General features: G+C 29.5%; 13 protein-coding genes across 23 annotated transcripts; 6 read left to right on the forward strand and 7 right to left on the reverse strand.

Moving 5' to 3' along the window:
* The first annotated feature begins 15,388 nt into the window (after positions 1–15,388).
* LOC107452438 (nose resistant to fluoxetine protein 6-like) lies at positions 15,389–86,748 on the forward strand. The gene is made up of 16 exons (XM_016068913.4): positions 15,389–16,221; positions 44,152–44,475; positions 50,753–50,970; positions 55,565–55,679; positions 64,298–64,385; positions 66,293–66,393; positions 68,835–69,005; positions 72,765–72,858; positions 73,169–73,261; positions 75,516–75,681; positions 76,873–76,952; positions 78,973–79,095; positions 79,191–79,311; positions 82,244–82,430; positions 84,992–85,134; positions 85,210–86,748. Exons 2-16 carry the CDS (start codon positions 44,166–44,168, stop codon positions 85,429–85,431), a joined length of 2,232 nt encoding a protein of 743 aa, XP_015924399.3. The 5' UTR covers positions 15,389–16,221; positions 44,152–44,165; the 3' UTR covers positions 85,432–86,748.
* Positions 86,749–91,769: 5,021 nt separating this feature from the next.
* On the reverse strand, positions 91,770–166,151 carry LanB2 (laminin subunit gamma-1). The gene is made up of 26 exons (XM_087163671.1): positions 165,599–166,151; positions 152,323–152,624; positions 136,414–136,544; positions 136,143–136,330; positions 133,943–134,128; positions 131,775–131,892; positions 130,652–130,759; positions 129,485–129,621; positions 122,943–123,065; positions 121,568–121,870; positions 119,083–119,307; positions 117,913–118,098; positions 115,275–115,389; positions 114,789–114,901; positions 113,899–114,210; positions 110,528–110,665; positions 108,507–108,698; positions 106,618–106,927; positions 103,586–103,723; positions 102,528–102,705; positions 101,690–101,812; positions 101,321–101,435; positions 100,204–100,403; positions 97,290–97,448; positions 97,039–97,138; positions 91,770–94,980 (listed from the first exon to the last, which is right to left on the reverse strand). The coding sequence occupies exons 1-26, from the start codon at positions 166,044–166,046 to the stop codon at positions 94,721–94,723; spliced, it is 4,908 nt and encodes a 1,635-aa protein (XP_087019797.1). The 5' UTR covers positions 166,047–166,151; the 3' UTR covers positions 91,770–94,720.
* A 13,822-nt stretch (positions 166,152–179,973) lies between these two features.
* On the forward strand, positions 179,974–227,551 carry Rbcn-3B (WD repeat-containing protein Rbcn-3B). Of its 5 annotated transcripts, none has more exons than XM_087163672.1 (29): positions 179,974–180,119; positions 182,885–183,068; positions 184,594–184,700; positions 186,414–186,492; positions 190,549–190,717; positions 190,800–190,870; positions 192,577–192,693; positions 195,361–195,506; positions 195,583–195,606; positions 196,263–196,353; positions 198,044–198,209; positions 199,210–199,292; positions 201,447–201,606; positions 202,459–202,679; positions 205,410–205,605; positions 206,354–206,686; positions 207,104–207,235; positions 207,575–207,687; positions 212,285–212,568; positions 214,594–214,812; positions 215,315–215,621; positions 216,502–216,793; positions 218,777–218,974; positions 219,055–219,241; positions 221,562–221,832; positions 223,963–224,045; positions 224,650–224,749; positions 224,970–225,074; positions 226,283–227,551. In XM_087163672.1, exons 1-29 carry the CDS (start codon positions 180,076–180,078, stop codon positions 226,466–226,468), a joined length of 4,668 nt encoding a protein of 1,555 aa, XP_087019798.1. In that variant the 5' UTR covers positions 179,974–180,075; the 3' UTR covers positions 226,469–227,551. The 5 variants fall into 5 exon arrangements, with proteins under 5 accessions (XP_087019798.1, XP_015924419.3, XP_042906902.2 ...); XM_071185343.2 differs by lacking the exon at positions 179,974–180,119 and adding an exon at positions 180,369–180,649; XM_016068933.4 differs by lacking the exon at positions 195,583–195,606 and having other exon boundaries at positions 180,078–180,414.
* A 5,916-nt stretch (positions 227,552–233,467) lies between these two features.
* mRpL32 (mitochondrial ribosomal protein L32) lies at positions 233,468–238,100 on the reverse strand. Its single transcript, XM_016068929.4, has 3 exons — positions 237,863–238,100; positions 235,834–236,067; positions 233,468–233,797 (listed from the first exon to the last, which is right to left on the reverse strand). Exons 1-3 carry the CDS (start codon positions 237,951–237,953, stop codon positions 233,520–233,522), a joined length of 603 nt encoding a protein of 200 aa, XP_015924415.1. The 5' UTR covers positions 237,954–238,100; the 3' UTR covers positions 233,468–233,519.
* Positions 237,665–262,181, forward strand: AspRS (aspartyl-tRNA synthetase). 2 transcript variants are annotated; one of them, XM_016068927.4, is made up of 15 exons: positions 237,665–238,364; positions 240,139–240,229; positions 242,810–242,984; positions 243,348–243,450; positions 247,956–248,058; positions 250,489–250,563; positions 251,263–251,443; positions 253,496–253,630; positions 254,843–254,990; positions 255,767–255,835; positions 256,188–256,308; positions 258,462–258,542; positions 259,574–259,685; positions 260,871–260,942; positions 262,037–262,181. In XM_016068927.4, the coding sequence occupies exons 1-15, from the start codon at positions 238,327–238,329 to the stop codon at positions 262,126–262,128; spliced, it is 1,596 nt and encodes a 531-aa protein (XP_015924413.3). In that variant the 5' UTR covers positions 237,665–238,326; the 3' UTR covers positions 262,129–262,181. The 2 variants fall into 2 exon arrangements, with proteins under 2 accessions (XP_015924413.3, XP_015924414.3); XM_016068928.5 differs by lacking the exon at positions 237,665–238,364 and adding an exon at positions 238,580–238,833.
* A 3,768-nt stretch (positions 262,182–265,949) lies between these two features.
* LOC107452431 (protein ced-11) lies at positions 265,950–342,660 on the reverse strand. 2 transcript variants are annotated; one of them, XM_043050967.3, is made up of 29 exons: positions 342,490–342,660; positions 342,007–342,183; positions 340,629–340,832; positions 334,417–334,603; positions 329,932–330,106; positions 325,971–326,118; positions 325,279–325,369; positions 324,582–324,703; positions 321,733–321,924; positions 320,900–321,240; positions 319,300–319,552; positions 317,176–317,263; positions 308,581–308,638; positions 304,993–305,107; positions 303,068–303,211; positions 300,979–301,200; positions 299,246–299,420; positions 296,779–296,847; positions 291,991–292,102; positions 291,332–291,524; positions 285,808–285,944; positions 282,899–283,041; positions 282,597–282,795; positions 280,578–280,739; positions 277,447–277,533; positions 276,046–276,157; positions 271,985–272,086; positions 269,515–269,694; positions 265,950–266,144 (listed from the first exon to the last, which is right to left on the reverse strand). In XM_043050967.3, the coding sequence occupies exons 1-29, from the start codon at positions 342,556–342,558 to the stop codon at positions 266,031–266,033; spliced, it is 4,371 nt and encodes a 1,456-aa protein (XP_042906901.3). In that variant the 5' UTR covers positions 342,559–342,660; the 3' UTR covers positions 265,950–266,030. The 2 variants fall into 2 exon arrangements, with proteins under 2 accessions (XP_042906901.3, XP_071041740.2); XM_071185639.2 differs by lacking the exon at positions 300,979–301,200 and having other exon boundaries at positions 265,960–266,144; positions 342,490–342,659.
* An 18,109-nt stretch (positions 342,661–360,769) lies between these two features.
* On the forward strand, positions 360,770–370,465 carry PIG-F (phosphatidylinositol glycan anchor biosynthesis class F). The gene is made up of 4 exons (XM_071185640.2): positions 360,770–360,793; positions 363,545–363,636; positions 365,809–365,931; positions 368,432–370,465. The coding sequence occupies exons 1-4, from the start codon at positions 360,791–360,793 to the stop codon at positions 368,667–368,669; spliced, it is 456 nt and encodes a 151-aa protein (XP_071041741.1). The 5' UTR covers positions 360,770–360,790; the 3' UTR covers positions 368,670–370,465.
* A 1,506-nt stretch (positions 370,466–371,971) lies between these two features.
* LOC122271079 (uncharacterized) lies at positions 371,972–377,619 on the reverse strand. 2 transcript variants are annotated; one of them, XM_087163677.1, is made up of 2 exons: positions 377,491–377,619; positions 371,972–374,684 (listed from the first exon to the last, which is right to left on the reverse strand). In XM_087163677.1, the coding sequence occupies exon 2, from the start codon at positions 374,223–374,225 to the stop codon at positions 373,194–373,196; it is 1,032 nt and encodes a 343-aa protein (XP_087019803.1). In that variant the 5' UTR covers positions 374,226–374,684; positions 377,491–377,619; the 3' UTR covers positions 371,972–373,193. The 2 variants fall into 2 exon arrangements, with proteins under 2 accessions (XP_087019803.1, XP_087019802.1); XM_087163676.1 differs by having other exon boundaries at positions 377,300–377,576.
* Positions 377,620–377,789: 170 nt separating this feature from the next.
* LOC107452429 (protein zer-1 homolog) lies at positions 377,790–414,206 on the forward strand. 3 transcript variants are annotated; one of them, XM_087163673.1, is made up of 16 exons: positions 377,790–378,180; positions 387,081–388,138; positions 388,640–388,804; positions 390,355–390,499; positions 392,719–392,921; positions 393,471–393,533; positions 396,925–396,979; positions 398,759–398,812; positions 399,994–400,155; positions 402,222–402,312; positions 403,887–403,957; positions 405,826–405,873; positions 406,355–406,422; positions 408,306–408,503; positions 410,097–410,315; positions 413,598–414,206. In XM_087163673.1, exons 2-16 carry the CDS (start codon positions 387,156–387,158, stop codon positions 413,653–413,655), a joined length of 2,583 nt encoding a protein of 860 aa, XP_087019799.1. In that variant the 5' UTR covers positions 377,790–378,180; positions 387,081–387,155; the 3' UTR covers positions 413,656–414,206. The 3 variants fall into 3 exon arrangements, with proteins under 3 accessions (XP_087019799.1, XP_087019800.1, XP_087019801.1); XM_087163674.1 differs by having other exon boundaries at positions 377,915–378,205; XM_087163675.1 differs by having other exon boundaries at positions 377,948–378,420.
* A 12,844-nt stretch (positions 414,207–427,050) lies between these two features.
* On the reverse strand, positions 427,051–441,812 carry LOC107452439 (protein lifeguard 2). The gene is made up of 11 exons (XM_043050961.3): positions 441,434–441,812; positions 439,155–439,393; positions 438,119–438,183; positions 435,903–435,956; positions 435,776–435,826; positions 434,226–434,265; positions 432,423–432,460; positions 432,252–432,339; positions 429,832–429,921; positions 428,342–428,389; positions 427,051–427,221 (listed from the first exon to the last, which is right to left on the reverse strand). Exons 1-11 carry the CDS (start codon positions 441,810–441,812, stop codon positions 427,069–427,071), a joined length of 1,245 nt encoding a protein of 414 aa, XP_042906895.3. The 3' UTR covers positions 427,051–427,068.
* A 6,303-nt stretch (positions 441,813–448,115) lies between these two features.
* Positions 448,116–461,176, reverse strand: Cmpk (cytidine/uridine monophosphate kinase Dak1). Of its 2 annotated transcripts, none has more exons than XM_016068924.4 (7): positions 461,077–461,176; positions 460,460–460,584; positions 460,230–460,376; positions 457,105–457,242; positions 455,851–455,930; positions 454,811–454,907; positions 448,116–451,569 (listed from the first exon to the last, which is right to left on the reverse strand). In XM_016068924.4, exons 2-7 carry the CDS (start codon positions 460,568–460,570, stop codon positions 451,528–451,530), a joined length of 615 nt encoding a protein of 204 aa, XP_015924410.1. In that variant the 5' UTR covers positions 460,571–460,584; positions 461,077–461,176; the 3' UTR covers positions 448,116–451,527. The 2 variants fall into 2 exon arrangements, with proteins under 2 accessions (XP_015924410.1, XP_071041716.1); XM_071185615.2 differs by having other exon boundaries at positions 460,960–461,096.
* A 17,619-nt stretch (positions 461,177–478,795) lies between these two features.
* On the reverse strand, positions 478,796–479,945 carry LOC107452428 (cyclin N-terminal domain-containing protein 1-like). Its single transcript, XM_016068903.4, has one exon. It carries the CDS (start codon positions 479,855–479,857, stop codon positions 478,946–478,948), a length of 912 nt encoding a protein of 303 aa, XP_015924389.4. The 5' UTR covers positions 479,858–479,945; the 3' UTR covers positions 478,796–478,945.
* A 6,366-nt stretch (positions 479,946–486,311) lies between these two features.
* On the forward strand, positions 486,312–563,653 carry LOC107452426 (macrophage mannose receptor 1). Its single transcript, XM_087163678.1, has 24 exons — positions 486,312–486,802; positions 487,342–487,512; positions 490,154–490,308; positions 493,221–493,328; positions 497,743–497,864; positions 499,505–499,650; positions 499,909–500,126; positions 501,189–501,304; positions 506,531–506,595; positions 510,011–510,178; positions 511,431–511,472; positions 512,612–512,781; positions 514,909–515,083; positions 518,469–518,606; positions 521,953–522,075; positions 524,423–524,574; positions 527,705–527,804; positions 530,159–530,406; positions 532,967–533,138; positions 534,645–534,788; positions 537,386–537,493; positions 541,028–541,195; positions 559,043–559,090; positions 563,363–563,653. Exons 1-24 carry the CDS (start codon positions 486,739–486,741, stop codon positions 563,575–563,577), a joined length of 3,336 nt encoding a protein of 1,111 aa, XP_087019804.1. The 5' UTR covers positions 486,312–486,738; the 3' UTR covers positions 563,578–563,653.
* The last annotated feature ends 13,063 nt before the right edge of the window (positions 563,654–576,716 follow it).

Consider the following 576,716-nt stretch of genomic DNA (forward strand, 5'->3'; position numbering starts at 1 on the left):
CTTAAAAAAATATCACACGTCGATAGGTTGATATTATTCTACATGCCGTGCGCAGGACAAATAACGAAGCACTCTGAAAAACTTTTGAACTAATGCGCGCTTTGCCGCTCTATCTCGCGGACTTCGAATGATCGGTAACCTCAAGTATGCTAATTAGTTAGAGCAGGCGATGTTTCAAGTTACAAATTCAAAACGCAAAAGCATGCTTTCTTTACATAAACGTACTTTTCTTTTTTAGTTGACAGATTTGGATTTCCCACCCTCAAATTATAGGGGATCAATAATTTTTAGTCCGACGGAATTTAATCGGAGTTCCACTAAATCTAAAAGTTATCAGAGTTAAATCTATAGTTTAAATTTCGTTACTTACTCAAATTGTTAACGAGAAGATATATATCTGGCTTTACCAGCACTCTTTTTTTTTTTTTTTTTTTCCTGTGTTGTCCTTCACGGGCGATAACTGTCTTTGCCCAGATTTGTTAGAGAAAAACGTTATCTTCGGAAAAATTTCGAGTACGCGAGACGGGGGGAAAAACATCCATAATAATTTCGAGGGGCCGGGATAGCCTGGTCGGTAGGGCGCTGGGCCCATATCCAAGAGGTCGTGGGTTCGATCCTCGCCGGCCGAAGACTGGTGTAATCTGACTAGTAAATGGTGACTGATGCACGTTAAATCTGTCGAGTCTGAAAGTCCTCCATGTTCCCACAACAAATCAATACCTCTGGGGGTACTGATCCAGGAGTTTCCTTGTCTTCTGGATTGGTTCAAAATTACAAGGCTCCGGAGTTGAACGTTAGTAGTCGTAAACTCATGAAATTGGGTCGGCTGTTCAACGACGGTTATAAAATAAAATAAAATAATAATTTCGGCTATACCTCGGGGGATAGAACTTTCGCCTTCCAATGAGCTGAACCGGGTTCGAATCCCATCGATGGCTAGTCGACGATACGAATCCGCATCCGGCTTGCGCCCACCACTGTGCTGACGTTAAATATCCTCAGTGGTAAACGGATAATGGGTTAGAGTCCCTTTGCCGTTAGGCTAACCGTGGGAGGTTCTCGTGGTCCTCCACTCCATGTAACGCAAATGAAGGTTAGTTCCACCAAAAACTCTTCTACGAAGGCACTTTTCTCCCAATACTTGATCCAAGAGTTTCCTTTTCTTCTAGATTGGGTTCAAAATTACAGGGCTACGGAGTTGAACATTAGTAGTCGTAAACCCAAAAATTGGGGCGGCTGTTCAACGACGGTTATAAAAAAGTAATTTCGGCTAGATTTAATGAACTACTGAGCCAAGCACAAAAGTAAAAAAATTAAGAATCTCAAAAATAGTTTCGAAATGGCAATTAGCTAAAAGTTCATTGCTAGAAAAAATAGTGCTTTTACCCTTCTTTTTTTTTTTAACTGATATTTTAATGAGTAGCAATTTCGTTGCAAATTCCGATTCGTAACGAAAGAATTATTTAATCAATGTGATATATTTTCCACCTTTCTCATTTGCTACAATTGGAAAAAATTAATTTTTAAGATGATATTACGACACAGAAATTTCAAATCGCGCTTTAGCGCACACAATACCATCGTAAATCCGTGTTTCGATCTTTTTTATTTTGTATAACGCATTTGAGTTATCATTTTTGGATTCGCACGATTTGTCTCGTTCGTTTTATCGGCTACGAATTTTTCACGTTTTGCTACGAATATAATAAAAAAAAATTTTCACGCAAAATTCAATGCGTGCATTTATTAGTCACTTTTTGAAGCGGCGATATTTTTCTTGATCGACGTATTCATAATTATTTGGTTAGGTATCCATATCCAGGTGTTTTTTTTTAAAAACCCCGTTATTTTTGCAAGCGAGAAACTCGAATCCTCTGAGTAATTTTTGACGCTCTGGATTTGCGCTAAATCCATGCTTCGTTTCCATCAGAGATTTTTGACATTTATTGTCGTCGATTTTCACATGATTTTTTTAAAATCCCGTTATTTTTGTAACTTATTCAGAAGCGAGAAACTCGAATCCTCTTAGTAATTTTCGACGCTCTGGATTTGCGCTAAATCCATGCTTCGTTTCCATCAGAGATTTTTGACATTTATTGTCGTCGATTTTCACATGATTTTTTTAAAATCCCTATATTAGATACTGGATATCCAAATCACGCGCCTGAGTATTCGATATCTGACGCGATAATTCTATCGTTTTTCCTATATATTTTTCGGCAGTTATTACAAATTTTCGCACTTTTTTTTGTTGAAATCTCGATTATTTTTAATATGATATTATTTATTACAACACATGAATCTCGAAATGTACATTCAGTTAACCCCTTTTTGACCAGTCCGATTCGTGTGTTTTCGTCGAATATAGACATGCTTTTATCAACAAACTTTTTTTTTAGTTATTGCTGCAGTTTTTTCAAAAATCTTTTTTTTTCCCTGATGCAATGATGACTCGTAAGAAGTGAGGAATACATAATTTTTTTTTTAAATAAATTCTTTATGTGTTGATTAAAAAGTAATTTACTGGATTAAAAAAAAAATCTCTCTTTTAATTTTATATTAAATGTTATTTTTGTGCTTAATAATGACATCCTCTCCTTTATCTTTTATATGCAAAAAGAAAAATTAAGTAATAAAAAAATACACGAAAAAAAGGATCAGATAATTTCTCCTTTCAATCTGAGGGGGTAGACTCATTCTGAGAAGTAGGATCCCAATAGTTTGACTAAAGTTTAAGCCCCTTAATGTTAACTTTACTTTTTGCATATTTTGTAATATCTTCGGAAATTTCAAAGCGAGTCGAATTTACCCATAGATATTACCATGCAAAAAATTTTATTTATTTTATTTTATTTTACTTTAATCGAAAAAAGCTTGAAAAGTAAAGTATACAAAGTTTTACATCATTTTAAAGAATTGGTATTTTTAATTTTTTTTTCTTATAATAAGTCCAGTCGGACCTCTATTTAACGAAGTCGCTAAATCCCGAAAAAAGGTTCGTTAAATAGAAAATTACCATTTGAAATACTTACACAACACAAAACAGGTATTAAATTCATAAACACTAGAAATAATTAAAATTGCAATTGATACACTTTTATCTTGTAAATTATTATCTATTATTTATTTTATAAATCTTAACCATAAAAGAAATCTGCAAAGAAAGTAAGAATAGAACAAAACATTATCCATTGTTAAACTATCATGCTACATATATTTTCCACTGAATAAAAAAGCTAAATTTTTATATATTAAAATTATTGCTGTATTTATTATAAAAGTAATTTTAAACATACATTATCACATGCGTTCTTAATTTTAATTGCTATTGATAAAGTACGTTAATTTTGTCTGAGTTTTTCGTTTGAAAAAGTTCCACGTACTTATAAACGTTCCCCCATAAAATGCGTTAAAAAGTGTATATTTTATTCAAATATTTTGGGAAATAGGGAAAGTTGATCTCAAAAAAAAATTCGTTAAGGAAAAAGTTTACAAAGTTTTGTTACGATAAGTTATTTTACGAAGAAATTTCCATAATGTTCTTGGTTCCACAAAAAAATTCGCAAAATAGAGAAATTCGTAAAATGGAAGTTCGTTAAATAGAAGTCCGACTGTATTTGATATTTTTTCTATAACTGTAGGTCAAAATGAACCTATAGGTCAGATAGATTTACTTTTTTCTTAGAGAAAATGAATCGACAATAAGAAATGGGGGTTATTATTTCAGATTTCTAAGTTCGTACCCCAAGGGGCTGACATTGAAAGATCCAGTTTAGTATCATTGGATAGCTTTAAAAAAATATTGAATACGACCATTTTTACTTTTTCTATATGATGTATATTTTCGAAATATTTGACCTTTGTAAGATTTTCTTTACACTCAGAATATAAAAAATAGATTCAAAGTTTCTTCTTTTGTTATCACATTCCGAAATTAGAAAGAGTGTAAAATGTTCGTGCCGTATGTTTGATATTGTCTTGTATAACTTTTTAAAATTGAAGTGGTAGTCAATGGCAGAGAAATATTTTTCCAAATTTAATTAGAACTTAGTTCGGAAGTTAGATTGGAATTTATTAATAACACTATATAAATAATTTTAAATTCGTTTTTTTTAAACTAAATAAAAGAAATTTTTAGTAACAGGTACTATTAATACTGTCAGGCATTAATATCAAAATTATAATCGATTTTAAGTAGATTAATTTCTGTTTAACAACAAAACCAGTTAATTTGCTTTGCAACCCCAAACATTTTCCCTCTGTTTATTTCATAAACAACTTCACCTTTTAGATGACATAATAATTGAGTAATACAACTACGAAAAAGAAATATTGAATTATAAAAATAAATCCGATTATCGGATTAATTTTCTTTTTTTGCTAACAATATAATTGAGACATCGCGTTTAAACAAAGAATCACATTAGGATTAATTGAAATTTCAAAAGGGGTTTTTATCTTATTGTAAAACACAATCTAAACCGATTGTTTCTGGCGTTACATTTACATCTGACGTAACTTGCATAACAAATATATTAAACCAACCGTCTATTTCTTAATTTGAATGCATTTAGTATTTTCAGACATGAAAAAGAAACGATTTTTGCCAAATGGATCTAGAAAAACAACCATCAAACAATCAAAATAATTGGCAACACAACAAAGCGCGAGAAGCTGTTTTCCACTGAATTAAATATGAAAATATAATTCAAAATTGTGGCACATTTTCAACTTTCATTTGCAACACGCTATTACACAATTTGAAAATGAGACGAAGTGAATAAAAACCCTTGTTATTTCGGCGGAAGATATTGATAAGGTCAGAAACACTTTTTCTTTGTTCTAAAGAGTAATCTCAAATTATTCTTATTAAATTTCTTTATTCACGCAAACAGCAACTGGAGCGTATAGTTTTTATATCTGACAGGCATATCTTTAAAACAACGTTCTCAAAAAACAAAATCCTCTTGATTTTTGTCAATGTCGCAATACTCCTATACCTAAGGGTTTGTGGTTTTACCACCTAAAGAATTATTATGACTCAGGAGGAAGTACCACTATGATATATCTTGAGGAGTTCCGTCATTAATGGCATAGTTGGCAACTCTTACTGTTTCTGAGGGTGTATGTAGTAAAATGACAATTGAATTATAACTGTTGACTTTTATTTATTTGTTTATTTTTGCTTTACCAGAGCATTAATCGTATTATAACAGGCATTAATCTATATGCGTTTTTTTTTCTTCTTTGCAAGCATTTTGGCGGTATAAATCATTTTTAAATTAAATTTAAAAATCCCAGAATTAAAAAATAAAAACTTTAATTTCAGTACAACTTTAACTGTAAAGCCAAAATTTTATGAAAAATCTGTAAAAATGCGACAAGCTGAAAAGGGCATTTTTTGTTAATTAACTTGATTAGAATTTGCTCGTAAGTTGTTATTATTTTTACTATGGCGTGTAATTTATTCTATGTGTGTAATTTATCTAATGAATTCTATGTGGATAATTTATTTGTAAGCATTTGGGGTTCTAATTATTTTAAATTAAATTTTTTTTAAAAAATCCCAGAATAAAAAAGTTAAAACCTAAATGCTGCTACAGTTTTAAGTGTAAAGGCCTCTTACGATAAATCTATGAAAACTAGTAAATACGATTTACTCTTTTCAATCGGATAGTCCCTGAGCCACAAAGTTTGCAAGACAGAACTTATTGTTTGTACACTTAATATAGAATACTTAGAAATTACTTTGGAAAATGACCACTAAGTATTAAGAAGTAAAAATTTTAACGTTTAGAGTGGTAGGTAACTGACAGCTAACTGTGGTGTCTCGGTGGCCATCTTTTGAATGCTAAAAGTTAATAACTTTGACGAAAAATTTAAAAAATTTTCGTTCCTTGTTAAGTATCTGCTTTTACACCAGTATTTACGTTCAAATTAAGTTTACATACATTAAAATCAGAGTAATTGTGAAATTTAAATTCTAATGGTAATAAACAAAAACATTTTTTTTAAACTAATGAACATGACCATTTGCTAATGACTTTTTATAAATCTATTTAAATTATTCATATGTTGTGATGAAAATAAATATTCTAATTCCAATTTATTAAATTATTAAAAAAGTTTTGCAAAATAATTTCCGAATCTACCGAAGTTCTGTAGGATTTAGAGCAGGGGTTTCCAACTTACTTTGGTATAGTTACCAAATGGAGTATCACTTTATAACCATTCAATTATTAATTTTAAATTAGTTTTTTAAACACTTTTTTATCAATCAAGTGGTATGGAAAATTAGATTTGGGTATAAAAAAATCTGAAGATGTAAAAGATTTTTTTACGTTACAATTCTATTTTTTTTAATCTTTAACAAAGTAATAAAAAAAATATTCATTTTATCGAAATTTCCCATTAAAATACATACTTGTATTTGGATTGAAGGCTTATATCTTTTTATGAAATAATTGTCTTTCGAATTCCATATCATATAATATCAAAGATAATATCATTCACAATATCATTCAAAAGTTACGATAACGAATGTGACACATTAAAATAACAAAATTTCGAACCGTTATATCATTTAAACTATAAAAGTCAGCTTTTAAAAACTTCATCTTCCCCCCATTTCAGATGTAATAAATTCGAATTTGATGAGAAAAATGTCTGTTTCTGCAGAAAAAGTGCGTTTTTGGTCAAAAGAAGCATATTCCACCACGGTTCCAGTTAACTGTTATACATATTTTAATACATTTCTTTAAGATATTGCCAAAGTGCTTAAGAGAACGAATCCGATCAACCATTCAAAAGTTATAAGATTGATCTGGGTTTTTTTCCGACTGTTCAATATGTATTTATCTATTTTTAATATTATTTAATGTATGTAAATTGTACAATATTTATTTATGTATACTTATTGTTTAACGTATGTACATTGTATAAACATTATTACTTTGTAATTACAATGAAAATTTACCTTCACAATGATAGAAATGGCAAAGAGACAGGAGACAGAAAAGATATTTCATATTTTGGAATCGAAATGTAAATCAGAAAATTAATGATGTAATAAATTTAATGCTTTTAGAAAGTTTTATTAGTAGGTTTTATTTATTTATTTATTTGTTTATTTATTTATTTGCTTATTTATTATTTTTTTAAAGAAGGAAAGATATCTTACAAACATATGTTTGTAAGAGAATTATTAAATTGAATAATGGTTCGGAACACAAATATTTCACTTTCTGGAAAAGGACACAAAAAAATTTTAAATAAACTAATTTAAACATCTTGAAAAATTTTGTTGAAATCGTCAAACCACAAGAAGTTTACTCAAGTTTCAGCTCATCTTCCGCTGGTCAAGAAATAAAAACTTTTCATGTGAATTTAATGCAATCAAAAAGGCAACTTCCACAACACTCATCCCTAAAATATTTACAAAATAATTTCTTTTGTTATTTTGTTATGAATGTAAGAAAACGACATTTCGCGTAAATTTCAACGGGTTTGAAGAGAATTAACTGTCGGAAAAGTAAAATCTTTATGTTACCTTACTGTCGTAACTAATTATAAAAACTACAGCAGATAGAATTTGATATTTATTTTCACCCTCCTTAAACAATACAGTGAAACCTTTCGGGAGCGACCTCATGGCCATCCTTAATGGAGGTTGGTCGTTCTTAGGGTTACCTCCATCATTGACATTGTGGTGATGGGTTCGCCGCTCATCGTAAAATCAAGTTTATTTCATATTATCTGTTTGTCTTTAATCAATTGTGTTTTTACTTATTTTTGAAGTGAACTGAAATAAGAGTTCTGGCGTCATATTCTTAGAATTGTATAAATACCAGCGCGCACATGACAGCCTGTCAGTATTTCTCTCATCACCTGCTGTGATGATGCTTCTTGTAAATCAAACCAACTTGTATATAAATGTAAATATGTTTAGTAAAATATTAGTATCTCGAAGGAGCTATCTTCGCTTACCTCAACATCATTAGTTACCTCAGTCATTGACTTCAAAATGTTATCGAAGGTACATAATTTTTAGCAAACGATTTTAATTTTAGACTGAGTCATTTTCTTGGTTTGTTTTGTTATTTGTTTTGTTAATATATTTTTTTTAAATATTTATTCATGTTTTCTTATATGACCTATTCCGCATTTGGTGCAGAGGTTAGCCCTGTCTCTGGGAGAGATTTTGATGGTCTTTCTTAAAGGTTTTCTTCAACACGAAATCTATGGAAAAAATCCCGTGCCTCCCAAAAGTGGTCAGAGGAGGTCACCACATAGAGGAGGTCTTTCCTCGTGATTTCACTGTATCAATAATATCATTTGTCAAATCTCTTCCTCCTTTAAATGATTGTGACATAAAAAAGTCCTTTATCCCCTTTAAATTTTACTTGCGTGAAACGAGTCACTGACACACGCATTCCTAATATCATTAGCGTACCCCAATAAAACTTTCTCTAATAATGTCAATGTTAAATGAGAGGGGGAAAAAAACAACCATGTTTCCTCTATTCCAAAACAATCAGCTATTAATGCATTAAAACTTGTTATTACATTGAATATAAAAGCAAAATCCTCCAAAAAATTCGGGAAAGTTGATAAGTATACAAGTATATCCATAAAATATATTAGTAGTTGCTTAAGCTTTTTTGCAAAGAACTATCTAAAAGGTACCAAAAGCTATACTAAAGTGAAATTCAATTTGATAATGAAAGCAATTCGAAATTGTTTTACTTTGATGTGTGCCAAGCCTCCTTCCTCTTTAAGATGATAATGATATTGACATATATCCCTTGTCCCCCTTGAGATTATACTTGCGTGAAACGAGTCCCCTTAATTGCGTCACACGAAGCCCTTAATTGCATTATCGTGTAATAATACAAAATCTCAGCAGGAAGTCTTATAGTGTCAGCGTTAAATTCGAGAATATAAAAAAAATTCATATTTCCTCTATTCTCAAATAATCAAGTATAAGCATATTGAAACGTGTTACCATATTAAATATAAAAACAAAATCCTCCTAAAAATCCAGAAAGATTGATAAATATGCAAATATTATACAATTCTACACAACATTTTAGTAGTCGTTTTTTTATCTACAGTGGAAAGAAAAATATTAAAAGTACCGAGAGGTACTAAAATTTGGTTCAATTTTGATATTTAAAATAATTTGAAATTGCGCCATTCTCCCCTTCTTGCATCGATATCATTGATATCGCATATGTGCCAAACCTCTTTCCTCCTTAAAATGATAACTCCTATGTCCCCTTGAAATTTTGCTTGCGTGAAACGAGTCACTGTCACACGAAGCCCTTAATTACATTATCGTGTAATGATACTAAATCTCACCAAGAAGGCTAACTCTAATAGTGTCAGCGTTAAATTCGAGAATATAAAAAATTCCACATTTCCTCTATTCTCAAATAATCAAGTATAAGCATATTGAAACGTGTTACCATATTAAATATAAAAACAAAATCCTCCAAAAAATCCAGAAAGATTGATAAATATGCAAATATTCTACAAATTCAAGTAACATTTTAGTAGTTTTTTTTATCTGCAGTGCTAACCCAAGACAAAAAATCAAGATGGTTTTCCATTGATGGACCAACTTAAATATGATGGTAACCAACTTGAATTCCCAACAAAAACCATCATACAGCCTGATGTGACCATCAAACTTTCCCAACATCCCAAGGTAGGAATTGGCCGCTTTTCAAGTTGGACCAACATAGCATTCCCATCATGGCATGATGGATTTTTATAATGGGCCAACATAGCATTCCCATCATAGTGCAATGGTTTTTTATGTTGGGCCAACATAGCATACCCATCATGGCATGATGGATTTACATAATGGGCCAACATAGCATTTCTATCATGACATGATGGATTTTTATAATGGGGCAGCATAGCATTCCCATCAAGGCTTGATGGATTTTTATAATGGGCCAACATAGCATTCTCATCATAGTGCAATGGTTTTTTTATGTTTGGCCAACATAGCATACCCATTATAGTATGCTGGATGTTTATACTGGGCCCACATAGCATGCCCATCATAGTATAATGGATTTTTAGAGGAACATAAAAAAACCTAATAACAAAAATAGGTGTACACTTGTTTATTGAAATTTACTACTCTCTTGGTGATATTTTATAATGATCTTAGTCGGCAAACATATTAAACAACACAAATTATCTAATTTTTTAAGTTACATACAATTTAAATCTCAGTGAAAGGAATTACATTGTTTGTTTGTTTTAAACTTTTGCTTAATATTATCATAATTTTTTCTAAAAAAGCAATAATTTCATATATTAAGGACCTTTAGATTTCTTTAAAAAAATATCAATTAAAAAAGCCTCATTTAAATAAATTTAAAATAGGGTGCATAGCCAAATTTTTCAACAAAAAATAAACACTTTTCACAAGCACTCAAAAAATATTTGTAAGCACTTCGAAAAATATTATAATTAGGCAGGGTTGGCAAGTTTTTGACAGTTGATCGTATAATCCGGTTTTATTTACAATGACGAAGACGAGTGCGCGTCACAAACGATGAAATTAACAAGAGAAATGAAATTTTCTATAGCTAATAGAGAAAAAAAAAGTGACAATGTTCAGTTGGTCTCCGTAATCAGCAAAAGTTCGTGAGATTTTTCGATTACATTACAGAGAGCAGAAAATGAAGTCTGAAATTGAGAATCTCTTGCAAAATGCAGCAGGGTTTCACACGAGAATCAAAAATCCTTACCTCTGAATCCACTTCAGTATACGCAAGTGCGGACCCGCAAGTATTTCATCAAACATGTAAAACAAATGGTGTTTTCATACACTACACAGACCGGCGGTACGCCAAATAGATAGGGGTTGAATTAATTGTGAAAACGCTGAGTAGGACAATGTCTTTTTGCATAATTTGTGGCGAAAATCAACATGGTGAAGAAAAATATCACATTTCGGAAAAGGGAAAATTAAGCACTTTTTGAAAACACCCAATGTAAAAAGGACATTTAAGAGCTTTTAAAAAACAAAATCGAAAATAAGCACCTTTAAGCAATTTTTAAAAACGCTACGCAGCCTGTAAAATAATCTGTACAATTTCCATACCTAACAGCAGCTAGGTTCAGAAAAAGGTGCTTATTGGCAAATTAGCATTAAGATGAAAAATATGTTACCTAAAAGTTTAAGATTCCTCCGTCTCTTTTTACGGAATAATTAAGAAATCATAAAGTAGAATAGAATACCTACATTTTAAACGCAGATGTTAAATCAATTTACAAAACACAATTTATTTTTTGCAATAAATCGACAAGAAAAAAAATTCAAAATAATTTATTAACAAAATAATTTATAAAGTTTCTTCAATACGTTTAGGTTTATTAAAGTCGCATATCTTTTCTGACAGAAATCTGCTTCTTTCAATAAGGCTCATGCATTTTGATTCCATGTATAGTCTCATTTGAGCTGTAATAAAAATAAAACAAAATTAGTATTTAAAATTTATTATGTATATGTCGACAAATCATTGTTTTTGTTTATTTTTTTAATATTACACATTGGTAAATGTATTAAATAGTGCAAAGTGCAAAGCTATATATATATGTGTGTGCATGGATACATGAATGCACACACACCACCATCAGCAAGTCTGAACTAAAATAAAGTTTTTGATAATTCATAATAATTTAGTCAACAGCTTTGACATTCTATCTGCTATAGACAAAAACAATAGTTTGTACGAATTGAATTTGCAGCCTGTTTCTAAAGAATCAATATTTACAGTAATCTCAAAATGTTTCTAAACATTAGCTAAATTTCATAATTAAAGGAAAAAATATGCTTTTTTTTTACTATATTTTCACTTTGTCTTATGGACCTACTTTTATCTCCTTTACTTGTAATAAAATATATTTTAAAATTGCAAAGCTAATAGTAACTTCAAGAAGCAAATCAATAATATACTTGAAAACTGTATTACTGTAAAACTATAATGAGTACTGAAAATAACTGTAATAACTGCTAAAAATGCATTAAAAACTAAGAATAGCTAAATAACTATGGAGAAAATGGGCTATAAAATGGAGTAAATTGAGGATAAGGTGATAACTAAATTCGAACATCGAGTGTTGCACTATTATCAGAATTCAACAAAAATAATTTGAAAAATCATACCGTGATAACAAAAAAATAAATGGTAATAAGTTACTATTGAACAATTATTGGCAAAAAATAATACTTAAAGATGGAATTGTCAATAATCGAGGGCCACTAATTCTAAATTTCCCGATTGTAACACATTAAAAATATTCAAACTGAAAAAAAAAATTCGTTGAAAACTATATTTACCACCTTTATTACTTTCATATCATTATGAAAATGAATTGATCAATAGCATTGTCGTTTTATGTTCAATGAAAGAATGATATTCCAAAACCTTAAAATAATTTAAATTATTGCATATAAAACGCCACTACTAAAAGTGAAATCCATTTTCAATCTTGTGGAGCATAATTTCAAGCCATTAGAGTGTAATATCGATAGTAACTTAGTTACTACTATATTAACTAATTTTTTTTAACATATAGCTGGGTACACTTATTATAAATACATTGGTTACATATATTATAAAAATAAATATTTGTTAGACCAAAATTAGAAGTAAGTTGAAAAATACCAGATAGTTGACATTCCTTTCTGGAACTCATAGAAAACCAATTAGAAATATGAATATAAGGAAATACTTACATGGGTTTTGTTCCCTTAATTTCTCTTTTTTTCCTTTTATTCTTCAGTTGAGGATGAAGATCCGTTTTTATTAGTGACTTGAAAGGGTTTAAGAGGGATCGATGGCCTTTTTTGGCTTACACTACTTATCAAGTCTTCAAGAGTAGCTAAAAAAAAATATTAAAAAATTTAAACAGGAAGAGATCATTTGGCATTTCTTAAAATAACAAGGTTAATTATTACTATGCAAGGTTAATTATTTATTACACCTCTTGCTCCTGCACAATGATAGAATTTTTTATTGGTTACAAATTACATTAAAATGACAATATAATTAAGATGTAAATAATGTAGGATGCAAAATGTGGAGTTACAATTTATTTTGAGACTAACCACATTTTTAGGCACCTGTTGCGCTTACATAGAAATATTTCAATAAATAATTTGAAATGATTTTATTTCAATTAGAATAAATGTAGCTAAAAACATGAATCGAATTACAGGTTGAAAATAGAAACTTACATTAAAGTAGAACTTAGATAAATTTCAATTCATCAATAGTAAATTTTTAAATATTTAAGTATCGTTATTATTTCTGTAGGGCTACTAGCAAATTGCTAATTTTGCTATAAAAAAATGGGCATAGAAAATAAATTTTTATTCGAAAAAATATCTCGTATTCTCATAATTTGATTTCGATTTAATTCACTGACAATTTAATAATAAGAAGAAAGACTAACTCACCTTCTAGGCGCAATACATCAGCACTGTAGTAGGATGTTCCTTTAAGTCTGTCCCATGAGTCTTTAGGCGGCACTACCATTTTCTTAAGATTTTCAACTTCCTCTTGATTAACAAGAAGATCCGGACACCAAAAAACCTTTTGGTCTTCTTGAAATCTTTTGTCGATTTGGGGAATAGGTTTTTTATAAAGTTAATGGGGACGTAGTACCTTTTCCCTCACTGATCATGATAATTCACGTAAGCGAACATTTCAAAAAATTATCCACAAAGTATCAACAAAATAGTTAATGTATGGAAGAGCGAATTAATTAAGAAACAAAATTTCCCACATGCAAGAATTCTACATTTCTCTCGAGACAGTTGTGAAATATTATGTGCTTATGCGCACCGAATTTTTTGTTAAATAATTTACTTATTATATATCAGTTTATAGAAGATAACGAGAAGATTTTTGCGGTTGCCATGGTAATAGCTTGGAATGTAAATAGTTTTTGAGTGAGTGTAAGATTTTAAGATTGTAGTAGTTTGCAACCGATTTCCTAAATGATCTAAGCAATTTTTTAGGCGTGCTACTTCGAATTTTCTTTTGCTATTTAAATTTTAGGAAAAAAAAGTTATTTTCAGAACTACACCTTTGTTATTTACTCCTTTTTGTGTTTTTATTTTGTTTTATTAAGCTAAATATTCTGTTTTTTCATTATTTTGTTTTGTTTAGTTAATTATTTATTTACTTATTTGTTATTTTTTTCGTTGTTTTATTCCGTTAAATTTGATTAACCAGAGCATTTAGATAATAGAAAAAAAAAGAATAGCTGGATACAAACGATATTTAGATAAAACTTCTGATTCTTCCTGGAGTTACCTTGTCTTCTGGATTGGGTTCAAAATTACAAGGTACGGAGATGAGCATTAATAATCGTAAACTCAGAATTGTGTCGGTTGTTCAAAGTCCGTTTTAAAATATAAAACGCAATGAGTCTGTGATATATATCGATAGGTTACCTATGTGAATCGGTTAATAGTAATCGGTTACTAATACTTAATAGGTTATCAGTAATGATAAATCAATACGTCCGTGTTGGTTTACTAAAAATAAAAATTTTTTGATGGTTGAAAGTCATTAAAACAGAATTTTTCATCATGAGATGATGAAGTTTGTTGGCCCAAGAATTTTAAAAATAGCAAGTTGGTCCACCAACATATAATAAAATATATCATCTTCCAACATGACATGTTGGAACTTGTCGGCCCAAGAATTTCAAACATAACAAGTTGGTTCACCAGCATATAGTAAAATATATCATCTTCCAACATGACATGTTGGAACTTGTTTGCCCAAGAATTTCAAACATAACAAGTTGGTCCACCAACATATAATAAAATATATCATCTTCCAACATGACATGTTGGAACTTGTTTGCCCAAGAATTTCAAACATAACAAGTTGGTCCACCAACATATAATAAAATATATCATCTTCCAACATGACATGTTGGAAGTGGTTGGCCCAAGAATTTCAAACATAACAAGTTGGTCCACCAACATATAGTAAAATATATCATCTTCCAACATGACATGTTGGAAGTTGTTGGCCCAAGAATTTCAAACTTAACAAGTTGGTTCACCAACATATAGTAAAATATCATCTTCCAACATGACATGTTGGAAGTTAGTTGGCCCATCAAAATCCATTATCGCATAATGGGAATTATTGGATGTTGGTTCCCATCAAGTAGTGTTGGGCCAACAAGAAACCAACATAAACCATCAAAATATTTTGATGGTCCCATCAAGAATTTTGTCTTGGGAAGAAAAATATTAAAAGTACCGAAAGGTACTAAAATTTGATTTGATTTTGATATTTAAAGTAATTCGAAATTGGGCCATTCTCCCCTTCTTGCATCGGTATCATTGATATCGCATATGTGCCAAACCTCTTTCCTCCTTAAAATGATAACTCCTACGTCCCCTTGAAATTTTGCTTGCGTGAAACGAGTCACTGACATACGCAGTCCTAATTCCATTATCGTGCAATAATTTGGTATAATCCCTCCAGGAAGGCTGGTTCTAATAGTGTCAGTGTTAAATTCGAGGAAATTAAAGAACCATCTTTCCTCCATTCCCAAATAACAAGCCATCATATAAGGGGCATCTAGGTGAATTTCCCAATATTTAACCTTGACAGACGAGAAAGTGGAAACTCATGATATATAGTTCAAAACGGAAGAAAAGAACAATTAGAAGAAAAGAAAAAAAAATATTTGTGAAAGTGTTTTTTCCTTAAACTTTCCCCCGCAATGAGGAATCGGACGATCATTAGAACATAGTCAACGTGGTTCCGCTCATTTGAACACACACGCAATTGCTGCCAGTAACAAAAAAGAAATAATTTAACAACCCACTGACCTGTAAGAAAATAAAATATTCATTGCAGATCACTTTTGATAAGGAACTTCTTGTGGTGAAGAAAGAAAAAAAAAGAGAGTTTGAATCTCATTTTTCCATCAGTTATGTTTTGACAATTTATCGAAAAACATTTTGCGAACGGATTTGTTTAACTCAAAATGAACTTCCTCTTTTTCGCGAAAGTATCGTTTGCGAATTTTATCACGAATCGAAATTCCCCGTTATGAATTCCTTGACTATGTTTTTTAGCGTGCATTGAATTTACAGAAATAGTGTCCGTCATGGTTTAAAATAATTTCAAGTTCTAGTCATCTTGTGTCTTTCAAAAGGTAAGATTTTCTTTATTCTTTACTTTGGTATAAAATAAACAATATATCTTTCTACAAATAATATAATCTTTTTATATTGTGATTGTGTCTACAATTTAAATTATTTAGTTAGTTCTAAAAAATATTTGTTGCTGTATAATTTTTTCTTTCAGACCGTTTTCTGTATCATTAATTTATTCTAGCATAGTTTTTTTTTTCCATTACTTTTTCACTATCGTTTTCTGTATTGTTTTCCAGCATTGTTTTCTTTTTTTCCTTTTCGTTTGGTTTGATTTTTATGTCTTATAATATAACATTCATTTAAAAAAAAAAAAAAACAATATACAGTCTAAATAATATTATTTTAAATTGCTTTTTAAATACATGCGATATTTTCTTTAATTAAGCATTTATATGATAGTAAAATTTAAATAAACTAATTTAAAAACCATTATCAACTCAAATCAGAAAATGCTCTCAACATAAAAGAAAAATAAACCTTTTTAATTTTTAAATTTCATTGCTTTTAAATGAAAATTCCCAGTGTCTTCCTCTAACGTTATAGTCATGTTATACCGGTTTATTTGAAATGCCGGTCGAAAAAGAATAAAAAAGAACTTCCGGTATTGTGTGTTTTCCTCCTTTAGGACTAAATTGTGTTAAAATACAACCGATCTCTTTTCATTTTTTTAAACTTCTTGTTAAAACTAAGTTTTTATTAAAATCATTAAGCAGTATTGAATTAAGTTAATAATTCTATAAAGTCATTTGCTGGTTATTGACTGAAAAGTTATTATTTGACTAAAAAGTTGATTTCTTCTAACTGCTCTTCTCGTAAAGATCTTGCTTAATAATATTAATTTAATGTATGGGATATCTCAGTATTTATATTCAATGTAAATATAATATATTTAATTAATTTTAATAATGCACTGATTAAGCTTCAAACAAATAATTTAGTATGATTAGCTGTGATTTTATTGTGATAATTTAAAAATGTTATATAAATATTTTGAAAAGGAAAAAAACAATTTTCTTATTTAACTTACCAACTTTTAAAAAAAGGATAATATGATAAATTACTTTAAATTTCTTTATTCAGCTTGGTATTTTGAAATTTCATGCTGCGAAAGTTTTTTTTTTTTTTTTTTTAATGTGTTTTTATACAGTAAATGTTTGAAATTGAAAAATAACTTTTTTCGAAATCTCCAACTTTTTAGAACTGTCTTCTGAAAAAAAAAATGTTTTTCATCTTACTTTAAAAACATTTTTTGTCATCATTTAGTATAGATAAAAATATTCATATACAGATCTTAATTTCAAAATTGGTTTAAAATGATCGGCAAAATATATAATTAAAACACTGTGCTTTAATAAAACTTTTTATTTAGAACTAAATTCAATCATAACTTTTTCTTTTTAATGGATAAAGTAAAGATGAAATTAATGTTATAGCTGAAGCAAATGTTTATAAAATACCCTGATAACTTTTTCCATGAAATGATAGCAGAAAGTGTATTAATCTTTGACTAACACATAGCTAAGTAATTTTTTAATGGATAACGTGCAATTAATGTTTTAGCTAAAACGAACGTTTATAAGAAAAACCATTACGAAAAAGTTAAAATATCACGTCACTAACGCTTGAAAATTATAATATCCTAGGTTGCATGAATAGTTTTGCCCATGGCAATAAATAAAAGTTTGTACCGTGTAAAATCTCCCAGTAAACATCAAGCATTCCCTTGTAACAAATTTGATAAAAAAATACACGAAAAACAGCAGCAATAATTAATAATGGTAATTTAAAAAATTATGTATAGTATACATAAACAGTTTTAAAAATAAAAAACGGACCACCCTGTAAAACTTTTGATCTAATAATCGGCTTTTCACGTTCGAGGACTCAATCTTAACGGTTCAAGGGAGTGATTTCATATATGCCAATTAATTAGTGCAGACGTTATTTTAAGTTACGAAATAAGAGACAAAAACGTACTTTTTCTGAATGAACTTGCCTTTTTTTGTGACGGATTTGGATTTCTGACCCCCAAGATATAAGTGGAGGCCTCAATCTGGGAAATATGATCCCCATAGTTTGATCAGAAGTTATAGGATAAAATTAGTATTAAGGGGTCAAAAGCTTGGACCCCTAAATGCTAAATTAATTTTTTTGCTTATTTCTCCATATCTCGAACACTTTTCAAGCTAATTGAAAAGTTTTCGCACACAATTATAAATTTCGTTTATCCAAATATAATTCCATGTAACATATAATTTGTAGTAAATATTTATTAATTCTTATTATTTTATTTAATAATGGTCGAAAAAATTTTAGATTGTAAAGTATACAAATTTTTACATCAATTTAAAGATGTAATTTTAAATGGCGAAATACAAAAATCGATAGCTAAATCGATCGAATGGTTCCAGAGAAAGCAAAGTCTCAGGAACTAGTCGATTGATTACGCTCAAATTTTGTATTTTGCTTTGTAAAATTGCATTCTTTAAAATAATGTTAAAAAAAATTTAAAAATTTTGTACCTTACTATTCAAAATCTCTTCGACTACTATAAAATAAAATAATAAAAAATAATGAATATTTTACTTTAAGTTATATTTTACATGGAATTATCTTTGGATAAACGAGTTGTATAATTGCACGCAAAAAAATTTCGATTCGCTTAAAAATTTCTCGAGATATGGAGAAATATACAAGAAGTAAAATTAACATTTATGGGTACAAATTTTGGACCTCTCTCTTGACCACACTATGGGAACCATATTTCCCAAATTGCGGCTACCCTTTATATTTTTAGGGGATTAGAAATCCGAATCCGTTAAAAAAAAATTATGTTTATTCAAAGAAATTACGTTTTTGTATCTGATTTTGTAACTTAAAATATCATCTGTACTAATTATTTAGCATATTTGAAGTCACCCCCCCCCCTTGAAACATTAAGATTGAGTTCTATAATAGAACGTGAAGATCCGGTCATTAGATCAAAAGTTCTGCAGGATAGTCCGTCTTTTTTTTTTTTTTTTTTTTTTTTTTTTTTGCGCAGTTCAACAAAATCTTTTTGAAGATAAAGTATATATCCATGATTGATTCCGAGAAATAAGACGCAAAAAAAAATAACTTTTCATAGGAATAAATGTGAAATATTAGATATTTTTTCCTCCTCTTCAGTAAATGCCCGAGAAACTAAACTAATTTAAACTGTGCGTAATTATTGGGCTAATATCTTGTACTTTACTTTTGAAATTACTTTTAAAGAATTGGAGAAGAGTGGATTACACAACTAAATTTTAAAGAATTGAAGAAGAGTTGGATTACGCCACTAAATTTTAAAGAATTGAAGAAGAGTGGATTACGCCACTAAATTTTAAGGAATTGAAGAAGAGTGGATTACGCCACTAGATTTTAAAGAATTGAAGAAGAGTGGATTACGCCACTAAATTTTAAAGAATTGAAGAAGAGTGGATTACGCCACTAAATTTTAAAGAATTGCAGAAGAGTGGATTACGCCACTAAATTTTAAAGAATTGCAGAAGAGTGGATTACGCCACTAAATTTTAAAGAATTGCAGAAGAGTGGATTACGCCACTAAATTTTAAATAATTGAAGAAGAGTGGATTAAGCCACTAAATTTTAAATAATTGAAGAAGAGTGGATTACGCCACTAAATTTTAAAGAATCGAAGAAGAGTGGATTACGCCACTCTTACGGTTAAACATTTCGAATTTCTGTTATTTTAAAGTTAAGTCATAACAATCTTAACAGTAATAATTATTTCTTCACGGTTAACTGATTTTTTGCTGATGCAACTAGATCTATGAAAAAAGTTATTTTAAAATCACATTTTTGAATAGGACTAGAAGGAAGAAAATAATTTTATTCTTGGTTCATCTACACCAGCTTGCTTTCTTTGGGGGGAAATTTCTTCTATTTGTTGCAAAATTTGTGTTTTAATGTAGGAATGTTGATTTAATAAATCCGTTCTGACGTTGTTTTGCCCACTACTCCATATAAACAATTCGGATGGTCATATATTGCACCACTGTGATTCATTTACCTATCCATTAAATGATTATTCCAACTCACGTTTTTATCGCCTATCATTGTTACCATAGCAGCAGATGAATCGATGTGAGCCTATTTGGGCTGGTAGTGAGCAACAAGACAATATCCAATGTTCATTTATCTCCTAGTGAGTTCTTCAAAATATTAACAAAACTTAGATTAAAGTCTGTACATTTTCAGTTTTAATTCTCTACTTAAAATGTTTTACAGAAAACCGAGCATCTGACATCGCTGCACCCACAGAAGGAATATAAAGAGGAATTTTAGATTTTAATCGCAATTTATTGCAGAAGTGTCGCACCCACGTGTTTTGTTTAGGTGTGACTAAAGTTAAATTGTTTCCGCCTTTTGATTTCGTTTAAAAAACGCGGTTTTAATTTTTTTTTTTAATTTTACCATTATTTTTATTTTAGTTTTTTATCTATTATAACGGAATTGATTAAAATTTAAATCGGCGACATATTTTCCTTTTAACAGCCAGGAATAACAATACCCTTTTCTAGGAATTCCACATTCCTTACATTATTTAATAAGAAGAGTTTAAATTTAAAAATCAGAAAAAAAATAAAATACAATTAAAAAAATATAAATTTTTTCATTTAAAAGAATTTTTTAAACTAATTTTAATATTATAGCATTTAATACTTTTTATACCTTTTATATATATAAATAACTATTTCTACTTAAAAAATTTTATTGACAAATGCCAGACTATTGACTTACTATTATGTCATTTGGCAACGGGTTTTCAATGCTTTTTGTTTAGATTTAATAATATTTTTTAACAATAATTTAACAATGTAATTCGATATTATCTGTTCGGATTACTACAAAAAATGTGTGTGAATAGAGAAGAATTTGAAAACTGTTCTTAACATATTCCATAAAAATTAATATTAATTCATAATCTTCCTATAATCATCATGAAAAAATAATCCTAAACTACATGGTAGACCTTATTATTCCATGAAAGTGTTTCATCACATATTTGTGTAAAAAATATGGTTTAAATATTGTAAATTCATGCTCTAAATAGTGGATCGAAACTTTTCGAAACAAAAGTGCTCATATATTTAACTTTTATACAATTTGTTATTATGAAGAGCAGCAACAAAATAAAGTTGAATGTGTGAGAATATTAAGTGATTTAAAATAGCATAAAATATAAATAAAAAAGAAAATAATTGAAAAATCCTAAAGAAACAAAAACTGAAAAATTTAAAAGTTACTAACTAGATTAATTAGCAAAATATAAATAGTTATTTATCATTTGGTCAGCGCAAGTAAATTCATCAATTTTGCTTATTTATCTTTTTATTTGAATAAATAAAATAAAACAAATATATTTATTTACTATATTTATTTTATTTATGTATATACAGTGCACTCCCGATTATCCGGGTTAATCACCGGGACAGGTCGCACGGACAATCGAAAAACACGGATAATCCGAAAACTCCTTTCATTAAAGAAAAATTCAATATCAGTACAAAAAATATAAAAATTACTGACATTTGCATGCATAACATCAAACTAGGAATTTTCCTTATTAAAAAATGTGTAATGCGTCTTCGCCATGTATCGATGCACATATTTTACGAACCGCATTAATGTCACCGTAATCAAATCCTCCCATATAATCTAATAAAGTTTCCACAGAGCAGCAGAATGAGAAATTGTATTTCATTTATTTACTACATCTTCTGCATCAGTTACTATCATCACTATTTGATTAAACAATAACGATGTCTTCATCAGTCAAATACTGGAAGCTAGACTCACATGCATCACTTTGAAACCAATCTTCTAAATTTTCTTCATCAAGAATTTCGAAACCTTAGATTTCTTTTGATTGTTCGAGAATAATGTTATCATATTTTTCTTGAACATCTGAAGAAGATTGTTCATCAAGCGGTATGATCTTTCTCCAAGATCGTGATAACGTAGACGATTTTAATTTTGACCAGGCTGCTGATATTCCATATACTTCAATCCAATAACGAATATTGCTTCCAAAAATTTGGTAGTGTTATAACTTCATGAATCAAATTTTTTTAATCTTGAAAATGTTTCTCTTTATATTTTTTGTGTGACTCTGGAATGAGCACGGACAATCCGCAAACCGGATAATCCGCGCACGGATAATCGAGAGTGTACTGTATCAATTTGTCTATTTTTATTTCTTATTTAGTCAAACAAAAAAAAATAATAATAAATTAACTGGTGAATTTATTGCTTTTTCACTGGCATCTTTATCACCTACACGTCGAAATGTATAAATATCTATAAGTACTCGAAACTATTTGTGCTACAAATAATTCGGAACATTTTATTAAGTTTTCCTGATTTTAAAGGTTTAAAGTTATTTTTTTTATAAAGGAATAAATTAATTAAAATAGGAACTAATTCTAATTGTATAGGAATTAATATAGTATTAATTGAATAGGAATAATTTTCAATATGTTAGGATAACTATAAATATGTAAAATTATTCATTTATTAATAACTATTAAATAATGTAAAAATAATTGTTTACCGAATCTTAATACAATAAAAAATATGCAGAAATTAAATTATAACAAAATGTAAATATAAAAGAATGAAAGAACAAAACAAATAGTTATTTTTATTTTGTAGAGAACTATCATTGTTATGATTTGTATTCTGCATCAAAATTTGACATTAAAAGAGAGAACCTTAATTTTTTTCCCCACATAACTTTCTCTAATGATTCTGACACACAGATTTGTGACTCGAGCCACGCTATACTAAGTGGTTCAATCCAATCATTAATCAATTTAATGACAGCCCGCCGCAAGGGAATGGAATAATTAATTTTATTCGACTCATTTGTAAATTATTGTTCTCCTTTTCTTACTCCTTGACTTTTTTTTTTATTATTTTTTATTACACGAACAATACATTTAAGTAACGTAAGAAGAACTTTTGTAAAGAACTGGAATTTCTAATTTAATTTTTAAAATGTATAAGTAGAGGCAATTTTTTTTAAAAAAAAATCTTATTCTGAGTTTAGTCATTTTTTATCCTATTTTATTTTTTATCTTTGATCAGACAGAACACTGAAAGTTTAGTCTTGAAAGAATATATTAAAGTCCGTTCCTTTGAGGATCCCATAAGATTTATGAAAATATGCACCAACTTGTTCTAGGCAGAACAATCAAAGTCTAGTTTTATATGAATAGGTTGAAGTCTGTTTCATTGAGAATAATCCATGAAATTAGTTAAAATTGTGTCCAACTTTTATAAAAGAGAGCAATTAAAATATAGTTTCAAAGGAATAAGTTAAAGTCTGTTCAATTGAGAAAAATTCACGAAACTTGTAAAACTGGGATCCAGCTTTTGTCAGTGAGAATAATCAAAAACTAAATTTAAAGGAATGTCCTCTTCAAAGAAAGTCTAACCACATACATAAAATATATTATTTCCCAAAATTATATCCTATGTTTCTTTTTTAGATCAGTTAAGTAAATTTAATGGAATTTTGATTTATTATTTAAATCGATGATTTGCATCACAAGTACCTTTTTTATAATAATTTTTATTAAACTCTCATTTTAATAAGTAGTTTATATGTGTTTAATTCATAATTGAAAATGACACACACTGAAAAAAATAATAAAAATTTAATTACGTTTTTTATCAATGAATAAAAACAATCTTGCTTTTTTTATATTTTAGAACAATAATTCACTAATAATAATTTAAAAAACGTAAAGAATAAATTATTTATAAGAATTTTGAATGCACGCTAAAGTTTTCCAATGGCGGTCAATGGTAGTTCAAATAGTATCAAATTTCTTGATATTATGCCAATGTTGAGAAGCTTAAAATGGACTCGTATTTCAGTTAAAACAAATTGCGGAAGAAACTGCATCTGAATGTAAACAGAAACTTTTTACAGCTAGATACTTATTTAAAGCAACTTTTTTCACAAGAGATCTTAAAAAAGAATAGAATATGTCTCAAAAGCAGGACATTTGTCTTTAAATTCATCAAAATTAAATTGATTTCAGTTCGCATAGTAGCTTTCAAATCAAAATTACTATATACCGAAGTGACGAAATTATGTACATTGCTGATGATTCTGGCAATTATAGCTCATATCAGTTGGAAAAACTAAAGCCATAGATGCGTAAGACCAGAGCTTCAGAGGAATCTCAATACATTTAAACAAAGATTTTTTGTAAGGAAGCTTAATGGTTTATTACATCACAATGCAAACATTGTACCTAATTCCAATGGAATAAAATCTTTCCTACGACTATTATTGATCTCAAAAGGATCTAGGATTTACATAATTTCATAAATTCCTGAAAAACTGATACTTTTTTAGTCGAAAAAGAATATATTTAAAAGCATTGTCAATCGTGTGTCAAGAATTTCGTGTCAAGAATTTACGACTTTTATTCATCTTTTTAATTTACAGCCATTGAAAAAATTAATTAAAAAGAAATTAAATCTAGATCAAGGACAAATTGTTAGATCTAAGGTATTAAGTTCTGAAGGAATGCTAATGAAAGTATTTAATTTATTTAAAATAAAATAAAATTTAGCTGAGTCTATAATTTCGTGATACATTTTACGCATTGCTCTAATTTCATACAGAACTCAATATTGTTTTTTCTTGAATCACAAAAATAATTAGTTACGTTAATAATAATGAAATTCTTTTTGCTGCTTTTATTTTTGTTTTGTTTTTACAAAGAAGAAGGAAACATTTTTTTTTATTTAGTTGGAAACGTTTATTATGAAGAAGCGATTGATATTGTGAAAAATGTATATATCCAATAATTAAGGCTAAAAATGTATGAGGCAGTTAGAAGGTTCGGGACACTAGTCTAAAAAGTTATGAGTATTTTTTTAAACAGCTTAAAAATAATGCAATTAGTTATCTATAAACGGAGAAAATAATTATTTTTTATCTCAATTCGTGAGCGAGAAAAAACTATTTTTCTCTCTTATTAAACGTGAAGCTCCAAATTTAATAGGACATTTTTCCAGGATAACTATTTTTATATTTTAATTCATCATTTTTAAATTTTATCCATTTTATTAAAAAATTTATTGAAGGCATTCACAAAGAAGGTTTTTATTCTTTTATATTCATTTTTAGACATTTATTTGCAATTTATATGCTAGTACGAAAGGTTATAGAATGTATTTAATTGGTTCTTAACTTGTAAATTAACTATTTTTTATATGTTTATTTAAATTGATAGATTATAATGCAGTTAACACACATGATTATTTTCATTACAATTAAATTTTATATTTATACAAAATTTCGGATATTTTTGCTGCTTTTTCGATGAAGCACGTGCATGGGATTTAGCGTATTATTTTCACGTCTATATTTTGTAAGCAAATCGCTTTTTATTTTCGTTCTGAAATTTACATTGATGTTTTGAAATTAATTTTTCTAATAATTTCAAGCGGATTTAATTAGACATTTTAATTTGTACTTTAATATAAATGAATAAATTTTCGGGAAAAAAATAAAATCATCTTTTAATAAATTTCGTCATTAAATAAAATTTATAAGTAGAAAAATATTTATTTTTTCATTTCTTAGAAAATTATTTTATTGTATAGAAATAATTGTTTGGATATTCATATTTATTTAGGAAATTTTATATTTACATTTATTACTGTACAATAATTATTTAGGAAAATATTAACTGACTAAAACTAAATTTACATGACTGAGTTTTTAAAAAATAGGTTATATATATATATATATATATATATATATATATATATATATATATATATATATATATATATATACACTGGTTATCATAAATTAAGGAAAAATCACAAAAATAGCGATAACTCTTTCAAAAGTAAGCCAAACCGTGCAAAATTTGCATATGTTGTCCACTAAGAGTAGCTGAGTAAAATTGCAATATGCAAATTAGTGGCGCTGCACTCGGCTTACGTCATCTGCCTGGAGCATAAAAGTCCAAGTTTGAGAGAAAGCACACAAATTTTACTGTGATTGCGACATTGAAAATCTGAGATAGCCAATTCGTAATAATGACCTCTAGGCATCATTTGCCTGAAGAACTACGATGGAGAGCCATCGGGAGACTAGAGGCAGGGCAGAGTCAATCAGAAGTGGCCAGATGGCTAAATGTGAGTCCATCTGTGGTTCATAGACTTTGGAGGCAATTTCAAACCACAGATTCGGTATCTAGGAGGTTCAGTCAAGGACGGCCAACTGTTACGACCAGTGCCGATGACCGATATTTGACATTAAGTGCACGCAGGAATAGAACCGCTACTCCGACACATCTTAGATCCTCTCTTGCTGCAGCCACCGGAAGGTTGGTGTCAACGTCAACTGTGCGCAGAAGGCTCCACGAAGGTGGTCTGTATGCGAGACGACCAGCCATTTGCGTGCCGCTCACATCACGCCATAGGAGAGACCGTTTGCAGTGGGCCCGACAACATGTCCACTGGACGTCAGATCAATGGAGGCCTGTTCTCTTTACGGATGAGTCCAGGTTTAGTCTAGAAAGTGACAGTAGACGTTATTTGATATGGAGAGAACCTGGGACCCGTTATCATCCATCAAACATCCGTGAAAGAGATGCATACGGAAGAGGCAGTGTCTGTGTTTGGGGAGGCATATCCTTAGGAGGGCGCACATACCTCCATGTCTTTCCAAGGGGAACCGTGAATGCTCAGGTTTATCGAGACAACATCCTTGATGCTTATGTGCGCCCATATGCCGGGGCAATTGGTGATTGCTTCCTGTTACAGGACGATAATGCAAGACCACACAGAGCTCGCATTGTTGATGATTATCTTCAACAGGAAACAATTACTTGCATGGAGTGGCCAGCTCGATCCCCGGACTTGAATCCTATCGAGCACGTTTGGGATGCTCTAGGGAGGCGTGTATCTGCCATCAATCCGCCCCCTCAGACCCTTGCCACGCTTGCAACTGCTTTACAAGAGCAATGGCTCTCACTTCCTATTGAACTGATAGACCGCATAATTGAAAGCATCACACATCGCTGTTTGTGCTGTATTGCTTCTAGAGGCAATCATATTCCATATTAAAGGTACTTTTTCTATTGCAAACCGATACTTCCAATTTGTTTATTTTATACATGTGCTAATTTCTATACTACTATTAATGTCTGATAATTTCTTTTTATGTTGTTTAATACCTTACTATGTGTTGTATATTGTGGGTAAGTTTCATAAAATTCCATGTGTAATTTCTTGAGTTATCGCGATTTTTGTGAATTTTCCTTAATTTATGATAACCAGTGTATATATATATATATATATATATATATATATATATTTTGTTTCCATTTTTGAACATAAAAATTAAATATTTCTCTTTTTGATTATGAATAATTTTTTACGTTAAATGTTAATTAACTCGAGAACTATCAATATGTCAAACAGCAGCTACATACTCTATTCGTATTTGGAATTTTATAATTCAAATTGAAATAAAGAGGCAAATTACGAAATTAAAATTTCTTATATTAGTTTAAATACTTTAATCATTTTATGGTAACTCACTAAAATATCAAAGAATACTATTAGATAAACCAGGCCTAGCGGTATCGTCCGCTAAACGCTGTGGATGGAGTTAATGCTTAAAGTAAGTTGTTGATTGATAGCATATCACCCTAAAAATCTTTTAGTGTTCAAAAAGAATCATAAAATAATCCGTGCAAAAGTATTCAGAAGTAGTAATTCATTTGGAATTAGTATTTCTGCTTCAGTTCTCTACCAATCGAAAAAATGTTTCATACAAGCCTCAAATGTTAAAGAAGTTATAAATTATCAGGGATGCCAGGGGCGATTATATATGTAAGAAGTGGGAGAGACTATCGATTCATTTATATTTATTTAATCTAATTCATAATTCAATCAAAACTACCACCGTGGCTTACATTTCAAAATACTCATATTTACCGCCAACCGGGGAGAAAGCGAGGGTGTGACAATTAATGTAAATATCTCTGTTAAAGTTGTAATTTTTTCTAATCAAGGTTATATTTCCTGTACATATTTTCATGGCAATTACTGTAAATATCTCTGTTCAAGTTTGTATTTTCTCTAATCATGGTAATATTATTGTAAAGCTACCACAACGACTGCTTATATTCAAAATGTTTTTAACTCATTGTTGTAATTTTATGATGAATGGGATAGGGGCCGCTGCGCGGCCCATGTGCCCAGTTGTTTTTTAAATAAAGTAAAGTAAAGTAAAGAAAGCGAGGGAGTGCCCAGAGCGTCTTCCCCTATTTTTTGTATGTTTCTGAATATTGTAATTTATTTTTCCTTTTCCCTTGTATATATATTTTTCTATTAATACTCATTTTCCTTTGTTAATTCATACACTGAATGGTAAAATTATTATGACTACCTGACAGTTTTATGCAAAATGGGCCATTGCGTCGCAGTGTAGTCGCAAGGAGCGAGAAAGCTTAAAAAAGGGAATGCAAGGCAGGTGAACCATCAAATGCACTGTGTAAAGCGGAGATATGTGCAAAAAACGTGACTTAACTGAGTTTGAATGCGGGATGATTGCAGGTGCTCGAAACGTCGGAACCAGTATCAGGAAAACAGCTGCTCTTGTGAAGTGTTCAAGAGCAACAGTTATTAATGTGTACAGAGTGTGGATTACCAAACAAAAAACCGGATCTTAACTTCATGCTTGTGGTCATCACAGGCTACTGAATGCTCGAGCTGAATGGATACTTGCCTGAGTTGTCCAGTCCAACAGAACAGTAACAATACGTCAAATAGCAGGGAATCTTAATGAAAGTGCAACTGCGAACATCTCTGAACGAACTGTGCGCATGTCACACCGTGTAGGCTATGGGAGCCGACGACCTGTTGGAAAGTCTCTGTAGCCCTCCTTGAAAAAGAGCAGACGTCTCCAGTTTTCAAAGGAGCATAAGGATTGGACAGTAGATGACTGAAAAAGGATCGTGTGGTTTGATGAATCGCATTTTCAATTACACCATGCTGATAGCAGGGTTCGGATATGGTGAAAACAGCACGAAAATATGGCCCCCAACTGCATTGCCACAACACTTCAAGCTGGTGGAAGCAATGTTATGGTTTGGGGGATGTTTTCCTGGTATTGCATGGGTTCTTTGAATCCTGTGGAACAACGTATGAATGTCCAAGGGTTTTTAAGTGTTGTCGCAGATCAAGCACATCCTGTTATGTTACCGGCGTATCCTGCTGGGGATGGATGCTTTTAGCGAGATAATACTCCTTGTCATACAGCTCGTATTGTCGTCAGATGGTTCGATGAACATGACGGTGACTTTACCTTGCTTTATTGACCCACACAGTCACTAGATCTCAATTTAATTGAGAATTGGTGGGATGAGATCGAACGGGGCATCAGACAATGTCATCCAATCTGACGGAACTGAAAAGTGCAGTTTATCAGATAAGGGTTCAAATTCCTCCTAACATCTCATAGAATCTATCCCAAGAAGAATTCGAACAGTATTACGGTGTAAAGGGGGTCCAACAGTGTATTGAGAAGGTGGTCATAATAATTCGACCACTCATCAGTGTATATTTCTCACTTCGTACTTACACGGAATAAATTTTTTCACCCAATTCAGATCTGGCTTTTAGCTATAATTTCTTCCCCCTTCCTACTCTTAATTATTATCACATTAAATGTAGAAGAAAGCAACCCTCTGTGTTATGTACTTAAGTTTAAATGTATCAGTCAGTCAGTTCTTTGCACTTTCTTTCTATATTAAACTGAAAAATATATGCTAAAAAAGTAGTTAATTTTATTTTTTATAGCTTTTTGCTGTTATCGTACTAGGTTCTATGAAGGTGGTAGAGTTCACCGTGAGCTTATAAGTTATTGTCACATCTCTAATAAATTATAATCTATAATAAATTATAGTCACAGTGTAATTAATTACAGTCACAGTCTAGTCTAATCTTACAATCTATTTGGGCTCCGAAGGCCGTCCACATTTATTTATATCTAATTATTGTTACCGACGAGTAAAATAGTTTGCCTGAAATATTTAATCGTATACAACGGTCGTAAAAATGATTTAAAATCTCAATTGTTAAACCGTGCAAGTTGAAAATGTTTAAGCATAAACATTTCTACGATTGAAAATAAATCTTATGTAGCTGCAGCGGAAATTCCGTAATTGGGTATAATATGAAAAAAACACAACTACTTCGATTTAGTAGGAACAACATATGACGCAATGCTAAACGAATGGAATTTAGTTGTTGTTTATTTAGTTATTGTTATTAGTAGTTGTTGTTATTTGTTTTAGTTGTTGTTGTTTATTTAGTTGTATTTAGTTTCAATAACTTTTCTTTATAATGCAATAAAATCTGGCGAGCAGCTATTTAAACGATCGAACACTTCGTTTGTTTATTTGTGGCTTGAAGTTAGGCTCGCAGAAAATGCCGTTCAAGGGTTAAATTTAGTAGGAACAACACAACCTGTGACGTAGGCTATATTATACCCAATTGCAAAATAAATCTTATATAGCTGCAACGGAAATTCCGTAGCCGTTGAAGTGTATGATTTTATTCCATTTTCTCCACTTATGACACACACATTTAAAATTTAATTCATGGTTCCGTTTGTCCCCTATTTAAAGTTGGTTGTACAGATATTTCAGAAAACAATTCTAGATTACTTTGTCATCTTTCCGGGTGTACCTTTCCAATGCTCTATACACCTCGTTTTACTCTTACTTCCTCTCATTATATTACAAACACGTTTTTGATCCCGGAACTAGAAAAGCGAATTTCTTGTCAAGATGTCCTCGGGCAAAAGCATGAAACTTGATCTTCATTTATTCAGTTCTTGTTTCTTTTCTACAATCACTTTCGATTTTTTTTTCTCTTTTCAAAATCATGTTTCCAAAGAAAATACGATTATTTTTTATTTTTTACTGTTCTTTTTTACACGTTAAATGCGTTAGGTATGATCTGTAGCGAGAATTGAGTTGAATTAAAATTGGATTTGTGTCCGTTTCCGATGTAATTGAAAAATGTTTTAAAAACAAAAACTTCCTCAATATTTTTTTCATGCTTAAAAATGACGCAAATTCTTTGTGTGTTGCTGTAATAAATCTCATTCTGTTTTGGATATTTTCCTCTTAGTTTCGTTTTTAGGGTAATTAACGTTTTTTCTAACGTTTTATTAACTCTTCTCCATACCTATATAATCTTTTCATGCCTATCTGGTCTTGTACACTTGTATAATTTTAAATGTATGCTTCTTGACTATACTGTAAAATATACAATCGGCAAAAAAAAAAAAAAAGAACGGATTACTCTTATAATTTTTAAATGATTGGTCCGTTTTTCACTTTGTAAAGTGCAATGAGTGTGACAATGTCTATTTAAAAAAAGTCTTAAATTATTTAAAATAGTTAGCTTATATTCAGCTAAACGTTCTTTGAGCAAACAAAGTTTTGAAAACCATGCATTTACAATCCCATCTACGAAGTCGAAAGTTTAGTTACTATAATGTTAATTTAACACGTTCACTCCGGGTGTTGCGACTGAAAGCGGGACGGAAAAGGGAAAATACTGGTAGAAGAACTATTTCAATATTAGGTAATATTCGGGAGGAGTTAATCTAATCTCAACAATAACAATTCACTGTAAGGAAATTAATCACGAAGGAGCAAGTCAATATAAAAATTGCATCCGTTAAAAACAATTGGTAGTTATGGATTTTTATTATTCCCGGAAAAAACTAAAAAATTAAATTTATTTGTTACCAGTTTTTACTCCGGTGCGCCGCCCGATGAGGCAATGTAGCGTGACCCCCCGGTGGGTCACCCCGGCGTGAACGTGTTAACAGGGATGCCAATTACTCCACTTCCTACAAATGATTTTATGAAGTGGTAGAGAATTGTAAGCTAAAACTCTAAGAAATGTAATGAACTTCGATAGTAATTCAAAGGGCTCCCCACAAAAATACTATTAAATTAAATTAAATAATTAATTTTATCTGAATTTATTTTATTACCTAAGTGTCATGCATCTAAGTGTAGTCTGTTTCAAAATTTTGTTATACCCTTTTGTTGCAGTTGCTTCAAACTTTAATCGTGTTAAAAAAATAATCACGAGAATTAAAATATCGCATTTTTATGTCGTTTTAAACAGAATTTGTAAGCAACCTATATCACAAGTGTGCTCTTTCGCAATTAAAAATCACCTCCGGAATATTAAAATTTTCGCTTCTTTGCCGCTTGAACCCAAAATAACCGATACTCATTGAGGATAACTGTCAACTTAAACGTTTTAGTTTTCCATATTTTTTTAAAGTGGTGGTGAAGAAGTATATCGGGAAAACATAAACTGATTAATTTTTCCAAGACTTAACCTTTATTTCTCTAAAGGGGCTTCACAAGCACCACTGTCACCTTTAATTTACCTACCATCTAAAATTTTTACATCTTAATATCTAGTTATTTTATTTAATGTTTTCCAGGTATTGTATATTGAGTGCAAACTGCTTTTGTGCTTAAGAGGTCATGCTTTTATGATTATTACTTTTCTTCCCACTCAGCGGATTACTGCGAGATTCAAGATATTACTCACCCTGCTTACTAATATCTATTAACGTTTATTCCTCGTATTCTTAATTTAAAAAGAATAAGTAAAAAATAAGTAACATATATTTTTTGCTTATAATTTAACCACTCTTTCCATGTATTAATCAAACCGGTATCTTTCTTTGTTTGTGCCGTCTCTATGTTTGTCTTGTCCATTCTTTCTCTCCTTTTCATTTCCCTTTTCTTTAATTAACAATTAACTACTAATTTGACTAACTACTTCCGTTTAAATTAAACCTATTGAGTTTTAGTAGACCTATTGAGTTTATTAGAACTACGACGTAATTAGTGAGTTGGCCTCATTGACCGGGTAGTCGTAGGTATTATTTCTTAGTTTCTGCAGTTTCCACTTTAGTGGTTGCAATCGTTTTTTTACGCAGTCGAAAGAAATTTACCATGCAATTTTTAGGTTTGCGTTTATCTTAGTTTAAATTGAGTATTTATATTAAACCTTTCGTTATTGAAATCCACTCTACTGTAGTGGTGCCACTAAACGATGCACCAACTCGCGAAGCGAGCACTTCGCAAGTTAAGATTTATTACTATACGTACTTTATTTTTAAAGGAAGAAAATATTTCATCTCTAAACATAACACACAGTAGAATCTTTTTTTGTAAAACATATTAAGCGCATTCAAAATATACTTTTTAATCAAATATAGAGAAAAATGTAATGTTGGTTTCGAGGTAAGTAATTGAATTTCCCCTCCTTCAGGAATTAGGATATTCGGGTCAAATCAGATTTGTGTGGCCCGAGGGTTTCCCTCGTGAGAGTCAGCACAGGCCTGCACCAGCACATGCTAGTCGAGGGACCCGACCAAGCCCCTTCCTCCCGTGGCATTTATTAAATCTTTAAAAGTTTTACAAAATTTTGAAAAGACTGAAATGGCAACAGCTGCCTAATACAAAAACTAAAAACAATAACTTACAAGGTATGGTCTTTAGGTCAAATGACCCTTACAACAAGATCATATGATGACTCTAATCACATAATTGGTTCATACATATTTTTGCTTCATCTGGTTATTTACAATAATTTAACTAATTCAGACAATTATATCCAAACGAGTACATCCTTTGGAGCCTCGACCATAACCTAAGTACATTCTACCATGTTGGCTTACAGGTAAGGGTCAAGAGTTTATGGAAAGCTCGAACCCCCTAATTATAAGGGTATAAGGAAAAGTCATGATGAATTCATTACCTTGGCAACCCCTCCCCCCAGGAGAGGAGAGGCAGGTTCTAACCAGCACAAGTGCCTGTCGAGTGGCTTGCGGAAGCCCTTCCGTGACATTTATTTAAAAACCCATTAAAAAATTGTGAAAATGGCGACATTGTTGAATGTATTCTCTCTTCACAGACTTGACATTCAAATTGATTGGAACATTTATGTGAAAATGGTTACACAGTTCAATTTTGAATAACATGCCAAAAGGCCCTTATAACATTTATAAAAACCTAATTTATTGAATCATGAAGAGAGATTAAAATTGGAAAAGGTTAGAGGACTTTTATACAATAAATTGGCTGAGAAAATAATCCAAATGGGAATGAGATAAAACATCAAAAGTACAAAGATAAATAAAGACTAAAATATAAAAAAGTTGAAATTGGTAAAATGGTGAAGAAACAAATTGTAGAAAAGCAAAAGGTTAAGAAGTAGGTGTAAAAGCTAAAATTTAAAACATTTACATAGAAGGTCAGAAAACCTGTTTAACGGCATGGGAGCTAAAAATAAAAGAGTTTAAAAATTATAATATAAGGTATAAAAAAAAGCTCAAAAATCATTCAGTCCTAAAAGCATCAAAGCTAAAAGTAAAGAGAAAATAAGAATCAAAAGCTAAAGGTGCAAACAGTAAAAGATATAAACAGTAAAACAGGATGTACAAGATATACAAGAAACACAGCAGAGAAGCAAAAAGATTTTGTTGGTGAAAAGGTCAGTGGAAATATTAAGAAATTATGTTCTCCGGGATCAACATTTCTTCTAGTGTTGTCATTATGAAATTCTTGGTGATATTTATGCAGGCCAATGTAGAATAGATTTGATGCTCAGAGTGAATGTCATCAAAATGTCTGCCATGGAGTGTTCGGAATCTTTGGCAGTCTTTAACAAGATGTAAAATGTCTTGATTAACTTTACAATATTGGCAATCGATAGTCGTGGGAAACATTTATTTTGATACTCTCCAAACACCCCATGGCGTAGTTGATTTATTTGGGGGGTCTGCAAGGGCATAAAGTGATGAGATCGAATCTGTAAAAATTGTATCCGTTGGTTTAAGATTGGCTTGCAGCCAAAGAAGTGCAGATTTGATCGCCAACAGCTTGGCCTAGAAGATGTTGCAACTGCATACCCTCCAACTTATGAGGATTTTGAAAATAATTCTTTCTAGTGGTAGCGAACCAAAGTAGAAATTTTTAAAGCAAATGGATCTCTCATAAAACTTTTATCAGAACTTAAGAATCTAGCCATATGGCCTGCACTCTTATAAGTAATAGTGGACAAGTTACGCTAAAATTAATTTGCTACCGTCTGAAAAGAAGATTTCTGAAACTACGGAAATTCCGTAGCAGTTGGAGGGTATGCAACTGTCTGAGACGTTTATAAAAAAAAGTATATATTTACTACCACTTTAAAAATGAAAATAAAATTTTACGCCAAATACGTAGAAGTTGGCACGTATGACTATAAACTAGAAAATTTCCTGTAGACAATAGTGAAAACTGACTGAGTGGAGGTGAGTACATTGGGATTCCATTGTTTATAAACAATAAAATCAAATCCCGTCCTGTACTCTTTTCTTATAGAATCAACCTCTACCCTCGAGCCATCGGTAAAAATTTCAATTTCTGTATTTGCTGAGTTATCATATCTCCAGAGCACAGATATTAGTTGGACCGGATGTTTAGGGGTTGGGTATCGAAATCAACATCTTCTCTTAAGTCTTGTTGGAATAAGGTAATCATCAATATCATCTGTCCTCCAATCTCATTAGGCCAATTTAAAAATGATATCCTCAATAAGTTTACATTGTATAGGCTTTACGCCTGCCAGTATCTGGAGTGCCTGTGTTCTAGTTGTTACATATGATTTTGTGATAGATAGTAAAGAAATTCACTGTAATGTGTTAAGTGTCTCGATGATTTTAACAATAATCTTGTACCAGACACTGGCGGCGTAGAAGATATTACAACCACTGTACTGGAGATAAATTTTTTAAAAATCTTTGGTCTGAGGCACCAAGTGGCTCTATCCACCTTCTTAATAGGTTGAATAAAATTGTATATCCTCTCTTTGGCATCATTCAAAGGTGGAATCCAAGTCAATCCCGGTTCGAGAACGACTCCCAGGTATTTTATTGTCTTGATATTGGTTACGTTATTATGTTGCATCTTAATACATGGAAGCTTATCAATACGCTTGTTATTTTTGGGAAAGGTTAGTAGTATCATTTGCTGAAATTTGTGGTTTTTGGCCCAGGCTGACAGTTCAGAAAGGATGTGGGTAGCCCGCGAGTCAAATCGATAAATAATAGAGTGTTTGATAAGAATAAAAATGTCATTTGCAAAAGATATGAGTCTAAAATCAGTATAGTTAAAATCTTTGAAGATACTAAAATCGATTTTTATCACATGATCAAATATGGTATTGATGAAAATCAGTCAGAGGATCAGACCTAGGGACGAACCCTAAAGAACCCCAATATTAGTTTATCTTCTACAAACGGTATTTCGATTTCCATCAACATGCGTGACTTCCTTCTAATTTAAGAGATCATAAATAATAATCAAGTGATTTTGAGAAACTTGAAGTCTGTTGAGTAAAATTTTGAAAATTGACCAGTTAGCGTAATTAAAGCAAAAGTAAAGTAAGTCTGTCAAATTAGCAACATTCAAGTTACCGTTTTTTATTTATTTACATTCTGATTTTGTACGAATGCTTTTATGAATCACCCGTCCCCAAGGGTTTAAGATTGTGTTCTCTAGTCTATCAAGGCTACGGAGTTGAACATTAGTTGTCGGCGAAAAATTGGGTCGGCTGTTCAACAACGGTTGTAAATATATATATATATATATATATATATATATATATATATATATATATATATATATATATATATATATATATATATATATATATATATATATATATATATATATATTTGATTGAAAATTATTTTCCTCGCCATTACATAAAAATGATTCAAAAGTACATATAGCAAAATTACCAAGCATTCTGTAATCTTTTTTTTTCCATTATCGACACCACGCTATAAAATTTATTGCAAAAAGCGTAGTAGTCTGCAAGTCTGTAAATCCATGGTTTTAAAATGGTTTGAAATATCAAAAACCTACTTCCTTTGAGACCGCTTTCTGTTTTACAACAATATAACACTAAAACTGCCACAGTTTTAGCAAATAAACCTTTTTTTTTTAAAAAAAAATTGACCTTTTGAAACTGAGATAAATGAAAGGTTAAAAATGTTGTCTGTTGAAAAACGGAACTGCCTAGTTTTTTAAGTAGCTGGTTAAAAAATACAGGAAATTATTCATCCCACCTTTAAAATTCAAGCTCGCCTCTCACCTCGTTCTGATTATTCATCAGATGGGCACATTAGGATTCAAATAAAATTATATTTTTTTATCTAATAATGTGGCCTCAATTGAATAAGGTATGATAGTACATTTTTTTCAACATATCATATAAAGGAACTTAGTTATTGTTGTCTGCTTTTAATTGGAAATTAATTACTCTAAACCTTTATTTGCATGCATTTTATCCCTCGATTTTTATCTATTTATACTATAACTATTTTTATCTATTATATTTATACTAATTTTATATTTATGCTTTCACTCCTTTATAATAATAAGCAAACGTTTAAGATATGTTAAGATTTCAGACATTTTCTCGTTTAAAATGTATTAACTTAATCGAAACGTTTTTGCGTTTCAAAACATTTAGGTTATAATTCATCACTTTTTAAAGTATTACATGTTAACAAACGTTCTTAAATGTGTTAAAATTATTTTCAATAAATGGTTACTGTTATTTTGAATTAACTTTTTTATGTTTTCTAGTTTCTTAGCAACTTTTTTTATGTAAATTCATCGTAATAAGAATTTGATTTCTATCTTATGAAAAAATCTTTCTATATTATGTAATTTCTATATTATGCAAAACTAAATTCAACTTTATTATGAGAGAAGGTTGCCTTGTTTGCATTATAACTTTTTTCAAACACTACTTATATAATAATATAAATTTTTCTATATACCGTTACATGCCGTAAACTCATACTTTTTCCTAAATTACATAATATAAATTTTTTACCACTTTAAATATAAAAATAAAATTGTAGGTCAAATACGTAAAACTAACATTTTACTTTAATTAATATCTATTCGTTGTTAAATATTTTATCTGATCTTTTGCAAGTCATTGTTTGTTGATACTGAAATTATTTACATGTTTCATTCTCTTGGTGGAAAAGTTTAGCATCAGAAGAACATAGTTTTAAACAAAATTAGTTTTTTTTCTTCTTTTGTGTCTCTATTTACGTTTACAAACAGGTTCTTAAAAATATTGTAGTTTAATTATTATCTAATCGTTGTTAAATATTTTATCTGTATCTTTTGCAAGTCATTGCTTGTTGTTACTGAAATTATTTACATCTTTCATTTTCTTGGTGGCAAAGTTTAGCATCAGAAGAACATAGTTTAAAACAAAATTAGGTTTTTTTCTTCTTTTGTGTCTCTATTTACGTTTACAAACAGGTTCATAAAAATATTGTAGTTTAATTATTATCTAATCGTTGGTAAATATTTTATCTGTATCTTTTGCAAGCCATTGCTTGTTGTTACTGAAATTATTTACATCTTTCATTCTCTTGGTGGAAAAGTTTAGCATCAGAAGAACATAGTTTAAAACAAAATTAGGTTTTTTTCTTCTTTTGTGTCTCTATTTAAGTTTACAAACAGGTTCTTAAAAATATTGTAGTTTAATTATTATCTAATCGTTGTTAAATATTTTATCTGTATCTTTTGCAAGTCATTGCTTGTTGTTACTGAAATTATATACATCTTTCATTTTCTTGGTGGCAAAGTTTAGCATCAGAAGAACATAGTTTAAAACAAAATTAGGTTTTTTTCTTCTCTTGTTTTCTTCTCTATTTACGTTTGCAAACAAGTTTTTAAAAATATTATAACATTAACATTGCGCTACCATTTTTAATATAAAATTAGATTATACTTTTTTTTAAATTTTATTTACGAAAGTCTTTAAAAATTAATCTATTGATTTACATGGCGAATATATTTAACCCCTTGGGGACGGGTGATTCAGAAAAGCATTCGTACAAAATCAGAATCAAGTTGCAATTAAATAAAAAACGGTAACTTAAATGTAGTCGTTACTAATTTCACAGACTTACTTTGCTTTTATTTTAATTATTGTTAGTTTAATCATATATATAATCAATGTTAATTCAAAGTGTAACTAAATAGTTTTATTTTGAACAAAGTAATGGTGAATTAAATAAATCAAAAAATTATAACTCCGCCTACAAATAAACTGCTAAAGAAATACTTTGATTACCAGTTTTATCTTCTTACCCTGATTGATACGGTTTTTTGCTGTCACGTATTTGTGACAGTCGGCGCGAAAGGGTTAACAGTGCGTATCTCATAATCATTTGTTTACTCGAGGCCTTTAGGCCCAGGGGGTGGCTGTTACCTATCCATGCTGGGATACTCTGTCTTGTTGTAGTTTTAATTATGAATTAAAAGAAAAGATTGGCTGACAGAATCATAAAATGCATGCTAGAAAATAATTGGTTATTGCAGAGATGCCAACTGCTCCGGGCACACCAAAATAATTAAAAAGCGGTTAATAACTACAAAGTAAATTTTGCAAATATTTGACTATTTTTGCTTGCTTTTTAGAAGGCATAGCATTGCATTATTACTGTAAAGTGGTGAATTATATAAGCAAACGAATTATTTCGAAATAGTGGTAGAAAAAAATCGACTAAATTGAATTTATCAAACCAAGAATCACGATTGATAAACTACTACTGTAAAATATATATTTGCTGTCCGGAGCAAGTTGGCATCTCTGTTATTGTGCTACAATTGCAGCACCAAAATGCTGCGGCTGCAGTGCCACCAATTATTAGGGTGTGATGATTAAAATCGACCACAGTGCCAATGAGCGTGATTGCAGCGTATAATACTATCAATTAAAATCAATCACAGCGCCATGGGTATGTACTGATAAAATAATGAAGTTATTTGACTCTGAGGCAAGCCTTTTTTTTAAAAATCAATTAGAGCAAAATTTATTTGAGAGAATTGCATCACTTGTACAAAAGTGAACAATGCGGTTTAGTGTTTGAGCATTTTAGCATCAAATATTTTGTTGTAATTTTTAAAAGCCAATGTGCCATTTTCGGAACAGGTCTGTTTTTTTAAAAGATATTAAAGACTGGAAAACTTTATACTTTCATTCTTAGCATTTGTATTGGAGATTTTGAACATTCCTATCAATCAAAATACATTAATTATATAATAAAATCTATATTTGTTTCTAAACTCAAGCGGATTTGTTATGCTTTGAAACCAATTCGATTGTTAACTGAAGAACATTTTTATTTGATTCATGTGTGCCAACTTGCTACCTCTCTTTATATAAAGGCACATTTCCCATTACTGCGAAATGGAGTCCGGCAAGTAAACGGCTTAACAAAGTAAGATTTTAATCAAGTTAAAAGCTAACGAAATATTTAATCTTTAGATTTCACTGTTATTCAATCGGGTCACGTAAAAATACGTTTTTGAAATTTCTGTGATTCATGCAAGAGATTTATAGATAGCAAAACTACTTCGTTTCCGCTCTGTTTTTTGAAAAAATTATCTTTTCGTGATTACCACAAACATAAATGATTCAGTTATATTTGCAATCAGCACTACAATTTAAATTATTACAGGTTTAAATTGAAGTTATATCTATAATGACAAATTTGCTCCAACTTTTAAGAAATCTTATCTATCATTTTTTTTAAAATTATAATCTTTAATAGTTGTAATACAATTTTTGGAAAATTGGCAGAAAATATTCATAGTTCTCCTACTACTATTTTATCGGAAATTGCGATCACTGATCGATATGTCACAGTAGCTGACTCAAAAGGCTTATCTTCCCACTGTTTGAAATGGTAGCTAAATAGCAATTAAAATAATATTAATTGTTTAATTTGCAAAAAACGAAGAAACTATATTACCTGTTTCGCAGAACACTGCAAAATCAAACTTTTAAATTAAAACTGTTAATGTTTAAATTTACAACTTTATATTAGAAAAACTTCCTGTTGACACGAGTGAAAATGAAACAGATCTACTACTTAGTCAAAAAATGTAAACACAAGTATGAAATTTTTCTTTTATTCGAGATTTCAACATTTCTTTCACATGAAGTGAATTTTATAACTATTATTATACTACAATTAATTTCATATGTAAATATGTATTTTAAAATGAAGGAAAAGAAGTGATAGTCAAGGATAATCATGTTTTCTCTATCCCATTTTTATCTTTTCCGGATAAGTAGCAGTCCTGATCGTAAGCTTATTACAATATCCAGTGATTGATATGTAAATGCCAATATCGCGACATTTTGCTATCCGTTAGACTAATTGATAGATGGTTCATTGGAACTTTAATGTTTTGTAATTTAATATTTTCAGGCTGTTGCAATTAACCAGGGACCCCATCGGGAGGCGACTTACTTTTTTTTTTCGGAATAAATTTAGCTTTTCCATACGACGCATTCGAAATCTTAATTCTCAACATATTGAAAGTAGCTACAATCAGAAAAAAATAAAGTTTCAAGAGTTTTTTTTCCCTCAGTAGAACGGTCTAAAGTTTACGTTCCTTGGTAGTATTTTTGAATTTTATGTTTTCATGTGTTGTAGGTGTCAGTGATAAATCATATTTAAAGAAAAGTATTGACAAAGTTATTTCCTGTTTTTTCTGCTGTTGAAGGAACTATTATAATTTGTTGTTGTTGTTGTAGTAGGCCATTTAAGGCAAGGGATGTGATTGTTATTGTTTTCCAGTGGCGCCATCTATGGCCAAGAATCTGACTGCTACCACGCCCATTCGTCACTTCCGTTTATACGGCAGACCAACTCATTCCTCCACACTTCGTAATTTTGACCTGAACCAGGGAACGATCAATCCCTAATTCTGTATCCCCAGAGGTATAATTTGTTATGGGAACATGGAAGACTTTGTGACCCGACAGATTTAACATGCATCAGTCAACATTTACTGCACAGGGAGTCTTCTGCCGGCTGGATTCGAATACTCTTTCTCACTATCGTGAGTCTAGCACCCTGTCAGTCAAGCTATCCCAGACACTATTATAATTTACCCCAATCAAATAAAACTTAATGAGCATGTACAGGTAATGGACAATGAAAACGATTCTGTACTAACTCTATCTAAACAATCTTTCTTTCAGCAGAAAGTGTTTTCAGGCGATTTTACATGGCAAAACTGTTGTCACAATTTGAAAGACCATGCGCAAAGCTTTTAGAAATGGTGTTTTGTTTTACCAATGCAGAATTTACGTCAAACAAAATAAATTTCTCGTTACTTCGACCCCAAATGTTTAAGAAGAAAAGAACTGCAGTATTTTGTTTCTGTTTTATATATTTTTTTATCTTTAATGAGACTAACATTCTGAATTATTAATATATAGAATTTAAGAAAAATCTTTTGAAAGTACATTAACTGCATGGACTTCACAGAAGAACTTGTCGTCGCTTTGAAACTAAACCGTTGTAACTCAAAAAAGTCGAAAAATGAGATTTTTGGGTCATTTTGTGTAAAAAAAGTCACCCTTTTAGAAAAACAACCTGTTATCTTTATAGTTCCATAAAGTTAATGTAGAGAGCAGATAAATCGTCATCGCATTGCCGCGATTAGCATTATAGCATAAAGTTTGAAATCGCTCTCTTGAAAAACTTGCTTTTTTGAGTTACCATGGTTTAGTTTCAAAACGACGTTATCACAACAAACTACGCTAATTTACATAACATATATTTTTCAAAAGTCAATCAGTGTTATGAAAAAAAAAGTCAAAATATATTTTTAAATTTTTTTTGAACTTGAAAAAATGTTAATCGTTAACAGATCAAATTATTAAAAAATGATTTACTTTATAAAAACAAAAGCATAAAGAGTGTTTTGACCCCTATTGCAATTTTAACGTTTCACAAGACTGAGATAGTTATACACCTTTCAATCGTCTGAACTGGAATTTCCTGTCATTACAAAGCCATTTCATCGAAAATTCGATAAGCTTTATGATACATATTTAGCAACCATTTTGATTACATGTATTGTGGGGAAAAACATGGGTGATGAAAGAGTCATCTTTATTAACCAAAAACTCTTTACAATTTGTTCAGAGACCTTAGATAAGACAACCACGAGCCATCAAGGTTAAGAAGCGTATGGACCTCAGTTGTTACAATCCTCAGGCAAAAATCTACGGCATGCCATCTAGCACGAAAATATTTGAATTAACTAGTGAAAAGATATAAAAAGTTCCAAATTTTCTTCCAGATTTCGGTAAGTTACTTTTTAATCAGTAAAGCATTTGAGAAGTTTTACATTTACTTTCACGGAATACGCACTTTTGGGCCTAGTATAATAATTATAACATATTTGCTATCCGTTAGGTTTTTTTTATAATTAAAGAGTATCTTCATTAACTTTATTATTTTTTTAAAAATAATTTGATTAAGATAATTTGTATAAATGTTATTCCATTGCTATTTCTTCTGCAACCGCGTTTGTATCATTTTTCAGTTTTTTTTAAATACAAAATGATTTTATTTATGGTCAGGGCAGCAATTAAAAAAAAAAGAACTTCTACCCTTCTAATTTTAGTATAAATATAAAAAAAAAAAAAAAAAACAGTTTTCTACATATGTTATGACTGTAAAGAAAATCTTGGTAGTCATGTATACTTTAATCTTCCGGAAAACAAGCTATAATGATAAGATTTTCGTACCAGTTATTGTTCTATTTCTGTGTTGATCGATGTACGTAAACTTAGAACACGATTTATGGTTTAAACAGTTTAGTTAATTTCATTGCAGTCGATATTTCCTTTATGAGCATTTAAAATACCTTATTAAATTTTTTCTTATTTTTCAGGTGCACGACCAAAAATGGACACCCGATTTGTATTCCTGTTTTTGTGCTGTGGATATTTTGCTAGTGTGCAAAGTTTAGTTCAGTCTAGTCCCTTTAGTACCACATCAACAGCAAGCTATGTTCAAACTACAACACATGATCCAGTTAGACCAGATTTTCCACTGTATGAAATGTTGTTGAAAAATGCTACTAACAATTTAGTGAAAAGGACATTGCCTGCTTTTTACAAACTTTTAGAAAATATACATTTATCATCAAGTTGTTTATCGAGTCTTATGAAATACGCGATAGCTCTGAAGCAGCTAAAAGTATGGGCCATAACAAGTAAGCTTGTATTTTTTTATCCATCTTACATTCAAATCATTTACATATCATACAACCAATTTGGACAAATTTTGATACTTTTCATCATCATAATTTGTTTGTTACCTTTCTTCAATGTTTTTTTTTTTTTTTTGATGCCTTGCCTATTATGTTTGAACACTAAACTCCTAAATTCTATTTTCTGAAGTATCTACTATTGTTAATTTTAAGATTTCACTAAATTCTTTGAGGCCTTCTGGTGTTTCCAGGAATCGCCACCAAGACTACCTTTTTGAATCCTCTTTTTTTAATGAGAGGTCACGTGCGTGCACTTAGAGTCTACAGTATTCTCCGGAGTCCCCTGACCGGGGCGGGACGGGATTAAGCTTTGGGGTCATACAACCAATGCATAATGTTTAGGATTATATTATCAATGATTATAGTTTGATTATATTACCAGAAGAAAACGAGACGAAGCACATTTGCGGAATGCTTTCGGATTAAAGAATGAGAATGAAAATATTGTATTTCATATTTGAATGGAATGGTACACAATTGAAAATAGAAAATACCAAATTTAAAGTACAATTCAAGGAGAAACAACTGCCTTTAGGAATGTAGAATATTTATTTTAAGAAAATCTGGAATTACACAGCTTTGACAACTGGTGGGAAAGACAAAATAGGAGCAATTCAAGGAGAAACAACTGCCTTTAGGAATGTAGAATATTTATTTTAAGAAAATCTGGAATTTCACAGCTTTGACAACTGCTGGGAAAGACAAAATAGGAGCAGGAATGATTTTTAAAAAAATATAGTTACTTTATTGATAAATTTTCTTAAAATCTTTGCAACACAAGTTTTGTTGCGTTGAAAAACTTAATAATGGAAAGGTTCTGAGTAATATATAAATATTAAAATAAATGGTAATTAAGATAGCAAATTTATTTAATGAGATTTGAAGATTAAGAATCACAAAAAAAGTTCAATCTTATTTGTCTGTATTACTTACAGGCTACGAGGTTTTATTCACAATTATTATGGTGATGCGCAAAAAAAAAAAAAAAAAAAAAGAACACCCTTTGAAATTATGATTGGATTTTGAAATACCAGGTTTCCAATCTTAATAGTTCGAGCACCTTACCTTAAATATGTTAATAAATGTGTGCAGACGATAGTTTAAGTTACAAAATCAGACACAAAAACGAGCTCCCTCTGAAAGAAACACAAATTTTTTTATGAATTTAGGTTTCACAGCCACTGACAATTATTCCATTTACCTATAGACCAATACTCCATACACTTTTTGACCCATATTCCATTTACCTATATTGGATTAATAATTCTAAAAGTATATTTGGAATGTGCTTACTATATTTTGTGAGTCGAAAAATCCTTCTAGAGAGCTTCTTTAGAATATCTTCTGTGAATTCAAAAGTGAAGAATTTTCTGGAAACGAAAGTAAAAGAAAAGATATTTCCTCTGTCCAAAATTAGTTTCTGCGTTTGAATACTTTTGTACCAATTAATGATGATTTTTAGATTTTATTTGAACATTTTTCAGAGATTTTAGGGTGATATGCTATCAAGCAACAAAATTCCCTTGACGAGCATTCCCTCCTTAAATCATAACTTTACTCTGTTGCAAGTTAAGAAAAAGCCATTATCCCTATGGAGAGAGCCTGTTTGCATCTAAGTGAACGTTGAATGGATTCAAAGCTCACAGCGCTAACGAATATCAACATAGCCAACTTTTGAAACGACGTTGCACGGCCTTCTTTTTGCTTACAAAAAATAGCATGAATTAAATTTCTGTCCGACGAGTTTAACTTTTAAAAGTTTTTATATTGTTTTCAAAGCGTAATTATATAATTCGATATCTACATAAAACGGAACTCTATGCAGTTGTGGATAATTACTTAAATCCTTTACCGCGAAGGTTTTTTTCTTAACTTACAACGGAGTGAAACTTTTTAAAAAAATCCAGGGTTTGCACGCTCATCTGCCACGCCCCCCATTTAATAAGTAGTCTTCCATCAGTAATCGCTTAGGAATATTTTTAGTTATCGTGAATACTCTAGAACAGTGATTCTCAACCACTGTGCCGCGGCACTTTAGTGTGCCGCCAAATTCTTAAAATGTGCCGCCAAATATTGGAAATGATACAATAAAAATTATAATGCTTTTTTTATTACGAGTAAAGCTTAAATTATAGAAAAGTGTACATATATATAATATTATAAATATACTTTTTATAATTTTTCCACGCTTTGACCGCACGAACATCTTTGTCGGCGATTGTCTTGTCTCTGACAATTTTAAAATAAGTTAAAATAAGAATCAAGTGTTTAAATTGTCTTTGACACACAATTTTAAAAAATGTTAAAATAAGTAAGAAATTTAATGACTCTTAAAATAATTAACAAAGGCTAAAACAAGCTAAATATTAACTTTCCGAAGGAAATAAAAGCTAATCATTAAAGTAAGCTATGCAGTTAATAGTTATGAAAAAAACTAATTAATAAGAAATCACAAAAAATAATAATTAATATAAGAAAAACTAACAGTTAATAACTGTAGGAAACAAGCTAACAATTAATAACTAGTAAAAAAAAAATAACTGTTACTAATAAAAAATTAGTCAAAAGAAATAATTAATCCCTTAATAAACGTGCTTTTGTAGTACATAATCTTTTATTTCATATTCAAAGTTATTATCACAGACTATTTAACACAGTGTATTATAGGTAAGTAAACAACTTTTAAACTATTTTTTTTCATTGTGTGCCGTCAAATTTCGAAATCGTTAAAAAAGTGCCGCCACAAATAAAAGGTTGAGAATCACTGCTCTAGAAGTATAATTCTCCTGAAACTGGAAAAATTACAACTGAAGTTATTTATGATAACTTATTATGATTTTTACGACAGATTTCTTTTTTCCTGTAATGATCTTCTGCCAGTATGAAAATCTTTTTGTTTCTCTTACTAACGCAGTTAACCAAGTCGCTGTCTTCGATGTCAGTTATTTCTCCAGAATATCGTTTATTAACGCACTTAACCAAGTCGCTGTCATCGTTATTTCTCCAGAATATCGTTTATTAATGCAGTTAACCAAGTTGCCGTCTTCAATGTCAGTTATTTCTTCAGAATACCGTTTATTAATGCAGTTAATTAAGTCGCTGTCTTCGATGTCAGTTATTTCACCAGAATATCGCATATTATTCAATAAAATGGCAATAAGTGATACTGTTATCACTTTCATAGTTGAAATAAGGTCTCATATTTTCGCAAACATTGAATTCTGCTTCTGTAGTCTATAGAAAAAAAACTCTCCTCGCCATTCATCTGAAGCAATGGTAGTGATTATGGTTGCGAGGTTTGACTATTTCAAGGTCAATATTTAAGGCAGGTTTTGACTCTAGTCGGCGAGAGGAAGGGAATCGGAGAAGAGAAAAGCTCCCCTCTCTGAAATGCACTAGTTCTTGTTTCCATAGCAGCAGACGGTCTTAAATTTTGTGACGAAAGGAGTTCATTCTATAGACTTCTGTTTACTATTACTTTGCCTTTAAAAATGCACTGAATATCTTCTGGTTACCTCTCACCAGCCCTGGTAGGCTTTCACTGATGCATCGAATCTGACATCACTCAAAGAGGAATTTTTTTAATAGCATGGCTAGGCTTATAGTCTAGCACAGGGATGTCAACTGCTACAAAATTTTTAATAAATCGGTAGCAACTTTAGAAGTAAAACTTGTAGAATAAGGATAATTACTGCAACTCTTTAAAAATGTCACTACGAGACAACTGTAGTCCTAGTAGTGGTTGTTTGTGCCACTAAACCCTACATTCAATCCAATCCAATCCTAGTAGTGGTTGCAATTTGCGGCCCTTATCCATCATGTACTTATCAGAAAATCACGTAACACATTTTGGTCAGCTGTTCTTTAGTTACTGATTTTGAGAGATAACTGTATTGGTTTATTGGAACTACATATATTTGCAGGCTTGTGTGCTCAATTTAGACTTATAAGCCTTTGTCAAATAGAAGGACAGATAGCACAATAAGAAGGATGCTAAGACACATCCACGCTCGGTCAGAGAGGCCCCCGAGACATGCTGTATTGAAATTACATTCATTTGCAGGCTAGTTTGCTCAGTTTAGTCTTATAAACCCTTGTCAGGTAGAAGAACAATTTAGAGAAGGATATCACAAAGAATACATCCATGGTTACGACGGGATTCGAACCCGCCACCTCTACTCTTCACACTGCGTTTGACGGGCGATACCGCTCGGCCAGGGAGGCCCCGAGACTACTGTAATAAAGTCGCATTTAATAAGATACTTTGAATTATTATTACGTAGTGATGGAAAAGTACTTAAAACGAAAAATATTTAACTGGAAATAACTATCGGTACCACTACAAAATATTTTTTCACGAAATGGAGCATGTTGGTATCATTGCTACGAGAATGTAGACGTGCTTCGTCTGGATCAGACAAGCCAGAGGTGACCAAAAAATGAAAAATGTGATTGTTGTTGTCATCGGCCATTAGGTCAGAGGGGGTGCAATTGTTTTTGCTTTCCAGCGGTGTAATCTATGTCCAAGAATTCTACTTCTTCCACACCCGTTTATAGGGCGGACCCATTCATGCATGCATTCATTCATCCACAGACCGTAATTTTGACCTACCAGAAGAGAACCAGAGGACGAACAATCTCCGATTCAGTACCCTCAGAGGTATAATTTCCCGACAGATTTAACGTTCTCCAGTCACCATTCACTGCACGGGGAGTCTTCGGCCGACTGAATTCGAACTCCCACTCGCGCGAACATGAGTCCAATGCCCTGCCAACACCGAAGGAAGTGGTAAAAAATCAATGAAATTTTTATTTATTTAATTTAAATAATTATTCAATCGTAACAACCACAAGGACCTGCAATGTAAATTTTAGTCACCTGTGGCATCCCTGGTCTGGATTTCAAATCTAAATATAAATGAACCAACTAGTTTCTTCAAAATATATCATAATCATACCTGCCAACTTTTACGCATTTGACGTAAAATTTTATTTCTATATTTAAAGTGGTAGTAAAATGTATGCTTTCTATATATTACTTGCATTTATAAACTTAATTTATAATATTTTTGATGCACCAGTATTTTTAAAAAAAATTAATCATATATATAAATATGAAATACAGCTTATTTTTCTGCTTCTGCCACCACAATGTAGCAAAATTTCAAAATGTTTTTAAACACAATGTATATATGTCACGATGTATGGGATAGGGGCCGCTGCGCGGCCCAGGTGCCCAGTTCTTTTTAAATAAAGCAAGCAAGCTTATTTTTCTGCCTATAATTGCAATTTATGTACCATTTGACTACCACTGGCGAAAATCATCATTGAAAGGATTAAAAGTTGGCAGGTAGGCATAATATTAAATCACTTAAACCACTACTTATTTCATTTTTGAAGAAAAAAAAGACGAACTTTTGAAAGGACGTGTGGGTTAAAGTAGGTTCTTGTTTATAAAAGCGGAACTAAAGCATGAGCATTTTATGCTTTTTTTTTGTGCTTTATTCTCATTGCTTTACTTCATTCATAAGAAAAAGTCATGTTTCCCACGGTCCTTGAAAGGTTTTAGTAATGCTAGCAAATTTAAGTTAATGCTATAAGATATTTCTTATTTTAATAGACTACTTCATTACTAAGTAGTTTGGAAGCTGGAATTTACACGCATATACATACCTGCCAACTTTTGCCCATTTGGCATAAAATTTCATTTTTATATTTAAAGTGGTAGTAAATATATGCTATTTTTTCTTCTATAAACTCAATTTTTAAATGGTTCTGATCACCACTATTCTTAAAAAAATTAAGCATGTATATTAATGTGTGTTTCTATCGTGATTGTCAGCTTAAGTTTTTTCAAATACAACGTATTTTTTCTGCTTAAAATTGAAATTTTAATTCCATTTTAATATCACTGGGAAAAATGATAATGGAAGGGATTAAAAGTTGGCAGGTATGACTTTCTTTGGAAAACAATTTTTATTGGTGGTTACTCAGAAATTAAAATAACGACATTTGCTTTATTTACGTTACCGAAAATTTTAATTTTCAGGGCCTCGGGGACTCTGAAGGAATGCCCACATTTAGGCATTCTTACTTATTTTGAAATTAATACCATAATAATAAAACAATGTTATTTCGAACTGAGAATATTAGGGTTAATTCCAAATAACTATTTTGTTAAAGTGTCTCATTTTATTAATAAGTGCTCCTCTTCTTACAGTGTTTGATTGTACAGCGAAAATTCCGTCAGGTGCATTGGCTGGGACTCTTACAGAGTTTGGCGCTTTTGATGAGTGTCTGAATATCATAGTGCACGACAAGCGAGGATTTGAAACATTTAAAGGACAATATTGCACTGTGGAGGCTACGCCAAGGTTAGGTCCTCGTCCTAAATATATCAACTTGACTCAAAGTCACCGAACACCTTACAATGAATCGGTAACCTTTTCTCGTTTTTTTCTTTATATGCATGAAATTTATATCATTGTAGTAAACTCTCCTTTCTATTTAATGTATAAGATCTATTACATAGGAAGATATGCGTTTAATTGTTGGCTATATATGAGTTTATTTGTATCTGGACCCGCCCTATTTAAGGGCATACGAGAGTAGATACATACATACATAAAACTCTAAATATTATATCAACAACAAATTTAAAAATCAGAATATCTAAAATAATGATCAATACAAAAGTATTAAAACAAAACAAGTGTAAACCCATTAAAATAGTAAAGTAGTAAAAGGGTTAAAAAAAAAAACCCAAAATCCAATAAATGTTAAAAACTTACAGAAGCATGTAAAACAGTAATAAAATATTCGAAGTTAAAATTCGGTATAAGAGTTAAAAAGCAGAACAAGTTAAGAATCAAAACATTCAGTTAAAAATTGATTGAAACAATGCAAGTTAAATCCTAGAAAAGTTTAAAATGATGGTAGATAAAAACACAAGATACCAGCAATAGTGTTCGCAGGCTCCGAGAACAGTTAATGTGGTTCAAAATGTCCTCCAACGCTGCCTTTATAATCTCTTTAACAATGTTTCCACAGACCAACTTAGCAAAGCATTGATGCAAAGTTTGTCCTGCAATATGGTTTCCACGGAGTGTCTGAAAGTGGGGACAGTCAACGCCTCCTATAACTGAAAGCCTCCACACGATTTTTTATAGGTAGTCCGATCAGACCACTGTGAAGGATATTCACTTTCCGAACGAGTCACATAATACAAAATCTAGTTAAAATAAGAAAGTGGTAGCAAATATATGACTAAAAATTTGTTTTGTTTATGAATATTATTGGTTTGCCTTATTCACTTGTCAACCACTACAGATTCAATTCTCAAATATGTGAGATAAATTTCTCTGAATTATTTTTATAAAAGGTTTTGGGTTCATGCTCACAACTGGTTCACTTTTTAAATAATCTGCGTAGACTACTTATAAAAGACCGTGTGGAGGCCTTTTGATGTAGGAGGTGATGGGACAGTTCATGATCAATTGTTTGATTGTCCCCACAGTAAGTACAGTTTGGATTTTTATTGAAAAGTCTATTTTAGTAGTTTCCAAACAACCCGTGTCGAGTAAGTAATTGGTTTAGGTAAAAGTTGGCCTGTAGTCTTTTGGGGGAAGGGTCTTTAAAAAATATATAGGTTTGTCTACCTCTAACGGAGCTGTGCCACTCTGATTTTCATCGATTTAAGTTGTTGGATTTAATGATTGTTTTGATCTTGGCCTTGGAACTTGAGACCTCTAAATTGATTTGGCTGAGACTGAGGGCTTCCTTGGCTGCCTGATCCGCCTACCGTTGCCTAGGATACCAATGTGTGCCCTGACCCAGTGTTGGCTATATGTATCTGAATTTTAAGAAAAGTTTTATGCTTCAATTTGTATTTTGTTACCACTTGGTATATTCTTTCCTAACTACCATGCAAGTTGGCAAACATGTAATAAACGCATTTTACCCCTTCTTAGTTTTCCTAACAATCAAACTGATTTTGATAAATTAACCTTTTGCACTCCGAGTACTTTTAAACACTTGTTTGAACTAATATAAGCAATAAATCATTTAAAATACATAATACAGTATTTATGAATATTTCTTTAAATATTAGAAATAATGTGGTTATTAATCATTATGGTATAAGTATTTTTTTAATTTTAGAGTGGTGACTGTTAATGGCACCTCAAAGGCGATATTGGAGTGCAAAGGGTTAAATTTCACTTCTTCGGTAATGATTTGTCAGAGTTTGTAATGTTTATCTTTTTTCTCCTTATAAAGTTGCCATTAAAACATAGCTCAAATCTCAGCCCGCTGCGAGGCGTTAACTGATTCGTTGGTGGGTTTTTGAGACAAATAATGGGGGAATGTGTGAAATGGGAGTAGAATAGGGAAAGAAGAGGAACCAAGCACCAAATAGTAAAGTCATGAGCGGGAAACCAATCGGTGGAACATATGATGAAATAGATAAGAAATTTAAACATAATTGAGATTAAACTAAATTAGAATATAGTAATATTTACAGGGGTCAGAATAACAATATTTACGCAGGTGTAATAAGATAGAAAATTATAAAGAAAATATATGCAACTATCTACATATTTACTCGAGATTTTAATCTTATTTTATAACCATCGTTGAATAGCCGACCCAATTTTGGGTTTACAACTATGTTTAACTCCCCAGCCTTAAAATTTTGAACCCAATCCAGAAGACAAAGAAACTCCTGGATCAAGTATTGGGAGAAATTGAACTTTTTGATGAAACTAACCCGCATTTATGTTACATGGTGAGGAAAACCATCAAAAACCTCCCACTGTTAGCCTGACGGCAACGGGACTCTAACCCATGATCCGTCTACCACTGGAGATATTAGGATATTTTACGTCTGCTCTGTGCGAGCCGGTGTGCAGAATTCGTATCGATCAGTCATCGCTGGGATTGGAACCCGGTTCGCCGCATTGGAGGTTCAACTCGAGATCGATAAAAAAAAATCTGTCCAACACGGAGAAAAGGTCTTACAAGCGGTAGATTGATAAATACTTTGCCTGCGTTTAATTAAATCCCCGGATTTTCTAGTAGCTTTTATTTTTATATTTAAAATTGTAGCAAAATTTATGTTTGTCCATTTAATTATTGACTTCATAAAATTAATTTACTATATTTTGACCACCACTTTATAAAAATTAATTATGTATATATCTACAGAGATGCCACCTTGCTCCGAACAGCAAATATATATTTTAAAGTGATAGTTTATCAATTGTGATTCTTGGTTTAATAAATTTAATTTAGTAGATTTTTATCCACCACTATTTCTAAATGATTCGTAGGCTTATATAATTCACCACTCTATAGTACTTACGTCATGCTATACCTTTTAAAAAGCAAGCAAAAATAGTCAATTATTTGCAGAATTTACTTTGTAGTTTTTTACCGGTTTTTTTTAAAATTATTTTTGCTTATCTGGAGCAGTTGGCATCTCTGAAGTATATTATAAGTATAATTTCCCACTTTATTTTTGGCGAGTATTTTAAAAATTAATATTGATGGTGTTACCTGAACACCTTGTATAGTCATCTTTTATAACCCATCGGACAATGACCGGGTAATAATAGCGAGCGATTCTTCAGGACTTTCAGAAAGATTTTTATATTTAAGTAAGGTGCAGAGATGGCAATTTGCTCCACTTCGTAGAAAAATAATAGCAAAACTTACGTTTAAATGAATAATTTCTGTTTGTGCTAAGTTGTTTCCCTCTCCTACTACATGTTAAAAATTACTTTCAATAATTCGAAACTTAGTCTCACGATAAGTTGCTTAAAGTTAAAAGCTGAGTTAAACAAATTTTTATGTAATTTTAAATTTTTAATTAGCCACCAGTTTAATAAAGATGCAGCAAAAGTTATAAGTTTCGTTTCAATCTTGAATCAAAATATTTTACTCATAAAGTGTATCAACTACAGTCTAGAGCAGATGGAAACAGCATAAACAAAATTATAAGATCTGAATTTTCATACGAACTCTTAATATTTATTTTATTAATTATATAAAAACTTTTCAATAGATTTGTTAATTGATTTAAAATACTCATATTAATTTTGCAACTTCAACCCTCAACTTTTAATTTACTAAGCAAAGTATTTGACGCCCAGGTGCCCAGTTTTAATAAATAAAGGAAGGTAAAGGAATCAGCAAATTTTATTGAAAATTAACCGCTACCATAAAATAAACCAAACATGCATTTTAATGCATTAAGAATTTTAGAAAAAAAGTATTTTTAACTGTAATTGATTTTGCAATTCTATTCTAGAAAAACCAAAGAAACAGTTGGTAGGAATTCTATGGTATAACAGGGCTAAGAATAACACGAAATTACACTGGAAACTTTTTTTTCAATTTTTTATTTTTTTTTTTTAATTTGCATGAGATTTTTCGCTCATTTCAAATTTGTAATCAGTTTCTCTCTACAAGTTACAATTTTAATGCAATCTAATAATTTATTACTGACCAGGATATTTAAAATTCTAGCGAATACTAAGTGTTCACTCTAGCGAATACTAAGTGTCCCCACTTCTCTGCTACGATGGGAGTGATGGGAAGGTGATAATACATTTCAGTTGTGAAACGATACGATAAGATCAAAGGACCAGACAAGTGCATACTCGTACATGTATATAAACCAATACGACCTTTATAAACCTTACATTGCGACAAAAATTAGTAACTGAAAATATCAGTTTGAAAAAGTTATTTAGCTTCCCGAAAGAAACTAATTTCAGATTTTTAAATTCCCGAATTCGGTGTAAATGCAATAGGTATAAATGCAACAAAAAATTATATTTGTTGCAATTTTTTTTCTCCGCACAAAATTTGCAACAACAAAAATTCCCTTAAAATTTTAAAAAATAAAGTGGAAATTTTATAAACTTATAACCTTTTCTTTGTATCGTAAAAAAAAATTGAAAAAATTCATTTGTTTTATTTTAATACGCTAAAATTAGCCCTATGTGATAAAACTGAAATTGTTTTTTAGATTATGGAAGAACTGCGATCTGTGATTCTTGCTTTTTACCAACTAACCGTGAGATCTGGTGTTTGTGTACCATCTAGTTGCAGCAAAGCAGATATACATGCAGTTGTATCAGAAGGTAAGATTTCTTGTTTCTCTTTTTCATCTTTTGCTCATTTCAATCAATCGCAGTCGTCAAATATTTATTTTTGATCATTTTTTTTTCTAAATTTCGTTTTTAATTCAAATTATTTACGCGATCAATTTAATATTCCCGTATTCAGTCACAATTAAATTCTTAGTTGTGCTTACGGCACCTAATTTTCGATATTTACATGCGAACTTAATTTAAATATTTTTTTTTTAAGAGCAATCGAGATTTTGTCTCATTCGTTTTCTCCTGTTTTTGGTCTCGTAGTGCAGTGTTCCCCAACCTTTTTATCACCGCGAACCTGTCAACGTTTGATAATTTTACTGCTGCCCGCTGGGGGGACGGACGCTGATTGCTGATATTTCATATTATTTTTATTTATTAACTTTAATTTAATTGTAGTTAAACAAGCCTTCAAAATAAAATACAGTTACACCAAAAAATAAATGTAGAGTGCTTTAACATTTTAACTTTCTAGAACGTTAAATCAATGAGAACTTGTTTCTTTGCAATGAGACGGTTCCATCTGGGGGTAATCGGAGAAAATGATACATTACAAACATTAAGAAATTTATGTCACTACCTTCGGAGCCCCCTTTTTTTAAAATAAATAAAATCTTAATGTAACATAGATATTTTAAATTAGGGGTATAAACCTAGGAATTTAAGTTCAGTTTCAATGAAATGGGTACACCCAACGCCTCCTATAACTGAAAGCCTCCACACGGTTTTTTATAGGTAGTCCGTTCAGACCACTGTTAAGGATATCCACTTACCGAACGAGTCATTTAATACAGAATATAGTTAAAATAAGAAAGTGGTAGTAAATATATGACTAAAAATTTATTTATTTATGAATATTACTGGTTTGCCTTATTCACTTGTCAACCACTACAGATTCAATTCTCAAATATATAAGATAAATTTCTCTCAATTACCTTTATAAAAGGTTTTGGGTTCATGCGCACAACTGGTTCACTTTTTAAACAGTCTGCGCGGACTACTTATAAAAGACCGTGTGGAGGCTTCTTGATGTAGGAGGTGATGGTACACCCCGGTCCGAGGACCGGGGGTTGGGGAACACTGCCGTAGTGGACTGATCGTAAAGACACGGTTTTCAGTCGAACACCGAAGTCAAGCATCACTGGCTGCGGTCAATTAGTGGGTGGATGACCACTTTGATCAGCCTGCGAGTTAAAAAAAAAAGTAAATTATCTAGTGTGAATATGGTTACCAAAAAAAAAAAAATTCAATAATAAGATTTTGAAATTAATTTAGAAACATGGAATATGAAGAATGAAATTCTTTCATTGTTTAATCAATAACAGTTTTAAAATTACGTTATATGATAAGCAGTTGAATTCGCATGCCTGCAGCTTTTAGTTTATTACTTTTTAAAAACTGCTTTAAAATCAAATTGAATAAAATAACTGAATTATGGTTTTTAAAAAAGAATCGTTATAAAATGTGAGAATGGTTTTTGAAGAAAAATAACTAATAAATCTTGAATTTGGTTATTTTAGTTGGACTTTTAAAGTTCAATGAAATCAGCATTTGTATTGTTTACAATCATTTGTAAATGCATATCATTTTAATAATTTTTTCAATTGAAAAAAAATATAATCGGAAAATTATTATATAAAAATATATATATATATTTCAAAATTGCTATTTCGTTTTTATTGGCATAAATCATTTAATAACAACCAAATTATTAAAAAATAATTGATTATTGGTTAAATACAAACCTATTACAGGTTTCAAAAATTATTACTGGTTAAAAATAAGTACCTAACTTAACCCTTTCGCGCCGACTGTCACAAATACGTGACAGCAAAAAACCGTATCAATTAGGGTGAAAAGATAAAACTGGTAATCAAAGTAATTCTTTAGCAGTTTATTTGTGGGCGGAGTTATAATTGTTTGATTTATTTAATTCACCATTACTTTGTTCAAAATAAAACTATTTAGTTATACTTTGAATTAACATTGATTATATATATTATTACACTAACAATAATTGAAATAAAAGCAAAGTAAGTCTGTCAAATTAGTAACGACTACATTTAATTTACCGTTTTTTATTTAATTGCAACTTGATTCTGATTTTGTACGAATGCTTTTCTGAATCACCCGTCCCCAAGGGGTTAAAGAATCCCTGTGACATTTCCATGGAACCCTAGCACTCCATGGAACGCCTTTTGGGAACCGCCAGTCTTATCCCTTCCCGAATACTGCTTTCAAAATCTGTGCTTTATGTAGAATAAAAAGTACTTTAATGGAAAAAGATACAGATTATTTATGCTAAAAATATTTGTCATTCCATAGTGCTATCTACTATTTGAATTTTGAAATTGGAGTTCGTTCGCACCTAGTAATATTAATAATTAGTATTAATTTTGTTATAGAGAAGCTGAACAAGCCTTTGCAATCGAATTCAAAAATCAACGCCTCCTATAACTGAAAGCCTCCACACGATTTTTTATAGGTAGTCCGGTCAGGCCACTGTGATGAATATACCATACCTGCCAACTCTTCCGGAAGATTTTATTTTCATATTTGAAGTGGTAGCAATACTCAAATTATTCCAATTAACTTTTTGAATTATAATGATAATTATAAATGAGTTTGACCACCACTACATATAAAGAATTACAATAAATATATGAAAGAATAATAGTCCTTGCGCAAGCGAATTTTAACGGGTTCAAAATAAAAAAATATTTTTGAGTCAGATTGTTTTTCGGTTATTGTTTTACAACCACTCTGAAAATCCATTCTCGGAAAGAGTGATAGTTGGCAGATATGATATCCACTTACAGTATAACGAGTCATTTAATATAGAATATAGTTAAAATAAGAGAGTGGTAGCAAATATATGACTAAAATTTTATTTTACTTATGAATATTATTGGTTTGCCTCATTCACTTGTCAACCACTACAGATTCAATTCTCAAGTATATAAAATAAACTTCTCTCAATTACTTTTATAAAAGATTTTGGGTTCATGTGCACAACTGGTTCACTTTTTAAATAGTCTGGGCGGACTACTTATAAAAGACAGTGTGGATGCTTTTTGATGTAGGAAGTGATGGTCTAGCTGGGCTCCTGAGGCCAATAATGGCCCTTTTTCCATTTATCCTATAATGAGAACATAAGCAAAAACAATAGACAGATGACATAAAATGCAACAAATAATGGCACACGTCAAAGTAGAGAAAAAAGATTAATTCACTTTGCCATGGTAATAAGTAACAAATAATTGAATATCTAGAAAAATACAAGACTTATTTACAAGTTGGGAAACAAAAATTACAAGAAGAAAAAATATTTACAAAAAATGATTCCTCTACCGTCGCATTTAAATATATAAAAATATTAATTTGAGGAAATAAAATATTCTGGTAGCTACAAACAGTAATACAAAAAAAAATTATATTAATAATACTACCACTTTTTTCCAGACGCATATGAACCCTGTAAAATATTGCAATGGTATAGGTATTCATATTTTTTAATATATAAGTGTGAACAAAAAATGATTAATTATTTTAGAAATAAATAATTGAATAATCAGTCTTTTCTTTAAAATAGTTATGTAAATTTCTGAAAATAGGTAGCTACATTTTTTAAAGCAATCTTACTGATATAACTTTAAGGGAAAAAAGAAATATTTACAATACTCAAAAAGTACTCAAAACTTAATAATATTACATGAATTTGTATACTGATTTTTTCATAACATTTGGCATTCAAATTATTTATTCAAAACTATTATATTAGTTTATTTCAAGTTGTTTTACGTACATGCTTGCTGCAAAATTCGTTTTTCACTTAAAAATTTTTGCAATTTAAAGTCGAAAAATTCTCTCCCAGATGCGTTTCATACGAAAAATAATACGTTGTGGTTTTTACAAATATTATAGTTAAGTAAATTATTCCTACAGCAACCCGTTATTGATCGAGAGGTTGTCACGGTGCTGAAGAAGACGCTATACTACGAGAGAAACTTTTCATTGCAAATTCTGTTTCTCATCCATGTGTATTTTAAAGTTTGGAGAAAAATGTATTCAGGTTAGTCTAGTTAGTCTAGAGTAAATCGCGAAGTTTCAAATATTGAAAGAATATTTTCAAAATATCACAATGCAAACAAATTATAGCATGATTACTTTCCCACTTTGTAATCGTAAGTAATCCTCTCACAATTTGTTTACATTTTGTTATTTTGAAATTTTCCCAGCATTCGACACTTTTTAGTTAAACTATTTGTCCGAAATTTGAACGCATCTTACACGTATCTAATTTCAAATCTACAATCTTTTCCTTACTACAAGCTTTAGTTTTTATGCAATTCAATAATATATTCCTAACCAGGATTTTTTTTTTTCGTAATTCATTTTTGTGAATGCTAAGTGTCTCCACTTCTCTGCTACGTGGGAAGTGGTAGGAAAAAGGCTATAATTTTTATCAGATTATGATGCAATACGTTAAGATCATATGCTTTTTTTTTTCCTTAAGTGTTATTTTTAAAGGAATATACAAGTGTATATGTATGTATTTAAAACTATACGTTGTTTATAAACTAGTTCATTCACACAAAATACAAACTAAACTGAAAACAACATTTTGAAAACTCTGCAGTTTACGAAACAAAACCAATTTCAGATATGAAACCCCCACTCACGGATTAGATAAGATCAAGTGCTTGTATAAATGCAACGAAAAATTTGATCCTCAGTGTAATCAATGAAAATGAATTGGTGAACTGTTTATAATTTCCTTGGGCTTTGATCTTTTAAATTCGGCGTACAGTCTGCAAAATATTAAATAAAACGCTTAAACACCAAGATTCCCTGCTAGGGGCATCTTTTTTTATTATTATTACTAATGGAAAATGTGCTTATACGAAAAAAGATGTTAAACGCTTTATCTAATTGTATATTTTCATTGTTAGCAATCGCTTTAGTTTTTAAAGAAATTTGCATTTTTATAATTTCAAATAAAAAATAAGAATATGACGGAACTAAGTTTCTTAATTCTCCAAAAATAAAATCCGTTGATTGAAAATGGAGTTTATTTTTTATCTCTTTCAAAATAAAGTATGTTCCCAAAATGGGAAACTTTGGTCCTTACTGTGGACTTAACTTTTGTTCTAATTAATCGATTTCGTTCAAATCTTGTATTTTGTCATTTATAATTATATAGTTTAACTATTAAAGCACTGGGATGTCGCCTCTGATGTGACAACAAAAGTCACCACTCTAAAATTAAAAACTTTATATGTTAATTATTAGTAACCACGTTATTTAATGAATTTTAAAAATTATGAAAAATACTAAATTATGTACTTTACATGATTCAATGCTTTCATTTGTTCAAATAGCATTTTAACCCTTTCGAAGGCCGTGGCAAGTATACTTACCACCACTTTTTAAAGTCCATGGTAAACTTTTTTACCACTTTTAATTTAGGTTTCCATTTGTTAATAACTTCAGCTTTCTTGAAGTCGGTTTGAATAAATTTGGTAACCATTTGCTAGTTTAAGAAAACGTATAAAATTTATAAAATACATAATTCCTTTTGAAGTTTGTAGCAGTTATAAAATTTATTTTATAAATAACGAAAAATAAAAGTCAATAAGTTCCTAATACGTCGTGGTAAATATACGTACCACCAAAAAAAAAAATGGTATTAAAATTTAGATTAATTTTTTTAAGCTAAATTAGTTTTATTTCCTTATATCAATTACGAATCTTATATCAATTTCAATTCCAAAAATTCTTTTATTTACCTTTAGTAGAAATAAATGGCCCATTAAAGGGTTAAAGTACTTGGAGTGCTAAGGGTTAAAATTACGCATTGCATGCCTTAAAAACAGTAAAATTAAAATTAAAATTTTATACCATTATTCTAAAGCAATGAAAAAAATTAGTATTTATAATTAATTATTAAGGACTTATCATTGGATGAATGAGTTTTACATTTGCTACGAATTTCTGATTCGTTAAAATGGTTTCAGAAATGTCATGAAGTTACAAAAAATTTAATTAACATTAAGAGGTGCAAACTTTTGACTGTTAAACTGGTTAAGCTATTGTGACCATAACATCCAAACTCTGATAACCCTTTACCCCGCTATTTTGTATTCCAATAATCCAAATTTGTGAAGAAGAAGAAAAAAGGTTTGTTTATTCAGATATAGTTTGTCTTTGTCACTGACTCCGTAACTCATAATATCAACTACGCAAGCTAATAGGCATGTATAAAGGGAAACCCGCGTACCATTAAAATCACATCTGAGTACGCCATTATTCGATCATTAATTGAAAAGTTATTAAGGTCTTCTATTCTTTATTTTGAGCACTGAACAGTTTTCATAAATGCATGACGCTTTCCTTTTACCTATTCAGTTATGATAAAGGTTATGCCAAATGGCATAACTAATGGTAAACGTAATTATATTAATAGTAACTTTAAATTGGAAACGCGCTGTCATTTGCTTTGATTCTAATAAGAGGTCATGCATGGAATTTTTGAATAGCTGTCATTCAAAATCATTAAAGTAAGTACTTAAAAGATATTGTTTGTATTCGTTCAGTCAATTATTTGAAGACTTAGCTCTTTTTTTTTCTGTGTTAGATACAAGAACAGACTTCGGAAATAATTTCCTTTCATTTTTTTTATACTAATTGCACAACTGCATAGTTCAGTTTTTTCAAACTTAAATAAGTACCTATGCTAAGATACGATCGATGCCATGCAAGCTTAAATTAACGTCTTTCAATTTTTACAAAATAAAACAACATTAAATTTCCAACAGACTGATGAAACATTTGTCAATGCAAATTTTTTCAGATCGTGTCCCACCTTATTAGATAATCGGTTATTTGTAACATTCATTATTCTCTTCACTACTTCTATAAAAGGAATATAGCAAAAAAAAGTATTTTACAGTTTCGAATTTCTATTTTACTGCCATAAATAATAATGAGATAAAGAAAATACGAATTATATTGCCAGCGGGACTAATAATTTTAAGTACACATTCGTGGACCTGAAGTCTTAAGTAATTAAAATATGTACATTTCAAACATTATATTGCACCTAAAGTATGAACAAACATGCATATTGTTATAATATGGTCTATTTAAATACAATGATGAAGAGATTTAATAATAACATAGAAAAAAAAATATTAAAATACGAAAATTTTTCAAAGCACATTGCAGTAATGCTTTAAATCTAAGTTTCAAAACAAGTTCAATTATGCATGCCAAGCAAAATAAAAAATTATTTAAATGAATCTAGCATTAGTTCTAAAAGAATATTTAGTTCTTGGAGGTACAATTTCAAAATTATGGAAAAATATACAAGTTATTAAATATATGTACGCACCTTAACGTACAACAATTAATTAAAATGCACATAAAAATATTACTAGTTCGATATAATCTCTCTAATTAGTAATAGATATATCTTATATAGATTTCATAATGCTATGAGATTTCTCTTGACTACTACGCTGTCATAAATTTTGCAAAGGAACACAAGCGTGGAACTGCATGTTCTTGACTGTACTATTTTTAAATATTAAGTAAATATAAACTTAAAAGCTTCATACAAATTGCAGAACTATTAAGTCAAAAGAAAAATGATTAATTTCAGAATGGCTAAACTATATAATAATTGAAATTACTATCGTTTTCGGAAAAAAAGATTCTGTGTCATTTTTCGAAAATCACGTCTGCTTATATGGAATTCTACCCAAATAATAAGCATTTTTGGCATATTTTGGAATCTCCAGAATGTTTCAGTAACGTGTATAAATTTTCTTATGGTGTGTTCTTAGAAGCTAAGAAGTGATGGTCCACATCTGTGGACCAGGGTAATGAATGGTCCGCATCTGTGGACCAAGGTAATGAAAGATCCACATATGAATTGGAATCCCCAGAAAGCTTAAACGTTCACGAATGTTTCAGTAACATGTATAAATTTTCTTATAGCGTGTTCTTAGAAGCTATGAAGCGATGGTCTACATATGTGGACCGAGGTCCATAATGAGTGCCCCCCAAAAAACGGACCACTCTGAATAACTTTTGATCTAATGATCAGATTTTAACGTTCTAGGTCTCAATCTTCATGGTTTGACGGGGTGACCTCAAACATGCTAACTAATTAGTGCATGCCCCCCCAATGGAATACCTTAAGTTACAAAATCAGACACAAAAATGTACTTTCTCTGAATGAACATACCAACCATACTTTTTTTGGCGGATTCAGATTTCTGACCCTTTATTACCATAATTTATAATTTGGCCATAATTTGGGAAATATGGACCCCTTACTTTGGTCAGGAGAGCGATCCAAAGTGTGGACCCCTTAATGTTATTTTAAATTTTTGCGTATTTTGTCATATCTCGAGAAATATTAAACGAGTTGAAAAATTTTTGCACGCAATTATAAAATTCATTTGTCCAAAGACAATTCCATGCAAAAAATATATTTCAGTAAGTATTTATTATCTTCTATAAGTTACTTAATTTGATACTTTTATTATTTGCAATGCATATGATATTATTCTAAAATATTTTTTTTTCTTTTATAGCTCTGAAGCCTCTGAATTTTAAAGTTCGTGTACCTCAATGTCAAGTCAAAGGGCCGATTGAAGTAGAACCAATTCATATTATTGTTTTGTAAGTGAATATTTCTTTTTGAAATTTATTAATTTCTAAAATCCCTGGGAAATTATTAATCTATAATTTTTTTAAAAAGAAGTACGAAGGCTGGTACCTCGGTAATTTTATCCCAGAAATTTATCATGGCAGGATTCACACGGGCAACTAAAAACAGAAACTGTAGTGATTAATAAGATTCAATACTTAGTTAAAAGAGATCAAAATGAGCAACTTTTCCTAGCGTATATTTATTTGTTTACTATAGTATTATACGAAAGGCAAATAATGTTTTTTTGCTTTAAATATAAATAATTTGAATTGCAAGCCATAGCTTTTTACCACCACTTTTTACATTTTTAATCACCTGTGGCATCCCTGTAATCAAGTATACGCATAATAATAGTATACGCATAATAATAGTAATTATTATGCGCAAGTAACGCATAATAATTAGTCCACATTTCGAAAAATTCTACTCCCTCCGTCCCAAATTAATTGGGATAAAGTTTTAACATTCGGGTCAAAAATCTTGTCCCGAATTAGTTGCTAAATTTCAAGAAGGTGGAGTCTTAAATATCTTCAGCTGCCAGTAAATTTAATACACCACGATAGATCGACACCAGAAAGTTTAAGAGTCAAAGTGGGGCGCGGAACACTCGTAGAAACTGCCGAAACATGATTATCTCCATGCAAGATGGTAGTATGGAAGGCCTTTAAAAGGACATCCATACTATCATCAATTTAAAATTACCACCATCAATTTAAAATTTGATTAAAAGTAGGACAATATCCAGAAACATATCTGGAAAAAGGTGTAGCCTCATCGAGATTCATCATTCGTCAGAGATAGGAACGAAGTCTTGACCTAGTGTGTTCAAAAACATTATTTTCCATTTGTAATTTATTCCCGGTCCCCCAAACCTCTAAAAACTTCAAACTTCATTGATAAGTATGAGACTTCAGAGCTAGCGTCAAAAAAATACCCAATGGTAGACAGATCATGGCTTAAAATCCTCTTGCCGTTGGGATAACCGTCAAAGATTTCAGTAGTTTTCCATTCCATGTAACTCAAATTCGTCTTAGTACCATCAAAAAGTCTTCCACGAAGGCAAACTTTCCCCAATACTTGATCTAGGAGTTCTTTGCTTCTGGATTAAACTCAAAATACTGTGAAGTTGAACATTGTTGTAGTTGTAGTTCATTTACGTCCCTCTAGAGCTGCACAATGGGCTATTGGCGACGGTCTGGGAAACTTCCCTGAGGATGATTCGAAGACATGCCATCACAATTTTGATCCTCTGCAGACGGACGGGCACCCCCGCTTCGGTAGCGCGACGACCTACACGCGAAGTCGGGCACTTTACGGTAATACAGTTTAACGAGGACCAATACCGCACACCCTCTGTCCCTACGCAGACTGATCCAAGTGATCACCCACCCGCACACTGACCACAGTCAGTGATGCTTGACTTCGTGATCTGCTGGGAACCGTGTCTTAACGATTAGTCCACTGGGGGTTCAACGCCAGTTATGAAATAAAATCCACCAATTTGTGAATCATAAATTTAAAATCAAATTTTCCCCTATTCTTGATCCAGGAGTTCCTCGCTTCTTGATTGGACTCAGAATACTGTGAAGTTGAACATTGACAACCGTAAAGTTAAAAATGGGCTGGCTGCTCAACGCCAGTTATGAAATAAAATCTAACAATTTGAGAATTAAACATTTAAAACCTTAACTTTGCTACCACTAGAATCATCTGAGCATGTTGGCAGTTATGTATAGGTAATTTTGGATACTTTATAAACATTATAGTATTGACATAGTATATTGATAAGTTTACATGGGATTAAAAGTATTTACTAGTAAAATTTAACTATGTATAGTTAAAAAAATAAATAAGTGTATGTTTCTTATCTTTTCAGATTCATCATCCTTCTGCTTGTAATTCTAATATGCTCCGGATCTTGGCTGGATTGGTACCTCTCAAAAATGGAATTGGAAGACAAAAAGTTTTATGATCCTAGTAAGAAATCAATCAGGGTTTGTTTTAATGAATATTTTAAACTTTTTTTTAATCATATTTGAAAACAATATTAGAATATTAAGGCTTTCTATAGTTAAATGTAATTTTACTTTAAATTGTTAAGAATAAATTTTCAAATCGAATATTTACCATATAGATTACTTAATTGAAATTACATATATTTGCAAGCTTGTTTGCTCAATTTAGGCTTATAAACCTTTGTCACCTAGAAGAACCGATAGAACAAGTTACAGAAGAACCTAACAAAGAATATGTCCAGGATTACGGCGGGATTTGAACCCGCCACTTTCACACAGCTTTTGGCGGGTTATACCGCTCAGCCCAGAAGGCCCCACTAAGTTTATTCGTTCGTTCGTTGTAGTGGAACTGGGAGTCTGAGGCCTTACGGCAAAATAAAGTTTGGGGAGCAAAATGGAGTTCCTGAGAGAGAAAAAAATGGCACTTTGCCATTATTAGGTAATAACAAAATTACAAGTAATAAAAAAGTACATGAAAAAAGGTACAATTAAAGTACAATGAGAAAATAAACTTTACAGTATTTACAGTTTGGGAATGTACACAATGGGGGGGGCGAGTTAAAGGAATGTGAGGATGTGTGTATATGTGTTAGTTAGTGTGGCTCTGTTAAAGTAGAGGCCCGGCCGTCCTGGTAATTACCACCCGCCACTAAGTTTATTAAGTTTCATTTTTTACCATAACTGTTTGAAATTCTAAAATATAGTGATACTTTATAAGTTTTTTTATATTATTTATATATTTAATTAGTTGATTTATTTATTTACTGATAATTTAAATTTTGTTCTCATATTCTTAGAAACATAACTTAATTATATATTCCTATAATTTTCGGTGAATGTAAAAGAATAATAAAAACATTCTCTGACAGAAATAAAAATTTAGTTCAAGACTTCCACAATCGGGAAAATTCGGAATCTGATATTACTCCACAAATTTAGTACCAGCAAAAACAAAATATATTAATGGGATGCCTTAACCATCAATCTAAAGTGCAATAAATTAGTACTTGTATAAAAACAACAAAAAATTTAATCCCCAATGTCATAAAAAAAAATCAATAATAAATTTCAAGCGGCATTTCATACTAACACATTTTCTTCAATTATTTTGTTTTCAATTCAGTATTATAAATGCTATTAAAATATAATAAAATAAATAAATCTGGTGTCAAAAACATGAAAAATAATTTCCTAAAACACATCATGAAAACGCGTTTCGAAAGAAAAAGAGCATCCTTATATCAGACATTTAATTCAACAATTAAATGACTCATTGTTTTCCAACGAAATTGGATTCAAACATTTTTGCTCCTCAATTTTAGAACAAAGAAAATAAAAACATCAATAAAATTCCGTAACCATCAGTCATAAGTGTAATAAATTTAAAAAAGCTAGACATTTCTGGACCTTTGCTTATTGTAAGGTCAACACTTTGAAGCTGTTTCATTAATAGGAGAGCTGATTGTTGACTGATTGTAAGGAAAGCTTCTTACGAAATTCTTAAAATTTAATGAATAAATCAGTACATATTACACCCCATTTTCCTTTTGTCATATTTTTCTCAGTGGTGATTTATTTGAATAATTACACATCATTTAATTCTTGTTTGGCATCATTTGCATAATTTAATTCTTGTACTTAATGTTGTAATAACTGAGTAGTTACAAAAGCAAACAATAAAGATTAAAACATTATTGTTTATTTTATTAACCAAATTCATTTTGACACAATTCATTCTTTTCGCATTGTTCTGAAATCTTTTATAGTTAAGCTTGTTTACAAACGAATACTTTCGTAATAATTTATCATTACTTTTTCGTTAATTCATTATTTATTATTTAAACTATATTAAAAAAGGACACAAACTCATAGTGTTTTTTATTTTTTTTATTTTCATTTATTTATTTATTTACTTATTAGCAGTTTCTATTATAATTAAACAAGCGTAAAAGGGTGTTTATTTATAATTAAAATTTGATTCTATACAGAAAGTTTTTTATAACCCGAAATTAATTTATAAAAATAAATTATGTTTGATAATTTTTAGACGAAAAAAAGCTATCTTAAGTAAAAATGCGTAAGTGTTATGCTCAAATCCTACTAAATTCTGAAGTTCTATTAACTAAAATTAGTCTTAAAAATATCTTTCTTTAGCTAATAAATATTATAATATTTCGAGAATATTATACATTTGTCTAAATGTGAAAACTGTAAAATTGAATTCCTAATATTAAATGGAACAAAATCTATAAAATTTCAGTGAGTATCATGATACATTTGTCGCTATTGTTTTTATTTTTTCAGTACGTATGAGCGCTTGCATGCAAGTTTTAGTTCTCTTTACAATTTAGAATCACATAAAAGTAACTAGTTCAGATTTGTTCTTTTATTATATATTTCTAGGTTTTGGACAAAAAGCTCTCCTAGCATTTTCTATACAAGCCAATTCTCAAAAACTATTATCTTCAGAGAGTCGTACCGGAGGGATGAAATGTCTTCATGGGATCCGTGCCTTGAGCATGACATGGGTCATTCTTGGACACACTTACATTTGGATCATATTTCAGTCACTTAGTAAGTTAAAAAATTTTATTATTGTTGTTGTCTTGTCCAGTAGTGCAAGGAAAATTAAATTTGTCCAAAAGTATCTGAAACAGCTTTGGCCACATCAATAATCTCTATGGAATAGAGGAGTTGCTGCGGGGAATCCGGATGGATCCTGAAGAGCTTCATCAATATGGCTGGGAAATCAAAGACATATTTGGGAGAGAGTTCGGTGTTCGGCTTCTGTAGCTTCGATGGCCATCTGGAAATATTTTCATTCCCTTGAAGTGCTTAGTCCTCAATCTAGCTATGGTTGTGAAATTGGCTCTATCACAGTTTAGGTCAGGGATGGAGCGCTTCTGAGAGGTAGCAGAAAGTAGTCTGCGACTGGCTATCACATCAGCATCAGTTAGGGTCATGCTATTGGGAAGTTGGGAGTTATCTCGGGCCTCCTTGGCCAGGATATCATCTTTCTCATTACCATCGATATCGACGTGTGCTGGTATCCATTGAAGGATACAAGTTCTTTGGGCAGTGGTTATTACGTTTAAGAGCAGGATGATATCTTGGGTGTGTTGGGAGTCTCCTCCTAAAATGACCTGGAGGGCAGAGCGAGAGTCCGAGAATAACAGAAATCCATTAGAATTTTGGATTGCCTAAATAAAATTTACACAACGAATAATAAAATTTTTACTTGTTTCGTGAAAGGAAATGTTTCCCTAATCAAATATCTTGCTGAAAATTTTCGAAATGTTAGAAAAAATTTACAAATCTTTAAGATTGACTTATGATCTGAGTAAAGAAATTAGCAGAATAATGTTGAAAGTTTCAATTGAGGTGATTAAAAAGTCTAATGTTAGCATTAAGCATCATATTGAGCTCTCGGAAAAAATCGGTTCCATGTTGAACCATAATATAGGCCCTTTAAAACCATAATACGTCAAAAATTTGCGGCAGCCTTTTATAAAGTTTTAATATTGAAAATTTTTCCATTCAAGTGGAGCCGTAGAATCATGTAATCAAGTTTAAGAAATATGATAAAGTAGTTCGAGATTTATGGGCATTTAACAACCTTCTTAATGGTACGGAAATTTGAAAAATGTTTTAATCTTCATATAATGAAGTTTTGAACAGTTTAAGTTACACAAAACATCCTGATCACAAGATACGATTTGTCATGTTGACTCGTTTTTAAAACCAATAAGCCTTTACAAGTCGAGACTGAAGAAACAGTAAAAAAAAAATTTAAGTATATTTTATTTTTAAAAAATGGGAAAAAAACATCCTGATTTCAAAAAAACGTTTTGCCATGCAGATCCGTTTGTAAGCTCGTTATAAGGGACTTAAAAACTCGCGACTGATGAATTAAATACATTTTTAAGCATACTTATATCAAACATCCTGATTTCAAAAAGCGTTTTGTCATGCAGATCCGTTTGTAAGCTCGTTATAAGGGACTTGAAAACTCGCGACTGAAAAATTAAATGCATTTTTATGCATACTTAGATCAAACATCCTGATTTTAAAAAGAAAAAAACGTTTTGCAATGCAGATCCGTTTTTAAGCTCGTTTTAAGGGATTTGAAAAGTCGCGACTGAAGAATTAAATACATTTTTAAGCATACTTATATCAAACATCCTGACGTCAAAAAACATTTTGCCGTGCAGATCCGTTTTTAAGCTCGCTATAAGGGACTTGAAAAGTCGAGACTGAAGAATTAAATACATTTTTAAGCATACTTATATCGAACATCCTGACGTCAAAAAACATTTGACCATACAGATCCGTCTTTAAGCTCGCTATAAGGGACTTGAAAAGTCGCGACTGAAGAATTAAATACATTTTTATACATACTTAGATCAAACATCCTGATTTAAAAAAAACGTTTTGCAATGCAGATCCGTTTTTAAGCTCGTTATAAGCGATTTGAAAAGTCGAGACTGAAGAATTAAATACATTTTTAAGCATACTTATATCAAACATCCTGATTTTAAAAAAAAACGTTTTGCAATGCAGATCCGTTTTTTAGCTCGCTATAAGGGACTTGAAAAGTCGAGACTGAAGAATTAAATACATTTTTAAGCATACTTATATCAAACATCCTGACGTCAAAAAACATTTTACCATACAGATCCGTTTTTAAGCTCGTTATAACGGACTTGAAAAGTCGCGACTGAAAAATTAAATGCATTTTTTGCATACTTAGATCAAACATCCTGATTTTAGAAAAAACGTTTTGCAATGCAGATCCGTTTTTAAGCTCGTTATAAGCGATTTGAAAAGTCGAGACTGAAGAATTAAATACATTTTTAAGCATACTTATATCAAACATCCTGATTTAAAAAAAAAACGTTTTGCAATGCAGATCCGTTTTTTAGCTCGCTATAAGGGACTTGAAAAGTCGAGACTGAAGAATTAAATTCATTTTTAAGCATACTTATATCAAACATCCTGACGTCAAAAAACATTTTGCCGTGCAGATCTGTTTTTAAGCTCGTTATAAGGGACTTGAAAAGTATAGACTGAAGAATTAAATACATTTTTAAGCATACTTATATCGAACATCCTGACGTCAAAAAACATTTGACCATACAGATCCGTCTTTAAGCTCGCTATAAGGGACTTGAAAAGTCGCGACTGAAGAATTAAATACATTTTTATGCATACTTAGATCAAACATCCTGATTTTAAAAAAAACGTTTTGCAATGCAGATCCGTTTTTAAGCTCGTTATAAGCGATTTGAAAAGTCGAGACTGAAGAATTAAATACATTTTTAAGCATACTTATATCAAACATCCTGATTTTAAAAAAAACGTTTTGCAATGCAGATCCGTTTTTTAGCTCGCTATAAGGGACTTGAAAAGTCGAGACTGAAGAATTAAATGCATTTTTAAGCATACTTATATCTAACATCCTGATTTCAAAAAACGTTTTGCCATGCAGATCCGTTTTTAAGCTCGATATTAGTAACTTGAAATGTTGAGATTGAAGAATTAAAAACATTTTTAAGCAAATTTATAACAAATATCCTGACTACAAAAACCACTTTGCCTTTCAAATTCGTTTGTAAGTTTGATATTAGGATGTTGAAAAGTCAAAGCTGAGGAGTTAAAAGCATTTGAAAAGCGTTGGCAAATAAGAACGCATTTGGTGTTGAAAAGGTTAACTATTATTTAACCCTTTAATGGGGCCTTTATTTCCAGTAAAGGTAAATTAAAGTATTTTTGGAATTGAAATTGTTTTAAGAACAGTAATTGATATTTAAAAGAACTCATTTAGTTTATAAAAATGCAATTTTTTTGGTGGTGAATATATTTAATATGAACTATTAGGAACTTACTGACTTTTATTTTTCTTTATTTATAAAATAAATTCCTTAAATGCTACAAACTTCGAAAGGAATTATGTATTTTATAACTTTTATACGTTTTTTAAAAGTGACAAATGGTTACCAATTTTATTCAAACTCACTTCAAGAAAGCTGAAGTTATTGAAAAATGGAAACCTAAATTAAAAGTGGTAAAACGTGGTGGTAAGTATACTTACCACGGCCTTCAAAATGGTTAATACTTACAGCTTTTCTTAAGTAGAAGTTTAGCAGTTTAATTAGTTTAAGTATTTTTTTCGCGTGCTAATATTGTGAACCATCAACTAAAATCTGTAAGCATTCTAAGAAAAAGTTATTGTTACCTGGGTCTTGCTAGAACTAGTTAATATGATCGCATTTACACACCTTATCTTTGTAATTAGCTTAATATAAGTTCTAATGCAACAAATATATCTTGCAGGCCAACCCATCAAAGCTAGATATTGGCTTCGTAACATTGAGTTTGAAGCTGTTCTCAACGGATGGCTATCTGTATCCTCTTTCATCTTCCTCAGGTAAGAAGATAATTTAAAATTTATTTAAGAAGCTTGAGACAGTGTAATGATAAGCCACATTTTCTAATTACTCATGGCGTTTCTGATGGAAAGTTAATTGTGCTGAAATCTAGTGGAAAATCTGATGAAATACCTGGATACAATACTAAGAAACAATTTGACATTAAAAATATCTTTTTGAGCAATGGTGCTTATCATTACATTGATCCAAGTTTTTCATTTTACACTAGATTTAGACTTTTTCTGTGATGAAAAGTTTATAGCTGCATTTAATATTAGATGAAAAAAATATTCTTTTTGTTATTTATAGTGGACTGCTAACCACTTTCAGCACTTTGAAATTCATGAATGCTTCCAGGGGACGTCTTAATGTTTTTTTATATATTTTACGTCGATTTCTAAGGTGAGCTACAGTTTTTATTTTAACATTCGAATTTTTTATCTTTGCCTGTGGAACTAAAAATGCGTGTTTCAATCTATACATATATTTAATAAACAAACTTAAACAATTTTTATAAACAGTAGCAACTTAATGTTTTTAAGTTGTTCAAGTTTGTAGAATCTGTTATTGGTGTATGAAGTAAGCAGAGATGCCAACTGCTCCGGACACGCCAAAATAATTTTAAAAACTGTAAATAACTACAGAGTAAATTTTGCAAATATTTGACTACTTTTGCTTGCTTTTTAAAAGGTATAGCATTACATTAGGTGATATGAAGTGGTGAATTATATAATCCTGCGAATTATTTAGAAATAGTGGTGGATGAAATCTACTAAATTGCATTTATTAAACCAAGAATCATAAGTGATAAACTACCACTTTAAAATATATATTTACTGTCCGGAGCAAGTTGGCATCTCTGAATAAGTGCTATCCTTTTGCCACCACAATGTAGCAAAATTTCAAAATGTTTTTAAACACAATGTATATATGTCACGATGTATGGGATAGGGGACGCTGCGCGGCCCAGGTGCCCAGTTCTTTTTAAATAAAGCGAAAGCGAATAAGTGCTATCCTTTTTCCTATCCGACGGAGTTTTGTCCCGTAAATTTTGTAAATAGCTGTAAATACTTGTAAATAATTTTGCGCATTTATTATGTATTTCCCCTTTTCCCTGGGGCTATGTGGCTACTGTGCACCTGTGAAGCTCGGGGTAATACCTCGAAGGGAGGCGAGGCAGTCTGCCACAAAACCTCTTCTCTCTCTCTCTCAAACTTGTTTGTTCAATCTCACTACTTCATTTTAATTTTCTCTCAGTAAAAGATACTGAACCCCAACTTTCACCTTTCAGTTGCGCTTCGGCGATTTATTATTTATTTCCACTCAGATGAATTAGTTAGAGCCCCTAGCGGGACTGATGCTAAGATAACCAACACATATGAGTATATGAGAATAAGTGCTATACAAAATAAGGTAGAATTTTCTAAACATGAGGATTCCTTGACAACGCTTAACAGTATTACCGTTCAATAATAGAATCTTATGTAAATATGAATGTTTATTGCACCATCATGATTATAACATAATTTTTAAATAATTAATTTTAAAATATAATAGTGTTACCTCTAGGAAACATTTTTCAAAGCAAACATATAAGTTGGTAGCTATATTATACAACCTTTCATGACCAAACCTGTGTTAAATATAATCAAAAAGTAAAAAGTGAGAGCAAAATAATTTCATTAACCCTTTTCAAGGCCGTGGTAAGTATACGTACCACCTCGTTTTACCACTTTTAATTTAGGTTTCCATTTTTCAATAACTTCAGCTTTCTTGAAGTGAGTTTGAATAAAATTGGTAACCATTTGTCACTTTTAAAAAACGTATAAAAGTTATAAATACATAATTCCTTTTGAAGTTTGTAACATTTAAGGAATTTATTTTATAAATAAAGAAAAATAAAGGTCAGTAAGTTCCTAATAGGTCATGTTAAATGTATTTACCACCAAAAAAATGGCATTTTTATAAACTAAATGAGTTTTTTTTTAATATATCAATTACTGTTCTTAAAACAGTTTCAATTCCAAAAATACTTTAATTTACCTTTACTAGAAATTAAAGAAAAAGGGTTAATGGCTTTTTCCTAAAAAATTTAATGTAGTAATGTTATATGACAATCATTATATGTCATTTATATATTATACACCATATTAGTCATATATATACACTATTGACAATTTCGATATCAATGTTTGGAACAAAAATTAACCTGCTGTAGTTCAATTAAAGTGACACAATTGTCCTAGAGAACTATTTAATTTAAGTCAAGCTAGGTTGAACAACAAATAAATTTTTATACAAGACGGTTTTTTTGCATTATTTTTCAAACACTTAAAACCATTACCAATTGATAAACTGACTTTTTATGTGTACGTTTAATATTAATATATTGAGGTGACCGAAATTCTTTTAAATCAAATTTATTACTTTAAAGATCAAATCTGAATGGGATCAATCAAATCTTTTCTACGATCAGAGAAAAATTAGAAGCTACCTAAAATTTAAAGCAGGTGGATTTTAAGCAATTATTAGATTTATGGAAGCACAAATAACTTTATAATTGCATAGATAAACAAGTAATGGAAATAACTTTTTAAAAATATTGCCAATGTAAATTTTTAAATTTTTTTGATATAAATTTTTCACTTAATATCAGATTGTATCCTTCATTGTTGATTGTCCTGGCATCTATGTTCTTCTTGCCGTGGATATCCACTGGACCTTTCTGGGCTGATCTTCCTGGTAAAGAGGTTGAACAATGCCGGCGTTACTGGTGGGGAAATCTTCTCTTCATCAACAACTTAATATCCGTAGATAAGATGGTAAGTACCTTTAAAGATATCCATATGTTAGAGAGCTTGAACACTTTCAAGTACCATCCCACACTTTCACCTACGGTGGTTTTGCGTAGCGCAGAATTAAGACCGATTCATCTCGGTTCTTTACGGAGCTTGTGCGCATTGAACGCGCGTCATTGACGTGCAGGATGCTATGCGAAATTGTTAAATGGAATCTTTCTAACTCAGTGCTATGTATTTTAACATTGTTGATCCATTTAACTCTTCAAAAGTGCATAAACTCTCGTATTCAATTAACTCTTCTCTGAACATTTAAACATTTGCGCAGACTATTTAAAAAACAAATTACAAGCAGTTTATCAAAATTAGGACTCCCGGTGGCTGAGCGGTAGCGCTTCGCGCTATCATGCCACAGATCCCTGGTTCGATCCTCGGGCCTGGCAAGGTTGACTCGCCTTCCATTTCTTCAGTGGGTCGATAAATGAGTACCAAGCATGCTTGGGAACTAAACACTGGGGGTTCCGCGTTCGGTTGACCACCTGACCGGAACATCTGCTCCTGCACCCCAGAGCCCAAGGTCAAGAAAACTGACCTTGGCCCTCTATGGGCTGTCGCGCCGGTGAGTTTAGTTTTAATTTTTATCAAAATTAATATGAAAAATAGTTTGAATCTCTTAAAAAGTTTATTAGTTTATTTATTTATTTAGCTTTAAATTTAGATTATTTCAATAAAATCTCAATATCATCCGAATTTCTTTAACCCGAACACCACTATTAACCGAAATCAATTCCAGAAAGTTTGTTCCTTTTTTTTCTTTTTGCTTTAAATTTAAATTATAGTAACTTAATAAAATCTATATTATCCGGATCACATTTGACTCGAATACCAATTTTAATCGAAATCGATTCTAAAAACCCTTTTTGCACCTATGCACTAAATTTTGCTTTAGTTTTTCTAAAGAAATGTGAAATTTGTAAACTTCGTAGTTCCTTTATCTTGTTATCAACGTAGTTTAGATTGACCATAACGGCCTATCGTATTATGTTATTCGTTCAAAATAATTTTAATTACAAAATAATTTTACCTAATCATCCGAATATTTAGATGATTGAAAGTAGGAACTGTCCCCATTCCTTTGAATAATTGAAGTCCTTTTGTGTCTTAATTATCTACATTTCGGAGTTAAACTTTTGTACACCAATTTTCTTATTATAGTGCATGCAACACTCATGGTACATATCTACAGATATGCAGCTTCATGTATTTGCTCTCATCATACTTCTTCCATTGTACAGGTAATATAAAAAAATATTTTCTACTACTACTCTTTGCTAATTTAATAACACATTTCCTTAATGTTATTTACATATTATAGAGCTGTAAATTCTCCCCAAAAGAAAAAAAAACTGGTAGTAAAACTATTTCAAAAGCACGCTAGTTTTGAGAAGAGAAAACTGTGCGTTACAACAGCTTATTTTATTTATTTATTTTTTATAACAAAAAGTGTAATTTAAACTGAAATTATATTTTAAATAATCGAAATTAAGTTTTTTTTTAAAACTAAAATGGTAATCATTTTAATGAAAATTTCTAACTCTCTACCACTTTTCTTAAAAAGCACTGATACAAAGTGTAGCATTAACACAACGTCAGAGGAGCGAGGGTCTTATTTTTTTTTTAATAGTTGTGAAAAAAAGTCTTGCACTTGTAACTGACAATACTAACAGGGATGCCACAGGTGGCTTCCCTGTTATAGAAAAAGTGGTAGAAAATCATTTCGCTTTTATTTATTTATTATCTCTTCAATTATTCAATCATAATTACTACTGTGGCTTACATTTCAAATCATTAATATTTCAAACAAAAATATTCTTTGAATTCACTTTCAATAATAAACTGAAAATAATGTGCTTATAAAAAGTTGATAATTTTAATTTCTTTTCATGAAATTTTGAATTTTAAATATCAGCACTTATTTCATTTTTAATCACCGGTGGCAACTTTGTACTACATATTCTATTTTCAAAGTATTATGCATATAAATCTACCACAACCATTAAAATACTTGGCCAGGTAGAAGCTAATCGACAAGATAATATACCTGATTATTACGAATTGCACCCTCACTTATCAAAGAAAGAAATCCTAGACTTAAAGCTCTATCTACTAAAAGCAAAATTCGCGGACCTGATTATCGCCTTGGCTCAATAGGCAAGGGCCTAGGGCCCACAATTTCTGAGAGGCCTAAAAAATTAGTAAAAAGTTTAATGAAAGGTGGGCTAGCTTTGTGTTGCCTTAAGTATTAAGTAAAAAACAGTGTTACAACAAACAGTATTAAATAAAAATCAGTGACTTGTAGCAAATATCACTGATTTCAATTGTTTGTGGTCACCAAACTATTTTTATATAACATTGTTTTGTTGTTTTATATTTTGCTTTAATTTATAGACACGTAAAATTTATCTAAAAAAATAATCTTTAATTGTCTGCTTTCAAAATTTCTCAGAATGTTTCTCTTGAATCATGCAGTTCAATAGATTCTTTTTCATTATTAGGACTACTCTTCAGTAATTTAATTTCAAAATATCTTGTAAGGGGCCCGGAAAATTTGGTGGGCCTTGGGCCTGAATTTCTCTTGATCGATCCCTGACAATTCGCATCATATGTTAGGAATGGGATTATAACTGAAGAAACTACTAATCGCTCTATACCACTGCCCGCGGAAGAAAAAAAAGCTTTATTATATATACTATATATCTTTTTAACGGCAAGCACTTGGGGTTTGTCCCATTGGCCACAGAAATGCCAGAACTGATACTCTCTTCTCGTTACCCAGTGGGCACCTGTGGCGAAGCCACGGCGGTGGAGCAGCGTCGCCCACGTCACACAACCACAAACCCGTTTATAGGGCCGGTCACATTCACAAAGAGGAAAGGACATAGAACACAGAGAGAGAAAGAAACATCCATGCCCTGAGCAGGATTCGAACCCGCGGCCAGACACGCTAACCACTCAGCCACCTAGTCGGCAGCTTTACTATATTAAGCAGCAGAGTTTAGCTATCCCACGAATTTCATGTGCCAAAGCAGCAGGCCGAAGCTATCTTATTTATTTGGTCGCCTTTGCATATTATTTATTACATGACTTGGCTATCTTATTTATCTTATGGGCAACTGCAGTTAGCTATCTGATTTTAATTATCTCCAATTGCATGTCAAAGGTTAAAATAATAATTCTAATTAAACATGTATTTTTCTGCTTTCTTTTCCTTGTTAACCTGACTCTTTTCTGTTTATCCAAATTATAAATCTATAGGAGTTCATCAGTTGGGTTAATAATTGCCTTAGGACTCACTTTGGGAAGTTCATTAGCAGTAGGAATCATTACCTATGTAAATAGCTACGATCCAACCATACTTATTTCGACAGCCAACCTGCCGTAAGTGATAAAAAAAAATTTCTATACTGTTTTTTTTTTTTTTTTTTTTTAATTATCCGTCATAAATATGTCTTTTCATGTTCTTGTGTTTATAGATTAATGAAAAAAATAGTTGAAGACGTACACGTAAAGGCATATACTTACCTAGGACCTTATTGTGTTGGTGTTGTGACGGCATATCTTCTTCTTAAGTTCCCGAAAGTCAATATGAGAAATGTGAGTACAAATTAAAAATGGTAAAATTAATTTCATATTTAATTATCATACTGGGTAAATATAAAAGAAAATATTCGATTAATCAGTACTGAACAGCACTATGAAATCATACACGATAGACTAAAATGTACAAACCGACACAATAAATAAAGCTAAAATATTTCCATTTATTTATTTACTATTATTTGTTGCCCCTCCCTGAAGCTTATAGTAAGCAGAACACGTTTTTAGTAGTTCAATCCCACTAAAATAACGATTAACTGCATTCAGTACCTTTTAAGAATGAGGCTATAGCTCAAGGTCTAATCGTGATGGTTAAAATTTACCATAATTACGTGATTTCTTCTGGTTCCACTTTTCCATTAATTCGGTTTTTCAGTACGTAACTATTTTGTTTTTTCATTTCTATTGGAGATTTGCAAGCTCCGTCACGCGTGGGTAAGTCAATCAATTTCAACACACATGCGTGACGTCGCTTGCGAAGTATCCAATTGACTCGTATCTGAAAATTGATTCAGCATGATAATAAATCCAAGCCTTAAAGTTGTAACACAACTACATGATAAGACACAATCATGTGATTAGTTGCAAGTACATTATTACCGTTGATTTTAAATTATTTATTTTCATAGAAACAAGTTTTAAGTGTGAAACAAGTGCCGTCATCGTTGGTAAATCGTGGCATTTGTCGATTCAAAAGCCAATCTGGTTAGACATACACGCGCGACGTCGCTTACATATATTCAATTAAATCTAATTTAAATCACATGGTAAAGCATAATCACTTCACTTCTTCTCAAATTACAAATACCCAATAACTGTAAATAAAATAAACATGTGGTTTCAGATAACATTAGGAATCAGATAACATTAGGAATACTAATTTGGCGATGTAGTCTGCCCATTTTACCACATTAACGTTGATCATTTTATTTTTATTTTATAACTGTCGTTGAACAGCCGTCCCAATTTTGGGTTTACGAGTACCAGTGTTCGACTCTATAGCCTTATAATTTTGAACCCAATCCAGAAGACTAGGGAGCTCCTGGATCAAGTATTGGGAGAAATTTGGTTTCAAGGAGAACTTTATCATGAAATGCACCCGCATTTGCGCTACATAAAAAGGAAAACCTCGAAAACCTTCCCCGGTTAGCTTGAAGGCAGGGGAACTCTTATCCTAGATCCATCTACCTCTGAGGATATTTTACGTCAGAATCGTTTTCGGTGCGAGCTGGGTGCGGAATTCGCATGGACTAGTATTCGCTGAGATTCGAACCCAGTTCACCTCATTGGGAGGCGCACGCTTTATCATCTGAGCCATCGCGGCTTAACATTGATCATTGAATCTTTCTGACTTAAGGGGTATAAAATAATTAAATATTAAAGTAAATGCAATAAAATCTCTTTTTTATGAAATAAAGTTGTAAACTAGCAAACAACACTGATGTCTTCAAAATATTTGAAGAAATAGAAAAGTCTATGATTTGATTTAAAACAATAGTTAACATATAACCAATGAGAAAATTCCAACCGTGTTGTTTCGAACGAATTTTAGCCGCTGTCCAAATTTCATGACGATAGAACAAACAGTCCTGGAGACACCCGCAAACACAAAAAATCCTTCATTCTATTATCACATATTATTTACAATATCGAAAAAAGTTCAAGAAAATTATGGTGACTAAATAAAATGTTAGCTACAGTTACAGTTTTATAGCCTCGAAACAACTTTAAAACTTAATGCAGCATCATTTCTAGATACGGGTAATTAATGTTTGAAAAATTATTGAACTTTGGAAAAAAAAGCCTAATGTGGTGAAATTTCAGCGCCATCTTTGAAATAAATATATTGACAATAAAAGCATAATGGTTAAGGCGTTTTCCTTTGAGTTGTCATTGTGAAGCACATTGGTTTGATTACCGGTGGCGGTTTCTCGCCCACCAAGCTTCAGATCGGTGGGTATTAGCTTGTCCGGGAAGTAAATGTTGTTAGTACAAATGCGGCTGATCACAGCTGGTCACGGAAGCGTGTTGGCTTAACCTCCATAACCCATTTGGCTCACGTTACTTTTGGAACGTGAGCACTTTAACGAACGAACTTTAAATTTACTACAAATATTTTCAATTCTTTCATATTTTTACAAGCTTAAACAATGCAACGTTGTATTAACTTTTCAAAGATTAAAAAAAAAAAAGAATTAGATCACAAACGCTTTCCATTTTCACGAAACTGTGGCTTTTTTTTATGTCGACATTCTGCTCCATTTTCGTGATTGGGTACTTGCAACTGGAGAAGAAGTGAAATAATTATGCCTGACTATGTGATTTGAATCAGATTTAATTGGATAGCGACGTCACGCATGTGTTTCAAACCTGGTTGACATCAAAATCGACTAAGGCTACGATTTACCTACGATGACGTCACATGCAGGTATCCAATTAGCATAGAGAGCGCTGACTAAAAATGGTGAAAACTTAACATTACAGTAGAGTGAAAAACTGTTTCTTAGACGTGCATAATGATATATTCTTTTTTATTGTAATCGCATTTTTTTTAATTGAAAAGAGTTACTTTGGTAGAGCTTTCAGCATCATGCAAAATGAGAGTAGGAAGCTAAAAGCCTTTTTTTTCCCTTCTTTTTTCAATGCCATTATAATGTCCAAAGCATTTTTAAACAAATATTAAAATGCATTGGAATTATTTCGAAATTGCTGGTATTAAAGCTAAAAAGAAGTTATGAACTTCCTCTTCTCATTTTGGTCAATTCGAATTTTGCATCAGTAAAAATGGAATAGAAGAGAAAGTTTGTTTACATAAAGTTGATATCGAAGTATTTCCCAATTTTTGTCCAACCCCTGTATAAATGCATTTCTTTTTACTGCTTGTACTTGTTTGTTTTCATAAGTTAGTTTAAATAATGCAATTTTTTAGCGCTTCAAACTCATTGGTTGGTGCCTGGCAGTAATTCTTGGACTGTCTTCTGTATATGGAACTCATACGTGGAACACAGGCAACTTTCCTCCAGCGGAAGTAACAGCTACCTACGCAGCGCTCCACCGGACAGCCTTTGCTGTTGCTTTGGCTTGGCTGTCCTATGTGTGCATCAGCGGAAACTCCAGTAAGCATATTACTTCATTGAACTCATCATGAATATTACTGCTTGTAATTTAAAACATTGGCAGAACATTTTTTTTTTTTTTGATTCATTGACTTTTTCACAACGAACGTTTTATGTATGTACATTGTAAATACCGTTTCTTTTCAAATTAAGGTAGTTTATTTTATGCTTATGAAATTAAAACAACGGAAAGAAAGAAAAATCGAAGCACGAAAAGAACATACTGTAATTTTGATTCTATAATGTGTACATTTCTGCTTCTTTATTTGTGCTTCATCCACGTTGTTTTGCTTCATTTCCCGTTTCTTTCTATTCACTACCTTTATCAGTCTTTCCTAAGAAGAGAAAAAGCCAGCACTTGAAAACAATACATGATAATCATGTTTAATACACGTGTGTTAAAATACTATTTATATACTAAGCTGCCGACTTGCTCCGCTTTTTGGGGGTGGGGGGAGGGATTAGAGGTGGATAAGTTTATGCTGTAAACATGATTTATAATTTAAAATATTTAATTTAAAATCATTTTTCCCACTACTATATGTGAATAATAAAATACATTCAAAACTATTACCATGAATTGGCCAGAAAACTGAATTTGAGCTAGGTAATAATATATGTTACTGGATAATTCAAGGTTTATAATTAATAAAAGCTCAAATTTTATAAATACATTTTAATTCAATGATTTTCCTAGAAATCATTAATACTTATTGAATATTGGAGGAGAATGTTAGTTATAAAAATTTTATCAACGGATTTGCCCGCATTGGATTTGCACAACGAACCTTGTAGCCGAGCGAAAACGTGAGGTCGTTGTATCGTGAGCGTACAAAAATACTGTTAATATTAACTCCTGGCTAAAAAACAAATACTTAGACATAAAAGTATCCTTTAAAGTAGTAGTTCATGGGTGAAAAAAAACATTTCAAATAATATGCTGGTTTGGGATTGCCATTTACGTTAAATAACATAGGTCAAGATAACTGCGAAGACCTCTTGTTTTAACTTGAAGATAAACCATGCACATTTCATAAAATTAGTGAATGCAATTTTCATATACGAAAGGCATGATAGAAAACTTATTGCATCCTTTGACAAGAAACTTATTCATACACACATTATGAATGAAAATGATCATAAATTGCGAACACCCAGATTTGAGATAAGAATTTTGAGGGTTATATCACTCTTCCCTCATTCAAAAGGGATTCAAGATGTTTCACTTTTATTATGTAGTGACAGCGAAGGAGATATGGCTTAAATGATTTTTTTTTTAAATTTTTCTAATCAAATGATTACATTTAGGCCGCTATATTGGAATGAATGGCTCAATACGGAAGTTCGAATGGACATTAAAATAACATTGCATCTATAGACTTACTGTATTTTAACAAACGGGAATTTAAACATCGGTCGTTATAATGGAATGGTCAGAGCCGTTGTGGCTAAGGGGATAGAGCGTTCACTTTCAAATAGTTGGAACCGGGCTCGAATCCCAGCGATGGCGGGTCGATACGAATTCCGCACCCGGGTCGTCCTGACCACAATAAAAACCTAACTAACTCCCTGGCATTACAGTCCATGTTGGACCATGGCCTCACTAACAATTTTTCTCCAAAGTCGCCTGTCTCTAGCTCTTTGTTTCCAGTTTCGCACCTTTAGAATCTTAAGGTCTTTCATCTCGTCTCCATCCTCGTCTTACCATCTCTTGGCCGGCATTCCTCTTTTCCTTTGGCCCTGGCACTGCCCCTTGAATATCTCCTTAGTTTCCTCTGTTTTCCTCCATTCTTTCAAGTTGGTCTAGCCATTGAATTCTCTTTGCTGTTACATAATTTATTACATCTTTTTTTTTTTAAATAGTCTTGAAATTTCGAAATTGTATCGCCTTCTCCTGAGCTTAAACTCTTTGACAGGTTCAAAAATAGTTCAGACAGATTTTTTATCAATCTCGAGTTGAACCTTGGTGGCACAGGGGATAGAGCGTTCGAAATTCAGCGATGGCTGGTCGATGCGAATCCGCATCCGGCTTGCACCGACCACATTGATGACATAAAATATCCTCAGTGGTAGACGGATCATATGTTAGAGTCCCCTTGCCGTCAGGCTAACCGTAGGAGATTTTCGTAGTTTTCCTCTCCCTGTAACGCAAATGCTAGTTAGTCCCATCTAAAAGTCCTCCACAAAGGAAAATTTCTCCCAATACTTGATCTAGGAGTTCCCTTGTCTTCTAAATTGGGTTCAAAATTAAAAGACTACGGAGATGAATACTAGTAGTAGTAAACCCAAAATACGATGGCTGTTCCACAACCGTTATAAAATATGAAGTTATAGAATGGAATGGTCATTTTAATGGGGATCATAGACTGTATATACTTTGCATCCTTAACTATTGAGTGCAAGGACCTTATTTCTGCACAAATTATTGGTAAAATAACTTCCCATCGACATTTAAAGATCACGGGAGTTGGTTGTATGTATATTTCCCACGGCCTTATGTTCAAGTTCACATTTCTGCTTGTGTAAAACTTTAATAATAGTTGTATTTTGTACTCTTACAGGTTCTGTTTCAGCGTTTCTAAAATTTCGCCCATTTGTCTTCATGAGTCGTTTGACTTTCATGACCTATTTGGTGCAAGGACCTGTCATATGGATCAGATATGGGTCTGTAAAGGAACGCATGTACTTCAGTCATTATAATATGGTGAGTCATATTACATCAAATGAAATAAAAGTGTTCAAAATCATGAAATTACTAATCCGATTTCTCATATTTCAGCTATACGAATACTTGGGGAACATTATATTGTCTCTAACTGTGGCTTTTGTCGGTCATATTCTCGTGGAAGCACCATTTTCAAATTTGGAAAGACTTCTTCTGTCCAGAGCAGTGAAAATACCAGCTGAAAAACCTAGTGACCTGTGTCAAGTACGGACACATGTTGATGTGATTCCTAATAATATAGCGCCAGATCTAAAAGAGAAGATACAGAACACGTGATACTGAAATTATTTTGACTAAAGCATCAGAAAAGGTTGAAAACAGATTATTTCTGCCAACTTAGTGTTGCTGTGTATTTACGCATTCACTTCTTTAAGAGAACTATTTGAAAGAACTTAATAATTTTATCAAAGTTATTTTTGCGAGTATTTATAGAAAGTAAACTGTTTTTCTTTTTGGAGGTTGTGAAGTGCTTTATAATTGAATTTCTGGACGTTTTCTTTTATAAAAGAATCATAAATTCGATTACGATGTGTAACAACACTTAAAGATGTTTTCTGTGACATAAGAAAATGAATATCTTTGTGATATCTACAAATATGTTTGCGAAATCTGCAACAATTTATTGAAGAGCTTAAAAATGAACCAGGTAAGTGACATTTTTAGAGTGGCTATAAGCAAAGTAAAAAGAAGAAAAAAGTATCCGAACTATTTTATTATAGATATATTAGAAGACGGGGCTAATAATAATTTGTCGAACTTAATTTTTCCCTACCTATTTTGAAATAAGAATCATGCAAGCATATTAAAGACTTGCATAGTTATATTCCTGGGCGTCACTGGCTGGAATATTGAGTAATGTCTTCCCCTCAACAGTTAGAAAACTCCTAAAGTCTCCCTCAATACTTTCAGACATGCAAAGAAAATTTTCGTGAACTATTATCGATAAAGATTCTTTAAAGTTTAAAATAATAAAAAGATAAAAATATTTAATATTTTTGACGGTATTTAGCACATTTAAGAATTTTTTTACCCTTCTTCTGTGCGAAATTTAGAGCTATTGTCACTGTGTAATTTAATTCACTGGGTAAATAATGTCACTGTGTAATTTACTGTCATTGTGTAGTTTAAAAATTGGATCCTGAAACGCCCATGGTTATATCAAAATTAAAGTGAAAGCAAAATCAATTCGGTTACATTAAACTTACTCATATCGATACAGTCACTTTTTGTCATTTTTAGTGACAGATAATCTCTGAAAAATGTCACTTACCTGCTGCATCTACAAAGCTCTCAATTTCCCGATTTTATGACAATTTTCTTAGAAAGACTTAACAATGATTATATATATATATATATGTACATACATACATACAGGATGTGGACCAAATAACGGAATAATCAAATATCTTTCTCAAACAAAAAAAAATACTTGGAGAATTATTTTATAAATTTACAAGTGTTTAGATCATGCGATTTCTCACACTTCTCAATGAAGTTTAAAGCTTTTGGAGGGGTATGTTAAGAACGACAATAAAATACGAACAGAAAACAGTGTTTTTGAACACCCTATGCCAAAAAATATAGTACTAAATTTGTAATTTATAAAAATTATTTTGGAAATATACGATAAATGCAAAAAATTTCATAAACTTAGCTTAAATATTTATGGAAATAAGGACATTTTTATAAAAAAAAAAATTAAAAAAAAATTTATAAAAAAAATTCTTAGATTTTTTTGCTATAACTTTAAAAATATTTAATAAAATTAAACAAAATTTTTAGAGCAATTTTAAATTAATTGCAAAATTATTGCTTTAAAATTTGAATAAATTCGTTTAAAACTGCGCAAGGTATGGGTAATTCAAGTAGTTTTTATTACACTGACCATGCGAGGGTAAAAATTTAAAAAAAAATTTCTTAATTTTGTAGAGAATCGTATTTGGCAACTAATAAGAAAAGTTCGATTTGAATATCTTAAAAATTTAAATTTTCCAACAATTTTCTAAATAATTTTCGTACTTTTTAAAAGAAAGGTCAAAATGATTAGGAGTTATCCACAAATTTCATTTTGTACTATTAAAAAAACTATTATTATTAAAAATTACACCAGCAATGCTCAGAATCATTACCATAAAAGTATCTTTGCTTTCGCCTGCATTCTTTCCTTATGCAATCATATTTCGGTGTAAGAACTTTCATTGTAAGGTATTTTTATTTGTTATTCCATTTTGTCTTACGATACAAAATAATAGTTGGAGAAAACTTATTATTTTGAGTTTCTTTTGAAAAGTGAAAAAAATTGCTTTAAATATTTTAAATTTTTTAGATATTCAAATCGGACTTTTCTCATTAGTTGCCAAATACGATTCTCTACAAAATTATTGAGAAAAATTCACTTTTTCCAGAGCTTGGGTGATATAAAAAGATCTAGTGGAATTAGTCATATCTTGCACAATTTTAAACAAATTTTTCCCAAATTTTACAGCAATAATTTTATAACTAATTTTAAATTACTCTAAAAATTTTGTTTACTTTTATAGAATATTTTTAAAGTTTTAATAAAAAACTGTAAGACGAAAAAATAAACTTTTTTTTAATAAAAATGTCTATAACTCCATTAATATTTAAGCAAGGCTTACGAAATTTCGCGTAATTATTACATATTATAACCAAAATAATTATTACAAGTTACAAATTTATTGCTTCATTCTTTGGTATAGGTTCAAAATCACTATTTTCCGTTTGTAATTTATTGTCGGTCTCTCAAATCTCTAAAAGCTTTAAATTGCATGATTTCAATACTTCTGAAGTTATAAAATGATGCTTTAAGTATTCTTGAGGAATATAAATAGGAAATATAATATAGAACATGGATGTATAGTATAGAAATGTTCCCATTATTTGGTCCACCCATATATATATATATATATATATATATATATATATATATATATATATATATATATATATATATATATATATATATATATATATATATATATATATATATATATATATATATATATATATATATATATATATATATATATATATATATATATATATATATATATATATATATATATATATATATATATATATATATAGTTTAGTCAGCAGCATCTGTTTCTGTTATGTGTGCTATTGTGCTTTGCATGTAACATATTTAATTTATCAATAATATGCCTATTTCAGTCATTAAATGGCTATACAAAGTTAGCTTCATTAATTTAAGATATTAAATATTGTTTTCTGTCACAATTGTTAATTTAATGTAAATTGCTGTATTGGTAATGAGATAATGACTTACATGATTCTAAATTATTAAATATATTTTTATCTTGTATATACTAATAAATATTTTTTATACTATATACTCAGCCTATTTGTTAAAAATTCATATCTACTATAAGACAGGTGATGGCTTGCGAGAAGCTTAAAAAGTTAATAAGTATCGCAAAAGGTAACTAACTTGAAATATAAAACTCATTATTATTGATCTGATTACCAGTAATGATCACCACTTGAAATATTATACTCAATATTTTTGATTAGCGCTTAGAGCCTCCATTCAAAGCGCTAAAATATCAGAGGAATTTTTGGCAAATGAATTACATTAGTGATCCCAAAAACTTTTGCGATATTTCATTAAAGAATCCGGAAAGTAGTGTTTGTTTTAGAATAAATTCTGACAATTTTTTATTTTTAATCAATGATGTAATGATCATCATTGTAATCACTCTCATTATCATCAACCTACTGCCATTTAGTGAGCAAGTTTTCAAAGTCAGATATCACCTCACTTGACATCAAAATTTTCTATCACTTAGAGGTCATAAAATTATTATCTTAACACATAACCAACCGGGCCGAGGTAGCTCAGGGGATGAAGAATACCAATGAAGTGCCCAGGTTCGAATTCCAGTGGTGGCTTCTTGATAAAAATTTCTGCTCCCGCCTCGCACCAACCACAATGCAGGCGTGAAATACCCAAAGTGGTAGACGAGTGTGAATACCTTTGCCGTCAGGCTAAAGGTGGGAGGTTGGCTTGGTTTTCCTCTCATGTAATGCAAATGCGGATTAGTTCTATCAAAAAGCCCTCTATGAAAGCAAATTTGTCCCAGTGCTTGATCCAGGATTTTCCTTGTCTTCTGGGTTTGGTTCAAAATTGCAGGGCTACGAAGTTGAGCATCAATAGTCGAAAACTCAGTCAAAACTTTAGGTTGTTCAACACTGGTTGCAAAAATAAGCACCTAGTCAAATGGACGAGATTTGTGATTTAATTATTTTTGATGACAAAGAGGTAAGGGTATGAGGGTTAAGATTAAATTAATTATTTAAAATTTTTTTTAAATGTAATATACTCACAAAAAATTGGAAAAGTTTCAAATTTGGAATTGACTTTTAAGGAAAGAGAGAGTTGAAAGTTTCTTCAAAGAGTTTTGACCAGTGGAGAAAAAATACAGAAAAATTTTTAAAGAATATTCTACTCAGAATATTATTGTAAATGAATGAAACGTAACATTTTGTTTCATACAAAGTTGTATTTTTATTTGAATTTAATCATCTTAAAATTACATTACTATGATATATTGTTGTTGTTGTTCATTTACGCCGCACTAGAGCTGCACAATGGGCTATTGGCGACGGTCTGATCACAATTTTGATCCTCTGCAGAGGGGGTGGCAACCCCGCTTCGGTAGCCCGACGACCTGCACGCGAAGTCGAGCACTTTACGGTAGAACAATTTAACGAGGACCAATACCGCACGCCCTCGGTCCCTACGCAGGCTGATCCAAGTGATCACCCACCCGCACACTGACCGTAGCCAGTGCTGCTTGAATTCGGTGATCTGCTGGGAACTGAGTCTTAACGATCAGTTCACTGCGGGACTACTATGATATAAGTTAAAGCAAAATACAAAAAAAAAAAAGTGCGTGGAGTCCCTTCGCGCGGAAGAATTTAAACTTCGTAACCTGCGACATTAATTGTAGAAGAATCAGCAGTCGTAGAAGGATCACTAGTTCTATTCAGCGACTCTTTTTCCTGCTCCGCTCACTTCCGTGCTTTGTAATAACAGCAATATTGTGCATTTTTCCCTCGTGGACCTCTTGAACCAGTGGAAGTGCTTGTGGTTGCCTCATCGTTTCGCCATGGAAAATGTATTTGTATTATTAATGTATGTGAATGCGACATAATGTAATTTCAGAAGAGAAAACCTAACAATCTATTGATATTCACAAGAGACCTACCTTGACATAACCTTAAATTCGTCGCATTGTCCGTGGGGTTGTTTTCACTTATTTTTTACAATTGTTATCCACTAAATTTGAAAATAAAAAATACTATCCTATTAAATATATGTGTATCAAAACAAGCTAAAAAATATTTATAGAAAAACAATACTTTTATTATTTTTATGCTAGTGAGAACCAAACGATATGGAAATGAATGAGGGAAAACTGGATCCTACCACGTGATTTCCCGGAATAAAAATGTAGCGTTTAACGTTTAACGCAACCTTGTTGGAAGTCGCATAAGAAGAATAACTTCTAAAAGGAATTACTCTAACTTTCTAGGGTAATCATAGAGGAGTTGTAATTTGCTTCTTTTTGCTGGGAAGGAGACTAAAATTGCCCAAAATTGGCTTACATAATATTTGATAAGCCCCTAAGAAAATATTGTATTGCGCTCGAAATAAATGGAAATCTGATGACGAAATACCAGGTGAGTAAGGGAGAGTAAGAAGAGTGAGGGTCTACCCTAATTCATTAACTATTCTCTAAAATCCTGATTGTTACAAGTTCAAAATTACAGGATTTAAGAAACTGTATTGTTTTTAGAGGTAGCTCGAAAGAAGCCAAATGTGCTTTTGGGTTGCCAAAAATCAACAATGTCACCTTTTTTTTTTTTAACATATCTATGAAAAAAAAACTAAAACAAATTTTCACTTCAAACTCACTAGAGTTACTTAATATCATTAATAACTTACGAAATGCAGCAGCTTTGAGCTCAGAAATTATATAATTTATTTTGTTAATAGGAAACAAAATTATCTGTTTGAAAATATTGCCTTGCACAATAAAATGTAGTAAACAGCTGTAAACTTTATAACGGGAAGTCGTGAAATTAAGGAGCTTGAGGATTGTTTCGGCTTACATTTGTATTTAAAACACTATCCATAATAGAGAATTGAAAAAACGTATGTGCAAGAAGAAAAAAAAGAGAAGAAAAACACACACAGAGAACAATTTATACAAATTCATTTTTATTATTTTAATTTAAAAACAAAAAGTAGCAGTGTTGAAAGGAAACTGATATATTTCAATATAGAATATTGCACAATATTTTGTTAAAAAAATAAAACATTTAAATGCAAAAATTAACATGAAATTTAATCCATACTTAAACAAATGGGAGGCAGAGGGGAAAAAACATATTATGTTTCAATATCAAATTACTACAAATGTTATTGGTGCTTCATTTAAAATATTTTGTTTCTTAATGAATATAATGAAGAAGAAGAAAAAAATGATAAATTATGCTTCACCTTATATAAAAAATAATTTATAATTTTCTAAATTTTATTCACTACAAATAAAAAGTGCATTGAGAAAAAAAAAAGTTTTCAAAAAAGATATTCTTCACAGAATTTTAAAAAATTAAGGACAAAAATGAAGTGACTAGTAAACTGCATAAAAACTGAAAATTTTTCTTTGAACTGAAAACATTAACAAGTTACAAAACAAAGAGTAATAGCTAAAATTATTTAAACTATAGGAATTTTAATTCAAAAATTTTATGGAAATGAAAATAAAAAAATTAAGACATAAAAAATTATTTTAATTAAAAAACTCTAAATCTGAAAAAATACATGTGTTTTTCATGAATAGTACGAAGGACAGATGGCGACCTTTGGCAATGTGTATATTTCAGAAAAACAATATTTTTTTTTAAAAATTTAAATTTCTAAAAGTACAAATTATTTTAAATTTCTTCAGTTTAAAAACTGTAAAGGATTTAAAACTGTATAATAAATGCATAAAAATAGAACACCTTTCTGAAATGGTGACTTGTAAACATGGCAGTGTAGATAAAGATAGTATCAAAAGATAAAAGCATTTGGCAAAATAGAAAAGAAATCTTTGGCAATGATAAGTTAGAGTAAAAATAAAAGGAACTACAGCACATTCAGTTGTTAATTCAATATGATTCTGTTACTAAAAATGTTCATTTTAAAGTAGGAGTCAGCAATGTAAACAACAGACAGATTCGATTGATAAGATGATAGTAAAAATAATTGGTTGAATGATAAAATTTCAAAATAATTATTTATTTTTATTAAATATACAGAGATGCCAACTACTCTAGAGAAGACAAAATGTTTTAAAACCCGGTAGAGAACAACAAACTGAAATTTGCAGATTTTAGTTCAATTTTCCAACTTTTTGAAACTCTAGACACGGCTTGAATGCCGGAAAGCCTTTGAATTATTTAGAAGCAGTGATGAGTAAAAATCCTCTAAATCGACTCAAAGAATATACATCAAAAACTACCACGCGAAAATATTTATTCGCTGTCTGGAGCAAGTTGGCATCACTGGTGACCGAAAACTGATTACTATGAATCAACAAAAAATAATAATAATATTTTTCTTTTTTAAACAGTAAAAGAAAAAAACTTTTTTAAATATTACCAATCAAATAAGTAATAATAATAATGAAACTGAAATTAATTCAGAATCAAAAATTTGAGCTTTTTCAAAATTATTACATAATGACTACAATTTAACCAAAATTAATTTTGGGTGATGTTAAAAACACAAAAGTCATTTTTAATTAATTAAAATTTTTTGGGTCTAATATACATTCATTAAAATTTAAACGAAAATGTGTACAAAATATCTGTTTTGATGAATATCGAAGAATTTTTTATTTTAATTAAAATCAAAATAAATCTTAACTTAGAGTTCATTTTGTTATTCAGCATTGATTTGGCATCAGAACTGTGTTAGAAACAAAAAAGAAATTTAAAAAAAAACATATTGCACAAATATTCTGGTAAAGAAACTAAATATCATTAATTTTTTTTAAGAAATTGCTTCTTGATATCATATGTAATACTGGTCATTCTTTGGTCAACAGTATTCTTGCAAATAAATGAATAATTTAATGCATTAATCATGCAAAAAAAAAGTATTTTAAACAATAGACAATGAGATTCTAGATTTTTAAAAAATTGTACAAAACATGAATAATACACTTTTTTTGTGATTGAAACCTTAATTTAACTCATTTCATCATTTGGCACAACACATTTTAATTTATAAAAAAAAGAAATAAACTTTTTTATCAAAAACTAATGTATGGAAACATATAAATGATACAGTTTGACACACAAATTCTACCCGCATGCAAAGTTGCTTTGACAATTGAGATACTTTTGAAAACACCAAACAAACCATCTCAAAAATATAATATTGATACGTACAAATAAAATTTAAAAATAAAGAAAAATCAACGTACAAGTCAGAAGCATAAAAAAATATGAAAATGTACAGGAATGCCGAAATTAAAAATACATTTGGCAAAATGAGACCAAAAATTTGTTGCATGCAAACAAGAATTTCTGTCAACTTTTTAAATAACTAATTCATTCATTCAATAACTTACTGTCTATTATAAGACTTCTTTTAACATTTTATAAACTATTATAATTTTAATAATTCAGTTTTTAACACATGTGTATATTAAATGATATGAAATCACTAGAATAGGATTGCAAAACTATTTCAGGAAGATGGCTGCAGAGAACAAAAATTTTGCTTTCAAGATACACCATGAACTGAGTCTTCACACCAATTGATGATAACTTAATTGCTTCTTAAACAAGATGCAAATTAGTTATGAATTTAAAAGCAGTTGTTGTTATATTTAAAATGTTTATTCCTTTGATAAAATAAAACAAGAGCACAGTTTCAATTTCCTTAGTGATAAAGCTATTTCTTTCTTCTTTTATATAGTAAAAATTATTTATAAGTTTATTTTTTAGATAAATCCTTAAACTACCTTTTCTGAAAATGTCTTTGTTAGCGAAATTTTTCTTTAAAAAAAATCAAAGATGCCTTGAATTCTTGAAAAGAACTGATTTTCAAACTAGTTTATAAAAATTAGTTTTAAAATCTGTTATAACATTTCTTATACTGCTTATATAATTTTATTAAAATTTTTTGTTGGAAGTCAGAAGCAGCATATTAGCCATTCAAGAATCATATTTGTTCCCATACAGAAGGTTGCAACCCCTATTCTAGTATTTGCATTTTTTTTTCTGTATAAATTTTATATAAAAGAAAAAACATTTTAAATCAAAAACTCGTTACCCATCATAATTTAGATAGAAAAGTTAAACTCTCATATAAATAACCTTAAACATTTAGTTTTGAAAATTTGAAATGATCATTAAAACTAAAATACATATTTTTTTCAAGATCTAAAAATTGTAATTAATGATTGTTCCCAGTGTCAGAAACATAAATTTAAAAAGTTCAACAAGCTCTTATGTCAAATTAATTTTCAGGCTCAAGAATTACCCGACGATAACACTTATTGGGCAGTGCATTCCGTATGTCAGCAATATTTGCAACGTCTTTCTTTGCTTTTTCGATTTCTTCTGTATACACCTTCATCCACTGATGCTGCAAATCTCTCTCCTGCCGTAGTTCTTGCAGGCGACTCTCAAAATTAGCTTCCTTGTGCTCTTTCTCTGCTGCTTCTAAACGATTCTCTAATTCATCCAGTAAAGACTCATCAATGTCATCAAGACCCTCTAACAAAAAATTTCAAAACATTAACATATGAAAAACCTTAAGAGAAATTATAATAAACTACAAGACTCTGTAACAAGGACGGCCCTACCTTCTCTGGCACACCTAGACAGAAGGATTTTTTCCACCCTATATTTTTAAAATATGTCAGAGCTCGTATATATACATACCAAAATATACTAGCAATTTTTTGAACAAAACTTAATAAATAAATGAGTCCACGGTGTCTCAGGGGATAAAACATTTGCCTCCCAATGAGGTGAACCTGGTTCAAATCCCAGTGATGGCTGAATGCTACGAATTCTGCACCTGGCTTGCACCAACCATAGATCTGACGTAAAATATCCTCAGTGGCAGGCGGATCATGGGTTAAAGTCCCTTTGCCGTCAGGCTAACCGTGAGAGGTGGTTCACGTGGTCTTCCACTCCAAGTAACGCAAATAAAGTTTAGTTCCCTCAAAAAGTCCTCCCCCCAGAAGGAAAAATCATCTCAATACTAAATCCAAAAGTTCCCTTGTCTTCTGGATTGGGTTCAAAATTAGAAGGTTACAGAGTTAAACATTAGTAGTCATAAACCCAGAACTGGGTCAGCTGTTCAATGATGGTTATAAAAATTTTTTTTAAAAAAACTTAATGAATCTCCCCAAATGAATGAATTGCACTAAAGTTTTAGAATTAAATCAAGAAATTTTTTATTTGCTATTGTTATTTTCTGATTAATTCTAAGAAATTATTATTTTATTTTCCAATTGAATGCAAATTTTCTTTTTCACAGGAAAAAGTATTAATTCAAAATAAGATGTTCAAAAAGAAAATAAATTTAAATCATATTCAAGCAAATCAAAATTGAATTATGCGTTATTTTTTATGGCTTTTAATGGTTTTGAACCTGCTGGCTTGCTCACTAACCTCAAAGATTACTGTGCATACTTAAACTAGAAAACAAACAGATTGATGCATTAAAATGAAAAATTATTCAATGAAAAGAACAAAAAAAAATTTATTGTATCAACATAAATTTAGTTTCAGAGCATTAGCTCCCAGATTTATTGGTTTAAAATTTAAACGTTATCATTTCACAAGTTATCAACGTATCAACAATTTTGATTTTAGAATTCTTAATTAATTTTAAGTTACTATAAAAACTTCTAAGATGTTTTTTGCCAAAGAGTAATAGTGCAAATACTTAGTTTTTAATAGTGTTTTAAAATGTTGCATTCATTAATTTAACTGCATATGCTGACTGGACATAGTTTTACTTAAAACTTATCATAAGAATAAATAAAATTTAATGTTTAATAATTCTAAATTTATGTTTTGCGAAAGGTGGTCAAATTTTTTAAATGCCATAGCAACCATGTCCCTTTTTCGATTTTCACTAAAATTGGCTCTTTTATTCAATATTATTTGGCAAATCATGATAGAAATACAGTGTATAAAATATTGTAAAAAAAAATATTGTTAATATACTTTTGTTGCAAAATTCATGAAAATGAATATAAATTTAAGGGTCAATAATTGTATTTAGGTAATAAGGTTAAAAACTTTTTAAAAACTTTTACCTTAAAATGTTGCATAATAAGGTAATATCATAGGATTATGTACTTTATAATAAAGGAACATTGCTTCTAGTTTCAAGATTTTAAATAGATGAATAACAGTAATAAAATCAAGAAAAAAAAGAAAGACATACTTTACAGGTGAAAGATGTCTATATGAATTTTGCAACAACAGTCTTATCCTTAAATTGGCAATTTAGCTTATATTTACCAAATCATTTAATCATAATTAGCATAGAACATATTCAAATAGATTAATTATTTTTGTAATAAATGTTTAACAATATTTTATACACTGTGTTTCTTTCCATCATGATTTTCTAAATAATAATGAATAAAAATACATGGTTTGGTGAAGAAACATGGTTGCTATGACATTTAAAAAATACAGAGTATACACAGAGTATACCTTCACAAAATATTAATTATTTTAGTTCATATAAATAGCAATTTGCTTAGATCCTAAAATTTGATACAACAGAATAATTCAGTGCAGAATTACCTAGAGCCCGCAAAATATCATCAACGGTATCTAGGGCATTTTTCACTTTAACAGAGGCATCAGTGGCACTTTGTTTGGCTCTATTTGCTTGTTCCAAAGCCTGAAATGAAATATTTTTAAAAAAAAATTAATAATTGTGAAAAAAAATCATACAAAGTGAAAATATACCATATGTAGAAAATTTTTTTAGAATTCATAGTTTCAAAAACAACTATTATAATGGCATGTGCTTCAAAAATAAAAAAATTCACCTGTTTGACTAGATCAGCATCATCATCTGCTTGTTTTTCATACTCTTTCAATGTATCATCTGTTTTCTGAACCCCATCAGCTAGATCATCAGCTTTATCCCTTAATTCTCCTGCTTCTTTCTTTGTCTCTTCAGCACTTTCCAAAACAGCTTGAGCATGCTTCAAATAAAAACATTAGTAAACATTGAATGTCATTCACAAAGAAAATTTTCAGACAAACAAAATACCAATTAGAAAATATAGAATGTCATTCACAAAAAAACAAATTTTAGAAAACTCAGAATACTGTAAATTGCCAAATAACAGAATATAAATATCTTAATTTCATAGGTATCATTAAAATATTATAATTATAACCGTCCTTTAACAGTCGATTCAATGATTGGGCTTACGACTACTAATGTTCAACGCCACAGCTGTATAATTTTGAACCCAATTCAAAAGACAAGGTAACTCCTGAATCAAGTACAGAGAGAAATTGGCCATTGTAGAGGACTTATTGATGGAACTAACCCGCATTTGCTTTACATGGAGAGGAAACCCACGAAAACCTCCCACGGTTAGCTAGAAGGCAAAGGGACTCTCACACATGATCTATCTACCACTTAGGCTATTTTACAGCAGACTGTGGTCAGTGCAAGCTGGATGCAGAATTTGTATCCACCAGCCATCGCTGGGATTCGAACTTGGTACACCTCATTGGAAGCCGAACGCTCTATCCCCTGAGCCATCGTGGCTCCCATAGCTATCATTGTAAAAATATTTTTATTTGATCTTGACCTAACATGAGAGTATATTTTATTTTTAAAAGAAAAAATAATTAAGTTATATAAATTCACCATACTGTAAAGCAGTGTCCCTCAACCTATTTATGGCCTTGGACTGGTCATCTTTTTATAATTTTACCTTGGCGATGTGAAAGGGGGGCGTGGACGTTGATTATTTAAGATGATTTTGCTTTTATAATTTTAATTTAATTTTATTTAAACATGCCTTCAAAACAAAATACAATTACAAGGGTAATTGTGAGCCCAAGTCAAAATTCCGGAAAATTTCCTGAATTTGAAAAAAAAAAAAACAAAAAAAAAAGCAGTTTAAATTGAAAAATTAGAAAAAAAATTAAACAAGGTTTTTTTCCCCTTTTTCTCAGTATTTCTTAGTTTACTAAAAATATATTTAAAATTTTACACATACCTATACCATTTACACATACCTATGATGACCTGGAGAAGTAATTAAAATTTACAAATATGTCATTTTTTTTTTTTTTTTTTTTGAGTTTATGATTATAACAACTATTTAGTGATAAAAAAATGAATATTAATCATGAATATAAGCTTATAAAGTATTTCTGTGGCTCTCCCTTACAAACAAATTAAATAAACTGTGTTTTTAAGTTCCACCTTTAAAAATTTGATTTCCGGAAACTTAAGTGATCAATGATTTTTTGAAACGTCTGGACTTTCGATCTCCGGAAACTTCCGGATCACTGTTAGCGAAAAATCCGGAAATCAGGATTTTTTCCGGAGCACAATCAGCCCTGCAATTACATGCACAGTATGGGTGCAGCTTTAGGTGAAGAATCTTAGTTTTAGGTTTATCTCAGAGTAAGTTTTATCTCAACTGCCAGTTAACCTCTCATCCATAAAAAGTCGCATAAACCCAAAAGCAAAACACGACAATAAAGAAAATTGAAAAAATTTAATGTTTCTACCATTTGATCTATGGATCGGAAGTAATTAGGGGCCCGGGGGTTGGGGACCACTGCTGTAAAGTACCAATGGCAGAATATAACATCTTAATTTTATAGGTATCATTATATAAATATTATAATGTAATCTTCACCCAAAATGAGTCTTGCTGATGTTCAATTTTTGTGCAGATCCAAATTAAAACATACTGTCAAACAAAGTCTAACTTTCACACGTAATAAAAAAAAATTCTTAAATCGGCTGAGCATCTAAAATCAGATTAATCTCTCTCGATTTCACTTTATAAAAGTTTAAATTGATGATTCATGAAAATTTTTCTTATTTGTTAGAAACAATGAGGGGAACTTTTAAAGTGTTTTAATTAATGAGAAGAACAAATACTCACGGCCACCCCCTGGCAAATGACACCAACGCCAAAATAAGAACATATTTCCTTTTAAGAGAAAAAATAATAAAATTGAAAACTAAACCCTCTTCTTCACGTGTGCGCAATTTTTTAAACTATATTTAAATTAAAAGAAAACCAATAGCAGCTAGAAAAATTATCTTTAAAACCGCTTTTAGCCAATGGCATGCAGATGTGTAGAGATACTCATGGGCAACTCCTCAATTAGTTGCTTTTAAAATGAGTAGCCTAATCACTGAAATAGCCTATTTCAGTTTTAAACAAAAAATTGAAAAAAATACATAATTTATGAAAATGTAAACACACATTTTCTGTATATATAAGCAGATATTAATAATGTGATAAAAATGAATAATTTTCAACCAAACATTATTTTTCAAACATAAAAAAAATTAAACTTTTATTGATGGTATTTCTCCTTATATAACTTTACCACAGATATAGATCGCAAAAAGTGATCTATTTTTGATAAACATTAATATGGAGAAAGTGGTACGTTGATTTTTTCAAGTGGTTTATTTTTTTCATTTACCTTATACTACTATAGCTTTTAAAAAGCACTGTGCTTTGACTTCATATTCAAATATAAATACTATTGATATCAATACATTACAGTACTATCTTGCTAACAACAGAACAATAGTTCAATCACTTTTTTCCCTTGTTTAAAAAAATGGAAACTTCCTCTTTTAAAAGGGCACTAGGCACAAATAGGCAAGATTATTCATAAATATAATCCTCCATTCTATTTAATAAAAACTCTGAATCCACAATAAAGTAAAAATGTATATATTACATCAGATGCATTCTTAGCCGTGCCTTCCGCACGTTGAGCTTCATCCCTGGAGTCAATGGCAACCATCTTAGCCCCACTTAAAGCACTTTCAGCTGATGCAGTTTTATCTTCTGCTTCAGTAATAATTCTTTCTATTTCTGGAATTCTAGTCATTGCTTCATCAGCTCTACCTTTGCTCTCTTGTATAAGCTGATCAAAACCTAGAAGAAAAAAATAATTAAAGCTTTAAAAACCAATAAAGTGCTTACAGTTTAAAGCAACTCATAATTAAAATATATATGTATATTTTTAAATTTATGGCTTTATTTTTTTCCATCTTATTTACTTATTTATTGATTTTAATACTTGTTACAGTAGTAAAAGTCATTGTAAAATTCAATTAAAATCAGGTACTTTTCCATTTCGCCAGTACAAATGATAAAGTCAAAAAAAAAAGAGAAAAAAAAAGAAAGAAAGAAAGAAAACTAATAAATTTACTTGTGCTAAAGAAATGGAAAAGTTTTCCTACATTCAAATAATAGCTATGTTTCAATCTGTTTTGAATGAAATTTACAAAGATTTATTGCAAATAATAATAATAATAATAAAATTTAAGTTTAAATCGAAGAATCCTTTTAATTTTCAATGTAAAAATTTATATTTCAATATTAATTTATATTCAAAATTTATATTTTTCAATACAAAAATTATTTATAGATTTTTATATAGAAAATTAAAAAAATTCTTTAATTTAAACTTAAATTTTATTATTATTATTATTTGCAATATATCATTGTAAATTTCATTCAAAACAGATTTAAACATACTAACTATTTTATGAATATATGAAAACTTTTCCATTTCTTTAGCACAAGTAAACTTATTAATTTCCTTTCTTTCTTTTTTTTCTTCACTTTATCACATGTACAATGGAAAAGTACCTGATTTTAATTGAATTTTACAATGACTTTTACTACTGTAACAAATATTAAAATTAATAAACATCAAGTATTAATTCAAAATTCAAGTATTCTATGTCAAATATTAATTCAAAATGTAATTAGTACAAAATGCTTATGCAAAATACAAGAACAGCAACTACGAATTTTCAACAGCATATATTTGATTAAAATCATACCTCTCAATGTTTCAAGTGTTTCCTTAGCATCTTTTAATGTTTTTTCACCAGATTCAACTGCATCCTTAGCTTTAGCAAGAGCAGCATCAACAGTAGCCATCATCTCATCAATTATCTGAAAATATAAAAGAAAAAATATTCGTTAAAAATTGTTACATAACTATTCCTCTAACTTTTTTTCTACTTTAATTCTTGACAACTTGAAAGATAATCAATCCAACTATTAAACTTATGGTAAGTCATATTCTTTTTTTGCAGCATCCTATGACAGTTGTATTACAAATTCAATGTACTATTAATAAAATCAAGAAGCAAATAATTTAACAATTAAACTCATGCTAAAAAAATAAGAAAGTATTTATAAGTTACTTGTTGTTGTTTCTCTCCAGCTTTAAGTAAATCTTCAGCATCATCAACTTGTTGCTTTATCTTTCCCAAAAGTTCTTCATTTTCTTTAGCAAGATTATCAGCCCTTTCTTGTAATTCCTTAGCCTAGGAAATCATAAATTAATACAACATTTCACAATAGCCAATATTTGAAGAATGTCAAAAAAATTCACAAAAAGCAAAACGAGTTGATAGCTCGATTAAATATTTTTATCAACAAATACAAAAAGCCTCTAATTACTTAAACTTAAAAAATATAGACAAGTATGAATACATAAACAAATATTCAATATACAGATATATATTATAAATAATACAATATACATGCATCTTCTTATATGAATCTAATTATGAATGCCTTCTTTGTAATATTTCCAAGTTTCAGAACTGTTTTAAAATTGATTTTGCAGATGATTTACTTCTTATTGCCCAGTGTAAAATTTTTCAGGAAGCCGGTATTTTTTCACAGAATATTCTTGACTATATATATTCTTGACTATAATTTACAACTTTAAAATTAGTTCCTGTTATAAAATCAACCGAACAGAGTCATAGCTGTATTTAGGATTTTAATAATCGAAAGAAGAAAGTACTACATACTGTTTACTAAACAAAAATTTTAATTAATCAAAAAAAGTGTAGCCAGATACATAATTCTAATACTAAACAAATGAATAATACTAAAATAATACTATATGAACGAAGCTGCTTATCATGAAGCTGTACATAGTGTTAATTGGCAGCTCGATTTTCAACAATTCATAAAAAAATAATTCATTAATTACAATGATAGTATAAAAATAAAATCATTTTCAAATACCTGCTTGATAAGAGCAGCAGCATTCTCTTTCATTTCATCCACATCAATATCCGGTAAGTTAATCGAATTGGCTTTTGTGAACAAATCAAGTGCTGCCTCATATGTTTTATTAGCTTCATCATAAGCAGCTGTGGCTAATCTTTTCACTTCTTCTATTTTATGGTCCACATCTATAAGCCTTAATAAAAAATAACAAGGGTAAGAAAAATAAATTGGTATTTATAGCCAGATTGCAACTGTTATTCTTGCAAAGAAATCTATAAAACTTTAAAAATTTTTGCGTATACCCAAAATATTAGTTGCATCATCTTTCTCAAAAAATGGAGTGCTGTGGCAAAGGAACTAAAAGCTTTTTTAAGGGGTATAAAGTTAAGGGAAGTTTTTTAAAGAATTAGCTAAATTCATTATTTAAGTTAACAGTCAAAATTTCAACTCACGATGTAGTGAATACAAGAAGTTTCATCTTTTCGTTTTTCTTCTATTAAAAAAAAAAATGTTGAATCACATCTTTTTAAAGTACAAAACCATTGTTTCTGGATATATTAAAGTCTTAAGACAACCCAATTTCAATTTAATATTATTATTATTATTGTATTTTATATTTTGAGTTTCTCGATCACCAAAACTTTCTTCATATCACACTTGTTATCATCTTTAACATTGTTCATATTTTTCATGAATGTGAAATAGTGGTGAACGAAAATTACATTCTGGCTTATATTTCAGGAAATGAAATTCCATGCATGCCTGAGTCAAATACTGTGCAAAAAAAGGTGATACCCTGAATAACTATTTATTTAATGAGTTGTATGAACTTTGTACTAAGAAATAATACTCTTTACGGTATGAGTAAACCTCAAATATGCTAATTGACCTGTTTATAAAACTCTTTTAATGAAAGATATTGTAATGCAAAAAAATCTTTTTAAGATAAAAAATTAAAATTGGTTGCATAAAGGGTATGCAAGCTTATTTAGAGAAAGTTCATTTTTGCATCTGGTTTTGTAATTTTTAATTCAATCAGCTTATGTTAACTTTTTTGTTTCTTTCTAACTTACTTTCTTTCTAACCGATTGATGTTGTCTGCTGTTTCACCAGGAGTTTCTAATGCATGTCTCACTTTGTCATAGGCCTCTTTGGAAATATTCCTGGCATCTAAGGATTTTTTCATAATCTCTTCAGCTTCTTTTTCATGCCTAGGTAAAAATAAATTTAAAGATAGAGCTAAAAGTTCTTATGTTTAATGCAGTTTTGAGAGTTACCACATAAGAAATATTCTGTGATCTGCTGAGAATCAAAATTTACAAAAATTTAACAAAATAAAGATTTAACCATAGACATAATATGGAGTACTTTAAAAAAACACTTTTATTTAGGGGAATCTCAAATTTACTGGTATTTATTTTTTTTCTTTAAAAAAATACTTAATAACTCAAAGTAACTAAACTAGAGTTAAATATCCAAATACTTTCTGAAATTACCAGCTTTGAAAACTTATTAAAAATGAAGTTATCTTTTCATGTCTCAATTATTTTATAGTTTAATTATTTACATAACTTTGAGGTAAAACAGGTCCTTTGGATGAAAAAAATTAAAGCAGGGCATAATACAGTTAATATGATTTTAAAAAGATGATACAGTTAGTATGATATTTAATATTATAAGCATTAATATTACATTCTAAAGTATACTAAGTATACTTTAGTATACTTAGTATACTAAGTAGAACTTAATACTCCTGTGTACCCTTGATAAATTTTTTTTGTTTCTGCAAACTCCTTTTTGCCTAAATCTTCTATATCCATGAAAAATATTTGCCATTACTGATGAATGGCTACTAGCTCTTATAATAGTAAATTGATAAGGTGTCTCAAACTATTGAAACTTAAAAGTCTTTTAATTTAAATTTTACATTTAAAACTAAACCTTGGTTTGAATTATAATAATTTTACTTTAAAAAAAGTCCTTCAAACATAGTGTAATCCAATCCATGAGCTTCCTCTAGTGACATGAGCATCTTTTAGTTAAGTAGATTTGAACCAAAATATACTCTTAAACTGCAGTAGCAAGCTTGTTCTGATAAAAGTATACAAGTATAAGACTCATTCAACCAACTCTAGTTTTTGGAAGAATAATAAGTATTTAACAGCTTTCATATTCAGCTCTTAATGCTTCTCGGTCTTAATTTTTGCCAGAAATTTATATGATTTCTATATTTGAAATTGGATTTCAGATTCAGTCGAATAACATCTCTTTTCCCCGAAACTGACAACTTGATGATCAAAGAACAATTTGTTGAAGAGATCTGACATTTATTTATTACCTACAGCATTATGATTTAGAAAATATTATTGAAAAGACACCGTGAGCTCTTTTATATATAATAAATATTAATATTTTCTAATAACCCCAAGCCATCATTTCCTTACCCTCCAACTGCTACAGAATTTCCGTAGTTTCAGAAATCTTCTTTTCAGACAGTAGCAAAATTAATGTCTTAATACGAACTAAGATAGACAACGTTAAAGAGCACAAAGATATTATTAAAAGCAGACAGCTGTTTCGGATGCTCAAAGGGCAACCTTCATCAGTGCAACAGAAAACAATAAGAGAACAGAGTAAATATATATAGAAAGATGACGTCACAAGGAAAATAATTGTAATTTAGATCAAATCCTTAAGTTATGAACAGCATTGATTCTTGCATTCAGTTCACCTTTGAATTAGAGTCTGATCAAAAACTTCCTTTCTTAGATGTGCTTGTGACTCGGAATGATAATTCATTCCATACTACTGTCTTTCGTAAACCTTTTGCTGTTTCTCTTCCCCCTCATTACAGATCCGCCCACCCTCCCAACCAAAAACTTGCCTCTTTTCGGTCTTTTGTCCACCGTGCTGTTAATATTTGTTCCAATATTGATCTTCTTGATGCAGAATTAAACTACATCAAAGCCATTGCTCATGACAGAGGTTATTCCCCTAGCATTATTGATAATATTCATAAAAACGTAACTAAACAATCGCCTACCGATAAACCTTCCAAAGAATTTTCTAACAATTTGGTAATTTTACCCTATTTTCCTAAAATAAGTCGGCAAGTTGCTAATATCCTAATGAAGTTTGATTTCAATATTATTTTCAGTCCCATTAATAAGATAAAATTTTCTAATCTCAAACAGCCCATTGACAGTCAAAATAACTGGGGTATATACCAAATTAATTGCCAATGCGGCCTTTCATATATTGGCCAAACTAAGCGTGCCTTAAAGTGCCGTGTCAAGGAACATGAAGCTTATGTCAAAAAACAAGAATTTAAACGCTCATCTATTGCCCAACATTGTTGGGACTCTAATCATAATTTTAATTTTTCCTCTTCTAAAGTCATTCAAAATTGTTCCTCAATATATGATTTAGATTTTTATGAGTCTTATCATATTTTCAAAAATTCCAAACTGTTGGTCAATGACCTATCGAGTGCTCCTTATATTTCTCCTGTTTGGAAATCTATGATAAAAACTAACTACCCCCCCTTTTTTTTGTTCCTTGCTTCCTATTTGTCGTCTTCCATTCACCCTTCCCTCCTATTGGCCGTTGGTCTAAACCCTCTTGTGACGTCATCTTTCTATATATATTTACTCTGTTCTCTTATTGTTTTCTGTTGCACTGATGAAGGTTGCCCTTTGAGCATCCGAAACAGCTGTCTGCTTTTAATAATATTTTTGTGCTCTTTAACGTTGTCTACCTTAGTTCGTATTTTAGCACAAAGGTCGCCCACTCGTGTATTTAATGTCTTAATATTTAAAAAAAAATTATTTTAGCGTAACTTGTCCACTATTACTTATAAAAGTGCAGGCCATATGGCTAGATTCTTAAGTTCTGATAAAAGTTTTATGAGAGATCCATTTGCTTTAAAAATTTCTACTTTGGTTCGCTACCACTAGAAAGAATTATTTTCAAAATCCTCATAAGTTGGAGCGTATGCATTTCCCAAAACCCCAGGAGTGTACTCGTATTACAGATTAGGAGCCTCTGATCTAGAAGAGTGCTGAATAAAAGGTTACAATAACGATAAGAAAAAGGAAATAATTACTCGTCAGCAAGGTGCCTGGCTTCTCTTGCAATTTCAGACATTCTTTCAGACTGCTGACCAAATTTTTCAGATCTTTCAATGGCTTTTTCTAATGCGGATATTCCTTCAGTTTCCAGGTATTTTCTGGCACTGATGAGGGCATCATGTGCACTTTTGATGATGTCTTCAGCCATCGATATATTTCTTTCACCAGAACCTCCAATTTCTTTGGCATCGATTATCTTATTAGCAATCACACCAGCTGTTTTATTCACATCTTCCAATCTATTGCGAAGGTCTTTCAGTTTATTTCCAACCTGGCCATCCAGCTCTAGAGAATAAAATTGTCGACAGACTCCCTCAATTAAAAGAACAGCAAGCCAATTTAATATTAAGTTTAAATACACAATATAATTTCACTTCTTTTTTTAAATTGTCAGAAATAAACGAATATTATTAAGTTATTGGAAAATTAAATTAAAGTTAAGTTTTGTTGTAAGGTGTTGCAAAGAGTCAGTGATTAAGGTAATGTGAAAGTGGGACTCACCTGATATTATTAAATACATAAAAATAAATAGAATGAATTGCATCGCCCACGTTATTCGAATGAGTGATGATAATACAATAAAAAAGAAACTGCTTTTTAGACTCAGTTAAACAAGAAAGCGGGGAATTCCACAGTTGAGATGGGCTGACTCAGTGGAGTCTGATTTTCTCACAATTAATGAAAAGAATAGAAGATCAAAGATAAATTGGAAGTCGTCTAGGAGAAATCTTCAGAGGAAGGCATTGGCTCACATTGGGCTGTCTGGCAAACTATGATGATGATGCTGAAAGTGGGAATTGATCCCCAGTGGTGGCCAAAAGCGCACTCTGTTTGGGAAGTAAAGGTGGCAAGTATGCACTGCTGACTTCCCTGCCTTCATCAGCTTGTTTCTCACAAAATTTAAGGACTTAATCTCCATGACTCCACTGGCCCACAATGGGCTGTTGAAGGAATGCTTTACCATACTTTTCTGTATGTATAAGATCTGTCAGCTAGCTTTGATAGGTAGCTTAATTATTTGAAATTTTTTTCTACTCTAATTATTAGTATACCACTGCTCTGTGAAATATTTCTCAACAATTATACAAGTTAGCAGCTAGGATAACTTCCAGATCCCGGTTCATTTATACATCACATGCTTACAAAGCAATGAAATAAAAATAATGGCTGAATATATATCAAACAGATATTTCATAACATAATATCTAAATCTTAAAGAAGAAAAAACATTATTTAAGTTGCACAATAGTTTAAAATAGCATACTATATTTTAAGCTTGCTCAACACTCCTATTTCTGGTTCATATATACTTATATCTAGTATACATATGTCATACATTTATCTAGTATTTCATCATATGTAATTGTAAAATATATATAAATTGAAGATAGATAAATATAGACAAATAGAGAGGTAAATATGGAGAACAAAAATGTCCATAATTGTTTATACCTTTATTTTTTATACCAACGGGAATTAAAGATAAAAATTATTGGCCTTTTTATTTTGATCTAAGAATTTTCTTAATGGTTAGATTTTTGTTATGTTATGTTTATTTTGTTATGTTATGCAATGTTACCCAAAGTAATTTTTTTGTTGTGAGACTATAAGAGATAGATATATTTTTTTGTATATAACTGTTTGAAATCATTGACTCTAAGGAAAAACTCCCTAGAGATACTATTTATAAGCTAGTATAAGAAAATATGTTTCAATTTATCTTCAAAGAAATAATACATTTAATCTTATTTCAATAATTATCAAATGATGATTTAACAAAAATTATGTGTAACTAAGAAATTATTTATACGATATGAATACCAAAATAAATTTAGGTAAAGAAAAATCAAGAGCTAATACAAACCAGTAGAGCCTAAAGCTTCTTCTAATAAATTATTAACTTTTTCTTGCACTTTTGCCAATTTCATGACAAATTCTTCATCATTCAGCAATTGGGGATTATCTCGTAATGCCTGCAGCAATTCTTGAAGTTCAGCCAGTTTTCCACGATGAGCATCAGCAGCATCTTTAACAAGATTGTAGCAAGGTGGGCAGTCTGAAAGATTTATTTAATGAATTAAAAATATGGTATTAAACCTTAAAACATTGAGCCCTTAGGAAAAATTGTATTGAAATTTCCCTCTATACACTACACTTCTATTAAATAACATAGGTTAAACTGTATTTTTTGCTTTAAAAAAAAAAGGCAGGAAAGTTCGCAAAAAACAGGACAAACACACAAAGAATTTTTAAAAAATTCAATTTGAGGCTCAAAATTTCAGTGGTCCAAGACCATTAAAATTTGACTTTAACTACCATCAAATATTTATGTCCTCAGACATGCAATTCATATGTGAAGGGAAAGTATTATTTTTTTTTCTTATGGACAGAGCCGGATTATACCATTCGTAGGCCCTAGGCAATTAAAGATAAACTTGTGAATACTTTTGTATTAAGAATCACATTGTATCACATTGTATTAAGAATATATTTGTCGATTCTTGGATCAAATGCAGAAGGAGAAAGATCTTTCTCCAGATTAAAATTGATAAAAAATTATTTGCGTTCAACAATGAATCAAGATCGTTTGGCATCGCTCGAACTTATGTCTATTGAATACGACATTCTGCGTAGTTTGGTTGGAATTCGACAGCATAATACAAGATTTCGTTGAATCCAAAAATCGCAAAAAAGTAATATATTAGATCATAAGATTCTGCAAAATAATTTATTACCGAAAAATATTATATTTTTATTTGTATGTATCTTCATAATTTTGTGCAAAATACACTTGTTGTTTTTAAAGCTAAATTATTTTTGTCAAAAAATTTTTTTCTTCCAAGTTTTTCGTAGGCCCCTGAATTTTGTAGACCCTAGGCGCGTGCCTAGTATGCCTATAGGTTAATCCGGCCCTGATTATGGATCTTATCTTTCATAATAATTGTGACATATATCATAATTTTTAATTTAAATTCACTTTATTAACTTCTAATTATTAAAAAATGTCTAATAGAGGCATGTAAAAGGACCAGTGAAAATGTGCAAGGATTAGTTGTAATATGTTTTAGTTACTGGTCCTTTGAACCAATGAATAAATTTTATTTCTATCCTTTTAAATGAATGTTTGAATGACTACTGTTAGGATTATTTTAATTAAAATTTATTTTAAAAACAGGAATATACAGAAAATATTTCATCAAAATAGTATATTTCATCATAATTGTAACATATATCATAATTTTTAATTTAAATTCCCTTTATTAACTTCGAATTAATAAAAAATATCTAATAGAGACATGCAAATGGACCAGTGAAAATGTGCAAGGATTAGTAATATGTTTTAGTTACTAGTCCTTTGAACCTCTGAATAAATTTTATTTCTATCCTTGTAAATGAATGTTTGAATGATTGCTGTTAAGATTATTTTAATTAAAATTTATTTTAAAAACATGAATATACAGAAAATATTTTTCTTAACGTATATTTATGAATATAATTCACTGATTTTGATTAAGTTTAGTTACTGTATTTTTAATCTTTTAATTTCGTCACTTAAAAATTTGTTTAATTAATTTTCTATAATGAATATTAAAAAAATCCTTCTCGACACAGCTGATTAAAAATGCTTACAATGAGTTGGCATATTTATCCGTGTAACTAAAAGTTTTTAAATTCAATCACAGTTGCTGGAGGTTTCTCATGCATTATATCCACATAAAAAATATTTATTTATTGTTTTAAATATTCATTTTATCAGGTAAAATATCTTATCTATTGTTCTAAGTATATATATATATATATATATATATATATATATATATATATATATATATATATATTCTAAAATAAAGATAAGAAGAAATATAAATACAAATTATATCTCACCAACACATCCAGCAGCTTTGTTATGAGTATTTTCTTTACAACGTTCACATTTACGTCCTTCAACATTTGGTTTACAAGGACACTGTCCAGATGGGTCACACTGGGGTGATGTTGAACCAATTGGATCACACTCACATTCTAAAAATAAAATTGCTCAATAATCACATTTAAATTTCAGAAAAGGTTTTTATTAAAAGCAGGGTTGGCAGTTTTAGCCATAGACAAAGCCATCACTTCTAAAAAACCTAAAAAACTGCATTTATGTACAAGAAAAATTTAATTCATCTCTTAAATATCACATTGCAATATTTATAGTTAATTATAAAATTTCTACTTTTCTTATGGAATTTAACATATGAGGAAAGGAAACTACCTTGAAATATTTATTAACCTACATAACTTTCCAAGCATTGAGTAGCAGTAGTAATTTATTTACTTTGCTCTAGGGCAGTGGTCGGCAAAGTGCGGCTCCAGGGCCGCATGTGGCTCTTTGGCTCCTTAAGTGGGGCTCTGGCTCAATTATCCACGGAAGGCACAATAATATTTTCATTTTAAAAAAAACTTGGTAAGAAAGAAATTACATCTTATTTTGATAAATTAATCCGAAGAGCTATTTCGGGACTTTAAGAACAAAGCAGATATTCTGAAAAGAATTAAAGAGGTACTATTGTCTGCCAAAACCATTAAAGATAGAACAATTAAAATGTGTTCGACTATAACCACCCAGCATATCGAAGATCTGAAATTGGTTTCAGCTTTATCAATAGCAGTTGACGAGTCTTGTGACATAAATGATACAGCACAAGTGTCACTTTTTGTAAGATTTATGTCTTATTCAGGCCCTAAAGAAGAACTTTTAGGGTTATTGCCACTGAAAGGTCAGACGCGTGGAGAAGATATCGCAAATGCTGTAATTGAGTGTATGGATAAACATCATATTCCCCTCGATAAAATTGTGTCGATTTCAACAGATGGGGCCAAAAGTATGACCGGCGTAAGAAAGGGTTTGTTTCTATCTTGAAAGAAAAAATTAATCACGAGATACTTGTTTACCATTGTATCATTCACCAAGAAGTGCTTTGTGTGCAAACATTTCCAGATGAAATTTGCAAAGTTATGGAATTAGTGATTACCATTATTAACTCCATTTTAGCTAAAGCTCTTAATCATCGCCAATTCAAAGAATTTTTATTTGAAATGGAGAGTGAGTACGCTGATCTTTTGCTTCATAACAAGGTACATTGGTTATCAGGAGGGAACGTTTTAAAACGTTTCGCGTCCCTTTTCCGGAAATAAAAGCATTTCTCCTTGAGAAGGGCGTTCACTATCCAGAACTAACAGACGATCAGTGAATCCAAAACTTTTATTTCATGATAGACGTTATGTCTCATCTAAATCAGCTTAATCGTAAACTACAAGAGAAAGGAAACTTAATTTTCTCGATGTTAGAAGAAGTAATAACATTCAAAAACAAATTATCCATTTTTGCTCCGGATTTTGAAAGGGAAACATTGTTTCACTTTCCAGGCCTGCTGAAGCATCACCAAGAAAATTATTCCTCTATTGATAAACACCATTTTAAAACAATAATTTTAAACATTCGGGAAGCATTTCTCAGCAGGTTTCAGGAATTTGAAAACAGCAGAGCAACTTTAGCATTTGTCAAAAATCTTCATCCTCTTAATGCTACGATAACCGAGTTGAAACTTTCTCCTTTTGAAGTTGATATTGGTAGTTTTGGAATACAATTGCTGGATTTAAATATTATATATTATCATTTTCTATATCTAAATTCGAACGTCTTTGTGTTGAATTGGGAATATTGGAGAAGAAAAATTTCATCTTAGTTCAAAACACAAGTGGTCTGCTTTGAATGACCTGGAGAAGGAAGACATGATCATTTTCAACGCTTAGAATAGTATTCCTGATTCTTACGATCAGCTGAAAAAGGTCACGTTTGCTGTTCTTTCCCTTTTTGGTTCTACATATATATGCGAACAATCTTTTTCAAGCATGAACATTATCAAGAGAAAACTGAGAAGTCGTCTTATTGATGAGAACTAGAAACAACAACATTCAAACCTGACTTACTCAAACTTTCCAAGGAGATGCAAGCACATTGTTCGCATTAATAAATATTTATTAAGTAGGAAATTTAGTTTTATTTAGAGTACTACTTGTTTAGTGTAATAAAAGTTTACTAAACAAGCAGATTTGGCTCCCAATTTTTCTTAAAATTTTTGCAATGTTCATATTTGGCTCTTTGGCTAATAAGTTTGTCGACCACTGCTCTAGGACTTCTCAATGGGCTATTGGCGACGGTTTGGAAACATCCCTAAGGATGTTCCGAGGACATGCCATCACACAATTGAATTTCTTTGCATAGGAGGTGGCCCACCCCGTTCAGTAGCCTAATGACTTGCACATGAAGTCGATCACTGTACAGTAGCACAGTTTATGGAGGACCGATACTGTACACCTTCCGTCCCTTCACAGGCTGATCCAAGTGGTCACTCACCCAGTCACTGACTGCTACCAGTGATTCTTGACTTGGTTACTTGAACTTCCATGCTTATAAATAGTGGAATTTATAAATTCCGCGTTTACAACAACAAATAAACTTGATACGAAATAATCAAATGAACAAAACTCTAAAAAGTGCAAGAGAAGTCAGTTTCCCACTGTTGGCCTCATTTCACAGGGTGCTTAGCCAAATTACTCAACAAAAAATAAGCACTTTTCAAGCACTCAAAAAATATTTTCAAGCACTTTAAAAAAATATAATTAGGCAGGGTTGGAAAGTTTTCGACAATAACGGTTTTATCTTGTTTTAACCGTTATGTCAAGAAAAAAACCTTTTGGCATTGTTTTTGACAAAAATCATGAAATTTTGAATCATGTAAAACGAATAGAGTTTTCATACGGTAGGAACTGACAATACGCCAAAATAGATTGGGGTTGAAGAAATTATAAAAACGATGAATAGAACTATGTGAACTGTGACTTTTTGCATAATTCGAAGCAAAAATCAACATAGTAAAGGAAAAATCTCATTTTGAAAAAGAGAAACTTAAGCACTTTTTAAAAACATCCAATGAAAAAAGTACCTTTAAGGGCTTTTAAAAAACGAAAATAAGCACCTTTAAGACTTTTTTAAAACCGCTACGCACCCTGTTTCATGACATCACACCAGTTTGCCAAAAGCCCCTTAGAATTTTTTTTCCTGGTTATTTCTGAAGTTATAAGCAGAAGGCCACACAAATCACAGTTTAGAAAATAGTTTCTAATAAAAATTAATGAAATTGGTGTGAAGTACAATTATAAAGTTTTATAAAGGACTTAAAAAAAAAAAGTATATTTAATTTTTGTACCTTTACACCCTTCGATTGAAAATCCATACTGAAGGGGCATGCACTGATCACATTTTTGGCCAGTAACTCCCAGACGGCAATGACACTGACCAGAGGATATATCACAGCTACCATCTAAGGAACCTATGGGATCACAGTTGCAGTGCTCACAGCCATTACCACTGGCTAAGTTCCAATAACCTTCAGAACAGACGTCGCAATGCTTTCCTTCTACATGAGATTTACAGGGGCATTGCCCAGTTGCATAATTACAGACTAATACGTTTAGTTCAGGTTCTCTCAAAACAGTTCCAACAGGCTTGCAATTACAAGCTGAAACATAAATTCAAAAATGAACTTGTAAAGCATCTCATAATAACATAGTAATTAAAAATAAGTATTAATATCAGAAAGCAATATATTAATATGCCTAAACATTAGCTTTGCAGTCACCATTGAACTTATAGAGTATCTTTCTATAATATACTAAGAATAGTATTGAAATAAAAAAACAATGACTTTGCAGTCTTCTTTGAAATTATACAGTATTCGATAATACAAGGAAGATTTTAAATTATTATTCGTCCTGCTGATATTTTGTACATTCAGAAGGAAAAAAATTTCTTATGTGTGAAATTTAGTGAGCTATTATGACTGATTAATTTAATTTTGTCCATCTCTAAAATTGGACCCCAGCAGTACCCATGGCTTATAGAGTATCTTTCATTAATATAATAATTAAAAATAGTATTAATATCAGAAAACAATATATTTGTAAGCCTGAGCATTAGTTTTATAGTCTCCTTCAAACTTATAGAACATCTTTAAGTTTATAGAGTGTCATTCTATGGTACAGCAATTAAGAATAGTATTAATATCAGAAACAATACATTTGTAATTCTAAACATTACCTTTGCAGTCTCCTTTTGGCAATGCTAGAGCATTACCATAAAATCCAGGCAAACATGATTCACAGTGACGTCCTCCAGTGTTATAGACACATTTTAAACATTCACCAGTTACCCTAGAAGTTTTACGAAATGATTAATTATTAAATTATTAGAATAAATTGGAATGAATTATAAATTATATGAGAATAAATTATTAAATTATTGATTAAAACCACTTACTATATCAAGAAAAATAAGACAGATTAACTGAGTTTTAATGAGTAAAAGTTAACTAGAGTGATAAGTTAAAATGATTTTATCTATAGTACAGGAAAATTTGAAAATCTAGTAATCTATACAATGGTGAAAATCTATCAGCTAAGTATGAGATAATAAAACATCTTTTACATTCTCTGAGTATTATATACAATGCTGGGAGACTATACAACTATTCATATTTTGAAATATAATGATGTTATGTTTAAAATGAATGATTTTATACCATACCTATCACAGTTACCTATTGCATTAAAATCAACATTTTCATTGCATTCACATTTTCTGCATTCTCCTCGTGAAGGTTCTCCAAAATATCCATCAATACAAAGATCACAGCGGCGACCTAAAAAAAATTCAATCAGAAATCACTAAATGCTTTAAGTCATAAATCTGAATATTTAGAAGCATTAGAGTGAATAAACTTGAATGTTTGCTTGAAATTTTTGTACAGGTTACATTCAATTAAGTAAAATTATTAACATAGTACAATTTAAAAGAAGCATATATCATTTGTAGAAAAAGGAAGACAAATTCTTAAATTTACTCTATATTTAAGACTCCTCAGAGTACGAAGAACTTAAAAATATTCTTAAAATGAAATAATGTCAAAATTTTGACTGAAGTTAAACTATAAATATGACAATACAATTCGAAATACAGAAAAAGTCCCCTGTAACGATAATTCACAATAGCAAATATAAGTGTTGTTCTAACGAACTTGTTGCTATAACCAAATACACATATTTAATCTTAATATAACAGCATAAAAACTAAATAATCAAGTAAAGTGAAATAGCAATTTTTAAAATTATTAATAGCATTAAATGTTGATCTCAATAGCAAGCTGTCAAGAAGAGAAATAAGAGAGAAATATGGTAGATATTTGGTACAGTACATAAAAAGTGCATTTTTGAAGTGTTCATCAGGTTTCTTAAGAATAGCAGAATTGTTCTTAACTAAGGAAGAACATAACTTGGCCAGTAGTCACCCACATATTTGTTTAATATAATTATGCATGTTAATTAAAAAAAAAATGACTTATACATTTATGTAATCTGGCAAATAGGTCAGTGCTACTTCAACTTCTGGAATGAAGCCCGTTCTCTGTCTATTTTTTTATATGCTTATCATTCTATTTTGTTTCTTTCATACTATGCAGAATAAACAGTTAATTGAACTTAAGATGTTATATTCAGTCCCTGTGGCAGAATTTTTTCGAGCTATCAGCGACAAAACTCTCTATCAATAATATCTTTCCGCAAGGTACTTTTAATAATAATAAATATCTATGTTACAAATTTAAAATAATAAAAGTGCTGTGTTTACAAAAAAAACTTTATTGGTATATACATATTTTAATAAAACATGTAATAATTTTTTATTCTAACATAATGGGTCATATTCTGGCATTTTGCGGGGGGGGGGGACACAAATTATTTTCTTCATATTTTGTAAATAATTATCACAATAAAAAATTTAATGAAAAAAATCATGAAATCCGTAGTAGTAATTGCCAATAAAAAGATCGAAGACGAAATCACGCGACTCGGGCTCCTAAAATGCGTGTTTCCTTTTGAAATTACTTTGTCGTAATAAATAATATCGCATAAAAAATATCGGATTTGAAAACTATGGAGAAATCAATAGCAATAAATAACTGCCGAAAATTCGATAGAATTATTGCCTTAAAAAGTAAATTCTCAAATGCACGATTTGAATTTTCCGTATTGCTTGAAATATATAACGGGATATTTAAATTCCTTGTGAAAATCAATATTAATAACTGCCGAAAATACGATCGAAACGTTACATCGATTAACGATTCTATCGTCATAAATTAAGCGAGCCAAAAAGTGATTATCTAAATGCATGATTCAAATATTACGTATAAATTTTGTAAAGAAAAGAAAAGTAATTTTTTTTTAAAAAAACTTTTCGAAAGAAAAATCTTTCTGCAAGAACTCTGTAACGTTCTGCGACAATGTCACCGTGTCGCTGCGATTCTGCCACAGGGTATTCACCACTTGTATAACTCAATATTTCTACAAGTTTGTTTTATAAACATGAAAAGTTACGATTTGAAAGAAGAAAATAAGGCGAAATGACAATCCTTTTTATTTTTCTTTATTTTTACTAGAAATATATATTTATGTCTTCCATTTTGCACTCTTCATTATAACATAACATACTTAAACAGCAGGGGGAAAAAAAATTTCTCTACAAAAAAGTTTATTCTAATAGTTTGTAATTTTTAAGTGGTTATAAATGTACAATTTTTTTAATATTAATGTTAGCATTTTGATGATGACTAAGAAAATTGTCATAATGAACTTCTCGTAATATGCCATACACGTTATACCGAGTTTTACCTGCATTTAGACTTTTTTTAAATGTACTCTCCATATAACTAAATCTTAACCTTTTGTAATAATAATTTTTTTAAACCCATACCTAAATTTTTATAAATATCTACAATGCATCTTACATTAATGAATTGTAACTGTGAATAATAATTTAATAAAAGTTAATAAAAAGAGAATTTTAGAGAAGCAAAGAAAAACACCCATCAATCTATACTTCTCGTAATATGCCATACACGTTATACCGAGTTTTACCTGTATTTAGACTTTTTTTAAATGTACTCTCCATATAACTAAATCTTAACCTTTTGTAATAATAATTTTTTTAAACCCATACCTAAATTTTTATAAATATCTACAATGCATCTTACATTAATGAATTGTAACTGTGAATAATAATTTAATAAAAGTTAATAAAAAGAGAATTTTAGAGAAGCAAAGAAAAACACCCATCAGTCTTATTCGAGGAGGAAAACATATTTTTTAAAAATTGTATTGTTACAAACCAGCATATCCTTCTGGGCATTCTAAACAGGCAACTTCATTATCGGGTAAAATGACACAAGCACCATTTCCAGGGCAAGGGCAAGGTTGGCAATCATCTGAAGTCCCCAATACAGCATTGCCGTAATATCCAGATGCACAATGTTCACAATTGTCCCCTGCAGTGTTGTGTTGGCAAATGCAACGTCCTGAAATAATTTATATTCAGTTTCATAAAGAAAAAACTTCAATAACATACAATGAAAATAAATAAAAAAAAACTATAAAATAAAGGGCAATTACGTGAAAATGTGATTTTAGTTTAGTACTTTTAAAATAATACAACTATTTGTTATAAATAGAAGTATTTATTTAAAATATTCAAATGAAAACTAAGTTGAAGCTAAGTTTTACTAACACTTAATTCTCATCTTACATAGTATCTAAGAAATTAGTAATAAAACTTGAAACATTGAAAAACTTTTTAGAAATTTTAATTCATTCTCTAAACAAGTCACTCAGATTAGGCACATTGAAATTAAAACCTATAACAGTATGGAAAATCTAATACACAAATTACCAATATATACACATCTTTGTAGTAAGATTGAAAATTAGAAATAAAAATAATTAATTATTTACAGTTAGATTAACTAGAAATATAAATAATTATTAGTTAACTCTTTGACTACTAATGGGACTCATTTGTCCCAACAAATGTTTAAAAATGGACATCCGTATCCCACCATTAAGTACGGCCGGGACATATATGTCCCAGCCTCTAAATTGATAACCGCTTGTCAGAAAAATCGCAAATACTAAATTTGCCTTATATGTGATCTATTTTGTCCTTTTGAATAATAAACGGGACAAAAAAAATCATTTTTTTAAATTCGTAGTCAAAGGGTTAATGACAGGTCTCAATTTATGCCTAGACACACTAGGCCTACTTTTAAAAATCACCATTTTTATATCAAAGCTTATGAAACATCTAAATTTTTATAAATTTCAATCAATATTTTATCTTTTAGATCAACTAAATTAAAATAAACCAAATTTTCTATTTTACTCTTTGTTTGAATAAGCAAAAAAATTAAATTTTAAAATCACATTATCAAATTAAAAATAAATGTGAACATAGAAAGAGTTCAAAACAAGACACGAAAAACAATCTTCTAAAAAATTGTAATTACCAGTTTCAGGATCACAATATTCAGCATGTCCATTACAATTGCATGGAACACAACGAGCAAATTTTCCACCATTGGGTGGATCATGCCTATAGCCTGGACCACAAGATTCACAAAATTGTCCAACATAACCTTCAGGACAGGTACACATTTCCACCCAAGTAGCCTCAACACCAAGAGGAGATCGGTGAGCAGAATCCAGGTGAACATTGTCAAGGTATCCAGTTCCTATAATATGCAAAATTATCACAGTTACCAACAAGAAAAAGAAAAATCTAGTGGATTATATGAAACAGAGATGCCAACTGCTCCGGATACCCCAAAATAATTAAAAAACAAAGTAAATTTTGCAAATATTTTACTATTTTTACTTACTTTTTGAAAGGTATAGCATGACTTAAGTCCTAGAAAATGGTGAATTATATAAGCCTACGAATTATTTAGAAATAGTGGTGGATGAAAATCTACTAAATTGAATTTATTAAACCAAGAATCACATTTGATACACTACCACTTTATAGTTACCACTTAAAAATATATATTTGCTGTCTGGAGCAAGTTGGCATCTCTGATGAAATCTAATAAATTTTATGCTGCTATAGTGTAAGATCTAAAGTATTTTAGACATAGAACTTTAAGGATTTTCATAGTCAATAAAATAAAATACTATATAGCACTAGTAATTATAAACTTAAATTGGCTGTAGTATTTTACATTTATAACTAAACTGACATTAAACGGAATTGAATAGTCTTCTTCAACAAAGAAAAGGATAATACTTTGAGCCATGTAGGCTGAAGCAAAAAACAATGAAAATAAAGTGCAAATACACTCTATAACACAAAAATCGACGCACCAAGGAGTTGTCCGATTGAAACGAAAATTGGTGGATAGGAAGACAATGTATAGAATAGTAAATGATTAAAATTTCAAAACAATTGAATAATTTATTTCAGAGTTACAGTAACAAGTTCAATAAGGTGTTGACCCGCCTCTAGCCTGGATACAAGCTGCCACACGGCGTGGCATAGACCGATAAAGCTCCCGGATGATCTCTTGCGGTATTTCCTGCCAAATTCGATCCAATTGTCGAACGAGGTCATCAACATTCCGTGCCAGATGCAATCGCCTTCCCATCATATCTCAGACATGCTCGATGGGAGAGAAATCTGGTGATCTGGTAGGCCAAGGAAGAGTTTGACAAGCTTGCAGACAGTTCATAGGAACATGTGCCATATGTGGTCTGGCATTGTCCAGCTGAAAAACCAGCCCAGGGCGCTGCAAAAGGAACGGTAGCAAAACAGGTCTTAGGGTGTCATCAACGTACCGCTGTGCAGTGAGTGTACCTCTAATGACGACCAAAGGGGTCCGGCTGTCAAAGGAAATGGCACCCCAGACCATAATGCCTTGTTGAGGGCCGGTGTGGTGTGCAATAGTGAAGGCAGGATCCCCCCTCTGCCCTGTGCATCTCCAAGCACGTCTTCTATGATCGTCAGGACACAGATGGAAGCTGGATTCGTCGCTAAAGACTATGCGTCCCCAGTCGGCATCATTCCAGCCATATCTGTTCAAAACATTCATGCATACGAAATTTCAAAGCAATCGGATGATTGCTTCTTTGTGCATCGATTTTTTTGTTGTAGTATACTCTCATTTATAATAGAGTGTATACTCTCATTTATGCTTTATTCACATTTTTTTCCTTGCTTTAATAGTCTTTTTATTTTTTTCTATATTTATGAAATTAAAAACTTAATTAATGATATATATTTATAATTCCTTTTTGATTGCTATAGCCTATTCCTTAATTAATTTAAAAAAATAAAGATACCTGAAAAAATGTAACATTGTAGAATATTTAAAATAGAAAAACTTTAGATTGATTACTATAAATTAGACTTACTCTAGTATTTAGTATTAATACTTATTTGAACACTCAAGCAAGCAATAAAAGGAGGAAAAAATGGCAAAATCTAGTAGATTTGGAAGCTAAGAATTATTATTGTTATTCTTTAATAAAATTAATATCACCAATATTATCACTTTTGAATTAAAGTAGCTACCTTCAGGAATATAAAGTATATAAATATACAAAAAACAGGAGAAATAGGCAAAATCCAGTAGATATGGTTAATATGAAGTCTAATTATTTAATAAATTTTATATCAACAAAACTATCACCTTTAAATTTAAGTAGCTACCTTCAAGAGCATAGGTTGCTTTAACTTTTACAGCAGTTAAATTGGCTAAAATGCTGATGAAATCGTAAGCCAGAAATAAAATGAGTATGAAATCTGCTCTGATAACAATTTTCTTACAGAAACTTTTCCATTTTAGGAAACTTTGTAAAATACTCAAAAATCAAGAGTTCAAGAGAAACATACAAAATTCAGTAAATATAGCAGCTATGAATTATCATTATTATTAAATTATCATTATTATTGAATTAATAACAACAAAATTATCACAGTTAAATTTAAGTAGCTACCTTCAGGAGTATAAGTGGCTTTCATTTTTATAGTAGTTAAATTGGATAAAATGCTGATGAAATCGTGAGCTGTAAGCCTTGGATTCCAACCATATGCTGAATGTTCATGAAGCCTGAATTTGTAATTTTGATTGGTGGTCCCAGGAAGTGGATTGCCTTGACCGAAAATCGGTAGAGATATTGATAAGCCAGCACCTTCCAAAACTATGTCTTCGAGGGTAGCTTGAGGTCCTTCTTCTCCGATTCTCAGAGTAAAACTTAAGAACTGATTATAGGCAGTACGTTGATCCCCTAGATATCTGTCTGAGAAAATAGAAATACAAGAAATAAAAAATTCACATTAACAATGATTTGTTGCAGTAAGGTTCCGAAGAAAACATAGAAATAGTTAGGTATTATTTGACAATAATTTCTAGGAAAGCAGGAAAAGGATTGCCTCAATTATTATCAAGTTATAAATAAATATGAACTAAAAGCAAATAGATATATAAACGTTCATCAATATAATGTAATTATTTATAATTTTAAGAATGTAAACCTGTAATAAACTTAAAACCATAGTAACATCATAAATGAAAAAAATTAAAAGCAAAAAAACGGAAATGTTTTCAATAAAAAAGAAATTTTTCTAAAAAGTTTACAAAAGTTAAACATTCTTGCAAATTAATCACAAAATAATATTTTCATACCATAAAACATAATTTTTCACAAAGAATAGTGAGCAAAGCTTAAGCAATTGTGTCCAACTAAGTTAGAAATGCAGGATCTGACATATGGGGCCCAAATAAGACTTAAAATAGTCAATGAATGGCCTTCTGCTTTTCAACAAAATAAATGGAAGGAACTAGATAAGTAGAATATGCAATTTTATAATTTTTTTCAAGCGCAGCTGATTTTAATAAACTTTACAAATAAACGAAACTTAAAATTGCACAATGTAGGGGAACTCAATTGAAGGAAAAAAAATCATAGAGGTTCAGTTCAGAGGGCGAGAAAATATTTCAAGCACTAATTAATTATTTAATTAAAGATTAAATTTAATTAGATTACTTGTAATGTTTCTATAGATAGTCAGCTTATTTTAAATTTTGTTCAGCTTATTAACACTTATCGTGCATGTATATTTGTGATCAACCCAAAAATCAAAAATGAATAAATCTACTGTACAGACATTTATTTTTATAAAATTTTCTTGAATAAGAAATAGGCACTTATATGACCATTTTCTTTAAAATTATGCGACCATTAAGAGGTTAAACAAAAGATCACTTAGGAAATAAGTGATTCTAAAAATATGTAGGGAATAATTGTTCTTCTAATGTTATATTATATTTTAAAGCTGATCAGTACAGTAAAAAGAAAATACTTAACTCACCAGGGGCAAGAAAATAAACAGGATCTCTTCCTATAGCATTAACTTCAATACTTTGAGTAGAAGGATTGTACTTAAATGGAATATCTCTCCTACCATAATCCACAGCATTCCATCTTTCTTTATCTAAAACAATAACATATCGAATTAATAAATAAAGAGAAAAAATTACTTTGAAAATTGTTCAAAGAAAATTTCAGGAATAATAATAATAAATAAATAAAAAAAAACAGATCAATATCTCTTAATATACAGCCTTACTCTACTTTGTACATCATTAGACATACAAATTTTTAAACCTACTCGTGGGGAAAGTAGACATCGACAATGTCAAGCTTCATCTATGAAGAGGTACCCCACCATAGAATCAAGTTAACGTGTTTCATAGACTAGTGAATTGGAATTACATATTTGTAGTGGTAGATACACTACAGTACTCCCCCACCAGAATTATATCGGTGATAGAATTCGCTGAACGGATACCACTAGTTCAGGGGTGGCGAACCTTTATACACCAACGTGCCATTTTTACTAAAATATTGCTTAATGATATCGTAGACGTGCCGTCAAATAGTTTTAAGTTCGTGATTATTGGTAAAATAATAATACTAAATACTATCAACTTAAAACTCTTTATTTACATTGGAAGAAAAATACATATTGCAATGTTTCAGTTATAAATACATTTACATTTTGCAATGTCTCAGGTATAATTCAACTTAAAGTAACATCAGTGTGACTTCTGTTGCTGCAGATTAGACGACAAATAACTTATATTAGGTTGTAAGATGTTAGTTTTAGCAAGACTGCTAATTTTTTTTGCTAGTTTCTTATTGTTAACTTGTTTTTTATGGTTATTAATTGTTTTTTAGCATTAATTGTTAATTTTTTTATTAATAATTATTAATTATTTTGTTTGTTTTTGTTAATTTTAATTTAATTGTTACATATGCTTCTTAGTGTAATAACATTTGTGTAATAACAATTCATAGTTCAATAACAATTGCGATCGGTTGCGTGCCCAAAATATTGTGTCACGTGCCATAAATGGCACGCGTGCCATTGGTTCGCCATCCCTGCACTAGTTGATTCATTGCTGTTTTGTGAGAAGTCGGGAGAGCTGTATTAAGTTCACGGTCATGGTCGCTCCTGTGTTGCCATTAGTAGTCGGTTGAATATGTTGTATGTTATGTGTGATTGAAACTGAGTAACAAAAGCAGGAGGAGGTAGATGATGTCGCTGTCACAAGTAACAGGTCAACTGTGGTTCACTGTGGACCATCACTGTGTTCATTGTGGACCATCATCGAAGTAGGCGTGTTCAAATCATAATGGGTGTTTCTGCCACACCCAAAGTTCACCAATGTGGGGAGTGAGTATTCAACAGTGTCAACCTTCATCTATGAAAACGTACCCCCACATAGAATCATGTTAACATGCCTTATAAACTAGTGAATTGAAATTACATTTTTGTAGTGGTAGAAACACTACACTACTGTTTATTAAGCAAAATATAGACGAAAGTGAAATATTTTACAATAATCTTCATTGTTAAAAATTGGCTAAATGTAGTTAACGAAAAGTTAATAAACTGTTTAACAAAATCCAGTTTTTAAGTTAAGTTTATTTTTTTCTGTCACGAGGTCTTAGTCTTAAGAAATTAACTAAAAGTATGTAAAAGAATGTTATTGATAAAATAAATGAAAAAAAGCATATATATATATATATATATATATATATATATATATATATATATGAAAGGGTAGCAGTCATGGTGAGTGATGTTAGGCCACGCAGATAGCAGTTGGAAGGCAAAAAATATTTTATTAGCTTCACATAGTATATTTAAGACATTTTCTAGCAAAGGCGGAGCTCCAATTTGCACTCAAAAACTGTGTGCTTTAGTTTTTATCTTAGGGAAAGTAGCAAAGGAATTTCCCTCTATTTTGTTATATTTCAGGGGAAAAGGGAAGTGATAAGGATTACTATTGGTTTATGAAAGAAATCTAGCGTTTCCCACACAGAGCATAGGGAGATATGTCCTGCTCTTAATTAAATGCATAGTTGAGCCAAAAATAGATTTAAGAACAGGATGTGGCTTTTAAAAGTGTGAGAAAGAATTTGGAATAGAATAATTAATTAGTAATAAAGTAGGAGTTGTTTTATAGCAAAGAAACTAACGTAAAAAGATTAATAGAAGCTTTTTATGTTACATCCCCCCTCGCCGAAAAATTTTAACTAACATCAAAAAAATTTTTAGAATTATCCCTTTGCAAAACTTTCCTTATGATGACACAATTAAAATAATAATAATAATAATAATAATAATATTTGTAATATCAACAAGATATAAAGTAACATGAATTATAAAAAAAACACATTTGCACACTATGCAAAAAAAAGTTTCATACAGAGTTAGAGGAAGAAAAAAAATTTGAAGTAGCGCTACTATCGAAATGAAGTGTTAGATCTCCATTTTCAAAAATTTTTTGTGATTAAGTTTTTTCAGTCCTTCTTTATAATCACAGTAAATAAAGTTATTCCTCATACTAACACAATTAAAATAAACTTTTCACTTAAGACAAGAAAATCTATAAAAATTTCCTAAAAGATGTAAATATTCATATTCAATAACAAGAAAGATACAAAAATATGAAAATGCAAGTGATATGAGATATAAAAATACAAATTGACACTTTTTATCAAAAAAAATTTTCAATATAAAATGTAAAAAAGTTTGACACAATGGTCTTTAATCTGAAGTTTAAGACTTCAGTATTTTTATTTCAATGAGAGAATAAAAAGTTTGACACTGGTAAACTTGATGGTTATTTTACCCTTTGAGGTTAAATTTTTATTGTCTCTATATACTATTTATTTTTAGCAAAAATATCTGAAAAATTTTTTAAAATTCCTGAAGCTGGAAATTTTTTTCATTATCTTGAATTTGCATAATTCCGTCAACATGATTATGACAATGTTGTACACCATTACCACATTCAGTCTCGTGAACACTTGAAAATTCAAGATTATTTTCAGTTTTGCTATTTAAATCTTTATTTTTAAGTCTACTTTTTGTTTTATTTTTCTTAGAATTCTCTTTGCTTACATTTTTATTTTTGTTTATTTTCACGTCCAAAATTTTATTTTCTTTAACTATTTCATTTTGTTTATTATTATTTGATTTAACATTCTTTCTTTTATTTCTACTTTCCTTTTTACCTTTATTCTCATTATTGGTATTTTTATTGCAATCATTAACCTGGTTTTCAGGAGAAATGTGTAAAGACAAGTTGCTTTTATAATCCGAAAAAGTGATCAGTTTTCTCTGATTTTGCATTACAACTCGTTCAACAAATCTATCACAAATTTAAACCCATTACATTCCTTTAAACCCAATATGGCATAAGGTAGATCAGTATTTAAAATATAAAATTCCACTGACCTAGCTATTTTTCCAATTTTTAAATTTAAAGTACAAGTGTGGTTAAGTTGCAAAATACCTTTTGTTTGTTTTACATTAACAAAGTTTTTTCTTTCTTTTTGGACATTAAGTTTTTCAAAAAGCGTAGCCGGGATGATATTTAAAGTACTACCTGTATCAATGTTTAACAGGATAGTTTTATTTGTCAAAATCGGGTATTTGTCACTTTTATAGTTTTCATCTTTATTTTGTATGTATCCGGATACTATTAATTGTCAATTTCGTGGTTGGTCACTTTCTTGTTTATGCTGAGTTTGATTCTCAGTCATAAAAGAATTAGGTTTGTTTATACAGTTTTGGCCCCAATGATAAGCATTGGTTATACCAAGCTTATCACAGTATTTACATGGCTTAGGAGGCAACTCCTGGGAAGCCTGGGCGAAATGACTAGTTTGTTGTTTACTTTTATGAAACTTTTCATTTTGAATTTTAGGTCTAAATTGGGATTGTTGGTTATAACTTTGACTTGGCCGGGAAAAATTTTGATTTTGTCGAGGATTATAATTTGGATTACCCGAGTTGTTAAAGAATGGCCGCCTTGGTATCCAGCCTTGATATTGTGGCCTATACCCATTAAATTTGGATTCTGGTAATTTTTTAATTTCAGTTTAGGGTAAGACCGTGGGTACATCATGTATTATTTTTGAAACAATTGTGAGCCATTCAATTGGGGTTTTGGGTTCTTTTAAAACCAAAAGTGTTTTAATTTGGGGAGGCAAACCTATAGATAGACCCTCAATTATATGATCATTACTTAAATTTATTTTTCGACCTAACTCTACCTTTTCAGTAAAATATGAATTTAGGTCTTTAGCTTGCCCAGAAAATTTTAAATTTTGAAAATCGTTGAAGCCAAAGGGAGGTGAAAAATAATGTTCTTGAAAAATTTCAACTATTTCTTGATATGTCTTACAATTAAGGCAGTTATTAATATACAATTTCAAAGCTGAACCTTTAATGAATTTTTGAAAATTTTTAAATTTCCAATCGTCATTTAATTTAGCATCGATAGTTAGTTTTTCGAAATGTTTGAGCCAGGCTGTGAATTGAACACCAATGTCAGGCTCAAAGATTAGATTTATCCTGTACATTTTGATCTATACTTAATTTTTGTAAATTATCATTTACTTCATTTACAGAATTTTCTGCATTGCTTTTAGAGTTTTCATCCATGTTAAATTTGTAGTTTTTGCCACTCCGTAAGGGCATTCAAATAACCAAAATAAATTTCATTAACTAAATATAACATTTAGAAGGAAAAAAAATTTAAATATATGAATAACACATATTTTGCTTTTTTAAACACCATAATTAAATAAAAATTTAAATTTTACTTCTACAATCAATATATTATACACTGTGATATATAATGCAATATAAAAAGTGATTCCTTAAATAATAATTAAAACTATAATCATACTGAATCAAAGTGAAAAAAAAAATATGTGATAGCACTAAAATTTAATATCATTATTTAATTTAAACAAATAATATGATAAACCGTTGAATAGTGGCATCAATAAATGGAACTATTATCAAAATATAAATATCAATAGATAAATATAATATTACCGGAATAAATATTTGGAACAATAAACATAAAATTATATGTTCCTATTTCAAGATATGAGCGTAAATGATTCAAAAGTATTCACGTTTAAAAACTTAAACTGGTATAGAAAATTTTGAGTAAATACCAATCACATCTGTATTTAATCACCAATAAATCACTTCTAATATTTGATGAATCGCGCGCACACGCGAGCGGAATCATATCCACCACTTGAGATCACATTTTTGGTCATCTTCCATTCAAGGAAACACAGAAGAACACTCGAGAAAATCGCCGAAAAACGAAATCAATTCGATCATATGCTGAACCTTTATCAACCCTCAATGAGACCGACAAGCAGCAAGCAAGTAGGGCAACACAGCAAGCACTTGCTGTAAATCCGCAAGAAGCTAATTGTTGATGGTAACACACGGTAGGCGAAAACGAAACCAAAACAGCGAAGACATCAATTCTTTAACGGCGATTCCGGTACAACGGTGGAGGCAACATCTGGACCCATTATGAAGGAAAGTCCCGAAATTCTCATTCTTTTAGTCAGGATATCTGTTTCACGAGCAACGCCGGCATCTCCTAAAACTTCATTCGATTATTTTCTTTCCTTTTATATTTATATATTTTTTACTTATTTGAAAAAAGCAATTTTTTTTTTTTTTAATGGAGCCAGTGACAAAAAAAAGTGCCAAACCAACTGCAAAATTTATCCTGCAAGGCTTGAAAGGGTAGCAGTCATGGTGAGTGATGTTAGGCCACGCAGATAGCAGTTGGAAGGCAAAAAATATTTTATTAGCTTCACATAGTATATTTAAGACATTTTCTAGCAAAGGCGGAGCTCCAATTCGCACTCAAAAACTGTGTGCTTAAGTTTTTATCTTAGGGAAAGTAGCAAAGGAATTTCCCTCGATTTTGTTATATTTGAGGGGAAAAGGGAAGTGATAAGGATTACTATTGGTTTATGAAAGAAATCTAGCGTTTCCCACACAGAGCATAGGGAGATATGTCCTGCTCTTAATTAAATGCATAGTTGAGCCAAAAATAGATTTAAGAACAGGATGTGGCTTTTAAAAGTGTGAGAAAGAATTTGGAATAGAATAATTAATTAGTAATAAAGTAGGAGTTGTTTTATAGCAAAGAAACTAACGTAAAAAGATCAATAGAAGCTTTTTATGTTATATATATATATATATATATATATATATATATATATCCAAGCATGCTTGGGAACTAAACACTGGGGGTTCCGCGTTCGGCAGACCACCTGACCGGAACATCTGCTCCTGCACCCCAGAGCCCAAGGTCAAGAAAACTGAGATGGGCACAGTAGGCCTTGGCCCTCTATGGGCTGTCGCGCCACTGAGTTTAGTTATATATATATATATATATATATATATATATATATATATATATATATATATATATATATATATATATATATATAATAAATCTAAAATAAAATTTTATTCACAAAATAAAATGAAACTATCAAACAAACCTCTCGCAAAAGTACTATCAACAGAATAAGCAGAATAACCAGGAGCACTTCTACACACAGAGGAATGTCCAAAACAGAAGCAGGGTAAGCAACCAAACTCATTGCTGTCTTGAAGATCAAAGTAGCCAGGCTTGCACCTAATAAACAATGAAAAGATGCATTACTCAGAAATAAAAATGTTTTTTCAAGCTAAAACTCATTCATACGTAATCATATAGAGGGTGCTTTATAATTACCACCTTTCCTAAATATTTCTAGAATCCTTGTTAAGAATTAAAAAAATCACGTTACGGTCAATAAAACCTATATTTAAGCGAGGAATAGATCTGGGCGATATATTGTGAAACATCGATATTTCCTAATTATCACATTAACCAAGACCAAAATACATTATCACTATTTATCATAAATATGATAAATATTAGGAAATATTGACAAACAATAAATACCATCAACACGATAAAACCCCAAAAATATCAAAACTTGATAAACATCCTAACTCAATGAATACTAAAAAATACCGATGTTTAATGAATACTGACTATATCGCGACCCAATAAGTGAAACTCACTACCGTGAACTTTTTTCTTCACATGGTGTTTCACAATTCAAGAACATTGTCGACAGAACTGTCTTCTCTTTGAAGCGCTATTCTTCTCTTTGCTTAGTGCTATTTCCTTTGTTAATAGTGGCAAGAAAACATTGCCCGATGTAAAAAAATATGTAAATTAGTTATATTGAAAATATCTCAATATATTGTAAAATATCAATATTTTCTAATGATTCTGATATCGCTTAGCATTAGTGCAGAAAAAGCAAAAATACTGTCAAAATCTTAATCAAATCTACTGTCAAACAGTAAGGAAAATGAGATGAAAGACGTCAAAAAAAATTTGACTGTCTGATAAAACTTGAAATTCAAATCCTTTTCTTCCTGCAATAAAACAAATTTTGATGTTCTCAGCCCCATCTTCTTCAGTTGTAATTCATTAGATTTCAAGAGCGTTTTAGCTTTTATTTAGCCTAATATACTTTTTTTTTTCTTTATCTTCGACAAGGTTGTTAAGAATGTAGATAAAGGGCTGTACAAATTACAAAATACCTAATAAATTATAAAAATGTGACATCCCACAATAATAATTTTAAATATATAAAATTTAATATTACTGATCACAACGTTGCCCTTCAACATAGTCTTTGCATCGGCAAACACCAGTAATGTGATCACAGGTAGGAGTGTTATCGATACTTCCAGCAACATGGCAACCACAGGCTCTGAAACAAATTTATCAAGAAAAAAATAAATTATTTACATATGCAACTGCATTGATAATTTCAAAGAAATAAAAAAAAAGCTTAAAAAAATTAGCAAAATTCAGAAAAATAAGTCAAAAAATTTAACAAGATCAAATAAAATTCCTTATATCTCTATACATCAAATATTTATGAATCTTTATACATCAAATATTTATGTGCACCTTCTATTAGAACTTAATGACAATACTAATCAACTGTCTGAACATTTTTATGTCTGTTAAAATTATTCATAAGTGGTGGAAACAATTCTTTTAGTTTTCATTTATTAAAATATTAATTATTATAATCAAAATATTAATTATCTTTGTTACAACCAGGAAAAATATTTTTTGAAACTGCAGAAATTATGCTGTAGTAGTAGAATATATGTATCTTGCAGGCTATAGAGCTTGGAGTGCTATAGAGCTATAGAGTGTCTAGGCTTGCTTTTGGAGATCCCAGTCCAAAAAATTTTAATCTGAGCTCGAGATACATAGGATTATTTAGAGCTTAAGTTCACCCAAGCTCTAAATATATGTTGGATAAAGGCTAAATTTTGTGGTCATAAAACAAGAGCATCGAACAGAAGTAGCAGATAGCTATAATATTTTAAACCTTAAAAATGTCAAATTTTTTTATATTCAATAACTGAACCAAAAATTTGCTCAAAAGTAGCAAAAAAGGTTCACGAAAATTTTATCAAAATTGTGAATCCGCCCGCCCAAGCCTGAAACTTTTTTTTTGTGAACTAGTTCAAGTGAGTTAGTCCAAGTCTGCATCTTGCAGGGCTCTGGCTGAGCCCATTCCTCTCTATCGGGCTCATTGGAAAAGCCAGCTTTTTGCAAACTGCTGCAAACATTTTTCAAACGATTCATTATTTTAATGAATCGTTTAGGCGCATAGCTAAGTTTTCAAAACGCCAGAGTCCCGAACTAACTTATAACAAATACATTGTTAAAAAAATTGGAAAGAAATGAAAGAATTTTAGACTAACCTGCAACCTAAATCTGAAAAATCATAGAAATTAGCAGCACATTTAGTACAACGCAAACCATCCACACCTGGTTTGCATGAACATTGTCCTTTATTATTGCACTGCAAGCTTCTCGATCCTGAAAATGTAAGAAATTGCTTTTAACATTTTTGCACTTCAGTAGAAATATCTTAAACTGATGAAATTTTTTAAACAATATTAAAAATAAATTTTAAAAAATTAGTATAGTTTTTGATCAATTATTATGTTTTAGAAAAACTGCTGTTATAATGTGATTGCTGATAGCAAAATTATAAGAATTTATTTTTCCTCAGTGTTGATTTTTGTGTGTGTTTTTTAGTACTTAAACTTGTTTTACATATTTTTGTACAAGGAAGATAGATAGAGACTGTTATTTTTATGCATACATATACATATATATATAATGTCATCCTGGCATGTAGAAATAAATAAAATGAACTTAAATAAAGATTTTAAAAACTGTGAAATCCACAGCAATAACTGAAAAAAAGATTACTGATAATACCACATTTTTTTAGTGGTGCTATTTTGGGGAGGTTCTGGGGGACAAAACCCCCTCCGAAATTAATTATTACTTGATTAATATACCATTGTAGAGTAAGTAGAATGTAGATATAAAAAAGTTTCATCATTCAGTTTTTGAAATTTAAACGTTTAGAATATATATATATATATATATATGTATATTAGAAGGAGATAACAGATAATCCCTCAAACATACTTTAAAACTAGGTCACTGAGAGTATTTACAATGAAATCGAACAAGTCAAAAGGGGTTAATTAAATGCATTTTTCAAGATTCACGTGTTAGAATAAATAATATCGTCTTAAGAGTATTGAGATTTTAAAAAGTATGTGAAAATTAATAACTGATAACTGCGAAATAATCGAATGAAACAATTATCGAGTATTATCGAATAAATGTCTTGTTAACGAGATTTTACGTAAGTAACGAAATTCAAATTTCAGATTAATGGAACTCTGAAAAATTCTGGCGGATTATAAATTACTGATTCGCGGTATTCCACAAATCAGAGGAAGAATCACATGCCTGTGTGATTATATTAGCTGAACAACTTATCAGAATAAAATTCCTATAAACACTGCATTTTTATTAGAAAAAGATATTTTTTTGTTTTTCTCAAATAAAACATTTTACTCTTGACGTTGTAGCTATAATAAACTATAAACTCAAATAATATTTACGAAATAAAACTAAACTGTAATCAAGGCTAAAAACTCAGGGCACCTGATCCTAATGAATGCCATTTGGGCAAGCCAGATACAAAATCTGTATATAAGTTAATTGAAAGTTGAGATTATCACTTAAAAAATAAATTATACATATAAAATTTGGCATAATTTAACAACGATGTATCAAAATAAAGATATAAATGAATAGCACTTATACAAATGTAGTGATATTTATTGGTAATTTTTAATTATTCAGATTTTGATCATTTTGCAATCATTAAGAACAAATTTTGTAGCTCATACAGTACATTAAATGGAGAGATGTAACAATCAAGATAGTAGTGTTTTATGGCTAAAACTGTTCTAAATAATGCTCTACTCAAAACACATTTCCATGAAAATAATTTCAAATATTTAGAAATATGTAACAAAGTTTCACTAAATTGACCAGTGTCCCAGGAAAACTGAAAAACTACTTTCTAAAAAGTAATTCGAAAAACCAATGCTTCACATTTTCCAATTTAATATTCTGAAAACAAAAATCCCTAGCTTCTTCTTAGGCAGTACAGCCCGTCACTGGCCAAGGCCATCTCAGTCAGTTTTTCCCATCTAGATCTATTTGATGAAATATTTATCTATTAACTTCCAAGTCATTTGACCATTACTCTATCTAACCAGCTTCTTCCAGGTCTTAAACTTTTTCTTTCTCACTCTGGTTTTTTCCTATATATTTATCAGCGATAAATAATTGGAAATGGGATAAAATTATCAGAAACTACAAATAAAATAATCTAAATAATTGAAAAGGTAAAACGGTGAATTTTTTAATGTTCTTTTATAAATTTTACAACCAGGTTTTTAGATTTTTTAGGATGCTGGTCAGCTTACATAATTAGGATAGTACAATTAGACAAAACATTGGGCTCAATATGTAAATTAATCGAGTACCATACCTACGGGATCACAATTGCATGGAACACATCTTTCATCTTCCCTCAAATAAAAGTTTTCTTTGCATCTTTCACAGCTCACTCCATCAGTGTTATCTCTACAATCAGAGCAGTGACCCCCATGTCCAGTCTGCAGCCACAACTCAACATCAAAGTAACAAGAATTAGATCTACCATTGCAGTTACATGCTAAAAATAGATTTGAGGATTTAAGATAAGTAAATTAAGATAAAAAATAATGCGTAAAGTGATTTATTTATTTATTTATTTTTTATGTATATGAAAGTCAAATGAGGATTAATTATCAACCCTTTTTTGGTCCCTAAAATTTCAATCAAAAAATTTAGGCAAGAAAAGCCAAGAGAATTGTGGTCAGCATGTGCATGTCCACAATTAAGTAATTTTTTTAGCATTACATTTTTCTAGATAAAATGTCGTTGGACAAAAAACTTATTCTTTAAAACTTAAAAACTATTCAAATTTTAGTGGTTTATATTATGGACAAATCAATATTGAACAGTTTTTATACCACCACACTTTAGATGGTTAAATATGAAATGAAATAAAATGATTACAAAAGGTATCTTCAAAATTTGAATCACTTTATGTTATTAGTTATTACAAAGGTTCAATAGAAAATATGTGACATAATTTTCAGAAAATTTGGCCAATGTTTTTAAATAATTTTAATACTTTAAGACAATTTTGTGCCCCTTACTTAAATTTACTACTACAAGCTTGATTTTAGACTAGTTAATATCCATTCTTTTCAATAATGATTTTCATTTACTTATAAATAAATTAATAATCCTTAAAACATTAAATCTAAGTTAATAATAATCTCCCAAAATGAATGACGATTTGATAAATTAATTATTAAAAAGAAATGGGGGAAATAGTAGTGTATATTTTTCTATGTTCTGCATAGAAAAGTAGTTTTTTTCTCCAAAAAAAAACTTTAAAATTAGTTAAAAGTTTTGTTAAGAGATGGCGCTGATAACTGAGAAAAACTAGTAAAGGAATTTTTAAGAATAACCAACAATTGCTGAAATAATGTAGTACAGTCTATTGACAAAATTAAGAAAAGTATCATTATACATTTTTTGTAATTTGAACTTTTATATATATACAACCCCCCCCCCCTCAAACATACATTAAAACTACGCTACAGGTCAAACATTCAGTAGAAAGTAAAGTTTCATAGCTATTTTAATCAGCACTTTACTTATTAACCAACTGCCTAATTAACTACAAAATTTGGTTGAAAGAAATATCTAGTTTTCTGGACAGAATTGAGCAAACCGAACAATTATACCTCCTTCCTTTTTCTCTTTAATTAATTTTATAAATAGTCAGTCATTGTTGAGACATCCTGCAGTATAGTATTGCAGAGATGTCAACTTGCTGCGGACAGCAAATATATATTTTAAAGTGGTAGTTTATCAATTGCGATTCTTGGTTTAATAAATTCAATTTAGTAGATTTTTATCCATCACTATCCTTAAATATGTCGTTGCTTCATATAATTCACCACTTTATAGTATTTATGTCATGCTATACCTTTCAAAAAGAAAGCAAAAATAGTCCTATATTTGCAAAATTTCTTTTGTAGTTATGTACCGATTTTTTAATTATTTTGGTTACATACCTGCCAACTTTCAATCCTTTCAAGATCGATTTTCCTCAGTGTAGTAAGATGTAATTTAAATTACAATTTTAAACAGAAACATACGTTGCATTATTAACAAGCACATATAGATTACCAATCTAATATCGCGTATTTCTATATATGCTTATTTTTTAAAAAAATAGTGGTAGATAAAAAAAATTATAAATTAAGTTAATAAATGCAAGGAATATACAGAAAGCATACATTTTACTACCACTTTAAATATAGAAATAAAATTTTACGCCAAATGCGTAAAAGTTGGCAGGTATGCAGCTGGCATCTCTGGTATTGTGGCCTCATTTTATTACTTTCTTTTTTGCGACATTTGTTAATTTCTATTAAATCAAGCTAGAAAATTACGAATTTAAGTTTAAACATTCCTATAACCATTAATTTGCAAAGCATAAAAATAAGCATATTCTTAAAAAGCTTGAATGTAAAGTTAAAATTTCATTTCAAATTATAAATTTAGTAGTTAATGAAAATATTACATAAAATAATGCATAATTATTAAACAAAAACAAAAGATTATACCTTTACACTCATGAGCATCTGTAGCAGTAGCTCTAGACCAAGGTTGGTCATTATAAAATGGTAAACATCTTTCACAATCAGGACCGGCAGTATTATGTTCACAACGACACACAAGTTGAGTCTCCCAAGGAGCATCTGGATTTTGGTTAACACGAATGCATTCCCCTGCGTGTCCATTGCACTTACATCTGAAAAACAATTTTAAACATTTCACAATGCTGACTTACTTTAAGTTATGAAAGTTGATTGAATTTCATACAGTTAGACTTACCTTCCACCAACAGCAAAATCGGAAATTGCATAATAATATGATTTCAAGACTTTTTCATCGCCGAAAATTTCATCACCAAAAGAATTGACTCTATCTAAAGTAATGCGGATGTCAGATGCTGTTACCCATTCCTAAAAAAAAAAAAACGAAAAATTTAAATAAATGCTAAACTCATAACATTTTTTTATTAAAAAAATAATAATAAAGAAAGAAATGATAGAAAAACACTAGAAATGTTCCATCCATGGAAGAAAAACAACAGAAAAGAAGGACATAATTGAAGATATTCAGCATAAAGGAGCGATGTATTCGAAATGTAAGTTTTTTCGACTCCACTCTGCCAAATTAGTCTACAAGAACCATTTTAACGATGATTAGTTAAATTATTCCTTTTTCAGCTTTACATCATGATTTACATTTTCACCATTTCTATTCACATTTGTATTCACACGTTTTACGAATAGCTCTTCGTATTCTAAATTCACAAGACTCAGAGACACCAATTGCTGCGGACACGCCAAAATAATAAAATAAAGAAAAACGGTAAATAACTACATAGTAAATTTTGCAAATATTTGACTATTTTTGCTTACTTTTTAAAAGGTATAGCAAGACATAAGTAGACTTCTTCATGTGAATTAGGCTAAATGGCGACTGGGACTATTGGCATGACATAGGTACTATGAAGTGGTGAATAATATAAGCCTACGATTTTTTTAGAAATAGTGGAGGATAAAAATCTACTAAATTGAATTTATTAAACCAAGAATCACAATTGATAAATTACCACTTCACAATATATTTTGCTGTCCGGAGCAAGTTGGCATCTCTGAAGACTTACAAATCATTAGATCGCGATTCGTAATAACGCGACTTACAAATCACGGAAGCTTCGACTTATTGCCGATTGTAAGGAATCGCCATAAACCACATAGTAAACAAGGTTAAACACAGGTTTTACCCGATTCATGGCAAAATTTATTACCGTACCATTCCTAACAAGTCTTCTTTTCGTATTTCTTTAATTTTTGAGACTCCCCCCAAAATTGTAAATTTTATTTCGATACAAAGAATTTTTTGGCATTTTTCTTTAAAATAAACTAGTTAAAAAAATAAACACTGCAATTTTTGTAAGAAATTTTCACCGGCCCTTAGCAGTACCGGCCCCAGAGACAATAGTCCCCCACCTCCGCACTGAGTACGGTCCAGTGGCTAAAAAAATTTAACAAAATCGATACAGAAAGGTGTTAATAAAGAAATAAAGAAAGGTGTTTTGTTGAATAGCCAGACAAATGTGCTGTATAACAGGGGTTGGATCATTAGTCTTGTGACGTAACTACCACTATAAATATTAAATAACAATTTACTAGTATATAACACAAGCTTAATTAATGAATTCTTGAGGTTGATTTTAATAAATGAAGGATAACTGACATAGTCCAAAATATATTCTTCCCAGTCTTACTTCAGGATGTTTAGTTAGTAGAATCTAAAAACTGGATCACTTTACCTTTATTGTTGTTTTTAATAAGACCGTGTTTTCGGGGTCGAAGAAAATTTTAAGTATGCAGACACAAAATATTACTCGAATAAACAGTAATTATTTAAATTATAACTCATTACATACTTAAACTATCATAATTGAACGTTTTCGAGCATGGTTAAACTTTAGAATGACCAGGAAAATACTTAAACCTATTGAAAAATCAATATCATAAAGTTATCTTTTGATAAAAAATAATTCCAAAACCAGTTTTATTTAGCTACATTGCAGATATGTAAAAGTGGTAACAATAAATTTCATTTTTTAGTTTTTTTTCCGGGAATAATAAAAATCCATAACTGCCAATTGTTTTTAACGGATGCAATTTTTATATTGAATTGCTTCTTCGCCGTGATAAATATCCTTACAGCGAATTGTTATTGCTGAGAATAGATTAACTCCTTCCGAATATTATCTAATATTGAAATAGTTCTTCTACCAGTATTTTCTCTTTTCCTGTACCAGTATTTTCACTTTTCCCGGCGTGAACGCGTTAAACTATCTACTCGGTAGCTTTGATTTAACGATCTTTGAATACTCCAGACACAAAACGTAGTAAACAACAAAAAAATCAATTCAAAACGACATGGAAAAAGAAAAAAACACGATTAACAACAAATAAAAATATACCTCGGATCGTTTAAGTACTACATAATGAAGCACACCGAAATAATCGTCTTTTTTTAATGCTACATAATTTGTGCTTTTTTTCAACTTTATTTTATTTATTTATGCATATCATAAAGTTAACCCTGCATTGTTTATATAAATTAGTCTTAAATTTTTTTAGTCAATTACACTTTATAGCCCATTAATCATTTATTAAAAATGTATATTGAGCACAATAAATATATATATTAAACAACATAAAATGCTCAAAGCATATTATTTATTACGCGTGTTTATTTTATTTATTTATGCATAACATAAAGTTAAACCTGCGTTATTTGGATAAATTAGCCTTAATTTATTTTTAATCAATTACGCTTTTTAGACCTTTAATCATTGATTAATGGTCTAAATAATATATATTTATTGAGCACAATAAATATATAATTAAACTACATAAGATGCTCAACTCATGCAAAGTGTTTATTTTATTTATTTATGCATAACATAAAGTTAAACCTGCATTACTTGAATAAATTAGCCTTACAAAACTTTTTAATCAATTACACTTTTTAGACCATTAATCATTGATTAAAAATATATATTTATCACAATAAATATATATTAAACTACACAAAATGCTCAACGCATATTATTTATTACGCGTTGTTTATTTTATTTATTTATGCATTTCATAAAGTTAAACCTGCGTTATTTGGATTAATTAGCCTTAATTTTTTTTAATCAATTACACTTTTTAGACCATTAATCATTGATTAATGATCAAATAATATATATTTATTGAGCACAATAAATATATATTAAACTACATAAGATGCTCAATGCATACAAAGTGAGGGTATTGTATGAGTCTCTCTTTCGATGAGCTAATTTCTCTTCATTATTATTATTCGAATACAATTCGGGTTTCAAGACACAATTCGCCCTCCATTAATTGGATCAACAGAGAGCTGCTTGTTGCGGATTTGTTTATCTTTTCTACCAACCACGTGTATCGAGCGGAAATGTTTCAGGATAACTTTCAAGCGAGCCCCATCGAACCACTTTATTTGGCGATTAATCGCCATTTCAAAAGGATAGCACTCCACATTTTGTTGGTTATCTTCTTGCTCGTGAAATTATTTGTAGTATTTTAAAGATTTAATTTTATGCTTCAATAAGATTTCAAAAAAAATGAACGATCTTTTAAGCAGTGTTTTTTTTTTTTATATATATAAATAGATTAAATGAAATTTTAACAAAAAAAATTATAAACTATTTTTACTCTTAAGTAGAAAATGTCTTGGGTTATTTTGATAATTATTATTATGGAAAACAAATTGATATTCTTCAAAAAAAAATTTTTTTTTTTAACTATTTTTTTTAAAAAAAGAAAACCAAAATCTTCTCAGACAAAATCCAACGATTCGAATTTCATAGGTTTTAAGCTTTTTCACTGTGTTTTGTCTATATTTATAATATATGATTCAGATTAATTTATAGTGAAAAGCATAATAAAAATATAATATTATTAAAGTTACAAGAAAACTAAAAACGTTCTACTAACTTGCAGTCACTAATTTTTTTGGTTTATGATTTTCTTAGGTATTTGATGTTTAGAAGTTTAAACCTGTGAAAACTTTTCATGCAAAAAAAAAAAAAAAAAATTACCGAATATTAATAAAACTTGTAAAATAGTTTGCCCTTCCTTATTTAATATTCGTTACACAATTTTAAAATATTTATTCTGAACAATTTTAAAACTATTTAAATAAAAATGAAAAAAAAAGAATTGCCACAGCAGAAAAGTTAATAAATATGCCTAGTTTTGTTGATATATAGCTCAAAATTTATTGTTTTCTTTTTGAATAAAATAATTTTTTCTTGCTAAGTTTTAAAAAAATGTAAATATCTTTTTTAAGAAAAAAAAAGTTTAGTTGAAATAAGTTAAACTCAAAAGTTTACCCTGTCTTGATTACTAACAAGGTGTTGTGGTTGTGTTTTACCTATTTCTTAAATGAAATAATTAAAAATATTTACAATCCGATTATAACACTGTATTTTTTTATCACACTTAAAATAAAACTTTAAAAAGTGCAAAACTTTAAACTTTTTTATTGTGCAAAATTTTACCTACGTTAGTACTTACAGGGATGCAGACGACTATTTATTTAAAAAATGGTAGAATCTTCCATTCTCTTTTATTTATTTATTATCTCTTTAATTATTCAATCGTATCGTTCTACGTAATCGTTAGAGTCCCCTTATCGTCAGACTAACCGTGGGAGGACTTCGTGATTTTTCCTTGCAGATTGGTTCCATCAAAAAGCCCCCCAAGAAGGCAAATTTCTCCCAATACTTGATCCAGATGTTCTTTTGTCTTCTAGATTGGGTTCAAAATTACAAGGCTGCGGAGTTGAACATTTAATAAAATATTTTTGTGAATTACATTTATTATTAGCTTTTTATTATTATATTTATTTTATGTGAATTACATTTATTATTAACTTTTTATTATTATATTTATTTTATGTGAATAACATTGTGATTATTTTAGTTTAAGCAAGGCTAAATGAAAATGAGTTCTAGTTGCATGAATATCCAAATTCAATATAGTAACAAGTTTGAAAGAAAAATAACTCAAAATGAGTTTTACCAGGGTAGTAGCATCCAGCAGTCCAAGGTATATCATGTTGTACATTGAATCAATTTTTCATACTTAAAATGTGGAATGAGCATTTGTTTATAAAAAATGCACAAAATTACCATAAAAATCCAAAACACTCAACGGAATTCCTATATTATTATTTGAACTATCACTTTTAGCATAAAAAATAGAAATTAAGATTGGTCTTTACAACTCTCACCCAGTCACTCAAAATTGTTCTGAATTCAGTTCGTTTCAGAAAAATGAATTCGTTTAATCTTTGAAAGAAAATTATAAAAAATACATAGTTTAAAACTTTTGTTTTAATATTTTAAAAACATTACGAAATATTGCAGTTTTGAAGGCTATTTCAGATTCTACAAAAAAGAAGAAGAAAAAAAAGAAGGATTCCATATTAAAAACAAAAGCAAGATGACTTTCAAGTAATGAATTCACTCATATTCCAACTATAACTTTTTACGTAGAAATTATTTTTTTTCTTCCAATTATTTTAAATTAATTTTTTCTTGTTCCAATTACTTTCATTCAAGTTAAGTACGTCGAGTAACCTTAATACACATCATCAAGAAAATCTCGCAAATCTGATAAAAAATTTCAACAACATCGATAAGTACATGTTTTTATTTTAAAAAAAAACGTGAATAACTAAAATTATATAATAATAGAATCTATTACGAAATATTAACTGTATTAGAAATGATAAGCTGCAAGCAACTAATTTGGTCATTTCAAGAACAAAATATTCCCCACAAATCTGGATTTAAAGAGCGACAACGTCTGTATTTTACTGTTTTTCTTTCGATCTGAGAGAACTAAGCAACTTGAAATGATAAGGACTCCTCTATGGAGGGAGTCAGCAGGTCAAAGGTCTAGGAACAAAAAGTTACAAATTGTCCTTCGTGAAGTAGTGTGCTGTGTACTCTATTCGTTAACATTCAGAAGGGAAAAAAGAATGCGGATTAAAGATAGCAAATTTTAAATCGGATAGAGTTTTTTATTATTATTTTTGAAAGCAACTAATGATTAAACACCACATTTAATGCTGATTTATGTTTGAACCAAAGGCACATTTAATAATATGATTATTAATTACGACAGCCTGGGCCTCCACACGGTCTTTTATAGGTAGTCCGATCAGACCACTGTGAAGGATATCCACTTTCCGAACGAGTCACTTAATACAAAATCTAGTTAAAATAAGAAAGTGGTAGCAAATATATGTCTAAAAATTTGTTTAATTTATGAATATTATTGGTTTGCCTTATTCACTTGTCAACCACTACAGATTCAATTCTTAAATATATATGATGAATTTCTCTCAATTACTTTTATAAAAGGTTTTGGGTTCATGCGCTTGACTTGACTTGATTGGAAAATTCTTAGAGTACCTGCCCGCTTCTCACTCCTTCATCTAATTTTGTTAGTAAAATAAATGTGACTAATGGCATAGGTAGGGTGCACACAACTTGTTCACTTTTTAAATAGTCTGCGCGGACTACTTATAAAAGACCGTGAGGAGGCTTTTTGATGTAGGAGGTGATGGCCTGGGTCAACTGACGGTCTGGTTGAAATTCTTTACGAAAAATATTATGTTTGTTAATTTTATATTTTATCTATAATAAAAAATAAAAAAAAACTTGCAAAGTTTTTTTTTTTTTTTAAATATATTTGAAAAATTCCACTTTTTTTTCTTTCTCAATTTAGCATATTAGAACTCAAATAATTATAAAAGCCAATGAACATTAAAATCTCATTAAAAAATAAGTACTAATTAGACATATCTTAGTTATAAATTTAGTATGTTTATGAAAATTTATATCACGAGTGAGAATCGAAAGATTAACTACTGTTCAGAAACGGCATTTGCAAATATCTTGTAAAATATGAACATTCCACTTTTTGTGTTTTAACACGTTCACGCCGGGAAAAGTGAAAATACTGGTACGGGAAAAGAGAAAATACTAATCGAAGAACTATTTCAATATTAGATAATATTCGGGAGGAGTTAATCTATTCTCAACAATTCACTGTAAGGAAATTTATCACGGCGAAGAAGCAATTCAATATAGAAATTGCATCCGTTAAAAACAATTGGTAGTTATGAATTTTTATTATTCCCGGAAAAAACTAAAAAATGAAATTTATTGTTACCAGTTTTTACTCTGGTGCGCTGCCAAGATGAGACAATCTAGCCTGACCCACCGGTGGTTCACCCCGGCGTGAACGTGTTGAAAAAAGGATCTCACGATGAATTTTAGCTCGGGGCCCGTAAAACCTATAGCTGTAGTTAATATTTGCTTAATTTTTAAGATGTTTAAGAAGTTTTTCAAAATGGGACGAATGTAAAAACTGCGTTTTGATCACTCAAGATACTTTTAGGAGTTTGAATTTGGGCCATAATATAGCATTTAATTATTTTGGTTTACTTTCAATTTACTTCGTTTCGATAAATTTAAAAAAGTTTCTTAAACACCCATAAAAATAATTTAAACTTTTGAAAACCTAAGCAAGTTCAAACTTTTTTCTTAAAATGAAATTTATTTTACTGATCAATTATTTTGTTTTTGTCCATTACTCATATTTTTTCACAAATCACTAATAAAAAGGACTTCAAATTATCAAATAATTCTTCATTGCCCGGTGGTCTAACAGAACACACGCATACATCAATTGCATAATATCCTGCCTATCATCAAAATGGTTCCGCCTAATATAACTTGACTTCACATGAATAAAAAGGAAGAAAAAAAATGACTCGGCATCTAATGAAACAATTATATCAGCAGTCGGAAACGGAACGCATAAGCGACGAGACATAACTGTCAACAAGAGTCAGTGTGGGTGGTTGATAACAAAGAAAAATAGACTTAGACCGAGTTTCTTTTAGACTGCATGACATGCTCGGTCATAGGGTTTGTTTTGATGGTAGTTCATTAAGTTAATAGGTATTAAAATTAAAAACATTGATAAAAATTGATTCAGATTGGCTAGGCAAAATATATTGGCTATATTTTGGCAACTTTTTTCTCGTCAAAAGTGACGTCAAATGCACTGCTTTCTGCAAAAGAATTCAAAACGAAACTTTTAGAACTTTAGGGTTAACTTAGTTATCATTTAAATCAGAGTTCATAAAGTAAAGCATTCTCGTAACATCCAAGTTATAGAACTTAAGGGTTTACAATTTCGAGACGAACAGTATGATTGTGGAAATGTGGTCCGCACAGCGCACAGGTCGCCTTTACTTCCCAGACAAGCTAGTACCCATTGATCTGAAGCGGTATCTCTGATATTAAAAGTGTTTTCTTTTCTTTGTTTTCTTTTTTTTTTTGTTTTGTTAAATGCTGACAAAGTTTTAAAGTACTTTATGTAACATTATTTCACTATTGCTTGAAGTATAATGGAGATCTAAAATGTCCAGGAACACGGCCATAAATTATACAAGTCCAAGACGCTATTCGTATGAAGATAAAAAATTAAGAAAGGCGAATCCAAAGCATTTCTTTTCGAAGTGGCAACAACCATTCCTCCGGGAAGCATCACCCATCTTAATTCAATGGATGAGCGTTTAAATAAAAAGGGGGCATAAATTTTTGAAAAAAAGGGGATCTCGCTGATTGACAAATGCATATGTTTCAAAACTAGACCAGGAGCAAGAGAGAAAATATAGCGTTTCCATTTTATGATTTTTATTATTTATTATTTTTTTAAAAAAATTGTATCTTACAAATACTTTTCTTAAATTGTTATCATTTAAAAAGGTTCGATTGAGAGAAAAATGAAGTTTTCTGAGATCTTCCCAATCATTTTTATTTCCTCAAATTGTAACATTCAAGTTAATTATTAATATTAAAGATCCAAATTATTTTATCTAAATAAAAAATCATTGCCCTTGCACGATATCAAATGTTCTAAAGTTTAATTTCATTCCATTCAATATAAATAAATTTATTGGAGTTTATTCAGAATGTTTTACTTTACTTCCATATTCAATTACAAAATAGTATACTGTGACATGAGTAAAATTGCCTCTCACCAATGTGTTTATACAGGATTGGTATCACAAGTTTCGTTTTCGATTATATTTGGATAAAATTTAGATATAATAATTTTGGAAGATTACAAGATTACCATCGCATCTTCATCCAAAAAAAAAAAAAAAAAACTTTTTTTTAAACTTCTTATTTAATTATTGGCTTACTATAAAAACTTGTTACATGTGTTTAGCCAAGGAGGTTAATGGTTAATTTTAGAAATAGTGTGAAAAATTAAATCTTAATACTGCCTTAGAATTTTAAATAGTAATTAAGTGTTTATTACTTTAATTGCATACGTAATAAAATAAAGATGTTTCAATAAACCAAAGCAAGTTTGCTAATATGTAATTTGCAACAATTTATATAATATTTCAAATTAATGAAAAATTGAATCTACCACTTTTACATTTAAATGCCAGTTTATTAAGTATTTTATTTTGATTATAATTACTTGAACTCCGTGAAGACATTGGTTAATAATAAAATGCTAATTCCAGTTAGCATGGTATGCTACAAAATCCAGTACTCTTGTTAAAGGAGGTAGATTCTCTTTTCTAAACTATATATTGTGGCATTGTAATTGTTACAGTATTATCATTGGTCTCGGATAAATAAAACATTCTCACGCACCATAATTTATGAAAGATTTATGTTATCCATGATTAGATCTAAGAAATAGCGACTGATAGTGGAATGCAGTCACCTAAATTTAAACTTTAGCACTTTAAAATGTTATTTAAATTAATGTAAGCACTAATTACTAATTAATTAACACTATTCCAATAATTGTCTACATCTCGGCACCAGCCAATCCATAGACGGATATTCGATTAATATCTAAATGGTCACATCTAATGTATAGTTATTTAAAATATAAGTCACTATACAACTAATAATGAACTGTTATTAAGATGCAATAACTTTAAATTTCAAAGTCATGGCTTTTGGTGTCACCATATAGGTAACAGAGGAGCAGAGATGCGAACTGCTCCGGACACGCCACAATAATTTTAAAAAACTGTAAATAACTACAAATTAAATTTTGCAAATATTTGACTATTTTTGCTTGCTTTTTAAAAGGTATAGCATGACATAAGTACTATAAAGTGGTGAATAATATAAGCCTACGAATTATTTAGAAATAGCAGTAGATTAAAATCTAAAGAATTGAATTTATTCAACCAAGAATCGCAATTAATAAACAACCACTTAAAAATATTTATTCGCTGTCCAGAGCATGTTGGCATCTCTGGTATTGTACTTAAGACCAGCGTCCTTCATAAAAGTTTATAATAAAAAAAAAAAAAAAAAAATTTAAAAACTGGAAGTGAAATTTTTATACGGATATTTTAAAAAGCTCACAGCATTACCTTTCCATTTTAACATTCTTGGAACTAAAATCCCCAAAGATTCTCTAACAGAAATAATTTCTAAAAAAATAAATAAACGATTGGAAAGAAAAAGAGGTGAGTTTTCGAATGTTCATTAAAAAATTTTAAGAGCAGTTTTTTTATTTTTTTGAGGACGCAGGTAAGCTGCTTAATTTTATCACTCTTTGTAGAACTTCAATATAAAAAGTCGGAACAAAACAGGTTGATAAGCCTGGCACGATTCGAAATTTAGCAAAATACTTTTTTTTTCAGCGATAGTGAAATAAAACAGAAGTGCTTAAATTAAATAGAATTTTTACTAGAACTAAAATATATGACCATTTGAAATTATATGTATGCAGTGAGGAACAAAGTCCCTTTACTTCAAATTTATTAAAGTATTAATACATTACCTTTGCTAACACTAACACTATTTTTTTTAAACTACGGAAATTCTGCTAATGTTGGAAATAATATGCGAATATTAAATTAAACACTTCCAATCCGTTACAGAAGAGAAAGGTAAATGAGATACCTAATCTTACAAATTAAAATAAAACTAAAATTTTGAAAATTAATCCTGAACTATTAAATGACATATTCGTAGAAAATAATAAACTAGAGGAGGTAAGCAGTTTTACGTATCTTGGTAGTATTATTAACAACGAAAGAGGAACTGATAGACTAAATAGATTAAGCAACGCCTCCTATATCTGAAAGCCTCCACACGGTTTTTCATAGGTAGTCCGATCAGACCATTGTGAAGGATATCCACTTACTGAACGAGTCACTTAATACAGAATATAGTTAAAATAAGAAAGTGGTAGCAAATATATGACTAAAAATTAATTTTATTTATGATTATTACTGGTTTGCCTTATCCACTTGTCAACCACTACAGATTCAATTCTCAAATATATAAGATAAATTTCTCTCAATTTCAATTACATTTATGAAAGGTTTTGGGTTCATGCGCACAACTGGTACACTTTTTAAACAGTCTGCTCGGACTACTTATAAAAGACCGTGTGGAGGCTTCTTGATGTAGGAGGTGATGGCTATTCTCAATAAATTCTGAAAAAAAAAAAAAAAAAAAACACACACACACACACAACAATTCAGCAAAAATTAGAATTTTCAAAACTAATGTTAAATCTGTTCTACGATATAGATCAGAGACATGGCACTCCATTAAAAATAACATGAAAAAACTTCAAGTATTTATTATCAACTGTTAAACCAACTGAACGGCAGTTATCGTACAAAAAAATAAAAAATAAAGATTCTATGATTAACAAAAAAATAGCACCAAATGTAGCAGGAGTTATGGCCAAAATAAGTGCGGTCATGAAACATTTAAAGTGTATATAAGTTTATATAGTTAACTTATTTCAGTGATAAATTATATTTTCCAAGCTACTTTTAGTTTCCCCATCATAATATCAAACAATGCATTTTTAAAAAAAAATTTAACGAGCCAATATTAAATATATCGTTCCTATTGAGGCCAATGACGATGATTCATAAATTCGTTTGTTCGTTCGTTGTTGTGGATCTGGGCGTCTGAGGCCTTACGGCCCTTATGACTTTTAAGTTCCTAGTCCTAGTGTTTTGATTTTATTGGGCACCTGGGAACTCTTAAGTAATAATCAGCTGGAGGGTTTGTATCCCGAAAAAGCAAAAAGAAACTCTGGTAGCAAAACCTTTTCATATCCAGCTTTTAATCGCAGGAATAAAATAAAAAAGTATCCCATTTACCAAAAGTTAATACAAAGGTTAATAAAAATTAAATAAAAGGTTAATAAAAGTTAAATATAAAGAAATGCCCCGCTTAAGGGAAAAATTAGACAGCGGTGTTAATTTGAAAATTAAAAAAGATAGAACTGATACCAAAACATTTGGAAACATTAAAAAATTATGATAATTGGAGTTCTCCGTTAGTTTTTAAAAGGTATCTGTAATTTCTCAAATGGAACCTCAAATCAACAGAAATTGTGTAAAATTCAAAGTACAGTTAGCATAGGATCATTGCCTTGTAATACGATGATATGTACAGGAGTTATAACATATATACATGATTGTTTCTTTTAAGGGAAGAAATAGTGGAGATCATTTGCAAATTAAAAGGCCAAAACTAACATAAAAAAATTTGGGAGCATTAAAGAAATATCATAATCGGAATTTTCCGAAATTTTTATAAGATATCTGTAATTTCTTAAATGGAATCTAAAATCAACTGGACTTGTGGAAAATCCAAATCATAGTTAGCATAGGATCATTGCCTTGTAATACGAAGATATGTACAGGAGTTATAACATATATACATGTTTGTTTCTTTTAAGGGAAGAAATATTAGTGGAGATCATTTGCAAATTAAAAAGATAAAATTTGGGAGCATTAAAGAAATATCATAATCGGAATTTTCCGAAATTTTCATAAGATATCTGTAATTTCTTAAATGGAATCTAAAATCAACTGGAATTGTGTAAAATCCAAATCACAATTAGCATAGGATCATTGCCTTGCAATACGAAGATATGTACTACAGGAGTTATAACATATATACATGATTGTTTTTTTTTTAAGAGAAGAAATGTTAGTGGAGATCATTTGCAAATTAAAAGGACAAAACTGACACCAAGAAATTTGGGAGCATTAAAGAAATATCATAATTGGAATTTTCCGTTTATAAGATATCAGTAATTTCTTAAATGGAACCTAATATAAGCTGAAATTATTAAAAAAAAATTCGAGGAAGTTAGTACAACATCACTGCCTTTTATAACGAAAACATTTTTCCACAAAGCAGAAGAATCTCCTTTAAAAGCACTACATGAGTCATACAAAATCTCTTCATCTGTAACACAAAGTAGAAAAAGAAGGAGAAAAAATTGTAAAAGAAAATATTAAAATAAGTTAAGAAAAAGTAAAACCAGGGAGGTGGAAGGTTAAGCTTGACCTTATCAATCAACTCATGATCCATGGACCAAATTTACGTAACGAAGTATCACAGCTTTTATCTCTGGGAGAATCACATTTTTATCTTTCATTCAGGGCTGATCACGTGACGTCATGTCCGTAAGAAATAGTAACGTGAGTCTCAAAATGACTTAGGTTTGAACTCGAAGAGAAAGAAGAAAAAAAATCGCTTTCCTTTTTTATAAAAATTGTAAATGGAAATTGCAATTCTAAGGTACTTGTTTTGAACATTTGCCCTCGCTTTAAAACATTCCAGACAATTTCAGAACTCCAAAATACAAGAATTATTCCATAAATAACAACAACATTATTTCACGTAAAAATTAACCGATGAGCATTAAAAAAAAAAGAATTAAAATAAAATATGCATAGTCGAATTATAAGTGTCAGAAATCTCTTATAGGCGTCAAGACTTACAAAACGTAACAAAAGAGTCGCTATTATTCCATTTTTTCTGGTGAATTTGGAACCTAGTAAGGCTTAAAAATTAACCCTTGTTCTTAAAACGTAATAGAAGTTGTAAAAAATAAATATTACTGTAGGACTCAAACATTCATTAAATAAAATAAAAATCATAATTTATTACGTTGAGGTTATTTTTTTCAATTTCGGCTATCACTTTTAATTTTAAAGCTTCGCATCAGAAAAGTTTTTTAAATAAAAGTAGTAAAATATTATTACATTAACTATCGCAGACTACTTATAAAAAACCGTGAGGAGGCTTCTGATATAGGGCTGATGTTGATGGCATAGGGCTGATTTTGAATATGGGCACCTAGAGAATCGCACAGATACTGAAATGAGAGCTCAAAGCTGGAATTAGCAAAAGATGAGGTTTCAGATCATTATTATTCAGCAGATTATTATGTTTTATTTATATTTTTAAGATGATTTTCTTCCTCAAGATTTTTTAATTGCTGCCCATTTATGACAACTTTTACACAAAGCGGACCACTTGGCCACCCTTAATAGAGGGCTAAATCATAGAATTTACTCCCGTCCTAAATATTCAAATGAAAATGTTTTGATAAATCAGAACAAGCTAGCAAGTATGTAAACATGTCGTTCAACTGCCAACTACAATAAGTTTTTATGACTGATAGTATCAGAAAAAATTTTTATTACAAACATATAGATTAACATTGTTTAATGGAATTCTAATCTAATTTAACTACCTTTCCTTTCCTCCAAGCCCTGGGCATGTACCTAGGTCATAAAAAACCCTTAACCATATAGCAATTTAACTACCACTATTTTTAAATATAAGAAATAAATTGTAATGAAGAATAATAATGGTATCTCTCTCTTCTTAGCATGAGATTTCAGATAGTCGCCAATTTCTAGTCTGATAGCGGTCTACCTAACAAATCACAGAATGTTTCCAATTCGGTGTTGCCTAGGGAGTGGTAGAAAGAAAGCAATAGTTCGTTTCAGTTCATGATGTGAAACGTTTAGAGCAAATGCTTTCTGTCTTAATTTTCTTTTTTCAAAGGGGCAGACAATGCATGTTTATAAACCTATGTTTCTTATTAACTGTACATTTAGACAAAATATAAAATAAACAAAAAAGATATAATTAAAAAAAATCTGAAGCTTTCCGAATCAAACTAATTTCAGTTTTGAAATCACCACATCCCAATCAGGTAAGATCAAATACTTACACAAATGCGACAAAAAAAAATTTGGTGTTATTTTTTGAAGAGACATAGAAAATTTTCTGACGGTAATCCAAAAAAGGTTGAGAAAGGCTATACTAAGTGGTTTATACTTCTCTTTCTAAACCACTTCAGTTTTTTTAAAAAAAAAAAAAAAAAAAAAAAAAAACGGACACTAAAAGCTTGCTACAGAACCAAAAATATACATATTTATATAATCAACAAATTATGGTAGACTAAACTACTAACAATGGAAACACTTGAACCGCCACTTTATTCCTTTCAGAAAATAAGAGCCGTCTTTCTTAAAAATAGGCAATGCATAAATAGCAAATATGTAAAAGTAATAGAAATTAAATAGCAGCTGGGGTCTGTCCAGAAATTTTGTGAAAGGTCCTGTTTTTGTAAAATTGTGAAAAAATTACTCGTAATTTGTGAATATAAAATAAACGTTAAGTCATTCTTTCAACCAGGGTCCTGCTTTTGAGAATTTGTGCAAATAGGGTCCTGCTGTTACTATTGTGCAAATAGGGTCCAGTTATTATAAAACTTTTTCAAAGAGTTTTTAAATTGGAAATAGATACAAGATTATGCTCAACACTGTAAAAAAAATTTATAGAGATGCAACATACAAATATTTGGTATTTAGCCTATACTGCTGATCGAAACTTAGACAAAACTTAGTTCGTTTATTTCCGTCTTTCTTTTTTTTTCCCTGTGAAGGTTTTTTTTTTTCGATTACCTAACAAAACAATAACGAAGATAAACAATTTTGTGAAGGGTCCGATTAAAAGATAAATTATTTTGTGAAGGGTCCGTTTTTAAGTTAAAATATTTTGTGAAAGGTCCGTTTTTATGATAAGAAATTTTGTGAAGGGTCCGTTAACGGACCCAAATTTCTTCTAAACAGACCCCTGAGTAGTATATAAAGAATAAAATAAAATATAATTGATGTTTCTAAATAGCAATCAAAATTAATGTATAATTTTTGTTATTCCTGCAGTGCTAAATAAAATATCAAATGGCACTTAAAAAAACAAAAGTAACATACCTGTAAAACTGGACTGTTTTCGAAATTGTAAGCAGATGGACGACCTTCCAAAGTACTGAATGCAACGTTGCCACCGGTTAAAGGAGAAATATCACTAAATTCAGACGTGCAAAGGGCTCTAGTTTCATCGCTGTACGTAACATATGACGTGTCGTTCAACCCATAAGTACTTTGACACGTGGCACTGTAAAACTGATACGGCACCCAATCACCATCGGGTATAGTTCTTTTATAAATACCAAAACTTTCTGGACGACTTGTATAAAATTTTAGACGAACATAGGTAATATCAAAAGTTTTGCCTGAAATTAAATAAGAACAATGAGATCATACTAAACACTCTGAGAATGCTTAAACATAAAATTTTGAGCAAAAAATAATCAGCAAGCAATGGGACTCAAAATGTGTAACAGCAAGCTTAATATAATAATAAAGTGTTATAAAATCCCACTCCGCGCTGCGCTCACCAGCCTACGGAATTCCAGAGACTATTCAACTACTACGGATTCTCCGTAGTTTTAGAAAATATATTTCCTTTTGGAAGAGAAAGCAACGTAATAATATTTTAATAAATTATGTTTAAAAGAATTTTGTTCACCACTAAACGCAAGTAGTTAGATACATTAAGGTCATATATTCGAATTTTAAAATTCTAATAAATTTTTTTAAAAAATCTGTTCGTACTTTCAGTACCAAAAAATAATTCGCAACAGCTTCAAATAGTTAGGAGTCTCTAGAGTTGTTTGCAGTACCAGCCACCCCATAGACTGCTGAACTCAAACTGTTTTTTATTATAATTTTTCTGTTACATTACATGATGTATGGGATATGGGCCTTCTGCGCTGCCCAGGTGCCCAATTTTTGTAAATAAAGTAAGTAAAAGAATTGCTTGAATACTTGCCAGCTTTCGCGTTTTTCAAATTAGTTTTTCTCCGATGGCAATAAAATGCCAATTTACAAGACATTGTAAGCATTCATTTCATTGACATTAAGACAACATTTAAAACACAACCAAATAAATAGCCCTTGTATGTTTAAACTTACTTTTTTACTTTTATTTACAAAAATTGGGCACCTGGGCCTCTTAGTGGCCCCTATCCCATACATCTAGAAATTTACGGAAAATTTATAGTAATAACATTTTGAATTTAGCAGTCGATGTGGTAGCTAATAGAAAAACAAGCACTTTGCTTGAGTAAATATAACATTTCAATATCTGATTCATCGAATCTAAGTTGATATATATAAATATAAACATAATTTGACATATATATACATAAGTTGACATAAATAAATATTAACATAAATTGATACATATTTCACTAATTAAATTTCTATATTTTAACTAGCACATATTTAATTATGACATACATTGAAGTTCATTCGAATACATTGTGGTAGCCATAAAAAAAATCAAGCCGTTTGCTTGTGAAATAATAAAACAATGAAAAAAATTTATATGACAAATTGACGTTTTTACTTAACACTAGAAATATTGATTGTAGACTTAAATTAAAAATAAAGATAAAACATGATTTGATATGTACAATAATCGATTTTTGAAAAATGAAGAACATAATTGATGAATATAGATAAATTATCCTGATTCATGATAAAATAACATATTTGGAGAAAATGCAGTAAATATATTTTATTAGAGAAATATTGTTCCTTAAATACAATTTTATTTTGCAAAAGAATTTAACGTGCATAAGTTGATAAATACATATGCATTAATTGGCTATATTTTCAGAAAATAAAATTTGACGTAATTTAATTTAACATAAGTAAAAGTCTACTGTGAAAAGTTCAGTGAATTTAACTTGAGAGTCTTGGAAATAAAAATGGAACTCACTGTGATTGAAATGTTTCCCCGATGATATCCCGCAGAAGACGTAGCACTTCTTCATTTTTGAGCAATTCCTGTAATTCTTTGATTAATGACACTAATCGGTGAGCAAGTTTAGGCGTTGAATTTGATGTTGCTCGAGGGCTCCTTCTGCTGGGGCGGGGCTCGCACCCAGTATAGTTGGCTGTGTGGTTTTTGTAACAATTACAACATTTTGGAGGTGTTGTTCTGTCTTTGTTGCATTCATGAGACCTGTGGTTTTCAGCGCATTTTACACACCTTGCAGGCGCATTGCAGTGGCTTTGCGTATGTCCATAATTTTGACAGTTGTAACATTGTGTAAGTCCTCGACCTCCTCGAAATCTTTCGATTTTGATCGGAATCTGCTGTATGTTGTTGACTTCGAAAATTCTTTGGTGATTCGCCGTTGATGTTAGGATTATGAGATAGAGTGGAAGGAGCCGATAGGCCTCTCCCATTCTCTTCTTAAACTGCACAATTTTAAAGGATTCAACGTTGTTTTTCTGTAATTCTGTATTGATGGCATCTGTATCGAAGTCCACAGGCAGACCACGGACCAAAATCTTAATAAATCTACCTTGCGGTGTTATTTCAGGTTTGCTGGGCGGATCCCGTACTTTGTCGATATCCTCCTTAGGTTTTGCTGTCGGCAAGATAGTGACGTCATGTGTTGAGTTATGTTGGCTAGAAGAAGGACAGCTGTTTGTAGACATGAGTGTAGAGTTATCTACAATTGTTTTGACTGCATTTTGCTTTTTCTTCTTTTTTCTTTTCTTTGCTGGTGGTTCTGTATTATTGTTGATATTGATGTCCGTGTCAGTTTCTGTATTTGGTGTTGTATTCAGGTTTTCATCTTTATTTTCCATGGTTATGTCGCCAGTGCTTGGATTAGTTTCAGTCATTATTGATTCGACTTGCATGGATTTTTTATTCATCTCCTTGTTTTCTTCTGCTTGAATTTTCCTCTTCCATCTGACGTGATAAGCTGCATTTGTCAGTTTTAGGAAGTAATTGTATTCGTACTCTCCAGGGTAACTTGATCTTATTTGAATGAGCAGTTTGCTAAATAATTTATCTAAACGAATCAGCTCTTCTGTATCAAACTGAGTGTAAAACTCTACGAGATCGTCAATATGTTCATGTTCAACTGGTGGAAAGTATTTTTTCGATATCCCACAGATAGCAATGATTTCTTCTAATGACGTGGATTCTTTGCAATGCGACGGTGAATTACGACCAGAGAATGAGACCTTTCCACCACGAGCTGTTTTATGATACGGCATGACTTGAAAAAACAAAATGGCGGGCTCAAAATCCAGACATCAAAATAGCTAGTTGACAGTATTATCTCTCCCTACTCCAGAATCTGACGAGATCAAAATCTGTATCACTCACCTTGTAAAGTTCAGGATAATCAGCATCAATTCAACATAACCGGCATCACAAGGGAGAAGAGGACATCAGTAGAGCATCACCTTTTTCGACCGAAATTTGACCTCTGGTAATTTCTAGTACTTCATTTTCCTTGTAGGCATCTAGCTCTGTTTAAACTGTATGCATGTTAAACTGATGCATGTTTAAACTTTTTAAATGTAATAGGTAGTCAATTTTCAATTTAAATATATTAAAATAAAAATCAAGTAGATGAGAGCTGGCCATATTTGTACCACTTATCACATTCTAACTTTTATCTCTAAAAATTACCTTTGTAATATTTTAACAATAAAATACATATATTCAGCTACTTACATTATTTTTTGGTAATAATATTTCTGTAGTGAGTAATAAAAATTTATTATTTTTGCAAGGTATGCAAGTGGTACGAATTAGGAAACCAGTCCGCCTTAATTCATACCACCAGCTCCCTAAACCGTACCCACCAGAAAAACAAACAGACAATAATAATCCAAAAGTAATGTTTAGTGTAATAATGTAAAATATAGTTTAACGTTTTCATAATTGTTATGAAGATCCACAGATAAACAAACAAGCATGAGTAATCAAAATAAGTAATCAAAGTGCTATATGATCTCATGAATTACAATCAAGTACATGTGGTTAGTCTTTCTTTTATTTCTAGTTAAATTGTTGGAAAAATTTAAACTAATATTTAAAAGAGTGTAGACTTATGTGGCAGATGTGTACTCTAGAATAGGCACCTAAAACGTACCTGTGAATCTAAAATGCCACTTAACACGTTGAATGCCATGGGGGTCACCGGTGAACGGGGCTGAGTTTGTTCATAGAGCAATGGGGGTCACCGGCGAAGCCAAGACTATTAGAAGCTCATAACTCGAGTAAATTTTTAATATTTTTATCTTATTATCGTTACTAAAATGGTTTGAAGAAATTAATGCTATATAGGACACACAAAAATAGTTTTATTTATGTACGCAGAGATGCCAACTTACTCCCGACTGCAAATATATATTTTAAAGTGGTAGTTTATCAATTGTGATTCTTGGTTTAATAAATTCAATTAAGTATATTTTTATCCACCACTATTTCTACCTATATAATTCACCACTTAATATGTCATACTAAACCTCTTAATAAACTAGCAAAATCTGTCTAATCTTTGCAAATATAGTTTGTAGTTATTTACCGTTGTGACCGGACGGGCTAAAACCCCTGAATTAGACAGGCCGACTTATCATTTATTGTTGGAGCAAAGAGCTAACATAAGCACATCGAATAAATATTTTCAAGTGGTAGTTTATTAATTGTATTTCTTGGTTCCTTAAGTTCGATTTAGTAGATTTTAATCCTCCACTATTTCTTAACAATGCGTAGGCTCAAATAATTCACCACTTTACAGTACTTATAACATGCTTTACATTTTTAAAAGCAAGCAAATATTGTCAACTATTTGCAAAATTTACTTTGTAGTTATTTACCATTTTTTAAATTATTTTGGCTTGTCCGCAGCAGTTGGCATCTCTGTAATAACATAACGAATACTAAAATAACGTTAACTTGCGAACTTGTTTGCTCCAATATTGCTTGATAGGTCAGCTCTGATAGTATAGGAGCCTTAGGACGGGCAGGTCATGTAAAATTAACGTAGCATTCAACGTGTTAATTCTAATTTATTATCTAATAGTGAGGCTTTTATCCATATCAACGCCTGTTCAAATTTCGGAATATATCCGCTTTCTAAAAGATAAAGACTGGTAAATTAAGTATTTCAAGTTTAACATTTATTTGGGGTAAACATGGCAATCGCATCTACCAAATGCATTAATACTGTCCAAGTCTGTATAGTGCCGTGAAATCATGTTGTTTTTATACTTTAATACCAATTAGTAGCTAAAGTAAACACAAAGACGCTTTTCTAATTATTACAAAATGTAAATTCATCAGGTCAACAAAGTATTCTCAGAATTAACCAAGACTTGAAAATGCTGGAAGAAAGCGAAACATTGGCATTATTGAATCTTCTTATTTTGAACACACTAACAGCAATGCTCTACATATGGAAAACACCTCATATGAAAAAAGTGGTGGCATACATTTGTTTATACCAAATGGATATTAATTTTGTTTATCTACCACTTTAAAAAAAAGTAATAAGCGTAAACCACATTAGTACAAAAGTAATAAGCGTAAACCATGCAATTAATATATCAAATACTTGCCACATTCTACCATTTTCGGAGATTTTTCTACAATATTCAAAATTGTAATGAATTTGGTGCGTTAATATTTTATTCTTGACCAATTAAATTTCATTTGCTTTGATGGCATTTTTATTATCCCACTATATAATGAATTAAAGCAATTGTGTAAACGTGATAAAAGCAATGGATTCTACAAAATATTTTCAAAGGGCAGGAATAGCCTGGTTGGTAGAGCACTGGGCCCATGTCCAAGAGGTCGTGGGTTTGATCCTTGCCGGCCGAAGACTCCCCGTGGACTGATACACGTTAAATCTGTCGAGTCTCAAAGTCCTTCATGTTCCCATAACAAATCATATCTCTGGGGGGTACTGATCCAGGAGTTTCCTTGTCTGCTGGATTGGTTTAAAATTACGAGGCTACGGAGTTGAACATTAGTAGTCGTAAACCCAAGATTGGGTCGGCTGTTCAACAACGGTTATATAATAAAAATAAAATAAAATATTTTCAAAACGTTCGTGGTGGCTCAGGTGATATTGCCTTCCAATGAGGTGAATCGGGATAGAATTAAAACAATGGCAGGTAGATACAAATTCCGTATCTGTCTTTCACCGACCACAGTGCTGACTTATATTATCTTCAGTGGTAGATGGATCATGGGTTGGTCCCCTTGCCGGCAGGCTAACCGTGGGAGGTTTTCCTTTCCATGTAACGCAAATGTAGGCTAATTCCATCAAAAAGTCCTCCACGAAGGTAAATTTGTCCCAATGCTTGATCCAGGAGTTTCCTTGTCTTCTGGATAGGGGAATAAATTACAAAGCAACGGAGTTGAAGAACATTAGAAGTAAATCCGAAATTGGTTCGGCTGTTCAACGACGGTCGTAAAATAAAATAATATATATTAAAAAACGGTAGAGAGTTATACAAACTAAAATTTGCAGACTTTCGGTTAATTTTGCCAACTTTTTACAAGGCTCAACACGACTTAACAAACGTGTACGTAACAAAGTGGCGTATCACGTAAGTTTTTGAATTATTTAGTAGTGGTGAGTAAAAACCTAATAAATCGAATATACTAAACCAAGAATCATACATTAAAAGAACTACCACTCGATAATATTTATCCCCTGTCCGGTGCAAAGTGGTAACTCTGCCTGATAATCTTGCTCCGAAATTTATAACTATAAACAAAATAAAGCACATTAGGTGTAATTGTTAATTCATTAACTTTTCATGTATTTTTAGGAGTTAGGACTCCTGGGTTGGCAACTATGATATCCTGATCAATGCAAAAGCTTATATACACAAAAATGAGAAAGAGCAAAATCTGGTAAAATAATAATAATATAGCTCGTTTTAAGGAAGAAGTTCGTTTTAAAGAAGATAAAACATTCATGATTACCAAGATTTTCTTAACAGTTAAAATATGCATAATGTGTCTATGTAAAGAACTCCTCTCGCCATTCGCCTGGAGCAGTGGCGCTGACTATGGTTAGGCGGTTTTACTATTTCAAGTAAGAGTGTTGGGTTTATATTTTAGACAGGTTTTAACTTGAGGGACAGGTATCAATGAAATCAGGGGAGAGATAAACTCCCCTGTTTGAAATGTGCTATTTCTCGTTTCCAAGGCAACAGACAGCCTTAGACTTTGTGACGAGGAGAGTTCTTTCTATAGGACTGTATAGATAACCCGAGTGAAAGTAAGTAATGATGAATAATTTATAATTTAAAAAAAAAAGGTCTTTAGATTTGAAGTAATAGAAAAATTAATTAAAATAAAAATACTAAACTAAAAATAACAAAAAATTTTTTACCACTAGAAAATACTTTTTTTACAAAGCGGAGCAAGATGGCATCGCTGTAGTAGTTAAGTTTATATATTAATATTCCACTTTTTGTTTATTACGATGCATTCATAACAATTTTGACCGGCATTACCTATAATTGATTTAAATATTAAAGCGAAATGGACAAATAATCATACATCGTGATCTCTAACAAGTTAACTACGGATTTTTCTTGAATATTTAAAATAGCTACTATTTCACCACAAATATAAACTCAAAATTTAAAGAAAAAAATGAAATCAGTATATACCACTTCTCTTTTTGAAATTAAATTTTTATTATATTACAAATGCATTTCTCTCAGTGTGCCTCGATTTCTAATTTAAAATTAAATAAGTAGCTGCCACGTAGATGGTGGGCTACAGTTTTACATTATTATAACTTTACTTGCATTTCGTTATAGCTAGATATAAGTTGCTTGCAGAGCGGAGCAAGTTTACATCGTTGCCCTGTTTATGATACCAATTCTCTATTTCTGTAAATTAAACTTTTTATTAAAACACCTGTGCAATTTTTTTTTTTTTTTTTAAGAACTCTGTTTTAAAAGGAAGCGATGCAGGGTTCATTAAACACAGGTTATGAAAAGTAAACATTTAAAAAAAAGTACATTAAATGTTAATGTACTTTTATGATGCTATTTACAAACATGTAAAAAGGCTTTTTAGTATAACTATTATTCCGTCAGTGGGTCGATAATTGAGTACCAAGCATGCTTGGGAACTTAACACTGGGGGTTTCGCTTTCGGCTGACCACCTAACCGGAACATCTACAGGGATGGGTATAATTATAATAAGGTGGTATCAAATTCAGAGATGCCAACTGCTCCGGTCACGCCTAAATAATTTAAAAAACGGTAAATAACAACAACTAAAATTTGCAAATATTTGACTAATTTTGCTTGCTTTTTAAAAGGTTTAGTATAGCTTGACTATAACAAAGTGGTGAATAATATAAGCCTTCGATTTATTTAGAAATAGTGGTGGACAAAAACCTAATAAATTGAATTTATTAAACCAAGAATCACAATTAATAAACTACCACTCGAAAATATTTATTCTTTGTCCGGAGCAAGTTGGCATCTCTGCAAATTATATAGTAAAATTCGTTAAAGAAGAATAGTTACGCTTACTTTTTAATAGAGTAACCAGTAGATGAATACATTAACGTTGCATTTTAGATGATACTTATAATTTTTGATATTTAGTGGTGGGAAAATTACTTAAATTGAAAAATACTAAACTAAAAATAACTTAAATTTCACTATCACTAGAAAATACTATTTTACAAAGCGGAGCAAGTTGGCGTTTATCTGCTCCTGCACCCCAGAGCCCAAGGTCTAGAAAACTGAAATGGGCACAGTAGGCCTTGGCCCTCTATGGACTGTCGCGCCACTGAGTTTAGTTTCGTATAACTATTAAATTACCTTTATTAATGAACTGATATTATTAATTTTAAAAAAAATATTTGAATTTTTCTATTGAAGTAGTTAAATTTTAAAATCGAAAAACACGATATTTAAAAAAAAAAAAAAATCAAAGTACGAATAAATGCCGCAATTTGAAATAGAAACCATTTTCTTACGTGACGATTTTATTAAGGAAATGCTCGAATTCTACTAGAAACAATAAAGAGGTTAAAGAGCAAAGAAAAGAGATGCCGAGCGTATTTGGAAGAAGAAGAAAAAAAAATCGTACGCTTGGTCACTTCGATGACACGTTAATTAACAGTGAAAAAAATAAATCCGAAATGAAACGATAATGGAAGAAATGTTCAGTGTGAATTGGACGCCAACGTTATTAAACTAAAAACAAGCTTATCGAAAATCCGGCGATATCTAAGTAGAGCAACCACCGGAAACTTTTCGCAAAGGGAAATTGCCGGGATCGGCAGCAAATTAAACCGTTGATAAATATGAAAGAAATACGATTGGAAATCAAACTATCTTCTTAATTTTTTTTTCCTGATCTCCAACAAAGAAATTTCTGTATAGCTGTGCAGTTATTTTTAATGTGAAACACTGTTGAATTTAATTATTGATAAATGTATAGTGCGCCAAAAAATAAATAGACGACCCTGAATAACTTTTGATACATTTATTGGACTTTCATGTTCTAGGATTCCATCGCAGACGATATTTTTCGCCCCCAAAATATCCGCAATCAGGGAAATATGATCCAAATAGATTGTTTAAGAGAACGCTATTTTATTTTTTTATTTTTCCTGCGCATTTTGAAAGCCTTTGCACACAATTATAAAATTTGTTTATCCAAAGATAACTCCATGCAAAAAAAAACTTTTGGTAAATATTTGTTATTATTTTATTTAATAATAGTACAAAATTTTTTTGAAATGTGAAGCATATAGTTTCTTACATCATTTTAAAGTATGCAATTGTACGTGACTGAATGCAGAATTTGAGCCAAATCGATCGAATAGTTCCTGAGAAATCAAATGTTTAAGAACACGACTATTTTAAAATTCGATTTCTTATGATCCGATTTAAATTTTGCCGTGTAAAATTACGTTTTTTAAAATGATGTAAAAAATTTTATGACTTACAATCCAAAATTTTTTCGGTTATATTATTAAATAAAATAAGAAATATTCACAAAACCTATTTTTTCCACGGAATTATTATCGGATAAACGAATTTTATAATTGAGTGCTAAATTTTTTAAATTCACTTAAAAATATCTCAAGATACGACTTAAATATGCAAAAATTAACATTAAAAGGTCCTAAGTTTGTATCACTCTCCTAAACAAACTATTTGAACCAGATTTTGGGGGTCAGAAATCATAATTAATCAAAAAGAAAGGCCATGTTTATTCAGGCAAAATAGGTTTTCGTGTCTGATTTCGTAACTTAAAATATCGTTTGCACGATTTATATAGCATATTTGTAGTCACCATCTCAAACCATTAGGATTGAATCCTAGATCATGAAAGTTCGATCAATTGATCGAAAGTTATTCAGTGTGATCCGTTCTTTTTTTTTCCACACTGTACAATAGGAACTTTAAAATTAATAAAACTTTCAAATAAAATTAGTTATTTGAGAAATTCTGAAAAAGGTAATCACATGCTTAGAAACCCGAAAGCTTTAACTTTTCACTATATTTCAAAGGTAGTGAAATAAAAATTCAGTAATACATAATTTTTAAAAGTTTTATGGACTTGAAAATATGTTAAAATAATTCGAAAGTCTTTTAAGTAACTTTCAGCCCTGAGCGATAATATATTTCTACTTATGATGTGATACACCAAGGTCATATGTTTTTTATTTTAAGCATAATTTCCAAAGGAGAAGGTAAGGTCCTGTCTATAAGCCTATACGTTTTTTATGAAGTTGTACATTCAGACAAAAAATAAATTAACCAAAAAATATAATTTTTAAAAAATTTGATAGTTTTTCACACAAAGCTAATTTCTAAATTGAAATCCCCACACCCCAATTTCAGAAGGTCAAATACTTGCATAAAAAGAGGAAGAAAAAAATTCTTCCCCTAAGTCAGTGTTTCCCAAAGTGTGGTACGGGAACAGTTTAGTGGGGGTACGCGTTCTTTTGCGAAATATCTTGTAACAAATGAAAATTTCAAAAAGTTTTATTTAAAAACAAAGCTAGCCATGAAAATTTACGATTATGTATTTTTCTAGTGGCTATTTTTTGCAGAGTTAACAGTTAATAATGAGTGGTGTCATTAGCCAGTTGTGATTTTTAACTTTTGTGCAATTTTTTTATAATGAAGGTTTGTAATAAATTTGATTTATTTTGATTATTTTTATAAAATATAATTTTTATCTCTAACATAGAATATGGATCGCTGGTTAGTATTAATAAAAACGTTGTACCAAAAAAGAAAAATAAACATATTTTTGGAAAAATACATTCATTTTTTTATTAGTGGTACACAGCGTCATACGAAAAATTTAGAAAGGGTACGAAAAAGTCATTAGTTTGGGAAACACTGCCCTAAGTTATCCTCCAAAAAATTATAATATATGAAGGTATGAGTTTCACTCTAGGTTCTAATTTTTTAATTATTATTATAACTTACAAATAATAATAAATAGTAGCAAAATCAATGGCTTTCATATAAAAGAATCAGAAAATTAGCAGATCATTAAATTTTAATTATCCATACAATTTTAATTCCAACATATTTTTTAATTAATTTATTTTTTAAAGGTTTCCTTACAGTAGACCTTTCAGTTAAAAATGAATGGGTACTAACAGAAGAAACAAGTTTGGATGATTTTGTTGTAAAAAAAGTGTTTACAGTTTTTTTTAAAAGCTTATAATTCCTCATTAAAAAAAAAAAACAATTATTATTAAAAGGCATTTCTACAAATCTTCATAAACATTTAATAAAAATAAATTGGGTTAAACACAAATGAGAATTATTATTTTACCAACAAATAACTCTAAGAAATTATAATTTTAAATAGAATATAAATTGTTTAAGTTATGAATTGTAAACAAAGAAAGTATCACTATAAAAATCACTGTTAATGATAATTATAGTTAAATTTTGTAAACCCACTGCATGAGAGAAATATCATAAAACAAAGCAAATGAGAAATCTGGTATTATTCAACAAAAATATGCATCTTTTTTATACATATATAAATTCGAGAACTATTAAATGGTTTTAAGAAGAAAAAAATAATTATAAATAGATACAAAGAGAAGTTTTAAACAAATTACTACAATGTATTTTGGTTTACAATATATTTTGGTTTAGTACTTGGTTCAATATGCAACAAATGTTTTTTGTTCCAAAAAATTGATAAAAATTTGAAATAACGTAATATTTTTCAAGCTTGGAAAAATTATCACTAATTTTACCTAAGAATATGTAAGGACTTAAAAATGTATTATAATAAATATTATTATGAATTGATAATTAAAATTAATAATTTAATTTTAAACTTTAAATAATTATTATAAATATTATTATTATTTACTGTTATTAATAACGATAATGTATAGTAAATTTGAGGCAGCATTGTAAAACGCATTTTGAAATTTATTGGACAAGCATAAAAATTTTTAACAGAAAAACTGATTGACAGGAAAAAAATAATTGGAATTATGAAAAATAAGTAGAAATCTTTAATAAGAAGTTTTAAACAAATCACTACAATAAATTTTATAGTTTAAGAAATACATGCAACAAATGGTTTTTGTTCCAAAAAATTTATAAAAATTTGAAATAACGTAATTTTTTTCAAGCTAGGAAAAGTTATCACTAATTTTACCTAAGAATATTTAAGGACTTAAAAATATATTATAATAAATACTATTATGAATTAATAATTAATAACTTAATTTCAAACTTTAAATAATTATCATAACTATTATTATTATTATTTACTGTTATTAATAACGATAATGGATAGTAAATTTTAGGCAGCATTCTAAAATGCATTTTGAAATTTATTGGACAAGCATAAAAATATTTAACAGAAAAACTGATTGATACGAAAAAAAATAATTGAAATTATGAAAAATAAGTAGAAATCTTTAATAAGAAGTTTTAAACAAATCACTACAATAAATTTCATAATTTAAGAAATATATGCAACAAACGTTTTTGTTCCAAAAAATTTGAAATAACGTAATTTTTTTCAAGCTAGGAAAAATTATGACTAATTTTACCTAAGAATAATTAAAGGCTTAAAAATATATTATAATAAATACTATTATGAATTAATAATTAATAACTTAATTTCAAACTTTAAATAATTATCATAACTATTATTATTATTATTTACTGTTATGTATTAATAACGATAATGGATAATAAATTTTAGGCAGCATTGTAAAATGCATTTTGAAATTTATTGGACAAGCATAAAAATGTTTAACAGAAAAACTAATTGACAGGAAAAAAAATTTTTTAATTATGAAAAATAAGTTGAAATCTTTAATAACTCACCTAAACCTAGGGTAAGATTCACCCGATTAGGGTATTGTATTCCTTCGTACATAGTTTCACTCTGCCACCACGTTTGGTTATCATTATTATTAAAATCTGTCAAATAATCCGGAGGATGCGCTAACTGGGGGAAGGATGCATCGCAGATCTCACATGACTTTTGCGCCCCAGTTACCCCTGTCTGAAGACAGTACTCCGTAGGGCCCCTCGTCCCGCACGTGTTTGTCGCTTCCACCCGCACATTGAAGGCAGCATTCACAAATTCAGGAATGCAACGCTGGGGTCGACGGAATTCGTCATAACATCGACTTTGAGTGTCTCTGGGGCTATGCAGATCTGTAAATATCAGTTCTTTTTGTTGACAGCGGGAATAAGGTAGCAAGGACAACGCCCACAAAATTAACCCCGACCGAAAAAGAGTGATTTTCATTATACTAATGGTCGCCATCTTCCAAGTTCGGACCACACTTCCAAACTGGCCCTTCGCGGCGTAAAAGAAAAATCGCCGTAGTGAGCAAAGTTACTTATCGCCGTATGACTGTTGAATGTCTTTAGGGTTGCTGGTTTGTTTGTGATTGGGAGAAAAAAAGTTTTTTTTTTGGCGAAGTCGAAATAGTTTCGAATGGCAAAAAATGGAAAATAACTTTTTATTTCTATCAGTATCGGTGCACGCAAGGGGTCACGAAAAAGCACCGCCTTCCTCCAGTCAATCAAATAAATTAGAAATCGTATTTTGCATTTATCTTGTAACTATTTTTTTTTTATTCTAAATAATTGAAATTAATACTTGTCATGCATCAAATTAAATATACTGATAACAGAGCTGAAATTCAATATACATCAAGACGGAAAAGAGTAAAAACTGGTATCAAATAAATGTCGTTTTTAGCTTTTTTTCGGGAATAATGAAGTAGCCCAGTGATTCTCAACCTTTTTTTCGGGGCGGCACACTTTTAACGATTTCGAAATTTGACGGCGTACAATGAAAAATATTTGTTTAAAAGTTGTTTACTTACCAATAATACAGTGTGTTAAATAGTTTATGATAATAATTTTGAATGTGAAATAATATACTACAAAGGCATGTTTATTAAAGGGATTAATTATTTCTTTCGATTAGTTTTTTATTAGTTAAAAACATTTTTTTTTTTGCTAGTTATTAATTGTTAGCTTGTTTTCTATAGCTATTAACTGTTATTATTTTGTGATTTCTTGTTAACTAGTTTTTTTGCTGATTATTAATTGTTAGCTTATTTTTTGTTAGTTATCCTTTGTTAATTTGTTTTTATAACTATTAATTGCATAGCTTACTTTGATGATTATCTTTTATTTCCGTTTGAAAGTTAGTATTTAGCTTGCTTTCCTTTGTTAATTAATAATCATTTAATTTCCTACTTATTTCAACATTTTTTAAAATTGTCAAAGACAATTTAAACACTTCCTTCTTATTTTAAGATAGTCAGAGACAAGACAATCGCCAACAAAGATGTTCGCGCTGCTAAAGCGTGGAAAAATTATAAAATGCATTATACATATATATACTTTTCTTTAATTTAAACTTTACTCGTAATAAAAAAAAGCATTATAATTTTTATTGTATCATTTCTAATATTTGTCGACACACAAAAGTGCCGCGGCACAGTGGTTGAGAATCACTGAAGTAGCCATAGCTACTATATATTCTTTTTTCTTTTTTTTAGCGGATACATTTTATATATTGAATTCCTTCTTCACCGAAAAATAAATTAATATCAGTGAATTGTTTATTGTTCAGAATAGATTTACTCCTCCCGAAAATTATCTACTACTGAAAAAGTTCTAGTACCAGTTTTTTCTCTTTTCCGTCTCGCTTTCACGCCTGACTGTAATTAAATATGTATACTGTACGCTGTAAATTCTTATTCTAAATAATTATTAATATTTTTTTATTCTAAATAATTGTAATTATTACTTATGTGTCATATTGAATCATCAATTGTAATCATATATCTATATTATACCTTGTAATTTCTTAATCTATAATTATTAATATTTTTTTCAATCTAAATAATTGTAATTATCACTTATTATGTGTCGTATTGAATTATCTACTGTAATCAAAAATCTATATTATACCCTGTCAATCAAATAAATTAGGAATTATATTTTGCTTTTATGTATAATACTTTTTTAGTTTAAATAAATATTAATATTTTTTTTATTTTATATAATTGTAATTAATATTTGTTATATGTCACATGTAATCTACTCCGCTTCATACACTGAAAACAAAAATTGCAATTTTATATTTAATACAATAGTTAATATTTATTTATAGCAACAAAAAAAAAGGTATAACAAAAAGAAATATTTAACAGAAAATTAAAAATTGCATAACACTAGAATCCATTGTTAAAAAATTCTTTTATGATCATTTCATAATTAATTGCAAAAAAATTAAACTAAAGCAAGATATTTATTAATCTTTTAATGTTAGAATTTGGTATAACGGCCCCAATCTGCTTTAAGCTGTCTCAGTCTAATACTCCATTTGCTTATAAATGAATATTCCATTTAGAAAATTAGATTAAAACCACCAAAAGTATATTTTTAATGCGTTTAATATGATTTCTAAGTCGAATAAGGATCAAGACAAAGTCCGGCCCAAGGCCCACCAAATTTCTCGGATCCCTTACTGAATTAAATTACTCAAAAGTAGACCAAACAATAAAAAAAAATGTATTGAACTGGATGATTCAAGAGAAACATTCTAAGAATTTTTGAAAGCAGGCGATTGAAGATTATTTTTCTAAGATAAAGTTTACTCATCTATATATTTAAGCAAAATATAAAACAATGTTATATCAAAATAAAAATAGTTTGTTAACCACAAACAATTGATAGTTGTGATTTTCGCTAGAAGTCACTGATTAGCTGAATTATTTTCTTACTGCAAGGTGTAATTATTTTTTATTTAATACTTAAATCAACACAAAGCTAGCCCATTTTTCATTATATTTAACGATAACTTTATGTATTCTAAGATATTAAGGTTATTAATTATAATTTTTATTAGAAAATGCATTTCAACACACAAAAATTATTCAAAAGAGCCAAAATTATATCTTAGAAAATTAAAAACACATTTAAATAATATTTTATTTAAGAATAGCACATTTAAAAAAATTTAAATTCATGTTCAATGAAAAAATTATACCCAAAATATTGATACATTTAAAAGTATTCAATACAACAGATTTTTTAAAAACTTTTTTTAACGTATTTTCAGCAAATAATTTTATGCGAATTTTAAAATCCTGTTCTGTAGTAATATCTGTTTCTACTTATTATATAATAGGCTTTTCCAGCATTAACGTTTGCTCTTAAATATTGCTAAATGTATATGAAAGCAGAAAAAAAAGTTATGTTCAAATAAAAATAGTTAAAGACATTTGGTGACCATAAACAAGAACTATCATGAACTTTTGCTGTGTCATTTAAGCTGTAATAATTCATTAGTTAAGCGAGCACAAAGCTAGCCCACCTTACATTCTAATTTGATTAGTGCAATGGTTAAGTAAGTTTGGTTGTATCACGATATAAAGAAAAATTTTAAAAAAAATTCATTTTTTGAGAAAAACTGTTTCTTTCAGTATTTAAAAGAAATAGTAATATTGAGGACTTTTTACTAATTTCTGTAGCCCCTCAGAAACTGTGAGCCCTAGGCCCATACCTATTGGGCCTAGACGATAATCAGGCCCTGTAATCTAGCACGTATGAGTAATAAGTTACAGGTTACTTCTGTGTGTTATATTTGAGCGGGAATTATAATAAGAAATCTTAACAAGCAATGTGCATACTTGTACTTCTACTTGCATACTTGTACCGCTCAGTGACGTCAACTTCAGCGGAGTTTACTGTAGTAACGATGGGGATAATAGAAATGTCTCGTATTAAAATTAACAACACATTTCGTAACTATAAAATATTTGAGATAGTTCAAATTTTAAAATGGTCTTTCGACTTCAATACTTGTACGGTTGCTGAGAAATATTTTAGAGAGTGGTAGTCTTATAATAATACTAACGGTATTAAATGAACTGAACTGCATTAATCATCTGAGCACCTGAGGTAACGCCTCCTATAACTGAACGGTTTTTTATTGGTAGTCCGATCAGACCATTGTGAAGGATGCCCACTTTCAGAATAAGTCACTTAATGCAAAATCTAGTTAAAATAAGAAAGTGGTAGCAAATATATGACTAAAAATTTGTTTTATTTATGAATATTATTGGTTTGCCTTATTCATTTGTCAACCACTACAGATTCAATTCTCAAATATGTAAGATACATTTCTCTCAATTACTTTTATAAAAGATTTTGGGTTCATGCGCAAAACTGGTTCACTTTTTAAACAGTTTGCGCGGACTACTTATAAAAGACCGTGTGGAGGCTTCTTGATGTAGGAGGTGATGCCTGAGGCCGCTTGCGGCCCTTTTCCCCTTCATCTTTAACTTGAACTTTCTGGTGTTTCAATGAGGTGGGGGAATTTAAATAAAGTAAGGTATATTATCCTATCTAATATATGTTATATAAATAATTTAGACTTATTTATTTGTCGTGATAGATTAAATGATAAGATAAAGATTTTTACGTTGACCTATAAATATTACTACCACAACGAAAAAAAAATTCTGAATGGCCGCAGAAGTTGGTATCGATCTAAATTGTAGTGATGAACACGAACGCTTAAATTTTCTAAAATAAATGTAAAAATTTCATTTCCACTTTATCTGTTTAATGAAAAAGTGAGATCATATATAACCTCTTCAGACCTGATTAGGCACGACCTAGAAATTCTTTCAAAGTGGTAGCTAAATTTTTGTAAAAATATACATACTTTGAAGCATTCATATCTACTAAAAACATTTTCATTTCGTTTTTCGTGGTATGAAAACTTCAAAACTGATTGTATAAAAAATCGAATCCCAGCGATGACTGATAAATGCGAATTCCGCATCCAGCTCGCACCGACTACAGTGGTGATGTAAAATATCCTCAGTGGTAGACGGATCATGGGTTAGAGACCCCTTGCCATCAGACTGACCCTGGGAGGTTTTCGTAGTTTTCCTCTCCATGTAACGCAAATACGAGCTTGTTCCCTCAAAAAGTCTTCCACGAAGGCAAAATTTCTTCTAATACTTGATCCTGGAGTTCCCTTGTCTTCTAGATTGGGTACAAAATTTCAAGGCTACCGAGTTGAACACTTCAAGACTTAAACTCAAAATTAGGTCGGCTGTTCAACGGCGATTATAAAATATAAAAAATAATAAAAGGTGTAACATTGCATAAAACAAAATTTACAATTTGACTTAATTTGTGAAATTTTGATTTGAATTTCCCTTACGAACCATTTGGGGTCAAAACTTTTGATCTCTGAAACTACTAGAAGGAATTTTTTTCCTTTTTATCCCAAATTAAATTTTTATTTCAAATTTGAAATTCGAAATTTTTTGTTACCTTTTTCATACATTTAGAAAAAAATGAAACAGAGGGGATTTTAGTGTCTTGCGTTAACATTGCTCAAACCCCTTCATCCTTCAGCTAAGAGAGCAATTCATAAATCCCCTCCTACCTTACGTGCAAGTTATTTCTGTAAGCGACGTCATTGTATATAAATCGTTACCTTTATTTATGTAACGATTCAGAAGTCCAGCAGGTACGACACGCTTGTGTGATATGGTTTACAGGTATAGGTATCCAAATAAATTTTGTTTTATATTTCATAACCGTCGTTAAACAGCAGACCCAATTTTGGGTTAACGACTATTAATGTTCAACTCCGTAGCATTGCAATTTTGAGCCCAATTCGGATGACAATGGAACTTCTGGATCAAGTATAGGGAGAAATTTGCCTTCTTGGAGTACTTTTTGATGGAACTAACACGCATTTGTGTTACAGGGAGAGGAAAACAACGAAAACCTCCCACGGTTAGCTTGACGGCAAAGGGACTGTTCCGTCTACCACTCATGGCTGAAAGCCCTTATATAACAAGACGGAAAAGAACAACAACTGGTACGAAGGACATTTAATTCTAAAAAAAAAATTTCGAGAGAAATAAAATGCCTATTACTATCAAGATATTTCTTTTATTATTGTAGCATATATGTATAAAACTGCTTCTTTTCCAAGATAAAGTTGATATTGTTGAATAGTTTATAAAAAAAAAAAAAGAAGAAGAAGTAAACTCCTCACGAAAACTAGCTATAACAGAAATGGTTTTACTAGCAGCCTTTTCTCTTTTCCGACTCGCTTTCACCCCGGTTACCACAGAGGATATTTTATATCAACCTTGTGGTCGGGACGAACCACAGTTAGGTGCGGAATTCGTATTGGCCAGCCATTGCTGGGATTTAAACCAGGTTCACCACATTGGAAGGCGAACGTTCTATCCCCTGAGCCACCATGGCTCATCCAATTAAATTACAGGTATCCAAAAATTGATTCTGCGTGATAATAAACTAAGCCCAAATGGTGTCACTTTAACCAGTCAAGCACAACCACGTGATTAGACCCAATCAAATGATTCATATAACGTATTCTTCTTCTCGAGTTACAAATACCCAATTAAGGATTTTTGACCTATCGTACACCGATGTCGCCTTTGAGTAAACATCGAAAGTCTCCAAGCTAAAACTTAAAATATGTATGTCTTATAATTAATAGCTACATTTTTTTTATGAATTTTAGAATTTAGTGTGTAGAAATATGGTACTACGTATAATGTACTTTAAATGAATCAGTGTTTATTTTACAGCATATTAAAGAGCATATTAATTTAAAAAGCATATTAAAGTACTCGGAGTGCAAAGGGCTAAAATGTCATTTCAAAAGTGCTATCATCTATACATCATACTTTGTTGATCATACATCAAGTACTAATCTAAGTTTGTTTATTGAAACTTAGAAAGGGAACAGTAACAATCAATTTATTTAAAACTATGGAAAGAAATATAAAAAAATCTCATATTAAAAATCTCTTTGCATTTTTTAAAATGGTGGTTTTTTATCAAAATAATTTTATTTAAATTAATAATTTTTTTAAAAAGCAATTCATGATTTAAATGAACCTATTTTAAATCAATAAACCTAGTGATAAATAAATATGATTTAGCTTTTTTAGTACGTGACAATAATCTGAACCAACAAAAAATATATGTTTGAAGTTAAAAATAAATTTTCAATGTTAAAAATAATTAAATTTTTTTAAATTAGTATGGAGAAATATTATAAGAAGCAAGATAAGCAGGCTTTTAAAATAATATTTTTTTACCACAAAACTAACATCCAAGAGGTTTAAGAATAAATTTGAAGTGACATGCAAGTAAGAGTCAAAGGTGTAATTCCCCCCCCCCCAAAAAAATTGTAATTTAACTATTGATTTCGATAGAAGTGAAATACCCGAGGCAAATACAACGTGGGAAAATTTAAAAAGTCGTGACAAATGCTTTAAACGGTTAGAGTAAATTTTATAGGATTTAATTTCATTACAATTTTAAGGTTTCAGATGGCCAGTTGTATCACAAATATTCAAATTACAAAAATTGTCGGTCGATGGCAATTAGCTAAACATTTTGTTCCATCTATTTTCTACCAGTGTTTAAACTTTTCTGGAAAGTGGCTATTTTGTAATTACGCAACTTGTTAACAGTTATGAGTTTTTTATCAGTAAAAAAAGTAAGCAGTTCTGTATAACAATCTAAGGATGTAACATCCCTGCCAACTTTTAATCCTTTCCATTATAATTTTTCCCAGTGGTATTAAAATGGAATTAAAACTTCAATTTTAAGCAAACAAATACGTTGTATTTGAGAAAACTTAAGTTAACAACCATAAGATAGTAACGCATATTAATATATGTGATTAATTTTTGTAAGAATAGTGGTGATCAAAACCATCCAAAAATTAAGTTTATAAAAGAAAAAATAGTATATACTTACTACCACTTTAAATATGAAAATAATCCGGAAGAGTTGGCAGGTATGATGAAAACGTTTTGGTACCACTTTTTTTTTTCAAAAGAAATTTACTTTTTTGATGTGAATCTTGATCAGAGTAGTTTTGGCTTCTAAGTATGCTTTTAACCCGTCACCAGCCACTTCGTTCCCTTGGGAATACTTCTTAGATTAGTAGTTAAGTTTGTATTTCAATATATTTTTCTTTGCTCTTTAAATTTGATTTAAAGTTATTTTCCCACCACAACATGTAACTGATTCAAAAACTTATATGAAACGCCACTTTCTTTCAGCTCTGCCGAAGCGAGGCTTTCTGAAATGTTGGAAAATTTATCAAAATACTGAAGACTTTAGTCTTGAATTGCCTACCAGTCTATTAACCCTTTTGAAGGCCGTGTTAAGTACACTTACCACCACGTTTTACCACTTTTAATTTAGGTTTCTATTTTTCAATAACTTCAGCTTTCTTGAAGTGAGTTTGAATAAAATTGGTAACCATTTGTCACTTTTAAAAAACGTATAAAAGTTATAAAATACATAATTCCTTTTGAAGTTTGTAGCATTTAAGGAATTTATTTTATAAATAAAGAAAAATAAAAGTCAGTAAGTTCCTAATAGGTCATGTTACATATATTTACTACCAAAAAAATGGCATTTTTATTAACTAAATGAGTTTTTTTTTTATATATCAATTACTGTCCTTAAAACAATTTCAATTCCAAAATATTTTAATTTACCTTTACTAGAAATAAAGGGCCCATTAAAGGGTTAAATATTTCGCAAAAAATTGTTGTAGTTGGCAGTCCTGCAATCCTATTTTCCTAAAGCCAAAAGTCTTAGTCGCTCAAGGGCAAACATTACTAGATGAAGTCAGTTGCCCGCTTTGCGGGCAGGCACTTCGAACTACTCTATATCTAGTCTAGTAAATAAGCAATCCTATTTTCAGTTAATTTACCTATAATGTTATTATTTTATTTTATAACCGTCGGTGAACAGCTGACCCAATTTTATGGCTTTACGACTACTAATGTTCAACTCCATAGCCTTGTAATTTTGAACCCAATCCAGAAGACAAGGGAACTCCTGGATCGAGTATTGGGAGAAATTTTTGATGGAGCTAACCCGCATTTGCGTTACATGGAGAGGAAGACCACGATAACCTCCTACGGTTAGCCTGACGGCAAGATAGGTCTAATCCATGATCCGTCTACCACTGAGGATATTTCACGTCAGCACTGTGGTCGGTGCAAGCTGGATGCGGAATTCGTATCGACTTGGATTCGAACCCTGAGGCGAACGCTCTATCCCCTGAGCCATCGCGGCTCATGATATTATTATTAAGTAAATCAATCCTGTTAATATTCATTTAATCAAACCCATTATAATTCAACATTTTATTTTATATTATAAACGGCGTTGAGCAGCCTACCTAATTCAAATTTTGTGATTATCAGTGTTCAACTCCTTAACTTTTTAATTTTGAACCCAACCAAGAAGACAAGGGAGCAACCAAATCAAGCATTGGAGTAAACTAGCCTTCGTTGGGTCTTTCTGATGGATCTAAGCCACAGTTGCGTCACATGGAAAAATACGGATGGACATGGAAAAATACGGATTACATGGAAAATATTTTCGGAAAATATGATGCCCATAAATTATTTGTAGATGAAGGTTTTTAATTAATATATTTTTATAAGCGGTTTCGGAAAATAGCAAACCAGTTTCAAGTGAATCCCGCGTTGTCAAACTTTTTAAAAAATTCAAATTTTGTCTATCCTTACATTAGAGCTATATATGTTCTTTATGTTTTCTGCCTCTGTGTGCTTTATACTAGATAAGATTCTTAAAAAAAAAAAGAAAAAAAAATCAAAAAAAAAAAAAAAAGATTCCTTAAAAAAAATTTAAAAAAATAAAAATTATATGTGCTTTAGACTTATTTAAAAAATTTTGGAAAATATTACACCCAAATTTTAAAATGGAACAAGTTTTAAATAAATCCAGTGTTGTAAGACGTTATTTAAAAAAAATTGCAAAACTTAAAACCTAAATTTAGCTCTGTATAAGCTTATTAGCTATAGGACTAAACGAATGCAAAACTAAGTAAGATTTTTTTTTTCAAAACAAATTTTAATAAATATGATCCAAATATTTCAATATTAAAGCAGATTTAATGAATACTGTGTTTTCAAATGAATCACAAAATAAAGGATGTGCTCTTATTTTAGCGCTATACAGGGTGTCTTAAAAGTAAGGAAATGATTAAATATTTCAAAGAATATGAATCGAATCTAAAAATAATCGCATAAATGATGAATTCAATAAATCCAAACTTAACCTCCAAACTCACTCCCTCGGAATATGTAAGGGTATGTAACTCCTCTGAGCATATTGAATTAACAGAATAAAGTTTCGATTGTGTGTTGGCAACAGGTATATTATCCTTCACAGGCATCGTAAGTGACGTCATTCTGTGTACATGTTATAACTGAATTTGTACACCGAAGAGCCATTACATTAGGACCACCCTGCTAATAACATGTAGGACCACATTTAGCCCTCAAAACTTCTAGCACCCGCCGTGGCATTGATTCCACAAGGTGCTGATAGGTAGTCTGAAGTATCTGGTACCAAGCGCTCTCCAACTGGTCCTGCAATTCCCTCACATTGCGAGGGGGTAGCGTGGCAGCACGAATTTGGTTTTCCAAGTAGGACCACAAATGCTCTATTGGATTAAGGTCAGGTGAATTTTGGGGCCATGACGTGACTTGAAAGTCACTGGAATGTTCCTCGAACCAATCCATGACGATTCGACCCTTATGACATGGTGCATTATCCTGTTGGTAAACACCATCCCCCGCAGGAAAAACTGTTGCCATGAATGGGTGAACCTGGTCTGCAACTATGTTCAAGTAGCTTACAGACGTCAGGGATTGTTCTATGAGGATTATGGGTCCTAATGTGCTCCATGAAAACATTGTTCCTGGGCGAGCTCATTGTTATAGATGGAGGGTGGTCATAATGTAATGGCTCTTCGGTGTATAAAAGGCATGTTGTCGAAAGTAGTTTTTCACCTTGTCTCTTCATTATAATTTACGTTAGTTACTATGCCGTTGCATCCGGGTGATGTATAATGTTTCCCTTATATGTTTAAGCTGCATAATATGTAATTATTTTTTAGTTGTTTGCTGTATCAATCTGGTACTGCTTTTAATAAAACATATTTAAATCAGCAGGTTTAATAGTATGTGCTACTATAATCACTCACCATCAACTGTGCCTACAGCAGTGATGGGCATCATTCGCGTAAATTTTATTCAAGACTAAATTTATTCAGAATAAATTTATTCTGAATGATTATTCATATGCAAATTTAGTCATTATTCATCATTCATTATGCAAATTTTTGAATAATGATTGATGAATAAATTCATTAGTCATGATTAATTTTTATGAATAAAATTTTGAATAACCAGCGAAATATCCAAGTATTATGTCATTACCATTGCAAGTTGCGAGTCAATTACAGTAATCGATTACAAATATAATTAATTTTAGATAAATCAACTACTTGCAATGATCATGATTACAAACAATCACGAAAATAAATAATTATTATTTCCCATTACAAGCGGTTATGATTATTTATAATCACAACAAAACGTGATTTCAGATAATCAGAATTATAAATAATTGGCCCTGGGATTTCAAGCCATCGTGATTACTTGTAATCATAAAGTTAGATTACAAGAAATCATAACTACAAGTTATCATAATCTAACAATTACAGGTAATCTTAAATTCAAGTAATTATGATATATACTATTACAACAGGAGTAGATGTAATCATAATTTCAAGTGGGCTTGATTACATCGTAATAGAGATTGTAGGTAATTGAATACTTTTAAAACAATGCATAAATTGTATATGTAAATGAATTTTTTAGTTTACTATTGTTTGGTTTATTACATGAAAACTTTTAAACATAGAATTACATTCGGAAATACACGAATAAGATGATATTGTGTTCATTTGTAATCACTGTAAAAAACGATTACGAGTGATTAGATTGAGTAATCAAAATGTATGATTACATGACGTTATTACAAGTAATCATGATTGCGAGTAATTGTGAGTACATGTAATTATAACATACTATTATAAGTAATTACGATTGCATACTATATGCTTATTATTATAATGTATGTATGTTTGTGTGTGTTAACGTATTTTTCTGTACGTAGAATGAACGTACGTTTATAAATACAATTTATTAATGAACGAGCAATGCATGTAAGTTCTTATATATGAAGACGTGCATATATATATGTAGCATACGTACAATCACTCATACATAGATATATTTTAAGATAATTTTAACTTAAAAAATTAACGCTTTTTTGTCATGCAAACATTTCTCTGAACTATGCATTATATTACGTAAAAGTAAATATCCTCAAATATTTTATAAAAATACTTGAAAAGGATTTTTTATTCAAATATTTTTAAAATGATATGGAGCAATTAAAATTTAGGTACATGTGTACAATGTATGCATGTCGGATGTATGTACAATATATTTATATATACCGAGTGCATGTATAATTGTATATGCATAGATTGTGCTTACTTGAATACATACATTGAAAATAGCAATCACGATTGCAATTAATTGATTACATAGCTGTAATTGCCTGTAATTGATTCCTGTAATCGACACCCAACTATTTTATGCACGTCTGTATATATATGGGGGTACGTTGTATGTATATATTTACATACATACATATACATTTTATGTGTATATGTACATTATGTACATACGTACACTATGTGCATCTGTGAACACATACGCACGTTTGCTTACATACTTTGTGTGCATACATGCATATATACTAACATACATTGGGTGCCTTACTTACGTATGCATGTACACTTGAACATACAATGTACGTAAGTACAGATATACTATATACGGATATACAATGTATGTAAGCATTCAACTTTTTTTACTTATTCATGCAAGTATTTATATACAGTGCTCGCTCGTGTATATGCACGCATAAACATACAGCGTAGTTAAGTGCTCATATGTGCAATATATTTATGTATTCGCGCAGTAACTATTTTTACAATTATTCGTGACATTATGATTGCTGGTAAAAATGACTACTTATAATCAAACATATTGATTACATTGTTTGTTCAAAATAAAAGATTTTAGTCACTTGTATCCATGTACCAGTTATAGAATCTTGTTGTGATTACAGGTAATCATAATCACTTTTTATCTGAAATCGTTACTTGTAACTTATAAAATTAATTACAAGTCGTTTATTACCATGTACGTTTCATTTGTAGTTGTCACAATCGTAGTCAATTAGAGTATCCCGTGCCCATTTTCGTTGAGCAGTGAAATTATTTAGTTATTCTTGACTAATGAATAAAGAATAATGATTGAAAATAATGAATGATTTATTCTTTATTCAAAATATTTCTGACTAATGAATAAATCTTTATTAATTATTCAGGAGGATTTTGAATTCAGCATTCCTTAATTCAATATTCTGAATGACAAATGCCCATCTCTGGCCTACAAGGTATCATCTTTTAATTCTTAAATGGGACTCCCCTTTCTGTTGCAGATGATTGTCCAGAAGAAAAACACTCCATTTTAAGTTGCAGGCCTTTGCACTTTAGTTTACACTTGGAGATGTAATTACAAACTGAAAATGAGATAAATATCGTATAAAATGGTGAGGTCAATTGGATACCTGAAAGTAATGTCATCGTAGTTAAATCGTGGCATTTGTCGATTCAGAAGCCAATCAGGTTCAACACACACGCGTGACGTCGCTTTCAGGTATCTAATTAAATCTGATTTCACATGGTTAATCATAATCACTTCACTTTTTTTTAGTTTCAGGTACCCAATTATATAAAATTCATGTCAGATCGCAAAAATTATGCCAAACTTGACTCCCACCCGCTTCCTGCTGACTTCCAGGGAGTGGGCAGGTTGATACTAAAGGGTATTGGTAATTAAATATTCTTCTAAGTTTTACTTTAAAACTATATACACGCTTTTAATTATAATTTTAAACCATTATCAAACGATCAGGGATATTTTCGCCATTGTTCGATATTTCGGACGAAATCAAGCTCGATTATTGGCGATCGAAATGGGCAGGTGACTTAAGCAGCAGAACTTTCTACCAATTGCAACACTTTGCATTCTTTCACCATTAGAGGGTGGAGAGACATAGGAGAAGCAAGTACGTTAGTTTCTGTCTTTAGAAACACTCTATTTGAATCTATTTGAAAAAATGAATGAAAAACTTTTAAGTTTGAAAACTATATGGAAATGAAACCTACATTGAACACGTCTAGAAGAAAACGTCGTAGAAGTTTTTAAACAAAAATATTTTTGACAAGTAAATACGAAAAATATTAAAATATCATAGTACATTCCTATAAAGCTGAGATGAGAAAGAGAGTGGTAAAACATGGATCCGATCTTCTCCCTAGGTGCGTATTCGAACGTTACCATCGCGAATTAAAATTTTGAGTGCACCAGGAGTATAAATTGTTAGCTATATTTCTAGTTTTCTAAATATTAACTTCATCAGGAGTATAGTTTGCGATGTTTCTAATTACTTGTAATTTCGCTCCATTATTCTTTAGTCGTAAAAGTGATTTTTCAGCTCAAAAACGATTTTAACCAACCAATATTACCATTTTACTTCTTGAAGAAATCATGATTAACATCAGCGTGATGCGATTTCAAGACCACTACACCGCCAATTTAACGTGCAGTCTGTAGGTGAGATTTCGTAGGAAATTTATTGTAGTTTTTGTTTAATATTTACGTGCATAACTGAACATTTAGATGTAAATAAATCTCTCAAACTACCGTCTGTGGAATTTCGGGCGTGTTTATTAAAAATGTTTGACTTAATATTCTAACAGGAGAGACTAGCTCAATGATTATTAAGTCTATTTATATACGTTCTCAGATCAAAAATAATGTTGACTTAATATTAAAACCTTTTCATTAGGTAAAAATGTTAATAAGTTAAAATATAAATTTGTTTAATTTTTGTTTTCTTTTATGAAATGTGTATTGGTTGAAATTTTTTTATACAATATTTTTTATAGATTACATAATATTATTTAACTTATCATACTATATCCCCCTCATAAAATAATGTTTCACTTTTCTATGCTGTCAAATATTAGGAAGTTTTTATAAATTTTTTACAATTGTGCTGTTTTTTAAATTTACGTTAACTGTTTTTTTAATTGTATTTTTGTTTAAATTTAATAAATTTTTATTCGTTATCTATCGTTGGTTCGAAGTTAACCTGGATTTAGCAGCCTAGCTTGTCAATAGTTACTGCAGTGTTTTGTTTCTTATCTCATTGCCGAGTTTTGTGCAATGTATCCATATGGTATAAATACAGTATTAGTTGGATGGACTGTAACGCGATTTTTAAAGTCTAAAACTGTTAGTGTATGAAATATATAATTGTGTAAAAAAAGATTTTTATTGCTTTCTCATTATATTTAATATTTTTTACATTTCATTCATTATCCTCATTGCAATAATTAGTGTAGGTTAAGCTTAAGCTTTAATCAAAAATTGAAATTGAGAAAGGAAATTAAACTCATAATAAAAATGTTAAGGGAATCTTTCGGTTCCTCTTTCTCAGTATAATCTGAGAAATTTACATTTTATCCATTTTTCTTCCCCCAATAGATTGAGTAAGTTAAAAGTTAACCTCTGGAGAATATTTTAATTGGGTTAGAAGCGAAACTGATGTCACTTAGGTAAAAATATTAAGAGAATCTTTCTGTTAACACGATCGAAATAAAATTAAAAATATTTTGACTATTTGATAACAGTAAAAACTTTGTTTTGTTCATAAAAGAAAGAATTTAGTCGCACCTATTGTTTCTTGTATTGCGAAGATTTCCTTTGGTACTTCTGTCAAGATGGCCACAAAGTTCTATCCCAATTAAAAGTTTTTTTTATATGTATGTACTTAATTTAGACATATGTATTACCAGGTTTTATATGTACTAAATCTAGGATTTTAGTACCTTGATAATTATAGTTGGTATGAATAGGTACTGTTGTGGAATAATGCTCCTTTGTATTTTTTTTGTGTTTACAGATGATTTTTTTTTTCTTTTGAAAAATTTTAGATGTGACTGTATTCAATCAATCTGTGTCCCTATTAAGCTTTTTATGAATTCTTTGCAAACATACTCTTTTAGGGATTTATGTAAATTTATTCATTTCCACTATTTTTATAGTATTGATTATATTCAAGGTTAATCAAAACGCCTACACTAAATTCAATCATTTATAATTTATCATCATAGTTAGTTGATAGTTTCGTTTCTTGTCTCATTACCTACAAACGCAATGTATCCATTTCTTATAAATGTGGTATTGTTTAATTGGTGGAGTGGATTTAAACCTAATGATTTTTAAAACCTGAAACTACAGATTAGTTTATAAAAAATAAAACATTATCGTTTTTCCCATTGTATTTAAAACTATATATTTTAATTTTGGTATTTTATTTTTCAACACGAATTCAGGAGGCTGAGTAAAATTTTGCGGATTAATCTTTGTTTTAAAAAAAAAAATCACTTGTCAAGAAGTGAAACTGAACTTATGTAATAATACTGTAAGAATTTTTTGTTTCATTCTCTTTTACTTTTATAATACATAATAGATATAAAATATAATATTTGAGCCGCGATGGCATTCGCCTTCCAATCAGGTGAACCGGGGTTCAATCCCGGCGATGGCTGGTCGATACGAATTCCGCATCTGGCTTGCAAAGACCACAGTCCTGACGTAAAATATCCTCAGTGGTAGGAGGATCATGGGTTAGAGTTCCCTTGCTGTCAGGCTAATCGTGGGAGGTTCTCATGATCTTCCTCTCCATATAACGCAAATGCGGATTAGTTCCATCAAAAAGTCCTCCACGAAGGCAAATTTCTCCCAATACTTGATCCAGGAGTTCCTTTGTCTTCTGGATTGGGTTCAAAATTACAAGGCTACGGAGATGAACATTAGTAGTCGTAAACCCAGAAATTGGGTCGGCTGTTCAACAATGCTTATAAAATAGAATAAAATATAATATTTATTCATTTTTAATTTGACTTCTTGTTGTAATAAAAGAGCTGTTATATATTTATAAAAGAAAGACATTTTTTGAAATTTGTTGCTTGTTTTTATATCTTTAGATCAGTTTTTTTTTCTGAATATTTTATAGGTTCAATTCCACCATGACTATATCAAATCAACTTGTAGTCCCTATTGTATTATGGGGTAATAAAGCCCCAACACACTGTGTATCTGCTATTCATTTAACTCATGATCAAAGAACTTTAGTTACTGGGTGTAATGATGGTCGTATTTGTGTTTGGGATGTATCAACATCAGATAAAGGTTTGCAGGTAGGTGTAATATAGCAATATTTCAGGCTACAAGCTTGCATTTAATATTTCATATTTGCATAAAAAATAGTATTCAATTTTAGAAAAAAATTATTCAATAAACTTATTGTATTTACTTTTATTGTTTAAAAATTGAGGCAGTATTAATTTAATTTGCAGATTCTTCTTTTCTTACATTTTCTTTTTTTGCATTATTGTTTTAGATGCAAGTAAATATAAAATTTTTTTGTAGTGTTTATTTTTATTTAATGTTTCTTCCTTTCAGATTTTATTTTTTAGAAGTATAAACAGTTATGTAATTTATTTTTTAATATTTTTGTGATTGAGCAAAATTATGTGATGATATCTTTTCAGTTTAGAACAAATATGTCGGTTTTATTTGTTTTTATGTTTAAACTTATCGTATATATATATAAAAAAAAATTTTCTTATTTGATTATTATCTTGTTTATGAGAAACAAATTTAATTTTTTTTGCACATTTAAGATCTTACTTTTAATAGATTACTTGTTATTCTGCTACAATTCTACTAAAACAATAATTACAATAACAGTACTGATTTGATTTATAATGAAAGTACTAAACAAAGAGAAAGGTTTTTATTGTTCTGTATATTAAATCAGTTATGGAGTTACGAAGAAAAAATTTTATTGTTTAGTTTCTCAGACTATCGTATGTACTATTTTTGGCTTACAAAAATTTATTTGTATCATTACGAAACTTTTTTGTTTTTTTTTAGAGATAATTAAAAATAATGATTAAAATTTAAAATGTATTCAGTTTAATAGGTAGTTTCAGTTTAACAGATGTAAACGAACTAAGTTTTGTTTTCTGCAGACGCTTCTTTCTTTATTCGTCCTAAATGAATATTCTGCATTCAGTAGTTTAGGCTAAATACCTAATATTTGCATGTTGCATCTCTAATTTAGTAGCAGCAATTGCTGTTTGTTTTTGAAAATTTAATTTTTTTTATTATAATTTTACAGTGTTGAGCATAATCTTATATCTATTTACAATTTAAAAACTCCTTGAAAAAGTCTTGCAATAATCCCTTTTTGCACAAATTCACAAAAGCAGGACCCTGGTTGAAAGAATGCGATTTAACGTTTATTTTATATTCACAAATTACGAGTAATGTTTCCACAATTTTACAAAAACAGGACCTTTCACAAAATGACTGGACAGACTCCTGACCGATCACATATTTCTTTTCAATTGGATAAATATAAAAGAAAAGCATGTACATGTATCAAATTTCATCTATTTCTTTTTTTGTATCGTAATAATTATGATTTTATTAAGTTTAAATAAATATCAATATAAATACTTACAAACGGTTTTATTATTTCTACATTTTCATAATTATTCTAAAAACAGTATATTTTGTTAGCCTTCATTTTTAGTGTGCCCTTCTCGTAAAAAAAACTGTTTTTTTCCATCCCAAGAGTGTCCATTGAACCGAATTTTCACTGTATATTGTATTTATGATTTTTTTTGTCTTTGTAATGTTAGTTTTTCTCTATAGATTACTCCCCGTTGCTTGTTGTTTGGCCATTCGGCTGCTGTTCTTTGTCTCACACATGGAAGCTTGTCTTCAGACAGTACACTCTTAGTTAGCTCTTCTGAAGCTGGGTAAGATAAATAATATTTAATTTATTTTGAATCTGAAAATTTTTATTTTTTCCCATACTTTTTGTAAAAAATATATTCACGATAAACCTCTACATATTTTTATGATGGCTTATATAATCAAAAAAAAAATCTTTTTCAGAAACTTATTATTTTATCATGATCGTGTAGTCTTGTTAAAGTATAAAGTACTTAAAAATATTTTTTGAGTGCTTGAAAAGTACTTGAAAGGGGCAAATTTTTGTTGAAAGATTTGGCTACGCACCCTGTGTATAGAGTAGTTATGAACTGGAAAATTTTTTGTTTTTCTTTCACTACTTTATAATTTTTAATATATTTCATGAAGTCTCACTTATTATTTATTAAAACATGACGAGGAATCTTTATAAAGTTAGTGCCATTTGACTTAAATGTGCTAAGATGTCACAGATTACCTTCTTCTTGCAATTAAAAAGTACCGTAACCTCCTATTTCTTTTTTAAAAACATAATCACCTTATCAATTCAAGATATTTTTTAAAATCTTCATCAGCAATAAATCTTTTCAGCATGATTGAGGTTTATAAGTGATTAAGATATCTTTCTGGCTGACAGATAAAACTCTTCTTGGATTTTTTAGAAAAGTAGTATGATCCATTTACATGAGGCCATCAATATATGTCTATAACCTTTTTTCAAAATTATGTAATTTTTTTTAATGCAATAAGAAAAAGTTACAGCTGCTCAGCCCGTCTCACAGCTGGCAATAGAATAACAGACTTGAAAGCTGTGACCCACTGTGAGCCAACTACATAAGCCAATGGGTTAAATTATTACTATAGGCTTACTGTGTTTGCAATCAGGGTAAAATAAGAATTGCAACCACTTAGCTTTTCCAACACAAGAAATTTTAGATGATGATTGACTATATTGGCAACTGTCACTATATACAGTAGATGGATTTATTAGAGGTTTATGTTATTTAAAGAATAGTTGTTGTTAAATATTGTAGACCATTAGTTTTAGTTAGTTTCTAGTTGTTATTTTTATACATAGTTTTAAATTTCTAGAGGTTAATAATATGCATTTTTTTCTGACACCGACTGGGCACTCTGCATCCAAAAGGGTTTAAAAAAAAAATCAATTTCTACACACGTCATATAATAACATATACTACTGTAAAAATTTATATATATCTTGTTAAAATTACTATTTTTTGCTCTTGTAAAAATAGCCTAAGAGTTTTATTATGGTCATTCATTGTATCACGTAGGAAACAAAATATGATATATTGTTAGTACCATACCAAAAGTATGAACCTGTTTATTGCCAAAGTTAAAGATTCATGGTTTAGGCGTGGTGCCGAGGAAGGCTAAAGATTCTTATGTTTCTTCATTTTATTGCTTTTGTAACCTTGATATATTTTTTATTTATTTATTCATTGTACTATTGCAAATATTTTTAAAATATCTTGATATTTTTTAATCAAACATACTTTAAATTGAATTTTTTAGTTCTTTTGTTTAGACATTATAAGCTATTTATGAATTCTATTTATGAATTCTAATTACAAAGATTATTAGAATTTATTTATCATCAACTCATGTTTTTAAATTTTGATTCAAGGATGGAAAAAAAAATCATTGTAAAATTATTTATAATTCCATATATTTGATTTTGTATCATATATTTAATATCTCTATTATCTTAATTTAATATCTCTATTTTGACTGTTTAGAGAGATGTCTTTATGGGATGTAACTGATGGACGTTGTCTTGAGAGTGTTAAGTTGCAGTACATTCACACAGCCATTCATGTATGACTCCTCTTTCTATTATTGTTTTAAAAATTTTCGTGTATTTTATAATGTATTTTTAATAAGATATTGTTTTCCAATCATATCTCATATTTCGCAAAACTAAAATGTTGGGAAACTCTTCATTGGGAGTATATGCTAATTTGCTTTTTTTGCTTTTTTTGGGGGTCGAAAATTGGAAAAAAATCTCACTAAAAAAGGGTTAAAAAAGAGTGAAAAATACTTTTAAATGTTAATGAATCATGTGTTGCACTACATGCCTGAAGAATGAACATGAACTCAGAGCTAGACTAACAATGCAACTTATGTTCATGTGGCTCATTTTATTAGAAAAAAATTAAAAACATTTTAATTTAAAATCCTAAAGCATTGATTTTATTCACCAGTTAGTGTCAAAAGAAATTACCAAAAAAAATATCAGCATTAAAGAAACAAGATACATTTGTTATTTATCTTGTTTTATCCTTGTTTATTTGCTGCCTTTATTCTAAATTATTCTTTTCCACTCAGTAGTATATGGATTCTAGGGTTATTCCTAAATATTATTAAAATAGTTGAATTTTAACTAGCTAATGTAAAAACTAAAATAATAAATTAATTTACTTGCATATACTGTACTGTTATTTATTTGAAAATGCTAATATATTTATAATATATATTAGTAAATATGTTTATCCATTTCTTTTTGATACAATTATCATTTAGTTTAATTTTATTATGATATTAGAGCATTTTATATTCTTAGTTTCATTTATTGTTAACTCAAAGTGTTGGGTGTTTGATATGAAATTTCTTTTTAAGAAGCTTATCTGCTAATATTATCATTTGAAAAAATCTTTATAGAGAAAAGTCTTAAAAATTTATTTTTAAATTTTTAATTCTCTTGCATTTAAAAGATTCAGTTTTATCACTATTCTCAACCAGCTGTTTTTTTTATATATCTTTGTTTAGCTTTCTCCTTACTATCAAAGCATTTGTAAACTTATTTAGACTACATATAAGGGGAGTAATTTTAATTGTTAGCAAATTTTATCAAAGAATTAAAAGGTTTGTATAAACTAAAAAATAATGTGATTTATATGTTATTCTGAGAGCTATTTTTTATAAAAATATATGGCATAATATGTAAACTCGATAAGATTTTTACAACTAGTCATTTAGCTGAGATTTGTTATGCATCTGCATCTGTTTTAAAAAAACAATTATTACCAAGTAAGGCGATAGCTTATAATAATTTGGTTTTAGTTATCATGGAAATTTAAATAGAATGCTGACATAGGCGAGATTATATTAGGATGGATATTTGGTGTTTCCGTCATGCCTATGACAATTTTGTATTTATGCGTATCATGAAAATGAGGAGATTGTATTGGAGATGGATATTTGCAGTTGGGATTATTGACGATTGAATGTTTTATTTGAGTTTTATCTTTCTACACAAAATTTTCTGGGAAAATTAAATTATTAATTTGTGATTTTAGGATTGAATTTTATGGGACTTTTTTTTCTGCGGGATGAATGTTATGGTGACTATATATTGGAACTATATATGGAAACTATATATTAGATTTTGTAATCTATTGCTATGTTGAGTGTGTATTAAGAAGTAAATTTATTGTATGTAAAAAAAACTTAGCATGGCTATCATGTCACGTTTTTATTGCTGTGCAATTGCTAAAATGATGATATTTTCAAAGAATAATATATAAGAAAAGAAGTAGGATACACGTTTTATAAGTGACTAACTTTAATGTGTTTTTTTTTATGTCTTCTTTTATATGTCTGTTTAGGGTCATTAAGTAACAGTTATGTGTTTACATATTGCTATATTTTTATGAAACTTTATTAGAGATATAATAAAACATTTCTAGCCTTGTAAAATAGTAGTTTAATATTTTCTGTATTTTTTCAATTTTCCTATGCTTTTATTTTTTTATAATAGTTTAGTTTTAATTTTGCTTTTTAGTGCCACTGCCTGTTATACCTACACTAATGTTTTTTCAAAGGATAAATGTCACTGTCCTGTATACCCTTCACTGTTTTTATTTTATTTTCTTTTTTAGTTATAATTGTTATTGTTCTGCACTATTGCTTAAAACTGATTCAGGCATGTGATTCTTCTGCTAATTTTGCAGAATTTTGCAAATATCAAGACTGTTGATCAATAATTTATTTTCCAACAAGATTTTCTCGTCAATATCTACTACAAAATTTTTTGTTTATCTAAAGTTTCAATTTCATTACTTATGCAAAATCTCATAATTGAGACATTTGTTTCACCCTTACCATCAATCTCTTTTTTTCGTTCTCATTCATATGTGATAACAACTTTTCTTTTACGCAGATTAGCTACAGTGAAACATTACAAGCATGTTAAAAGATAGTTTGCTGGAGAAAAAAAATTTTTGTTCGCCTTTTTCTAACATTTATAATATTTTAAAGAGTAGCAATTTAGTTAGAGAATCCGATTTGTAACAGAAGTATTTTTTAATCGAAGTAAAATAATTGCCCTAATTTTTATTTGGTTTCAATTATATCGAACAAATTTGTAATATGATATTAGAACATGGAAATCTTGAATCATCCATTTCAGTAATCATTTTTCAATGTTTCAATAATTTTTTTCAATTATTTTTTTTTTTGCAGTTGATGCAACTGATTTTCTCATTTCTCATAGTTTTTAAAATTTTGATATTATTACGGTACGCAAAATTTGATTTGTGCTTTTGAGTAACTTGTTTATACTATCGTAAATCCATGAGGTGTTTAGATCCTTATATAGGTTACGAGTTTTCTCAATGTTTTTTTTAAATCGCTCTATTTTTTATGCATTATTATTACGACATGCAAAATTCAGTTCATACATTTATTAGTCACTTTTTTACACAACGATAATACTGTTTTTTTGATAAATTTTTTCTGAGTAATTGCTATTGATATCTGTGTGGGTTTCTTAAATCCTGATTTTTTCATACAATATTATTAAGAAACAAGAAATTTAAATTTGCACATTTGAGTAATAACTTTTTCATGCGCTCAATTTTGGCAAAATCCATGCAGCATTTCATTTTTTATTGCAATTATTGCTGTTGATTTTCACATGATTTTTTTTCAAATCTCCATAATATTATGATACAGGAAATTTAAATTGCTTGCCTGAATGTTCACTATTTGATGTGGTCATTCTATTTTTTTAAAGCATTTTTTCAGCAGTTATCACTGTTAATTTTCACATATTTTTTAAAATCTTTATACTTTTAATAAGGTATTTTTCAATAGAAGACCTGAATCTTGAAAGTTATAATTTAATTTATCCTTTTTGACACATACGATTCACGTGATTTGATGTAAAAATACATGCTGTTTTATTATCAACCTCTTTTTATTTGTTGCTGTGGATTTCATGGTTAAATTTTTTTTGATGTGATGACGACCTGCTAATTGCGAAAAAGGAGGAATATGCAATTTTTTTATTTATATTCTCTTACTTGTTGATGAGGAAAAAATTTATTTGATAAAAAAGAAATTTCTCTTTAAATTTTATGAGTTTTACTTTTATGCGTAAAAATTATAGTTTTTTGTTAATCTTCTATGTACTTAGAAAACACACACACACACTTTGAGAAAAACATTTCAGATAATATCTTCTAACAATCACATGTCTGTTGACTGTTATGTAAGTGAACTTCAAATTCCATAGAGTTGCAATCTGTGATTCCGTTTTTGGCTTGGAGTGCAGATGCATAATAAAACAGTTGCATGTGTGATAACATTTTATAGAGATCTGCAGTTATTTATGAAATGCATTTTTTTGTTAAAAAACTGCTGTAATGCAAGTGAATTTAGAGTTTAATAAGGTTGCGATATTTGACTAAGTGATTTAAGCAGCCACAAAAATGCACCTGAAGTGGTTGGCGATAAAAAAATCACCAAGCATTGTATGCAGATGGTCAACAAATCAGTTCCAATCATTTTTATAAAAATAAATTTTATTCAACCTGTTTTTAAAGACTTTTTATTGTGCTATGCTAAACTAATTATAATTTTTTGTTACAGTCTTATCATGTGTCTAAATCAAATGATGTGCGGTTGTTTTGTAATGGTTATTATGCAGAGATTCTAGTAATGGATGTTCTCACGTTAGATATTCTATTCACTTTATCGTCACGTGTTAATCCTGATTGGATGAGTGCAATACACGTTCTTCGTCCTGTGAAAAGTCATGGTAAATCTGCCACTTCAACTTAATACAGAAGATAAAAACTTAATTGTCCAGTTTTAAATTTAATTTCTATTCCTTATTCTAGATGACATTGTTGTTGGTTTGTCTGCTTCAGGTTATATCAAAGTATGGACAATTACTGGAAATGAAGCTAAAGTAATTATATCTTTTTTTTTTTCATCAATAAAATAGTTCTATGTAGCTAGTTTGTGGGAGTATTTTCTGATTTTAAATGTTTTGTTCTATAATCTTGCACAGTTTGTCAAATAAGTTGAAGTATAGAGAGAAAAAAATTGCCAAGATGCTGGATACATTAAAAAAAGTACTCAAATACTTTTTGTTAGCATACTGAATTGTGAAGCTTTTTTATGGAATTTGGAAGTTTTTAAACTTTTTAGCATTTTAAATATATCTCTATCCAAAGAAGTCTTTTAAATTTTTTCTATTGCTTTGCAAGGACTATTTTCAAATATCATTTTTAAAATATAGTGTTAATTTTCGCTTCAAGACGTCCGACTGGGTTTGACACAATTTTTTGAAATAGTTTAAAAAGTTCATAAAATATTTTTTTAAAATAATTTTTTCAAATTTAAGCATAAAAACTACAAATTTTTCATGTCAGGCAAAGAACTCTAAAACAAATTGCGGAACCTAAATATCAAAATTAATTTTTTACTAGATCAATAATATTGTTACCCGTGTTTTGAGCTAAAATTTTTTAAAAATTTCAACTATACAATGAAATGGAACTAAATATATTGTTTATTATTGATTTTTCAATTGAAAAGTTTCTAAACATTCTTACTTAAAGATTGATAAAAATTGTAAATTCTCACTTAGACCTAGCTTTTAGTTCAAATCATAGCTAACTTTATACAACATCTGTATACAAAGTTTCAAAAAATTCTAAAATAAACTTTTTTGTATTGCATGTTAGTGAATTTAAATTTTCTCAAATGTAACTTTTTTTTCAGACGATGCATTTAAAATGCTAGAAACTTCTGTCAGCAAAAAAATTAGTTATTCAAGAATTAATGTCCGAAAATTATATTTGTCTGGAACATAAAATTTATTCTAATGAAAAAGATTAAAATACTTAAAGCATAACAAAAAACATTATAGTTTCACTTTAAGGAGTTTACTTCCTTTTCTGTTTTGTCTGTCGACATATGATAAAACAACTATAGCTTCATTTCTAAAAATTGGAGAACAAATATTTAAAGAGTTTTGGAAAGCTAATAAACAAAAGTATAAATATTAATAATAAAATTTTTGCCGAAACAGCTAATTTTTACCCAGACAGATATCTTAAGTGTTAAAATAATGGTCAGATGATTTTTCCAGTTTTATTGTCTGATTTCTTATTTAATAATGTGAAGAACATATGTGAAGATTTGTACAGAAACCACAGATTAATCTCTTATTCCAAACGCTATTGAAAATTGGGATTGGACTTACAATTTCAACTTACCTTAACTGACTTGTTGTCAACTATAGTTTTTTTGCTGTTATTAATAGATTAGTTGAAGTACATCAAATCTAAATTAGGTGAACATATAACAATATTTAATTTTTTTAATATTTTATTTAATTTATATTTTGTTTAATTTATATTGAGAACTTTATATTGCTACTTATATTTTGTTAGCTAAAGTTTTTTAACTTATTAATTTTATGTTTAATTTTAATACACAAAGAATGCTAAATATATCCAAATTATAAGGATGAGGTATTTTTGGAAGCTTAAGAATTATACTAATTAATGATTTGTAGTACTTTAATTTATTTTGCAATTTATATGAAATATTGTTTGAATTTTTGTCTTAATTTAAGTGTTTTTTTAAAAAATTCCATTTTAATAGAATGAACCTGTTTATGAAGATGAGTCAAAACCAATTCGATGCCTGAATGCCCTGAAATTGACCTGTTGTGCTTTTAATCAAAGGACACTTCTTATTGTTTGTACCAAATATTGGCAGGTAAATATAACTATAATAAGCTCTGTTGTGTTGTTGTTTTTAATGCCACTTGCCAAGCCAGGAAGCCTGCTTGGTTATACCAAGCATATTTAAGACATATTGTGCATTTCTTGTTTTTCAGCTGCGCCATCTATGGCCAAAAATATGACATCAGCCATACACACGTCACAACCCGTTTATAAACAATCAGCTGTAATACATATTAATTTATTAATTTGAAATTTTTTCATATCTTTAATTATAATTTATTTTGTTGTTGAATGCCATAAAATATTGCTTCCAGTTCATCAATGTATGTAAAAGAGATAAAGTGAAATTCAAAAGCAATTTCTTAAATATTATGCCATAGTGAGAAAGATAATATATGTATACCTTACATGTGTACATTATGTGTATATATCTGAGAACAATGAAATAGTGTAATATGCAAATTCTTTAAATGATACTAATAAGATCAAGATACAAGGGCTATTTGGGAAAAAGTTTCCCTCAGCTCATTAAAAGAGAAATTTTATTACCTGAAAAGATATATTGCAAAATATATTCCAATATTTCAGTTATTTGACAACTTAAATGTCACTAGAATTGTGATATTTAAAGGGAATGGGGGGTAACAATGGTCCGTAGCATTTTCAAAAAGTGCTTAAAGGTGCTTATTTTCGTGCCCTTAAAGGTGCTTTTTTTCATTGGGTGTTTTTAAAAAGTGCTTGATTCTCCCTTTTCGAAAATGAGATTTTTTTGATGTTTCTGGATATGATACAATTGTCCTAAAATAAATGTTATGAGGCATCATTAACCCTAGATGACTGAACTTAAATCAGTGTTAATCTGTAACTAATCATTCGACTAATAAACTACGAACTAAAAACAACTACTTTATTTATTTCAAGGTAATTGGTGTAACATAAAAAAAGTATTATATTATTTCAATTAAAAATAGAAATGTTATAAAAATTATCATTTGCACTCATGGCAAATGTTAAAAGTGTGCTCTCCTCTAATAGCCTTCTCTCAGTATTTGCTTACATATTTTGTCATTCTGCATTTCTTAGATGGAATGAAAAACATAAATTCTGGGTTTGTTTGCAGTACTTTTAGTTGTGTAGTCTGTGGGCTTTTTGGTATTCAAAATATCTTCAATGTTGATTTTGATGGAACTAAACATTTGACTGTTTGTTGATAGAGCTAAACATCTGACATGATTATTGTAAATTTCAAAAATTAGCAAATGTACAGCTGTTTTTATCACCTTTGGCTAACTTTTTTTTCTATTTATGAAGGTACAGTACAGAATCCGTCATCCGGAAATCAGAAAACCAAAAAACCGGAACGAAATTCGATACATTTTCCCGCCATTTTATTAAAAAAAAATTTCTCTTTCCTCATAAGATTTTTGGATTTTTCTTTCTTTTTTGAACGATGTTTACCTTACCATCATTTTATAAATAATCATTAGCGTATTACTTCATCGTTTTTTCTTCTTTTTAAGATTATTTCCAAATACTTTTTTTTTAGTTAATATGTTTAACAATAAAAAAAACGTCTTTTTGTAGCGATTCAGAAAACCGGAGAAATCAGTTATCCGGAATAGCGATGGTCCCGATCGTTCCGGATAATCGGTTCCCTATTGTACTATGAGTGAACTAGGGTAAACGCAACATCAACAGGAATTCTCAAAATTGACATGAGTCGATAGTCTATTAGACTTATGTTTAGTTATATAAGGTTAAATATACCTTTCAAGGGTATTATTCAATCAACTTGAAATAAATGATTAATGAAAGGAAAATAAATCCTTTCAAAAACAGGAAATATTCGCACTGTTCCCATAGATATGCTGTGTCAAATGTTCTAGATGCTGAGGAAAATGGGAATTCAAATGTTATTGTAAAACGTTTTAAAAAAAGTGCATAATTTCTAATTATTTGGATGAACATAGCAGATGAAGTAGAATTCATCACTGAGGGAAATCCGTACAACAATACTGTTAACGTTACTGAATCTGACTCGTGGCGTTCTGGAATATTTAAATTTGTAGCTTTATGATAAGTTTTAAAAATTTTCATTGTGTTCAATATTTTGAACTATTTTTGATTAAATTAAATTTTTCTGAACGTAATTTATAGTATTGTTTCTAATAAAACCTTAATATTTAAATTAAATATGATGAGAAAAAATACAAAATTAATTTATATAACATATTAATAGTTTTTGAAAGGGTTAAATTGATACAGAGTTATTCATATCTGTCTCATTGTTTATAATGCATCGCTATTTCACTATCGACGAATGTCTAACTTTATTAATGGTGTATTAGTCAACTCCTAGATTTTTGTAAAATTTTTGGGGTTTAAATAGTCTGCTTATACGCCAGGATATACAGTATTATTATAGCTTTTTATATTCCGTGAGAAATTTACTTTCCAGATGACTATCATACATTTAGGTAGTATATATTTAAACATTATGTTAGAGAGCAATAATCAGATTTGTTTTTTTTCTGTTCATGTAATTATTTAATGATACTGAACCATTTGTCAATTATGTTTTTGGCTGTAAATTATTAATGGCAATAAATTTTTATAAAATTTAATAGTTATTTATTGCCAAATGTTTTTGTTGTATAAATTTAAAATATTAAATCACAAATAATATTTGTTTTCCAAGGTTTATGATGCTGGGGATTTTTCGCTGTTGTGCTCTGCAGATAATCCCCGAGATGAACGTTGGATGGGTGGTGATTTCTTAGCTACTGACAGAGTTTTAATTTTCAGTGATAGTGGAAAAGGATATATGTATAGATTACCTTCTAAGTAAATCATTTAATATATTTTTATTAATTTTTGCTTTTTGCTTGTTTTATTGTTCTAAACAATATTTATTTATTAGCAAGCTGCGAGGAAAGAGCATTGGGTTAGTGTATTTTTCGTCTCAATTTCAATATCTCAATTTTGTTCTGCTGAATGTTTTAGTTTCATTAGATAAGTATTTAAAGTAGATAATTTTCTTACTATGAGTTTTTGTTCTTTTATATACTAATCTGTCATAATATATAAAATTGTGAAGAAATCTACCATCAGACATGGTTCAAATTTAGTTTGGGATTTTTTCATTTGAGTCAAGTTAAGCTTAATTTTTCTTAAACTTTCACAATTTAATTTCTACATTCTTGTTGCAGAACTATAAAAGTTTTTTTTAAAGACTTATCAAATTTAAAATCCTGAGTAGTAATTATATGTTGGTAAGAATATTATTTTTCAGATTTTTGTCAGAAAAATGTGCTGAAAAATGTAAAATTTTGAAAACAAGGTTTTATGTGATAAATCATAATAAAAAAGTGCAGTTAACTAATATTTGTATCTTCTCAATAAGTTATACTATCTAACAATTACTTTTATGTAACTAAAACTTTTTTAAATTTGTACATGTATGAACTTTTATGAAATACTCTGTTTCTTGTAACAGTTAAATACTATCTCAGAATATGTATAAGAGCTGAAGAATATTAAAATTTAAATGTGAAACTAATTATGTTAAACTAATAATTACTGAATATTTTAATTTTTCAGTTGCGATGGAAGCAGTGAAGATTTTCATTCAAAATCGAAAGCAATGGATCAGCCACTTCTGTATGGAACTTTAGCCTTACCAAATGAAAAAGTAATTATTTAAAATTTTTTTTTATGTGTTGCATTTTTTATTGCATTATAAACTTGTATTCATCTTAGTCTACTTTTTCATCTATATATATTATAAGCTCGTATTCATCTTATTATATAATTTTTTCTGTTTTATATTCTAAGTTATTATATTTGACAAGATACAATCATTACTTACATTTTATCTAAACACATTATACTATTGTTACATATATAATATGTAGTGTATATAAAAAATTTTTTACATGCAAGATCATTACTAAGTTACAAGTTATAAAATTTTTGCTTACACCAATTTGCATATACCAATTGATAATGAGCAAATTTATATAAAAATTTTGTTGCTAGATGCATTTACTACATGACTGTTGTTGAAGCATGAAATGTTTAAATATTCTTTATTTCATTATTTTTAAAATTTAAAGCAGACTACAACACAGACTAAAGTTGAGAATTTATAAATGATTTTACTAAAAATATTAAGTTGTATAATAATATGTCAGAAACTAAGATTCACTTGATTGTCCTGGAACCTCATTTAAAGTCAAACTGGTGGTTAATTTTTTGTAAAGTGATTAAAAATGTAAGTTTTAACTTAGTTAAGATTATTTTTTTATAATTTTGGCTAAATATTTATAACAAAAAATTATTATTTATTTATTTTGGCTCTATTTTGAATGAAAAGCTCAAAATTTCAAATGTAAGTTTTACTTTTTTTCCCCATATATATCTGTACTAAAAGGAACAATTGTTGTGATAAAAAACAGCACTTAAGAATCTAGGGCATGTTATGAAATCAGAAAGAAATGGCTGGCTGACTGAATGCTTTCAATGTAGTTGAAAAAATCTGCAATGCAAAGTTTTAAATAATTGATGCTTTTTAAGTTAGTTTTTATGTCATAGCCACTTTTGAAAGACTGATAAAAATGTTCATAAGATCTGCTGGACTTTAGAAACTCATTCCACTTAAGCACTATAGTGCTTCAAATATGCCAAAAAAATTTTAGAGGCTGGAAAAAATTAGTTATAATATATCCCTTAGGACATGTATTTCTCCAAAGTGAAACAAGTATACTGCACGAGCAGATTTCTTCAAGCAAAATTATAACTAAAGTTAAACTTTAAAGGTATGTACATAAAAATAATCTCTTTTTTTTCTTAACAGTTCTGCGGGATAAAATTAGAATAATTTGGAGTATCAAACTATATTATTGCTTTTCCTTGATGCTTTTCTTTTAAAAGAAGACTTGAAAATATTGATTCATTCCTACTAGTTGAACGTTTCCAAAGAGTTTTCTACAGAGTTTACTCAATTTAACATGGCAATACTGTCAGGGAGTTAATTTGAGATTAAAGGAAAAATTTATTGTATTGATATATATCATTATATTTTATTATAAAGAAAATGAATGAAGTCTATAAGAATTACGAGATAAATTTTAATGAACTTTCTGCATCATTTTATGAAAAAGTGCATTTATAAAGAAAATCTTTGGTTTTCATAACATTAATAGATAATTGCACCCGAACAAGATAATGATTGAATGACATTTTTCCTTTTTTAAGAAAACTATTTTTTAAGTATTTCATTTATAATATTTTGAGTGACATGTTCTATCATTTTTCAAAGCATAGTGTTATCCATCAATTTTTAAATATCAATCTTTAAAATTATTTAATGTTTAATTTAGAGATTGCTCTGCCCTCCTGTAATGAGTTTCACTTCTGCCCGTGGACACTCTGAAAAGATTTTGCTTCGTGGAGATTCGAATGGTCGAGTATCATTTTGGAACTTACCCACTATTGCAGATGCTGATGTTAAAAAAATAATTTCTGACAAAGTTGCACCATGTCCTGGTAAGTATCTATTCTTTGGATTATAATAGATATATGTAATTTTTTTCATAGATTGTAAAACCAATTTATAAATTGTGTGATAGATATGATAAACCAATTGAAAGCTATTTAAATATCACAATATGTTTTGAAACTTTAGAGAGATTCAATTTTCTCTAAATGTTTGAACTTCATGCAAAATATTTTAAATTAATGCAGTATATTAAACAAGAATACATAATAATGTAAGTTCACTATCAGTTAATGATACAAGTATCATTAAGTTTAAACGAATTAATCTTTTAATCATTTAAACTAATTATATGAAGTTTTGTTAATATAAAATGTTTTTTAAAGAAAAACTAAGAAATAGTCTTTATTTTTTTTAAAAATACCTGATTTGGTATTTTTATTATTTTTTTTGGTGTTTTTTATAAACATTAAAAATAAACGCGATTTTCTTCACACAAAAAATTTCTTATAATTTATACCCTCCAATCAAATGGAAAAAGCAGGCAAAAATGACAAATAATTCATTTTCTTGATAGTTTGTGTATACTATCTCAAATGAATTATAAAAATAACATTTTATGACTTTACATTATGATTTTATAATGACTATAAATATGACTTTACATTTGAGAAATTTTTAGTTATTGTATTAATATATTAATGAAATCTTGATTGGTTTCAATTTAATCTAATATTAAATTTTTAAATCTTATAAAATATTCTTCCACTTTGATTATATATATTTTAATTATTTTTTATCGAATTCATTTGTGAGTTAAAATATTAGTGCCAGAATATGATATATATGAATATGAATGCCAGAACCAGCTGTATGATTCTGAAAAATAGTGTTTATTGTTGCAAAAAGGTAATTTCTGTTATTCATTAAATGTCCTTTCTTAGGTAAGCAAGTAAAGAAAGTACCAAATATTTATAAGAAATTTATTTAAAATAATTAAATAAACAGTCAAAATTTTTTTTAGCTTAATGACTTTTGTTTCGTTCATAGAACATCATCCTAAATCTACTATCAGTTTACAAGAAGCATGGGATTCAATGTCACCTACCCCTGCTGGAATACTAGACCAAATGGTAAATAAATATTTTATTATTTAGGCTGTATAAATTTAAGATGAATCAGGTTTTACCTAAACATCAATTATATAATAATTTAATACAAATAATTATGTGTGGAAGAGACACTTTCAGTTTTTGATATTTTTTTGAATTTCTCACTGAGAGGACTGTTTAACTTTAGAAGTGTTTAGTTCATGTGATTTTTCAAACTTTTTATACTTTAAAGCTTTCAGAAACTGACACTAAATTTCGAAAGAAAACAAGTATTTTTGAACACCCTATGCCAGAAAATCAAGCAATAAGCTTGTAACTTGTATCAATTTCTTATATGATTACTCTAAAAGTAGTTCTTTTGTACTACGTATGCATAGAAAAAATTTAAAATTATTTTTTCATAATTTTGTTGTGAATCACATTTGGCAACCAAAGAAAAAAATCTAATTTAAACATCTTAAAAAGGCAAAAAAGTTTCAAGCGATTTTTGAAGTAGTTTTTGTACTTTTTAAAAGAAAGCTCAAAACAACCAGGGGGTTTCTACAAATTTTATAATGTAGCATTGCAAATTATACTACCTTATAATAATTGGACTGCAAGAATGAAATTAAATATGTGTAAAACCTTTTATCATTTTGAGCTTTCTTTTAAAGAGTGCAGAAACTTCTTAGAAAATTGCTTGAAACTTTTTACTTTTATAGATCTTGAACCCAAATTTTTTCTATTAGTTTCTAAATATGACTCACTATGAAATTATGAAAATAGTTTTAAATTTTTTCTGTGTATGCACAGTACAAAAAAAAAACTACTTTAAATACTCATATTTGGTGCATTTTTTAACAATTTTTTTAAAAATTTTAAACAGTTTTGTAATTAATTTTAAATTGCTCAAAAATTTTGTTTAATTTTGCGGAATATGTTTAAAGTAATAGCAAATAAGACAAAAATAATCTTATAAAAATTTTCTCTCTCCAGAAATATTTAAGCTAGAATTACAAAATTTTATGCAGTTATTGAAAGTAATAACTAAAGTAATCAATACAAGTTACAAGCTTATTGCTTGATTTTCTGGCATAGGGTGTTCAAAATCGCTTTCTTTCATAATTTATTGCCGGTCTCATGAATCTCTGAAAGCTTTAAACTTTATATGCAAAGTATGAAAAATTGCATGAACTAAAATGTATTAAAATTACAAAGTAGAAAAAAAAGTCAAACAAAAAAAAAAACAAAAGTCACAAATATATTAAAATCTCAAGTGTATCTTCCATTATTATAGGGTAGATATATATATATCCATATATATAAACATTATTATATATATTTATAACAGTATTATATTCACAACAGTATCATATGTTTTGTATATGAGCTTCAATTTAATATGTTTTAAATATTATAATCCAGGACTTTCAAAAATCTTGTTCAATTTAATATTCTTAATATTTTATTGTTTTTACATTTAAGAAACAGCCATTTCATCACAAACTTATAGTTATGTCTATAAGACAAAAGCTTGCATTGTCTCAAAATCCTTAATATATTTTTAAATAAATGCAAAAAAAAAAAAAAAAAAAAAACTGTAAGAGATGCTAAAAACAAATTCTGCTGTCTGTGTGTTTTTGTGTAGAGAAATTTACTGTAGCTTTTTTTTCTATTCTTAATTAAAATCGTGGTTTATTAAATGTTTTAAGTGTTTCATTTTAATAGTTATAATAAATTTACCTGATTAGAGACAGTAGCATGAATAAAATCTGTTACCGAGTTCAAGATAAAAAAAAATTTGCTGAAAATAGGGAATATTTTGAAGTATCTTTGTCCTTACAAGTAAAAATAGGTATGGTTAACAATTATTTCCCAACATTAATATGATTAATATAAATAATAGAAACATTAATATGAATATAATTAATATAAACATTATTATTATTAACATTAATTTAATGTGCACATTTGCTATTAGAAAGTTACAAAGCTAAACACATTAAAAACAATACAATTTTAGATCAGAGCTATTGGATTTAGAAACAAATTTGTTGTAAAAATATTATGATTACACATTAGATAATTGTCTCTAAATTCAGCATTGTCACATGTGATGACAGCAAATTGTGTCATTTTACTTAATGCAGATGCAGTGTATGAATATTATTGTAAGTTTGAATTTTTTTTTTAAAGCTCACCCCTGATTACCCTAACTTCAAATTAACCGCAAGTGTTTACCTTCCACTACAAGGTCGTCTAGTTCTGGGTCGTGAAGATGGTTCCATCATCATTATATCTGCCACTCAAACTGTTCTTTTACAGTTATTGTATGGAAAACATCAAACTTATGAAGGTTGTGTAAATATTTAATCTTTTTTTATTTTTTGAATTTTATAATAAATAATTTTAGATTTTATAATAAATTTTATTATAAAATTTATTCATTTTTTAATTTATAATAATTAATTTTAAAAAACTTCGAAAAAAATTTTTTCCCTCTAAAATTTATCATTTGTTTATCTGCTTAAAAATATAGTCATGCCAGGGTTGTAAATTAAATGTAAAAGCTAGAATTAAAAACTTCTTCTATCTTGTTTGCAATTGTAAGATCTGAGTTAAAAAGAAAAAAAAAGCAGATAATATAGAGTAGGAGAATTAAAAAACTTAGAAACTACGTATGAATTGAAGAGCTTGAGTGATAAGTTAGTTTATAGTGATAAGCCAGTTGTTTTATCAAAGGTTACCATTTTAAATCAAATGGTTCATTAACATCGTTTCTAGATAGGTATTGAATAAGTTTCTGAAATTTCCTCTATATAGCAGCATAATATACAGAAACATCTTATTATCAACACAGAAATCATCATGTCTTTTTTTGAAAACTTTCTCCTTGATAATTTAAAAATGTGATTGATTTGAATAATAAAAAAAAATCCCTTCTACTAAATGATCCACCCTCCTTTGTTATCAATGAGATATGTTATTGTTCTGAAGAGCATCCTTTTTCTAAATTTTTTTAAAAGGTAAAAAAAAATTTGAATAAATCGTAACTTATAAACATTTATATTCATCTTTTCATTAGACTTATTTTTAAGTGCTACTTTTATTTCTGTAAGAGAAATAGTAATGAAAACTGATGTTGAATGTTTATATGTGTAATATTTTTTTTTCTAATTTCTTTTAATATTTTTGTCTTCATTTGTAGATTGGCCACCTCACCAGCTATTACATGGCCATAATGGACGAGTAAATTGTTTACTCTACCCACATCTTATCCATAATCGATATGACATTGCACACTTGTTGTCAGGTGGGGTTGATTTTTCAGTGTGCTTGTGGGACATCTACACTGGAACTCTTCTACATCGTTTCTGTGTGCATGCCGGTGAAATAACACAGCTTATTGTTCCTCCTGTCAATTGCAATGTAAGTGTCTAGGTGTATACAAAGGATTATTGTATTGTGTATAAATTTTGTTCTGATAGTGTTGCCTTTTTTTTATGTGGTCAGATTTGTCTTTAAAATTTGTGACAATACTTTGAAAATAATGACAAAATTGCTTTATAATTTTTCTATTACATTAAGTATATACCTATGACTATCACAACTGCTAAAAGGCAAACATCTATCCAATGTACTTATTTTTAAGGAAAAATTATCAGGAGTCTGTTTAGAAGAAAACGAACCCTTCACAAAATATTTTTACATAAAAACGGACCCTTCACAAAATATTTTAACTTAAAAACGGACCCTTCACAAAATAATTTATCTTTTAATCGAACCCTTTACAAATTTGTTTATCTTCATTATTGTTTTGTTAATCGAATAAACCCTTACCAGGAAGGGGGTGGTGGAAAGAAAGACAGATGTAAACGAACTAAATTTTGTCTTCGGCAGACGCTTCTTCCTTTATTCGTCCGAAATGAATATTCTGCCTTCAGCAATATAGACTAAATACCAAATATGTATATGTTGCATTGCTAACTTAGTAGCTGCAATTGCTGTTTATTTCTTTAAATTTAATTTTTTTAATTATAATTTTACAGTGTTGAGCATAATCTTGTATGTCTTTACAATTTAAAAACTCCCTGAAAAAGTTTTTTTGCAATAACCGACCCTATTTGCACAAATTTACAACAGCGAACCCTGGTTGAAAGAAATTGACTTAACGTTTATTTTATATTCACAAATTACGAGTAATTTCTTCACAATTTTACAAAAACGGACCTTTCACAAAATGTCTGGACAGACCCCTGATTATATGAAACTCTTAGAATTATCTTTTTTAATACCAATTTTTACTTTATATTTCAAAAACATTATTATTAGTTCTTAGGACGAACCTACTTACCTTTAACCGTACTTTCAATAAAGCAATGAATTGTCTGCATATGCCTTATGAGGGTTTCTGTAATCCATGAAAAAAATGAAAAATATTGTTAAAATTAAGTTAATAAAAATTAAGTTAAAAAATATTTTTTATTGTTCTGAAATATATTGTTTTAATAAATTTATTATTATTGTTTTATTTTTTTTAGTTTTTAAATGTTATCAAAAGCTAGACACTTTCTAATTTATTTTTAATTAAATTTCTGCATCTTTTCAATTTTTCCATAGAATGTGTGTCGATCTAATTATAACTTATTTTATATTCCATAAATTATATCTACACTGGTGGACAAAATTAAGAGATGGAAGACATTTTCCTAAATATCTCAAAAAATACTGAATATAAATAAATGAAATTTGGTATGGATATAGCTTATTCCATGATAATAAAGTATGCAAAACAAAAATGAAAGTGCCATTCACTGGCAAGACCTATTGCAAACAAATCCAATGTAGTCTGAACTTAAGGATAAAAGATGACAATAGAAGTGAGGCTTGTACAGTGTGTGTTGCCTCTAGTATGGTGTATGGTCACCCCTGACAGACAGACAGACAGCATGCACAATGAGTGTGCATGCTGTTAATAAGGTTGTTAAGGAGGACTTGTGGAAGACCCTCCCATTCTTCCACCAGAGCAATTTTTAACTCCAGAATGGTTCTGGGGGGAGGTTGGCGCATCGCAATAGCTCTCCCAGGAGCATCCCAAGCATGTTCAATAGGATTCAGGTCGGGGGATTTGGCTGGCCAATCCATTCGTTGAATATCCTCGCTTTCCAGATGCTCATCAACCATGAGAGCCCTATGTGGTCGCGCATTGTCATCCATAAAAATGAACTCAGGGCCAACAGCGCCCCTGAAAAGACGCTCTAGGACCTCCTGCCTGTACCTCTGGGTATTCACGGAACCATTGTCAAACACATGGAGCGGTGTGCAGGTATCTTACATGTGCGAAAATGTTTTCCATCTCCTAATTTTGTCCACTAGTGTATTTTCATTTAAAATAAGCAAGTAATTTTCTGAACTAAAAAGCTTTATATTAATATTATCTTAAAAATAATATATTTCTTGTGTATTTAAATTATTTGCATTATTTTTAAAGGGTAGTAATATGCATTTTCAGTTTAGTAATAAGCATTTTTTCTGGTTTCAGCTATAAATTTAACAATTGAAGCTTGACCTTAATTTATCCTTGGATTTGAAGGATTAAAAAAGTGCATAGATTTCAGTTTTCAATCAACAACTGAATTCAAAATTTAATAATAAAAAAAAAACAATTATGGTTTCAACTATGATACAGATAGAGCATGTAAAAGAAACTTTCTATACTTGATTTCAAGTTTATTGTCTTAGTAATCATCTTAATTTATAAATAATGCATGTTTTTTGGGGACAAAATGTAACTGTCTATTTTTCTTTTGATTTCAGTAAAAAGAAAAAAAAATTATACTGTTATTAATGTTAAATGTTCCTGATCAAATGCCCTTGTTAAGAGTCATTTCTGGTTAAAAAATTATGAAGCATGAAATCATGTATAAAAATAAAACAGGAATATGTAATAATTTTAAGCATATGATTTTACAGAAAGTCATCAAAACATGAATTAATAATTTATTGTTATTTATTTACTATTTTAAAGCCTTTTTTTTAAATAAAAATTTTCATTCATTAATATTTTAATTTTGCTGACTAATTTAATAATTTTAGAAATATATCTATTTACTCTTAACCATAAGTTTGAAGTTTGTTATTTTGAATATTATTTCACAGAATCGAGTTCTACACTCTATTTGCTCTGTAGCAAGTGACCATTCTGTTTCTCTGCTGGCACTGAAAGACAAGAAATGCATCATGTTAGCCAGTAGGCATCTTTTTCCGATCCAAGTGATTAAATTCCGACCATTAGATGATTTCATGATCGTTGGTTGTGCAGATGGATCAGTTTATGTTTGGCAAATGGAAACAGGTATTTTTTTTTAAATGTTTACTTTTTGTTTTTTAATATTCTTTGTGGTTTCTCAAAGTCCACCTTGCTTTAGACGTATAGGTACTAACTTGTCAGAGAAATAAAAGAGGTCTACACAGAATGCTGACCACATTGTCAAGAGCATACCGTTGATCTAAAAATAGTGGAACATTAACCACATGACCGTCTTGCCTGCAAACTAGCTGTTGTAAGAATGATTTGTTATTACATAATATTATAATTATCTAATTTATTATTTTCAAAGTGAAGGCAAGCAATCCTGCTGTAATCCCTTTGAGGGCTAGGGGTCACAGATGTTAAGGCTCAACAGTTCCATGACCAATGTCATGGCTATGTGGTCAGCACTGCACACAAGCTCTTTTTACAACAACAAGCTGGTACTCATCGATCTGAAACTAAGTGGGTATCAAGCAACCACTGGGGATCAAACCCTTGTCTATCACAATGACAGTTCAGTGCCTTAACCGAGCAATAAAGGCTATTTATGATGTAGTACTTCCTCATTTAATCTAATCTGTCAGAGACAAGAAAGAATGTAATAAATTCAAACTAAAAGCTCCCTTAAATTCTTTATCATAGTGTATTTTAATCTAATTGTTTGATCATGCTCCAAGATTCATCCCACCTATAAAACTGCTTTTTTTTTCACCTCAGCATTCTTACTAATAATATTTTTTATTCCCTTTTTAATTTTTTGTCTTCATAAACTCTTTAAACACTGTTGCAGGTCACCTGGACAGATATGTACAAGGTCTTCCTGCAGAAGAAATCTTAAGTGCTTGTGATGAAAATATTGTCAGCTCTGGCGATCGAATGACTAATCCAGCTATTCATTTCCTACGTGGTTTAAGGCATCGAAATTTAGCAGCGATACGCCATGCCACTCAAAGAGGATTGAATCAACTCCATCACCCACAAGCTCATCCTTCCCCCCAAAGTGCAATCGATGGAACCGAAATGCAGCGTTCTAGAGCCCAGCCTCTCATGATTCAAGGCCTAAAGACCAATCCTAAAGACCAAGATAGTCATGTCCTGTTTTTTGATATTGAAGCTTTAGTTGGTATGTACTGAGTTATATGGAACATACCAAAAATGATTGATGATTTGAAAAATATGTGAAAGAAAAGGAAAGTGATAGAAATGCATGTTTTGCCTCTTTCTGCTGAAGTAACCAGTTATTTATTCTCACAAAAAAAACATTTTTTAAAGTTTAACAATCTCAGTGTTGTCGAAGTAATGATTATTTTTAAAGTATTGTTTTTAAACTTTTCTTAATTAGCTCTGCAATCATTAAAAAAATAATTCTGAAGCTTGGAAAAAGGAAATTTTCTGCAGAATCTAGCAAACTATATTTACCTATCTTTTTTCCCTTTTCTTTAATTGATTTTTCAAGTCATTGGTCATTTTCAAGACGTTTGACACTATATTCAATATATATTTTTTTAAAAATTGAAATGCATATTTCTTTTTTCAATAGTTCAGCTTCTAAGTGAAGAGTATGCATCCCTTTCACCTGGGCAATTAGAAGTCCAAGGTCTAATTAACCCTTCTGAACAGCAAAAATATTTAGCTCTTTCAACGTCTCCAGAGACTCAGAAAAAATTTTCTGGTAAAGTATTTAATTGTTGAAGTTTATTCAGTTAGTATTGTAAAAATTTTGATTTTGTGTAAGATATATGATTGCTATATATTCTTCAACTGTATTATTTTAAACCTGAACCCAATGTTAAAAGCTAAGAACCTGAGTCTTTTGTGAAAATGTTTTTAAATTAACTCTCATTAGCAGTATTTTAGAGAAAAAGTATGAGATTCTACCATGGTTGGCTTAGTGGCTAATTAAATGCAATTTATGTATTTTTGATTATGTTACCTGCAATTTATTTATGGTGGGGTTTAGGTTTACTCAAAATGTAAAAGCATTGGTTTTATCTATGATTTTTCTTTACAGGGCTTTTAGCAAAAGTAAAAGATACAGCTGAAAATGCTGCCCAAAAAATTCAAGCCAAAGCTGAAAGTGTTGGATTCAAAACCACTTCAGGCGAAATTACTATTCGCAGAAAGGTATTTTTCTTTCTGTTTTAATTTCTTTATTTTCTTCCATTTTAGCTATATATATATATATATATATATATATATATATATATATATATATATAACGTCGTTGCCGAGTGGAAGGATTAAAACAGGTCATAGGTCGGGAAGGAGGGTACAAAATTTATTTATTAATTATTTAGACAAGAGCAGTCATGAGAGTGAGTCAAAAGTGCACACGAAAAGTTGCGCTCCTTGGTTATATGTTAGGGAAAATCTTGCAAAGTAAAATCCGTAAAATGTCTTAATTTAGGGAAAGAGGGAAATCTTAGTAGTTGCTATTGGTTTATGAGATAGATCGAACGTTTCCCACACAAGAGCAAAGGGAAAAATGTCCTGCTCTTAATTAAATGCATACTTGAGCCAAAAATAGATTTAAGAACAGGATGTGGCTTTTAAAAGTGTGAGAAAGTATTTCATTTAGAATAATTAATTAGGAAGAAGTTTTATAGCAGAGAAACTAACATAAAAAGATTAATTGAAGCTTTTTATGTTACATCCCCCCTCGCCAATAATGTTTAATTACAATCCAAAAATTTTGAAATTATCCATTTGCAAAATCTTCCCTATGGTAGAAGTACAAATAATATAACCAAATTTGTAATGGTAGCAATATATAAAAGTAATTTGAATTATAAAACATTTTCATATGTTTTCATGGTAAAAATTTTAACACAATCAAAAACCTGTAGTAGCATTATCAGCAAATTTAAAAATTTTCATTTTCAACAGTTTTTTTTTTTTCTGAATTAACAGCTTTTTCAGTTTCAAAATCACAACACAGCTTTTGCACTATAAGAAGTATTCTTCATAAAAACACTATTTACGTTAACTCTTCAATCATGATAAAAAAATTTATAAACATTTTAAAAAATGTGCAAGTTAAAATGTAAAACACCAAATGCAAAAAACAGTTTTACAGGAAAAATTTCAATCTGGAATTAGACTTGAGTATTGTTTACCTTGTTTGAAAACAAAATAAAAAAATGACACAGTGGTTGATATTGTCAAGTCCAAGATTTCAGTATTGTCTTTATTTCACTTAATTTATTATTTACCTTTAATATTTATCACTTTAATAGCAAAATATTTGGAAATTTTTTTTTTTCAAAATCAACTGAAGTTAGGAATTAATTAATTTTCTTGGATTTGCACAATTCTGTCAACATAATTTTGACAATGTTACGCACCATTATCATATTTAGTCTCAAGAATATTAGAAAACACAAGATCATTTTCAATTCTGCTATTTGAAATTGTTTTTTTTCTTCTTTTTTTTTTTTAATGCCCAAAATTTGCCTTCTGTAAAATTTTTTTCTTTTCCTTTTCTCTCTTATTTTTCTTTCTACTTTCTTTTCTTTCTACTTTCTTTATATTTATTTATTTGTACTTTTATTTTCTTTCTTGGTATTTTGATTGCAATTATTAACCGGGATTTCAGGAAATATGTAAAGACAAATTGCTTTTATAATCAGAAAAGATGATCAGTCTTCTCAGATTTTGCATTACAACCTGTTTAACACAATCGCTAATTGAAATCCAAAACAAAGCTTTCAAATTTAATATGGTATTAAGGTAAATCAGTTTTTTATTTTTGACTGATCTAGCTATTTTCCTTATTTTTAATCTGAAGTGCAAGTTTGGTTATTTTGCAAATTACCTTTTTTTTTTTTTCATTTCTATCTTTCTTTCTTTCTTTTTTCTTGGACATAAATATTTTTTTTTTCTTTTCAAAATTTTAGTTTGGTTATTTTTTTAAAGTAATTTTTCGTGCAGAGATCTTAATTGATAATTTAATTTGTCACTATTGTTAGGGGATTCAAATATTTTCATTTCTATTTTAAACGTGTTTTTGAAGTGTATTTGGTTACTAAATTTTTCAATTTGTGTTTGATCATTTTCCTTTCTGTATGCTGGAATTAAAGTTCAGAAATAAAGAAACTTTGTTTATTTATGGACATATCTGAGCTAGAGCTGAGCTATGAACTAATTACCATCGTTGAACTAAAGCATTAATGTCTGGTTGTACTTCAATTTAAATTCTAACAACAAGTATTTTATTCATTTTTCCAAACTATTTGTATTAGTTTTAACATTTCTTGATTTAATTTTTGCTACACCGTAATTGCATTCATATATTAAAAGTGAATCTCAATAATTATTACAGTTGCATTACGAAAAGAAAAAAAATTTAAATGGCATTTTCATTTAAACCCTAATCACTGTAAAACAAAAATATAATTTCTACTACTCAAAAAATCATAGAAGCTGTAACACATAAAACAATATGAAAATAATTTCTCGAAACACTTTTCAATCAAATAAATCAATTAACTGAAAATAAAAATTTAAAGAAATAAAAATTTCAACAGTAAATACTATCAATATATAAAAAGTAGTTTCACTTTGAAACATCAAATATGGGAAAAAATTAAAATCATAATCATTTAAGAAATTGATTTATGAGAAATGTAAAAAACTTTAACTCAAAGGATACCTGAAAAAGTTCGAATTAGTCCGAGATATTTTGAAAACCACAACAGAGATGGGAAATGCGTTGAAATTCCGTAAACACAATTCCAAAACCAAAGACGTGAGCTGCTAGGGAAAAAATTTGTTTCTTCGTTAAGATGAATCGTAAATTAACACCAATAGTGACGGAGAAATTGAAGCTTATTTTTCTTTTGAATGTCGAATATTTAAGTAGACCATCGTGGGTGTGAGAACAATTATTCATCGACGATAAGATCCAGCTCAGCACTTAAGAGTGGCAAAATCAACGCTTTCTCAAAGGGATAGTTTCAATAAAACATTTTAATTAACAGGAATTCGATGCAGTTTTTCTTTTTAGTCCAAGGAAGGAATTGAAGCTCAGCTTTCTAGTATTCTCAGGAACGTAGACAAAATATGCAGCATAGACATGGAAAACGGATGATCGTTTTGTTCCACTGTGCGTTGGTATCATTTATAATAAACTAAACGTTTGATGATTGAAGAGATTATTTTTTTTTTTGATGAAGATACAGGATGAATTAATTATTGCCATAAGTTGAAGAAGAATTTGACTGCTTATTTACCAAATGTCCATTTGAATAAATGATTTGAAGTTATTCCATATTTTTGAAGTACCCTCTTCCGAAGTTGATTTATTTAATTTTAAATGAGATATTTAATATCTTTAATGTACCGTACGAACTGTACCCCTTCCCGACCGTTCAATCCTGGCGACTTACAACGTCGTTGCCGAGTGGAAGGATTAAAACAGGTCAAAGGTCGGGAAGGAGGGTACAAAATTTATTTATTAATTATTTAGACAAGAGCAGTCATGAGAGTGAGTCAAAAGTGCACACGAAAAGTTGCGCTCCTTGGTTATATGTTAGGGAAAATCTTGCAAAGTAAAATCCGTAAAATGTCTTAATTTAGGGAAAGAGGGAAATCTTAGTAGTTGCTATTGGTTTATGAGATAGATCGAACGTTTCCCACACAAGAGCAAAGGGAAAAATGTCCTGCTCTTAATTAAATGCATACTTGAGCCAAAAATAGATTTAAGAACAGGATGTGGCTTTTAAAAGTGTGAGAAAGTATTTCATTTAGAATAATTAATTAGGAAGAAGTTTTATAGCAGAGAAACTAACATAAAAAGATTAATTGAAGCTTTTTATGTTACATATATATATATATATATAGCATAAGAAAAATAAATAAATAAAAAATAAATGAAGAAAGTTAAGATAAACAATAAGTTTTATTTACTGCGCATAAGCTGCAAGTAAATAGAACTCATAAAATAAGTTCAAAATGTAGAGAAAAAAATTACAGAACAGTGAAGAAAGGGAAAAAGAAAAATAATAATAATAAAAGTTTAAAAAATTCAAAAAAAACTCAGAAAAAAGGAAGAAAAAAATTATAAAAGGCCAGAAAATAAAAGATATAATCTTTTAATCAGTTCATACAATTATATCCGCAAAAAGGGGTGCTTTCTAATATTGTATCAATATAGCCAAAGCAAAATATATCAATAGAGAATTATAAAAAAGTTTTATTTATGTCTATAGCATTAGTAGGGATGCAATTACTAGTTCGTTTTTAATGACATGTTAATAAATTTAAATAACTGAGATTGATTCAAGATTATATTAAAATTATACATTTATTTTATTTATTAAGATTATATTGTCTTAAAAAACAATATGAGTGCAACATTTTATTTTAATCTTTAAAAATTAAGAGTCTTAGCATAAATTTCATTAAGTGTTAAAACATATTTTTGATTTTGTATGAAACAACAAGAAAAAAAGTCTGTTTATAATGTTAGTTAGAAAAACTATCAAAAATTTTATACAATGTAGAAAAAAATTATAATTAAATTTTATTTTAGAGCTTCAAAATATTATTATATAAATTTGGTCAGCACTAATTTTTGTATATTTTATTGCAGTTTTTATATTAGTATGCTTCAAGCATTTTTCAATATTTTTTGTGTGAACTAATTTTAGTTAATTGTTTTAACTATACTGCTAATATATTCAAAAGCAATTTGCTAAGTGTTTAGTTTTTGCTCTTTCAGGATTCTGGTGAAAGCAACGGCAGTGATGGAAAGAAAACACGTCAAATGAATCTAGCGGAAACAAACCTAACTATGGAAATTGCTCAACTGTTGTTGTCTCTTCTTCATGCTTGGGGATTAGATTCTGAACTGGATAGAGTCTGTGAGAACAAGCTAGGATTGTTGAGACCAATGAGGCCTGTTTGTTTCGGTCTGTTGTCTCGTGGCGGCCATATGGCTTTAATTTTGCCAACTTACCTTCACACTTTACAAAGTGGAGTTCAAAAGAAACCTCCACCACCAATGTAAGTTCGAAAAACATTATCAGTTTTATTATACAGTCTTCTGATTTTTATTTTATTCTATAACCATTGTTGATCAGCCAACAGAATTTTGAGTTTATGATTACCAATGTTCAAATCTATAGCTTTGTAATTTGTAATCCAATCCAGAAGACAAGGGAACTCCTGGATCAAGTATTGGAAGAAGTTTGCCTTTGTGTAGGACTTTTTGAGGAAACTAACCCGCATTTGCATTTCATAGAGAGAAAAACCACAAAAATCTCCCATGATTGGCCTGATGGGACTCTAACCCATGATTCATCTACCACTAAAGATATCGCTCTATTCCCTGAGCCACCGCAGCTCACAAAACATTCTTCTGACTAAAAATGTCATTGGAAAGTGGGTTTTATGTATCATATTTTCTTTTTAAAAATCTGTTATAGCTATTAATTACTGTACTCATGACCCATTGAAATCTATTTCATTCTGATTATTTTTATTTTAAAAGCAGCTTGTATTTGCTAACTATGTATTATATGAAATATTTAAAAATTTCAATTTAACCTCATGAATTCGTGTGCACAATGAGTTACGTATTATGATCATTTCTTATTGTACCTGTTTTAATCTTCCTTTGCCAGTATTCTTCAAATGAGATGTATACTGAATTCCTATAAAATCTTGAAAATTAGTCATTCTAGTTTGCGAAGCAGAATTTATCATTAAAACTTTAACGTTAGTTTATGAAATTTATTTATTTGTATGATCTCCCTCTTTTTCTTCCCATGTTAAAATTGCTAATAATATAAGTAAAAATTAAAGCTCAGTGCCTGCCATTCGAAAATAAAAAATGATAAGTAAAATCTTGAGTCTCGTGGTCTATCTTTCTAAATAAGAGAATAGCAGAATAGAGTAATGTTCTTTTCTTACTGCTGACCATAGAATGTTTTTAAACCTAGAGTGTTTTTAAAGTAACATAAATGGAAAAACATACAATCAACACTCACTCTAATAGCTTACTCTTGACATTATATTATTAGCAGACATTATAATATTATATTGTGTGTGCACAAAAAATCTTAAATATTAAATCACAAAAAATACTTGTCTAATTTTTTAACAAAGCAATGTTTTACTTTAATAAGAGTTTGGTAACTCACAGAAAAGGCAACTTTTGTTCTAACTTAATATACATATAAAAGTATCTTTTAGAACAAAACTTAATTGGTGAAAAATGCATTAAAAATAATATGCTGTTTTAAGGCTACTATTTTTGATAAACATCATACATGAAGATAACTGCAGAAACCACATGTTTTAACTCTAAAACAGGAAACTGACATCTCACAATAAGTGAATACAATTTACAAACAAGAAAAGTATGAGCGGTTTATTTATTATATCCTTTGAAAGGAAGTTTCACTGATTATGAATGACCATTAATTAGTACCACTTAGGATTTAGGATAGGAATTTAGGAGATCATGTCCTTAGTCCTTCACACGAAGGGGATTCAAATTGTTTTACATTTATTGGGTACATAAAAAATAATAAGGGTTTAAATAATTTCTTTACATTTTTTTCGAAATCAAATGACTTAATTTCGGCCATTATATTGGATTGAATGGCTCAATGTAAAGATTCTAATATATATTAAAATAACATTTTGCCTGTGGAATAGCAAACAGGACCTTATGTATCAGTCGTTATAATGGAAAGAACATGGCAATGGAATTCAAACTAAAGAGTGTAGGCTGTATGTATAAAATTTATTATAAATAGTTCTGTGTTGTGTTAGTTTTACAGTGCCTTAAGCATCTTTTCAATATAATTAAATTTAAATTATATATTGATCGTTGCTATTATATTTTAAGTGTTAATGTTCAATTTATTTTTTATTAAAGATAAAAACAAAATATAATTTCTGAAAATATATGAGTGATATTTTTTTGTTGTATAAATATAATATTGTTCTTATAAGGGGCAAGACATAGAAATGTGAAACAAAGGCGTTTGGGTAACATATTTAAAAATAAATTTTTTTTAGGGAAGGGAAGCATGTCAGATTAGTGGCCCCAGCTATACCACCAGAGTTGCTTTTAGAAGAAGAAAGAGCACGGGTGTTTTCCTCTCGAGGACACTGGGAGCTGTCGACAGCCATGACCACCACTCATTTGTTAGCCATTATTGCTTTGGCAAACACTCTAATGTCTATGAATAGTGCCACATTCATTCCTGAACAAGAAAGAAGAAGAAAGCTTCACAGGTGAACTGATACCATTTCTAAAATTTTTAATTTCCTTTTTGTGACTCTTAAGATGATCAATAAATATTTCTGAGTAAAGTTATATGAAATATTATAACCATTCATTTAAAATTTCTGCAGTCTTCTACCAGATGGCTTTGTAAATGGTCTGAAGTCAGAATGCCTAACCTCTTTATTATATCCAGACAACAGTTTAAAAAGTATGACTGCCGCCGTTTCTATAGTTAAGAAGGTGGATATGGGTTTTAGTAAGCACTCTGTATAGAACTGCATTCAACCTCAGAGTTCTGTGGGCAGACTTATACGCTTACAAGATAAACAAATCATCTGTATAAATAAAAGCAAATTATTTTAATAAATTTAATCTTATTTGAATTCCACTGTCAACCATTATATATGTTTTTTGGAAAACTTTATTTTGCTATGAAAATGTAAGTTTTGTATTAGACTAACATAAACAAAATATAGGTAATATTATTCTAAATTTCTATTTTTTACGCAGGAGACTCAGTCGTGCTGATAGTAAAGCTGTGAATTCCCAACCAACGTCACCAGGTACATTTTCAGCTCATTCTCAACCTGGTACACCCAGTTCACTTCCTGATACCAATAGAAAGGAAGATGTTGTGCAAGCAATGATGGCAGCTGAAGCAGGTGCATTTAGCAGTCAGCAGGCTGCAATTAAACAGGGTTGGAGTTTGCTGGCTGCTCTTCACTGCGTTCTCTTGCCAGATTTAGTGAAATCAGAGAAATACAAAACCCCTCAAGTGGAGATGCTTGCTAGGAGATGGCAAGATAGGTGTCTAGAGGTAAAACTTTTTTGAATTGCAAACAATTGTTTGCAATAAATTCTAAATTGTTTATATATTTTCTGTCCTTGACAACTTTTCATTTTTACTAGCCCCTTAAAAATGATTATAGAACCATGAAATTTTGTTTTTTTTACCGAAACATTTGTAAATTTTTTTTTAAGAAAATACAAGCAATGAAAGCAGTCAATGTTGGTCAAAAATTGGATAAATATGACAACCAAAGCTGACGTCTTCAGGGGGTACCAGCATAATATATTATGTAATATATTCTTTTCCGTGGACTTTGGCAAAACCTTTGGAGTACAGAGAGAGCAATTGTAGGCTTTTGTCGTGCTCTCTCGATAGAAAAGGTTTTGCTTTTATGACTTCCGGAGCTGGTACCCCTCAAAGACATCAGCTTTGGTTATCATACTTATTAAATTTGTTTTTCAATGTTTCTCTTGTTTCGATTCCTTTCGGATTCACTTCTGCTTTGCGCGTTATTATTTTTAATAGCTTTTAAAATTGTGAATTCTTTTCTTAATTTGTTTACTGAACTTCTTTATGTAGTAAAAAGTACAATAAGGAATAAAGAGAAATATAATTTTTGGGGATTTAATTTCTTCTGTAACTGCTTTTTAAAATTACAATTTCGCCATTTACAATTCTTCCATAAAAAGAAGTAAAATTTTGGTACAAAACTAGCCACAGTAAAAGAAGGCATGAGAAACTTTTATTTTGAATTATACTAATTTTTTCTTTTAATTTTGTCTTCTATACTCTATTTTTTTCCTTTTTAAAGTAACAAATTATTTCAGTATTTATCTACTGAATTCTTTTATTATTATTCTCTGTTTTGCTTTTCAGTGTTCAATTATGTAATATTTTTCTTCTTAAGGTGAGAGAGGCTGCTCAAGCATTGTTGCTGGCGGAATTAAGACGCATATCACCAAAAGGTCGTAAAAAGTTGGTTGAAGAATGGGCACCATATTTACCTAATTATGGTGAGCCTTATCCAAAGAATGCTAATACTCCACAACAACACCCTCATGGTGTTGATAATGCAAATTCTGTTGCTCCTGCAACAAATGTATCCACAAACAATGCAAACAATAATGAACATGCAGATCATACTAAAGATGAGGAACATTTCTCTGAAGACGAAGAAACAGAAGAACATAGCTTAGAAGGTACTTATACATTATGCCTGATAATTAAATATTTATTTGTAATTTTCAAAATGCTTTTTTAGTGTGGTATACAGTAGTGATTCTACTAGACTTTGAAAACTACAGGTCCTAAGGGCCAAGGACTTCTGGATCCTTTGGATCCCTATTTATAATAATATAAATAATTTAAAGCATTCTAAATTTTAAAAAATTGCTAAAGTCTATGTGATTTAAAATAAATTTACATATCAAGTGATGCCTCAAAATAAATAAATAAATTAGAGGAAAGAGGGGAAAAGGTGGAGAAAAATATGATCTGTGATATGGATTGTTTCTCTACTTCTTGAGAGCTGTGATAGCTCAGTGATTAGAGAATCGGATTTCGGTCTGAAGGAGTCTGGGTTTGATCTTCGACCCCTCTAAGACCGAGTGCATACGATATACATGCTCATAAAATCTGTTGAATCAAAAGTCTTGTGGTCAATCACTAAGCAGTACCATGGGTACAGGGATCTGGAAAAAAAATTCCTTCCACTTCGGATCTATGTCTAAATTGAGGAAGTGGACTCACAAATTGTGATGACATGTCTTCGGATCATCTTAAGAGATGTTTCTCAGACAGTCACCAATAGCCGATTGTGCAGCTCTTGTGCGATGTAAAAAAAGTACCTACTTCTTTGTCCCTCTGTTAATATGTGGATTTATAAAAATTCCATTTATTTAAAGACAAAACAAATAATTCCAAAATAATAGAAGATTTATATTTGAAATTAAGATTTTTAATTAAAACTAAACTAACTCTTGCCTTAAGAAAAAGCAGCTGTGTAATCTGATACTCAGAATTATTTTCGTTTCCTCCTTCTAAACAAATATTTCACTTGATAGAGAATTATGCATCCTAGAGCATTCATCAATTTTTTTTTTCATTCCGATTCCATGCATAATGTTTAAGTAGAATTGTTATTTGCAATAGTTATCAAACTATTTTAATTGCTCGGTTTTTCCTATAATTAAACAATATGATTCAAAAACAAGATTTTATTAATTTTAAACAATTTAATATTTCTCATATATGGCCATGTAGATCCTTTTGTTACCTGTTGTAAGGTTTTGATTTGATTCAGAATAAATGCAATATATTTTATTCAGTCTTTATTTTATATTTTTTTTTAAAAATAATTAATTCAAATGAAAGTTTTTTTCCAGAAAGCTTAAAAAACCTTTTTAAGTACAGTGATGATACAACCATAAATTTTGTCTAAATATTACTTTGTAGAAACACTGTAGTGAAATTCTGGTTCTTTTATGGAATTATAATAATATTCTCTAAAAAAGTGAATAATACTTAAATGGTTTAATAATAATCATTCAAGTCATCTAAAAATATTACTTTAGCTCATTGCAGATTTAAAATAAGAGGAAAAATTTTATTATAGTAATTTGGTCAATATTATAACTTTATGTGGTCTTATTTAAATTAAGAGTCCAGTCTTGCATATTTTAAAATTAAAACAAAAATAATTTTTTTTTTCTTAATAATAAATGTTACACATAATTAAGGTAAACTATGTATAATGATACATAAAAAAAAACTGTGTGTATTTTGAAAACTCACTATAAACAGAAATTTAATGTGATTTTTTTATTGTAAGGAAAATTTATCGGCTAATTGAAAATTTTTGAAATTAAATACGTTTTTAAAATTTTTATCTTAAATATTATTCATTATTTTTTTTTAGCGTTTAGAAAATTTAAGTGGGAACTATTTAGTTGTTTTTTATATTTTATTTTATTATTATAATGAAAGAGGTGGTTCTGGAAACATTATTTAAAACAAAAATATAAATTAATAAAGTCTTTCCCTCAAAGGAAAAAACTTTTTCCTGTACATATATTTGTAAAACATACTTAAATTTCTGTATAATAAATATATATCTGTTTGATATCTATTTGTATTTTTTATGACAAGTAATCGTCATTATTTCACTGATATCTATTATTTAGATACAAGCCATAGAAGGCCTTCTAGTGCCACAGAAGGTAAAAGGAAGCAAACAACTGCTATTGTTTTACTGGGTGTTATCGGTGCAGAATATGGTCATGAAATTGAAACTAGTAAAAAGAGCACACCAGATGATCAGAAAAGACGCAGTGTTGTCGAAGGGTTTGGACTCACAAATTACTCACTTGCTCGATATACTAGTACGTACACATGTGGTTTTTAATATTGGCAAAAGAACATGCATCAATTTTTAATAATTATTTGCTTTTGTCATTTTCAGGTCAGGCATTAGCATTTCTCTTGTTAGTTCCACCTTCTGCTGCCTTTCCTCAACATACTGCTTTAAGACGAGCAGCTATTGATTTGATTGGGCGAGGATTTACTGTATGGCAACCTTATTTAGATGTCTCCAAAATTCTACTTGGCCTGTTAGAGTTATGTTGCGACTCTGATAAGCTAGTTCCCAGGTATAGTTATTTTTTATAATTCTGAAAGTAAGTTAAATGAATTTATACTTAAGTTATTAACATGTATGTAACATATAAATTTTTTATATAAAATAAAAATTTGTAATTTTTTTGTTTCTGAAGAGATTAAAACAGTAAAAAATTTATATAGCACAATTCTATAAATTGAAATATTGCGTATGCCGCCTTAACTTTACCACCTCTAAAATAAACCAAAACCGATAAATTTGTTGGATTTTATTTCTAATGCTCTTAGTAATTAAATTTTTTTTCTGCAAAAAAATAATTACTTTCTGGCGCATTTTTTGTATTTTAAAGTATTATTTATATTTAGAAATTTCTTCACTATTCATCTGTTCTAAAGATACATTGCTAAATACATCGTTGGTAAATTTAATGATATGTGAAATGATCTATGTAACACAAAATTCTATATAATACAAAGCCTCATATTTGGTTATAAATATCTTTTGATGTGTTAAGTTTTACCAATTTATTGAAATCATGAATAAAATCCCTATTTGTGCTAAAAATTTCTAGTAATACATTTGATCATTAATGCTTTTTAATCTAGTTTTAAAGCTATAAGTATTAAAGAGTAAGTTGAAATTTGCATATAATTGATTATTAAGAAAATGAACATTTTCTTAATTTATGGCATAACTTATTTAAACTTCATTAACCAAAATCTCTTATTCTAAACTAAGTTTATATTAAGTAAATTTAAGTACATTTTTTTACATCTTGAGTAACTTTCTTCATTGTTTGAAACACAATTTTGTGTTTTGAATGAGTTTAAGAGTTGAACTTAATAAAGTTGTAAATACAGGTTTTGAGTTTGTTTTAAATTACTGCACATATCAATATTTTAAAAGATAAAAATGTTTTGATAGTTTTATAAATATTTGTCATTCTAATTTGCAACTTAAAACAAATGTATCTTTGCATATCTTTTTTACCACTTCTCACAACTTCAACATTTTATAGAATTGAACTTTTGTGTCCAGCTGTGATAGATGTACAGCTTGCGAAAGAAAAAAAACCGGACAACCTTGAATAACTTTTGATTTAATGATGGAATCTTCACAATCTAGGACTCTATCAGAATGGCTCAAGATTGTGACCTCAAATATGCTAATTAATAAGTGCAGACGATATTTTAAGTTACGAAATCAGACATAAAAACATCATTTCTTTGAAAAAACATACTTTTTTTCAGAGATTGGGATTTCTGATCTCCAAAATATAAGGAGTAGCTACAATCTGGGAAATATGGTCCCAATAGTTTGATCAGGAGAGCTTCTCAAAGTTTGTTAATTTTACTTTTTTGCGTATTTCACTATATATCGAGAACTTTTTAAGTGGTAAACATTAAATATTTATTAGTAAATATTTATTTTAACTAATAAATATTAACTATTTATTATAATAAATATTTATTTAATATTTATTTTATTTAATAATAGTTGACAAAATTTTGAATTGTAATGTATAAAATTTTTTGCTGTATATATATGATTATAATTTTGCTGAATATAATTTTAAATACCAAAATATGAAATTTGACTAAAATCGGTTTAAAAAGTTCCTTAGAAATTGAATTTCAAAAAGTCAGATATTTAAAATTCGATTTATTTTTTGTTTAACTGATTTTGCTCAAAATTTGTATTTTGTCATGGAAATATGTGTTCCTTAAAATAATGCAAAAAATTTTAAATCTTAAAATTCAAAGTGTTTTCAACTATTATTCAAAAAATTAATAAAAAGATTATAAATATTTACCAAAATTTATTTTTTTGCATGGTTATTACCTTTGGGCAAAAAAATTTTATAATTGCATGCAAAAAATTTTCAATTCGCTTAAATACTTCTCGACATATAGCGAGATGCGCAAGAAGTAAAATTAACATTCAGGGGTCCAAATTTTGGAGTGCTTTCATGACTAAACTATTGGGACCATATTTCCCAGATTGAAGCTACCCCCTATATTTTATGGGTCAGAAATCCAAATCTATCAAAAAATAGGCGTGTCTGATTTTGTAACTTAAAATATCGTCTGCACTTATTTACTAGCATATTTGAGGTGACCCCCTCAATCCCTTAAGACAGAGTCCTAGAACGTTAGGTTCATCAAATGTTATTCAGGGTACTCCGTTTTTTTGTTTCATTTTTTTTTAAATTTTATTTTGTGCACTGTTCTTTAGATTATTTAAAAAAAAAACTTAATTACTTGTTAATGTTATTAAACTATGAAGAAAATACAGTTGCAACTGAAATGTGTTAATTAAAGGTTATATGTACCTATTTTTGTTTGTCACAGTATGTCTTATGGGTTGCCTCTAACCCCAGCTGCTGATTCCTGCAGAACAGCTCGCCATGCTCTTTCATTGATTGCTCTTGCTCGACCTGCAACATTTATCACCACACTTGTAAAAGAGGTGGCTCGCTACAATACTCTAGCTCAAAATGCTCAAACACTGAACATTTCTATGCACATGACTGTTCTAAATCGATCGAAGCCAGAGATATTACGTGTTATTGAAATATTGATGGACAAAAAGCAAACCGATGTTTCTGATCTTCTTGTAGAGGTGAATAATTTTATAAACTTTCAAGTTGTAAACATTTACACTCTATTTCTGTTGCCTATAATTTAGATTATGGCTCTTGTTTTAATTATGATTTTGCTGTAGGAATATGTTGAGTTGAATATAATAAACTCTTTCACCAATACATGAAGACTTGTGGGCATGAAAGTAATAACCTTCATATTTTTTTTTTTTTTTTTGGTAGTTGCAGATATGTGGCCTATTATGAGATGTGTGGCCTATTATCAAAGTTAATCAGTATTGTGTTGCGATCTCTAGACAGAAACTTCTGCTATTTAAGCAGAATCAAATATCTTTTTTGATATTATTCGATAGATCCATTACTTATAGTAGAGAAGTGAAATTATTATAAAATATGAGTTATCACTTTTTACCCCTGAGATCGTCATATTATTTTCACTGAGAAAAATTTTTTCATAATGAATGGGTTCTTAAGTTTCAACAGTTTTTATTCAGTAAAATTTACAACAGAATAAGAATATGAAATAACACTTAAAGCAAAATCGTAATTAGCAGTGTTTTAAATGTTTTTATCTAGTTGTATCTGATTCCACAGTTTTCATGTAGTAATGAGGGACAAGCAAGTATGTATATAAATTTAATTGTGATCTTGCTGTTATAATCAGGAATATTATTTTTTTTAAATTAATAACTATACCTAAAGCTTTGTTCACAACAGTAAAAGGCTATTCTTTGTGTACGCTAAGCCTTTTTTTTAAATTGAGATTTTAGTTGGTATTTTAAAGTGTTTAAACTTTTCTTAAAACTCACACTTGTTGGTATTTCAAATGTTGTTTTCAAATGTTGTAGGAAGAAAAAAAAATTAAATTGAATAAATTTATGTGTTTGAAATTTTCTTATGCAAAAAACATTGTTTCTGAACATAATTTTGATTTTATTTACTTCTCAAATAAATAATAATGGTTTCTGCTTGGGCGCAGGAGGAGAATTTTAGGTCATCGGTGTAAACACAGAATAGAATTCGGATAAAGGATATTGTTTGTAATTTATTGGTGTAATTAATAAATTGCTAGGTGAAAACAATATGAATGTGGAACTGGCTCTTACAAGATAAAGGAATATGTTAGGGAGGGCTGAAAAAGTAGGAATATCGTAAATCTTTTAGCTCTAGTGTAGAAAAATTTTCAACTATCACTATTAAGAGATATGCAAAATCTTACAACTTTGAACTGATTTCTTCTACTCCTATGACCAAAAGTTTGAAAATTTGACACAAAATGCTTAACTTAAAAATGAAAAAAGATTTTGTTGATATTTTTGCAGTAGAACTTAAAGGCTTTAACTCTTTGACAAGTTTATCGTTGCAAACTTTTTGGATTTTAACATATCTTCTGCTGTTTCTACAGAACTGAAGTTTATATTGATCTATTGAGGCGGCAAAATTAAAACTTCTGAATCGATATCTTCATCTTTCTAAAATTAACCAATCTAACCTTTGACTTTATGATTCAGCAGAAAACACCAATTTAGAGTTTTAAGATTTTGCATGCCTCATAGAGTTCATAGCTGACAGCTTTACCATGCTACCACTAATAGATTTAAGATACAACCTTGAATATATAATGAAGTTCAATGTATGATAAAATTGAATGTATAATGAAATTCAATATGAACCATTTGAAGAATTGAATATGGATCTATTTTTATAATTGAATGTGGAGCCATTTTAAGAATTGAATGTGGTGCTATTTTAATAATTGAATGTGGAGCTATCTATGGAATTGAAGGCACAAGTTAGGACTGACTTTTGATTGGATACACGTCACTCTGAACATGAGGTATAAGGAAAAACCCAACTGTTACTCAAAAAAAATGGGCTTCAGCGCACTTTTTTTGGGGATATCATAGTTAACATGGTTTAGTAACATAGCTCAGTATTCTTTGGTTTGTAACAAGATGGATTGCGATCCATTTTGTTACTAGCATTGCATCAAAATTTTGCAAGCAGCTGTTGTTTAATGTTGGGACTGAAGTGAATTTCCTGTTTCACTATTATAATTTAAGGGTTGAAAATCAGTTAGATAGCATTAGATTTCCTTATAATTAAATCTCAATGCTTGTATTCTTAATTATTTTTATTTTTTAATTTAGGTAATGGACATTGTTATTCACTGCCTTGATCATACTCAGTTAAAAGCAAGAGGGTTAAAGGAAACATTTCCAGCTATATGCAGGTAATTTGTTAAGCATATTGTTTTATATATTAAAAAAGAATGTTGAAAATTAAATTGTTTATTTTACAACTAAAAGTAAGTTTCCTATTATGTATCAATTTTATATTACAGTATACAGTTGTGGAAAGAACTTGCCCTTGTAACAATTTTACATTGGTCTCAGTTGGACTCAAAATTGGCTAATATGGGGTCTATAAGAACATGCATCGAGGGACCAATATTGGGATGTCTAGATTTAAATATTGGTCCTAGAATGACTTTCAATATTGGTGGAACAAGATTCTTTCCTATCTAGGACCATTATTATAAAATATAGACACCCCAATATTTACCCTACATTATGAGCCTATAAGGGACCTAGATAGAAAACAATATTGATCCATTATTGAAAGCTATTTTGAGACCAATATTAGAACTCTAGACATCCCAATAATTACCCAACATTATAAGTCTATAAACGTCCTACATAGAAAATGATATTGGTCCATTATTGATTGTCCTATTTCTGTTATTGATTGAAATTATTTCATTATTAATGTTAAAACACAAACAACTTGATACTTTCTACATTATTCAGAAAATATTTGCTTTTTATTCTTTCTAGATTTTACAATGTTACATATTGTAGTTCAACAAGACGTATTGCTGTGGGTGCAAAAAGTGGATCGTTAGCAATATACGAATTAAGAGCTTCCAAGTGTCAAGTAAAGTGTATTTTGTGTTAAACCTTGTTTTTCATAATTGTGTTTTTTAAATTCACTAACCTTAACAAAATCATGTAACAAGTAAACTTAATTATATTATTTATTGAGCTTATATTATTTATAATACTTATATTATTTATTTTACTTATTGTAAACTTATTATTTCGGTCATCAATTTTCTTTGTTCATGCTATAGTTAAACATTGATAAATTCTTTCAGAATATTTCTGCTCATGCAGCAGCTATCAATGCCTGTTCATTTTCACCAGATGGAAAGTATCTTGCATCTTACTCTAATCAAGAAAATAAATTATGCTTTTGGCAGGTAAGACACACATCACTCTGATTGCTTTTAAATTAAAATTATTAAATTAATTACTTTTTCTAAATTTTTATGTATAATAATTTTTTAATAAAGAAAAGCAAAATTTTCCATACTTTGGGGGAAAATATTATACATCCAAATTACAATTTATGTAAATATTATTTGTTCATTTACACTTTTGTCTTCTTTTCCAATATCATTCAATAAATACAAATTTGATTTTTTTTCATTTTTTAATAATTTAATATAAACTGATTTTTTTGTATTCTTATTAAATGAGTAGGTTACAAATTGTTTATTCTTTTTTTTCTGTAGATAAATTAAATTCTTGATGAAAAAATTTTTTAGTTCTCTATGCAGTACATAAAATATTTTTGTTTGTTAAGTTAGTTTGTGTTAAAAACAGAGATATAATTTTGTTTTTAATATGTATTTACTATCTTATGCTATCAGAATAGATTTTATTTAAAATCGGAAAATCCATTTTTTGTTTAATAGTTAGATTATAAAGTAGCTTGCCTATTCAAAATTGTTAAAGTAATATTATACTAAACTTGCTACTTGAGACATTATGATTCATAATCTAATCTATATTACATCTTTGTTTTGATTCTAGCAATAAAAATGTTGTTTGTTTGTATAAACTTTCTGTAGTAAATCAAAATGATTGTGCCTTAAGATTTATATTTTGCATTAATTTTATGTTTTGCAATCAACAGATAAATATTTCAACTATACAAACATTTAGTTCTATGTTTATTTAAATCCTAGTACTTTTAAAAAATTTCAAATATGTACTAAATGTATTTAATTGATAAAGACATGTTCTACTAAAAGTAAATTTATTGATTCTTTATTTGATATTTAACTGAAAAATTGGCTTCCCAGTTTTTTAATTCATGAGAGTGTTTAGCTTGAATAAAAAAACTATGATTTTATTTATTCCATGATTAATTTGTTATAGTTAAACAATAATATTAACTATTATCTAACTAACAAATAAGCTTCCTGGTTTAACAATTCATTTAGATGTTGAGGTTGAATAAAATGATATTAAGCATTATTGAATACATTTAATCAGAGCTTTGATTGGTAAATATATAAAAATAAACCTGGTTTATTAAAATAAAATCATTATTTTTACCAACCTTGTCACCTACTGCATCTGTGAATTATTGTTTCACTATGTTTTTATTCCCTATTTTTAGACTGCAACTGGCTTGTTTGGACTTGGAAACGCTCAGACACGTTGCATCCGCACGTACAACACCCCTCTCTTGAATGAAGCTGCCAAAAACAACCCCTTAAGGATGGCTAGGTTGCAATGGGGTGCTAATAAAATAGTCAGCTTAATTACAGAAGATCACCTCGAATACAAATTCAGTGTAACTTGAAAATTTAAATGGACAATATCCTTCTCCTGTTTGACATTCCAGATTTAACTTATCGGATTAATTCATGAATGTGCTCTTTAAATGTTGTATTTTAGTAGATGTAGAGTCGTCTTTTCAAATCTTTCCTTTTATAAAGAATGGACTAAATTAAACAAAAAAAAATTATAGCTTATTATAAATGTGTGATACAGCAGTACATAAGAATAATGATTAAGTGTCCTTGAGCTTGTTTTGTTTTTGTGAAATCTTCCAAAAAAGGAAATCTTGTTAATTTGTCTTTGTGTAATTTATTAATATAGCTGTAAATGAAGGAGTCTCAATTTCTTTGTTTTCTATATTTGTATATTTACTAGTGCGTTAGATGTATTTATTTACCAGTAGTCCTTTCTCATTGTGATATTGCAAGAATTATCATAATTTTTTGTGTATAAATTTATTGTATTTTGAAAGAAGCTTTATTTGTACTATGTAAGTTAGAAGCATTATGCATCTATCCCTGCCAAGTCCACAAAAATATGATTTACCAATAGCGAGTATAACCATAAGTCTCCTCTGTACCTACAACACTGTTTTTTAACATAAAATTTTTTTTTTATAACTTTAAAACTCAATTTAATATATTTTGCAAACATTATTTACATGTTATCTTAAAGGTACTAGTTTCAAGGCCAAAATATCAATAATTTTCCAGAACTTTTTCTAACAGTCGGGTAATCTAATAATAATAATAATAATAAAAGGTGCTTCATGTATAGATTCTTGCCATAAATCACCTGGGAGAAAAAGTACCTTCAAGTCTGTCCCTTGTGTAAATGTCATGTGGATTTTAGAATATCAAGGATGATTTTTCACGTACGGTAAATGGAATAAATGTCACAAAATAGCAGGTCGCTTAAAAATGAAAACATTTTTAAGAATTTATTTTGAAGACTTGGCAGGATTTGATATGCATTGCATCAAGTTTTAATTTAATTAATCAGAAATACAGTTTTGAAATGTCTCTCTTTTAAATCACTAAATATATTAATTATTTGTAATGTATAAGAATGATAACAACGAAAAAATAAGACATGAAATGGATATGATTACACCTGAAATGGATATAAAAAGAAGAAAAATGGACATTATGATTGAATTTTTTATTAATGTAATTTTTTGTGTGTGTCCTGGTAATAAAATATTGTGGGCAGATTTATTTTATAAATGCAATTTGAAATAAAAAGTTGTCTAACCTTTTAAGTTTTTTTTTTAAAAGAAAGCAGCTTAAATCTTTTGTTTTATTACCTTATTATGAAGAAATAAAGGGGCACTTATATTTCTTTGAAATTTTACAGTCATCTTTGCAAAATTTTAAATGAAAAATATTATTTAAATTTCTAATTAAAAAAAATAATACATAAAAAAAAACTGAAATTTGAGAATTAGATATATCTATATGGGTGAAAAAAATTTGAAGAACTGTTACATTGATTAATAAATAGGAAACTTAGATCAATAATTTTCAAAGTTCATTAATAAAATATCAAAATATTTAATAGTAAAATTAAATCTCTGTGTCTTTGAAGCATACCTTTTAGTATTAAAATGGAGAAGTGAGATCTGCCAATCTATTGTTATGTTTTTTTTAATTATTATTATTAATTCTATTTATTTATAGTTATTGAGTAAATGTTTTTTTTTTAACCTTTTCTGGTTAAAAATATCTTTAATGGTTTTGATTTAGAAGTCGTTTCTCATTACAATGTTTAACTGGAACTATATGCCTTAACTTTTAAAATTGGTTGAATTTCAAAAGAAAAGCATTTTGATATTTTTAAATTTTATAATGTGTTTGAAAATAAGATATTTATCACATGTTAGCTTATTGCACTTAAAATTTATTTTAGAAAAATGTTGCTAGCTTTTAAATCTATAAAAAGGTCTCGATTTTTTCCCCAGATAATTCAGCAATAATTAAATAAAACTGCTAAGAAGGAAGTGAGATATAATTCAGTTTTATAACTTTCCTTTTCATTTAAAAATTATGTGTAAATTAAACTTAACGATTTAGCACAACTTAATTTTTTTTTCTTGCAGTCTCCCTGCATTTTTATGGCTAATTTTATGTACATAATTTTGAAATAATATTTATAAAATGGTGTAATTAGGGATATATATATGTTTGAAACTAAGATTTTTTAAAGAATTGCTTGAATAATATAAATGCTCTATTTCTTAAAAATAATTTAAACGTTGCTTTTACACTTTAAAAATGTATGTCAAAACAGAAAAAGAATTATCAATAACTTTTTTTATATCTGTAATACAATTGCATATCGGTAGAATAAATATATAATTTGGAAAAAATTCAAATAAAGTCTAACAATTTAAAATGACTTTAAATATGGTAATTAAATCACAATTTAAATAGAATCGTATCACAATTTAAAATGAATTGTACTAATTTAAATACTGTTAAATACTTTGTGAATATTTTTAATTCTTCAAAAGATGCTTGTCTCTAATAAAATTATAATTTTATTAAACACTTAAGTGTTTGTAGTGTCTCGATGACTTGTTTTTTCTGATGATAGCTCGTTTTTCCTGTTAATATATATATATAACAGAACAGTTTTCTCTCTTGTTATTGCATAATAAAGATAAGCATTGAAAAAGAAATTCTATACAAACATGCCCAAATGTTTATTTATAGATTATAATCTTAGAAAAAAATATATAATAATTTTTACAAATTCAGAATTTTTTAAACAATGTTATCGCAGTGACTAAATAATAAAAGCTGCAGTTACATGAGTATTTTTAAAAGAATTCTCCACTCCAATATAATACACTATTTAATAAAAATATTTAGGCTATAAGTTTTTAACTTAATTTAAATTGTTATAAAGATATATTTTATTATAAATATAAATAAGCACCAAATCTAATTCATTAATAAATATTATTGTCATTAATTCAATTTTAAAATGTCTGAAATATATATATATATATATATATATATATATATATATATATAGATGCTAAAGTTCTTTTTATTTAAATTCGAAAGTTATTGCATTTTTATAAAATAAAAAAATTCCTATTCTTTTTTCAAAATAGAATTACTCATCTGTTGGGTTTTTACTAGACAAGATTATCACTTTTATCTAATGTATTGTTCCATTAATAAGTTTATATAAGTCTTTAAAAACTTATTTATGATTTTTAACATATAAACTAAGATATTCTTTTAAAATGTTTTTTTTTTTCTTTGTATCATTTAATAAGCCGCGTTATATTGATTTGTACCTGAAAATTTTCTTAATATAATATTGCACATATTTGAAAAGTTTTTCTTTCATTGTGTTTACTTATGTTTTTAATTCTAGTCGAAAAACTTGACTGAGGTAATATGTTGACAGTCATTTGTTTCCATAAACGTTTGTACATACTTATAGTGTATAAAAATAAATTGTTTGTCAAAGTATTTCACTTTTAATTTCTTCAGATGGCAATTCAAAATCTTGTGATGCAATATATTAAAATATTTTATGATATATCTTTGTATGTATTAATCATATGACATTCTTTTCATTATTTTTAAACAGAGTCATATTGTTATAATCAAGCCATTCCATAAACTAGATTTATTTGTAAATATTTTGTGTATTAATAATGAATATTACTTGATTTCATTTATTTATGAGATTTTATTATCAATAAAAAGATGAAATTCGATGTCATTAATTATTGTGATGAGTGTGAATGCATGCTATCTCATCCTTTGCAGTAAATTGTTTAAAACAAAATCAATTTAACAAAAGTAAAAACAGTTTAACAAAAGTGATTTCTCCTATTTTATTATTTTTTTTTACTAAACTTTAAATGTTTTTGTTGATACTTTCATGAAAAAAAATTGTCCTTATATTCATATTTTGTCTATTCTACAGTAAGGCACATAACTATTTTCGCAATAGTTTAATTAGAGAATTCTTAATATTACGGTTAACCATTTTTTTCTTTAGTTATTATTATTTTATTTTTATTCTGAATAATTTCTGAAATATAAGTCTATAAGTCAAGGGCACTGGGTAAAAAATGTAGTTTACATTAAAATTAGTGAAACATATATAATGCTCAAATTATATGAAAAATGTGAACTTGCTTGGCAAAAAAATTGAAAGGAAAAAGAAATTAATGCACGGTTCACCATTCCTGAATTAGGTTAATACAATTGTTCAGTGCAAAGCTAAAAAAATGTAAACTTATAAAGTTTTGCATTTTCAATGATTCTTGTCACCATTTTATTTTGTAAATAAAAGATGTTACTAGTAACCTAACTAAGAGTCGGGTTCGAATCCCAGTCGATACGAATTCCGCATCCGGCTTGCCCCGACCACAGTGCTGACATGAAATATCCTCAGTGGTAGACAGATCATGGGTTAGAGTCCCCTTGCCGTCAGGCTAACTGTGGGGGATTCTCGTGGCCTTCTTCACCATGTAACGCAAATACGGGTTAGCCCCATCAAAAAAAGTCGTCCACGAAAGCATATTTCTCCCAATACTTGATCCAGGAGTTCCCTTGTCTACTGGATAGGGTTCAAAATTACAAGGTTACAGAGTTGAACATTAGTAGTTGCAAAACTGGGTCGGATGTTCAACGACGGTTATAAAAAAAGAAACTTAACTACTGAACGCAATTGCTCAATAGATATCAACATTTTCTTGTTTAAAAATATATTTCATTTTAAAAATCTCATATAGTGAAAAATTATGGCAGAGATAAAATTTTTCCTATAAATAAATAAATTAAACATCAAAAAAGTAAAAATAAATAAATAAAAATTAATAGTTTTGTCTAAAATAAAATGAAAGGGCTTAAAAAAAAACAGGATCGGAAGGACTTCTCATTTTGTAAGCGTAGAGTATCGATTTCAACGCAAAAAATTATCATTAGAGCTCTGAACAATTAGCAAAAGTTTCTTCTCACTATTGAAACACTTTAACCATATGGTAGAAACTAGTAACTGTTTCATCAAAACAATGCTAGTCCTTCCACTTCAAGACAAATCACAAAATGGCTTGATGATAATGAAATAAATATTTCAAAAGTGGCCTGCTTCATCCTATGATCTCAATCTCACAGAGAATTTATTGGGAGTAATGAAAAAATAGGAAAGCAGACAGTTAAAGATTTGTTAAAAGTATGGCACAAAACAACTTGTGGCACTCTCAGTTTTTTGTTGAATCTGTGCCCAAACAGTTTCAAATGGTTATTAATGCTTAAGGAGAAAGTACTTACTACTGAGTTATCTGTTGTATAAAGTTAAGATATCTTAAAATACATTTTAAAATCTGATTCTATCTTTATTTATTTAAAGTATTTTGAAAGTTTCTAATTTTTTTTTTGCTCCCTACTGCATTGTAGCATCTTAATGTTTATCTTACTAATTGAAATAACCAATATATTACAACTATTTAATCAAGTGATGTGAAAAAATTGACATACTGAAAAAGTAAGGGTTGGAACCATAAATTTGAGTTCCAGTTAGTTTTTATGCTTAAAAAGGTATCCTATTACAAGTACAATATCAGTTTAATATGTATTAGTTTCAGTATCTAAAACAAAGAGATAAAAATCAAAAAAGTAAACTAGTAACTGAAATTATATTGAAAATTACCTGCCTTGTAAGTGCAAAATTTTTATTTTATAGCAGAACACTTGAGTTTCTGTCAGTTCTCATTGCTAAAAAGGTAAACTATTACAGGCGCAGTAATAGTTTAGTACATTTTTAGTATTTGAAATCAAGAGCCAAGAGATAAAAAATGAAAAGTAAACTATTAACTGAAATTATATTGGAAATTTCCTGCTTTGTAAGTTGGACAAATTCCATTAATGTTCTCACTCACATAATGATATCATCAAAACACATATTGATAAACAGTCTAAATCATTACAAACGGAGAGGGGTTTATAAAATTACATAAATAATTACAAAATAAAACTTTATAAAATTTTAAATTTTTTAGTGGATAGCAAGAAAACAGGCTTCATTATTCAAGCAAATTATGATAATGGTTTTTAATATCAAATTACTAGAGAAATAAAATTTATACAAAGTACCCCTCCTCTCATTTTACAGATATAACATTACAATATCTATTCTAAATGCACTCAGAAATTTTTTTTTTTAAAAGGATACGTTTTGTTTGACATTTTAAATTTTATTTCTTCTAAAGTCAGTAGACCTTTTAATTTTTTTTAACTAAAACATGTGTAATAATGTTAACACAAATGAATTTTAATGTCTGAAATTATTCCTGGAAGCAATTTATTTTGCTTAAAATAACACAGTTCATCATTATCTTAGTCTTTTATTTTAAAAATTATTTCCTCATGACAGGGTGTGTAGCGTTTTTAAAAAAGTGCTTATTTTATTTTACGTTTTTTAAAAGCCCCTAAAGGTGCTTTTTTTTATTCAGGGTTTGTAAAAAGCACTTAATTTTCTATCTTTTTAATAAGAGATTTTTTCTCTACTGTGTCGATTGTCGTTTTAAATGCATGATTTTCACAATTTTCTTTGCAATATTTATCAGAAATTAGTTATTTTATCATGATTTTGTAAAGCTTTTGAAAATGTTTTTGAATTTTATTGATTTTATGTTTATAAATTAGGAACTTTGAACCATAAGAAAAAAAAAAAAAAACAATTTTTATTACTGCACAGATCCTAATGATTTTTTTTTCCTTGGAAATTGGTTAAAAATATTTTTTGAGTGCTTAAAAAGTTTTTTGTTGAAAAATCTGGTTATGTACTCTGCATGATTATTATATTCATTATGATCTATTAATATTATTACTATGCTAATTTGAAAATCATACCAGTTTATAATTATATGGAAAGTGTTTATATTAAATTTAGAAGAAAATAACCAACCTGTAAATATCGGTAAAACTGAAATGAGATTTTTTTTTAAAGATAATTATTTACCTTGTATATAGTCAATAATTGCTGACACTTTTCAGAAAATTATTTATTTTCTACAAAGTTTAAATAAACATTAAAAATTATTAAACATCTTCTATTTTTGGTGTAATAACAGTTTCATTTATACTAGTAGTTTTCTTTCTAGGTATTTCACTGTCTTTCATTAAAAGATTATTACAAAACCATTGTGGTCGTTCTTTAGGTAATTCAATGATTCTCTTGCCTTCAAAAGTCCTCTCATTTTTTGAATCATTTTCATACACCAGTTTAACTTCTTGCTCAATAGGATCTAATTTCAGTTCATTTATCACAGCATTTTGCAAGTATTCGGTTTCTTCTCTTACCTTAGAATAACAATTACCTAAAAACATAAAAAATGTTTTAGTATTTTAAAATTGAAAAGAAATACATAATTTCGTAGTAAGAAATAGAAAGTTGTTAATGTCGTTCTTCTACAGATTACAAGAAAAAGTGAACCTCTACTTAAAACTAGGACAAAAGACCATTTGCAATATTTGTCTTCAGGGAAAAAGTTAAAGAGGCATGCCATAATATCTCCATTTCTGTTTAGTTAATATAGTTCTGGACGATTCCATTGTAACAGATGTAGCATAAACTTTAATAAATACATAGTTCCATTATAGGGGTCTGTCCAGACATTTTGTGAAAAAACTATTCATAATTTGTGAATATAAAACAAGCATTAAGTCACATTCTTTCAACCAGGGTCCTGCTTTTGTGAATTTGTGCAAATAGGGTCCTGTCATTGCAAAAATTGCTAAAAACCTTTTCAGTAAGTTTCTTAATTGTAAATAGATACAAGATTCTGGTTAACAATTGCTGCTACTAAATTAGAAATGAAACATACAAATATTTGGTATTTAGCCTTTACTGCTCAACACAGAATATTCATTTCGGACGAATAATGGAAACAAAATCACCCTCATTTTCAATAATTTCAATTGACATATTTTAAATAACACAACTTAGAAATGTATCACTTTGAATGTGTTACGCATTAAGTAATCTTAAACAATTCTTAAATTTATAATATTTTATTGAAAAAATTGCCAAAAATTACTTTTTATTTACATAATATTCTATTAATTAATTTTATAAATAAATATAAATCGATCAATTATTTATTTACAAAAAAAAAAAAAATATGATTTAATATTAATAAGAATGTGCACACAATGTTTGTAAAAGTAGAAATATTTTGTAGAATACTACATTTGGAATTTAAACTTAGGGAAACTTAGTTTGTCTGGAACAGCCTTTCTCTATCTCTATCTCTCCCCCCCCCCCACCTCCAGGAAGGGTCTATTCGATTAACAAAACAATAATGATAAACAAATTTGAGAAGGGTTCGATGAAAAGATAAAATATTTTGTGAAGGGTCCTATTTATGAAAAGATATTTTGTGAAGGATCCGTTAACAGATCCAGATTTCTTCTAAACAGACCCCTGCATTATCATACGATAATTGGCGACTTCTCACAGACAATTTTTACTTAATTTATACTTAAAGAAGAATAAAATAATTCAAAATAGTTAGCAACTATAATGAAGTTCAACAAAAAATACTTTTATTTAATTTTTCTATCGTTAATAACAATACAATATTAAAAAGAAGAAAATAATTAACACATTTTTGTTTTCTAACAGCCAGATTTCAAATTTGTCATTAGAACATGAATTAAATTGAATTTTGAGTTTAGGGGTACAAGGCCCATAAAATCAATGGCAATATCAGCTTAAAATAGTAATGGAACAGGCTCTTTTTAATCATTTTAATTTTTTTTTATGAATCTTTTTTTCTCCTTTTTAACCAGAACTGGTTTTGAGCAAATTAATTTAGTTAAAAGAATTATTTAAAAATGAAAGATACAAGTAATTATAATGCAGTAAAAATTTGAATATTAATTTTCCTACAAAAAGTTTTAAAACCTACTGTAATTAATTTATTTTTAATAAGGCAAAGTGCAATATTCTGTATAATTTGCTGTACTTTACTTTTTAATTAAGAGAAAGTGATTATTTTTTCATTAAGAAAAAATTTATTTCTAATCAATTGGTCTAAAACTGAATACATTGTGGCTCCGTAGCCAATTTTTTTCTTGCAGCTCTGTTTTGAAAAAGGTTATGCACACTTATCTTTGTTTTTTTTTTAAAGTTAAGCATTTCTAACATTTTTTGTTAAAATAGTTCAGGGTGACTCCAATTTCTATTTACTTTTATCAAATTAAAAACTAGCTGTTACAGATGTAACATTTTATGTTTTTAATTTCATAAAGTATACAGTTTATTGGACACAATTAAAAGAAACGTTTAAAATAAAAAGGATTTCACATTAACTTTGCAAATACTAGCAATATTTAGCATTTCCATACTTACCACATATAGTGTGAACTGGATGAAAATGCCCACATGCTTCACACACAATAAGATTGTTCTTGGGTATTATAGGCTTTCCTAATCCCATTCTTCTTGTCATCCTCCTCTCTAATGAACGTCGGTGTTTTGGAACGGCCCATAAAAATCCATCTTGAAGTATGTCCCTTAGAGTAGATTGTGTTTTATTCTCGGGCAACACGCTTGGAAGGTTGAAGTTTCCAGCGATCGAGAGTTCTAAAACAGTTTAAAGAGTAGAAATTAATATAATTTTGATTACTTAGCTATAATTGGATAGATTTTGGTAAATAGAACAGGTTTAATGAAGAAATGATCATACATACAAAAGCAGTGTACTGAAAAACTACATTATTTTTGTAGTTCACTACAACTAGTTTGTTACAATTGTAGTTAATTACAACTAACTTTTTTTAAATGTAGGGATTACAAACTACTTTGGAATTGTAGTAACTACTTCACTACGTTAAGGAGATGAACTTATATCAGTGTTCCCTCTAAAGTGTTTTTTTAAGGGGAGGGGGCTGCCCTGTTTGCCCTTTGATTCCAATAAATGTGCCCTATTTGTACAAATATGCCACCATCATTTAAAAACAGTGCCTTTTTATTCTCATTCCATTTTGAGAACATTTAATTTACAGTTCAAATAATAATTGCACATAAGTAAAATTATCTGTGGCACTTATAAGTTTAATTCTGATTACTATTACAAATATATACTTTGTTATGATTATTTTCAACTGGTTAAATTTCTTTTTTTTCTTTTCCTTTTTTAAGTATCTTTTTTTAAAGCAGGGGGATTTTAAAAAAATTTTTGAAGTGATTTTAAAAAAAATTTTAAAATAAATACCTTTTTAAAAAAAAAAAAAATACACCCTTAAATGTTTATTTTCTCATACTTTTCAGTTTAAATTATAGAGAAAAAGACTTTCAAGCTATTTATCAATTAATCATTTTCTGTAAGTTTACTTTTTTTTTGTAAAAAAGAAAGAAAAATCACAGAGATTGCCTTTTTTTTTATTAACTACACATTTTTCTCATATTTTGATAATGAAAGAGAATTGCTTTTTGAAATACATTCATAAAACGGCATAAGAAGGTAATTTAAAAATTGTTGAGGATAAAATTCAGTTATTAGATTATATTACACATTTTGATAAATATGTACGATGTTAAGTAAGTACCCTTACAAAACTCAAAAAGCCTTTTTCAGAGAGAAATAATAAAGGAATTAATTAAATTATTAAATAAGGAAATAATTAAGAAATTTTTATTCATATTTACATGAGCAAGAATGTTATTCCAAATTTGTTCATTCGATCTTCAACTTTTTATGCCCCTATCGACAGCGAATATAATTAGAAATGCAAAATTATTAAATACTTGAAGTTTTTTATTTGTTTAATGCTCCTTTATTTCCTCTAAGAAATTAAGTACATCAAAACTGCATTCCCTTCCTTTTAAACAATATGAATGTTTCACAAGTGTACATTCATGCGTGAAAGTGTGGCCAAAGCGATTAATTATCAATTTTTCTTAATGGCTAGTTTAAATATATTAGTTACACGTTATTCTAAATAAGTAATTCCTGTTAACGCTCAACTGCAGCCACATAGTAATTTGAATTGCATCCTTTGCGAAAATTTTTAACCATAAAATTCAAAAACTTAGTTACGTTGGAGCTGTGTTTCTTTACTAAACTAGCGTTAAAAGTAGTTTCCAGGAATCGCTACAAACTACTGTTTTCTGTAACGCACCACTCAGTACACTATGTTTTTTTAAAAGTAGCTCACTACACTACAAACTACGAAAAAACAGTAGTGACTACAGTAGTTCCACTAATTGTAGTGCACTTCTTCCTACCACTAAGCAAAAGCAAGTTGTTAATTCAACTAAACAATACAGAATACTGATTTAATAATTTATAGCATGTAATACGCCACATTGAATGTTGGTTAATTTTTCTTTGCCATTAAGAGTTCAATAACATACATACAATAGATTTTTTTCTAACCTGGTGAAAAAGGATCTTGATATCGAATTGCTTCAGATATACGAATGATGCACATTCGAATATTTCTAGTTATTCTTAGAATAGAATTCATTACAACTTAATTAGTGTTTGTTGGAGAAATTATTCCCGTAGATTCTTGAGTTTAATATTTAGGAAAATGATTTTCAAGATGTTTCCGATTTTGTTTGTTGTTCGATTGCATTCAGAAATATGCAATAAGTATTGGGCAAAGTAAAATATTAAGCTTATGGCTTTGTGCTCATATGAAGTAGATATTCTGTCTTGCAATTAAGGAATTGTAACTTTAACTGTACTTGTTAAAATTTTATTTGTTTATTTATTTCTGGCAGCCGTGTGGGTTTTCTTGGAACAGTTTTAAATAACTTTTCTTGTTGAAAAAAAATAAAAAAAAGATTAATTAATAAAGTACTAATTTCTTTGCTTATTTACATAAAATTTTCATTATGGGTGTCACAGGTGATGCGGCTGCTAATGAAACTGAGTAAGTTAAATTGGACTCCTCAAGCAAATTTTCATTTGAATTTTTCTAATGATTATTTTAATCCATTATGTTAGTAATTACTTAAACTCTCTGCAAAATTTACTCAATCCTTATGCAATATAAAGTATTATTTATTGGTTGTAATTTGTTTGCTGCTCTTTGATGTCTTGTTTTATCTCTTTTACATCTTGAGAATTCTCACGGTTTGTTGCCGCAGTTTCACAACAGTGTCATCACTATTTCCCCCTCTCTTTTTGAAAAATTGAATCTGATGAAATTTTGCCGCAACACTTTCTTCCCTCTTTCTTTACAATGTCATAATTTTTTTCTCGTTTATTTAAAATCGGAAATACTTTTCGTTGTAGGAAAAATTAATTTTATTGCTGTATGATTTGATTGAAATTTTGGTTAAGCCCTTGTTCTTGAAGAAATTTTTTTTTTTATTTTTAAGAAAGGAACTACGACACATGTAAGAATTTTAAAACTGATTAAAATCTTTACCTTATATAAAATATTTTATATGTGTAATATATCAAATTTTATTTTAAGTTTGTTATGCATTTTAATCCCCATAAATGGGAAATATTATCATATAGCAAATGGTTTTTAAAGGTGTAAACGATTGGGTTATCTTCTAGAAACTTATAGTTTATTAAGTTTTTTACTATTTTATTTATATTTTTGTATTATACTCATATGGTATGGGAGAGGAAGATTTATTAAACTTTTATTATTTGTCTGTTAAATTTCGCTTCATTCAATTAAAAGTCTATTCACCAAGCCAACTATCAAAGGAATACTCAAATGTGCGAGGCTTTTCATTGATAGACTATTTTGCCTTTTGTGGTTACATATTTTTCTGAGATAATAGGGATAATAGTTTTACAAAAATTTTATTTTTTTAAAAATTTAAGAAACTGTATTTTGATCTGTAAAGAAAAATCATTAAGTTTTGGCAATTTGAAGGAGCTAGCCATCCCTCAGCAAGCCTCTATTTTTTTTTTTTTTTCTGAAATTGCAAGTTTAAAATCCATGTGGCGTCTTGACAATTCTAGTAGGTGCAACAGATCACAATATGAAAATATCTCAAAAAAAGGTGACTGTAATAATTATTTTATAATTAAAAGTAATAAATATTTCATTAATGGCTCTAGTAAAATTTTTTTGTGTTGCTGAAATTTTATATTTATTCAGACTTATTTTAATTTTATGAAGACTGTATAAATGATTTTCAGTTTTACATTTACTAACAGCTTTGTTGGTTTTTCTCTTAAAAATGTAATTTTTTTCTGCTAAAAAAGTTATATGTAAAAAATAATTTTTCTCTCTTTGTATTTTTAAACAGATTTAAATCTTACAGAAGCTAATTGTATAATTTATAAACTGGTGCACACTTTGTGTTAATTAGACCTGCTTGCATTAATTTGTGTTTTCAAGTAAAGATATTCATATCTGAAATCGAATTATATTAACACAGATGTTTGTTTAATATTAATATAATTTTTATTTTCTAATATTTTTGTATGCTTCAAAAAGTTTCTATGCAATTTTGCATTTCTAATATTTTACTTACTAAGTTATATAATGCCAAAAAATTTAGATCTCTGCCAACTTTTTTTTCTTCTTTTTTTTAAACTATTTTATTTATTTATTTATTTTAAATACTGAAAAATACTTTTTAGTACTCTAAATACATGTTCCCCCCGTGGCTGTTATCAATTTTTATAAATTTTTTCATTTAAAAAAACATTTAATATTTAATAATTGGTTATAGGGCCAAAACAACACTGTCTAAGAAAGCTTTAAAGAAATTGGCTAAAGATGAAGAGAAAGCCTCGAAAAAGAAAGCAAGGCAAGCTGATACTGTAAGAATTTCTTTAGTATATTTTAAATATGTTTAACCAATAAAATATTATTTACTCAGAATACTTATTAAGGTAAATTTACTGACCTTTTGTTGTATGTATTTAAATATCAATTTATGCAATTCTTATGTGAAATTTGAAGAAGAAAAAAAATTGGTCATAAATGAATACTTTTTTTTTATAAAGCTTGTTTGTAACCGTAAACTTAAAATTATACCTTGAATCAGGGTTGGCAAGATTTTGCCGCAAGTGGAAAAAACCATGGTAAATACCGGTAAAAACCGTCCTGGCAAAGACAGGTTTTTGCCAAGCAAATTGACAAAAAGTGGCAAAAACCTATATTTTCCAAGATGAGAGGACAAAAACACATTTTTGGTACAAAATTATTCCTAAGATTAAAATATATACTATAAATATAAATAATTACAAAAAAATTAACAAAATTATTATTCCATAATTAAATCATAATGTAATAATATATCATTTTAGTAGTTTAAAACATTATTGATTGGAAAATTTGCGATTATTCTCTTTTTTCCAGTGAAATGAACTTATTTTAAATTAATATAACTATAATTTAAAGCATAAAATATCTATCAAGATATGTAGTTAATTATTGTACAAATAATAATTTTTTCTAATATAGTAATAATAATATTTATTTATTTGTAAAAAAACATTTTTTTAAGGATTCTAAAATGAAAAGAGGTCAAAAACTTTCAATGTTTTAAAAATTATTGCTTTTATATTAATTATTAATATGTAAAAAAAAAAAATTTTCATGTAATGTATCAAAATTATTATTCCTTATGATTGATTTAAATTTGTTTCAAGTATTTTATAATAATATTTAATCAGCAATTTAGATAATTTGGTTTTTGCCGGTTTTTACCAGGTTTTTGCCACTGTCCTGGCAAAAGCCCCTTTTTGCCGGCAAAAACTCCAACCCTGCCTTGAATTATAATCACAAATATACTGGTTAAAACTTTTTCTTCATGTGTAAATTTAAGTTGTGTCATCTTATTTTTTATTTAATTACTAGGGGTAAGCTCCCTGTTCACTGACGCTCACCAACCACGATGATTGCTTTGCAATAATTGTTATTTCTTGACATAAAGCAGTTGAAATTATTCAACTAAAATTATATGTACCTAAAAAGAACACTTGTGTCATCACTTCCCACTACCAAATATTTTCCTTATGATACTATTTTAAGATCTATTTGTGGGTATTAATCATTTTTTGAAGTAACATTTATAATTATAAGCATATTGTTGTAACAAATTTGATAAGTTCACAACTGTAATTTAATATTTTTGCCTACTAAACAGATGGATATATTTTAAATACAATTTTTGCATTCATCACTTGGTTTATGAAGCTAAGAGTTCTAAATCATTTAATGAAGCTCCTTAACCATAATTCATAAAAGCATATTAATGTAATTTGCACCAAAAAATAATAATCTTAAAATGGTTAAGAAGATCAGGCACTGATTTAAATAACTTCATCTAAAAATGTAACGTTGAATTATGTTACATTTTATGCTGATGACAGCCAAACTAATATGAAAATTAATGTTGGAAAACTGGAAAATACCATGTGATTTTCCGGCCAATAAAAATGCACTAACAACAATGGAAAATTGCGACACCATCATTAGATTTTTATATCAGGGGTCTGTCTAGGTTTTTCTGAGAGGTACCTATTTTGTGAAAATTTAGACATAATTTGTGAAAAATGTAAAATTATATTTAAAAATCCAGCACAAAAATATGGCAAGGATATGGATTTATCATTTCTTGAGAAAATAAAAAAATAAAATTCACAAAAATAAAATTTTAAGAAAAAGTATTTTGTGAAACTACCGTTTTTCCTAAAATTAAATTTGTGAAACTACCGTTTTTCCTAAAGTGGAATTTGTGAAGGTACCACTAAACGGTAGTAAATTCGGTCTGGACAGACCCCTGTATATATAGTTAGAAAAGTAGCAATGTTGCAAAATTTGCTCAAAAAATAAAAATTCCCATTGTTAACACTGATTGCAGAATTTTAATCTATGAATGTGGTAAAAAAAAAAAAAAAATCCTAGAAGAGTATCTAAAAATCTCTAATGTTAGTTATCCAGGAAAATGTTAACTATTCCTTTAATGAAAGTTTTTAAAAGTTTAAATATTTGCGTTATTTAACGTGCATCATAAACAGTTAGATTCAACAGAAGCTGCAGTTTAATAGTTTTCGGCATAAGGCATTTAACCTTTGAAGATATGTAAGTTGCCTTTATTTTTTTAAATCTAAAAAATTTGTTTATACATAGTTATAGCCATGAAAAGTGTTTAATTACTTTTGTGTTAATCTTTTTGCATTGTTTATGTATGGGATGTTATAAGAGTCATATATATGTTTGTACTTGTCTTGCTATTTACATAAGTTTTAACATTCCATTTGGGATGTCTTCATAATATGAAAAAAAATGTTAAGTTGTAGCTTAAGTCTTTATAAATATTATTGATAAGTTTTTACTTCATTCGTGATTTTCTGTTGCAATATGGATTTCAATTTGATTTTATATGTTTTTAGGAATCAAAACAAGAGGAAGAAAATGATTATTCTAAAGATTTGTATGGTAAACTGCCCATGATCCAGTCTAAGGAAAAACTCCAGCGGAAACTCTTTTCCATTAATTCATTAGATAAAGATTTTGGAGAGGAGCTGATATGGGTCAGAGGTCGTTTGCACACTAGCCGTGTTAAAGGTTTGTGTGCTTATTTTACATCTATAAAAAAATTCATCTATGATTTTTTTTCTTTCGATTTTTGATGTTATATGTTTTTATTTTATTGCAACTGAATTTTTTTTTAGATGACATTATGAATTTTTTTCTGAAGACCTATATTAGAAAAAGTGTTATTATAAAATGTGTAATACGAACCTCAGCATGTTAACTTTTATAATGAAAATATATCAATGTAAACTTTTTCTAAAAAAGTAATTGCCTATCTAAGCTAAGTAAGTTTAGTTTATCTTAGTTAAACCATTGTTACTTTTTGGCTGAAGATTATAAATTATTCATTATTTAAATCGAGGAATAGGTGTATTGATTTTTTCTTTTTTTCAGGAAAACAATGTTTTTTTGTTCTTCGCCAAACACAGTATACCATCCAGTGCCTTCTTTCTGTTTCGGAAAAAACTAGCAAACAGATGGTGAAATTTGTTGGAGGGTTAGTACCTAATTTGATAATCATATTACATTTAAAAATGATGCTATAACTTTCATGCGAAAACTTTAAAGAGCAGACAATGAATAAGACAAGGATGTTGTTAGCAGTAAAGGGTGAGAAGGGAGAAATATTTAAAAGGGGAAAATGTTATATGAAAAAGATGATTTTTAAAACAATGTAATTTACTCAACAGGGATTTTATTCAAATTTTTAAATTGACAGAGCTGATTGTGCTCCGGAAAAATTCCGGATTTTTCGTTAACAGTGACCCGGAAGTTTCTGGAAATCAAAGGTCCAGACGTTTCAAAAAATCATTGATCACAGAAGTTTCTGGAAATAAAATTTTCAAAGGTGGAACTTAAAAGCACAGTTTATTTTATTTGTTTGTAAGGGAGAACCAGATACTTTATAAGCTTATATTCATGATTAATTTTAATTTTTTATCAGTAAATAGTTATTATAATCATAAACTTAAGAAAGAAAGACATATTTGTAAACTTTAATTACTTCCCCAGATCATCATAGGTATGTGTAAATGGTATAGATATGAGTAAAATTTTAAATGTATTTTAAGTAAACTAAGAAATATTGAGAAAAAAGAAAAAAAACTTGTTTAAATTTCTTTCTAATTTTTCAATTTTAAACTGTTTTTTTTTTTTTTTTTTTTTCAACTCAAGAAATTTTCCGGAATTTTGACTTGGGCTCACAATCACCCCTGAATTGAATAAAATCCCCTCAGTTTAGAAAAGACCCCAATTTTGTTGTTTGAAAAAGTAATAAAAAAAGCTTATCCCATTTCTGCCCCACAAAATATTTTAGCAATTTAAATTAAGAAAGTATATCTGTACTATACTTCTGTTCGTTCTTAAGTGAATGTTTGAAAGAAAAAAAAAGGTAATGTGGTCAACAAAAAAAGAAGGAAAGTTGAAATATTTACTTTCTAGTTTAAAAAAAAAATATAACCCCTGATAGAAAATAAAGATAAGAGGGAAAAAGCATTAGTGATAAACTACACTATAAATTTTAAACAAATTATTTATGGCCTATGTTTATGTATCAAAAATAAAGCAAATATTTGCATGCTTATAGTTTTTAAAATTTTTTATAGTTTTTTAAAAATTGGGAAAATGCAATTCATAACTACTCGGTGATTAAAAAGTACGAGAGAGACAATTTTGAAGAGTATCCTCATTCCCAGAAGCAGAATATTTTCAAATGTTCTGCAACAGGACTTATTAATATATACAAATGTTCTGCAAGGATTTCACAGCGAAAAAAAGTTAGCTTTACATTAAAATACCGTATTTTTCGGCGAAAGCGCCGCTTCGTCAGAAGCGCCGCACCTCGATAAAAATGAATTTTTTTTAAAAAAAGTTATAGTAAGCGCCGCAATGGCGCTGAACCGCGTATATCAGCATCCTTTCAGAAGAGACCTTTAAATTACCATTTAGAATATCTGTATAATAAAAAATTACATTTTTTTATGCATTTCACAAAATAAAGTTTTAATTTCTAAATTATAATAAAAAATTTCTTTTTCAGCAAAAAAAAGCAACAAAAAAAGTTTTCTCTTTCAGCAAAAAAAAAGAAAAAAAAACAACAAAACTATATAAAATAAAGTTGTTCTTACTAGTTGGCACCACGCCAAAAAACAGAAGAACAGCAAAAAAATATTTATATGTTCAGTAGCTGAATTAAGGCTGAACTGATTACAGGATTCCGTAAAACAATGCAATGAGAAAAATAAAATAAAAATTTATTAAAAGAAAGATTTTAAAATAAAAAGATTTTAAAATTTATTACCGTTAACAATTTGAGGAAAAACTAATACATAATAACGAAACAGCTAATAATAACGAAATAACTAATAATAACAAGAATAAGAAATAACTAAATAGGCTCCAAAAAAATTCTGAAGAAATTAGCGAACGGGAAATAAGTTTCACTTTCACAATCTTTGAGGGTGGAATTTTAGTGGGTAGAATGCCCTCTCCTTCAATGGAAATAACCCAATGTGACTCAATATTTAAAAGGGGTTGGGGAAAAGAACAGGGTATGGGACCCCTAATCCAGCATTCCAAAATTTGGCACTTAATCTGATCTAATCTTTTTTTTTTTAATTTTTTTTTTTTTAAGAAATTTATATTGATAAGACAAAAAAAATCAGCTATATTCTTTTTATTTGGAATTTTATTCTGTTGAAGTAACTTACTTTATTTTATCTTTTAAAAATAAAAAAGCTTGAAAAAAAATTATAAATCTGTGTCAAAAGAAACATCTGTTTCTTAAGCAGTTTAAAATAAAGTGAGAAGTAAAAACACTTGCATTTCCAATGAACAAAATAAAGAAATGGAAGTTGGAAAAAACTGATCAATCAATCTTGACAGCTGTGCTTGTGCTTTACCCCCAAATTTCCCTCTTCTGTTTGACCATAAATTGGCCACACCCAGTTGACATTGAAACTACCATGTGGACAACAAAATGAATTCTATCCCTTTTGCGGTTTTTTATTCGATTCATAATTTTTTTTTTATTTTGCCGCTTTTTATTTTTTCTTGTTAATTGTTGCTTGCTTGTTTTTTTTATCGTTATTAGTTTTTAGCTTGTTTTTAGTTGTTATTCATTGTTAGTTTCTTAGCATTAATTGTTAAAAAAAAAATTTTTTTTTGTAGTTCCCTGTTAGCTTTTTTTTTTCTTCTTGCGAGGTAAGCGTCTTTTGTTAAAACAAAATGTTATCTAAAAGAAAAAACGAGAACTATGATCTCGCTCCAAAGAAGAAACGATTATTTCTTCTTCATAGGATTCTGATTATTTCTTCTTGATTATATTATATAGATTATTATTTTGATTAGTAAAATTTCTCTTAAGATGGGCCAGTTTTAAATTCACCCCATCATAATCTACGATCGAAACTTGACTAAATTTATTGGTTTTTCTGAAATTAACAGTGGAATTGAATTATAGTAAAATTTGGGGGCCATATTGGAATTTCCGAAAGAGATCCGAAGTTCGGCATTTTGTCAGTCCCGTGAGTGTTGGATTTAGGGTCCTATACTTCCTTTTCTGTTCGCTCAAATTACAATTGCCAAGGCGCTAAATAGATTTCTAGCTTGCGATTTTTCCTTAAGCTGGGGGTGGATACAAGATGCATACCTTTTAAATTTTCTCCTTATGCGATGTTTTTTTAAAATTATTATTTCGTTTATTTATTTTCTTACAGGCTGCTGCCAAAAAGTTTGCTAAGAATTGGCGATGTTCTGCAGCAGATCGCGATATGGGCGAATATTTCGTCGACTTCGTTATTAATTTTTTTAAATAGTCTTTCTCTCAGAAAATTATTCCATCTTAAATAACTTTCCTTGACAAATTTTTTTGCTACTAAAAAATATTTCGTCGGAAGCGCCGCTGCATCGGAAGCGCCGCATGTAGGAAAAAAAACAACTTTTTTTTCGATAGCGCCGCGGCTCTTCCGCCGAAAAATACATATTTTCATTTATTAAAATACAGGATCATACACAGATACTCTACATTATTTTTAAACCAAGGCAAACATTCTTGATTTGTTACTTTTTCAATCACTTTTGAGGTGAAAAATTTTGTTAATGACGATGAATTATTAATAAATTATTATCGCAGGAATATGCTGTCACTTATTCAAGATACAAATTGTTCTGCAGGACCTCGTTTGTTCTGCGACGTACGTCGCAGTTTTAGGCACTTTCTGCTTCTGGGTCCTCATTCTTCCTTGTTCCGGTTTCCTTCAATAGAAGAAAACTATACATAAAAAACAAATTTATTTATTTTCACAAATAAATTTGCTATTGTTGTTTGATGTATCTGGCGACTGACATAACATCATTCAATCAGGTTCACAAAACATCTAAGAGCTCCCACGTGACGATACCATGATTGCAAGTCTGTATCAATAACAAAGTTACATTTCCTTGTATCTACTGACTTGCAATGCCTTGTCATCAACATCACTCGTGTGCCAAGTTAATACCTAAATCAAAATTTTAAGATGTGCTCAATTGAAAATAATCTTCTTACTCAACTTAAATCTCTTCTCTGAAATCTCCTTTGTGTGGCTAAAGAAACAAAAGTCTTGACACAGTATGCATAAAAAACGTGACATGCATAGAAGAATAAAAATCTTTACTACCCTTAAAGATTTAAAAAGAGCAGACACTTAATGAATAAAGACAGAAAGGCAAAGAGAAAAAAAAGACACACAGAATATTTTTTTTTAAAAAAGTAAAAAAGATAGTGTGAACTAACTATTCATAAATTTATATGAAAATCAACTCAGTTGATTTGCTTAATCAACTGATTTTCGCAATCATATTCATTGAAAAATAAACATTAGCTTAAATTGTATACCGACAAAATAGAAATTTTTTTCCAAATTAATGTCAACAATATAAATTTGTACAAAATTTTATTTTATTATTCTGCTATCATTTCTACCACATTGTATCTTTAAATAATTTTTAATTTTTTTATAGTGTAACAAAAGAATCAATAATTGATGTTGAAGGTTACATCAAAGCATCTCCTATAAAAATTGAGAGTTGTTCTCAACAGAATGTTGAAATGCATGTTTCAAAAGTAAGAGGAAACAAAATTTATCTAATTTATAAGATTTCTACTACTTGTGTTTTATTGACTTTTAACTATAGATTTTGACTTCTGTTGGGCTTTTTTTTTTTCCCTTAAAAAAAGAAAAATAGTAAGTAAGAAACAGAGATAATTGTGTGTAATATTGATATTTTTATTCTATTTTTTGAATATTGGCATTTGATATATATGGTATGAGTATTTTGATTATAAAAAGAGTAACACTTTTATATTAATGGTGTATAATATCTGATTTAATAATTCAACAAATTTGAAAATAAACTTAATGTATTTTTTGTTCAAAATTAATTCTCTTTTAATTTTTTTAAGTTAATTGTTCGTAAATTTATTTTTTATGCCTAAGATGTTATTCTGTGTGATATTTTCACCTTTTTTTTAATGTTAAGTTTTTATTTTAAGAAATTTTTTTGTTAAATATTTTAAAACAAAGTGTATGAAAAGAAAATATTTTTTTGATAGTGGTGCTTGTCTAATTTTGCATAAAATATGCAAGGAAAGGAAACATTATAGTTAGAAATTTTTGTTCTGATATTCTTAAAAAAATATACAGTAGAGCGCCGATTATTCGAACCCTTATTATCCGACCTGTGTCTGAATTCTTCTTCTTTTTTTTTAAGTTTAGAATACTTTTTAACCTATTGACAATTTTTCTAAATTGAGAAGAATAAATAATACACCCTACATCTGAAGACCATATTTAATTTACAACCTTTTTAGCAGTTTTCTTTTAGTTGCCATACATGCATGTACAATTGTGATACAGTTAAACCTACATACCCCTTTAGCCCTTTACAATAGAAAATTGTCTTCCAAGAATGCAAGCTTCATTTTGATAGTCTACAATGGTTGGAATGCAGAAGGAGTTTATGAACTGATAAGTTCTGAAGTTCTATAATTGGGGAATGGGTAGTTGTAACTTATGGTTAATAATTGGTGATTACAGTGCTTGGAATCTTAAATCTTGGAATAAAATTCTTAACAGAAAAACAAACGAAACTGAAGTTTCTGAAGCAGTAGATCTTTCGGATGAAAATGATGAAATTTTGAATGAAAATCGGAACTCTACAGAAGAAGTGAAAGAAAGTGGTGATCAAGTCCAAGATAATGGATCTTCTCATATAGAAGCATGCAATCCATTAGATTTTGCAATGAATTGTCTACAACGTCAAAATGATGTTGATCCAGTTCAGTTGATTTATTTAAAAAGAATAAGGGATAAATGGCTGCTAATAAAATGCGTCTTCTTTGAAACGAGATCTTTGCTGGATTTCTTTTGCAATGGAAAATAATAAAAAATGTTTTAAAATCAGTAATTGACAAAAAAATTATAAAAAACTGAAATATGATAAAAATAATTCAAAATGAAAAAAAAAATTTTAAAAAAAATTTCATTAAAAATATTTAAAAATTTTAAAAGGAAAAAAGTTTAGACACGCCAGAGCTATTTTAGATAGTACTGCCAGTCCTAAGCCTACAAAAGGTGCAAAGGGAAGTTAATGCATAAATAATTATCATTTACATTAGATTTTAAACAACTTTCCCATTATCCGAACCATGTTCGGTCTCGAGCAGTTCGGATAATCGGCGCTCTACTGTGTGTATATATATATTTAAGTTAGTATTTATTATATTGACGCCCGGTGGCTGAGTGGTAGCTCTTCGCACTCCCATACCACAGGTCTTGGGTTTGATCCTCGGGCCGGGCAAGATTGACTCAGCCTTTCATCCCTTCAGTAGGTTAATAAATGAGTACCAAGCAGGCTAGGGAACTAAACACTGGGAGTTCTGCGTTTGGCTGACCACCTGACCGGAACATCTGCACCCCAGAGCCCAAGGTCAAGAAAACTGATATGGGCACAAGTTGGCCTTGGCCTTCTATGGGCTGTCGCGCCACTGAGTTTATTTATTATATTACATGTAAATAATATAAGGTATATTTACCATGATAATTTCAAACGAAACACATAAATAGTATATTTCTTATATTCTACAATATTTTTTTAAAATTTTAAAAAAAAAAAAATTGTAAATTAATTGTGACTTTGTGTTAAATAGCTATAACTTCTTGCATTTAGGAAGAAAAAAAATCAATGTTTTTTTAAGTTTACAAATAAATATTGAAAATTGGAACTACACTGCACTTTTATACGAATATTAGAAATATTTTTTTTTAAACTACTAATATTACATTTGACCTAATTTCAGTTACTGTGTCCTTTTATAACAACAACAGTTATAATGTATTTTAAGCAGAACATGTTTAGTGAGATTTTTTTTAAAAATTTATTTAGAATACATGTGTTTTGTTCTTGTATGTATGATATCTGTTTTGCCATACTGACAAAAAAACATTGTCTTTTTTATTTCTGTATTCAAATTTTTCCTTACTCCTCATTACAGGTATTTGTTGTTAGTGCTTCCGAAGCTAGATTACCACTGCAAATTGAAGATGCATCTCGACCTGAAATTGAAAATGTACAATATTCTCTGTAATTTCTTTTTGTTGAGAAATATTTTATCTTTGATAATTTTTGGGCAGTATTAATCATGATGTTTTCTAATATCATTATATTAAGGTTTAAATATAAATATTACTTTAAAAGATTATTTTATGAATTAAATATTTAATTTAAATTATAAAGGAAAGGATAAAATTCTTGATCTTATTTTTATAAATTTTTCAAATGAGGTTTTTGGGAATTTAGTTTTATTTATTTATTTATATATTTTTAATTAAGATTGAATAAGATAGGATATAAAAAGTATTAATTAATGAAAAATGTCAATTTGAATTTTTTTCTTTTCAACAAACTTGGGATGTGTTAGCTTTTTACATAAAAAATTTCAGTCTAAGATTTTTTTTAAAGTTTTCTTTGCTTTGAATTTAAAAAAAAAAATTGTTTTGGAGTTACAAAAAATACCCCATGTAGTTCAAATTTGGGGTACAGATTATTCCACATAATTTATTAATAATTTGCTTTAGAATTTTCTTTTTGACAGTTTAGTGTAAGATGAGGAGATCTATTAAAATTAGAATATAAATTATCAATTTTCCATAGTTACATAATAAATTCATTCTAGATATTAAAACTAGAGATAAATTTTGAAAATATGTGAATATTACAACTGTGCATATTAGAATTTCTTTGTTTAAGAATGTTGCTGTGATTATAGGATCCTGATGGTTTAAACATTCATGTTAATCAAGATACCAGATTAGATAATAGAGTTTTAGATTTAAGAACTGCTGCCAACAATGCAATTTACACTGTTGAGGGTGGAATATGTGAATTATTTAGGTCATTCTTACATGGAAAAGGATTCAAAGAAATTCATACTCCAAAAATAATATCGGGTAAAAATTTTCTATATTTGTATTTTTTTTTTAAATGTTTTAACTTTTTATCTAATTTATGCATCTGTTTACAAATTCTGGAATAATGCTTGCGGCATTTGTATATTGGCCTTTGTTAAATCAAAATTTACTTCAAAGAAGACACTTCATTGTTAAATGAATTTGTTAGAGATTGCCTCCAATAGCAATCATAAAGTGCACCAACTAGCAATAATTAAATAAACTCAATTTGAAATACATGAATAATATTCAAGAGCACACATTCTACAAACCATTTAAGTGAGAAAACAAGTCATGAGATTTTTGTGCAGATTGTGAAGTTTTTCCAATTAACTTTTGGTTGGAAAGCAAGCAGTTGCCTATTAATCATTCAAGGATCTCATTTGGTTCATGTGTCTTAGGTTGTGCATATCTGTCTGAATTCTACTATCATGTTTTTAATCTAATACCCTAAAATCATAAAGAAGATGCAAATTGGTTTGATATCATTAGAAAAGTAGCCCAAGCGAAATTTGTAAATTTTGTTATTGTAAATTTATTATGATTTTACATATTTGAATATCACAATAAATAGAAATTGGAGTGCTCACTCATTTTCATTTATATTCTCGGGAAGAAAATAATTTTTTCTTTTTATGAAATTTTTTTTTTATTGTTATTTTATTTACAGAACTTCCAACTTTAACCCATCATAACATATGATTAATTTTACATTTCCAAAAGCATGAATTTGACAATAACCATTTTCAAGTTAAGAAGCTAGAGAAGTTTAAAAATTTCTCAACAGAAAGTACTTACTCCAATTGAATTACTAATATTTTATTGATTCTTCCTTACTAATATATTATTAATAGTGATAGTAATATAGATATTTTAATATTAATTTTAATTTTTTATTAATAGTACAGTGAAACCTCCAGGATCCAGACCATCTCTCTGTAGCGACCTCCTCTATTTATGATCACTTTTGTGAGGCACAGAATTTTGTTTATAGACTTTACGTTGAAGAAAACCTTTAGGAGAGACCTACAAAACCTGTTCCAGCGTCCGGGCAAACCTCTGCACCAAATGCGGAATAGCTCAAATAAGAAAACATAAATAAATATCAAAACAAAAAATATTAGCAAAACAAATAAGTAGATTCAAATTATTTGTGAGTTGCTCTTATTTAGAGAGCTCTTTTTGACGATCTTTAAAAGAGATAAAAAAATCTTGTGTTGCTGTCAGAGTGCAACGAACAAACCTGTATTCATTCTTTAAAGCAAACTAATTTTTATGATATAAAAATTAATTGTAGGCTTAAGCAAAAGCATAATTGTTTATTTATTTAAAATATTTCTATCATTCATAATTGGTAAATTTGTTTTTACACATAATTTTATCAGTAGGGTTAGTTTTTATTGACGCTAACTTTTATTAACTGGGCCGCGTATTATTAATCCAGTTATCATGATGACAAGACATAAGTGACTTTTCCACACCAAGAAATTTATAGTGAGTAAATTTAATATTACTTGCAACAAATCATGTACTTTGGATAAAATTTTGAAATCAATGAAAGTAACCCCTAAAAATAACCAACCTCCATTAACAAGCATTTTACTGTGAAACAAAAAATGGTCACTCCTAAGAGGTTTCACTGTATTAGTAATATAGATATCTTTCACTAATTTTATTTTTCTGCTCTCTGGACATTAACAGAAAAATAAAATTAGTGAAAAATATGCATGACAGTTTTAATAAAAAAAATACTTATTGAGCTTATGTAAAACTTAATTACCTTATTAAAAATTTTTTTTGTAACTTTGGCCAAAAGTGGGTTAAAATTCAATTTTTTAGATGACTTCAATGTTGAGCCTTAAGATATAAATAACCACTACATTTAAATATAAGAAAACTGTTAAATTCAGAGTATAATATAGATTATAAAGAGTTTAGTTGTAATTTTATTTGGTAATGCCATAAAATACTCTTATTATGGTATTTGTGAACATGATAAAAATTTTCATCATACTTTGAAGCAGTAATATTATCTTTTTTTGTAATTTTTAGCTGCATCTGAAGGTGGGGCTAATGTGTTTGAAGTGAAGTATTGTGAAGGCTTAGCATATTTAGCTCAATCTCCCCAGCTTTATAAACAGATGGCCATAACTGCTGATTTTGACAGAGTGTATACAATCGGATCAGGTATTCTTTTCCTCTAGTGCTAACACATTTTGAATATAAATTTAATGTACAAAATAATTTTGAGTTGAAACAGAATTTGTTGTAGCTTTGATTATATACAATCAGTATTCCCAGAAAAATTAATTTACTTTTCAGTTTTTAAAAGTTGTGGTGCTGGTAAAATAAGCAATAAAATTTGTTAAATTAACCCTTTCGTATCAGGTTGCTGTAAATAGTAAACATTTCCCTTCTTGTCTTGAAAATTGTGGCATTTTATTATTGCACAATAAAGATTCTTGCTGATCAAATTAGATGAATATATATTTCTGTGAGAATTGGCAAATTTTGACAAATATAAATGAGGTGTCCTTGTTCTTTAACTTGTTATTTCAAATATATATATATTTATTAAATATTGAGATTTTTTTTTTCTTTTAAAGACACACGTTTATGATTTCTAATAATTAAGATTTCAATTCTAATAATAAATTGGTATTTAAAACTTATATGGGTTGTGTGCTGTTGTTAATGCTACATACTTAATATATTAAAGATCTAATAACTATATAAGTTTAAGTATATGTTGTTATTAGAGTAATATTTCTGTTTTAGTACTTTTATTTGTGTGTGATTTAAAAATAATAGCATAATCGGTGGTTTTCTGAAATTAGTACTTAATTTTATAAATTTGATCTGTTTTATATTCTGTTTGTCATTCTTCTTAATAAAATTTCAGAGTGGACTGATCGTAAGACGTGATCCCTAAATAATATCCAAGGTTAAGCTTCACTGGCAGCAGTCAGTTATCAGGTAGATGACCACTTTGATCAGCCTGTGAAGGGGCCGAGAGTACACCATATCGGTTCTCGTTAAACTTTTCTACTGTAAAATACTTGACTTAGTGTGTTGGCCTTCAAGATACCAAAGTTGGGGGGATCCTTTACCTCTGCAGAGGTTTGAAATTGAGGTGGCATGTCTTTGAATCATTCTCAGGGATGTTTACCAGACTGTCTCAAATAGCCCATTGTGCAACTTTAGTGTGACGTTAATTGAATACTACTGCTATTCTTAATAAATAAGCTGACATGACCTAATCTATTGAATTTTAGCAAATATTTATGCTAGGATAGCTATTTTTTTTTTGATGAAATTATTTCCCTTAAAAATGAAATAATTTAAGAAAAATAGTTTTTTTTAATTATCAGATTTAAAAAATATATTTATCTGCTTTAGTTTTCCGAGCTGAGAATTCAAACACCCATCGACATCTGTGTGAGTTTATTGGACTGGATTTGGAAATGGCATTCAACTATCATTACCATGAAGTGGTTGATCTCATTGGAGAAATGTTTGTTGAAATATTCAAAGGACTACGAGACAGGTTAGATGATTTATTATTTAATAAATAAAACAGGGTGTGTCGCGTTTTTAAAAAGTGCTTAAAGGTGCTTAGTTTCGATTTTCATTTTTTTAAAAGCTCTTAAAGGTGCTTTTTTAAAAAGTGCTTAATTTTCCCTTTTCCAAATTGAGATTTTTCCTTTACCATGTTGATTTTCGCTACGAATTATGCAGAGAGACACAGTTCACATTTTTCTGTTCAACATTTTCACAATTAATTCAACCCCAATCTATTTCGGCGCATTGTCAGACCGTAGCTTATGAAAACGCCATTCGATTTGCATGATTTAAACATTTTGACGATTGTTAAAAACAATCCCAAAAGAATTTCTTTTGACATGACTGTTAAAACCAGATAAAAACATCAATTGTCAATAACTTTCTAACCCTGCCTAATTATGATATTCTTTTAAAGTGCTTAAAAATATTATTAGAGTGCATAAAAGGTGCTTATTTTTTGTTGAATAATTTGGCTACGCACTCTGTAAAGCATTAAAAAAAAATGCATCAAACAGGTTCATGTTAAGAAATCTTTCATAAGTTATTGGTAAAATATTTCTTAGAAAATTTTCTATACTATTCTGTCATCTAACATTTGTAACTGATATAACTTTTTTTAAACAATTTTTCTCTTCTTCAGATTTATCTTAATTCATGTGTTTTAATAATAATAACAGTTTTGAATAAAACAGCATGTTTATTTTTACTGTCTGTTTTGAAATGATGTTTTTTTTAAAGAATGGTTTTTTGTTTTTACAGATTTTCTAAAGAAATTGAAACTATTCATAAACAATTTCCTGCTGAACCTTTTAAGTTTCTGGAGCCAAGGTTTGTTTTTAATTTGTAATATTTATCATTGAATGTTATTTTTTATTTATTTATTTTTTTGTATAGCTAGCATGTTAAACCATGCCATATTTTTTTACAGCTTATAAATTTAAATCACTGGAGCATTTAACTCCTGAAATATTACTCTAGAAATAAGTTCGTGATAGAGTAAAAATTGAACACATTTTAATATATCAAATTTACGATTTTGAATATTTTGTAAACAGCATCTTGAATATAAACTATTTTTGTCTGTTTTTCAATTTCTTTTGCTCTAATGTATTAAAATGTTTTTGCCTTTTTTTTTAAAGTTATTTTTGAAATAATTGCAATTAATTTTAAATAATTATAGTTTAAGATTGGACTATTCCCAAGGATTAGCCCTGCTGAGAGAAGCTGGTGTTGAAATTGGTGATGAAGATGATCTTAGTACACCTGATGAAAAGTTACTTGGAAAAATTGTCAAGGCAAAGGTAAAAAAATAATGTTGATGGTTTGATTAGGTAAAGTGTATAGAAATTAGTGTGCAAAATGAAAATTTTGGACTACTATTCTTTTAAAATTTGTGTAGATTTATTTACTTTATCAAAGGCAATTTGATATTATATAAGAAAATATTAATATTTTTTTTTCTAATTTATTAAACAGACCTCTTTACCTGAATCCATAGATTTAAAAAAATTTAAATTTTCTTTGTTGAGTAATAGATAGTAACACAGTACTCTTGAGTATTTTTCATTGTGTTCCTTAAAAGTATGAAGTAAATTTTATATTTTGTGCTTTAGATGACAAAAAAAAAAGAAAAAACTGCTGGAAAGAGGATTTTTTTTTAAATAAACACTCGCAAGATATAAGTTTTAAAAGAGGAATGAAATTGTATTTATTTTTATTAAGAAAAAGTGATTGGTAATTCCATGGTTTTGTCCCTCACTTAAAGCCTGAATTTCATTGATATATTTGACAAAAAAAAAAAACTATATATATATATTATTGACACACAAATTTATTTTGTGAACGCATATATATGTGGGTGTCAGCCTTCAGCCCTAAGGACTGAAATCAGTTTTTTTCTTTTAAAAATTAGTGGATTGAATTCTGTCTTTCTGTTTAAAACTATTTCCAATTTGTTTTTTTAATTGAATTTTCAAAAGAATCATATTTTCCATATTTTTTTATTTAAAAAATAGTACAAATATTTTCTGCTGAAATAAAACTATAAAATTACTTTTTAATGAAAACATTGTTACTTTTCTTAGTTGTCGCAAAATGAACAAGTGAGGATATCACACTGAAATAAACGAATGGGTTTGACTGAACTATATTTTCTGCTTGTACTTGTGAATCTGCTTGAGATATTATTTTTTCCTTTATTTTTTTTAAATGCTGGACCAAATTACATTATAATTATTTTTAAAAAGGGAAATTTATGGAGCTAGGACAAAGCACTAGTAATGAAGTGAAAAATACAGATATGACTGATTCATAGAAAAAGTTGCTCGTGTATTAATAAATGATCAGTGTTAAAAGATATACAAGGTCAGCTCTTATTTGTGTTTTGCTTGCTGAAAAAAATACGTTAAGGAAATTATGAATTAAAAAAATAACAATCAAATCTAATATAATATGTAGGCTATTCTCATAAAAAGATATATTTAGCAGCCCATGAGCTATAAGCTTATGTTAATTTTAGTAAGCACTAGGCAGTTTTAATCGGCCCAAAGATAAGTGCAGTCTTGAAATTTATTAAAGTGTCACCCACGATGAAAATAATTTTATTCACATTCATAAAAAATAAAAACAAGTGAAAAATTTCGATTTCCAGTTGTCCCTCTATCATGGAATTACCCTGGAACAGAATAAACTTTAGCTATATAGTAAATATGCTGAAACAAAATTAAAATTGTTAAAAAACTCCCTAAAGAATAAATTTTCCTTTTAATTAGGGACGAAAAAGAATTATTTTTACTAAATTAATTACACTACTTATTCTAAATTAAAGTTTTTCGTATCATTAAAAAAAAAATAAGTTGAGAATATTTTTATAATAATTTTAAAGATGTGTTTTTTTTATTATATCTTAACATGTTATAATAAGTTAATACTAGAGGAATTTTGATATAATATATATATATATATATATATAATATTATGACAAATATTATATTATAGATTATATTTTCTTTTGAAATCTAGTAGTTAGCCCAAGAGGGAAAAATTGTCAACCAGCCAAATATTTTTATAGTGGTATGAGAAAAGATTCTGTTGTGCATTTCCTTTTTATAAAAAAAAGCTTTATTTAAATCAGGCTTTTTCTCATCAAAGTGTTTTTATTAAATTTACAAAGCTAAATTTGAAAGTTTTAATGTATTGTTCAATATAGCTAGGTAGTTTTTAGTTTTATCAAATTAAAGCATTTCAACAAATACCTTTATTTTATAAACATATTCATTTATTTTATAGATAAGAAAAAGTAAACGAACTAAGAATAAATATGTAGTAGTGTTGTATGTAATGTTTAAGGATATAAAATCTTATACTATGGAAATTGCAATAAAAATTTCTCTATATTTTAACTTTAACTTTGTTAATTTCTCAAAGCCAATAAGATATTTATTTTTTATTTTAGTATGACACAGACTTTTATATTTTGGATAAATTTCCTCTTGCAATTCGTCCTTTCTACACTATGCCTGATGCAGTCAATCCTGTAAGTATATTTGTGCATTTTATATACAAATTAAAGTGTTAGTTTGAAACAGTTCTTTTAAAAAACATGTTTTTACGATATTGCTTTGTAAATGTTACGCCATTAAAGTTCAACATGAACACAAAGCTTTATTTTTTTTATCAAATGTAAGATAAATGTTGTGTTCAATTTTTCTTCTCAAGAGTTATAAAAACTAATTAACTGTACTAATATTACCCAAATCTCTTGCTTGTTCATCCTTTTAAAAGATGTTGATAAAAATATTTTTTGTGTTATATAGTTGCATACAGTTGCATGCTCATTTACAGGAATAGAAAGTATGTTCTTCGCACTTAGTTTTGTAACTTAGCCTGTTAAAAATTTGTGTTGCTAATGCAAATAAATTTGTAACAATATTCCGGCTCTTTAGAAAATAGTTTTTTTTTAAATATATTTTGCAAAATAAATATATTTTTAAACAAGTTTTTTCTCTCTAAAAATAATTAAAAATATATATTTATAAGGGGAAAAATAAATGAATAAATTTTGTATTTTTTAAAGAAATTTTTAAGTAAAACAAAAGTATGTTTTGCAGGAAAGACCTATTTTCCCCGAATACTGATTATAGTTATTAATTTTAAGGAATTTTATTTATTTATTTGCTTTTTGACAATTGAAAAGCTTTTAAATAATATTTGGTATGCTTATGATAGAAAATAGTAAACCTCTTAGTGAAACTTTCGACTCAAATCTTTCATCAGAAATAATGTTTAAAGAAGTTGAAAATAATTGTCATTTTAATTGTAAAAGTTTCTCAAAATATTTCGCATAATGAAGTGCTTCCACATATATTTTAAAATTTTTGTTTTAAACTATAACCTTTCTAAACATTTTTGTTTAATTTTCATTCTCGCTTTGTCTGTTACATATATATTCTAATGCTGATTTTCCTTATAATTTAATTTGGATGACAGCAACTTAACATTTTCCACTTATAAGCTTTTTTTAAAATTTATAATAGAAAATGATAAAGGATCTAATTTTTTTTTCAGAAACTATCTAATTCATATGATATGTTTATGAGAGGTGAAGAGATTATATCTGGTGCTCAACGTATTCATGACCCTGATTTTCTCTCAGAAAGAGCTGCTTCACTAGGAGTTGGTGAGTATGCAGTTTAAAACAATTATTAATGTATATGCAGAATTTTTCTGAAAAGTAATGTGTTTATTTTATTGTGAAATGAATTCGCATCCTAAGACATTTGAGCATGCTTGAACTGAGGGACACTGATAATTATTTTATAATGGTCCAAGTCGAATTTCAATGGCCTTAACCAAATGTCCACTGTTAAGGCCTGGTTTCTTAGGACAAGCGCCTTATATGGGCCTCAATGTTAAGTTGACATTACCCTGACGCCAACGAAATACTAGTTTGTTAGCCCAAGGCCTGGTTTCTTAGGACAAGCGCCTTATCTGGTGCTTCAGCGGGAAGTTGACGTGCCGCTGACCCCAACAAAATACTGTTTTATTAGCTCAGTGTGTGAGCAGTCACTCCAATGCAGACATTATCTCGCATTGTGCATGCGTTAATGACGTAAACAAATATTTATTTTGAATTTGTATTGATTTTGTTATTGTCAATTAGTGCTTTAGAGGACAAATAATGACTTTGTCCAAGAAAAAAACACATTATATCTGATTATAATGAAGAGGAAGAAGAAGCTATGTTTAATGTTAAAATCAAAATCTTGGCTGATTTCCATGTTCTGTTGGATGTTCTCTGCCATTGCTTCTGTCGTTAACATTACGTTGTAATCCAACTGCAGTTGATTCAGACGTCAGACATTGCTCAATCTGAGCGTTGATGATGTATGCTGTTTAACTCACAAATTGACCAATCAGGGGTTAGCGCTAGCTTCAAGCTGATGTTTTGTAACGCCGATGGATACATTGATGGATAGATAGATAAAATTGTCTAATGCTTATGTAAGCTATATTTTTGTCCAGTGTCCTAGATTCATAAAGCTATAGTTAAGCAGTGATCTAGACGAAGAAATGAAGTAAAATTTATGAAAACTAAAAGAGAACAGTGACTTCTTGCATTGTTTGAATTGACTGAGAATACACTTGTAATCACCCAAACCACCCTATTTGCAGCATTGTTTATTTATTCATTTATTGAAGCATTATTTAATATAAATGTTATTTTATTAAATGTGATAACAGAAAGAGTTAAGAGTTATGAATATAACTATTTCATATATGTAGTATTTTGAAGTATAAAAATATTTATATTCTCTTGATTTTTTACAATTTTGTTGATTAATCTTACTTAAATATTTTCCAGATTTAGAGAAAATTAAAAGCTATATTGATTCATTCCGATATGGAGCACCACCTCATGCGGGCGGAGGTATTGGTAAGTTTCAAATTCCTTTTAAATTATTAATTGTACATTAAAAACTTTTATGTTCTTTAAGTTATTATCTTGAAAATAAATATGAACATTTATATTTTTATTTCATATTTCGATTGATATAATTATTAGGGGTAGATATCTCTGAAGATTAGAACATGACGCAATTAATTTACTTTATAATCCGAATTTGTGATTTTAAGTAAACAAACTATTAATGTTAAATGCTTCAAGTGGTATACAAAACATGAAATGTCATTATTTTTGTATTTTTCTTGGAGAATTTTTATAATTTCTACTTTTGACATAAATGAGCACTTGCTGTATGCAAAAAGACGGTCCTTAGTCAATTTCCTTGAACTTTTTTGGATGATTTTGGAGTTTCCTAATTTTATTTATTTATTTATTTTCAAATTGTGATATTAAGTTAGAACATAAAAAGCCAATGTGTGATATAACTGATAGTCAGTTTTTAATAAGTAACTGCAAAAACAAATTATTTTCTACTTTACAAATTATTGTTATTTTCTACTGATAGTTTAAAATTATTTTTAAGTATTATAAACTATGCTTGAAATACAAATCACTACACATTGCATAAAAGTATATAAAGCATTCCATAAATAGCGCTTGTCATTACATATATATTTCTATTAGACTGCAGAATATTGAGTTTTTATGTAAATATTACTGCGTTTTTATCGTTCCCTATTATATTTTTTTTATTATCTTTTTTACAGTATTTCCTAAAATGTTTATCCTAGTAGTAGTATTTTCTCTAAAATTTGAACAACATCTTGATGAACTTATTTGTTTACAAATACCTATAAAAAAAAAATAAAAAAAAGAATGAAAAAAATCTTAAATAGGTTTAGCAAAAAGAAGAAAAAAATCTTCACTCAAAGGTATGCCAGTATTATATCTTGTGTTGTAAATTGATTAGCATTGTTTTTGGATAAATTTTTTTTAGTATCTATTTGTTTAATGTGAATGCATTAATTTTAATCTTCTTTATAAATAAGCATTAAATGCCATATTTGAATAATTTTATAATAATTTTTATAACTAATGTGCAAAACATGTTTCTCAAATATTAGGTTTGGAACGTGTGTGTATGCTTTATCTGGGGCTAAATAATATTAGGAAGACATCTATGTTCCCAAGAGACCCAAAACGCCTCACACCTTAACTAAATAAATAGTGCAATTATTTAATGTTTTAAATAAATTTTATTGCCTTAAACTGATTTGTTTAATTATTTCAAATGTACACACAATTTCAACAGAAATAAATGTATTAATATTTCTTATGAGTTTTATAGGTTTATTGGTTTCTAATAATCATTTCTGTCTAATTTATACTACACTAGCAGGTAAACACAGCTTTTACTTATGATAAAAAACACAATAATGATGACAATTTTTAGAACAGTTTTAAACAAGAACAAATATTTTTAACACTACTGTTATAAGTAACAATTATCTGCATTCCAAGACTATTAAAAAAATCTTGGTATAAAAATAGTATAGTACTAAAGATTACTGTGAGAGTTTTAAAAAAATCTTTTGTCTTTTCTTTAAAGAATTTTTAGTCAATGATTGAAGACAGCCAATGTCTCAATTGGAATTAAACAAAATTACCTGAAAGAAATGGCTGATAGATCCTGGCCACAAATAGTTCAAAATTGTCAACGGAAATGTTTCCTGAAAAAATTATCTATAAAGAGATATTAATTATATTATTTTCAAGCGCGGAATTTAATTTTAGTACAATAAATTAAAATAATATTTTTATTTTTGAAATTATTAATCATAATTAAAGTGAGTTTTTAATTATTATGATTATATAAGGAAAATATGTATAAAGTAATGTATTTAGTTGTCATATTTTTTATTAAAAAAAATCCTATATTTTTCTAAATTCTAACTTTTATCTCTGAATTTTGTACTTGCATTTTGCAATGTTGTACAGACAATTGAGGTAATGTTTCATGCTTATTTTTTTCTCTCATTTAACTGAATGTGACCTAACAGCAATCAAAAGAACTAATATTTCAAAAGTTGATTTTTTATTTTTATATATATATATATATATATATATATATATATAATAAGTACTATTTTCACTTATTGGGAAGAAAACTCTTATTAATTATTATTTTGATTGTGTCAGGATAGATCTCATTTAATTCAGCTTGAAAAATTATATCAGAAAGTATGCCTAACATGTTCAGATAGTTCAATGATAATTTTATCTCTGTGACCTGACCTAACAGCAATCAAAACTAATATTTCAAAAGTAGTTTTTTTTTTGTATAATAAGTACTATTTTCAAAATTGCACTCATTGGGAAGAAAACTCTTATTAATTATTATTTTGATTGTGTCAGGACAGATCTCATTTAATTCAGCATGAAAAATTATATCAGAAAGTATACCTTACATGTTCATATAGTTCAGTGATAATTTTATCTCTGTGACCTTACCTAACAGCAACCAAAACTAATATTTCAAAAGATTTTTTTTTTGTATAATAAGTACTATTTTCAAAATTGCACTCGTTGGGAAGAAAACTCTTATTAATTATTATTTTGATTGTGTCAGGATAGATCTCATTTAATTCAGCATGAAAAATTATATCAGAAAGTATACCTTACATGTTCATATAGTTCAGTGATAATTTTATCTCTGTGACCTGACCTAACAGCAACCAAAACTAATATTTCAAAAATAGATTTTTTTTTTTGTATAATAAGTACAGTAGGGAACCGATTATCCGGAATGATCGGGACCATCGCTATTCCGGATAACTGATTTTTCCGGTTTTCTGAATCGCTACAAAAAGCCGTTTTTTTATTGTTAAACCCAACTAAAAATAGAAAAATATTTAGAAATAATATTAAAAAGAAGAAAAAACGATGAAGTAATACACTAATGATTATTTCTAAAATGATGGTAAGGTAAACATCTTTCAAAAAAGAAAGAAAAATCCTAAAATCTTATAAAAAAATTTTTTTAAATAGCGTGAAAATTTATCGAATTTCGTTCCGGTTTTTTGGTTTTCCGGTTTTGTGATTTCCGGATAACGGGTTCTGTACTGTACTATTTTAAAAATTGCACTCGTTGGGAAGAAAACTCTTATTAATTATTATTTTGATTGTGTCAGGATAGATCTCATTTAATTCAGCATGAAAAATTATATCAGAAAGTATACCTTACATGTTCATATAGTTCAGTGATAATTTTATCTCTGTGACCTGACCTAACAGCAACCAAAGCTAATATTTCAAAAGTAGATTTTTTTTTTGTATAATAAGTACTATTTTCAAAATTGCACTCGTTGGGAAGAAAACTCATATTAATTATTATTTTGATTGTGTCAGGATAGATCTCATTTAATTCAGCATGAAAAATTATATCAGAAAGTATACCTTACATGTTCATATAGTTCAGTGATAATTTTATCTCTGTGACCTGACCTAACAGCAACCAAAACTAATATTTCAAAAGTAGATTTTTTTTTGTATAATAAGTACTATTTTCAAAATTGCACTCGTTGGGAAGAAAACTCTTATTAATTATTATTTTGATTGTGTCAGGATAGATCTCATTTAATTCAGCCTGAAAAATTATATCAGAAAGTATACCTTACATGTTCATATAGTTCAGTGATAATTTTATCTCTGTGACCTGACCTAACTGCAATCAAAACTAATATTTCAAAAGTAGATTTTTTTTTTTTTGTATAATAAGTACTATTTTCAAAATTGCACTTATTGGGAAGAAAACTCTTATTTGATTGTGTCAGGATAGATCTTTTATTTAATTCAGCATGAAAAATTACATCAGAAAGTATACCTTACATGTTCAGATAGTTAAAGGATAGCAAGATATAACTTTTTGTTCATGAAAATTCTTGCAACCTATGAACTATTTCTTCTGTTGACTTGTGTGCAGTCTCATTCGATTAAATCAAACAAAAAATACACAGAAACAATGTCTCTCTTGTTTATGTAGCAATATCAGATGTGTAATTAGGTACAAATACTAATTTTTACATAAATAATAACTTCTAAATTATTAGTCCAATCGTCTTGTGATTAGTCTCATTCAATTTGACATGTAAAATATTTTTCTCTTACTAGTTTAGAAGAAATTCAAATCATCCCCATTTCCCTCAAAAAAGGGGGAAGTGTACAAAGGGAAGTTTTCATTATCTTTAACATAAAGCTATTTGTCACAAAATATCTTGGATGTTAATTTTTCTGCAGAAACACTTTTTTTTTTTTGGTTACTGTATATTATAATGGATATTTAAGAAATTTTTTGTATCAATTTATAACTGAATTTATCAGTTCTTTTAAGAGAAAGTTTATGTATCCCTGGTCAAAAAATTAAATATCAACAAGAAAAAAACATTAAAGAAGTATATTTTTAGATGTTTAATTTTAAGTTAGGTGTTTTTATATAAAAAGCCATACAATTTTGTGATTGTTTTCTTCATTTATTTTTTTAATGAAATTAAAAAGAAAATTGAGAAAATGCGGTTTTACAAATATTTAAAAGGGAATAGAAAAACTAAGCTTGTGAGAATAACATAGACTATTTCTTTTCTTTTTTTTATAACTCTTTGTGAAATTTTAAGTTAATATTTTTAAAGATGCTTTTCTAAAAACTAAATAAAATATTTGTTTAAATCTAAAGAGGACCTAAGTTTATTTCCAAACTAACAAGATTAAAAGCTTGATTCTAATCCTTTTAGCGAACCTAACTGCCTGTTTTAGATATTCACTAGTTTAGATATAATAATAAGTAAATAAAATTTAATTTATCAACTAAAGTTTGTTAAACTTTTTAAACTTATGCTATGTTTTAAACAAAATTTATGAAGTAAATAAATAATAAAACGCTGAATATTTTGTTCTAAATTTAAAAATAGTAGTAAATTTTAGGTGACAAAAATCTTTCTAACATTCAATATTTTTAAGAATGACACTGATTAATGAATCACATTTTTGTTTTGAATTCAGTCTCTTTTATTAAACATGTGCAAGTAATATGCTCAAAGTATTTAAAGTTCAGTTAATTTTGATTTATAAATCAATATTAGTTGCCAGAGATCGAACTGCATTCTGTAAAAGAGTGGTTTGTCCATCTTTTAGTCGAATGAAAACATCTTCTGTCAAAACTGCCCACTTAACATCTGGCTAAAAGAGATAGAAATCTGTTAGAAAAGTTAAAATAAAAATATGTGTTGTGATTTATTAATGGTTATTTTTCAAAAATCTAAACAAATATATAGGGCTTGGACAAAATTATGAAAAACATTACTATAATAACTCTATGTAAGCAATATTTTTTTTAGCAGCAAATGTTTTTGAGGATTTCACATGGCAAAACTGTTGGCACAATTTGGAAGATTATGTTTGAAGCTTTTTGAAATAGTAGTTTTTTTTTTTAACCATGTAAAATTTGCATTGACTAAAGTGAGAATAGGAAGTTAAAAGCTTCTTTTCAATAACATAATTTAAAACTAAAAAAAACATTCTAAGATAACTTGCAGTAATTAAGAATGATATCAGAATTGCTGGAAGGAAAGCTAGAAAGAAGTAATTAACTTCTTCTCCTCATTTTGGTAAAGTTGAATTTTGCATTGGTAAAAATAACATTTCTGAAAACTGCAAGCATGATCTTTCAAATGGTACCAACAAATTCGCCATGTTAAATCTTCCAAAATATTTGCTGCTAAAAGATAAATTGTTTACATAGAGTTTAGTGTAGAAGTGCTTCTATAATTTTATCCAACCCCTAGTATATTTAAAATTCTAGTACTCAGTAATAAAATGAAATAGGGGGAGATTGGGCCCAGGTGCACATTGGACCAAGCTCAATTATTTTAATGCTATTAAATATTTTTGTTTGTTTTTTTCATTAACATCTTTGCACGGCTAGTACTAATAATCCTACAAAAGAATTACGTGACCAAGGTTCGTATGCACCAGGAACTGTCAGGGAAAACAAGAATTTTACCCTGAAACCTGGAATTTGACACCCTATTAAATTGCGGGATTTCACTCTTCCGGTTTTCAACCATAATTTGCGCTGCACAATAGAGGATTCTTATAAAAAATAAAAAAATTCGGGACCGATGGTTATTAAGTGCATCCTTTCTTAAGCGTTTCTGGAATGTTGGATATTCGAGTTAGGAACTTGAAATTTCTACTTCGAAAGTATTTACGTTTTTTTTTTTTTAATCCTCTTTAGTTACTTAATTTTGGTTATTCTTAATTTATAATTTCGGATGAGACATTAATTATTAAGAACAAAAAGTTTTTTACCCTCTGCTACGTTTATTTATTTAATATATTTAGGAAAGAAATAATATTTTTTAATTGAATGAATTCTGATTCCTAAGAGGTGTGGTATCATTTGCAAGTTTTGTCTGATGGGGAATCACACCTGCTTTCCTTAAAAATCGTCTGCTTTCATAAATAAATTATTCCTTGCTAAAAGCAGATGATTATTTTATGAAGCAGAGTGCTCTTTTTACAACTGATACATTTTTAAATCCACTTCGTTTTGAGTTTTTGTCATTTTTTCTGTTCCCAATAAATTTCGTACTCAATATATTAGTTCGTCTTATTCCTGAGTTTTAAGATTAAGATTTTTTTTAAATTCATTTGATCTTCTATCCTGTCTTGTCCAGGGTTTTAATATTTATGCTAGCTCTTCTTTTAATTACCGCTTCCGTTTGGTAATTTTAAGGGGGTGTTTTCATTTAATTTTATTAACAAGTTTTCCTTGTATTTTATCATTTTCTTTTTTTTCCTTCTTGTTTCTATAAGAAATGAAATCATCATCTATAAATTTGTTTCTATAAGAGATGAAATCATCAATGAATTATTTTACAAAATTAGATCCTCATTTTAATAATTACTTGCAGCTATTTAAATTTTTATGATGGAAGGGAAGTTTTTGTAAAACAAAGAACATGGGTACATTGTGCAATGCAATATTTCACAATGTACTGCAATATGGGTGGCAATATTCATTCGTTTCCTGTCGGCTACAAGCAAATCTTTTATTACAAAATACCATTCAACATCTATCGAAATTTGATCTATTATTTGACATCAATCAAAATTTTGATCATTTAACGACAGTATAAAAAGCTTACAAATCTCAAGTAGAACTCTTTGCCCTATCCTGATGCAATTTACAATTATTTCTTAACTGCTACTAGCAAATCTTATCACCCATTCAAATTACGCTCACTTCCTGTCATAAACTAACAAACACAAAGCTAAAAAAAATGAAAGAAAGAGTAAAATAGCTAGTAAGCGATTGAGCAAAATTAAATAACTTGTGAACAGTAACAACGAAATTGTTTTATTTTATTTTCAAAGAAAAAAAATTTCTGCAGCTACTCTGGGATTAAAACAAATCTAACACAAACGTCCTATAATTGAAGAGCTCAGTGGAAGAAGCAAGTATACTATTTGAATTTTTTCGGGAGGAAAAACAAGTTGAGTGAAATTTTTTTTAATAAGATTTCCCGAAGAAAGTTCTTATAGTCTTATTTATATATGTAACATTCATTTATAATGCTAAATCTCTAAACTTCGATGATTCTCTGGGTAAGAAGGAGGTAAGTGACACCATTTGAGTATTTTTCTGGTGGAAGAACAAGGTAAGTAAGCTTCAGAACAAATAGTCTACAAACATTCCAAGAAAATCGCTTGCTTGGCGTTGAACGCTAATAGGCGAAATGGAGCAAGAGCATTCCAGACATTAAGACCGAGTTAAGATTCTTTTGGGAATTATTAATTAAAAAATAGAAAAATAAAAATAGACTTTAAATGGCTTCAACTTATAATTTTTTTTCTTTCTGTTTAGCAATACTTAGTGTTTCAGATACAATTCCCGACTAATGAATATAATTTTTTTCCCCGAGCAAAGTCTCGTAGGGAAAAAAATATTTTGTGCTTATTAAATTTTTTTAGTATATTATTATAGCTTCGAACGGATTGAAAAAAAAACCTAAATAATCAATAAATCGGTTATGACCAACACTACGAAATCATGTACAAAACTGAAAGAGAGATATTGATACTATTACGTTAAATCAATTTCAGTTTTTTTTATTTATTAATATTTGTTGTTCATCTCAGTGGTTTTATTTTATTAGATTAAGCAAAACATGTTTTTAATGACTCGGATTTGAATCCCAGCAATGACTGGTTGATTCTAATTCCTCACCCGCCTAGTACCGACCACAATGCTGACGTAAAATATTCTTAGTGGCAGACAGATGACGGGTTAGTGTACTGTTGTCGTCAGGTTAACCGCGGGAGGTTTTCGTGATTTTCCTCCCCATGTAACGCAAATGCCGGTTAGTACCATCATAAAATCTTCCAAGCCGGCAAACTTCCTCCTATAATTGATCCGTGAATTCCCTTGACTTCTGGATTGGGTTTAGAATAACATGGCTACGGAGTCGAACATGAGTAATCATTAACTAAAGATTGGATCGGCTGTTCTACGATATTTATAAAAAAAAAATAAACTATTACTTACTTTGAACATTCGTGATAAGCTAGTTGTGATTTTGTAGTGCACATGCCATAATTCTACTTCTTTCCAAGCCTGATCTGTGTTAAGTTGATCGTCCATATAACCACAGTAATTTTTTTCGCACTTTACATGCTCCTCATTTACTTCAACTTCATCTGAGTCTGTTGCATAACGTTGAAAAAACTACAAACAAGGAAGACACTCATGTCCAAAAGTTTCGAACAAACCACATTTTTTCAGAAAAATTGAGGAATTAATGAACCGAATCCAGTGAAATTTATGAATATGAAAATACACCATAGTATAATGTGGTGTTAATAGATTGAAAAATGGCATGAACTCGGCATCAAGAGTTTCTGGGCATGACAGTAAAATAATCCAAAAATGATGCTGAAAAAAAAGACATGGAGCTTTAAGTATGACGTATGGTATTCCCTGACGGCAATGCAGATATAACGCACTCTCTTGATTTTTGAGAAGGACAAACTTTTTGGAGACTAATCTAAAATCTTTGGATAATATTCTTACCCCTCAATTTAGTCAGTCTTTAGCCTCGGAAGGTTTCTGAGACAGAATGGCTATATGAAATATTTCGCTCAAGAGCTTCTCAGACTTGTTCTATGGGATTCAGGTCCAGAGATTCTGGTCACTCCATCATCTGAATATACTCGGCTTTAATGTATTCCTCGACTTTCATAGCTCTTATGTTATGTGCAAAATTACAAATAAAAATAAGCTGGTGACTGACAATGTCTGTGAAAAATATTACACAGGGCAACAAAATCTGATCATAAACTTAGATTCAAGAGAAGACAGGGTGCCTCGCTTAAAAACGTGCATGCCTGTGGATCCGTTCAATATCACGTCGGCCCACTTTCATGACGTTGAAGGGATGGTTTTCTTTAAGTCAAGTCGAGAATCATTGTTCAGACCAAATCGGTGCTTATAAGTAAAGAGAACATAGGCTCTCTGCGACTATGTCACAGGTCCTTCTAGCTTTCACCAGTTAAAGTAGGCTCTTTTGTGATCCGTCAGGACTTGTGTAAGATATAGGGCTGAGATCGTAGAGCTCGACGTAATATTGTTTTGGAGCTTTATCGGTTTCCAGTGCATTTATAGATTTCACACAAGGCTAGACCTGTCGTGAACTGCCTGAAAGGAATATATTCAGAGGTTGACGTGATCAATCAGATCACCAAAATTGAATTCCATGAAGCATATCTGGCAGGTAAAGCAATTGGATCTCTTCCAGGTAAAAAATCTATTATCGGGGCTAAAAAGTGCCTTAATGGAGAAATGGTATTTATTTTTCCAAAGCCTAATTTACAATTAATACCTTAAATTTACAGTCCAGGCATATGATTTTCTGTATTTTTACTGAATTCAGTACTTTTATGTCCAAATTATCAAGATCTCAAATAATATGTTGGCAATTTGACATTATGCTATTTCATTATTTTTTTTAAATTCTTATTTTGTCATATGTCTGGTCCCAAATCATTTTTCAATCTCGTAAACAGCATGGAAATTCGTCAGTGGAGCCGATACTCCATATTAAAACTTCACAAATGCCTTACTTTACTTAATTTTTTACTATCTTAATTTAAGACCTCAATTTTAATTTTTGACCCCCCCCCCCAGGAAAAATTTCTGGATCCGCCCATTCGCTCTTGAACTCATGATGATTTCACTTACCGTTACTTTTTCATTATCATTGTTTTTGCCATACTTAGATATATTTTTTTTATTTAAAATTTCTCTTGATTTGGTTCATTAACTTTTGGGTAATCCACAAAAAAGTATTTGTTACTTAAATTTTGGATAAGAGTGTAGCTCCGGACGCGGGAATTTATTTAATTAAGTTATCTTTTCTTTTAAGATTTTATTTTAGTAAGTAAAGACAATACAATGACTAGATCAAAGATTACTAAGGTGTTCCGTGTTTTTTTACGCGCATTATGCAATTTTAGGCTTCAAAATGAATATTTTTTTAACATTTGGAAAAGCATATGAACAAATTAAAACAGTAATAATATTAATAACTGAAAATAGAGCTCAGGGAATAAGGCGTTTGCTTTCCAATGACGTGAACCGGGCTCGAATCCTAGTAAAGGCTGGTAGATTCGAATTACGTTTTCTTTCAGCTCGCACCAACTACAGTGCTGTCGTAAAATATTCTCAGTGGTAGACGGATCATGGGTTAAAGTCCCCTGGCCGTGAGGCTAACCGTGGGAGGTTTTCCTCACCATGTAACGCAAATACGGGATAGTTCCATTAAAAATTCCTTCACGAAAGCGAATTTCTCCCAATACTTGGAGTTCTCTTGTCTTCTGGATTGGGTTCAAAATTATGAGGCTACGGAGTTGAATATTGGTAGTCGTAAAGCCAAAAAACTGTGTCGGCTCTTTAACGATGGTTATGAAATAAAACAAAATGACTAAAAATAAGTTAAATAATTTGAAATAAAAATTACTCGAATCATATCAGTGCTTGATTCCCAAGTTTCAGGATCATTTTCATCTTCTTTAAATAACGTTTGTATCCTCGCATATCGACTTTCAGACCCTGCAAACCCCTAAGGAGAAAAATTATATATGTATATAGTGATTGATATGTAATTACAACAATAATAAGAGTCACTTGTCGGTTCCATCACGGAGCTCCACAATTTCGAGACCAAGGGCATGATTTCTTTTCTTTCTAAACCAGATGGTATCCATTGATCTGATGCTTAGTAGGGTTCAAATCGCCACCATGGATTGGAACTTTGTCCTACCCAAGCGATAGCTCAATACCACTGTGCAATCGCAGATATAATAGGGTTCCTACATGTCTTAGAATGTGCATGAAAGGAGATAAATCTTATCATTTAGTGCATTTTTGAGGAAACTACCTACATGCTATTTTTTTTTATATATATAGAAAATGGTATCCATATAAAAACTCTATCTTACCAGACTACAAAACTTAAAATTGTCTCAAAAGAAAATTCCTGCAAGCACTAACGTTAATTTACTAATTCTATAAAAAAAATTTTAAAACCCTGTATAACAGGCATAATTATTGAAGAGCGGAGTCGATAAAGCGGGTAATGACATTTTTAAAAAAAAAATAAGATTTCTCGGGGATAGTTCTTATTTTAGTCATATTTAAATAGATAAAAATCATTTATGTTGCTGAATCTATTAATGCCGAAGATATTCAGTGCAAGAAACAGGTAAGTGACATTATTTGAGTATTTTTCATTAAATATATTAGTAATACTTATTACAAATACAGTTTTATTTTCTTCGGATTGTTATTTCTAAATTGAAAATAACAAGAGGCTCATCAGCAATCTTTAAGCTGTGCGTGCACACTTAAAATATTAAGATTTAAATCAGAAATGTTATGCGGGCATCTTATATATTTGGCAACTTTTACATAAAAATCGACATGATTGAGCGGAGTCATATTATGTCTATACATATGAACGAATCTCATAGAGAGATAATTAATTTTTTTTTTCGCTCTTTGCTCTCAAAGATTACATTGTAGATGCAAATTATACTTTGATAGAGGCAGATCAACGTCCCAGTAGCATCGGGCTATCCATGTGAAGTTTCGTGGTTTTTATCTCCATTTTGTGCAAATGCTACTGAGTGGATTGTTCTTAGTGTTGTTTAACGCCAGAAATTTGCGAAGTGGTGATCTAAATTCTGAAGAAAATGAGAGTTGCGTAATTAATCATGATCCTAGTAGATAAAATATTCAAAACAGTTTTATAATCATTTTTAAAGATTAAAAAATATATATAATTTTGCTTGAAACTGCTAATTTTTAGTGAAAAAAAAATTGAAAATGATTAATGTTCTACAACAGCTATAGATAATTTTGTGTATTAAAACTAATTAAAATACTTTTATATAGCCTACACGCTTTACTATAACATACCTACACATGCCTTTGTATTTAACGAAATAGCATTAATGTTTGACCATAACTAGCGCTATTTAAAATAATTATTTTTAAATCAATAATTACCCGAAACAATTTTTCTTTTCAAGTCATATTCAGATGGCTTCATAACTATTTATACAGGTCACACCTGTAAATGTAATAGTTGTGATTCGCACATTGATAATTTTTTAAACGATTGTAATCTCAAAAAGTTGTGTACAAGACTTTCAAGTGACTTGTCTGTATAGAGTGTTATCGTTTTTTTTTTTTTTTTTTTGAGACAAGTTCATTAAAGCATACACGTGACTTTAACTAAACAAATTCGCTAAAAAGTAAATATAAGAACAGAATGGGACAAGTCGGAAAAAATACCCTTGTAACATTAGTGAAACAAGTTGTGAAATGTTACACATATGACTTTCAAGGGATCAAAGTTGCAGCAGTTTCTCAGAGACTTTAGTCCCAGTAGTGACTAACTTGTGACTACCGAGTGTCTGAAGTCTCAATAAATAGTCAGTGAAACTTTCATGTGACATCACAAAATAAAATAAGGTCAGTCGCGTTATGACCTCTTTGGGACAATTTGAAACGGTCGCACCAGCGACTGTTTATTACTTTATTTGACGTCACTATAAAGTAATACGATTTTAATAAAATAAAAACAAGGCTATCTTATGTTTTTGTTCGATAGTAGAATAATTCTATTAATTAGAAAATAAAAATTTTGCCATTCTCCTTTTTCTACTCATCCCTTTCACTGATAGCCTGAAAATATTGGGTCTTTTGCAATGGGTCTTTGTTTTAAAGATGACAAACAAGCAATTTACTTTCTCGTTTTTAATTCGATTGAAAAAAGTTGTTTCAGTTAAATTCAGATGAGAAAAGAAAAACTTTTTATTTTATTTTATTAATTAACTTGTTTTGTTTATGTGATCCATTGATATTGTATCAATGTAAACTTAAATCCCTAGATTATATAATTTAAGTAGCGTCACTCTTTTCCTTTCTATTATTGTGCCGCTTTCGATTTTGATTATCTGTCGCCGATCACATGGGTAAATAATCGCCATTTTGTTGACTAGTTTAAACGGTGAAATATCATTGCACTCAATCTTTGATTTCTATTTTCGCTTTTCTTTTTACTTTATTTGTTTCATACTTTTGAATTATGGTTAAAAAACCGATTGTTTGTTGCGCATTTGAGTGTTCTTATAAATCAAAATTAGGCTTAAGTTATATTGCTTAGTTGTTCGAGATCGCAATAAAAGAGCGACGGAACTTATGGCTGCATGGAATTGGCAGAGATTAATGGATTCCAAACGATACTAAGTACAATAAAATTTTATATTAAAAAATGCTAAAAAAAATAACTGTCCCATTAGAATTTAAATTGCTCATTTTGCTTGCATATGTAGAATGTTGCCTTTTTAATTTTAAAGAAACGTCTTTAGAAATGTCTATATTGAAAATTTGAATTACTTTATTTTGTTTTATAAAAGAACAGTGTATCTATTTCAATAAACTAACAGTTATGGCAAGTATTTTCCTCTTTAAAGATGTTATTAACATTATTACTCATTAATAAAATATAAAATTATTAAACAATCAAATTGAATACAATATAAATACCTTTGTACTAATTCAGTAAAATATGTATTTATTTTTTTCATTTTATATACCTCAAAGTTTGCTTTTTTTACTTTATACAACTGATGAATTAAAATTTTATTTTTTGAAATATTGAAAGTTGTTAATTAAATTGAAATATTTGCCTTGCATTATTATAAATACTCAGATAATGTCTCTTAATCAGAGTGAATCTACGAAAATTAAATGCCTTTAACTCTTATTTTTGTTATACCGATAAGATGATAAGATAATACAATTAAAGACAAGATTATTGTGTTTGGAAAAAATGAAATTTTTCAGAAAATTTTAACGCTGTTCAAGTGAATTTATTGGTTTAATATTTATAACATGTTTTATATTTTAATTGACAAACACGATTTTATTTTATTTATCATTTTAAAAATAAAACAGCAATTGTAAAATATTTTCTGATTTTGTAATTATTTGCATATAAAATTTTAGCTAAGATTTCACTTTAAATTTAATTAATTGTACTTAAAGTATTAGAAATTATTTATTATAAAAGACCAAATAATAATTGGTACTGATGAAGAAGAAAAAGACATGAACTATTGGCGAAAAAACTTCTTATTTGAAAACTGATAATAGTGTCCTCAAAAAAACCTCTGCTGAATCTCAAATCATACAACCCTTTGAACCTCATAAGAAACCGTGCAAAAAATTTCAGAGTTTAGAAAAAAAAGTTACAGCAGATTAGGAAAAACAAAATGAGAAAGTTTTAACTTATAAATATTATTTTCACTGAATAGAATAAATATAAAACAATGTCAGAGAAAAAAAAGGAATTAAAAGAATAAATTTTAAACATTTAAGAAATCTTCAAGAATATGAAAATATTGATCAATGGAAAGTGTCATTTGAGAATAGAAACTGCGTAGGTCTACATTGAGAGTTGGAGTCACCAAAATGGCTGCGTGTCGCTACTTAATCTATCTGTAAACTAACCCCAGGTAGTGAAATATCCTTCTTGTTCATGTACCATGTTTCAACAAATTCTAAAAGGTCAGGTGTTCCTAAAATAGATTGCTCTGAAACTTTTGACGTTCTTTTTTGCCATCTGAAAAAAAATTGTTAGCATGAATTTTTAAAAGAAAAATAGTTTTAAGTAGAGAGAAATAATATAATGTAATATTAATTAATGTTTTGGCAGAAAGATAAAAATATCAATTACAAATGGTTGGATGAATCGAGGTGTTCCTGAGGGCTTTTTTCACCTAAGTAATCCAGCCTTATTTTTAATGAATTTATTTACTTCTTTGGTACTATTCTCAGCATTTCATTAATACTTTTACTTATTTATTTGCTGAAATTTGTAGTGCTAAGTCGAGAGAAATAATACAATACAACATAAATTAATGTTTTGATACTTTTTTTTACTTCATGCTTTTATTAATAACAAATTTGGTTGTGTGAATAGGAATTAAAGTGTTTTTTTCTCCACAATAAACCAATTTTATTGTAAATAAATTTACTTCTTGTTTAATACTTTTCTTTGTATTTTATTAATAAATTTTAAATAATCTTCATTTACTTATTTTCTAAAATTTATGCTTGCTTTTAAATTTAATGGATTTTAATACGGATATTAATGTGTTTCAAAACTAAATGACCCAATTTATATTTTGATTTTTGTTAGCATTGTATTTTCAGTTATTCACTTCGAATGCAATTAAAAATATGTTCATTTTTAATTTTGCTTTACTCCTTTTTTCGTTTTCTAATAATTGTCTGGAAGGACAAGGCTCTGCGCCCGAAAAAGTTCCGTGAAAGAATGGATAGTACAAAAGCAACATATGTTGAAAATGAGGTTTCGTGCATGCTTAGAAAAAGTCATGAAGAGACGGTTTTAGCAAGGGTCACATTAACTAAATTGATGTCGATTTATAATTTGTCTACGGTAAGAACTCTCCCTGCCACAAAGTCTGAGGCCGCCTCCTGCCATGGAAACAAGAATATTGCATTTCAGGGAGGGTAACTTATCTTCACTCTAGAGCAAACACTATAGACCGAAGAAAAATATTCTCTCGCTGAGCCGAGCCAAAACCTGTCCTAAACAATAACCCCACATCTCTACTTGAAATAGTAATACCTCGTTATCATAGTCACCACCATGGGTCCAGACGAATGACTAGAGGAGTTCTTACTTTAGACAAACTATAGCTGCTACGATCATTCAATGGCGTGCGTGTGAAACTCGCGTCAAATTGAAATGGAACAAACTTATAAATGTTACCACTATAGCATGAAAGCCGTTAGCATACATAGTATCTAGCTAATCTGCAGAATACAGAACTGAGGTTTCCAAAGTTATGTTTTTTAATTCGCTCCAAACTAGCAAAAATTTACCTCGTAATAACAATGAATATGTTATGATTGGGACCCCAGCGTGGTAGAGCTCCTTTTCCTCGTAATCCGGTTCTTCCCATTGGATTTCTAAAAAAAAAAAAATTATAGGTACATAGAGAGTTTTATTCTGCTGTCTGTTGTACGAAGGTTGTATCGTCTTATGTAATAACGTTTTTCAGTGATTAATATGTTATAATTGTAACATTTTTCGTGTCTGTAAGGTTTCGTTCATCTTTAGCCAGTGTCTAACTACGAAATTGACGCAAAATGTCAATATAAAAATAAGCCACAGTTTTGTGAAAATGAAAAGCATTTGGGTTCGAATTTATAATATATTTGTAAAGTTTCTCTCAGGGTATTACCTTCAGTAAAGCCTTTGGGTAACTTTACAAATGTGTCTATTTCGCAGAGGTATATTCAGGGGGGTGAAACCATGAAAAAAAATTTATTAAAATATTTTAAAAAAAACAGTGTTTTTTTAATTTATTTTTCTGAAAAATATTTTTACATGAACGCATCAGAAATTTTCATAAATAATGTCAAGAGTTTAGTCCAAACTACTAAGTCAACAATTTTTGACAAAAATTTTCATTTTTAACAAAATTTTCATTTTCATTTATTCGTTTTTTTTTTTTAATAAAGCTTTATTTAAATTAAATTTAGTAAAAAAACGAGTTTTAATGATTTAGGATTTTTTTGTTAAATTAACTAAAATCAATATTGCTAATTTAAATTTTTCGTCCTAACGAGCAATAAAAAAGTTTGCTATAATGTTACATTTCTAAGTGCAATTTTTGTGCTCAATTTATTAATCACGTTAGAATCTATATGAGGGGTCAGATATAGCCTGGTTAGGGTGTTGGGCCCATGTCCAAGAGGTCGCGAGTTCGATCCCCGAAGGCCGAAGTGGCTCCGTGCAGTAAATGGTTACTGGTGCAAGCTAAATCTGCCAGGTCACAAAGTCCTCCATGTTCCCAAAACAAATTACACATCTGGGGGTAATGAATTGGAGATTGATCGTTCTCTGGTTCAGGTCAAAAATTTCGATCTGTAGATGAATGAATGGATATATGAATGGGTCCGCCCGATAAACGGGTTGCGACGTGTGTGCGGCTGAAGTCATATTCTTGGCTAAAGATGGTGCCACTGAAAAACATGAGACGCACCATCTGCCTTAAATTCGCTTGGTTTCACCAAGCAGGCTTGCTGATATTGGCAAGAGGCATTGGTAGCAACAACAACAGAATCTATATGAAATTTGAAGAGCATTGTTTGTAATAATTTTTAATAAAAAATTAATTACAGTAGAATCCCGATTATCCGAGCCCCAATTATCCGAGTTTCTGATTTAACCGAGCCATCAAATATTTCAAGGATTATTTTTGCTCAAGTTTATTTTTTATTTTTAAAACTACCGCCGAAAAAAAATTCTGAATTTTATCTTCCAAACACACAGGAAAACTAAATACAACTTGATCCGATGAAGTGATTATCGTCAATAAGGAAAATGAACTAGAAAAGATGATGTAGACAATGACGATTAAAATTAACATATAAAAATCTCTCATACAGAGGGACTGAAGTGCTATTGAATACATAGAACAGGGGTTTCCAACTGGCGGCCCGGGGGCCGCATCCGGCCCGCGAGGCCTTTTTTTGTGGCCCGCGAACATATATTAGTTGCCATTTTTTTACGGACAATTTTCGTAAAAAATCTATATAGGTTTAAAATACTTTTCTCGTTAATAAAAACCTAATTTCTTCGTTTCCGTGAAATTTAACATACCAACAGTGCAAAGAAATTTATTTTTCAGGTTTTGCATTCAAGAAACTATTTATTCAAATACAAAAATAATCGTGTATGTTGCTCTTTCTTATTTAATTTTTTTTCTGTATTTTGTTAATATAACTTAACATGTGCGCATCAGAAATTTTCTCGAAGAAATTCTCATATTTAACTTTTTGAAACCACTCATTTTGGACGAAAATATTCACACACATTTCTAAATTTTAAATTTAAATATCTATTCTCCGGTGGTTGCAGCAGACAAACCTCAATTTTCTCATTAAATATTTTGTGTGCTATTTTGTAAGTTTTAATACCTTAACAATTAGATATCTGTTGCACATTAATTGTTTAATACATAAGTGCCCATTAAGTTATTGTAGCCCGAATTTTTATTATTTATTTAATATTTTTAAAAATATTATTAATAACAGATACATATTTTTAAAAATCCACTTCTTATTTTAATTTGTAATTCAATACTTTTGTTTCGTACAACTTGGTAAAACTCTGACAGTAATATTTAATGTTCCTTCAAACATAAAAGAGACCTACAAAAAATTTTGATAAAGTTACGGCCCGCCATTTGACTTGTGTTTTTAATTGTGGCCCCCCGCCTCATGCAAGTTGGAAACCCCTGATATAGAACAACAAGAAGAGGCGAAACCAGCCTTCTTGTTACCTCTAGAAAAATGGGGAAACATTGCTGCAGAAAAGATCCAAAGTAATCTAAAACAAAGACGATTAGGGACTTTTTTAAGTAAAAACTCTTTCACTCTCGCAAAGTATGCTCTTTAAGTGTTTTTAAGTAAGCGTTTTAATTATAACATCAATTGTATGCTGCGTTTTCGTATAAATTTTGTGTTTGTTAAATATATTTCATTTTTACTTACTCTTTTGCTTTCCTTTTTTATACTCTTCGTTTTAACCGAGTTTTTCGGTTATCCGAGTTTGTCGTGGTCCACATTAACTTGGATAATCGGGACTTTACTGTATATTCAAAAGATAAATATAATTCTAGATTTTCAGGGACTTAACAATGGCACACACTAGCAGGTGCCAATGTTACTTATATGTTGCATTGATTTTAATAATTTTATTCAAAACTGAAAAAAAAACTACGTTAAAGTTTTAAATCCTGCACAATTCTTTTCAACTCGATCGTATTTATACAGCATAAAATGAATGATTTACTGTTTCCAACTCAGTTTTACGAAAAAGAGTGTTAGTTATATCATGTTTTTTTCTTAACCCCTTAGACTTAACAATTGCACTAACGAAAAAATAAGTACATATTTTATGATCAGGAAATGAAATTGCAAATGTTTTGAAAATCTATTCCTACCTTGGCAAACCATATATATCTAATTTGTAAGTCAGCGGTTTTCCTTTTCTATCAGTAATCCATGATTTTCTATTTCTGTATACACCTGATGAATCCACAGATTCCATGTTCCACAAATAATTTGGCAAATTACTTTGATCATTTTCTTCTTCGTTTATCGAACTTAAAGGGAAAAGTTAATTTATTATTTTAAAATATTTCTTATACATTACATATTATAATTTCCATATTGCCAGTTTATGTAACAATCTAATATACATAATTCTCTTACGTGACTCCCAAATTTTGGCCGTATTTCTTTTCCGCCGGTGGCAACGTTTGCTTTACGTTACTATTTCTCTTACACGGCGAATCGACCAATGATTGCCGCTAAAAATGTCACATGCCAAATCTAGCTGAGGTGGCTCAACACATAGCGCTTTTAAAAACGGAAACTGAAATAACCAGAGAGAATCAGCTGCGGCAATCTCATACTATTAAGCTAGGCAGAAGTGAGTAGTCTTTGTCTATAAATCTCTATTTTAGTATTTTGTCGAAAGCGATTTTTTTCACGAATTTATATATTACGAATTTATTTGACGATTTTTGATTTATATCACGAATTATACTATAGCACATTTCTAATAGGTTTAACGAATTACATGTCATTTATTTGAATTCAAATTTATATTATTGACTTAGTATTTACTAAAAAGATGTAATTTTTTTTAAAAAAAAAAGCTTTTAGATGGATTTGAATGATTGTTTTGAATTCTTAGAATTTTGTGCATTTGCAATGTACCTAAGTTAGTAGCGAGCTTTGTTTGCGAAGCAAACCTTATAAGATTGCGTAGCAATTTTCGGGGGTTGGCAAGCCTTAGCCAGCAGGGGGTGCTGCCCAATAGTATAGCATAATTTACAATTGTTATTGCTTTTTAAGAGACAACGGGGATTCAACATCTGCTCAATTCCCTAATTATTCTTCATTCCTCATTGTTGTTTTTTTTCTTCTAAAAGTAAATATTTTCCACAAAAACAAAGAACATTTTGTTAACAAACTATACAAGTTGACGTAAGAAGTGCAATATGATATAAGAACATTTTGTTAACCCAATGTTGACCTAGCTTGAGTAATATACGTCACGCAAATTACGAAAATTCTACTTATCCGAAACAGGACTGTTTTCACATGAAGCAAATGTTTTTTATTCTTTTCAAAAATCAAATTGAGATGACAGAAAAAATATTCATTTAGCTAGAACAAATAACCACATATATATTAGAAGATTTTTTTGCTTCACGGCATATAAAAATTCAGCCATTTTAATGTGTCAAACATAGGGAAATGAATGACTGCCTGGATTTAAAAAATAACCAAGCAGTCGGTAAATTTTTTATTCTGAACATACATCAAGAAAATAGACTCGTGTTTAAGAAAATAGACAGTGCTCAAAATGCACGGAATTTTTCAATAAATTTAAGTTATAAGAGGGGATTTTTAGCCCGGTGCATGGCAGCCCTGTTTATTCCCACCATTTTCTTAGATTCATAAAGGATTCCCTTTTGTGTTCTTATCATAGTTTTGAAGTTAAAAACTGAAGTATGTAACATTTATTGCTGTCATTCTTCCATACACTTCTATTACATCTACAGGGTTATTCATTCTTCCCTCCGCCTGTAAACGCCATTTTTCTTTACTACAACTGGTTTCAGTGGTGCATGTTACTGCCATCTACCGGCAACTGCTTAAATTTAAACTTGAATACTTTCGGAATAATTTCATATGTTCTTTTTTGCCATATTTGTCTTCGTTTTTTTACTATAACGCTTCGAAACCCCAGAGGGAGTTATGAATAACCCTGTATAACCAATCAGACAAAATATATAATTGTCCTTTGTTCTATTAAATCACTTCGATCTTTCAAAGCATTCGCAACTATTTTAGAAGGAGATTATTGACAGTTTAAGGAATAGGATAAATGTAACAATTAGTTCAAACGATCTAACCTACAACAATTTGATGTGAGATCTAATACTTACCAGGAAATATCGTCATCCACATAAGGTTGCAGAGAGTTAGGGAATTCGCTTTTGGGCTGAGTGTATATAGCCGGCTCATAATGCAGCCACATAACTTCCCAGGGAACATATTTGTCGGGAACAGGAAAGCGTTGAACCTTAGTTTTGGGATAGGGGGAATCACGTGATAAAGAATGCAATGTAAATGGCCTATTTAACTCTGAAAATAAAAATTGAATCAGTATTAACGATACATATCAGTTAAGATAATTTGATAATAATTATTTTTACTCTAATGAATGTAGTAAATGTGATAGTATTACCGTCTTCTTTTTTCTCGCGATATTTCAGAGTCTCGAGATGAGCATGAGTGTAGTTTATGTCTGCTTCTAATTGAGCTATTTGACTTCGTATACGATAGATGATTTCTTCATTTCCATTAACATCATCTACAAGACTACTTATTCTGAGGAGAAAAAGTAGCAAGCATAATTAAATCAAGATAATTTCTTCATTTCGATTATTATAAATAGAAAGATTATTTATTCTGAGGCGGAAAGAAGTAAGCACGATTATATCAAGATAATTTCTTCATTTCGATTATTATAAATAGAAAGATTGTTTATTCTGAGGCGGAAAGAAGTAAGCACGATTACATCAAGATAATTTCTTCATTTCGATTATTATAAATAGAAAGATTATTTATTCTGAGGCCGAAAGAAGTAAGCACGATTAAATCAAGATAATTTCTTCATTTCGATTATTATAAATAGAAAGATTATTTATTCGGAGGCCGAAAGAAGTAAGCACGATTACATCAAGATAATTTCTTCATTTCGATTATTATAAATAGAAAGATTATTTATTCTGAGGCGGAAAGAAGTAAGCACGATTACATCAAGATAATTTCTTCATTTCGATTATTATAAATAGAAAGAGCGTTCGCCTCCTGATGAGGTGACCTAAGTTCGAATCCCAGAGGTGGTTGATTGATACGAATTCTGCTCCCGGCTCGCACCGACCACAGATCTGACGTAAAATATATCCTTAGTGGTAAACGGATAATAGGTTAAAATCCCCTTGCCGTCGAGCTAACCATGTGAGGTTTTCATGATTTTCCTCGCCATGTAAGGCAAATGCGGGTTCGCCACAAAGGCTAGTTTGTCCCCTATGCTTAATCCAGCAGTTTCCTTGTCTTCTGGTTGGGTTCAAAATTACATGGCTGCGGAGTTGAACATTGATAGTCGTAAACTCAGAATTGGATCAGCTGTTCAACATCAGTTATAAAATAAAATAAACCATATTAAATAGATCGTTCATAATGCATCATAATGAAATATTTCATGTATTTTCAGAAATAATATAAGCTGTATAGAACACTTGCATTTTTATCATATTCAGAACTATTTAAGTTTTATTAAAAGAAAAAAATTACTATTTAAAAATATTTTATAAAAATTGATCAAGTTTCAAAATCGGATTAGTAGAATCAAAAAAATATATTCATTTTAAAATTTAACCCATTTGTTCCCAGCAACAAGAAAAAATTATTTTAACTACTTTTTTTTTTTCAAACAAGAAAAAAAAAGTAGCACAAATATATTTTAAATTTTGAAAAAACAAGATAGTTTTGTCTACCATAATCTATTATGATAAAATGAAAAGTTTGTTATTTGTTCCTAGCTACGTTTCAAAACGCATTCCTAGAAACAAACATATGCAAAATCAACAGTACTGAATGAAAAAAAAAACTTTTAAATATTAATTCATTGGAAACATTGCTTAATCATGTTAAACATAGAGAAACTTGTTAATAGTTTTGATTCAAACGTAAATAAGGAAACCTTTAGTAATTTCACGAACTGAACAATTTTAAGGTTATTAAAAATAGCTTTGACAATTTCTTCATATATTAACTTCTATTATTATTTATACAGAGTTGCCAACTAGCTCTGCTTTGAGAAAAAAAATTTCTAGATGTTTACGTTTTAATATTTGCACCTTAAAATTTTTGCCAATAGTTCCATTGAGTGATTCTTGTTATTATTATACTAATTATATGGTTCTAATGAGTTTTTTTTAAGACTATTGCATATTGAACTGAAAGATAGCCAAATCTAACCGATGGAACGCTGAACCAAACCGAAATATTCCAAGTCATAGGAGATAATTTTGATCTGAAAATTGAAAATTTCAAATCGTGAGGGGTTATTTTAAACGATATAAAGAATAAATATGTTGACCAACATATCGCAAATTAAATGTCAGCTTTTGTAAGGAAGCCATCATGTGCACAAATGTGACTACAATCAAATATTTAACTTCCAATTCATTTACAAAAATACCAAGTTTATCTCAGCGATTATATTTTCACTCGCTAAGAAGATGTTCACAACATATTTTGATAGGGAAAAAACATTTCCTTTTTAATTTTTATTTCCAATATAATTTGACAAGTTCCATCACCGTTCCTTCACCCCTTGGCGAACAAAGAGCACATATTCTTTGTTACGTGTTGTCTCACGTATTCTTTGGCCAAGCTTCACCCAATATAATTTGACAAGTTTCATCACCCTTCCTTCACCCAACATAATTTGACAAGTTTCATCACCGCTCCTTCATCCAATATAATTTGACAAGTTCCATCACCGTTCCTTCACCCAATATCATTTGACAAGTTTCATCACCGTTCCTTCACCCAATATAATTTGACAAGTTTCACCACCGTTCCTTCATCCAATATAATTTGACAAGTTCCATCACCTTTCCTTCACCTAATATAATTTGACAAGTTCCATCATGGCGAAGCTGACGTATAAAGAGACGAGATATCTTTATTTTTTTTCAAGTTCCAATGCTTGATTTTAGCTCGTTTTTGCCTTAATTATTTGAGATTTGCTATCGTGCTCATCCCTGTTCCATTCTTCAAAATTTATTCAATAATTTAGATGAATGAGTTGAGTGAATATCTCTGAGGGGCAGATTTATTTTAATTAAATAATTTACGCAGGTCTCATAATAAATTCTACAATTTGACCCTTATTATTTTGATAGAAATTTTGGTATCTAAAAATGTACTATTGATAACATTTTAGCAAGAGAAAATAGAAGTCCAATATTGCAACTTCCTCATGAAACTTTACTCTAATATTTTGTGGCCATTTAATCCCACATGATGTAATCTAAACTTGAACTGCTACTTTTGAAAAGTATATTTAAAAAAATTTCTTACATTTCCATTTCTTTTTCGCCGTATTCTTTTACATGGTTTTCATATTCTTGCTTTTCCCAATATTCTTTAGCAAATTGTCTCCAGTAGCTGGATTCATAGGATGGAAAAGATTCTTGATGACATCTTGATTTCTCTTTCTTTCAAATTCAAATAAAAAAAAAGAATTAGTTATCATGCATCAAGAAAGAAAAAAATACGTAGACCACATTTTTGTGTGTTTAAAAATTCATACATTGTATAAATTTGTTATTACTTTTTTCTTTCGAAGCATCAGATTTTGGGATTTTTTGATTTAAAGTCTTCTTAATTCATTGATAACAAAAAGCCTGCCGGTCAGATTCGGGAAAGTTTAAAAACTGGTTACTAATGTTTCAGGTGGCTGTTGGAAATTTTAAAGAATTAAATTGCATTTAAATTTTAAAATATAATTTGGACAGTTTTAACATCCAGATACGTTTCCTTTAGTTTACAAATGTATCTTTGTAACTAAAAATCAATTTGTTTCTTCATTGTACATTTCATCTACATTTTTCTGAATCCTGGCCATCCTGAAAACGTTATTTAAGTTTCTAAAAAAAATGAAAGCATATAAAATTAGATGTGTGAAGGCTGCTGCATGCCATGAAAAACTCTAAAATCTAGGATCAACGCGCATTACCGAGTTTACAGGAAGTTTAAGTTAAGTCAGCGGTTCTCAACCTTTCAGTATTCACGGCCCAGTTTTCAATCATAATTTTCATCGCGCCCCCCACTTACAGTAAAATGTATACAACAATAATGTATATTGAGTATTTTGAATTCTGTCTTTAAAATATTTTTAACTAACTGCCAAAACAAAAGTAAAGCAAAAGCCAGCAGCAATTGAGATTGCAGAAACTATGTTTGGAGTTAATTTTTCAAAAGAATTACCGTCCTCTTTCAAACGATACTGTTGCTCCTCGAATTGGTGATACAGCTGAAAATGTAGTGTCAGCTTTTCTCGATGTTGCGTGACAAAATGTTTTCAATACAGTTTGATGAAGCATAATAAAGATGCTCATTTAATTGTCTATGTTTGATTTTGTGATAATATGTCAGTAGTAAAACTACTTTTCTGCAAATCAATAGAACTCAAAACAACAGCGCTAGCATTATTTGCTATTTCAAATGAAGTTATGAATGAGGCAAACATAGAATGCAAAAATTGCATCGGAATATGCACCGATGGTGCTCGTTCAATATCCAGAGGGTTCGAAAGTATACAAGCACTTGTAAACTTGTAAAAAATCGCCTCCATGCGTCTGGACACATTGCATGATCCACAGAGAAGCTTTGGCTTCAAAAGAAATGCGTACCTGGTTTTAATATTGTGTTAACTACGGTTGTAACGATTGCAAATTATATAAAAATGAGAACCCTGCCTGAGATAAAGAATCTTTTCCGCTCTTTGGGCCCAAGGAAGTCACTAAAAATTATTAATTTCTTTTTTAAATTTAGTATGCTTTGATTAAGTAAGGTGGGTAAGCCAAAGGTGGTCAGTGCTCCTAGCGTAGCCCACCCCCCAAAGTAAAATTAAATTTATTGTGAATCATAAGACGTCCCTGCTGCATTATAAATCTTGTATCTGAGGTGCATGAGGCTGAATTGGAAGATATTTCCTTGAATGGCCTCCACTCTATGAAGTGATTTAATTTTTTGCAGTTGTTCTAATTTCCGGGTGAGAAGATATTGTAATTTATATGTGTTCAAATTCTTAGAACTTTGAAAGTTTATTTCTTTTTCTTTAACCACATTACTTTAATTCTAATTAATCTATCAGATTAATAGTTTTAAGTCGTGCAAATGGTGACCATATGCATGTTCCCGAGGTGGCCCGACACCGGTGCCATCTTGGGGACACAGGGGCCACCTTCGGAAACAAACGTGAAATCTATAAAAGAGTTCATTATAAATCATTACGTAGCATATTATTTCTCAAAGAGGAATGATTGAATTGAATGCCAATTGATTTATTTCATTTTAGGCAAATATGGAACTTTGGTATTTTTTAAACTTTTATAATATTTTGATATAATAAATAATATTTTTTGTATTGTTTGCATTTTAAAGTAATTTTTCAGGTATTTTTTTATTTTTCTGGGAATTATGAGTGTTTTTGTGGTCGATTCTGGTATTTTCTTGTAAATATGGGTATTTTTATACTAGTTATGGGTTAGGTTAGTTAACTCTAGTATGGTTATTTAACTCTTGTTAGTTAATCCTTTTGAAAAAATTAACTCAGTAATAAAGATTAAAAGAATCGCTAGTGACTTCACACAAGAACTATCAATGTAAAATCAATAAACAAATTATACACTCTGAAAAATCAAATATCTTTTTCAAAATCGGGAAACTTGTTCCTACAACAAGACACTTAAAGTGCCTTTTTAAAAGACGTTTGCCAGTCTAAATGTTTTTTCTAAGGATAATTTGAGTAAGTGAAAAAGTGATTTCAATATATGGCTCACCTTTGGAACCTGTAGGAAACCTTAGGCGCAAAAGCTACAATTTTGAAATTGTACTATAAAATAAATGAAATTTTATTTTACAATTAAAAGTATACGTGATATATTAGAGATAGGTGTAAGATGTTACAAAAAAATTTTCAGACACACAGACTTAACCAGAAAATTAGGAAAAATCCTCAAAGCAAAGCCATCTTTAGCTCATAACCTTAAGTTTTGATTCAATAAGTTGTTTCAATTTAATCAGTTATTAAATATGTCCAATTTTTTTCCTTTCTATGTGTTAGTGCGCTTTCCTTTCATACAGTTAATCATTTTTTTAAAAATAATATTTTCTCTTGAATATTCTCGCGCCACCCCTCTAGTGTGCTCGCGCCCCCCTAGGGGGGCGCGCCCCACAGGTTGAGAATCACTGAGTTAAGTGCAAAATATAAAGATAGGTTTTACTTTTCCATCATTACATTTGAAGGGCTTGGGGCAATGTACTGATTAGTCTTACTTTTTATTTCTATTTTTTAGCCGCACATCTTAAATACTGAATAGCATTGAACAAATAGAAAATATAAATATATATATGCATGTTTTTATTTAAAATACAATAAGCAAAGTTTAGAAAAATATATATTGATACAATCATATAGAGATGATTCTTAAACAATTCTTTATCAATTAGGCGCGTTTGACGTCGAACTAAATCTCTATTGCGGTGAGTATGACGAGTATACTCCTAATACAAAATAAAAAATTCCCATTGGCTATCGAAATTTCAATAAACTACAACAAGAATGGTGGAGTGTTTCTTTTATATTACCTATAAAATTGCTAATGTTTTATATTGAGGTGGCGAAGGCGGCTCGTGAGCTGAAACTAATTACATACATAGGCCATAACTTAGATGGTGAGCATTCATTTGAGTAAACAAATGCTTAAAAATTGCGCAAACGATTAGCAAAGTCAATACTGCATGGCTCTTTGCTCTACAAGGCAAAGCATTTTTCAGATTGAATACAAAAATCTGAAGCATTCATTCCAAAAGCTCTCTTTACCTCGCTTTTGAAGAGAGGAGAAACTGTCATTTCATTTATGACTAGTTTTTGGGAGGAGTGAAAAAAGCGATAACTATTTTTAATTATAAACTATTCATAACTATTTACTTTGTCTTATGTGAAAAAAGAGAGTGCAATACATATGTTATAACTATTAAAAAAATCTTGAAATTAAATTTTTCGTTCATTTTTGCCCTTGACACGTCATTGCTTGATTTTAATTCCACACCCTGTAGGGGATTTCTAATATACTATGCTTAACTGGTTAAACAATTCAAAGAATAAATTCCAAAGGGTAAACTTTTCCATGAATTCATAGTAAAAATTTTGATACTGTTCGTTTTCGAAAGTAAAATCTGGCATTTCCGCACGATTCTATTTCAAGAAAGTGTTAAATGCGAAAAAAAGAAGAAAATAGAAAAAGAGAAATAGACTACCTTGAATAACTTTTGACCTAATAATCGGATAGTCACGTTCTAGGACTCAATCTTAATCGTTCGAGGGGGGTGACCTCAAATAAGCCTTAAAATGTCTTCTGTATCTATTTATTAGCACAAATATGCTAATAAATAGATACAGAAGACATTTTAAGTTACAAAATCAGACACAAAAACATATTTTCTCTGAACAAACATACTTTTTTTTTCGGTGAATTCAGATTTTTGACCGCCAAAATAGAGGGGATAGCCGGAAATTTGGGACATATGTTCCCAATAGTTTGGTCAAGAGAACGCTCCGAAAATTGAACCCCTTAATGTTAATTTTGCTTATTTCGCTATATCACGAGAATTTTTTTATGCAAATTGAAAAATTTTTGCACACAATTATAAAATTCGTTTAACCCAGGATAAATCCATGCAAAGAATAATTTTTAGTAAATATTTATTGCATTTGAATATTTTATTTAATAATGGTCGAAAAAATTTTGAATTGTAACGAATACAATTTTTTACATAATTTTAAACAATGTAATTTTATATAGCAGAGCCCAAAATTTGAGCAAAATCGGTCGAATAGTTCCTGAGAAATCGAATTTTATCTGACTTTTTTTTAAATTCTTTTTCTCAAGAACTATTTGACTCATTCAACTCAAATTTTGTATTTTGTCATGTAAAAATACATTTTTTAAAATGATGTAAAAAATTTTATATCTTACTATTTAAAATTTCTTCAACCATCATTAAATAAAATAATAAGAAATAATAAATATTTACTAAAAGTAATTATGGCACTAAATCATTTTTGGCTCAGCGATTTTAATAATTGTGTATAAAAAATTTTCAATTAAAAAGTTCTCGATGTATAGCGAAATGCGCAAAAAGTAATATTTACATTTAAGAGGTCTTAACTTTGAAACGCTCTCCTGACCAAACTATTAGGAATTAGGACCATATTTGCGGTATCCCCTATATTTTGAGGTCGAGAAAAGAAGGTATGTTTATTCAGAGGAAGTACGTTTTTGTGTCTGATAAGTTAACTTAAAGTATCGCCAGAACTTAATTAACATATTTGAGGTCACACTCTCTCGAGCCATTAAGATGGAGCTCTAGAGCATGAAAATCCGATTATTAGATCAAAAGTTATTCAGGGTGGACCTTTTATTTTTGTGCACTGTACATATTTAGAAATTTTGAAGAGTATATAGTCTTTCTATTTAAAGAACTGTTCTCTTCACAGTCACTGGAATTGCCAGCAGCTATGGAATCTAACCTTAGCAACTACTATCCCTATATCCTAGTTTGAAGTAGCTCAATCACCTAATTATAGTCACCAACAGCGTTTGCCTTTAAATAGCTATCGGGGTTCTTTAGGTAGAGAGACATTAAACGTGGCGCACTGCAATCCTTCAACTTTTCTCTCATCTCACCTTCGACATTGATGAAACCGAAGCATGGGCAAATCAAGGAAGGTCCTCAGATATGAAAAAAATATATGTATGACATTCTCCTTATGAGAATGAATCTAAAGATAAAATAAATATTATAAGCAACTCACCTCCAACTTCTTATAACCAAAATGACAAGTGTTTCTAAAAATCATAAATATGCATTCGCAGAGCATCCCGATTAAGCTGAATATGTTGAGGGGAGGTGGCAAACGTAAAGAGACTGAAAACTTCGTTACTAAATTATAACGCTGAAATTTCCAAAGTGTGTCACTTTCAGCTTCAACTTTATTTCCAGTATTGCTAAGGAGAGAAAAAAACGAAAGGAAAAAAAACATTTATTTTCACAAATACACATTTGCTATTAGCTATTTCTCAGCTAGAGTTCCTATATATAACGTAGTTAGTAATTCATTAGCCACCAGTGTGTTTCGAGTGATTTTTTCAAAAAAATAAAAACTGGTTAGGTAATTATTCTATTTTGTGAAATTTTATTATGATGTAAGATAACGTCCTTTTTCATCAAAATCAAGAAATCATGAGTTATCAATATTTTTAGAATTTAAGTAATAGTTTAAAAATTATAGTCTTAGCTTTAGAGCTTATTTCCTATCACTTCTTTTGAAAAGATAACTCGTTACACCACTGCAAGTTGTGCAAACACATCGTCATCGGGGAATGAGTTAAAATAATTGGGATAAAACATCTGAATCTCCTCAAATAAAAAATACCTTTCAAAGTCATTTCAAGTCTTATTCAATAAATATACCTAAAGAGAGCAAATAACACAGGCAGAAGAATCAGCTTCAGAAGAACCATGTATTGAAAAACAATCAGGTACGAAGGAAAGTTTAAACCAGTAGAACACTTTGAGTCAGGATCTGAAATTAAAAGAAAAATTCTCAAAGTAATATGAAATTGCTAAAATCATTTATTCTATTCCTTTCAGTGACATTTTCAGTTTCCTTAACAACAACAAAAAACTTCGTTGGTGGCGCAAGATTAGGCGAATAAGTACTTCCATCAGCGCTTCCCTATTTGCACAGAATTTTTTTCTATTACTGGAACTGGATTGGCAGTTACTTAGAAATTCTAAGCAATGACGAAGAAAATATTCGGACGTTATCCAGAAACTTTCAGAGCTTTGGATGAAAAAGGACTACCCGACAATGACGCTTTAAATTTATTTATTTTTCAATTATCTATTTATTTTTCAAATAATTTTTTTATAAATTATTTATTCATTTATATTTTTTGCTAATGTGTAGTAACTTCATCATTGGTCAATTTATTTCACCTTGCATAAAACTTTGGGCTAGGTCTACGAATAGAGGTAACAATGCTTTCAAAGCAACTTTCGTTGAATACATTTTGATAATTAACAGTGGTGTAGATCAGCGGTTCTTAACCTATGGGTCGCTACCCAAAATTGGGTCGCGAAGCATATTTCTTGGGTCGCGCTGAGTTGAACCAAAGAAGTTAGTAATACACCAAATCATAAGTAATACCAACACCTCCTAGAAGAAGTCATTGTGGCTTACTCAGCCTATGCTTAATGAGGAATTTGTTAATATTAATCAATTTCAAGAACATTTAATAGAAACACAAAGTGGCCAAGCACTTCGATACAATTTCTACAAAAACACTGAATCTTTATGTGCTTTCTGGTTAAAATTAAAAACCGAAAAGTCAATAATTGGTAAAGAAGCCCTAAAAGTATTATTGCCCTTTTCAACAATATATATGTGTGAGGCTAGTTTTTCGGCTCTGTGTGCAATCAAAAACAATTACCGGAACAAGTTAAATCCTGAAATAGATATAAGTTGCTCCTTGACAAGCATTCAACCGAGGTTTGAAGATCTTTCAAAATCTATTCAAGCACAAGGTTCTCATTAAAACTGTATGACTTGCATTTGAAATTTAAAAGACTTAACATATGTATTGATATTTCTTTCTTTTTTTTTTAGAAATAAGTTAAGATGTCAATTATTTTCAAAAAGTTACAAATATATTTTAATTTGGTCAATTAAAATTATTAAAAACACTTGATTATTAATTAAATTTTCCTTGGATCGAAAAGTACTTTTGTTTATCTTTATTATTAAAAAAATAAATAAAAAATTTGTAAGTTAAAAGAAATCATCATCGTAGGATTGAAGATTTTTTAAAAATACGATCTAAAATAAAGCAATGAAAAAAATTTGACTTTTTTTTTGGGTCGCGACATGAACATATTTCTCAAATTTGGGTCGCGGCTTAAAAAGGTTAAGAACCACTGGTGTAGATAACAGCCCCGCAACCCCAGCGGTGCGAGAAGGGAGCGCCCAAAATTAATACAGTATATTATAGGGGTAGTGCATAACCTGCAGCACGTTGTGGCACATGAATCTAATAATTATTGTAAACTATTATATTTTTTTTTGGGGGGGGGGGAGAAATAAAAACAAAATCGGAAATTTTGAATTTCGCATTTAAGTTTTTGACGCGTCAAATCTTGATCGATCGAGTTTTTCGATCACTACGAAATTCGGAGGTTCAAAAATTCTAAAGTTTAATACAACATATTTTTAACACAACAAAACTATAGTGTGTGAATTTCAAGTTTTAGTAATTACTTTTGAAGCTCTTTATTTGTGCCAATTTCATAGTTAATCAAAGCGACTTTTCGATTGTGTTTTCGGAGGTTATTGTCGGATTTCCACGCGCTTCTTAAAATTCCGATCTTTTTAAATACGATATTATGACGACTGGCGAGTTCCGAATCCTGCAAATAGCAATCACCTTTGACGATCTTTATTTGTGTCGATTTTATCATAAATTCAAGCTATTTGCAATCGTTTTTCGGCACTACATAGTTTTGAAAATCCCGATATTTATAATAAGTATCAATACGACACTCGAATCGTGCATTTAAATGTGCATTTTATTTGTGTCAATTTCACAGTAAATTTGATAATTTTTTTTAATCGCTCTTTTAATAGTCATTGTTGAGCTTTCCTGATATTTTAAATCCGGTATTATAACAATTTGCAATTTTGGAATCAGGCATTTTAATCATCACCTTTGACTTGCTTTATTTCCGCCGATTTTTTGTCAATCCATGATATTTTTCAATAGATTTTTTATTTTTATTTTTCGGTAGTTGCTGCTACTCATTTTTAAATGTTTTTTTTTTCAATCTTGATATTTTTAATACAATAATATAACAAAACACGAAATTTGAATTAAACTTTTTTTTAAATTTTAATTTATTTTCTAATTTTTTATAGTCTAAAAAAGTAAGTAAAAAGATACTGATAATTAAGAACCAGTTTCTTTAAAAATCTGCCAAATCAGTCAGGTTTGGATACAGATCCTTGAAATTTTCAGAATATGTTCTTCATGTAAAATTATTAGACACGTGTGTTTTTATTTTTGAAAAAATCTGTTTTTATTTTTGAGGGGTCAAAACTAAAAATCCGCTAAAATTTGAGAAGAATATATCGGTTTAAAAATGGCTATACTATTTGTGAAACTAGTAAATGGTAGTATTGACCATTATTTTAAGTTCTACTAAGTTTACTCTAATTAATACGATATAACAACTTTCAATGGACCTTTGCATTGAAGGTAGAAGGTCATTTGAAAATCTTCAAAAAACGGCAATTTATTTAGGCTTAGACCTTCAAATTCTATTAGTATCAACAGTGAATCACAATGATATATATTTCTATGTTTACATACTAATGAAAAATACCTAAAAAAATAAACATATGTAGGGCAAAACCGCACCCATGTCGATACACGACTTCTAGATAAAAAGTTTTCAAAGTTTTTATGGATAAATAGTACAGTACATTGCAATACAAAGTCATAGATTCAATGGATTTTAAAGGATTCATGAAATGAAATAAAACCAAGTCAAGTAAAATCAAAACCTGTTTATTATTAATAATTTCAGAAATATTTAATATCTTATTTTGAGCTGTTATATTTCCGATGCACTATTTTACACTGAATTAATATTTGGGCCGATAAAGCGAATAGTATATGTAATTTAAATTGTATATTTTAGCAACATGAATTTAAACTCATAACTATTTACATTTTTGATATTGTAATGTAAGCACTCAAAGTATTGGATCCCGTGTTCAGTTTGGGATGCTAAGATAAAAATATAGATGCATAAATGGGTGAAAGTCAGAAACTGTACTTTTTATAAATTAAATCATATTAACTTTTATAACTTTAAAACTATTAGTTCTATTAATTTGATTTCGATCTCCTACGATTCAGACTAAATAAATAAGTAAGATCAAACCCATTGTCTGTCTATAAGCACTGACAAACGTGTACATATAAGTACAAAACATTGCTTTTTATTTATACAAATTTTAAAAATCCAATTCAGTTTCCCACCAAAAAAGATGGTAATAAAAATCAAATAAATTTCTTTATATTAATTAATTAAAAATTAATTATAAATCAAATAAACTTAATTAATTTATTCTTATAAATCGATCTCAACCGCAAGAATATTTTAAAATAACATTAGAAAAAAATGATCCTATAAAGAGATAATAAATTACTTTTGATTGATATCACTACAAAATATTGCGTAGTACTGTATAGGTTAAGAAACAGTAAGAAGGTTCTCTATTGTTGGAGTGGATGGCTATCTCAACTCTTCAGCTGTGTGGTGTGATCATGGGATCACCACAATATTTACTTTTCATACTGGGCTGTCTCCAACAGGAGCGCCCTCTTCATTGCCTTTGCAGGATCTCTAGGGCTCGACTCATAGCTCGTCTTTAGAGATTCTTGCAACCGCTAAGGAGGGGACGCTATCTTTTGGAGATAGACCAGTATTCCCCGTGGATCTCGAGCAGTTGGTTGCTTTCTTAAGCAGCAGGATAATTTTTGTTTTTTATCCCCCTGTGTGCTCTAGAGTTTAATCGTTGATTTTTACCATAATAAGTTTTTCCTTATCTTCTAATTATTTATTTGATGCATCATGTAATTCAGCAAGAAAACAATTATTATTTCAATGACTTAAATTTAAATTACTATCTACTCCCTGGAGCACACAGGGAGGATCCAGCATCCACGTGGTGGATTTAGGCTTTTGTGAATTGATGAGCCGTATACTGAAATGAACATGTTCTTAAAAACCGAAATAAAGTAAAGATGCTGAATGAACTTCTTCGTCTACAAAAATCTGTGTTTTTCATTTGAATGGTGATATACCACATCTAGCACAAGCAGTTGGCGGATGATCTTCACCTCATGGCTCTTCCTTCAACCACACCCCACGACAAGCTGATTTTCCTAAAGATTCTTAGTGGACCAACTATAAATTTTATGGGGTGTTAACCTAATGACGAAGTAGAATACAGAAAAACTTTTGAAAAATAATGTTGATATAAGAATTTTATATAATAATTTGGCAACGGACATTCAGTTTACAAAACGTGGTAGAATAACGGGGATAGTTTTTTTTCTTTCTAATTAGTTCTAAATCACATTATTTGAAAAGTTACAAAACAATTGTAATTGTAGAGCGCTTGATGATACTCACAATTACTTGCTAGACACGTTTCAACTGATTCAGAACTTGGCTCCAACAGACTGCAGTGTTGTTCTGTCCCTATTAAAGGAAAAGAAAATCATATGATCAGGGCTTTAATCCTTCATGAATATCAACTGCAAAACATCGTCTATGGCACAGTCTAGTCTACATTTTAATTTGCGACTTAATGAACAACGAAAAGAACGCAATTTGTTTTTCTTATAGCAACGAATTTTAAGTTATAAGTTCAAAATTCTGTAGGACACATAATAATTTAATGCTCAAGAAAGAAGACAGACCATACGTTGATTTCAAAACCGCAATGTCACTGTAATTCAAACACTGAGTTGTCGTTGGGAAGAACTAGGTTCTGATTCCTTTCAGCGATTTGAAGCCCGTCCGGCATTTCCTCGAAGGGGACCAGCATATACGATAAGTAAAGGCAGTAGGTGCGCAGGGCCAACATCACGACGTTGATCATAAAATTATGAAGATAAAACTTCCATTGGAAAAAGAGAGAGGCTATTCTAATCCTGAATTTGTCTTTTTAACATATAACATTTATTTATGAAAAATTTCTTTACCAAGGAAACTATAAACGCACCTTTGGAGTTTCTTTGTCTACGAAAGGAAACGTAAAATTGGAAAAATTAATAAACAAAACTATTTCCTTTTGCTTTTTGCTTTTATGTCATTAATTAATAAACAAATGAAATTTTTTTTAAATTAATGACTATAATCTAGTTCTTGAAAAATTTGGAAGATACTGGAGTTTGACCGGAGTGTCATAAACTTAAAATAAAATTTTGACAATCTTGAAAATGGTTCCTTCAATTCTTCCAGATCGGGTTTCTTTCAACGTTAAAAAAACTCAATATTTGCTCACTTACCATATAATTAACTGGTGGCCACTAATTAAAGTGATTCAGCTGTAAAAATTCAGCGTTTAAAGTGGTAGCAGTCGTGACCAAGTACCTCTCAAGTGCAAAGGATTAAGCAATGGAGACAAATAAAAGAAATTGCAAAAATGTTTTAAAAAAATATTAAAATACCAAATTTCAGATAAATAAATAGTTAGATAAATCAAAACTAATCCAATATTCTTTTTAAAAAATTTTAATTAATGTCCGCAGATACTTTCTCCGGTGTTTATATCTTCATCTTTTAATAATAACGCATTAAATATTTCTTAAAAACTGGATCACATGATATACTATTTTTACTTGCCAGCATTGCCCTGAACTGACAGAAATAATTAATTTCCCGCTCTCCCTGAAGAACTGACAATAATTAACCCCTTAGATCACAGATTTTTTGAAAAAAACCGGCTAAAAAAATAATTTTTTTTAATGTAAAAAAAACACACTTTAGAACATTGTCTTTTCGTTTGGTGGACAATTTTGATATACTGAGCTTTTGTTCCATAGAAAAAGGCTATATTCAGAGATGCCAAATGCTCCGAACAAGCCAAAATAATTAAAAGAAAAACGGTAAATAACTACAAAGTAAATTTTGGAAATATTTGACTATTTTTGCTTGCTTTTTAGAAGGTATAGCATGACATAAGTACTATAAAATGGATAATTTTATAAACCATATGTTTAGAAATAAACTAAACTCAGTGGCGCGACAGCCCATAGAGGGCCAAGGCCTACTGTGCCCATCTCAGTTTTCTTGACCTTGGGCTCTGGTGTGCAGGAGCAGATGTTCCGGTCAGGTGGTCAGCCGAACGCGGAACCCCCAGTGTTTAGTTCCCAAGCATGCTTGGTACTCATTTATCTACCCACTGAAGGGATGAAAGGCTGAGCCAACCTTGCCCGGCCCCAGGATTGAACCAGGGACCTGTGGCACGACCGCGCGAAGCGCTACCGCTCAGCCACCGGGCGTCATCTTTAGAAATAGTGGTGGATAAAAATCTACAAAATTGAATTTAATAAACCAAGAATCACAATTGATAAACTACCACTTTAAAATATATATTTGCTGTCCGGAGCAAGTTGCAATCTCTGTATATTTTATATTTGAATAAATAAGTGTTATAGCTTACAATCCTATGTAAATGATAAATATCAATAAAACGTTAAAACATCTTCTTTCCGTTTGTAGTAAAATATTTATAACTACCATGACTTCTTATAGTTATAACAGATTAAAATAGTTTATATACCTGATATTTTTAGAACTCAAGTGAAAGCTAAAATTACAAAGCTTGTAATATAATCTATTCACCACTGTTTACTTTTTCTCAGATATGAAATAGTCCCGTTTATATTTTATATCGATTCATAGATGGTACTCATGATTTAGTTATGGAATTCATGGATGTTTTATCCCCTTCTTTGAAAACAAGCTAGGAAGCCAATAGTTTTTACAACCAAGTTTCTTCTCATTTCCTTATAAGATTCACAGCGGGAGTTTTTCGAGCAATAAGTAAGTTAAGCTTTCAGTAAGTTAATAAATGAGAAATATGTCTTACCTCTAAGTTCCTCGACTGGTGTCACAAAAAAACTAATAAATGCTTTATGAAAAGATTTTCTGAACATTTCAAAATCCAAAGGATAATCAGGGTATAATATAGCTTGCATTGCAATGGCATTTGCTATTATTATTAAAGCTGATAGTTTCATAAAGTTGATAAAGTCAATTGTGATCTGCATTAAAAAGAAATTTGATTATTGTTTGTTATTTTACAAAAGATAAGATTCATCATTTTTATACCATCCGATATAGAAATGGTGAAATATTTATACGCAAAAAAAGTCTCAGATATGTGAAGAATGAGATTTTTATCTTTATATATTTTTTAGAAGTTTTAATGTTTTTATTATTTTTCGAGAATTATTATAAATATCAACCTTTTTAGTTTTCTGACCTTTTTTCCTATGGTAACTCTAAAAATTTACGATTCTTTGTTTAAAAAAGTCGACTAAAAGGTATTTAGTCCTCCGCGATATTCGAATAACACTGGGGAACAAATCTTTTTATGCCTTTATAGATTTGATCTTGCCTAATTCAAATATGGGAATTTTGAATATGAAAACATTTTTGCTGCTAAAGCTACAGACTTTTTATTTTTAAAAATAATATTTCTAGTTTATATTTAGTCGAAATGTTTTTAGTCGAACAAGTTAAAAATTGCATACGAATTTATGCCCGGAAATCTCGACATACGTGGCTGGGGGTGCTTCCCAATATAACTTGTTCATAAGCTCACGAATAACAGTTTATAATAGAGAAGCACGCTTAGCGGTGTATGTTGATATTTTCAGGCAAGGGTTCCAATGCAGTTTTAATCCTGAAAATATGCCCCAACTCAACTAAAAGTATGAGAAGGCGACATTTATGCAACGCCCAATTAATTATAATGTTTTTAACTTGTACATTTTGATAAAAAAATAGACTAAAAATGTCATTTAAAAAACAGACTGTTGCATGGAAAGAGAAACAGATTGCAAATTTGAAATCAACGTTACGAAAGTATCTAAGATTCGTTAAAAAATTTCAAGCAAAAGCAACAGAATAAAAACTGTTCCAGAGTGTAATTTCAACGTAATTATAAAATATGTATGCCACTTTAATATAGTTAACTTGCCAAAATAGAACAAACAAAATAGGCAACAAAATAGTTAGCAAAATAGAGCAAAATTATGCAATTTGCATTTCTATTATCTTCTATCTTTAAAATCGTCACTTTATAAAATACTTCGCAGAAAAGGGAGCAGTTGACAAAGCTGAACATTTATAATGTAAAAAAGGTACACAGTATTTTAGAGATCGTTTTTCAAAAACCACTCATAATTTTCCCACTTTTTCTTTTTAAAAAAATGAATATAAATTGAGGGAAAATCTGAATGAGCCTTTGCTTTTAACAAGTTATTTTTATAATGTTAATAATAAACGCCATAATAAATATTTTTTGAACATAAAAAGAAAATGAATTGACAAATAGCACAAAAAGTGTACAAACGTTGTTACTAATATGCACAATTAAACTTGAAAGTTTATAGTTATTAAAAAAATGTGGTTGATACGCAAGTCAGTGAATTTAAAAAGAGCGGAAAATCATTGAATGGTTTAGTCATTACCTATGTAAACCAGGGACACTTCATCTATATTATAAAAAATATACTTTGTACGCGTTTGTAAGTGTGAAGTGTTGTAAAGTAAGTGTGTTTCATTCGTACATAACTGAGGGAGGAGAATTCTTACCATATATTTGACTCTATAAAGCAAAGGTCCCAATGTTGAAGATATAGGAAGATAGATGAAAATCATTCGATAGAAAAACCATATCAATCCTATACATATAAGAACTTTTCCAACGTAAGGATCTTTCCAAGGTGTTATCCGAAGTGTGGCATAAAATATTACAAACAATATCATATACAATATCTCAAGACAGCCGTAAAATAGTTTAGTATTCGGAAAAGCCTGAAAAATAATAATTTGCTGTCAAAACAATTAGACTAACTACTAAAAATACTTTTAATCCAATTAAGTATTATCTACTTTTAATACTAGGAAAGATATGTACGTAATTCGAATACCTATGGATATATAAAAAGTAATTTTGTTCCCAATTATTTCTATGCGTAATTTTATTCCAAAAATTGCAAAATGAATGCAAAAAATAGTCCTCCCAAAATTAATATTCTTACAATAAAACCAATTTTGAAAACTGCTTTATCTTTGGCGATTTTTTCCTTAACCCTTTACCAAATTATTAAAAAAAATATCGAAAATGCGTTAAATCTTTTTCATTATTAAGTGATGGCTATTTTAGACTATAATTAAAACTAAACGAGCAAAAAGGACATTTTCATCGTTTAGTTTCAATTGCAGTCATTTAAATAGATTTAGAAATTCGAAACAAAGATATTTTTCCAATGAATGAGCACTAGCTGCGGTGACTCAGGGAATACTGCTCTCACGTCCCAAAGAGATGACCCAGGTTCGAATCCCAGTGGAGAAACATAGTTAAATAAGAGGAACATTGTCGGTTATTCAATACAAATTCTGAGCCCAGATCACACCGCTGACATAAAATTTTCTCAGTAGTATAGTTCGTTCACCAGGAGTTGGCACTTGACTCCGCCTTCATCACGTGGTATCCAACGATACTATTTCGCTATTTTTGGGAGAAGGATGTGAACAATCCTGAACAAGGTTGCTATTTGGCGATCGTATGACACAAATATTTATTTCGCATTCCTTATGTGCATTTTTTTAACATTAAATATTTCATATATTCGATTATATTTTTCGCTTTTGAGTTAATAGTTAATCCTTTTTAAGACATTTTGCTGGGAAAACAGCAGTTTTTAAATTTAAAATATTTTTAATTAACTAGATTAGCGAAAGGTATAATAGCAGATTTATAAAGCGTAGTAAGTGACCAAAAAAAAATTCACTGTTTGCGTTTGGCGCGCTTTAAGGGTTGTCTGAATTTCAAGCGCGGAGACGTTTCTCCTCTTACTCCCGCGTTGAAATGAACTCTTCGTTCGAGAAGGTGGAGCCAAGTGCCAACTCCTGGTGAACGAACTATAGACGTATCATGGGTTAAAATTCACTCACCGTTGGGATAGCCGATGGTGGTTTTCCTTTACATAACGCAAATGCGGGGGACAGTTTAATTTAAAAGTCCTAAATGAAGGCTAGTTTGTCCCCATGATTGATCCAAGTGCTCTCTTGTCTTCTGGGTTCAATTCAAAATTATATGGCTACGGAGTTGGGCATTCATAGTCGTAAATTCAGAATGGGGTTGGCTGTTCAACACTGGTCAAAAAATAAAATAAAATGAATGCGCATGGTCCGGGAGTGGTCATAGTGAGGAATATTTTAAAAACTAACTTATAAATCACCAAACGGTTCCTTATCTATCACGTGTATTATTGTGTATAGAAATAAGAATCGAAATAAAGCTTAACAATTTCTTACAAATGAAACAAGAACAATAGTTAAAAGATATTTTCATTTTGATAACACAAGAAAAATATTATTTATTTTTCTTTCAGTTATGAATAACTTTAAATAAAACTGCGATCTTTTTATTTTTCTTATTAAATAATTTAGTTAAAATTTAGTTTCTTTTAACAATTTTAAACAACTTAAAAATATGAGATGGCACAAGGCTTTAACGAATCTGCATTAAAATGCACCTACATTAAAATGCATTTTCTTAAACTAAAATTATATCGGCATTAAACCGAATCTGCGTAAACTAAAAACGTATCTGTATTAAAATATCACAGCATAATAAAAACGTGACTGCAATTAAACCAATTTGCTTTAAACTAACCTTTTGCAAAGCATAAAGTCGATGCATAGAATCAAAGGCTATTAAACTTGTCCAAATACAAACTGCTAAATCTAGTGTCGTGTTTCCACAAGATGGCCAAATGACAGCCAAACTAAAAACTATCAGGTACAGAATGTAGAAAATCTAAAAATAATTATGAAACAATAAGAGGAACATTATGGATATGAAACTGTAATATGAACATTAAGAAAAGTTACAAACCCGAAAAAATAATAATTCTTTTGTATGAATAACTCAATTTTTACATTACTAAATTTTTCAGCTGTCAAAAAAATATGCGTCCAAATTTAATTAGTGTCATTTATTGTTACAATGCAGTATATCCCGTAACAACCACCCTTAAGGAGCATTTTTAGTGAAGTTAAAGTAAACTATGCATGTTAAGGATCAGAAAATGAAAGAATAAGAGACAAAAAAAAAAACTTTTAAAACTTTAAAAAAAAGTATAATTGAGATCAGAGAGAGCAAAGGGTGAAATAAAATCATCAAAAAGCGTTGCTTATCCGTATAGTGGGACAAGAATGCATTCGCCAGAAGCCGCTTAAAAGTTTTCTCCTTAAATTAATTGGGTTTTGGTGATTTTAAAACCTCTCCTGCTCTTATTCAAAGCAATAGTGTTTGGTCATAGTCACATTTATTTTCTCACACCTAAATACTGATTTGTGAATCATAATATGCTTTTTTTACTTCATTTTTGCAAGCATTATAAAAATTTATTCTAAGGGTGGTCATTATAGAATGCCCTTTAATTTAGCATTTTAATTCTTAAGCATTTATGTATATGAAAGAAGCATTAAATAAAGTTTCTGTCTAAACGCTATTGCAAGTTTTACCATTTTTTAACATTGTTAAGGGTCTCCTTCAGAGTCATATGGAATTCTATTTTCTCCATGTTAACAAACCTAGCAGTGAATTGTATGAAAACAATTTTCTAATTTATTAAGTAACTAACAAATATTTTTTAATATTTTTCGTTTCATTCATTGAACCTAGTTAAATTCCAGTAAACGTGAAATATAGTTAACCTAGTTATGAATTTTTATATTTTATTCCTTTGTCGAAAAATTTTTATTTAACATATTTTTCAAACTTTTTTCATTGTTTTGTATCAATTAAGGTCAAAATAAGTGAAAAATATTAAATTTAGTATTTTAATAATTTATTGTTATAAAATGCTACATAAAACATTGGTGTATTTTTCTGCATTATTCCAAACACGGCTCACTTCCAAACAAAAAACCTTTCAAATTCGCACTTATATTTGCAGAAATTTAGATCTAAGAGAAACAGTTATTCATCATTGAAATTGATTTTGTAAATGAATTTTATGAAATCAATTATATTTAAATTTTTGAATATAAATTTTTAAAAAAAATTAAACTACGTTTTTCGGATTTTTTATTTCAGTACAACTATAATTCCGATAATCAAACAGATTTTTTTTGATAAGTAATAGACTGTTTTTTATAGTTAAAAAAAATTCTAAAATACGCTTTTGCTTGTAATAAGAGCGTCAGAACAAATATATAAAAGGGCACCAGTGTCTCATTTGAGTCAAAGACCAAAGGTTAAAAGTAGTTTTAAGACTTAAATTTTGAAAAGTTCAAAAAATTTTAAAAGTATTTACAATCTTAAAATTCGAAATTTGTCATCTAGATTCAATAGTACATATTTCAGAACATAAAACAAAAAATATTTAAAAACATTAATTAGTCATTGAATAAATAACGAAATTGCTTTTAAGTAATTCTCTGTTAGTTAACAATGAAGAAGAATGCCTTTCTTTTGCTTGAAGCGGACACTTATACAATATTTTCAATGATTAGTTTAAGTTTAAAGTCACCTCAGAATAACTAAAAGTTTTGTACATAACAAACCAATACAGATAAATGCATATTAATTACATGAGAGACCCAAAACTTAGTAATCGGAGCACTCCACATCCAATAAATCATTTTCCAAAGCGGTGGATAACCATATCTCATGAGACGCATACGATCTCTTTCTTTTTGGGTCGCACTAAAAATAAAGAAATATCCTCAGTGGTTTTAAGTTTGGCTACGCACAAAGAATAAATAACAAGCAGTTTCAAGTTAGATAAATTTTCAAGCACTATTTTTATGTTTAAAATCGAAAATTTTACTTCATCTTCAAAAAAGAAATCTCTATAACCTGTTTCTTTAATAATTTTAAAATAATACGTGAAATAAAATTCGCTATTAATAAGATACATTTCAATCTCCAAGTGACAGTAAATTTATATACTAATAAAATATTTTATGTAAACTTTTATTAAAGAAATCTTTAAAATTTTAAATTGTATATTTCAAGTATGGTATACCACATTAACATTTTTAGTAAACTTCTAACAATGCTTTTTAAAATTTTAAATCTAATTATAATATTAACAAAATATAATAAAAGAAATTACAATAATGTAATTATAAAAACAATTAATAATAGTCATAATAACAAAATAATCAATAACAGCAGTTATAGTCAGGTTTAACTACCCTAATTTTTCCTTTCTCCAACGAAAATAATCGATAATACAGCAACAAAACTTAACAGAAAATATTGATTATAATAATAGTAATGAGGATTTTAAAGCATGGACTTAACAGCAGCGACACTCAATTTTTTGAAGCTCACGGACCACCAAGCAGAAACTAATATCCACCACCCAGTATCCAAAACTACCATCTTAGAACAGAATTGACGTGTAACAGAGATTTTTAAAATTTGTACTAATTTAAAAGTCATTAAAGATTTTCAGTTAAACTCAATGTATATTGTTAATAAAATTTTTATTTAACATGACTATCGAGGAGGCGAAAAATATGTAAACGTTGATAACGTATAGTTAAAGTTTACTTAATAAGTATAATAAAATTAATAATATTCAATATGTGTGACTTCACGTTAGTGGGAAGGCAAGAAATTTAACTGAATCCAAAGCAAAACACCTTGTTTGTTAACAGTTCTTTCACGGACCACTAAAATACCACGAAACACTGTTTGGTGACAGCTACTCTGCGAGAGAGAAGTTTGGAGAATATCAAAAGCAGGTCCTAGCTGACATTATAACAGGGTGCGTAGCCAAATTATTCAACAAAAAATAAGCACCTTTTAAGCACTCAAAAATATTTTTAAGCACTTGAAAAAAATATCATAATTAGGCAGGGTGGGAAGGTTTTTGACAATTGACGGTTTTATCTTGTTTTAACCTTCATGTCAAAAAAAAAAAAACACTTTTGGCATTGTTTTTGACAATTGTCAAAAATCATGAAATTTTGAATCATGTGAAACGAATAGCGTTTTCATACGCTACGGGCTGACTATACGCGAAATAGACTGGGGTTGAATTAATTATGAAATAATGAATAGAACAATGTGAACTGAGTCTTTTTGCATAATTTGAAGCGAAAATCAACGTAGTAAAGGAAAAATCTCATTTTGAAAAAGGGAAAATTAAGCACTTTTTAAAAACACCCAATGAAAAAAGCACCTTTAAGCACTTTTAAAAACGTTATGCACCCCGTATAATGTATTGAAGATTTTTTCTTCTTCATAAATATTATTAAAATCTTTTTAAGCGTATTCCCACTTAGTATATTTCAAAAAAAGATAGCTTTTCTGAGGTTGTTGACTTTATGTCGATATACCTTCCTCCCCCTCAAACACACTCAGACTGTAGTTTAGTGACCCCATCCACTGAGATATCTGAAATTCAATGACTTGACAAAAAAAAAAATCAATGTTGCATATTTTAATCTGAGCAAAATTAAAGAAAATTCAGGAAATCCCGATTTCTTAAAAAATGTAACTTATTTCTTCTTCTTCCACGAAACTGTTCTTTAATATTTATTGTATGCTGTTATTACATATCTGCCATTATTACATTGCTGAAGAAGAAATACGTGCCATTATTTCTTCTTCCACAAAACTGTTAATTCAATTTTCAATAATATGCTTTTATTACATAGCTGCCGAATTTTACGCTTTTCGAAAAAACAGTAGTTTTTTCGTGGCAGTGAAATAAAACTTAAGGTCTGGTTTCTTAGGACAAGCGCCTTATCTGGGCGTCAGCGGAAAGTTGACCTAGATCTGACGCCAAAAGAATACTTTTTTGTTAGCTCAGCATGAGCAGTCGGTCCAACGCAGGCATTATCTCTCATTGCGCATGCGTTAATAACGTAAACAAATATTTATTTTGAATTTGTACTGATTTTGTTATTGTCGACCAGTGTTTTAGAGAACAAATAATGACCTTGTCCAAGAAAAAACACATTATAGCTGAGCTAAATGAAGAGTGCTATGTTTAATGAAGAAGCTATGTTTAATGTCAAAATCAAAATCTTGGCTGATTTCAATGTGCAGTTGGATGTTGTCCGCCATTGCTTCTGTGGTTAACGTCACGCTGTAATCCAACTGCAGTTGAGTTGGACGGTAATTGTAGTTCAAGATGAGCGTACAATGACGTATACTATCAAACTCACAAATGGACCAATCAGAGGTTAGCGCTGATTTCCAGCTGACGGCGTCCTGTCCTAAGAAACCAGGCCTTTAGAGTCAGGTTAAAGTTAAGAGAATTATTGTTTAATTTCATAGCCATCAAAAGCACTACTTGAGTATTATGTTTTTTCATACATTTTAATGAAATTAATTTACAAGTATATTTATATATTTTTCTGCCCCATCACCAAGAGATTTAAGAAACTTTGTTTCTTACTGTAATCCTTAGGAAAAAAATTAACGGCCTCCGCCGGCTACAAAGCGACTAAATATAATAACTGGCGTTAAAATTATATGCCAATTGCCACCCGAACACCACTTTTCGGAGCGAAAATCAACCCCTTGTGAGTTTTCTGACTATTTTTTTTTAATAAATATGAAATTTTTATAAATATTTTATAATATTCTGAAAATTATTTGTTTCTTAAAATTGTTCTTCATTTTAGAAATGAACCTTGTAATGTTTACCCTATTTTGAAAAAATTATTTAAAAGATTATCTAGCAGTACAATACAAGATTACCTAAAAAATCCTTACATTATTAATTTCAACAATTTTCTTAATCGTTTAAAGTGACCAGATTTTTTTAAAACGCAGCCATTATTAAAAATGCTACAACTGGCCACTGGCAAACAAAAATTTCCTAATTTTTCACTAAACCTAGCACACAATTCACAAAATCGAAAAATTGAAGACTCTTAAGCTTCAGTAATATAAAGTTAAGAAGCTTTCTACTTATGTCCCGCAGAAGCTAAAATTTTTGTGTGCCAGACAACATAAAATGACTTAAAAAAAATATATAGCTGCATTAATGTCTTTTTTAATTCTTATTTAAGATGTATTTCACTTCTTTTAGATCTATATCTATAATAACTTTATTTGAACAGAAAATAATTTTAAAATAACCTGTTTTTTATTTTGTTTACTTTGTATCTATGTCTTAGGTTAACTTAAACTTATAAAATAATACAATTTACTTCTTTTTGTTTTCTTGCCATTCTGATGCACCAAAATATGGACTTTGTATTTCATTTTCTAATAAATAAAGAAAAAAGATATTATACAATAATTGAAAAATATTATCAGAAATGAAAGACTTGGGGCAATATAATGATAAGTAGAATTTTCAAATTGTTGTTTTCTACTGCAAAAACAAGATTCATCATTTTGGTTTGGATATGTGTATCAAGCATATTTTATTTAAACAGAATCACATAGTTTTATCTAACGGTCAAAAAAAGTCCAAATTTATTGCATAGTTCTATGGGTATGCTATGATTTTTTAAATTTTTTTCTATAATTCAGGGAATAATTCAAAAATGTTTCAAGACAAATGTTGCAGAAAGGGATGCAATAAGATTATTTAATAAAATTCTTTTCAGCATTAAAAAAATATCAATTCTTATACTTTTTAATTAATACAAAATATATCTATTAATACAAAACTTATGAATCGCATTTTTTTTACAGGTTTAAGACTGCTCATACCGACAAAAGGTAGCTTGGACGTAGCAAGCTCAAATATTTTTCTGATGAGCAATTGAAATAATATATTAACTCCATCAGATTTAGTTACGTTTTTTATAGGGAAACATATTCCTTTTGGGACATTTTTTTCATAACTAGTTTAGTTATCCCTTATGAAAATTTAAGGTATATTTAAGGTTGATTTGAGGTATTTTTGAGGTATTAAGGTTGTTTTGAGGTATATTTAAGGTTGCAGAGAAAACAGCAATAAAAATTATACCTCGTAAAGGTTGTAATTAAGGTGTACGAGGTTGATTTATATATACTTCAGCTTGTTTTGAGGTTGTTTAAAATTCACTTCAAATCAACCAGACTGATAAGGAGATTTTTAAGGTATACCAGGTTTATTTTCTTACACTTGTAACAAAAGAGGTATTTTTGAGGTATAAAAATTTTTACCTTATTTCAACTAACGATAAAAAGGTATTTATTGAGGTATATGAAGTCATTTTATTTATACCTAAGCTTATTTTGAGGTTGTTTTAAATTCACTTAAAATCATCCAGACTGATAAGATGATTTTTAAGGTATACGAGGTTGTTTCTCTTACACTTGTAACAAAAGAGGTATTTATGAGGTATAAAAAAATCAACCTTATTTCAACTAACGAGAGTGAGGTAATTATGAGGTATAAAAAATATACCTTTTTTCTACTAACGATATTGAGGTATTTATGAGGTATAAAAAAATATACCTTATTTCAACTAAAGAGAGTGAGGTATTTATTGAGGTGCTGAAGTAATTTTATTTATACCTAAGCTTGTTTTAAGGTTGCTTAAAGTACACTTCATATTAACTAACTCACTTCCCAGAGTTCCATGCGAGCCGGCAAATGGCGTGTGTGTTGACAATCGAAAGTCTATTCGAAATTCGGTAAGTGTGCTTGACATTTATTAATTTAGTTTTATCACTTTTAATCAAATATGCTTCAATTTTGAAACTTAAATTTTATTATTTTTGTTTTAACGACGCGTCCTGATCTTAAATAATTTAAGTTGGAGGATATTATTAGAGGCTATCGTCGTAAGCTTAGCAATAAGAGAGAATAACCGAAATATTTCTCGTCACTGTTTTGGGTAACATTACTGGTGAATCGTTACAGCAGGTTATTCACATTATATTTTATTGTTTGTAGTTCAGTCAAATAGAACTATTCTTTTTATTTTGCTTAAATGTATATGTTTTAACGTAGAAGTATGCACGCTGATTAATTGAGAAAAATGTTCACAATTTTTCTTATAAATAAATCATTGAAAATTGAAAGATTTTTAAAATAGCAATTTTGCTTTGAAATTCTACTATAGCTGTATGCTTATCGTTTGGATATTTGTTGCAAACTTTATATTATTGTTTATATATATATATATATATATATATATATATATATATATATATATATATATATATATATATATATATATATATATATATATATATATATATATATATATATATATATATATATATATATATATATATATATATATATATATATATATATATATATATATATAATGCGCCGCCGCGCATGTGTAAATAGCACATGCGCGGCGGCGCAGAAGAAGAGACAAGCAAGCTACTGCTCAGCCTTCCCCTAGGATATAGTTCTGAATTTATACCTAAAAGAAAAAGTAATCTCTCCTAATAAACTATAGAATTTATGTAATTGTTGATAACAATAGTTTGCTAGATATTTGATAATTGAAAACTAGTAACTGTACTAGCTCACTTCTTCATGTTTGATCACAAAACTGCTATTTTCACTACATGTTATTTTCTCGCATTTTACCCACGTTAATTATTTACTAAGCAGATTGTTATTACTTATTAGAATATTGGGCAGAATGAAATTAAATCCGATTTCAAGTTTATATGACAATTTGTTTCAAGGTTATGAGCTTTTTCATGCAGCTGTTTATGGTTCACTACTTCAAAAATGTGCGAATTTCGGAAATCTTAAATATTTTAGAAATAAGTCAGTATAGTATGCAATTTTAATCCTGAATTGAATAAAATCAATTGCAAATAAAAACATTTATTGTTGAAAGTAATATGCATTATTTAGAGTTTCATCCTATGGGATGTGTATTTATATTTAAACAAGCGTTTGTAACATCTAACTATTAGTTTTATTCTGCTCGGTATTATAAGTTATATAGGAGATATTATACTCAACTTATTTTAAAAGTATTATTTCAAATCATTCTCTCGACATTTTCCTCACATAAAATTACTCACAACTTTAAAATAAATGCTCCTTATCAGCTTGTAATTTGCTCTATTCGATTGAGTGTAAAAAAAGAATAAAAATTGGTATATAACTTTAAAATTTAAATTTATTGAACGATTGTAGATTCTTGATTACATTGATTAAAAATTATTAAAATAACTATTTTTTAAGAAACTCTGATGTGATTGACAATAACATAAGTCCTTTTCAGAATCAGCGTCAAAAATTTAAAAAAAAGCTGCTAGTTTCATGAAGTCTGACAAAAAGTTGAAAAATATAGACTAGGTTTATTGAGTTTAAAGATTTTTAAAAAAGAAAGGGAAGGAAATCTAATTATTAAACTTACAAGTACCATATTGTTACAGATGTATAGAAAAATAAAAAGTGTTAAAATTGCATAATAAGATTGGAATTATACAGGGTGTTTATAAAGTCCCAGACCCATTTTGATGTTTAATAACTCATAAAATAATAAAGATAGATTAAAATTAATAACATTAATGGTTAGATAGACTCAAAAAGTTTCATGACCCTTGTAAATGAACTTCCACGTGTGCCCCCTTCGTCGCACGGAGAATATCAAGTCGATAGTCAATTTCACGAGAGGTAGCTTTCTTTTTTACAGAAAAGACAATCTCATCAGTCGTATACTTAGACATGTTGGAAAACTTCGTATTTCCACAACTAGAAGAGCTTCAGCCACATGTCTTTTTGCAACAAGATGGTGCACCACCTCATTGGGGTATCATCGTTCGTAGTTTTTTGAATGACCATTTTACAGGAAGATGGATTGGGCGAGGAGGTCCAATTCCTTGGCCACCCAGATCACCTGATATAACGCCGCTGGACTTTTTTCTTTGGGGATTTATAAAGGACAATGTTTACAGGAGGATCGTGTCGAACATTGATGGCCTAAAAACCAAAATTACAACCGCAATAGCCTCTGTGGATGCCGACATGCTTTTGCCGCTACCTGGCGTGAAATTGACTATCGACTTGATATTCTCCGTGCGACGAAGGGGGCACACGTGGAAGTTCATTGACAAGGTTCATGAAAGTTTTTGAGTCTATCTAACCATTTATGTTATTAATTTTAATCTATCTTTATTATTTTATGAGTTATTAAACATCAAAATGGGTCCGAGACTTTATAAACACCCTGTATATTTGAATTTCTGTAAATTTTGTTAATGGTAATACTGTCTTCAGTGTATTTTATTTTGTGGCTGTGATACATGTCATGCTTTTTAGCTACGAGGATTGAATAGAAATGGCAGAAGATATTTATCTGAAAAGGAAAATTAATTTTATCCAGTTAATTTAAATGATAAAAAAAAATACTTTCTAATATTTTAAGACCTGCCACTATTATTGTAAGTATGACTTTCTTACTAATTTATATTTTTTTTCCTTTTAGGTTCCAATAATTACAAGTTTCAACATGTAGACGGAAACAGTATTTAAAATAATTTTGTTGGTTTGTAAAAAAAGTGAAATTTTAGTTTTTAATAAAAGTCCTTTGAATTTCAGCTGACTAATTATTTAAATTTGTAGTTTTATAGCTTTAAAAATTCAAGCACCTTAGACAACTATCTTCTAAAAATACGAGTATAAGTTCCCATAAATAATTTTTACTAACTGTAGAATTTGGATAAGTGTTATTTTAAGATGTTTTAAATAAATCTATTAAAATTATAGAAGAATTATGCATTTGAAACTTTCTTTTATAGCTTAACAAAAGAAGCAATTACTGCCGAAGGTTTAATATTAAAAATTTCAGGTTGATAAATGATCTCTACTAGTGAAAAAAATGTAATTCACATTATTCTTCATATAATATATATAATATCTTTATATATATATTATATTTTTTATATAGTGAGTCTAAAAATTAATAAACTAGGTGGTCTGTATAACACCTCACCTTCGTAAGTGCTAAAAAAAACGTCTTTGGTTGATAAATTAATACTTCTAAAAATACAAAAATATATACTTGAGGTTACGAAATAATAACTTAAAGTAGAACATGGAACACATGGCAATAATTAAAAATAACCTTTCCAATTGTTGAAAATACACTTCAGGTTGATTTATAACAACCAGAAGTGTAAAATGGCCCACCTTAGGTTGAAAAATATATACCTCTACAAGCATAAAATTATATACCTGAGGTTGAAGAATAATTACCTGAGGTAGAACAAAATACATTTGAGGTTGATTTATAACAACCAGAAGTGTAAAACGACACACCACAGGTTGATAAATATATACCTCTACAAGCATAAAATTATATACCTGAGGTTGAAAAACAATTACCTGATGTCGAACAAAATACACCTGAGGTAGATTTATAATAAGCTGAAGTGTAAAATGACACACCATAGGTTGAAAAATATCTACCTCTACAAGCATAAAATTAGATACCTGAGGTTGAAAAATAATTACCTGAAGTCGAACAAAATACACCTGAGGTTGATTTATAATAACCTGAAGTGTAAAATGACACACCTTAGGTTGTTGAATAAATACTTCCACAAGTGTAAAAAAATATACTTCAGGCTGAAACATATATACCTCTGGAGGTATATTTAAGGTATATTTGAGGTTGATTTTGAGGTATTCATTTGCACCCTTTTCAACCTTTACGACGTATTTAAACAACAGCCTCCTTTATACCTTTAAAATATACCTCGTTTATACCTCATTTATACCTCGATTTTTTCATAAGGGATTGCTTTCTAAACTATAGAGCATTAATATAACGAAACAAAATTTGGCTCCCATTTATCCCGCCTACTAGGTACTTTAATCCAGTAACATTATGAAATTAATTTGAACATTTTTTTTCTCTCTATTCGATGAAGTTAGGTGATTCTGTATTTGATTACGTTATTTGAGTTTGATACATAAACCAAACAAGGTGCTAGTTTTATGTATCAAAACCAATCACGTATCATTTTTGTAGCAGAAGTGTTACCAAGGTTTTAGTGAATTCTCGAGTATAATGCATCTAGAGCTTCGAAACTTCGAGAAGGTAAATGAGATTTTTCTTGTCACAACTTGCCGGTAATAGAGTTCCTGCTTGTCAGAGAGTTGCGGCAATATGGGTAACATTCTCTGATTGGTAGAGAATCAAAACTTACCGAAATAAAACGAAGCAAACTTTTTCTCTTAGATTTAACATGCAGTGATGGACAAGATATTTTTATCCGGCGAAATATCAAAATTATAAATGTGTATATTATTTTCTTGTCTTTAAAGTATTCTTCACTATTCAAAGTATCTATTATACACAAATATATTGTTAAAAAATCATTTATTTCGTGAAATAATTACAATTCAAAAATTGTCATATCTCTACTTGTTACTTTTATCAAGTTATTTTTGTTATTATATGCTGAATAAATCACTGTTTTAGCACTTGAGACTTTAAATACTTTATTGGTGTCTTCATGTGCTCGTATTAACCTTGTATTTTTTTTAAATCATTGAAAGCTGATTATTCTGTCTTAAGTGATCATTGGGTCTTTATATAGAATTGTAAACTAATTTTTTATGTCAATTTATTTTTAAGTTAAAAAGCAATCGTATTAAATTTTGCATAAATTATTTATACATTTTCCATTAGAAAAGCACCGTTTGTTTGTTTGAGTTTATATTGAAAATAAAAATCTGGACAGGGTAGCTAGATATTCTATAAGATAAACATGGAGATATTGCATTAAGTTCTTCTTTAACGATTAATTTTAAGATTCTTTCTTCTGCTATCTAATTATGCAAAAATTATAACTAACTTTTATACCATATCAGGAATTTTACACATATTATTTTTAGAGTTACTAAAACTCTTGAATATAGTTCCACTTAATATGCAGTAAGTATAATATTTTTATAAGAGAATAGTTTGCTTTTACTCTCTCTGCTCAAATTGTCAAAAATGATAATAAGTCTTCTATTTGCTATACATAATATGAAATATACCTTTTTACTATATAATATACTATTATACTATAGGATATACTATTATTGATAAGTGATATCAATCTGAATCTTAATGATTGTTGTTTTTTTAAAGGTATTTTTTATTGTTAGTGTTATAAAAAAAATTGCTTATATTTGTTTGTTTTTTTAATTTAAATTTTATTTTATGCATTGAACAACACAACTATTTTTTAAAAAGATAAGTATTCAATAAGTATAACAATATGTAATTTCTTTTTAAAAAATCATTTCTATTTTAGAAAATTGGGATAAAATCATTTGTTACAATAAAATAACATAAAAATTTAAGAACTACGTTTTTTCAGCGAACTAAAAAAGAGAAAACTATTCTATTTTTTTTCACAGTTAAACCACATCATTTTTTAAAAGCCGTTTGATGCTAATTATCGGTGGCTATGAAGTTTTTTACGAAAATGGTTTTCTTTACGGATCTTATCTGACGAAACATTTTGCATCTACATAAGTTTTAAAGTAATCGAAATTTTGCTTAACGATAAATTTTGCTAGCATTCTTAAAATGAATGAATTATCATCATACTCAAAGCTCCAGTTGAAATTTAAGCACTCTGGTTCAGAAAAAAATGGTCAAAATAATGATTGGCTATAAATTTCATTCCATTATCCCAGTAGAAGTCGAAAAATTATCACTACTTGCTTTACCATCTTACGCAGTTTGCTTTTAAATACTTTAACTAGTTGGAAAGCTGTAAAAAGTTGGATTGTCGATAATATCCTTTTAGTATTAATATGGTTATAAAATATTAATTTTGGCAGGAAATAATTCGTTCATTTGACTCAGAGCTCTAGATGAAGTTTGAATACTCGGAAAATGATCGATATTTTTACCAGAGATCAATTAACTTTACGATAATATGGGGATAAAATTTTGATTATAATAATCAAGAAATGTTTGAAATTTGAATTGTCGTCATGCACTGAGGTACCCTTATAAGGCGAGCACTCTAGTAAATTAGAGAGTGGTCGGATGTTTGAGAATCGTGTTCTGCCGGTGGCACTCAGGAAATGATTACAAATAGCATTGTAATCCAGCATAAAGCTTGAGTTAAAATTTGACTGCCTTAGTTTGAATCTGGTCAAAATTTTGGTATACAATAAATTCTCTTTGACGGTTATATCGTGATGAATACTGCCAGTAGCGGCTGGGAAATAATTGAATCGGGCATAGGATTAATGTCGGGCCAAAACTTTAGTACGGTTTTGAGTGCTCTAGCCAGTTGTGAGAAAGAAGTCTAAATTTTGACTTGCAAAATTCCATCAATGTAATAAAAGTCTAGTAAAATAAAGAGTATTTTTTTAAGTAAAAATATATAGTTAAGTGATAAAAAATATGTTAATAAAAATAACTTTCACCTATCTAGTTTTTTGTAAAGTTATATCAATAACGGACTCATTTAATTAAAATCCTATTTATTTTAGTTTTCTTATTAACAATTATTCAATTCAAGCATTGCATGATACTAAAAAAAAAAAGAATAAGGAAATAACAATAAAAATCATTGTGTAAGCTAAAAGTTCCCAACACCTAGGAAGAAAGTAAGATTGGAAAGAAGAGTCGCCAAATGTGGTAACCCGATACTCTACCTTTTTCGCAACCCTAATGTTCAAAAAAATTTTTAAGCAACTCTTTTGCAATTTTGTAAATGTACGTTACATTAAGCAGAATTTTGGCAATAATAATCTTTGTCTGACTGAGTTAAGGTCGCAGACAAAGTAGGAATTATGTAGATAGTGCTGAGGAAAAACTGCTACCATGCGTCTATTATTTTTCGTTGAATGAAGAACAAACACTGACCATCTGTGTCTAGAAATTCGTGTTCTGATGTTTCTTTGAATCGCACCCAGAAGTACATGGGGAAAATGAGAAATGCGCACAACACAACCTAAAAGACAATCAGTTTTAAGAATTAATCTTTGCTCATTTTAAGGTTATTAATGGGTAATAAGTTATGAATTTCTGAACTAAGAAAAGATAAATTCATTGCAATCAGAATTAGCAAGAGATATATGTGCTGTGAACAGTCGCCTTTTATGTATGTATATTATTTCAGTTTTTTTTTTATACTTAAAACACCACAAACACCTTGTCTTATTACAGATGTCAGTTATTTTGAGATGAAAGTAAATTTTTATAACTGTTTCATTCCTTTGAAAGGAAAGGGTTTAGAAATAACTGGGGAAATTTTGTTTAGTATTTCCCTTAAATATTTTCTTTTAAATTAAAAAAAAAACAGGTACCCTTTTATCTACTTAATTATGATTTATCATTTTATTAAATTGTGTCATAAAACATTCAAAACTAATTTCCGTATGTTTCCTCATATATAATTCGTGGTTATCATGATATGATTATGTTAAGCAGCCTTATATTTCATTGAAAATATTTATTAGCTGGGAACTTGACGAAATGAAACTCTGAAAGGAAAGGGTTTAGAAATAACTGGGGAAATTTTGTTTAGTATTTCCCTTAAATATTTTCTTTTAAATTAAAAAAAAACAGGTACCCTTTTATCTACTTAATTATGATTTATCATTTTATTAAATTGTGTCATAAAACATTCAAAACTAATTTCCGTATGTTTCTTCATATATAATTCGTGGTTATCATGATATGATTATGTTAAGCAGCCTTATTTCTCATTGAAAATATTTTTTAGCTGGGAACTTGACGAAATGAAACTCTGAAAGGAAAGGGTTTAGAAATAACTGGGGAAATTTTGTTTAGTATTTCCCTTAAATATTTTCTTTTAAATTAATAAAAAAAAACAGGTACCCTTTTATCTACTTAATTATGATTTATCATTTTATTAAATTGTGCCAGAAAACATTTAAAGGTAATTTCCGTATGATTTTTCATAAATAATTCGTGGTTATCATGCTTTGATTATGTTAAACAGCCTTATTCCTCATTGAAAATATTTATTAGCTGGGAACTAGACGAAATGAAACTTTCCATGCTTCTTCACCAAATGATTCAGCCGATTATTTTATTTTCATTACATTTAATTCACCCAAATGAAATGAAAAATGTGGAAAAAATCTTTGATAACGAAAAAAATAAGATTCAAGATAATTAACACAGTTCAGTAGTAGCTATCCTTTTTCTTAATATTATAAAAGCCTACATAGATTTAAAAACTTGATTTATTTTTTCAAGAAACGGGTTAAGGTAAAACTAGGTAATATTTTTAAAACTGCATCCCAGCTAATAAATAATTTCCACTTAGATATTAAATATGGCAATTATTCGATACTTTTTCACCAAATATAATTAAAAAGTCATAGTTTCAGTGCCCTAAACTCGAAGCAGAGCTTTAATTTTAAAGTATATACTGTCTTTTAATTTTTATTTTATAACCGGAATTGAACAGCTGCCGCAATTCTGAGTTTTCGACTATCGATGTTCAACTCCGTAGCCTTGTAATTTCGATCTCAACCCAGAAGACAAGGAAACCCCCTGATCAAGTAAAGCGACAAACAAGCCTTTGTGGAGGGTTTTTAATGGAACTAATCCGCATATACGTGACATGGAAAGGAAAAACACGCAAACCTCCCATGATCAGCCCGACGACAAGGAGATTCTAACCCATGACCCGTCAATCACTGAGGATATTTTACGTCAACACTGTGGTCGGTGCGAGCTAGGAGAAGAGTTTGTCGGCCACAGAGAGGATTCGAATGATTCTCCATTTTTGCGAATCTGTGTGAGCCCAGATAATATAAGGTAGAAGTAACTTTTTAGCTATGAAAAAAATGACATCACGAAAGTCTTTTCTTCATATTGGTATTTTGTAACACTTTAAATTAGCATAAAGAGCTCAGTCTAAAGATCTGTTTTCAATACTCACCAAGTCAGTTTTTTATAAATAAATTTTTAAGTGTCTTTTTTTTTCAAAATTTATTTCAAAAGAACATTTACCTTAATATACTTGGGAACTGAAAATAATCCCCAAGTAAGATCTCTCAATTTTATTTTATCCATGAATGTTTTGGTTAACCACTTTTGACAACAAGGATGAGCAACAAAGCCTTTGTTTTGAGAAAGAGCAGCCATGTCTACGACAGAATGATTTCCCCATTCTTGTATTTTGACGCTGAGTGAGTCATATGCCTTTGATGGCATATCATTATACACCAAGTCAAAAACGTTTAAAGCCATCTTGGCAAACTGCCTGCAATAAAACAAAATTCAATTTATTATATTTAAACATGGTGTTTTGTATGCAAAATTGTAAGACAATAACTTTCAATTCTAAGCTGCTTCCAAATAGATATGAACCATATTCCTTTTACAGATGGAAAAAGGTAGGGGTGCATGTCGACATTTTTCCTGAAACAGATACAGCTGACAGAATTTATTTTCGATTACAGAATTTGAAAATCGAAAATAAAATATTGCTTTCTAATAACAAAAGGCATTTAAAAGCATTTTGTGATGCTTAGCATTGATTTTTATTTCACATTATTATATTCATTCAATTTACATCGTTAGTTGAAATTACTTTATTGCCCGGAAGTGGGATACGAATTTTACGCTATTTAGATTAGAAAAAATTTCTATGTATCATATACTAAATAATAGCCTTTACATTTAAACATCAATGTAGGATATACCGAGCAAGAGCATACCAGACAATGGTCCTTAAACGTAAGAAATGGCAATGTAAAAAATACCGGGCAATGGAGCTTTACCTTAAAATCAGTGATGAGAATGTGATGGATTATCTATCTAATTAAACTTGCAAAAGAAAGACAACAATCCACTCCTCGTAGGGAGGTAGATTAGGATTGTAGATATATCGGTGCACACTTATTGTTTTGTAATCTTGAGTCTAGCATCAACCACCCCTAATGAATACTTTTAGAATTTTTGTTAAAAATGAAGTCAAAATTATTTACCAATTAAAGGTCTCAAAACAATACTTAAATGAGATAAAAACTTTAGAGTAATAACTTAAGAACAATACTTAAATTAGATCTGATAAAAGAGAATATTGAGGAAATATGGTGCACAATACATCAAAACCTGTTCAGTTACCGAAAGAAAAAATGAGAATTTAAAAGACGTATATTAGAACCTGTTCAAGTTTCAAATGGCAATAAAACAGGCTTCGATGGTACACTCGTCCTACTTTGCATAGGTTTTATTAAAATTGGATAGAAATTTTGTATTTTTCTTTTCAAATTATTATTGTATATCGACGAATCTATTTTTTCTCTTCATATTAGGCTTTTTATTCTTTTATTTTTCAATAATTGATTTTTCATACCATCGATTATTTTCGGCACACCCGGTATAATGCAATGCATCTCATTACATTGGTGTTTATGCAATAACGAAAGCATTTCAGCAAAGATGGAAATGAATTTTTCTAACGATCTTCTTTAAATTCGATTTTATTAAAATTTTTTTACACTTGAAACTGAATCATCCAATTGAAATCGCCATATTGTTTCAAAAGAAAAAAAGTTATAATAAATAATTCTGATAAAACATTAGTACGAAAAATTTAACTTACTCATTCAATGCTTTAAACTCTTCTTGCTGTTTACTGTCCCTGATGTAAACGTGTAGTCGATCTAGGATAACGCAGCAAACGAGGGCCATCATGACTGGCTGATCAATATGCTTCCACAAATGTATGGCGAGTTTTCCTCTATTCGATACTAAACACCATATAATCAATACTATCAGTGATTTACGTTCAGCTTCCTCGGCTGTTTTGGAATAATGCGTATTGTATATTCCCCTGGCACACTCATTCATTTGAAATGAACTGATGTAAATTGGTATTCCAATTAAGCTCTCAACGATCCAGTTTAAATCCCAATCAATGAAGTAGCCATCCAGCCTTGTGAACTACAAAAAAAAAAATTCCTTGTACCTTGTATAAAAGCTAGCTATCTTGGAGGTTTCTTAGATTCTTAGAAGATTCTTAGAGCAGAATGGAAAACGATTCTAAAGGCATTCGTCGACATAAAACTGCCAAGACAATCAAGAAGAGGCAAAAATTTGTGGAATGATCGTAAAATTTCTTGAAAAAATAGAACTGCCAAAACTCGTAGAGCCTCCAAAAAGCAAACATTAACTTTCTAAGTAATTCATTTTTCCTGGATCAATGGAAGAATTTTATTTGAGAAACATTAATGAATAAAAAATAAAAAGTTCCTAATGAATGGTTGAAATTTTTTAATTTATATTTTAAAGATTTTATGGTGTATAAGTTAAAAGAATGAAAAAGAATATAAATAAAAATAATATGAGGCAGAAAGAAAATAATACAATGAAAAGAATGATAAATGAAAAGAATAGAATGAAAAGAATATGAGGTTCAAAGTTAATTTCACTTACTTTCCTATAACCTAAAAGTTTCACCCAACAAACTTCGTGAAAAAACTCTTCTTTCAATACGTGTTCGAAAAGTCGAATAAGTCGAGTAGAGTTCAAATATCTGTGGACTTGAAAGTCATTTTCAAGAAACATCGAGATAAATTCTTCCCGGTCATCCCTCAATAAAGTTTGTTCGAACATGTTATGGTCAACCTAAAATTGCAGGTTAACCCATTAACGCTAGACACTTTATGTAGCAATGTCGGGAGAAGTTCTATATAGAAATGAGTTGCGATGAACTAATGTTTAAAATTAGTAGCTATTTTATTATCTTATAAAAAAATCACAATTCCATGATTAAAAATCAAAATTGGAAATTTCCTAATTACTAATTGTACTAATAAGCTATGCTATTAAGAGTTAAGTATCGTAGACACTGTGAATATTTGTTTCTTTTACAACTTTTAGAGCTAAAATATGCACTCGATAAAGAATGAAAAGTTTATTAAATAGTGTATAAGTAAGAGTAATGTTAACAAATGCTACAGATTTTTTTTTTAAACTATCAATGAAATTTTACAATGAAACGGACTTAAAAGACAAATCATTATCTAACTTAAGATATCCAATTCGTTTCGACGGATTTTTTTCTGAAAATAACGTTAGTTGAAATTTTAATTTTATTTTTGGTAAGAAGTGGTCCGAAAATTATAAATTTAAAGTATACATCAAAAATTAATTCTTCAAGATAAAAGTAAATCTTAGTTTAAAATTACATATTTTTCATGCAGCTCTGCAACAAATTGTACTACAAAAATATCAAAATAAGCTTTCTTGTATAGATCAATAATGTGATTACCCGTGTTTTGAGTTAAAATCTTTCCAAAAATAAAAAAATTCCAAAAAGACATTAAATATATTGGTGTAATATTGAATAGCTAAATGAAAATTCTAAATGTTCTTATTTAAAGCTTGCTAAAAATAAAAACATTACACTCAGACCATAGCTTTAAATTCAAAACATAACTAACATTATAAAAAATTTGCATACAAGTTTCAAAGAATTCTGTTCAAAGCATTTTTTTGTATTGTAATTTTTTTGTAGCGTAAATTTTTTTTCAAAATAAACATTTTTCAGAAAATGCATTTAAAATGCGAGATCATAGTGAATTACAATAAAACTCTGACAACAAAAGAATTAATTATTCAAAAGTTAGTTTCTGAAAGTGAATTACATTTTTATCTAAAATATTATTTATTCAAATAAAAATATAAAAATTTTCAAAGTATAAGAAAAACTTGTTTTCGGGTCCTTACTTCCGTTTTAAGTTTTGCTTGTCATCATACAAAAAAAAAATTATGACTTCACTTCTAAAAATGGGAAAACAAAAATGTGAAGGGTTATAAAATGCCATTTAACCAATGTAATAATTAATAATAACTAATTAATAGCAAATAACTAATAAAAGAACTCTTAATTTTTGTCGAAATTACCGATTTTCACCCAGTCGTATATTTTAAATTACTATACATAAATTTTTAGTTTTAACTTTTTAAACATCATATATTTTAGATAAGTATTACTTAAATATTTTTTAAGTACATACATAAAACGATGACCAATAAAAAAAGCAGTAATTAATCAAAGGTGATTAAAACTAGAGAAATTTTATTTCTAAATTCTTTCCTTCTATTATTAAAAATAAACTATAATTATTATTCTAAGTATGTAACCCTAATTAATTTTTTTATTCTTGCCCTGCGTTTTGATATTTAGGAGTATCTTTCATCCTTTTCTTTAAAAGAAAAAAATTTTTTTATTAGTATTTTACGATAATGTTTTAGTTACTTTTCATGACACTAGATCCTATGAAGCTGAGTTCGGATTGAACTGACATAGCATTCAACTTATATCTATGGTGTATCCCTCATGATGATAATAATATGATGGTGGTAGTTGCGAATGACTTATAAAAATGGAAAAATCGATATTATTAAAGTGTATTTCCGACAATATTTTGTTTTCTTGGTCCGTATGTTCATTCTTATTTGAAGTATTAATATCTGCTAAAATACAGGGTTATTCATAATTCCCTCCGGGGTTTCGAAGCGTTATAGTAAAAAAATGAAGACGAATATGGCAAAAAAGAACATATGAAATTATTCCGAAGGTATTCAAATTTTAATTTAAGCAGTTGCCGGTAGATGGCAGTAACATATACCACTGAAGCCAGTTGTAGTAAAGAAAAATGGCGTTTACAGGCGGAGGGAATTATGAATAACCCTGTTATATCAGAAATGTTGATACTCGCTCAGCTTGGTGAGAAAATGTTTTCCGTTAATATTTAATTCATGGTTTACTAAGTTTAGGGCTAACTGATTTTGCCTAGCACAACCAACAAACAGTTTGAACATACTTATAAAATGTTTTTATTTCCAATAATCTTCAGGGTAGGCTTTCAAAAGTTTTTCAATTTGAAACTGAATTTTGAAAATTTCAGCGTTTAATACTTCACCGCTTCATAAAATATTTTTAGAAAGTGAAGCTAATTAGAATCCCAGTTATATTGGTGTAATATATTTTTGCTTATAGTCACAAATAGATAACCATTTTTAATTTAAAAGTTTTATTTTCTATTTCTGTCAAACAGAGTTATGGAAACAGTAATTTTTTTTTTTTTTTTTTTTTTTGTTCTAATAGTCAGACTACACAATGAATGTTCCGAATGTTTTTACTTTAAATGTGTCTGAACGTAGATGTTTAGTTCTATTATGTAAGAAAACCAGGAACTTTTAAAGTAATAAAATAATTCGTATAAGTTGATACCTTAACCTTTATTAAGTTTTCCAATCACAAAAATGATTCTTACTTTGAAGTTAGGATCTTTATAAAATACTTGTGTAGAAGCAAGCTCAGGGCAGTTCCAATCAATCGTAAGCTGAAGGTCTATTTTAAGATGATCGGCATAATTTGAAACATCGGTTTTTCGAACTACAAATAAATAAATGAATAAATTATATTCCAAAGCCATCACAGCTATAAAAATTTCAATATGTAGAATTTTTATACACAGATATAGTAGTTTGATTTTCAATTATTCTTTATTGGTTCATGAAAAAATTTTACTCAACGAATTCGATAAAAGAAAGCTTTTGTGTTAATACGATCGGATTGGAACAGCAAGGCGCCGTGCTAGAATACTCAAAAGTATTCTTTAATATTCTTTATAGAAAATGAAGCAATGCCATTTATGGTCACATCGATAAACGAAACAGCGATTTTAATCTGCATTTCCCAAAAATGATAATGTATACATATTTTTAAATTGTTTAAGTGTTTTTTAAACACCTTTGAATTAAAAAAACTGCTAGTCTCCTTTGTCCCACAGAGAAAAATGTTATTTTTTCAAGTATTTTTAATCGATAGAAAACGGATTAGAACTAAGATACTTCTTTAACTTAATTCATCGTTGACAATGTTCAAATTTTAAAAACAGCATCATAAGTTTTAAACGTTGCTGATGACGAAAATGTTACAAATATCAAAGGAAAATAAAACTTATTTACTTTTAAATATAGTTTCAAGTAAATATCTTGGAAGATCTTCGTGGCTTGTCAAACCTTCTATGTCAAACACAGTTATATACTTCAGTTCGGGCTGTAAAAATTTATTCCTTTTATTAATCTATTCCTTAAATATAATTTACATTCCTAATATTCCTTAAATATAATTTATAAGCTATAATCAATGTAATCCAAGTGTGAATAGATTACACGAATAAATATGTTTGTTATAAGCACTATCTGTGAATGTATGTTAACCAAATATTTCATAGATTAACCAAAATTGCTCATAATACATTAAATACATCATAACTCACATAAAAAAAAAAATTCAAAATTTTAGGTTAGAATAATTTGATTATAAACGATTTAGACATTTTGATTGTAAACAGGTTTTTGAATTTCATTAAATTCAACTACGATTTTTAACTCAATAAAAACATTTTTTTGCAATTTTTGATTGAGCATTTCTTAATAGAATTGAAAATAATTTCAATAGCAGTGGTATATGCGAGTTGTATATAATCACAGCACTGAACTTTTTGTCGATCAAAACTATACATTAAAATTGGCAATTTGATAGTTTGGTGAGAAATTATTTCTTATATTAGTAGGAAAGATATAGATTGTAATGATAGAAGAGTATAAAGCCCACAGGATTTAAGAATCTTACTGAAATTAAAGTAAATACTTACTGGTTCTATGCAATCCAATATTCTAGTGCAAAGTGAATTATGAGCTATTTTATTGTCTTTAAGCGATGGAAAAACAGATGTAATTTTATTACTCAAGTTCTCTTTCAAAATATTTTCCACATATTCTGTATCTTTTATCTTTTGAAAACTAAAATTCAATAAATAAAAAAATATTAGTGCATTACGTTCTCAATACAAAATCAAAACATTCTTAGAATAAAACTAGTTCGAATTAAAGTATGTTTAAAAATCCGCTATCGAATAATCCCCGATTATTCGAAGACCGAAGCAACTTCGGGTTATCGAAGTGTACGGATCTTGGTCGAAGGATACTCTGAGACTCTTTTTTCGCCAAGGTACGGATAATCTAGGTTACAACGTTTTGTAATCTAATTTTATCAATACACTTTTAAATAGAATTTTTTTCAATAATATACTAATATATAGATATACTAATAGTGCTACATATGTACTCTTTAAATTTAATTTTAATATGATAGCTTAGTAAGTGTTTTTTTGTTTTTTTTTGTCAAATAGGTATAGTTTTAATTACAAATTCACTTGTGCTATTGCCCTTGTTAACGGTACTCCTTTGCTTCTTTTTGAATAAGCCATTTGCACAAAGCAGCATCTAATTGATAATTTTTTAACCGATTTCATTGATTTTCGAAGTTGTGTTTAGAATCGATTAATAATTCCTAACATAATTTGTAAGGCTATCTTCCGATTTCATTCGTACTACAATATTCTATTCTTATTATACAGATATTAAAAAAGGCTTCCTTTCAGCAAAAATAGTAACCATGACGGCCGAACGAAACTCCATTATAGTAACATTGAAAAAATAAATAAAACAATGTAAATGATATCTTCTAAATGTCTTCGATACCAGAGCAACACACTTTAGCAACTGTAAAACGTTTACCATCAACTGGAGTTATTTTGCCTAGTTCAAAAATTCTAGTACAAGTTTGGTATACTTCTTTATTGCACATTCCAGTAAAAATAAAACCGCCTTTATTGTGTGACGCGACTTTTCACGACGCAAACCAATGAGAACAGAACACATATATTAAGAAAGTTTATCTGCAAGTTCATATAACTTACTTTCTGTCTCACAAGGGCAGGGGAAAAATCAAATATATGAAAAAGTAATATAAAAGAGTCCTGCCAAAAAAAAACCACCATTATTAATAGCCAATAGAGCAGCATTTTTTTATGACTTGGATTATACGATATTGTATACCATTTACCTATCTCTTAAAGACAGAAGCATAATTATTTTCCCAGTTTTTAATAATTTAGCCTTCAGTTCAGGTACCCATTGAAAAATAATTGCCATACGCATATGCAGTCCTTCTAAGTGTTATTTTTTGGGAGATTTGAGATTAGAGTAAAGAACAGGTCTTTCCATAACATACAACCTATTATGTAAAACCCACTCCCGGGAAGTTTTGAAGCGTGGATGATGGCATTATCTTGCTGAAAAATCCAACTTGTGTCAGTAATTTTCTGCGCAAATGGTAATAAATGTGTTTCTAAATTTTCTTGGTACCTGGTAGCTTTCACGCAGCCTTAGAGAAAAGCTAGGTTAAGTTTACCGCAGTAATTGAATCTTTTCAACACCATTAATGAGCTTCTACCCTGCTGTACATTGGGTAAGCAATCCGTTTCCCTTCTTGTGTTATGCTAAGTAAGTGCAAAGCTGTCTAGGTCAACCAAATTATTTTTCTTACTACTCTCTGAACTTACAACATGGGATACTATTTCATTATTTATATCAATTCGCTAGTACAATAAAAAAGAAAAACAGTAAAGGAGATAAGAAGAGAAAATCTTCTGCAAATAGACAGCACGGTGGAGGGTCAGGAATGATGTGCTGAAGCTTTAAATGTGGTGGTCAACTTAACCTAGCTTTTCTTCCATGCCCCATAGATTTTCAAGAAATGTCAGAAACACTTTGCCATTTATAATACAAAAAGCATGAGTTTTCCAGCAGGATAAAGCCTCTATTCACACGAATAACAGTTTAAGATAATAGGTGCATGTCAATTGACAATGAAGAAAAGACTCAATTCATGGCCATTGAAAATAAAAGAGTATGTTTTTGAAAAAAATCAATCAGTTTAAATTATTGGAGAAAATTTTAAGCAAACATTTAAACAGAAATTAAGAACAGAATAAATATAACTAATAGATGCTATTTCGGATTAAGAGGACAGTTCAAATCAAATTACTTGAACTGAAAAAAACAATTACAACATTAGAAAGACCAATAATTTTACATGGAAACAATCATTATAAACTGCTGTTTGTAGAAAATGCAACACCATGAAAGAATCATCAGAATCAAATGAAATTTAATGCAGAAACGACTTGTACTGATACAAATAAATGATGAAATTTTCAAAACAAAAGAAACAAATTAAGCGTCCGAAATCAGTATTTGGTGCAGCCACCACGCGCTGCAATAAGTGCTGCTATACGACGTGGCATGGAGTCAAACAGATGTTGAATATCTGCTTGAGGAAGAGAATTCCATATCGCTTGTATGCGCAACCAAAGTTCGTCTTTGGAAACTGCAGGACGCGGATCACGAGTGAGACGCCGACCAACCATATCCCACACGTGCTCAATAGGCGACATATCCGGCGAATAAGCAGGCCAAGGAAGAAGTTGCATGCGTTGTGCTGAACAGAAGTCTCTAACAGTCCGCGCAACATGTGGGTGTGCATTATCCTGCTGAAAGATAGCTCCAGGGATGCCTTGAAGGAAAGGAACGACTTCGGGCTGTAGCACTTCACGGACGTATCTGTTGCTATTGAGATTACCCTCAATTCGTATCAAATTGGATCGTCCATGATACGAAATCGCACCCCAGACCATAACTCCGGGTGTTCGACCACTATGTCGTTCAATAATACACTCAGGAAGGCAGCGTTGACCGGCATAACGTCTAACACGAACACGGCCATCATGGGTCCACAAATTGAAGCGTGATTCATCTGAAAAGACAACTTGGTGCCAATCAGCTCGCCAGTCTCTGTGCTCAAGAGCCCACTGCCGACGCAGCCGTCGATGATCCGCCGTGAGGGGAATCCTGTATAATGGCACCCTTGCACGCAATCCACGGCGCAGCAGACGACGACGAATTGACGAAGCCGACAATTGTACACCTGTAGCAGTAGACCAATGTGCTGCCAGCTGCCTGGAGGAAGCTGTGCGATCATTCACCGCCATGCGGAGCAGGTGTCGATCATCGCGCTCTGACGTCACCTTCTGTCGTCCAGTGCCTGTTTTTCGAGTTGTTCGGTGCTCGCCGGTCCACTGCTTCCAAACTCGCATCACTGTGGAACTGTTCCGCTGCATACGAGCTGCTATTGCGCGATAGGAAAATCCTCCTTCTCGAAGGCCGATTATCCTCCCTCGTTCAAACTCCGTAAGTTGCTTGAATTTCTTATTCTTCCGTCGTGGAGGCATACTCAGGTCTCACTAAACGTTTGCCACTAACAAATAATCATAGACTATTTTCAACGTCCCGCTACAGCACTTTATTTATACGCTTTCAGCATCAATTCAGAGGGCGCTGCGCGCGCCACGCACGCGCGATGGCTCTGAAACTTTATTAATTTGCATAATATCCTATAATTGACATTTGCTGCGAATTTCATTTGATTCTGATGATTCCTTCATGGTGTTGCATTTTCTACAAACAGCAGTTTACAAACTTGGATGTTATTTTTAGATATTAATCAAAAGCACACACTTATAAAATATGCAGAAAGTGAGTATTGAGTATAGTAAAGTGCGGCGTGCTCTCTGCTTTCGCTTATAGCACTGCGTTTCAATAGGTAAGGCTTAATTTAGCCTATCAAGATTTATTTGAGCTCTGAGGCTCTTTTTCAAATGCAACATGCTACCACGGAATCCAACAGGGAACAAAATATGCAAAAATAAATACCTTCGACGGACTTCATAATAAGTATAAGCTAAAACATCTGCTAATCCTCCACTTCCACCAATTATCAAAAGGGGCAGCTTGCGACGCAAATGGGATAATACGTAATGAATGCTCTGTAAATCTCCCTGGACAAGAACAGCAAGAATCGGAACGGGGGAAATAGTCTCATAGCAATCTACATAAAAAAGAAACTACCATCAATAATACATCATTCCGTATAGACGTAGAACACAAATATGGAAACACTTTTGTCCTAACTCTATGTAAACAATCTTTCTTTTCGCAAAGGAAAAGGTTGTTTTGGAAGGCTTTTTGTTGCAAAATTGTTGGCACATTTTGATAAATCGTACTTGAAGCTTTTTGAAATGGTGTCCATTTTATCCAGGCAAAATTCTCAACTGCCATGATACGGAGAGGAAGTTTATAACTTGTTTTTTTTTTTTTATAATACCAGAAATTTTGAAATCATAATATAGAATTACGATATTATAATAATAATGCTTTTAAAATTATAGTGGTATTGAAAGGGAAAACAAAATCTCTTAACTTCTTATGCATATTTTGATAGATGAAAATTTTGTACAGGTATAAGGACACCATTTTTAAAAGCTTCAAGCATCATCTTTCAAGTTGTGCCAACAGTTTTGCCACGTAAAACCGTCCAGAACATTTGCTTGCTAAAGAAAAATTATTTCACATACAGTTAGTATAGAAGTGTTTCCATATTTTTGTCAAACTCCTATATAAGGTAGTTATAATTAAAGTTACCCTATTTAGATCAATATATAATCCTTTGTGTTTGTCACATTACACGGAAAAAATTAATTTGCCTTATAAAATTAGTTTAAATTTCAGCCGCTAGGCAAAAAGAACCTTATAAAGAACAAAAACATAAAATATATGAAGTTTTTATGAATATATGAATATTTTGTATACACAAAACTCAAATTTTAGTTTTTCTATCAAATCTTTAATTTTTCGATTCTATGTGCATTTCGTTATCGTTAATCAGATGATCACAACGCGTTATAGCATATTTAACAGTATAGAGTAAAATGTATTTTAATCTCTATTACAGGTACAATGACATCTGATGACCTTCACCTTTGATACAATGACAATGATGATCGTTTTTAATTTCATATTTTTTTTCCCTTGAAAATTACCTCCCGCCTTTTTCTTACGGTAGGGGAGAGTGGGGTCAATTGTAACAGGGTACGATTGTAACAGAGCAAAAATTTCGAGTGTCGGGTTCTAGATTTAGTTTCTAGGTGGTGCACAAGGTGTATTTGATAAATCTACATATACACCCCTGCTGGCAATCATTTTTATGTACTTCTGAATGTTCTTCTTTATGTACTTCTTTGTGTTACATCACAAAAGATATTTTCACGTTACGTAAGCACTTTTTTTGGTATTAGAATATTATATTGTAACAAAGTAATTTTGTTTAAACAAATAAAAACTATTAACCAAATATATAAGTGGACACCTTAATTAACATTTCAAAATAAAAAAAGATTAGTTTTGTTAATTAACTAGCATTGTTTTTAACAAATGAAACTGAAATGGCGTCTTGGGGACGATTGTAACAATAAGTAAAGGGACGATTGTAACAGCTGAAAATAAATAATCTTATGTTTACAAACCATTACTTAACTCTTTAAGAACCACCAATAGTTTCCTATATCATTTATATTATGTTGCATGTGCATTATTTTCACAATATAAATTAAAAATTTTAACCCCTTAAAGTTAAAAGTTTAACCCTTTAGGTCTCTGCTCATTATTATTTTTACTCCTAAAATATCACTACTATTTTGATCAATAAAAAAATATATCACAACTATAATAAAATGTATAATTAACTATGTTTTAGTTGAATTTATGAACTGTTACAATTGACCCCGTAAGTGGGGACAATTGTAACAAGTGCACGACTGTCAAAAATTGTTAATAACTAATATAATAACATTTAAAATCAGGTATTTTTTTTTTTCTAGTAGAGGATAGTCTACTTTACTCGTCTGTCAATTAATACTAATAATATATTGGATTTTTTGTTAGTTAAAAATAGTTGAGTAAAAAATGTTACAATTGACCCCACTCTCCCCTACACTTAACTTCCTAGTTTCTTCAAATTTAAGTTATCACCTTTGTCAAAACCATTCTCGACAATCAAAACCATTTTTTATCTTCAAAAGGTCGATATCCTCGAAATGCAATTGACAAGTTATTGTACATCTGAGGGGAGGGGAAATAATTGTTTTAACTGCTAGGCTTGCCTTTTCTTTTTGGCATCCTGCAAAGCGCGTTAATATTTTCTGACTGCTGAGACCACTGACTTTTTAAACTGTTCTATATTGTAAAAGGTTCTTTCTCGTACATGAAAAACGCCATCTATAAGTTCAGTTGTAGACTACATTTTATTATAGATTTCATTTTTACTCATGTTCTCATATAACTATTATACCAAATATCGTTTACATCCATCAACCGAAATAAAAAAAATAGGTAGTTTAACAGTCAAATACTCAAGCAAAGTTGAACGAATATTTATTTACAGAGTGCATCTTACTAATTGAATAGCATGGAAAAAATCGTTGAACTATTTGACATAAAAAAAGGGGTAAAATTAATCACTCATATGCTTAAAATAATTTGATTCTTGTGATTGGTCGATCATGAATAAATTTATAACTCTTAATACAGTAATAATGAGGGAATAATTTAATAAATTTACCCGTGTATTTCAAAATTAATTAACAATCTGTCTAATTTTATAGATTTTTGTGCTTATAAAATTTTTATTACGAAAAAGTTTATATCTCATTTATAGCATTAAAATAATTTTAATAAATAAAACTAAAAAAATTGAAGATAACGTTTTTCAAATGGGCTAAAAGGAAGAAAACAGGTAGGATGCCTATTTTTAAAGACATGAGGAAAATTTTAGGTGGTGATGAAAGTTTATTGCCAAGGTGATGCTCACTACGTTTTTTATTTTAGCTGTGACAAAAATCGATTTTCTCCTTTCTATTTGAAATTTTTGTTTTATTTAATCTTTTTAGTAATCTGTCAGATTGTTCATTGAAAAGTGTCAAAATTTCGAATGGTGATGAAATAGCGTAACATTCTTGCCTGCAAAATAAAAGAAACAATTGTAACTTGTCGTGGCACGAGGGTTCCAGTTGACAGTTGAACATTATTAGTCGAAAATGGTAGAATTTTCGATTGACGTTAAATCGTGTTTGGAGCTAAATTCTTTTTTTAGCGGTGTATTAACCTTGATCCTATTTAACCTTGTATTTCATTCAGTACAGAGCTCTAAAAATTTGAACGTTGTACTTATTTGGAAAGGGGTCAGATTTTATATGATAAATTCATTTAGATGACAATATCTTGATGAAATTTTGAATTACACTTGAAAGAGTCAGGTAAAGTTTAAAACCAAAACTGTCAAAGTTAAAGTAAAGCATTCCCACAACAGCTCTTTATGGACCAGAGAAGTCATGGAGATAAAGGCTTTACATTTTCGCGAAAAACGACTAGATAGTAGCAATGTGTTCAGTATTCTCCACCGACCACCTTTACTTCCCAAGTGAACTGTTACCCATCACTGAATGAACTTCAAGTCACCACCAAGTATCGAATACCTTCACAATGACAGTCAGGAATCGCGGCTTGATTTTGATATTTCGATATTCATAATTGCTTAAGGAACTAAAACAACTAATTTTAAGACAAAAAAATAATAATAATTTTTTTGTTGAAATTAACCTTTTGAGGCAGAAAAATTTTATTAAACATATTTTTCGTTTTCTTTTCATTATTTTGTGTTAATTCTGATCAAAATAAGGGAAAAAAAATATTATAATGTAATAATAATGTAATATTTAGCATTTTAACAATTTATGATTATGAAATACAATGGTCTTTTTTTACGTTAAAGGTAAAATCTTCTTAGCATGACTCACTGCTAAATACAAATTTTTCAAATTTGCACTTATTAGATGTTATTTAGATCTAAGAGAAACGGTTATTCATCATTAAAATTTTGTTAATTTAGAAAATTGATTAAATTTTGAATATGAATGGAAAAGAAACTTTTAAACTACTTTCTTCGGATTTATATTTTTGTATCAGTAATAGGTATATACTTTATAAGACGGTTTTTTTAAATTAAAAAATGCAAATAGAGCGTCAGAAAGAAAATACATAAAAGGGTTAAACAATAAGAGCAACCGCTTACCTCTAAAACCTTAAAAAATGCGGCCCCGTGACATACCCATTTAAAAATATATTGTATAGGCGAAACAACATTGCTGAATTTCGATAGAAAATTATAACTGTTTCTGATTGTGTAGATCGGACAAAAATAATATATAAGCAATTCCTAATTTTGCTTTAGCCAGGAAGTTTGAGTTTTAAACTTAATATTCCAAAAGGCGCCACACTTCCAATTTACAATATAAATATTATTACCTGTTACTTCAGTATTCGTTGAATGAAATCCCTTGAAAGCATCTTCCAATTTCAGTAAAAAGCGATGAACAACGCTTTTATGAGGTGTTTTGTCTCGAATAACAAGAAAATGTGTATGAAAAGCATTGAGGTCAAATTTGTTTTCTTCAGGTTTATTTCCAGAATTTTCAACTTCAACGAATTTTTCCTGTTAACAAAAATATTGTATATTCGTGAAAAGTGTCAAGATTTGCGATGTATAACTAGTCAAATTTTCATTTTGTGACGTAGCTAAGTTAACTGTTAACCAAACGCCAAAGTAAATATTTCCCTCATTAAGGCTTAATCTTTGCTCCAAATGAAAACAAAACCGGTTCTGAAGCTTGCGTAGAGGTTTTTTTCTGTCTTAAACATGCACAAAGCAGAGCCTGTTACGTAACTGAACCGGTTGAAACTCTTTCATTGTTTTGGAGATCACTTTACTTATGTGTCAAACATAAACATTTAAACCAAAGCAGATGACCTACTTAGTAGATGCATTGATAGAGCTAAAGAACTTACAGACTGCACCGTAAGCTAATTCAGGAATTGAGACAGAAAAGCCTGAGGAGACTCCAATGCCAGACATTCCAACTGAACCAGCAGAGACCCCAGCAGAAGTTCCGACCACAACATCGGTTGATACTACCACAGTCACAGATAAGCCAGGCACAACCACCACCCTTGAACCTACTATCCAACAATATGTGGTCAGTGTGCGGGTGGATTACCACTTGGATCAGTCTGCGTAGGGACCGAGGGTGTGCGGTATTGCTCCTCGTTAAACTGTTCTACCATAAAGTGCTTGACTTCGCGTGCAAGTCGTCGGGCTACTGAAGCGGGGGTGCCATCCCATCCGCAGAGAATCAAAATTGTGATGGCGTGTCTTCGAATCATCCTCAGGGATGTTTCCCAAACCGTCGCCAATAGCCCACTGTGCAGCTCTAGTACGACGTAAATGAACTACAGCAACAACAACCAACAATTTACATCGAATGAGAAAGAACAGAAAAAGAGGAAAAAGAACAGTGTCAACATGGCGACTCTAGAAGAAACCTCTGAGACGGACAGCGAAACCACCCGCCCAGGGAAAAAGACTCTTTCGGCACCACCGACGGACGCCTTAACACCAGAACCGATGGAGCAAGCGGCCGCACCCGTAGCTGAGACGACGGAGGCGGCCACTGCTACAAAAGACGCACCAGATAAAATTCAACAACCTTCAAATAGGAGATTAAAAGTTCTCATCCGAGGATTAGACAGAGACATCCAAATCCCTGACTTGGAGAAATTTCTCTTGAATAACAGTTTCCCACAGCAAAATGTCATACAGCTGAAAAAGAGATTCAGCCAAGAGCTTAGGCTCCTCCCCTTTTTCCTGATTATAGTATCAAACAATGACTCTCATAGTGGAATCTACAACATCTCGCAGATCATGAATACTCCAGTTAAAATCCAACGCTTTAGAGGAGGCAGATACCACATACAATGCTATCGTTGTCAAAAGTTCGAACATGCGCGCAAGGATCTTGTTCAGCAGAGCCTGCGTGCATGAAGTGCGGGGGTGGCCATTACTCGTACGAATTTACGAAACCTTGAGATACATCACCAACCTGCATTAACTGCAAAAACCCCTCAGCATGCTTCACTGGTTGCAGGGAGCGCACAAGAAATAAACAATGAAGGAACACACAACATAGAAATACAGTCAACCAAGCCACTAGATTACTGCTTATTTTTAAAGAAATGGAGGAATTACTACAGAACGAGGACTTAGTCAAACTTCTACAATCTCTTAGATCTCCCTAGATCCAACAAGCAATAGTAAAGAGATACTGCATCCAAGTCACCACCACCACAAGACAAGCACTACTTAGTGCGATTTTCAACTTTTATCTTTATGCCAATAGTCACAGTCGCTCAAGGGCTAACAGATCAGAAGAAGGAATGGGATCCCGGGCTGGTACTCCGTTTCACCTCATATCTAGTCTAGTACAGTTTCAAACGTCCATGTAGGAAGAAAACCATGTGGAATGGCCATCTTTAATAAAAAAGAGATGATGTCATACAAAAAGATTCACCAAATGATGTCATGCAACTTGAATGGTCATTGGTTAATAAAGATGACATCACTGTGTGGTGATGAATAGCAAAAAAAGGAAAGCTTTTTCTGAGAGGTAGTTTGGAACTTCGTTTAGGAGGTGTAGAAAAAAAGAGGAGATAGGTTTGAACTATAAAAGGAGAAGTAGGGAAAAAAACATGATTGAAGGAGTGATGCAGGGACTCGAGAGATTTGTTGATTTGCATAATTTCGAGTTTTATTTGTAAATAAGTACACATTTTCTTGAAAATAATTCCCTTATTCTAGATTAATTTTATATTATATTATTGCTTTTCATAACTAGTGTATTTCTTCATCTTTACAAGATATTGTTTATTCTCATTTAAATTTACGTTTATGTAAGCAAATCTCGTCTCCTTCTTGCTTTTAACTCAAATTAGATGAAGGAGAAGATAGTCCTTCCGTATTTTAAATCGGTAAATTGATAAAACATGGTCAATTCTCGTTCAAGAGTTTAAGGAGTACGGTTCTGTTCTAACCAAACTCTGAGTTCATGATGTCTACAAATCAATTCGGTAGCGGGGATTAGCGGTTTAGTCCGCTACCATCAACATCCATGCCTGATCAAGACCGTATTAGAAGGGAAAGTCATGATTATGCTAGAAAGCATACCACTTAACGATGAGATAAAACGATGAGAACAGAGCTTTCCAGTCTTCTAATGATTTTATTGTGGTTTTCAGAGATGATGTTGTTGTTGTTAATTTACGTCGCACTAGAGCTGCACAATGGGCTATTGGCGACGGTCTGGGAAACATCCCGGAGGATGATCCGAAGACATGCCATCACAATTTTGATCCTCTGCGGAGGGGATGGCACCCCCGCTTCGGTATTTCAGAGATGAAGACAACAGCCGAGAGAGACTCCAGAATATCACACAGACTTACTTTCAACGGCCAATCGAGATAGAGCATGGTGGCCATGGTCTCGTCCAGTGCTTCTACTGCCACAAGTTCGGGCATACTCAGTGGTCTTGCATCAACGCTGCACGTTGTGTGAAATGTGTAGAATTTCATTGAAGAACTCTGCACTTAAGAAAGTTCCGAACCACCCTCATGTGCAAATTATTCTGGAAACCACACTGCTAACTATTCAAAATGCTTTTAATAGTTAATTTTTTATTAGTTCATATCATGGAGCGATGGAGAAATAATTATTAATAATTTTTGTTTCATTTACAAATCTTTTTTGTAAAATTTAAATTTTAACTCCTGTATTAATTAAATTTTTTACCAGTGAGAATCAGTTTTCAAAGCTCCTAATTTTATTGGATTTTAATTGGTTTACAAAAAGGTTAGAAGAGACTTATATTGTCTTACTATGGATTACTAATGACTGTAAAATATTGAATTATGGGAAAAATTTGCATAGTAAAAGGAAACATTATTTGAAACATATTGAAAAAGATATTACTTTACGTTGAACTGGAATGTATTGTTTACTTAATAGCGAATGCGACCAAAAAGCGAAATCTTTTAGGTGATGCTTATATTCACAGAACAATTAGTTATATTTAAAATATGAAAGTAAACAAAAATCGTGATTACTCCTGAAAAATACATACTATCGTAAAAGGATTCATTAATTACGCTCTAAAACTTTTTGCTACCAGTATCAGTAATGGACAGACCCCGTTGCTAGCTGAAATGGTTCAAAATTTTGCATATAGTGAACAAGGAATCGGCTACCTCCCCTATAATGCCCTATAAGTCGAGCATTATGACAATGAAGATTTGGTGGTTTCAGTAGCCATCTTATACTATGGTTGCACTATGGTCTTATATTATGTCTTCGATATAACATAAGGCACATTTATTGATATAAGGCTGAGGTCTTAGAGCTTTACGTTTGCATTTTTAATGCATTTTTGCACATCTTCTAACTGAACGATAACGCGTATTTGCAAAGCTTATCAGGTCGACAATCTTGAGGATATAATTGATGTATAAATAAGCCAGTCAGATCTCCAGACCTCAACCCAAAAGAGAAAATCTAAGGCGCTCTTAAGAGTGCAATTATAACTCTCACATCCCCACCATGTAAAACTTGAAAACAAAATGAACGAGTGGAACCACTTACTATAGGAACTTCTGAACTATCTCATTTCCTAATAAAGCTGTAAAGCTTATATGTCGTTAGGAGGAGCCTTACATTATTTTAATCTTTTTTATTTATTTATTTATCTATTTATTTGATTCTGTAATCTCTGTGTCATTCTGTTTTAATCTGATAAATGCGCTATTCTCACGAATTCCATTAAAATTTATCCTAAGCTAATCAAACAGGTCTAAAAATTCTCAAATTTTTGAACACCTGTGTATAAAGTAAACACCTCGTACCATGTAATTTGCAGTAATTCGTAAGAATCCAAAAGAATTCTATCCATTATTGCATCCAAAACAATTCTATTGATGCAAATTTTATTTCCCAACTATAGATATCAAAATTGCACTAAAGATCAGTTTCCATTCAGAAAAAAAAGTTCAACATTTATGCAAACGGGCTACACAAATCATAAATTTTTTTTTTTGTTTATTAGAAGAGTTAGAGTTGAATCAATAAACCATAAAAATTTATGTGTTATTACTTCATAAATATATATCAGTCAATGGAGGCAGTAAAACTTTAAAGCTAATAGACAAAGTGCAATTCTTCCGTTTTCAATTTAAACATTCAATTTACTTCATTCTTCAGAGCCAGGAAAAATTTTTTCTTTTTCGTAATAAATTCATCGTATCTGAGAAAGATAAACTCAGCCCCTATCCAGATGTTGGTGTTGTAGTTGTAGTTCATTTATGTCGCAGTAGAGCTGCACAATGGGCTATTGGCCACGGTCTGGGAAACATCCCTGAGGATGATCCGAAGACATGCCATCACAATTTTGATCCTCTGTAGAGGGGATGGTACCCCCGCTTCGGTAGCCCGACGTCCTGCACTCGAAGTCGAGCACTTTACGGTAGAACAGTTTAACGAGGACCAATACCGCACACCATCGGTCCCTGCGCAGACTAATCCTAGTGGTCACCCACCCGCATACTAACCGCAGCCAGTGATGCTTGACTTCGGTGATCTGATGGGAACCGTGTCTTATCGATTAGTCCACTGCGGAACCTATCCAGATGAGGAAATTGGCTTGGATAAGAAGAGGAAAACATTTATGTTTTGGATGCAAGTTCGATTAATGATTAGTAATTAAAACGTCACAAAATGAAAAATTACGCTTTCATTATTTACTCAAAACCACTAAAATGTTACTTAGAAACTTTTTCCACTATATTCACTAGTTTATAGAGTTTTATTAGAAATTAGGGAATAATGTGCCAATTTAATTTGTTCATCATCTATCTAAACCCAGTTTCGAGCAAAATTTAGATAGTGTCTTATAAATTCTTGAAGAGCATTTTATAAACTCTCGGATTCAGCTGTCGTGGTGGCTCAGGGTATACAGACCCCCCCCCCAATCAGGTGACATGGATTTTAATCCCAGTGATGGCTGATCTACACGAGTTTCGCACCTGGCTCGCACCGATCACAGTGCAGACGTAAAATATTCTCATTTATAGAAGGATGATGGGTTATAGTCCCCTTGCAGTCAGGTTAACCATGGGAAATTTTCGGGGTTTTCCTCTCCATATAACACAGATACGGGTTAGTTCTATAAAACAGTCCTCAAAGAAGGTAAATTTCTCTCCAATACTTGATTCAGGAGTTCCCTTGTCTTGTCGTTCCCTTGTCTTCAACATTACAAGACAATGGAGTTGAACATTAGTAGTAGTAAACTCAAAATAGGGTCAGCTGTTCAACGGTGGTTATAAAATATAAAATGAAACTTTCGGATTTAAGTTTTGTTGCAAACCGTTTTTTTTTTTTTTTTTTTTTTTTTTTTTTTTTTTTTTTTTTTCATTGCGCTTCATTGTAAAAATGAATATAATTTTACGGAATATCTCCAAAAGTGTCAAATTTATAAGGTACTTGGGTTATTATTTAGGAGAAAATTTATTATCAGGTATCTAATTTATTATAGTTTGTAATAAAGGAAAACAACTTTTGAAGGTAAAAAAAGGCATCTTACCAAATCGTCTAACTTCTCCTGACATGTTAAAAGGCTGGAACGGCAAACTCCAATGAGAGCAGTTTTCTTCACAACATTCTTCTGCTTGAAGCAAATTTCTGCACATCGCTTCTGATAGTCAGCCTGGTATTTTTCACCAATCAGTTTTGTAATTCCAATGTTCAGCCCGTTAGTCAAAATCCACATGGAAGTCGCATTTGAAGCCTTAAAAAAAAAGGTTTTAAACCCTTAGACCTAAATTTAAATAGTAACATTACTTTTCAAAAGACGGTAAAAGTCCCATTATCAGGGATGCTAGAGAAAGTTTCTTTTATCGTCATCACCAAGATTCGAAGGAAAAATAGTCGTTCAGGGGAGAGCTAGTGTTGAAATTCTGGATACCTTATGCATACTCTCATCCTCATTAATTGCTAAAACAAAAATTTAAGAAAGATTTTTCTTGTCTATTTATAGTGGTAGTAACTTTTATGTGGTTTCGATGATAATATCATTTTGAGTATGGAAGAAGAGTTGCTTTATTTGTCATTATTTATATGTTTGATGTATAATTAAGTGGTGGTGAACATAGAACTAAGAAAAAACAATTTCATTTTTATATATTTAATATATTTACTAACAATTTCTTGTTTTTACCTGCTTTTCAATAAAACGGTTCACTCTTTTAGTGGTATGTTTAGGCTATCTTAAAGAAACTGAGTGGAGGCTTTAAGTTATAGATGACAGCGAAATATGGGAGAATTTCGCGGTTTTCTACTCCATGTAACTCATACGAGAAGTCTGCAATTTGATTATAATGCTTGATTCAAACGTTTTCTTCTATTCTTTCTTGGGTGCTAAACAATGACGAAATTCAAACCATTTTAAAACCCATAAGATTAAAAAGTTTTCGAGAAAAAAAAGTGGTTAATAGGAAAATATGTAAAGAAAAAAAAAATTATTTGTTCAGAAGTTACAAAATTTTTTTTTTCCTTCCAAGATTCAAATTTATCAGGGACCTAAATTTCTGAGATTATGAAGTACACATTTAAATGTTTTACACATTTTTAATTATTTATTATTTAATTTTAAAATTTGTTTTAAACACATTTTTATATTTTAACTTTTAATAATTGTTGCACATATGCCTGTTAAATCCTAATATTGTTTCTTCAAAACTGCATAGCAATAAATGATAACAATGATTTTTTTCAATAACAAAGAGACATCGCAAAATTAAATTAAGCTAAATGTCACCGAATTTACTTTACTGAACACTATTGTCAAAAGTGTAAACTAGCTGTTAATGATTAAAAGAACAAAATTAAAACAATAATGGAGAATACAAGTTTCTTTTTTTTCGGTGATAAATTCTTATTAAAAGTAATAATGAAGTTCTTACCTTTATTAAGCCTTTAATAAAAATCTCTTGCTTTTCTTCTGGCCAACAGTTAACAGAACTGTTATCAGACACTATTGTAATGACTATTTTTGGTAATTCAAGATTCCAACTTTTTAATGCTGTCTCAAACACCAAATTTATCGGACAATTGTGAATGAAATGGGCGTATGGTATGGCCTAAAACAAACCACAAAAATAATTCCTTGGAAACTTTATCTAATGCATGTTGTCAAGAGATATCGTTTCACTCAGGTTTCAAATCATACGCAGGCAAATATTATTGTCTCATACACTTTTTAAAGTATTCTTAAAAAAATTTCAGCAAATTATTTAAAAAGTATTCTAATATATAGATAGCATTTGCTTCAAACATCATATGAACCTGTATTTGTTCTTAAATATATTCATTGTACCTAACAGAAATGTATCTACATAGCAAATACTATCAGCAAAGTTCTAAAGATGCGAAATAACAAAACATACCTGATCTTGAATATTTAAGATTCCAGTAAACACATCTGGATTCTCCCGAGTAGAACTTTCTAGATTCATCAAAATCAAAGAATGAAAGATGAAAAGGGTTAGAAAAATTAGAATAAATTTTAATCAGAAAGTAAAGTATTGATATGAAGAAATTATTAAAATTCTAAGTTTCCATAGAAACCAATTTTGATAAAAGCACTTTTATGCTAGTGCATATAAAAATCCGGCAATTTTTTTTCTATTTTCAGCAAAATGGCATTAGTGTCTGAACAAATGAAGAGAGAGACAGTTTCAGTTTCCAGCTACTGATAAATAACTTCTAGTTTTAAATGATGAGTTTATCGTTATTTTTATTCTTTTTAATGAAATTTGTAAAAAATTATTTTTAATCGTTTGGTTATTTGCTTTCTTTTAAAATCATAAACAATAAAACTCGACGATTCACTCTGACGTCATCACGCTTTCCTTTCAAACAAATGGGGCGCTATAACCTCTAGCTACACTAAAAAGGAAACATTTGGCTGCAATGGTGAATGCAAGAAAAAAAAAGGTTTAGGGTTCACGGTTCAACTTATCTCTTTTAAAGCCTCCAGTTTCTTTCAAGAATTGGATACTTGCAGTTCCATAAGAAGAATACCGCTGAAATCACAAAATCGTGCAAGTCGTGTTAACGTTTCTGCTATTACGATTTGTCTATCGTCATACTTTAATCAATATTTCGAATCAGATGTGATTGCAAGGGGAATCACTTGTGTGAGTTGAACCTTATTGACTGCTGAATCATGGCATAAACCAGGGATGGGCAAACTTCATTGGTCGAGGACAAAAAATCGAGAGAGAAAAGTTTGGTGGGCCAAATAAAAACTTCTAAAATAGAAAAACGATATGCAAGTTTTAATTTAAATATTTAATGAGATGACTGAAATTGCGATTTCATTTTTAAAAGTTCTTTATATTGAGGCTCCAAGTGAGATGTACATATTTTAATGCTTAAGGCTAAATGTTTGTCTGTTTAGTCTACTTCTGAAATGATATTTTCAAAGGTTTATTGTTGAAACACTTGTTCACATGTGTAAGATGAAGCAAACATAGCACTGATTTTCTGGGCATGAAATATTAAATTTGGGAAACTAGGTTTTGGTAATGATTTGTAAAACTCTAACTTTGGCATATTTAGAAACAACTGCTTCAGATGACGCCAATCTACGGCTATTTTATAAAGAACTTTTGATTTCAACATTTTACCAATTGAAGCTGCCTACTTTCATCAATTTATGTTTTGTAGAACAAAAATAGAGAAAGTAAAAAGGTCATCATCTATACTTTGTTAAAAAAAGAAAGAACAAAAATAGCTTAGTAAAATAGCAAAGTAGACAAGGAAATGGATGTATATTGTTTATATTCGTCGCGGATCGGCAAGTTAAAATTCTATCCGCGGGCTGGATAAAACCTTCCGGCGGGCCACAGTTGGTCCGCGGGCCGGATAAAACCTTCCGGCGGGCCACAGTTGGTCCGCGGGTCGCACTTTGCCCATCCCTGACATAAACAAATTTCATGATTTACCTAGGCGTGACGTCGCTTGCAGGTATCCAATTGGATGCTTACAAGCGACGCCACGTGTGAGTCAGCCAATCAGGTTCAAACCACACGCATGATGTCACTTGCAGGTACCTAATTACATGATAAACCCAATTTAGCGTGATGATAAACCCAAGCTTTAAACTTGCACGCCATGTACAGCCACGTGATTAGACTCAAACATGTGATTAGTTGCAAGTACAAAATTAGGAAGTTAGAAACTATTATGTTCGAAAAAAAATATCATTGTTTTATTTCCGAAACATTATATTTTTTTATTAAGAGATTTAAAAAGTTAATAAATAAAAACGAATTGCATAAAAAAGTGTTAAGAGAAATTAACTAATTACTTCTGGTATCCTTTTGGCTTTCTTTCAAACGAGCAATAAATGCTCTTCATGGAAAGTTGATTTTAAATGATACCCCACGCCCTCCACCCACAGAGCAATCTGATCCCCTAAAAAATAGCAGCCCACTTTACATTATGGAAAACTGTCCTCTGCTTCTTTAAATTGCCTCTATTTTATCTTTATACCCCTGTGATCGGTTTCGATTAAACCACATTTTTTGTCTAATTTCAAATCATAAATTACCTTAAAGAGAATTATATAGAATTACTAGGGCTTATATATATTATACTTTTAGGACACAAATAGGGGAAAATCAGTCTTGTTGGAATTTCTCACGAGGAGAGTAAATTGCGTCTAAAAACTTTTTTTGAGACACTCGTCTTTAAAAGTGTTCCTGCGGTTCAATACATTTTTTTAAACTTTATTTCAAACATTTAAATTATTTTATTTTATATGAAGTTATGAATTACTTTATTACAATTTACAATTATAATTTATTATTTCCGTTTTACAATTTATGTGCGATACTAATCATATTTTATTACTGTATTAGTTTCATCATTCTTCAAATAAATTTTGTGCGATTTTCAAAATCGAAATGTTCGTCGAATATTCTTAAGACTCTTAATTTCGTTCATTTGAAGATAAGCAAATGTTTGTATTAAACCAACTTATGATCGTATATTAGTGTAATAAGTTCGGATATTATATTTCGTACATCAAGGTAATTTATTTAGCAAATTAAATTTTTGATATTATTTTTCATGCATAGTTTTAGTTTTAACTCATGGGTTTTGTTCTCATTTTATAGTTATAAAACTAATAAGGCTTTTAAATTTTTAAAATAGCTAAGTGAAATTTTGAAATTGTTTAAGAAACTTGAACAACATTGTTTTCCTTAATAAAAAAAAGAAAAATATTTATAATTATTTCACAAAAAATAATAATAATAAAAAAGTTGTCGATAGATAGGGATGTGCCATCATTTAAAGTACTTTTTCTCGATATTAAAAAATCGTTAGGATCATTGCCGCTGTTTTCAGTGACAAAGACAATAAAGCTTAGAAACTACAAAGGCATGTACAAAAATCGTAAAAATGTACAAGGAGTACAAAAAATTAACGTCTCGCAGTAATCGTAAAGACTGATCGTAAGGACACGGTTTCCAGTAGAACACCGAAGTCAAGCATCACTGGCTGCGGTCAGTAAGAGAGTAGGAGACCACTTTGATCAGCCAGCGTAGGGAGGAGGGTGCGCGGTATCGTTCTTCGTTAAACTGTTCCACCGTAAAGTGTTCAACTTCGCTCTCAGGTCGTCGGGCTACCAAAGCGGAGAAGCCATACCCGAAAACATACCATTGTGATGGCATGTCCTTGAATCATCCTCAGGAATGTTTCCCAGAACGTCGCAGATTTTTTATGATTATTTGGTTCAAAAAAGAACTTTGAAATACATTGCAAGTCAAAAGATAGGTGTCAAAATTTCTAAAAACATATACATACGCTAAAAAGATATTTTTTTAAGAATTTTTATTTGTGTTTGTCTCTCTATATAGTTAGCACAGGCGTCGCAAAAATCGATGATGATATATGATATGAGGCGGGTAAAAAAATACTGTATAGCTTACAATGTATATTATTGTCTATTTCTTTTATATGCATTGTTCTCCCTTATTTTCTAATTATTATCAATAGCTGCGTTTGAAGGAGCCATTTGACGGACACTAAAATGATGTTCTGTAATCTTCAGGGCCGTCTTAATGGCAGGCAGGGCCCCTGGGCACAGAAATGTTTTGGGCCCCTATAGCATGTCATACTGTTAAAAATCGAACTAAAAAACTTCACATACATAAAACAAAGCATTTTTTAGATATGCAATAATTTTAAATAACTTAAACACATTTTTATTGCCCCCAAAAACTCAATGCACTTAAAAAAAAAAAAGCATTTTTAAACGTGTGGTCTAAAATAAATAATATAGGATCCCTATATCATTTTTTTTTTTAAATTGAGATACTAACCAGTTGCAATCCTCAAATAATGAAATAACTTTCAATACCAAGAAGCTAATAAAAAATAATTAAATTAAAAAAACTTAAAGGTATAGCAAATAAAAAAAAAATTCAAAAAGTACGAATTATTTCGCCCAACTATTAAAAAGTTAGTTATTTAAACATCTTTCAATGCACATGAGACGCAACCAGTTTAAAAGTTGCTATGCCATTGTGCTCTGCAATTCTACACTCTTTCAATTATTACGTACTTTATTTAACTTATTATAAATACTGAACAGAGTTGATGGTGGTCAAGCATATTTAAAGGCATTATGAGTATACCTAAAAACTTCATTTTAACGTAGAAAAATAGATTTCGGTTGACTTTTCAAACTGTCCAAATGACTGGTGTTTCAAATTATTGGTTATGCTAAACAATCATTATTGGTGGGAAAAAAATTCACTCTTTTTTTTTTTGAAAATATATTTATTTTAAAAATTATGCAGTAATGTTTATTCTTAGTTTTTTTTTAATGTAATTTATAAAAAGTTAGATTCTCAAGGGCCCCCCTGAGTGCTTGAGGCCCCCGGGCACTGCCCGGGTGTGCCCATGCGTAAAGACGGTACTGGTAATCTTTTGGTTCAAAAGAGAACTTTGATATTTACATCAAGTCAAAAGATAGGTGTCAAAATATCTATAAACATATACATATGCTAAAAAATATATATAAAAAAATTTTAAACAAATTTTTATTTTGTCCTTGTCACTCCTATAGTTAGCACAGGCGTCGCTAAAATCGATGATGATGCGAATATGATATGAGTCTGGGTTAAAAAATTCCGTGTAGTCCAGATTTAATATATACTATTGTCTATTTCGGTTATAGGCATTGGTCTACTTTGTTTTTTAATTATTATTAATAGCTGCGTTTTAGGAGGTCCTTTGGCGGACACTTAATTTTTTATAACTTTATGGTTCAATGAAAGAGAGCTTTGATATTATCATCAAGTCATAGGATATGTGTCGAAAGTTCTAGAAACATACATATACGCTAAAAAAAAAACTTAATATACATTTTTAAATTTTTTTTACTTGTCACTCTATATAGTCAACGTAGGTCTCCCTAAAATCTATGATGTTACAAATACGACACGAGGCAAGTTAAAAATTCCTGTGTCGTCTACATTTAATGTATAATATTGTCTATTGCTTTGATAGGAATTGTTCTCCTTTGTTTTCTAATTATAATTAACATCTATGTTAGAGGGCATCATTTGGCAGACATTTTAATTATTTGTTTGTAATTTTTTGGTTCAAAAGAAAAATTTGATATTAATTAAGTCGAAAAATAGGTGTATAAAATTTCCAAAAACATATATGCTAAAAAATATTTCTAAAATACTTTAAAAAAAATTTTATTTTGTTTTTTTCACTCTATAATGTTAGCACAAGGTGTTGCTAATATTTATTATGATGTAATTATGATATGAGGCTGATTAAAAAACTTTGTGCAGCTTAAATTTGATATATAATATTGTCTATTTTGGGTATAGGCATTGCTCTCCTTTGTTTTCAAATTATTGTCAATAGTTGCATTTGAGGGGTTTATTGGAGATCACTTTAAATATTTTAATATAATTTTTAGGTTCAAAAGAGAACTTTAAAATTAATATCAAGTCGTCAAAGTATAGGTGTCAAAATTTTTAAAATCAGATACATATGGTAAAAAATATTAAAAAATTTTTTAAAAATTTTATTTTGTCCTTGTCACTTTGCGAAGTCACAGAATTCGCTAAAATTGATAATGATATTAGGGGGGTAAAAAAATTCTATGTAGCTTAAATTTAATGTATATTATTTTTTATTTCTGTAATAGGCATTGCTACCCATTGTTTTCTGAATATTATAAATAGCTGCGTTAGGGGGCATCATTTGGCAGACATTTTAATTAATTGTTCATAATTTTTTGGTTCAAAAGAAAAATTTGATAATAATAAAGTCAAAAAATAGGTGTATAAAATTTCTAAAAACACATATTTTTTGGTTCCAAGTAGAACTTAGATACTAATATCAAGTCAGAGGATATGTGTCAAAATTTCTAAACCATATGAATATGCTATAAACTATTTAAAAAAACTATTTTGACCTTGTAGTTACTATTTAGTTACCGCAGGTGTCATTAAAATCGATGATGATTCAAATAAGACATGAATCGGGTTGAAAAATACTGTGTAGCCTAGATTTGATGTATACTATTGTTTATTTCGGTTAAAGTCATTGCTCTCCTTTGCTTTTAATTTATTTTTAATAGCCGCATTTACGGGGGTCATTTGGTGGACACTTCAATTGTTTTTTATAATTTTTTGTTTCAAAACAGACTGTTGATATTAATATCAAGTCAAAGAATAGGAGTCAAAATTTCTAAAAAACATATAGGGGAGTATCGGGTACCCCCGCCCACTGTCAATTTCATATGTATAGAATATTTTTTCAAGTCAATGGGCCATCGGATATTAATTATTATATTAAAAAAAGATTATTTTCAAAGTTTCAAGTATTTATGCAGGCAAACAATAGTTTTGAAAATATGTTGAATACAGTAGTCATGAAATTAAGAAAAATTGGTTGAATGTTTCGATTAAACTTCATTTTAATACTAAAAATATAATTTTTTCTTTACATACAGCATTAAAGTATGTAGTCTTAAGTTTAATTTGCACAAAGAAAGAAGTTTATATGTGAAAAATTGTTCGAGTAATTGCAAATTTACAAAAAAAATGGATTTCGGGTAGCTCCGCTCACATGAATGTCGGGTATCAGCGCCCAATTTTATTTCGTCGATAAATGTACGGTTGCAAAGATTATTATTTTATTGCTTCAAATTTGAATGTTATATGCATTTTTAACAACAAATATTGTTGTTATTAAATGATAGAATTCACTAAAAGTATATAAATATGCAATAAATAAAATAATTTTGTGATAAAAATGATAAATGAAGGTCAATACATTGGTCATTTTCATTTACACCTGAGAAAACAGTCAAAAAACATAATTTTTGTAACTGGACCCGACACATTTTGAAAAGAGCTAAAAAACATGTTTTTTTAAATTTCTATTTTTTTTACTTAAACTATACTTTTTTTGGTTTATTCTTTTTGCATTATTTAATTAGATGATAAAACAATCGAAACATACAGAAATATTTATTATTACTCAATATTATACAGAAATATAAACAATACTCCTTAAGTGGGCGTGGCTACCCGACTCTCCCCTATATATGTACGTATATGCTGAAACATATTTATTAAAATTTGTTAAGAATTTTTATTTTTTCTTGTCACTCTATATAATTAGCATAGGTGTCGCAAAAACTGGTGATTGGTGATAATGCAAATATGATCTGATGCGTGTTAAACATTTATGTATTGTCTACATTTAGTGTATACCATTGACTATTTCTTTAATAGACATTGCTCTCCGGAATTTAATTATTTTTTAGTTCACAAGAGATTTTTGATATTAATATCAGATCAAAGGATAGGTGTCAAAATTTCTAAAGACATATACATATGCTAAAAATATTTTTATTTTGTGACTCTATATATTTAACACGGGTGTCGCTAAAATTAATGATGATGCAATTATGATATGACACGGATGAAAAAATTATGTGTATCATACATTTAATGCATAATATTTTATATTTCGTTTATCGACATTGTTCTCCTTTGTAGTCGAATTATAATTAATAGTTGCGTTTGAAGGGGCCATTTGTAGGACACTTTAATTATTTTTTATAAATTTTTGATTCAAAGGAGACATTTACAAATACATATACTAAAAATATTTATAAAACGTTTCTTTAAAAAATTTCTTTGCCCTTGTCACTCTATATAAATAGCATAGGTGTCACTAAATTCGAGGATGATGCAAATATGACATGAGGCGAGTTGAAAAATACTGTGTAGCCTAGATATGATCTATAGTCTATACCAGGGATGGCGAACCAATGGCACGCGTGCCATTTATGGCACGTGACACAATATTTTGGGCACCCCACCGATCGCAATTGTTATTGCACTATGAATTGTTATTACACAAATGTTATTACATTATGAAGTATATGTAACAATTAAATTAAAAATCACAAAAACAAACAAAGTAATAAACAACTATTAATAAAAAAATTAACAATTAATGCTAAAAAAAACAATTAATAACCATAAAAAACAAGTTAACAATAAGTAACTAGCAAAAAAAATTAACAGTCTTGCTTAAACTAACATCTTACAACCTAATATAAGTTATTTGTCATCTAATCTGCAGCAACAGAAGTCACACTGATGTTACTTTAAGTTGAATTACGCCTATAACTGAGACATTGCAAAATGTTTTTTTTTTCAATGTAAATAGTTTTGAGTTGATAGTATTTAGTATTATTATTATTATTATTTTCCCAATAATCACGAAGTCAAAATTACTTGAGGGCACGTCTATGACATCATTAAACAGTTTTTTAGAAAAAAAGGCACGTTGGTGTATAAAGGTTCGCCACCCCTGGTCTATACTATTGTCTATTTCAGTTAAAGGCATTGATCTCCTTTGTTTTCAAATTATTTTTAACAGCTGCAATTAGGAGGGGGTCATTTGGCGAACACTTTATTGATTTTTTGGTTCAAAAGAGAATTTTGATTTTAATATACATTCAAAGAATGGGTGTCTAAATTTCTAAAAACATATACATATGCAAAAAAAAAAAAATTTGATAATTTTTTTTAACATTTTTTATTTTGTCCTTGTCACTCTATGCATTTAGTAAAGGTGCCGTTAAAATTGATGATGATGAAAATATGATATTAAGGTGATTGAAAATTCTGCTTAGAATTCATTTAATGCATATAATTGTCTCTTTCTTTAATAAACATTGCTCTCCTTTGTTTTCTAATTATTATTAATAGCTGCGTTTTAAGGGGTCATTTGGCGGATAACTTAATTTAATTTATAAATTTTTTTCTTGGTTCAAAAGAAAAATTTGATATTAATACTAAGTCAAAAGATAAGTGTCCAAATTTCAAAGAACAAATAAATATTTATGCTATAAAATGTTTATAAAACATAATTAAATTTTTTTTTAATTTCGTCCTTGTTTTCGATATGGCACGGATCCGATGTCGCTAAAATCGATAATGATGCCTTTATCATATAAGGCTCGTAAAATTTTTTTTTAAATTTTTTGATTTTGTCCCTTTTACTCTGTATAGTCAGAACAGATGTCGTTAAAATCGATTATTATACAAATAAGAAATGAAGTGGGTAAGAAACACTCTGTATTGCCTCTATTCACACTATATTATAGTCGATTTCTTTCATTGCTCTACTTTTTATTCTCCCCTCCGCAGAGGATCAAAATTGTGATGGTATGCCTTCGGATCATCCTCCGAGATGTTTCCCAGACCGTCGCCAATAGCCCATTGTGCAGCTCTAGTGCGACATAAATTAACAACAACAACAACTTTTTATTCTAATTATTATTAATAGCGTCTTTGACTGGCACTGTAATGATTATTTTACAATTTTTAGGTTTAAAATAGAAATTTGATAATAGTATCTAGTCAAAGAATAGGTGTCAATATTTCTAAAAACATATACATATGCTAAAAAATATGTATAAAACATTTTTAAACAAATTTTTATTTTGTCCTCGTCACTCCTAGAGTTAGCACAGGTGTCGCTAAAATCGATTATTGTGTAAATAATCGATTGAGGGGGGTTGAGAAATTCCTTGTAACCTAGATTTGATGCATACTATTGTCTATTTCCGTTATAGGCATATTGCTCTTCTTCGTTTTCTAATTATTATTGGTCGCTGAGTTAGAAGGGGTCATCTTTTAGACAAGTTAATGATTTCTCGAGAACAAGTGTCTTGGTTTAAATTAAAGATTTCATAATAATATAAATTTTAAAAAAAGGGCAATTGGGGGGGGGGGGTCATTTGGCGAATACTTTAATGATTTTTATAATTTTTTGGTTCAAAAGAGAATTTTGATATTAATATCCAGTCAAAGAATGGGTGTCAAAATTTCTAAAAACATATACATACGCAAAAAAAGAAAATTTTATAAATTTTTTAAAATTTGTTCCTTGTCACTAAAATTTGTCCCTTGATAGCAAAGGTGTCGCTAAAATTGATGATGATGAAAATATGATATTAAGCTGGTTGAAAAATTCTGTGTAGTCTCCATTTAACATATACTATTGCCTATTTCTTTAATAGGCATTGCTCTCCTTTGTTTTCTAATTATTAATAGCTGCGTTTTAAGGGGTCATTTGGCGGATAATTTAATTTAATTAATATAAATATTATTTTGGTTCAAAAGAGAGGTGTCCAAATTTCTAAGAACATATGCTTATGCTAAAAAATGTTTATGAAACATTTTTAAAATTTTATTTTTAATTTCGTCCTTGTCTTCTACATGGTGAGCACCGATTTCGCGAAAATCGATGATGACGCCTTTATCATATAAGGCGTGTAAAAAAAATTTTGTGAACATATTTTATTTTGTATTTCTGTTATAGGCATCGCTTTCCTTTGTTTTCCAATTAGTATTAATAGCTGCGATTAAGGGGGTCTTCTCTCAGACACTTTAATGATTTATTTATAATTTTAGGTTCAAAATAGAACTATCAAGTCTAGATGTCAAAATTTCGAAAAACATATGTTAAAAATATTTTTAATTTTGTCCTTTTTACTCAGTATAGTTAGCCCAGATGTCGCTAAAATAGATTATTAAGCAAATAAGAAATGAGACAGGTAAAAAAATTCTGTACAGTAAGGGTGCACAACCTTTTTGAGTGAAGGGCCACTTGCACAGCAGTTTGACTAACGAAGGGCCGCACATGTATTTAGGCATATTGACGGCAAATATAGTAATATTTATTTAAACATTAGTGTTCTAATTTTTTTAACAATAAACTTTATAATATATTTCTTGAAAATTAAAGGCCTTAAATTATTAGAATTCATAATGAAAAAAAAAAAGAATGCAATGCTCAGAATGAAATTGGGATAAAATTTCATACACATATTAAGTAATATAAATTCAAATTTAATTGAAGAAAATTTATTAAGTTTAAACAGAAGCCTAAAATAAAAACAATATTTCAAAATAAAATTCAATACTTATTTGGAAATGTACTTTATTATTTCTTTTTATTGATTATTAGAATTTTTTTTATATAGTAAACCTTTTCTTTTTTTAACTGCAGAAGATCACTTAAGCAACAAAAAATGTAAAACAAAATTACAAACAGTATACAGTATAAAAATTCACGTTTTCCGCCACTTGGTGGATTTCTAAGGTTGCATTAAAATTAGGGATGTAACGAGTATTTGGTCTTTTTGTCAAAAATTCAGTTCGTCGAATGATCGGCCAAATATTTTTTAGAAAAGAGTTTTTTTTAAAGTTTTTTTTCTTTTTAAATTTGTACAGATATGATAAAGAATAATATAAAATCGTATTTTTAACTATATTATAGTATTGTTTATTATAAAAAATAATTTTTACACAAATTTGTTAAATTTTAAAATCTTTGTTTCTGCACAGGGCTTGCAAATTTATTCTCTAGATAAGAAGACAAATGGAAAAATGAAATCTGAAAAATTCAAACTAGATTACTTTATACTGAACCACAAGTTTTTGTACTTCTGCTTTTTTTTTTTTTTTTTTTTTTGGAAAAATTTTTTACTCAGACAAGTCAATTTCGTCATTGTTTCGAAACTTTTAGTTCTAAGAATTGAGAAGTTTTTTTTTTTTTTTTTTCGTCTTTGCTGTTTTTATTATAACATCATTTTAAAGGATTGTCTCATACTATTTATTAATTCATTGTCACTTTTTCCCTGTAAAAACTGTGATTTTCAGCGTTAAGTTTTGTTTTAGGAACTAAGTAAAAAAATTTTTCTGTTTTTCTTTTTAATTAACTTTTCTTCTTATTGGCATTTTTATCATGACACAAATTTTTTTTAAATGAACCTTACTAATAAGCTTTATTTTGTAGCAATTTTTTTCCTCTAAAAATACGGCAATGTGAAAAATTTAACTTGAGATTTTCAGCATAAGATTTTAATTTAAAAAATAAAGAACGTTAATTGGTTTTGTTTCTATTTGTTTTTCCGTTTTTTTTTTCTTTCTTTTTTTACACAAGGTGACAATTTTTAAGAGCATTTCTGTTAGACTTAACTTTTTCTTGAATATATGGTAATTGAAAAACTGAGATGTTCAGGTTTAAAATTTTATTTCGAGAATTAAGATCAGATTTTTATTACTCTGTTTCTCTTTTGTACATAATCTGTAGTTTTTATGATAGCGTGGCATTTTTAAAAGCCTTTTTGATAGGCCTTATTTTTTAGCGTTGTTTTATGAATACGTTTTACCAAAAAATATTTTTCTTCGCATTGAAATTTCGGTTTCAGTGTTGCTAAGCTTCTACAAAATGTTCTATGTGGTCCCGAATATACGGTATTTGGCCGAATATTCCGTATTTGACCATATCACAATTCTTTACCACATTCGACCGAATCATATTAGTTACCGAAAAAACGAGGGGAAAATAGCTAGAACTTAGTTTTGAAGTAATGCATTTAAAAAAATTTAAATTACATTTTTTTTAAACCAGTAAACATGTTTATTATTCTAAAGGTCTTTAAAATGGAACCTAGAACAACTCTCTAGCTAAATCAGGAGAATTGTTAGTTTATTTTGAAAATTGGTCTGAGATGGTTGTTTGACAAATTTTATTTTTAATTTTCGAAAGGCCATATACATAAAATTATTCAATATTTGAGTGTGGTAAAATTCTGCCGAAAATTGTATCAAATTGACACAGAATGACCTTGAACTTTTTGAGATTAAAGACGAAAATGCTAATAAAAACAAAGAAAGTATCCATAGAACAATGTTAAAAAAACATAGTGTATCAGAAACACTTTTAAAAAAGCCACGCTTTTAAAGCAAGATATACACAAAAATGAAACTAAAAACTACATACCTCAGTTTTCCAATTAACGCATTTACAAGAAAAAGTCTAATAGAAACACCTCTATAAATTGCCATGTCACAATAAAAAGTTTTTATTTAAAAGACAAGCTAGATAAATATAAAAACCTTTTCTTTAGAGAAAAATTTAACGCTAAAAATCAGTGGTTCTTTATAGAAAACAAAATAAAATTTATTAGCAATGCTCTTAATAAAATTGTTCGGCACAAAAAACTGATAATTTTTCTAATTTCTTTTTATCTTTCATAACATATATTTGCAATCACCTGAATTTTAGAACTGAATTTTAAAAATTACATTTAATATAAGGTTAAAAATAAGCAGGGTTCATACAGAGATCAGTAATCCAAGGAGTTCAAAATTCTAAGGACTTATCAAAAAATAAAAAACTTGTGTAAAAGATAACTAGACAGTTTTTCAAAAAAAAAAAAAAAAAAAAAAAAATTAAAAAGCAGTTATTATAAGGAATTTGCAAAAATGTATAGTTTGCATATTTTTTCTAATCTTTTTGAAATAAATTTTGACTTTGTCAAACTTCATCAAGAAAAATAAATAAAGTTAGCACTTTTTTGTTGTTGTTAATTTACGTTACACTAGAGCTGCACAATGGGCTATTGGTGACGGTCTGGGAAACATCTCTGAGGATGATCCGAAGACATGCCATCACAATTTTGATCCTCTGCAGAGGGGATGGCACCCCCGCTTCGGTAGCCTGACGACCTGCACGCGAAGTCCAGCACTTTAGGGTAGAACATTTTAACAAGGACCAATGCCGCACACCCTCGGTCCCTACACAGACTGATCCAAGTGGTCACCCATCCGCAGCTAGTGATGCTTGACTTCGGTGATCTGCCGGGAACCGTGTCTTAACGATCAGTAAACTCACCTTTACAGTATCACTTTTACACATAAATACATTCTCCAGTTTCAAATAGTTTCCCTGTTTGAACAGCAAATTCATCAGCATACTTAGTAAGTTCATCTATGCAACACAATAATCTAAGGACTAATTTAGAAATCTAAGTAGTTCCAAGTACTCCTTGTACATACCTTAGATTATGCTTCCAGGCTGCGGCCTGCAAGAGACTTTAAAAAAAAAATCGCAGAAGGGGACCAACTCAAAAAGGTAAAACTCATAGCCCCCCACCCCAAGGCAAAGAAGATATTTAAAAGAATTTACATTTGGCACAACAAGCACGGTACGGAAATATCCCTGAAAAGTATACCACTGGCACCATCTTCTTGCAAATAACTAATTATTTTTTAAAAATAAAACCGGCAGGTTAAAAATCTCGTTCTTTACGATTGCCCCCTAGGCAGAATTTTTTTTGGCTTTTTGTCCCAAACTGCCCCCGATACAAATATTTTGCTTAAAGATACTTTTATACTAATTTAAAGAAACAGAAACGTGTTAAAATTAAAAAATTTTATTTTATACTTTAACATAATAGGCGATATTCTTGCTATTTGAAGGATGAAAAATACACTTATTAGTTCATTTCAAATTTTGTAAATCATGACAAATTAAAATTCATACTTAATTAAAAATTATAAAATCAGTGCAGTAATTGTTAAAATAATGATAAACTACAAAATCCTGTGAATAGAACTCTTGAAAAAAAAAAGATAGTCAAATAAACATGGTGTTCTTTAAAGAAAAAAAATGAAAGAACATAATTTCTAGATTGAACTATCTTTTAAAACTTTCATGATTTTTGAATTCTTAATTTGAAATTCTAGCTGAAGTTCCTTACAAGATTTTTTTTATAATCTCAAAGGAGAATAGAAAAATCATGATTATTTCTTTCCCCTCAAATGTGCAAAAAATACATCTCTGAAAAAGAAAAAAATTTTCAAAACTTCTGCATAAAGGAAAACCAAAATTTTTCACTTTCCAAATGAAAAACCCTTCTGCAAAAACTAACATTCTGTGATAATGTCGCCATAAATCTGCCACAAGGACGACATAGTCTGAGAGATAGGTCACAATATGGAAATACCCCCAGTTACCAGCCTATAGAGGTTTGCTTGGGATACTTACAAACTATGCCCTTCGAATTTGTTCTATGTTGCAATTTTTTTTTCTTTTTCACATAGGGTGCCCCCTAGAAGTTGCCTTTTCTTTTGCAAATGACAATGAAATAAATTCTACACCCCAAGTATATTACATAAAAGTAGAAGCTCTTATCTTATATAAGGTTTGGAAAAATCTCATTGTTAATAATAATTACTGGGTATCTGGTACATTTTCTAATTCATGACTAATTCCAAGAACTTTTCCTGACTTAACAAAGTCACTACTTTCTCTGACAAAAACAGAATAAATTAAAAAAGCATTATAACATTATGGAAATGATAGGTATAACCATAACTGTTATACTCTGCATCTTCATATTTTTTTTATTTTAAAATTAAAAAACAGTAAAGAAAGAGTTGAAGCAATAAAATAGATGAAAAAATAATAGCTAAGCAAATAATTTTTTATTCTTTTTATCTGCAGTATTATATTCTAAATTTACTTTTCTTGTTCATCAGAAAGGAAAGAAATACTACTGGTTTTTCTGTTCTGATTTCAGAATTAAAAAAAAAAGTGCCAATTACTGGCTTGCTTCAGCTAGAATTTTAAATTGATAAAATTAAAAAAATAATTAACAAAAATTCTGAAATCACAGAAGTTTAAAAGATACTTTGGTCTAAAAATGTTCTTTTTCTTCATTTTTTGAAAGAGCATCATAATATTTAAAGAACATGATAAAAACATTTTATATTTTAATAAAATATCACTCTGAGTGGGGATTTTGTTACAAATTCAGAACACCATGAAATTGGGAGCAGGAATCATTTAAAAAATAAAATTTTTCGGCAACCTAAATCCTGATAACCCTTCACCTAATAATTTTTAATAAATAGTTAAAATCAAGATAAATTTTGTTCAATACCGTAATTCATGACTTTCCAGGTGCACGGATACCCTTTAATTACCACAAAGAAAAACATTCTTAAAGTTTCAGGTCTTGATTTTTTAAGAAATTTAAATAATTACCAGCCTTGTGAATATTGGAGCTGAAAATATGTTTAAATATTTGACAACATCTATGATTTCGGAAATCTAAAACTTAATTATTTCACAAGAAATGATTATTAAAAGAACAATTTAACTACCTTAAACACCATTGGTTACTGTAATTTAGAAGATAGGTTATTTCCAAAGTTGGACTAAAATATGCACTTTCCAGATTTCACCAACAGAAAAAGCATTCCCTTGGAACATATATTTAAAACTTAATGTTTTCATGAGTTTAATTACGATTTCAAATAAATGTTAACGAGTATATTCTATCAAATTAAAATCATTAGATTTTTTTTTAAAAAAGAAACTTAATTTTTTTTAAAAAATGGCCAACTTACCAAACTGAAATAGAACAATACTGAATTCAGCAGATCTAGCTAATTCGCAACGTTCCTGTAGAGACGAGCTTCTGAATTGTTAAACACACAGTAGCCCGATTCTACAGGTCCCATTTCGAATTACCAAATATTCCTAATTCCATCAATAACACTAAGATCACAGACCAAGAAAAAAGCTGAAAGAGAAATTATTACGATTTAGGAACATACATAATAACATTGGAAGAAATAAATTTACCCAACAGAAAAAGCATTTAAAAAATACGATTTCAACAATACTTTAAGTTGCCTATCGAACTATGAAAAAAAATGGATGCCCAAGAACTCCGTCATTCCGCTACGCTTGCCGTCAGCCATTTTATGAAAGCGGGTTACCATAGCTATTAACGTTCTTGTTAACCGATCGATTTCTCCGTTGGCGAAAATGGCATCCATTAACAGAAAAAAACTAGAAAAATTAAAAAAATACTGCTAAAACCTGATAAAATTAACAGAATACCTATTCCAAGAAATATAGAAGAAATTCAGCAATTTATGAACATAAAACCATTTTTTTTAAATAGAATTTCAATTAAAAAAAATTTGATTCACATAGAAATTCACGAAATAGAAAATTTATTGCATAAAATTTCTAAACAAATTAAGAACTAAACAATTTAAAAACTGAATGCAGTTATTTAAGTATAAAATCAATAAGGAAACTATCTTACCGTATTCCAGAAGGAACCCCTTGTAAGAAGTTCAATAAACTCGAAATTCAATTTAGGCCTAGTTCTGAAAGAATTCTTCCAAAATATTGTTTACTAATATGAATTACATCAAATAGTAAGTAAAGTTTATATCACACGCAATTAAAAGAAAGTCAAAATGCATAAAGAAAGCTAATAAGGAAAACTGGAATCAAGCAACGCTGATCTATCGATCGTCACTACGGCACTTCATCATCCACCAACCCCGTCCATCGCATTTTAGCCGTTTTGCGAAAAGTACAAAAAAAATTGAAATTTGCATATTCTCCTTTTCGTGGTTGCAGTGAAGAATCATAGAAAGCAGTGCAAAGATTTTTTGCTTAGTTTTTATTTTGTTAAATTTTGTTTTTATTGCTTAATAGTCCTGTAGGTTGTATTTTTTAATATGATTTAAATAATTTCAGATCGGCAGAGTTTTCATCCAACAGTTTTTATATCACTTAAAATATTGATCACCCATCGATTAACCACCAGTTTTGTTAGGCGAACTTTGAAACGATTCATTCAGTTTAAATCGTATACGATCTTTTACTTTACTCTAATACCTCTCATTACTGTATAAATTCAAAATTAAACATATCATTCCGTTGCAAAAGTTTTAATTTTTGTACATTGTCTACTTGTTTACATTTCAAATCGGAAAGAAAGTTCTTGCAATGAATCTGTTAAAAAAATATAAACTTGCAATTAAGAGATTTATTGTTTATTGAATTTAAACTTCCAATATATTATAATGAGCAATACAAAGAAAGTACTTTTTTCAAAACGCTGTGCAATCTGGTGCTTAGTTTTAGGATTTTGTTTAATATTGTATCCTGTATTATTATTGAATTTTTATAATTACTCTCTAATTTATCTTAGTATTTTAACTACTATGTCGGCATTTAATATTGTGAATATGAATCGTAAAGCAATTTACTTTCCTGTTCCAATTTTTTTCTCTATCGTAGACGATGTTAATACTAAAGAGAAAATGAATAAAAGATCTGAAAATCGGGTTAGTCAATGAATTATTTTTAAAACTGTTGTTTCATTTATATAAAATAACTGACCTTGCCTCCTGCAAGAATGAATATTACTAATTTAAAATATAAAATTAAGATCGGTATTATTAAAAGATTTTAATATTCATCACATATGTATATAAAGTACTTAAAAGAATAATGGTAATTTTTTATCATCTTATTATTTTAAATTCTTTATAATTAAATTTAAAGAAAATACCTTTGGATCCAAATAAAAATAATGGTGTTACTGCTAATAATTATGATATAATTAATATTGTGTTATGATTAATAATACATATATTTATATATATATATGCTGAAAAGCAGAAACCTTCCGGGACGGATACAGATTATTACACAGTCTTCAAATTATTTTTCACTGTAGTTCACTTTTTAATTTTAAAAAATCAAACAAACAAATTCTGGGGGGATTGCTAAGATTCTTTTTTAAAACACCTATAAACTTCTTCTGATATAAATTAAAGAGCTGAATTGAAAAACTACAGCAAGGAATAAAAGTAGATTCTTTAATCTGTTGCTTGATTACAGGCTTAATTGTACAGGGATTTATTTCCACTTTTTTTAAAAATTTAAATTCAGTTATCATTGCTTAACATTTAACTTTAATTTCAACAGCATTAAGTTTTTACGTAAAAGGACCTTATATTTGCAAATTTTGCTACACATATGTTAAATTTAGCTGAATTTATAAAATTATAGCTTCTGTTTGACTAGGTTGAAATTAGGGATGTCACAAATATTCAGCCCTTTTGTTAAGTATTCAGTTAGCCGAATATTGGGTAGAATATTTGGCCAAATATTTTGAAAATTATTATTTGGAAAATTATTTTTTGACTAACTTTTTTTGGGGAGAAATTTTAATAGATTTAATAAAGAATAAACTAAATTTGCATTTTTTACTATACATTATTAGAAATAGTTTTTATAAATATTTGTTGAATTTCAAAACTTGTTAATTTATGTTCTGAAAAGAGCAGAATTAACAAGTCATGGAAGATCAAAATTTGATGAATTGAAATTTTTCTAAATTTTTTTTATTCTATGTAATGAAAATAAATTTCCATCTAATATAGTAAATACTTATACAGAGACTGTAATATTAAATGTAATTGTTGTTTTGAAGAAGATTGTGTTTTATAGTTAGGATTTAATAAGATTTCCCTTGCCTCATATGTTATGTGAAACAATCCATTACCAGTGTCTTCTTTTTACACATGTAGAAATATATATTAAAAAAAGGTATTAATTTTTTTTTTTTTTGTTCTTATTTGCATTCTAAAAAAATCCAAAAGTATTTTAAGTTTTTTAAAATTACTTTACATAAGTTTTATTATTTATTACACTCCAAATGCTAGTGTACTTTTACAAACTGAAATTTATTGACACAACAATTAACATAATAATGAATTTGAAACTTCGAAAATAAATAAAAATTTTAAATAATCTTATATTAAAATGCTTTATAAACAAAAATTAAATAATTGATGAGTTCTTTGAAAAATGATTAGTTTTATATCAATATTTTAAATCAAGTTCATTTAAATAAACGAACCTTGATTATAACTCTGCTTAATAATATCATAAATCAAACTTATTAATTAATACTTCAAAATTAATCAAAACAAATTAAGTAATAAACACAGGATACAAAATGTATAAAAGGTATTAATTTTTTTAAAAAATGTGAATAATAACAGCAAATATATCATACATAATATATTGATATATATTTTACTCTGCATTAAAAGAACATCAATAACAGGAATGTTCGCTATAATACAGATTTTATAAAACAAAAACTAACAGTTTCTGAAGAAGCAAACAGATAAGACGTAGTATAAATAATAATCTTTTTTCCATTTACACAAAGGAGGAAGAGAGAATATTAACAAATAATAATGACAACTTAACTGATGCCATTCAAGTAAAAAAAAAAAGATTACAACACTCACAGTCAATAAGTTCCTCACATTTAAATTAAAAAAAAAAAATTCTCACATTACATAACAAAATCTCAGTTAAAACCAATATTAATTCAAATTATTATACTATGTTAGAATTATTTATGCTTTCTGTTCTTTCCTGATCATATAAATTTTTTATTTTACAGAAATTGGAATACAAATGGATGTAAAAATTCAATTTATTTAAACTTGTGTACCTAAACATGTATTTTTTTATTATTCCATTATAATTCATAACCTAATAAATGCAAGAGGGAAAGAAGTCAAAGCATTGTGATACAAAAAATGTTTCTAGAAATATACTTTGAGCTGTAATGTTTAAAAATTTCTTGAATGATTTCTATCCATTGGAAAACTCTATTATAAGATAATACTACTTACTAAAAATATATGAATTAGTAATTTTTCATACATTAGAGTTATAGCAATGCTATAATATTATTTTTAATACTTACTGCCAAATAAACACAATATTTTTAGCAACAAACGAATCATTTTGACCCCACAATAAACTACACAACTTCATCGACTCTCAGCAAATGTAGTACGAGTACAAACATGGGATGTTGTGGTCACGTGTTGCACATACGCAAGAATAGCTTACAAAAAAAAAAAAAAAAAATAGTTGCAGAAATCTGCTTGTAAGTTCCTGTTTTGAAATATTTCATATAGGAAATCATTGAATGTAAAACACTTTCTTATGTTTTTAAAACATTCTTGCGATCACTTGAAAAATTTGGCTATGCTTCTACCTAATTGTTGCATTTTTGAGACTTTGTGTGTTGTTCGGGTATATATATATCTAACTAAAAGTAGTTTATAGTTAATATTTCACAAATTAATTTAAATGGGTATTATGTCTTACTTATGAAAATTAAATAGATGCTTTAAAACCTTCTTCTAAATGTGTGTGTTTTTTTACTAGGAATTTTCTGTGTGGGGTGCATTAGTTGCTTTATTTTGCAGCATTTGTGTTTATGCAGTGATTTCCATTCTTTTAGGAGCACCGATATATAAGTATGTTAAACGATTTATTTATATTAAAATAAAAAATTCAACACTTTTTATAATTCTTGCTATAGAAAATGTCAGGTGCATTTATATTATTATAAATAAAACTTGCTATTACCTTACCATCTGGTAAGTAAAAGTTTTAAATAATATTAAAATATACATCCCTGCTTTTTTTTTATTTTTATAGAACTTCCAATCTTTGCTTCAGCATCTTAAAATATCATTTTTCAAATTTTCTGTAGAATTCTTGTTTTAACTATAGAAGTAATCTTCATTAGGCTTATTTTGAAAAAAATAAAATGAGCTATTAACTACAGAAACTAATGAACTTATTAGCAGAACAGCTTAGCAATGAAATATAAATAAATCCTATTTACTTAATGTATATTTTAAACAATAGAGCTTCAAAATTCTATTTTTCACAAATAAATAAATAATAACTCATTTTTTATTTATTTATTGTTTATTAAATTAAAAGTGCTCTAATCGAGTTTAGGCTGTAAACTAACATCTGCAAAATTTGGAGAGATTCTCTAAAATTGTGTAACAAGCAATATAAAGCAACAAATTATAAATCTATATTTTCTGAAATTTGATGGGAAAAGAAAAGTAAACATTAACACATTAAATTCTTATCAATAAGAAAATGGCTTAACTTCTATTTAGCATGATGACAACATACAGCTTTTGATTATCGTAAAAAAAAAGTTTTTGGTATTATGAGTACTCATGAGGATTAAGAAATGGCAAGTTTCTACCACAGAGGCAAAAAGAAACACCTTAATTAAAATGTAAGGTCCTTTTTATCAAAAAAATAAAAATTACTAGCTCTTATTTGTAAATCTGACTAATACAGACTAGAGAATCTTTATAGCGCAAACCTTGAAACCTGAGACTTTCGTCTTATAGAATTTTGTTATATAACTCATTACACTTCTCTTTATGGCAATGTTAGTCTGGAATAGATCAATCTTAAAATGCTTTAAAAAAATTTTAGATACAAATAATTAAAAATTCAAAATATGCACTTAAATATTTAATGTTTACTGAAAAAAAAATTTCTGCAGCATTAGAACTAGTAAGAAATAAATTAATTAAGTTTGGTTTGCTTAGCTTTTGAAATTTTTACCTCTTAGCAAATAATTTAACAAATAATGTGAAAAGTTAATAATTCTTGCTGAGTTATAAATATTTCTTAAATGCAAATTTCAATGTTTACACTCACAAAGCTTTCGTAATTTATGGATAATTGCAGTTTATAGAATTGCATTATATAAATTTTCTGCTGTAGGTAGAATGAAATTATTTTTTTTGTGAAATATTAGTTAATGTTATTTTATTACACCAGATGTTAAAAATGAGATTAATTTAAAATCCCTGAAATAAAAAAAAATTATATGCAAAAACATAAAATTTAAGGATAATTTTACTATTTAGAAATTTTTTTTCAGAGTACTTTTTTTATTTAAAAAAATTATTTTTAATTGTATCAATATTTATAAATCTGAATTGAATATGAAAACACAAAATTCTATGTATGTATAATTATTAACTAGTATGAATATATATTTATCTTTATATATTTTTTTGTTAAAAAAATAGACTATATGCAATAAACAATATATATATATATATATTTCTTTTGAAGAATCACACGAGGAAAGGATTAAAAATTTTGCATTATATTGAATTTGTGTTTAAATATATATTGGTTGCTAAACAATTCTATTAGTCATTTTTAGTATTCTGAAAGAAATAAGTTTCTTATGGATAAAATGTAAACCCTTTGATAGTCAGATTTTATCTGTAGGAAGTTTTTATAATGTCTCCTTAATTAGGGTTCATGCAAGTTTTTAAATATAAATCCTTAAAATTTTCTTCAAATATTCAATTCTTTTTCTTATTTTCAGGATAAAAAATATTTCTAAAATTAACCATTAGCTCTGTAAGAATTGGAGTTAGTGAATTTGAAAGCCAATAAGAAACACAGAGTTAAAAGAGATTTTATTATTTTTTTTTAGTTGTCATTATCAAAATAGTAAGTGTGCCAAAAATGCAGGTTTCTTATGATGATATTGAGGTTTGGCTGTTTATTTTATTTATTTGATATTTTCTTACAGTGTTCTTTAAATATGTGGTGTTTCATTATATAATTTTATTTATTTTTCTTTGTAGAGATTGGGGTGCTACTCTCTATTTTAGCTCTCTAATGACTTTACTCACTGTCTATCCTCTGATTTGGTATTATTTCTTCAGTGATAGTATCAGTTCAGTTTTAAAAGTAATAACTGATACCAAGTGAGTTATAAAAGTTAAAAAGTTCATTCTTTTCTTTTTTATATGTTATTTTCTTAAATGTCATTTCTTCACTAGAATCATTAAATGAGGTATATTTTAAACTTTTTTATGAATTTATTGTATTGTAATTACAGTACAAAGCTAGATGCCCAGTTTACTGGAAATGCTCTTTTTGCAGACTCTTTTTAACAATTTTAATTTTTAAAAAATTAAATTATTTTCCTCACATTGTGTTAAAAAAAGTATTAATAAATAATTTTTTTTTTTATTTATTCTTGCTGCTTTTCTAATTTGCTAAACATTTAATTTACTTTACTAGAATCATTAAATGAGTGATATTTTAAACTTTTTTATGAATTCATTGTATTGTAATTACAGTGCAAAGCTGGATGCTTAGTTTACTGGAAATGTTCTTTTTGCAGACTCTTTTTAACAATATTAATTTTTAAATAAAATCAAATTATTTTTCTCACATTGTGTTAAAAAAAAGTATTGATAAATTTTTTTTAAAAATTTATTCTTGTTGCTTTTCTAATTGCTAAACATTTAATTTACTTTAATAAGCACACTAAAAGAGGTGTTGAAAAGTCAAAAGGAATTATAGAAAAAGAAACTTTAGTGAGAAGATTAAACTTAAATATTAATTAAACTGCATATTAATAGTGTTTAAAAAAGAACAGCAGGAAAGTTTTGTTTCTCTTAAAATTATAAATGTTTACATCAAAAAAAAAAAAAAACAATCTTCTCAGTTCTGTTTCTTGTTTAATATTTTTTTAAAAAAAATTCAAATTAAATAAATTTACTTTTAAAATTTGAGGGTGGTTTTTTAATGTTATTTTTATCTGCTTATTTGCTTTGCTAATTTTTCATATCAAATGGGAATAAAAGACTGTCTGAAAGAAAGAAAGTGTCTGAATTCTTTGAAAGAAAAAGTTCAAATTGTAGTCTGCTCACTTTTATTTATTTTTGTATGTATATATTTTATCATGCTAAACACTCTTTTGTTAATTAAAGGTCATTCAATCCATCAGAAAACATTGTGATAAATTGATATAAATTATCATCCATTTGTTATTTTTTTATTGAATAATATATATTTTGATGTTTATCTTAAAGACTTTTTATTGGAAGAAATCTATTTTCTGTGCTTGCCGAAGTGCAATGATTCTGAATATAGGACTTTCCACTGTGTTTATATTAAAATGAAAACCAGTATTTTGTCCTTTTTTCAACTAATATTTTTTTGAACATTATATCCCTTCAAATGCTTTATATATATCAGAAATTATTAATTTGTATTATAAATTTTATAAAAATTTATTTGTTAGTAATCGATATCTTAGAACAGATGTACGAGAAATTGTTTCAATAAGAAATATATTTTTTATGTAAGAAATCTCTTTTTATCTGATATCTTGAAGAATTAGGATAGATGAATGTGTAAACATTTGTCTCCCATGGCAGGAAACGAACAGGAATAGTGACATTTTCTGTTTGCCGAAAAAATTTCTCTTCGGTTAACTCTAAATTTTTTCCGTCAGGATTCTCAGGTAAAACTTTCTTTAGGTTTAAACTTTGCATAGATCAGACATGAAATTATTCAATGATTTTTTACCTTTCTGCCATTTCTCTTTCTTTCTTCCTATTTTCATTGTTGTAGTTGTCATTTAAAAATTTTTTTTTTATTGTTTCGTCAAAGAAAAAGAAAACTTTGACTTCAGTTGCAAGGTAAAATACTTCTTAAGAATGTTTTAAAAAGTAGAGTTCAACAACAAAATCTGTTGCTCACAGTTGTTGTTGTAAACTGTGTTTGCTTCATTGCAAACACAGATTACTATGTTTTATTTTCGTATTTCCCTTTGTTCTTCCTAATATTCCTTTTAATGGCAGGTAGTTATATTTATTTATGAAAATAAATTTTTAAGACTCAAATTATTTTTTATGTTTTCAAATAATAATTTTCTCACTGTAGTCAATATTTTTTTTTATTGTGTTGGAAAAAAATGTTTTATGGAAAAAAATTCTTTAAAGATAAACTTTTCTTTTGTCTCAATAAAAAATTTCCCATTTTTTTTAAAATTCACTTAGAAAATACTCAAATACAGAAGGTATTGATTATTAAGTGGTTAGAAACAGGCATTAATAACGAAGTTTTTTTTTTTTTTTTTTTTGCAGAGTTGATTTTTATATTTTGAACACCTTTTGAAATTTTTTAATCCTTTCATACAGCAAAAATAATCTATTTATGAACTTGAAACCTTCTTTTAAAAAGAAAAATATGATTTTAATTAATATGATTAATATAGATAAATGCGGAAAATGTATAAATTGTACTTTAATATTAGCTTTTTCAAGGACCATATCCTTTTATTTTTAAAATTTCAATTTCTAAAAGAATTATGCTGCAATTTTTTTATTTTTTATATTGCGATATTTTATTATATTTTTTTTGTATAAAATAATTCTGAATATTTTTTTAATAGGTAATTTTTCTTTTCAGATTTGATAACATGATGGAAAATCACTTACAGTCAATTTTAATATGGACAATTATGGGTGCATGGGTTGGTGCTTTCCCCATACCTTTAGATTGGGATAGGCCATGGCAAAAATGGCCCATTACATGTTGCATTGGAGCATGTCTTGGAAATAGTGTAATGCACTTAATCACAGGATATAAACTTTTACAATCATATGTGAAAGATAAGAAAAAAGTTTTATTTAATAGAACTGTATGATTGTTTTATTAACAATGATATGAGCAGTGATAATAATAGCTTTATTAGCTTCAGTCTCGGTCTTTATGAGTTTTATGAAATTATGCCTTTCCTTTTCTGTTAAAGCTCATTGTAAATAAATATATAGTTCATTATACTGTTAAACATTAGGAATTTGAGTATTGTTATATAGTGTTTTTTAAACTCATTTCTAGTTTTTATATCATTAAACAAATGTGTTTTTTATTTAAAGTAATGTATAATTGTTTTTTTTTATTGTTTTTTTTTATGTTTGTAAGCTATGTCCCCTTAATATACAATTTTTGACTTTCTGTTTTACAATCATTCAAACTAGGACTTAATAATAATGGCAGTCTGAAACATCTGAAATTCAACACAGACCACTATTAAGTAATAATTAGCAGTCCATAATTAGTGGATTTATATGAAGCGCTTAGTTTTAAATTTTTCAACTAATTTACTAAAATTTCAATATTGTACTTGTGAAATTTATATTGTTTCATAATTTTTTGAATATTTTCTAAAAATCTAATTGGAACAAGTTAAAAGACCAGTGGAAAATGTGTATAAACTAGTGAAATCTTTTAGTTATTGGACATTTGGACTAATAACTAAATTTTCTTAACTTCTACCTTTTCACAACTATGCTTATTAAATTTTTAAAACTGTTATAATTCTAAAATGTAGAAGTGCTGATTCACAACATCAAAAGATTTAAATCTTTCGACATTTTGATTTTTTCGAGGAAATTTTTCTTTGATAGTGGTTTTTGAAGCCCTATCACTAAAGAAAATGAAAAAGTACCTTTTAAAGTGCCCTGTGCTTGAGGCAAAGCTATAGTTTAAAGTTATACCATCTTGCCGTAAAAAATAATCTGAACTTCAAAACAGACTAATAACTTTTAATATTTTAGAAGTTTTAAAAATTGCATATTTGGCAAGATTTTTTCATTATGATAGTTATCAAAATCAAAAAATAATTCACAATGTTTGTAAATTTTTATGAACAAAAATTGAGAATTATTACATTGGAGTATTTTTTTAAGTATTAAAAAAAAAAAACTTAAAAAGCTTTTAATTAACACAAAACTGTTTTTTTTTTCTTTTCTTTTCATATTGACATTTTTAGCCATTTTCATAATTAGCTAAGAAAGGTCCTATAGATAGATAAAAATAAGCTGAACTTCACCTTACAGTCTGAATAATTATTGCAAACTTGCAGTTATTTTGAAAATAGCATGTTATTAGAAAGAAACAAAGAAAAGATATTTCACGTAATAGCAGAATTTTTGAAAAGCCTTAAATGAAACTTGGGCAACAGAAATGTAGCTCATGTATTTGTTTGTTATCTTTAATTCTAAATAAATCTAAGTATGCAAAACTTGGAAAGTTTTTTAATTCAAATATAACATTATTACAATTTTAAGTTGAACTGATATTGATCAATATTGCACTAAGGAATACTTTAGTTGTCATCGGCTTTACTGATACATTTACTTGTTATACTTTAGTTGTTCTAAAAACAAAATTCACGATGGTCTACGAGATAAATTTTGATCTCTTTTTCTATGGCCCTTTTTTTTAAAAGTGAATGTGCATCCTTATTTTAATGTTGTAATCTTTTCTACACTGAAGCAATATTTTTAACAATGCTATGCTGTCAATAATGTTGCAATCATGATGGATTTCTATACTCTCACAAAAATGCATAACCTGCAGTTAAAAAGTTTCATATTTATCTGCATTTTAATTAACTATATAAATTTAAAAAAAAGATATTAAAAAAATTTGATCATATATTTGAATTATTGTTATTTCATGTTGTCTTTCACATTTTTGAATAATCAATCTTGACAAAAATGTTATTAGTGAAATTTTTCGATTACAACTCATAATCATGACAATAATTACAATATTAGTAATTTTGATTACAACTGTAATGGAGTTTACAACAATCAATTACAATATTCATAATTTTTATAAATTCATAATTGTGATTATAAATTTTGATAACAGTAATCATGATTACAGTAATCAATCAATCCTCACCTTAACACCAACATTCATAATTTTGATTACAATTATAATTATGAACTATAATCAAGTACTAATAATTGTTATTACTAGTAATTAAATTATAGGATTACATACAACCATAATTATAAGTAATTGATTGCATAGCTTAATTACTGTAATCGACATGCAACTCTGATTCACATAACCTATTCTACAATAAATTTCAAACAAGTTTACTTTTATAAAATACTTTTGAACAAAATATGAGTTTATTTAATTTATATTGTTTAATTAAGGAATAATAAAATATAAAAACTTTTTACCCACAAGATTGTTTTGGATATTCATCTGCGTAGATATATATTTCGAAATGCAATATTAATAGTAAAAACTTTTTTTAAAAAATATAGTAAAGTATCATTTATACGTTTCTCATTTCTGCATTGTTTTATGGCAGCCACTGTTCATTCTTAATTTTTGCAATGTCAAAATGGTTTCTATAAAAATGTACAATGCTGATGTCAATGTAAAAATGATATTTATAAAATACATTTGGGTATTAATTTTTAAGATGTAAGTGAAAAATTAAAAAAAAAAAAATTCTTGCAAATTATAATATATTTGAGAAATGTGAAGATTTTAGAAAAAAAATATTTGTCAAAATTTGCTGAGCAACAAACTTGCGACTCTCCTTTTGTAGTTATCCTTATTTGTTTTAGAGAAAGAGACATTTAATAATCTTAAATTTATTACTATGTATATATACCACTTTTCATTTACTATTTATCATCTCTATTTGTAATTTTGAATTTTACTACATAAACCTTAACAGTTTATAGGTATTTAAAGTTTATATTATGCCTCAGCTTTTTTTCATACGAAGAAAGACTATGGCATTTTCATATTAAGTTTAGAAAAGATATATATGTTAGAGAATATTTTTAAAATATAATTAATTGTAACATTCATTATATAATTTACTTAAAATAATGTAATTAATTGTATATTTGACAAGAATAAGAATAAAATGATTTTTGTCACAATATATATAGGTTTGGACCCTGTAAGTATAAGTGTCATGCTGCTGCTTCTTATAGAGCAGCATTAGCTCGAAAGGTTAAAACAACTATTGATGGAAAAAAATAGTCTTCAGGAATACTTTCTGAGTAAAATTAGCGAGTCATTCAGCTAACTGTGAGGGGGAAATATATTTTATATATCTTGTTGATTATAACAAATTAGTGAGCAAATCTATTCTTCAAGATAGGTAAAAGTATAATCATGGACAGACATAAAAATATTTTTTTATTCAAGTATTCATTATTCACAAGACATAATATAGTTATCTATAATAGCAATAACATTTCATAATATAAATTAACACAACTTACTTAATTTTAACTACTTCAATAATGCTAAATTTGGATTTGGCAAAATAATCATATGACATAAGAGTATTATGCATTGATAAAATATTTAATTTCCAGTTTAAATAATAAGTATTAGAAAAATTTTACTTTCATGCTATATATTAAAATTCAATTTATAACAGGAAAAACATGTGGTAAAATAAGAATAAATCAGATCAAAGTATTATTATTTATTCAGGGTATTACTTATTCTTATCTAATAAATTAGATCACTATCAGACTCTGTTTTCTGTAATTTTTCTGTGCTGCAAAGCAAAATGTAACAAGTTGAATACCTAAAACTATAACTACAGTGTAACTTTATGATTTTTTAAAATAAAAATATGAGAATAGGGTTACTGAGTAGAATAAAGAATTAACATGACTATAAGCAGTTAGATTATATCTCAAATAAAACCTCTTATTACTTTTATTATAGAACGTACAAGAATATTTTTGATCATTAACATAATGCCAGACTTAGATAAAATGAAAAACTTTCTGCAAAAAACTTTCAAACAATTTATTTACTCTTATAACTAGTTTCAACTCTTTGACGCTCCCTAATTTTGACAAAATTTGTTTGAAAATCACTAATTTTTTTAAAAGTATTTTAATTTCTATAAAATACCAGTATAAATTTCTTTAGATCTAGCAGTTTTTTGAAGAAGAAAACTAATTATTGGCTTGTTAAATTTCCTGTTTTTATATTATAATCTGACCGTTCTTTTTTTAATTGATGATTAGTAATTATTAAAGAATTTTCCATAATGGTGATAAATTTTCCGTATACGGTGTTTGTGCATTCCTATAAATTATGCATATTTGTTGAGTGCATATGTGAACATTTAGATTACTTTTATTTGGAAAACTTTTATTACATCTGCCACAAGAATGAAGTTTTTCACAAGCATGAACTTTATTATGTTTAGTTAGATTACCCTTATAAAAAAAACTTTTACCACAGGTACTACAAGAAAAAGGTTTATTAACAGAATGAATTAAGTTGTGATTAGTTAAAGCACTCCTCTGCGAAAAACTCTTACTACAAATATTACAAGAGTAAGGTTTTTCACCAGTATGAATATCACTGTGTTCAGTCAGATCACTCGGTTGTAAAAAACTTTTGTGACATACACCACAAAAAAGCGTTTTTTATTAGTATGACGAAGAGTGTGATAATTTAAACGCTTTTCGTGAGAAAATTTTTTACTACATATATTACAGGAATAGGGTTTTTCACTGCTATGAGTTCGATTATGAACAGTTAGCTGACTCTTCTTTGGATAACTCTTGTTGCAAATACTACAAGAATAAGGTTTTTCATGAATATGAACTTTATTATGTTTAGTTAGATCAGTCTTAAAGAAAAAACTCTTACCACAGGTACAACAAGTAAAAGGTTTTTCAACAGTATGGACTAAATTGTGATTAGTTAAAGCACTCCTCTGTGAAAAACTCTTACTACAAATACTACAAGAATAAGGTTTTTCACCAGTATGAATATAACTATGTTCAGTCAGATCACTAGATTCTAAAAAACTCTTGTGACATATATCACAAAAGAAACGTTTTTTGTTGGTATGAAGAAGATGGTGATAATTTAAACCCTTTTTGTGAGAAAAATTCTTATTACATATATCACAAGAATAGGGTTTTTCACCAGTATGAGTCCGACTATGAACAGTTAGCTGACCCTTCTTTGGATAACTTTTATTACAAATGCTACAAGAATAAGGTTTTTCACCAGTGTGAAGAAGATAGTGGCTTGTTAAACTTTGTTTGGTAGAGAAGCTTTTATTACATATACTACAAGCATAGGGTTTTTCTCCAGTGTGAGTGCGATTGTGATTAGTCAAATAACTGCTCCTTGAAAAACTCTTATTGCATATACTACAAGAAAAAGGTTTTTCACCGGTGTGAAGAAGATTGTGATCATTTATGCTAGTTTTGGTAGAAAAACTTTTATTACATATACCGCAAAAATAGGGTTTCACGCCAGCATGAACCCGTCCATGGTTAGCTAAGTATTTCTTCTTTAAAAAACTTTTAAAACATATACTACAAGAATAAGGTTTTTCATCATCATGAACATTATTATTTTCAGGTAGGTCACTGTTTGATAAGCTCATATTTTATATACTACCACCCTGTTCTTTGTTGCTTGTAGCTAAATTATCTTTTTACATAAAATTAAAGAGTCAAGTTTTTGAAGGATGGACATTACTATAAATAGATAAAATTAATGTTTAGTAAAGCTCTAATTACTATGATACAAAATATTTTTACAGAATGAAATAAATAGTTTGTGGAGAGTATTAATATTACTATTTCTTATGTAACAAAGGCAACAGAAATATGTAAATTAGTATGAATATATCAAAATCATCATACAATGGAATTAAAAAGTGGAGATCAATGAAATATTAATATTAAATGCCTATTAGTTAATGAAGATGATAAGCCTAGTTTCAGTTATTCAATGTACAAAGAAAAAATTTCAAGGGCATCCTTTCTTTTGGCTATTCATCTAAGCTATCTTCAAGAACCATGAAACAAAGAACAGTGTTTTCAATTTTAAATAAGCAATCCTGAAAAAATAATGAATATACATTTTTATATTATTGCATATTAAACAAATATCTTTCATAACTAGTAAATATCCAAATAATGTATCTTGGCAATAGTTTCCCTCACATAGTTCAACTAGTATTTAAATTCATAAATCATGAAAGTAAGTTAAGGTATAAACTCACTTTCCTGACTCTTTGGTAAAAATGAAATTTTAAAATTTAAGTTTGCTGTTGTTAAGTTTGAAGAAATAAATTATAATATTTACTGCAATTAAATGAGCTTTTTCAAGTCATTACAAATCAAAAAGATGTTAAAATCAAAGCTGGAGTCTGTAGTTGAACTCTTCAACCCTAATTTTGAAAGAGATCTTATCTTACATAAATGTCTTAGGACAAGAAGATTTTTAGTCAATGTTCATGAACTAGATAACTAATAAAAAATAATACACTAATTCATTTACATAATTTTTTTTCAATTAATTCTGCAGATTAGTCAAATATATTTGGTTTTAAAATTTTTAAATAATAAGATAAATTATTAATAATTCACTTATAAATATAAAATAGTTTCAACAATTTTCTTTGTTCTTTTTGAATAGTTTAATAAACATAACTCAAAAAATGCCAAATTTGTTTGATTAAGTTTCAGTTTGCAATAATTGTTATATATTTTTCCCAGTTAATTATGAATGTCAAAACATATTTGACTAAAGAAACTTATATGAATATGACTTATTTTAAGTTATTTGAATTAAATTTTAATTAGTAGGAGTCAGATTTAGATAAAACTTTCCGCTAGCAATTTATATTAACTCTTTACAGCCAGTTTCAATTTGTTCATCATGGCTTAATTTTGACGAAATTTGCTTAAAAATCAGTTTTTTTTTTTAAAGTGTTTTAATTTTTAAAATACTTAATACTGATTATTATATAAATCAGCATATATTTCTTTAAATTTCACAGTTTTTTTGGAGGCATAAAACTAGTTATTGATTTAACAAATTTTGTGTTGTTATATCTGTTGTTGTTGTTAATTTACATTGCACTAGAGCTGCACAATGGGCTATTGGCGACGGTCTGGGAAACATCCCTGAGGATGATCCGAAGACATGCCATCACAATTTTGATCCTCTGCAGAGGGGATGGAACCCCCGCTTCGGTAGCCCGACGACCTGCACGAGAAGTCGAGCACTTTACGGTGTTAGAACAGTTTAACAAGGACCAATACCGCACACCCTTGGTCCTTACGCAGACTAATCCAAGTGGTCACCCACCCACACACTGACCGCAGCCAGTGATGCTTGATTTTGGTGGTCTGCTGGGAACCGTGTCTTAACAATCAGTCCACTGCGGGACATTGTTATATCTAAATTTTTGATAATTTACTGTGGAGTAGATTGTGGGAATTTTAACAGATTTTATTTTCATAATGAGCAACATTAAAAAACTTTCGACTAACAACATTTGCACCTTCATGTATATTATGCATATTTGATTGGAGTGTAGCGAATTCACCGGCTTCTACAAAATTTTCTTCAATTCTGCTTTTATAGTCGCAGTTAAAATTGCAATTTACTGCATTTGTTTTATACTTTTCAGAATGAATAAGATTTGTTATAAATTGTTGCTATAGTGAAAGCTTTGACTAGAACTATAATAAGTATTTATATTTATTCACAAACAAAAAAATAAAGTTTATTTTTTATACGTACAAGAGAACACTAAATTAATCAACTTTTATTTACATATTTTGTGTCACAAACATTAAAGAATAACATTTCAATTTCGTATAAATAAGATCAAAGGTGTAAAAGATGGGTCCACCAAGGTAAAGTATTCTGTCGTTGGTTGCTTTTCATTATTTTTTTATTTGTGGTAAAATTTTTCTTTCTGTAATTTTTCTTTTACGCACAGTAAAAATTAATTTGTTCTTTTAAATTTGGAGAAAGTTCAATCTAGTATCATTTCTTTTTGTTGCTTACATACTTTAAACAAAATAGCAAAGCTATCAGTCAAGAATCTGCATCCTCAATCATCACACATTTTTATTTCAAACAATAGTGTAAATTCAAAAGAACCAATACAAGACAATTTAAGTCAACTGCGCTATTTATTTAAGAAATTCGCAAACAAATCTTTTTACAACATTTATAAAATGTTAACATTAAATGTTGGAATTTGGAGCATTCCCACCCCTGAAAGCTTTGCCATGACAACACTGAATAAGATGAAGTTAATTTCAATTAGATTTACTTTTGAGAGTAATATAAACAGGATAATATCAAATTACATTGAATTTCAACAGGCTTACACTGCACATTACAGAAATAATGCTCTGTATTAACAGAAGGAAGTTAAAAAATTTCATCTAAAGATGTTTAAAAAATTTAAATATGTGCAGGTTTTATTTAAGAAAAATACACACTTTAATAAAAACTTCATTTCATTTAATACAAAAAAAGTTTTATCAAAAATACAAATAATGTTAATATACTCTATTCCTACCAACTTTAGATATCAAATTTCTACATAATAAGAATTTGGGAATAATTCAAAATCGCTACCTCATTTTGAAAACTAATTGTATTTAGAATGATGTTTTAAAAAACTGTTTAGTGGCCACTAAATCTTACCGTTAGTTTGAAGAATAGTTCATAAAAATAAAAAGCTCCAGCAGACTAAATGAATAACTTATATTAATAACTTGTTTATTAAGTTTTTTTAATATTATAGTAAATACAATTCACTCTCACTATTTAACAATTTTTGACATTCATCGCTCGTAGATTCCAGTGAAAAAAAAAATAGTTTTAACTGTACCTACACTGCATCTATGTACTGCATTTATGTCCAAAACATCGAGAGTATTTGTTTACTTTTTCAAGAAGAGTTCTTTCGGTTTGATGTGACAGGAGTAAAGTTGAGATGAGAGATAAGCATATTCTGTAGGTTATTCTACTGACAAAAATCCTCTGATTTTTCCTCTGAAAATCTCCTTATTTGCTTCCAGGATATGAAATGGCTATTGAAATTTCTAGATATAATATAATAATTCCCTAAAATGTAGAAATAATCAGATATTCAATTTTGCTGAGAGCTTTTCCTGCTCCGCAGCCTAATGTTGAGACAAATTTGTTCACACTGCATTAATCAGATTCTAAACGTAGTTGCGTTTGCTGATCTGATTCGTTCGAAGTGGACACATGTTTAGTAGCAATGAAAAATTTTTTTTTTTAATAGTTTTTTTTGTTGAAGATGACTACCGATGAAACTCGAATCTCGATCCTAAATCGCTTTTTGTAAACAAAACATGCCCTTTTTTCCCTGTTAGAATTTTCGTCAGCTTGACTATGTGAAATATATTATCTGGTGTTTGGTGTCGAATGTAAAATAAACTTTTCCAAGAAATTGAAAGTCTCTCTTTCTAAAGATAAAACAAAACAGAATTACGTGAAATCATGGGCTGTAAAGGAAATTGCTGTCAAGCAATCTATTAAATAAAACTATTTCTCTGGTTCGTTAAATTAATGTTTTCTAGGGTATTCATCCTTTTTTTTTCTTCTCTAGTTAAAGTTTCTAGAATGATTTTAATAGCATATTATATTGGTTTTTTATGCAAATAAATATTTGAAGAAATTTTTTTTTTCTGTCTGAAATCTTCATAATTAAAGCCATAAATTTATGAGAAAAATTTCAATTAAATCTCCATTATTGCTAAATTAGAATGAAAATTTCTTTGTGCTGCCACTTCAGTGTAAGATTTACTCTCTACAGTTTGTTTTAACTTGTAATATTATGTTCACTTGCAGTATAAGTAAATAAATTCATCTTTAAGAATTTGATAATGTCTTGGTATTTACAAGTATCTAGTGTTATGAATGCTTTTATTCCAATGTTTTTGGAGATAGAATAAGTTAAACTGTCTCTGCAACTCCTACTTATATAGAATGGCTTTAAATCAATCAGTTTATCAAACAAACCAAATAGCCAATTGGAAATTGCCCAATTCATGCAAGGCCAACGGTAAGAAGATCGGGGTGATCGAGAGAAAAATATCACAGACGGGAACAGACTTGAAGTTTTACCACCTTTAACCATCCTTCGGCAAACATAATCAAATATATATTATTTTTGTTAAATATTTTTGTTGTTGTCTTGAGCATTGTAGTTTATGTAAACACGTACCAGTATGGAAATATCCTCACTACCTGTTATTGGAAAGTTGTTTAAAATATTGTGCTTCTCTAACAATATAGTAATCTATACCTTGCTTTTAAAATAACTTGAAAAATGCTCGAAGTAGTGTTCAGTGTTAACAAAGATGCATTGAGATTAAAGAAGCTTACTCAAACATAAAAAAACTCTAGACCTAAAAAAATTAACTGTGATGTTACAAATATAGCAATAATTTTTTCGCCAAGTTCAGGAAAATTATTTTATTAAAGTTGTTAGAAGAAAGTTGTAATGACAGTTACTGATATTTTCTCCACAAAAGTATTTGTTTAAAAATAAGATATAGGTAGATAAGCATCAAAAAGTAAAAATGATAGGTTCTCTATGTATCTTGCTGTAAATCAATGTGATAAAACATTTACGCTTTGGCTGAATTTTTTCTAGCTTTCTGCATCAAATCTTACTAGCACTAATGTTTTTCTGCAAGTTATTTTCAATTGTAATAAATACAGTGAATTCGCGATAACTTGAATCTGATAGGACTGACGAAAAACTTCGACATATCGGAAGTTCAACTTACCGTTAGTTTCGGTTTTGGGCTTTCAAAATATTGTCGGATTATTTATTTAATGCTTATTAATTACAAATCTTCTAAATGCTTACAATATTTAAGATCATTTTTTTGACAAGCCATTTACGATAAGACTGTTTGAAACACTTTATGATATCCTGGTCCATCGACTGCAACTTTGCTGTTGTGTTTGGCGGGAGAAACTGCGGGTTTGCTGCTTTCAAATTAGGTAGATCACTATGCGCTGTGCATTTATCTGTAAAAAGTATCACTTTTCTTTTTTTTAGCGAAGAATTTACGATCCAATTTTCTTACAGTCTTCAAATAAAAATGATGTCATCCAAAACTTTTTGCTAGACTTGTAATCCAAAGGATGAGTTTTTACATTCTTGAAACATCGGGGAGTTCGGTATTTTCCGATAACAAGTGAGGGCAATTTCTCTGTCCCAGACGCATTTCCTTCAACTAGGACAGTCTAACGTTCCTTGCTCATTTTATCCCCTGAGCATTTTTCATCCTTAAACATCATAGTCTTATTTGGAAGACATTTAAAAATAAACCCATATCATCAATATTGAAAACATCATTTTAACTGTATCCTTGAAGTAAATTTGGTAACATTTCATTTAACCACTGCTTAAATACTTCAAGAGGGACAGCTTTAGCTCCTCCATGAAGAGTGCGAAAGACATTGCGTGTGTTGCAAAGGAAGGGGCAAGATATCAGCTCTTAGGTTTTTTTTTCTTGCTTTAAAAGATCCCAAAAAAAAATCGAGTTAAAGGGAGTAAAGTTCGAGTAATCGAGAATAATTAACATGACATTGAAGATAAAAGGGTCGGGACCCCTTAAAAAAATCGAGTTATAGTAATATTCGAGTTATCATACTTCGAGTTATAGCGAATTTACTGTATATATGTAACCAATTTGTAATATAATTAACCAAAACAATTAGTTTTTATTAAAAAATTCCTACATGTCTAGAATAAAACTGTCTATAAATTATTTTTAATTGCATAACTTAGATCTAACTTTATATAGGAAGTAATCTTTTTAATAATAAATAAAACAAATAACTTAATCTTTTAAAATTCAATAATTTATTTTAAAATAGTTAAAAGTGAATAAAAAGAATTAAATTTGTTAAGCCTTTGTTTCCATTATTAATAACGTTTAAAGCATCTTTCATTTGATCTTTTTATTGATCTTTTCTTCAAATCTGCAGTTACATGCTTAAAAGTTGTTACCAAACATTTGTTTATAAGTTGTAGAAAAGTTTCTGAAATTGTTAGGAATGTTAGCTCAAAACTTTTTTTACATTTAATGAGCCCTTATTGGTCTTGGACTGAGGCTGTCTCATTTTTAATGGTTAGATGGTTTTGTTTTCAAATGAAATTTTTCTTTTCTTGCTGTCCTAGTTTTTTTTAATGCTACTTTTTTTTCATGGAAGATTATTTTTATCAAATTAAATAGAAAAGTATAAAATAATAAACAGTTGTTTTTAAACACGAAAATAACATTAATAAAATTTAAAGAAATGAGAAAAAAATTTATCACTATTTTATTACTACCCTTTTTTATATATATGTGTATATACAGTACAAAGTCTCATGTCCGTTTACCGGAAAAGTCTCTTTCCCAGACACTTTTTAACAATCAAAATAAATAATATTCTTGCCCCTTTTCAAAATAAATTATTATTATCAGGGACGTAGGTAAGGGGGGTGTTCAAACACCCCCCATTGTACAAGGCAATTTTTTTTTTAATACTATAGATAATTTTTCCTTAATTTTAGAAAATGTTTAAATATTTTATTTACTGAAAAAAAAATGGAGAATTCTCATGACATTTTATTTTGAGGCTTTTATTAGTCTGTAACAGAAATAAAATAATCACTACTGCCTCTTTGCTACCCATTCATCAAAAGAGCAATAAACGCTTTTCTACAGTGATTAAATTAGATAGCATCCCTTTCCTCATTGATTTACCACCCACAAAGCTTCTCCCCTCAGAAAAGTAGCCAGACCAGCTCATATTACTCTAAGGGAAAATGTTCTTCGTTTCTTCCAATGAGTTCTATCTTATCTCATCTACTTTTTAAAATATTGGCTATACACAGATCCTATTTACGGTCATAAAATGCATGCCTCAAACTAAGAATTCTCTTGGATTTCTAGGACTGCATATACATGTTTTATTTTATTTTATAACCGTCGTTGAACAGCCGACCCAATTTCATGGGTTTACGACTACTTACGTTCAACTCCGTAGCCTTGTAATTTTGAACCAATCCAGAAGACAAGGAAACTCCTGGATCAGTACCCCCAGAGGTATTGATTTGTTGCATATACATGTTAACCTTTTCAGGACATAAAACTTCCTTGGCAGTTTTTTCGGTCATTCTGTCTGGGAACTTTGTCTTAGACACTCATCCTAAAAGCACTTAGTATCAGATTTTGTTTTTGTTTTTTTGTTTAATGTAGCATTTCATTTAAAATTTCTTTTCATATTTTCTTTCTGATTAATTTTTATTTGTTAATTTCATCCGTTAATTTTTAATTTGTATTGTGTAATTCTGTTCCTCTAAATAAAACGTGATCTTTTATTGGCTATAAAAATAACTTGAATCAAAAATATTGGAGGTAAGCAAATACTTGTATTAAATCAAGCTTTCCGCATATCTGTAACATTTATAATGCTTTTATATTTCAGCATATACATAACATTTAAACTGTACAACAAATAGATCTATTTAGTAAATTTGATTATTCATGCATAATTTTAATTTTAATTCCCAATTTTTGTTCTCATTTTATGATTATGAAATCTGGCTAAAAATCTATACTAAAAATTGAAACAACTTTATTATAATTCAGTCAGAATTGAAATATCTATATTACATTTAATTTTATATTGAAACACAAAAATTTCATAAATGAATAGCTGAGAGCAATTAATCATTCAAACTATCTTAGCATAAATTTGTAAGTGTAACTTAAAGTTTAACTATTTTTTTAAAAAATTGAAAAAACTTTCTATTACTAACTTTCCTTTCTCGGGATCTTATTGCAAGGTAAGTTACTTATGATATTGACAAATTTTTAACGATAATACTTCATTGCATAATCAAAAGTGGCGATATATGTAACAGTTTTATAAAATTAAAATAAATGTCAACAAACCTTTAAATTATGATAAAAATTACTGAAATTGTTAATTAAAAAAAACAATTCAGTACTTTCTAAGAATGATTTAGATCAGCTAAAATAGTTTTTTTTTTGTCTACCTAATTTCGTATATATTTATAGCAGAGTCGAGACCCCTTTTTCTTTAGCTATTATATGCATAGACCTTGTGAAGAAATCTTTAAAAAAAATATACGTCAACTGAAATTTAGTAAATAGTGAATATTTTATCCAAACGTAACAGATTAACAGGAAACCTTTACATTCACTTAATAAATAATATCAGTTTAAATTAAAATATCAGAATAGTATCGAACAGATTTTAATCTGTAATGAAAAAAATTAATAACCAATAAGAAATTTTTCGTAATAATAAATTCAACGTAATTCATAAATTTTCCGTATAATTAAGATTGTGACAACATGCTCTGAACTAAATAAAAAATAAAAATTATGCATATGGTTTTCTTTAATTTTAAATGAATCAAATGAATAATTTTATGTTTAACTTAGGAAAATTTTATTAAAATTCAGATAACTTAAAAACGAATCACAAAACAGATATGAAAAATTTATCATTGCAACTGCATTTAATTTTTCATAAATGATCCCAAAATTTTTATTTGTTAACCATAATCTTGTGTAAACAGTGTAAGCAAATAAAATTAGCAATAATTACGCTGCACTAAACTAAGTTTGACGCTGAATATAAAAAGAAATGAAGTTTAACAAAAGAGTTAACTATCTTACAAATACTACTTTAATTCCAATTTGTTTAATTCCAAATTGAAGAGTTTGAATATATTTTATGTTTTGACTTGAAGTATTCAACACCTTAATTATGATTTATCGTCAACACAAACTAATGAAAAAAAATCTTTGTTTAGCAAAATATTTTAAGATTATTAAAAATGTAAGGGGTAACATTTATTTCTCTTAAAAAAATAAATTTTAAGTAGAAATTGCTTTAAACACATAATGCATTATACTGATTAAGTAACGAAAACTTTTTTTTAAAGTCAACAAATTTAAAAGAATTAATTGTTTCTCTGATATTTAAATTTAATTTAGTGTGATTAGTAATTCTTTAAATGTTGAAATGCCCGCGGCCACTCTATCGAAATCCAAATTTTATAGTCCGTGATCTTACGAAACACGGATTTTTTTCATTCAATGTTTATTTACAAAATATTATGAGGCTTTGTAAATTTGTATCAATTTTTTTTCCTTGTGCTGTATATCTTTTGTATTTATTAATAATTTTTTGTTACATTATTAAAGTTTTACACCCTCTATTTAATAATGTAGTTTAACAGGATATTATTGAAATAAACAAAAAGAAAAATTTGTGCGAAGATATATTCATTTACCGACTTCTCCAAATGTACTATATATCTATGAGTAATTTTCGTTAAGTGCGACAATTTAATATAACTGCCATTGAAATCTGATATCATAGAATAAAATGACAATTTTTTTAAAAGTTTATTTAACACCATTATTATTAGCTTTTTGGAATGATTTTACACATTGTCATTTTCCTGCAGTCTCTAAATAATTAATATACTATGATTAATATAATACTAATATAATTATAAATAATTAATACAATACTAATAACTATATTATTCAATCTGAGTTGTTTAATAAAGTCTTGTGATTAATAACACAAAGACTAACTAAAAATGAAATGGAACATGGAAGTAAAAGCTATAAAATTATAAATTGTTATTTTTCTGGCACTTGAATGCCAAGGAATAATTGGAAACTGCTAAATGCTTGCTTATTGTACACTGTTCTCTATAAGTTATAATGAGAGTTACTTTAATAAACGAGTATTTTTTATTTTTTTTTAAAAATATAGTATTCCAATCCAAAGGGTTAAAAAAAATTCCTATGCGTCGTATTTTCTGAAACTGATCCATATATTCTACTTCGTAAAGAATTCATTTTTTTATATATTATTTTGTCTGCTTAAACGCATTATAATTTGCAGTGAACAGATGAATTTTAGACAATAACGGTGGTTTTGTTTTAATGATCTTTTTATTTGAATTTCGCTTTTCTCCCAATCGAAGGGAAGCGATTAACGACGTTTATGGCTTGTCTTTATTTAGATCACTGGTTGTGATTTTTATCATTTAAAAGAAGCTTACAGTGAAAACTTCTGTATTCAATTATTTTATCCAAACCAAAAAGAGTTTACTTGTATGTATGTAATTGGTTTAATTAAACTGCATCTAGATAATAAATTCCTCAATCACAAAACACCCCCCATGAAAAAACTATACATACGTGCTTGATTATTATTATTATTTTTTTTTTTACCCTTGCGATCTGCAAAAGTATATGCAGGGATAAGAATTATTTCTTTTTTCCACCATAATATGAAGAAAAAAAATAGATGATATGGAAATGAAATCCAGCCTTTAACTACAGTGCGATGAAAATCTATCATTTTTTTCTCAAGTCTCCCATATAAGAGGATTATTACCAACTCTTAATTTCAGGGTGCTCAAAAATTTCACATTTTGAAAAAAACTGCAGATTTGAGGTGAAATTGTCATGGCTAAAGCAATTCATTAAGTGATTATTTAAAAGCACAATTCAGAATTTTCGGATTGTAATAATATTCTATTAAAAATTAAATCAAAATTTTAAAAACCTTGTGGAAATCCCAAACTGTTGAAAATGTGATCGATGAAACCATGTGCTGAATAAAATCGTCCTAAACCAAGTGAGGAAAAAAATTGTCAATGATTGCTTGTGCAATTCAAAGTTCGCCGCATGATTAATATCATATAAAAACATTAAGATTTTAAAAGCCAAGGAAAAATCCGTTTTAAAATCTACCGATAAAAAAATATGATTGTCAAAGCAAAGCGGATTCAATGTAGAATCTTCGCTAATCGAGTGGATCAAGAAATGATAACTAACTAAAATGCATGATTCAGAATTTGCTGTATGTTATAATGGCATATTAAAATATCAAGATTTTAAAAACCTTGTCGAAAAATGTAATAAAAGGTGCAAAAATAATGCAACAACGCAAAACATTTGGATTTATTTTTTGTTGAATTAAATTGACGTTAATTATCGTATACTTTAAATTTTTATTGAATAAGGATGTTTTGATGTTTAATTTAAATACATACAGAAAAATCTATTTTCTGTACATAGCGAAGCTCCGATGATTCAGGATATGGGACTTTCCTCTATATGTGTGTGTATATATATATGAGAAAAGAACTATGTATAGAGAATACATGTTCTAATACTATCGGTTATATTCTCATGTTTTTTTTTTTTTTTTTGAAAATCTCATTCTACCTTTTTTTGCCTTTTGCAAGTCATAATTATGTTACAAAAAAACAGGATTTTTAAAATCATGTAATCCATGACAATATAACTGCTGAAAAGTGGATCAATGTCTAAAGCAAGTAGATTTAGACGGAATTTGCATATTGAAATAAAAAATATATTATTTTAAAAAATAGCTGGATTTTAAAAGTGAATCACTGACAATGACTTTCAAAAAATTAATTAAGAAAAAAGAGTGAAGTGATTCTGCCTCCGGGTATATTTATATATTATTGCATAATATATTTAGTGCCATGAGTGTTATATGTTCAATAAATGCATAAAGTTAAATCCTTATCAAAGCTCACACCTTTCAATTTAAATATAAAACTATAGAGACTAATGCATTTGCAGCGTCTGTCTACGTTTTTCTGAAAGGTACCTATTTTGTGAAAATTTAGACATAATTTGTGAAAAATTAAAAATTATATTAAAAAATCAATACAAAAACATGGTAAAAATATAGATTTATCGTTTTTTAAGGGATACAAAAATAAAATTTTAAGAAAAAGTATTTTGTGAAACTACCGTTTTTCCTAAAGTTGAATTTGTGAAACTACCGTTTTACCTAAAATTGAATTTGGGAAGGTACCGCTATACTGTAGTAAATTCGGCCTGGACAGACCCCTGATTTGTTACTCATTTTTCTGTATTACATTACAGATTTTATTTTCATTAATTTCACCCATCTCTAGTTTAAAGAGCAGATTCCTTCAGGTCTTGCGACCTTTCTATAAACGAGTTTAACTGTTCAACTTTTTATTTCTAGAGCATATTTTCACATCGTATTGGTATTTCATCATACCAATTAGAATCGTGCAACAATGCCAACCACAATTTTAAACATGCACAAATTTAAAAATTTTTTTGTAGAGGTTTGCTCAGGTGTGGCTACAAGTTACTTCCTACGAGTTGGTCCCCTTCTGTGGTACTTTTTTTAGTTGAAATTCTATTTTAAAAAATCAAATCGTCAAAATTAGACCTAAATAGAATTAGACTTCAAACATTTGTTGAGAGTTTCATGTTTTGTAGATGCATGATATTTTTGTCTAGTTTTGTCTAATTCTTAATTTAGTTATGTAATAATTTAGATTTTATGCTCCTAATCTGTTTTAATTTTATTTCAGGTTATAGGAACTCTGAAATAACTTCAATTCTCTATGTACTGAAGTATATGGTGGCATCTATTTAGAAATTTTTTAATGGCTTTTCGTGATTTTCCAACTGTTTGGGTTCCTAACAGTCCAGATACATTGCTTGATATTTCTTTGTTTAATTGTTGTAAAAATCCTCTCACATTTTGCACTTTTCATCCAAGCTTAGGCTATAGACTGCGTGAGGGATTAGCATTACCTCAAGAAATATGTGAACGCATGCTAGAAGTATGCAGGACACAGATGTGTGATGATGACTTTTATAAATTTATCAGAATATTTGCTGACAGTCCAACTCGCCTTCGTCATGTCGACCTGCGAGACACACCTGTGAGAGACAGTGACCTTGTGGTTTTTCTATACCACCCTATTACTGAGCTCAACCTAAAAGGTTGTACGAAATTAAATCGTGGTGCCTTGAAATGCTTGTCTAAATTTAGTGGGAGTTTGCAAACTTTGATTTTAGGATCAAATCCTGATCTATTTAATGATGATGATATTCCTGCTGGAAGTTTTGAAGGTACTGCTAAAGAAGACACCTCATCAAAAACTAGAAGAGAGGATGTTCCTTCTGGCAGTTTAGATGGTTCATTTAGATCATCTCAGCTAGCTCAAAAATTAGCCCATCATCCCCAAATAGCTCTGCACCCTCAGTTAGGGTCTTTTTTCAATGTGAGGAATCCAAAGTTAACTGAAGAAGACTTTTTTAGAGACTGCATGAGGATTTGGCTGACAAAAGATGAACCAAAAAAAGATGAAACTTTAAAACTTCTGGATAGTCTTCCAAAGTTGACTTCTTTGCCAATGCTGCGTAAACTAGTGATACATGAACTGACCAAAACTGGGAAAAGTGTAGAATTTTTGCAAGTTATTAAGACAACTAGTCGGTTAACTCATCTTGATTTGTCTCATAGCAAAGTGTGGGGTTTTGAGTCTTTCGTTAATCATCCTTTGCTGTCTTTGGTTTTGTATAATGTTAAAGATTGTATTAAAGATTGCTTGCCATCAATTTATCTTATAAAAACTATTAGGTAAGTTTATTCTTTCTGCTTTTTTAAATTATTGAGTTTTGTTTTAGCTGATCTGGAAGATAGGATACAGCTTTTACAAGCTTAGAATATTAAGTTTTCTTTTTCTTTATGCTTTTAACTGTAAATGTTTTTCTGAAGTTTGGACTTAAGTTCAGTATTTTTCTCTTTTTAATATTGTGTCCAGTCTAGAAAATTTGTTTTAATAATATTCAATAATTCATTACACCTAAGGTTCCAATATATTTTTTTTTTTTTTGCTATGGAACCTATCACCTTTTGGTGAAATCCCTACTTCATTTTATATAATATATTGTCCAAAAATATCAATTTCATAAGTTGTCATTATGCAACATAGTTCACATTAATTCACAAATTAACTATATTAACTTTTGCATAAACATAATTAAAACGAATGCTGATGACTTAAACTTCTATAAAAAATTATATTATTTTTAAGTAATTGGTTAAATGCAATGTTTTTATTATGTGATTATGTTTTAGGCATTTGGATATCTCCAGTACAGAAGCTCACACAGTGAAATATGAAAATCCCAATCAGGTTTTAAAAACAATTGTTGACAATTTAGTGAATTTAACATCACTTGATATATCTGGCACAAATTTGGCTGGGAAGGGAACTATTGAACGATTTCTAGATTCTAAAAGGTAAAAAAATTTATTTTTATTTTAATAGTTATAAAGTTTGATAATATCTAATTGTGGGTTGAACAGTGAAAGTTGCAGCTAATAATTTTTATACATTCTGTCCGAAGATTTTTTTGGTGGCAATAAATTTTTAGCAAAACTCATGGCTTCAAGTCCATCTAACCAGACAGCATTATGGTTGAACAGAGCAAAGGTAATCTTTCAGTAGTTTATATGCTCACAACTGTTGGTCAACACAGCAATTAACAGGTTAGAATAGAATAGTATGAGAAACAGACACCTAGTCGTATTTATCTTGTGATCTAATTTACATAACATTGATACCAACAACCAAACTTTTAATATTAACTATCAAGAATTACTTGGAAAAATAAATGTATGCTAATTATTTACAAGTACAGAAAAATATATGTTAATTCCTTACTTATGACATACCTTGCGACCACTCTGCTTCCTGATGAACCATCGCACACCTATTGAAAGAGGTATTAAACAAAGACATCTAAAATAAACAAATCCTGAATTTTGGTGGTAAAGTCAGAATTCGCCGATCGAAAGGATGTTACATTAATGTCTGAGTAATGGATGTGGTTATCACTATAACATTTTGTATGTGTACATTTTGTGGTTATCACTGTAACATTTTGTCTGTGTACATTTTGTGGTTATCACTGTAACTCTGTTGCTAAAATTATAAAGTCAAACAATTTTGTTACTTTTAACTCACAATGGGCACTTTTATTTGCCCCAGAATAATGCATTTGTTATTTTTATGGGTCATTTTACTTAGCACCAGATATATGAAATTTATTTTGATAAAAACCTCTGTAAAAAATAAGGAGAATTATTATAAATTTAAGTAACCAAACTTCCAATGGTTTGGTTATTTGCTAAGAGTGAACTCAGAAAGAAATGTTAAAAGTATATTAGATGCAAATCTCGAAGGATCAAGATTTTGAAAAAGACTAGAATAAAATGGAATGAGTAGATTGAAAAAAATTTGTTAAGAATTACCAACTACTAGAAAAAGAATCCAACTGAAAATGATGCTTCAAAATCTTGAAGTTGGACAGGACTCTGCAAGGGTTGTAATGCTAGGATGGTGATAAAAATGTTTGCTTTGCACCAAAATATTAAATTTGTTACTTCTTGCTCTTGCTCATAATGGACATCTTCTAAAGTCTATAATTCGAATAACTGACACCCCTCGGGTTCATTGTATGTATCTTTTTATATCCATGGATTGTTTTAGGCTCTTCTTTTTTATCTATTAATGTCTATTAATGTCTATTTATATTTATTAACTATTAATATTTATTACCTATGAATATTTCTATTATTGCCCTTTCCTACGCACTAAAAAAAATTTCAGCACATGATTACGAAATCCATTTAACACTCTCAACAAAATTTTCTATGATATTGCAATGACTGTATACCGCAGTTACTACTTCACAATGTTTTGGTTTGTAACATTTCAGGTTGTCTTTTTAACTAAACATTTGTCATGCTTATCTGAACATGATTTTAATTGTAAATTTTTTTTATAGCAAAGTCAACGAAGAGGATGAAGAGGAAACATCCTTAACTGATATTCCTGGTCTTGCAAGTAGAGTACATAGACCCCTTGAATTTTTAGGACTATTAAATTGCTCTCATCAAGCATGCTATCGACATCATATACCAGCTATCAGGGTAGGTATTATTTATAATTTCTTTATATTGTATGTGACAGTATAACTAAATAAGAATTTTACGTGTTCTGTTTATATACGTATTTTAAATATCGTTGAGTTTTTGTGATTTAAGCATTAGATTACGGAATTAAGACGTTCTTATGTAATACTCATTTACTCAATGTTTAGTTTCTTACTTGTAATCTAAAGTTTACATTTCGTTGTTAATACAAAATCTTGTAAATGAGATGTTTATTTCCTACTTATCAGCATTATCTTTTTTCTGTCCTTATTCGCATTGGGTTACTTTTTTTTTAATGAAGATTTGTTAGGGAAAAAAGCAACAAACAATTAAATGATGGTTTGCTAGAAAAAAGGTGTTTTTTCACATTTTTTAACACATTTATAATATTTTAATGAATAACAATATTGTTGTAAGATTGGATTTGTGACAGAAGAATTATATAATCAATGTGATTTATTTGTTTCGTTTTTTATTTGGTTACAATTATATCAATTAATTTTTAATATGATATTACCAAATGGAAATTTCGTATTACACATTTCAGTAATTATTTTTCAACGCCCTCATTGTCATTGTAAATCCGTGTTTAGGCCTCCTCCCCTTTTTGCATTTAATGCAGTTGATTTCCCCATAATGGATTATATTAATATTGAATATGAAAAACTGTTCACGTTTTTTATAATTCAAAATTTGCGCTTTTGAGTAACCTTGTGATGCGCTCGATTTGTGCTGATACCATCATAAATTCATGACGTATTTTGAATGTTTAAAAAAGTTATTGTTGCTACAAATTTTCTTGATATTCTTTTTTTTTTAAATCCCTATGTTTTTATACATTATTATTATGATATGCAAAATTCAGATTGTGCATTTATTAGTTACTTTTTGATGCAACGATAACACTGTTCAATTTTTTCACAGTTATTGCTACTGGTATCCATGTGGTTTTCTTAAATCTTGATATTTTCATACAATATTATTAAGAGACAAGAAATTTGAACTTCACATTTGAGTAATTACTTTTTGACAGGCTTTTTTTGTTAAATCTATATAACGTTTCATTTCCCCCCTGCAGTTATTACTGTTGATTTTCATCCGATTTTTTGAAATTCCAATATTATTATAATACAAGAAAAAGTCGCTTACCTGAGTATTCACTATTTGACTTGATAATTCTATTATTTTTTTTTCAATACATTTTTCGGCAGTTATCACTACTAATTTTCTCGTATTTTTTTAAAAATCTACTACACTACAATACAACATGTGAACTTAAAAACGTACATTTAATTTACCCTTCTTGACTCATCCAATTCATGTGGTTTTGTTGTAAATACACGTGGTTTTATAATAAATATTTTTTCTTTTATTGTTGCATATTTCACAGTTCAATTTTTTTAGTTATTAATTTTTCATGCGATGACAGCTTTCTATTTTTGAAAAAAGAGAAATATTTGTTTTTCTATCTATATATTCTTTTATGAGAAATTTTTTTTCTTCTCTCTTTAAATTTTATAAATGTCACTTTTTGTACATGAAAATTATAGTCTTTTATTTATCTTCTACGTACTTAAAAAAATAATATTATCATTACTAGTTTTCTCTTATATTTTTAAAAATCTACTACACTACAATACAGCATGTGAACTTAAAAACCTACATTTAATTTACCTTTTTTGACGCATCCAATTCGTGTGGTTTTGTTGTAAATACACATGGTTTTATAATAAATATTTTTTTTCTTTTATTGTTGCGTATTTCACAGTTCAATTTTTTTTTAGTTATTAATTTTTCATGCAATAACAGCTTTCTATTTTTGAAGAAAGAGAAATATTTAATTGTTTTTCAATCTATATATTCTTTTATGAGAAGATGTTTTTTTTTCTCTCTTTAAATTTTATAAATGTCACTTTTTTTACATAAAAATTATAGTCTTTTATTATCTTCTGCATACTTAAAAAAATAATATAAATAGATAAAAAATAGTCACCAAGTTCTATTTCCAGCAATCACATGTCCGATTTCAGTACTTAAAATTTCACTATAATATTCAAAATGTCTTATCTTGGGCAACAATAGTAAAAATTGAGGAAAAAATGTGAGAAGTGTTAAGTTATTTGATAAGTTTTTAAATTCAGATTATGTAACTCTATTTTAAAATGTTACTTCTATTGCATTTGTATCAAAGTACATTTTTTTAATTATTTTTGCAGATTGCTGGAGATAATGGCGAGGAACAGATTCTAACAGCTGGTCAAGCATATTGCACAAGAGAATCAGCAATTCAAAAAGTACTAAATGATCTCTTTTCACTATTTCGTTTTTCTGAATGTAAAAACATCCCATTGGCACTTGACATCATCATGGAAGCTATGCGTATACACTTAAGAAAAAAGAGCATTCAAGTAGCTGGCAGGTATATTTAAGATTCCATTATGTCATTGATTCCTAAATTTTTTTCAAGTCACAACCTCTTATATCAAACAGTGATTCCGCTTATGCTTGACTTAGCATTCACTTTAAATGATCTCATGCGAATTGATTAACCAACTGTAAGCAATCTGTGGAGCATTCTTTCTACTTCTTTAATTACTTTGAATGTTGGTGCTTCTATCATTGCATGAAGTATTTCTGATATCCTTTTTTTTCTTTATGGTGTCCTTTTTTTACTTTAGGCAGCTATTAAACTTATTAATGAAATTATTTAAATGAATACTTTGTTTTTATTTTAAAATTTTCATAGTAAATTTAACTTGTAAAACTGATATAAAACTATAAATTTAGTTTACCAAAAGGACCTATTAGGTTTTCATTTAGTGGCATGAATCCAACAGATAATTCATGTTGTAAAAGTAAAATTATGTTGTAATAGTGCTTGTCTGAAAACAATTGCCACTTTTAGTTGTGACTTATTTTATAAATTTTTGCATCTTTTATACTAATTTTTACTCTATATATTTTTCAGTGCTTCTCTTTTCTATATTGTGAAATCTGAACATAAAGAAACATTTAATGTAAAGATAAGAAGGTGGGTATATTTGTATTGAAAATCTTAGGTAACATGTATTTCTGTCGTTGACTGTTTACATATATATTAAATTAAAGATGCCCAAATTTACAAGAATTCTTTAAAAAGCTTCATAACAACAGGATAGTAGTGCTCATAACGTACTCTGAAAAAAGAGTTATCCTAATGCTTGTGTAGTAGTCCAAATTATTGAATAATCATCTCTAAGCACAATTACTTATAATAAACTATATGTAAATGTTTATTGCTCTCAAAGTAGCTTTGTTAGCATCTAACACGCAAAATTTAATCGAAGTCAATGTAGTTGTAGTAATATTATTATTTCAAATAAGCAGGATTCTCTAGCTCTGCTCATTAAAAAAGAAAGGAGAGGGCAGTTTTGTAGGAACAAAAGCATTATGAAACACTTGCTCTTCATTTAAAATGTAAAATTAAACAAGATTTTTAAAAGCAAACAAAAAGTTCAAGTGAGAAAGTTAGGAACTTTTTTTTTCCGATTATTAAACCAGAAGGTATGGATAAATGAAAATGAATTCTTGCAAAAGGTGATTATTGTAAAATTAAAAGTAACAAACATTGTACAAATTCTTTCATAGATTGTACGCATCTTCTAAAAACATCTGACACTCTTTTTACTTCCTTTGTTTTACTAAGCTGGTAAAACAATGAAAAACAATGGTTTAGTCACTCGAGAAAATGAGTTATTTTATGAGGAAAGAGAAAAGTAAAGTTCCAATTACTTTCAATTAAAAGACTTGCAATTTTTTCATTAATTTATTGGGATTTAAACATAAAAATGTAATTTTATTCCAAGCAAATTTGTTTAAAACTGATTAAATATTCTGAGTTTTTAATTGACTTTTCTTATTACTATAGTTGACACTCCATTTAATGACTCCTTTCATCCAAATGAAAAAGATATTATAATGGTGGGTAATTATGTGTGTGCACAAATATATCATAAATATCTACTCGTAAATATATCATAAATATCTACTCGTAAATATATCATAAATATCTACTAAAAAATAAAAGATTAATTTTGACAAAACAATGTTGTACTTTGATAAGAGTTGACTAACAGAATAATTTGTATAAACATATTGTTTTCTTATAAATGCATAAAAAATGTTTTTGTGAAATAATATATTGTTAGTGAAAAATATGTAAACAAAATAATGCACTGGCTTGGGGAGGCATTTTCTTTAAACATATGTCTAGATAACTGCAATGTGCAAATGAGTTGTGAAGACAATGTGCTTTAAATCCAAAAGAAATCACCCAAAGGGACTAAAATTTTACAAAATGAGTGAATAACAATCTCAAACAAGGAAAGTATGATCATTGAATTTATTATTCCTTTTTAAAGGAAATTTTTGAAGACTAGTAATTTACATTTCACTAACTTTTTAACCAAAAATCATGACCCCCTGGGATAAGAATCTAAAACATCTTGTCTCTCTTCCCTATTCAAAGGGAATTTAAATTGTTTCACATTAAATGTGCAATGACCAAGGCAGGATATAATTTTTTAAAATTAGTAGCAAAGTTAACTAGTGCAAAAAAAAAAAAAAAAACTAGTAGCAAAACTTGGGTTTACACTCTCATTTTTTAAAGTGACATTGCTCTTCATTTTGTGGTGGAAAAAAATGGTTCCTAAATGATTGATGTTCCATATTTATGCTTTATAAAAGTTCAAATAACACTATTTTATGCTATTTTCATGTTGCAAGATATCTAGTGTTTCATTACATTAAAATTAGGCCTTAAATTTAGAGCATTTGGTAAAATAAAAGATTTTTTTAAATTGTTTTTCTAGGAATTTTTTTTAAAAATTCATTAAATGACATACTTATCTCAAAGTAGAGCTTTTTTATAAGAACTTGTCCAAAATTCTATTATTGAAACAGAAAAAATTCAACTTAAAAAAATAAAAATTGTGATAATAAAAATTTTAAAAATTGTGATGACATGGATTTACAATGGAATCTTTATGAATGAAATGTATCAAAAGTGATAATTTAAATTTGCTAGTTGTGAGAACATCGTATAAAAATGATGGGAAATTGAAGGATTCAGTGAAAATGGCTGATATACAATTACTGTAGAAAAACATTTTTATGAATTTGCAGCAGAATCAAAGTAAACCGAACAGGTAAAAAATTTATTACTTAAATTTAAAATTCACTTGTCGTAATTGCATTGTTTTGAAATATTGAAATCGTAATAATGGTGCAGAAATAGTCAGAAATGCAATAAATAGATGCTGAAAAAACAAGCAAAAAACGAGGCATGGTTAAAGTTGGATGCATTCCAAAGTGTGCATATTAACAACTTATAATTCAAATTAAAAATACATATTAACACATATTAGAAACTTTACTGAAATGAATTTCAAGCAAAAATAAAAAAAATTGTAATTTACGAGGGAATCGGCTGAAATAAATTATTAAGTCTCTGAGACCATAAAATGTTATGAGCAATTTTTTACTACTGTGTTTTTCTGGAATTAGCATATGATTCTTTTTTTTTTAACAATCATTTTGCTAGTTGATGAAATTGAGCCCTGGTGGTAGCATAAAAAATTGTGATTTAAATTATGTTCTCAAATCTTTTGCTAAATCAAATGACTTTAAATGGCTCTAGAAGCATTTTCTTTTGAAACGTAAAAATATTCAAAGTTTTTTTTAGAAGTTATTTTCAGAGGAATACAAAATATTTTATTTAAATTTTACACCTAACATTTCCAAATGCTAACTCTGTAATTCTCATCTCTTATAACATCTCTTTTTGTCCACGCCTAAATGAACAATAAGATCCAAGATGGTTATGATGTGAGAGCACAAAAATACTATAATTATTTTTTCATAACTAAAAATTTTAAATTTGACCAACTAGAAAAGAAAAATAGAGTGTCGTTGTTCTTTCATTAAATGAGCTTTAAAGATTATTCATTTACACTAGGAAATGAAGACTCTGTATTGTCTTTATTTCTTGTTCACAAGCTTCCAATCGCCAATTTAATAAATTCATAACACTCATTTCCTTTCCTGGACGTGATATTCAAATTCTTGGCATTTAAACGTGCTGCCAAAAGACATATTTTCTAAGGTTATTTGTTGACGGTTTATTGCCAAATGCACTTGGATTCTTCATTCACTGAATTTATTATTTTTATTATCACTGTTGTCAAGTGTACTCATATGCTTCGTATATTTGCATAATAATCCCTTGTTCTGATATACCTAATGATGATACCTAAATATAATATTGTTTATAAGCTGTTAAATTTTTGCACTAAATAAAATATAAATATATATATTGATAAAATGGTTGTTTTATTAAGGAAATTGTTATTGTCATTCAATGTTAATGCTTTAATTTCTTTCAGGAAAATTATTAAAACTTTGCTGGATGCTATGTTTGCTCATTATTCAGATACAACTGTGAGTAATATAAGTGATTTTTTTTAACAATATTTTATCCTTATGGCTAAATAATAATAATTAGTATATGATTTTTACACTAATTTATTTCATTTGTCAGTAATTCTTATTGTTTTATCTTTTCAACTGCAACATTAAAAACTTAAGTATTGTATAAGAGAAATTCTGTATTATGCAGATTTATTTGTACTAACTATAACTAAGCAAATGTCAGTTGTTGCAATTGTAGTCTTTATAAAAAATAAAAAACATGGGCCTCAGTGGGAATTTTAAGAAAGCCTGCACTGTTTCCCTTCCCTGGAGTACATAAGGCAGTGTCTTGTCTTTATCTTAGTATTTGTAGACGATAAGTACAGTGAATTCGCGATAACTCGAATCTGATAGGACTGACGAAAAACTTCGATATATCGGAAGTTCGACTTACCGTTAGTTTCGGTTTTGGAATTTCAAAATAGTGTTGGATTCTTTAATTAATGCTTATTAATTACAAATCTTCTAAATGCTTACAATATTTAAGATAATTTTTCTGACAAGCCATTTACGATAAACTGTTTGAAGCACTTTATGATACCCTGGTCTATTGACTGCAACTTTGCTGTTGTGTTTGGCTGGAGAAACTGCAAGTTTACTGCTTTCAAATTAGTTAGATCACTATGCACTATCCATTAAGAGTATCACTTTTCTTTTTTTAGCGAAGAATTTCCGATCTAATTTTCTTACATAGTCTTCAAATAAAACTGATGTCATCCAAAACTTTTTGTTAGACTTGTAATCCAAAGGATACGTTTTTACATTCTTGAAACATCAGGGATTTCGGTATTTTCCGATAACAAGTAAGGGCAATTTCTCTGACCCAGTAATGTTTCATTTAACCACTGTTCACATACTTCAAGAGGGGCAACTTTAGCTTCTCCATGAAGAGTGCAAAAGACATTGTGTGTGTGTTGCAAAGGAAGGGCAAGATATCAGCTCCTAGCTTTTTTTTCTTGCTTTAAAAGATCAACAAAAAAAAAATCGAGTTAAAGGGAGTAAAATTCGAGTAATCGAGAATAATTAACATGAAATTGAAGATAAAAGGGTCGGGACCTCATAAAAAATCGAGTTATCGTACTTCGAGTTATAGCGAATTGACTGTATTTTATATCCTACTGTGAATCCTAGTGCTTGAAATGGCTTGATAAGTATGGTATCGAGTAGAATAAATAATAATATGTATATATATGCAGCCAGGGCTCGATTTATTAATCCCTTTGAACCAAAGGAAAATTAACATTATAGTGTGATGTTGTTACATCTAGATACACAAAAACATATAAAATATTTACTCATAAATACTGGACTAATTTCGGAAAACACATTATTCTTCCCTCCACTTTGCAGTAAAAGGAGGATGTACTCGAAAGCATAGACTGTATTTAGATATAGTCAATTCCATATTACTCAATTAACAATTTCTCTCTATTCTTATTCCCTATAACTAAATTTTTTTAAATGATTGCTGTCTTTTCTAGATGGAAAAATAAAAAAATATATCAATCACTATCAAGGAACTAAAACTTTCTCACTTGTTCTCTTGTGATCTATGCAGAATAGATTTAATTAGTCAAAACAAGTTGAGTCACTGTGTGAAAGAAAGAGTTAACACCTATATACCTTATATTTAAGGTATATTTAAAAAATAAATAAATTGTTCATAAAAAAGTAGAAAATTTTTTCAGAAGAAGATATAGATTTCTGAACTATATCTTTGTATTTGATTTTTAAATTTTTTTTTTCTAGATGCTTAGAAATGGTTGCCTGGCTCTTATTCATTTCAAAATACCTGAAGATATGGTATGTTTATATCAAGTTTAATCTTTACAAAACCTTAATAATAATTTAATAAATTAAACAATTTGTCATCAATACATATTCTGTTTATATATATATATGTTAAATCTCTAAAAACTGTTGTAGTAAATTAGGTGGTCATATATTTCAAATTGTAATGTGGATACGTAACCTGCAACAGTTAAATGGTTGCTTAGTAGTTCCCAGTCTTTGAACCAAAACATAGCAAGCAAATAAGAAAAATGTAAATATTTTTCAAATTATGAAATTTATAAATTATGAAATTGTAGCATTAATGTATCAAAATGTAGATGTAACAAATGTTCATAGTGTTAAAAAGGCTTTTTATGCTATTGTGATTTCTTTTTTTTAGGAAATTTTTTTTAAAACATGTTTAAATGTAGTTTCACGATTTATTTAATAATAAAAATGCAAGTTATTCATATACAGTTTAAAATAATAATAAGAAAAAATCATATGGAGGAGGTTGAAATCTCATTATGATTTAATCTTATTAAAGAAAAGAAAAAATGTGTGAACAATTCAAAAAGTTTTTTTTTAATATTTGAGGCAAATTCTGATTTTGATTACACTAAGAAAAGCGATTAAGTTGTTATTAAGTTTTATAAAAACTAAGATCAATTTGACTCTCAAAAACAAATTTTCTTTCTCCGCAACCCTCTTCAAAAAACAAAAAAAGAAGGGGGGGTTATCTCTAAACTATTACTTTTGGACCATTTTTTCATTCAATAGTAAAAGAGAACAGACATTAAGGCCAGTAGAGTTTTGTACATAAAATGAGATAGATGTTTAATTGTGGAATGTTTTTATTAGTTATTTATTTGTACATAATTTGGTTTTTGAATCATTTTCATGATATGAAATTTTTAAGTAGTTATGTAAAATTAGTTAAGTTTAGTTTAGTTGTCATAAAATAATAAAATACTCTCTTTTTTTTGTCAATTCAAAGTTTATTTTTCTGTAATTTATAGCCATTATTATCAGAATATTACTCAGTATAAGTTTTTTGTAGAGTATTTGTTTTATTTAAACTTAGGGATATTAAGGAAAATATTCAGTAGTTTAGTGTCTTATAAACTTTAAGTTTTTTTGTTGTTGTATGTAATATTTTATCATGCTTTCACTACAGATATGAACTATTTATTTATACTTTTCAATTGCAGTTTTTTGACTATGAACGTTTTGCAAGGTTGCTTCTGTTGATTGTCTCTCAAGTTGATCAGGATGATTTTGTTCAGCGCATTGGCGTCTATTTATTAAACAGCTTGGCTTGTCAAGTTGACGGAATCGAAAAGAAGCTTGTTGGTGATCAAGGCGCTATAACAGTATGTTAAAAAATTTTAATGTACAATTACATTGCATTTGAAATTTTTATATTTCTGTATTGGTATATCAATTGAAATGTTAAGTCTATGGATTTATATATTTTTAATATGAAATTTTTAAGTCGTTATTGACATACGACAAAAGCATTTTTAAGTCTTGGGAAACTTGAATGATGTTTTTGATGAAATTCAAAATGTTACAGAGTCTTAAGAAGACTTTTCAATTCTGATGAAAGTTCAAGTGTCAAATTATTTTAGGGGGGGGGGGGGAGAATCTAGATTTTAAATAGCCTTTACCTTACATTTGTTCAATATTAAAAACATGTGTTTCATTGTATTGTAGGTCAAATGTCAAATTTTATATCACAAATTATCACTGAACCTTTATGAATCATAAATTTTATTTTTGTTGTCTACATATCTTCCCCCCCCCCGACTGCAAAGTCTACAACAATGAATAAAATATGAGTAAATGCAAATTAAGGTGAATTGAGAAACTTCTTTCTACAAACATTCTGCAAGTTAAAAAACTTCTGCATTAAAAAATACATTTAACTAAATATAACTCAGTGAAAAAAATTATTTTTAATCATTATTTTTTTCCCCTTATTTATTTAATAATAGGGTGATTCCACACCATATTTGTTGTCTAGCACGCTTGAAAATTTTTCAATAATTTATGAATCACATATAAAATTAAAGGTCATTAAATATATTTTATGAATATTAAATGAGTTTTTTTTAAAAAAAATTATGCAAATTCTTTAAATTGCATGAAATGTGAAAAAATTTAATTTAAAAGTTGCAGACATGACAAAGAGAAAATATTTTTTTGCCAGTACAACATTTAATATTTATAATTTGGTTGCATACATTGCAACCAACTTTACTATTTGGTTGCATACATTGGTAACATTCCATACATAACAAGTTGCAAAATATAATTTCACTAAATTTTTATAAGCATTTGAGCTTGATAAGAAAAACCCTTTCAAGTGAACCTGTATCACAAACTATATAACTTATAAAACTTTGCAATGTTGCCTTTTATTTTTCTAATAACCAATTGCATTGACAAATTACATTGTTTAATTTCAGTTATTAAAAAGCTAAATATGTATTTTAAATTTAAACAACATTTGCATTTATGGCAAACTATGTATTTGTTCTAAATTACGTTTGGAATAATGGCAACAAAGCAGTTAATGGAATACTGTTTGACATTATTTAAGATGATTAGTTAATGCACATATTTATTTGCATATGTTTTTCTATTAAATTGAATTTTCCTTTGAAATTTGATGAGATCTAATCTTTACTAGTTGATTTACTTAATTATTATATACTTAATTAAAGTTTATTGAACTTGATACAGTTTGTAGAATTCTAAGCTATGTTTGTTTAGTTATAAAATTCCTCATGCCATCAACAAGTACAGAAACTGAAAGCAGGTGCAATGAAATGTGAAACTGAAAAAGCAGAAGAAAGCAATATAAAGAAAAAGAGGAATACAAATATTCTAAGGTTCTTGCTGAAGAACAGAAGTAGTACATAAGAATGAAAATTTAAGAAGCACAAAGGAAATGTAGGAAGAAAAAAGCAGAAACTGAAAAATCAAGCATGAGTTTATCTGGCTACACCATCAGACATTCTTTGGGGAAGCCTGTAAAGAAAATTAATAAAGCTCCCCTGAAGAAACTTCATGGTTTAATAGATGTGATATCAAAAATTGATTTATATTCGCAAATTCAGCTTTTCACAAAGAATGCTGAATTTTCATTCTTTGAAACAGCTCATGGTAAAAGTGTTGTTGGTGGGATAGGTAGCATAATCAAAAACATAGTTTGAAGAGCTGCATTGGAAGGTAGAGAAGTCATTGTTGAAGCTAAATCTTTTTTTATATTTCATTCAACCTACTATATAATTTTTATTTAGTGTTTTGGATTAAATTAAAACTAATTTTTATATAAACATAAAATCTTTTTATTTAAATTTTTTGTTCATATTGCAATAATAAATAGAGGTAAATTTGATTCTGATTTTTTTTTCTGTTTTTTTTCTTCCAGATAATGCTGCAGTTAATTGAGAAGCGTTTGGAGAGGCGTATATGTGATGAAGTTATGGAAACAGCTTGGAGTACTATGTGGAATGTAACAGGTTAATATTATCTTGTTATTATATTTTTTGAAATGGTTTTATGGTTTGGAGTTTTATTGTTATGTGTTAAAATTTAAAATGATTTGAAGAAAAAAAAGTCATGCGAAGAAGCAAACAATACATATTTTTAATTACTAGGATTTAACAATTAATTTTAAAACTTATGTTTTTTAATGTGTTAGAATTTGTATAAAAGTATAAATAAAAATCAATGTAGATTAATTTAAGTAAATAATCTATTTATATCTGTTTAATGTAACCAAAAGAAAAGAGCTGATTTGATTTCTTTCTGTTGATAGTGACAACATGTCAATTACATTAGAAAAGAAAAATTTAAATTATTCATAAAATGTTAGTTGTATGTTATGCTGCAATAGCCGATAACTTAAGTTTAAGAACCAGATCATCAGGTGAAGGCATAATCTAGTTTTTATCATCATTTCTTTCCGTTGACAATTAATAGAAGTGTAAATTTATCAAGCTTAATTGATCATAGAATTATAGTCATGCAATAACCAATCAAAATACAGGAGATTAAAATATCCATAGTTCAGAACATAGCACATTTTTATAGCTTGAAATATAATTTTGAAACTTATACTGGATGTTTTAGTTAAATATATTAAAAACATGTATAAAAATTATTGCCCAGTTAAAAATCTGTAATTTTTTATAAATTCAACATTTTTACATTTATCAAAAAAAAAATAAATAAAGTTGTGACAGAAGTATTAAGAGCAAATCATCAGTCAAATAGTTCATTTTTATTTTCTTACTTACAAACAAATATTTAAAAAATGTGTTTAAATTTTGTGTACTATGTGCCATTAGTAAGTGGCAAACATAAACATGATACTATTAGTAAAATGTCTTAATCTACGTTCAATAATAAAAATAATGTAAAAAAACGTTTTTATTTTATTTGCTTGGTAATTTTTTTTATATATAACAGAAAATATTGATACTTATTTTACCATGAGTAAATTTGTCTTAATGCTAGTTTGATTTGTGATATTTTTGTAAATTAAGAAACAAGCTGCATAAAAATTATGTGTTTTTTTTTTTTAATTTTCGAAATTTTATAATGAGTTTTTTGGCTGCTTAATTAGTGGCTCAAATGACTTGAATAATATTTTTGCGTAGTGCAAATTTGGTAACTTCTGCTGCATTTTCTTACTGTAAAATGTATCTTTTCTTCCTCTTTTTTTCCAGTTAATTGCTACATAAAATTTATGTATTTTTAAATTTTCATATGGTCTGGTTTTTTTTATTACTAAGCTATTACCAATGTCGAAAAAAAAGTGTGTAAAACTATAGCAATTTTGTAAGGTTTTTATGCGCATGGGTGTATTTTTTCCTTAAATTAAATATAATGCTTTAATTTTATTCTGGTCATTACACCCATTTAGTTAATTTTTTCCCTATTGAAACTTTCCAATCAATTATGTATGAAATATATTGAAAATTAATTTTTTGCAGATCATTGACCTTTTTTTAATGCAATGAAGTGTTTAATATGATTATTTATTTTTAAAATAAATATTTAACTGAGAAATAATTTAAAAATATTTTAGATGAAACTCCTATTAATTGTGAAAGGTTTCTGGAAGGAAATGGAATGGATTTATTCTTACGATGCTTAGAAGTGAGTACCAAAGTATTATTTCAAATTACCACATTTCCAATTTTGGGAATCATGATTATTTTAAGATAATTTATTTTTAGTACAGTATATATTTTCAGATATTTAAATAATATATTTACTTCCTTAAAAAATTATATTACCATAATTTTTTTTTACCACTTGTAGTTTTTTTTCTTTCAAAATAATTGCATCTTATTTAGTTTAAAACTGTTAAAGTTTTTTTTCACTCTAATTCCTAGTCTCTAAATATTTGCATTTTATGAAGTTTGAACTTTAGAAACTAAGATGACGCCATACCATGTGACATTGATTTATTGCATCGTCATTTCTCTTAAAAACATGTTTCTTTACAGGCATCTCTCATGAGGTAGAAGAAAACTCTATTTATCTAAGAGTACAAAAGGGCTTATCTTGTTTCCACTAATGCTACCTTCCATCAACATATTCAATTCATACAACTCTTTCGTTTGACTGTTGAAATTATTGACACTATAACGAAGCATTGAAATATCTTCTCTAGTTAATATAGATCTGTGTATGATCAGTTTTCTTACCAGTCAGGGGGAAAATAATTTTTTTATTTATGTTAAAAATGAAAGTTTTCCCAATGATAGTAAAATTTAAATTCACGTTAAGCATAAAAGTTCATGTTTAGTTAAAAGTCCTTTAAAGCATTGTATCTCTATGCAATTTGACAGGGAATCGAAAATTAGTTCACATGAAAAAAATTCCCATTTAGTATGTTCACCTTCAGGGTTCCCACGATCCTTAAAAAGTGCTTAATTTTTATTTTGGAAAATAAGGGCCCTTAAAAGTACAGTACAGAACCCGTTATCCGGAAAACCAAAAAATCGGAACGAAATTCAAGAAATTTTCCCGCCCTATTTTTAAAATTTTTTTTTTTCCTCATTAGATTTTAGGATTTTTTTTTCTTTTTTGAATAATCATTAGTGTATTACTTCATCGTTTTTTCTTCTTTTTAACATTATTTCCAAAAATTTTTTTTTTTAGTTGGGTTTAACAATAAAAAAAAAAACGGCTTTTTGTAGCGATTCAGAAAACCGGAAAAATCAGTTATCCGGAATAGCGATGGTCCCGATCGTTCCAAATAATTGGTTCCCTACTGTACTTAATTTTGGTTCAAAGTTTTTAAAAGTCCTTAATTTTTTAGCATCACTATGGTTGATGGGAAAAAAATTTCAGTTCAACTTTTTCTATTTAGATGAAATCATTGAAAATGGAACACAGATTGGTTTCATACGTTAACTTTTACAATTTGAATGACGTTAACTTTTGAAAATCTGAAAATGTTTGAAACAAAACCGACCCGTGTTTGCAAAAACTGCCTGGTAGTTCTTTGGCGGGCCCTGTTAATTAATATAATTATATTAGTGCTTACATTATAATTAAATTGCGTTTTATGATTTTTTTTATTTATTGAATTTTTTAGGACTGTAAATAATTTGCACTATCACTGGAGGGATATTCAATGATAAACAAACATATAGTTTTTAAAAATCCTTAATTTTTCAAAGAAGTACTTAATTTTTACCTTAATTTTTTGCTTTGTTAAAAGAGTGGGAACCCTGACCTTGACAAGGTTTGACTTTACATAAAATGTCCTTAAAAATTGTGACTTGAAGAGTAATTGGATAAATATTTTGTAACTTTAATAAAAATGAAAAAAAAAATTTTCTCTGATTTTAACTAAATATTTTCCTACTCACTCATTTAAAGATTTATTTATTAGTCATTAATGTTTTTGGTTTGCAATCTTATATAATTCTGAACAAATAAATTGGTTTTTAACTCTCATAATCAAAAATCATATCTTCATTCAATAATTGAGTTACTTTTAATTTTGATAGGCTTTTCCATCAAAAGCAGAGCTATTGAGGAATATGATAGGATTGTTGGTAAGTTAAAGTAAATAAATACAAAAATTAAGTTAGTTTTAACTACTATTCTTATCATTATTTTGCTTAACCTGATTGATTTTATTTTAGATAAAGTAAGTTTAATGATAACTAATTAAAGTTTTCTTCTAAACTAATTCACATGAATTTTGTTTAAACTTAACTATAATTTTCTTGATTATTTCTCTGAAATCATTAGGCAATTTTTCAGCACTTTTATATTTGACATTTTAATTATTTAAATTACTACTTTTTAATTTTTTTCCTTTTCACCATTATATTTTTTTTTAAAATTAAAATTCCTATTTTGGCATTATGAAGTTACTCTTTGAGAAGTATTTCTCCTGACATTTATTTCTTTTTTAAAACATTTAAAGAAGAATATTTTTTTATTTAATTCCTTGGTGTTTATATAGAAAATATTTCTTGGTGTTTATATAGAATATAATTTTTTATTTTTCTAATTTTTCAAACAATATAGGGCAATGTAGCTGAAGTAAAAGAACTAAGAAAATTTTTGATGAAAGAAGATTACTTAAGTGTTTTCAGGTTTGTTTGTTTCGTTATTTCCAGATTTTTTATTAAATAACAAATACAGAAAGCTTTTTCAGTGAATTATTTGAAATAAATTGTATATTTTGAAAAATTATTTTCATTTTATGTAGAACCTTATTTAAAGAGGAAATAAATTGTGTATTCTAGCTGTGAAAGTTCATCAATGTTAAGCATTTTTTCTTAATTTAGAAGGATTCCATCATAATTTGGTGTTATATAATGGTAGTATTTTTGGCCCTTTTCACATGGGTTTTCTGTCTCTGATATTTTTAATACAATGTTATTACAACACATGAATTTAGTTATCACTGTTTGAACACCTTGTTTCCCAAGAAGCCCCTTGCAAATCAACATCCATTTTGTTATACTAGTTTTTGATGTGCTTTATTCATAACGATTCCATCGTAGTTAGATTCCCATTTTTTATTTATTTTATTTATAGGAGTCAGTTATTTGCTTATACAAAGTTTTTAAATAGAGATTTTGGATTAATTTTATTTTATCTAAGTCTGGCGCACTTTTTTGCTCAATTGAACAGAAGGAAAAAGTATCCCTCCACCTTTCCATCTACTCTGTTTCAAGGATGACTCAGTCGTTCTAGTTCAAAAATGGGGGCGAAAGTGAGCAAAGTTTTCCCCTGTTTTATGGAAACCACATAAAAGGTTTTATGCTGAATAGCTAACTATACTCCTACTTAATTATTCATTTAAAAAAAGTCATATATTAGCCATTTTCATATTCCATTTATATTAACATAGTGGAGTTTAGCATTGTATTTTTTTATTACCCTTCCACCTTTTATTTACTGAAAGGCAGGTGTAATGCACTATTGCAAGTTAAGGGTTCTACACCTTTCCCTCTACTCCACTTCAAGGATGACTAGAATTTCTGCATTTTGCAGCAATCATTTTGGTTCAGAATGGTGGGGTAATCCCGCAAAATTTTTTCTGGTTTCCCAGTTCTTTAAATAACGCATAAAAAGGTTCTGTACTTTACAATTGAATCTGGTTAATATTCGGGTTTCTTGTAGCTTTAACCCTTTATTTACTAAATTATTAAAAAATTATCAAAAATATGCAGAACTTTTTTAAAGTGAGACATTTATTATATTATTTTCTTTTATAACTACTTGAAAATGTTAATGAATCAATAAAAAGATACAGAAGACTTACTTGCAATATTGATAGCGATACAAAGCTGAGAAATCATAAAATGATGTTCTTGAACGGTGATTCAATAGTTATTATTATAGATTTCAATACTAGTTACTTCAAATAATTCTGTGTTGTTCCCCAGTAATGATAAAGGGTAAAGTCATATTCAGAGATGATTGTGCTTCGGAAAAAATCCGGAAATCCGGATTTTTCGCTAACCACAATCCGGAAATCCAAGGTCCAGAAGTTTCAAGCAATCAGCGATCACATTTATGTATAAAAAAATTTTTATAATTTATTTAAAAATATTGGAACTAAAATTTATAATTGGCATCTCTTTCATTGGTAAATATTTTTTCTGGTAGAATAATAATTGTGATGAGAGTTAAAAGTAAACTTATGCATAATTATTAATTTAAATTATGCTGTATATAATTTGTTTAGAATTTTATGTTATGAAAATATCAATGATTTAAATTTATAAAGACCTTAATTTTTTGAAATTATAAAATTTTTGAAATTTGAATCATTAATGATTTTACTCAAGAAATTTTCAGGATTTTTGAGTTGGGCTCACAATCACCCCTGCATATTACAGGGATGGATAAGTTCTATTGGGATATTTTGTTCCATTTCAATGTTTCAAAAGAATAATAGTCCTATCGGTACATAAAGCGTTATTATTGCAAGTGAAACAAGCTTAAATAGTTATTTTTCTTATAGCGAACTTCTAGATAACAAAAGTGATGGAATTGAAGTCAGCTACAATGCAGCAGGGATCTTATCTCATATTGCCTCTGATGGACCTGAATTGTGGACTATGCATGGTATCATGAATGTGAAAAGAACTGAAGTTCTGCAGAAAATGGTTGAAGCAATCGAGGGTTGGGACCTCAACATCAAGCGTAATATAAATTACAGGTAAAACAGATTATGTGGCAACTAAGATATTAAAAAAAGACAAACAAATAATTTTCACCTCTTTGGAAATATATGAAAAAATGTTAATTAAAATCCTTAGTTTTAAGGATCTATTTCAAAGGATATGTTTTGTTTTTTGGATATGTTGTTTCAAAGGATGTAACAATCTTAGAGTAGATTTTCTACTTTTATATTAATTAGTATTAAGTTATGAAAATGTTGACAATGCATAGTTGCTAAAATGTATAATTGTTCCAGAACCTGCTTGTAATCCTTCAAAAAAAGTGTAAAATGTAAAAAATTTTGTTTTACTAAAAAAAAAAAAAAAAAAAAAAAATCATTTTAAGTATATTTTTTTACATTATTATATATGTTTTTTTCCTCGCAATTAAATTTACCACAACTATAAAACTTACCACAATAATTTAAACCAGTATATGTTAAGTTTTCAGCAAAAATATGTAATTATAAAACAATTATTATATTTGATGTTATAGATTTAGTATGTTTATGAAAATTGATATTTTAAGAATCAAAAATTTTCAAATAGATCTGAAAATTACACTTTTTTGTGCTTTAAGGAAAAGGCTAGTGAGGAATTTTGACCCAGAGTCATAAAACTTGCCTCACCAACATAATTATCGACCAAAGATCTCCAACAGCTCTGCTTGACCTTTAGGCTGCAGTGACCGGTTGTTGACTGTGTACCACCTTCCTCTCTAAAGAAAGAATCTATCTACTTCTTTTATTGGGAGGCTAACATACTTTTTTTTTCTAGTTCTTACTCTTAGCCCTTTCCCTTATATTTTTTAGTTTTATTTGCTTGTTTAGCAAATAACTAGATTTAAGTAGTTAGTAACTTATTCTCTGTTGCTAGTTTTGTCTATTGTCTTTTTATTGTTCAATTTTTCAATTGCATTGAAAATTTAAAAAAAAGGTTAAAAGATTCTACATTTAGTTTGCAGTTCACTTAGATCTGAGAGACAGAAATACTTGACAAAATAAAGTTTTATTTTTTAGTTAAGTAACAATAAAAAATTTTCTGCACTATCACTTAGATTCCATCCACTTAGCTTTTCAATTTTGTTTTACCTACTTTTAGTTAAAAAAAATTCTTTACTTTTTGAAGCATCTAAATTCTGGTATCTTTTTTTCCCCATGCGAAGTTTGATCTGAAGGAGCCTTGAAGTTCTACTCTATTTCTTATTGTTAAATTTTTTGGGGGTTATAGAATTATTATTATTTTTTTTTTTTTTACTTTTGTAATTAAACAGAAAAGCTGATATTAAAATTGTAGGGAGAATAAGCAATATAATAACGGATTATAAAATGAAAAGGTAGTATGATAATTGAATAGCAAACTAAAAAAAGGGTTCTAGATTTTAAGCAAATTTTTATGAAGATAGAGATTATTTAAAAAAAAAATTTCGTATTTTTGTTTTGTTTCATTGTACAACTCTGATTTATTTCGTGAAGTCATTAAATTGCGGAGATCTTAAGTTACAGTGTTTAGAGTAAGAAAATGTTTCCCAACTAACCCCATATGTTTTTATCTTACTCTGTATAAATATATATATTTATGCATTATTATAGGTCATTCAAACCCATATTACGACTACTGTCAGTCTATCATACACCCGAGGCACAAATATGGGCAGTATGGGCTTTGGCAAATTTAACTAAAGTCTATCCAGAGAAATACTGTATGCTCCTGAAGAAAGAAGGTGGGATAACTTTGCTTGAATCGTTGTTACAACAAGGCAACCCACAAATCACTCGATTGGCTCAAATGACTATTGATCACTGCATGAGGTAAGACAAATATTATTTATGTACTAGCTGTACAGGGTATATACACGTACCCACGTATCTTTGTATGGGGTGGAAAAAAGGGATCAGTAAATGAGTACTGAACAACACTTCAAAATCATGCACAAAACTGTAATAATAATAAAGCTAAAATAATTTTAAAAAAATTTCTTAAATTAACCACAATCAAGCTACTTTCTTCTGTCTCTATATCTTCCAGGGGCGGTAGAAGCCTATTTCCTCAGTAACTATCACAAAAATGTACAGGATTGATGCAGCTGTAATAGGCACCAAATTTACTCATAAAATACTTTATATCTATATAAGAGTTTATTTGGTACATATTAAAACTGCATTAATTTCCATAATGCCAGATGTGCTTGCTACCAAAATTAAGCATCATTAACATTGATAATAGTATGGTGACTTTATTAGGTTCTCCAAAACACAATTTTACACTTTCTCCATTAATTTTTTTTTTTTTAGTACATTGCTTATTTATTTATGTCAATTAGTAACTATTACTGAAATTAATTAAGCATCATTGATGACAATTATAGTTTGCCTATTAAGCACTCTTAAACAAATTAGTACCATTTCCAGAGATGCCAACTGCTCCGGACACGCCAAAATAATTTTAAAAAAACGGTAAATAACTACAGAGTAAATTTTGCAATTATTTGACTGTTATTGCTTTCTTTTTAGAGCGTACAGCACGACAGAAGTACTAGAAAATAGTGAATATATAAACCTACGAATTATTTAGAAATAGCGGTGGATCTTGGTTTAATAAATTCAATTTAGATCTACTAAATTGAATTTATAAACCAAGAATCACAATTGATAAACTACCACTTTAAAATATATATTTGCTGTCCAGAGCAAGTTGGCAACTCTGCATTTCTCCATCAATTTTGCGTTTTAGTACATAGCATAGTTCCCCTTTTTTATTCCTAAGGAGAACTCTGAAATTAGTATTATTTTTCCATTCATTTTGATTTTTAGTACAAAAAGTATTTTTTTATTTCAATTAATCTTCATTTTATATTATTAAGTTTTATAGTAACAAGTTTTAAAAAAATAACTATAAACAATATAAACAAGCAGTTTCAGGTCATGCTAGAGGAGTGTGATTTTTAGATACTACAGGAGTGTGATTTTTAGGATAATTCACAGAATTCCTCAAATCCCAAGACCGTTAATTCACAGACTTCCGCGAATCAATAATTTCTATCAAGACAAAATTTTCTCAGAGCTCCGCTTATCTTGAATTTCATTCCTTATGCAAAATCTCTTTAATGAAACATTTATTCTACCCTTACCAGCGCCCTCTTTTTTTATTACTAAGCTCTCTCATCTGCAATAAGGACTCCCCCCCCCCCCCCCAGCAATGTTAGAGAAAAACGCAACTACAGAAATTTTCAAGAACACGAGACTGGAAAAAAATTCCATAATAACTTTGGCTAGAATTATTGAAGTACTCAAGCAAACACAAAAGTATAAAATTGATACTCTAAAAAGGAATTCCATTATGACAAATATTTACAAGATCATCCGCTGGAATAAATGCTTTTTTTTTTCTAATTTTGTTTTTAAAATTCATATTTTAAGGGAAGGAATTTTGTTGCAAATTATGATTTTTTAAAGATAAATTGTTTAATCAATGAGATATATTTGCTACCTTTTATATTTGCCTACAATTAGAGCGAATAAATTTTTAATACGTTCATATGACGTGGAAATTTCCAATTGCGTATTTTGGTAATCACTTTTTAACACACTCCATACCATTGTAAATCCGTGTTCAGTCTTTTCTATTCTTTTGCAGTTATTACAATTGATTTTCTTGTGGTTTTTAAACGTCTGATATTATTATGAAACACAAAATTTCGATCACACATTTTAGTTATAAATTTTTTATATGCTCGTTTTGCGGGCATACCATCATAAATACGTGCGGTGCTTCTATAGTTTTATTGGCTATTAATGCTACAAACTTTCTAAATAAATTTTCAAAAAAAAAAACTCTATATTGTTTATAAATTATTATGACACGCAAAATTCAATTTGTGCATTTATTTGTCAGCTTTTGACATGACGATACTGTTGTTTTTTCCATAGACTTTTTCAAAGTTATAAATAATATTTTCATACCATGTTATTAAAAAACGAGAAATTCTAATTTCGCATTTGAATAATTTCTTTTTGCTGTAGTTAATTTGGGCAAAATCAATGCGGCACTAGTATTTTTTATTATTTTTTTTACAGTTAATGCTGTAAATTTTCACATGATTTTTTGACATCTCGATATTCTTATGATACGGAAAATCCAAATTCTGCACTTGAGTATTCATTATTTGGCCTAATAATTCTATCCTTTTTTAAAATAATTTACTTGTCAATTATGACTAGTTATTTTTGTATACTTTTTAAAATATCAATATTTTTAATACGATACTATTTATTATAACATGTGAATCTCGAAATGTACATTTAATTACTCCCTTTTTTTTAATTAACTGCTTTTTTAATAACTCTTTTTTTTAATATAATTGTACAGATAAAGGCTTTAACCAACAAGTTTCTATATTTTTAAGGATAGGTAATGCAATTCTTTTCACATCTGGTGACCGTGAATGTCTGTTTTAATAGTAAGTTGTCATAAAGGGAAATAACTTCTTTTTTGTTGGGAAGAAGATAATTTAACTGGTGGTTGCCCTCAGATTGCTTTATAAAAATAGGGGATTAAAATTGTAAGAAGTTAACTATGTTTTTTTGCTTTTTATATTGATAACAGAAATACTTAAAAATGTCCAACAATAAAAAAATGTATTTCATTTAAAAAAAATTCCTTTCATAATATAAGTCTAACAATTTTTAACTTGTTATAAGCATATTATTTATGTTACTTTAATATTAGCATTTTAACTGTGACTAGGAAATTTGTTGTAATACAGATTTCTTGTACTATGTCATACTCATTATATCAAGTTTTTATTATATGAAATGAATGCCTAAGTAAATGAATGTGGGAATTGAAACGTAGAAGTGAAAAATTGAATAAATGAATGTGAATCAGTTTGTAAGTGAATTAAGTCTTTATAAACTTGAAATTTTTAATGTGGTAGTTGATGATTACAGTTTTTATCATTAATGTTTTTATCAATTTTTAATTCATCGTTTCAGTATCAGTTTTTAATTCATCAGTTCAATCAATTTTTAATTTATCGTTTCTATTTTTACAATATTGGCTCATCATTTATTATTTGTTCTCTCTGTTTCTAGGTATGAAAATTGTGAAGACAGTGATATGTCTGATAATGATGATGTAGAAATTATATAAACTATGTTTTTCGCATATGTTATATTGTAAATAGAAGTAACTCTAAAAAAATTATTTAGTTTGCAAATACCATGGCTTCTAAAATGGTATGTTTTTGTTTGTTTGTTTTTTTTTAAGAAAAAACAACAACATTTAAATGTTTGTTGCTTGTAGCTTTTCCCTTTTACTATATTGGCTACATGTAACCTGGAGGAAGCTATAGTATTTTTTGTTGAATTGTTTTATTTTGCAAAGTCATATAATATTTGTATAATAAATTTATTTTTGTTTAGAAAAAACTTATTACAGAACTTGTTTTATTTTCCAAAATTCTTGAAAATTTAAGTTTGTAAAACTTCATTAAAAAAGCATATTTTAGATATTATTTGTTTTGTAAACATTGTAGAGCTTTTTTGCAATTCTTTGAAATTTGATTAATTATTTCATTTAAAATATCATTGTCAGCTTTTTCAAAAGACCACGAATTAAACATTTTGTATTGTTTTTATGAGAGTTAAAGTCAAATATAGAATATCAAAGACACTCAAATGTAAGCTTATTAGGAAGAAAAATACCTCTGAATGTCGAATTTAAGTGACTTTGTCATGTGATGTATAGTTTAAATTTTGAGATAAAGTATGGTTTTTCTTATGTATTAATGTATTTTAAATTTATTTCTCTTGATATATATATATATATTCTGTAATCCTTTGAATTGTCAGATTAAAATATATTTATAAGAATTCATTTTCTAAATTGCTTTAAATAACAGTTATTAAGATTAGTATTTTTGTAATTAATAACCATATTATATGCAATTGCATACTGTAGGGCTTTGATTATCCAAAGTAATTAGGACCAGATCTATTTGATAATAAAATTATTCAAATTTAAGTTATGTGCTTTTTTAATTAATTTTCTTCGATGAACACTTATTTATAGTGTGATCTAGTACTTAAATTTATTTAATATGTTACTGTTATATGTTTACTATTTAATAGATATGTTTTTGAAATGTATATAAAAATATAATAATTAAAACTTTACTTACACTCATGCTTACATTGGAAAAAGTACAATCTCATTGTGAATTTTTTACTGATTTCATTGATCTGCAAAGTTGATTTTATTGATTTATATACTTTTGTGAGTTTAATGAGGCTCTTGCAATTCCTTTCACACATAGTTCACTAAATTTTAATGTAGATAACATTATATGTTTCTTTTTAGCAGAAAAGGTAGCCATGGCATTCACTAAATTAATTATTTCATTATAGTAATAATAATATACATTTCATTATGGTAGTAATAAGAAAACAATAATTAAAACTTTCAGACTTCTTCATCAAAATAAAAGCAACCAATGTTGCCGATTCACAAAGTGTTTATTTGTTACTTACATAAGAATATCTATTCTATGTAGTCATGCAGTATTTATTTATTTATTTTAATTTTGCTTATTTATTATTGAATTATTATTGATTAACTTCAACATATTATTAAAATTTTGAAAAGAAAAAACTAAGTGTGCATGCAAAAAAAAAATTCTATTCACTGAAATATCAGAGTAAAAAGAAATTCAGATAATCAAGGTTCTACTCTATTTTAGCAATTTAAAATGCATTGCATATAAATGTATAAAATATAATTTTTCTGCCTTAAACTGTAATAATTTGTTTTTAAGATTGTTTAATGGTATATAATAATGTGCTACAATTTTTATTTCTAATGAATTTGGTTATTTAATATCAATAATTTTAGTATTTGAAATAATTTTATATTTTACCATGTTTCACAGTAAATGTGTTTTGGGAACAAAAATAGTTCATAAGCTAGTCCATTTAAAAGTTTACTTAAATTTTGAAACTTATGTAAATGTTTCCTTACATATTTCTTAAATCTTGGGATTGCCATTACCAAATTCCTTTTCTTTTATATACTATGAGCAAAATTATGAATGTTGTTTGGAAGCTAGATTATCTATACTATAAGTGCAATATGAAAACAAAAAGGCAATCTTCCTAATAAGTTTATTCTCATTTTCATATTGTTATTTTTAAATGTACTATTGGAGCTTCCAGCAGAGCAGTTGCGTACTAGAGATGAGTTCTTGCTCACATTGAAGAGGCTAGAATACTAAATCCAAACCCATTCGAGAATGATATTTTTTTTTCATTTGAAATTTAATTGGTCAAATTAATAAATTAAAAATTTTCTAAGATGTAAAGTTTTAGAAGATAAAGACAAAATATATTATAACTCTTTATTTATGTGTCGAGATAATACTAATAAGTTGTTTGCACTTAATAATTTTTACTTTTTTTAGACTTAATTATTGAATAAAGAAATTTTTGTATCATTAAATAAAAACAACCTTTATAAAGCACACATGACGGTACAGAAATGGATGTACTATAGTTTCGGTTCTATAAATAAGAACTTCTCTCAGTGTCTGAACACAAAATTTTTGGTGTTTAGACACATTGGTGCTTAGACACTGAGGGTGGTTCTTGTTTACAGAACTGAAACTGGTACAGTAGAAGATCTTCATAACGCAAACTTCAAAGCATTAGGTTTTGCTTTATATAGAGTATTGTATTATATAGATTTCGTCATATATCATGACATTACATGTCTAGAACAGATCAATATTTATGTTTTAAAATAATTTTTAAATTTCAATGCATAAATATGAACTTAAGTATTTATAGAAAAACTTGAAATAATAAAGCACATTTGAAATAAAATTTAATAAGTTCATAAATTTTGGTTAGCTTTAAATGAAGGTTAATAGGTTTTGTAGAGAAATGCATTCTATATATCTTCTACTATGTCCATTCCTGTATCTTTATTTGTGCTTTATTTGCGTTTTTAATGTAATCTACGTTGCACAAAATATACCCTATCAGATTTTTGTATATTTGTTTAGATATAAAGTAAGGTCCAGCTTCTGTTATAAAATGATTGACTTTCCGATAGTTCATTTAGACAAGGGAAAGTCATTGTGCTGTAGAATTGTCATTGATACAAAACTCCCTACCATTAAATTCTTTAAATGATTGGCTTAAATGAATGCTATGATTTGGCTTTCAATAGTCTTCTTACAATGAATGGACTATGTGTGACATTTTTATCATGTGCCATAGTCTGTAAACTTCATTTATCTATTAAATTTTGACTTAGCCTGTCTCATCTCTATTACACACTAGTTCGCTTTAAACTAAATGTAAATACTTTTTTATAAAAAGTTTCTTTATTACTATGTACAGACATAAAGATTTATTGTTTATTTATTAAATTTTAGAAAGGGTAAAACTTATGACTATAAGGAAGAAAAGTACTGACATAACTATTTGCACTGTAAAATTTTTGTTGAACAGTAACTTTAGAGGCAATTTGTAAATTACTTGAATACTTAATTTAAAGTTACATTTCAAAGTGAATAATTTCATATTCTATTTTTTATATTAATTCAATGAAGAGCTGAAAAACGAAATTTGCGCATATGAGATGGATATTGAGTGAGTTCATATGTTTCCTTTGATTTTTTTAAAATATTGCCTCTAAAGTTGCTGTTTTGAGTCACTTAATAAGTTCCAAATGAATGTCACATTGAAGTTGCCAAAGTAATATATTTGAGAAAGAAGAGTAAACTTTTTTTTGTGTGAAATTGTTTTGAAATCTGTTAGAAAATATGATACAATTTCTGTATTATCCTATCTTATTTATTTATGTTTTATTTTTTAAATAAGCCGAATTGAAATATTTTTTTTGTTTCCGATTATAATTTTGAGTAATATATTCTCTTTTGAATATTGTGTATATGTGAATGATATTTGCTGTTGATCATGTTAAGTGATACAATTAGGGTCACAATTTTCATTTGTGATTATAATTTTGAGTTATACATTCTCTTGTGAATATTGTATAAACATGAATGGTATTAGTTGTTGGTCATGTTAAATTATGCAATTATTGTCACAAATTTGTGTCAAATATATTAAAATGTGAATCAATTTTAATTGAATGTTGTTAAAAAGAAAGCAACTATTTTTTGGTTAATAGGACAACAATTATTTGGCAGAAATATAATACTATTTCTTAGAGAAAATTTTTATAACAAAATTTCACGTGCAGTTTTAATGCGATTAAAACTTACATATATTTAGATGTAATTACTTTTTGATTTTTGTAACAAGAAAAAAAATTCGTGTAGAAATTTTACATGCGTTTTTCATTTGATATATTAAGTAATCAAATAATTATTTTTAATAAATTTAATTTATTAATTTTATGCAAATTTTTTACAATGTTTTTCAAGTTACTCAAATCTATAACTTTAAGGAGTTGTTTTAAAGAAAAATATATGAGCTCACTCAATCCAATTTTCATTTGCGACGTTTTGATGCTCTTCATTGAATTATTAGTTTAAAATCTTTGTTTTCAAATTCAAACCTTTATTTCATTATTTAAATTATTTTCTTAATTCTAAAATTTTCTTAATTCTTCATTATTAAAATCTTTCTTAATTCGAACTTGTATTATTTCCCGTGCATTCATTACAAAATCAGAAAAAATATTGATGATAAACTAATAGTTTGTCTATTTAAGTTATTACTTTTTTTGTAATTTGAGATTAGCACTTGTTAAATTAAAAACAACATTTATTGAATGATGTCTACGCTTAAAAAAACATTCGGTTCCAATTTTTTTTAATAAATTAATGTTAGGCAGGCTGCACACTGAGGAGATAAGCTGTGAGAAAGAGGCATGCAGGTGGTGATTTCTATACTTTTGCTTTTGGATGTGCGAAGGTGATTTGCACATGCTAAGGCAAAAGTATGGGAATCTGTCTCGCGTATGTCTCTTATTTACTGCTTGCCTCCTCAGTGTGTGACCTGCCTTATTCAATCTAAGAATATTTATTTTTTTCAACTGCATTAAAAATAATAGTGGGCTTATGTTTTAATGCCAGAAAAATATTAGTAAAAATTAACTTTTTCATATTATTGTAAATTGTTTAAATTAAAATGGAAGCATTTCTACATTCCTTTTTAAAGCATCAAAACAATGCTAGCAAACATGTATACTTTCATAAAGGTGTTTCTTGAATTTTTTGCAGCTGATAATTGAATCAGTGTTTCTAATATGATTCATACAGGATCTTTGTTATCGACATTATAGCACAATATGAATGAGCTAGTTTGATTACATGGAGTTAATGGAGCGTGCTTTGAATCGTTATCGCGGGTATAACGATTGTAACACTTAAAGAGTTAGAAAGTTCAATCAGTTTTAATCTAAACAGAAAAGTGGAAATATCCTTTTCTTCTCTTTTATTGAAATTATTAGTTAACTTTTCTGTTTCATTTTGTTTGTTGAATAAAATGCTAAAAAAGAAAAATTTTGTTTGCTATGGAAACTTTCCTTATGCTGCAGTTTTTTTTAAAAAAAGTTTAAATTTTAAAAAAAAATTGAGTCGCAACCGACCTTGGCATAAAATGATTTAGTTATCTTATCTTTGGTTTAGGTTTAAAAGAATTAATTTACTACTATTAATTGTCACTGTTGCTTTCGATATTTCTAAAATCACATATAAATTATATACAAGGTGTTCCGTAAAAACTGCTGTTAATGTGTATTTTTAGAATCTTTATCAAAAATGTAAATAAAAAGTATGCATAAGGGGTCGCAAATTAATATTTAACAGAGGAAAAAATTATATCAAAATCTTAAAAAATCACATAACATGAAAGCGAATGCTATGAATAAGACAGGTTTGATAGTGAGAGTAAGCAGAGACCAGTTTAAAGATTAGAAACATTCAGTTTCACCCTCCAATTGTATATATTTTGACATTTATTACATTACCCTTTCTCAACCGTAATTTGTCAGATTTCGGTAGCATTCTTGCTTTTTTCTTGATTAAATATTAATATTCTATTTTCTCATTTTTGATAAGGTTTCTGAAAAGTACATATTAAGGGCTGTTTTTACCATTACTCTATATATGTAAGGTCTCGACTCCAGAAAATCTTATTAAAGTTTTTGGTCCACATTTAAAAAAATTAATAATTGCTATTTGTCACTGCTTTTTCATAATTTCGTTCAATGAAGATATATACTTGTATTTTACACATAACTGAACTAAATATATATTTTACATTGAATTTTGTTCAAATTTTCGTCCTTAGTATACTTGTATAAAACAAACTTACATATATTTTCTTAATTTTTTCCTTACATTAATTTTTTCCTTACATTTATTTTCTCTAAAGTTGAATTGCTGAAAAATGTTTACTTAGAGACTTAGTACATATACTACATAACCATTTAAAGCACTATTATAAACTTTTTGCATTTTCCTTCAATTTGAACTAGGGAAATCATTCAGATGTGTTTGTTTTTCTTTCTTCTAATGGTTTAGTATCCTCAATGTAGAAATGCTCTTATAAATTGTGTAAAATAGCTTGTCTACTTAATACATATATCGATTTTTTTTTAAAATCAATTCTCATTATAAATAGATGAATGGTACTAGATTCTTTTGACATATGTCCATATTCCTGGTTTGAATGTAGTATTTAATTGTACTTTGTATAAAGGTGTTGACACATTTTAATGTACATTAGGCAACTTAAATACTTCACTGGTCCTTTTAGCTAATGTATAAATTATTTTGATCTGTATCATTATCAAGTTCATTTATTCACTATGAACAATTTTCAATTTGGAGGTATCTTTCCACTATTACCAATATGTATATTGAAAATAAAACCTGTGAAAATTTGTTTTATTGATTGTTTATTGTTATAGGTTGATTATAATAGGTTTTATTGATTTTTTCAAATTAAAACAGTACAAGCTGCTTTCTTAAAGATCTGGGATGACCGGATAGTTAAATAATTGTGCATGTTTAGATGCTGCGCGCTCACAAACTCAGTGCAGGGGTGATTGTGCTCCGGAAAAATTCCGGATTTTTCACTAACAGTGATCCGGAAGTTTCCGGAGATCGAAGGTCCAGACGTTTAAAAAAATCAATGATCACAGAAGTTTCCGGAAATCAAATTTTCAAAGGTGGAACTTAAAAACACAGTTTATTTTATTTGTTTGTAAGGGAAAGCCTGAGAGATACTTTATAAGCTTATATTCATGATTAATATTCATTTTTTATCAGTTAATAGTTATTGTAATCATAAACTTAAGAAAGACATATTAGTAAATTTCAATTATTTCTGCATGTCATCATAGGTATGTGTAAAATTTTAAATTTATTTTAAGTAAACTAAGAAATATTGAGAAACGGGAAAAAAAAACCTTGTTTTAATTTTTTTTTCAATTTAAACTGTTTTTTTTAACTCAAGAAATTTTTCGGAATTTTGACCTTGGCTCACAATCACCCCTGACAGTGTGAGACATGACAATTAATGTCCCCTCCCGTCCAAATTGCAATAGTCAAACCAAAGTGCATACTATTCAACACAGTGTGGAATGGCATGTCAGTGGAAACGAAGTGCTGTAATACCACAAAGTTTTGCCTCAAATTAATTATTTTAAATGGTATGATGATAGAAAAAAATATCGATTCATACATTCCAACTTATACGGGCGTTGCAAAAGTTTTTCTCAGTGACATCTATGTTTTAAGGTATAAATCAAATTTTAAAAAAAGAAGGAAAAACCTACATGAAATTAGTAGTTTAAACATGCAATATCAGAAATCATCTGGGAATATCAGCAAGATATTTGAATGCAGCTTTGGCAAAAAAAAGATGCTTTAAAGGAGTATTTAACTCTCCTTATCTTGTGCCAATAACAGATAAATTAAAAATATGCAGCCTACATGGAAGAATGCAAAAATAAGGGAAGAGAAATTAAACAACCCTCTAGAGGTAAAGGGTATTGAATTGAAGGAAAAGAAATACATACACAAGGAAAGCAAAGAAGCAGCTGAAAATTCTTCTATTTAGAAAAGCTTTCGAAAGAAAATGATTTGAAGGGAGGGAAGATAGCTCATATATACTAATGCATGGTGCGTAGCGTTTTTAAAAAGTGCTTATTTTCGATAACTGTTTTTTAAAAGCCCTTAAAGGTGTTTCTTTCATTGGATGTTTTTAAAAAGAGCTTAATTTTTCCTTTTCGAAAATGAGATTTTTTTTTTTTTTACCATGTCGATTTTCGCCACGTATTATGCAAAAGCGTGCTTTTCATATTCAACGTTTTCATAATTCATTCAACAATCTATTTCGGCGTACCGCCGGTCCATAGCGTATGAAAGCGCTTATCATTTTACATGATTGATGAAATACTTGCGAGTCCGCATCTGTGTCTACTGAGCTGGGTCCGATAAGATTCCAGCACTCTCATGTCTGCTGCATTTTGCAAGATTTTCCCAATTTCAGGCTTCATTTTCCAACCTCTGAAATCGAACCGAAAAATATCTTGATTATTTTATAATGGCTAATATAATGAAGAAATAAGTTCTTTTTCAGAAACTAGTTATTTTATCCTGATCATGTAAAGTCTTTGAAAATTTTTTCGCATTTTGTTTATGTATGTTAAAAATATTTTTTGTACTTAAAAGGTGCTTATTTTTTGTTGAAAGATTTGGCTGCGCACCCTGTAATTGGTGTCAAGAATATGAAACCTGGCCGTGAAAAGAAACAAAAAAAAATTACTTAAATGAAAATCAGTTGTTATTACATATTTTTTCTAAAAAAAAAAACCTAGAAGGAATAATAATAAAAAATTTAAGTTCTTTTTTTTGTTGTTTAATAGCCATTTATTTTTGATAAAACTTATTATAAAAAAAGACAAATATTATAAAATTTACAACAAAAAATCTTAACAGGTTTATTTTGATTATAGATTTCCAACAAACAATTTGTTTAAATTTTTTTTCTCTCTTTCAACTTCTACGTGAGCCCAACTCAAAAATCCTGAAAATTTCTTAAGTATAATCATTAATGACGAATTTCAAAAAATAAATGTCTTTATAAATTTAAATCATTATTTTCAAAACATGAAATTCTAAATAAATTATATGCAGCATAATTTAAATCAGTGATTCCCAAAGTGGTCTATATCGACCCCCAGGGGTTCATGTCAAAGGGGGAAAAAATTGGGGGCCAACGATAGTGGATCTCGTATAAGCAGGTCGTGACTTTACTTTTGGTATTTCATGAATGAATGGAATAATGAAGATACACTGATAGTACCTGTTTACTTACATTATAATATAAAGACATGTATCTATCTACACAATTTAGAAAAGTAGCTATGAAGTAAAAGTTTTATCAAAATTTAAGTTATTAGGATTATTTTCTGATATATGAAACTGAATTATTATAAACTAGCAGTTGCCTACAGCTCCGCCCGCGTACATTTTTATTTTCTCTGCGTATAAGGTTTTATTTTGTAACAAAAAATTATTTTTTGAGCTAAATTGGTTTCCGGTAAATTAATTTGAATTTAATTAATAAATGGATAAAATTAACATGTGTATTTTCTTAAATTTTTCACACTACAGTTAGAAATTTAAATCTTTCACAGTGAGTAGCACTGTTCCAGCTGTCGAAAATACATTTGAAGTTAATGAATTTATAAAAAATCAATATCAGGTAAGCAGGGGGTCTACGAGACAAAAAGTTCAGGAACCACTGATTTAAATGGATAATTATGTATAAGTTTACTTTTATGTCTAATCATATTTATTCTACCAGAAAAAATATTTTTAAATGAAAGAGATGCCAAATATAAATTCTAGTTCTATATAATATACAAGATATATATAATAGTTATATATAATAGTTTTAAATAAAATATACAAGAATTTGTATACATAAATGTGATCGATGATTCCTTGAAACTTCTAGAGCTTGGATTTCTGGATAAGGTTAGCAAAAAATCAGGAACACAATCATCTCCGACTTCTAGCTGTATAATATATTGATAACAGGAAACTTGAAAAAGTGTAATATTAAAATTACTGATCAACAACTTCAATTTACACTTGTACTAGCCCTTGAATTGCAATTAAATCACAATAATACACGAGAACTAAAGGAAAAATCTACCTATTGTCACCTTTTTGACAAACCTGCAGGTCCATAACTTTCAGAATCCTGAAACAATCCTTTCATTACCATTTTTCCAAATTGTAATAATTATGATTCTATTTTGTGTGCTTGCATCCTTCTAACTTGAAAGGTAATTTTTGTCAGTTTTGAAAAAAGCAAACTTAAAACTTATTTTTACTTCATTATTTATTTTTCAACTTCAGAGTTTCTAAATTTAAAAATCTTATGCAACTGAATAATTTCATAAAATTACACATAATAACTTATAGACAACCTTAGTTATTGACAAAAATATTTTGCACTAAATTCTATATTTTCAAATAATTTCTATAAGAGAACATGGCAGGAAATACTAGATTGACTCTTAGATTAGTTAGATTATCGCATGCAAAATGTGCAGGCAATAATCCAATATCTACATAAGTTAAATTGCATCAAAGATATTACATTGACAAAATATTTTAAGTTAGAAGCAAAAATTATTGCTTCTAACTAAAATAAGTCAATTATAAGACAATACAAAACAGAATATCTGATTGGAGAATATTTTACGTATTTTAAAGATAGAAAAAAAAAAGAGACAAGGCAAGATCATTGAAAGCTATTTATTAGTAGTTATCATATTATTCAAACAGAATCATGAATAGCAACATATATAAATGATTCATAACACACATGAGGTTGCAGTATTTACAAATATGCTACTCTATGGATTTCTTCAATACTCGACTTCATTAGCGATTTCACTGTACTTTTTCTATCACAAGTGGTGCTATAAAGAAAAAAATTATCCTTTTAAATGTCATAGAACAATTATATATTTAAATACATATTAAAATACAAAATAACTATTTTATATACATATTTTTTTAAAAATTCTTTTATATCCTAACCTTCTGTACCATGATAATGAAAAATAAAAGTTTTTATTATTTTATCTTAAAGAAAATCTCGACTTTCATGTCAATTTGACAATAACTATGGCATAGGTTCAAAAAGAAAAAAGTTTTGATTTTATTTTTATGTAAAAAGAAAACACAATTTTCCAATTATTTTATTGACACTGCACAGTGTACACTTTATGATACCTGGAATGTAAGACATACGTTGTTTTTTAATCCCATTTCAGCTGTAACTAGAAAATTTTGTTAGAAATTAACAAATGAATTAATTCTAAAAAGCATATTGTGTGATTTTCTACAGTAAGTGTGATGTGAACCACAAAAATATAAATTTTCTTATCATTTTATGCAATATTTTCTACTTTGTTTTTTCAATGTATATCATTTGTATGTAGTAATGCAGGGTTGGCAGGTTTCTGCTGACGAATGACGTTCTATAAATACAAAACTATTAAGGACGTTTTCAAGTGTCTCAGTTTCTATTGGTTATAAGCAGTTCCTATAATAAAAAGTCAATCCTGTAGTAATGTGAACATATGCATGCTTATTTAATAATTTACAAAACAAAATTCAGAATACACATGATAATTTTATAAGAATTGAATTAATTTAATAATAAAATATTACTAGCATAGATTTTATTAAAATTTTACCATAAAATATAGAAACTATTTTATTAAAATTTAATAATAAAATATAGTCAATACTTTATGACAAAACCACATTGATTTTTGTGTATTGTATATCATAATTAGAAGATTTTTGTACCAGCAACTACGCTGAATTCATTACAACATTTGAGAACAATAATACCTAATAATAGACATTTTACTATGTTATGACGCAATCTGCTTTAATACTGTTTCGAGTGGAAACAAAATATATTTAAAGAAAATATCAAAACCCGATTGCATGAAAATTGATACCACAGACTGATTTACGCTAATTTACAATGATACAATGTGATATACATCATATAGATATAAAAAGAAAAATTACCGGCTCGAATCAAGCCAATTACAAAAAAGTAGGTAAGGCAGGTTTTTAAAACAGCAGATCTCGCTTTCCTCTTCTCCTCAACCGGATCAATCCTCTCAAATTTGAATGGCTGTACACGAAACATTTTTAATAAATATTACTCTTTGAAGATTCTATTTTAGATAATTCAAAGAGATGAACAACACGAGACAGTATTTCAACAATTTTTCAGCTTAGGTAAGTGCACATTATTTTGATTGATAATTGATTGATCATTACATATACTTCCTGCTTGTTTCTGCCTAGTTCTGGTTGGGCAATGAATGGTATTTCCACACTAGATAGCGCTGCAAACTCTTTGCGGCCTATATTTCCAGCTTAAGTTTATTCTATGCGAAATTTTCTTGTGATTTTCTTGAATTATGAGATTTATTTTTTAGTTGTAGTTGTAATTCATTTACGTCGCACAAGAGCACAATGGGCTATTGGCAACAGTCTGGAAAACATCCCTGAACATGATCCGAAGACATGTCATCACAATTTTGATCCTCTGCAGAGGGGATGGCACCCCCGCTTCGGTAGCCCGACGACCTGCACGCGAAGTCGAGCACTTTACGGTAGAACAGCTTAACGAGGATCAATATCGAACACCCACGGTCCCTACGCAGACTAATCCAAGTTGTCATCCACCCGCACACTGATCGTAGCCAGTGATGTTTGATTTCGGTGACTTGTTGGGAACCGTGTCTTAACGATCAGTCCACTGCGGGACTTCGGAACTTGATGTTCTAGTACTCGGCCCTACTGGTTCGACGCGGTGACAGTGACCTCGGAATTGTTAATTAATTAGTGCAAGTGATATTTTAAGTTAGGAAATTAGACACAAAACCGTATTTTCCGTGAATAAACATACCTTTTTCCGACGGATTCGTATTTCTGAAACCCAAAATATGGGAGGAAGCCACAATCTGGGAAATAGGGCTCCAATAGTTTGGTCAGGAGTGCGATTGAAAATTTGGACCTCTTACTGATAATTTCTCTTTTTGCGTATTTCACCATATCATGAGAACTTATTAAGCAAATTGAAAATTTTTTATTTTTAAATTATGAAATTCGTTTATCCAAAGGTAATTCCATGCAAAAAGTAACTTTTAGTAAATATTTAGTATTTTATTTTATAATAATCGGAAATAAGTTTGAATTATAAAGTTTAAAATTTTTTACATCATTTAAATAAATTTAATTTTACGTGGCAAAATACTAAATTTGAGTAAAATTAGGCAAGTACTTTCTGAGAGATCGAAATTTAAAAATACGACTTTTCTCCATTGAAGCTTTTTTTTTTTTTTTTTTTTTTGCGCATAATACAGTGTGCGTCATAAACATATTTTTTATTATTTTTATGATTTAAAGCTAATGCATAATTTTAGAGCTTCATACACATATAGATTACGTACCTTTTCTTGAATCTACATTCATCTCTCTCCAGTTCCTCCAAAAAGCATAAGAATATACATGAATATGTACATGACATCAACATAAAGGGACAGAGCAGCGAACACATATTCTTCTGGATTAATAGCATGCATCTTTCCTCCCATTATCAATTGCGTGTCATAAGCAAGAAACTGAAAATAAATAAATTTTTAATCACGTTTTTAAATTCTGAAATGTATATAACTATAGTCTGTATGTACTGAGCAGTCATGACTTAAATTCAAACCTGGGGCACCTCATTCGGAAGTAAGCTCTCTATCACCCAAGAAGCCACCATGGCTCTTCTGCCGAATTATTATAAAAGTCGACAAAAAAATTAGAAAGTAGATAAATCAAAAACGATTTTGTTGTCTAGGGCTATGTTCAACAACTGGCTGAATGCGGTTGGGGTGCGAACAGAGGAATTCAAAAACTGGACTGCCAAAATGTTTCTGAAATATAAATTATTCAAATGCATTATTTAATAATATTTTTCAGAAGAAAAAAATGAGCGATCTAAAATCTTATTCAGCGTGATAATAAACCGATGCCTCAAAGATGTAACGTTAAGATGCCATGAACAACTGCGTGATTAGATACAACTATGTCATTAGTACCCAATTATATTAATTGAAAACAGGCGTCACGCTCTTAGAATACCATTGAATAGCCTCAAAACAAAATCTCATATAGGAAAGAAAATCGATTTTTTTATGCTTTTCTTCTGCGTTGTAAAGAATTGAAAGTCTGAAAATAAGGAGCAAAAATCTATTTTTAATGTTTAAATGTTTTACAAGTATCATTTAAAGAAAAATTGTCGAGAATTCACGCAACTTTAAATTTTTTATTTTTATTCTGAACCCCACTTTGAAATAATAGATACCAGTAATAGTCTAATAATTAAGTATTAATATTAACCTTAACGTAAAAAAAAAAAAAAAGTCAGGTATGCGCTTTTTTTCTAAAACTCAATTTTAAATATGAACCAAATAATGCAAAGTTAAAGGAAAGGTTAATGATTAAAAAAAACATGCATTAAGTGCAGCGGTAAAATTTAAGTTGCAGTAAAAAAGAGGGGTTTATAGCTCTATATTGCATTATTCTCTAAAAATGATTATAATTTAGTGCCAAACGTAATCATTTTCGTGCATTAATTTAACAACTATGCATATTTCCCACCTGTAAATGATTCAAAATCTAGTTTAATTATAACGCTTAAAAAGTAAAAATATTGTACTTATTGTCACCAAAATTAGCGAACACAATGCTTACAGCCATGAAAACTAATGCACCAACTCCTGCATACACCATTGTCATAGTCTAAAAAAAAGACATAGAAATAAACTTTAAAGAAAAATTTTGAATGCAAAAAACTCATTACAAAATATGAAATTACGAACTGAACTGAAACACAGCATATCCATTGGGTGCTTTTCGGTATTAAGTGAGAAATTTATCGATTAATCGCATCCACTTGATAAGTGGGAAAACTTCATTAGCCTCGAAAAATTAATAGGTTGATATGTTTCGAGCACTCAAAATAAAGGCACCTATTTTTAAGATGTACCAGATGAGAAGGAGGTGAACGAAACAAATTTGAAAATAGAAAACGCTAAGTTGTCGGGAAAAAATCAAAATAAAGGTGAAAAACAAAATACGAAAAATCGTGATATTTAAGGAAAAACGACGGTGGCTGAAATAGAGAAATAAAAAAAGCATGCATTTCCCAAGCGGCATGAAAGTTTGTAAGGAACTGAGGTAGCTCACTAGGTAAACGACATTAAAATCATCAGCTATATCAGTGTAAAATATCGCTGTTTGTTATTTTTTGGATAGCATCATAGCATGCTTACGGAATCTTTCGAATTCATTTGTAAGGAACTGAGGTAGCTCAGTAGGTAAACGACATTCATATCATCTGCTATATAAGTGTAAAATATCGCCGTTTGTTATTTTTTGGGTAGCATCATAGCATGCTTACGGAATCTTCCGAGTTCATTTGTTGTTTGCTTCGTTGAAATTTAAATTGAAAGAATGCGTTATAATGTAAATACTACAGGTAGAATAATATTGGATGCATGTTGTTTCGTGCTGAGGCGTAAAAAGCAATCGAAGGTAGTAACTCGGAAGTCTTACGACGAATTTGAACTCCTAGCGCCATCTGTGCGTAATATGGATAACCATATATATTGAGCAGCGATAGCTCAGGGAATAGAGCATTCGCCATCCAATGAGGCGAAACGGGTTCGAATCCCAGTCGATACGAATTCCGCATCCGGCTTGCACCGACCACAGTGCCGACGTAAAATATCCTCAGTGGTAGACGGATCATTGGTTAGAGTCCCCTTGCCGTGAAGCTACCCGTGGGAGATTTTCGTGGTCTTCCTCTCTAAGTAACGCAAATGCAGGTTAGCTCCATCAAAAAGACCTCCACGAAGGCAAATTTCTCCCAATACTCGGTTCAGGAGTTCCTTTGTCTTCTGGATTGAATTCAAAATTACAAGGCATCGGAGTTGAACATAAGTAGTCGTAAATTCATTAAATTGGGTCAGCTGTTCAACGACGGTTATAAAATTATAGCACAAAACCATATATATTGCTACTTGATATTGATATACTTTGATTTCTCATACATTATGCTAAATATTATTAAATGTCATAATACTTTTTAAAACATTTTTATTAATTTTTTTTATTGCAGATTGATTACAATATATTAATCATAATTACGCGAGTTATAACTGAAAACCATAGTAACTTACGTGAGAACGGACAATGATGGCCACAATACCAAAGATTAAGAGAACTATGAGCAAAATGCACATAATACCTCCGCAATTGGTGAAATCAAACTAAAAAACAAAAAAATAATTAGTTACATCACCAAAAAGAAATTATTTTTGTTTATACAAAAGATTTTAAAATCTAAATATATTAAAGTTCCTAAAATACCCTATGATCGGTGCTTTGCAAGTGGTAGTGATAATCGTTGTAGCAAGCAGTGGACTAAATCCTTTCCGATGCAGTACAGTCAGTCTGGCAATACCAATTCAATAAATGTTAAAAGCTACAAGGAATGTAAAACTAATTGTTTTGAAACGTTTATCAATGACTATTCTTGGAAAAATAAAGAGATTAAGTAGATCGCCTCACTTAGAATATATTTTTCAAGGTTGCATTTTGGCAATGTCCTACCTGACTAAAATTTTTAATCGAAATTTGCTGTACCGGAAAAGGCAAAGAGCATTATTTCCTGGGGCCCTATTACCAACTCATCGAAACTTATTCCGATCGGAAACTAGCTTTCATCGGATTGCCAATTTCGTAAAACCCACTTTGCTGTAACATGAGCATATCAGAGGTAATAGCAATCTCAACCGACAGAGTGGCGTGGAATTAAAACCTTAAAAATGCTTTTATTTAATTTTTACACATTAAATGATGAATCATATCCGGCTGCATTTTCCGAAACAAGTTGGATAGAAGACAAACGTCCAATTAGAATGGGAGAGATACATGGTCACTGTTGGTCCAAGGAACCATTTGACAGTAACCATCATAACATTGAAATACCGCGCTCCATCATGAATTGATGATGGGCATTGTTGGACCAACAATGCCAAACACATGTTGTTGGTTGACCATCAAATCGGCATAACATCATCTTCCAACATGAATGTTGTTGATCCAACAGTACATCATATACCAACAAAACATCATATAATGGTTAATGATATTATAGTTGATCTTTATACGTATAATGGTTTATCATTGTATAATGGTTGATCTCTTGATGGTTAACTATCACAGTATTGAAGCAGCATCGTACATCATAAAATCGTGGAAGTTTGTTGCATATCAAAATTCGTTCCATTGACTTGGTTATTTAATTTACGTTGGCTATTTTGTACAAATATATTATTTGGGTACGTGTTATTTTAAGATATAAAAAGCTTTTTAAGACCAAATTATACAAATACATCTCTACACTTAGCATATTTTAAATTTCTGTAAAAAAATTTCTGTCTGATTATTCACCAAGGATCATTTCAGACTGAGGAGGTGCCAGCAAAGAGCATATATGAACCAAAATTTTGTTAATTATTTAGCAAAAACTGGAAATATTACTTTTTTAAATCCTATTCTCTGAACTATACGTGCGTATGTGCCAATATTGTTTTTGAGTCATCACTAAATATTTGCTCTGCTAATATTTAACGCAATTAGAGAGTTACGACATATGATTCTGTGATTGGTTAAGACGAAACCGAAAGAATCTGAAACAAAATTTTTCCTTAGACGTTTAGTTATTATTTTAGGAATCTCAAAATTATAGACATTAACACTTTTTTTCAGCTTTTGAAATAAATGTCAACCATTCAAAGTTTCTATAATGCAAAAGATAAATACTAAATAACTATACATATTTTGAAACTATCAACTTTTAAGATTTACGATACCTATACTTTTCACTTTAATCAAACTATTTAAGCTATGTCGAATGAATTGGTAATTTCGGGAGAAAAAAAACTTCTCAATTACTATAAATACTATAAAACTATTCCGGAAAAGAGGAATGCGATCAAATAGAATAAATAAAAATCCCCCAATTTAGCTTTAAAAAAAAAAAAAAAAAAAAAAAAAAAAAAAAAAAAAATTGGAAAGTACATCTGTATTAAAATCAAATTTTTTCCCCTCTCAAATGCAAATAACACATATTTAAATCTTATGTTGATGCTTCTCTTCTTTAATTTAACGATAAAATTGCATTATTAAATTGAATATTATTATCCGTTCTAAAGCCCAGGAAAAGCTTTACGGCAAGACGGTACAAATAGTTAAAAAGTATAAATTTACTTAAAATTTATAATTTTGCTGTGTCATTTTTTATTATTCTTGGCGAAAGATAACTTCGTAAAACGTGATTTTGATGCTGAGTAAAAAAGCGAGGTTTGAGGGAAACTTCGCCAAGTGTGGTAACTATCAACTCCGCTATTTCTTTTTTTGGCAAACCCAATCAAGACATTTTTTTAAATATTTTGTAGTGACGCAACTCACTAAATTACGTCAGATACAGAGATTTTGTTGAAGATGAATCTCAGGTTGCCACCAATAGCTAAGTACTGTGACTCTAGTGTGAGGTTAAAAATCAAATCAGCAAAAATGCAAATGCTGTACTGACCTTTGTATAAAAAGAAAACACTGTCACCACGAAACAGACAATCACACATATTCCAATAGCCATGAGCACAGCATTAGTATCGTACACGCTGCAAGAAATAAAATTGTTTATTTCAAAAGTAAAAATAGCACCGAATTTATGGAGCAAAAAAGAAAGGTAAAAATTTCTTACCACGAAATAGAACCCATTATGTAGCTCATGCAAAGAGTCTGAAAAAAATAGCACATACATTTATTAATGAGTGAACATACGGGATACAGGAGAAGTCCTAGTACGGTGATATTACTTGAGAAATACCCATTAAAAAACACGTTTAATAGGTATCAGCTATCCAATGACACAAAAGTTAACCCTTTAATCCTGACCCCTTGATTGTGGTGGGGGTACTAAAATAGGAACCCCGGGTATAGATTCCTTATAAGTACCAGCATCTTACCTCGTCCCCACACCAATGATACCAAATGGATTCCTTTTGGTATCATTCTATATTCTTAGGTTTTCATTGGATAGAAATCTACTTAGGATTTTTCAAATTATAAAGTATACGTCCATTTTATTTTTTAATGTAACGTATACTTTTTGAGAGATCTCCATATTTCAAACAATTTATATCTTTTTCCTTCTTGTTGATTACAGTGTTACTTGTGAACTAAAATGCAAAAATTTATTAGTCAAATACACTTGACTAAAGAATCCAATTCAGCAATACAAAAATGAGGGTAAATCCCGGGAATTAGAATTTCAAAGTTAAATTTGCTATGCTGAAACGGACTTATTTTTTATGAACTTAACACAGAGTTTTTTTTTCTTTCATTTCCAAATTCCAAACTGTTCGAAAATTTTTGTTATCTTACGTGTGTTCTTTTTGCGAATCTTTATCACTTTTTGTGCTTTACGTTACATTTTGCTTTACTGCACAAAATACATAAGATTTAGAAATTTGAAATTGTGAAGTTATGTTGAAAAGAATCACAGGGAATACGACGAAATAATAATAAAAAAAAGATTCAATATTAGTTTGAAAATTATTAACTGCTACATTTGTAGATAAAAATACCATATTTGGTTTATCTGTAGCCCGCTGAATTGCAACTACGGAGACGTATTTTATAGACTAATTTGACGCTGTGAAAGAGCAATTTTTATTTATTGTTTTCCCGTTTAAGCGATTTATCTTGATTTTTTTTTCAGCTTCAGCTTTTTTGCTAAAAATATTGACTATTTATCCATTCTATATTTTGTCATAAAAAAATTATTATTCCCTCTCGAGATCTTGATTTCAATATTTTATAAGATCACACACAGGTAAATATCATAGCAAAAAAAAAAAAAAAAAAAAAAAAAAGAAAGAAAAAAAAAAAAAAAAAAACAGAGAAAAAGAGAGAAATTATGTGTTACCAGGTTTAAATCTTAATATTTATAGTAAAATTATTATAAAAAATTTAAAAAAAAAAAAAAAGCTAAAAATATTATAAATAGATTAATGGTATTTTTAATGTTTAATTTTGAATTAAATAACTTTATTTTTTAAAAGCACCCGATGATTATTCTTCGCTATTAAATTCTTTGACAAATTCTTAATTTAACACAGTTTTCCTTTTCATAGTACGAAGGAAAACATATTATTTAACTTAAAATTAAAACTGTAATTTTACAGTATTATTTTATTTATAACATTTTACTGTTTTTGAATTTAAATTTGAAAAGTAATGAACCTAATTTTGTGTTAAATTTACTTTTCTCATTCCCGAAATATAACTTTTTAATAAATAAATGCAAAGATGTTAAATTTCTCACAACTAGCAGAAAAATATTATTATTTTAGAAAATAATTTTCAGTCATGTGATTAAACATATAATAGCCTAATTAATGCTTATATTTTCATAAATAATATAAACGTTCAATATTTTCTGTTAGTGTTGGTGTAATTTTTACTTCAATATATTATAAATAATTAAAAAATTAATATTTACTATTATAGCCAAAGTTATTAAGTTCAAAGGAAACTGACGTCTGAAAAAGAAATAAAAAAAATATTAAAAGAACAACGATTAAAAACAATAAATTCTTATAAAGTATATATATATTTAAAGAAAAAAAAATAGGTGAGCTGTAAAAATACTTGCTTGAAGTATTTTAGTAAAAATACAGAATATCTATGTAATGCATTTACATGAGAGCGCAATTTAAAATTTGTAGCACAATAAAAGGAAATAATAATTTTTTCTTTGAAATTGCCTGTATTTGGTTACAAATTTGAAAAAAAATCTATTTAAATAAACCAAAATATTTATATGTATGTACCATATATGAGTTCGCAAATTGGTGTACAGTGTGCCAAAAAAAAAAAAAAAAAAAAAAAAAAAAAAAAATGGGCCACCCTGAATAACTTTTGATCTAATGATTGCATCTTCACTTTTAAGGACTCATTCTTAATGGTTCGAAGCGGGTGACCTCAAATATGTATTTAATTAGTGCAGGCAATATCTTCAGTTAAGAAATTAGACACAAAAACGTGTTCTCTCTAAATAAACATAATTTTTTTTTCCAACAAATTTGGATTTCTGACCTCCAATATATAGGGGTGACAGCAATCAGGGAAATATGGCCCCCATAGTTAGATCAGGATAGCGGTCCGAAGTTTGGACCCGCAAATGTTAGCTTCATTTTTTGCATATTTCGCTATATCTCGAGAACTTTTTAAGCGCATTGAAAAATCTTTGCATAAAATTATAAAATTCACTTAGATATTACGCACAATTGTACTGGACGCAATTATGAAATTCACAAAGATAATTCCATGAAAAAAATAAATTTTAGTAGACATTTACTATTTTTTATTATTTTATTAAATAATAGTCGAAAAAATTTTTAATTGAAAGTTGCACATTTCTTAAGTTATTTTAAAGTATTTAATTATACATAGCAAAAAAAAAAAAAAAAAAAAAAAAAAAAAAAAAAAAAAAAATTGAGCGAAATCGGTTGAATAGTTCCTGAGAAATAAAATACTAAATATACGACTTCTTTAAAATTTGATTTCTCATGAACTATTTAACCGATTTTGCTCAAATTTTGCATTTTGCCGCGTAAAATTGATGATTTACTGGAGATTTATTGATGATTTACTTTTTCAACCGGGTCGAAAAATAGGTATTCAGTTACTAAATAAAATAAGATATCAGTGCAATTTTATTTTAATTTTATGGAGAAAACTTCACGTTAACGCTCTTCAGTGATTTGTGTTAGAATGCTCAGAATCTTTACCACAGAAATGTGAAGGCCGATTTATTAAATCATTACTTGTACAATAATTATTCAATTTTTGATGAACTAACGTTTATATTGACTGCAATCCAGAGAATCTTTTTGTTGTTGTTGTTATTTTCAAAACTGCTAAAATAAGAAAAATGCTGATTTTGAAATAAAATTTGTGCTTATTGTGTTTTGAAACCATGCGAAACGAATCTCTTATTAGGTAAATTTCTTAACAAGAAATAAAAATGAACATTGAGACAAAAATTACCTCAATTTTTCAACGCAAGCTAATGCTATGACCACTACTATATAGATACCCCTGCAAAAATAAACTCCCATTTACTTTTGTTAACAATTCATTTAGAATAAGTGAACAAAATAGATTTAAGACTTACAATGCTACCCACAACAACGCAGTATTGGTCAATACAAAGTGCTTCACATGAGGTCTAAAAATAGATAAAAATATTTATTACTTTCGAAAGACTTTAAACAGAATTTAATATTTTGCTTACGTATCTTTAGATAGCATACGAATATATCGTGGATAAACAATTTTCAGCTGAATTATAATACAGTTAAAAGAAAGTTTGTAAAACTTGTGTATGTGAACACGCAATGTGTTCCATACCAGAAATAAGCATTTTATATAAATATAATTATTAATAATTAGTTATAAATTAATTTAATTCTAATTGTTGAATTATAAGTAAATTTCTCAAATCATCAAATTAGAAATCATTTAAGGATTATCCAAAAAAAGTGGATTTGTGTAATAAAGTTAGAAACACAGTAACGATAGCAGCGACACCACACAGAAAAGAAAGAAAGTGAAGATGAGAATTATAAAGAAAGTGAAGCTGAGTGCATCATACGCTGCATGCAACGGACAACAAGTCAACTTTTCATTTTGTGATGTGGCTAAAAGTTAGCTGTTAACTAAGCTTAAACCGATATGTAAATAGTTTCCTCATAAAAGCCTCTTCTTTGCTCTGAATATAAACGAAAACCGGTTTTGATGCGTGGGATGAGATTTTTCCTTCACCTTACTTATGAGACCTGTTATAAGGCAAACAAGCATTGAAAACAAAACAGTACAGAGGCTGCGTCCCATGTCCAGATCAGAAAAATATGAGGCAGTTTTATTTTAACTAGAAGAAGGTGATCAGTCTAAGTGTTGCAGAATTGTACTAGTCAGAGCTCTTTTCTTATTTAAAAAAAATAGTGCATGGTGTCCCTACGCGCGGAAGAAGATAAACTTCGCAACCTGCGACGTTAATTGCAGAAGAATCAGCAGTCGTAGAAAGATCACTAGTTCTATTCAACGACTCTTTTTCCTGCTCCGCTCGCTTCCGTGCTCTGTAATCACGGTAATATTGTGCATTTTTCCCTCGTGAACCTCTTGAACCAGTGGAAGTGCTTGTGGTTGCCTCTTCGTCTCGCCCTGGAAAATGTATCTGTATTAATAACGTATGTGAATGCGTCATAATGTAATTTCAGAAGAGAAAACCTAACAATCAATTGATATTCACAGGAGACGTACCTTGACATAACCTTAAATCCGTCGCATTGTCCGTGGGATTGTTTTCACTCATTTTTTACAATTGTTATCCACTAAATTTGAAAATAAAAAATACTAGGTACCCTATTAAATTGTATGTGTATCAAATAAAACTAAAAAAATATTTATAGAAAAACAATACTTTTATGACTTTTATTATTTTTGAGACTAGTGAGAACCAAAACAATATGGAAATGAATGAGGGAAAACTGGATCCTACCACGTGATTTCCCGGCCAATAAAAATGTAGCGTTAAACGTTTAACGCAACCTTGTTGGAAGTCGCATAAGAAGTATAATTTCAATAGTAATTTTTATAGAATTAATAAAAATTTAATTAAAATATAAAAATTTAATTTTTAATCTAGAATTTTTATAGATTTTATTTAAATTTTATTAGACATGAATTCTAAACTCCTCAAATTAATTGACAGGGTAGAAAAAGCGCAAGAACTCCTGAGTAATATCAAATACAAATTTATAAGAATTTTCAAATTTGATGCTCAATTTTCAATTAGGGCATCGTTCGGGAAATTATTTAAGCCAATAATTAAAAAAAAAGAGAGAGAGAGAAACGGAGTTAGCATAAAAACATTACAAATGAAACCAATGGTGGAACTTTAAAAATTATCTTATAGCTATGTTTGCAATTGCGTTTACCTAACACCCCATTTACACGAGGACGGAAAACAGGCGCCATAAATAAGTTTTCTGACGTCGCGAGCCTGAAAAAAAAGGCTAGTCATATTTACACCATTCCTGAAGTTAAGAACCACATATTGCAAGTTAAAAAATAACCACGTGACCTAAAGAGCCAATCAACATTAGCCTTAATTTCAGCCTGAATAGGAGTTGTAGCTCGACAATGCTTGTCTGAAAGCAGGACAGGCAAATCTTAAGTGAAGAATCAGGTTTACGTTCCTTTTATGACACCATGCGCCTGATGGCAGGCCTCATGTAAGTGAGGTGTCAGATTCTGATACCTAAAAATATTACTAAAAATCTTTTCAAAGGTTTGTTGCACCTAAAATTAAATTTAAGATAGACTTACTCGAAAATAAACAAACATATTATTCCGAAAGTGAAAAGAAGTTGAGCTGTCAAAATAAGATACACCTGTAAAAATAGATACAAAAATATTTAAACCGGTTTTGCTGGAAGTAGAAAACTCAATTACAAATACAGGGTGTTTCGTAACTACAACCCTTATATTTTTAGACTCTTTGTTTAAGGACAATACGCATTGAAGATTGCAAAATAATATTTGAGCTATGAATAAACAAAAGCGCTATCTAAATCTAACTGCGAGAATTATCAAAAACTGTTTAAAACCAAAAAGAATTTCAAAGAATTGTTACTGTCCTCTCCATCAATTACCATTCTTAGAAACAGCGAAATATCACGAAATATCATACCTCACAAAAGGTACCGGAAAACCGTTCCGGCCCCACTGCACCCCTGGAAGTCATGAGAAACACCGTCAAGTTCATTGGTTCTACAATATAATTCATTTTGATGTTTTCATTTTCCCTTCCTCACAAGTGATTAGAAAGATTTCAATAGCGTTTTTGTTTCTTCTTCATGAAATAATATTTTAAAATTTCCAATATTTGCATATTTTTTCATTTAATTGTTGCCAGCAATTTTAGAAATAAATATTAAGGGTGGTAATTATGAAACATCATAATGTGTGTAGTTTTTAAGCAATTTTAAAAGGTTAGATAGATTTATAAGTGACAAGAAAATGCAATATTTAAAAATTTCTTTTTTATATAATAATACCGTAAACGGAGTAATCTTGCATCATTTTTTGAGATGTTTTTTGTGGACTTCTTTTAAAATGTAACATGTAGTTTCGAATATTTAAAAAAAGTATATCTGCATTATAAATATGTGAAGTTTCATTCTAAATGGTGATGCAAATTAAAACACTTTAGCTCAAGGGCGGCGCCAGTAAGGGGTCAGGGGGGCAATTGCACCCCCTTCGGGCATGGCCAGCCCCCCCCATCGGGACAAATTTAGAGTCTCGTTAGCTGATTAAAAAAATATTGAATCGAATAATTGAAGTAAGGAATTTATCTTCTCACTTTTCGGACGAATGCTCGTCGAACTTTTTTATCTGCAAAGGCCTCTAGCCACTCTCCTTGACCAGCAGTTTCCTGCTGCACGGGTCCCATTGGTCTAAGTCCTGGGGGAAATGATTGTCCAAATCTCGGGTCTGGTTGTCCGACTACTTGAGGACCAGGAGGCCTAAGCCCTGGAGGGTCTGGTGGCCGATTCGAGCTTATATATATTGGAGTCCCAGCAGTTGATGGAATGTAATACACTGTAAAATAAAATGTTTCGCTAAAAATATAAATCTATTATAATTAGAAAAATAATTATAATGTAATTAATAAAATAATTATGGTGTATATTATTATTCCGATCCATGAATAATAGCTCACGAGTCTTAGAGAAAGTAAATGGCTGTAGTTTATTAACGCAAACTTTCTTTTAAGAATTTCTTTTTTTAAGGCACCACTTTAATGGTAAGAAGTTTGGTAAGACGGAGTTTTCATACAAATGTATCTTGTTAACAAAATAACATATTGCGTTGGTTTCAAATGCATTAAATGATCGAGGTTTGGATCCTTTTCTTTGCCACCATTAAATTGCACAATTATCAAAACACTTGATATCATATTTCGTTATAATTTCATTCATGTTTTCAGACAATTCACTCAATCAAAGTAATCAAGTGAAATTTTGCATGAAAATACAAAAAAGTTAAGCAAACAAGGTGATAACAAGAAAATAATGGTACAAATTCAACTCAAGATCATGAGTTGATGGGCATTATAACAAGATAGTTCAAATTTGATGTTACGCAACAAAATCTCTCGCAATTTTTTTTTGCCGCAATAAATCTAAGGCTTTCGGACAATAAAACTCATTCCACCTTTAAGGAAATTTTTAGCCCACGGAGCTTCCTGAAAGGAAGATAGAAAACTGCATTTACACCGCTAAGAGCACCTCAGACATGCTCCAGAAGAATCAGATCTGGAGATCTATGAGGCCACTCTCTCCATCAAATATCTCCAATGTTCCTTGAGAAGCCCTCACCAGTGCAGACTCGATGTATGAGTCACTCCCATCAATCGCCACAGAAAAAACTGAAGAATCTGATTGGTGAGGTTTTCGCTGGAAAATATTTTTCTCCAATCACCTTCTCATTTTCCCTCGACGCCGATCGGCAGAGAAAAAACCATATTCAGCGAGAATGGCTCTTTAGACAATAAAAATTAACCGGTGATTGAAAGTGCCACTGAAGAATCTAACATAAGGTACTAACCCTCAACCCTTCGCAAGCTGTTAGAATACATTCATGACACTCCAGGTCACGGGAGAGGTCACCTGAATTGCAGGTAATTTGGACAAAGGAGCAGTAAGTTTTTAACTTCACTGTTGAGTCCTGATTCAGTCTGAAAAATGATTGTTGACATGTTTACGTATGGATGACTAGCTGTGTAAAGCTAAGCCAAAAAATCTTGAAAGCAGAGCTGTCAACCCAAAACTTCTAGCTGTCCACATTATTTTATCCCTGCAACCCCGTGTACAAAATGGTGACATGTGCAAGCTAAATCTATTGGGGCCACAAAGTCCTTCAAGTTTAAATAACAAATCAATACCACTGGGATTACTAGATCGGAGACTGATCGTGCTCTGGTTCAGGTCAAAATTACGATCTGGGGATGGATGGTGTGTGAATGTGTTCTCCCAGTAAAAACGGGACGTGACGTATGTATGTCACCTCCGGATCATCCTAAGGGATATTTTCTAGACCGTCGCAGATAGCCCATTGTGCGACGTAAGTAACCTAAATTTAGTGCGTCGTAAATAACCTAACTAAATACATGAGTACCTAAAAACTAGTATAGGCGTCAAATTATTACCATGTGACGCACAAAGCCGATCACGACATGCCTGAAATTCCGACCTGTCTCGGGTTGTCTTCGCCCGATAATACTTGTCTGAAAGCTTGCTAGGAAAATCGAAGTTAGAGAAAGAGCTTTTTGTTGAAAATCACATGCCTGGTTCCAGTCTTTATGTAAAAGGGGATTAACGGAGTTTGGCTCATAGAGGCCATTCACACTGTATGCGAATTCGGTTGTTCTTATTAGTGAAATATATTTATTCTCTAAAAACTCGCCAAATAGGTTTTCGTTCAAGTCTCCAAATTTGCATAAAGAAACTCTTTCGCATTTATTCTAAACGGTCCCTAAACGAAAGACGGGTGTGTATGACAAGAATTTTCTAATTTTTAGTTCAGTTGGAAAATGTAAATTTTAGAATTTTTATTTAATATTATTATTATTTAACTCACACATGTTTCCAGTTGGAGGATTTGTTGCAGGGACATTGGGATCTACTTGGACAGTATAAATTTGTTGCTGCTGCTTGCAAGGTGAAGCCAGAGGAGAAGACCGCGTTCGCAAGTTTAATTTCTTAAGTAAGTGGAGTTGTTTTTCGTGAATCTTAGCTAGCTTCACTTTACAAAATGACTCCGGTTGAAAGTCCTGATTTTCAAGAATTTTTATTTGCTGCTGTTCTTGGAGAGACTTTGTTTGCTGATCTAATTTTTTTCCAAAGTAGAGATGCTTTTGCTCAGTATTGACTCGTTGCCTTTTGCGCCGGCGAAGTTTTTGATTTCTTCGATTTCTAGTAGATTTATTTTTCGGGTCTTTTCTTTCAATAGTCGCCATATTCCTAAAAAGTAAAAAAAAATGATGCGGTTTTAGGTGCTGAAAAAGTTTAAAATCTTTCTGCTTACAGTTATCAATGCAAATATTATTTCAGTACCACTTGAAAAAACATTCCTTAAAAGGTGCAAATGTTGGCAGCTTTCACTTTTGATTTTATAATTCGCATTGAACAGGCCCAACTCTGAGTTTACGACTTTCGATGTTCAATATCGTAGCCTTGTAATTTGAATTCCAATACAGAAGACAGACTCCTGGATCAAGCATTCTGACAAACTAGCCTTCATGGTGGACTTTTTGATGGAATTTCGTGATTCTATCAAAATACTGATTTTTCTACCAAAGAGAATATTTTTATGTCTGCACAGTGTGAGCCTGTGTGCAAAATTCGCATCGGCTCAGATCAACCACAGTGCTGACACAAAACTCAATTTTCTTTCGCTTTCCCATTTACTTGCATTCTTAGGAAGAAGAAAAAATGTGAAAGTTCCACCTTCTGCTTGCTCCACTCACCAGTTATCAAGATTGCTTCATTATTATTTTTATTTCTTTTAAGTGAACGAGATGGTTACCCCTAAATTGAAAACTATTCAAAGAAAAGATTCTAAGATTTTCTGTAGTATTAACACTTATTTGGTACCAAAAACTTAGTTTTCGATTCTATTGAGATAAAATTTGAATCTAATAATTTTGATCAGTTATGATTTATTTACATAACTGACGCAAGACAGCCGACCCAATAGGATACATGCAAGTGACATAGTGTGGGTATCTCGATCCTGATTGGTTGTTGGAACGTAACATTTGTTTACGTTATCAACAGATCTTTCCGTTCTGTTTCGAGTGAGCCAAGACCACCGAGTAAAAATTCTCTTAAGTGATACATTCTTTATTCTTTCACAAAGATTTCAATTCTTCCCCTTGATATGTTTCACTTAACGCAAGGACAAACACGAAGTCATGCAGAACCAAAACAGACTAATTATGCATCGAGTTTGTCAGGTACACAAAACAAAAATATATCACGGTTACAATAAACTCTAAGTTAAGTAAAAGACATAGAAGAGAGATAATTATATTTTAACAAATTCGATATGTACTACTACGTTGTGTTTAATTAACTTCACGTTAAATTAACATTTTAACTTTTGTAGAGAGACTTAGCTCGGATTTAACATGACATCTGGTTTATAAGAGATCATCTGGCGTTGAGGTAATAGGACACATGTCTGTGTATCAGTGATTGTCTTCTTTTCGAGTTGCAAGTACCTAATTCTAGGAGCTTTACCCAATTCTAAGTTTACCATTAACTCAGTTATCATTGCAAAATCCTCCACCCACTTGTTTTTTTTCCTTCAAATTTTTATTGAGTACGCTCTCTTACGCATGATTTGAAGCATCTGCACATGCACACGTTTTAGATCCTAGGTGTCTTTACGTTTAATTGGCTTGGTTTTACAGAGCTACATGCACGTTGTTCAAGGCTGTGGAATGTTGTTTTCTGTTTTAGTTTATATTCGAAGTGTCACAACACCGACACAAAATGATAATGGTTATTTTGAAAGATTATTTATTTTCATTATACAATTTATGTTGAAAGAAGTTTTTTTCTTAACATCTACGTTCATTACGATTGTTTGTGGTTGAAGATGATATTTCACTACAATAGCGTTTTCAACTAACAGGGTTGTCAAAAAACTTATGCTTTATTGCTTAAGTGGGAGGTACTCGTGGTCTTCCTCTCCATGTAACGCAAATGCGGGTTAGTTCCATCAAAAAGTCCTCCACGAAGGCAAATTTCTCCCAATACTTGATCTAGGAGTTCCCTTGTCTTCTAGATTGAGTTCAAAATTACAAGGCTACGGAGTTGAACATTAGCAGTCGTAAACCCCAAAATTGTGTCTGTTGTTCAACGACGGTTATAAAAAAAATACGAAGTTTATGGGGCCGGAACTGCCTGATTGGTAGGGCACTGGGCCCATGTCCAAGAGGTGGTAAATTCAATCCCCGTCAGCCGAAGACTCCCCGTCCCCGTGTAGTAAATAGTGACTGATGCACGTTAAATCTGACGTGTCACAAAGTCCTCCATGTTCCCATAGCAAATTAAACCTCTGGGGGTACTGATCCAGGAGTTTCCTTGTCTTCTGAATCGGTTCAAAATTACAAGGTTACGGAGTTGAACATTAGTAGTCGTAAACCCAAAATTGGGTAGGCTGTTCAACGACGGTTATAAAATGAAATAAAATACGAAGTTTATAGGAATCCACTTTCAGTACGCTTAGAGTTATCTAGAGGTTCTATAACAAGATAATGTTGCAAATAACCGTAGGTAGAACTTACGGTAGGTATAAAAATAAGAAAACTAAACTAAGAAAAAACATTAGATTGTTCTTTTCAATACTGCAGTTTGAGTTATCTAGATTTAATACTCATAAATTAAGAAAAAGTTTACAGATAATCGATAAACAAGTGTCTTGCAGTTAAATATATAGCATTAAAGAGGGAAACAATGATGTTTTCAGATTAAAGAATGTTACGTTAGTCTCGAAAAAATATAATAATAAGCTTGCAATATTTGAAATTAGTTGTGGTGAGAGAAAAGAGTTGATAAAATAAGTATTGAATGAAGGGCCATTTTTAATTGAATAATACTTTTGTTTAAAGTCTTTAAAATCTATAGCATACGGCTAAAATTAACAGTTTACAAAAATTAAATAACTTGTACTTACGTCGGGTTAGATAATAAATAGCTAATTTTGTTCAGTTAAAGGTTTTTCCGGAATTTCTTACATAATATCCGATGCATTAATTTTAAACATTTAGTTGTTTGGTTTTAAAAAGAAGTTTTAAAGGAAATACATAGACGAATTGAGTTATGCTTGTAGCAACCTTTCAAAAAACCGTTTATTCAAAACATTGCAAAATTACATTTTGAGTGTAACACAAAATAGTAACTTCACTTGAAATTCTTCTTTTCTCAGCTCTCAGATAAATTACATACGTACACACACATACGCTATATGCGTAATCACTATTACTTGTAATTGAAGATTTCGGTCATTTATAACCACTATTTCCAGCTATTGCTTCTTGCTGTGATTGCAAGTTATAATTGCTTATCAAAAATTGCTGTTATTTGTAACTTGATCACTTATAAATACGATTACAAGTAGTTTATTCCTATGTACTTTTTATTTGCAGTTAATCAAAATTGTATTCAGCGAATTTTTCTGTTGAGCAGTGAAGCTATTCCTTTATTTTTGACTAATTAATAAAGAACAATGATAGAAAGTGAATAATTTATTCTTTATTCAAAATATTTCTGACTTATGAATAAATCTTTATTCATTATTCAGGAAAATTTTTGAATAATTATTCATTATTCTGAATGCCCATCTCTGGTTAAAGGCTATTGCAAAGTGCTCTGAAATCTTTTATAATCTATCCCTTTAAAGTGTGAAATTTATAGTTAACTGCAAGGGAAATCGACACTTCTATAAAAAGGTCGCTAGGAAATGAAGGTCTAATCTAAAAATGGTTTTTTAATGATGTACTTGTCTCATGATCGATCTAATTTTAGCCAAGGCAGATCTAGATTAGTAACTTATTTTGGCTACAATCAAGTCAAGCCCTGCTCTGACAAATAAAAATACTGAATAAATAAAACAAAAGAAAGCATATTTATACATAACACTTGGATAAAATGAGAATTTTTTTCCTGCTAAATAATAAATAAAAACTATGCTGAAGAATAAAAAGTATTTCTAGAAAAATACTTATTTCAATTTGTTTCCTCTTAGGGAACAGAAAAAAGAAATGGAATGTGCGTAATATACAATATATAACTAATACATAATACAATGAAGTGTGTTCAGTACTTCATCTAAAGACAAGAAATGACATTATAAGAATAAATAGCAGGCTTACCCAAATATACAGTTTAGTAACAGATGCTTTTTAATAAAGTCCATTACATTATAAAAATTTATTTATAGGGAAAAAAAATAATAATGCAACTCCTACATTTCATTAAATTCTTTTAGACACTAGAGGGCTTCACTTCCTGCTAGCCTCATGTGATTTCCTCTTAGCCTTATTCAATACCTGATAGCTTCTACACTTTAATATATTTTATTTTAATTTAAATATATCAGTCACTAACTCTCAGAGCAATATGCACAATTTTTAAATCACATTGCTCACTGGTTTTGTCTTGTTTAATACATCAACTTTTATATCTAAATTTAAATCTAGCTCTCCACATTATTAAAAGTGGTAGTCAAATAATATCTTTTTTATGAGAGTGAACGCTCGGCACTAACCGAGTTATATGAAAATAAATTATTGATCTCTGAACGGAAAATTTTAAGAAAAATATTTTGGGCACTGTACGAGAATAATAACTGGAGATCCTTGTTTAATTTTGAAATTTACCTAAACTACAAGCAACCTGATATTGCTAAAATCATAAAATGCAGCAGACTATGATGGCTCGGACATTTATTCCAATTTGATAATACAAATCCAATAAAAAAAGCTCACTCTTACTAATCCATGGGAAACTGAAATCAAGGAAGACCACCAATTAGGTGACTCAACTTGGTCAAGGAGGACACTCATATATTATATAGGGAAAACTGGACGACCTTACAGTGGATAGGATTAAATGACTATTTGGGATTGTCTTGGCCTGTAATAGGCTGTAGTGTCTTGAAAGAGGAAGTTAAATAATAATTAACCAAAAGTTTTTAAAATTTTGCCAATACTGCACATCATGACAATACAGCTTGCAATTCCAATCTGATTATTATATATAAATTATTTATTTAAATAGGGTATCCACTACATTTTAGATTTTCAAATTCATGAATAATTCCTAGAATTTTTCATGACTTAATGAAGTTACTATTTTCAGAACAAAAACACAACAAGAAATTTAAAAAAGCATTATAATAACGAAAATTGAAATGATAGGTATAACCAAAACTGTTATACTCTGCATCATCATATTTAAACATTTAAAATTTAAAAAAACAGAGGAAAGAAAGTGTTGAAGCAATAAAATAGCTGAAAAAAATACAAAAGCAAATAATTTTTTTCTGCAGAATTATATTCTTAAGATACTTTTCTTTTTCATCTGAAAGGAAAGAACTAATCCTGATTTTTCTGTTCTCATTTCGGAATTAAAAAAAATTCGCCAATGACTGGCTTGCTTCAGCTAGAATTTTGAATTGATAACATAAAAAAATAAATATAACAAAAATTCTGAAATCACAGAAGTTTAAAAGATAATTCGCACTAGAAATGACGTTTTTTCTATCATTTTTTGAAAAAACATAATTTTTAAAGAACATGATAAAAACAATTTATATTTTAATAAAATATGAGTGTGAGTGGGGATTTTATTGCAAATTCGGATATTCGGAACACCATGAAATGGGAGGGGGGTATTTTTAAATTCCATTTTAAAAATTAGATTTTTCAGCGACCCAAGTCTATGACTTTCCATGATTTTCTGTAAAAAAATAGTTAAAATCATGACTTTCCAGGTGCGCGGATACCCTGTTTAAAACATTTGTTTTAAAAAGATATGTGGTAGCCAAAATCTTTTAAAAACAGAAATTACCACCTCCTTAAATATTGGGGAAAATCTCGGGCTTAAGGCCAGAGAAGTTATAATGCCTTATAGCTTGCTCAAGTTTCCTGCTTGCAATCAGTCGCCAACTCTCGGAACTACTCGAGCAATTTTCTACTCATTTCGCTTTAGTCTTGTTAATTACCTTAGCCTTCATACTTTAATTCTTGTTATTCAATGAGAAAGTGATGTATTGATTGTTTTTGTCAAGGGTAGTGAATATGATATGCCCTGTTTCCATAATCATCAGCTTTAAAAATATTATTAATTCAGGATATTATTCCCTATTATGGATTGGAGAAAAATACTGCTCCATGTATTGCATATTTGTATTTCATAAACTGCAATAATTCCAATTGCATTTTATAGATGCTCCTATATATTTTAGTAGTAACTGATTTAATGAAGTAAAAAAATTATGTTTTGTTAAAATACTTTCTTAAAATTTTAGAATAATGTTATTAATAAGTAGATTGTTTTTATAAGCCTTTTGCTAAATACATGTTAAGAGCAGCAATCATCTTGCAAAACATTACAATTATTTTTTTAAAATTATGGCAGTTATTTAAAAGTAAAGAAATAAATTAAAGTTAAAATATATATATATATATATATATTCTAAATTCTGTATGACCTAAAAACACAGTCAGTATAAGAGAAACAGATGCAAATTTACACAAACTAAGAAGATGATTTTATTGAATAATTCAAAGAACTACAATTCTAATGATACCAACTAGAATAAATATAGATTTAAGATTTCATTTCCAAAAAATTGTTTCAATATATTAAATATGCAGAACATTAATTTTTAAAATTAATTAAATTTTAAAATAAAAAAGATACCATTTTATCGATATTTTTTTAAAATGTGATTACTGTACAAAAAGCTTGAAAATGATTTCGTATAGCACAGTTTACTTCTTATATTCGTTGAAACATTAAATTACCATATGATTTTCTTAAATATAAAGCACACATTGTTGCATGAGAAATCTTTCAATGGACGACAAACAATATTGAGGTAAATTTACAGAATGTAAAAAGGGAAATGCAACCATCTCCAAAATAAAAGTATGGTGGAATGCAACATTCAAACATTTTATATTTGCAGATCAGAAAATTGAAATACAAGAAAAATTTCTAAGTGATACAAAAACTTAAAGTTTATGCAATTTTAATAAGTTACAAATATAAAAATGTCTTTAGTTATACAATAAATACATATATATTTAATAATTAAAAAGAATAAGGGTCTGACCATATTAAGTTGGGCCCAGGACTTCATTGCAGTTTTTGTATCTCACCCCCACTAAAAAAAATAAATAAAATAATGCTACAAAACACTTTTTTTCTCTATTAAATGAAGATTTTTCCTTCTCCATTTAGTAAATTGTATCTTACTAATATTTTTATTATTTATCTTATAAACATTACACAATACTGAAATAGTTATTTATTTAGTGAAATTTAAGACCCACTTGAAAAAAGCGACTAATATCTCATACTTTCTGAGCAGAATAAAAAGTATTTGGAGTGTATTATTTGCAAATCAACAGTCAACTCCCCTTAATGGCGTAACGGATTATTTCACTTACAGAAATAATTTAGTGGAACCAAATTATTTTTTATAAAAACAAAGATAAATGCTCTCCTTAACTGTTTAACTGATAATGGATTATTCTGTTTAGAGAAATAGAATTTAGTAGAAGTAAAATAATTTTAAAAAACAATGTTAAATGCTCTCCTTTTCATGGCATAATAAATAATGGATTATTTTACTTAAAGAAATAGAATTTAGCTAGAATCAAAATTTTTTTTTAAAATCCATGTTAGATACTCTCTGTTAAATGACATAATAGATTACGTAATACTTCACTTATATGAATAAAATGTAGCGGAACCAAATTAATTTATATAAAAACAATGTTAAATGTTCTCTTTTAAAAGATAAGTTTTTGTTAACCCCCATCACTTATTAGCAGCGATATTGGAAAAAAACTTTATTTCATAAAAAAATTTAGATACTAATAGAAATGTAATTCTTACTATTTCCATTTTCTATTTATATAAAACAGGCTACAAAATGTGGATATTTGATATTAAATTTACATATTGTCTAAAGTAGTTGGAGGACAAACAGATCTCTACTCCAACAACTAATAAAGTGTTACGTTCATTAGTAACAATACATTTTCAAAATGAGATAGAGATTATAACGTTTCATATCATTTTAGAGGAATTTTCAAGCAAATGTAAGTTAAAAAATCCTCATTACGGAAATTTCTAATTGATAAATGAAATAATTATGCAAGCTTTTCAGTAATATTTCTATTTTAAATACTTATATATTTAATAATGTGACACTAACAATTTTTGTTCTTAATTACTGGAAGAAAATAAACCATGTAAAATTAGCAAGTTACTGGAAACGTTACAATGCATATAATTTAAAATTCTAAGAATAACCATATTAAGATCAATTTCCCTCCTTAAATTTTATCAATATTAATTTAGACGATTTTTAGGAAATCTATGGCAACATTTAATAAAATTTAAAATTTTACAAAAAAGCAGCTCCTATTTTAAATAAGCCAAAACTTTTTAACTCAGTTTTTCAATACTTTAAAATTTACCTGCAATATTTTAGAAATTATGTTAAAAATAACAAGTTTTAGGGTTGATAATATATCATGCGTCAGGTAGCGGAATTTATTGAGTCAACCAGCAGTGCAATTTTCTACAATTTAAATTTTCCTGCAATCCCAACACCGTATATCAAGGACTATTATTGTAATAATAGGGGTCAATCTAACATGTAGCAAGCAAAATCAGCATGTATAATGTTTATAAAAATTATACACAAAAAAAAAATTATGCTGTTAAAAAGTTATATTACTTTAATTAGATCTTCGTAGAATAATACTTTAAAAAAATTAGATTGAAAATCAATTCTTTTTAGCTAAATATCTCCAGGGTGCGTAGCCAAATTTTTCAACAAAAAATAACCACCTTTCAAGCATTAAAAAATATTTTTAAGCACTTTTCAAGCACTCAAAAATATTTTAAACACTCAAAAAAATATGCATATGATCAGGCAGGGTTGGCAAGCTTTTAACAATTATCTGTTTCATCCAATTTAACTGTCATGTCAAAAAAAAAACTTAAGTTTTGCAGGCATAGTTTTTGACAATTGTCAAAAATTATGAAATTTTGAATCATAAAACGAATGGCGTTTTCATACGCTAAGGACCGAAGATGTGCCGAAATTGATTGGGGTGGAATCAATCGTGAAAACATTGAATAGAACAATATGAACAGTGTCTTTTTGCATAATATGTGGAGAAAATAAACAGGGTAAAGGGAAAATTAAGCACTTTTTAAAAACACCCAAAGAAAAAAAGTACCTTTAAGGGCTTTTAAAAACGATAATCGAAAATAAGCACCTTTAAGCACTTTTTAAAAACGCTACGCACCCTGATCTACTAATTGCTTTATTTCCTTCAGATCATCAAAATTTTCTGATAGTTCAGTAAATCTTTGCAAATACAGAAGATCGATTTTTGTGTCAGATTTCAAAAGGGAAAAATTGTCCTTTATCTTTTATTAAGAAGGATTCTCCCCCCCCCCCCCCCCGCTTTTAAATTTTTTCACACTTTCTCGTAACAGTCACTCCCTTTTCCCCAAGTCCAAGAAGCTATGATAATTTGCAATGCCTATAGCCCTGCTGTGGAAGGTTTCTACTACCAGGATCCCACAGTGGTTGAAAACTTAAAAGTAGAGAGCAATATTATTTATATAAAATTATCACACATCACCCTAGCATGCAGAATAAACAATTTTCATGAATGTAAAGTTGTTCAGTTTCATTGAATATAGTAAAAATAAATATAATAAGCAATGAAGAAAATCTATTTGTCTATTAAACATTAAAACAATTATCTAACAGATAGCAATGTAAATGACATACATATGAAAATGCTCTACATAGCCTATAGTAAATGTTTTTAGATTAATAATAAAAACATTTTGTAAAACAAGCATACAACAAGTGTAGAATAGAATTTATAAAATCAATCGGTTTCATTCATAACTCTTAATCACTTCAGCCACTTTTTTGAAAACCTGTAAAAAATGAAAATTGTAATTTGTTTGTTAATTTAATGAAATTTATATTGCTACATACAATTTTGAATTATGTACCAAATTAAATTTAAAACAACATATGTACTATTTTGCTGAACAATATGAGCACAGTTCATATATTTTCGTTTAGAATTTCTCAAAAACTAAGAGTGTGAGTAATTTATGCACATAATAGAAGAAAAGGATAATGAATTGACGAATGAATACAGGGGGTGGACAAAATAATGTTAGCACTGCTAAAGTAATTTTAAAAAATTTTATAGTTATAAACTGTGAGCATAATTTAAAAGATTACAACCAATGCTTTTAAACAATGTTATTTGCATTCATACAACATTAGATCAAAGTAATCATAAGACCTTTTTGAGCAGCAGCAATTTATAAATATTGGTTTTATTCAAAAACTAATCTTTTTAATTATCAAATTTACTGACAAATGTGAGTATAAAGTTTGCTGTTTTTCGGAAGAAAAAAACCCCAAACCTTTTTGATCTTTTTTGTCATTAAGAGTTACCGTACTCCTAGCCTCTCCTTTTACAAGTCTCAGTATATTGCAAAATCATATTTTTGCACTTTTGAACTTTATTTATGTGCTTTAATGAAAATTTTGAGCATAACAATAATGATTATGTGTGTACATATTTTGTATGGAATAAAAGGTTTACAAATAAATAAATAAAAAAAAATAATTAACCTATAATACTAATAAAATATCAATAGAAAAGATTAGTGGAAACTGTATTACTTTCTGAAAATGATCAACATAATTTTTTCAAAAGTAACTTTTTACTAGGAATTATTTTAATCATTAACCAATAACTATGTGCATTGATAAAAATATAATTATCAGAAGAACACAGCATTTTTATCTTAAATTTTTTTTTAAGATGAATAAAATAAATAGAATGAAAATATCCAATCTGCTAATTAAAAAAATTTCTATTTCAACTAAAGAATACAATGCCACACATCTTATTCTCTCTTTCTCTAGTGACTGTTTCAGGAAAGCCACCCCCTTCAAGCAAGACATCGTTTGCAAAAGGTTTCATATATTTGCAAAGAAAAAGAAAACAAAGAAAGATAGTCATTTTAATTACTGATAAATAATGCTGTATCTCTAGAATGATAATCAAGCAAAATTGTTTTAATTCTGATGCTTGTTATCGTAATCAGGGTTGCATCGGTTTAATCATTGGTTATAACTCTTCTATTCAATCAGTGTTTTCATCTCAGAAAAAAAATGGGTGAGAATTTCTCACCCTTTCTCAAAAACAGGGTGAGATTTCAAAAAGTTAAGTGAGATTTCAAAAATTAAAAAAAACAAAACACAAAGAGACTTGAAAAAAAAAAACATTTCTTTAATTATCATTTCTTTAAATTTGTTTCATTTTTAACATCTTCTAATTTTTAAAGCATTGAATATTTTAGCTGCATCATCATATGGAAAATGCTCTACATCTACTTTTTCATCAGCTATTCTCATTAGGTTGCTCAAATGCGTATTTGTTTCGTTTTGATCGTTTCTACCCACATTTGTTTCGTTTTCATTTGTCCGTTTCGGAGTAGAAGATATTGGCTTTACAAGGTATTTGTCCATCTTACATTAACGAGCAAAAAAATTTGAACGTCTTACATGAAGAAACCTTACCTACGGTAAACACGTGGTTGCAGAGAAATGCGTTCTAAAAGAGGTTCCGTGGTTCGGAAGGATGGTGTTCTGTTGTTCTTAAAGGTTCTGAACAATACTGGTAAATAGGGAAGCTAGATAATGGGGCAGGTGTTGAAAATAATAAAAGATCCAGGAAGAAAAGTGAAACGGATTTTATTCTAAATGGCACAAACGAGAAATTTTTTCAAAATGCGAGAAATTCGCGAATTTTGAAATTTGTTTATAGAATGCGCGAATTTCTCGCGGTAATAATTTTTTAATGCGAGATTATAAAAAAATATGCGAGATTCTCGCATTTTCGCGCTGTAGTGAAAACACTGATTCAATATACAGTCTACTAGCTTAAATTTACAATTCAATTAATCTAATCATAATTAAATATCATAACCAAAACAAATTTAATCTCTATCAAAATGTCATAGCATGACGCCCTGTGACTGAGTGGTAGCGTTTCCCACTCCACTCCCGTGCCACAGGTCCTGGGTTCAATCCTCGGGACGGGCAAAGTTGACTAAGCCTTTCATCCCTTCAGTGGGTCAATAAATGGGTATCAAGCATGCTTGGGAACTAAACACAGTGGGTTTCGTATTCGGCTGACCATCTAACCGGAACATCTGCTCCTGCACCCCAGAGCCCAAGGTCAAGAAAACTGAGATGGGCACAGTAGGCCTTGGCCCTCTATGGGCTGGTGCGCCACTGAGTTTAGAGTTTAATGACATGGCATAAATAACCACTAAATACTAAACAATACCAATTAAAAATATTTCTTAACACCAAAATACTACATAAATGTTTTTATTATTTCAATCAAAATGTAACAATCACAAGCAACGAGTTTTGTAGTTGTCTTTAAATTTAGACATATTAATTTATTTTAACTATTATAAATTACTAAATAATTTTTTCTAGTGGTGCAGAACTGGGACGATGGTTCATTAGATGTAGTATGAATTCAAAATATTTTATATCAATACCTTTAATAATCTTAATTGCCGATCACGAAACATCAGGCCTAATTGTATCTTTTACACTTTCCGAAAAATAAGATTTTGGATTTGGTGAGGACACTGCTTAAAACTACTTTTATCACTTACTCGATTGCTTTTAATTGAAAATTAATAATAATAAAAATTAAAACTATTTTAAACCATTTCCAATACACCTTTTTTGAAAACCTAAATTCTGACCTTTTTCACCTCTTTCAACAAGTCTTAAAACCACTTTTAACCAGTGCTTTGGTACAAAATCAGCTTAAATTACAGCTCTCATTAAAATCAACAAATAAAATGTTTCAGTTTGAAACACATTTAATTTTGGAACTTTTTGAAGAAATTTTATGCATTTTTAAAGCAGCTTGAAACAGGAATGAAATACAAATCAGAACACAGTAATTTACATAAATTACCAAATAACACAATATATTTATTTTTGAATTTTGCGAAGGGTAATTTAATCACTTAAAGCTCACTAAATAATTATTTAATTCATTGCTACAATAAATTGAAACTAAGCAATGGTGCTAAGCAATAATTGAAACTAAGCAATACAAACCTCATCAGCACTTTCACTCCCATCTACTTTCAAAACTTTACCCTCTTCACTAAATTTATTGACTATTGGTAAGGTATCAACATGAAAAGTCCTAAATCTGTAAATAAAAGAAAATATAAGACGATTAAGTACAGATTGAGTTGATAAGGAAGGTTATAACAATATTATTTTTAACAAACTGCCTTAGATGCTTCATATTAGATTATATGAAATTAGGGGCCGTGCATAGATTAACCGACTGGCGGTTAAGGAAATGGGCAAAATTGGGAGAATGTTTCTCCCCTACACACAGTTCCCCTATCAGTTAACATGGGAAAACCGGTTTTGCTATGCAGAGAAGACTGCAGGTTAAAATGCGACTTTTTACGTGCAGAACCGTAAGTGGGTTAAGTAGGCATATTTTTTAAATTTTTTTTTTTACCCCCCTTCGAAAGATAAAATAAGCAAATTACAACTCCCTTCCAGGTTTACATAAGAAAGTCACTATACCTTATTGGTTTTTACTTTGACTGTTACTGTAGCAATCTAATTTTAAGATTCAATTCAAATAAAGATGCAACTTAGCATAAAACAAAATATCATGTTTTAATTAATTTTTTAAAATTTCAAATGGAACATTCTTATAGAATCCTTTGATTTTTCCTTTTTTTGTATTCAAAAATCTTGACCACTGAAATGTTTCTATGATATTTTTTTTTTTATAATTTTCTTTCTTTACGAATTCAACTTACATTCAATTAAAAAAAAAGTTTTAAGTACATTTGAAAAGTAAAAGGATTTTAATGTCTTATTGTAAGAATTGCAAAAATAAGTAAATTAGAAACCCCTCACCCTGTTGGGTTCTTTTGTAATATTTGAATGACTCCTTATAACAAACACTGAAGTAAATGAAAAAAAAAAAAAAAAAAAGATGAACAAACACTGCAGATTAACTTAGTAAAGCAGGAGTATAAGAATGCTTTTTATAAATATCTGTTTCAGCTGCTTACTATCAACACAAACAAAATTATAGGTGACATGGAAGTAAAAGATAAACGGACCTTTTCTTCAGGCTTTCAATGTTATCATCAGAACGTCCACTTCCTTCTGCTCCTCTCTTCAAGCATCTTTGAATACAAGTCTGCAAACAAAATGTTTGAAATTTTTTGACAGAACGAATTAACTTAAGTGAAGGAAAAAATAAAAGCACATTGAAACCAAAATGATGAGGACCATTCTTAGAGAATGGTTAATTTTATGTTTCTGGAGGGGGGGGGCAAATGCCAATTTGTCAAGAACTACACTGTGTACTAGATTACATGTAAGAAAGAAAAATTAAGTTATAAATATCAATGCAAAAATAAATAAATAAAATAAAGCATTCTTCAAAAGCCTATTGTGGTCTCCAATACACACACACTACCTTTATTGTACAGGCAAGCTGACATCCATTCATTTGAAGCTGTGGAGGTCATCATAAGTTAAGACGACATCGGGGATCCAACTCCAGTGTCTGACATTGACAGTTCGATTGTTCTTAATTATAACATGTCCCCAGGAATAATCATCCTTAACAAAGTAGGAAGGTTTTTTTTTTACCATCTCGAAACTTAATGGACGTTATCATTATAATCAAATCAATATAAGTATCAAATCAATGAAGTATTTTGCTAGTAAGACAACTCGTTCTTACTTGCAGACTACGCATTCTTTAGTGTAAATAACTAAAAGCTAAAGATGATTGTTTATATTTTAAAATTATAAAAGGTTTTTATTGCATATTACACAGTTCCTTATTATTTAAATCATTAAATTAAAATTCCTGAAGGGGTTAGAAAAAATATTGAACTAGCTTTTACTTGCTAGAAAAAATATTGAACTAGCTTTTACTTGTGGTAAAAACTACTTGACTCTCTTTGGAGGAGTGAAATTCAAAAGTAGCAAAAATAATTACATTTTAGATTACAGAAACCAATTTTATATGAAACCCCCCTCCTATTTTTATGGATTAAATAGAAGATAGCAAAGAGGTGTGTAATATACTTCAATGTTTACATTAAGCGTATGACAAAAATCTTACATTAATTCTTTTTGCAAAATATTATTTTCATTTTGCAGAACTGCATGTTTAAGCAGCTCTAATATTAGAAAATAGGTATACAAATGACACAGTTAAAAAAAAAAAAAAGAAAGTAGAGACAATAAAAAATATAAAAAACTGCCTCCAAACTAAACCATAATAGAAAACACATTTAAAGTAAATCATTTTTAAAAAAAAACAACTTGAAATATAAAAAAATCATAAAACAAAATACCTCTTCAGAACAATCCAAAAACAAAATGAATTTCACATCTGCTTTTTCACCCATTTCTTTGTTCCATCCATCCAAGTTGTCTTTATTTCTTGGAAAGCCATCAATCAAAAATTTGCTGCTATCAGCTTTTTTCATTGCCTTAAATACAATAGAAAATCAGTGTTTTCATCAGAGAAAAAAAATGGGTGAGAATTTCTTACCCTTTCTCAAATACAGGGTGAGATTTCAGAAAGTTAAGTGAGATTTCTAAAAACTAAAAAAACACAAATAGACTTGAAAAAAAAAATCATTTCTTTTATTATAATACATTTTTAACGTCTTCTATTTTTTAAAGCATTGAATATTCTTGCTGCATCATCATAGAAGATTTTGCCTTTACTAGGTATTTGTCCATCTTACATTAGTGCATAAAAAATTTGAACATCTTACATGAAAAAACCTTACCTATGGTAAACACGTGGTTGCAGAGAAATGTGTTCTGAGAGGGGTTCCGCGGTTCGGTTGTGTTCTGTTGTTCGAAAAGGTTCTGAACAATACTGGTAAATAGGGAAGCTAGATAATGGAGCAAATGTTGAAAATAATGAAAGATCCAGGAAGAAAAGTGAAACGGATATTATTCTAAATAGCGTAATTCGAAGCTTCTTCCAAAATGCGAGAAATCCGTGAATTTTCAAATTGATTTATAGAATGCGTGAATTTCTCGCAGTAATAATTTTTTAATGCGAGAAAAGAAAAAATATGCGCGATTCTCGCGCTGTAGTAAAAACACTGAAAATTTAGAATTTATTATTATTATCTTTTTTCAAAAGTATGGTTTAAGCTGTTTTATGATAATGAGTATGATTTGATGGAAAAGAATATTATATGGATATAACTCAATAAAAAGCATTTTTTTAAAAAATAAATGACATAACATTTCGTTATAAATATGACGAAATTAATACAATACTAAAAATACAGAAAAATGTTAGAATGCCCAGAAAAAGCTTAATAATATTGAGGTGAAAAAATAATTTTGATATTTTATTTTTATTTAAACATTGTTTTTTCATCATTATTTAATTTATAAATATTCAACAAGTACATTTAAGTAATAAAGAATAACTTGTTCTGCCAAATGTAATTTAGAATAAAAAATAGTTATACAATAGATGGCAATTTGACCGGATAACAGATTTCAGGTAGAATTTCAGACAAATTCTCCAGATGGCAATACCTTTTTAATAAACTATTTTTTACGAATAATCGGCTATTATTATTATTTCATTCTAACATCACAGCATATTACAATTTCATTCAATAAACATTAGTTTTCTAAATAATTTTAATTTTCAGAATCCAATATTTAAATTTGAATGCTCATTTAAAATATTATCTGCATTATAAATAATGCAGATATTTTAAATGAGTTTTGAATACTTTTTAATTATGCTCATTAAGGCATCATATTTAGAAATTATTAAAATCATCATTAAAAACATACCACATCCAAACAATAAAAATTTGTTTACACTGATGTTAGAAAAAATTGTAAAAAATAACTTCTGAATAAAATTTAGAAAAGCACCTCATTTCAATTTATGCTTTTGATTGAACTAATATTAGAGTATAACATGCATAATAAGTATAACACACTGTCTAACATGGTTAAAAGCAGAGAAACTTTAGAAGATCTTAACTTGTCCTACAATTATTTTTTTAATAATTTAAAAAACTATCAGAACACGGTGATGGCCTGTGTCACTTAAAGAATTTTTAGGGACATTATGACGCAACTTTAAATTTCCTGACTAAAATTTTTTAAATAAATTTAAACAGAAGAGAAATAAAAATAAATATTTCAAAATTACATTTCATATATGTTTATTTAAGGTATCCCCAGGGTATCTGCTGCATTTTAGATTTTTAAATCCATGACTTTTCATGACTAATTCCAAGAATTTTTCATGACTTAAGGAAGTTACTATTTTCTGTGCCAAAAACACAACAATAAATTTAAAAAAGCATTATAATAACATTAATTGAAATGATAAGTATAATAAAAAATGTTATACTCTGCATTTTCACAATAATAGATTAAATTTAAAAAACAGAGTAAAGAAAGAGTATAAACAATGAAATAGCTGAAGAAAAATACAAAAGAAAAATAGAAAATTTTTTCTGCAGAATTATATACTCTAAAAATACTTTTCTTATTCCTCCGAAAGGAAAGAAATACTCCTGATTTTTCCGTTCTCATTTAGGAATAAAAATAATTCGACAATGACTGATTTGCTTCAGCTAAAATTTTTAATTGATAAAATAAAAAAAAAAAAAAATAATAAAAATTCTGAAATTACAGAATTTTAAAAGATAATTCGTTCTAGAAATGATGTTTTTTCTTTCATTTTTTGAAACAAAAAAAAAAAAACACCATAATTTTTAAAGAACATGATAAAAACATTTTATATTTTAATAGAAAATGGCTGTGAGTGGGGATTTTGTTAGAATTCATATATTCGGAACACCATGAAATTGGGGAGGGGGACTCCATTTTAAAAATTAGACCAATTCGGGGACCTAAATCCATCACTTAAAAAAAAAAAAATGGAATCATGACATTTGACATTTCATGATTAATTTTGTTCAATACCGAAATTCATGACTTTCCACAATTTTTCATGACTTTCCAAGTGCGCGGATACCTTTTTATCCCAGACTAGCCATGAGCAGTTCCAAATCCAAATTAAAAATATTTTAAGGAAATATTTACTATTTTTTTTCCATTTAAACTGAATGCATTTACATAAATAAAAATAAAGCTAATTAAAAGATTTTTTCTTTAAAACATTTTTAATATAAAATATTTATATTAGTCTTGCTTTTAAAAAAAAAAACTATGCATAGTTTTTTCTAAAAGAACTATCCGGTTTTAACCATGGTTTGAACTCATTGCTATAAATCAGCCAACCCACACTACAGATAAATTTTATTTTTAATATGGCTTTACCTGTACCATTAAATAAAGATTAAAATTTCACAAAACATTTTTAAAAAATCACATAAAAATTCGTCTAATAAAAATAAGCATAAAATAAAATTTTTTTAACCATGTAAAATGTACATTAAAATTTGAAACTACCCACCTCTTCAATTAATCGACAAGTGATTTCTACAGGGACAATTGTCCCATTTTTGATATGGTTTTCAATAAGCTCACCATATTCTGACCCTGGAGTGTTTCGTTCAGCTCTCAGAAGATCTCCAGCAGATAAGTGAACATATCCAAAAGTCTAAAATATATAATAAAAAATATTTGTTTGAAAGTAATAACTAACTATGTACATGAATCTTTACTTACAAAAATTTAACTTACATCAACAATTCTTTGACACTGTGTTCCTTTACCAGCACCAGGTGCACCCAAAACAAAGACGACTTGCGGCTTAACCATCTTTGCAAAGGTACGGATCAAATTCAATATCATTAAGCGATCATACCCTTAAAAAAAAGTGAGTCATTAACAACTAAATAAAAACTTTGTTAAAATACTCAGAAACTTAAAAGTGTAAGACAAAGCTTAATCACGCTAATGTGAACAATATTGGGCAACCATAGTAATTGTATTTAATTTGACCGAATTTTCTAATTAACTTTCTCACGGCCGAGAAAAAAAATCTGTGGCATATAAAAATATTCTGTAAAAAGAGAAAATAAAAATCTGTTACTGCTCAGCGAGCGTTTCACCATACATGAATGAATACAAAATTTGAAATATTTTAATCCGAATTAAATAATTTATCTCATAATCTATAATCCGATGTAGGTATTACCGGATCAAATATTTAAAAATGTTTTTTTCAATTTTATATTTACTTTACAACGAAGAAAAATAATTAGATGAAATTCACGTTTAAAGCTAAGGTCAATTAGAAAATAAAAAAAATTAAAGTAATTAAAATTAAAAAAAACGATATAAATTTGTTCAATTACTTAAAATTTGATGACTTCCCGATAAAACTCAGCGAAACATTTTAATTACTTGACATTTTGTTTTGTTGCCAAATCATTAAGTAAAATACTTTTCCTTTTTCTATAATTAAATGGATGCTATTTGTTATGACGTCATTTACTGCCAGCCTCTATTTAGAGATCATTCTTACTGCATACAAGTTACAGATTCAAAGAATGCGCATACAGGGAGATTGTCCCTGTAGACATCAAACACAAAATAGTAGTATTTGATTTATAAAATTCATAGATGGAAAACAGTGTTTTTTTCTCATTTATTTTTAAATGAAATGATGCGATCAATGTGGTGATCAAAACGGGCTATAGGTGGTGTAAAGCAGAACTCTCTTCCTATTCACCATTAGCGCGTGAAGAGTTATAGAGGAAAGAAGTACGTTAGTTCCTGTCTTGATTTTGAAATAGAATAAAGTCTTTTAAGTAAGGAAACTAAAGTGCCATAGAAATTTAAAAAAAATGTTTTTAGCAATTAAAGACGAAAAGTAATAAGAAAATGAAAAAATTTCGTAGCACATTCCAATACAATCGAAAAGAGGAGGAGAGGGAAGGGAGAAGGGTCAAAGGCATGGAACCTGTCTTCTCCCCAGAAGAAGAAGGAAGGTCTCACTTGATTTTTAAATAGATTAAAAATTTTTAAGTTAGGAAATTATAAGGAATTGAAAAATACATTGAACATAGTTCTGAAAGAAAGTGACGTATAAATTTTAAAAAATATTTGTAATAATTAAAAGTGAAAAATATTAAGAATATCGTAGTTCATTCCTATACAAGTGAGAAGAGGAGGAGAGGGAATGAGACAGGGTCAAGTCACGGAACTAATCTTCTCCCCAGATAACGTATTCGAGCGTTGCGAACGAGAAATATTCATCGATTTACTTTTTGAGAGGAAAAGTTTAATATTTTTTTACTAAATTACTTAAATATCTTGATTTATTAATTTTAGAAATATTTATCAAATGAATTTGTTAACTTAGTGGTTTTTTTTTGTTTGTTTATTTGTGTTCATTTACGTCGCACTAGAGCTGCACAATGGGTCCATCCGCACACTGACAGCCAGAGGCGTATCTATGGAAAGAAGCGCCTATGGCAAACCTCTTACTGGCGCCCTTACTAAAATATTAAAATTCTTTTTTTTTTTTTTATCCAATACAAAATAAAAGCATTGTTTGAAGTATTTAATTCTTTTGACAATATCACAAAAAGATTGAATTGAATTTTAAAAAAAAAATTGATAAATAAATAAATATTAAATATAACAATAAAATTATCTCTTTTTAATTGTTATGCATTCACGTGTATTCGAAATCCTCATCGGTAAGAAATTAAAATACCTTTTTTATCATATTTATAGAAGATTCTATTGCGTTTTTTCAATTGTCAATAAAAATTCTAAGAAGTTGTTTAATTAAGCACAATTATATTTTAAAGTTTTACAAATATAATTTGGTAACAGAATTACGTACACACAACAAATGTAGCTCTGAGTTAAGGAAGAACTATAACATAACCGGATGATTACTCAACATTTTCAAAATTAAAACTGAAGGAAATTGATTTTTTTTAAATAATCACGCTTTGCTAACATCAAAATTAAATCATCGCGATATAATAAATTCATTAAAGATTACAGTGTAAATAATTACGATTTGTTATGATAGTTACGAATAAAATAGCAACAATAAAAAAAAAGATATATTTTGATTAGTTTATTTACTGTTCAATAAAATAAAAAAACCGATGCTCTTAATATAATTACGTTTTGCAATCCTTATATAAAAACAGATAATAAGAAAAAATATACACACAATTACATACAAAACAAGACTTAATAACGACAATAATAAATTTTTTATTGAGAAATAAATTAGGGGAAGCTGACGATTAGTTTTAAGAATATCTAGAAATAATTCTTTTGCTAACAGTAAAAAAAAGGCAAAAAGTAAAAAAATAGACCAGAATACATTCTAGCATATTTAATTAAAAAAAAAAAATATGAAAAATTCTCTTCGCATCACAATGGAACAAATTAAAAATAAAGCGAAATATTAAACAAATTTGAATTATGAATTTTTAGACGTTCCGTGCGCAAAAAAATAAATAAACGGACCATCCTGATAACTTTTGATCTAATGATCAGATCTTCACTTTCTTCTCATCTCAATGGTTCAAGGGGTGACTTAAAATATGATAATTAATAGGTGCAGGTATGATATTTTAAGTTACGAAATCAGATACTAAAATGTACTTTCTCTGAAGTTTCTGTTTATACATGCCATTTTTTCGACGGATTTGGATTTCTGAATCCCACAATTTAGGGGGTAATCGCAATCTGAGAAGTACCTAGAGAGATTTTCAAGCAAAGTGAAAAAAAAATTCTGCGCAATTATAAAGGTCGTTTATAATTGTGTAAATTAAGTTGTTTTTAAGGAAAAAGAAAAAAATATAAATCATTGAAATATTCGAGAAGATGACTTTTTGCATCTTTATGGAAATACATTTCTAAATATATTCTTAAAATAAAGATAATTATTTAATGAATAAATATTATTGTGATTATCACTTTATTGATAACTTTTTCTTTCAGGTTACTAAACTGTTGTAATGATTGGGTTATAAACTACACATTATAACATTAATATTATTTTGCTACCATTTTACTTTGATTATAAGAAATAAATATAATATATAAATGGAGGACACTTAATAAACCCATTTGAAAATAGTATACCAAATTTTTTCAAGCAATGTGATATGGGATGATATAAATGTAATGTAAGTAACATATATTGTAAAACACTTGAAAATTAAAAGAATAGTATTTATATAAAATTAAAAAAGTAGTTTTTATTTTATCTATTTTTTATTTAAAAAAAAAGGGAAGAAAATGGCAATCTGAAAAAAAAAGAAAAAATATAGGAGAAAGATTTGCGAAATTTTGTGGCCGAGAAATAAAGAAGAAGTTGATTCAATTTCAAAGTCAAAGACAGTTTGATAAATATTAACTGAATATAATTTAAAAATTCAGAACAAACATGTCTTTAAAAATTAGAAGAAAAAATTTCAATTTGTAAGTAGAAGGATTATTGCAATTCACATTTAATTTATAATTAAAATTGTGAGTGAATATACTTCTGTAACTTAGAGTGGAAAAAAAAAAAAAAAAAAAAAAAAAAAAAAAAAAAAAAAGCCAACAACTGACGATATGCTTCCTAACCATTCAAAGGAAAAAAAAGATCAAACTTTTACAAGTGGTTAAATTCAAAATTTATCTATTAATAAATAAAAAGAAAAGCATGTTACTTCATGAATGTTACTTACTTGTAAACAAAAAATTATTTACCTATCGCAATAAATTTTCAGGAAATTTAAAAAATTATGTCCCCAATAACATTTGAAATTTTAACATTTATCTTTTTTTTACTACATATTAATTTTAATAATAAAGCATTAACGAATATTTAATTATACAATGTTTAATTATTACTACAAAAAATTCCTTGTGCATGTTAAATGTTTTTTCATATAAAACAGCAATAATAGAAACTAAAAAATATTATACATTCTAATTTATAAAATTAAAAGGGGGGAGAGCCAAATGTCCCTCTCGATCTATATGTATATAGAGATGCCAACTTGCTCTGTTTAATGGGAAACTTTTTTCTAGTGGTAGCAAAATTTATGTTTTGTTTCTTGGTTTATGCAGATATACAATTATTTAATTATTAAATTTGATATAAAATTATTTTTTAAGCCACTACGTATGTATAATTCGAAATTTCGTGTTAAACACAATTTCATTCCAGTTATCTAGTTGTAAGCATTTTAAATTTAACCAAAATTATCCAAACGTTTGCAAGCTTTGGTCTTTAACTTTCCACCACTTAATAAAATATTTCTGAGAAATCTTAGCAGTTGGCATCCCTTCACATAGACATCATTTCTAAAAAATATAACGAACGCCTATAACGCTAATTAATAATTTATGCGTAATACATTTATTTAAATATTTAGGAAATGATTACTTACAATCAAGGAAAAAAATCTTACCACTTAAATAGTTGAATGAATTAAAACCTATCTGAAAAAGCTGTAACCTATCAAATTAGATTATAAAATTCCAAAATAGACTATAAATATTTATTTTCTTGAATTAAATTTTGAAATAACAACTAGAACGAGCAGAATTTTTCATAGGAGCGTAACACATAACAACTTACAATTACGTCTGTCTTTATTTTTCAAAATAGAGGGGTGTACTACCAGACAGAGGCACCTCCCATTTTTAGTATTTCACACTTTTGTGGAGGTGATTCCCACCATGGATGATAAATATTTCCTGTTTTGGAAGGATTTACACTAATTTACAGCAGGGGTTCTTTTTGAAATATATTCAACAGATCCCGAAAACGTTTTTCAAAGAGATTTTAACCCCTGATGAAACTGAAGATTTACAAGCATGAGACACCCTATGGATTTTACATTTCTCTGTCCTCTGGTCATCACCAAAGATCTATCTCTGCCTGAAGGGGTTCCCTGATTAATTGCCCTTTTAGAACAACTACAATCTTGTAATGTGATATGAAGAGGAGGAACAAATTCTTTTCTCTTTGCTTGTGGTAGTGAAAAAATAAAGAAAATAAAAATTTATTCAGGGATCATGGATTCTCTGCATTCTGGTCTTTCTCTTATCTTTTCTTGTTTAAGAATGGGGGACTTCTTCAAAAGAAAGAGTAAAGTTACAGTGGGATGCACTATGGGAGGTCTCACTTTCCTTTAGATAAGGAGAAAAAGTTTCTTTACATTTCTCACCCACTTTTGAACATCCTAAAATTCGTTCGTCTTTCATTTTCTTTTAGTCTCTTATATTTTTACTCAATTTTTTCATATAGATAAATATTTTAAATTTAAGGATTCAGCTTCTTTATTATAGTTTAATTTTAACGTATGGTATTTTCAAATATACATAAATAATATCAAATAATCTAAGTCGAAAGCATTTTTTTAAGTAAATTATTTTAAACTGAAATGAATATCAAAGTAAACTATTCTAAATAAAAATCAATAAATATTTTTAGGATTTGTATTCTTTTTTTATTATTGAAAAGTACATGATTTTAAATAAATACGTTATGCATTGCCGAGGAAGAAGAAATTTGATATATCGATATATTTACTACTCAAAAGCTATAACATCATACATAGTACAGGCTATATAAACTATATTAATATTAATTAGTTAATTATTATATTAATTAGTTAATTATTTTATTTTTATATATAACCATGATTGCGCGTTCTAAAATAATCACACTATCACTTATATACAAAACTCACTTTCTGTTGTTAATTTTCACAAACATGAAATTAAAGTGAAGCAGCATGTAACGGTTTAATTATAAATTAAGTTTATTATTAATTCAGAACTTTAAATTGTTTTACATTAAACACATTAAATGTATAGAATATTTTTGATTGATTATTATGAATAAAATAATAATGTAAAATAAACTAAACACTACGTTTTTCAAAGGAGTGGAAGCAAACCGATTTTGACACAAAAAGCGAAATAGTTGAATTAATAATAATAATAAATGCGGTAGATAATAAGAAATCTTTTATTAATTCATGGAGAACTATCTCAGGTTTCTCAACATTCTAGGAGATTGAAAAAAAAGAGTTGTTTGTTATTTTTATTAATTACTAATTTCGTTTATATACTGAATTAACCTTTTGTATTCTCCATAAAAATTGGTTAAAGTTCGATTTTTTTTTTTTTTTCTTTTTTTACGTGAATATTAACTTGACGCCCGCAGTGAAAATATTTTTATTAAAAATTTAAAAAGCATATTCGAAAACATTACGTAACACCCGGAAAGTTTGAAAATAAAATTAGGTTATATTTTATAGATTTGAAAGGCAATTTTTAAAATGAATTTTTAAAAATGAAATACCAGGAATTATTTTAATTTTCCTCTAAAATCGAAGAATACTTGATTAGTCTTAAAAAACATTCACAGAGTTAATTGAAAAATTTTGATTTCCACCAGATTCTCTGCAAAAAGTGTTAAATTTTGTAGTTATATACATTTATTTATTTTTGTAAACTTTAGTTTTCCTTAAGAAAAATATTTTATTTATTTATATTGATCTTCTTAATTATATTTAAGGAGCATCCAAAAATATAAGTACTTAGGGCCTCTGAGGTTCTTAATCCGGCCCTGGCGATAACTTAAATTCTTTCTATTACAGCTTTGACTTGTTGTGAAGCAATGATAAGCTACATTTTCGAAAATTTTAAATGCATTTGAAATTATATATGTGGTTAAAAGACTTTTAGTAAAAGGATTTTGATGAAAATTAAATGGGAATTATTTAGGAAATTTTCTAAAATATTTTAAATGGAATGTATCAAAAAGTTAGCAACGAGAGTAATAATTATTAAAAATTAAGCATTATTCTTTAAATTATGATTTTATAATTAAAGTTTTGTTTTTGCCGAAATCGTCGTAAATATAACAGCAGAAAAGACAAAGATATTTTTTTCAGTTACTTATTTTAGTATTTAACGTGAATGTATTCATGAACATTAACAAATTATATTTAACCTGAATTGTTTGACGCTTGTCACCTACTTTGTTTTACAATTAGCGGTTCCTTTTCATACTTCACTCTCCCAATGACAAAAAGAGTCTCTCAAAAGACGATGTCTTCTCTTCGAGCCCACATGAAATGGTTAAATGTTGTATACTTGATTTTAATTCGCCCTCTAACTAACTCTCTCTCTCTGTCTGTATATATATATATATATATATATATATATATATATATATATATATATATATATATATATATATATATATATATATATATATATATATATATATATATATATATATATATATATATATATATATATATATATATATATATATATATATATATATATATATATATATATATATATATATAAAAATTTAAAAAAAAACACTTAATAAAATTTTTAAGTAAAAAAATCGTTGATGTTGATCGATTTTGCGCCTTTTTGAAATAATGCGCCCATGGCATTCGCCATACTTGCCATACCCTAGATACGCCACTGCTGACAGCAGCCAGTGATGTTTGACTTCAGTGATCTGCTGTGATCCGTGTCTTAACGATCAGTCCACTGCGGGACCTTAGTGTTTTTTAAAATTATTAAGAGTGACTTGAGAACGGATAGTGTTTTCCTGCAAGCTCTTGATTGCCTAGACTTCTGGGTTACTCTTTCTGGTGTATTTTGAAGCCATTTGATTTAGAATGAGATCATTGTATCTATCTTGAGTAGTATTTCTTGTAAACGTGCATTTGTTATCAGATTTATTATTTGAGTTTAAAAAAGAACCGTTATAATAATCTTGATTTTAAGATCTGTCATTTCAAGATGTAAGACTTTTTACCTTGTCAACAATATACCAGTTCGAAATTTAAACCTGAATGATAATTAGTAAAACAAGCTCAATTTCACTGCTTCAAAACAATATGCTAACACTATTTTCACTTCAAATTCAACAGAATTACTTAATATTATTAATAACTTATGAAATGCAGCAGATTTGAGCCCAGAGTCACATATCTTATTTCGTATTATTAAAAACAAAATTATCTGCTTGAAAATATCACCTCATAGCATAAGATGTAGTAAACAGCTATATACTTTTTAACCGGAAGTAGAGCAGGTCAAGAGCCCGAAATGTTTACTTTATATTGGAAACACCATTCATAATCGGAATAATAACCAGGTCGAAATTGTTGTTGCTTATTCTCTTCTGGCCTGACGAAGTCAGACCAGATCTATGAACCCGTTGACCTGAAGAAAATCAAACACCAAAAAGAGGAGTAGAGTAAATGTCCTCCCAGAGAAGACCAACAGGATGTGATCGGCGGAAGCCCGGTGTAGATGGCATTTAGGGCAGAGGGGGTAGGCTTTAGTTCCCTCAGAAATAGTAAACCTTTAAGATGTCCGGTAGCTGGGCGGGAGATGGTGGTGCATACTCTCCTTTCAAAGGGAAGGGTCAAAGAAGCTCCAGGCTTATTTCCCTTGTACCAATGGTGGAATCAACCAGTCTCTGAGAAGCTGGGATTTCTTCAGGGAGTAAAGTTCAAGATAGGTAACATTAGAAGAGGTAGGGTGCGGTTGGCTGCAACCCTCTTTAGCTAGGCTGTCCGCTAAATCATTACCATAGATACCGACGTGAGAAGGAACCCACTGCAGGTGAATATTATGTTGGAGGGACAAGAGTTTTAGGTTGTTTACGATGGAAATACTGGTTTTGTCGCCAATTTGGGTCCGGTTGTTGAGATGTTGCAGGGAGCTGCGGCTATCAGAGAATATCCAAAGGTCTTTAAAATAAAGGTCATTTTGCATAACAAATTCCAGACCCCTGTTGATAGCCGGAAGTTCACTTCTGAAAACGGAGCAGAAGTCTGGGTTACGCTGGCAGAGAGAAAATTTTTCATCAGGAGTCTCGATGTAGACTCCGCTACCAGCATGACTATCGATTTTGCTGCCGTCAGTGAAAATTTTTGCGTCTTGCTTTGGAATAGAGTGAATAATTTCGAGAGCCAGTTGCTTTAGATGTTCGGGCAGGAATTCCTTCTTATTGACAGGAGCGGGAAGGATGAAATGGAAGAAAACTTCCGGAAGATCTTCAGAAGGGTTCAAAGAATAGTGAAGGGAGTGCGGATCTACATTATCGACAAGGAGGTTTTGTAAAACTATTTGGCTAAATGGACTGTTTTTCCTGAGCCTTTGGGAGAAAATCCAATTACTGAGGTATTCGGAAGTCTTGTTATGTTGTCCAAAGCTGAGGAGCTTGTTATAATATTTTACCAGGCTGGCTTGTCTTCTGGTATGGAGAGGCAAAAGGTTAGCTTCATAACGTGCAATGTTGGCTGGGCAACTCTGTTTCAAACCTGTGATAATACGGGCTAATTAGGACGCGCTCGAGGTTTAGGCAGAGGGCCTCGTTCGTTAAGTATGCCACAGTCTCCATCTTACATGAAGGTCGAAATTAAATTCTTAGAATAAAATTAAATTCTTAGCTGTTACTAATTTCTGTGATTGAATATCTAGATAAATAAGCGTGGAATATTTATAGCGAAAATATATATGGGCTCTTCCAGAAACTACTTCATTTTTGATGAAAAATTTAAGAAACGACAATTGTTGAAGAACATGTCCCCAAATATTATTAGTAATTCCTATGCACAACTATGTACACTTTCGAACTTATCCCCAAAATTAGAGCTTGCGGGAAATTGAGGCGAAAAGTTGTAGTTCGATCCATTAAGCAAATAAATAATTAAATTAAACAAATAAAAATTTTGAATCCAGATAACTTTTTTTAAAAAATATTTTTGAAAAGGGTTGAGGTAAATATTAATTTTAAAATAACTTTATATACATAAAAAAAGAAACTAATTTTATGTAAAGCAAAATATTTTTCAATCAATCCTTATTGTTGGCTAGTATTATTTAACGAAAATTCCAAAAGGTTCTTACTTTATTTCATTGGAATTCAAAGAAAAAAAAAGTTTTTTTTAGTAATTTTTAATTTTGTTATTGTTTATGTTTTATTATATTTTTATTTAAACAAAATTTCTCCATTTTATTCGTTAAAAAACGTTTATCGTTTTTCATTTTAGGTTTAAATTAACTTAATAAGCCTAAATATAATAATAAGCTTAATAAGCCTAAATAAGCCTAAAAAAGACAAAATTAGGAAATTTCACTACTGGCCAGTAGCTAATTGTAGTATTTTTAGCAGTTATCATTTAAAAATTGAAAATTTTAGACTATTAAACGCTGTTGTTATTAATAATGAAGCTCTTTTAAAATCTAAGATTCATTTCTCAAATGAAGAAAAGTTTTAAGAAATAAGCGATTAGGAATATAGTAATTTTTAGAATATTATTAAATATTCATAATAATTCAGTGTTCATTTAAAGATAATAAGAATAATAAAATGCACATGGAAAGCATTTTGATTAAAAAAGTGACAGTTGGATGATAACTTTTGCTCTATACTTAGATGTCTACAAAAATTTAAATTTTCTAAGAACCATCAGCCCAAAAATACTCAAGTTTAAAAAAAAGACAAAACAGGTTAAATTGTTCTAAAATATTGGACAACAAAGAGAATTTTTTTATACACTGAAGTGATTGGGTGCCCGGGATTTGTCGATGTCTGATTTGTAATAAACCCCGAGATCCTCGTTTTGTTGACCTGCGATTCGAAGTATAAGTGTATTGCTTATAAAGTACTTCACTCGTGTGTACTTTTACTTCTTTTCTTTTCGAATTTCGTACTTTTGCTTGTATTTTTGTTACATTTTATGTGTTTTTACTTGTACTTATACTGTACGTTATTTTTTCGCGAAAAAGTATTAAAAAATAAATAAATTACTGGCCATCTTTGGAGACTAGCTTAGTCACCTTTCAATATTTTCTTTATATAAACTTTAATGGTAATCAAGACGAATGTACCTCAGAACGGTATTCCAATTCTTCAACCTCTCCTCCAATCCTAACGTCTTAATAAGTTTTATACAATATATTACCTAACTGAATTTTTTTCACTATTTAGCTGTTACTCGCGGGTATGCTTGTGCGGTCGAACTTTTATTTCAATTTAAACTAATTTCAAGAGATGTCCTTAATATCGTCAAAGTTCTTTATGTATTTATTTTTGTATTAGTTTAAAATCTGTCCAGCAGCCATAAAATCACACAAATTATAGTGAGTATTAGTTCGGTAGGTAGTAGGCAGTAGAAGTATTAAAATCATTTCCATGTCTATCGTGAGATAATGATAGAAAACTCTTTCCGATGCTTCTTAGTGCAGTGTGAACTACTCCCTCTCACAACTCTCGATCCATAACTTATGAGTATCGTATTATATATATATATATATATATATATATACTATTTCTCGAAAAAGGCAAGCTCCAACAATTGTTATAAGGGTGATTCTTTTTAAACATGACAATTCGGACCAAAAAATTTCTTCAAATTTAAAGTCTTCAAAATAATCTAATTTTGTGTTGTATACTTCTTTGGTTACATTTATTAATATCTTACAGACAGCAGGGAAGTTTATTGACATTTGCTCGAGAAAAAAAAATAGAAATTCACCAAATCGTGAATGCCAGGAAAATGACATATTAGCTTAGAAGTTTAAAAAACAGTCATTTTAAGTTAATAGTAAGTAACTCAACTTATGTCTTTATGTTAGATGGACCATAAATTGCGTAAATTATTGGTATTAGGTTAATATTTGCTTTCCCTCTTTACAGTATTAGCAGTTAAAAAAAATTCTGGTAACACTTCAATGGCCTGGCATTCATAAGCCTGGAAAATGACAGCCAGGATAATGACAAATTCGCCATTTTATGGCATATAACTTTACTTTAATTTAATATTTTGGCCTAAGACGTTTATATTCTGCAGAAAGCAACAGGATTTCTTAAAATAACTCAGATAAATCTGTGTAGTTTATGTTATTAATGATTTCAAGAAGCCAGGAAAATGACATCGTAGAACCCTACTCACCTTGAAAAATTTTTTAAAATAGATTTTGAGCTAGAAAATTGGTTCTTTATTCATGCAACAAGACATGTTCAGATAGGAGGGTATCTAATCAATCTATTAACATTAGATATTGATTGCTGGCTCTATCTATTTTGGTTATAAATCACTAAATAAAAGTAGCCAGGAAAATGACAGATTTTCATGGGACAAACAAATTATTGACAGAAAAAATTATTTTAAACGAAGTTTTTGAAGTTATACTTCTTATGCGACTTCCAACAAGGTTGCGTTAAACGTTTAACGCTAAATTTTTATTGGTCGGGAAATCACGTGGTAGGATCCAGTTTTCCCTCATTCATTTCCATATTGTTTTGGTTCTCACTAGCATAAAAATAATAAAAGTCATAAAAGTATTCGCGATCGCAACGAACTATAGGGGGCGTTGTTGTATGAGACGCATACCTGCGATTTCTATATGACCGTCATTCAGTTACTCTGGAGACGTCGTTAATGTAGCGTGTAGCATTGCAACGTTCCTTCTTTAATGTGGCTTATTAAATTTAAAAAAGAAAAATGCTTGATCTTCTTTCTTGTACAACCGAAAAGGTATCTCTTTTTATTAGAGAAGGAACATCCAAAACACATCGGAAAAATATTTGTACATTAACAGAAAAAAATATGTATATTCTTATAAGAGTTAAAACCTAATGCCCGAGAAATAGTGTTACTAAATTTAATGATATAACATGAAAGGCCCATTTAAACTTTACATTCCATGGTTTTAAGAATCATATTAGTTCAAAAATTAAAATGAACAAAAAGTATACATAAGCCTCATAATTTTATGAAATTTAATTTTGTAAACAACGTTTTATGACAACAATTTTTATCAAAAAATTTCAAGTTTCAATAAAAATCATTATTTAGAAACTAAGAAACGTAAAATAAAGAATGCTGACGAAAAAAAAACAAAAAAAAAAAACAATTCTTTTTTGTCGCCATTTTTAGTGCTACGAATATTCGTCTTTGGGATTTGCCAAAAACAAAACAAGATGCAATTTTATTTTTTCAGGAGGGAAATATTTTACCGAAAAAACGAAAATGTACCAATTCCCACAACATAAAACTTTATCTTGGTAAACGTACGTTTTGGAAATGTTATTTCATTTGGAATCTTATTCATCAGAGTTCATATGGCGATATGATTGTTTTGAATCTATGCTAAACTCTATATCGGCTCATTTTCCACCGAAATCCGATTAACTATTTTGATTTTAAATAAAGTGTTTTATTTTATGAATTGTCGCAAAAATTTTAAGTGTAGATTGGCGGTACTTAAAAACCGCCAAATCTGTAGCGGCGGTGGCGTTAATACGTAAGTACCTAATTTTTATTCCATACTTTTCTGAATCATATTATTTCAAACATTGGAATATACAAGAAGTATACATAAACACATAATGTTATACCATTTAATTTTTCAAAAGTATTTTGAGAAAAAATTTTATCAAAAAATTGTAAACTAAAAAACGGAAAATAAAGAATTCTTAGGATAAAAAAAACGATTTTAAGAATTCTTAACATTGAAATAAAAACTTTCATATTGTTTCTTTTTTATTATTCTTATAGTTCTTAATCAGACGTAAAAAACCATTCTGTAGAGAACCATCATCAAATGAAAAAAAAAATATTTACAAGCAAAAATTTTTTATTGTAAAAATCATTGCACTTACCTGATTTATGATTCCCGGAGAATTCCAAAATGATAAGTTCCTTGTTTGAAAACTTTATTCGCAAATAATAGATACATAGTTTATACCTTCATTACTTTTAGATAACATACTACACAGCAAAATTTTATAATTGATATGAATTTGAATATGTAGCTAAAAACAGAATAGCTGAATTCTAGTTGAACTTATTCTTTCAAAATTAAAAAAATCTTACCAAGAAAACGATTTAAATTAATTAAGAATCAGCACAAATGGCACTATTTCAAGTAACTTGAATAATTTTTTATTGTTGTTTTCCGAATTATATGGATACAGAAATATATACTATTCTATAACGAAGAAGAATATGCTATAACTATTACAATTCTGTATGTTCTGAATTCATATTTATTCACTGGAATGACGAAAGCAATGTTGACTTCACTTTAATTCGTAATGAATTGAAGACAGAAGAAATGCATTTTACCTTAATACACACATCTGTAACAGTATCCGAAATCGGAAGTCATCAGTTGCAAGTTTGTTGATAATAGAAATTAAAAATTATTGAGGAATTTTTCTTCAAATGTTTGGCGTGTTCTGTTCCTGAAAGATTTACTAATATTCTGGAGATTTTTTTCAAGTTCTTCGGCCTTTTCCTTAGGGAAATTTTGTTTCTTATTTGCTGCTAAAAAATGGCGCCTGATTCAGTCAATGACTTTGATGGAACTAAATGAAAACGTGATAAATTAATGTCCGATATTTACAGGCTCCCGCTAGACGGCGTACTCGAGCGTTGCGATCGCGAATTGTTTTTCTATAAATATTTTTTTAGTTTGTTTTGATACACATATAATTTAGGGTAGACTATACTTGAGGGTGCCCCCGCCAAGTTGTGATTGCGATTGATCGCCAAGCTGGGCGATGTTGAAAGCCAATCGTGATTCTGATTGGTTTAGATTTTAATCGTAATTCTGATTAGTTTAGAATTTAGCGTTGTTTTTAAATGAATTTTTAAATGTAATTTCAGAGATCCATTTGTTCTACTTTGGATACCGGCTGGTAAGGTTATTTTTGCTTCTGGTACTAAAAATGAATACTGTCAATAAGATAAATCTTAAGCTTCTGTACGATTTTAATAACAATGAAAAAAAAAAACAGTCATTGACTGGTGTATGAATGAAGGTTTAATTAGTAATAGATATAAATGTCTTGTTTGTGGGTTACCACGGCGTTCCGGGCAAACAAGTATGGCGCCAAACATAAGTCGCCAATTTCGCCAAGGGGCACCCTCAAGTATATTTTTCCCATAATTTAATAGGGTAGTATTTTTTTATTTTCATATTTAGTGAATAACAATTGTAGAAAATGAGTGAAAACAATCCCACGGACAATGCGACGGATTTAAGATTATGTCAAGGTACGTCTCTTGTGAATATCAAATGATTGTTGGGTTTTCTCTTTTGAAATTACATTATGACGCATTCACATACATTATTAATACAAATACATTTTCCATGGCGAGACGATGAGGCAACCACAAGCACTTCCACTGGTTCAAGAGGTCCACGAGGGAAAAATGCACAATATTACCGTTATTACAGAGCACGGAAGCGAGAGGAGCAGAAGAAAGAGTCGTTGAATAGAACTAGTGATCCTTCTACGACTGCTGATTCTTCTACAATTAACGTCGCAGGTTACGAAGTTTAACTTCTTCCGTGCGGAGGGACTCCACGCACTATTTTTTTTGTAAATAATACCCTCTGCGCATATTCTAGAAATGTTTACACCGGTTGAGATAAAAAAAAAATTAGATATTGAAAAACTTATGGGAAGTTTTGAAGCTAGTTATTATTGGAAACATTGTTTGGGACATGCCAAGAAAATGACAGTTTGATATTCAATTAAATTTTTTAAGTATACAAAACAGTAGGTAAATGCTGGTGCAAAGACATTTTAAAATGCTAACAGCAATGCTATTTATTAATTTTTTTTAAAAAAAAGGTTCTTTTAGTATTATAGTATTAGATCTTGGAACAAGGGACAGTGAATTGTCATATTTTTTGAGAATCACCCATAACCCTGGATACTTAGATAAGTAGCGACGTGCCTCCATCTTGGTTACTGCAAAACTCTCTTGTGACCCCAACTTTTAATGCAGAAATACTAAGTTTACTATTCTTAAACGCTACTTTTTATTGATTAATATTTTCATATTCTTAAAGATAAATAAAATACTTACTACAGTGGAGCATCGTTTATACGACGATCACTTATACGACGTTTACATTTATACGACGTTTTAGTGTGGTCCCAAATCATTCCTATTCATTTTAATGTAAAAATATATCGTTTATACGACGCACAAAATCGGTTATACGTCGGTTTTTAGATTTTGTTCACGTTTATTTAATTTTTTATTTTTTCTTGTGTATTTTAAAAAAGGGCGGAATTTGCCAACATGAATGATACAGAAAAGGGTGCCAACAAGAATGCTTGGATGACGACCGTAATTTTTACTAGATGACTGAAAAAACTAGACAATGTTATGAAGAGGCAAAAACGAAAAATTTTGCTATTCATCGACCAATGTCCAGCGCACCCATCGATACTAATTATTTCGGAAAATGTAAAAGCTCTCCTTTTTCCTGCAAATTGCACAAGTGCGCTTCAGTCATTAGATTTGGCCATGATTAGAAATCTAAAATTGCATCATAGAAAGCAGTAAGTTCAACTCGCTATTCAAAGCATTGTAGAGACAAATAGCAAGAAAATATAATTAAAGGTATCATACATTCAAATTGCTCACTGCAATTTCTCTTCTTTGATTATTTGTTTGTTTTGCTTTGTCTAATTTAGAAATTTATGTAAATCAACACGTTAAACATTAAAATTAACTGAAAACAGAGTTAGTTTCAGTTTTAGAAGTAAAAATCGATTATACGACGTTATCGTTTATACGACGTTTTTCGGTGGTCCCTTCGGCGTCGTATTTTTTCTTTTAATTCTTTTTTTTATTCTGAAATTAAACAATTCATTTTTATTCCATTCTAGGAAAATAATACCTTATCTATAAATTAAAACTTTCTCATTTCGTCTTTCATAATATACTATAGCTTTTTTTTCTAAACTCTAAAATTTTTTGCTATCGGTTTTTTCATGGGGTTCAAAGGATTAAATACCTACAATTAGGTATAATTGGGTACTTGCACTTCAAGATGAAGATCACAGATGATACCCACGCGAGACGTCAGCGCCAGCTGATCATTAATGAGCAAAATGGCATATTAAAGTTGAGCTAAGTTTCTCCTCATAAATTAGAAAGTTAATCAACGTGAAGTTAATTAGAGCCGTATCGCACATCAAATTTGTTAAGTGATAATTCTTTCTCAGATTGATTATTTTTTTGGGTATTTTATTGTAATCAATAATATATTTTTGCTTTGAGTACCTGGTAATTTCGATGCATAATTATTTTGTTTGTGTTCTTCATGGCTTCATGTCTGCCTTCGAGTTAAGTAAGAAATATATAGTGAAATAATTGAAATCTTTATAAGAGAATCTTTGTCAAGGATTATAGAATGTATCACTAAAAAGAATTGATACTTGAAGCTTGACCGTCTCGTAATGGAATGGAAAGAACAGTTGCTAACTTAAACAAATGCCATGTTTCAACAACCAATCAGGATCGTCATAACCACATTACGTCATTTGCAGGCATCCCATTAAAATAGTATGAGTTTTTTGAGATATACTTTGAAATTAGAGTACTTGATAAAACAGTCGATTTTAAAACCAATTCTTCATCTCCCCGGTTTATAGTCATCCGCTATGTAAAGCTTGCACAAACTGTAATAAACTAACCTGTTTGGTAAGCAAAATATTAAATTACGGTTGAGAACTTACGATACGGTTGATTTTAAATGTTATTTTAAAGAAAAAGATTATTAAGTTAAATTATTTATATTTACTAATAGATCTTAATAGAATCACATGGGAAATGTTTGGTTTAGGTGTGGGGAGTGGGGGCTGAAATGTAAGCAAACAAAACTCTTTGTAATACATGTAGCTTAAGAGAATAATTGCAATTTTCGTAGAAAACACTGTTTCATGTCAGGAAACATAAATTATTGCGAAGCAATAATCGGGGATGGTCACCGGTGAATGGCAGCAAACAGGGGAACTTATCTCCTAGTATCTCGGTTGAATAGAAAACTTAATCTATGGAAACAAGTCTAGGTTAATAAAATAAAAACAAAATAGAACTGGGATCTGATAATCTGTTTATTGTCAGGAAACAAAATGATTGCGAAGTCATTGCATGGCTAATGAGAGCAGCGAGCAGGGCAATTAAATACGGAGTGTTGCACAAAACTTACAAACCACTGTTAAGTCTATATTAATGTGTAAAATAACTACATAAAGTAATTACAATACTTAAAGTATAATACTATATTATAATTGTTGTACAATCAATATTTTTTTACAATTAGAATAATTAACTTTACATACATTTTACAATGCGTTTGTAACAGAAGTTCTCTTAACATATTTCACTCTTTAAGGAATTCTGTCATAACATCTATTATGACAATGCTGAAATTCTTTATATCTCTTTTGAGAATTCGCGTAACTTGGTGCAGTTGCTCTAAGAGTTTATTCCATTTGTCTTTCATTACCATATAAGCAGCAGTGGCTATTATAGATCCCGCTAGTAGCATATAATCGGCTTTGATTTTCAAAAATATCTCATTGTCTTGCACTGAATTAGCAACAGAAAGGCCGGTAATACTTTCGTACAGATGATTGTAAACTCGCGTTCTGTTTAGATAAACGAAGTCTAATGTTTTGACAGATGTTGTAAATAAAATATCTTCCAAAGACGGATCATTCGTAAAAAGTACGCATAAAAGTGTATTGACATAAATAGACGGTGTTGTGACGTTAACTTTGTAATTTAGACTTCTCATCAGTCTAAGTTCAGAATTAAATATTCCCGATTTACTGTAGCTTTTTCCAGAATTGACCAAAAACTGGAACACTTGATCTGGCGTGATGTGATTGTAATGGGAATTAAGTTTACTTGCCAATTGTACAGACGTTATCACCCGTAGAATTACTTGTTCTCCGATTCTAGCTTTGATATCTTCCCATATTAAAGGCGTTCTGGAATTTCGACTATTTTTAACAGTCCTGTAAAGTTCCAAGACATGATTTCCAACAAACCTTTCGTATATCTCAAGAGCTGTGTACTTGACGTCACTTTTTAGTTTAAAAGAGGAGCAAATGTTGAATATAAATTCGACAACTTCTTGCGACCATAAGTATTCCAGCGTTGTAGCAGCAGAAACTCTTTCCTGATTCTTTTTTAATAAATCGAATAACCAATCTTCTAATAATTCATTTGACACAAACCTTAAATTTTGGATTCCGTCTTCTAAACGCCGAAGAGACATTATATGCATAGTTAAGAAACGTAGTTAAGTTATAACATGCAATAATAGATTTTAAAGCACTTTTATGATCGTTTAAAAATGCAAAAAATTCTTTGATTGAAATATTAATAATAGTTCAGAGAAAAAATGTTGTTTGTTAAAAGATTTTAAAAACGATAATTTGAACAGCAAATGTTTTTATTTTTTTGTTTTATTTCAAACGATTATATATAATAATTTATTCAGCTGAGAAAGATTAGTAAAACGATTTCTACTTTCCAAAATAAATATAATTATTGGTTTAAAATTAAATGTTTATTTTTTTGTAGAAATTAATGTATAATGAATTAAGTGTCAGGAAATTTTGTGTATTTTTTCAGTTAGCTTTTTTAATTTTTCCTTTTAATTGGAGTTTTCTTAACAAATTTCGAAATTTCATTTTCCTCTTGACAATATTATTTTTCAGTCATCAATGTAAACAATCAAAATTAATTGAATTCTTGGAAAAATGTTAGTACAACTGAGTTTTAATCCTTAAAAGTTAAAAAAAAATAATATTTTGAGAGTTGATAATTTTTTGTTTTTCATTTTCAATTCATTCATAGTTTTAGGAAGAAAGAAAAAAGATTTGTATTTTCAAAATACATATTATATTTGACCAAACAAAAGTAATTCAATGACTCGCATTCTGAAGAATGTAATTTTTGTTCAAACATTTTATGAAACACATTTTATCAAACTTAATTTTGATAATTAAAATTCAGGTAAATTAAAAAGTAGTATTTAGCTTCAAAAAAGAAAAAGATGATGAACAAGAGTTCAATTTCAGAGGATGTTTTCAACCTTCAAAAGATGCATAATTACCGGGAAGTAAAACAACTCGAGCCAACACCCATTCTAGGCACGCCTCAAGATCTCTTTCTATAGATCTAAATGATATCACTCTCTATAATAATTCCTATTTTCAGCCCAATTCTCAGACGCAGCTATAAACAATTTCAGAAGTATTAGACTTAAGTTGCATCTGTTCTTAAGTTTAAAGGAAAATAAGCTATTAAATTATTGTGAATATATTAGCAAAATATTTATTCATTATTTTTTTAAATGGCATATTTTGCATTTAATACTTTCAAAATATTTTTTTTTTTTACAAATATGCCATTACCGTTGAATATTAAGGATTTTTATGCATTAATTAACATCTATGAATTTTTCTGTAAACTATTTCTGACAAACATGAATTTTTCATTATCAAACGTAACATCATTCATTCATAGTACTTAGACCGGCGATTCCTAATTTTTTTCAGCTATAGAACCTTAAATGAATGAACTCTTTTCTGCGGAATCCCGAATTTATAAATAATAAAGTATATAAAATCAATGCAAAACAAATAAAATAAAATATAAAACAATTTTCGAAACATTGAATCGATTTTTATAGTTTTTTCATTAATAATTTTAAATTATGTTTTATTAAATTCGCACACAGCTGTATTTAATAAAGTTTAAATTTGTTTTTGGGGTATATACATTGGTGCGAAATGAAGAAAATAAGCTGCATTACGGTTTTTATATAAATGAAAGCTAAAAGAACTGTTATAAACGTTGAAAATATTTACAAATGGAATATACTTCATGATTTACTATTTTAGGTATTTTATTTTGATTTGAAAAGCGCGATGGGAAATATGAACTCAATTTCTCAAAAATGCAGGTTCTTTTTATAATATATTTAACATATTGTTCGTAGTAAAATAATATTAAAAAAAAATTGCATTTCTTTTTCATTGGTAATTTACTTTAATTAATTTTATTAAGGCAATCGAAATAAATTAATAATAAATTACCGAATAATAATAACACGAAATAAATTAGTTATTAAATCTAAATATAAAGAAGTTTTCAAAAAATATTACTGATGTAAAAAAATATCCTAACTGTCTGAATCCCTTTTACTCTTCCACGGATCTCCAAGGTAACGCGGAGCACCATTTAGGAACTGCTGACTTCGACCACTTTTTAATTTAAGATATCTGTCATTTTTAGGACTTAGACCACTTTTTAATCTAAGATATTTGTCATTTTTAGAACTTAGACCACTTTTTAATTTAAGATATCTGTCATTTTTAGGACTTCGACCACTTTTTAATTTAAGACATCTGTCATTTTTAGGACTTCGACCACTTTTTAATCTAAGATATCTGCCATTTTTAGGACTTAGACCACTTTTTAATTTAAGATATCTGTCATTTTTAGGACTTCGATCACTTTTTAATTTAAGACATCTGTCATTTTTAGAACTTCGACCACTTTTTAATCTAAGATATCTGTCATTTTAAGGACTTAAATCACCTTTTAATTTAAGATATCTGTCATTTTTAGAACATTTACTTTAGAGATGCTGACCAGGCGGCCGAGCGGTTAGCGTGCCTGACTGCGAAGCCAATGGCTGCGTGTTCGAATCCCGCTCAGGGCATGGATGCTTCTCTCCTTCTGTGTTGTCTTCTGTTAAGTGTGATGTGTGAATATGACCCACCCTATAAACTGCAGTATGGCGTGGGTAATGTTAATCGCCTCCGTCACTTAAGTTCACAGGTGCCCACTGAGTAACATTAAAGGAGCAACACTTCGGCATCTTCTTTGGTGAAGAGCGGAAGTTCAGTACCTGCCACTAGAAAAAAAAACTTTACAGATTAATAAAAATGCATTTTCAAACAATTTCATAGGGGACAAAAACGTCAAATTGTTTTAAATAACTGTCCTTAAAACTGCTTATTCCTGGTGCTAGGGGCCATTCCATTTTCTCACTCCAATTTTGAAATTTCAATAGTAAACGTAATTTTTTTACGTCTTAAAAAAGGTTTTTAAAGCCAGCACAAAAAAAAATCTACTGCATTGACTTTTTAAAATGTTGTTAATTATTATTGACTGATTATTATTTTTTCTTAGAGCCAATGATTAATGATGAAACGTACGCAAAACTTATTTTAATATCGAGTGAAGTGCTTAGAGTGACTGTGCCACTAAATGAATGATCCTATGAAACTGAAGTGAAAAGTTAAAAACTTGATTGAATTTAAAAAAGATACAAAGATGATAACAAAAGAAGACATTTTTTGAGCGTCCAAAAATTAACGCCACAAATCATTCACGAGTTTTGGGCATCTATTTTTGAACGCTCGAATCATATCGCCATTTTCATCTTCATGTTCTTTGAAGCCTGTAAATTCTTCATCATCAGTTATACGGTTTTACATTTGGGTCTTAATCATTACTTTGATAGGAAATTTATGCTCGTAAAAGTAAACATCTGTATTTTAATATTTCAACAGGGTTCATGTGATCCTTAAGAAAATTAAGAGAATTGAAGCATTAATATTGTAACTATGAAGCTATATATAACTTTAAAAGTAAAATGTTGAAACCAGATATTTAGAGTAATGAAATGGAAATTTTTTTTCTTTTGAGTTTTGTTGCCACCATCTTATCTGTATCTTAAGGACTCAACAAACTTTGTTTAAAAAGAGAGTATCGTAACAGATATATATAGTGATGGTGAGAATCGTAAAATAAGCTTGGAAATTGAAAAATAAAAAACAAACAAGTCATAATGGTGATATTTGGTAATAAATATAGCTGATCGTAATTGAAGAACATGTTGAGCGACATTTTATGATTTATTTGCGAAAATAAATTTCAGAATGTATGAGATTTGCTTATTTCACCATGTCTCAAGAATTTTTTTAAGCAAACTAAAAATTTTTTGATTACAATTATGAAAATTTAGTTTTCCAAAGATAATTCCATGCAAAAATTAGTTTTTAATAAATATTTATTATTTTACTTAATAGCAGTAGAAAAAGTTTTAATTGTAAGCTATACAAATTTTTACTTCATTTTAAGGAATTTATTTTATATTTCAAAATAAATTTTTTTTTTATCGAAATCGTCCGAATAGTTCATGAGAAATGGAATTTTAAAAAAAGTCATTAATTTAAAATTCGATTTATCAGGAACTATTTGACTGATTTCTTTCAGAGGGTGTATTTTGTAATGTAAACTTACATTCTTTAAAATGATGCAAAATATGTTTCACTTGCAATTAAAAAAATTTTCGACTGTTAATAAATAAAATAATAAAAAATTAATATAAATTATTTTTTGCAGGGAATTATCTTTGGATAAACGCATTTTATAAATGTGTTCGAAATTTTTTAATTAGCTTAAAAGTTTTTCAGATATAGCGAAATACGCAAAAAGTTAAATTAACATTAAAGGGTCTAAGCCTTGGACCGCTCTCCTGATCAAACTCAAATTGCAACTACATTTTGAGTGTAAGAAATCTAAATCCAGCCAAAAAAAGGTATGTTTATTCAGAAAAAGTACGTTTTTGTGTCTGATTTCTTAACTTAAAATATCGTTTGCAAACATTAATTAGAATATTTAAGGTCACCTCTACGAACCATTAAGTTAGAGTCCTGGTACGTGAAAATACAACCATTAGATCAAAAGTTATTCAGGATATTTTTTTTAGCCCTCTGCATTTTATATATAACAATATAGTAGACTAATCGAAGTAATTCTATAATTTATTACAATAAATTCAGAGTTTTCTAGAATATGATTTAAAAGGGACTAGGTCAATCAAGAAGGAAATGTTTAGGTATCGAACATAGCATATTTAGTTTCTTGAAGAATGTTTAAAATTTCTAATAAATTATCTACATCAAACATAACATGGCTTTTCTTCATATTGTCATAATGCGCCATTTTGATAATGGGCATAGAAGTCATAGAGAAAATGTAAATGAAGCTCTACTTAACGTTATAAGTGACTTAAAATAAAAATACGTGAGGTAGCAAAGTTACTGAGATATAAAAAGTTCTTTTTTAAATTTTGCAATTAAATGACGCATTATTTGACATACACATTAAATAATTTATTTCTAATTTATTATTTTTTATAATAATTTATATCTAAAAATTCAAAATGTTTTCGAGCGAAGATAAATCAAATAATAAAAAAATGTATTTTTAAAATGTTTAGGTTAACGAGTTTAATAAATGTGTGAAATTTCTTTTTAGTAAGCGTAATTGTTTCCAGACATTGAGTGAAGAGAAATAAACAGAACGTCTCGTAAATGAAGCCAAACCCTTACGAAGATCGTCTTATTAAATTATCTCGACTCTCAGTGTTCACTCGCGGTAGCCCTGCATTTTTGAACCCAACCCAGAAGATAAGGAAACTTCTGGAACAAGCATTGGAACAAACTTGCCTTCGTGGAAGACTTTTTGATGGAACTTACCCGCGTTTGTGTAACATGGAGAGAAAACTCACGAAAATTTCTCAAGGTTAGATCGATGGCAGGAGGGTTCTAACCCATGATCCCTCTACCACTGAGGATATTTTATGTTAGCACCGTGGTCTGTGTTTGCCGGGAGCAGAATTCGTATCAACCTGCCTCAGCTGCGACTCGAACCTGAGACACCTCCTTTTGACCCATCCCCTGAGATTGTGCTCTCTCTTTCTATATATATATATATATATATATATATATATATATATATATATATATATATATATATATATATATATATATATATATATATATATATATATATATATATATATATATATATATATATATATATATATATATATATATATATATATATATATATATAGTATACGAGTTTAAGAATTATGCTATACTCAAATCAATTACCAACTTTTAACTTAGTAACCAACTAACCAATACTAAATAACCAACTTTTGATCTTGCTCACCAGGTGAAAAAATTTGATTTGAGGAAAACATGTTTATTATGACCAGTCTTTGAATAAATAACTTTGAGACAAAACTCGAATGATTCCGAGTTTAAAAAAAATGGGTATGCATACCTACCGATTTGTACGGTCTCTTAAAAGATTTTACAAAGTGGTAAAAAACAATCAATTATGGAAATATTTTCTAAAAATTAAAAATTTTTTTAAATGCGAGATTTAATGTTCAAGACTCTATAATGATCATACCACTAAGAAAATTTTTTCTCAATGGCTGTACAAGTTAGCTGCTATGGGTAAGCTATTTTCTGTTTTTATTGAGTGGTGTAATTTGAGAAGTTTTTGAATATGATCTTCTACTTGGTTATAATAATTAAACACCAATTATGTAATAATAACTTTTAATAAAACAGTTCATTAAATATTTTTTTAAAAAATAATTCTAAAGTTTTGTTAGGGTAAAACTCTCCCGACCCCTTAAGTGAGCGAGGTTTTTCTCTTGTCCGTTATTACTACTGAATTATTTAAAGAGCTCTTGTAACCCTGCCCATTTAAAACCTTTTTATGTTATTAGCCTTTATTATTCTAAGTTTCAAAGAATTCCAGAATGATTTCCATTCTATTTAGAAAGTTAAAAATACTTACAACAGAACATTTCCTTTCCATTATAAAAGATAAATAAAGTTTGTACTCTCTTCTCTCTAAACTACAAGATCTTATCAACATTCTTGGCAGTTTCTTTGTTCTCTGATCATACTTGACAGTATTACGGTCGCATTTACATTTTTAACCTTTCTTTAATAGTTAGACAATATTAATGACTTTTTACTTATTTTTGTATAAAAATTGAAAAAAAATTCCTATTTTTTTGATTTTTAGAATTTTCTAAATCTATGCTATTCTTAGCATAATTTGTTTAATTTTTAATCGAAATCGTAGGTTTTGTCCGTTTGTTTATCTAAAAATTCAGGATGTATTTCAAATGAGTAGACATCAGAAACGATAAGCAGGTTTCCGGTTCTTCAAGTCCACGTGATCAATTACTTCCTTTGATAGTTTCGGAAGTTGAATTACTTCAATGTCAAGAATATGCCATACTGTTCTTAGTCACGTTGACAATTAAAGATGGAAAATATCCACCCCTTCGTAATACTCTCATTTCTTGCAACGATACCCGCATTCCTTGAAGGTAAGATTTATAAAAAATCAATTTGTCGTGGTATTCCTGTTAGCAGCGATAGCGTGCAATTTTGTCTAAAATAAATATATTATGTTTAGTTTCTAACTCTCTCAGTTGATGGGTCAATGAAGAAATATAGAGTTTAATTAGGCGTTCAGTGTTTCAGCTAGAATTTGGAACGACGAGTCTTCAGAACCCAGGACTTAAAAAATTTCCGGGTCCTTTTTTACTAAAAGCGAATGCCTATTTGAAATAATATATTTCATTTAAAATAATTTAAATTGACAACCCCATTTATTGATAGAACAAGCAAAGAATTTCAAAACGAAGATAAAGATGTATTTGAAAACAATGTTTTTTATTTAGAACTGGTCATACACTTGTTAAAAAGAAAAACAGCAATGTAGTTTGATACTCATATTTTCTATATATATATATATATATATATATATATATATATATATATATATATATATATATATATATATATATATATATATACACATATAATTTTATTTTTAAATTTCAAATTTGTTATTTTTTTTCAGGAGCTTTCTGCCACGAAAATTGGATCAGTTATGAGTCTAAGTGCTACAGACCAATAAACATTCGTAAGAATTACTACACAGCCGATTTATTTTGCATGATAACAGGAAATCAATTAGCTTCGATATCATCCATTGAAGTGCTGGAAGTTCTCACTTCGAATATAGTTAAAGGTGAGTGAAGTTTAACCCTTTCATAGCTGCTAACTTGTATGGTCGATGATGAAATGTTTTATTGATAGTAGTAACTGCTAAAAGCAAGTCATAAACTCTTGGGAAGAGCGCTTTTTTTTCTGTTGCATGTGATTTTTTAACAGATCTTAGATAACTTTACATTGCTGATTTCATATCTGCAATTGGTTTTATCTCATCAAAGTTACAGTTCTTACGCAATTTAATAACATAGTTTAAGCCAGGAATTTTAAAAATTCATTCAAGTGAATACTAGGTGACTCTCTTCTGTAGTACGGAAAAAAAAATATCTGTTGCCAACACACGACCGAAACTTAATTCTGTTAATTTAATGTATTCAGAGGAGTAACAAACCACTCTAACAATTCCAATGAACACTTCCGCAAACACTAACTCTTTGTTCAGCGCAGGTTTCTTTTGTTCTAAACTTTTCTCGTCCTCAAGTTAATTAGGGTAAAACACACAAGCCTCTCAGATCGAACGGCTACAGCTTATATCTCTTTCTACACATCTTGGCACGAGTTCTAAATTCAAAACAAATTAAGATTTCCATAACCTGTCCATATAAAATTCTCATACCACTGATTCTGGGGTTGCACAGAGTCAGTACAGCACATTTCAGAAATGGGAACTTTCCATACTTTTCTCATCGGTCCTTGTTAATTTAACGCCACAATTAAAACAAATTGAAAGATAAAGCTTTCTGCATTCCAATTCCTTATAAATCGGTCAATTCTTACCTTCCTATTCATTGACCCTTTGAGTGATCTTGTTACCGTCTGAGCTCCATCTCTTAGTGACCACCATATAAAAGGGGTGAGGGGCAAACATAATGATTTGTGGTTACAAAGTAGTTACAAAGTGATTACAAAGTAGTTACAAAGGGATACATAAATGATTTGTAGTTACAAAGTTTTACTAATCTCAACCGTTACTGAAACAGTGAAAAGTTCTTAGCGCTAGGCCTAATTATTTCTCCCACATTCCTACTTGAAATAATTAAACCTCGTTACCGACATTGCTGCAGTAATGGTAAGGGGAGTTCCTAAAATAGACTTTGTCGTCACCGTCACTAGAAGATTTCTGTTGACATTAGCTGAGTAATTTGCCATGAATTCAAAAAAAAAAAGAAAGTATGGGCTTCCCGATTGATTCCAAGAAAAGTGGCTGGACAACTATTTTCCTTCTATTGTTAATACTATAAAAGCTAAAATAGAATTTCAAAAATTTGATAAAACAAAATTTATCTTTTAATTTTTTTTTCTGCAATAAGTAGCTTACCATGATGCCAAATATAAAAACAATCTCAATTTTGAATTTTTTTTTTATCGCTTACGTTAATTTTTTAATTGTACAGCAGTAATGTGATATTCCTTTGATTTCACCTGAGCAATTTGAATGATAAACTATTCTATATACTATGTGGGTATAAATCTATAAATCTTAGCTCTCGGTTCTTCGACAGTTAGGTGATTTTGTCAATTTTTTTGTGATAAAATTCTGTCACCAGCGAAACTCCCCTGACCATTTTTGAAACTGATGGTGAGGCTAATCGTAGGACTTTATAAAACTTGAAGTTAGAGATTTTCTATTCCAAAATGTATTAAAAAGCACTTTCGTTTTTTTTTAACCATCGAAAGTACGAAATCCATTACGTACGAAATTACGAAAAAAAAAATACGAAAGTACAATTTTTTAAAAAAAAATTCATTATGAAAAAGTACGTTTTTGCGCAAAAATAAGAATGCTCCTAACTGTTAATAACAGTCATAACTGCTAATCAGTGAAAAAAAATTCTTTATTTTTTCTGTTATACAGGATATAAACATAGCACTTTACAGAATGGAAATTCATTCAAAAGTTTAAAAATTATTAGTTTTTTATGAGGATTTATGCTGAATAATTACACGATAATAATTAATCTTTACATAAATAAAAGCGAAAGTCTGTCTGGATTTATATTTTCGCTTATAGCTTGAAAATGAGGGCACTGATTTGGATAATCTTTTTGTAAGCAGTTTGCAATTTTTTTAGGTGGTTTGTAAGTAAGAAAACCGCCACTATCTGACATCATTTAAATGCTACATTTCATTCATCAGAGTGAAGCAAGAATGGTAACAGATCGAGTATACACTGCTCAAATCCGTTCGTCTGATCGTAGAGAAACAAGAATGGTAACAGATCGAGTATACACTGCTCAAATCCGTTCGTCTGTAACATCTGAGAAAAGGTTAGACAAAAAATATTGTCCATCTGAAATAACTTGAACAAAAATATTTATAACGAAACGTGAAATTGGCCAACAGAAAATCACATTAAAGTGATGTAAATTATTTCCTTTTCGATATACGAAGTTTTCTTTAAATGCAATTTAGACTGGATGCCTTGCAACGCAAGCAGATTGCAGCTAATTTGAAGTCAATACTCTTATAAGTAAAACACATTCAAAAAATAGTTTATGGGGTGTATTCTTCCACACCTCGAGTATTTTACAAAATATAGGGACAACGTCAAGTTCTGAAAAGTTAGGATAAGAACTATTTTTATTCTTTAAAATTGCGAAGTGGTGAAGCAAATATTTTTATACCAGGGAGGATAACTAAGATTTCGATTTACCTTTCAGATAGAGATACTGATTTCTGGGTCGGCTTGGAAATTTCTCAATTGGAAGGCAAATCCATTTGGAAAGATGGAACGAATGCAGCTAATCAAAGTTGGATTTCTTCCGATTTGATGGCAACAGCATATCCTCCTCAATGTTCACTCTTCGATACAACGGTCTGTTTTTTAAATCATACAAAATCAACGATTCATATAAAATTTTATTTAAGATTTTTGAAGAATATTATTTCCAATGGTAGCGCATAAACTTTTAAAACAAATACAATTAAAAATCAAATTATTAGAATGTTAGTGTTTGACCATTTGCCTTTCGGACCTTATATATACCAGCTAAAATTATTTTTATCCTTATGACTGCCGTGTAATTGAAAAATCAACGTGAAGGACAACAAATTCAAAATTCCGATTTTTATATAGTTAGCATCTTTGTCTTCTACATACTGAAAAATTTTTTTTTTCAAAAATGAATTTCGCATTATCAGTTTTTTGAAATTTTATTTTAGAGTTAGCAACAGAAGGAGAAAAGTTGTCGATTCACTTCTCAATCGTGAAGCACTTTGTTTTTTCAAATGCACGACAGTATACTGGACTAACGGTTTCCAATTATTTTCGGCTGCTGAACCCTAAATGATCGACATTATTTTGATGGAACCGCAAGAATTTATGAATATACTTCATTAGCAATTCTAAACACATCAGTTTACGGTAGACTAATAGTTATTTTTAAAATATGTAAGGATATAAAGTATACACAGCAGCGTACAGGACTAGTGGTTCCCAATTATTTTCGGCTGCGGAACCCTAAATCATTGACATTATTCTGACGGAACCCCAAGAATTTATGAATACATTTCATTAGCAATTCTAAACACATTAGTTAACAATAGACCAATAATTATTTTTAAAATATGTAGTGATATGAAAAATACACGGCAGTATACTGGACCAGTGGTTCCCAATTATTTTCGGTTGCGGAACCCTTAATCATTGACATTATTTTGACGGAACCCCAAGAGTTTATGAATACATTTCATCAGCAATTCTAAACACATTAATTAACGATAGACTAATAATTATTAATAAAAACATGAAATGATATAAATTTTATAAATTATTTAGTGAATGTAATTTTTTCATCCTATCGTTTAATCAATTTTAGTTTTAAAATTAATTTTTATTTGGGACAGTTGATTTGCATAGGTCTGGAACGACATCGATAGTCTAGTTCTTAATTTGAATTAAGTGCATGCATAAACTGAAAAATGAATGATCTGAAATATGATTTCCTTTAAACTAAAAACGAAAAAGGAAGAAAATAAACGTTGAGTGTGCTTTTTTGAGAAATATACTTCTGCATTGTTGAATTTGTTTATTTTTATTTGAAGCGAAAATAGTAATGGAATTTTTCACGAATGCGAATATTCTTTTCGTAATTCATTCATTATATCCTTATTGGAAAGAACATCGTTTTGAAATTTCGTTCTTCACAAGCGTCTCAATTAAATTATTTCGTGAAAATAATGGAAATATTAAATTTGTCATGGATTATTAATTTAATTACGGGCTTCGAAAATCATTATTGGTTCAAAATATTTCCAACTCCCGGAACCCCTATGACCTTTCAGTGGAACCCTAGGGTTCCGTGGATTACCAATTGGGAACCGCTGCACTAGACTTTACTGGCATTCAATATACAGGTCAACATTTCGTACTATTTTGTCACTTAAAAGTTAACGTTAATTTTTTTTTCAGTTTGTAAAGTTCTTGCAACACGATTTTCTATGCAAAAATATTAGTGGATTTACACGCATTGGTCAGAGTTTTTAATTGCAATGAAAAATTATAGAATGTTCAAATCAAATAACCTTTAAGATAGTTTTATGGTACACAAAGTTCGAATTATTTGAATCTAGTAGATTTTGTATCATGACTATTATGTATACACTACAAAAATATCCTAAAACCTGCAAAAAGATGCTAAAATGTATCATTTTTTATGCAATAATTAAAAATAACTAAAAAAACGAAGTAATAAATTAATAGATATTTTTTTTTCAAAAAATAATTTTTTTTGGAATTTTACTGTTATTGAATGAAGTATTGAATATTTAATTTTTTTTTTCTCTCTATCATATGATACTAAGTTGCAAATTTCTACGGAAAAAAAAATCTCCTTTTTTGCCAATATTTAAAGCTCAGGTCTCATAGGGAATGAAAATATGAATATACAATATTTTTTTTACGACAAAGAAAATTATTTTCTGATTCATCGGAAATATCATAGCAATTTGAGGGTGTGCATTGCTTAAAAAATAAACGGACCTTAATTTCTTTTGATCTAATCATCAGATCTTCGCATTTTAAGACTCAATCATAATGGTTTATTAAGGGAATGACGTCAAATATGCTTATTATAAGTTATTTAAAGTTACAAAATCAGACACGAAAACGTACTTTCTCTGAATAAACATGTAGTTTTTACGATGGATTTGGATTTCTGACTCCCGAAACTTAAGAGGTAGCCACAATCTAGGAAATATGGTTCCAATAGTTTGGTCTGGAGAACGGTTCAAAGTTTGGTATTTTACTTTTGCTCAAGAATTCGGCTTATCTCAAGAATTTTTTTTAGCGAATTGTAAAATTTTTGGCGAAAATTATAAAATTCGTTCATCGAAATTAGAATTTTGTTCATCTAAAGAAGAAATGGATATTCAGAGAAAGTACGTTTATATGTCTGATTTCGAAACTTAAGATATCGCCTGCACTAATTTTTTAGCATATTTGAAATTACCCCCTTGAACCATGAGGATAGACTCCTAGAATGTGAAGATTTGATCATTAGATCAAAAGTTAATCTACGTGGTCAATTTTTTTATTTTTCGTACATGAAGTTTTGAATGAAGTAAAATTTAAAATGAATATTAGTAATCTCTACCATGTGTGCTAAGAATATTTAAAAAAAAAATACTTATTAGGTATTACAAGATTGACTGAAACTTTTTCTTGTTTGAAAAATTGCTTTTATGGGATATAAATTTAAATTCTGGTGTATTGTTTTTAAATTTTAGAATAACTTGGTGATTAGTAAGAAATGTGATATTGTACATAGTTTTATTTGTGAAACTAACAAAACGATGTTTAATCCTATTGAACATTGCAAAGAAGGACTGACACAGGTAAAAATATTTTTTTTAACTGTTTAAATGCAAATGTTTCCTATTTTTCGGAACATGTCTCTTTTTTAAACTATTAAGGTGTGGTATGTTTGGTATCTTTGTTAGAGTCCCCACTTAAACTCTAAAAGGAAATCTAACTCTAGAAAAACCTTCCACATGAAAATGTTACCGAGAATGGATTATAGGTTTCTTCATAAATAACACTAAGCTTAAATAAATAACTATCTTTATTAACATTTAGGAAACTTGTAAATTTAACTAAAACGTTCTAACATATATAAAACTCAACCACTTTAACATTGAAGCAGCATAGAAAAAAACTGCGAAAAGGTAACCGGTGAGAACATGCCGGACTGCTAGCTAGAACCGACGGGGAGAGAGAGCAAGCTGTGGGGAGGCGGCCAAGTTATATCCAAAACATACTGTGCTCGTTTTGCTGATTTCGCCCTTCACGCATATCTCCATTCAGGTATGAGGTTTACGTCAATTATCGGCTGCAAGCGACGTAGTCCAACGTCAGAGATTCGTAGTTCGGACTTGGCATTTCAGACCGCAACGCCACAGAGGACTGAGGATTTAAATTTTTCATTCTTACCACCTACAGTTGGAAAAATTTGATATTCCTATCAACTAAAATACATAAATGATATATACTAAAACGCTTTTTTTTCTTCTCTGAAATTGAGATAACAGAGGAAAATTTCCATTTAATATACATACAAACCAGCTACCATTTTTTATCTTTGAGGCACTTTACTGCAATATAACAGTTCGTCAAGTAAACGACGAGCTACTACTCTTTTAGTAAAATATTTTATGCAGTGGTAGACATTTAAAACCCATGGACCTTTCAGAATTTTTGGTAGTTTTGCTAACATTTAAAAAGCTCCACCACTAACTAGAACGTTGTATATGAACTTTTAAATCATTTACTATAAGTAGTAGTGTGGAAAATAAGTTTAAACGAACAAAAAATAATACATTGAAACATAAATTTAGCTCCCACTTGAATAAAATTTTACAAAAAAGTTGAAAATGGGCAACTCCGTAATTGGTTAATGATACTTAAACATAATCTGGTCGGCTAACTACTAAAGTATAAACTTATGAAACAATGGAATACATTTTTACCAAAAGAGTTGAAAACTTTCATGTTTTTTTACAGCGGGTTACTTAAAAAAGTAATAAAGGTGGTTGGGTAGATATGAAAATTAAATGTATTTTAATTAGTTCATATTCTCCATTTTAAGGGTATATAAGATATCGGCAAGTAAACGGTTAACTATAGTTATGTGTGTAAGATTGCTTTTTACATTGTTCTATGGGGTTTTTACTGTCCTAAAAAACGTAAAAAAGGCGGTTGGATAAATATGAAAAAAAAAGTATTTTAATTAGTTTATAGTCCCCATCTTGAGAGTGTACAAGAGTTCGGCAAGTAAACGGTTAACGGTACTTAGGCATAAAATGTGCAAGATGGTTTTTTACATGGTTCAACGGGGTTCTTACTGTCTTTAAAAAAGTAAAAACGGTGGTTGGATAAATACTAAAATAAAATGTATTTTAATTAGTTCATATTCCCCTTCTTGCGTAATTTTTCGAACTAAAAGTATCTAATTGCAAAAATTGTGAAATCGTATTTTTACTTTAAAAGTAAAAGCTTTGAGAAAGAAATATATAGCTTTTGTTTTACATGATTGTCCCCACTTTATAAAATTTTTTAAGGACCCTGCTTTACTTTTTTCTTTGAGTTTCTAATATGGTCTGTCTTTCTAATATGGTTAGTTACGTGGCTCCCAAATTTTGGCTGTATTTCTTTTCCGCCGGTGGCAACGTTTGCTTTGTTTTGAAAACGCCAAAGTATTCTGCCTTTTAATGATGTGTTTCTGATCTAATATATATAATTCTTTTACGTGGCTCCCAAATTTTGGCTTAAGTACTTTGTACAACTAAATAAGATTATTTTCATAACACTTAAATATTTACTTTATTTTCTTCATTCATAGAGAAAACAGTCAGCAAAGAATTCTGTTAGGTTAAAAATATTTCGCTAAAAAAATAACGAATTCTAAAAGAAATAAAAATAAACAACTTATAAAATAAAAATGCTGTTGCCAGCCATAGAATTTTTTAAAGTTAACTTAGCAACATAAATCAAAATGACATAGAAGCGCAACTAGATCTAAATTATGATACCTGAGCGCTTGACGTAACAAATCCTTCAGTTCTAAAAGTGTTGTATCGCCAAATGCCCAAATTAACAATTGTGTTCTTAAGGAAATTCTATAAACAGTTTTAAATAAAAAACCTACTTCTACAACTGCTTCTTGAAGAACTTGGCTCATTGATTAAAAATATTATTTTAATTTTACAGTACTAACTTTACTTCCACTTACATTATTGCTATGACCCTCTTTCATTACATTTTACAACTTCATGCTAAATTTAAGGACTTTAAGTTGTTTTGTGGTTAAATACTGACATTTAGAAATGTGTACATAAAAAAAATAATATTTAGAGGTTAAGAGTTGCTTCAGAAAAATTTGAATTGTTGACATTGAACTTAGCAATGGAAACAATCGTTTTCGTGAAAAATTGAATTGTATTGTTGACATCAAAACTAAAAATATTGCGTTTGAACTTAACAATACTACCTTAATTTATACTTTAGAATTGCCTCGGAGAAATTTGAATTGTTAGCAATCACTTAAACAAAAATTTTTATTTTAACTGACAAATACTATATTATAATTTTAACTTTTTCTATGACTATACTCATTTTCTTACTCTTTTCTTTGTTTTTTATACATTTTATTTTTTTGTGATAAAATAAAAAACTTAGTTATTCTGCTTCTGAACACTGATGAAAGCTCAAAATGATGGGCTTCATCAACAATCAAAAATGTATACATTTATTTTACAAATTCCATATTATTAAGGTGGCGCCCTTCTGAGAATTAAAAATACAAAATTATCTTCATCAAAGTCGATGCTTTACATCCGGCTTTCAGTGGCAGACTACTATTTCATATCGTTTTACAACACATGGCTTTAGCCCTCTGGTGGGAAAGACTTTAAAACAAAACTTACAACAGTTACTTTTCTCAACAACTGAAATTTAGAATAGTGTGATTAAGAAAAATATGTGAACTGTTTGCAATTTCAAATTAATATTGAAATGTACAGGTTTAGAATTTTCTACAGTGAAGAGTTTTCGGAACTTCAGTATTCAAAAAAGTATACAAAAACTAGACGTTAAGAACGTATCCAATGAGCGAGCAAAGCGAGCATTGGATTGCGAAGCAATCCGAAGTGAACTGTGAAAGCAGTTCCGGGGGCTGGTGAGCGCCAGCGAGCAGGGGGCGAAGCCTCCTATATATATATATATATATATATATATATATATATATATATATATATATATATATATATATATATATATATATATATATATACATACCTGCCAACTTTTACGCATTTGGCGTAAAATTTTATTTCGATATTTAAAGTGGTAGTAAAATGTATGCTTTCTATATATTCTTTGCATTTATAAACTTGATTTATAATCTTTTTGACCACCACTATTTTTTAAAAAATTAAGCATATATATTAATATAATACTTTTGTTGCATGCCGTATAAACTTCTCAAAGTTACAGCGTATGTTTTTTGCTTAAAATTGTAATTTAAATTCCATTTTACTACCACTAGAAAAAATCCTCGTCGAAAGGATTAAAAGTTGGCAGGTATGTATATATATATATATATATATACTCCAAAAAACAAGCGTAAAAGCTGCCTCCGATATATATATATATATATATATATATATATATATATATATATATATATATATATATATATATACTCCAAAAAACAAGCGTAAAAGCTGCCTCCGATATATATATACATATATATACAAGATATATATATACCAGAAGATATAAATAGAACGAAACAAATATATGATTTCGTAATAGTTCTCATGTACTTATTGCTCGTGTGGGGTCCAGCCAATCGCAACATAACATATCTTATAGCTTTTGCTATTCGCCACGTTGCTATAACGAAACCCTTTACTTGTTTCGTCAGAGGTATGCATTTTTGTAGTTAGCTGCGCTGATGAATTACAAATTTTTTTTTAATGTTTTTCTTATAAATTTTTCTCTCTCTGTGTGTGTGTATATATATATATATATATATATATATATATATATATATATATATATATATATATATATATATATATATATATATATATATATATATATGCGTATTTATATTTAATATATTCATAATAATTTCTTTATTATTAAAATTTTAAAATTATGATTTTTTTTTTGTTCCTTTAAGCCAAAGGCATATTTGCACTTTAATTTGTATTTGTAAATAAGGACAGGTTTTTAACTTATTTTCAGCATTCATTCATTGGTGAAGTAACTGGCAGGTGTTTATATAGATTACCAATAACTACAAAAAAAGAAAAAGTTGAAAAAGCATGCTCTGATAGCGGCGGTGCTTTTGTTGACCTGCATGACGTGTAGGTATTTTTATATTTTTAAATTTGAGAAGACATTTTCTGCGTGTGGAAAAGGTTCCAAAAATTCCAGTGTATCAAGGCGCGAAACTTTAAATATGAAATCACAATGTTATGTTTAAGTTAATAATTCTTTAAACGAAAATAAATATGACGATAAAGGAATTTTTTAACCTTTCACACTGTGAGTACTTTAAAATACTATTTAAATTAATACTAGCCTCCTTTGGTGACCAGCTTGGTCACCTTTAAATTTTGTACAATATGCAAACTTTAAAGATAACCTAATTGAATAAACAGCACAACTGTGTAAAAATGGTTTTCAACTCCTCCTCGAATTTTATCACCATAATTAGTTTTAAACAATATATTAATCCATTGCACTCTGAGCGCTTTAAAATGCTGTGTAAACTGATGTAAGCACTAAAGCATTTAAAATACATACATAGTACTTTTATGTCATTTTTAAAACTTTTGCTATCACTTCAGAGGCGACATTGGAGTGCAAAGGGTTGACCACCTTCTAACTGTTGTTCGAGCAGAAGTACTTTTTAAATTTTAACTATTTCAAAGAAACATCCGCGACAATGTCGAAGTTTTCTATATATTTAATTTTTGTAATAATATAAAGTCTGCCCACTAGTCGTTCAATGACAGAAACCACTGTAAGTATGAGTTTGGGACATTTCAGCAGTTCCATCTTTGTTGTTAGTGTGATATGAGACAGAAAACCTAGCTCAATGCTTCATTATTGTTATATATATATATATATATATATATATATATATATATATATATATATATATATATATATATATATATATATATATATATATATATATATATATAACACAATAAATAAGTACAAAAAGGATAAGAAAAAAGAGAAAATTGAAGAAAATTAATAAGATTTAGTGAAACTTGCTTCGTAATCATGAAGATAATATTAATTTTAATTTTTTCGATTTGAGTATTATAAGAGAAGAAAATATTTGCCTTCCTGATTTATACGATAAAGGAAGTGATTTTAATTTTAATATAAATAAACTAATTACTTGGAATTCTAGTGTTTCTGAAAACATCTATTTAACTACCCTTTTTAATCAAATGAGTAGAATTCAACGAATGTTTATTTATCCAAAAAACAAATCAACAAACTCTTGCAAAATTTGATAAAAGAAACAATGGATATCCTACTAATGTAATTAAATTTATACAAAATCATTGAATTAATTGTATTTTATTATTTATAAATTTACTAAACACTTCTTTGTTCATTTATATATTTTTCTCTTGTTCAAATGCATTTCAAGCAAATCCGAAAAATCATTAAAATTGTAATAATATTGTTTTGCAAAACATTCATTTTTTCGACGAATATTATGTTAAAATTATCGACAATGTTTATTTCATGAAAAAAAAATGCTTAGGAGGGGGGGGGGGGGGAGAAAGTTGAAGAAAAGTTTAAATTTTCTTTTCTTTTGCTTAAAATGATCTCTTTCTGCTCAGATCTCCAAACATTTGAAAACGCCTGTTATCGAACATTTTCGATATGAGAACATAAAGTATGAATGGAGTAAACCTTTTTTACAACCAAAATATACAATTATTTCACATTAAATTTATAAGTTTTGTTCTTTTAGAATGAATGATGGACTAAATGCTTTTTATGAGCATAAAGTGATGACAAATGATGGTCTTAAGTATTGGACATATTTGACTTGGAATGGAAGTCACGTTCTCTGGGAAACTGGAGAAGTTCTTCAACATCATATTCCCTTCATAGAAGGTATTTCTCTAAATTAATTTATAAAAACAGATTGCATTAAAACTATTTTTTTAACACCTAAATTTTTTTTTCAATTTCTCCTTGAGATTCTCAAAAAAAATTTTTTTAAGTAAATAAATACAGAAAAATTCATTTGGTTTTAATTCAGAAACAATTCTTCAATTTTTTATTTTTACTTTGAGGAATTATATAGTTTTGCATTATGTCACTAATATTTTCATGTGATTTTTTATAACAGGAATTTTCTCTTTTTTGCAGGCACAGGAAGCTGTGTTACAGTAGCATTTAATTTTACAGGTTCAAATCTAGAAATTAATCTATTTCAAACCGAATGTAACAGTCAAGCTCACATCTTATGCAGTGCAAATCCCTCTTTAATGTCTACAACGAGTGCGGTAACAGTTGCACCACGAAATATTTATTGCCCTCAAGGACATAACTGGAAATCATCATCAGTAACTGGAGCATGTTATTGGGTATAAATAATTTTCAGTTTTTGGAAAAAGTAGTGTGTTTAATCATCACGTCCTACATCAGAAAGCCTCCACACGGGATTTTATAAGTAGTCTGCACAGATTATTTAAAAAGCGAACCAGTTGTGCGCATGAACCCAATTTCTATTTTGAAAAGTAATTAAAAGAAATGTATCATATATATTTCAGAATTGAATATATAGAGGTTGACAAATAAATAGGACAAACCAATCACATTCATAAATTAGACAAAGTTTTAGAAATATATTTGCTACCATTTTCAAATTTCTAATAGATTTTGTATTAAATGACTCTTTCGTTAACTGGTTTACCTTCATAGTGGTCTGATCGGACTACCTATAAGAAACCGTGTGGAGGCTTTCAGTTATAGGAGGCATTGCCTATGTAATATTTTCTTCGTATTGGTATCAATTTCGTATCTATTCACAATCCACATTACGTTTATAGGAAGTCATAGCTTCATATTAGGACATAAATGTACGAGCACAAAAATAAAGGAACTATGAATAATTTTTGATCTTATGGTCGGAACTTTTAACGTTCTAGAACTCAATTGATCTGATATGCTAATTAGTTTGAGCAGATGATATTTTAAGTAACCTACACTGTGTTTAACCAATACAACGTTACGAACTTAAAAGTTCGGCCAAATAATCTAATACAAAGGCCTCACGACCCGAGACCGTCTTTCAACTCAAAAACTGGACCGAAATTGTTAGGAATGGGTCTAACTCATTCTGAGTTATTTTTCTAAAAAAGATTTATTCTCGTGCGTTTACCGGGATTTATGGCAAAAATTATAATGCTATAATATAACACTGCTTTAATTAAGAAATTGTTAGTTAAATTTAGCATTTCACACAAAACTCTTCGAAGTTGTAGAACTCGCACACTCTTTTGCAGATGTTTTTAAGAATCATTGTTGAAAAATTGTTTTTTTTTTAATGTTATCATTATTATTATTATTATTCTATCATTGAGAGATTCTTATTCTTATGTTATCACAAAGTAAAAAGTCTTTTTTACGTTTTTTCACTTCTCAAGGAAACTTCGTATGAAACAAGTCGACTGTCATGGGACGATGCAAGAAGTTACTGTCAAGGTTACGGTGGTGATTTGGCCAGTTTTCACAGTATAGAAGAAGAAAAAATTGGTCTCAGGTTCTAATGTGATCTTGTAAAATATATGTTTCATAACTTTTCTTAACATTTTCTATGCATGGAATTATTTGCCATAATAGATTTATTAGTGTTGGTAATTCTAACGATTTAGATGCAAACAATATTTAGAGTAGTAGGGAGGTTATTCATATTTTTACAGTAAAGCAAGCAGGAATGTTTTAATTTTATCAGAGCTGGAGAAAACTTCAATCTATAAAAGTGCATGAATTATTTTTGGGTTTTGACTGAAATAGTCTTACAAAAATTTTATTAAACTCAGTATAGAATATTAAAAGATAAATATTTTACTATGCGTAGTTTGGTATCAAATGTCTAACAGGAAGAAGATATAGCTAATATTGGGTTATTGAGAAGTTTTTTTTACAACTGAATATCAAAAATTTGATACACTTAAATTTATTTTTTTCTGAGAATTCCTGTATATATATTTTTCTTAATAATATATCTTTTGTGAATTATTTTATAGTGCAATTTAAAAACCAAAGCTTTCATAATTTTTGGTAATTTTGCTTACACGTAGAGGCTGGCCACGCGGGAGTTAAAGCAAAGTGGAGTTGCATATGAACTTTTAAATCATTTATATGCAGAGGTGTGGAAAATAAGTTTAGATAAATAAAAAATCATACGCTAAAACAGTAATTTAGCTGCCACTAGAATAAATTTTCGCAAAGAGCGTAGAAAGTTGGCAGCAATGTATTCGCTATCCGAAGAGGAGATAAAAAGATATTTGCAACGCGGCATATTTACATTTGTCTGCAGTTTAAAATTGTCAGGAAAATCATCATCGTCAAAATTTGTCTGAGCGGCTAAGGCCGTACTCATATGTGTTGGTTATCTTAGCATCAGCCCCGCTAGGGGCTCCAACTAATTCATCTGAGTGGAAATAAATAATAAATCGCCGAAGCGCAACTGAAAGGTGAAAGTTGGGGTTTAGTATCTTTTACTGAGAGAAAATTAAAATGAAGTAGTGAGATTGAACAAACAAGTTTGAGAGAGAGAGATTTACGGGACAAAACTCCGTCGGATAGGAAAAAGGCGGTTGCCGGGCTATATTTTATGTTGTCTTTGATGAGCTCAAAATCAAAATTTTTAAAGTAATTGCACGTATGACAAGAGAGTGCATCTCTGAAGAAACTTGCACATAGTTCAGCTATGTGCTCATCTATTTTGTTGATTTTTAACTCTCGTCTGAGATCTTTCATTCTCATGGATCTGGGGGCTCCTGTGATATATCTGAGGAATTTATTTTGAGTAATCTCCAGTTTCTTTTTTTGACTAACAGTGGTTGTGCTCCATGCAGGGGCTGCGTAGCTGATGATCGGTCGAATACATTGGAGGTATAGGGTTCGTTTTGTTTTGAGTGATAGTTTTGAATTATAGTTTAATATTGGTTTCAGAGATCTATAGGCTCCTTGCGCTTTGCTAAGAATATTTTCAATATGGGTATTCCAGTTTAAAGAACTAGTAAGAGTGACGCCTAGGTAGGTGGCCTTTCGAATTAGTGGTATTGCATCATTGAAAAGAGTAATATTTGGATAAATGACTTTCTTTTTACTTGATTTCCTAATAATTAGTAGTGAAGATTTAGTGGTGTTGATGGCTACCTTCCATTTGGTGCACCAGTCTTCGATATGAGGTATGATATTACTGAGATTAGTAACTGACTTCTTGGGATTTATTGATCTGCTCATAAGTGCTGTATCATCTGCGTAGAAGGCTGAGGTGATGTTTCTCATATTATTAAAATTTGGAAAGTCTGCTGAATAAATTAGGTAGAGCACAGGGCCGAGAATTGAACCTTGCGGAACTCCTGCTTTAATGTTTCTAGCGGAAGAAAATGCTGTATTGATCTTAATATGAAAAGTTCTGTTTGTCAGATAATTATTAATTAGTTGTATTAGATCTTTGGGGATATTGAAATTTATGAGCTTGTATACGAGGCCCTGATGCCAGACTCGGTCAAAGGCTTTGGCCACATCCAACATCAGGAGCGCTGTTGTTTCTTTTTTGAAGAATCCTTGGTTAATATTCTCAATAATTCTCACTAGTTGTTTAGTGGTGGATAAGTGTTCACGAAAACCGAATTGTTCATCCGGGATAAAACTAAGATGGGGCTTTAGTCTGTTGAGGATTATCTTCTCAAAAATTTTTGAAAATACGGTCAGCAAACTAATAGGTCTGTAGCTTTCAGGATTTAGGGCTAAGGCCGTTTATGGTTCTTTTCCCGTCCATCTAGAAGTTTTAATTTTAAAGTGGTACTTTCTGGTATCTGGAATGTAAATTGGAGTAAAACGAAAATTAAGTATTCAGTATTCTAAATATAGATGCGTCGTTACAAAAATAAGTAGCAATTGGCCTGAGGTTTGTGTTTTGCAACAGGTTTTCAAAAACGAAAATTTATGACTTTTAAGAAAATTTGATATTTGTTTTGCAGTATGATAGTCTTAAAAAACAATGTTAAGATCGCGATGTTTGTTCTTATTTCGGATAAACCAACTTCCTTGTATTGATTTTTGGAGTATTTTATTCTGATATCTTTTGAGTTTTCCTGGAGGTATTTTTCTAGTACAATAAAAGAAATTTTATTTACATACATGATTTAAATGAGCAGAAGCGCAATTTAATTTTATATAGTTTTTTTCTTATAGTTGGGTTTTAATTGCACAAAAAGAAAATCAATGATGAATGCACATAAAAGGCAAATATAAATTTTCCTTTAATGATAGATATATTTAAAAGTAAACCTAAATAATATTGCAAGTATTAGTAGCAATGAAAATATTCGATATTGAAATAAAATTAGTTGCAGTTATACACCGTAACCTTATTTTGTTACCGTTATTTGAAGTATAAAGTGTAGTTTTCATGCATTTATATTTATTTAGGAGGATTGAGCAATTGATGATATGGTTGGAATTCCTTATAAGTGCTAGCAGTTGTTAGCACGGTTTTAAAATAGTAAAACGTGACCTCTAAGAAGTAAAACGGCTTTGAAAACGGCTATAATTTTTTCGATCGCATAAAAACAAATTTTACAGAAAAACAAAACTTTTTAGTACCGCAAAATATAAAATTATGCGCGATAAGTGCGACTTAAAATGTAAAAAAATACTGAATTTTATTTTTTTACTCTATTTAATTTTTCATTTCACTACACATAAAATTATCTGCGATGATAAATACGTCTACAAATGTAAAAGCTTACTGATTTTTATTTATTTACTCGATTTAATTATTTATTCCTAACTACCATCATACATTACATTATCAATGGTGTATATTTAAAACAAAAATGTTTCTTGCGTCCTCGCTTGATAATAAACTAAAAGAAATATGATGAAAAATGCTGCATGCCTTTTATTTTTATTCGTCACCACTTTCTTCAACTTCAGGCTCACGTATAATTATTGAACCAAAGAATACACATAGGGGAAGAAGGCAGGGGTGAAAGCGAGACGGAAAAGAAGAAAGGCTGGTAGTAAAACCATTTCAGTTATAGCTAGTTTTGGGGAGGAGTTTACTTATTCTTTTTTTAAATTTTTCAGCAATATCTGCTTTATCTTGGAAAAGAAGCAGTTTTATTTATATGCCAGAATTATAAAAGAAATCTTGATAGTTACAGATATTTCATTTTTTTCGAAAAAAATGCTGGAATGAAATGCTTTACGTACCAGGTTTTTCTCTTTTCCGTCTTGCTATATAAGGGCTTTCATCCATGGAAGAAGGTCAGCTTCGATAGACATAATGCAAACCAGTCCCCTTAGGCGTAATGCTAACCCTGTGCCTAAAGGAAAAAGAACCATTTAAGGGCACAGTACTGGAAGTATTTGCAGCTGGTTTTCACCTTCCACTCCTCCTAACCACTACTGGGGTTGAGGAGAAGATGAAAAGTTTTCTCTTTTTATTTATTGTTGGTTTGTTCTGCATTTTTGCACTATTTATACACTGCACTGTACTATTAATTAAGACATTTCTTTGATAATACGTTTGCATCATCCGCGCTGATTAAATCTCCTAACATGTTCCGAGTTAGAAGGAAGGAATAAAATGGCGGTTGGCGGGAGGCAGCGTATGCAACCATATACACCGAAGAACCATTACATTATGACCACCCTCCATCTATAACAATGGGCTCGCCCAGGTTTTCATGGTTTCTCGCCCAGGAACAATGTTTTCATGAGGTACATTAGGACCCATAATCCTCATAGAACAATCCCTGACGTCTGTAAGCTACTTGAACATAGTTGTAGACCAGGTTCACCCATTCATGGCAACAGTTTTTCCTGCGGGGGATGGTTTTTACCAACAGAATAATGCACCATGTCAAAAGGGTCGAATCGTCACGGATTGGTTCGAGGAACATTCCAGTGACTTTCAAGTCATGTCTTGGACCCCAAATTCACCTGACCTTAATCCAATAGAGCATTTGTGGTCCTACTTGGAAAACCAAATTCGTGCTGCCACACTACCCCCTCGCTATGTGAGGGAATTGCAGGACCAGTTGGAGAGCGCTTAGTACCAGATACCTCAGACTACCTATCAGTACCTTGTGGAATCAATGCCACAGCTGGTGCTAGCAGTTTTGAGGGCTGAAGGTGGTCCTACATGTTATTAGCAGGGTGGTCATAATGTTATGGCTCTTCTGTGTATGTAGAGCGTATGCAACCATACATGTATGGCAAGAAGACTCTTTTCTTATGTCTGCTTAAAAATCATCTAATGAGCATCTTTTTTATTTTTAAATTCATCATTTTTCCATTTGTCGATACCTGAACTATTTTGCATAATAATAAATGCACATTGTCTCTACTAAATATACACTTAGTTTCATTTCATCAATCGACGTCTATTATTAATTATTCCAAAAAATGTAACTTGCAGTTAACAATTGATAAGCAGTGTATATTATTCAATACAATTCATGTTTCATTTTTTTCTGATGTAACTTTTTTAATTTTGAAGTGATAGCTAATACGATAAAATTATATTTACTTGTATGAAATTATTTTTACTTACATAAAATATTCATCACAAATCAAAATATTCTTATTACTCTATATTTATTTTTCAATTTTTGTTTTCGTAATATATCATCATAGTTTTACATAGTAATTATCTCAATTAATTACATCAAATAATTAAGCTATTGTTATAAATATATCAAAGCATTAATTTTAAATAAATATATTCTATCCTTATTTACAGCTTCCAGTATGGAAGTCTAGCGCACCCGTATTGGATTGGACTAAGGCTTGATTTAGCTACAGGATGTAAGTACATTGTTATTAAAATATTTGATTACGTTACAGTAACGCTAAAAACACTATAATTATTTATGGATTGATATGAAACTGCACCGGATGTTTCTTAACCTTGTGAAAAAAAAATTTAAGAGAATTTTAGGCATCATAAGTTCAGAGACAACCTATGGTAGGAAAAGTCATCATAGAACAGGAATCTCATGCGGTTTTGAACCAGTACGTTTACTTATATAAATCCATATATATTTCTTTTACGGACAACGGAAGTTCTTATTTCTTTTTCGCTTTGGCAACAAAATAAAAATATCAAGCATGTGAGTAATCATAAGTATGAAAGCATAAACGTATATGTTTACAAATTTCTATAAAATTTAATAAACGTTGCAGAAGCAATAATTTAATTAATAAGTATGCATTTAGTTCCTCTATATTAAGTTATTTTTATAAATTTAATTACATGTCAAATATTTAACAACGCTATAGTAACGTTAAAAACATCAGAAGCTTTTCAGGTCTGATATGAAACTATATAAGGATGTTGTATGTAAGGGGGTAAGGCTATATATATATAAGACAATGAAAGTCTTAATTTCTTTTTTGCGTTTGCAACAAAATTGAAATATCAAGTAAGTGAGCAATCATAAGCATGAAAGCGTTACGAATTTCTGAAAGAAAATTCTTTTCTTGCATGGACAACCAAAAGCTGAAACAAACTGAGCTATAAGTTATGAATTATTGAAAGGTTAAAAATGAATAGCTAATTTCAACAAACAAAATGTTCGATATTATGTTTTAATTATACTTATGCAAGTTCAATAATAATAATAATTTTATTAATTGGTATTCATTGAAAAATGAGTATTAGTCGTGCTATCACGCTTTTTATGTGTAATAAAAATGCTCGAAGTACAGAAGAGATCGTTGATGATAGTTATAAAAGACATGACACTGAGAGAATGCGTAGGACACGTGCTGATATGTTTTTTAAAGGCATAAATATTGTTTTGTTTTTGCAATTTTTTCTATTGCATGTCATTTATTTTATTTTTGTTTTATTTCAATAATCTACTTTTATCACGTTCACGCCGGGAAAAGTGAAAATACTGGTAGAAGAACTATTTCAATATTAGATAATATTCGGGAGGAGTTAATCTATTCTCAACAATAACAATTCACTGTAAGGAAATTTATCAGGGCGAAGAAGCAATTCAATATAAAAATTGCATCCGTTAAAAACAATTGGTAGTTATGGATTTTTACTATTCCCGGAAAAAAACTAAAAAATGAAATTTATTGTTACCAATTTTTACTCCGGTGCTCTGCCAAGATGAGACAATCTAGCGCGACCCACCGGTGGGTCACCCCGGCGTGAACGCGTTAACTAAAAATTTTAATTTTTGAAAAAGGCTTAGTTGTGAAGATTTCACTAACTGATTCAGTTTCTTAAGATTTTACGCTAGAACACATTTCAAATTTGTATAACTTGGTAGCGAGCAAAGTGAGCATGGTTTTCAGAACTAAGCATATAAGATTGCATAGCAATCTTCGGGAATCGAGTCCATAAGCTATATTAATTTTATGTTAGTTTTACGTTTTTTAATGACCAGTGTCGCAAATATCAAACAAACGATACAACTTTATGGTTTAGATATTTAACATCGAATAATATTAATACAGACATAATTTTCTTAAAAAATATTATGTATTAATGATTACTAAGTTATAAAAAACATCAAAGTTTGATTAATTTTTATCACCTCTTTTTTATTTTTTCAAGACCAAATTTGTTTGATAAACATATTCCTATTAAAATGCATTTGCTGAAATTTAGTTTTTAGTTGTTCACTTAATTTAACGCTTTCGTTAGAAGAGTGCCGTAATTAGCCGGCGTCAAGTGATACCGTTTGGTAACAGTGCCAAACTGCCACTGCCCATGAGCGTTCCCCCTCTAATGAGGTGAATCGTTTTCGAATCCCAGCCATGTTTGATCGATACGAATTCCGCACCAGGCTCGCACCGACCACAGTACTGACGTAAAATATTATCAGTGGTAGACGAATGATGGGTTAGAGCCCCCTTGCCATCAAGCTAACAGTGGGAGGTTTCCGTGGTTTTCCTCTTCAAGTAAAGTAAATGCGGGTTTGTTCCACACACACACCAACATTTAACCCGCATCTATGCCCCTAAAAGGGCATTTATCGGGTAATGTTTAAGGATGGAAAACAAGACAGATAGAAAAGAGAGAGAAAAAATAGAAAATAGAAACAAAATAGGGAAGAAAATAAAAAGAAATATAAAATTAAAAAAAATACAAAAAGTGAAAAAAGAAACGATTATTCTATTAGTTAGGGCATTTGATTAAAAAGTATCCAGAGCTAATTGGTCAAGTTTAGTAGTGGTTGGTGCTCAACATTGCATATTTTTGTCATTTTTTTCATGAAAATTATTTCAGGATTTCCTCGCATTCTTCTAGAAAGTTAATCAGGTTGGTTGCCTCCTGTTTCAACTTTGTACAAAAAGTCCTCCACGAAGGCGAGTTTTTAACAGTACTTGATCCAGGAATTTCTTTGTCTTTTGGAGTGGGTTCAACATTACAAGGCTACGGAGTTGAATATTAGTAGTCGCAAACCCGAATTTGGGTCGGGTGCTCAATGATGGTTGTAAAATAAAATACAACTAAAAGTATATTTTGAATGAGCTTAATATGTCATATAAGTAAAAACACGTTTCTTCTGTGTGTAATATTTAGGAATGAAGTATATTTTAGCTCCTGAAGTGAAATATAATAAGAAGCCGTAAAATAAAACGTGCTTACTCAACGCCTCCTATAATTGAAAGCCTTCACACGGTTTTTTTTATAGGTAGTCCGATCAGACTACTATGAAGGATATGCACTTTCCGAACGAGTAATTTAATACAAAATCTAGTTAAAATAAGAAAGTGGTAGCAAATATGTTACAAATTTTTTAAAATTTTATTTATGAATATTATTGGTTTGCCTTATTCACTTGTCAACCATTACAGATTCAATTCTCAAATTTATAAGATGAATTTCTCTCAATTACTTTTATAAAAGGTTATGGGTTCATCCGCACAACTGGTTCACTTTTTAAATAGTCTACGCGGACTACTTATAAAAGACCGTGTGGAGGCTTATTTGATGTAAGATGTGATGGCTCACTTCGCAGTGTGGTGAACTATTCAGTGGCGTCTTCTCATCAGAGCAGATTATAGCAATGGAAGGTTTAAAAATTGTCGTTATGGATTAATTCTCTCCTATTTACGCACTCAACTTACGCAAAACTGTTTCGTTAGCTTTTTTTTTTAAATTACAGTTTTGAGCGAAATTCTACTTTTTATGTTGCTTCAATTTTGTTTGAAATTGAGAAATGAGCTTAACTAAATTTTCAATTTAAACCCACAGCGTACAAATGGAGTGATGGTTCTCCATTAGACTATGAAAACTGGGCACCAAATCATCCGGATCATAAAGACAAACGCCTACAGTGTGTGTCTATGGATGCTAAGTCTAAGCATTGGACATCAAGTCTATGCGGCATCGTCAGTTGGTTCGTGTGCAAGTCTCCAAAGCGTAATTTTTTATTAGATTCTTTTTATTAATTTCAAGTTAAAATTTCGATTCAATTTTAAATTTTTTATTAGATTCTTTTTATTAATTTCAAGTTAAAATTTCGATTCAATTTTTAATTTTTTATTAGATTCTTTTCATTAATTTCAAGTTAAAATTTCGATTCAATTTTAAATTTTTTATTAGATTCTTTTTATTAATTTCAAGTTAAAATTTCGATTCAATTTGCCGAAAGCAATTATTTCAGCCTATTTATGGCACAATAATTCAAATTTTTTTTTTGTTGGATGCTTTTGTTTAGGGTCTTATAAATTATGTTTAAAAGCAGAGAATGACCTATTGAACAACTAAGACAATAAAAAAAATCAATTTGAAAAAGTACCTTTCTTATTGTCTTCCTTGTTTTAACTACAATTTTTCAATTATTACGATAAATAAGTTACCTTACATCCATATTTAACATTATTAAAGTGAAAATTTATTAAAATGAATTTCGTGAAGATGCTAAATAATCCTTTAAAATTTGTCTTTGTTTCGTAAAAATTCGGACTTAGCAGGATGCAGCCATTTTTTAGTCTAAGAAATTAAATTATGATCAAGGAAAGGCTGTTAAAAAGATTCACAGAATTTAAAAAGAAAAGGGTAATGTTGATAGAGAAGAAAAAAAAACTCGATATATTTATCAGGTAAATGAAGATATTTTGATTTAACCCTTTCTAAAGCCGTGGTAAGTATACTTACCACCAATTCTTAAAGTCTATGGTGAACTTTTTTACCACTTTTAATTTAGGTTTCCATTTGTTAATAACTTCAGCTTTCTTGAAGTGCATTTGAATAAAATTGGCAACCATTTATTAGTTTAAGAAAACGTATAAGAGTTATAAAATGCGTGATTTCTTTTGAACATTGTAACATATAAAATTCATTTTATAAATAAAGAATAATAAAAGTCATCAAGTTCCTACTAATAGGTCGTGTTAAATATACTTACCACCAAAAAAATGGCGTTTTTATAAACTAAATGAGTTTTTTTTCCTATATCAATTACTGTTCTTATAACAATTTCAATTCCAAAAATACTTTAATTTACCTTTACTAGAAATAAATGACCCATTAAAGGGTTAAAATAAAAATTAGGCTGAATAAATGTAAATTTATTGGGTTACCACATCTTTGCTCAATTTATAAGGTCCTACTTATATTCTTATTAATTTTTCAATACATTTTTTTTATGTATTTAAGATACTTTTTTTAGGAGCTGAGCCTTATGCTGCTATCATTCCTACTCGGCCACCAAGTGAGTACAACAACCAATTTTTAAAATTTTTAATGTGAAAATCATTACTCTAAGATAAAAAAAGAATCCTTTCAATTAAAAAAAATTCATTGTGTATGTGTTTTTGTTAATATATATAAGATGCTTCCCGTAGTATAATATTGTTATTAACCACATTAAAAAGAGTGTTGATTTTTCAAAAAGGTGGTGAAACACAAAAATTTAAAATTTGAACATCTTTGTTTTATTTATAAGAATAGTCTTGATCCCATGGCAGGCTTTTGCAACATATTGAATATTCAATTATGCATAAAATTCTAAGTATAAAATTTAAAAACTAAATTCAATACTTCATATTTTGTAAACAATTGTTGTTGTTGTTGTGTTGTGTCCAATCCTTCAGGATCTAGCAACAGCTAGATCAGATCCATGAGACCATTTACCCTAGCAAAGTCCAGCACCAGAAGTGGACTTGCATGTACATCTTCCTGAGCTAACCCCAGGATATGTCCAGGGGAAGCCGGTAACAGATAACACTTAGTCTGGTAGACCTTTTGGTCGGATACAAAAGTCATGCATTTCAGGTGCCCACTTCTAGGTCTGGAGACAGCCGTTTGATGTTTTCTGTCTCCCTTGAACTCTAGAGTGCCCCCCCCGGGCATTTCCTACTAATCCCGGGATGGGCGGGAGGGACCAGCCAGACTCGCTTATCTTTAAATTTTATCGGAGAGAAAATCTCTTGATAGGTAAGAGCATAATCAGTGGTCGTCAACGCAGAGCAGCCTCTTTTAGCTAAGTTATCTGCGACTTCATTTCCAGAGACGTTAACATGGGTGGGGATCCATTGAAAGTGGACATCCCTATATTTTGCTATAATTTTAAGATTCTTGATAATTTGAATGCTCACAAGGTTATCCACACGACCCCAATTCTGCAAGTGTTGAATGGAGCTTCGGCTATCAGTAAGGATCCATATATCGCTAGAGTCTGTACTGTGAAGAATGGCCTTTAATCCCTCGTCTATAGTAATTAATTCACTTCTGAGGACTGAACAGTTATCTGGGTTGCGTCTTGAATTATAGACAATGTACTATTTAAAAATATCTGCATATTTGTTTCAGGAATAAAGTACTTAATATTTCTTTATTATTTATATTTAGTGGTTAAATGTGAAGGAGGGAGGACAAATGCATATTACTATCAAGGATACTGTTATACTATTGGGATCGTTCGACACAGTTGGCATCGTGCCAAGAGGTACTGTGAAGACATTGGGTACAAACTTTTGTCTATTCACAGTGACTCTGAAATCGGATTTCTACTGAGAATGGTAAAAATGTTTCTAATCTTTACTTTTTAAGGTATCGTTTTTCTCCAACTCTTTATATATTTATGTATAAATTGGGTTTTCAGCAGAGGACAGAGTGATTTCAAAATTAAAAACCTCGAAAACAAAAGAGCGATTGACGAACGAAACAAACGGTTTTTCTTCAGCATAAAAATTGTGAAAATTTTATAAGGTTAATTGTCAATAGATGGCGCTTTGCCGAGTTCCTGAAAATAATATAAATACAGATGGAAAGTACTTTTCTTTGTTATATTCCAATATCAGAAACACTCGTAGTTCAATTAAATAAGGTTTAAACTTCTTAATCCTGTAAAACAACCTTCTTTCACGTTTCAACACTGTAACTGATGGCTTGCGGCGATATCTGTTGGCAACCTTTGGAACTAAATTTCAAAAGTTCTATGAAAATTTTGTGCAGGTTTCACAATAATGATACTGCTTGTTTCATTCCTCTATTGTCTTTTGCTTCCAAGATTTACAATTTTGAAATCAGCCAACCCTTTTCTGGTCACCTTGTATTATGTAAGATCTATCTTTTCATGACCACTAAAAATAATTTACAAAAACTCAAATGTTGTTGGGTCATGTCACAAATAGCATGGGATGCTGATAAGCTATTATGCTAAAGAGTTATTGTCCAAAAATGTATAAAAGTAATTCCAAGGAAAAATATTTCATATCTGAACTCTCATATTGTACAGAAGTAATTTCTGGACTCCGGTTTCCTGTTTAAAAAAGAAAACTTGAATATTTATTCCAATGGAGGTATGACGCTGGCCATTAACAGGTTAAAGTTTCATTTTCAAAAAACTGTTGACTTTTTCCGGAACAGCAAATTTCGACTGAAAATTTTAGTCAGGCAGGAGACATTAGCGAGTGTAACTTCAGACTTTACTTTTTAAGTGAATTGAGATACTTTAGCTCTTTGTTGCCTAAATAGTGGTAGCTAAGCGCTTAAAAATAATTCGTTTTACACTTCTAGTGGTTTGCAACATTTGTAGAGTTGCAGACTGACTGCACTGCTCCGAAAAGACTTTAAAAAAACCACTGGTCAAAAGGATCAGACACTTCATCTGAGTGTAGTACGTGAAGCAATAGGAATTAAAGTCTTTAGAAACGACGTTAAAAAAATTACAAGTAGAATTTTTATTAAAATACGTGCACGTTACGGTGTCACAGTGGTACACCTTTATTAGACTTAAAGTATAAACTCCCACCTCTTATCTATTGCAAAACACTGCTGAAAGAAGGTCATATGTTCAAATTTTCCTCATCTTATACAGTTCTTTAACGTATTTCATGTGTCGACCAGGATTTCTGAGAAAGTTTCTACAAGAACAGAAACTCAATTGTTAATTATTTTGCTGTTATATCACAGTTTTCAAATATTTAAAAATCTTTAATTTTTTTAAGTCTTAAAATCACTTTAATATTAGTACTTTTAACTGTATATTTAACTCAATTTAATATTAGTGCGGCGTATAATAACTAATTATTTTATCAACAAATTTTTTTCAAAGTCATAATTTGATGGAAAAAATACTTTGACGCCTTGCGTGTGATAAAACTCATAAATATCATGTTAATAACTAGATACAGTTTTCATTAGGCATTTAAATACGCACTTCTTAAAACCATACAAACTTATAAAAATTGAAGTAGGAAAAATATTTTTTTAGATTTTCGCAAAAAGTATTCATTTTGATCCCCCCCCCAAAAAAAAAGAAATAAAATATTTGCTAATATTAAAGTGCTAGAATGAATTTTAGCAACAATAGTTAAAACATTTTGTTTCCCCGTTCATGATTCATTTTACCATTTTTTAAATTTTTGAACAGGGTGGCTAGAATAATTTGCTGTTTTAGAACAATGAGTATGCTAATTTCTGTGTTCTGTGAGTTGGTTTCAGTATTTTTGCTGTAACATCGGAAGTTTTTTGAACATCATCATAGGCTTGGTGTCCAAATGTTCAAAATGGAACAGGCCATAAGATATATTTTCCCCCCTCCAAAATTCTAAAACTTCGTTAGGAGAAAACCTTTCGACTTTTTAAGTTCGTCGAGTTCACAAAGCATTAATATTACATTAAAAATGAATTCTTCATTTCAGCTTTACGATAATAAGGATACCAGTGGGAATCGAGTGTGGATTGGTTTGAATTCTCTCAGTAGGGGTATTTTTAGATGGTCGGATGGAAGCCCAATAGATTTCACTTATTGGAACGAAAACGAACCTAATAACTACCAAAATCAAGAAAAGTGCTGCAATATGTATGTAGGAAATGGTAAGTCCTTTTATTAGTGCTACGACACATTGTCTCACGAACTTTTATGTTTTACATTTCTGTTGAAAAACCATTTATTGTCACGCCCTTCTTCTGTTTTCTTGATTAAGTAAAGGGGAGGGGTTGGAGGAAAGTATGTAAGCACTTCCTAGCTAACTATGTATACAAAAATTCTTTTAATAGTAAATATTTTGGAAGATTTTACATGACTGAACTGTGGCCATGATTTGAAAGAAAACTGAAAAATAAAAATACCATTTATTCTCAGTGCAACGTAGATATTCGATTGGTCTAAAAAGCCGGGGTTTAGAATCAAAATCTTCAGATACTGATGTGATCATCATCAACGATGAGAGCTGACATCGGAATTTAGTTTATAAAATTACTAAAAACGAGATAATGTGCAAAAGCGTACTCTTTTTGTACTTTAGAATTGACTTTAGAAATGGCTAGAAAGCTAGAAATTGGAATATTAGAAAATTAGAATTAGAATATTAAAGCTAGAAAAAAATTATCTACTTTTTCTGCTAACTTTGGTCGATGCAAATTTTGTATGGGTGAAAAATGACACCATTTCTAAAAGTTTCAAGCATGATCTTTCAAAGTATGCTAAATGTTTTACCATGCAAAATATTCCAAAACATTTGATGCTGGAAGCAAGATTCGCATTGAGTTAGTATAGTGTTTTCGTATTTTTGTCCAACCCTTGTAAATAAAGTTTCGCAAACATTGGGGAAAAATTATGAAATATCTAACAGGTCAGAATAAATCTAAGGCTTATTTTGCATTTGTTGTGACAATTGTGAAGCGTTTGTAATTATATTCGAGAGGATGACGTCATTGCTCTGGCAATTTGGTAGTCTCAGGTTCTGTCCTCCAAAGAAGTAACAAACGTAAGCATGTATTCTGTCTGACGAAAATCTTATGTTGGAGCCATTTATAAATGATACCACACTTTCTTCTTCAATATAATTTGCCCCACCACCCCTTTTTTGCAAAGTGTTAAACTTTACCATATCCCCCAACTCTCTTTTTAGATATCACGCTATATTATATAAACATCTGATAGCAGTGCAAAAACAAAACATAAAATATAGATAATTTTTCAAATTTTATTTTCTGATAAAATTTTTAATCTTTACTTCCGTTTTTCAGTAATGTTCGTGGGCTTGACAATAATAACGTTCAGATGTGTATTTATTTTAATGAGATAGATGAAAATAAATAAATAAATTAAACATATATACAAATATTTGATCTGCTGATTTTAAATCATTTTTTTTACCAAACTGTGCAATATTACACTTTTTGTTGTCCAACAAACTATCCAAATTTCACAGACCCCATTCTTCTTCTCCAAGTGATACTTTACTTTTGGGTTGCCCCTTATCGAATCGTTGTTATTTGTAACATCGGGAACCAAAACAGTAAATAAAAAATTTCCTCTCTGAAAAAAAAAAAAAAACTCTACATAACTAGAAATTCTTTCATTTTATTCAGAACTTGAAATTACACTGAATAGTCTCTCAAAAGTTAACTTGAAATTTCGAAATATATATTGGGTACTATTTAAAAATTTCCTTAATTCCAGATTGACAAATATTCCTTTCCGATTTTTTGAGGGAAGAAAACACTGAGTCAATTACATTTACATTTGTGTTATTTTACAGTTTCCGAACAACATCAGATAAAATAGAAGTTTTAAATGGAGTCAGTGCCGGATTAAGCGTAGGCGGGGTCCTAGGCCATTCAAATTTTTGGGGTCCCTTAGATTAAATTTTTTTTCTTGTATATTTTATATTTATTTAAATATAAAAGTATTTATATATCTTTTCACATAAGAAAGCATATTTAAACTAAAATAAGTATAACATTAATAACTAAAATAAGTAATAATAAATATGATTAACATTTTGTAAAAAAATTATCGTACTTTACTAATATATATTTGAAATATATATTTGATTTTTTTGTTTTTCTTAATTTTCTAAAATTTATTTTCAAAAAATCCATTTTAAGAGGCAATGGTCTAGTCTAGCCTAGAGCCCCTGAATTAGACAGGCCGACTTATCATTTATTGTTGGAGCAAAGAGCTAACATAAGCACAGCGAATAAATATTTTCAAGTGGTAGTTTATTAATTGTAATTCTTGGTTTAATAAGTTCGATTTAGTAGATTTTAATCCACCACTATTTCTAAACAATGCGTGGGCTTATATAATTCACCACTTTACTGTACTTATTACATGCTCATACCCACCAACTGCTATGGAATTTCCGTAGTTTCAGAAATCTTCTTTTCAGACGGTAGCAAAATTAATGTCTTAATATTTAAAAAAAATTCATTTCAGCGTAACTTGTCCACTATTACTTATAAAAGTGCAGGCCTTATGGCTAGATTCTTAAGTTCTGATAAAAGTTTTATGAGAGATCCATTTGCCTTAAAAATTTCTACTTTGGTTCGCTACCACTAGAAAGAATTATTTTCAAAATCCTCATAAGTTGGAAAGTATGCATGCTTTACATTTTTAAAAGAAAGCAAAAGTTGTCAACTATTCGCAAAATTTACTTTGTAGTTATTTACCGTTTTCTAAATTATTTTGGCGTGTCCGGCTCAGTTGGCATCTCTGTGATAACATGACTAATACTAACATAACGTTAACGTGCGAACTTGTTTGCTCCAATATTGCTTGATAGGTCAGCTCTGATAGTATAGGAGCCTTAGTCTAGCCTAATGGGTAATCCAGCACTGAATGGAGTGTTAGCATCGTTTCCTGCGTCAGAATCTTTTAGATCAGCAAATTACTTCACCAACTTCAATTGGGCAAATAGACATTCTGTCCTCTTCACTTACCCTCCAACATTTAAGGTTTTAGTAAAAGTATTTTCCCAGTGGTATTGAACTAAGACCGAAATTTTTAAAACAAGTATAATATCTGATAGAACTAACCCAATTTTTCGGTGCAGGATTACCTGCCATGGTTAACCCAACGGTTAGGGGATTTTAATTTATGATCCGGATAGTTTACGTCAGCTCTGTGGTCGATGCGAGCCGGATCAGATTTCGTATCAACCAACCAACTCTGGGATTAGAACCTAAATCAACTCATTAGTAGGCTTGGGCTTTTTTGCACGTGCCACCTTGGCTCCTAAAACACCGTTTATAATAAGAAAATATTTTTAAGTTCACTGAGAAATTTTACAATGCACGCTTTTCCCTATCAATGTAGAAGGAGTTCAAAAATCATAATTTCAAATTTACTTTTACGAAGAAAAAAAAAATCAGCAAGAAAAAGAATTATCTTTCAAGTTTTCTACATTCCATTTTTTTTCGTTTTAAAATAAAATGTAGATACTTTTATATTTATTACTGATTTAATGCTTAGGTTTATGGAATGACGAAAATTGCAACACTGAAATGAATTTTATATGCAAACAAAACAAAGATGCTCCAGATGTGGATGACAAACTGACAACAATAGATCCCCTTATAGGAAACTGCAAAAAAGGGTGGCTCCCTTATCGTAAGTATGAATAGTAAATTCCTTTCCTTTTAAACTGCAATGATTTGAAAAGAACTATTATCGAAAAAGTGACAGTAAACTTAACATTTAGACTAAATACAGGATATCCAGCTGAGGAATGACTGACTTCAAAATTAAAAAATTCAGAAACAAATGACATGTTTGTTGTGTAAACTCTAAAACTCTTATGCAGAAATAGTACCTACATTAGAAATTTTAGTTACAAAAGTTATCAACAGATGTCGCTGCAAGCTACCGATGACCAGAACGATTAGTTCTTGCATTGAAACATGAAAGTAGGTCGTGGCACTGGATTATGAAGTACCATGTAATTTGTTTCTGGAACTGGAATTTCCCAGGTAACACAACAGTTCTACGTCATTTGAATTCCTGGACTTTGTATAGCACACAGCAACACTTGTTGATAACTTTTGTTGCTGATTTTCAAAAGCTCTACATGGTTTTTTTCGTATATCACAATGAATATACCGTTTATTTAATTCCTTTATCATCTTTTTCCCCCAGATATTTTTAATCTTGAAAACAGTCAGTCGTTCACTAGACACCATGTAGATGTTCTCATAGAAACGATACCTTTTATAAGACACAATTTAATGATCACAAACCGTAATTAGCACTTTGCCGCGAATGACAGCAATACTGTCGTGCAATTGAAAAAATAACGTTAAGTGCTTCACGAATAAAGTGGCTCGACAACTGTACTCATTTTATTTCTAATGCTATGACCGCTATCAGGGTATTTCAAAAAACCGATAAAAAAAATTATTTTGTGAAATTTTTTTGCAATATCTAGGTTGCATATAAAGATTCCAAATATATAAAAATCTCAACTTTGCATTTTTTGTCACTCATGTTGATTTTTCAGTTGCACGGCAGGATAGTTGTCCAATTTTTGGCGATAAGTAAGCAAATGACGGTTATATCTGTCCTAATCTGGAATTATTGTAATAATTACAACCATTGATTATATACCCTTTGCACTTAAAGCAATATACGTGTCGCCATAAATTATCAACCATTTTGAATGTTAAATGTTAATCACTTTATTGTTTAGTTTCAACTTTATTTAATAGCCTCCAGATGTTGTATGGTAATTCTGCAAACAGTGGGTTTTGCTTTGTCTTGTAAAGTTCGTTTTTTTATGTCTTGAAAGAATCTCGAGTGCAAAGGGTTCACAAGTTTCAGCAGTAAACAGTATGTCGTGGATCATTTATCTTCGTTTTATTTTCTTCGGACAGGACACAACGTTTTTCTTAAGTAAACAAGATAAAAATTTAACACATGATTTAACACAAAATTTAACACATAAGTCACTGCTAAAGAAATGTAGAAAAGCAGGAGAGCAGGAAAGCAGGCCTGCTTTTCTGCATTTCCTTAGCAATGAATTATGTGTTCAATTAGTAACATAATGTTACATTTTTATCTTGTTTATTTAAATGTGTTTTTTGTAATTCACACTATTTTTATATACTGATCGTAATGTGAGATTACGAATTTTATTCTCTTCATTTTGATTGTGCTTCCATTATAAGGAAAGTTTTGCAAATAGATAATTATTTTAAACAAATTTCAGATGGTAATTAAAATTTTCCGGGAGGGGGGATGCAATATAAAAAGCTTCTGTTAATCTTTTTATGTTATTCATTATTTGCAAATCATTTTCTTAATTTATTATTCAAAACGCAGCGTTTTCTCCCACTTTTAAACTCACATCCTGTCCTTTAATTTACTTTTGGCTCAAGTATGCGTTAATTAAAAGTAAGGCATTTTCCCCTTTTAATGATCAATGGAACTCTAATGGCTAAAATTAGAATTGAAAAAAAATGTCCGTAAGTAAAGAGAAGAGGCGGAAAACATGTTGGAAGTGAAAAAAAGTGTTTATTTCTCTTCGAATCGGATCAACTTCTTTGTTATTTATCAAAATCTATCTTACTATTTATTTATCGAAGAGTAAAGAATTAATATTCACATTCTGTACGAATACTCTATCAGCCAGTGACGACGGAATTAAAAAACAGCGAAAAAAATAGTCAATTGTTGAGGCAAAAACGAAACAAAGGTAGGCGAAAATCAAACCAGGCTGTGATGAAATCCAATCTCCAACGCCGATGACGAGAGGGGAACTTTCAGCGGGTGAGGCAACGTTTATCTCCGTAGCTGATCAAACTAAACCTTTTTTTTTTCTTTTCTTTTGTATTTGTTTTTTCATCTATGACAACTCCATTCCTCAGCTATGTGATCGGTGCTCTCCTGTTACTTTTTCTTATCTTTTTATTTATATATTTGAAAGAAGAATTTTATTAATCCTGCACCCGTTTCATCAGGTCTTAACATCCTGCCGGCTTGTGATGATAGCAGTTGTGCGAACAAATCAAACAGGCACATGATTTAAAAAAGAGCAGAGAGATGAATGACGAGAGAGAGAGTGTGTGGATATCGGCAGAGAGAGAGTGTCACAATTTCGTCGTGCTGTTGCATAAAATGTTATGGAAAATCTTGCAAAGAAAATCCGTAAAATGTCTCGATTTAGGGAATAAGGGAAATCTTAGTAATTGTAATTGGTTTATCAAACAGGTCGCGCGATTCCCTCAAAGAGCAAAGGGAAAAATGTCTAAAAAATAGGTTAAACGACTGGATGTGAATTTAAAAAATTTTAAAGTGTGAGAAAGCGTTTCGCTTTTATCTATCTATCTATCTATCTATCTATCTATATATATATATATATATAAGTTCAAAATGAAGAATAAAACAAAGAAAATTATGGATAAATAGAAAAATAGAAAAATTATATATAGAATATAAATAGAAAAATTATAAAAATTTTGCGGATATAATCGTGTGGACTGAAGAAAAGATTATATATTTTTTTCCTGTTTTTTTTTCCGGTTTTTTAAATAAAATTTCATCCTTTTTTTTTAATTTTTTTTATTTTTTTTATTTTTTTTATTTTATTTATTTTTTTTTTTTTTTGTATATAAACTGTTGTTTGTTATTTTTTTACTTATTATTTCCCCCCCCCCTTTTTTTACACATGTCTATAATTTTTCTTTGTTTTATTCTTCATTTTGAACTTATCTAATGACTTCTGTTTACTTACAGCTTAAGCGCAATAAATGAAACTTATTGTTTTTCTTAACTTTCTTCGTGTTTTCTTGTATTTATTTATTTATTATATATATATATATATATATATATATATATATATATATATATATATATATATATATATATATATATATATATATATATATATATATATATATATATATATATATATATATATATATATATATATATATATACATATAATTCTTGTTGCTTTTAGATGATCGTTGCTATTTACTGAGAGGCTCAGTTGCGAAAGATAGATTAAATTGGACAGATGCTTCCGAATATTGCACTAAGCTTGGCGGATACATAACATCCATTCGAAACTCAAAAGAACAAGGTTTGTGTAAAAATTTGTTTCAATCAGAAACAGTTTTTTCTTCTTTTGCATGAGAATTTTGAACGAATCTTTGATATTTTCTCGTTGCTAATTTCAAATCTAAAATACATCTCTCTTTACTAGCTACAGTTTTTATGCAATACAATAATCAATATTTAAGAAGGATTTTTTTTTAAAAATTTATTTATATGAATGCTGAGTGTTCCGTTTTCTCTGCTACGTAGGGAGTGGTAGGAAGAAGACTATAATACATTTCAGTTTAAGATGCTATATTTTAAGGTCATGTATTTATTTTGTCTTACGTGTTACTTTAAAAGGACCAAATAAGTGTATATGTATGTATATAAACCTGTATGTTTTTTATAAACTTGTAAATTCAGATAAAGAATATGCCAAATTAAAAATTCCATTTTGAAAAAAATCTGTAGGTTCTGGAACAAGAATAATTTCAGGTTTCAAATCCTCATATCTGAATAAGGAAAGATCAAGTAATTGTATATATGCAACAAAAAAATTTGTTCCTATATTTACAAAAAATTATTTCACTGAGTTTTTTAATCATGATGTTTTAGTGATTCTTGCTTATTCTTAATTAGCATTTCGAAAGAAAAGCATTTCCGAAAATAAAATTAATAACTAAAGGATTTAAAACGTAGTTTTTAATATAATCTTAATAACAATAAATATAATAGTATATCTTGTAGGCAAAGAAAAAAAATTTCGGCATCATTAGAATTATAAATTTGTAACATTGTTATGTCAAATAGAACAAGCTGTTGATTTAGTATATTACCATACCTGCCAACTTTTAAACCCTTCCATTATGATTTTTCCCAGTGGTATTACAAAGGAATTGAAATTTCAATTTTAAGCAAAAAAATACGTTGTATTTGGAAAAGCCAAAGTTTTCAACCATGATGGCAATACATGATGGCATTTGTTTAATTTTTTTAAGAAGAGTGGTGATCAAAATCATTTAAAAATTAAGTTTATAAAAGAAAAAATAGTATATATTTGCTCCCACTTTAAATATGAAAATAAAATTTTACGCCAAATGCGTAAAAGTTGGCAGGTATGTGTTACACATATATATGTAGACGCATGCCCATATATCTGTGCACATATATACTCATGGGTGAAAGCCCTTATATAGCAAGACGGAAAAGAGAAAAACCTGGTACGTAAAACATTTCATTCCAGCATTTTTTTCGAAAAAAATGAAATATCTGTAACTATCAAGATTTCTTTTATAATTCTGGCATATATATAAAACTGCTTCTTTTCCAAGATAAAGTATATATTGTTGAAAAATTTAAAAAAAGAATAAGTAAACTCCTCCCCAAAACTAGCTATAACTGAAATGGTTTTACTACCAGCCTTTCCTCTTTTCCGTCTCGCTTTCACCCCTGTATATACTACATACACATTACACATATATTTGTAGACTCACTTGCTCTTATACTGAATGCTATTTATACGCATCCTAGTCAAATAGAAAAACTGGTAGCACAAATTGAAGAGGTAGAGGTTTGCCGCATTCTTTTGAATAAAGCGATGTTTCAAAATTATCGATGTTTCAAAATTTGAAGCAAATTTCAACAAAAGATGACGCTGCGCAATAATAAACATTATAAAACGATTGCTGCTTCTAAGACTATTCCAATTGAATTATAATCACGAAAGTCTGCTAATTTTGTGCACTATTATTGCTGCAAACGATGATTGACTTCCAATAAAGTCTTATGTTGAAATAAACCTTTATTCGATATTCTTTTTACTTAATTTTTGAAATCGATAGTTGTTTATGGGACAACCTGTGTTTGCACATGTATAAATAACACGGTAATTTTTCTCGAAGAAGAATTATAAAATACTAGGAGGCTTCGCCCTCTGCTCGCTAGTGCTCGCCAACCCCCGGAACTGCTTTCGCAGTTCATTTCGGATTGCTCCGCAATCCGATGCTCGCTTTGCTGTCTCATTGGATACGTTCTTAACGTTTAGCTTTTGCATACTTTTTTGAACCCTGAAGTTCCGAAAACTTCTCACTGTAGAAAATTCAACCGTTTTTTCCTCGGCGACAATCGAAGATGTGGCACACCCATATTCGGTTAGAATCGAAGACAAATGCTATTGTGTTTACGTAATGAGTTCACAACTTCTTAATTATATGGATAAATACGAAAAAAAGTTTAGAGATTTGTACAAAACGCCTACAATTAAAAATGAAAACTGTTGCCAACGCGAGAAAAGAAATATCATTGGTTTTATTGATGCATACGTATCAGCGTTTTACATAATATAGATATGCAGTACATGGGACAGTAGAATTAAAGAGTATCTTTTTCAGCCTATCTTGCATTTTTAATGCAAAATGCGAAGTCAGATACTTGGATCGGTTTTCATGACACAATCGAATCTGGAAAGTATTATTGGATGGACAATTCTGACATCTCCTATACTAACTGGGATAGTGGTGAACCCTCCTTCTTTGGAATACAAGTAATACATTTACTTACACATTTTGTTTGATTCTTGCGTTTTTATTAACTTTTTTTACTCTAGGCAAGCGGTTCCCAATGTTTTAAGACTATGGAAACCTAAAATGATAGAGCTACATTTGGCGGATATCCGAGACTTAAGGAATGAATTTCATCAGCAATCGTGAATACATTAATTAACGAAACACTATTAATTATTTTAAAAATATGTAATGATCTACATTTTATTAAATTTTTTGAAAATATTTAAAAATTTAGTGAATGAGTGAAAAATAATATTTTTTCATTAAATCGTTTGATCAATAGTAGTCTTAAAATTAGTTTTTAGAACTCGCAGGACTAGAGCGTTGTCTGGTCGAGTTATTGATTTTATTTCAATGCATGCATAAACAGAAAATGAATGAGCAGAAATTTGGTTCACATTACTATAAAAACGAAAAAGGATGAAAAAAAAGCCCCGCCGAGAATGCTTATCAGAGAAACATACTTTATTAAATTTGGGTATTTTTATTTAATTTGAAACAATAATGGAACTTCTCAAAAAATGAATATATTTTTCATAATTCATTTATTATATTGTTATTTGAGAAAAAAAAACATTCTTTTAAAATTTCTTTCTTCACAAGCATTTCAAATAAATAATTTCGTAAAAATAAAGGAAATATTAAATAAATATCGGATTACAAATTGGGTATAAATTTAATTACAGGTTTTGAAAAACATTACTAGTTAAAAAAAATTTCTAGCGTTCCGAGGAATACCATTTGGGAACCACTGCTCTAGGCAATATCTGCACAAAATTTTAAGTGTAAAAAACTCGTTTCACACGTTACCAAACACTTTAAATTTGACGTTTGCGCTCAGAAACACCTTAATTTTTAATTGTTTATGACTGCCTTATGAAACGGAGCTCCAGTTTGGAAGTGAAAATAATCACATTTCGACATAGTTTTTTTTCCATGTCCTCGGCGGTTACTTACTCATCTTCTCTTCCTCCCCCTCCCCCCAAAAAACAATTAATATCTTATCTGGAATGTTCTAGCTTTCTTTTCGATGTATTACTGAATAATTAACTAATAAATGCATTAGTACACTTCACACTAATTATGCCCCTTAAATTATTAACTAAAATGTGTAAAACCAGGAAGTCTACAGTTCACTAAAAATTTCGTGACCTTTATTCCAAATTTCATAATTTTCAAAGATTTTTGAGATAAGTAATTTTTGAAATACAATTCATCCATCATTATCGAAATTTATCTGGGAGCACGAGGCAGTTAACGTCCCTTTTCCCATCTATTTTGAGATTTCATCTTTACGTGGCTCTTTCTGGCATCTGGAATGCAAATTGGAGCGAAAAGAAATTTATACATATTTTGTATTCTAGAAAAAGGTGCGTCGCGACAAAAATAAGCTGCCATTGGCCTGAGGTTTATGTCTTCTCTCAAGTTTTTAAAAGTAAAAATTTCATTAAACCCTGCGGTATCGCAATTTGTGATTTTTTTCAAAAAAATTGCAATTTAGCCTTGGAATATGATAATCTAAAAAAAATCTACGTTGAGATCGCGATGTGTGTTCTTATTTGGGATAAACCATCTTGCTTTAGTTATTTTTCGGAGTATTTGTTGTTGTGTTGTTGACGCATGCCTGTTTAGGCAGAAGGGGTGCGATTGTTCTTGTTTTTCAGTGGCGCCATCTATGGCTAAGAATTCAATTTCTGCCACACCATACGTCACACCCGTTTATAGGGCGGACCCATTCATACATCCATTCATTCATCCACAGATCGTAATTTTGACCTGAATCAGAGAACAAACGAACTCTAATCCAGTGCCCTCAGAGGTATTGATTTGTTATGAGACCATGGAGGACTTTTGCGACACGACAGATTTAACGTGCATCAGTCACTTTACTACACGGGAAGTCTTAGGCCGGTGGGGTTTAAACCCACGAACTCTCGGACATGGGCCCAGTGCCCTACCGACCAGGCTATCCCCGCCGGAGTATTTTATTCTTGCATCTTTTGAGTTGCTCTAGGAGTGATGGGGAGATGTTACACCAAGTTGGAGATGCGTAAGTTAGGATGGGACTAATCATTGAGTTATAGAGTAAGCGTTTAGGTCTGAGTTCCATTTTAGAGTTCTGAAGAAGGATTTGCAATTTGTGGCAGGCTGCTTGTGCTTTGTTGGTAACTCATTTGACATGACAATTCCAATTAAATTTGCTGTTTATGACCAGACCAAGATACTCTGCGCTGTTGACAATGGGGATAACTTTGTTAAAGAAAACAACTTAATTTTTTGATAGGATGGTTTCTCTTTAATGTTGAATAATTAGTAGCTTAGATTTTTGTCCGTTAATTTTATACTCCCAGTCTAGACATTAGGTTTTTATTTCATTCAGCTTTTCTTGGAGTTTCTGTAGGGAAATGTTAGTTTTTTTTACTTCGTAACGACTCCAGTGTCATCTGTAAAAAAAGGTGTGATACTATTAAAATCTTGTCTGTCCACAGGAAAGTCGCAGGTAATAATTCATCCAATGAAGCTTATACTAAAGAATAGGAATTCATTTTTAAAAAGAAGTGATAATTCACAGATCCCCCAAAACAGATTTTAGTTTGAGACGATAGACACTCTGAGGATGGTTATAACTACCATTTGCGCAACGTCTAACTTTTCAGGAAGATAATGCGAAAATGACTTTCAAAATATAGTACTAAGATAATAAAATGTTTCAAATTATTCTAATATTTCAGAAAGATTGTGTGAAAATGACTTTCAAAATATAGTACTAAGATAATAAAATGTTTTGAATTATTCTAATATTTAAGAAAGGCTGTGTGAAGATGACTTTCAAAATACAATACTATGATAATAAAATGATTCAAAATATTCTAATATTTCAGGAAGATAATGCGAACATGACTTTTAAAGTACACTACTAAGATAATAAAATGTTTCAAATCATTCTTATACTTCAGAACGATTTTGCGAAAATGACTTCCGAAGTATAATTCTATGATAATGAAATGTTTTAAATTATTCTAATATATGAGAAAGATTGTGTGAAAATTCCTCTCCAAATACAATTCTAAGATAAAAAATTTTTTTAAAATTATTTTAATTTTTCAGGAAGATTGTGTGAAAATGAAATATAACTCTGCAACAAGCGGTGTTTGGGAAGATGATGTTTGCAGTAAAAAACTGCCGTTTATATGCCAAATGGAAAAAGGTAAGAGTTACTAGTCAAAAATGGCTTTATCATCAATATTTTACTGTATGAACATGCAAGTTAATATAAAGTAGTTAGTAGTTGTAAGAAATTTAAGTGCATAATTAAGCTTTGTAAAATGACGAGAAAGAAAAACCTTAAAATAAATTGCGTCAAAAAACTTTCGGGTTTTTATGAAAAAAATTGAAAAATTCGTAAAATTTGTAAAGCTCGTAATTTTTTTAAAAACAAAATATTTTTCTAATTACATTTATTTAAATGTCTGTTGAATGAAAATTTGTTAAATAATTAATTAATAAACAAATTTATTATGAATTATTTATAACTATATAGTCATGATTTAACGCTTGTTGCTCCATTCGCATTTCCACTACCTCATCGAATCACGTCCCCGATCACGATCAGGATGAATGGGAAAAGGGTTGCGCGAAGTCGAGCACTTTACGATAGAACAGTTTAAAGAGACCCATTACCGCACACCCTCGGTCCCTTCGCAGACCGATCCAAGTGGTCACCCACCCGCGCGTTGACCACAGCCAGTCATGCTTGACTTTGGTGTTACAATAACTCAAGGAATGCAAATATAAAAAGAGCAAAAGTAGTAAAACATTGCGCTTTTAATCTGCATATGATGACAAAAATATTAAGAGCAAAAATAAAATAACAAATACATAAATTAAACGACAACGTTAGAAATTAAATAAACCTATAAATACAAAATATCATTGTAGGAATGTAAACAACTCATTTGTGCAAAAGCTTGATAAACAACATTAAATAAGAAACTTGTAATTCAAGACTATCTCTAATGTAATGAATAATTTCAACAATGACAAAATACTTGAACTATGTTGTACTATTAAAAAATTCCTTTACTATTTCTTGTGTGAGGCTTTAGATAAAATGGTATCATCCACGAGAAAGAAACAATGTAAGCAAACATCGCATGATGCGGAAAAACCAATCAGATGGTCGTTCGAGCTTCTGATTGGAACTCTAGTCGAGAATCTATAGTTCATAAAACTATAGTTTTGAAAACTGTGAAGTCAATCTCCGTTCGAAAAAGACATGTTCTCTCGAACGCGGATCAGAACTCGAGTTTAGAATACGATCGTAAATCGAAACTTTTCTGCCTCAATCTTTCCAACATTTGACAACACCCATTAATAAGAACTTTGATTTTTAAAGAGCTATTTAAAGATAAATGGTAACCTTTTTTACGTTCTCAACATTTTTTTTAAAGAATGATCACAAATACAATTGTGATTGATCATAGATTTTGACCAGAAACACAAATGTCCATAAACACAATGAAACAAGCCACCACACGGTTTTTTGTAGGTAGTCCGATCAGACAGACCGCTATGAAAGTAAACCAGTTTATGAAAGAGCCATTTAATAGAAAATCTAGTAAAAATAAGAAAGTGGTAGCAAATATATGTCTTAAAATTTGTTTAATTTATGAATATGATTGGTTTGTTTTATTTACTTGTCTACCACTACAGATTCAATTCTCAAATATACACGGTAAATTTCTTTCAGTCACTTTTTACAATAAAATTTGGGTTCATGCGCACTACAGGTTCACTTTTTAAATAGTCTGCGTAGGCTACCAATAAGAAACCGTGTGGAGGCTTTCTTATGTAGGAGGTGATGCACAAGCGCACCGACAATAAACACAATTGGGGTATACGTGTATTTTCCACTGCACTAATTTAAAGATTTTTTTTAATCAGTTGAATGCCATGCTAATTTTACATGGCTTGCTCGTCTGGCCGCACGGTAAAGAACTACAAACTAAATTTGCAAATGTAACACAGATTTTGCTAGTTTATAAAAGGTTTAGTATGTCATATCAGGAAAAAGTGGGGAATTATATATACCTACGAATTGTTTACAAATAGTGGTGGACATAAATCTACTAAATTGAATTTATTAAACCAAGAATCACAATAATTAAGTAAATTTTGAATAAATTTTCTGCAATTCCATAAAAGAGTGTAAATTTTATAGTTCTATAGCATGTTATACGCTGTCAGAAAGCTGTTTTTCACGGCCAATGTGAAAGGTTAGTGTCAGTAAGCGGTGGCAGACGCAGCCTAAATGTAATTTCAGTGTCAGCCACCGGTGGTTGACACAGCCTAAATGGAAAATCCAGTGTTAGCCACCGGTGGTTGACGCGGCCTACATGGAAAGTCCAGTGTTAGCCACCGATGGCTGACGCGGCGCTCAACGTGTTAATCAAAGAGAAATTTTGACAGAATTTTTTTTTTAAATGTGCACAACAATATCCGATTATGTAGCTTATACAAGTTTTAAAAATTCCTTCGTTTAATTTATTTTCTTTCTTCCAGATAAAAAACTTCCAGTACCACCTTACAACCATGATATTCAATGCATTCATCCTCAAGGCTGGCTTAGACAAGGCGTTATGTGTTACAAAATGTATGGAGGTAACACTATGACTTGGGATCAAGCAGAGACTGCTTGCAAAAGGGACGGAGCTGAACTTATCTCCATAACAGGAACTGAAATCATGGCAGTCGCTAATTTTCTAGGAACAGAGGTTAATCAATCATATTGGATAGGTCTTCGAAATAGTGTAAGAAGTACATTCATAGTACCTTTTGCATGTTTGAGATCTCTTTTTTCTACATCTAAACTCCTGTTTGTGAAAATTGCAACACCACGAAGGAATCGTCATAATTGAATGAAATTTAATACACAGTTGAGTGGTAGTGGTACAAATAAATGATTAAACTTTCAAGGCAAACAAACAATAACAAGAGATCAAAATCAGTATTTTATGTAGCCACCACGCTCCGCCATAAGTGTTACTACACGATGTGGCATGGAGTCAAGCAAACTTTGAATGTCTGTCTGAGGAGGAGAATTCCATACTGTTTGCATGCGTACCCAAAGTTCGTCTGTAGAAGCAACAGAGCGAGGATTACGAGCGAGACGCCGACCAACGAAATCCCACACATGTTCAATCGGTGACATATCCGGAGAATACGCCGGCCAAGGAAGAAGCTGTACCTGTCGCGATGCAAGGAAGGATTGAACAGTCCTAACAATATGAGGGCGGGCATTGTACTGTTGAAATACAGCACCTGGCAAGGCTTGAAGGAAGAGAACAGCTTGGGGCTGTAGAACTTCACTGATGTACCGGTTGCTGTTCAGATTACCCACAATTCGTAGCAATTGAGATCGTCCATGATATGCTATGGCACCCCAGACCATAACTCCGGGTGTTCGTCCACTGTGGCGTTCGATAACGCACTCCGGAAGATGGCATTCACCGGCATAGCGTCTGACACGAATGCGGCCATCATGGTACCTCAAATTGAAGCGAGATTCATCAGAAAACACGACACGCTGCCAATCAGCACGCCAGTCCCTATGCTGGTTGTCCCATTGCAGCGGCATGCTGCGAAGGTTTAGCGTGAGGGGATCCTGTATAAAGGAGTCCTTGCGCGCAGTCCACGCTGCAGCAGACGTCTACGAATTGATAAAGCACACAATGAAACACCTGTAGCTATTGGCCACCGTGCTGCTAGTTGTCTAGAGGGAGCCGTACGGTCCGTTAGCGCAACGCCGAACAAGTGTCTATCATCACGAGCTGACGTGACATTTCGGGGTCCACTCCCAGATTTCCGAGTTGTCCGACACTCGTCCTTCCACTGCTTTCAAACATGCATCACTGTGCTGCTGTTACGCTGCACACGAGGGGCTACTGTACGATAAGATAATCCAGCTTCACGAAGGCCGATGATTCTCCCCTGTTTAAACCCCGTAAGTTGTTGAAATATCGCTCTCTTTCGTCCAATAGGCATAAGTAATGACTAAGCTAACGTTTACCACTAGCAGATAACCACCGATAACCATACTAGCTTTGCTACAACCGTCTATTTATTCGGATCCATCCGCCGTTCAGAGGGCGCTGCTCAGCATACGCATGCGCTACGGGTCTGAAATTCTAATCATTTGCATATCATGCTCTACTTAAGATTTCCTGAAAATTTCAGCTCACTCGCGTAAGTCCTTCATGGTGTTGCAATTTTCACAAACATGAGTTTATTTAGTGGTCTTGCGTCTTAGAGACGAAGCTGTTGAATTCTGAATTCAGAGTATAGCGTCATTAAGTTGAATCTGTATTAAGAAGAATCAGCAAAGTATCTGTATTTAAGTATTTTTAGTATTTTTTCAAGTAATTGATAATAGTGTATTTTTATTCAATCTGAGGGGGGGGGGGAGAAGAAATTGGCATTAAAATTATGCTAGTCAGTAAATGATATAAATAGTCTAATTCCTTGTATGTTGCCGCTCGTTGCTAATTCTTGCTAACATATTACTTTCCCAATATGGAACGTGCTGCATAGTTTATGTGTTTTCATGATCATAGCCACTGTTTAGTTTATAATGGTTTGAATGTTAACATTCCTGTTTTTCATCGATATTCTTGTCTTTGCGAATGTAAAGCTACCAACTCTTCTGAATGTTTCCGGGTATAATGTTTTTAATGTTTGAAGTGGTTAAAAATTTTATGTTTTATTATTTGAATTTTGATTAATCAAGTTCTAGTTATTATTTTTTTCCTGGAATTATCTTTGGATAGACAAATTTCATAATTGTGAGTAAAAATTTTCAATTTGCTTGAAAAGTTCTCGAGATATAGCGAAATACACAAGATTAAAAACAAGAATTAACAATTAGATGAAATTAATTGGAAAAGAATTATTAGAAAAGATTAATTAGATGCAAAAGAAAAATTAACATTAAAGGATCCAAACTCTACTGACCAAACAATCGGAACCACATTTCCCAGATTGCGGCGACCACCTATATTTTGGGGGTCAAAAATCCGAATCCGTCGAAAAAAAGGTATGTTTATTCAGAGAAAGCACGTTCTTGTGTCTGATTTCTTAACTTAAAATATCGGCTGCACTTATTATTTGGCGAAAATCCGATCATTGGATTTAAAGCTATTCAGAGTGGTCAGTTTTTTTCTGCGCATTTCACGAACTGGTTCGCTTTTCAAGTGGTCTGATTAACCTATGAGTAAAAAAATTGTGAGGAGGTTTGAGACATTGGAGGAGATGGTATATAGCTCATTTTCCTTAATATGAAAAAAGTATTATTTGTTGTTATTTTTTTTCCAGGAGGAAAATAAATTGTCATGGGTGAACAAATGGCCGATTACTTTGACCAAATGGGGTAAAAACGAACCGAAATCGTACGATGAAAAGCTGTGCTACTCAAGTACACCTGATGGATACTGGGAAAGAACTCCATGTGATCAAGAACTGCCATACATTTGTCAAATAACTACAGGTGAGCATGATTTCAATTTTAGTGCTGCATATTTTTACAGTTTCTAGCAAGAAGGCACAAGAAGGTTATGGACAAATAGAATTATTATAATAGAATCTATTATATATGTCTGTAGTTCTATAATAATCTATAATTATAATGATCATAATAGAATCTATTACAATCATTATCTATAAACAGGTTTTGCAAATTAATTCGTCGAAGTCTATAAGATTAGAAGATTTACAAAGAGTTAATTTCCTAATGATACAAATTCCTAATATTGTGTGTCATAGTTGTTTAATTTTCGAAATTATTTTGTTATTGTTTAATATTTCATTAGTAGACATTTATGTAATTATTGTTTTGAAACTGAAGTCAAAATTCTCATAAATAACGGAACATGCATATAATAGTATATGTAGAATAACGGGAAGAAAAATATTATCCTGAATACTTGAGATTCCACGGACTAAGAGCCACTCTTAATGGCCCTAAATGTTTACGAATTATTTAAAAATTGAGGAATCAGACACAAAAGCGTACTTTTACTTATATTGAAAAAACATAATTTTTTTTTAATTGAATTGACTATTTTACTGATAACAATCTGCCAAATAAATTTCAATAGTTAAGTCAGAGGCCGGTATAGTCTGGTTGGTAAGGCACTGGAACCATGTTCAAGAGTTTGGGGGTTCGATCCCCCTCCCCCCGACTGAAGACTCCCCGTGAGGTAAATGGTGACTGATGCACGTTAAATCTGTCGAGTCGCAAGGTCCTCCATGTTCCCATAACAAATCAATACCTGTGGTGGTACTGATCCATGAGTTTCCTTGTCTTCTGGATTGGTTCAAAATTACAAGGCTACGAAGTTAGTAGTCGTATACCAACAATTGGGTCGGCTGTTCAACGACGGATAAAATAAAAAAAAAATAAAAAAAATAAAAATAGTCAGGAGAGTGGTCGGAAGCTTAGATCTCTAATGTTAATATCCTTTTTCGCGTATTTCCCATCTGAAAGTCGTATTTTTACACTTTGGTTTCTCAAGAGCTATTCGGTAGATTTCCTTCAAAATTTAGATTTTATCATATTAATTTGCTTAGCTTGAAATAGTGTAAAAATTTTAGTAACCTTTCAATTAAATAATTAGCAAATCAAATTATAAAAAAAATTATCGGAAATTAGTAAATTAAATTATAGTTTAATTTAATGGTCAGATTTTTGGAATGGTTCGTGATCCTAACTTCAAATGTTCTAATTAATCAGTGCAGTTGATGATTTAAGTGAAGAATAAACGTACCGTTCTTTCGACGGTCAATGGATTGACTTTCAAAACGGAGGTGTGTGGTACCAAAGTCTAGAAAATGTGGTCCCAATAGTTTGCTTAGAAGAGTGGTGTAAATGTCTGGTCTTTTAAGCAAAATACCTTACTTTCATATCAATCATCTTACTTGAGTTTTCACATCGTTAGCCTAGAATTGGAAGCTCTCTAAATGTGTTTGAAATGTATTTTGTAACTTCTTGCAGGTAAGCCACCACCTATAAAAAAATACGCTGGAGATTGCATCAAGACTTCTAGTGATTGGGTACCTACTTCTGGCAGCTATTGTCTCCTTCCAGTAAAAACACTTAAAGATTGGTATTCTGCATTCCTTTACTGCTTTTCATATGGTAAGTATTTTTATTAACTACGTTTAATAAATAGTTTATACCTCAGATGATTTCAGGGACAGAACGTACCCCCCCCCCAAAAAAAAAAAGAAATTGAAAAGTAGTAATCAATAAAAGTTGTTAAAAGCTACTTAAATTTAATAGCTTACTTCTTTTAGTTTATTACTGAAAATAAATCTGCCAAATGTTTTTAACAGAAACAAACACCCTATAGCAGCAGTTTACCACTGGTGTTCTTCGAGAAGTTGTGAACCGCATGGAAAGGGCGCAGAGGTTCTGATACTTGGATTTGTTTTTGATATGCAAAACACACATTTGCAAAAACATATAATTAAAAATTCACCGAAATATCATTCTTGTTAAGTAACAGGATTGGTCAAGTTGGGAAACCATGCACAAATGGAAAAGGTTTTTTTAAAATTATGCACGGCGGAAACAATTGCCCGCGTACTCAATGAAGATGCAGCGAAGAAATATTGTTAAAAAAAACAACTTCTAGATCCGGGATTCATGTTAAAAAACAAATTTCTAATCCATGATTCATGTTAAAAAACCAATTTCTAGATCCGTGATTCTTCATGTTTAATAGCCAATTTCTAGATCCGTGATTCATGTTAAAGGACCAATTTCGAGATCCATGATTCATGTTAAAAAGCCAATTTCTAGATCCGTGATTCATGTTAAAAAACCAATTTCTAGATCCGTGATTCTTCATGTTTAACAACTAATTTCTCGACCCGTGATTCATTATAAGCAACTAATTTCCAGATCCGTGATTTATTATAAACAATATTGTACGAACATGGTTTCTGAAGTTGGAATTTTTATATTCTATTGACTCAAGTCTGGGTTCCCCCAGGCAGATCATTTAAGGTTCAATAGTCGAATAAAATGGGAACTGCTGTCATATATAATCATAACACGTTGAATGCCGCGGGGGTCACCGGTGATCGGCGAAGCCAAGATTATTAGAAACACATAATTCTAGTAAATTTTTAGTTTTCTACTATTATTATCGTTACTAAAGTGGTTTGAAGAAATTAATACAATATAGAACACACAAAAATAGTTTTATTTATATACGCAGAGATGCCAACTTGCTCCGGACAGTGAATAAATGTTTTCAAGTGGTTGTTTATTAATTGTGATTCTTGGTTTAATGAATTCAATTCAGTAGATTTTTATCCACCACTATTTCTAAACAATTCGTAGGTTTAGATAATTCTCAATTTTAATCCGATACGTCGTGCGAAACCTTTTAGAAAACTAGCAAAATCTGTCTAATACTTGCAAATTTAGTTTGTAGTTATTTACCGTGGCATTAAACTTGTTAATGTATGGTGATAGCAACGTATAAATTCTGTTGCGACTATAATTCCACCACTTTGATGATTTTGCAGCTTAAATGGACGTATTCCCTTGCAGGATAATCTGATTTGGGTTGACTATGCTTGCTTCAAATGCTAGTAAATGAGTTTCTAGTAGTTTTTGGTAATCAGTAGCCTTAGTGCTGCCGGGGGAACTACCATTGCCGAAGCATAGCCATAGCATAAGCTTACTACCATAGTCGAAACATTCCTGCAACATTTAAAACTCAATGTGGAGAAGATTGTTTATCTATTATTGTCACTGTCTCATATACTGTTTGTTTTTTTACATACTTTTTTTTCTTGCGATAGAAGAAAACAATTATAAGTAGCCTATGTTGAAAGCTACATAAAAGCAGAGAAGAGTAGGAAATAAAAGAATTGTGTGCTGTTACAATGGCATGAAAAAAAAAGAGAATTTTTCATCTATTTTAAGCAAGGCAGAGGTTGATTAATAGAGTGTGAAGGCTTCAGATAATGTAGAAATTATAACCTAGTCTTTTCTTTAGGTTCTATGAAGGGTGTCGATCAACAAAAAATTCTGGAAATCCATGTATTGCCGTTCATAGTAAAAATTCATGGATTTTCCAGTATGCAATACATGTAGCAAAATCTGCACTGTGTTTTGTTTTGGAAAAAAAGGCACATACTATGAACATCTTGCCGTTTTACCTCTTCTATATTCCTAAAAAAACGTGAGAGCTCTCCTCCGTAAGACTCTTTATACCAACAAAGTTGCGGTTTCAGTTTGTGAGAGAATTGAAGGCCGCCATCAATCAAACTTGGAATAATAATGATGTTAATGTCCATCAGGGTTTAGTTAATTGTAAGTATAACATGGTATATTTCAAGTAAAATATAAACATGACGGATACATTAATTATATTCAGAAGTAGTCTTATTTCTATGAGATACTTTTTTTTCTTATATGATGTTTTTTCCTGTCCAGGTGAATCAGGAAATGAGTTACTCCTTGTAAATATGTATTTAAATATAGAATTTCTTATTATATATGTTTGGTTCAAATTAATATTTTATTGCGTCCATTTATGGCAAATAATCAAGATTGATTTATTTCATTAGGACACATTGCATAAATAATTAAGAACAAATACATAAAAGATCAATATATCAAATGGTTTTGTGTTCACTAAGAAATTTATTGGTTTTAATAGTACGATTACATACAATAACTGCAACAAAATATTAACAAATTGAAAATTTTTATAGGTAGCTACTTACCTAGTATACACTCACTAGAGGATTCAAAGAAATTAAAGGAAGCATTTGATCCTGAAGTAAATACCGTATTTCTTGGCCTGAGTAAGAACGAGAAAGGTGAGTATACTGATAACTTGATATACTTCAAGAGAAGTATATATATATATATATATATATATATATATAATTATATACATATATATATATATATATATATATATATATATATATATATATATATATATATATATATATATATATATATATATATATATATATATATATATATATATTTAATAAACATCTCAATATGAAGGATTAATAACATTTCATTTTTAAGGATATAAACATTCATATGATTCAAGATCTTGTCAAAACTTTTCTTCAATCGTCTTTTTAAAATTCTTTGTTATGTTCTTGTATAAACTAAAAGGAGTAAAGTTTCATCAAATAGCAAGAAAATTTCGGATAATTTTTATCTTGTGATTGGCTTTCAAAACTCTATTTTTGATTAGTTCAAATTTCGTATTATACTTGACAATGTAAAGAAATTCTTCCCATTAAAAGAAATTAGCTGTGAATATAAGTCTTGATAAAACTAATTTTAATGACATTAGCAAATGTTTAGGAAAAATGAATCCATCTGATTATAAATGCCACTGTGATGAGAACGAATTTTTTGAATTTGCTGATAAATATCTAACGGGTAATTTAAACATTATTGAAAATTTTGAACTAAGAAATGAAATGTTAAATGGTACACTACATAGACCCATTTACCATACATCTTATCTTAAATTTTTAAAATGCTTTCTTAGTGATGACAATAGCTTTTGCTTTAAGATTTTCCATAGATCCTCTCTATCTTTAGATCTTTTTACAGAAGGGGTAGTTTATCAATGCTTTAAAAATTGCATTCTTAACAAAAATTGAACTATTAAAACCAGTAACAATTAAAATTATTTTTCTAAAACTCATCTTTCTATAATGCAATTTCAAAAGAGTTTTGTTGTGGAACCCCATAGACAGAGCTAAAAGAAATATATGATTTTCTGTAAAAAATTCTATGCTGAGCTTTTAAATAAGGAATTAATAAAAAATAAAAAGGTAATCAATTGAAATAATAATAATATTATCATTAAAAAATTTTGCTTCTTATAAGAGACAGGAAATTAAAATAAATGATGTACAATTCCTTTGCTTAATTATTTGTCAAAAATTTCATAAAATATTAAATGTAGAACAATCATTTGTAGATCTAATATTTGCTTAACTAAACCTCAAACTACTTAAATAAAATTATTAGCAATATTATTAAGTATTATTAGGGTTATAATATTATTTGGATTTAATCGTAATCGTTCAAGTGTTGAACCTTAAATGAGTAAATTTATTAGCTAGGAAGATATTTTAATCAAACACAAATATGTGTTTCTCTGTAGAAATCTTGTCTTTTTCCAACGGATTTGGTTTTTGAATCTTCAAAATATTGGGGTAGCCACAATTTGGAAAGTATGGTCCTGATATTTTAGACAAAAGAACAATGGAAAGTACGGTCCTTATATTTTAGACAAAAGAACAATGGAAAGTACGGTCCTGATATTTTAGGCAAAAGAACAATAGAAAGTACGGTCCTGATATTTTAGACAAAAGAACAATGGAAAGTACGGTCCTGATATTTTAGACAAAAGAACAATGGAAAGTTTCCGTCCCATTGACAATTTTATCGCCGTCGTATTTCGCTAAATTTCCGAAACTAACAAAGCGAATCAAAAATATTTTGCACACAATTAGAAAGCTTTTTTTTCCAACAGTGTATAAAATTAGTTTTGTAATAAATTATTACTTAATTTACTAATGATTGATAAATTTTGAAGTGTTGGATACACCAATTTTTGCACCTATTTAATTTTATATGACAAATTTTAAAATTTGTAGGGATTAGGTCAAATAGTTATTGAGAAACAAAATTATTTCCTTGAAATGACGAAATGTGCAAAAAGCCGAATTAACATTAAGGGGTCTAAATTTAAACTGCTCTTCTACCTAAATGAATAGGAACATATTTCTCAGATTTTGAATACGTTCTTATTTTAAGAGTCTAGAATGCAAATCTTTCGAATAAATAAATGCTCGTAAAGAAAAAGTACGTGTTTGTGTCTGATCTAATAGCTAAAACATTTTCCCCCTAATTAATTAGCATATTTATGGTTAGGTTTTTGAATTATTAAGGTTAAGTCTTAGTACGTAAAAATTTGATCACATGATCAAAATTTATTCAGGGTGTTCGTTTTTTTTGAGCATTGTACTTAAAGTTCTTTTTTTATTTATCTTTTCTGTTTCAAGAATTAATTAAAGTTATATCCACTCCTCAAAAAAATGTCGCATTGCATTTTTTTACTTGTTTTTCTTGATAGTTTACAGTTTTCCGGCTCATATTAAATAAGTGACAAAATTATTGTATCTGCCATACCTTGATTGAATTTGTTTTAGAAATTTTTTTTGACAAAATATGATCTGCAAAAGAAATAAAAGCTGTATTTTTCTTATATTGTAAATTAAATATTTTTTGCATATACAGTGGGGATAGGTCCGCATAAAAAGGATGGAGAATCTCAATACAACTCTTCTCCGGAAGCATCTTCGTACACAGCTAGAGGCTTCTCATTATAAACTTGTTCGCTTATTTTCGGTTAGACGGACGCAAGCTAAAAGTCATCACAAAACTTAGATCTCCATCAACTTTTTTTAAATTATTATTTTTCAATTTTGAACTAAATGGACGCTGTTAAATAAATTGAAATAATCTTATTTTAAATAAATCATGTAAATTTTATGATAATATTATATGTTCTGTAGTCCAAACTTCTATTCAAATATGTTCAAAGATAGCTGTTTTATTGTAATTTTATGTATAGGCGACCAACAGGGCGAGCATGTTAAGTTAGTGGCCAACTCAGTCAAGGAAATGGTTGCTGTTGTTGACGTATGCCTGTTCAGGCAGAGGGGGTGCGATTGCTCTTGTTTTCCAGTGGCGCCATCTATGCCCAAGAATTCGACTTCTGCCACACCATACGTCTCTCCCGTTTATAGGGTGGATCCATTCATGCATCCATCCATTCATCCACAGATCGTAATTTTGACCTGAATCAGAGAACGATCCATCTCCAATCTAGTACCCCCAGAGGTATTGATTTGTTATTGAACATGGGGGATTTTCGCAACTCGACAGATTTAACGTGCATCAGTCATCATTTACTACACGGGTAGTCTTCGGCCGGCGAGGTTCGAATCAGTCAATGAAATAAAACAACAATTTTGTGCCTATTTGAATACGATTTTTGACAATAATTGTTTGAAAACGCAAAATCAACATGAAATTATGAAAATGTATCTATTAAAAGTGACGTTTTAAATGCACAAGAGCAGTTAGCTCCAACTGAGGAGAAGCCTCTGGTGGTATATGACGACATTTTCGGACATGAGTTGTTACGCTTTAGACGTATGCTACCTCCCCTTTAAGCTTGTTTCATAATTAATGGGACACCCCATATAGATAAAAACTTCCTTAAAAACAAAAAAAAAAACTATAAATTTAATTGAGATGTTAACATTGTTCTCTTTACTTTTTTTAAATTTCAAACTGAGCAGGTGGTTTCATATGGTCTGATGGGTCACCTGTTGATTATGTTAACTGGGATGTTGAAGAACCAGTGGTCGATAATGAAGATAGATGTGCTCAAATGGATATGGAAACCTTAAAGTGGAGAACAGTTTCATGTCTTGTGACGCGTCTAACTGCTTGCCAAATTAGGAAAGGTGAAGTATTTTTATTGTTAACATATTACAAAGTGAATTTCGAAGAACAAAGTAAATTGATAGAACAATTTTTGCTATCAAATTTCTTGACCACCATCCTGACCGAAATTGTTAATTTAATATTATTTTCAATATTCTTGAATGGGGTCCTTAAATGGAGAGCGCATTCTTATTCAAGAGAAGTAACAAAATACATAAATGTGTGTATTTGATAAGTAATAAGATATACCCACTTCACAGATTTTTTTACCATTAACACTAGGTTTACGGACGTCTCTTATATACTTATCTCCACGAACAAGCGTCAATTTGACGCATGTGCGAATACATATAACAGTACTTACAAAGATGCCAAACTTGCTCCGGACACCAAATATATATTTCAAGTGGTAGTTTATCAATTGTGATTTTTGGTTTAATAAATTCAATTTAGTAGATTTTTATCCACCACTATTTCTAAATAATTCGCAGGCTTATATAATTCACCTCTTTATATTTGCAAAATTTATTTAGTAGTTATTTACCACTTTTTAAAATTATTTTGTCGTGTCTGGAGCAGTTGGCATCATATACTATAAGAAAAAAATGTGAGATATATATTCATGAAATATTCTAGTATTTTATTTTTCAATACTCGAACTAAGTAACAGAAACTTTCAAAATCTGACTCTGACATTGACATTCTGCGTTTGTTCTTTTTATTATTGCTAATCGGCAACAGTTGTTTATCGCTTGTTTCATTTGAGATAACGATATCGGATAACGGATCGAAGTGTTGTCGGTTCATTCCTATTTATTATTGATGTGATGTTTGCATGTTTGCTCAAAATTTTGCCTAAATTACGATCGCGTCAAATTGACGCATATTGGTAGAGATAGGTATACCACAAAGAGAATTTCAACGCTTTTGACGAAAATAGACTTCAATATATATTTACCTCGATCAATGGATAAAAGTCACTACAAGAGATAAAATAAAAATGCAAACGGGTTTTGTAATTTTCCTCATAAAATTCGAAATGCGTCCAAATGACTCGTCCTGTAAACCTAGTGTTAAGAAATATTTTATTGGAAAAATTTCATTACATTTATTGAGTTCCTGAGTGATAAATGACATATGCATAGCTACCATTTTTTACTATTTCCTAGAAGGATTAATCCAGAGGTAGCGAAACTGTAATTAAATTACAATAGGGTACTTGAATTTCAAGAAGAGCCCACACATGGGACTTATGACGTCAGCGTTAGCTGTTCGTTTAAAAACAAAATGGGCTTGTTAAAGCTGAGCTAAGTTTCTCCACATAAGTTAGAACGTTAATTAACGTGAAGTAACTTAAATACATCATTATATCGCACATCGAAATTTTTGATATATAATTCTTTCTCGTTTATTGATTTTATTTCACTTAGATTTATTATAAGCTTATAAAATTTATTTCAACCATGATCTTGAAGTGTTGTTTTATCGCCCTAATACAATTGAGACTCATTCAGAAGGTTAGCAAATATTTTTCATCCAGACTGTTGCCCTTCAACATATAAGAAATAATTTATAATCATCTTGCTTAATCGATTCATTATCGATTAAGGTTTGCTTTGTTTGAATCATTATTTTCGTATGTTATATTAATTTGAAGAGAACCTATAAACTATATTCATAGATCTAAATCTGCGATACTACAGAGTATCACAAGATAGTTTTTTTCAATCTTAAATCAGAATCAAACTAAACCAACTTCTTGATGGATATAATTAATATCAATTCAAATCGTCCGCATAGTCACCATTTAAGTGTTGTTTTATCCCCCTAATACAATTGAGACTTATTCAGAAGGTTAGCAAGTATTTTATTTACCATAGCTGTTCTGTTTTTTATCCAGATTGTTGCCATCCAACATATAAGAAATAATTTATAATCATCTTGCTTAATCGATTCATTATCGATTATTTTTTGCTTTGTTTGAATCATTATTTTCGTATGTTATATTAATTTGAAGAGAACCTATAAACTATATTCATAGATCTAAATCTGCGATACTACAGAGTATCACAAGATAGTTTTTTTCAATCTTAAATCAGAATCAAACTAAACCAACTTCTTGATGGATATAATTAATATCAATTCAAATCGTCCGCATAGTCACCATTTAAGTGTTGTTTTATCCCCCTAATACAATTGAGACTTATTCAGAAGGTTAGCAAGTATTTTATTTACCATAGCTGTTCTGTTTTTTATCCAGATTGTTGCCATCCAACATATAAGAAATAATTTATAATCATCTTGCTTAATCGATTCATTATCGATTATTTTTTGCTTTGTTTGAATCATTATTTTCGTATGTTATATTAATTTGAAGAGAACCTATAAACTATATTCATAGATCTAAATCTGCGATACTACAGAGTATCACAAGATAGTTTTTTTCAATCTTAAATCAGAATCAAACTAAACCAACTTCTTGATGGATATAATTAATATCAATTCAAATCGTCCGCATAGTCACCATTTAAGTGTTGTTTTATCCCCCTAATACAATTGAGACTTATTCAGAAGGTTAGCAAGTATTTTATTTACCATAGCTGTTCTGTTTTTTATCCAGATTGTTGCCATCCAACATATAAGAAATAATTTATAATCATCTTGCTTAATCGATTCATTATCGATTATTTTTTGCTTTGTTTGAATCATTATTTTCGTATGTTATATTAATTTGAAGAGAACCTATAAACTATATTCATAGATCTAAATCTGCGATACTACAGAGTATCACAAGATAGTTTTTTTCAATCTTAAATCAGAGTCAAACTAAACCAACTTCTTGATGGATATAATTAATATCAATTCAAATCGTCCGCATAGTCACCATTTAAGTGTTGTTTTATCCCCCTAATACAATTGAGACTTATTCAGAAGGTTAGCAAGTATTTTATTTACCATAGCTGTTCTGTTTTTTATCCAGATTGTTGCCATCCAACATATAAGAAATAATTTATAATCATCTTGCTTAATCGATTCATTATCGATTATTTTTTGCTTTGTTTGAATCATTATTTTCGTATGTTATATTAATTTGAAGAGAACCTATAAACTATATTCATAGATCTAAATCTGCGATACTACAGAGTATCACAAGATAGTTTTTTTCAATCTTAAATCAGAGTCAAACTAAACCAACTTCTTGATGGATATAATTAATATCAATTCAAATCGTCCGCATAGTCACCATTTAAGTGTTGTTTTATCCCCCTAATACAATTGAGACTTATTCAGAAGGTTAGCAAGTATTTTATTTACCATAGCTGTTCTGTTTTTTATCCAGATTGTTGCCATCCAACATATAAGAAATAATTTATAATCATCTTGCTTAATCGATTCATTATCGATTATTTTTTGCTTTGTTTGAATCATTATTTTCGTATGTTATATTAATTTGAAGAGAACCTATAAACTATATTCATAGATCTAAATCTGCGATACTACAGAGTATCACAAGATAGTTTTTTTCAATCTTAAATCAGAGTCAAACTAAACCAACTTCTTGATGGATATAATTAATATCAATTCAAATCGTCCGCATAGTCACCATTTAAGTGTTGTTTTATCCCCCTAATACAATTGAGACTTATTCAGAAGGTTAGCAAGTATTTTATTTACCATAGCTGTTCTGTTTTTTATCCAGATTGTTGCCATCCAACATATAAGAAATAATTTATAATCATCTTGCTTAATCGATTCATTATCGATTATTTTTTGCTTTGTTTGAATCATTATTTTCGTATGTTATATTAATTTGAAGAGAACCTATAAACTATATTCATAGATCTAAATCTGCGATACTACAGAGTATCACAAGATAGTTTTTTTCAATCTTAAATCAGAATCAAACTAAACCAACTTCTTGATGGATATAATTAATATCAATTCAAATCGTCCGCATAGTCACCATTTAAGTGTTGTTTTATCCCCCTAATACAATTGAGACTTATTCAGAAGGTTAGCAAGTATTTTATTTACCATAGCTGTTCTGTTTTTTATCCAGATTGTTGCCATCCAACATATAAGAAATAATTTATAATCATCTTGCTTAATCGATTCATTATCGATTATTTTTTGCTTTGTTTGAATCATTATTTTCGTATGTTATATTAATTTGAAGAGAACCTATAAACTATATTCATAGATCTAAATCTGCGATACTACAGAGTATCACAAGATAGTTTTTTTCAATCTTAAATCAGAGTCAAACTAAACCAACTTCTTGATGGATATAATTAATATCAATTCAAATCGCCCGCATAGTCACCATTTAAGTGTTGTTTTATCCCCCTAATACAATTGAGACTTATTCAGAAGGTTAGCAAGTATTTTATTTACCATAGCTGTTCTGTTTTTTATCCAGATTGTTGCCATCCAACATATAAGAAATAATTTATAATCATCTTGCTTAATCGATTCATTATCGATTATTTTTTGCTTTGTTTGAATCATTATTTTCGTATGTTATATTAATTTGAAGAGAACCTATAAACTATATTCATAGATCTAAATCTGCGATACTACAGAGTATCACAAGATAGTTTTTTTCAATCTTAAATCAGAGTCAAACTAAACCAACTTCTTGATGGATATAATTAATATCAATTCAAATCGTCCGCATAGTCACCATTTAAGTGTTGTTTTATCCCCCTAATACAATTGAGACTTATTCAGAAGGTTAGCAAGTATTTTATTTACCATAGCTGTTCTGTTTTTTATCCAGATTGTTGCCATCCAACATATAAGAAATAATTTATAATCATCTTGCTTAATCGATTCATTATCGATTATTTTTTGCTTTGTTTGAATCATTATTTTCGTATGTTATATTAATTTGAAGAGAACCTATAAACTATATTCATAGATCTAAATCTGCGATACTACAGAGTATCACAAGATAGTTTTTTTCAATCTTAAATCAGAATCAAACTAAACCAACTTCTTGATGGATATAATTAATATCAATTCAAATCGTCCGCATAGTCACCATTTAAGTGTTGTTTTATCCCCCTAATACAATTGAGACTTATTCAGAAGGTTAGCAAGTATTTTATTTACCATAGCTGTTCTGTTTTTTATCCAGATTGTTGCCATCCAACATATAAGAAATAATTTATAATCATCTTGCTTAATCGATTCATTATCGATTAAGGTTTGCTTTGTTTGAATCATTATTTTCGTATGTTATATTAATTTGAAGAGAACCTATAAACTATATTCATAGATCTAAATCTGCGATACTACAGAGTATCACAAGATAGTTTTTTTCAATCTTAAATCAGAGTCAAACTAAACCAACTTCTTGATGGATATAATTAATATCAATTCAAATCGTCCGCATAGTCACCATTTAAGTGTTGTTTTATCCCCCTAATACAATTGAGACTTATTCAGAAGGTTAGCAAGTATTTTATTTACCATAGCTGTTCTGTTTTTTATCCAGATTGTTGCCATCCAACATATAAGAAATAATTTATAATCATCTTGCTTAATCGATTCATTATCGATTATTTTTTGCTTTGTTTGAATCATTATTTTCGTATGTTATATTAATTTGAAGAGAACCTATAAACTATATTCATAGATCTAAATCTGCGATACTACAGAGTATCACAAGATAGTTTTTTTCAATCTTAAATCAGAATCAAACTAAACCAACTTCTTGATGGATATAATTAATATCAATTCAAATCGTCTGCATAGTCACCATTTAAGTGTTGTTTTATCCCCCTAATACAATTGAGACTTATTCAGAAGGTTAGCAAGTATTTTATTTACCATAGCTGTTCTGTTTTTTATCCAGATTGTAGCCATCCAACATATAAGAAATAATTTATAATCATCTTGCTTAATCGATTCATTATCGATTAAGGTTAGCTTTGTTTGAATCATTATTTTCGTATGTTATATTAATTTGAAGAGAACCTATAAACTATATTCATAGATCTAAATCTGCGATACTACAGAGTATCACAAGATTGTTTTTTTCAATCTTAAATCAGAGTCAAACTAAACCAACTTCTTGATGGATATAATTAATATCAATTCAAATCGTCCGCATAGTCACCATTTAAGTGTTGTTTTATCCCCCTAATACAATTGAGACTTATTCAGAAGGTTAGCAAGTATTTTATTTACCATAGCTGTTCTGTTTTTTATCCAGATTGTTGCCATCCAACATATAAGAAATAATTTATAATCATCTTGCTTAATCGATTCATTATCGATTATTTTTTGCTTTGTTTGAATCATTATTTTCGTATGTTATATTAATTTGAAGAGAACCTATAAACTATATTCATAGATCTAAATCTGCGATACTACAGAGTATCACAAGATAGTTTTTTTCAATCTTAAATCAGAATCAAACTAAACCAACTTCTTGATGGATATAATTAATATCAATTCAAATCGTCCGCATAGTCACCATTTAAGTGTTGTTTTATCCCCCTAATACAATTGAGACTCATTCAGAAGGTTAGCAAATATTTTTCATCCAGACTGTTGCCCTTCAACATATAAGAAATAATTTATAATCATCTTGCTTAATCGATTCATTATCGATTAAGGTTTGCTTTGTTTGAATCATTATTTTCGTATGTTATATTAATTTGAAGAGAACCTATAAAGTATATTCATAGATCTAAATCTGCGATACTACAGAGTATCACAAGATTGTTTTTTTCAATCTTAAATCAGAGTCAAACTAAACCAACTTCTTGATGGATATAATTAATATCAATTCAAATCGTCCGCATAGTCACCATTTAAGTGTTGTTTTATCCCCCTAATACAATTGAGACTCATTCAGAAGGTTAGCAAATATTTTTCATCCAGACTGTTGCCCTTCAACATATAAGAAATAATTTATAATCATCTTGCTTAATCGATTCATTATCGATTAAGGTTTGCTTTGTTTGAATCATTATTTTCGTATGTTATATTAATTTGAAGATAACCTATAAACTATATTCATAGATCTAAATCTGCGATACTACAGAGTATCACAAGATTGTTTTTTTCAATCTTAAATCAGAGTCAAACTAAACCAACTTCTTGATGGATATAATTAATATCAATTCAAATCGTCCGCATAGTCACCATTTAAGTGTTGTTTTATCCCCCTAATACAATTGAGACTCATTCAGAAGGTTAGCAAATATTTTTCATCCAGACTGTTGCCCTTCAACATATAAGAAATAATTTATAATCATCTTGCTTAATCGATTCATTATCGATTAAGGTTTGCTTTGTTTGAATCATTATTTTCGTATGTTATATTTAATTTGAAGATAACCTATAAACTATATTCATAGATCTAAATCTGCGATACTACAGAGTATCACAAGATAGTTTTTTTCAATCTTAAATCAGAATCAAACTAAACCAACTTCTTGATGGATATAATTAATATCAATTCAAATCGTCCGCATAGTCACCATTTAAGTGTTGTTTTATCCCCCTAATACAATTGAGACTCATTCAGAAGGTTAGCAAATATTTTTCATCCAGACTGTTGCCCTTCAACATATAAGAAATAATTTATAATCATCTTGCTTAATCGATTCATTATCGATTAAGGTTTGCTTTGTTTGAATCATTATTTTCGTATGTTATATTAATTTGAAGAGAACCTATAAAGTATATTCATAGATCTAAATCTGCGATACTACAGAGTATCACAAGATTGTTTTTTTCAATCTTAAATCAGAGTCAAACTAAACCAACTTCTTGATGGATATAATTAATATCAATTCAAATCGTCCGCATAGTCACCATTTAAGTGTTGTTTTATCCCCCTAATACAATTGAGACTCATTCAGAAGGTTAGCAAATATTTTTCATCCAGACTGTTGCCCTTCAACATATAAGAAATAATTTATAATCATCTTGCTTAATCGATTCATTATCGATAAAGGTTTGCTTTGTTTGAATCATTATTTTCGTATGTTATATTAATTTGAAGATAACCTATAAACTATATTCATAGATCTAAATCTGCGATACTACAGAGTATCACAAGATAGTTTTTTTCAATCTTAAATCAGAATCAAACTAAACCAACTTCTTGATGGATATAATTAATATCAATTCAAATCGTCCGCATAGTCACCATTTAAGTGTTGTTTTATCCCCCTAATACAATTGAGACTCATTCAGAAGGTTAGCAAATATTTTTCATCCAGACTGTTGCCCTTCAACATATAAGAAATAATTTATAATCATCTTGCTTAATCGATTCATTATCGATTAAGGTTTGCTTTGTTTGAATCATTATTTTCGTATGTTATATTAATTTGAAGAGAACCTATAAACTATATTCATAGATCTAAATCTGCGATACTACAGAGTATCACAAGATAGTTTTTTTCAATCTTAAATCAGAATCAAACTAAACCAACTTCTTGATGGATATAATTAATATCAATTCAAATCGTCCGCATAGTCACCATTTAAGTGTTGTTTTATCCCCCTAATACAATTGAGACTCATTCAGAAGGTTAGCAAATATTTTTCATCCAGACTGTTGCCCTTCAACATATAAGAAATAATTTATAATCATCTTGCTTAATCGATTCATTATCGATTAAGGTTTGCTTTGTTTGAATCATTATTTTCGTATGTTATATTAATTTGAAGAGAACCTATAAACTATATTCATAGATCTAAATCTGCGATACTACAGAGTATCACAAGATAGTTTTTTTCAATCTTAAATCAGAATCAAACTAAACCAACTTCTTGATGGATATAATTAATATCAATTCAAATCGTCCGCATAGTCACCATTTAAGTGTTGTTTTATCCCCCTAATACAATTGAGACTTATTCAGAAGGTTAGCAAGTATTTTATTTACCATAGCTGTTCTGTTTTTTATCCAGATTGTTGCCATCCAACATATAAGAAATAATTTATAATCATCTTGCTTAATCGATTCATTATCGATTATTTTTTGCTTTGTTTGAATCATTATTTTCGTATGTTATATTAATTTGAAGAGAACCTATAAACTATATTCATAGATCTAAATCTGCGATACTACAGAGTATCACAAGATAGTTTTTTTCAATCTTAAATCAGAATCAAACTAAACCAACTTCTTGATGGATATAATTAATATCAATTCAAATCGTCCGCATAGTCACCATTTAAGTGTTGTTTTATCCCCCTAATACAATTGAGACTTATTCAGAAGGTTAGCAAGTATTTTATTTACCATAGCTGTTCTGTTTTTTATCCAGATTGTTGCCATCCAACATATAAGAAATAATTTATAATCATCTTGCTTAATCGATTCATTATCGATTAAGGTTTGCTTTGTTTGAATCATTATTTTCGTATGTTATATTAATTTGAAGAGAACCTATAAACTATATTCATAGATCTAAATCTGCGATACTACAGAGTATCACAAGATTGTTTTTTTCAATCTTAAATCAGAGTCAAACTAAACCAACTTCTTGATGGATATAATTAATATCAATTCAAATCGTCCGCATAGTCACCATTTAAGTGTTGTTTTATCCCCCTAATACAATTGAGACTTATTCAGAAGGTTAGCAAGTATTTTATTTACCATAGCTGTTCTGTTTTTTATCCAGATTGTTGCCATCCAACATATAAGAAATAATTTATAATCATCTTGCTTAATCGATTCATTATCGATTATTTTTTGCTTTGTTTGAATCATTATTTTCGTATGTTATATTAATTTGAAGAGAACCTATAAACTATATTCATAGATCTAAATCTGCGATACTACAGAGTATCACAAGATAGTTTTTTTCAATCTTAAATCAGAATCAAACTAAACCAACTTCTTGATGGATATAATTAATATCAATTCAAATCGTCCGCATAGTCACCATTTAAGTGTTGTTTTATCCCCCTAATACAATTGAGACTTATTCAGAAGGTTAGCAAGTATTTTATTTACCATAGCTGTTCTGTTTTTTATCCAGATTGTTGCCATCCAACATATAAGAAATAATTTATAATCATCTTGCTTAATCGATTCATTATCGATTATTTTTTGCTTTGTTTGAATCATTATTTTCGTATGTTATATTAATTTGAAGAGAACCTATAAACTATATTCATAGATCTAAATCTGCGATACTACAGAGTATCACAAGATAGTTTTTTTCAATCTTGAATCAGAATCAAACTAAACCAACTTCTTGATGGATATAATTAATATCAATTCAAATCGTCCGCATAGTCACCATTTAAGTGTTGTTTTATCCCCGTAATACAATTGAGACTCATTCAGAAGGTTAGCAAATATTTTTCATCCAGACTGTTGCCCTTCAACATATAAGAAATAATTTATAATCATCTTGCTTAATCGATTCATTATCGATTAAGGTTTGCTTTGTTTGAATCATTATTTTCGTATGTTATATTAATTTGAAGAGAACCTATAAAGTATATTCATAGATCTAAATCTGCGATACTACAGAGTATCACAAGATTGTTTTTTTCAATCTTAAATCAGAGTCAAACTAAACCAACTTCTTGATGGATATAATTAATATCAATTCAAATCGTCCGCATAGTCACCATTTAAGTGTTGTTTTATCCCCCTAATACAATTGAGACTCATTCAGAAGGTTAGCAAATATTTTTCATCCAGACTGTTGCCCTTCAACATATAAGAAATAATTTATAATCATCTTGCTTAATCGATTCATTATCGATTAAGGTTTGCTTTGTTTGAATCATTATTTTCGTATGTTATATTAATTTGAAGATAACCTATAAACTATATTCATAGATCTAAATCTGCGATACTACAGAGTATCACAAGATTGTTTTTTTTCAATCTTAAATCAGAGTCAAACTAAACCAACTTCTTGATGGATATAATTAATATCAATTCAAATCGTCCGCATAGTCACCATTTAAGTGTTGTTTTATCCCCCTAATACAATTGAGACTCATTCAGAAGGTTAGCAAATATTTTTCATCCAGACTGTTGCCCTTCAACATATAAGAAATAATTTATAATCATCTTGCTTAATCGATTCATTATCGATTAAGGTTTGCTTTGTTTGAATCATTATTTTCGTATGTTATATTAATTTGAAGATAACCTATAAACTATATTCATAGATCTAAATCTGCGATACTACAGAGTATCACAAGATAGTTTTTTTCAATCTTAAATCAGAATCAAACTAAACCAACTTCTTGATGGATATAATTAATATCAATTCAAATCGTCCGCATAGTCACCATTTAAGTGTTGTTTTATCCCCCTAATACAATTGAGACTCATTCAGAAGGTTAGCAAATATTTTTCATCCAGACTGTTGCCCTTCAACATATAAGAAATAATTTATAATCATCTTGCTTAATCGATTCATTATCGATTAAGGTTTGCTTTGTTTGAATCATTATTTTCGTATGTTATATTAATTTGAAGAGAACCTATAAAGTATATTCATAGATCTAAATCTGCGATACTACAGAGTATCACAAGATTGTTTTTTTCAATCTTAAATCAGAGTCAAACTAAACCAACTTCTTGATGGATATAATTAATATCAATTCAAATCGTCCGCATAGTCACCATTTAAGTGTTGTTTTATCCCCCTAATACAATTGAGACTCATTCAGAAGGTTAGCAAATATTTTTCATCCAGACTGTTGCCCTTCAACATATAAGAAATAATTTATAATCATCTTGCTTAATCGATTCATTATCGATTAAGGTTTGCTTTGTTTGAATCATTATTTTCGTATGTTATATTAATTTGAAGATAACCTATAAACTATATTCATAGATCTAAATCTGCGATACTACAGAGTATCACAAGATAGTTTTTTTCAATCTTAAATCAGAATCAAACTAAACCAACTTCTTGATGGATATAATTAATATCAATTCAAATCGTCCGCATAGTCACCATTTAAGTGTTGTTTTATCCCCCTAATACAATTGAGACTCATTCAGAAGGTTAGCAAATATTTTTCATCCAGACTGTTGCCCTTCAACATATAAGAAATAATTTATAATCATCTTGCTTAATCGATTCATTATCGATTAAGGTTTGCTTTGTTTGAATCATTATTTTCGTATGTTATATTAATTTGAAGAGAACCTATAAACTATATTCATAGATCTAAATCTGCGATACTACAGAGTATCACAAGATAGTTTTTTTCAATCTTAAATCAGAATCAAACTAAACCAACTTCTTGATGGATATAATTAATATCAATTCAAATCGTCCGCATAGTCACCATTTAAGTGTTGTTTTATCCCCCTAATACAATTGAGACTCATTCAGAAGGTTAGCAAATATTTTTCATCCAGACTGTTGCCCTTCAACATATAAGAAATAATTTATAATCATCTTGCTTAATCGATTCATTATCGATTAAGGTTTGCTTTGTTTGAATCATTATTTTCGTATGTTATATTAATTTGAAGAGAACCTATAAACTATATTCATAGATCTAAATCTGCGATACTACAGAGTATCACAAGATAGTTTTTTTCAATCTTAAATCAGAATCAAACTAAACCAACTTCTTGATGGATATAATTAATATCAATTCAAATCGTCCGCATAGTCACCATTTAAGTGTTGTTTTATCCCCCTAATACAATTGAGACTCATTCAGAAGGTTAGCAATTATTTTTCATCCAGACTGTTGCCCTTCAACATATAAGAAATAATTTATAATCATCTTGCTTAATCGATTCATTATCGATTAAGGTTTGCTTTGTTTGAATCATTATTTTCGTATGTTATATTAATTTGAAGATAACCTATAAACTATATTCATAGATCTAAATCTGCGATACTACAGAGTATCACAAGATAGTTTTTTTCAATCTTAAATCAGAATCAAACTAAACCAACTTCTTGATGGATATAATTAATATCAATTCAAATCGTCCGCATAGTCACCATTTAAGTGTTGTTTTATCCCCCTAATACAATTGAGACTCATTCAGAAGGTTAGCAAATATTTTTCATCCAGACTGTTGCCCTTCAACATATAAGAAATAATTTATAATCATCTTGCTTAATCGATTCATTATCGATTAAGGTTTGCTTTGTTTGAATCATTATTTTCGTATGTTATATTAATTTGAAGAGAACCTATAAACTATATTCATAGATCTAAATCTGCGATACTACAGAGTATCACAAGATAGTTTTTTTCAATCTTAAATCAGAATCAAACTAAACCAACTTCTTGATGGATATAATTAATATCAATTCAAATCGTCCGCATAGTCACCATTTAAGTGTTGTTTTATCCCCCTAATACAATTGAGACTCATTCAGAAGGTTAGCAAATATTTTTCATCCAGACTGTTGCCCTTCAACATATAAGAAATAATTTATAATCATCTTGCTTAATCGATTCATTATCGATTAAGGTTTGCTTTGTTTGAATCATTATTTTCGTATGTTATATTAATTTGAAGATAACCTATAAACTATATTCATAGATCTAAATCTGCGATACTACAGAGTATCACAAGATAGTTTTTTTCAATCTTAAATCAGAATCAAACTAAACCAACTTCTTGATGGATATAATTAATATCAATTCAAATCGTCCGCATAGTCACCATTTAAGTGTTGTTTTATCCCCCTAATACAATTGAGACTCATTCAGAAGGTTAGCAAATATTTTTCATCCAGACTGTTGCCCTTCAACATATAAGAAATAATTTATAATCATCTTGCTTAATCGATTCATTATCGATTAAGGTTTGCTTTGTTTGAATCATTATTTTCGTATGTTATATTAATTTGAAGATAACCTATAAACTATATTCATAGATCTAAATCTGCGATACTACAGAGTATCACAAGATAGTTTTTTTCAATCTTAAATCAGAATCAAACTAAACCAACTTCTTGATGGATATAATTAATATCAATTCAAATCGTCCGCATAGTCACCATTTAAGTGTTGTTTTATCCCCCTAATACAATTGAGACTCATTCAGAAGGTTAGCAAATATTTTTCATCCAGACTGTTGCCCTTCAACATATAAGAAATAATTTATAATCATCTTGCTTAATCGATTCATTATCGATTAAGGTTTGCTTTGTTTGAATCATTATTTTCGTATGTTATATTAATTTGAAGAGAACCTATAAACTATATTCATAGATCTAAATCTGCGATACTACAGAGTATCACAAGATAGTTTTTTTCAATCTTAAATCAGAATCAAACTAAACCAACTTCTTGATGGATATAATTAATATCAATTCAAATCGTCCGCATAGTCACCATTTAAGTGTTGTTTTATCCCCCTAATACAATTGAGACTCATTCAGAAGGTTAGCAATTATTTTTCATCCAGACTGTTGCCCTTCAACATATAAGAAATAATTTATAATCATCTTGCTTAATCGATTCATTATCGATTAAGGTTTGCTTTGTTTGAATCATTATTTTCGTATGTTATATTAATTTGAAGATAACCTATAAACTATATTCATAGATCTAAATCTGCGATACTACAGAGTATCACAAGATAGTTTTTTTCAATCTTAAATCAGAATCAAACTAAACCAACTTCTTGATGGATATAATTAATATCAATTCAAATCGTCCGCATAGTCACCATTTAAGTGTTGTTTTATCCCCCTAATACAATTGAGACTCATTCAGAAGGTTAGCAAATATTTTTCATCCAGACTGTTGCCCTTCAACATATAAGAAATAATTTATAATCATCTTGCTTAATCGATTCATTATCGATTAAGGTTTGCTTTGTTTGAATCATTATTTTCGTATGTTATATTAATTTGAAGAGAACCTATAAACTATATTCATAGATCTAAATCTGCGATACTACAGAGTATCACAAGATAGTTTTTTTCAATCTTAAATCAGAATCAAACTAAACCAACTTCTTGATGGATATAATTAATATCAATTCAAATCGTCCGCATAGTCACCATTTAAGTGTTGTTTTATCCCCCTAATACAATTGAGACTCATTCAGAAGGTTAGCAAATATTTTTCATCCAGACTGTTGCCCTTCAACATATAAGAAATAATTTATAATCATCTTGCTTAATCGATTCATTATCGATTAAGGTTTGCTTTGTTTGAATCATTATTTTCGTATGTTATATTAATTTGAAGATAACCTATAAACTATATTCATAGATCTAAATCTGCGATACTACAGAGTATCACAAGATAGTTTTTTTCAATCTTAAATCAGAATCAAACTAAACCAACTTCTTGATGGATATAATTAATATCAATTCAAATCGTCCGCATAGTCACCATTTAAGTGTTGTTTTATCCCCCTAATACAATTGAGACTCATTCAGAAGGTTAGCAAATATTTTTCATCCAGACTGTTGCCCTTCAACATATAAGAAATAATTTATAATCATCTTGCTTAATCGATTCATTATCGATTAAGGTTTGCTTTGTTTGAATCATTATTTTCGTATGTTATATTAATTTGAAGATAACCTATAAACTATATTCATAGATCTAAATCTGCGATACTACAGAGTATCACAAGATTGTTTTTTTCAATCTTAAATCAGAGTCAAACTAAACCAACTTCTTGATGGATATAATTAATATCAATTCAAATCGTCCGCATAGTCACCATTTAAGTGTTGTTTTATCCCCCTAATACAATTGAGACTCATTCAGAAGGTTAGCAAATATTTTTCATCCAGACTGTTGCCCTTCAACATATAAGAAATAATTTATAATCATCTTGCTTAATCGATTCATTATCGATTAAGGTTTGCTTTGTTTGAATCATTATTTTCGTATGTTATATTAATTTGAAGATAACCTATAAACTATATTCATAGATCTAAATCTGCGATACTACAGAGTATCACAAGATAGTTTTTTTCAATCTTAAATCAGAATCAAACTAAACCAACTTCTTGATGGATATAATTAATATCAATTCAAATCGTCCGCATAGTCACCATTTAAGTGTTTTTTTATCCCCCTAATACAATTGAGACTCATTCAGAAGGTTAGCAAATATTTTCATCCAGACTGTTGCCCTTCAACATATAAGAAATAATTTATAATCATCTTGCTTAATCGATTCATTATCGATTAAGGTTTGCTTTGTTTGAATCATTATTTTCGTATGTTATATTAATTTGAAGAGAACCTATAAAGTATATTCATAGATCTAAATCTGCGATACTACAGAGTATCACAAGATTGTTTTTTTCAATCTTAAATCAGAGTCAAACTAAACCAACTTCTTGATGGATATAATTAATATCAATTCAAATCGTCCGCATAGTCACCATTTAAGTGTTGTTTTATCCCCCTAATACAATTGAGACTCATTCAGAAGGTTAGCAAATATTTTTCATCCAGACTGTTGCCCTTCAACATATAAGAAATAATTTATAATCATCTTGCTTAATCGATTCATTATCGATTAAGGTTTGCTTTGTTTGAATCATTATTTTCGTATGTTATATTAATTTGAAGATAACCTATAAACTATATTCATAGATCTAAATCTGCGATACTACAGAGTATCACAAGATAGTTTTTTTCAATCTTAAATCAGAATCAAACTAAACCAACTTCTTGATGGATATAATTAATATCAATTCAAATCGTCCGCATAGTCACCATTTAAGTGTTGTTTTATCCCCCTAATACAATTGAGACTCATTCAGAAGGTTAGCAAATATTTTTCATCCAGACTGTTGCCCTTCAACATATAAGAAATAATTTATAATCATCTTGCTTAATCGATTCATTATCGATTAAGGTTTGCTTTGTTTGAATCATTATTTTCGTATGTTATATTAATTTGAAGAGAACCTATAAAGTATATTCATAGATCTAAATCTGCGATACTACAGAGTATCACAAGATTGTTTTTTTCAATCTTAAATCAGAGTCAAACTAAACCAACTTCTTGATGGATATAATTAATATCAATTCAAATCGTCCGCATAGTCACCATTTAAGTGTTGTTTTATCCCCCTAATACAATTGAGACTCATTCAGAAGGTTAGCAAATATTTTTCATCCAAACTGTTGCCCTTCAACATATAAGAAATAATTTATAATCATCTTGCTTAATCGATTCATTATCGATTAAGGTTTGCTTTGTTTGAATCATTATTTTCGTATGTTATATTAATTTGAAGATAACCTATAAACTATATTCATAGATCTAAATCTGCGATACTACAGAGTATCACAAGATTGTTTTTTTCAATCTTAAATCAGAGTCAAACTAAACCAACTTCTTGATGGATATAATTAATATCAATTCAAATCGTCCGCATAGTCACCATTTAAGTGTTGTTTTATCCCCCTAATACAATTGAGACTCATTCAGAAGGTTAGCAAATATTTTTCATCCAGACTGTTGCCCTTCAACATATAAGAAATAATTTATAATCATGCATTTATATAAATATTTTATTTAATTATATGTGCTAATGATTGTGTTGGCTCTGTATTTTAAAGTTTTTGTTAGTAGCGTGATGACCGCTATGCTCTCCAACTCCCGCGTCTCACTAAACCATCAAATTTACTGACCGAAGATCAAACATTTTTTTATTTATAAAACCATTACTACCAAATGAGAAAACTTTCCCACCAAGCAGAGGAAAATTGCATCAATGTATGTAAGTTTGAATAAATTTCATAGCTTATTCAATCATTTTAAAATAAATGACATTCGTTTACACAATAGAATATGTAGTCATAATATGTAGTTGGAATATGTAGTTATTTTAAATCAATTTTTTTTGATGTTTAAACTAATTGATGCCTAAAACTTTTATTTTTTTAGTTGTAGAAATTGAAGATTCAGCTCCTGAAAATGCGCAACTTTCTTCAGGTAAGCAATTTCAATTATAAGGGATATGTGCAGTGGCGGATCCAGTGGGGGGTCATAGGGGTCATGACCCCCCCCCCCAAATTGAAGAATATTTTCGGAAGGCTATTTATATTCCTTTATTAGATAATATTTTAACAGGTTTAAAGGACAGACTTTCCCCAGATGTGATGAAACTTTTTAATCTACGAGTTTTTTTACCTCGTCAAACTGTTACAGAAGAAGATCTTATAGCCGTTCGTGAAACTGCCGAGTTTTATAAGAATCTCTTAAATGCTTCCGCAAAAGTTGTCGAAACAGAATTTCGTCTTTGGGTGGCAAAATGGCTGCGTGAAACAGAAGCAGGACTTGAAGTGCCCAACGATCTTTTCAAGATTATTAATGCCTGTGACATCGATTTGTACCCGTCAATCAATATGTTGTTGAGAATTTTAATAACTCTGCCAGTTAGTGCAGCAACAGCAGAACGCTCCTTTTCAACTCTTCGACGTCTCAAAACTTAGCTTAGAGCAACTCAAAATCAAGAACGATTAAATGGACTCGCGTTATTAAACATTCATCGAGAAATTGATTTTGATGTTGAAAAAATCATTGACAGATTTGCCAAAGTTTCTAAAAAACGCATTATTTTAATTATTTAAAGATTTTGAATACTTGAATTTATGTATTGTTCTATTGTTCATTATGAAGAAAATGAATGAGAAGACTAGCATTAAAAACCCCAGTTTTTTTTTCAAAAAAAATTATTTAAAGATAATTTTGTGTTATAAAAATAATTAATTAAGGGCCAACAAGTCTCATCTACGATATCGAAGGAAAAGCAGAAATCTTCGCCGACTCACTACAAAACCAGTTCTCTCCAAACTCAAACTCTGATACAAACCACCATAACACAATAGTGGAAGCAGTTAATAAATTTTATGAAGACCATCCAAATAACGAAACCATCCAACCAGCTGAAAACTATGAAATCAACAATATAATCCGAAAATTAAAAAATAAAAAAGCACCTGGAGAGGACGGCATCAGAAATATAATGATCAAACTACTCCCCCCCAACTATATTAATAAAATCACTCATATCATCAACAGCTGCCTCATCCTAAACTACTTCCCTAGCATCTGGAAAAACGCATCAGTAATACTCATTCTCAAAGGAAACAAAAACCCAAGCTGCCCTGAGAACTATCGACCAATAAGCCTACTGAACATCATCGGAAAAATCTACGAAAAATATACAATAGAATGAAACCTCTTTTAACAATATTACCAGACGAACAATATGGATTCCGTGAAAAACTCGACACAACAAAACAGCTACTTAGAATAATCGACTACATTGGCAGAGCACTCATTAACAAAGAAGCAATAGTTTTCCTCATGATAGACATCTCAAAGGCATTTGACAAAGTATGGCATACCGGAACAATCTACAAACTCATCCAATTAAACTTTCCTCCCGGCATCATTAAATTACTATCCTGCTACTTAACCAATAGAACCTTTCAAGTCAACCTACAAAATCAAAAATCAACTCAAAGAAAAATCACAGCTGGAGTCCCCCAGGGCAGCATACTGGGTCCGATACTTTACATTCTATATACACACGACTTCCCCATAAACAAAGCAGACTACAATAGTATCACAGCCTATTATGCAGACGACACAGGAATTATAATTAAATCAAGAAATCCAAATCAAGCTTTACTTAAACTACAGGATCAACTAATAGAAGTCGAAAACTGGTGCAACCACTGGAAAATCAAAGTAAATGCAGAAAAATCACAACTCCTCATAATCCAAAAAAGAAGAATCAAAATCCAACAAAATTACAAACCCAAACTCTTTAATACCCCTATTCCAATAGTCAAGAAAGCAAAATATCTCGGTTTAATCATCAATAGCAAACTCTCCTGGTCAGATCATGTTAAACAAATCACCGACAAAGCAATGGCAGCAGCATATTCTATACAACCACTTATCCAAAATTCCAACGTCTCATTAAATCTCAGAAAACTGCTTTATACAAGCATGATCCGACCTATCCTCACCTATGCCTCTCCTGCCTGGGCAACAATTCCAGATCACTTAATGAAAAAACTTAATCAAACCCAGAATAAACTCCTCAGAAAAATCACCCGTGCCCGCTGGTTTATCCGAAATAAAAATATCCACCAAGACCTCAAAATCCCTCCTCTCTCTGAATATATCAACAAATTAAACGCAGATTTTTACAAAAAAGCCGAAGAATGCACAACAGCCAATTTCAACCAGATCCTCTCATTCGAAAACTACAAAAAAGATTCTCACCTCAGACCAATAGCAGCTTTTTATACATCAGATGCCTCCTTTCATCATTACCAACAAAAATAGTAATATATCATCACAGCCTCATTGGTAGAGTATCCGCCTACCACCACACTGATCCCAGGTTCGGCCCCAGCCGACATCACTTTTCCAATAAATCTCCAGAATCATCCGAAAATCAACCTGCATCGTCTTCTTCATCCAGTATCACAACAAAGCATTTCTCACTGTAAAAAATCATCAAAGTCTTCAATCCATCATCTTGATTCCTCATCAACTTCCTCAATTCTTCATCCAGATTATTCTTCATCATGTGTCCAGATTCCTCATCAACTTCCTTCATCTAGATTATCCAGAATCCTGAAAACCAACAGTAGCAAGTGCTGCCACCTAGTAACTCCAGTGCAGTATATTATCTAAATAAACTCAGAACTTTCAAATAGAACTCTAATAAAAATTATATTATATTACAAAATACTACAATAGAATTTTCAAATATGTAAATAATCAATCTGTAAACTCTAAATCATCAACTGTAAATTTATATATTTTATTATTTTTGTTTTTTGTTTTTACCACCACAATGTAGCAAAATTTCAAAATGTTTTTAAACACAATGTATATATGTCACTATGTATGGGATAGGGGCCGCTGCGCGGCCCAGGTGCCCAGTTCTTTTTTAAATAAAGCGAAGCGAAAATAATTAATTGTGGGGGAGGGGAGATCTGAGTTCATGACCCCTCCCCCCCAGGAAAAATTTCTGGATCCGCCTCTGGATAAGTGGTTGCAATTACACTCGAACACTTTCATTAGAACTAGTAAGAATAATTAACCACATTTTCGAAACATGTTTCTTAAATGTTTTATATAATAAATTTTTTTTTCATTTCAATGATAAGGTGTAAAAAATGAATCATGTTTCTGTATAAGTTGAACCATTGTGTTTAAACACAAGTTGAAGTGTAATCATGTTTAATCGAAAAGTTCTGTGAAATTATTCAACTTAGTGCCATATTGAGGTTGCAGCATATTTGAATAATATTCTCGTTCAATATTCTCCAGAACTTCTAACAATGTACAGTGAAATAGTATATGGATAAAATAAATAACCTTTGATTTTGTTTTTTAAAACTGGCTTCTGGGCAGTTTGAATGCAAATGGAGTAAAAAAGGGACATTTAATCACTTACATAAGTAAAGTATTTTTCTATAATTTGGAGAGAGATGAATTGCTAGAGAAGTAGACTGCTGGGAGTATAAAATACTAATAAGGAAGTTATAAAAATATTATTTCTCAGGATAATCATGATATAGTGACATTCGTTTGAGACCCATATTGCACTGAGCCCGCGTGTCCTGAAGGCTTATTAGGAAATGTATTATTTATTACTCAACTAGTTTGATTCATTTCAGACAATATACAATAAGTCATGAGAAATGAAGACTAAATAGACTTAGTAAAGGCTTATTGTGATAAACCCAAGCAAATTCAGTCTATACTAGTAGTTCTTTGCTCATTTCATAATTAGCCTGAAGCAATATAGGTTAATTGTAAATGTAATATTATTTTATAGGCTAATTGTAACTAGCTCAAATGTCAGGCAAATTGAAAAATACTGAAGGTTTTTCCGATTAATTTGGCGCAATGCGAAATGCCGACGGCATTTAGAAAGAACTTACGTCGTAAACACACTTTTCCAAACTAGAGCCCCAGAATTAGACAGGCCGACTTATCATTTATTTTTGAAGCAAAGAGCTAACATAAGCGCATAACATAACTAATACTAAAATAACTTTAACTTGCGAACTTGTTTGCTCCAATATTGCTTGATAGGTCAGCTCTGATAGTATAGGAGCCTTATTCCAAACAAGTTATTTTTTAGCAACTTATCGAGAATAAAATGTATTCTCTGGTCTACTGATATTGCATTCGTTGGTAGGAATTAATTATTGTTTGTTTATGTTTCAGATTCATCAAGTGGCTTATCAACTGCAGCCATCGCTGGAATCTTTGTGGTTGCATTTCTGGTCATCGGCCTAATTGTCGGGGCTTATTTTGCTAGAAACTCTTTTGGGAAAAATAGATTTCGTATTCCTTTTCGGTTGGTTCAGAGTGTAAGTTTTGATAACGCCCTATACAATGTGGATTCGACAAGTGTAGAATTTAACGACGACAGAAGATAGATTAACGAATAGCGTTTTGTATCGTGTCATATTATTTATTCATTGTGAAATAAAATTTGTTTCATTGTATGTGAAATTATTGGTAAAATTCATTGTTCAGAGTAATCATTGGATGAATGACGTGTCATTATGTTAACAATTTAAATAAAAAGTTAGGAACCAAAAACAAACAAAATCGAAATTCTAAAGATTTGTATGTTAGCAAAAACACTTCTTCAGGGACACACTGTCTGCTAACACTGTGGAACCTTTCTGTAGTTAGTGGTTAATGGAAAAACTAAATAATAAAATATAAAAGTAGAAAAAACTAACCCCTACTCGAATAGTAGCAGAAACTCCATGCAAGAAAGCTGCAATGCGCAATTTTGTTGCGAAATTAATATTTGAACTACTATTTCATGATCTGACTTTTGTTGATATTTTAATGGAGTTTCTGGTTCTGTTCCCGTGTTTACAGGACCAAAAACTCCATGCAAGAAAGCTGCAATGTGCGATTTTGTTTGGAAATTAATTGATATTTTAATGAAGTTTCTGGTCCTGTTCCCTTGTTTACAGGACCAGAAACTCCATGCAAGAAAGCTGAAATGCGTGATTTTGATTGGAAATTAATATTGAAACTACTGTTTCATGATCTGAATTTTATTGATATTTTAATAGAGTTTCTGGTCCAGTTCCATAATTTTTTTTTTGTATATTTTATTATTTAGTTGTCCCATTATGAGACCTAGGGGAACAGTCAGTTTTTGGTTTAACCACTGACTACAGAAAGGCTCCAGTGTGTTAGCAGACAGTGTATCCCCTGATGAAGTGCTGTTTTTGATATCATACATATCTTTAGAATTTCGTTTTTGCTTGTCTTTGGTTTCAAACTTTTTACTTAAATTATTTACATAACACAAATTTAGTTTTAGGTGGTTAGCGCTTTTCCGCTTTGACTTAAAAATTATTTTAAAGCTTTTTTTTATTATTATTTATTTAAGTCAATTTAATATTTTATTGGATATCATAATGTTATTATTACTCCAACTAGGCTGCCTGGTGGTTAGATTCATTTCAGAAAAGTTTCCGGTTCGAATCCCGGTCACGTCTTTTTAGAACAAACATTATTTTGAACTTTTAAGACCTTTATTCTTTCGAAGGAACTCAGCTGTTGAAGGGTGGTGACGCGGTGGGGAAATCCTAAATGTGATTTTTAATCTTTTTTTACTTAATTTTTCACAAACCATTTCTAATTTTAAATTCCTATTTGCAAAAAATTTTCATTGATTTAATTGTGATAAATTCTTTGAGATATTTTTAAAAATGCTGACAGTTATTAGCAATGAACCTATAAAAATCAAAGCAGGAAAGCCCTGGGTGGAATAGTTTCATGCAGGGAGGGACTTTTTACGAAGAGGATTATACTAGATTTGCAATTTCAAAGAATTGTTGTAGTTGTTTATGTTGACGTATGCCTGTTTAGGCAGAGGGGTGCCCATATGTCACACCCGTTTATAGGGCGAACCCATTCATGCATTCATTTACTCATCCACAGAGCGTAATTTTGAACTGAATCAGAGAACGATTAAGCAATTGACGTTTACGCTTTCAAAACAAATTGTTTCAGCCTCATAAAACAAATCAACAATAGTAATTTCTTTTGAATGAAGCAATTAAGTATTTAAGTAAAGAGAAAATAACTTATTTTTTTAGAAAATTATTTATATTTTAATTATTATTTTACTACCATTTTGCAATATCCATCACACGTTAACAGCTCAACAAATATAAACTAATTAATCACGTTAGAAAAAAAAAGCAAAAAGCGACTATAAAAACTAAATAGTGACATTCTTATTATTTTATTGTCTTTTTTCTCTCTTTACAATCTTTTTTTCCCTCACTTCACCGAAATTATCGGACACGCGTAAAGAATAACAGATAGAATAACAGAAAACGCGTAAAGAATAACAGATAGAATAACAGAAGATAATTTTTTTTCTTTCACGGTGGTAAAAGTCGGAGGCTTATAGTATCAGCTTATATGGTCATTGGGAAGGATTTTACAAGGCAATGATAAGTGGGAAATTATCTCTGGCTCGCAGGTCAGGCGTTGCTGATACATATTTTTGAAGATGTACAGGGTGTTCCAAAATTATCTTTACATCACCTGGCTTGAAATTGATTACAGACTGGAAGTGCTCAGGGCCACCAATGGTGCGCATGTTGAAGTGTACTAAACAAAACTTTATTAGTTGCAGTAATACATGCAAAAGATAGAATATAAATATCTTGTTTATTTTCGAAGTTATGAATTGTTGAAGTTGTAATGAGAATTTTGGAGCACCCTGTATTTTTCATCGTAGTTATTTGAGATAAACAAATTTCTTCTTATATTCACTGTTTAGGATTGATCAAAGCGATGAGAGGAAACATTTGATAAACAAACCGGGGCCGTGTTCAGTTTGTATACAGATAGGCCAACTGCTTCGACAAAATATTTTAAAAAATAATGGAAAACAACAAACTAAAATTTGCAGATTTCCGGTTAGTTTTGAAAACAGTTCAAAAGATCAAACACGGCCTTTGTCAAGTAGAAGAACAGAGAGCACAATGCAGATGAGGAGGACAACACAACTACATCAAGAATGACGCTTGCTACCTCCACGTTTTGCACAGTGTCTGGTGGGCGCTGGCCCAACTGAAAGCCTCCACACGGTTTTTAAAGGTAGTCCGATCAGACCACTGCGAAGGATATTCACATAACGAACGAGTCATTTCATATAGAATATAGTTAAAATAAGAAAGTGGTAGCAAATATATGACTAAAAATTTATTTTATTTATGAATATTATTGGTTTGAATTATTCACTTGTCAACCACTACAGATTCAATTCTCAAATATATAAGATAAATTTCTCTCAAATACTTTTATGAAAGGTTTTGGGTTCATGCGCACAACTGGTTCACTTTTTAAACAGTCTGCGCGGACTACTTATAAGAGACCGTGTGGAGGCTTCTTGATGTAGGGGGTGATGGCTGGCCTAACTTTAACCTAGTGAGGTATAATATTGGCCTTAGAATTATTTAGAAGTAGTGGTGAGTAAAAATCCTATAAATCGAATTTATTAAACCAAGAATTTTATATTAAAAGACTACCACTCAAAAATATTTATTCTCTGTTGGGAGCAAGTTGACTTTTTTTGTGTACATTATGCAAGGGGATCTTGGTATCGCCACGTAAGAAATTTTTAGGACATAAAATACAAAACTCTATTATATTTCAATAACAGCCTGTGCTTTATAATTAAAGTTACATTGTTTACGTCAATATAATGTTCGTTCTGGTTGGTGGAAATCAATGAAATTTGGCACATTCGTAATATTAAGTGTATTTAAAAAAATCTGCAATGAAGAAAATCTATCACATTTCGTCCACTATGTGAAAAAATGACCTGAATACACAAATTGGATACGGTAAACTATTTTATTTTATAACCGTCATTGAACAGCCGATCCAGTTTTACGTTTAGGACATTCAATGTTCATCTCCGAAGCCTTGTAATATTGATCCCAATCCAGAAGACAAGAGAACTTCTGAATCAAGTATTGGGAAAAATTTGCCTTCTTGGAGGTCTTAATGATAGAAATAAATCTCATTTGCTTTACTTGGTGAGGAAGACCACGAAAACCACCCACGGTTAACCTGATGGCAAGGGGACTCTAACTCATGATCAGTCTACCATTAAGGATACTTTACGTCAGCACTGTGGTTGGTGCGATCTGAGTGAGGAATTTGCATCGACCTGCCATTGCTATGATTCGAACCCTGTTCACATAATTGGAGCGCTCCACTCTTTGAACCTGACACTGCTCTCTGCAAATTATTTTTTTATCTTATATCCGTTGTTAAACAGCCAACCCAGTTTATTCTTGGGTTTACGACTTCTAATGTTAAACTCCGTAGCTTTGCAATTTTGAACCAATCCAGAAGACAAGGAAACTTCTGGATCAGTGCCCCCAGAGGTATTGATTTGTTATGGGAACATGGAGGACTTTGCGACTCGACAGATTTAACTTGCATCAGTCACCATTTACTACACGGGGAGTTTTCCGCCGGTGGGGATCGAACCCACGAACTCTTGAACATGGGCTCAGCGCTCTACCAACTAGGCTATTCAGGCCCTCTGTAAACTGTTTATAATGATATCATCTATTCACCGTGAGTTCCATTTTCTTCACATATTTATTCAAAATGCGTTATACCACGTTTGACCCTATAACGCGAAGAGCTTCTTGATCAGCAATGTGACTTGTTAAGCCAGCTTTCAAACTAGTTTTATTTGAAAAACTACCTCAACCTTTTTCTTGCGATTTTTTCCTTCGATCTTTCTTCTTCAAATGTATAGTAATCATTTTCTAAAAAAGCTTTCAACGGAAATCTTTTAAAAATCTTTATTTTTGCATTGTGATTGAGGCTGCTGTTGTAATCAAACAACTTTACCGGCTATTCTGGTACTTTCTTGATTGCATACGCCAGTAAATATTGATTTAATATTACGCAAGATTGCACAGAAACTAACCCAATAATAATATGTCGAATGACTGTTGTTTGCACATCTGCAATATTTAGCACTTTGGTATAAGTATTGAACTTGCCATCCTAATTTTTCAGGAGATAAAAATAGGTTTAAAATTTATGGACTGTTTTAAAGGTTAAAAAAAAAACGTGTCATCCTATTAATAAAATGCTGGATGGTACTAAATTAAAATTGTTTCCTAAAAACAAATTTATTTAAGCACATCATTAAAAAAAACAAACTTGGAAAATGAATTTGAAAAAATATTATTTGCACTGAAACAAGATAATTTTTATTATCCTAACCGTAAAAATAGCCAATACATGACGCATTTTCTCTCGATAAAATCAGCTATTTTAACTATTGAGTTGAATGTCTTAAGGCTGTAGTGTAAAAATTTTAAACGATAGCTTTGTAAAGAATATTACAGCAGCCATAAAGAAAGCAATTTCGTTTAATATGACACGCACACCATCTTTATCTATAATTTTTACACCAATGGCAAGAGTAGTATTTTTATGAAGAAGCGAAAACAGCTAAATAAACAAAAAAAGTGCATTTAACTGATTTAATAGAACGTACTTGTAACAATATTAATTATTTCTTATCATAACCAATTTTTATCACAAAACATTTACAGTGATATCTTTGGCTTTTCTACGAATGATTTCTCGAAACATAAAATAATACTTCTTAATGGGTAATATGCTATGTTCAAGTTGTTAGTTCATAACACTTGCTTGTTACACCCCCCCTTGTTTGTGATTTATTATAAATCTCTAGCAAAGGCCTGCTAGATCGATATAAAACTTGCACAACATATCATTTTAAAAAGTTTTTTGAGAATTTAAAAACGTTAATAGTGTATGTTCTTTTAATAATTTAAAAGTTACTCAGATAATGCATTTTATGAGCTCATAAACATAAGAACAAAATGGGTAAATTATTTATTTAAATAATTTTCACCTAGAAGCAAACGAATTTCGATAAGGTGGCAAATTTATCTCATTTTTTTCCCGTGATGTTTTCCAGTAAGGGATACCAATTGGACTAAACATTTTGTTCCATAAACAGAAGCGTCCCTTCTTCACAAACTATTTAAAATTTTGAAATGTAATTTAATTAAAACGTTCAGCGCCGCATCAGCCATCGGTGGCTGACACTGGACTTTCCATTTAGGCCGCGTCAACCACCGGTGGCTGACACTGAAATTACATTTAGGCCACCTCAACCACCGGTGGCTGACACTGAAATTACATTTAGGCTGCGTCTGCCACCGCTTGCTGACACTGACCTTTCACATAGGCCACGAAAAACAGCTGGCTGACAGCGTATAATATGATATAGAACTATAAAATTTACACTTTTTTTATGGAATTGCAGAAAAAAATTTAAAATTTATTTAATTATTGTGATTCTTAGTTTAATAAAATCAATTTAGTAGATTTTTATCCACCACTATTTTTAAACAATTCGTAGGCATATATAATTCACCACTTTTTTGAGCTACATCATTCTAAACCTCTTATAAACTAGCAAAATCTGTCTATATTTGCAAATTTAGTTTGTAGTTATTTACCGTGTGGCCAGACGAGCAAGCCATGTAAAATTAGCATGGCATTCAACGTGTTAAGAATCCAGGAAGCATTAAGACTTAAATAATTGGCATGCAAATAAGTGTGATTCCAATCTACAAAAAAGGAAATGTGATTTTCTGAAAAGTACGCAGCTCAAAAAATTTAATTTTTGTACAAATGAATGATATGAAAAATAGAGATTTTTGCTTGCAGAAATTTATTAACACGTTGAATGCCATGGGAGTCACCGGTGACCGGCACTGAGTTTGTTCGTAGCACCACGGTGGTCACCGGTGAAGCCAAGATTATTAGAAACACATAACACAAGTAAATTTTTAATTTTTTTTTATTATTATCGTTACTGAAATGGTTTGAAGAAATGAATGCAATATAGAACAAAAATAGTTTTATTTATATACGCAGAGATACCAACTTGCTCCAGACAGTTGAATAAATACTTTCAAGTGGTAGTTCATTAATTGAGATGCTTGATTTAATAAATTCAATTTAGTAGATTTTTATTGACCACTATATCTAAAAAATTTTATGTTTAAATAATTCAACACTTTTTTTGATTTATGTCATGCAAAACCTTTTCAAAACTAACAAAATCTGTCGAATATTAGCAAATTCATTTTGTAGCTATTTACCGCTAGGTCAGACGAGCAAGACATGCTAAATTAGCGTGGCATTCAACGTGTTAAAAATATTCTGCTACTTGTTAAATTCAAACTTATTACTTACTTGTTAAAATAGGATTAATTAATTCATGAATTGAAAGACCTTTTTTCATGTGGATATTAAAATCACCAATCATTTTAAGTCCTTTCCAGTCAACAATAGTAACCATGATAACTTTTAGCTTGGAAATGTATTTGAAAGCATCTGTATAGTTTTTTTTATGCCATAATTTTCACCTGACTTTTCTTCGTCTTCCTCACTGCTTCCTGGGCTATATTTGTTAAAATCAATGTAAAAATGAAATACATCTAATTAAAAAGAATTAATTTTTGCACAATTGTATGATATGAAAATAAGAGTTATGCATCTATAGGATATTATTAAAAATAATCCGTTTCTTTTCAAATTAAAACTTATCACTTGTTAAATTACTTGTTGAATTCCGTTACTTGTTGAATTTATGAATTAAAAGTGTTTTTCCCGCGTGGATATTAAAGTCACCAATCATCTTAATTCCTTCATCGTCATCAACAGTTATCTTGACATTTTAAGTTGGGAAATGTATTTGAAGGCATCTGTATAGTTTTAAAGCCACACTTTTTGATTGATTCTGCTTCGTCTTCCTCACTGATTTATGAGCTATTTATGTTAAAGCTCTGGTCATGAACTACTGTTGAAATGTAAGATCGTATGACTACCCTGGTGGTCTACAGTAAATAACTTGTCATCGACCCTTAAATATTTTTTTATTTGAGTGCCACCAATGATTGTTGATCAGCTCATACGGTATATTTTTATCAGTCATATTTTCAATAAAATCGGTACTCAGTTTTGTAATACGGATTTATCAGCCTTTGTATTTTCCACTGAATGAACTAAAAAATGATAGAAAATTTCATTTTATCTGCAATTGAATGTTTTTTTAAATTAGCAATCTTTCATTTTCTATGGTGGTTCAATCATCTGATGTCTTTTTCATTGATACCACCTTATTCGATTTTTACCTCAGAAATTTAAAATTATTTAATTTCTTTATTATATATATATCTATCTATCTATATATATATATATATATATATATATATATATATATATATATATATATATATATATATATATATATATATACGAAAGAAAAGAGGGCTAGTTTTAGATAGTTTTTTATAATTTGGCAAAAAATTATTCAGCAATTTTTTTAATTTTGAATATACATGATTTTAAATATAAAAATTTGGAATGTACCGATCATTTTAATAATACCTAGACTAAATGGGATAGTTTGAATTAATAGTTTATAGTTTTTTAATAATTTATTATTAAAAAAAGCTGTTTTTTTCCCTCTTTGATAAGTCTAGATTGAACATTTTTTAAAACCTGTTTTTTTAATTTATTGTTACTTATAACAAAAGCAAATAATATCATAATAACTTTAATGCTCTTTGATTAAAAAATCTTAAAAATGTTATAATGATTAATGTTAAAAATTAATCTGTGTGTGTGTATATATACATTAGTAATTCTCAAATAAAATGAAGAGATTTTTCTTGAGTATTTAATGTGGTAAAAAATATTACACTTTTCTATTTCATTTTTACTATAATAAAGTTGATAAACAAACAATTTTGCCAAGATATGCAAACAATTAAAACAAATACCTGAAACGTGTGAATAGCGAGTAAATTTTTTTTAAATTGATAGGAAAATTAAATAAACTTTCCTAACCTTAACTATCATTAAACTAGAATTTTAAATAATGTGTGAATCGGCAACTTCCTCCTGGTAATTGAGTTAATATTGTATTAGGATTCCAAAACTTTTCATATCTTACTGTACTAGTTAAAAATACTGAGAAAATAAGGAAGAAGATATAAAGATTTTTTAAGAGAAATTTCTTTTTCTTCTCTCTTAAAAAATCTACATATCTTTTTCCTTGTTTTCTCTATATTTTTATTTATTTCCACCACGACATATCAGAAAACGAATTATATATATGTATATATACATATATATTGTCACGTTAAAGTGTTTAGATTTAGTGTTAGTGCAGATTACAAGATGAGGTTTTGATAATCAGTTTATTAACGTCAAGAAATTACAACCAGGGAGAGAAATTACAACGTCAAAAAATTACAACCGGGAACCTGTCTGCACCAAGAACTCCTCTTTCGTCTTTCGTCATTGGTTTGGCTGATGCCTTTAAGCCCCGAAGGGGCCTTTTACCTCTTCATCATGAACTTGGTGATCTTCAGATATTAGTTGGAGAAATGCTGTTATCTGATTGGTCTAGGAGTTTAGGTCGGGGCGGGGCTAATGTACCCTGGGTACAAGTTTTTGCGCCAGTTTGTAGCGCCAGTTCAGATAGTGAGGGATTGATGAACTAAGAGAATAATGTATATAAATTTAGGCCCTAAAAAAGGCCTTTAGATCAATATAAATATAGTTGAAAAAAATATTAAAATTTAGGGTTTAAATCTTGAAATTTTAAAGTTATTAGAGAGAATTGTGTCACTCGTGAGGAAGTGCTCTATCGGCCTAATTTTAGTATCTTCGATGAGCATTTCAGACTGAAATATTGTATTATAATTTGCAATATCACAATTTATTGCCTTCTTGAAAAAGTTAATATTAAGATCAGTGATTGTTTCAGTTAATGTTTTTAGCTTGAAATCTCTATGGATTGCATTATTTCTGATGTAATATGGGACTCCACTGAGTCTACGCAATATTTTATTTTGAAATACATTAAGTTTCTTAACTTGGGCTTTATTTAAATTGCACCAAGCTGGTGATGCATAAGTTAAAATAGGCCTGATATTTGTTATATATATGAATCTTTTATTTTTAAGTGATAATTTGGAATGTGGGGCTAATAAACATTTGAGTTAATTGTAAATATTAGATACTTTTGCTATGATGTAATTAATATGGTCCTTCCAATTCAGGTTTTTGTTAATAGTTAGTCCCAAATAAATAGCTTTATCTACAATGGGTATATTATTATCAAAGAATTTAAGATTTTGTTGAATTGTAACATTTTTGGGTTTTTTAATTAATAGGAGGTTAGATTTCTGGGCCTTAATTTCTATTTTCCATTTGGAGCACCAGTTGTTATAAGTATAGATCTTTTTTTGGGGTTTATTAATGGCTTTGGGAATGGATTTAGATTTTACAATGATGCCTGTATCGTCGGCGAAGAAGGCCGTCAGGCTGTTATGATCATTTTTATCTATGGGAAAATCAATTGTGTAAAATAAGTAAAGAATAGGTCCCAGGATGCTTCCCTGGGGAACTCCTGCCTTAATAATTCTTTTAGTTGAGAGGGTATTATCATTTAATCGTATTTTGAAATGTCTATGGTGGAGGTATGACTTAAGTAAAAATATGAGATCCGTATTAAAGCTAAGCTTTATTAATTTGTTGATAAGACCAGCATGCCAGACCCTGTCGAATGCCTTAGTGACATCGAGCATAAGGAATGCTGATTTTTGTTTATTTTTAAGGCCTTGGCCGATGAAGTCAATAATTCTAGTGAGTTGTATTGAGTTTACTCCTGAACCCATATTGTTCGTCAGGAAGTAAATGTAGTTTGTCTTTAAATCTATTATAGATGATATTTTCAAAAATTTTGCTAATTGTAGATAATAAACTAATGGGCCTATGATTGTGCGGCATGACTGGATCTTTAAGGGGTTTGGGAAAAAGAATTATCGTTGCGTCTTTCCATTTTTCAGGGAAGTAACAAAGCGAAAGGCATTTATTAAAAGATTTTGATAAGTTCATTAATGAAATGTGGGAGGGCTTTAATCATTTGTAGGCTTTACACAGAGGGCTTTAATTTTTGATAATCGAATTTGTTTCATTAGAATCAGTTGGCTCAAGACTGTTGTTAGGCCTATTATTATTGAAAAAGAATCTGTTTTGGTTGAAAACGATAGTTTCAAAGTCATCATCACTGTTATTTGTATTTTCTGAAAACTGGTCTTCCATAGTGTCTGCAGATGCCTGGGCCTTTTCAAGGGCCGAGTAAACGAGACCTGGTTTACCGTGTATTGGCTTGTTGAAAATTTTATCATTTTTGAGATTTTTAGTTAATTTGTAGAGAGAATTGTCTTCAGTATTTATTGATTCAAGTTTTTCAGCCCAAGTTTCGTTCCGATGTTCTTGGCATTGTTTTTTAATCTTTTTATTAATATTGTTTATCATTGTTTTTAATTGTGGGTCACATGATTTTCTCCACTGTTTCCTTATTTTGTTTCGATACTGTCTGAGATGTTTAATATGGGTTGGTAGTTTCATGTAATTTGGAATTTTAATTTTTTCTTGTGTGGCCTCTTTGTGGGCTGCTAGGATCTGCTTATTAATATTAAAAATAGAGTTATTTATGTCAATTGGGTTGTTAATTTGAGATTCAGGCAAGTCTGTTGTTTTAAGGATGTTAGTATAAAGTTGCCAATCTGTAATTTTTATAAGTTGTTGAGAATTGTTGATTTTTTCTGAAAAGGTAGCAATTACAGGTAGGTGGTCTGATGAGAGATCATTCATTACGTCTGCTATAAGGGGAGTTTTATAATTGGTTACAAAAAAGTCTAGAATATCGGGTCTACGGTTTGCAAAACATGGATAGTATATGTGGGTGATATGGGGGCTATTACTTTAAGACTATCATTAGAAATAATTTTACGAAGGGCAATACCATTTCGATTATTGTTTCGGCATCCCCAAATTGTGTGTTTACTATTAAAATCACCTCCAACGATGGTTTCAATGTTATCTTTAAAAAGGTTATTAATATCTGCATCATTAAGAATATTATTAGGTGGGCTGTAAAGGGATGTAATTTTATATTGCTTATTGTTGAGATGAATAATTATTGTAACTTGCTCAAAGCCGTCATTGTTATCAGAGTTATAAAAATTTGCATTGAGATGCTTTTTAGAGAGTATTGCGACCCCGCCGCCTTTATATTTGGTGCGATCACACCTAAATGTGTCATAGTTTGGGATATTTAGTTTTGTTTGTTGATTTAGATGTGTTTCGGTGGCCAGGCATAAATCTATATCTAGTTCCAGTAGGAAATCTTTCAGTTCATCAATTTTAAATTTTAAACCGTCTGCATTCCACAGGGTGATAGTAATTGTTTTATTGTTATTGGGTGTATTAGACATTATGAGGGATTGAGTTGCTGGCTGATATTAGTTGTGAAATTTTTTGGTCAATATTAAGTTCTTTGAAAATGCTTAAAAGAGCTGTGAGCTGACCAATTATTGTTTTTGTATCTGTTAAGGTTTCATCAAGTTGATTTTTAATTTCTTCAGTTTCCTCTTTTTCGAGGTTTTTTTTAACGTATCAGCATACGATTGGCCTGTCACGATTCTATTGGAATAAAATTGTGGTCGGGAGTTCGGTTTTATATTTTTTGGTATGAATTTAGAGCATTTACTGTAGTTAGCCGTGTGATCTTCGTTGCATAAAACGCATGTAGCTTTAGTATTTGTAGGTTTGGCACATTCATGCGTAAAATGATTAGCGGCGCATTTCAGGCATCTGGATTCGTGGTGACAATAATTAGCCGAATGATGGTATTGCTGGCACCTATGGCATTGAGAGGGGCCAGGCTTGCCTCTATATCATTCTATTTTAATGTCTAGGTTAATAATACGTTTAAGATTGTAAATTTTCTTGGAATAATCACAGGCCGGAAGGGTAATAAGGAAGAGTGGGAGAAGAATTTTATTCTCTTTCTTTCGTCTAGTCATTTGGGTAACGGAAGCATTGAGCTCATATACATCTTTAAGTTCATTTTCGATTCGAATTCGATCAATATTGTGGGGTATACCCCTAATTACACCTCTGAGTTGTTTGTTGTCTGGAATAATAAATGAGTGGTGTTTAATATTTTTTATGATGAGCAGATTTATGATCCTTTGGCAGGTATCATTGTCGTGTGCGTATATCTTAAAACTATCAGGGAAAGATTTCCCATGATAGTTAGAATCAGTAATGTCAATATTTTTAAGATCTTCTACAAAATTAATCCATATGAATTCTGGATCTTTGATAATTATAGGAGGGGTTCTATTTTTAGAGATAAATTTTACATAATTTTCATGATTTTGGCTAGTAAGTTGAGATGATAAAATGTTAGGGTTAGCATTATGTGATTGAGTATTAGTATCCATGATTTCATCGTCTCCCACTGGGGGGAGTGGGGGGAAATCCTTGTCCTCTTTTACTATTTCGTTGTCACTATTTTTATCGTTTAATTTCTTGGAAGAATAATTAAATTCCCCCGATAATCTGCGTTTTGGCTTAGAATTTCTCT

The sequence above is a fragment of the Parasteatoda tepidariorum genome, chromosome 5, assembly GCF_982258835.1.
Source record: "Parasteatoda tepidariorum strain Cologne lab strain chromosome 5, Ptep-v5.0, whole genome shotgun sequence".
NCBI lineage: Eukaryota > Metazoa > Arthropoda > Arachnida > Araneae > Theridiidae > Parasteatoda > Parasteatoda tepidariorum.

Coding starts and splice junctions, on each gene's coding strand:
- Cmpk (XM_016068924.4), bottom strand. CDS start 460,570: ATGATATTGAATTTGATCCGTACCTTTGCAAAGATGGTTAAGCCGCAA. Junction 457,243..460,229: donor CTTGTCGATTAATTGAAGAG/GTGGGTAGTTTC, acceptor ATTGTATTTAAG/GCAATGAAAAAAGCTGATAG. Junction 454,908..455,850: donor ATTGAAAGCCTGAAGAAAAG/GTCCGTTTATCT, acceptor TTTTATTTACAG/ATTTAGGACTTTTCATGTTG.
- LOC107452431 (XM_043050967.3), bottom strand. CDS start 342,558: ATGAATCTAGAAAGTTCTACTCGGGAGAATCCAGATGTGTTTACTGGA. Junction 283,042..285,807: donor GGCGAAAAAGAAATGGAAAT/GTAAGAAATTTT, acceptor TTTTCTCCTCAG/AATAAGTAGTCTTGTAGATG. Junction 269,695..271,984: donor CAAGCACTGATATGATTCGA/GTAATTTTTATT, acceptor CCTTGTTTGTAG/TTTTTTCAACGTTATGCAAC.
- LOC122271079 (XM_087163677.1), bottom strand. CDS start 374,225: ATGAGCTTATCAAACAGTGACCTACCTGAAAATAATAATGTTCATGAT.
- LOC107452426 (XM_087163678.1), top strand. CDS start 486,739: ATGGAAAATATCCACCCCTTCGTAATACTCTCATTTCTTGCAACGATA. Junction 497,865..499,504: donor TTTGTTGACCTGCATGACGT/GTAGGTATTTTT, acceptor TTGTTCTTTTAG/AATGAATGATGGACTAAATG. Junction 522,076..524,422: donor TCGAAACTCAAAAGAACAAG/GTTTGTGTAAAA, acceptor TATCTTTTTCAG/CCTATCTTGCATTTTTAATG.
- LanB2 (XM_087163671.1), bottom strand. CDS start 166,046: ATGGCGACCATTAGTATAATGAAAATCACTCTTTTTCGGTCGGGGTTA. Junction 123,066..129,484: donor TGATAGTACTTTTGCGAGAG/GTTTGTTTGATA, acceptor TTATTGTTTTAG/ATAAAGAAAGATGGAATGCT. Junction 114,902..115,274: donor GCAATAGGTAACTGTGATAG/GTATGGTATAAA, acceptor TAAAACTTCTAG/GGTAACTGGTGAATGTTTAA.
- LOC107452439 (XM_043050961.3), bottom strand. CDS start 441,812: ATGGCGACTATTGAAAGAAAAGACCCGAAAAATAAATCTACTAGAAAT. Junction 438,184..439,154: donor GACGAGCATTCGTCCGAAAA/GTGAGAAGATAA, acceptor CTATTTTTACAG/GTGTATCTTATTTTGACAGC. Junction 432,340..432,422: donor ATAATGGGTTCTATTTCGTG/GTAAGAAATTTT, acceptor TATTTCTTGCAG/CGTGTACGATACTAATGCTG.
- mRpL32 (XM_016068929.4), bottom strand. CDS start 237,953: ATGAATTCTATTCTAAGAATAACTAGAAATATTCGAATGTGCATCATT. Junction 236,068..237,862: donor TCAAGATCCTTTTTCACCAG/GTTAGAAAAAAA, acceptor AAACTGTTTTAG/AACTCTCGATCGCTGGAAAC. Junction 233,798..235,833: donor TCCAGTTCACACTATATGTG/GTAAGTATGGAA, acceptor TTATGTTTTTAG/GTAATTGTTATTCTAAGGTA.
- AspRS (XM_016068927.4), top strand. CDS start 238,327: ATGGGTGTCACAGGTGATGCGGCTGCTAATGAAACTGA. Junction 242,985..243,347: donor GCACACTAGCCGTGTTAAAG/GTTTGTGTGCTT, acceptor TCTTTTTTTCAG/GAAAACAATGTTTTTTTGTT. Junction 258,543..259,573: donor TGCCTGATGCAGTCAATCCT/GTAAGTATATTT, acceptor TTTTTTTTTCAG/AAACTATCTAATTCATATGA.
- PIG-F (XM_071185640.2), top strand. Junction 363,637..365,808: donor TTAGGAGCACCGATATATAA/GTATGTTAAACG, acceptor TTTTCTTTGTAG/AGATTGGGGTGCTACTCTCT. Junction 365,932..368,431: donor AAAGTAATAACTGATACCAA/GTGAGTTATAAA, acceptor TTTTCTTTTCAG/ATTTGATAACATGATGGAAA.
- LOC107452438 (XM_016068913.4), top strand. CDS start 44,166: ATGGACACCCGATTTGTATTCCTGTTTTTGTGCTGTGGATATTTTGCT. Junction 75,682..76,872: donor TAATATCCGTAGATAAGATG/GTAAGTACCTTT, acceptor TTCTTATTATAG/TGCATGCAACACTCATGGTA. Junction 79,096..79,190: donor ATTTCGACAGCCAACCTGCC/GTAAGTGATAAA, acceptor TTGTGTTTATAG/ATTAATGAAAAAAATAGTTG.
- Rbcn-3B (XM_087163672.1), top strand. CDS start 180,076: ATGAGAAAGAGAGTGGTAAAACATGGATCCGATCTTCTCCCTAG. Junction 180,120..182,884: donor GGATCCGATCTTCTCCCTAG/GTGCGTATTCGA, acceptor AATATTTTATAG/GTTCAATTCCACCATGACTA. Junction 224,750..224,969: donor TAAGAGCTTCCAAGTGTCAA/GTAAAGTGTATT, acceptor AAATTCTTTCAG/AATATTTCTGCTCATGCAGC.
- LOC107452429 (XM_087163673.1), top strand. CDS start 387,156: ATGGCTTTTCGTGATTTTCCAACTGTTTGGGTTCCTAACAGTCCAGAT. Junction 388,805..390,354: donor CGATTTCTAGATTCTAAAAG/GTAAAAAAATTT, acceptor TTTTTTTTATAG/CAAAGTCAACGAAGAGGATG. Junction 402,313..403,886: donor TACTATGTGGAATGTAACAG/GTTAATATTATC, acceptor AAAATATTTTAG/ATGAAACTCCTATTAATTGT.
- LOC107452428 (XM_016068903.4), bottom strand. CDS start 479,857: ATGCATATAATGTCTCTTCGGCGTTTAGAAGACGGAATCCAAAATTTA.